General features: G+C 44.8%; 1 protein-coding gene across 1 annotated transcript; it reads right to left on the bottom strand.

The window, feature by feature from the left end:
• Nucleotides 1-167,085: 167,085 nt before the first annotated feature.
• Nucleotides 167,086-548,211, bottom strand: LOC141117008 (putative N-acetylated-alpha-linked acidic dipeptidase). The gene is made up of 18 exons (XM_073609573.1): nucleotides 547,880-548,211; nucleotides 506,534-506,733; nucleotides 454,188-454,476; nucleotides 453,859-453,984; nucleotides 453,592-453,775; nucleotides 452,102-452,192; nucleotides 436,512-436,607; nucleotides 318,888-318,973; nucleotides 317,310-317,429; nucleotides 270,376-270,458; nucleotides 258,849-258,912; nucleotides 234,527-234,594; nucleotides 212,291-212,391; nucleotides 210,662-210,752; nucleotides 204,173-204,425; nucleotides 202,397-202,478; nucleotides 193,165-193,257; nucleotides 167,086-170,451 (listed from the first exon to the last, which is right to left on the bottom strand). Exons 1-18 carry the CDS (start codon nucleotides 547,880-547,882, stop codon nucleotides 170,223-170,225), a joined length of 2,259 nt encoding a protein of 752 aa, XP_073465674.1. The 5' UTR covers nucleotides 547,883-548,211; the 3' UTR covers nucleotides 167,086-170,222.
• Between the last annotated feature and the right edge of the window lie 28,505 nt (nucleotides 548,212-576,716).

Raw genomic sequence — 576,716 nt, 5'->3', positions numbered from 1 at the left:
CAATTTGTGTTTCAGGTGTTATGTACTTTATTTAGGCAGCCTGTAAGCAGGTGCAGTTTATTTTTCTTCACTGCATGGGGCGCTCAACTTCAGCAGCATTACAGGGGGAGAGGAAGTCAAGTGGAATGTGGTTCCTCTATGTTTTCCTGGGTTACTGGGGAATTTGATGCTGCCACCCCATGTGACTTCAGCAGCAATTTTGAGTCAGGCAGAGCTTATTTAGGGCCCTGGCTCCCAAGTTTGGTGCACATTTTGCGTATGGGTAGTTTAGGGACAGGTCACCAGTCTGTGTCACAGTCTGGAATCAGGCTCAGAGGCCAATAGCTATAGCAGTGAAGCAACACCAACCTGCAAAAAGGATAGGTATACACGCAGGTCACCCTGGCGGATAACATGGATTCACCTGAGGAGCGGGTCTAAGTGCTAACTGGTATTCACCAGAGCTCCTGATGGTAGAAATGGGTTTTGCTGCATGTTAGTACCAGGTTGCGGTCCTCAGGATCGCCCCACCAGGAGGCGAGCAAGCTGGGGTCCAGTAGCAGATCAGCAGGTTGGGATCAAGCAGAAGTATAGTCAGTAATCAAGCCAAATGTCAGTAATGAATGGTAGCAGGTTGGGATTATACAGCAATCATAGTCTAGCAACAAGCCAAGGGTCAGCAACGAAGTGCAGATACATGGCTTAAATCGGGAAGTTCATTGGGGGAGCAAAGAGTTCAAGGTTGAAGAAAAACAAGGTTCAATACTAAAATAAAAAAGTGTGCTGTCCCTTTAAATCTCAAAACCATAAATTAACAAATTCACGAATAGCAAGTGTAAAAACCAATATGTATGTGCTCACACTTTAACTCACATTTAAATAAGTTCAAATATGCAAATATAGAAAACAATAAATATATACTGACACAAGGTTCAAGGCAGGATCATTCAAAAAATTGTCCAGCAAGCTGTCCAGCATTCCAGGTGGCTTAGCAAGAAGAGTCATTGCCAGGCACTGCAGAGGTCCCAGGTTCAGGTCCAACCCCTGACAGCGAGAGGTTCCAGATGACACGCCATTCTACCTGGAGATCTTATTTGAATTCTGTCCGGCCAGGCTGAATTCTGCACATCAGGTGTCTTCAGGTTTTTTTGAAGCTCATGATTAGAGCCAGAGGCTCTAATAGGCTTCAAAACAGGGTGGGCTCAGGGCGCAGGGCACTGCGTCCTGAGCCCACCCAGTTGTGTGACACTAGCGAATTAATATTCGCTACTCTTCCTCATTCTCCTCCCGACCAATCAGGAAGCCTCTATTGGCCAGGGAGTCTTAGGACTCCCTGGCCAATCGTGTTTTACATTTTCTATTCAGCCGGAAGGAGAATGTCTCTTGTGTGTTCGCCGGAGCGGACCCGGCTCTTCCTTCTCCCTGTCTCTATAAGGTAAGGCAGCCTTTCAGGTGACCGTCTCCTGCGGGGGGTGATCATCGCCGCCCATTTCCCGCTTGCGCTGGGGGGTGATCGCCTCCATCTGTGTCTCCCAGGGGGATGGTGGATAACCCACTGTCTGTCTCCCGGGGGGGGGGGGTTGATCGCCGCCCTCTGTGTCTCCCAGGGGGGTGGGGGGAGATTGGGAGTGGTGGATTACCCGCCATACGTCTCCAGCAGGGGGGGGGGCGGGAGTGTTGGTTGTCCGGTAAGCGGCGTAGATAACCGGAGCGCGGCGGGAGGGGGTGTACACCTTTCCCGCAAACGATAAAAGTGATCTCACAGCGAATCCGCCACAGAGACCACTTTTATCTTAAAGAGAAACGCACAGCGTTCCCGAAAGTGCCAGGGTTATGGCAGCTAGCTGCTGCCATGACCCCGGTATTTAGCGTCAAAATACTGACGTACGGACACGTTGTTTTGCATGAAGTGCTTAATGCATTTTTGATGTGTGTTGCATTTTTTAAACTGCCTAACAACAAAAACATCTCCCCTTAAAAAAAAAAGCATAATGAATGCAAAATGCATCAAAAAATTTGTCAAAAACGTTTGTGCAAAGACGCAAAACGCACTGCAGAAATGGATCAAAATCAAACTGCATAGGTGTGAACCAGGCCTAACTGTGCAGCTTCATTCATTAACAGTATATATTTTTTTTTTTATTAAATCTTGTTACATAAATTCTAAATAAATAGTTCCAAAAATATCTATTTTATTTCAAACAGAAAGGTTTATTGTTTAAAAAGGAAAAAAAAAATCTGTTTTCTTGCAGCACATGTGCATAGTACGTAACCGTACAGAAATAGTACTAAGAACATCTGGCTGCAGAACAAGCTAGTGACCTGTATAATATGACTAGAAGGCAACATGCTCTGTTTTGTGAGTCATTCCTTGTATGTATTTCTTGCTTGTTAAATCTGTGTGCTTTGTGATGCTTTATCACATTCTATTTTCTCCTTTATTTTAATATTATATTCACCTCATTCCAGAGTCAGTATGAAAATCAGTGCCTTCCAGTGTGTAGCAATATATTAGAATACTAACTTTGCTTGTGTAGGAAAGCCCAGCTGTTCTTTTACATTTGGATGCCTTTTCTTATAATGTTTAATCACTTATGGGTGTCAATAGTAAACTAAATTAGTTACAAAAAAAATTAAAGGTAAACTCCAGGAATTCATGCCACTTTATACAATGTGCTAGATTACTGGGGGTTCATTCCAATGAATGACACCTAATGGACTTCTCGCCTTAATTTATTTATATTTTTACTGAGTTCCAGCAGCATAGCTATTGCTATACATCAGTGCTCCGATGCTGAACCTTCTGGTCTCATCTCCTGCAGCTACAGGGTCGCATGCAGCTGTTGTGCCCAACCCTCTCCTTCTCCTGCTCAATCACAGAGTGCTTTCTAATATATGAACTCATTCACAAAATACAAATGCTTCTGTATGAGAGAGCAGCATCCCTCCTGTCAGAGCCCTGGGAATCTAGCGATAGCTGTGCTCCGGGAGTTCATAAAACTGTCTGATGTAAATTAAAGACATAAGTCTATGAGGTGGAATGCACCTTGTTGGACTTAATAGCATGCCAGCACATTTTGCAAAGTGGCTAAATTCCTGGAGTTCAGCTTTAATGGGGAATGTGATGGACTCCAGACACCCCGTTGGGTATTTCCGTCAAGAAGCTGCTTTCCAAGACCTGGGACATGAGACCAATGGATCTGGCTTTCGTTAACCCAAAAACCAGACAACACCTGTCTTGGAGTACACCAGAAATAGAACTGCTTTATTTGAGAATTCACAGAGAGTCACCCTGGGACTTTATATGAGGTGGTCACAGTAGGCCAAAATAACAGCAGTAAAAACAATTTATTCAAGAAGTAATGTACATACATGCATGATGGTGGACAGTAGCATAGCCAATAAAATATTGCACATGATAAAAGTAACATTAGTACAGATTAGTAGATATCATAAAGTAGGCACAGGCATCAAAGTAATCCGACGTGTTTCGTGAGGTGTAGCTTGCTTCCTCAGGGGTAGATGCATGTGTGATGTATCTAAATTGAACACAAAGATATGTGTGACATAGTGATAGATAGATTAAAGGAAATGGTGAGAGGGGCTTAAGGGTATGGAACCCCCTACTCACCAATCTGCAGAGTAAAGTGCCAAATTGCTGTATTCCAAAAGGTGGTAGGGACAGGTTATGACATGGGAGCTGAGGGGGAGAGACCGATCCAAACCATCACGAGGGGACAAACGGAGGGCAGACATGGCAAGGGTGGTAGTGTTTAACCCTGAAGGTCTCACATAGTTCATTTGTAAATGTCAGCTGTAACATAAATATTGGTGAATCAATATTGTTGATTACAAAGTGGACATACAAATTGTATAACTGAGTATATAAATATATATGTATATGTATATGCACCAAACTAACAATGGAGCAGGACATGGAGACCCAAGGGTAAATATAAAGGAATGTGGGAAAAGTGCAGAAACCAAAAAGGATATCTAGGAAAACAATCCCTAGAGCACAAAGAAAGGGACGGTTACAATATGTGCAAACCAAATATGTAAATATGTATGAGAGAGACCCAATGTCAGGCATAAAAGTGCTGAAGTATAAGAAATGAGTGTACCTGTGTAGGATAATGGCCGCCACTGTCCCAAGTGGAGTGAAAAACAAGGAATGAGGGAATCCCAGCCATATCCGCCCTCCAATTTGTATCCCCAGAGTGGTCCGGTGAGCTCCACCCCCAACGCCATGTAGGGATGGCAGGGCACGCTGGCGCCGTGGTGTCAGCCGCCGGGTGGGGTGCGCATGCGCAGACACCCCACAGCCATCCTGGATGACACACTACACCCAAATGGGATGATGCCACAACGTGGACGTCACCCGATGGGCGCCTATATGCAGGTGGCTCCACCCATCTTTAGGGGCTGGGGGGACAGCAGGAGATGTGTGACCCTCCCTTGTAAACATATCGCAGCTCCCAAACCAAAAACAAAGCGCCGCTGGCACCATAAGGGACCATGGCGAATATCATAATCACTAGTCGGGGCAATAATTGGGGCGGAAACAAGCATGTGGGTAAATTAAATGTTATATAATGTGGCCAAGGGCGTCAACAGACCAGATTTGGGCTAATTGTGTGTCTTCCACCCAGGTTAAATACAGAAAAGAGGAAAGGTCTGGTGTCGCCAGTCATACATCTCCATCCCTATAGGTAGTAAATACACAGAGAGTCGCCCTGGGACTTTATATGAGGTGGACACAGTAGGCCAAAATAACAGCAGTAAATACAGTAAAACCATTTATTCAAGAGGTAATGTACATACATGCATGATGGTAGACAGTAGCATAGCCAATAAAATATTGCACATGATAAAAGTAACATTGGTACATGTAGATATCATACAGTAGGCAAGGCATCAAAGTAAGCTGATGCGTTTCCTGAGACGTAGCTCGCTTCCTCAGGGGTAGATACATGTGTGATGTATCTAAATTGAACACAAAGATATAGCTTTACTTGAGAAATACATTGAATGTATACAGAAAACCGTCAGATAAGGGCTACTCCCATTACCCCAGACAATGGTCACCTTAAACAGTAGAGCTAATCCTATTATCATAACAATGACCACCTTAAACAGTCCCTCTCCCCCATAGGACTAACTTATGCATAAGAAGCCAAAAGCAATTAGTGACCAGCTCTGTCTGGATAACTTAAGAACACATTAAAACACAGAGTTCTCCAGGCAATGGTTCTCCTGCAGCCCAAAGTCTGTGACAGGGAACTCCATGATTTTATTTTTAATTGGTAACCCCTATCTGGTGTCAGCATAAAGATTCCTGGCCTTCGCCTACCCTCTCCAGCGCTGTCCCCGACTCTGTGCAGAACCAGTGGCCATCTTCTCTGTTTTGTTCCAGGCATTTCCTCTGAACCCAGCCTGTTTATAGTCCCCTGAGCGAGCATTCCATCATACAGGCTAGGCTCACAGTACTCCAGGACTGAGATGCTCACACATCATTACATGAGAACAGTTTAGTCCTAGAAGAATGCCTGCCCCCTGCTGCTGCTGGAGAAAGAAAAGGAAGCGCTAGTGACATCACTGGCAGAAAACAGTATTTTTTTAGTGTAGGATACTGGGGAAAAACATTAGAGGGTGAGGGGTGGTGGGTGGCAGTGGGTTAGAAAATCCTAGAGGTCACTTTTATTCTCAGAAGTTTATTCTTAGTAGTTGCCGCCATTACTGTGACATTAACAGTCTTCCAGGATGGCTGAAATTCTGCATAGTCTGCACTGGGGGTCACTCACTTGGTACTGCCACCATTCAGAGAAAGCTTTGTATTTTCCTAATAAATACAAGACATTCATTAATTGGACAAGATGGAGAGGCAAGATGGGGCGATGATATCATTATCTCCACCCCGTCCATGGATTCGAGTAGGACAATCCTTCACCCAGTCACCTGTATGTGGCCATGTAACTGCAATTATTTGATGTGAAATCCCCTCATTTTATAAACTGAATTTTAGGATCTTATTATAGTAGTTAGGTTCTCTTTGCTTGTTTATGGGATGGAGTTAGGGTTGCCACCTCATTCCATTAAAACCAAACATATATTAATTACACAGGTTCTGTGGCTGATGAAGGTGGTAATTATACTCACTTGGTGCCTTATCTGCATTCAATTATCCTCAGAACCTGTGTAATTCATATGTGTTTGGGTTTAAAGGGATAAGGTGGCAACCCTAGATGGAGTGCCAGAGAAATTTTGCATTGTACACTTGCAAATGTTTGACTTACTATTTGCATGCAGATCTGTCTGCTCTTTAGGCAGTAATGTAATTCAGAAATCAAGGCAATTGTGAATCATGGATTGCTTGATGTGCATATAAGAAAAAGGTGGTGATACTTTCATAGACTTGACAGAGCAGATGGGACCAAACACTCACTCAGTAGCATACCATTCTCACGTAGATGATTTTTTTTCTATTTGTATATAGAATAATTTAAAGCGCTGTTAAAGGCACATTTTTCTAAATTAAAATAATAAACATGTTATACCTACCTGCTTTGTGCAATGGTGTTGTACAGAGCAGCCCTGAACCTCCTCTTCTCTGGTTCTGCTCCTCTTCTGTGTCTGCCCCCATGGCAAGCGCTTGCTATGGGGACAGAAATGCGGGCTCGCTTCCAAGCTGGACTGTGTGTGTCTATAAACGCACACAGTGTGGTTCAGCCCCATCCCCCTTTTCCTCCTCACTGGATTTGATTGGCAGCAGCAGAAGCTGATGTGCTTTCGAGCACAGCACTGGATCGAGTTTGGGCTCAGGTAAGTATTTAGGGGGGCTGGAGGGGAACTAATCTTGGAAGGGTTTTTACCCCAATGCAGAGAATGCATAAAAGTAAAAATTTGTTTCTTCTAAACGAAAAACCTTTAGCCTTCACAACCACTTTAAATCTAAAATGTTAAGTTATTAGAGATCCTGAGTCATTATTTCAGTGTTTAGATTACAGTTATTTTGACTGGGATTTTTACAAGTAGATTGTAAAAGCCTTATTATTAAAACCAGTTGCCATCTACCTAAAGGGCAACTCTACTTTCATGAGAAAAAAATATAGCAAATATAACGTTTACTCCCAGGGTAGCCGTTTGGTATAACAGTTCTCTATTATTTGCTACAACTCTGTGAACTGCTGTATTCTGACAGCCGAGAAATCTCCAGTAGTTCAGCGGGGAGGATTCCCCTTTTCACACACCCTGTGGTTGAACTAAAGAAAAACGAATCTATGGGCTGCCTAAGTCTAAATCACCGTAGTACTAAAGCAAGATTAAAGTTGTTGTAAAGGCAAAAGTTTTTTTTAACTTAAAGCATTCTATGCATTACAATAAAAAAACCTTCATCCCTCCTAATACGTACTTGAGCCTCATCTCTTCAGCAATGTGCATGAGAGCAGCGGCTCTCCTGGGTGTCTCTCTCCTCATTGGCTCACACTGCCGTGTGTGTGGGAGCCAATGAGGTCTGATGGTGTTGTTCCACTGTGTTTTATCAAATCCAAAGTCAGTGCAGCCCTCTACCAGGAAATTCTACAGCACTTCATGCTTCCCTCTGCTGACCAGTTTTATGGAGATTCTGATTTTATTTTCCAGCAGGACTTGGCACCTGCCCAAACTACCAAAAGTATCAATACCTGTTTAATGATCATGGTATCACTGTTTTTGATTGGCCAGCAAATTTGCCTGACCCAGTGGCGGAACATTCACGGTCACAGCAGTTGCACTTGCTACTGGGCCCTGCCGTTCTGCCACTGTGGCGGGGCCCCAAGACCCAGCATCTCCCCCTGCACCTCTGGCTGTCCATTTAGAATGCAGTGGGGGGAGGTGGGAGGCCACAATCAGCAACTCTGTGTTGCCCGTGGGAGGCGGGATCTCTCTGGGGCTAGTAGTTCTCTTCCCGAGTGTCAGTGTCTGACCCGAGCATGTATCACTTTCACTCTTCAGTGTAAAAGTGAGTCACTCTGCTTGTACACTCTTGCTGATACATGCCTGGGTCAGAGGCCCCTCCCCTCTCCACTGTATAGACTCAGGAAGAGAACTACTAGCCCCAGGGAGATCCCGCCGCCCGTGGACACCATAGAGCTGCCGATCGCCACCTCCCACCTCCCCCCAGGTGGGGAGTACAGAGATGTGCTGGGGGTTGGAGGTGCACAGACAGCGGAGACCAGCCAGGTACAGGGGAACCTCTGGAAGGGAAGGGGGGCGGCTGTCTGGGGACCCTGATGTAAGGGGGGGCTTTCTGGGGACACTGATGTAAGGAAGGGGCTCTCTGGGGACACTGATGTAAAAGGGGGCCCTCTGTTGACACTAATGTAAGGGGGCTCTCTGGGGACACTGATGTGAGGGGGGCCTCTCTGTGGACAATAATGTAAGGGGGTGCTCTCTGGGGACACTGATGTGAGGGGGGCCTCTCTGTGTACAATAATGTAAGGGGGTGCTCTCTGGGGACACTGATGTAAGGGGGGGGGCTCTCTGGGGACACTGATGTAAAGGGGAGGCTCTCTTGGGACCCTGATGTAAGGGGGGCTCTCTGGGGACACTAATGTAAGGGGGGGCTCTCTGGGGACACTGATGTAAGGGGGGGCTCTCTGGGGGCACTGATGTAAGGGGGGGTTCTCTGGGGGCACTGATTTAAGCGTGGGCTCCCTGGGAACCCTGATGTAAGGGGGGCTCTCTGGGAACCCTGATGTAAGGGGGGCTCTTTGGGGACCCTAATGTAAGGGGGGCTCTCTGGGGACCCTGATGTAAGGGGAGGCTTTCTGGGGACCCTGATGTATGGGGAGGCTCTTTGAGCACCCTGATGTAAGTAGGGAGGCTCTCTGGGGACCCTGATGTAATGGGAGGCTCTCTGGGGACCCTGATGCAAGGAGGGGCTCTCTGGGGGCCCTGCTGTAAGGAAGGGTCTTTCTGGGGACCCTGATGCAAGGGGAGGCTCTCTGGGTACCCTGATGCAAGGGGAGGCTCTCTGGGGACCCTGATGTAAGGAGGGGCTCTCTGGGGACCCTGATGTAAGGAAGGGGCTATCTGGGGATCCTGATGTATGGGGAGGCTCTCTGGGGACCCTGATGTAAGTAGGGAGGCTCTCTGGGGACCCTGATGTAAGGAGAGGCTCTCTGAGGACCCTCATGTAATGAGGGGGGGGGGCTCTGGGGACCCTGATGTAAGTGGGGGATCTCTGGGGACCCTGATGTAAGTGGGGGATCCGCACTCAGATATGTAACGATAATATATATATATATATATATATATATATATACACACACACACACACATGTATATTAAGGGGGCCCCTCTTGGTTTCTTGCACCAGGGCCCTGAAGATTCTAGTTACACCTCTGGCCTGACCCAAACCCCATAGAAAATCTGTGGGTTATTGTCAAGAGGCAGATGAGATACAACATACCCAACAATGCAGAAAGCAACCCGGGCTTCCATAGCACCTCAGCATTGCCACAGACTGATCGCCTCCATGCCACGCCGCATTAATGCAGCAATTCAAGCAAAAGGAGCCCTGACCAAGTAGCCATAATCATCAAAATTAAAAGAAATAAATGCTTGAAATATATCACTCTGTGTGTAACGCATCTATATAAAATATTTCACTTTTTGAATGGAATTACTGAAATAAATTACCTTTTTGATGATATTCTAATTTTATGAGATGCACCTGTATACAGCATATCAAAAAAGCAGCAGATTATTCTATATATAAAGTCCCAGAAAAGACTCCATCCCAGGTGTTGGTCTCAACTCAATATTATATAGAAAGCATCAAAAATTATAAAGGCAAAATAAGAAATAATTGAAATATCTGTAGCAAGATCTGGGGAACAATTTTACACGGTGGCACCCTTCTATATATCTTTTGCCACATTTGGAGGAGTATACAGTATCTCACAAAAGTGATTACACCCCTCTACATTTTTGTAGATATTTTTTATTATATTTTTTCATGTGACAACACTGAAAAAAATGACACTTTGCTACAATGTAAAGTAGTGAGTGTACAGCTTGTATAACAGTGTAAATTTGCTTTCCCCTCAAAATAACTCAAAACACAGCCATTAATGTCTAAATCACTGGCAACAAAAGTGAGTACACCCCTAAGTGAAAAAGTCCCAATTGGGACCAAAGTGTCAATATTTTGTGTGGCCACCATTATTTTCCAGCACTGCCTTAACCCTCTTGGGCATGGAGTTCACCAGAGCTTCACAGCTTGCCACTGGAGACCTCTCCCACTCCTCCATGATGACATCACGGAGCTGGTGGATGTTAGAGACCTTGCGCTCCTCCACCTTCCGTTTGAGGATGGCCCACAGATGCTCAATAGGTTAAGGTCTGGAGACATGCTTGGCAAGTCCATCACCTTTACCCTCAGCTTCTTTAGCAAGGCAGTGGTCGTCTTGGAGGTGTGTTTGGGGTCATTATCATGCTGGAATACTGCCCTGCAGCTCAGTCTCCGAAGGGAGGGGATCATGCTCTGCTTCAGTATGTCACAGTACATGTTGGCATTCATGGTTCCCTCAATGAACTGTAGCTCCCCAGTGCTGGCAGCACTCATGCAGCCCCAGATCATGACAGTCCCACCACCATACTTGACTGTAGGCAAGACACACTTGTCTTTGTACTCCTCATCTGGTTGCCGCCACACAGGCTCGACACAATCTGAACCAAATAAGTTTATCTTGGTCTCATCAAACCACAGGACATGGTTCCAGTAGTTCATGTCCTTAGTCTGCTTTGCTTCAGCAAACTGTTTGTGGGCTTTCTTGTGCATCATCTTTAGAAGAAGCTTCTTTCTGGGATGACAGCCATGCAGACCAATTTGATGCAGTGTGTGGCAGTGGCGGCTTGTGAAGTTTTAGGATGGGGGCGCCAGACCCCACCCTTCCTTTTTGACCCCTCCCACTTGGTGAAAATGGGCGTGGTTTCAGCAAAATAGTGGGCGTGGCTCTAAGGTGGTGTGTTTAGCGTCTGAGATGAACGAGGGATGGAGGGAGGGGGAGAGAGGGATGGAGGGACAGCAGGCACAGATCCTACACAACAATAGAATTTTTTTTATTCTAGAAAGTTTAACAATCAGCAGATAAAGATATTCCAAACACCTGGTGTTAACACTTCAACCATCCCGGCACCATGGTTGTTATGGTGTCAGGATGATTGAAGCGCATTTTTTCTATTTTTACATTGTAATATAAAATGAAATCATTCAACTCACCATAATGCAGAATCAGTGGGAGCCCTGAGCGTGTCACTAGCCACGTCGGCTGCCAACAGATGCCATCAGGTGTCCCGAGCAGAGTCCATCCTTACATGCAGCCTGTGTCCCATAAAATGCAGTCTGTGTCACACAAAATGCAGCCTGTGTCCCACCAAATGCAGCCTGTGTCCCACCAAATGCAGCCTGTGTCCCACCAAATGCAGCCAGCCTGTGTCCACCAAATGCAGCCAGCCTGTGTCCACCAAATGCAGCCAGCCTGTGTCCACCAAATGCAGCCTGTGTCCCACCAAATGCAGCCAGCCTGTGTCCACCAAATGCAGCCAGCCTGTTTCCACCAAATGAAGCCTGTGTCCCACAAAATGCAGCCTGTGTCCCTCCAAATGCAGCTTGTGTCCCATCACATGCAGCCTGTGTCCACCACATGCAGCCTGTATTCCACCACATGCAGCCTGTTTCCACCACATACAGCTAGTGTCCACCAAATGCAGCCTGTGTCCCACCACATGCAGCCTGTGTCCCACCACATGCAGCCTGCGTCCCATCAAATGCAGCCTGTGTCCCACCAAATGCAGCCTGTGTCCACCAAATGCAGCCTGTGTCCACCAAATGCAGCCAGCCTGTGTCCGCCAAATGCAGCCTGTGTCCCACGAAATGCAGCCAGCCTATGTCCACCAAATGCAGCCTGTGTACACCAAATGCGGCCTGTGTCCACCAAATGCAGCCTGTGTCCACCAAATGCAGCCTGTGTCCCACCAAATGCAGCCAGCCTATGTCCACAAAATGCAGCCTGTGTCCACCAAATGCAGCCTGTGTCCACCAAATGCAGCCTTGCCTGTCTCACATTGAACCCCCCCCCCCCATTCTTCGTGGGAGCACAGCAGTACTTACCTTGCTGTGTGGTGTCCACTCCTACTGTGTGGGCACTAGCAGCAGCGATGAAGGAGTCCGCTCCTCTCATACTTCCTGTTTCCTCTCTCCCGAGCGCAATGGGAGAGAGAAAACAGGAAGTGACATCAAACTAGATGTCAATCAAACCGCCCAGAAAGCGCCGCAAGGTGGGATAAACGCCCGGAAATGAAGCGCCGCGTCTGCAATCTTGTGATTGCATAGACGTGGCGCTTCCCATAAGTGCACTGTGTCCGACGTCGCACTGTGTCCGGCGTCCGAACACAGTGCACTTAAGGACCTTTTTTTGTATTTATTTTTTTTTTTTAAAGAGCCAGTATTAAAAAAATGTTTTACATTTTTTTGTGACTGCCTGGGGGGGGGGGGAGCGCCCCCGCGCCCCCGCGCCCCCTATGGACGGGCCGCATGGTCTGGGTTGACCCCCCACCCTTTCAACCTTTGCAGCAATGCTGGCAGCACTCATACGTCTATTTCCCAAAGACAACCTCTGGATATGACGCTGAGTACGTGCACTCAACTTCTTTGGTCGACCATGGCGAGGCCTGTTCTGAGTGGAACCTGTCCTGTTAAACCGCTGTATGGTCTTGGCCACTGTGCTGTAGCTCAGTTTCTGGGTCTTGGCAATCTTTTTATAGCCTAGGCCATCTTTATGTAGAGCAACAATTCTTTTTTTCAGGTTCATAGAGAGTTCTTTGCCATGAGGTGCCATGTTGAACTTCCAGTAACCAGTATGAGAGAGTGAGAGCGATAACACCAAATTTAACACACCTGCTCCCCAATCACACCTGAGACCTTGTAACACTAATGAGTCACATGACACCGGGGAGGGAAAATGACTAATTGGGCCCAATTTGGTCATTTTCACTTAAGGGTGTACTCACTTTTGTTGCCCGCGGTTTAGACATTATTGGCTGTGTTTTGAGTTATTTTGAGGGGACAGCAAATTTACACTGTTATACAAGCTGTACATTACTTTACATTGTAGCAAAGTTTCATTTCTTCAGTGTTGTCACATGAAAAGATAGAATAAAATATTTACTAAAATGTGAGGGGTGTACTCACTTTTGTGAGATAATGCACCTCAATCATGCATCATTGCGTAAATCTACTTATATGTATGCCCATTAGTTAAAGTCCTTCACAGCCTCTTTACTATACTTATTGTGAATAATTATCCTGCACTTGTGTAAAACATACAATGCAAAAACATAAATCAGTCACAAAGCTTAAAAAATCTAAATTAAAATGCTTACTGTCCACTAATTACAAATCATCAGCTTTCTCATCCCATGTGAACTGAAACCTGCAGGGAAAAGAAGATCCAAAGTTCATAAAGTGCAGTACAGTGATAATATGAGGCAGCAAACCCTCTTGTTAGCATACATACTTCCTTGTAAAAAGCTGTGTTCTTCCAAATCCACCCATGAAAAAGATGCATGCACTGCTTACCTTCTGGTTAGACCCCCAAAGCAATAGGAGGTCAAACTGCGCTTTTTTATAAAGCGACATACAATCCTCACATCCAACTCCATGAAAGGTAGTCACAATGGTAGGAAAGGGTTAACTCTTTTTCACTCCATGCAGCATGACACCCATGTAAGAAAGCACAAAAGCCAGAAACCATAGTGTTCACTGCATATTTAATGTGGTGTCAGTTGTGTTAAATAAAACACTTACACAATGAGCAGACTGCAATAAACAATGTATCAAGAAAGAATATGAGAGACACAGAGTGGGTTATATTACCATACTTTTGCATAATCCACCCAAAGCAGCAATAAATGTCCAGGTGTCACTGTGAAAGAAAAGATGGTTTCACGGAAAAATTCATGTAACTTAAAACAATATACTTATCTGTCCACTTTCTTCTTTTAGATCACATAGTAGGAAAAACCATCTGGTGGGGAGTAATGACAGAACCATAGCTTAACTGGTTTCTCCTGTATTGGAGGCTTGTGTGTTCAATGTATGTGGCCGCCAGAAATGAGGAGAGCAGATAACGCCCATGTGCCAGTTTGGATCAGCACAATAACTTCACCGAACCTTAGGATCAAGCGCATGAACGTGATGATGTCAACATGCACATGCCCAACAACACCACCACATGAACAAACATCTGGTGGTATCACCAAGCATGCACATAATAAACCCACCACCCATGGCAGCATCTATCTAGGGAAGGACAGAAAAAGAGTCTCCGCCACTGCTCCACACAATCCCGGAGACCCAGTGCAGAGGAAAAAAATACATTTTTAAACATACATAAACAACAAATATGCGCATTCAAAAAAGTCAGTGTATTATAGAAATATTCCATCTTGCATGTGGGGATGAAGCAATAATAAAACAAAAAAAAAAAAACATAAATCATACTCTCAAAATGATCATTCCCACATTGAAGAACTTGGACCATGGCAAAAGTACTCACTTAAGCAATATGAATATGAATACAATAAAAAAAAAGCCTTTCATTGCTCAAGAAAGGGAGTAAAGCTGGCTTACTTCTGTAAGTTGCCTCCTCATAAACTTATGGAGACATATTCCAGTACCCCATCTTAAAAAATTCACTATTATGTTCAAGACAGAAATGTTTGGCCACTGTAGATCCCAGATTATATGATGAAATATCATTCACATGTTCCTGCAAACATTTGCGGACTGATCTGATAGTCTTTTCAATATAGAAAGCCCTGCAGGTGCAGGTTAGGACATACACAACACCGGTAGTGCTCTAGTCCACATATTTTCTGCACATGAGAAGCCCTCCCATAGACAATTTCAAAGTTGGACCCTCAATCATAAATTGGAAAAAAAATCACAGGGCCCACATTTATGCATGCCTGGTGAAGCCCTGCCTAAACCCATCTTTGACCCCCAGGTGACATCATTGTGCGTGAGAAAATCTCCCAATTGTTGTACCTTTCTAAACATACTTTGAGTATGTGGAGAAACAAATTTTTTTAACCAGATCACCACCAGTTAAGAGATGCCAATGTTTTGCACAGATGCCCTTCACTTTATAGGAAAGACTTGAATATTGAAAACTGAGTCTAGTATTGCTTGTGCAACATATTGTTTGCTCCTACTTCCATACATGACATCCTCCCTATGTGTACTCATTTTTTTTTACACAGCTGCCTACTTGTTACCTTGTCTCTGGCTGGGGATTTCACAATGCATTGCCCACAAACTTAATTTGGCATTACTATCTCCATTTTCAGAACCTGTGAGGTCCTACAGGATTTACTATTCACTTGCATCTATTGGATATGCATGTTATTTGACTTCTGGCTAAACTTGAAGGAAAAAGATGTTTTGCCATAGAGAGGAACCTTCGCAGCTGAATCTCTGAGCTATACAAATTTATTCAAGAATATGAATAAGTAGAGCTATTTATGTTGTATCTCTTCCACTATTGGGCTATGGATTAAATTATTAATATGAGCATCAACTGATATACTGTTATTACATTTTCACATGTAATGAGCAAATCTGTCTCCCCCATGTACATGTGTATTTACAAGCTAGACACAATAGCAGCGTAAGTTTGCAGAGGCATTCAATTCTGAGTCCTCTGGGTCACTAAGGATCACATGATCCGTAACAACCTCCTCCCAGCCAATTACAACTCCTTGGGTTTCTGGGGAAGACTGCTGCTGAGTTTTATCCTCCATGTCCATGCTGACAAAATCCTCCTCCCCCTCTTCTTCCTGTGTGTTTGGCGGGCCCACAGGGATGCTATCTGGATAAAGGGGGCCTTAAGAGGTAAGGAAGTCCTCCTCTTCCTCCCACGGTTCTGACTCCAGTGCCCTGTCCATTATTCCACGAAGCGTGTGCTCCAACAGGAAGACTAGAGGGACAGTGTCACTGATGCATGCATTGTCACTGCTCACCATCCTTGTGGCCTCCTCAAATGGTGACAGGACAGTGCATGCATCCTTGATCAGTAGCCACTGGCGTGACGAAAAGAAGCCAAGCCCCCCTGACCCTGGTGCCATACTCACACAGGTACTCATTGATGGCCCTCTGCAGCATGTGTAGCCGCTGCAGCATTGCCAATGTTGAGTTCCACCTGGTGGGCATGTCACAAATGAGACGGTTGGTGGGCAGGTTGCATTCCCTTTGAATGTCAGCCAGCCGAGCACTGGCATTGTATGACCGGCAGAAATGACCACAGACTTTTCTGGCCTTCCTCAGGAGATCCTGTAAGCCTGGGTACCTACTCAAGAACCGCTGCACCACCAAATTCAAGACGTGTGCCAAACATGGAACATGGGTCAAGTGTCCCTGTCGGAGGGTGGAGAGAAGGTTTCTCTGGCATTGGACAATGCGACAACCGCATACAACCATTCCTGGCTAATGCCTGTGTGGCGTCAACCACCTCTGAGCCTGCCCCTGCAGAGCTGACAGAATCTCTGCCCAGTGTGGCTCCTGTCCCCTAAGCAGACCAACTCAAGCACCGCATGGCATCTTTTTGCCTGACTGCTTGCGTGGCCACTTGAATGCTTACAGAGCATCGCTGGTTCAGAGGACAAATCTGCAGAAGATGCCATAGAGGAAAAATAAGAGGAGGGGGTGGAGGAGAGAGCTTTGGCAGAATCACTACTAGCATTTTGGAGGTGTGGTGGTGGAACAAGCTCCAACAATACTGAACCCTGTCCTGCATCCTTCCCAGCTGCCAGCAGAGTTACCCAGTGCGCCGTGAAGGAAAGGTAACGTCCCTGCCCATGCCTGCTGGACCATGAGTCAGCGGTAATATGCGCCTTACTGCTGACCGCCCTGTCCATCTGTCGAAAAAGGCCCACACCAAGGAACTTTTAAAAGTCAGTGAGGAGTCAGCAGTGCCCTGCATTTGTGGAGCTCTGCAGTGTGATGCAATAGGGTGGCTGTCCTTAAGCTACCGCCTAGAGGACATCCTGCCTCATTGGAGTTGTGCCTCCTCCTCCTCCTCTCAGGCACCCAAGTACAGTCAGTGACCTCATCATCCCCTCCCTCCTTGTCACTGGACCAAACTTGGCAGTATGCTGCAGCTGGGGGAACATGACTGCCAGTTTCTTGTCCTTCTTGGGCACCCCCTCTCTCTAGGCTCAGGTTAATCCCTTCTTCAACCTGGGAGCCAACATCGGAGCCTTCAAATTGCTGTGCATCCTCCAACAGCATGTACCTGACATTGTGGTCCAATAAGTCTGGGGACTCCTCCGCACATGATGGTGGGGCTACGGAAGGAGTGACTGTGGACAAGGAGCCGATGTAATAGGCCGCTTTGGCAGCTGCGTTGGAAGGCAAACTACTCTAAGCCTGGGTGACAGAGGATGAGAAGGATGATGAGGATGAGGACAACTTTGTTATCCACTCCACCAACTATTCTGCATGTTCTGGCTCAATAACATGGCCAGCAGCAAAAAAAAAGGACAAGCGTGCCCCACTGCCACCTGCAGAGGATGCACCATGTCCACGACTAGCACTGTTGACTGTAGACACAGAGGCTACTTGCCCTCTTTTAGTGGCCTGTGAGCGTCTGCCTCTCCTTGACCTTCCGAACATGATGTATATTTTGTTTTGCAACACCACACTACACTGTATTAGATACTGTGTACAACACCAGAAGTGTAGTAATAACTGTACACACTGAATTAGATACTGTGTACACCGCCTGTACTGTATTAGCAACTGTACTATGGCTGCACTGTATTGTGTACTGTGTACACCAACAGAAGTGTAGTAGAAACTGTACACACTGTATTAGATACTGTGTACACCACCAGAAAAGTAGTAGAAACTGTACTACGGCTGCACTGTATTTTATACTGTGTACACCACCAGAAGTGTAGTAGACACTGTACACACTGTATTAGATACTGTGTACACCGCCTGCACTGTATTAGCAACTGTACTATGGCTGCACTGTATTGTGTATTGTGTACACCACCAGAAGTGTAGTAGAAGCTGTACACACTGTATTAGATACTGTGTACACCACCAGAAATGTAGTAGAAACTGTACTACGGCTGCACTGTATTGTGTACTGTGTAATCCACCATGTTAGGGCTGGGCTCAGCCCTACCTTCTCAAAGCTTGCTGCTCAGCTGTCGGCTAATTGCCAGCTCCTATCTCTCCACAGTGACTCACTTGTTGATGATATCCTGCTTGTCAGTCCTGTCTACTTAAGCCGTCCAGCCCAGATGATCTCTGCCTTTGCCTTGGTCACACCACTAGAGATACTCTCCTGTGTTCCTGTTAAAGACTTGCTTGGCTGACATTCCTTTTGGCTCCAGATCCTGCTTGCTGTTCTACTACGCTCATCTCTGGCTCCCTGACGTTTTGGCTAATCTGACTATCCGTTCCGGTTCCTGAACTCCGGATTGTTTTGACTATGTTTACTCTGTTTACCTTTTTATATTATTATTAAACAAGTGTGATTTAACTGTACTTCTGTCTCAGTCTGATTCATGGTTTCTGACAGTAGGCGAAGGCCATGAATTCAGAAGATGCAGTCAATCCACTTGTTGGTAATATTTTTTCCAGATTGAATGAGCAGGATCACCGCATTGATCAGTTTGCCATGGTGTTACAAACACTCCTGAGTCGCACGGCTCAACTGGAATCTCCCACTGTGGCTGCTCCGGTACAACCTGTGTTTCAGGCCATCCCTGCTGCTGCTCCAGTCTCTGTGCAGACACCCGCCTCGAGTATTACCTGTATAAGAGGTATGTCTGGTTCCGCTTCCCCCATTTGGGGGCGATCCAGTCCAATGCAGAGGGTTTTGTAACCAGGTTGAGATATACTTTGAGATGCTGCCCCAGGCGTTTCACACAGACAGAAGCAAAGTAGGTTTCATGATATCTTTGCTTTCTGAGAAGGTCTTGGCCTGGACAAACCCTCTATGGGAGACTCAAAAACCTGTTGTCTTGAGTTATCCTGAGTTTGTGGCTTCTTTTAAAAGGGTATTTGACATTCCCGCACGCTCCGCTTCTGCTGCCAAGTGCCTCGTGCCCGTCAGACAGAGTACAAGAACTGTTGCCGATTACGCCATTGAATTCTATACTCTGGCAGCAGAGGTTGCTTGGAACAATGAGGCCCTCGTGGCTGCTTTTTCTCATGGTCTCTCGGAGACCATCAAGGATGAGATAGCAGCCCGAGATATACCCACTGAGCTGGAGAAGTTGATCACGTTTGCCATCCTCATTGACTCCAGACTCAGAGAAAGACTTCCTTTTAAGGAGCGCTTGCAGAAGCCTCCTGTACATTTGTCTCCGAACTTTGCAGGCCCACTCTCACCTCCCATGCCTCCTGGTACCGAGTCGGTCTGTGAAGATGAACCCATGCACTTGGGCTTCACACGTCTCTCTGCGGATGAGAGAACCCTTAGGAGGAGGGAGAGATTGTGCTTTTATTGTGGCCAGGCAGGTCACTTTTTGAAGTCTTGTCCTACCCGTCCAGGGAACGCCTGGACCTTGAGGTTCTGTCACGGACAGACCTTAGGTGGCATTGTTTCGTCCCCAGTTATCCAGAAGGATAAGCCCCTGGTTTCGGTTACCCTTTCTTGAGCTGAGTTGTCCATCGAGATACAGGCTCTAATCAACTCTGGGGCTGCAGGACTGTTCATTGATGCTGCCTTTGTATCGAAGCACTTGATTCCGCTGCAGCTGCGTGACACTCCACTTGCCATTAAGGCTCTTGATGGGAGACCTCTAAATCCTGCCCATGTGACTCCTGAGACTGTTCCGTTGTCCATGGCCATAGGGGATCGTCACCATGAGATAATCCAATTCCAAGTTATTTCCTCACCTAAGTTTCCAATTATTGGTTATCCTTGGCTACAGAGGCACAACCCCTCTTTTGATTGGCTCCGTGCTGAGTAGGGATGAGCTTCGAGTTCGAGTCGAACTCATGTTCGACTCGAACATCGGCTATTCGCCAGTTTGCCGAACAGCAAACAATTTGGGTGTTCGCAGCTAATTTGAAAGCCGCGGAACACCCCGCCCTCCGTTATTTAAGAAGTGTCAGAAGAAGAGAAGCGTCACACAGCTGGAGCCTCCCATGAATGCGGAGCGGCCCAAGAATGAAGCGGGGAAGAAGACGCCGCGGAGGAATATGCCGGACGAGAACACTGGAGCAAGAAGCAGAGGATCGGAGGAAGAACCAGAGGAAGAAGAAGATGGAGGAAGAAACCGAAGGAAGAAGACCCGAAGAAGATGGAAAGAAGAAGACTTTAAATAAAGGAATTGTCAAAAACTGTCTCTTGTCATTTTTAACATTTTTGACACTTTTTTTTTAAATGGTAGGGGTACTTTTGTACCCCATTACCATTTCACACAGGGGGGGGGGATCTCGGGGTCCACTTGTTAAAGGGGGCTTCCAGATTCCAATAAGCCCCCCGCCCGCAGACCTCCACAACCACCGGCCAAGGGTTGTGTGGATGAGGCCCTTGTCCTCATCAACATGGGGACAAGGTGCTTTGGGGGGGCCGCAACCCCAAAGCACCCTCCCAATGTTGAGGGCATGTGGCCTGGTATGGTTCAGGAGGGGGGGCGCTCTCTCGTCCTCCCCTCTTTTCCTGCGGCCTGCCAGGTTGCATGCTCGGATAAGGGTCTGGTATGGATTTTTGGGGGGACCCCACACCATTTAAAAAAAAATTTGGCGCGGGGTTCCCCTTAAAATCCATACCAGACCTGAAGGTATGGATTTTGTGGGGGACCCCCATGCCATTTTTTTAAAATTTTGGCGCAGGGTTCCCCTTAATATCCATACCAGACCTGAAGGGCCTGGTATAGAATTTAGGGGGACCCCACGCTATTTTAAAAAAAAAATTTTGGTTCGGGGTTCCCCTGTGGGGAAATCCCATGCCATTTTTATCAATGAACTTTTATGTGTATTGTTGGACCGACAATTCATTAATAGCTGCAAGTAGTTTTAAATGATTTTTTTTCCTTTGAAATGTTATTTTGTTGTCAGACTGTTCTAAACACGGGAAACATGCGCCCCTTTACAGGCATACTATAGACACCCCCCAGGTAGGAAATTTAAAGGAATATTACACATTTATTGTTTCACTTTAAGCATTATTAATATCACTGCTCCTGAAAAAATGGCCATTTTTTGAAACTTTTTTTTGCATTGATACATGTCCCCTGGGGCAGGACCCAGGTCCCCAAACACTTTTTATGAGAATAACTTGCATATAAGCCTTTAAAATTAGCACTTTTGTTTATTCATGTTCGAGTTCCATAGTCTTTAGCGGTGTTCGCGTGTTCGAACAAATTTTATGCCTGTTCGCATGTTCTGGTGCGAACCGAACAGGGGGGTGTTGGGCTCATCCCTGGTGCTGAGGTTCTCTCCTGGTCAGTAAGCAGTAAGACATGCTTCCAGAGGGTAGCCAAGGTCCTGTGCACCTCTTCACTCTCCTCCCTGCCGGAGGAGTACCGCGATTTTAGTGATGTCTTTGACAAAGCTCAAGCCGGTAGTTTGCCTACACACCGGTCGTATGATTGTGCAATTGACCTTCAACCTGGTGCCATACCTCCTCGTGTATATTTTTATATATATATATATATATATATATATATATACAGTATCTCACAAAAGTGAGTACACCCTTCACGAATGCCAACATGTGCTGTGATATACTTGCTAAAAAAGCTGAGGGTAAAGGTGATGGACTGGCCAAGCATATCTCCAGACCTAAACCCTATTGAGCATCTGTGGGGCATCCTCAAACAGAAGGTGGAGCAGCGCAAGGTCTCTAACATCCACAAGCTCTGTGATGTCATCATGGAGACGTGGAAGAGGACTCCAGTGGCAACCTGTGAAGCTTTGGTGACTTCCAAGCCCAAGAGGTTTAAGGCAGTGCTGGAAAATAATGGTGGCCACACAAAATATTGACACTTTGGGCCCAATTTGGACATTTTCACTTAGGGGTGTACTCACTTTTGTTGCCAGCGGTTTAGACATTAATGGCTGTGTGTTGAGCTATTTTGAGGGGAGAGCAAATTTACAGTTATACAAGCTGTACACTCACTACTTTACATTGTAGTAAAGTATCATTTCTTCAGTGTTGTCACATGAAAAGATATCATAAAATATTTACAAAAATATGAGGGGTTTACTTTTGTGAGATACTGTATATATATATATATATATATATATATCAAATACACTGCCACTAACTGAATAACCTGCCTGCTTAATGTAACTCAAGCTATCTCTCTGTTCACGCCAACAACACTACACAGGGCCGCCGTGTAAGCTGCCTTATGTACTGTGGGGAGTGGACTTAGTCACCCTGAGCCATGATTGGCCAAAGGCCTTTGGCCAATTATGGCTCTCTTAGCAGAGGGCACTGTGATTAGCCAAAGCATGCAGGTCAGGTGCATGCTTTGGCCAATTATCATACAGCAATGCACTGCGATCTCGCAGTGCATTATGGGGCGTTCCACGGCGCTCAAATTTGCAGCGAACGCCCAATAATGTTCGCTGTTCTGCGAATGGAGGAACACCCGATGTTCGAGTCGAACCTATGTTCGACCCGAACATCAAGCTTATCCCTACTGAACAGGAGCAGGAAGAGGACAGCGGGGAGCATTGCCGGGCAAATCACTAGGAGTGATCCATTCCAGGTTCGGTGAGTGACAGGCACAGTGTGGTGATCTGGGAGAGACATGTGAAGCCAGAGGGAGCGACTGTGGTGTCGTTGGGGTTTGAATCAAGTTGCTGCAGCCAGGAGGGTTTACAGGACTTGCACAGGGCTTACTGGGACCAGTACTCCACCAAGATTCAGTTAGCACAAAAATACTTCTTTTTATCGCTATTGGTTGCTACACCAAACTGGCCTGCAGACTCATGCCAGCAAATGGCAGCTATTGAACAGTTGGGACTTTTTCAGAGTGAGGCCTAACCATGTGCTAACTGTGACAGGATTCTAGGATTGCGCAGTAGAGAAAGTGGAGTTGATTCAAGTGATGTGCTGGAGGAGTGAGGAGCTTTAGAGACTGGCAAGATAGATCCAAAATCATTTGTTAAAATTACAAGATCAATTATCTGGGCATCCCATGTCCCTTTTCCCAATCCAAGTTAAATCCCCTAAATAGAAAACAACAAAAACAATCTGAAGGACTGTTCATTGTCTGGCGATGTGTGACTGGAAGTGAATACCTGGCTAAGCAGGGTGACGGGTGGAACTACTACACTCAGCAACCCCACAGGAGCACCTCTACACAACAAACACATACGGGTAAGATAAAAACACTAACAGAATATGTAAAAAGGAAATCAAGGACGCAAAAATCCTAAACAAACGACAGATTGCAAAAGATAGTAGGACAAACCCCCAAAAATTATTCAAATATATTAATGGTAAAAAGGTCAGGTCTGAGCATGTAGGCCCTTTACAAACCTAGAGTGAGTGCCTGGGGACAAAGAGAAGGCTAATGTACTAAATACTTTCTTCAGCTCTGTGTATACAAAGGAGCATGGGGGAGCTCATGTCCATATTGGGGATGGTATTGACACAGCCCCAAACGATCCACAATGGCTCAAAAGTGATATGGTCCAGAAATATTTAGACAGAATAAAGGTGTATAAAGCACCTGGACCAGATGGCATCCACCCATGGATCCTAAAATAATTGAGCTCTGTCATTTCAAAGCCATTGTTTCTAATATTAAGGGACTCGTTAATGACTGGAAGGGTACCACTGGATTGGCGTAGGGCCAATGTGGTGCCCATATTTAAAAAGGGATCAAAGTCTTTACCAAGTAACTATAGACCTGTTAGTTTAGCTTCCATAGTCGGGAATATACTGGAAAGTTTAATAAAAGACCACATAGATGAGTTCTTGCTGGAAAAGAATGCAAAAAAAAATGAAAACGCATTTTTTTTTACACAAAGTTGTCCATTTATAACATATTTCCAACACATAGCATGTACATAGCAAAAATGACACCCCAATATACATTCTGCTACTCCTCCTGAGTATGGCGACACCACATGTGTGAGACTTTTACACAGCCTGGCCACATACAGAGGCACAATATTGAAATAGCACCTTCAAGGGTTTTAGGAGCATAAATTACACATCTCATTTCTCAACCACCTATTACACTTTTAAAGGCCCTGGAGCACCAGGACAATGGAAACACCCACAAAATGACCCCATTTTGGAAAGCAAACACCCCAACGCATAATCTATGAGGCATAGTGAGTCTTTTGAACGGTTCATTTTTTTCCAGAAGTTTTCGGAAAATGTGGGAAAAAAATGAAAACCCTTTTTTTTTACACAAAGTTGTCTGTTAATAAGATATTTCCAACACATGTACAGTCAGGTCCATAAATTTTGGGACATCGACACAAATCTAATCTTTTTGGCTCTTTACACCATCACAATGGATTTGAAATGAAACGAACAAGATGTGCTTTAACTGCAGACTTTCAGCTTTAATTTGAGGGTATTTACATCCAAATCAGGTGAACGGTGTAGGAATTATAACAGTTTGTAAATGTGCCTCACATTTTTAAGGGGCCAAAAGTAATGGGACAATTGGCTGCTCAGCTGTTCCATGGCCAGGTGTGTGTTATTCCCTCATTATCCCATTTACAATGAGCAGATAAAAGGTCCAGAGTTCATTTCAAGTGTGCTATTTACATTTGGAATCTGTTGCTGTCAACTCTCAATATGAGATCCAAAGAGCTGTCACTATCAGCGAAGCAAGCCATTATTGGGCTGAAAAAACAAAACAAACCCATCAAAGAGATAGCAAATACATTAGGTGTGGCCAAATCAACTGTTTGGAACATCCTTAAAAAGAAAGAATGCACCGGTGAGCTCAGCAACACCAAAATACCCGGAAGACCACAGAAAACAACTGTAGTGGATGACCGAAGAATTCTTTCCCTGGTGAAGAAAACACCCTTCACAACAGTTGGCCAGATCAAGAACAATCTCCAGGAGGTAGGTGTATGTGTGTCAAAGTCAACAATCAAGAGAAGACTTCACCAGAGTGAATACAGAGGGTTCACCACAAGATGTAAACCATTGGTGAGCCTCAAAAACAGGAAGGCCAGATTAGAATTTGCCAAACAACATCTAAAAAAGCCTTCACAGTTCTGGAACAACATCCTATGGATAGATGAGATCAACTCATTAAGATCAACTTGTACCAGAGTGATGGGAAGAGAAGAGTATGGAGAAGGAAAGGAACTGCTCATGATCCAAAGCATGCCACCTCATCAGTGAAGCATGGTGGTGGTAGTGTCATGGCGTGGGCATGTATGGCTGCCAATGGAACTGGTTCTCTTGTATTTATTGATGATGTGACTGCTGACAAAAGCAGCAGGATGAATTCTGAAGTGTTTTGGGCATTACCTGCTCATATTCAGCAAAATGCTTCAGAACTCATTGGATGGCGCTTCACAGTGCAGATTGATAATGACATACTGCGAAAGCAACCAAAGAGTTTTTTAAGGGAAAGAAGTGGAATGTTATGCAATGGCCAAGTCAATGCATGCAATGCAAGGCATGCATTTCACTTGCTGAAGACAAAACTGAAGGGAAAATGCCCCAAGAACAAGCAGACTCTGGTCTGTCTGAGATCCCTGAACCAGGATGATTTGATATCTCCCGGATCTTGAGGATTTACTTATGCATTTGTCTGGTAAGCTGCTTTTTTCTTTTCCCACACACTTGAGTATTCAATCGCTCATGTACTGCCCCAGAGTGCTTTAGATTTATTCCCTCTACACATTTTTTATTATTACCTATAGGTCCTTTTTGCCACTGGTTTCCTAAAACTTTTTTGGGGGATGTCAGGCACTAAGATGAATACCCTAAGTCACTTATGTGATCACGACCAGCTCAACTCTTACTGATTCAACCTTGAGGTAATTATTCTTCCTTAAATGGCTGTTTTGACAGCAATGATTTTGCCTGACACCCGTTGCATTGGCCACTCTTTATCTGGGCCCCATTTAGTCTATCTTATTTATCTTTCATATATTTTATTATAGAAATATCACCTTCTTAGCTCCTCTCTGCAAGCAACTAAGCTGTGCTGGTTGGATGAATTAGGACGTCACACGCACTAATTGATTTTATTGCTGCATCCACATCTTTTGGATATTGAAGTATTTCTGGTAAGGTCTGGTTCCTTTGTACCCATATGTTTCTATGCCCTTTTGTTTTGATATTTAGTTTTTTTCTTAAAATAATGTATGCATAGCTCTTTCTCAATTCAATGCCAATTTGCATGTTTAGTCATGTCTATGTATTGTTTTTCAATGCGTTCATGAGATTTCTATTCCAACTGTTTTTCATTTATAGTATAAAAAGAGTCACACCATCAATCTCTTGAAGAAACTCTATTGAGTAAAACATATCGAGAGTGGTAGTGCTTTGCTATACATGCTTCATCAATTCCATGTATATTTTGATATGGATGTAATTTTACTTATTCATTAATAATAATAAAAAATCAAAATTTATTATAACTTGATGAGCTCTTTTCTCTTTACCTAACACCGTTAAAGTCCCGAAGGTTTGTCACCTCTATGCCCTGGTCTTTATTTCAGCGTCTGGTGATGTCTATGCATTCCAGACTTCAGGCTGTAATTGACTGCAAAAGATTTGCAACCAAGTATTAACCACTTCAGCCCCGGAAGAATTTACCCCCTTCCTGACCAGAGCACTTTTTGCGATTCGGCACTGTGTCGCTTTAACTGACAATTGCACGCTCGTGCGACGTGGCTCCCAAACAAAATTGGCGTCCTTTTTTTCCCACAAATAGAGCTTTCTTTTGGTGGTATTTGATCACCCCTGCGGTTTTTATTTTTTGCGCTATAAACAAAAAAAGATCGACAATTTCGAAAAAAACGCATTATTTTTTGCTTTTTGCTATAATAAATATCCCCCAAAAATATATAAAAAAACATTTTTTTTCCTCAGTTTAGGCCGATACATATTCTTCTACATATTTTTGGTAAAAAAAAATCGCAATAAGCGTTTATTGATTGGTTTGCGCAAAAGTTATAGCGTTTACAAAATAGGGGATAGTTTTATGGCATTTTTATTATTATTTTTTTTTTTACTAGTAGTGGCGGCGATCAACGATTTTTATCGTGACTGCGACATTATGGCGGACACGTCGGACAATTTTGGCGTGATTTTGGGACCATTCACATTTATACAGCGATCAGTGCGATTAAAATCGCATTGATTACTGTGTAAATGTGACTGGCAGTGAAGGGGTTAACACTTGGTGGCACTGTAGGGGTTAAATGTGTCCTAGGAATGTGTTCTAACTGTAGGGGGGATGGGCTAGCTGTGACACACACTGATCTCTGCTCCCGATGACAGGGAGCAGAAATCAGTGACAGTGTCACTAGGCAGAACAGGGAGATGCTTGTTTACCTTAGCATCTCCCCGTTCTTCCTCTCCGTGAGATGATCCGGGTATCCCCATGGTGATCGAGTCCGCAGGACCCGCACGCAATGTCACGGTGGCTATTTCAAAGGGACTTACAGGTACGCCCTTTTGCCTAGCCGTGTCATTCTGGCGACGTACATCGGCGTGCGCTGGTTGGGAACCGGTTAAAAAGTTAAAGTTTGATGGATGATTGTTAATCTGTCCCATTACTTTTGGTCCCTTAAAAAGTGTCAGGCACATATACAAATTGTTGTAATTCCTACAACGTTCACCTGATTTGGATGTAAATACCCTCAAATTAAAGCTGAAAGTCTGCAGTTAAAGCACATCTTGTTCGTTTCATTTCAAATCCATTGTGGTGGTGTATAGAGCCAAAAAGATTAGAATTGTGTTGATGTCCCAATATTTATGGACCTGACTGTACATAGCAAAAATTACACCCTAAAATACATTCTGCTACGCCTCCTGAGTATAGCGATACCACATGTGTGAGACTTTTACACAGCCTGGCCATATACAGAGGCCCAACATCCAAGTAGCACCTCCAGGCATTCTAGGAGCATAAATTACACATATAATTTCCTGACTACCGATCACATTTTTGAACACCTTGGTTTTAGTAGTGCAGTGGTCCACAGAGGAGAGCATCGGTCCAGGCAGCAGGCAGGGAGGTGGTCAGCGACAGCAAAAACAATCGTCCAGGCAGCAGGCAGGAATACTGTCCATAGTTAGTACAGGCAAAAATACTGTCAGCACAGCCAAAACACAGCCAAAGCATTGGTCCAGGTAGCAGGCAGAGATGTCCAGGCAGAAATACTGTCCATAGTCAGTAGAGGCAGCAGGCAGAGATGTGGTCAATACAGCCAAAGTATTGGTCCAGGCAACAGGAAGACACACGGTCCATAAAGTCCTGGGTCATTACAGGCAGAGATATGGTCAGTACAGCCAAAGTATTGGTCCAGGCAGCAAGAAGGACCATCAAGCTTAGGGCCAGGGAGACAGGGGTAGAGGCTTCTCCCGCCCAAATCTCTTTGAAGCCTCTGGGCAACCAGACCCTGTTCTGGGAACACAGAAAACCAAAAACTGATTTTCTCTACTCAGAACGCTATTCTGAAGCCCCTCACATATGTGAGACCCCTGTGTACTAAAGTAGAAGGGTCAGTTAACATGGAAGGTAGAAACATGGTAGCAGGCAAATGATCCACACAGGTATTTGAAATGTGGAAATGGCAGTCTGATACTAATAAGGGGAACTAATATCTGATGGATGTGTGATAATTTCTGAAGCAGTCACCAATACACAGACCAGGTTGGGAGGGATATTGGGGACAATAATAGCTGGTATCTCTTAATAGCTGGTATCTCTTCTAACTCCTCCACTGCTGCATACACGACATCTCTTCCGGATTCTGCGGGGGGGAATGTTATAGGGGAAATGTTGCTCATGAAGTCGACTCACACTATCTGAGTGAATGCTTCCTGGGGTGGGTGCTTGCTGGTAAATCAGGGCAGTGACAATGTCTTTAATATATTTGAGGAAGGTGATGGGTTGGTTTTTGGGTGATTTTTGATAGCAGACAAACTAATTGAACAGGGCCATATGAAACAGGTGAAATGCAACTTTTTTATACCAATAACAGGAATTGCGGGTTGACAAATATGGTTGTAACATCTCATCATTTAAATCCCCCCCCATATACATATTGTAGTCATGGACACATTCAGGCTTTACTACGGGGCCACGTCTTCTCTGAATCTCTACCAAGGTGTCATTGTGGATGGTAGTCATCATGTGAACATCTTTCTTGTCTCGCCACTTCATGGCCAACACCTCCTCATTCCTCATGAATGCAGATTCCCCCTTTTGTAGCCGTTTTGATAGTAAACTCTGTGGGAAGCCCTTCCTATTTTTTCGGAAGGTACCGCAGGCCAGGGTTTGTTTATGATACAGGTGATGGAAAAGGGGCAAGCTGCTGTAGTAATTGTCTACATATAAGTGGTATCCTTTTTTGAACAGGGGGTATATAAGGTCTCAGACAATTTTACCACTGGTTCCTATATATGTGGAACACTCACGGGGCTGGGAATCTTTGCCTTCATAAATCCGGAACGTGTACACATATCCAGTGGCTTGACCTCTCAATTTGTTAAATTTCAACCCGTACCTGGCTCTCTTACTTTGCCAGGGCATCGGGAAGGTAGGACTGGGCCTGGAGTCTTCGGGTTGGGTGTGTACTTCCAGTACTGGTACTGGGCTCCTCTTCCTGGGGTCTGGCGCTGCTGGTGGTAGGCAGGTCTTCTGATCTTGGTCCTGATCTCCTTATTCTTTTAGGAGGGACGGTTTCCTCCTCTAACTCAGACTCCATTCCACTACCCTATACTGGCTCATATTCTAAACCAGAATCGGATGATGGGAGCTTTCCGCTGCTCTCATCCTCCGACATGGTAAGGATGTTATAAGCCTCCTCAGCTGTATAAGCTCTTTGAGACATGATGGCGGTACTTTTGGCAGGCCTGTGTGATGGAACTGGTGGTGCTACTGACAGCTCACTGATGGCGGGCCTGTGTGACGGAACTGACAGGTTACTGATGGCCTGTGTGATGGTACTTATGGCGGAACTGTGCAGCAGTACTGATGGCAGTACTGATGATGGGCCTGTGTGGTGCTAGTGATGGCGGTAATGATGGTGGTACCGATGGCGGTACTAGTGTCGGCCTGTGTGACAGATGGGCTGTTACAGATCCAGATGGGCTGTTACAGATCCAGATGTTCTGTGTGACAGGTTCTCTTTATGGGGGGGCGTGTTGTGCAGACAGTAAAAACACAGTAAATTGTAACACTCACAGATCTCTCCTTCTCTCTCCTGTGTGTGAGGAGAGAGAAGGAGAGATCCCTGGAAACCGCTACAATGTTTATACTTGTGACCGGCTGTGATTGGACACAGCTGATCACATGGTAAACAGCCAATTTCATTGGCTATTTACCCTGATCGGGATGCACTGTTTCCAAGGGACACACGCCATCCCCGATCTGCGCATTACGCATTAGGCGTGCATCCTCTTTGTTTTGACATGTGACCGGCTGTGATTGGACACAGCCGATCACGTGGTAAACAGCCAATTTCATCAGTTGTTTACCCTGATCGGGGATGCACTGTGTCAGAGGGACAAGCGTCATCCCCGATCGCTGAGGTGTGCACCCCTGGGGGCGCACAATAGCGGTGCATCTTGACCAATGTCATATGATGTCTGGTCAGGATAATTAAACCACTTTGTGCGCGTCATTTTGTAATATGGCAGGTGGGAAGTGGTTAATGACTCTTACTCTGAATGGTCTAAGGTTACCAGTGGTGTACCCCAAGGTTCAGTGCTGGAACCCTTAGTTTTAAATTCTTTATAAATGATATAGGATCTGGGATTAAAAGTTCTGTCCTTGCAGATGGCACTTAGCTTTGCAGTGGAATACTGTCCTTACAGGATGTCTCCAATTTACAAACCAACCTCAATGCACTGTCTAATTGGGCAACTAAGTGGCAAATGAGGTTTAATGTAAAAAAATGTAAAATTATGCACTTGGGGCTACGAATATGCATGCATCATACATACTGGGGGTGTACAACTGAGGGAATCCATAGTGGAGAAGGATTTGGGGGTTTTGGTAGATCATAAGCTCAATAATAGCATGCAATGCCAAGCTGCAGTTTCCAAAGCAAGCAAAGTCTTTTCTTGTATTAAGAGAGGTATAGACTCCAGAGAGAGAGATATTATTTTGCCTCTGTACAAATCATTAGTAAGACCTCTTCTGGAATATGCAGTTCAGTTTTGGGCACCAGTTCTCAAAAAGAATATCAGGGAACTGGAGAAAGTGCAGAGAAGGGCAACCAAACTGATAAGAGGCATGGAGGAGCTCAGCTATGAGGAAAGATTAGAGGAACTGAATCTATCCTCTCTTGAGAAGACATACGTAAGTGGTCTGTATAGTGAACTTGGTGTTGAGTTATTCACTTTAAGGTCATCACAGAGGACAGGGGGGCACTCTTTACGTCTAGAAGAAAAAAGATTTCATCTCCAAATACGGAAAGGTTTCTTCACAATAAGAGCTATGAAAATGTGGAATAAACTCCCTTCAGAGGTGCTTCTTGCAAGCTCAGTAGATTGCTTTAAAAAAGGCCTGGATTCTTTCCTAAATGTACATAATATAACTGGGTACTAACATTTATAGATAAAGTTGATCCAGGGAAAATCCGATTGCCTCTCGGGGGATCAGGAAGGAAATTTTTCCCCTGCTGTAGCAAATTGGATCATGCTTTGCTGGCGTTTTTCGCTTTCCTCTGGATCAACTGTGGGTGAAGGATTGTGTATATGGGATTGCATTTTTTTTTCTTTTTGGTTGAACTCGCTGAACTTGTGTCTTTTTTCAACCCTACTATGTAACTATGTAAACAAAATTTTAAACTCAGCGCTGCTTCTATATATCAAACACATGTACTAAATAATAAACATGTATATAAAGTGCCTAGCAGTGGCGTGTGGTGAAGTTTTAGGATGGGGGGGCGCCAGACACCGCCCTTCCTTTTTGACCCCTCCCACTTGGTGAAAATTGGCGTGGTTTTAGCAAAATAGTGGGCGTGGCTCTAAGGTGGTGTGTCTGAGATGAACGAGGGATGGAGGGAGAGGGAGAGAGGGACAGCAGGCCCAGATCCTACACAACAATAGAAATATGTGTATTCTAGAAAGTTTAACAATCAGCAGATAAAGATACTCCAAACACCTGGTGTTAGCACTTCAATCATCCCGGCACCATGGTTGTTATGGTGTCAGGATGATCGAAGCGCATTATTTCTATTATTAAATTGTAATATAAAATTAAATCATTCAACTCACCATAATGCAGAATCAGTGGGAGTCCTGAGCGTGTCACTAGCCACATCGCCTGCCACCAGATGCCATCAGGCGTCCCCAGCAGAGTCCGTCCTTACATGCAGCCTGTGTCACATCAAATTCAGTCTCTGTCCCCCCAAATGCAGCCTCTGTCCCCACAAATGCAGCCTTTGTCTCCCCAAATGCAGCCTCTGTCCTCCCCCAAATGCAGCCTCTGTTCCCCCAAATACAGCCTCTGTTCTCCCAAATGCAGCATGCCTGTGTCCCATTAAATGCAGCATGCCTGTGTCCCATTAAATGCAGCCTCTGTCCCCCCAAATGCAGCCTCTGTCCCCCCCCCCATGCAGCCTCTGCCCCTCCCAAATGCAGCCTCTGTCCCCCCCAAATGCAGTCTCTGCCCCCCCAAATACAGCCTCTGCCCCCCCAAATGCAGCCTCTGTCCCCCCCAAATGCAGCCTCTGCCCCTCCCAAATGCAGCCTCTGTCCCCCCCAAATGCAGCCTCTACCCCCCCAAATACAGCCTCTGCCCCCCCCAAATGCAGCCTCTGTCCCCCCCCAAATTCAGCCTCTGTCCACCCCCCAAATGCAGCCTCTGTTCCCCATTAAATGCAGCCTCTGTCCCCCCCTAAATGCAGCCTCTGTCACCCCCAAATGCAGTCTCTGTCCCCCCCAATACAGCCTCTGTCCCCCCCAAATGTAGCCTCTGCCCCCCCGAATGCAGTCTCTGTTCCCCCAAATGCAGCATGCCTGTGTCCCATTAAATGCAGCCTCTGTCCCCCCCCAAATGCAGCCTCTGTCCCCCCCAATACAGCCTCTGTCCTCCCCCCAAATGTAGCCTCTGCCCCCCCCCCAAATGCAGCATGCCTGTGTCCCATTAAATGCAGCCTCTGTCACTTCAAATCCCCCCGTTCTCCACACAGCAGTACTTACCTTGCTGTCTCCTCTCCTGCGGTGTCTCCTTCACACTAGCAGCGGCGATGGAGCGGCATACTTCCTGTTTCCTCTCTAGAGCGCAATGGGAGAAAGAAACAGGAAGTGACATCTAACTCAGGTCAGATGTCAATCAAATCTGAAGCGCTGAGTAGCTTCCGCCCGGTGTCTGTAGTATATATTACTATGGCCGGGCGGAAGCTACTCGGCGCTTCAGAAAACGCTGCAAGGCGGGCTAAACGCCCGCAAATGCAGCACCATGTTTGCAATCTCCTGATTGCATAGATATGGCGCTTCCCATAAGTGCACTGTGTCCGGCGTCCGAACACACTGCACTTAAGGACCTTTTTTTTTCTTTTTTTTTAAAGGGCCAGTATTAAAAAAAAAATATTTTTTTTTTACTTTTTTTTGTGGCTGCCTGGAGGGGGGGCGGCGCCCAGGTGCCCCCTATGGACGGGCCGTCACTGCTTTGTCTTATACCAGTGAGTGAGTGTAGCTCCTTTCTTCTCCAATTACAGGGTCCCCATCATGGTGGTATTAAATATACCAATGAAGAGAAAGATATTCATTGTTTGGTTTATTAGAAATATTTAAAAACAAATGCACTTACAGCAATAAAAAATGTTCGGGCATGTATGTAATAAATAGTCGCCGCCATGACATGTGTTCCAGCTGCCAGATTAAAGTCTCTATCTCGTCCCCACTTGATGTGTTTTGCCCCTCCCACTGGGCGTCTTCAGAAGCTGGGGCCACTCATGACTGGCTCTCTCTTATGTTCTAATCTCCACCCACTACACCCAAAAACCTCATACTCCTGTCTACTTTGTTACTTCCTGTTGTTCTATGATCCCGTCAATTCCTGCTGCCGCTGGAAGTGGCACAGCGGCCATATTGGTACTCCCTTGTGTCGTTATATTACAATGTTTAAGGTCCTCCATTTTACTCCACCCTTTGTATTTAAAACATTTCTAATATCATTCTACGCCACGGTGTACAATAGTGTTCTCATACTGCCTGAATTTTTTTGATCTATATTTGAATTATAACACAATTGACTGAATTTAATTCATAGATGAGTTATAAGTTGGATTTAAATTTAAACTTAAACGTCTTATGCGTAATTAGTGTTTTTTTCTATTAAATCCTTCGCTAATAATAATTCAGGCAAAATGATCATGCGTTAGACATAAAGTATATAAAAAAATATATAAAAATTGTACAACATATATATTGTAAAAAATATATCAAAAAATTATGCAAAAATATATAAAAAAAAGTAAAAAAATTAATAAAATATTAAAAACTACATTTAGGACCCACTGTATTCATATCTTTTAAATATTGGTAATAATACAATTTACAGCCAGGTCTAATTTAACCCTGAGGGTGCCATCCTATGTAGCTGGTATATCCATTTTGTCTCATTTTGTGAGATGGCCTTTTTCATATTTGTACCCCTCCAGTGTCTTTCTACTCTGTCTATTCTACAAAAGGACAATTTTGTTGGGTCCCTCTTGTGGCATCTCCATAGTTGATAACATTGCAAAAACATTTATAGGGACACTTTTTTGTCTGTAGGCAGAGTATTGCTTTAATTAGGGGGTGGGGCATTAATTTGAAGTCAGGACACAGCAAGGAAAGAAAATGAGCGTGGTTTAATGGAAATTTGGCGTGGCTTAAATCGGGCTTGGCTCAAAGGGGGTGTGGTTAGAGTCTGAGATGAACGAGGGATGGAGGGAGAAAGTAAGGGAGAAAGAAAGAAAGAACAAAAGAAAGAAAGAAAGAGGGAGGGAGGGAGGGAAGGAGAGAGAAAGAAGGACAGTAAGTGGGATGGAGGGACAGCATGCCCAGATCCTACACCACAATAGAAACATGTTTATTCCAGAAAATTTAACAATCAGCAGATAAAGATACTCCAAACACCTGGTGTTGGCGCATTGCTTTTATTATTACATTATAATATAATGAATATATGAAATAGTTCAACTCACCATATTGCAGAATCAGTGGGAGCCCTTAGTGCGTCACTTGCCACGTCGCCTGCCACCAGATGCCATCAGGTGTCCCCAGTAGAGTCCCTCCTTACACCAGGCATTCATAGCAGAGTCCCTCCTTACACCAAGCATTTCCAGTAGAGTCCCTCCTTACATCAGGTGCCCCCAGCAGAGTCCCTCCTTACATCAGGTACCCCCAGCAGAGTCCCTTTTTACATCAGGTGTCCCCAGTAAAGTCCCTCCTTACATCAGGTGCCCCCAGCTAAGTCCCTCCTTACATCAGGTGCCCCAGCAGATTCTCGCTTTACATCAGGTGCCCCCAGCGGAGTCTCTCCTTACATTAGGTGTCCCCAGCGGAGTCCCTCCTTACAGCAGGTGCCACCAGCAAAATCTCGCCTTACATCAGGTGTTCCCAGTGGAGTCCCTCCTTACATCAGGTGTCCCCAGCAGAGTTCCTCCTTACATCAGGTGCCCCCAGCTGAGTCTCTCCTTACATCAGGTGCCCCAGCGGAGTCTCTCTTTACATCAGGTGCTCCCAGCGGAGTCTCTCCTTACATTAGGTGTCCCCAGCGGAGTCCCTCCTTACATAAGGTGTCACCAGCAGAGTCCCTCCTTATATCAGGTGCCCCCAGTGGAGTCCTTGTTTACATCAGGTGTCCCCAGTGGAATCCCTCCTTACATCAGGTGCCACCAGTGGAGTCCCTCCTTACATCAGGTGTTCCCAGCGGAGTCCCTCCTTACATCAGGTGTCCCCAGCAGAGTCCATCCTTACATCAGGTGTCCCCAGCGGAGTCCCTCCTTACATCAGGTGTCCCCAGCGGAGTCCCTCCTTATACCAGGTGCCCCCAGCGGAGTCCCACCTTACATCAGTTGTCCCCAGCGGAGTCCCTCCTTGCATCAGGTGTCCCCAGCAGAGTCTCTCCTTACACCAGGTGCCCCCAGCGGAGTCCCACCTTACATCAGTTGTCCCAAGCGGAGTCTGTCCTTATAGCAGGTGCCCCCAAAGGAGTCCCTTCTTACATCTGGTGCCCCAAGCAGAGTCTCACCTTACATCAGGTGCGCCCAGCAGAGTCCCACCTTACATCAAGTGCCCCCAGCGGAGTCCCTCTTTACATCAGGCGTCCAAAGTCAGCGCAGTCCCTCCTTACATCAGGTGTCCCCTCTTCACCAGGGTGGGGGCCGCTGGTGATTTGGCCTCTGCACCATTACAGAAGACCAGCTTGTGGAGGCCGAAGGGAAGAACCAAGAGGCGAAGTCTGTGTTCCGCCTCTTCTTTCTTCCTCACAATAGCTTGTCTTCAGTAAAATGGCGACTGGCGGAGACATTTTACCAGTGGCGGCTGGGAACCTCTAGCGTCAGTGGAAAAAAATGAGAAAACAGCAATTTGCTGTAGAAACGGTAAGACCAGGACAAAAGACTACATCCCGGGAATGTCCCGGGAAATTCGGGACAGTTGTCAACTATGCACCTCCTGAAATGATGTGAGAGGTTGTGACTGGGGAAACCTTTCTTAATATTGTTTACATGGTCTCACCCTCAGTTCTCTTGTGGTTCAGCCCACATATTGCAGCCCACACTCACACTACAAAAGGTGCACATGATGAACCTAGATATTTTGTAGACTTGCCTTGTGGCATTTAATTAAAAATGTGTTGTCTTTTTTTTCTGCATGTTAGATATTTACCACACTTAAAGAACCCCACCTGGTCCAAAAAAGTGACAATTTTTTTAGGTGGGTCAGGGATACTTTTTACAAATTTTGTCCCCTAATATTGGTGGGCATCTGTATATAAACCTTGGCCGTTTAGGAAACATTTTGGCAAGAATGGGGACTCTGAGTAAGATAGGCCAGTGTTTTCTTACAACTTTTTCTATCTGCCTATACTGTATGCTATATTCTGTACAGAATGCTATATAAAATTCTTCATTCTTTTTTGGGGGGAATTAGTAGTTCTTCTCTATTCATAGTATTTACTTCTTTCTGGACTTTTTGTAAATATGGGCGCTTATACCCTTTTTCTATAAACCTGTCTATTAAAGTATTCGATTGTTCTTTATAATCTTCTAATCAATAACAGGTTCTTTTTATTCTCATGAGCTGTCCATTCGGTATGCCTGCTATCCATTTAGGGTGGTGGCCACTAGAAGTAGGAAAAGTGGGTACATGTATACATTTTTTCTCCCTGATTACCGTATACATTTCTAGATCTAGATAATTCACTTTCTCTCTACTTTAGCTTGCCGTGAAAGAGACGTTGTATTTGTTTATATTAATTTGTTGGAGAAATCCCTCTGGTCCCTCCCATGCAAGAAATATATCATTGATATATCTCCTGTATGTTTTCAATCCCGGGATGGGTTTACCAAAAATTTCTTCTGACTCCCACTTGCTCATGAAAATGTTTGTGACTGTTGGGGCATATTTGGCCCCCATAGCTACGCCCTTAATTTGTTTAGACCCCTTTCACACTGAGGCATTTTTCAGGCACTTTTGGGCTAAAAATAGCGCCTGTAAAGTGCCTTAAAAATGGCTCCCCTACAGTCTCAGTGTGAAAGCCAGAGGGGCTTGCGCTGGCAGGACGTTAAAAAAAAACTCCTGCAAGCAGCATCTTTGGAGCGGTGAAGGAGAAGTGTATACACCGCTCCTAAACCGCTACTGCCCATTGAAATCAATGGGCACCGCTGGCAAAGCGCCGATGCAGTGGCAATTTGCGGGTCATTTTAACCCTTTTTCGTCCGCTAGTAGGGGTTAAAAGCACCCTGCTAGTGGACGAAAATCCCCATAAAAACGACGGTAAAGCGCAGCTAAAAATAGACTGCACTGACGCCCCAGTGTGAAAGGGGCCTTATAGAAATGTTTAGCAAGCAAAAAATTGTTGCCTCCCAGTGCTAATTTTAATATGTCCAGCATAAACTCTATCTGGGCACTCTTTAAACTGGTTTTCTGTTTCAGAGCCCATTTAATTGCTTTAATGGCATTTTTTTTGACTAATGTCGGTATGTAATGAATTTACATCTATACTTGACAATATTTAATTCTCATTTAAAGGAATGTTTTTAATATGGTTGATCAGATCCCTGCTATCTTTTGTGTACGATGGATATTTTTGAGCTATTTTTTATTGCTGTAAGTGCATTTGTTTTCAAATATATCTAATAAACTAAACAGTACTACGCTGTGAATACCTTTCTCTTCATCGGTATGTTTAATATCACCATGATGGGGGCCCTGTATTTGGAGGAGAACAAAGAAGCTAGATTCACCACTGGTACGGGACAAAGACCATGCGGTTTTGAATCATTTTACTGGTGAGTTGGGACTCAGGAGGGGAGCACAGAGTGGCACCTGAATCTTCACAAGCAAGAATCAACAATATTTGGCACTTTGCTTGCACAGATTGACTTTTTTCACTTATGATTGCACATTTTGTCATGTTATAACCAAAAACGTAAATGTATTTTATTGGGATTTTATTTGATAGACCAAAACAAAGTGGCACATAATTGTGAAGTGGAAGGAAAATAATAAATGTTTTTTTAACATTTTTTACAAATAAATATCTGAAAAGTGTGGCGTGCATTTTTATTCAGCCCCCCCCCCCCATACTTTGTAAAACCACCTTTCGCTGCAATTACAGCTGCAAGTCTTTTTGGGTATGTCTCTACCAGCTTTGCACATCTAGAGAATTGCATTTTTGCCCATTCTTCTTTGCAAAATAGCTCAAGCTCTGCCAGACTGGACGGAGAGCGTCTGTGAACAGCAATTTTCAAGTCTTGCCACAGATTCTCAATTGGATTTAGGTCTGGACTTTGACTGGGCCATTCTAACACATGAATATACATTAAATCAAGCCATTCCATTGTAGCTCTGTTTGTATGTTTAGGGCCATTGTCCTGCTGGAAGGTGAACCTTCGCCCCAGTCTCAAGTCTTTTGCAGACTTTTTTTTATTTTTTTTTATTTATAAATCTTTATTTATGAAAGACGGGTATCACATTGCAAAATTGTAAAACTGTGAAGATAGAATTACATCTACCTAGAGTGACGGTTTTAGGTGACGTACCAGTCAATTTTTCTTATTATTCAACAAAAAAGGAATAATAAAGAAAGAAAAACAACAATAAAAAACAACAATAATATCAGTAGTTTATATGAAATACTAGACAATCACATTTTAACTGGTGTAGCTAGTGTTGTTAAAAAGAGAAAGAAAAAACCAACAATCAGCTAGGTGACAGAATATTGGAGTACGCTCGTCTCGGTCTCTGGACCTTTTGCAGACTTTAACAGGTTTTCTCCTAAGATTGCCCTGCATTTGGCTCCATCCATCTTCCCATCAACTCTGACCAGCTTCCCTGTCCCTGCTGAAGAAAAGCATCCCTGCAACATGATGCTGCCACCACCATGTTTTATGGTGGAGATGGTGTGTTCAGGGTGATGTGCAGTGTTAGTTTTTTGCCACACAATGCGTTGTGCTTTTGTGCCAAAAAGTTAAACTTTGGTCTCATATGACCAGAGCACCTTCTTCCACATGTTTGCTATGTCCCCCACATGACTTTGCGCAAACTGCAAATGAGACTTCTTATGGCTTTCTTCTTGCCACTCTTCCATAAAGGTGTATACAAAAACAAAAATAACCTTGCGCTAACTCTAAACCATACTAATCCTAAAGACATATAAGCCGCTGACACTGCAAATAGAAATTTTGCTAAAAACTGTAGAGTGTATAAAGTGGGTGTAGCGCTATAAATTCAAAGTGATATAAAGTATATATTGATGAATAATATTACATAAACAATATTAATAATATATAAAAATAATAAGAGTCCGTCGTGAATGAATCAAAATAGTCCACAAACAATAATAATCACCACGTGAGTTTTATAATGAACACCAAATGAGCTAAATAGTCCTCCGAATATTGGAAGTAGAAGATGAATATTAGGTTTCTAGATGGTGGATGTTGTATAGGCTTTACAGTCTAGTAGCAACCATGCCAATCAGGAGAGAATCCGAAGATGGAAATGAGAAAAAACCTTGGTGACCTTCTCCGGAAATGTAATAAGACAGATAAGGATGTGCAGATACCACCACCCATATAAATGGAGGCTTACCGGAAAGCTAGGACCCAAATCAGCATACGCTGTATGAGTCGGAAAGGCTTGAAAAGTTGCCCCCTGGCAGATGATAGGGAGATCACACCAGTACACTGGAGTCCTAGGGGTGCCTCACCGGGGTGTTTTTTCTGAGTAGAGGTTGGAGATATCCCTGAACAAACCCCTGAATGCAAAGCATTATATCTGGTTCCTCTCTATCTGCATGACTCAGTCATATGGGTTATATGGGTGGTGGTATCTGCACATCCTTATCTGTCTTATTACATTTCCGGAGAAGGTCACCAAGGTTTTTTCTCATTTCCATCTTCGGATTCTCTCCTGATTGGCATGGTTGCTACTAGACTGCAAAGCCTATACAACATCCACCATCTAGAAACCTAATATTCATCTTCTACTTCTAATATTCGGAGGACTATTTAGCTCATTTAGTGTTCATTATAAAACTCACGTGGTGATTATTATTGTTTGATTCATTCACGACGGACACTTATTATTTTTATATATTATTAATATTGTTTATGTAATATTATTCATCAATATATACTTTATATCACTTTGAATTTATAGCGCTACACCCACTTTATACACTCTTCCATAAAGGCCAGATTTGTGGAGCGCACGACTAAAAGTTGTCCTGTGGACAGATTTCCCCCCTTAGCTGTGGATTTCAGCAGCTCCTCCAGAGTTACCATGGGCCTCTTGGCTGCTTCTCTGATGAATGCGCTTCTTGCCCAGCCTGTCAGTTTAGGTGAACGGCCATGTCTTAGTAGGTTTGCAGTTGTGCCATACTCTTTCCATTTTTGGATGATGGATTGAACAGTGCTCCGTGAGATGTTCAAAGCTTGGGATATTTTTTTATAACATAACCCTGCTTTAAACTTCTTCACAACTTTATCCCTGATCTGTCTGGTGTGTTCCTTGGCCTTCATGATGCTGTTTGTTCATTTAAGTTTTCTTTATAGAACAGCTGTATTTATAATAAGAATAAATTACACACGGGTGGACTCTATTTACTAATTTGGTGACTTCTGGAGGCAATTGTTTCCACTAGATTTTAGTTAGGGGTATCAGAGTAAAGGGGGCTGATTACAAATGCAGGCCACACTTTTCAGATATTTATTTGTAAAAAAAATTGAAAACCATTTATCATTTTCCTTCCACTTCACAATTATGTGCTGTGTTGGTCTGTCACATAAAGTCCCAATAAAACACATTTACGATTTTGGTTATAACATGACAAAATTTGGAAAATGTCAAGGGGTATGAATACTTTTTCAAGGCACTGTATATAGAAGCAGCGCTAAGTTTAACATTTTGTTAGATTGTCAATATGTAAACATTAACAATATCCATAACAAATAGTCTACCCAGTTTTACAATAAAAAAAGTCAAAACAGTGGGGTTGATTTACTAAAACTGGAGAGTGCAAAATCTGGTGTAGCTGTGCATGGTAGACAATCAGCTTCTAACTTCAGCTTGTTCAATTATGGTTTTGCTGAAAAACCTGGAAGCTGATTGGTTTCTATGCATAGCTGCACCAGATTTTGTACTCTACTGTGTTAGTAAATCAACCCCAGTGTCACAAAAAAAATTGAGCATGACTAAGATTATGAAAAACCTGAGGAACCCTGGGATTAAGCAGAAAACAGGTCCAGTGGCACACGTAGGGTGCCGTGGCAAACGGTGGTCGTGATCAGTACAGTTGGACTAAAAGTTTGAGCCGAGCAAAAGTTTGGCTGAAACTTTGCCTGTTCGCCCTTTCGGCGAACACTCAAATTTGCTCAGCTGGCTGTTCAGTTGGTGATGTCAAAAGGGGGGCGGTGCCACAGGGGACATCACCAGGTGGCCCCACCCCTTACCTACTTAAGAATGGAGGAGCAGGCATTGGTGGTTAGCCTTTGTCAGGTTCGGCGGTGCGATGGACGTCATGATTGACAATGGATCTACAATCGGGGACATTGTTTTTTTATTTTTTTAATAAAGGAATTGTCAAAAACTGCCTCCTGTCTTTATTTATTTTTTACACTTTTTGGGTGAATGAGTAGGGGTAGACCCCCACAACTACAGCCCAGGGTTTTCGGGAAAAGGCCCTTGTCCCCATCAACATGGGGACAAGGTGCTTTGGGGTGGGGGGGGATAAAGCCCCCCCGCCCCAAAGCTCCCCCCCATGTTGAGGGCATGTGGCTTGGTATGGTTAAGGAGAGGGGGAGGCTCTCGCTCATCCCCCTTTGCTGGCCTGCTCAGATAAGGGTCTGGTGTGGGGGTTTGCGGTTCGGGTCCGAACATTTGCGATGTTTGAGAGCACAAACTGAACTGGGGGTGCCTGACGAAGGGGTCCTACTTGACTCCGAAGCATTGCACTACTCTTTTGAAGTGATCATGCATTAAAAAATTTGCTTGGACGCTTCCTTTTTGATCCATGGTGTGCTGGCAAACATTTTCCTTCTAAACCGGGGGGGTGTTCGGCCTGACTGGTCAGATTGCGCTAACGGTGGCAGTGGCTTAAAGGGGGATGATTAAACAGAACCTGGGCCTAGTCCCTGTATACACTCTTCACATATGTCACAATCCTTGTACCCACAAAATACTCCTAAATACTAGTGACAATCTCACAGATATTCTGTACATAAACCTCAGGATGAAGGATTTACATATGCTTTTCTGCACACAAAAAGATTTTCACTTTTTGATTAATCGTATTTTCATTTAGCCAGTGGGCTGAAAAAAAAACAAAAAATAAAAATAAATTCCTTCATCCATACAAGCGAGGTGGATGGAGGAATCCTCCTCACTGAGCTTTGTATTCTGACACGGAGACTCCTCAGTTGTCAGAATACACTAATCAGCGCTGCAGCCAAGATCGTGAAAAGTTTTCCACTATTCCTGTTTAACAGAAGAATGACTTCTGTTGAGCAGAGATGGCCACATGGACCCACCTATGGGCTACCTAGTTTAACCACTTACCCTCCGGGAGGTTTTACCCCCTTCATGACCAGGCCATTTTTTGCTATTCAACACTGCTCTACCTTAACCGTTTAAAGGCCCGGAAGATTTTACCCCCTTCCTGACCAGAGCACTTTTTGCGATTTGGCACTGCGTCGCTTTAACTGACAATTGCGCGGTCATGCGACGTTGCATCCAAACAAAATTGACGTCCTTTTTTTCCCACAAATAGATTTATTTTTATTTTTTGCGCTAGAAACAAACAAAGAGTGACAATTTTGAAAAAAACGCATTATTTTTTACTTTTTGCTATCATAATTATCCCCCAAAAATATATAAAAAAAACAATTTTTTTCCTCAGTTTAGGCCGATATGTATTCTTCTACATATTTTTGGTAAAAAAAAATCGCAATAAGCGTATATTGATTGATTTGCACAAAAGTTATAGTGTCTACTAAATAGGGGATAGATTTATGGCATTTTTATTTATTTATTTTTTTTTTACTAGTAATGACGGCAATCTGCCATTTTTATTGCGACTGCGACATTGCGGCAGACAGATCGGACACTTTTCACACTCGTTTGGGACCATTGACATTTATACAGTGATCAGAGCTATATAAAAAAATATACTATAAAAAAAATTGGGCTAACTTTACTGTTGTCTTATTTTTTATTTTAAAAAAGTGAATTTTTTCCAAAAAAAGTATGCTTGTAAGACCCCTGCGCAAATACGGTGTGAAAAAAAGTATTGCAATGACTGCCATTTTATTCTCTAGGGTGTTAAAAAAAACAATATATAATGTTTGGGGGTTCTAAGTAATTTTCTAGCAAAAAAAACAGTTTTAAACACCAAAATCTCAAAACGAGGCTAGTCCTTAAGTGGTTAAAAACTGTTGATCTACTGGGATTTTCGCGCACAACCATCTCTAGGGTTTCCAGAGAATGGTCCGAAAAAGAGAAAATATCCAGTGAGCAGCAGCTGTGTGGATGAAAATGCCTTGTTGATGTCAGAGGTCAAGGTATGCAGAATACCATCTCTGAATGCACAACACATCGAACCTTGAAGCAGATGGGCTATAGCAGCAGAAGACCACACCAGGTGCCATCGAGACTATAATTCGTACAGGTTCACCAAAATTGGACAATAGAAGATTGGAAAAGCGTTGCCTGGTCTGATGAGTCTCGATTTCAGCTGTGACTTTGAGATGGTAGGGTCAGAATTTGGCGTATACAACATGAAAGCATGGATCCACCCTGCCTTTTATCAACGGTTCAGGCGGGTGGCGGTGGTGTAATGGTGTGAGGGATATTTGCTTGGTAAACTTTGGGCCTCTTGGTACCAATTGAGCATTGTTTAAACGCTACAACCTACCTGAGCATTGTTCCTGACCCACAGGTTGCATGAAAAAAAAGAACATTACAATATATGCCCAACAAGGACCGTCGACGTACTGGTACTGAGTAGTTATGAGTGGTTATACCGGAATGATGTCTGCAAGTTTAGGCATCATCTTGGTATCGTTCTTTTCAGCAGGCGGTCGGCTTTCATGTAAAAGCAATCTTAGCGGCTAATTAGCCGCTAGACTGTTTTAACAAGCAGTGAGAGGGAACGTCCACCCTACTCCCGCCGTCTTCCATGGTTTTCTGGTGCTCTCGAGAATGCAGCCGGTGGTTCCGCCAGCTGACCATAGAGCTGATTGGAGACCAGAATGGCTCCAATCAGCTCTATGGCCTAAGAAACCGGAAGCTATGAGCATTTCATGACTTTGGTTTTGCTGGATATACACAGCGCCATTGGGAAGTTGGGAAAGCATCTTATCACACCGATCTTGGTGTGGTCAGATGCTTTGAGGGCAGAGGAGAGATCTGCAGTCTAATACACCCCAATTTTTTCAAAAAAGAGTACCTGTCACTATCTATTGCTATCATAGGGGATATTTACATTCCCTGTGATAACAATAAAAATTATATAAAAAAAAAATGAAAAAAAATGAAAGGAACAGTGTAAAAATAAAATAAAAAAGCAAAATAAATGATTAAAAATAAAAAAATAAAGCACCCCTGTCCCCCCGTGTTCGCGCGCAACTCAAGCATTAGTCTTGTGTCGTATGTAAACAGCAATTGCACCATACATGTGAGGTATCACAGCAAAGGTCAGATCGAGGGCAGTAATTCAAGCAGTAGACCTCCACTGTAAATCTAAAGTGGTAACCTGTAAAGGCTTTTAAAGGCTTTTGAAAATGTATGTAGTTTGCCGCCACTGCACGGTTGTGCGCAATTTTAAAACATGTCGTGTTTGATATCTATGTACTTGGCATAAGATAATCTTTTATATTTTACCAAACATTTGGGCAATATAGTGTGTTTTAGTGCATTAAATTCAAAAAAGTTTTTTTTTCCAAAAAAATTGCGTTTGAAAAATCGCTGCGCAAATACTGTGTGAAAAAAAATTGCAACACCCACAGTTTTAATCTGTAGGGCCTTTTCTTTTTAAAAAAAATATAATGTTTGGGGTTCAAAGTAATTTTCTAGCAAAAAAAAAAAAAAATTTTTCATGTGAACAAAAAGTATCAGAAAGGGATTTTTCTTTAAGTGGTTAGAAGAGTGGGTGATGTGTGGCATGAGCTTCTAATGTTGTGCATAAAATGCCAGAACAGTTAACCCCCCCCCCCAAATTACCGCATTTTGGAAAGTAGACACCCAAAGCTGTGTGCTGAGAGGCATGTTGAGTCCATGGAATATTTTATATTTTGCAAAAATATTTTGTGAAAATTTTTTTTGCAAAACGTTGTCACTAAATGATATATTGCTCAAACATGCCATGAGTATATGTGGAATTACACCCCAAAATACATTGTTCTGCTTCTCCTGAGTACGGGGATACCACATGTGTGAGACTTTTTGGGACCCTAGCCGTGTACAGGACCCCGAAAACCAAGCACCGCCTTCAGGCTTTCTAAGGACGTAAAATGGTGATTTCACTTCCTCACTACCTATCACAGTTTCAGAGGCCCTGGAATGTCAAGATAGCACAACCCCCCCCCCCCCAAAATGACCCCTAAGCTAAGTAGACACTGCAAGCTATTTGCTAAGAGGCATGGTGAGTATTTTGCAGCTCTAGTATGTTTTGGAAAATTAAGAAAGAAAAGGAAAATGTATTTTTATTTTCATTTTTCAATTTTCAAAACTTTGTGACAAAAAGTGAGATCTGCAAAATACTTAACATGCTTCTCATGGCCTCTAAAACTGTGATAGGTAGTGAGGAAGTGAAATCACCATTTTACGCCCTTAGAAATCCTGAAGGCGGTGCTTGGTTTTCGGGGTCCTGTACGTGACTAGACTGCCAAAAAGTCTCACACATGTGGTATCCCTGTACTCAGGAGAAGCAGCAGAATGTATTTTGGGGTGTAATTTCACATATTCCCATGGCATGTTTGAGCAATATATCATCTAGTGACAACTTTGTGAAAAAAAAAACATTTTTTTTGTCATTTTCCCGCAACTTGTGTCACAATATAAAATATTCCATGGACTCAACAAGCCTCTCAGCAAATAGCTTGGGGTGTCTACTTTCCAAAATGGGGTTGGGGGGGGGGGGTTGTGCTATCTGGGCATTTCATGGCCTCTGCAACTGTGATAGGTAGTGAGGAGTGAAATCAAAAGTTTACGGCCTTAGAAAGCCTGAAGGCGGTGCTTGGTTTTCGGGGTCCTGTACACGGCTAGGCTCCAAAAAAGTCTTACACATGTGGTATCCCCGTACTCAGGAGAAGCAGCACAATGTATTTTGGGGTGTAATTTCACATATACCCATGGCATGTGTGATTAATATATCATTTCAGTGACAACTTTATGTAATTTTTTTATTTGTCATTTTTCAATCACAAAAAAATGACAAAAAATAAAATATTTAATGTGCTCAACATGCCTCTCAATTGTCTCTGCAATTTCCTTGGGGTCATTTGGGGGGGGGGGGGGGTTGTACTGCCCTTCCATTATAGTAAAGTAGCAGAATATCGGTAATGACATTATTGGACAAAGAACTCTGGTATGGGAGATTTATTCCATCTTTCTGGCCAGAAAAGAATGGACGCTCCTGACCCGACTAGTGTCTACATGTCAAGAGTGTCTAATACAGTGAATACAGTGTAGATCTAATTTTCAGCATATTGCGTCACAAGCGAACAGGCGGTACACTTCTGTTATACCAGACATTCTAACCTTTTAAAAATCAACCTATGCATCCTAAAATCAGACAAGTTCTGCAAACCATATATATTTTTAACTTTATACAAAACTTCTGTTTCTCTGAAGTATGTTCTTGCGGTTCCTTCATCTGTCTTAACTGATGTCAGCAAGCAAGCTTTTTGCACAGAAAGAGGAATGTAGCAGATTCCTGTGATGGGGGACTATGAGAATATACTATATGCACAAGTTGGTCCTCAATAAAAAGATGGCGCTGTGTTCATAAAATCACTTTTATCCAGGGAAAAGGAGAGGGCAGCCACAGAGTCCTGCCTCACATGTACTCCACTTCATATTGCCCCTGGTCCTTTTTGTTTCCCCCTAGCCTTACTCATAAAAAGGGAATGGAAAAAAAAAGGCTAGGACCAAAGAGGAGGCCCTTTTTTTCCTGGATAGAAAGGAGATAGCAGCACTATCTTTATATTGAGGACACCTCTAGTTCTCTGCAACCAGATATTTTAATCTTTATTTGCTCTAGATACTCAGAGGCTTTGCATTTCAGCCTGATGCTGCAGTATCATGTCACTTGTGTTCCTGGCAGCAGCCAAGGAAGTTTTCCATGATCTACAAAATAGTCTATGCCAGGGGTTTCCAAACTTTTCAACCAAAGGGCCAATTTACTGTCATTTAGATTTTAGGGGGGCCAGATTGCAGCCAGTGAAGATAGAAAATGTTTCGGGCCCAGCATCAGTGAGAATAAATATGGCCTCAGGGTTGGTGGTTAGTAGAAGAAGGAGCAGTGCCCCATCATTGGTATCGGTGGGAGGAATAGTGCCCCACCATTGGTATTAGTGGAAGAATAGTGTCCCTTCATTGGTATCAGTGGAAAGAATAGTATCCCATCATTAATAGTAGTCAGATTAATAGTTACCCATCATTGTCATTAGTGGGATTAATAGTTACCAATCATTGTCATTAGCGGAAGGAATAGTGCTCCATCATTGATATTAGTGAATAGACGAACAGAGAATAAATATGGCCTCATAGTTGGTGGTCAGTAGGAGAAGGAGCATTGCTCCATCATTTGTATCAGTGGAATGAATAGTGCCCCACCATTGGCATTAGTGGAAGAAATAGTGACCCATTGTTGGTATAAGTGAGAAGAATAGTGCCTTATTGATAGTAGTCGGATTAATAGTTCCCCATCATTGATATCAGTGGGAGGAATAGTGCCCCATCATTGATATTAGTGGGAGAAATAGTGCCCCATCATTGATATTAGTTGGAGAAATAGTGCCCCATCATTGGTATCAGTGAGAGGAATAGTGCTCTATCATTGATATTAGTGGGAAGAATTGTATAGGAAGAGTGCCCCATCATTAGCGTCATGGTATAAAGTTTGCCCCACTATTTGGTGTCAGTAGCATTGAGAGGAATAGTATCTCAAAGGCCAGATAAAGGATAGCAAAGGGCTGCATCTGTAGTTCAGGCTGCAGTTTGGAGACCACTGCTCTATGCAGATCATGCGAGGCTGCTCCCTCCAGAAGTGTTGGAGAAGGTGTGAAATAGCAGTATTGTTTGCAGAACATTATAAGCACAACATTTAAAATTAGAAAAAAATTTTATGTAGATTTACATAATATGCCAACATTAATATGGGGTAGTGACAGAGTCTCTTTAATTGACCCATTTGCTCTGTGAAGTGCTCCAGCTCTGGAGCTGCATAATGGCCATTCCACATTACACGTGTGCATAAAACACAGCTTAGGGAGTCCTTTGGTAGTTAAGCAGTTACCTTGTAGCATCCATTGTTTCAGAGCTCAGATTATTCTTCCTGGCAAACAGGACAGGAGGCTAGTGACTTTGACCAGCCATGCACAGTTTGAATCTCGGGCAATTCAAACTGTGTATGGGCAGGCTGAATATACCAAGTTGATCAATCGAGCAACTTGGGTACAACAAGCCTGCCGGATTTACCCGGTGGGCCCCCCCCCATCGGGAGAATTCTATGGCTCTGCAGGAGGGATTCCCCTGTCAACACTGCCTGTCACACCTGTGTTTGCAGGAAAGAAATTTGCTCCATGTATGGCTGGCCTTACAGCCATACTGCACATTGGTTGGCTAATGGGGTGGAAATAATAGCCAGCTCAGCCATACGGTGGTACTGTATAGTCTAAATCTAGAGTGGCTGTCATTTCTTCGCTCAGCCAGGTGCGGAAATGTGCATTTCAGCATCTGGTTGCTATCAGAACACAGATGGGATCTACAGGATACCTGTCCCCTAAGGCTGGCCATACATTATACAGTTTTTTTGTACAATTTTCCCTTAGATTTACCAAAACCATATAATATGAGGTCAAACCTAAACACTTTCAATTTTATGCAATCAGGCTGGCCCTTGCGCTACATAATAAAGGTAAATCGGAAGGAAACTGAATAAGAAAATTGTATAATGAATAGCCAGCTTAACTGATCCATTTCTAAATATGCTCCAATATGGAGGTGGTCTTAGAATAGAGTTAGGACTGTAATAAGCAGAGAGGCCTTGACACGGCTGTGTGGCATCCACATATATTTGCGTATGTTGCACAACTGAAACGTTGTTTTTAAACACAAATTATTCGTGTATTTTTTACTAAGTTTCCTGGGAAAACAGTTTAATTTCCAGCACGGAAACACTCCCATTGGTTGTGCTCCCAACCAAACTGTCAAACCATCCAATGGCTGGTGTCATAACTGATCACCTGTGCAGCATCATGGCAGTTGTAGATTAAACAGAGGTAAAGATGGCAACTTCCTTGGCTAAAAACAATAGGGGGGTTTACTTACACTTTAAAGCAGAGTTCCACCCTTAAAGTGGAACTTCCGCTCATTTGTCTCCTCTCCCCATCCGGTGCCACAATTGGCACCTTCCAGGGGGGACAGGATACCTGTCTTTGACAGGTATCCTGTTCCCACTTCCGGGAGTCCGGGCCCGCGGCCCGTGACATCACCGCAGGGCTCCCTCCTCCTCCCTCCTCCTCTCCCTGTCGCCGGGCCAGTAGGAGAGAGTAGTGGGGCTTTGTGCATGCACAGTAGGGTTCCCGGTGTGAAGCCGTAAGGCTACATTGCCGGGTACCCTTACCCACAATGGAGGCGGCAGCACTCGACAGGTGATGGTAACATCAGCTGCGGTGCCGACATCGCTGGACTCCAGGACAGGTAAGTGTCATATTGTTAATAGCCAGCAGCTGCAGTATGTGTAGCTGCTGGCTTTTATTTTTTATTATTTTGGGCGGAACATCGCTTTAACGTGTCTGAGCAGTCCTGTGGGATCTGGAACTGGGAGTTATGGAACTTCAAGACTTTTTCAAAGCCTACAAAACTAAAACTACACATCATTATAACTACACAACATTACTGACACATCAATATCCACTAAAATAAAGATTCTACGTTAGTTTAGCTAGTTTTATTGTGAGGTCATTGAAAACAGTGACTAGACTTCTTGGTTCTTTATAATTTACAGGTTGAAACATTTGCATAAGCATCAGCATTTTGTTTTGAAAGCAGCCAATAAACTTTCACCCAGAGTGCACATTGAACACAGAGCTCTAACTATGGCTGATGTGGTTCCATAGCAAAACTATTAACATTTGTATCTCATAGACCTGATAAGCATGTCTTATACAATTTCCTTTAGCTTTACCAAAGCATGTAATATGAAGTCAAACCTAAACACTTTCAATTTGTAAGCAATCATAGTTAAAGGTAAATCAAAAGGGAATTGAACAATAAAATTGTATAATGTATGGCCAGCTTACTGAAGGAGGTTGCAAGGCAGGCTATCAACAGTGCTGCCATTGCTGCAAGTCAGTGGTATAGTTCTTTTCAGCCTAATACGGGATCTGCAGGTAAAGCAGCTTTGCAATATTTTTACAAAAAATATTTGCTTAAGAAAACTGTATACAGTGTGATAAAAGGCTAAACATAATGGGAATTGGTTTTAGGTTTACATTTTGGGGTAGATTTACTAAAACTGGAGCACTCAGAATCTGGTGCAGCTGTGCATGGTAGCCAATCAGCTTCTAACTTCATCTTGTTCAATTAAGCTTTGGCGATAAAACCTGGAAGCTGTTTCTATGCAGAGTTGCTCAAGGTTTTGCACTTTCCAGTTTTAGTAAATAACCCCCACAGTGTCTTTTTAATCTCCTTCTCAAACTCAAACTCAAAGTCTTTTAGTGATACAAATGATATTTTTTTAGCAATTGAATAAAGGTTTACCTAACATTATATACAATAATGTCATCTAAATGAATTTGTTAAATGCTAATGTTCCCTGCATAAATCACTGTTTGACAGGTAGTCCTGGGCCTCGTTTACTTCTATGCCCCATTACAGTCACTTAGTCTGCCATGGCTACAGTTACACCCTTCATTTTACACACACGTGTCAACTCACCTATATCTTTAGAACACAAATGCATTCATTTATTCAAATAGTGTAAAAGTTTTTGATGATATGTACAAGCATTTACGTATTCACACTCCAAATTTACAACTGTATCGAGCATGATTGCAGTTGTATTCCATTGTCATGGGTCCTGTGTCCTGTCCTGTAATTCCGCTTCTTCTTCATCATCATCCTCCTCTTCACTGGATGAGTGATCTGTAGAGTCTGTCTCACTGCCTTCTGGTGCTTCTGGTAGGGCTGGTATTATAGATTTTCTCCTCTTTGGTTTTCTTTTCCTAATACACATTTGAGCTCCACCCCATACAAGCATTACTAAAATTCCAAACGCAACCAATCCAAGAATTAAAGGAATTACCAGTCGGTCCAATAAGTTGTCATCTTCGCTGTGTGGAGCAGATGTACTGCTGGCCGAGTGCAGGTCTGTACTTGGGGATAGAGCAGACTCCGAAAAACTAGGCAAGTCACTTGGCACATTGACTTGTTTTGTGGAAGAAGATATATCTGTATGTTGGGCTGTGATTGAAGTATCTGTTTTGTATTGATTTGTGACAGAAGCTTGTGTGCTATATTGATCTGTAGAAGATACAAAATGACCAGATTCATTAGATCGGCAAATGGATGGCAACTTTCGTTTACATCTAATATCTTTCCACATCAAGGTGACAGCTGAAGATCTGGAAATATTTTTCCTGCTGTCCAGAATAACACATTTCTTGTTTGTTGTACATGATGGTTTAGGAGGGTTTATCCATTCAGAGACCTCTGTGGTATCTCCTCCAGACACCCAAACATAGCCATATAGTAGTTGCTTGTCAATAACACATGCCGGTAGGTACAGTCCAAGCCAAAAGGTGTACATGTGTCTCTGGTCTTGTAATTGAGCAACAATATTCAAGATCTCGTTCTTCTCCTGTTGGTTTTTCATACTTGCTAGAAATCCTTTGAAGCCACAGGTCATTTTCGCATTATCAAATGTCAGTGGAGTAGTGTTGACAGTGTAGCAATTACCAGTCGGGAAACAAAAATTGGCATCCCCGACTACAAGAATGACAGGTATCAAGCCCAGCGACAAGGCAAACAATAGAAGCCAAGAGTGCCACATCCCTGGCTTTTCTCATAAGCACACTGGCTCAACTCCCTTTCTGCATCCCTTGATATGCACTTTCCTGGAAGCTAGAGAGGATATGACTGCTTTGCTCGGAAACAAAAAACAGAAACAGGAAGCATGATGTAGTAACATGCCAAATGTAGTTTAGTTCACATTATTTGCATGCATATACTCTTAGTTTAAATGTCACATTAGGTGATCTGGTTTTAGGAGAAAATATATCAATTTTTGTGAAAAAGTGAGAGCTATATTTTTTTGCGGAGAACTACAGTACACACCAGGTTAGATAAATAGGAAATCCCATATATGAGTGATCCTTGGTCAGCTTCTCCTAACTCCTGGCTTAGTTTCCCACAGTAGTAAACAGCTCAAGCCCTGCTTCTTTAATTTTTTGTACCGGAGCTGTAAGGGTTGCATCTACTTTGTTTTAACAAATGAAAGTTTAAAATATACACATCCATTGGAAAAAAACATCAGACTGCTAAGTGGCAAACATTATTACAGAACACGCAATATTTTATTTAACACATTTACTAGATATGTTTAAAAGGAGAGTTTAACGCCCTAATTACTGTTCCAATTTCTCTTTTTTGATAGGTGAACTCAAGCTGGAAATTTAAAACTCAAACTGCAGATTGAGTATAGATCAATTTAAGAGCAGATTGTTCATAGGAATTAGATTCAGTTCACAGATTAGGTTTACAGCTACCATGAGTTTGCAGCAAATTCCTCAGGATCAAGAGTTAAAAAGCCCAATCCCAAGTGCACTGAATGGCTTTGAACTCTGGCCGGGAGGCCTAGAAGGGCCAATAAGGGGCTGTTGCATAAGCCAACACCCTCACTATAAAAGACAGCGCACAGAGCAGCCATAAAGGGGGGTGGCATTTTTGAATTTTCTTTTATTTTTGCGGTATATTATTTTTTAATTTATTTTAGTAGGTCCTTTTTTTCAGTTTGGGGTGCTCAAAGAGTTCGTCACAATGTATTTTGTATGCAGCATGCAGCTGCATCATTTGAAGTGAAAAAACTAATTAAATAAACAGTAGGCACCTAAACCACTTCACATTAAGTGTTTCACATTCACCGCACCCGCCATAACTATAGATAAAATAAAGGTTAAGCATAAATCAGTTAGACCTATTATCCCTGATTCAAACGGTTGTGCTGCCAGACGATTTTACACTGCTGTGTCATCTATGGTCTCTAAGGCCCCTTTCACACGAGGCGGACTCCGCTTCCATGGAGCCCGCCTCGGTCTGCCGGCTAAGCGGGAGATCTCTCCGTTGATCTCCGCTGAGCCGGCAGATGACAGGTCCCTCTCTGCTTACTGAGCGGGGAGGGGCTTGTCAGGCACCGCTGCTGCCTATGGAGGGATCGCATGAAAACGGACAGCATGTCCGTTTTCATCAGATCTCACCCGATCCGATCCGCCAGCGATGGATCCGGACGTAGGGCCATCCGTCTGCTTTTTGCGGATCGGACCGGGTCGGATGTCAGTGAACATGTCTCCGCTGACATCCGTCGCTCCATAGGCTAACATGGAGCGCCAGTTCAGGTCCGCCGTCAAAACTGACAGGCGGACCTGAACAGTCCGATCGTGTGAAAGGGGCCTAATACCTGTAGTAAAGCACCTGCGTATACATGTTTTTCTAGTCCTATTTCTGGATTAGAGGCATTAAGATAAGGACAACCACAGTGAATAAGGACAGCCACATTGAACTCCTGGTCTTTTTCTTTCAGCCTTTCAAAGCACATCCATTGTCATTTGTTTCAGTTCTTTTTTTATTACTAAATTTAGAAAAGACATAACAACAATACAAAACAATCAAAAACACAGGTAGTATTCCTAAAATAAGCACAAGAAAAAAACGTTAAAAGACTCAAGGGTGTCCATATACCCCACAATATACATATGATTACCAACATGTAATAAATATATCGTACAAGGTGTGTCTCCTAGAAGCTTCTTCCCCTTAAACCGCAGAAACTGAAGAAATGTTTCCTCATGTCTGTCCCAGACTGATGGAACATTCTTAAAAGAGAAGTATGGCCAAAGCCAATGTCTATTGCCCAGTATCAGCTGACAAAAAGAGCCATGCAAAGCTTGGGAAGGACCCTGACAATATTGTCAGGATCCACCTGGCTGCCTGATTACCCAATATCTCCACCTTTCAGTGTGTGGCTGATAGTCTGAGCCACCCACATCTGTCCCCTCCTCAGCCTGGCACCCCAGTAAGCACAGTCACTGTTCTCTGCTCTAAGCAGATAGAAAGCTGACAGAGTGGTCATGTGATTGCTCAGTTCTCTGTCTTAGAGCCAGCATTGGACAGCTACACTTAGGGCCGCTGATAGGGCAGTCCACCTAGCCCTCCTGTACAGGGCCCAAGCTCTGTCACTTCAGAAGAGGGGCCCGGGCACCTGCAGGATAGGAGAGCCAGCTGTACTGCCTTGTGACACCTGTGGATCCCCTGCAACACTGCCAGCTTTTTCCCTCCAGCATCTCTGCAGAGGGATCAGTTCTATATACTCACAAAGTGCCCCGATCTGGAGTGGAAGGAGACAGCTGCAGAGTCTCTGCCTGTGCCCCTGCCGGGTCCTAAAACTCCCCCTCCATCTCCCCCTGGCCCATAGTCAGCAGTGTTATCTCCTGTCAGCGGTGATAAATGAGCAAGAAGGTTGCCCCCCCCTCCAGAGCTTGCCCTCACTGCTCTGTGTTCAGTGTGAACTCCAGGGTTTGGATGGAGCAGTGCTTCTGCTGGAGGGGGCACTGCAAAACGCCTGTTACCTGTACACTGTGTCATACATCCAGGAAACGTCAAATGTGAATGCGGCCTAATGCCAAGTATACACTGCTAGTTTAAAAAAAAAACTGACACCTCAGGTCAGAGCCACTGTACTAACACACATGTTAGTACAGCGATCTCCCCTGCTGTTCTATTGTGTTCTGACAGGGTGACGCCAACCCCCGCCAGAACACTCCAGTCAGCGCTCCCAGCCGTTGGGAGATGGTCAGCAGACCTTTTTTTTTGGTCATGCCCCTTCAGAAGCCAGCTGTCATATAGTCCGACAGGGCTGTATACATGCCATGGCTGCGATGCTTTACTTCACAGCTGCGGCATTTTAAACGCAGGCTGCAGAGTTTGATCGTTAGCACCACTTGCCAAACTTCTCATCGAGTTCAATGGGCTCTTGCAATTTAAAATTGCCATCCAGCAATAAAAAAAGGAAAAAATAAACAGGAGGCGGCAGTAGCGAGGCTATAATTTCTGTCATGGCTGCAAAGCATACCATTGCGACCATGGCATTTTAGCAATTTGTTATTTCCGGGGGGTGGGGATCATACAGGGTTGTACAGGGCCCCATGATTTCTAACAGCAGCTCTGGCTGTACTGTCACATTAAGGTTGCAGGTGAATATGTATGCCAGTTTTTTTTATGATCCCGTACGTCTCCTTTAAGGCCCATACACACAATCAAAAAAAGCGTATGAAAAATACCCTGCGGGAGACGGACTTGAATGTGGCACCCCCCCCGCGGAAGACGGACTTGAATGTGGTGATCCCCCCCCGCGCGGGGGGCGGACTTGATCTCCCTGCAAAGCAAGGAGAAAAAGCAGTAAAGTAAAAGCAGCACACATTATACATTGTCAGGCACATAGTTAACCCTTTCATTGCCCCTAGATGTTAACCCCTTCCCAGCCAGTGTCATTAGTACAGTGGCAGGTCACAGTATTAGAACTGATCACTGTATTGCCGTCACTATTGATGTCAGTGTCCGTTGTGTACCTCCCAGCCAGCATCAGCTAGTGCCAGATTTCTTGTCACACTTTTACAGCCCCAGTATAAGTCACTGATCACCAGTAGGGATGAGCCGAACACCCCCCGGTTCGGTTCGCACCAGAACCCGCGAACGGACCGAAAGTTCGCACGAACGTTAGAACCCCATTGACGTCTATGGGACTCGAACGTTCGAAATCAAAAGTGCTCATTTTAAAGGCTAATTTGCATGGTATTGTCCTAAAAAGGGTTTGGGGACCCGGGTCCTACCCCAGGGGACATGTATCAATGCAAAAAAAACTTTTAAAAACGGCCGTTTTTTCGGGAGCAGTGATTTTAATGATGCTTAAAGTAAAAAAAAAAAAGTGAAATATTCCTTTAAATATCGTACCTGGGGGGTGTCTATAGTATGCCTGTAAAGTGACGCGTGTTTCCCATGTTTAGAACAGTCCCTGCACCAAATGTCATTTTTAAAGGAAAAAATCTCATTTAAAACTGCTTGCGGGTTTAATGTCATGTCGGGTCATGGCAATATGGATGAAAATCAGTGAGACAAACGGCATGGGTACCCCCCAGTCCATTACCAGGCCCTTTGGGTCTTGTATGGATATTAAGGGGAACCCCGCACCCAAATTAAAATAAGGAAAGGTGTGGGGCCACCAGGCCCTATATACTCTGAACAGCAGTATACAGGCGGTGCAAACAAGACAGGGACTGTAGGTTTGTTGTTAAGTAGAATCTGTTTGTAATTTTGAACATTTTTAACGTGTTTAGCTCCAGCCAAAAAATCTTTTCTAAGCTTTTTGGAAAACATAGGGAAGGGTTATCACCCCTGTGACATTTGTTTTGCTGTCTTTCCTCCTCTTCAGAAGATTTCACCTCACTTTTTTGTCCCAATGAAAAATGTTTTTTGAAAATTTGGGTTTTTTTGTGGAACAAGGATTGGAAAGCATCAGTGGAAAGGAGAAATTGTTTTCCCATATTAACTCTTACAGGAGAGAATTTCCCTTCCTAGGGGTAGATTTCATCTCACTTCCTGTTGTCTCCTTCCGTTTGCAAGTAGGAGTCGTTTGTAAGTTAGATGTTTGAAAGTAGGGTCCTGCCCTATATACTCAGCAGAAATTTGGGCCTTAGGTGTTGCTGTGGCCACAACACTGTAAGCCCTCACAGGGCCCTGCTGTGAAATATTAGATCAAGAATTGTAATTACATGCCCCTGTTGAACAGGAGCTGAAAAATTAGGCCTTAGGCACTGGTGCTGGTGCCACAACACTGCAACCCCTCACAGACACTCTAGTTGGAACGCAGGAACGAGCCCTGCTGCAAATTATTGCTTCAAAAATTGTAATTACACGCCCCTGTTAGACAGGGGCAGAAAAATTGGGCCTTAGGCACTGGTGCTGGTGCCACAACACTGCAACCCCTCACAGACACTCTAGTTGGAACGCAGGAACGAGCCCTGCTGGAAAGTATTGCATCAAAAATTGTAATTACACGCCCCTGTTAGACAGGGGCAGAAAAATTGGGCCTTAGGCACTGGTGCTGGTGCCACAACACTGCAACCCCTCACAGACACTCTAGTTGGAACGCAGGAACGAGCCCTGCTGCAAAGTATTGCATCAAAAATTGTAATTACACGCCCCTGTTAGACAGGGGCAGAAAAATTGGGCCTTAGGCACTGGTGCTGGTGCCACAACACTGCAACCCCTCACAGACACTCTAGTTGGAACGCAGGAACGAGCCCTGCTGCAAAGTATTGCATCAAAAATTGTAATTACACGCCCCTGTTAGACAGGGGCAGAAAAATTGGGCCCTAGGCACTGGTGCTGGTGCCACAACACTGCAACCCCTCACAGACACTCTAGTTGGAATGCAGGAACGAGCCCTGCTGCAAAGTATTACATCAAAAATTGTAATTACACGCCCCTGTTAAACAGGGGCTGAAAAATTGTGCCTTAGGCACTGGTGGTGGCGCCCAGAACCAAAAATGTTCTTACAAGCTATCAGCGTGATGATTGAGGAGGAAGAGGATAATTACTCAGGGATAGTCACTCAGCATCAGCATAGGCAGTCTTTGAAGGGATCTGAGATTTCAAAAAAAATTATTCGGTTACATCAGCATCAGGTGCTTGGTAGCTGGTGGTGATCCAAGACTCATTCATTTTTATGAAGGTCAGCCGATCGACCGAGTCGGTGGACAGACGCACCCTGTGATCGGTTACCACGCCTCCAGCAGCACTGAATGTGCGTTCCGAAAGAACGCTGGATGCAGGACAGGCCAGTAGCTCAATTGCATACTGTGCAAGCTCTGGCCAGTGATCCATCCTCAAGACCCAGTAACCCAGAGGATTTTCAGTGGGAAAGGTGTCCAAGTCTGATCTTGCCCCTAGGTATTCCTGCACCATGTAAAACAGACGCTGGCGATGGTTGCTGGAACCGATCATACCTTGGGGCTGCGGACCAAAAAATTGTCTGAACGCATCGGTCAGACGGCCACCTTCTCCACCGCTCCTTCTTTGACTGACCGAAGCCTCAGCAACACGTTGTCCAGAAACAGGAGTTTGTAACCTCCCAGTCTCTGGGAACGCGTTGCACAGACCTTTCTGCAAGGCCTCCCGAAGGTGTTTCATCCTATGCTCCCTCTGCGATGGCAAGATAAGGTCCGCAACCTTACCCTTGTAACGTGGATCAAGGAGGGTTGCCAGCCAGTATTGGTCCTTCTCCTTGATACCACGAATACGAGGATCCTTACGCAGGCTTTGCAGGATCAGGGAGGCCATGCAGCGTAGGTTTGCTGAGGCATTCGGTCCGGAGTCCTCTGGGTCACTAAGAACGACATGGTCCGCAGCCACCTCCTCCCAGCCACGTACAAGTCCATGTGTTTCTTGGGACTGATCCCTTAAAGACTGCTGCTGATGCTGAGTGCCAGGCTCCACCTCCATACTGACACAATCTTCCTCCTCCTCCTCTTCCTCCTCGTCCTCTTCCTGTGTGATCGGCGGGCACGCAGGAACACTGTCTGGATAAAGGGGGCCTTGAGAGCTAAGGAAGTCCTCCTCTTCCTGCCTCTGTTCTGCCTCAAGTGCCCTGTCCATTATTCCACGCAGCGTGTGCTCCAACAGGTGGACAAGGGGGACAGTGTCACTGATGCATGCACTGTCACTGCTCACCATCCTCGTGGCCTCCTCGAATGGTGACAGGACAGTGCATGCATCCCTGATCATGGCCCACTGGCGTGGGGAAAAAAAACCAAGCTCCCCTGACCCTGTCCTGGTGCCATAGTCGCACAGGTACTCATTGATGGCCCTCTGCTGCGTGTGCAGCCGCTGCAGCATGGCCAACGTTGAGTTCCACCTGGTGGGCATGTCACAGATTAGGCGGTTCTTGGGCAGGTTAAACTCCTTTTGGAGGTCCGTCAGCCGAGCACTGGCATTATATGACCGGCGGAAATGCACACAGACTTTCCTGGCCTGCCTCAGGACATCCTGTAAGCCCGGGTACCTGCCCAAGAACCGCTGCACCACCAAGTTAAGGACGTGAGCAAAACAGGGCACATGGGTCATTTGTCCCTGTCGGAGGGCAGAGAGGAGGTTGGTGCCATTGTCGCAAACCACCATTCCTGCCTTAAGTTGGCGTGGCGTCAACCACCTCTGAACCTGCCCCTGCAGAGCTGACAGAACCTCTGCCCCAGTGTGGCTCCTGTCCCCCAAGCACACCAGCTCAAGCACCGCATGGCATCTTTTGGCCTGCGTACTTGCGTAGCCCCTTGAACGCCTACGGAGCACCGCTGGTTCCGAGGAAGAGGCCATGGAGGAAGAAGAAGAGGAGGGGGTGGAGGAGAGAGGTGTGTCACAATCAGCATTTTGGAGGCGTGGTGGCGGAACAACCTCCAACACTACTGCACCTTGTCCTGCATCCTTCCCAGCTGCCAGCAGAGTCACCCAATGCGCCGTGAAACTTAGGTAACGTCCCTGTCCATGCCTGCTGGACCATGAGTCAGCGGTAATATGCACCTTACCGCTGACCGCCCTGTCCAGCGAGGCATGGACATTGCCTTCCACATGCCGGTAGAGAGCCGGAATCGCCTTCCGTGAGAAAAAGTGGCGTTTGGGTACCTGCCACTGAGGAACCGCACATTCCACAAACTCACGGAAGGGGGCAGAGTCTACCAACTGAAAAGGCAGCAGTTGAAGTGCTAGCAATTTTGCCAAGCTAGCATTCAACCGCTGGGCATGTGGATGGCTGGGAGCAAACTTCTTTCGGCGGTGCAGCAGCTGGGGCAGGGAAATTTGCCTGGTACAATCTGACGTCGGTGTACCAAAAGCAGATTGCCCACAAGTACTTGGCTGTGACACACCTAATTCTACACCTTCATTCCTCTCACTGCAGGTCTCAGAGAGGACTGAAGGTCTAGTGGGGTTGGAAATCTCAGCTGATGAGGAGCAAGGAGAGATCCTCTTTGTTCTTTGGTGTGGGTCTTTTAGATACGCTTGCCAACGAACTGCATGGCAGGTCAACATATGTCTGGTCAAGCATGTGGTACCCAAGCGGGAGATATTTTGGCCACGCGAGATACGCTTGAGACATATGTTGCAAATAGCAGCGGTGCGATCTGATGCACTCGTCTCAAAAAAGGCCCACACCAAAGAACTTTTTGAATAACGCGCAGAGACTGCAGCGCCCTGCACATGTGGAGCTTTGGGGTGTGATGCAGTCAATGTGCTGCCCTTAGGCTGGCCCCTGGAGGGCATCCTGCCTCGTTGGTGATGTGCTGCCGCCTCCTCCTCCTCCTCCTCCTCCTCCTCCTCCTCTCTCCTATCAGGCACCCACGTTGAGTCAGTGACCTCATCATCCCCTCCCTCCTCATCACTGGAGCAAACCTGGCAGTATGCTGCAGCAGGGGGAGCATGACTGCCAGATTGCTGTCCTTCTTGGGCACCCCCTCTGTCCGCGCTCATGTTACTGCCTTCATCGAGCTCAGTATCGTCATCAGAGCCTTCCAAACGCTGGGCATCCTCCTGGAGCATGTACCCAACACTGTGGTCAAACAGTTCGAGGGAATCCTCATGAGGACATGGTGGAGCTAGGGAAGGAGTCACTGATGACATTGAGCTGAGGGAAGAGGCCGCTGCTTTGCCAGACAAAGCACCCTGGGCATGGGTGAGAGAGGATGAGGAGGATGAGGACGGCTTGGTCATCCACTCGACCAAGTCTTCCGCATGTTGCGGCTCAACATGGCCAGCTGCCGAAAAAAAGGCCAAGCGTGTCCCATGGCCACGTGCTGATGAGGATGCACCGTCTCCACGACCAGCACTAGACACAGAGCCTGCTTGCCCTCTCTTATTGGCTTGTGACTGTCTGCCTCTCCTTCTTGGCCTTCCAGACATACTAATGGCCTGTAGCTGCACTAAGCTGGGATAGAACACCTGTAATTTTCTTCAAGTAGCTTTATATACTGTAACCAGACAAGCCTGCCTGTCAGTAGGAAGATAACAGGAACGGATCTAGCTGAACACTGTGAGCAGGACGCACTGTACTAAATGTAAATAGTCTAGCTGCCTGACCGTGGTACTAATAGGATCAAATAGAACACCTGTAATTTTCTTCAGGTAGCTTTATATACTGTAACCAGACAAGCCTGCCTGTCAGTAGGAAGATAACAGGAACGGATCTAGCTGTACACTGTGAGCAGGACGCACTGTACTAAATGTAAATAGTCTAGCTGCCTGACCGTGGTACTAATAGGATCAAATAGAACACCTGTAATTTTCTTCAGGTAGCTTTATATACTGTAACCAGACAAGCCTGCCTGTCAGTAGGAAGATAACAGGAACGGATCTAGCTGAACACTGTGAGCAGGACGCACTGTACTAAATGTAAATAGTCTAGCTGCCTGACCGTGGTACTAATAGGATCAAATAGAACACCTGTAATTTTCTTCAGGTAGCTTTATATACTGTAACCAGACAAGCCTGCCGGTCAGTAGGAATTTAACAGGAACGGATCTAGCTGAACACTGTGAGCAGGACGCACTGCACTAAATGTAAATAGCAGGAACGGATCTAGCTGAACACTGTGAGCAGGACGCACTGCACTAAATGTAAATAGCAGGAACGGATCTAGCTGAACACTGTGAGCAGGACGCACTGCACTAAATGTAAATAGCAGGAACGGATCTAGCTGAACACTGTGAGCAGGACGCACTGCACTAAATGTAAATAGCAGGAACGGATCTAGCTGAACACTGTGAGCAGGACGCACTGCACTAAATGTAAATTGCAGGAACGGATCTAGCTGAACACTGTGAGCAGGACGCACTGCACTAAATGTAAATAGTCTAGAAGATAACAGGAACGGATCTAGCTGAACACTGTGAGCAGGACGCACTGCACTAAATGTAAATAGCAGGAACGGATCTAGCTGAACACTGTGAGCAGGACGCACTGCACTAAATGTAAATAGCAGGAACGGATCTAGCTGAACACTGTGAGCAGGACGCACTGCACTAAATGTAAATAGCAGGAACGGATCTAGCTGAACACTGTGAGCAGGACGCACTGCACTAAATGTAAATTGCAGGAACGGATCTAGCTGAACACTGTGAGCAGGACGCACTGCACTAAATGTAAATAGTCTAGAAGATAACAGGAACGGATCTAGCTGAACACTGTGAGCAGGACGCACTGCACTAAATGTAAATAGCAGGAACGGATCTAGCTGAACACTGTGAGCAGGACGCACTGCATTAAATGTAAATAGTCTAGATAGAAGATAACAGGAACGGATCTAGCTAAACTGAATACAGTGTATATATATATATGCAACACCTGGGATGCATATATATACACAATACACTGTAAGTGCAGCTAACTGACTGACTGTTCTGCCTAATCTATCTAACTCAAATCAAATGACACTGTCTCTCTCTCTCTCTATCTCTCAGCACACCGGAACACACACTACACAGGGCCGCCGTGCAGGCGGCCTTATATAGTGTGGGGTGTGTACTAAATCCCCTGAGCCATAATTGGCCAAAGCCACCCTGGCTTTGGCCAATTACAGCTCTCTCTACTGACGGCGCTGTGATTGGCCAAGCATGCGGGTCATAGTGCATGCTTGGCCAATCATCAGCCAGCAATGCACTGCGATGCCGCAGTGAATTATGGGCCGTGACGCGCCACACGAATTTAGCGCGAACGGCCCATAACGTTCGCAATTCGGCGAACGATCGAACAGCCGATGTTCGAGTCGAACATGGGTTCGACTCGAACACGAAGCTCATCCCTAATCACCAGCATTACCAGTATAGTGTCATAGCTGCGTAAATTCCAGTATATACTGCATACCATAGTTTGTGGATGCTATAACTTTCACACAAACCAATTATTATACAGTTATTGGGATTATTTCTTTATCAAAGACATGTAGTAGAGTACATTTTGGCCTATATTTATGAAGAAATTAGATTTTTGATTTTTTTATTGGATATGTTTTATAACAGAAAGTAGAAAATACTGGGTTTTTTTTTTCAAAAAGTTCCGTATTTTTTAGATTATATCGCAAAAGATAAAAAACCCAGTGGTTATCAAATACCACCAAAAGCAAACTTTACTTGTTTGAAAAAAAAATGATAAAAATTGCATTTGAGTACAGTGTTGCATGACCGCACAGTTGCCAGTTAAAGTAGTGCTGAATAGCAAACATTGCTCTGGTCATGAAGGGGGTAAAACCCTCTGGAGCTCAAGTGGTTAATGCAGACATGTTAAGTTACTGACAGCTCCACTTTATCCTTTTAACATAACTTTGTAACCTATGGGTTTGTGGAAAGGTTAAAATAGTAAGGTTGGGTTCACACTGCAGCACGCTCCGGCTCACAGTTTCAGGTCTGATTTTAGCCCGAATTTTTGGCTGAATTCAGACCTGAAACGGACCTGTGCTGAAAGGGCTCCTGTGCAATACGCTGCTGTGGAGATGTGTGAACTAGCTCCATAGGGAACCGGTCACAATCTCTTGCTATGCAAATTGGATGCGGGGAAACCCGCATCCATTTCGCATAGGTGTGAACCCAGCATTAGTTAGGTGCTGTCCCAGCTGGGAAGGCAGGAGTTAATGTCATGTCCGGTTTCTTAGTCTCTTTGGCAGGTTTCTGTCTGAGTCCGGCCCACTTGTCCTGTTTCATATAAATTGGGTGAGTGGTCTGGCTCAGAGAGCTGAGGGAATCCAGAGAGTTCTAGCGTATCCCTCTGATAAGGGTGTCAATGTTGTCTTAATGTGCAGAGAACAATATAGAGCTATGTGCCTAAAAATTCTGCATAATCATGAATGGTACAGGGAGATCCCTGAGTAGGTGATGATGGGCTTCCGAAAGGAGTTTTCACAACTCCTTCTGGACACCTATAACTGTCATACAGTATAATCAATAAGGAAATATATGAATTCATTCTGGTCAAATTTCCACAAAAACCCACATTTTATGCCTTACCCAAGACAGCCTCTGGATATGACGCTGAGCACGTGCACTCAACCTCTTTGGTTGACCATGGCGAGGCCTGTTCTGAGTGTAACCTGTCCTGTTAAACCGCTGTATGGTCTTAGACACCGTGCTGCAGCTCAGTTTCAGGGTCTTGGCAATGGCAGAGAGTTCTTTGCCATGAGGTGCCATGTTGAACTTCCACTGACCAGTATGAGAGAGTGAGAGCGATAACACCAAATTTAACACACCTGCTCCCCATTCACACCTGAGACCTTGTAACACTAACGAGTCACATGACACTGGGGAGGGAAAATGGCTACTTGGGCCCAATTTGGACATTTTCACTTAGGGGTTTACACACTTTTGTTGTCAGCGGTTTAGACATTAATGGCTGTGTGTTGAGTTATTTGGAGAGGACAGCAAGTTTAAACTGTTATACAAGCTGTACACTCACTACTTTACATTGTAGCAAAGTGTAATTTCTTCAGTGTTGTCACATGAAAAGTTATATTAAAATATTTACAAAAATATGAGCGGTGTACTCACCTTTTGTGAGATACTGTACTTCCTGGCATAGATATATTGATGATGTCATCATGTTTTGTATCGGATCCACCCAGAAGCTCTATGATCTCATGGACGCTCTAAGTCACAATGAATTTAACCTCATATTTACAATGCAGTACCATGAAAGATCCATTTCCATTCTGGATATTCAAATCATTATACAGGAGACAGGCCTGACTGAAACAACACTTTTTTGTAAGTCCAACTCTGGGAATACTATACTCCATGCAGGTAGTGTTCACCCCAAGCCACTGGTGAGTAGTATCCCATATAACCAATACCTAGGACTTAAACGAATATGCTCTTCTGAAGCACACTTTAAACAAGAAGCAAATGCCCTGAGAAATAGGTTATTAGCCAGGGGATACTCACGCACTATGTTGCGCAAAGCCGATAATAGGGCTTGCAATCGAACTAGGAAGGATCTTTTGTTTAACAGCAAGAAAAAAACTCAATCTGATTCAGTTAGGATTATTATACATATTATTATACCTATATTATACCTATTATATTATACACGGCGACACTCTTGTCTTCGGACAAATGACTCGATATAAACATGCAAGGGACTCCCCTGCAACAACATTCAAATGTACCAGATCAGTTAAGGGTAAGATTACGTTGAGCTATTTTTGGAATACGACTACTAGCCTGTCAGATTCCCCACTATATGGTACATGGAAATGTGAGACTTGCAATTATTGGGACTGGATTTTTGAGAATCAAGCTTTTTACCTGCCCAATGATAGTCTCCATCAGATTAAACACCATGTGGACTGTCAGATGGCAAAAAAAGCATACATTATATTTGTTGTCAGAGTATTGAAATTACGCGCTAGAAGCTTCTTGGATACAGCAAACGGCTTTACTTTTATGGAGGATATCTTTATCATGAAACAGGAAGAGAGCACAAACAGGTACACACAGAGGAAAAACAGTTCTTCCTCCCATTACATCACATCATAGATACACACTATAATACTACAGCACCACCTACTGGTATAGATGAGTATAATGCATATGTATAGTTCACAGTATATAAAGCTACTATGCTGTTGTTATTCCAATACCCCTTCTCACCAGCATGTTCTTTGTCAAATTATATTCAGCTTCTTCTGGATAACTATGACGTTCCTTCGACAAAGGCTTGGTGAGTGCATCGGCAGTTTTCTCCTCTGATGGACAATATTGAATGTCAATGACACCTTGCTCTTGATTGCCCCTCAGTAGGTGATACTTGACGTTGATGTGTTTGGACCTAGGATTGACCCTTTCTGATTCTATAAGCTTTATACAGTATCTCACAAAAGTGAGTACACCCCTCACATTTTTGTAAATATTTTATTATATCTTTTCATGTGACAACACTGAAGAAATGACACTTTGCTACAATGTAAAGTAGTGAGTGTGCAGCTTGTATAACAGTGTAAATTTGCTGTTCCCTCAAAATAACTCAACACACAGCCATTAATGTCTAAACTGCTGGCAACAAAAGTGAGTACACCCCTAAGTGAAAATGTCCAAATTGGGCCCAATAAGACATTTTTCCTCCCTGGAGTCATGTGACTCATTAGTGTTACAAGAGAAGAAAACAAAAGAAAGCGCCTCTGAGTGCAGGTATTTATTTGTAGCAATAAACAAGTAATCCACACTTACAGGGAGGTAAGGGAAGTACAGCTCCGACAGGGAACAGTTCCTGGATTAGTCCCAGCGTCCATGGCAAGAGGCTGCAGAGTAGCTCCGGAGGGATGGCCGCGGTCCCCTGCAAGGAGAAACAAGCAGCTGGGCTGGATGGACGTTCCGTAGTCCGATGAGGCGCTCGTGGGCGTGTGACGTCACCGGAGTAGAGAGGACCACAACGCGTTTCAGAGCATGCGCGAAGCTCCCACTGGGCATGCGCGCGTCTTTTTCAAGTGTGACACAGATCAGCTCTTTTATAAGCCTGGTTCCAAAGGAGTTTTCACTTTCTTTGCATCTTGCATATGGAATTGTTCCAAGATTTCAAAATTTTCTGAGATTGGTTGAGAAGATAACTTCCATCTTCTTCTCTCTCAGATTCCCAGGATAGTAGCTTATGTTCCCTAGTTCTTTGATTTAAAAAATTTCTTTCAGCTTGTGAACTGATTGTAATCTCTTTCTTGTTCAAAACAGGTTATAATGTCATCAACATAGATAAGAATGTACTGTATATCCATCTGTCTTCTTGATTCCTGAAGTAGAGACAGGGGTTTGCTTTACTTCTTGAGAATCCCTCTCTACTAAGTACTTTGTTCACTTTCTCAGTCCACATCCTTACAGATTGTTTAAGACCGTAGATGTTCTGAAGTTTACATACGAGGTTGTCTTCTTGCTGAAACCCTGGTGGTTGCTCCATGTAGAGATCTTCCTTAATGTCTCCATATAGGAAAGCAGTTTTAACGTCTATTATTACTATACATGATTTATATAGCGCCAACAGTTTGTGCAGCGCTTTACAATGTAGAGGGGGGGACAGCACAATTACAATACAGTTTAATACAGAAGGGACAGGAGGGCCCTGCTTGTGGAGCTTACATTCTAAAGGGAGTGGGGAGGTGTTACAAGAAGGTAATAGCTGCAGGGGATGATTTGATGGGGTGGCTTGGGTACAGTTCTTAGGTGGGTTCCCTGAATAAATTCATTTTCAGGGATCTCCTAAAGGTGGACAGGGTAGGGGCTGATTGGACATTCCGGGGGCAGGGAGTTCCAGAGAATGGAAGAGGCTCTAGTGAAGTCCTGTAGGCAAGCATGGGAGGAGCTAACACTGTAGTTAGAGAGCAGGAGGTCCAGGGTGGAGCAAAGAGGACAATTTGGGCAACATCTGCAGATGAGGTTGGCGATGTAGCTGGGGGCAATGTCGTGGATGGCCTTGTATTTTATGGTTAACACATGGACCATAGTATGGCAGGATCAGAATGCACACTTACAAGTAATCATCATGTACAAAAGCATCAGGTGCAAATTAATGATGTATTTCAGTAGGACATCAGACTCAACCCAGCAGGACATATGCAGGCGTGGCCGAATACAAACCAGCTCTGTGCTGTCAGATACTCTAAATAACCCCCCCTGAAAGGGGCAAGGGGGGGTCTGTAAATACAATGAAATATGGTAAGAAAATGCAATAGGGTAAAAAGGAAGAGAGGTCAGGAAAAGAAGAAAAAGGGAAAAAGAAAAAAAAAGGAAAGAAAGAAACTAGCTAGAAACTAAAAGGAAAAGAAAGAAAAACAGAAAAGAGAAAAAAATAAGAAAAAAGAAAGAAAGAAAGAAAGGAAGAGAAAAGAGAGAGGAGAAAAGGGGAGAGAAAAGAAAAGAAAACAAAAAGGAAGAGGGAAGCAAGGTGTCAGAAGTAATACGTTTTATCCAAGTGATATGCAGTGGTGTATTTAGGTTTTGTGCTGCCCTAGGCCTGACTAAACTCATGCACCCCTTAATTTAAATACGACCCACCCCTTCCTGTCAAGGCCACACCCCTTCTTTTTTAAGACGCGCCCTGTCATCTTCATGGGAGGAGGACCGAGGTACGCCGTGGGAAGAGGACAGAGGTACGCCGCGAGAAGAGGACAGAGAGGGGGGGAGAGAGGGGGTAAGGGGATATGTGCTGGGTGCTTTGGGAGGGGAGAGGACATGTGCTAGTGGTAGGGGGGAGGATCAGACCCCCCCCACTAGCACATATCTTCTCCCCTCCCAAAGCACATATCCCCTTACCCCTCCTCCCATCACTCCATGTGTGCATCTGTTATCTGCCGCCCCCTTCCCGGTTACTGTGTCCCCCTCCACTGTAAACTATACACAGACCTCAGACCAGCAGCGCACTGAAGTCGTGTTCCTCCTCTGTGGCTCCTCCTCCTCCTGGCTGTGTACACTAGAACATTGGAGTCAGGGAGGAGGAGGAGTCAATGAGTGTGTGTAGCTGTCAGTGGGAAGAGAGGTGTCAGCTGCTATGGAAAGCTGTTCCATAATGCCCACACAATGAACGATTGTGTGGGTGGCGGATGTCCTGGGTGCCCACGCTAGCGCACCCTTGTCTGGCCAGTTACCGGAGCTCAGTGCCGGAACTTGTTGTGGCACTGGGCTCCGGGACAGTGGCATCACTAGGGTTGGTGTCACCTGGTGCGGTAAAAATGGTGTCACCCCCTACCCCCCTATTTTTGGACCGGATGTCCAGCGTTGGAGCTCATTGTGGCAGTCAATAAAGCCTAGAGGATATCAGGTTAGGCACTTCCTAATGGCTCAGTCCCTAGGAACAGTGATGTTTAATGGCCAACAGGCCCTCTTACCAGACCCAGCGAAACAGCAACAGTGATCCCTCTGGCTGGACGTTCGCTCCCTCTCTGGTGGTGTGGGTACAGCGTGGCTCTCTCTCTGGTGGTGCGAGTACAGCATGGATCTCTCTCTGGTGGTGCGGGTACAGCGTGGCTCTCTCTCTGGTGGTGTGAGTACAGTGTGGCTCTCTCTCTGGTGGTGCGAGAACAGCGTGGCTCTCTGGTGGTGCAGGTACAGCGTGGCTCTCTCTCTCTGGTGGTGCGAGTACAGCGTGGCTCTCTCTCTGGTGGTGCGGGTACAGCGTGGCTCTCTTTCTGGTGGTGCGAGTACAGCGTGGCTCTCTCTCCGGTGGTGCGGGTACAGCGTGGCTCTCTCTCCGGAGGTGCGGGTACAGGGGTACAGTGTGTCTGCCCCTCTGGCTTCCCCCAGCACTGTACTCTCTTTTTCTCCTCCTATAACACTCAATTCCTCTGCTTTTTTCCGGGTTTCGGGTTCTAGGCTCCCCCCCCTAGCAGAGTGCATGCATGCTGGGGGCTGTAGCATGGTGTCTGTGAATACACTGGGGCCGCCAATCTTTAGGGACTACATTTCCCATGATGTCCCCCAGTGTCTTCTGATTGGCCCTCTGCTGTGGCCAATCATGGCAGCACAGCGATCCCAATTAGAGCCGCTCTCTCTCTTCTCCCTTCGGCTGACAGGAGGAAGGGGAGGGGAGCGAGTGGGGGAGATACAGAGACAGCCCACAGCTCTCCTCTCCCTGTCACAGTGCTGCTGCTCCATTTGTCAGAGAACTCGGCAGCAGCACTGTGACAGGGAGAGGAGAGTTTCGGGCTGTCTGTGTATCTCCCCCTCTTGCCCCCCCTCCCCTTTCTGTCAGCCGAAGGGAGAAGAGAGAAAGCAGCTCTAATTAGGTTCACCACGCCGCTGCCCATCTTCCTGTCTGCTATTTCCCTCTCCATGATTGGCCACAGCAGAGGGCCAATCAGAGAGAGAGTCATCGCTTTACCAAAGGGGGGGGCGGCTTGACAGCACCTACTAAAACTGCTTCCTGGCCCCCTCTGCACCCACAATGCCACCGTTCTCTTCAGCCCCTGATGAAGGCCCTGCGTGCGGGAGTCAGGAGGAGGGCACTGGTGCCTTTTTCGTGGGGGTGGGGTGGCTTTTTTGGCAACCCCTGCAAAGTGCCGCCCTAGGCCTGGGCCTTGTCGGCCTAGGCCAAAACACAGCACTGGTGATATGACAAGAGGAGTATGGAGAACATAAGAAAGGGAAAGATTGGTTAAACAGTAAATAATCTGAAGGAGTGTCAGTCCGCCTGGTGGAAGGCTGATGGAACATCCACCTGACTGAGCTCTAGAAAATAATCTTGATCTTTAAATGGGTGGTAACTCCACCCCCCCCCCCCCGCTGCCGGACATACCAAATTGATGTCAGGGGAAAGGGGAGAAAAAAAGGAAAAAGGAAAAAACAAAATACATGGAAAAGAAATCCAGTCAGTAATGAAACAGTACAGGAAAGAACATCTGCTAGTAAAGGTAAATGAGGGAAGGGGAAAAACAGTCATAGAGCAGGCCATGTCTACCTTATGTTCATGTCCCCAATTCAGCTAGGCATTTTGCAGCTTTGGTGGCAACTCTGCACATGCTCAGTTTTCAGTGAGTTTCTATGCTAAGCATTTCCTCCCTATCACATCTAAACAGCCCATGTGACTATAGAGTCACACATGTAGGCGTATACACAGTGGTAAATGACAGCCCACTCCCTTCCTCCACGACCACTAACACAATGGGGACAGGATATTACATGCAGAATAATGTAGATTACATCTAGATAAATGGAGGCTTCACCTCCCTATTATTCTAAGACCCAGGCTGGAGGGTTGTGACACAGCCTGTGACTGTCAGAAATCCACACCATGTTACTAATAAAAACTAATAAAGATTTGATTTCAAATATATATTTGTATGACAATTTAAAACAGTTTATCGATATTAATTATTTATTTTTACTCTGTATTCCAAAGGCTGTTTTTTTTTTAACATGTGACCAGCAGCAGAGGACTAGAAGCTCCTCCTGTTTATGTTTCCTTGCAGACAGACTGGGAAAGAGCTGGGTCATGTGACCGCTGTATATCAATTAGGAAAAAAGGTACTTAGATGCTTTTTTAAAATTAAAATAATTACAGTGGAAGTGTGCATGCGCACGGCCATGGGAGCAGTCATGCTGTGACCGAGCTCCGCACACCGCCGGCTATAAACCCAGCTAACTCCAGCACAGGACAGAGCACATCTACCCAAAACGGGCTGCGGACCACCCGGATCACCCAGGGACTGTCATGAGATGCCAGAAACAGCAGTACAGGCAAACGAACTGGAGGAATTAGCCGCGACCCCCTCCCCCTACACAGACTCCCTCTCCCAAGATGGTGCCAGGTAAGCAGTATTCGAGACAGCCGGAGCAAGGAACAACCTGGCTCACCACAGCACACAGATCCCTCTCACAGAGCAGAACCACGGGACCCCTTCTCCTCCCAGTCCTCCGGAGACCATGAGGAGGAGGATCAAGGAGCAGTGTCTCCTCCCCTGTCCCTGTCTCTCAGAGCGCCCTTGGAACTCCCAGAACAGGCAGGCTCCCTAGGCTCCTCTATGAACAGGAACATGGCTGATTTGGCAGACACCATATTCAGCCAATCTAGCCTGGCTCCAGCAGACCCTTCACTTCAACCTGTTCCCTATGCAGGGGACACAGTGCTACTTGCAAGGTTCTCAGCCATGCTGCAGCAGGAACTATCTAAGGCCTGCTCCATTATTACAAATGATATCAAGCAAAACATACAGAGTTTTGGCCTTAGACTAGACACAATTGAAGCAAAGGTGGATAAAACAGTGACCAGAGTTAATCAGAACTCCAGGGTGGCTGCAGAACTCCAGGGACGACTAGAAGAGGCCTACGCAAAAATAGAAGACCTGGAAAATATGTCCCGCCGATACAACGTGAGGGTGCCTACCAGAAACCCACACGGACCTGGAGGGAGCCAAACATACCCTCATAAAAGACTTAATACCAGACATATTACCACACCAACTAGAGGTGGACAGGATTCATAGGGCCCTGACGGCTCCGTGGTTGGATGAACTGCCGCGAGATGTAATAGTGAAACCGCACTACTACAAAATCAAACAAAAACTAATGGCGACCTCCAGATATCTGCAAGATTTGAATTTATTCAGAACACCCATTCAGCTCTCAGCTGTTTACAGAACTTGCCCCTTCTATGGTTTAAAAACATTGTAATCTAAAACCACTTCTAGAGCAGTTGCTGAACTGCTAGATAAAGTACCGCTGGTCATTTCCCTTCCGGCTCTCTTTTACATATCAAGGCAAAAAACACTCTTTTTCAAATTATCATGATGGAGAAGAGCTCCTTCTGGAGCTGGGAATCATCTCAAAGGACCGGCTGCCCTCATCATCTTCCACTCATCAGAACCGTCCAATTTGGTCTTCACAGAGCTCCAGCCAGAACGGAAAGACCCCACCACATACCTGAGGGGACACAGATCTAGCCCTTACTAGAAAGGGTTTTGGCTCGTACCTATATTGTTTCTTTCCCTCCAGGTCCATTAAGGGATCCATGATTAAATGGGGCATATTAAGCCCACAGTTGAAGGTTGCTACCTCCTGGGGGAGACAGACTTTAAGGCTTTAAAGGTTACAGTTTTGCATTATGGCTCATACTATGAAACTGCTAGTTTAATTGGGTACAAATCATTTCAGTTAATCTCCTGTTTAATGAAATGAGTGTGCTCTGCCAAACTATGATGTCGGGTGACTACCTAACAAAATGCTCAATTATCACACATAATGTGCAGGGCTTCAATTCCCCTATTAAGAGAACAAAGGCTTTCTTCTACTACCATAAACAGAAAGCAGACATTCTAATGTTGCAGGAGACTCACTTCTCCAAGACCTCAACTCCAAGATTTCTTAGTGCTCGATACTCACAGTTTTACACTTCCTCAGACCCGGAGAAAAAACTTGGGGTAGCCATATGTTTTTCATGCAAAGTGCCATTTACCCCTACCACCATAGTTAAAGACAAACAGGGTAGATACATAATGACAGTGGGCCACATTAATGACCAATTAATCACCCTTATTTCGTACTACACTCCAAACAGAGGCCAGCTAGAATTTTTCCACAACATGCTAGCAGTGCTGCTCCCAAAAGTGCAGGGACAGGTGATCCTGGGTGGGGACAGTAAAATACCGTTAGACCAGATGTTAGACAAATCGTCACCCAATAAACCAATACTTAAACGCGTGCCCTGAAACAGCAGTAATTTAGCACAACTACTACACAGTAATGACCTAATAGATGCTTGGAGAGAAGACAACCCCTCCGCCAGGGATTATACCTTCTATTCCCATGTCCATGGCACATACTCCCGAATAGATCATATATTTATAGGGTCCACATTACTACCATACATAACCTCAGTCAGAATACTCACCACACCATGGTCGGACCACTCGCCGGTTAGATTGTCCCTATCAGACTTATGGAAAAAGCCATACCCCTCCCCGTGGAGACTCAATGCAACATTATTAACCACTTCCCGCCTGGTCCATAGCAGATGACAGCCGGGCGGTGGTTCAGTTATCCTGACTGGGCGTCATATGACGTCCAGCAGGATAGCATGCCGCCGCGTGCTCGCAGGGGCCCGCATCGCGGCGATTGGTGGAGTGGTGTGTCACTCTGACACACCGCTCGACCGATCTTGGTAAAAAGCCTCCGGCGGAGGCTCTTTACCACGTGATCAGCCATGTCCAATCCCGGCTGATCACGATGTCAATAGGAAGAGCCGTTGATCGGCTTTTCCTCATGGCATCTGACAGACGCGAGTAGAGGAGAGCCGATCGGTGGCTCTCTTGACAGGGGGGGGTCTGCGCTGATTGTTTATCAGCGCAGCCCCCCCTCAGATGACCACACTGGACCACCAGGGATCGCCACTAGGACTTTTTGTACTGGCCCTAGAACCGCTCGCAATAAAAATCCATACTTCGCTTGATGTTCAAGAAATAGTATGTGGGAATAGCCCACACAAAAAACACAACTGCATCCTTTTTGCGGGTGAGATTCTGACGCTGGTTTCATCCCCTATCACCACCTTACCAAACCTATACGCCATACTTAAACCATTTTCTATAATCTCGGGCCTCAAAACAAACCATGACAAATCATAGGTTATGAACATTTCCTTAGAGGAAAACACACTTTCCACCCTTAAACATTCCTACAAGTTCATATGGCAGACAGAAGCCCTCCCATACCTGGGTATTAATCACACTCTGTCCTGGAACATGCTGTACTCACTAAACTACCCTGCTCTGTTTAAACGCATAGGGGCCGATTTGGCAAGGTGGCTGCTCCACCCGCCATCATGGTTTGGCAGACTACATTCGGTGAAGATGAATGTGCTACCAAAAGTGCTCTATCTCTTCCGAATGCTACCAGCGGCACTGGTCCAATCGGACTTGAAATTATTTAAATTATTTAAATTATTTAAGTTTAATTATTTAAACTTCTATCGTTCATCTGGGGAGGTATGAGGCCTAGGGTGAACAAACGCACATTATTTACTCCCAAGAGAAAAGATGGGTTGGGAGTCCCGGATTTACTAAAGTATTACTATGCAGCACAGCTGGCCCATATCACTAGATTACACAGTTCATAACCCCATCCAATCTGGATGCAGATAGAGGCCGGTGCCTGTCAGAAAAGCTCAATTTCTTCTATCCTCTGGCTATCGCCCAAGCAAAGACCCCCAATCTTATGCCCGGCTCTCTCTATTTCTTTGAACATATGGGACAGAATGATAAAATCTCATAAATTGAAATCCCTGCATACCCCACTGGCCCCTATTTTGGGAAACGTGAACTTTACCCCAGGCCTCACCCCCAGAACATTTGAATGGTGGGCAAACAAAGGGCTGTTGAGAAAAGCAGACCTATGCGACCATAAGAGTATGACAAGAAAGGTGTTAGAAGAGAAATACCAATTGCCGACCTCAGAATTCTTTCGTAAAAGACAGATTACACATTTCTTATCTACCTTATGGTGGAACTCAGATATAACTACTATGACCCCTATGGAATAATTGTGCATGAAATTTGATAGGATCAAAGGGCATTTCTCTGAACTATACACTGTTCTAATGAACTCTTCTGAAAAGCTAGAATACATGACAAGATGGGAAGCAGACCTCCAGGAGAATATTGAGCTGGATGAATCGCATACGTTAGCCTAGGAGGCATCGAAATCCATCATAAACACATCGCTGATAGAAGCAAATTATAAAGTAATAATGAGATGGTACATGGTCCCTGCAAGACTGGCTACCTTTATCCCAGAGGTGTCTCCCCAATGTTTCCGTGGTTGCAGACAGGAGGGGACGATGTACCATGTGTGGTGGCAATGCCCTAAGGTGAGGCGGTACTGGATTAGGGTGTATAACTTTATATACACTCTCACCCAGGTAAACCTTATCAAGTCCCCGAGACAGGCACTGCTGGGTACCAAAGTGGAATCAGCTTCAAAACCCCAGAGACGTCTCATAGCGTTTATATTTACAGCAGCAAAAATAATAATAGCAAAATCATGGAGATCGGCGGTAGTGCCATTCGACCAGCTCAAATACAAACTTTCCTGGATCATGCTAAATGAACGTATGACAGCAACCTTAAATGATAGAATTCAGCTGTTAGAAAAGTTCTGGGACCCTTGGATCCGGTATCTAACTAACCTGAACTATGCCAGCGTAGGGCAGCCGAAGAGGGGCGGGAACCGGGGAGCGAGGTCATTCTCTAACTCTTTACTCCTCTACTTCTCTTTCAATCTTTCTTCCTTCATATTTAACCTTCTTCTCTCTAACTCTACCTGAACTCTGACAAAATAATGAGGGTCATATGTCAGATCCCTGGAAACACCCAGAATGGGGATCACGCACTTACCAGGGTCCCCACTCAAGGACTCAGGGATAGGGATCTCTCCATTGGAGTGGGTAGACTCCTGTTAGGGAAACATCTGATAGATACTCAATAGAGCCATACGAAATAGAGCGTTACAAGAGGATAGCTGACTCAAACTCATGTGAGTCTATAGCTTATTTGTTGGAATAACATGATGATAGAAAAATATCTTGACAATGCTCCAGCAAACAGGACGAATTAACATAGGAGCTGCCCCATAGGAATATGGACAATGCTAACGCTATCCTTGGCAAAAACCCCAAATTGAAAGAACATGCCTAAAAAATTGATTCTCAGTTTGCAAATATCTGTACTATAATACAATAAGTTTATATTTGATACTATATGTATTCACCACAAACACTTTTGCACATTTTGTCCTTTTTATTGTGAAAAAATGTGAAAACTTGAATAAAAATGATTGAAAACGAAAATTATAGTGCCATCATCCATGTACAGAAATAGCAGGGTCAATGTCAATGAAACTGTGTGTGTTTAGTATCACTTTAAATCTAATAGTAGTCCTTGCATCCAGTGTTCACATCACTTTTTAGCGCTATTCACTTTGTCCAATATTGATCACTATCCTTGCGTCTCCTGTAGTGGATGGTCCCCCTGTGTATCTTAACAGCTTGCTACTACATGGTGTTTTGTCTGGTGATGTTTGGTAGTATAAGAGTTAACTATGTGTAAATCACAGACTCAAATTGTGTTTGTGAAAATGTACAGAATCCCTTTGGTAGAGGTATATCAATAGATAACATATAGCACTTAAACAAAATCCAGTATTTAAATATTTGTTGCCTCCTTCTTTTCATGGCTCACAAAGATTTATTTCCAATAAACAAAAGTCAAACGGTACACTTCCAGCATTTTATTTTCTATTCATTATAACAAGGCTATGATCTGAAAGAGAGAAAATGACCTGTAGCTACGAGCTGGAATGTTGCGACTTAACATTAAAGGTTTCATAGCTATAAATATCCAGGAGAAATAACCTTTTATCTTCTGGATAGGTGACAGCTCATCAAGAGAAACCTGAGTTAGGAGAACAATCAATTGATTGATGAGCACATATAATGCACAACTTTGGCTGCCTTACAGTTCTGAAGGAAGGAGAGCATGTTATATTAAAGACAATTTTACGAAGCGCCCTAAAGAACTGGTTGTATGTATGATGTATACATGCTTTTGTCAGTTGGCTTTGAATCAGTCTATTCATTTCACATTATAATAAATATGAAGTATGGTTTTGGCTTGGTCCGTTGACAGGCTGTGAAATTAAGGAGATTTAAGACTTTATAGAGTGCAGAAAACATAATTTAGCTATGAAAAAAATATTTTGTTGAAGGCACTTGAAACTTACCTCTGCTGATACTGCAAAACATTGCCAGGCAGCTACTAAGGGCCCATAGGGGGCAAACTAGCTGCTGGTAATTTGTGAAAAAAAAAAGCTCCAAAGATGCCCTGTCACCAGTATAACAATTTGATAAGATCAAATATTTTAAAGGTTTATTCACATTTATACCTTATTTGTATGACCTTTTGACTAGCTGGTTACTTTGAAAAGCCCCTCCCTCTTTCCATGTCATAGCCTTCTCCTCTAATGGGAATAGCTATAGTGTTTCACTGAAAGTGGTTGTAAGCCCTTATGCATACCCAGTGCAGTGAATGGCCTCAGGTGATACGCACATGTAGCATCCTCTAGTGTGCAACTAGTCTAGGTAAATTTATTTTGTTGACTCATGGTAGCTGTGTGAGTCAGGTCAGGCTGGAGGGCTCTGCAGGGTAGGTCTCTGGTACTCGAATCTTGGAGAAACATCTAGAAGTTAGCGTGCAGAGGGTAGGAGGTCCTGATCTGCATACTTGAGGGAATCTGGCCAATCCCCAGGCAGAAGTCACTGGCAGGTTGGCTGGGTCAGCCCTTAAATATGGTGAAGACTGAGCAACAGGGGAGTTTGGTGGAAGATGGATTGCTGAGGTTGCTGTCATGATTCCTGGGAGGGGACCTGGGGCTGGGGGCTCTGCCTCTAAGCAGGAACTGAGGAAAAGAAGGAGAGGAATCTCAATTACTTTTAGGTCTTGTGCAGAAGACATCCTGGCAGGCATGGGAGGATCTGGGCAGTTGGAGGCCTGAACAGAAGTCTTGCCCAGTGAAACAGGAAGCAAGGGACACTGCCTCAGCACACCCAGAGGCATACAAGGGGAGAGACTGCCAGATGTAGCATACTTTACGGGGCAGCCTTGTGCTAAATCCCAATCCCTTAGACTGGGCATTCTTCAAAGCAGCCAGGTGGGCTGGTAGTACAGTATTTGCAGGCGTCAGAACTATGTGAGGTTCTACTGAGGAGACACTATACTCCTGTACACAGTTTGGGACTTTGTACTTTTTCTCTAAAGGGGACTGAGAGCTCCTGGTTCATAAAGAATTTTGCCATTGATCCATAGAGACTGCGATTATTCCCGGAGGAAGTACAGTCCAGGATCTACATTTTTGTGAACATAGAGAAGGAAGTTTGTCTTCATCCGCTGTTCTTCAAATCAAGTTGGGCATCCCATAAACCCTATACCCTATTCAAGTTGTTTTCCCCAATATAAAAGCAATAACAAGCCCATGTACTGATTTCTTTTGTCTGAATGCAAGTGGGAAATGCGTGTTACCTGGGGGGGGGGGGGGCTTAACATCCAGCGGCTCCTGTGGTGGTAGTGCTACACAGAGATGAAACAAATCCTCTTACGTACGTTGTACCTGTTTATCTGCAGTCATCTCTTCTCTACATCTGTTCAAATTCCAGATTTTATAATCTGGCATACACTGCTCATCTGCACCTGTGACATGGGGTCGCATCTCCACAGCATATGCATTAAGATAAAAAACCTTCTGCCTTTACAACTACTTTAAGTCTTCAATCAGCTCATCCCTCACAGTTATTACCTTTTGTACCACTTTTCCTTCTATTAGGCTCGATTCACACTAATGCGTTTTTTGATGCATTTTGCAGAAATGCAGGGAAATTTTTTAACATGGGTTCCTATGGAACATGTTCACATCAATGCATTTTTGTGCCTCTGCGTTTTTGGAAAGGGTTGGGGACTTTTTTTCATGAAAAATGCAGCGTTTTGCATGTAATAGAATTCGATGGACCAGCATACAAAACGCAAGTACCACGTTTTTGCCGCGATTTGCATTTTTTTTTTATTTCTTTTTTATACATTGTATATAGCTGGTTTCTAAGCAACCACATTGTAAAAAAAAAAAAAAAAAAACAGTGTAAAAAAAAAAACGCAAAACACAAATCGCGCCAAAAACGCATGTTCAAAAACGCGGCAATTACCGCAAAAAGCACCGCAGAAACGCTCAAAAGCAACATGCATAGATGTGAATCGAGCCTTAGATTGTAAGCTTTTATAAGCAGGGTCCTCCTAACCCTCTTGTATTGTATTGTATTGTAAGTCCTGCCCTCCTCCTAGATCAGCTTGTGTGATAGACAGAACACTGCGTCTATCACACGAGCTGATCTAGGAGAAGGGCAGGACATTTCTCACAGCGCGGCCAAAGTTTTCACACTTAGCTCGGAGACACACGGGAGATGCCCGCAGTCTGTGTATGACATATAGTGGAGGAGGAGGAGGGAGCGGAACGCTGCAGCCACAGCTTGGCCCACAGCGGCCCCAGGGCAGGCAGCCTACCAATCAAAAAAATTTTGATCGATCAAAAAAAAATTAAGGATTAATCGAAAAATGAATCTTTAATTTCCACAGCCCTACTATTTACCTTTTCTGACTCGCCTGTTCCGAGATTCCAAATAATGAAGCCAGTGGATTAGTATAACAGCCAGGCAACAGAGATGGTTAGAAAGACAAATGAAAAACCAACACAGAGTATTGCAGCATTACCTAAAACTTTACTATTTACAGAGACATAAACAACGGAGCCCATTGTGGGACCTCCTTGTCCTATTTGTTTCACCCAGTGAGCAGTGGAACAATTCAGAAGAGAGGTCCCAGATGGGAGTTTGTTGTTCACGTCTCTGAAACAATAAAGATTTAGTGAAGGCTGGACTACTATATGTGCAGCCGATTCTTCATTTGTGGACTTTGCTGTAGGTAGTGCTGAAGAGCTCCGGACTCAGTGTTTGCACCTGAGAGCCGAAAGCCAGAGTCATTAAAGCGGAGCTCTATCCAAAAGGGGAAGCTCTGCTTGTTTGCCTCCTCCCTCCCTCCGCTGCCACATTCGGCACCTTTCAGGGGGGAGTGGATACCTAGTCTTGACTTTTCCATGGCGAACTCAGCCGGAAGTTTGGCCCCCCTCCTCCTTCCCCATGCTTTGCGTATGTGCAGTAGGGAACCAGCCATAAAGCTGCAAGGCTTCACTGCCGGTTTCCCTTAGCCGAGATGATGCCGGTGGCCACACCCAAGAGCCGCCTGAAAAACTTGCTTGGGTGAAGACACCACTGAATTCATGGACAGGTAAGTGTCCAATTATTAAAAGTCAGCAGCTACAGTATTTGTAGCTGCTGACTTAATTTTTTTTTTTAAGGAGCCTGGAACTCCACTTTAAGGAGGCCTACGAGCAGCTAATTTCTGCCATTATTATTGGAAGAAGGCCAGCAATAAAGTACCCCTAGATTGTTTGAATTTTGCTGATTCCTGCTGAATCTGCCTGAAATTTGAGCCAAGGGTGGCCTTGCAAGCATCACCTAGTTTGGCAAAAGCCTATTTAAAGTGATTGTAGAGTCCTGTTTTTGTTTTAGGTAAAAATAACAAACATGTTATACTTACCTGCTCTGTGCAGTGGTTTTGCACAGAGCAGCCCGGATCTTCCTTTTCTTGGGTCCCTCTTCGGTGCTCCTTTCTCTCCTTATTGGCTGACTATGACCACAGCGGGAGCCAATTGCGCCACGCTGCTGTCTCAGCCAACGAGGAGGGGAGTCCAGGGCAGCCGAGACACTCCTGCAACATCGCTGGATCTAGATGGACCTCAGGTAAGTATTAGGGGGGCTGCTGCACACAAAAGGCTTTTTATCTTAATGCATAGAATGCATTGAGAAAATCAAACCTCCTGCCTTTACAACCATTAGCTCCCCACCACATCGCAGGAGGCTGGGTAAAAGATTTTAGTGGGCCAAAAGTGGCCTATACTTTGGAGACCCCTTCCTTAGAGGATGCAGGGCACAGAGACAAAGTCAATCCTATCAAGTGAATTCTGCACAGGAATAAACAGAACTTATAGGAAATCAGTGCAGAGATCATTTTACTGTGGTCTTGGATAGCACTGAATGTCCAAAAAAGCAACCCTACATATAAAATCTTGTGAAATTCAGTACAAGTAAAATTTTGTTCCAGTTTTACTTCTTGCTGAGACATAGACACTTCTTCTTTGAAACAGTTGTTTCCTGTTCCGTATCTTTAAAAGTGACCATGTAAATTCCCCAATTCATGCAAACAGCCCATATAAACTGGCACTATACAGAATCATCTGAGGTCATCTCTTAAGTTCTCTCTTCCATAATTAGTTTACTGTGCAATGTGTATGCAATCTAGTTTCCTTAAAGTGAACCTGAACTGGTTTAAAAAATGTGTGAGACAACAGACCTGAAGTGCAGGAATCTTGTAGTATTTGTAAGTAACCCATCTTATGCCGTGTACACGCAGGCGGACTTTTCGACTGGTCCGACGGGACAAATCCGTCGGACAATCCGACCGTGTGTGGGCTTCATTGGACCTGCAGCGGGCTTTATCGGTCGAAAATCAGCCGGACTTTAGATTTGGAACATGTTTCAAATCTTTCCAACAGATTCGAGTCCGGTCGAAAAATCCACTCATCTGTATGCTAGTCCGACGGACGAAAACCGACACAAGGGCAGCTATTGGCTACTGGCTATCAACTTCCTTATTTTAGTCCGGTCGTACATCATCACGTACAAATCCGTCGGACTGTGGTGTGATCGTGTGATGGCAAGTCCGTTCGTTCGAAAGTCCGTCGGAAGTCCTTCAAAAGTCCGTCGGAAAGACCGTCGGACCTTTGATGCCGAAAAGTCCGCCCGTGTGTACACGGCATTAGGCTTTACATTTATCACTTTTTCCCCTTTAGTGTCTGACTAGATTCAGACCCAGGTTATACAAGGGACCTCAACTTCCGTCCAAGTTTAAATTAAGTCCTGCACATCTTTGTGCCAAGCCCCCTCCCTTTCCATTAAAATGTAAAATTCCAAAATGTTATTAAGTAGTAGAATTTTTACAATTCGACTTTTGAATGGCAAGGAGGAGGCCTATCCCTGGGAAGGGGATGGGGCTTAATATTGAAATGAGCTGTGAATAGCCTGAGCCTAGGACCCAACAGGATTCCACAGGGACAAATAGATTTGTACCTGCAACCACTGCAAGGTGTCTGTCCTTTAGCGATGTTGCTACCTTAAATTGCTACCTCAATGTTCACTTTAAATTTATTAAAGAGCCACCTAACTTTCACGGCAACTCAGACGACACAGCTTAATGCACAGATGAAACATGTTTAGAAGCTTTTATCTAACCAACAGATCTGAAGAGCAACCCCATCCGCATCTCTACCCCATCTTATACAAGCTTTTGAGAGATATTGAAAATGATCAAAACCAAAAAAGTAATTACTTGAAATCAGCCACTAAGAACATTACCCTTCTTCTCCCACTATGACCTATGTGAATGATAAAATTCCCATTTATTTGGGCTAAAAATTTTGGGAATCGATCTCCCTCCAGACCCAGATTACATATATAGGTGACATATTGGGTTAAACAAGGCCACTTTGCCCCCCTTTCCTTCCATTTCAGATTTTCTTTTACCAAGCCCATTTCATGTGGCTTTCAGGTTTTGTAGTCAATGCAGAACCCCCCCCCCCCAAAAAAAAAGAAAAAAAAAAAAAAAGAAAAAAGAAAACATATATAGACTTAGACCCATGTCACATTATCTATCCTGTTACTTGTGCCAACTAACCAACAACAAAATCACTAGAGACCACTCACCTTGCCTCTAAGCATTCACTCAAATCTTGATCAAAAGGCTAAACAACCTAATTTCCCAGAAAAGGAGCAGTGACAGAACAACATCTAAAGCATATGACCAGAAATGGAGCGGGTGAGTTTTCTTTCTGCTTCCTAAGGCTGGGTTCACAGTCAGCTGCACCAGATTTTGCACTCTCCAGTTTTAGTAAATCAACCCCTTAGTGTTATTTGACTTTGACTTTCATACCAATGAATGCCTACAGCTACAGAGGTCAGTGAGGGCATATTTTAAAGCTATTTATCACTTCAAATACTTGATTGTCGATCGCCAGGCTGTAGGTTTAAGGACTAAGCTGTGTCTTTATATGCTTAACACTGAACAAAGCCATGAATTACCATGGTCACACACTTTTTGCCATTGCCAGTAGGGATGAGCTTCCAGTTCGAGTCGAACCCATGTTCACGGCCCATAATTCACTGTGACCCACGTCACGGCCCATAATTCACTGTGACCCATGTCACGGCCCATAATTCACTGCGGCATCGCAGTGCATTGCTGGCTGATGATTGGCCAAGCATGCACTATGACCCGCATGCTTTGCCAATCACAGCGCCGTCTGTACAGAGAGCCATAATTGGCCAAAGCCAGGTGGCTTTGGCCAATTATGGCTCAGGGGGTTTAGTACACGCCCCACACTATATAAGCCCGCCTGCGTGGCGGCCTTGTATAGTGTGTTGTGGCGGCGAGAGATAGACAGAGAGACAGTGTCATTTGATTTAAGTTAGATAGAGTAGGCAGGCGAGTCAGTTAGCTGCACTTACAGTGTATTGTGTATATATATGCATCCTAGGTGTTGTATATATATATATATATATATATATATATATATATATATATATATATATATATATATATACACTGTATTCAGTTTAGCTAGATCCGTTCCTGTTATTCTCTTCCTACTGACAGGCAGGCAGGTGTTTTTACAGTATTTACAGCTACCTGAAGAAAATTGCTGGTGTTCTTCTGATCCTATTAGTACCACAGGCAGGCAGCTACAGTATTTACAGTTAGTGTAGTGCGTCCTCTGCACAGTGTGCACCTAAAGCTACCTGAAGAAAATTGGTGGTGTTCTTCTGATCCTATTAGTACCGCAGGCAGCTGCAGTATTTACAGTTAGTGTAGTGCGTCCTATGCACAGTGTGCACCTAAAGCTATCTGAAGACAATTGCTGTTGTTCTGATCCTATTAGTACCACAGGCAGGCAGCTGCAGTATTTACAGTTAGTGTCCTATGTCCTCTGCACAGTGTGCACCTAAAGCTACCTGAATAAAATTGGTGGCGTACTTCTGATCCTATTAATACCACAGGCAGGCAGCTGCAGTATTTACAGTTAGTGTAGTGAGTCCTCTGCACAGTGTGCACCTAAAGCTACCTGAAGACAATTGCTGTTGTTCTGATCCTATTAATACCACAGGCAGGCAGCTACAGTATTTACAGTTAGTGTACTGTGTCCTCTGCACAGTGTGCACCTAAAGCTACCTGAAGAAAATTGATGGTGTTCTTCTGATCCTATTAGTACCACAGGCAGGCAGCTGCAGTATTTACAGTTAGTGTACTGTGTCCTCTGCACAGTGTGCACCTAAAGCTACCTGAAGACAATTTATGTTGTTCTGATCCTATTAATACCACAGGCAGGCAGCTGCAGTATTTACAGTTAGTGTACTGTGTCCTCTGCACAGTGTGCACCTAAAGCTACCTGAAGACTACAAGCAGGCAATTGATTCTGCTAGCTGCAGTATCACTCTATATATACATCCCAGCTTTGTGCAGCTATATCTCACTGCAGGCCATTAGTATGTCTGGAGTGCCAACAAGGAGAGGCAGACAGTCACAAGCCAATAAAAGAGGGCAAGCAGGCTCTGTGTCTAGAGGCAACAGTGCTGGTCGTGGAGACGGTGCATCCTCATCAGCACGTGGCCGTGGGACACGCTTGTCCTTCTTTTCAGCAGCTGACTGTGTTGAGCCACAACATGCGGAAGATTTGGTAGAGTGGATGACCAGGCCGTCCTCATCCTTCTCATCCTCTCTCACCCAGGCTCAGGGTACTTTGTCTGGCAAAGCAGCTGACATCGCGGCCTCTTCCCTCAGCTCAATGGCATCAGTCACTCCTTCCCTAGCCCCACCATGTCCTCCTGAGGAGTCCCCCGAACTGTTTGACCACAGTGTTGGGTACATGCTCCAGGAGGATGCCCAGCGTTTTGAAGGCTCCAATAATGGTGCCCAGCTAGAGGAAGGCAGTAACGTGAGCCCAGAGAGAGGAGGTGCCCAAGAAGGACAGCAATCTGGCAGTCATGTTCCCCCAGCTGTAGCATACTGCCAGCTTTGCTCCAGTGATGAGGAGGGAGGGGATGATGAGGTCACTGACTCATGTGGGTGCCTGATAGGAGAGAGGAGGAGGAGGCACATCTCCAACAAGGCAGGATGCCCTCCAGGGGCTAGCTTAAGGGCAGCACACTGACTGCATTACACCACAGAGCTCCGCATGTGCAGGGCGCTGCTGTCTCTGCGCGTTATTCCAAAAGTTCTTTGGTGTGGGCCTTTTTTGAGACGAGTGCATCAGATCCCACCGCTGCTATTTGCAACATATGTCTTAAGCGTATCTCGCGTGGCCAAAACATCACCCGCTTGGGCACCACATGCTTGACCAGACATATGTCGACCTGCCATGCAGTTCATTGGCAAGCGTACCTAAAAGACCCACACCAAAGAACAAAGCGGACCTCTCCTTGCTCCTCATCAGCTGGGATCTCCAACCCCACTATACCTTCAGTCCTCTCTGAAACATGCACTGAGAGGAATGAAGGTGTAGAATTAGGTGTGTTACAGCCAAGTACTTGCGGGCAATCTGCTATCGGTACACCGACGTCAGATTGTACCAGGCAAATTTCCCTGCCCCAGCTGCTGCACCGCCGAAAGAATTTCGTTCCCAGCCATCCACATGCCCAGCGGTTGAATGCTAGCTTGGCTAAATTGCTAGCACTTCAACTTCTGCCTTTTCAGTTGGTAGACTCTGCCCCCTTCCGTGAGTTTGTGGAATGTGCAGTTCCTCAGTGGCAGGTTCCCAAATGCCACTTTTTCTCACGGAAGGCGATTCCGGCTGTCTACCGGCACGTGGAAGGCAATGTCTTGGCCTTGCTGAACAGGGTGGTCAGCGGTAAGGTGCATATTACTGCTGACTCATGGTCCAGCAGGCATGGACAGGGACGTTACCTATCTTTCACCGTGCACTGGGTGACTCTTCTGGCAGCTGGGAAGGATGCAGGACAGGGTGCAGTAGTGTTGGAGGTTGTTCCGCCACCACGCCTCCAAAATTCTACTAGTGGTGATTCTGCCACAGCTCTCTCCTCCACCCCCTCCTCTTCTTCTTCCTCCGTGGCCTCTTCCTGTCCTGATTTGTCCTCGGAACCAGCTGTGCTCCATAGGTGTTCAAGGGGCTACGCAAGCACGCAGGCAAATAGATGCCATGCGGTGCTTGAGCTGGTGTGCTTGGGGGACAGGAGCCAAACTGGGGCAGAGATTCTGTCAGCTCTGCCGGGGCAGGTTCAGAAGTGGTTGACGCCACACCAGCTTAAGCCAGGTATGGTGGTTTGCGACAATGGCACCAACCTCCTCTCCACCAGGAACAACTGACCCATGTGCCCTGTTTGGCTCACGTCCTTAACTTGGTGGTGCAGCGGTTCTTGGGCAGGTACCCAGGCTTACAGGATGTCCTGAGGCAGGCCAGGAAAGTCTGTGTGCATTTCTGCAGGTCATATGATGCCAGTGCTCGGCTGGCTGACCTCCAAAAGGAATTTAACCTGCCCAAGAACCGCCTAATCTGTGACATCCAGGTGGAACTCAACGTTGGCCATGCTGCAGCGGCTGCACATGCAGCAGAGGGCCATCAATGAGTACCTATGCGACTATGGCACCAGGACAGGTCAGGGGACCTTGTTTTTTTTTTCCCCACACCAGTGGGCTATGATCAGGGATGCATGCACTGTCCTGTCAGCATTTGAGGAGGCCACGAGATGGTGAACAGTGACAGTGCATGCATCAGTGACACTGTCCCTCTTGTCCACCTGTTGAAGCACACGCTGCATGGAATAATGGACAGGGCACTTGAGGCAGAACAGAGGGAAGAAGAGGAGGACTTCATTACCTCTCAAGGCCCCCTTTATCCAGACAGTGTTCCTGCGTGCCCGTCGATCACACAGGAAGAGGACGAGGAGGAGGAGGATTGTGTCAGCATGGAGGTGGAGCCTGGCACTCAGCATCAGCAGCAGTCTTCAAGGGATCATTTACAGTCCGAAGAAACCCATGGACCTGTACGTGGCCGGGAGGAGGTGGCTGTGGATCATGTCGTCCTTAGTGACCCAGAGGACTCTGGACCGAATGCCTCAGCAAACCTACGCTGCATGGCCTCCCTGATCCTGCAAAGCCTGCGGAAGGATCCGCAGTATCGTGGTATCAAGGGGAGGGATGATTACTGGCTGGCAACCCTCCTTGATCCGTTGATGAATTTACAAGGGTAAGGTTGTGGACCTTATCTTGCCATCGCAGAGGGAGCAGAGGATGAAACATCTTCGGGAGGCCTTTCAGAAATGTTTGTGCAATATGTTTCCAGAGCCTGGGAGGTTACAATTTCCTGGTCCTCCTGGACAATGTGTTGCTGAGGCTTCGGTCAGTCACAGAAGGAGTGGTGGAGAAGGTGGCCATCTGACCGATGCGTTCAGACAATTTTTTAGTCTGCAGCCCCAAGGTCTGATCGGTTCCAGCAACCATCACCAGCGTCTGATTCACATGGTGCAGGATTACCTAGGGGCAAGATCAGACTTGGATACCTTTCCCACCGAAAATCCTCTGGGTTACTGGGTCTTGAGGATGGATCACTGGCCAGAGCTTGCACAGTATGCAATTGAGCTACTGGCCTGTCCTGCATCCAGCGTTCTTTCGGAACACACATTCAGCGCTGCTGGAGGCTTTGTAACTGATCACAGGGTGCGCCTGTCCACCGAATCGGTCCATTGGCTGACCTTTATAAAAATGAATCAGTCTTGGATCACCAGCTACCAAGCACCTGATGCTGATGTAACCGATTGATTTTTTTTTTAATGTGAGATCCCTTCAAGACTGCCTATGCTGATGCTGAGTGACTATCCTGTTATGCTGAGTTACACCATTCTCTTCCTCCTCAATTTTCATGCTGACAGCTTGTAAGAACATTTTTGGTTCTGGGCACCGCCACCAGTGGCCAAGGCCCAATTTTTCTGCCCCTGTTTAACAGGGGTGTATAATTACAATTTTTGATGCAATACTTTGCAGGAGGGCTCATTCCTGCGCTCCAACTATAGTATCTGTGAGGGGTTGCAGTGTTGTGGCACCAGCACCAGTGCCCAAGGCCCAATTTTTCAGCCCCTGTTTAACAGGGGCGTGTAATTAAAATTTTTGATGCAATACTTTGCAGCAGGGCTCATTCCTGTGCTCCAACTATAGCATCTGTGAGGGATTGCAGTGTTGTGGCAATTTTTCTGCCCCTGTTTAACAGGGGCATGTAATTACAATTTTTGATGCAATACTTTGCAGCAGGGCTCATTCCTGCACTCCAACTAGAGTATCTGTGAGGGGTTGCAGTGTTGTGGCACCAGCACCAGTGCCCAAGGCCCAATTTTTCAGCCCCTGTTTAACAGGGGCGTATAATTACAATTTTTGATGCAATACTTTGCAGCAGAGCTCATTCCTGTGCTCCAACTATAGCATCTGTGAGGGATTGCAGTGTTGTGGCAATTTTTCTGCCCCTGTTTAACAGGGGCGTGTAATTACAATTTTTGATGCAATACTTTGCAGCAGGGCTCATTCCTGCACTCCAACTAGAGTATCTGTGAGGGGTTGCAGTGTTGTGGCACCAGCACCAGTGCCCAAGGCCCAAATTTTCAGCCCCTGTTTAACATGGGCGTATAATTACAATTTTTGATGCAATACTTTGCAGCAGGGCTCATTCCTGCGCTCCAACTATAGCATCTGTGAGGGGTTGCAGTGTTGTGGCACCAGTAACACCAGTTGGACCACTAAGGCCCAATTTTTCTGCCCCTGTTCAACAGGGACATGTAATTACAATTCTTGATATAATATTTCACAGCAGGGCCCGTTCCAGCGCCCACCAAAAGTAACTGTGAGGACTTACAGTGTTGTGGCACCAGCACCACCACCACCACCAAAGGCTCAATTTTTCTGCCCCTGTTCAACAATGGCATTTAATTACAATTCTTGATCTAATATTTCACAGCAGGGCCCGTTCCTGCGCCCACCAAGAGTAACTGTGAGGGCTTACAGTGTTGTGGCAACACCAACACCTAAGGCCCCAATTTCTGAAGAGTATATAGGGCAGGCCCCTACTTTCAAACATCCAACTTATAAACGACTCCTACTTGCAAACGGAAGGAGACAACAGGAAGTGAGATGAAATCTACCCCTAGGAAGGGAAATTCTCTCCTGTAATGCCCCGTACACACGGTCGGACATTGATCGGACATTCCGACAACAAAATCCTAGGATTTTTTTCCGACGGATGTTGGCTCAAACTTGTCTTGCATACACATGGTCACACAAAGTTGTCGGAAAATCCGATCGTTCGGAACGCGGTGACGTAAAACACGTATGTCGGGACTCTAAACGGGGCAGTAGCCAATAGCTTTCATCTCTTTATTTATTCTGAGCATGCGTGGCACTTTGTGCGTCGGATTTGTGTACACACGATCGGAAATTCCGACAACGGATTTTGTTGTCGGAAAATTTTATAGCCTGCTCTCAAACTTTGTGTGTCGGAAAATCTGATGGAAAATGTGTGATGGAGCCTACACACGGTCAGAATTTCCGACAACAAGGTCCTATCACACATTTTCCGTCGGAAAATCCGACCGTGTGTACGGGGCATAAGAGTTAATATGGGAAGAACGTGTCTCCTCTTTACTGATGCTTTATCATAAATCCTTGTTTCACTAAAAACCCCAAATTTTCAAAAAACATTTGTCATTGGGGCAGAAAGTGAGGTGAAATCTTCTGAAGAGGTGCACAGACAGCAAAACAAATGTTACAGGGGTGATAACCCTTCCCTATGTTTTCCAAAAAGCTTAAAAATAGATTTTTTGGCTGGAGCTACACTTTAAAAATGTACCAGTTCAAAATTACAAACAGATTCTACTTAACAACAAACCTACAGTCCCTGTCTTGTTTGCACCGCCTGTATACTGCTGTTCAGAGTATATAGGGCCTGGGGGCCCCACGCCTTTCCTTTTTTTTAATTTGGGTGCGGGGTTCCCCTTAATATCCATACAAGACCCAAAGGGCCTGGTAATGGACTGGGAGGGGGTACCCATGCCGTTTGTCTCACTGATTTTCATCCATATTGCTGGGACCTGACATTACATTAAAGCCGCAAGCAGGTTTAAATTACTTTTATTCCTTTAAAAATGTCATTTTGTTCAGGGACTGTTCTAAGCACGGGAAACACGCGCCACTTTACAGGCATACTATAGACACCCCCCAGGTACGATATAAAGGAAATATTTCACTTTTATTTTTTCACTTTAAGCATTATTAAAATCACTGCTCCCGAAAAAACGGCCGTTTTAAAAACTTTTTTTGCATTGATACATGTCCCCTGGGGCAGGACCCGGGTCCCCAAACCCTTTTTAGGACAATAACTTGCATATTAGCCTTTAAAATTAGCACTTTTGATTTTGAACGTTCTAGTCCCATAGACTTTAATGGGGTTCTAAAGTTTGCGCAACATTTCGGTCCTTTTGCAGGTTCTGGTGTTCTGCTCATCCCTAATTGCCAGTATCAACTTCTAAAACAACCTTCTAAGCTTGTGCACAGTATTGCATTTTCCCGACAACAGAAAATATTTCACTCCCGTATTAAACAAATCTCCTCCCTAAGGAAAGTCTGGTAAAGCCTTAGTCTTGATATAAAAATGTTCACTAATTAAATATTTTAAAACTCTGGTACTAATGGTACTCTGGTGGTAATGCTGGAGAAAACATCAACACATACTTGATTTGAGACCTAATTAGCAGACATCAAGTAAGAGCAACTGCTTGGTGGGTTGACACTGTCAAATAGGTTGAAGTGACATTGGTTGTCAGTGATGCAGAAAAAAGAGTGCCGTGAATATTAAATAAGCCAAGAGACACAAGAGCGAAAATATTTTAGTCAACTTGATTGTTAAGATACAAATGGGCATTCTATAGTTAGGAGGTATGATAGAAGATGTACAAGTTGTACATGCTAATTTTATTTTTAAATAGAATCTTTCTGTTTTTATCATATACTTTTTGTTGAGCCCTTTTCTGTGCTTCTTTGTGCATAGCTTCCTGAAAACATTACAGCATCACAGCATTGTTTTCTCCACAGCCCTAATGCAAGCAGTAGGACGGCTTTCAAGATGAGTTGCGTAAAAATCAGAAACCTTCATAGGCGGATGCCAGATCACCTTAGCTAATACCCACATCTGATGCTAAGCCTCCATGATTGAAAGAACTGAAATCCAATTAATAAAAGGAACTGGGCAGGGATAGTAAGTTTGGAGAGGAAAGGTCTGGATAAAGCTGTTCTTTATAGATACCTTTTTCCTAAAGTCTTGTCATGAGACATCATGGTCCTTTTATCATTCTCTTCCTCCAGTGGTGATCATGTCCAGAATGCTGCAGAAACGTTAATTACGTGGCTCTGTTCTCTGTAGCATTGCCCTGTGGCAGGTCAGATTGATGATGCACCTGCAGGGGCAGGTAATTGAGGCTCTGAGCTCATGGGAAATTGTTAAATTACTCATGATACTGTGCATCATACAAACCTAACGAGAATTGGCAATGGGCCACAGAAGAGGACATGGGGTGTGGAGAGGGTAAGTACCACTTAGTAAAGTTTTTTATATGGTAGGACATTTGAAAAAAAAAATGGAAATGAGCTTTGAATGTTTATTTGTAAAGCGAAAAAAAAAAGACTGTGTGTACTGCATATGAAATGAAACATATAATATTATAACAGTGTTAAAACCTACAAACTCTAAAAAAAAAATATATAAATGTGACCCAAAACCATTATAGTCTATCCTAAAAAATTAAAGTTATGGTCATTTCTGTTCCCATGCTTTCATTTTATTTCATCACCAAAACTGTGAGTTTTTTTTCTATCTTTTTTACCCTTTCCAAGGATGATCTTGAGCAGCTATTGATGATTTCTCCAGATAAAATTCCTTTTTTGCTGTGGCACCCATTCTCTTATGGTGGTTTGTTTGTGAGACTGGCTGTGGTACCTGTCAACCTTCAACAATGATGTCACCAAAAGAAGACAAGACCATGTAGGTATGTACCATTGCTAGGGTCCATGTCAGAGTATTGGTTGGCGGTTTGGTAGCATACTCCACAGACTCATGACTCTTCTCCTTCTCCATTCGTAACACAGGCAGTAAATGGTAACTGGAAAGTTAAAAATATTAAGAACATCTGTGGCAGTTATTATGTCTTACTTTCCTTGTTACATCTGTTTTACTGCACATCTTAATGAAGGCCGTATGGGGTTTGGTTTCCATGGTAACACTGTTAGTAACCTTATTTACCAGCATAAAATTATTAAGCAAAACAGACCACCTTTAAACATCGGAATCTGGCTTGTGACCAGCAGGAAGCGACACTATTGTTATTCCTGACTCAACCTTCATAGCCTGTAAATTAGTCCTTTCGCAAAGAAAATAATTGGAAAAAAAAGCTATCGCTGTAACCATGTAATAAGAAGACAAAACCAGACAGGTGCAGTTATTAAACTGAGAGTCCTATAAAAGCTGATGCAGTGTAATAATGCAGGTAAAATGGAACAAAACAAAAATAGAATATTGGGAACCACACTGTGAAATTTAAATATTACTGATAACTCATCTACTCACTGTCCAAAGTGGGCTCAGTGGCCAAAAAGCTGCATAAAAAAGAGGAGGACTGTACCAAAGAGAAGGAACAGTCAAAGTGCCAAAGAATAGAGCCTCAGGGATATAGTAATCAAAAAAAATAGAGAGCATGTCAAATACAAAAAGATACTCCTTTACCTTCAACCATCTAAAAAGACAACTTGGTCTGTATCAAAAAGCATCTAGGCGCTGCTATGCATCCACATAACCACACATAAATACAGTAACCATAAATATATGGGATGAATGGCTGGGTATACCCAATGCTAGGCAAGTGTCACTGTATGCTAGTAAATGATGAGTAGCAGTCAATAATGCAATAACTCAGGTATCAGGAGGGACAGGATCAATATGACATTAAGATAACAATGCAGTCTCATGGATCCTGCTCCGATGAGTGTGTGCTAAGCCGATGGCTGTGGAGGTCAAACAAAAGAAGGATAATGAGTTGCCAATGGCAAGCGTCAGCAGTGACATTCAGGAGGCCTTCAGGAAGAAGCTCAAGACCCATCTCTTCTGAAGACCCAGACGGACACTGTCATGAGAGGGTTTACCCGTTGGTGGCGCTATCGGTCTCTTGGATTGCAGTACCAGTGTCCACCAGCGGGTGTCTTCCAACACCTGGGACCTGTAGTAAGAGGTCTCTCCTGCTGGTGGCACTGTTGCACCCTTGGGCCGTAGTACCGGTGTCCACCAGCGGGTGCACTCCGGCAGTGTGGAGCAAACAGCACCCTCTGCGCTCAGCTGTAATATGAGGTCAATTACTACAGCCTTATAAATACCCGGCAAGCCCTCACAGGCTTGCCTTGGTATCTTTCTTCCTTGCGCCCTGACCTGTTATCCCGTATCCTGTAAACCTGTATCTCCTGTATCTGAACCTGAACCTGAGCCTGCTCCTGAGCCTGTATCCTATCCCATCCATTATCTCCCTCTCCTAACCTGCCCTTGTTCAGTTGCTTATCTCCTGTGTATGACCTTGGCTTGGCTTAACGTTTGTTTCTGGTATATCCCTTGTTCCTGCTGACTTGATGTGTATGACCCTGGCCTGGCTGACATCTGTGATTCCGGTATTGCCCCTTGCTGTATATATTGTTGTTTGTAGTGGGTTTGTTGTGTTGGTTTTGCACTGTTTGTATTTTCTGAATTATCACCTATTTTAATAAATATTGTTTATTTACTTACATGCGTTTTGGGTTATCTCTGTGCAGTCCACACAGTCTGGTCTACTAGTCTCCTGACACGGACAAAGCACCCTGAGGCGATCTAGTTCGCGTATGTAGCACTATACAAGTTATTCATTCATTCAATTAATAGCCACGGTACATGGGCAGCTGGACATGTCAAGATTGCATAAACGATGCCCTTACTGCAAATGGGGAAACAAATTGCACTGCGATGATTTTGGACATATTACCGTAACCGAGTGTCAACTAGTAGATTCCAAGAATCTGACTGACTCCTACTGCCAGTGAAATGGATCTGGACTCCCGGTGGTTCTCCTAGTGGCGCAGCCCGCCAGTCTTCTTGGGTAGACACCGTACCTGGTATATCTGTAGACAACTCGGATAGGTCTGGAGCTGAATGCTGCTGCAAAGTCCCGGTACTAGCAGATAGATCCACGCCATGTCAGCCATGCTGCATTGGAGATAAGGGATGCAACGGACAGCGTCAGACTCACAGAGGCATGACGTCAATGCGTTTCGCTGGGAGTCCTCAGGTTCATCAGGACGTGACGTCACATCCTGCCTAAGCTGGGGACTCCCAGCGAAACGCGCCAGACACTCTCAGCATGGTAAGTTGTTTTGGGCTCCAGACCCAAAAGAGGCCACAGAGGGGGCCAGAGAGTTCAAAGGAAAAAGGAAAAGAACTTAGCTGGCCAAGGAGTATTTCATTTGAGTTCTAAGGCATTATCAAAAGAAGAACTTGTCATTTTGGATAAAGGCCTCAAGTTTGCCCCTCCGAAGAGATTGGACAAGTTCCATACTTTTATTGATGTTCATAAACTTATTAGGAAAATAAACATACAAAGATACCTTGTGTCCAATCCCTGTGAGAGGTCAGCGAGAGCATTGACTTCAGGCACAGTACACTCGGAATTGTCCAATCCTTCTTTGTTCAATCCCCCCGTTCCCGTTGCCCTGGCGGTCAATATTTTCAAAGACCTTGCTCTCAGCGATTTGGCTCAATTACCCATTAGGAAACCCTATTGTCATCCTTCTTTCCAAGCTGGTCTTAAATCACTTAGTGAAAATAAAGACATTGTTATACGCCCCACCGACAAAGGCGGAGGCATTGTCGTCCTGGATAGGATAGACTATGAGTGAGAGATATATAGGATTCTTGGGGATACAGAAACATACAAGGAACTACTTATCAACCCCTTAAACAAGAAAGAGATATTTTATTTAGTACCTTTGGCACAGAGAATTCCCATTAGGTATTTTTTACCCAAGATACACAAAGATCCCATTCATCCCCCAGGTCGCCCTATTATAAGCAGTATAGATTCGGTCATGTCAAGAATAGGCCGCTATATTGACTTCTTTTTACAGTCACTAGTAAAACTCATTCCTTCGTACCTTAGGGATACGGGTCACACTATTAAATTACTAGAAGGGATTGATATACAGGGTGATTATTTATTGGCCACGGCAGATGTGGCCTCAATATATACCTGTATTCCCCATACTTTAGGCATTGAAGCTGTCAAGCACTTCCTGAATAAAGATGTTTCTATTACACAAATGCAATACAATTATATTATCGAATTGCTTGAATTTGTGACGGAACAAAACTATTTTTGGTTTGACCGTAAACTCTTTATCCAACAGAGAGGCGTGGCTATGGGGGCTAAGTTTCCCCCCAGCCTCGCCAATTTGTTTATGGCCAAGTGGGAGGAAGATGTCTATCATGAGGGAGGTTCCTCCCTGGTCCTATGGGCCAGGTATATAGACGACATCTTCCTCCTCTGGGATGGCAGCCCTGAATCTCTAAGATCCTTTTTTTCTACATTAAATTCAAATGATCAAGGTATATCCTTGACTTACGAGTCTAGTTTCACTAAGGTACACTTTTTGGATTTAGAAGTTGAAATCAACTCAGGGCAATTCAAGTTTCAAACTTTTCTAAGCCAACTGACAGAAATGGATATATCCCTGTAGATAGCTGCCACCATCAATCGTGGCTTAAAGCTGTTCCAAGAAGTCAGTTCCTAAGGCTCCGTAGGAATTGTACGGATACAGAGATTTTTAAAAAACAGGCTTCCACCTTGACTAAAAAATTTTTGGATAAGGGGTATAAGGGGATCCAGTGTCTGTACAATTACAATATCATGATGTTTTGAAGACAGATAGAGGTTCCTTGTTATTGGATCGTCCTCCAAGAGATCACAACAACTCCTACAAATGGGCATTTCTAATTTCATACTCAGTGCAACACAAGGATATTAAAACTATATTGAACAAGGATTGGAATGTCCTTAGAATGGACAAGGTTTTACGTCCCCTAATATCGGAACACGCTACAGTTACATTTAGGGGAGTACCTTCACTGCAAAGTAAAATTGCTCCAAATATTATTAATCCACCCGTTCGCCCTTCTTTTTCTATAATCTGAAGGGGTACTATCCTTGCAAAAAATGTGTTGTATGTTGCCACAATATAAATGGAAGGTCCCAAACATTGGAGTTCAGTTCTACTGTCACTAATCGTGTATATCCGATTAAAGGATTTCACACGTGTGCCACACGATATGTTGTTTATTTGATAACGTGTACATGTGGCAAGCAATACATTGGACGCACTACTCGCACCTTTTCAATTAGAGTAGGGGAACATATCGCCAAAATAAAAAGTGGGGATACTAAACATATGGTTCCAAGACACTAAAGGGAACATCACAATTGTAACCCTGAAGGTACTAGTTTTTTAGTGATCGATAGTTATATACCTTCTTGGAGAGGTGAAGCTCTGACTAGAGGGGTTTCGCAACTCGAAACGTATTGGATCTATGAGCTCCAATTGAATTGGACATAAACTCTTTTTTGAATAAAGTTTAGTCCCCAGGTACATGATCATTACATTAATTTGGGGTATTATGTTACTTTGTCTCGGTATGGATATATTTTATCTATGTATCCAATTTTAAATTCATTTTCAGTTTAACTAATATTTTTTAGGTATTTTTTGATAGGGTTGATATAATGTTGTATGTTAGATTACATGTTTGGGTCTTGTCTCCCTCTGTGAGGGTCAGCTCCTTGTCTTCTGTGAGGTCTGGACCATCATGTGATGGTTTTAGATATGTAATTAATAATGCTTTGGATGCAATGTTTTATGGCGTGTATTGGTGGTTGCATATGTATATTATTTTATATGTTTTTAATTCACCCCATTTTGAGCCATTTTTGGCTTTAGTTATGTCCATGACACCATTCCTTGACGGTGATCGGTGTGTACTGCTACATCCGGGTAATTTACCATTCCCTGAATCTAGTAGCAGCGCTCAGAACGAGGCTTAGACAGCTCCTTTGATCAGTCGCCATATTTGTAGTGACGATCAATAGAGGACCATGCTTCCTTTTTGGGCACCATTTTGCCGCTGTCCGACGCTGCAAGCGCTCGCGCCGTTCCCCTACTGTATTGCCTTCTTTTAGTTAAGTTGACTGCAGTTCCAATTTAACTATATTCTCCCTTTTATATGTTTGTCTTTGGGACATTTTTCATTCATCTGAATATAGTGGAGAATTGATAGGAGTTAACACTTCTGGCCACATCCATATTGAGGCTTGAGTCACACATCAGAGTGAGGCTTGAACTGCAAGCCAGGGCACCATCTTTGCAAACTGGAAGTGGCATTTTTTGATTTTCGGCAGCCATGGAGCTAGCTCTCATTAGGGGTGACCCTCTTATCTTATAAATACTCAGTGGCCGCAGTGGACCAGCACCCCAGATGATGTCTTATTAAGACGAAACGCATCGGGACGGGCTCTGCTGATGCCACTGTGATCTTTGATTTTATTTACATGCTTTTAATGTCTTTTCAAATGTGAGTGACATTATTTCAATAAATGTTTTATATGTAAATGGATCACACTATGTGGCCCAATTTTTCTCCTTTTGCCATATATAATACTGGGAGGAACTGTTTTTGATCTGTGGTCACTATACCTCTGGTGGATATCCATTGATGTCAAATACTGTGACGGACCCCCGTTTGATTGGTCTATATTGGAAGCTGTGTATGCTGATTCTCTCCCTGGGTGTGTTACACCAACAAGCTCTGTTGACTCATTAGGCATATGCCTAGTTGGGTTCAACCTGTCTGGTAAGCCTCTTTCCTTTTGGTGGTGGATTATCTACAGACAACTAGCTCACAAGGATTCACTTTACAAGAGCCACTTTATTTTTGAATCACTTGATGGACTTTATTTGAATATGCACATGCACTGTTGGTTTATGTAAATTCACCATTATTGTTTGCATATTTTGAATGTATTTCATTTATGTTTTACACATTTCATGCACATATGCTATTTTTGTCCTTGGTTAGTAGTATTTCACTTCTATTATCTCAATTAGCGCTGCACTATACCACTTTCCAAGTTGTTTTAACAGGGCCTCATATATGCGGCCACTCGATGCTGAGCAGTCACATATATGCATGCGCCCAGCGTCAAGGAGTTAAAGTGGTTGTAAAGGCAGAAGGTTTTTTTTTATCTTAATGCATATGCATTAAGATAAAAAGCCTTCTGTGTGCAGGAGCCCCCCTCAGCCCCCTAATACTTACCTGAAGTCCATCTATATCCAGCGATGTTGCACAATAGACTCAGCTGTCAGGCACTCCCCTCCTCATTGGCTGAGAAAGCAGCGCAGCGCCATTGGCTCCAGCTGCTGTCAATCAAAGCCAGTGAGCCAATGAGGAGAGAAAGGGGAGGGGCTGGGAAGCGGCGCCATGTCTGAATGGACACAGGGAGCTGTGGCTCGGCTGCCCCCATAGCAAGCTGCTTGCTGTGGGGGCACTCAACAGGAGCACCGAAGAGGGACCCAAAAAAAGGAGAATCTGGGCTGCTCTGTGCAAAACCACTTCACAGAGCAGGTAAGTATGACATGTTTGTTACTTAAAAAAGAGGTTTTAGTATCACTTTAAGAATGAATGGCAGTCCAACACGTGTGCAAAAGAGCAGCGCATTTTGGCTGCAGGTGGTTGTGAGTGTGGGAATAGGTGTGATTTAAATTCTGTCCCGCACCCACAACCACCCACAACAGTGTAAGCCTAGTCTTAGAAAAAAAAAAGATTCTAAGACATTATGAACTTTTTTGCTCTCTGCGTGGAAGCAGTGGTCTTATTGCAAAGGTCCAACATGCTCCCTACTGAGTCAGACCTAAAGCTTTGCAATCAGCACAACTTATGCTCCCCTCCAACTGAATGACTGATTGCTGACACACAGTGATTGGCTCTGAATTTCTCCGAACACAGCTCTGTGAATGTAAACAACACAGAGCTGTGTTCAGTGACAGGGGATCTCGTTGTTTGTTCATTCCCTGCTAAGCATTGAATGAAAACAACCAGATCCCAGAAAAAGCAGCACACAATACACACATAAAAACTTGTTATGCACACATTTAACCCCTTGATCGCCCTAAATGTTAACCTCTTCCTGTCCATTGTCATTAGTACAGTGACAGTGCATATTATTAGCTCAGATCATTGTAATAATGTCACTGGTAATGTAAGTGGCAGTTAGTTCCCCCCAGCATCAGCTAGTGCCAGATTCCCCACCATTATAAGTCGCTGATCGCTGCCATTATTAGTATTTAAAAAAAAAAATCCTGTATATATCCCATAGTTTGTAGACGCTATAACTTTTACACAAACCAATCAATATACACGTATTGAGATTTTTTTTACCAAAGACATGTAGCAGAATACACTAGCCGAAATGTATTAAATTGTCAGTCTTTTTTCATTTATATAATAAAAAACAAAAAACACAGAGGTGATCAAATGACATCAAAAGAAAGCTCTATTTGTGTGAAAATAAATTATATACATTTGTTTAGGTACAGTGTTGCATGACCGTGCAATTTCAGTAGCACAGTGCTGCATAGCAAAAAATGGCCTGGTGACGAAGGGGGTAAAACCTTCCAGAGCTGAAGTGGTTACAGCATGCTGGCAGGGGACAGGCTTTTCTACCTAGGCTGTGGCTGTTTTTTTAAAATAAGGCAAATTGTAAGAGTTTGTACAGTAAAAAAGCATTTATTGTAAAACAAAGAATTTCAGAGCACTAAGGGTCATCTAAGGACAGAACAGAGCAGTAATTATCTCCTCTCAGAAAGCGGGTCTCTCATTGAAACCTCAGTTGGAGCCATCTTATAAAAAGGATTCAATTCTCTATAGTGGGCTTAGCACAAAAATACTAGTTTGTACATGGGCCTGACAGACTATGGGGACATTAACTGTCTGGTGCTTCATTTATATCCAGAAAAATGGGCCAACCAGATTAAAGGGTATTAAGGCCCCGTTCACCCCAGAATGCGGTGCCGGAAACCCGCATTCTGTGCACGTTTTCCACACCACATTCAAAACGGACTGCAGTTGAAATCTGCAGCTGCTGTGAATGTCAACCCAAACACAGATCACAAACGCAGTGTGTTTGCCTGCACCAGATTGCATGGTACAATCTGCTTGCTGTGCATTTTTTAAAGTAGTGCATGCCCTAGTTTTGGTGCAGTCTGGTGCGATTTTTAGCTCATGCAAATGAATGGGTTGAAATCGCATTGCATCCATCGCACAGGAAGGTCCATGGTGTGAACCTGTCCTAAAGGTAGAAAGTGAACAACATAGCAGATTCTAATGTACAGCCGCAATACCTTGTAGGGCTGCCATGGTCATAACTTACACTGGGGAATATTCTATGTGACAGTTGTAAAGGTCAGTGTCCTATAGTAAGCAGATCATGTTTGTCACTTAAGTACAGCAATGACACAAACAGTGACTTATATATAGCTTTAGGGACTATGGTATATACACTGCTGTCACACAAAGAATATTTAAGAAGATATCATCCCCTCTGGCTCTGATGGGAAGAACAGTGGTAAGAAATGGAACAATTAAACCAGAAGGCACACTTCTGTTAAAAATATAAAATATATGTAATCCCAACCACTAAACTCTTAAAGTTTTAGCATGTTAATTTCATACTCATTTCCAGTGGTGGCTGGTGGTAATTTTTTTGACCCGGTTCGGTCAGTTGGGTCCGGAGCACTTACCCCATCTATGTCAGGCATCACGGGCGGTGGGAATCATGGGTGGCTTCCCCTTCTCTCCTCCGTGGACATCACGGGCAGCGGGCATCCCGGGCAGCTTCCCCTCCCCCTGCTCGGCGGCTTCCGGCGGCTTCCATCTCCTCCCTCCTTCACGGCGGCCAATCGGAACACTTCTCCTTTCAGCCAATCGGGAAATGGGTCTCACACCCACTTCCTGGTTGTCAGGGAGGAGATTCCGTGTGAAAATAGCGAATATTCATTTGCTATTGTCACTCAACTGGGTGGGCTCGGGACGCAGTGCTCTGCGTCCCGAGCCCACCCTATTTTGAAGCCTATTAGAGCCTCTGGCTCTAATCACGTGCTTCAAAAAGCACAGCCGCCAATGGAATTTAGGCATCCGGCATCCTGCAAGGGGCCGGACGCATGGATAGCTGGGGCGGCGCCCGTGCGCCCTTAATGGACGGGCCACCCTTGCTCATTTCAAAATCTCAAAATTGCTGTTTTTATTTTAAACAATACCTGGTGATCCTGTAATGAAGGTTCTTGTTCAAACACTTCCTGTTATAGGTTGACTGTCCTTGTGTGCCAACTGGGCACCTGTGCTGCCCTTGTCACCAATGGAGAATACTAGTGGCTATTTCAACAAATGAAGCAAATATTGTTACCATAAGAATACCCATACTGAAAAATGCTATGCAACCATGACTAGAGAGCATGTACATAGGAAGTGACTGCAAGGAGGCTGCAGGGGATCGGGATCACTGAGATGCAGCCAAGAATGAAAAAAAAATGTGAGAAGATAAAACATACTACATTATATATATTGTTTTAATGCTGATTGCTTATGATGCACAGTACTTTAGTAAACTAAATGACACTCATTTGGTGTTTGCATTCAATTTAATTGCCATGACGTATTTATTTAGGGGCATGTTTACTACAGGAAGTCCCTGAGTTACGAACACAATAGGGACTGTAGATTTGTTCGTAAGTCGAAGTTGTTCGTAAGTCGCAACACTGCATTTGTAAGTGTAACTTCCGGTCGGAACACTGCATTCGTAAGTGTAAGGTCCGCCTGTGCATGGATGTGGCATATTCCGGGTGCTTGTTATGTTATCTGGGGCTCTTCTGTCCATGCAGTACATATAGTACTGCAGTATGGGATGTGTCCGGAGGTATCCAGGACCAGCGTAGAGCACAAGTGGCTGGCATTTGAGGCAGTTCGTAAGTAGGAGTTGTTCGTAACTCGGGTGTTCGTAACTCGGGCACTGCCTGTATTAGCAGATGAATTTTAGGGGCATTGTCCTGCCTGGATTTGCCTACAAGCACTCTGATCAGTTGTGAGAATCGCAGCTTGGCAGATGTGTGGTCTATAGTGCATGTAGAAACATGTATGGTGGGTCCCTCGTAGCGATCAAAAGTTGATGTTTTTTTTTGGAAAACACTAGATATAGTTCAGAAAAAAGGTCATAGAAACCCAACACCAGAAAAGATGTTCCCTCCCAAACATAAAATAGCCAGAGGCGACCACCTAATTTTTAGAAGAACCAGTGCCATAGCCCTTAGCTAGACTTATTGTGGTAAAGCATAGTTGCCAACATTGGGAAAAAATTATTAGGTACACTTTTTCTGTGTGTCTAGGCAGAAAGTCAGTGTAGGCGGAGCAGTATGTTAATTAGGGGCAGAGCAAGATAATTTGGGCGTGGCTAAAGGAGAGAAGGATGCTGGTGTTGTACAAGACAGGGTCTAGAACCACATACCCTAATTTGGGCAAACTGAAGCTCACAGGACGGACTGATACAGCAACACAGCAACAGAGTAGTTCTCTACGCATCTCCCGATGGCCCTTGAAATGTTTTGGTTCGTTTGAGTCTTGCTGAGACCTGAGGGTAAGCGAGGGACAAATGACAGACATTAGCCATCCCTAAGAGATACACCGCCGTTTCCTATCACCCCCCCAAAAAACTGAAAATGAAAACAAATGAAAGAAACATCTCCCCCCCCCCCGCCCATGAGCCATGTGTCCCCACAAAGGCCATCCACCAACACTTCCTCTCGCCCACACCAAAAAAAAAAAAAATTAATTAAAAATACAAAAACGGGCCCCCTCCCCATCAACCAGTTGTTCCCATACAGGCCACCCACCACCACTTCCTATCCCCCCACAATTATTTTCATAAATAAATAGGCCATTTGTCCACAAAAAAGCCATTCACTGCCACTTTCTCTCGCCACCCCAAAAAAATTAAATAAATAAATAAAAAAGTAAAAAAAAACACCCAAAAATACAAATACAGCCCCCCATCAGTCATTTATCCCCATACAGGCCACCCACCGCCGCTTCCTATCATGCCCCACCAAAAATAAACCACAGGCCCCCCCATCAGCAATCTGTCCCCACAAAGGCCACCACCCACCACTTCCTCTTGCCCCCACCCAAAAAAAATTATAAATAAAAACCACAAAAAATAACAAAGATTCCCAAACAGCCATTTGTCTACTTACAAGCCTCTCATCCCCCACGCCCCCCCGAAAAAACAAGCCCCCCCCATAAAAAAAGTCCACCATCAGCTATTTGTCCCCATAAAAGCCACCCACTGCTGCTTCCTCTCAGCCCCCAAATACCCCCACCTGCCCAGGAAAAAAAAAGGGCACCCATCAGCCATTCGTCCACTTACAGGCCTCTCATGCACCCCTAAACACACCCCCCCCAAAAAAACTACCCCAAAAACGTCAAACAAACCCCCCACACACACACACACACACACACACAAAAAAACAAAACAAAAAAAACCACCCCAAAACTAGCAAACTCCAACCTACCTACACTCACCCTTCCCTCTTCCCAAGCTGTCACGGCTGCGACTAACTTTAAATAAGTACACCACATACAATAAGAACATATGAAAACTGAACAGCCTACAGTAAATGCCTTCAAAGTGGCAGAGCCACTGTGCAATGGTAATACAACAACATACCAAGAGTTGGCAATTGGTACAGTTTTTTAAACATAATACTCTGGGTCTGGGAGGGAGACCCTTTTCCAGTCACAGGGTAAATCCAACAAGGAAAGATTGGTACTGTCAGGGAGGTCCATGTTGGACAAGTCCAGTGCTGTTGATGACTAAACCTCTTCCAATATGATCTCCAAGACTGGAGCAGGTGGACCCCCAGGTCCAGTGGAGGAATCCATCCCAGGAGAGTCTCTCAGAGTTGGCCGCAGGATTTTGGCTGGGGGTTTCTGTAAGGTGGTGGCTCAGGTGCCCTTGGGAGTCATAGGCAGGCCATTGGAGTTAAGGTCTACCAGGGTTTCAACCTCATGCATAGGTTGGAACAGGAGCATCTCGCATTGAGGACAGCGAGCCTGTGGGTGAAAGAGTGACAGGCCTCTCCAACAGGTGGGGCAGATGAGCTCCTCGCGGGTGCCCAAGTGGCATCGGGCGAACCTGACTGTGAGCACGCAATGAACCCCTGTGTCTATGGTGACCGGATTCTTCCATGGCAGCTGCTATCAGGGCATGGTGTCTCATAGCACGCACATGGAGGACCCGAGCGTCATCTGGGATCAGTTGCCATTTACACCCCTTATGAACTTCTCCACCAATCCAGTGAGAGTACCTTGTGCAGGACCCAGTCAAGAAGTAGACATGTACTGTTCATCTGGAGGATCACTGAGCAAGCCTGGGCAAGTTCCAGAAAACTAACGACAGCCATGGTCTCTTTAGTAGGGGTCTTCAGGTGCATTTGGTAGGCGTAGCCCCATGTTGGGCGTCAAATGTGGGAGTGGGCAATACATTACAGTTGCATATCCTTGGGTGCCCCCAGGGGTTCTTGAGCTATGCCAGGTGATGACTGGGGTCTTTTTGCCCTGCACTTGGGTTAACACCTCGCCTTAAAGTGTGCTTACCAATGCCCAGGACCAGGTGGAGACTGCGGTCATGTGAAAAGTCAAACATTAAAGGGGTTGTAAACCCTCATTTTAGTTTTTTTTAAATAACAAGCATATCATATTTACCTCCACTGTGCAGTTCGTTTTGCACAGAGTGACCCTGATCCTCGACTTCTGGGGTCCCCAAACGGCGCTCACGGCTCCTCCCCCGCATCGGAAAATCCCCTAGGAGAAGTGCTCTCCCTGGGGGTTACTGTGCAGGCGTGCTTCCAAGTCCAGCATTTGCATCCATAGACACAGAATGCCGGACTCGGCCCCTCTCCCTGGCACCCGCATCATTGGATTTGATTGACAGCTGCAGGAGTCAATGGCTGCGCTGCTATCAATCTATCCAATCAAAAGCTGAGACAACAAGCAGAGAGGGTCTGCACGTCTCCGGCGTGGGAACGAACGGGCTCAGTTGAGTAAAACAGGGGGCTGGTCAGTGACAGAAGTTTTTTCACCTTAATGCATAGGATGCACAACCCCTTTATGGCAGTCCCCGATACACCTGGGCCAGCCAACTCCAACCTGCCTACATAGTGATCAGGAGTATCCAGGGCTTTTTTTCAGCAGGAACTAGGGGGAACTCAGTTCCACCACCTCTGGATCAGGTCTTCTGCTCCCTGCTCACCACTATCACTTGTAAATACAGAAGCTGGACTTCAGTGTTACCAAGTGATAGCTTATCTCTCAGTAGCTCCCACAGGTCAGAACTCCTGCGCAGATCCCACTGAGTGCCGGACAGGGACAAGGGAGATACAGAACAGGTGCTCAGGGTTCAGTGCAGTCATGGGCAGGAGAGGGTGCGTGGTAGGCTGCACCCTCTGTGGTCTCCATTTTTTCCCTGGTGACCAGTTGTTGATGCTCCTACTGCATAATCTCCCTTGCAAGTGACTGTAGTATAGTATAGCATGCTGGGAGGTACTACGGCCGGATAGGTGTTTCAGCTTAATATTGCAACAAAGGTAAGATATATGACAGATAGTGGAGCTTTTAAAGAGGGGGGAGAAAATGAGGGCAGTGGAGGGAGGGAGTTGTATGCAGAGGGAAGAGCTACTATTTGATGCCATTTGGCAGGTATGTGAGTGTGGCGGGCATGGTTGAGTTCCTGCACCTATTCTCTGAGAAAAAAAGCCCTGGGAGTATCTAATGTACAGTTCAGCTTTCAGAGTACAGAAGTCAGGAGTATCTAACATACATACAGTACAGCTTACAGTGTGCACCAGTCAGGAGTAAGACTGGAGTATGCACTGTGCAAAGTAGTCTGTGATGTGCCCCCTACAATTGTCTTGGTATATTATTGGAGCCTGGAAAGGGCAACTATATTCCACTGATGAATGTGAGGTCTATCAGGGCGACCAACAATCCGTGCAATGGACAGAATAATTTTACCAGTTGGTACATAGAGAGTAGAGAGTAATCAGTCAACTAACAGGTAAACTACAAACAGAGTAATACCCACAAGCTAAGAAGTGTTATGCCGCGTACACACGGTCGGACTTTTCGTCTACAAAAGTCCGACAGCCTGTCCGACAGACTTCCGGCGGACTTTCGGCGGACTTGCAGCAGACTTTCTAACGAACGGACTTGCCTACACACTACCACACAAAAGTCCGACGGATTCGTACGTGATGACGTACACCGGATTAAAATAAGGAAGTTCATAGCCAGTAGCCAATAGCTGCCCTAGCATGGGTTTTTGTCCGTCGGACTAGCACACAGACGAGCGGATTTCGGGTCCGTCGTAGTTACGACGTAAAGATTTGAAGCATGTTTCAAATCTAAAGTCCGTCGGATTTGAGGCTGAAAAAGTCTGCTGAAAGTCCGGAGAAGCCCACACACGAACGGATTACCAGCCAGCTTTAGTCCGTCGGCGTCCGTTGGACTTTTGTAGACGAAAAGTCCGACCGTGTGTACGCGGCATTACACTGGGTAACAAGAGAGTGGAATGAGCTAACTTTAAAAAGTAAGTTACAGCAATCAGCAGGTACACTAAACCTTGCTGAAATGAGGACATTCTCTGCCACACCCCTCCACATGTATTAAACTTGAAAGCATAATACTAATACACTTGTATAGCCACAGCAGAGGAAATTAGAAAGCAGATGAACCTGTTAAAAGTTTGACAGAGAGAAAAGAACATAAGGAGCAGTAGAAAGTCATTGGCAACAGGTAGAGAGAAATCAGTGGTTGGAGGAGAAGGGGAAACTGCAGCAAACAAATCAATTGGGGAACAAAAGGAGGTTACAGTAGACAGCCAACCCTGACACTATTGACTTCAGACTAGCTGGAGGAGCCCACTTAGGTAGGTACTTTACAACTAGGGATGAGCCGAACGCCCCCCAGTTCAGCTCGCACCAGAAGATGCGAACAGAAAAAAATTTGTGCGAACATGCGAACACCGTTAAAGTCTTTGGGACACGAACGTGAAAAATAAAAAGTTTTAATTTTTAAGATTTATATGAAAGTTATTGCCATAAAGAGTGTATGGGGACCCGAGTACTGGCCCAGGGAACATGTATCAATGCAAAAAAAAGTTTTTAATACAGCCGTTTTTTTCAGGAGCAGGGATTTTAATAATGCCTAAAGTGAAACAATAAAAATGAAATATTCCTTTAAATCTCATGCCTGGGGGGTCCCCTTAGTCTGCCTGTAAAGTAGCACATCTTTCCCATGTTTATAACAATACCGCAGCAAAATGACATTTCTAAAGAAAAATGAAAAATTGCTTGCGGCTGTAATGTATTGCCGGATCCCGGCAATATACATAACAAATCATTGAAAAAAAATGGCGTAGGTTCCCCTCCCCAGTCCATTACCTTCGAGTCTGATATGGATATTAAGGGGAACTCCACAATAACATTTAAAAAAAACAAAAACAAAGCACCTTTTCCCCATGTTGATGGGAACAAGGGCCTCATCCCCACAACCCTTGCTTGGTGGTTGTGGGGGTCTGCGGGCGGAGGGCTTATTGGAATCTGGAAGCCCCCTTTAACAAGGAGGCCCCCAGATCCCGGTCCCCCCTATGTAAATGGGTATGGGGTACATTGTGCCCCTACCCATTCACCAAAAAAGTGTCAAAAAAGTAAAAACGACAGGAGACAGCTCTCTCGCCCACCCTCCCTTTTTCCGTGGCCTGTCAGGTTGCATGCTTGGATAAGGGTCTGGTATGGATTTGGGGACCCCCACACCATTTTTTTTACATTTTGGCATGGGGTTCCTCTTAACCACTTCAATACACTGTGTTATATAAACTACACTGCCTGCATTGACTGAATATAGAGTATACACTGTATATATAGGCTACACTGAATGCAGAGTATATATATATATATATATATATATATATATATATATATATATATATATCTATATATATATTTATCGGCATATAACACGCACTTCTTTCCCCTGAAAATCAGGGGAAAATCGTGGGTGCGTGTTATAGGCCAATCCCCGTCAATTTTGTGTGATCGGAGCAATCGCAGCGATTGCCGCAATCGCCGCCGACATACACACGGCTGTGTATGTCGGCGGCGATTGCGGCAATCAGCCGTGTGTATGTCCTGCCCAGTCCTGCCATTGGACCTGTGTGATGTCCATCATAGGGCGGGACTGTAAGCGGCACCGAGAAAAGCCGAGGACACTCGGGTATGTGTATCTTGGCTCCGCCGAGTCCCTGCAGTCTCGGCGCCATATTTGAATTTACACACAGCTGTGTATGTCGGCAGGGATTGCGGCGATCACACAAAGCTGCACTGGGGCAAAGCTGCACTGGGGCAAAGCTGCACTGGGGCAAGGCTGCACTGGGGCAAAGCTGCACTGACATGGCTGCACTGACAAGGCTGCACTGACATGGCTGCACTGGGGCAAAGCTGCACTGACAAGGCTGCAATGGACACTGGGGCAAGGCTGCACTTACAATTCTGCACTGGGGCAAAGCTGCACTGACAAGGCTGCAATAGACACTGGAGCAAGGCTGCACTGACACGGATGCAGATGGACACCGATAACGCTGCATTGATGGGCATTTTAATGTTTTTCTTCCTTAAACTTTACTCCTAAAAGTTTTTTTTCCTTAAAATTCCCTCCTAAACTTGGGGTGCGTGTTATACGCCAATAAATACGGTATATATATATATATATATATATATATATATATATACATTAGACTGTACATACACACATATCTATCTAGATAGATAGATAGATAGATAGATAGATAGATAGATAGATAGATAGATAGATAGATAGATAGATAGATAGATAGATAGATAGATAGATAGATAGATAGATAGATAGATAGATAGATAGATAGATAGATAGATACGTGTAAGGAAAATGGCTGCACTTTGGTTCACTATATACTTTAGATAAGGGGCCTGAACTTTTAAACCTTTGAAATTTTTTTGCAAGGCTTTTATAATGTCAAAATGGAAATTTACTAGCAAGGAAAATAGGGAAGTTAACCTTTTAATAGATATAAGGGAACAAGCTAGCTAGCTCACCGCACATCTGGCCTAAAGCCAATGGTACATGACTGTCTTAAAAGGTTATTCCCATATTTCAAAATTATTCATATTATTAATTTTCTCGGAATTCAAGCTAAAAAGGTATATTTAGACAAAGGAAATTTTGGGCGCGTCATTTAGCAGAATATTGTGCAAATACACAAATGTCATATAAAATATAACTTGTGATAACTTACATAACTTGGTTTGCCCCTACTGAGTGGTGATCAAATAACATCAAAAGAAAGCTCTATTTGTGTGAAAATAAATTATATACATTTGTTTAGGTACAGTGTTGCATGACCGTGCAATTTCAGTTAAAGTAGCACAGTGCTGCATAGCAAAAAATGGCCTGGGGATGAAGGGGGTAAAACCTTCCAGAGCTGAAGTGGTTACAGCATGCTGGCAGGGGACAGGCTTTTCTACCTAGGCTGTGGCTGTTTTTTTAAAATAAGGCAAATTGTAAGAGTTTGTACTGTAAAAAAGCATTTATTGTAAAACAAAGAATTTCAGAGCACTAAGGGTCATCTAAGGACAGAACAGAGCAGTAATTATCTCCTCTCAGAAAGCGGGTCTCTCATTGAAACCTCAGTTGGAGCCATCTTATAAAAAGGATTCAATTCTCTATAGTGGGCTTTGCACAAAAATACTAGTTTGCATTGTACATGGGCCTGACAGACTATGGGGGACATAAACAGTAAGGCCCGGAGCGATGAAGGAAATGAAGTTAGAGCAGGGCCGGGCATGACAGTGTGTCTAGTGACACACAGGGTTAAGTTTTAGGGAAAGGTAGGGGGAGGAGAGAGGAGGAAAGTTGAGGGGAGTGTCCAGTTATAAGGAGGGGGTGGAGCCAGAACGGGCAGTGCGTGGGGGAAAAAGACACAAGGAGGCAGAATCTCTCTGCTCCTCAGCTATGGCCGGTGTGGAGGACTTGTTGGAGCGTTTGAAGCAGGCAGCGTAGGTGAGAGGGTCGGATTGGCTGCACAGACAGGTGGTGGAGATGCTCGGAGGGGAGGCAAGCGGATCGGCGAGGGTGGAGGAGCCGGCGGCGCGTGCGCGGAGATCGCGGCCTCCGGCGCGGTACTCGCCGGGGCCTGCAAACAGACCGGGAAGAGCAGAGAGGAGTCCAGGGGAAGAACGATCACTTCCGCCGGCAAAACGGAGCAGCAAGGAGGCAATGGTGAGTCCCGGGCGCGTTACACGGCGGGGTCAGAGTTCACCGGGCGGGTCCACGGGCCGCAATGGCGCTGCTTCCCTGCGCACGGTCACCAGAGGAAAACAGCAGACTGGCACCCCAGCAGCTCTAAACGAGCGTGGGGGGGAGGATGGCAGAGCAGAGGCTGGAGTAGGAGAAGCGGTGAGCAGAGGGTCAAGATACACTGCGAGGGGGCAGAGCTCACTCGGCAGCGCGGAGGTGTCGCAAGATGGCGGACGGAATCGCATGCAGGCTGGCCCAGTTGCAGGGACGTCAGGGCAGCATGTGTTATCGGCAGATCGCAGCAGGGGACAAGCTCCACAGCATGCAGATGGCCGGGGCTCCAGGAGGGATTCGCCTGTGGCGTCCGTTCCAGCGCACAGGGCACAATCAGATGAGGAAATGTCGGATGGGGCAGAGGAGCCAAGCCAGCAAGCACCAGCGAGGGAAGGCGGCTCAGCGGCTGTTGGGAGGTCTCCTGGTCAGCCCGGTAAGTCCAGTGACAATCTATCATTTACCAATGCATTGCAGGGCTTGTTGGGGGTAGTGGCAACAAGTGAAAGGGGGGTGGCGGCACCTTCGCCGCGGGCGGTTAGACAGGTTCCGGACCAACAAGTGGCGGGTGCAGTATCCGCCAGCTCAGGGTCCTCGGGACAGCTTCAGGAGCTATTGGAGGGTTTACGGGTGCTGGTAGGTCGTTTTGGCAATGCACAAGGGGATGCACAAGGGGGTGCCCAGGATGCAGAACAGGTTGGGGGGAGTGTGAACTCAGGGGTTGGGCCTGCAGAACGGGCGGCTACGGTGGGTCATGCTGAACAGACGGTGGAGCTGGTGACAGGTAAGGACACGTCAGGTGAAAAAGGGGTCCCGGAAGCTAAGGGTAAGACCGATGTGGTAAGGCTGGCAGATGCAGCGAAATGTGAGATATATGTATGTTTCGAGGGCCCGCTAGGAGCTCATCTGAAACAGGAAGTGAGAGAAAAAATTTACAAAGGGGAATATGTCGAGATATTCTCCTTGTTGCCATTGGAAAAGTTTAACCTGGACAGGGTTAAGCCCAACGATTCCAAGAAGGAGGATGAGGAAAAGAGGAGGTATAGACTGATACCGCGGACGTTTGTAAATTGGTTACAAGCATTTGCTATCATGGCCAGCGTCATTGGCGAAAAGAATCCAGAACATTGTTCTGGGTTGTTTTGTTATATGGATGCTATAGGGGAAGCACACAGAGTGTATGGTGGTACGGCTTGGTTACGGTATGACGAGCAGTTTCGTCAACGCAGAGCGATGCGTCCGGAGCTGCGTTGGGACCATAAGGACATTAGCTTATGGATGAGACTGATGGCGTCAGCTAGGGCCCTGCCTCAGTTATTTCAGGGGGGGGCCGGGGGTACCCACTCCCCAGGACTACCGGCCGGCAGAAAATGGGGAGTGTGCTGGCAGTACAATGAGGGATCTTGTAAGTTCGGTGGATCTTGCAAGTTTAAACACGAGTGTTCAGGGTGTGGGGGAACCCATACCCTGGCACGGTGTTTCAAAAAAGGAAAGCGTACCGGAGATACTGTTAACAAGAGGGATGACACCGGTGATGGCGGAAAGGATGCGGCCTTTCCTAAGTAAGTATCCAGATAGGGAGGCAGCGAGGTTGTTGTTTGAGGGTTTTACTGAGGGGTTTAAAATACCGTGTTCACTGGAGGTGGTGCCTCCGGTGGCTCGGAATCTGAGATCCGCAGTACAACACCCGGGGGTGGTAGGGGAAAAATTGGAGAAAGAGGTGAAATTAGGGCGAATGGGGGGGCCGTTTGGGGAACAGCCGTTTAAGGCTTTAGTGGTGTCCCCATTGGGCGTGGTACCAAAGAAGGAACCGAACAAGTTTCGGTTGATTCACCACTTATCATTCCCAAAAGGGGGTTCGGTTAACGATTTCATTGACCCGGAGGCATGTACCGTGTCGTACACTTCGTTTGACGCGGCAGTTCGATGGGTCAGGCGATATGAAAAAGGGGCATTGATGGCAAAATCAGATATAGAGGCGGCGTTCCGGCTACTTCCGGTTCACCCGGATAGTTTTTGGCTGTTAGGTTGCCAATGGCAAGGACAATTCTACGTGGACAAGTGCTTGCCCATGGGTTGTTCTATTTCCTGCGCCATGTTTGAAGTTTTCAGTTCCTTCTTAGAGTGGGTGGTAAGGGATGTGTCGGGGCTAGAATCGGTGATCCATTATTTGGACGACTTCCTATGCATAGGCCCCCCTTCATCCAAGGTGTGTGCGATCCTCATGGCAACGTTGCAACACATTGCGGAACGATTTGGGGTGCCCCTGGCAGCAAAAAAAACAGAAGGCCCTAAGATAGAGATTAGTTTCTTGGGGATTGTTATTGATTCCATGGCAATGGAATGCAGGTTACCGCAGGACAAGTTGGGGGATCTGCAGAAAGAAATCAGAGAGATACATGGGATGAAGAAAGTACAGCTGCGGGTACTTCAATCATTGCTAGGAAAATTGAACTTTGCTTGCAGGATAATAGCGATGGGCAGAGTTTTTTGCCGGACGACTTCCTATGCATAGGCCCCCCTTCATCCAAGGTGTGTGCGATCCTCATGGCAACGTTGCAACACATTGCGGAACGATTTGGGGTGCCCCTGGCAGCAAAAAAAACAGAAGGCCCTAAGACAGAGATTAGTTTCTTGGGGATTGTTATTGATTCCATGGCAATGGAATGCAGGTTACCGCAGGACAAGTTGGGGGATCTGCAGAAAGAAATCAGAGAGATACATGGGATGAAGAAAGTACAGCTGCGGGTACTTCAATCATTGCTAGGAAAATTGAACTTTGCTTGCAGGATAATAGCGATGGGCAGAGTTTTTTGCCGCCGGCTGTCAGCGGCTACAGCAGGGGTAAAAGCACCAACACATTTCGTTAGGCTTACGAAAAAGCATCGAGAGGACCTAAAGGTATGGTATCATTTTCTGATGGAGTACAATGGGAAGTCGGTGTGGATGGAGGGCCCGGTAAGTAATTTTGACGTGGAGTTGGTTACAGACGCGGCGGGGTCAACTGGTTACGGGGCTTATTTTCAAGGGCAATGGAGTGCGGAGCATTGGCCAAAATCCTGGGTGGAAGCGGGATTCCTGCATAACCTGGTATTGCTGGAATTATTTCCGGTAGTATTGGCTATAGAGTTGTGGGGAAAGTCTTGTCAGAACCTGAAGTTGCGATTGAATTGCGACAATATGGGAGTGGTGCAGGTAGTCAATCGCATGTCAGCGTCTTCCCAACCTGTCATAAGGCTATTGTGGCAGTTGGTTTTGCGTTGCTTGCAATTGAATATTTTCATATATGCTGTCCACATACCTGGGGTTGATAACACACTGGCTGATTCACTGTCTCGCTTTCAGTGGGACAAGTTCAGGGAATTAGCTCCGGCTGCAGAGTTGGAAGGAATCCCTTGCCCGGAGTGGATCTGGGAGCTGGCATTGGAGTCATCGCGGGATGGATACAACAGTCTGTGAGTGAGTCCACTTGGGCGGTGTATGTGAAGGTATGGAAGGAATGGTCAGGACTTATCCGTGAAGCTGGGGTTAGTGAGGCCGGCGGGGAAGTGAGATTAATGGTACTATATTTTGTGGCTAGGAATATGGAATGTGGGGTGGCATTTTCGTCCATTGGAAAAAAGTTGGCCGCATTGTCGTTCCTCTTTAAGCTACAAGGAAAAGGGGATTGGACAAAAGATTTTGGGGTGAGGCAGGCACTGAAAGGGTATCGGAAAGGTCAAAAAAGAAGGGATAACCGTAGGCCTGTCACGTTTCAAAATCTGGTATTAATTTGAAGCGCAGTTACGGTTCGTTTGTGATTCATGTTATGAGTGTTTATTGTTTGCAGCGGCTTTTTCGTTAGCCTTTTTTGGGGCTTTTAGGGTGGGTGAATTGGTTAGTCCGTCCAGGAAGGAAGCGGGAGGTATTTTGGTTCAGGATGTAAGTACTCACACTGACAGGGTGGGTTTACGGCTGCGCAGATCAAAAACAGATCAGCTTGGCAGGGGCGTGGATGTGTGGTTGTTCGCCTTGCCAGGATCAACAGTGTGTCCGGTAAGAACGGTTAGCGCTTTTCAAAAAGTGGGACCGTCAGTTGAGGGGCCATTTTTGTGTCATGCAGATGGGTCGCATTTATCCAGATTTCAATTTGTGGCAGTGTTTAGGAAATGTTTGGATGAGGTAGGTTTGGATGGGAAGGCTTACGCCTCACACTCCTTCCGCATTGGGGCGGCTACAGAAGCTGCCAGATGTGGATTGGACGAGGCAGCGGTGAAGAGGATCGGGCGCTGGGAATCAAAGAGATTCCGCACTTACATCCGTCCTCAATTAGTAGTGGAATAATAAAAAAAAAAAAAAAAAAAAAATGAAAATGAAGGGTTTTTTGGATGTTTATACGCAGATGGCGGGGTAGTCTTAGTTTTACTGGTGTCACCGTTTCCTTGTTGTCTTTTCGTTTCAGATGGAGTGTCTCCACGCCTCGTCTGGATACTGGGACACTCGTATGTTTGTTGGGGGGCAAGGAGAGGTGATGCGAGACCCGATGGTAGGCAGTTGGGCATATCAAGGAGGGAGGCGTTTATCAGATGGTTGGGGAGACCAGGCATGTTGTGGGGTAAAGTGGTGCCAGAGGTGGAGAGATATGCATGGCTCGATAGGCCACCGGATGTGTTGGTTATTCACGCCGGTGGTAAGTACTGTCAGGGAGCTGATAGCGGCTGTTAAGGCGGATCTGTTACACATCCGTTCCAAATTTCCGCAGACACTGCTGTTATGGTCTGATATTGTGGCACGTACGACGTGGCGCAACGCCAGGTCGGTGGAGAGAATCAACAAGGCTCGTATAAGAGTTAATAGGGTGGTTGGAAGGTTTATAGTGCAACAAGGGGGCATGGTGATTCGTCACAGAGAATTGGAGTTAAATGTAGGCCTCTATTTGAGAAAGGATGGGGTTCACCTCACGGATGTGGGGACTGATCTTTGGTCTATGGGATTGCAGGACGGAATTCAGAAGGCTTTGAGGGTGTGGAGGGGCCCTTAAGGATAAGGTTTCATCCTTTCGGGCTGTGGCTGGTTTTTTGATGTTGGTCGGTGACGGTAGCGGTAAATGAAAGGTTAAAATGGGGTGGGGGGTCATCAATAGTATGGCCCCTCCTGTGTATTCCGAAATGGAATACCGGTATGTTGCACTGCGGGTAGGGGTTGTCTCCGAGCGGTACAGCTGGAGGCCTTATTCAGTTTAAATCATGGTGCCCGCAGTGTACTGTTTTGATGGGTGGTAAAAAGGGTGTAGCTCCGTCACTGACCAATAGATTGGTTTAAATATGTTGATCTTTACCTGAGGTTATATATATATGTTATATATATATGTTATTTATATATTTAAAGTTTTGATATTGGAGTTAATTTTATACGGTTTTAATAAAGAGGCTGTCGTGGCCATTTTATACTCCAGAAGTATGGTGTGGTCTCATTATTTAGGAAGGTAAAGGGGTTGGAGTATGGGTGGCCTTTTTGGTAATTATAAGACGGGGGTAAATCTGGACTACACTGGTCATGTCTGGTGCTTCATTTATATCCAGAAAAATGGGCCCGGTCAACCAGATTAAAGGGTATTAAGGCCCCGTTCATCCCAGAATGCGGTGCCGGAAACCCGCATTCTGTGCACGTTTTCCACACCACATTGAAAACGGACTGCAGTTGAAATCTGCAGCTGCTGTGAATGTCAACCCAAACACAGATCACAAACGCAGTGTGTTTGCCTGCACCAGATTGCATGGTACAATCTGCTTGCTGTGCATTTTTTAAAGTAGTGCATGCCCTAGTTTTGGTGCAGTCTGGTGCGATTTTCAGATCATGAAAATGAATGGGTTGAAATCGCATTGCATCCATCGCACAGGAAGGTCCATGGTGTGAACCTGTCCTAAAGGTAGAAAGTGAACAATATAGCAGATTCTAATGTACAGCCGCAATACCTTGTAGGGCTGCCATGGTCATAACTTACACTGGGGAATATACTATGTGACAGTTGTAAAGGTCAGTGTCCTATAGTAAGCAGATCATGTTTGTCACTTAAGTACAGCAATGACACAAACAGTGACTTATATATAGCTTTAAGGACTATGGTATATACACTGCTGTCACACAAAGAATATTTAAGAAGATATCAACACCTCTGGCTCTGATGGGAAGAACAGTGGTAAGAAATGGAACAATTAAACCAGAAGGCACATTTCTGTTAAAAATATAAAATATATGTAATCCCAACCACTAAACCCCTAAAATTTTAGCATGTTAATCTCATACTCATTTCCAGTGGTGGCTGGTGGTAATTTTTTTGACCCGGTTCGGTCGGTTAGGTCTGGAGCACTTACCCCATCTATGGCAGGCATCACGGGCGGTGAGCATCATGGGCGGCTTCCCCTTCTCTCCTTCGTGGGCATCACGGGCAGCGGGCATCCCGGGCAGCTTCCCCTCCCCCTGCTCGGCGGCTTCCGGCGGCTTCCATCTCCTCCCTCCTTCTCGGCGGCCAATCGGAACACTTCTCCTTTCAGCCAATCGGGAAATGGGTCTCAGACCCGCTTCCTGATTGTCAGGGAGGAGATTCCGCGTGAAAGGAGGCTGCAGGGGATCGGGATCACTGAGATGCAACCAAGAATGAAAAAAAAATGTGAAAAGTTGAAACATACTACAGTATATATATTGTTTTAATGCTGATTGCTTATGATGCACAGTACTTTAGTAAATGAAATGACACTCATTTGGTGTTTGCATTCAATTTAATTGCCATGACGTATTTATTTAGGGGCATGTTTACTACAGGAAGTCCCTGAGTTACGAACACAGTAGGGACTGTAGGTTTGTTCGTAAGTCGAAGTTGTTCGTAAGTCGCAACACTGCATTTGTAAGTGTAACTTCCGGTCGGAACACTGCATTTGTAAGTGTAAGGTCTGCCTGTGCATGGATGTGGCATATTCCGGGTGCTTGTTATGTTATCTGGGGCTCTTCTGGCCATGCAGTACATATAGTACTGCAGTATGGGATGTGTCCGGAGGTATCCAGGACCAGCATAGAGCACAAGTGGCCGGCATTTCGTAAGTAGGAGTTGTTCGTAACTCGGATGTTCGTAACTCGGGCACTGCCTGTATTAGCAGATGAATTTTAGGGGCATTGTCCTGGATTTGCCTACAAGCACGCTGATCAGTTGTGAGAATCGCAGCTTGGCAGATGTCTGGTCTATAGTGCATGTAGAAACATGTATGGTGGGTCCCTCGTAGCAATCAAAAGTTGTTGTTTTTTTTTTGGAAAACACTAGATATAGTTCAGAAAAAAGGTCATAGAAACCCAACACCAGAAAAGATGTTCCCTCCCAAAACATAAAATAGCCAGAGGCGACCACCTAGACTTATTGTGGTATAGCATAGTTGCCAACATTGGTAAAAAATTATTAGGTACACGTTCTCTGTGTGTCTGGGCACAAAGTCAGTGTAGGCGGAGCAGTATGTTAATTAGGGGCAGAGCAAGATAATTTGGGCGTGGCTAAAGGAGAGAAGGATGCTGGTGTTGTACAAGACAGGGTCTAGAACCACATACCCTAATTTGGGCAAACTGAAGCTCACAGGACGGACTGATACAGCAACACAGCAACAGAGTAGTTCTCTACGCATCTCTGATGGCCCTTGAAATGTTTTGGTTCATTTGAGTCTTGCTGAGACCTGAGGGTAAGCGAGGGACAAATGATAGACATTAGCCATCCCCAAGAGATAGATACACCGCTGCTTCCTATCACCCCCCAAAAAAAATGAAAATGAAAACAAATTAAAGAAACAGCCCCCCCCCCCATCAGCCATGTGTCCCCACAAAGGCCATCCACCAACACTTCCTCTCGCCCACACCAAAAAAATAATAATTAAAAATACAAAAATGGGCACCCTCCCCATCAGCCAGTTGTTCCCATACAGGCCACTCACTACCACTTCCTATCCCCCCACAATTATTTTTATAAATAAATAGGCCATTTGTCCACAAAAAAGCCATCCACTGCCACTTTCTCTCGCCACCCCAAAAAAATTAAACAAATAAATAAAAAAGTAAAAAAACACCCAAAAATACAAATACAGCCCCCCCCCCATCAGCCCTTTGTCCCCATACAGGCCACCCACCACCGCTTCCTATCATGCCCCCCAAAAATAAACCACAGGCCCCCCCATCAGCAATCTGTCCCCACAAAGGCCACCACCCACCACTTCCTCTTGCCCCCACCCAAAAAAAATTATAAATAAAAATAAAAAAAAATAACAAACATTCCCAAACAGCCATTTGTCTACTTACAAGCCTCTCATCCCCCACCGCCCCCCGAAAAAACAAGCCCCCCCCCATAAAAAAAGTTCACCATCAGCTATTTGTCCCCATAAAAGCCACCCACTGCTGCTTCCTCTCAGCCCCCAAATACCCCCACCTGCCCAGGAAAAAAAAGGGGCACCCATCAGCCATTCGTCCAATACTCTGGGTCTGGGAGGGAGACCCTTTTCCAGTCACAGGGTAAATCCAACAAGGAAAGATTGGTACTGTCAGGGAGGTCCATGTTGGACAAGTCCAGTGCTGTTGATGACTAAACATCTTCCAATATGATCTCCAAGACTAGAGCAGGTGGACCCCCAGGTCCAGTGGGGGAATCCATCCCAGGAGAGTCTCTCAGAGTTGGCCGCAGGATCTTTGCTGGGGGTTTCTGTTAGGTGGTGGCTCAGGTGCCCTTGGGAGTCATAGGCAGGCCGTTGGAGTTAAGGTCTACCAGGGTTTTAACCTCATGCATAGGTTGGAACAGGAGCATCTCGCATTGAGGACAGCGAGCCTGTGGGTGAAAGAGTGACAGGCATGGCAGGCGTCTACAACAGGTGGGGCAGATGACGCGGAGCTCCTCGCGGGTGCCCATGTGGCATCGGGCGAACCTGACTGTGAGCACGCAATGAACCCCTGTGTCTATGGTGACCGTATTCTTCCATGGCAGCTGCTATCAGGGCATGGTGTCTCATAGCATGCACATGGAGGACCCGAGCGTCATCTGGGATCAGTTGCCATTTACACCCCTTGTGAACTTCTCCACCAATTCGGTGAGAGTACCTTGTGCAGGACCCAGTCAAGAAGTAGACATGTACTGTTCATCTGGAGGATCACTGAGCAAGCCTGGGCAAGTTCTAGAAAACTAACTACAGCCATGGTCTCTTTAGTAGGGGTCTTCAGGTGCATTTGGTAGGCGTAGCCCCATGTTGGGCGTCAAATGTGGGAGTGGGCAATACATTACAGTTGCATATCCTTGGGTGCCCCCAGGGGTTCTTGAGCTATGCCAGGTGATGACTGGGGTCTTTTTGCCCTGCACTTGGGTTAACACCTCGCCTTAAAGTGTGCTTACCAATGCCCAGGACCAGGTGGAAACTGCGGTCATGTGAAAAGTCAAACATTAAAGGGGTTGTAAACCCTCATTTTAGTTTTTTTTAAATAACAAGCATATCATACTTACCTCCACTGTGCAGTTCGTTTTGCACAGAGTGACCCCGATCCTCAACTTCTGGGGTCCCCCAACGGCGCTCGCGGCTCCTCCCTGCATCGGAAAACCCCCTAGGGGAAGTGCTCTCCCTGGGGGCTACTGTGCATGCGCGCTCCCAAGTCCAGCATTTGCATCCATAGACACAGAATGCCAGACTCGGCCCCTCTCCCTGGCGCCCGCGTCATTGGATTTGATTGACAGCTGCAGGAGTCAATGGCTGTGCTGCTATCAATCTATTCAATCAAAAGCTGAGACAACGAACAGAGAGGGTCTGCACGTCTCTGGCGTGGGAATGAACAGGCTCAGGTGAGTAAAACGGGGGGCTGGTCAGTGACAGAAGTTTTTACACCTTAATGCATAGGATGCATTAAGGTGAAAAAACACGAGGGTTTACAACCCCTTTATGGCAGTCCCCGATATACCTGGGCCAGCCAACTCCAACCTGCCTACACAGTGATCAGGAGTATCTAATGTACAGTTCAGCTTTCAGAGTACAGAAGTCAGGAGTATCTAACATACATACAGTACAGCTAAGGCTCGGTTCACACATGGGCGGCACGACTTGCAGGTCGCCTCAGCGAGGCGACCTGCAAACGACTGCGGGGCGACTTGCGAGACGACTTCTGCATAGAAGTCTATGCAAGTCGCCCCAAGTCGCCCCCAAAGTAATACAGGAACCTTTTTCTAAGTCGGAGCGACTTGTGTCGCTCCAATTAGAACGGTTCCATAGCACAGAACGGGAGGCGACTTGTCAGGCGACTAGGTCGCCTGACAAGTCGCCCCAGTGTGAACCGAGCCTTACAGTGTGCACCAGTCAGGAGTAAGACTGGAGTATGCACTGTGCAAAGTAGTCTGTGATGTGCCCCCCTACAATTGTCTTGGTATAATATTGGAGCCTGGAAAGGGCAACTATATTCCACTGATGAATGTGAGGTCTATCAGGGCGACCAACAATCCGTGCAATGGACAGAATAATTTTACCAGTTGGTACATAGAGAGTAGAGAGTAATCAGTCAACTAACAGGTAAACAACAAACAGAGTAATACCCACAAGCTAAGAAGTGTTACACTGGGTAACAAGAGAGTGGAATGAGCTAACTTTAAAAAGGAAGCTACAGCAATCAGCAGGTACACTAAACCTTGCTGAAATGAGGACATTCTCTGCCACACCCCTCCACGTGTATTAAGCTTGAAAGCATAATACTAATACACTTGTATAGCCACAGCAGAGGAAATTAGAAAGCAGATGAACCTGTTAAAAGGTTGACAGAAAGAAAAGAACATGAGGAGCAGTAGAAAGTCATTGGCAACAGGTAGAGAGAAATCAGTGGTTGGAGGAAGAGGGGAAACTGCAGCAAACAAATCAATTGGGGAACAAAAGGAGGTTACAGTAGACAGCCAACCCTGACACTATTGACTTCAGACTAGCTGGAGGAGCCCACTTAGGTAGGTACTTTACAACTAGCGATGAGCCGAACACCCCCCAGTTCAGCTCGCACCAGAACATGCGAACAGACAAAAAATTTGTGCGAACATGCGAACACCGTTAAAGTCTTTGAGACACGAACGTGAAAAATAAAAAGTTTTAATTTTTAAGATTTATATGCAAGTTATTGCCATAAAGAGTGTATGGGGACCCGAGTACTGCCCCAGGGGACATGTATCAATGCAAAAAAAAGTTTTTAATACAGCCGTTTTTTTTCAGGAGCAGGGATTTTAATAATGCCTAAAGTGAAACAATAAAAATGAAATATTCCTTAAATCTCATGCCTGGGGGGTCCCTCTAGTCTGCCTGTAAAGTAGCACATCTTTCCCATGTTTATAACAGTACCGCAGCAAAATGACATTTCTAAAGGAAAAAATGTCATTCAAAATTGCTTGCGGCTGTAATGTATTGCCGGATCCCGGCAATATACATAACAAATCATTGAAAAAAAACAGCGTAGGTTCCCCTCCCCAGTCCATTACCTTCGGATCTGATATGGATATTAAGGGGAACACCACAACAAAATAAAAAAAAAAAAAAAAACAAAGCACCTTGTCCCCATGTTGATGGGAACAAGGGCCTCATCCCCACAACCCTTGCTTGGTGGTTGTGGGGGTCTGCAGGCGGAGGGCTTATTGGAATCTGGAAGCCCCCTTTAAGAAGGGGGCCCCAGATCCCGGTCCCGCCTATGTGAATGGGTATGGGGTACATTGTGCCCCTACCCATTCACCAAAAAAAGTGTAAAAAAATTAAAAACGACAGGAGACAGCTCTCTTGCCCACCCCCCTTTTCCAGTGGCCTGTCAGGTTGCATGCTTGAAAAAGGGTCTGGTATGGATTTGGGGACCCCCACGCCATTTTTTTTTACATTTTGGCACGGGGTTCCTCTTAACCACTTCGATACACTGTGTTATATAAACTACACTGCCTGCATTGACTGAATATGGAGTATACACTGTATATATAGGCTACACTAAATGCAGAGTATATATATATATATATATATATATATATATATATACACATTAGACTGTACATACATATATATATATATATCTATATATATATATATATATATAGATATATATATATCAATCAAATACACTGCCTGCTCTGACTATAAAGTCTACACTTAATATCTAGTCTACACTAAATGCAGAGTATACAGTATATATATATATATATATATATATATATATATATATATATATATATATATATATATATATATATATATATTAGACTGTATATATATATCAAATACACTGCCACTAACTAACCTACCTGCCTAATCCATCTCAATCTCTCTCCGTCCACACACTATAAACAGCCACTATGTAAGCAGCCTTATATAGTGTGGGGCATGGACTTATTCCCCCTGAGCCATGGTTGGCCAACGGCACCCTGACTTTTGGCCAATTATGGCTCTCTCAGCAGAGCATGCTGTGATTGGCCAAAGCGTGCAGGTCAGGTGCATGCTTTGGCCAATCATCATACAGCAATGCCCTGCGATCTTACAGTGCATTATGGGGCGTTCCGCGGCACTCAAATTTACCGCGAACGCCCCATATATTCGGTTCGTTTTAGAACAAACGAACACCTGACGTTCGAGTCGAACTTACGTTCGACTCGAACCGTGGGCTCATCCCTATTGACAACCAGCTAGCAAGGTGCAACAATAGCCAAGGTGCTAAATAATAACAGCATGAAATTATGAGATTGTTAGAGAAAAAAGAGGAATATGGGGAATTTTAAGGTTGGATTAACAAGTTAGCAATAAATGCTCTGATTATGTGGTATGAAGAGAAATTAAGGATCATGCATGACCTCAGCACAACAGGCTTGTTATGGAAGCATTGTCAACAGAACAATTTTGGGGGTGCTAGTGTACTGGAATGAGAGAACATCAGAAGTTCAGTCCTACATGGATTCAACATTAGTTACAGAAAAAGACATTACAGAGATGATGACAGAGAGGACCTTGCTTGTACTGGTCCCATAAACTTGTGTTGCACATCCCTATGTAATTCTGGGACTCTGTGCAGCCTAGCATGCACAATCAGGGTGTCTGCCCCTTTAGAAGGCATAAAGATATGTTATGGTCATCTGTTGTCCATTAGAAAATGTAAGGATCAAAAAGGTCCAGGTAGTTGGTTTTCTAATTCTCAAATAACCTAGCAGGCAAATCCACTACTAATGCCGCGTACACACAGTCAGACTTTTCAGCTACAAAAGTCCGACAGCACGTCCGACAGACTTTCGACAGACTTTCAATGGACTTTTGGCGGACTTTCAATGTACTTTCTAATGACCGGACTTGACTACACACGATCACACCAAAGTCCGACGGATTCGTACACCGGACTAAAATAAGGAAGTTGATAGCCAGTAGCCAATAGCTGCCCTAGCGTCGGTTTTTGTCCGTTGGACTAGCATACAGACAAGCGGATTTCTGGGTCCGGCGGAGTTACGACGTAAAGATTTGAAGCATGTTCCAAATCTAAAGTCCGTCAGATTTGCGACTGGAAAAATGCGCTGAAGGTCCGGTGAAGTCCACACACGATCGGATTGTTCGCTGGATTTGGTCCGTCGGCGTCCGTCAGACAAGTCCGGTCGAAAAGTCTGACCGTGTGTACGCGGCATTAGGCAGCACAAAGGAGCTTGCATAAATTCAACCATCTGACTTTGACAGATTTCATGTTTTTTTTGTATTACCTTATTGAGAAGTACATAATAGCCAGGCAAATAATGAGTTCAACTATTGCAATTATAAATTTATTTTTGTCCACACATATTTTTCAGCAGCAGTTACCTGTGTGGGGTTTAATATGTTCTGAGCTATTGAGATAAACTGCATGACATCTGCTTGTGTGTACGCAGTGATTACGCAGCTATACAAGAAAACATTTATGCATCATTGCTCAGATGACTCACAAGGATGGGCAGCCGAGATAACAGGAGGCAATAAAATAAATATTCCTGTTCTGCCTTTTACAGGTACAGAGTTTTATACATGTAGCGCTAACCCCAGAGGAGCCGCTTAAGTTTGTTCAGTCCGTTACTCTGCCTTTCAACCCCAGTAACAATCTCAGCCCCCTCTTGCACACCTGGCAATAGTGTAAGTGCAATAACCAACGAGAAACACACACGTTATGATAAAACACAGAAATTTTCTTTACTGCATATTTATATGGAAAAGTAACAAACAGTAACAATTAGGGATGGGCTATCTGTTTGCGTCGAACATGAGTTTGACTGGAACATTGGCTGTTCACCCATTCACCGAACAGCGAACAATTTGAGGTGTTCACGGCAAATTCGAAAAGCCGCAGAACACCCTTTAAAAGTCTATGGGAGAAATCTAAAACGCTAATTTTAAAGGTTAATATGCAAGTTATTGTCATAAAAAGTCTTTGGGGACCTGGGTCCTGCCCCAGTATTGATGCAAAAAAAAGTTTTAAAAACGTCCGTTTTTCGGGAGCAGTGATTTTAATAATGCTTAAAGTGAAACAATAAAAGTGAAATATTCCTTTAAATTTCGTACCTGAGGGGTGTCTATAGTATGCTTGTAAAGTAGCGCATGTTTCCTGTGTTTATAACAGTCTGAGAGCAAAATGACATTTCTAAAGGCAAAAAAAAAGTCATTTAAAAGTACTAGCACTAGTGCCGGCTATTAATGAATTGTCGGTCCTGACAATACACATAAAAGTCATTGAAAGTCATTGAAAAAAAAAAAATGCGTGCGGGTCCCCCAAAATTCCATTACCAGGCCCTTCAGGTCTGGTATGGATATTAAGGGGAAATCCGTGCCAAAATTTAAAAAAAAAATGGCGTGGGGTTCCCCCAAAAATCCACACCAGACCGTTATCCGAACACGCAAGCTGGCAGTCGACAAGAGAGCGCCCCCCCTCCTGAACCATACCAGGCCACATGCCCTCAACATGGGGAGGATGTCCCCATGTTGATGGGGACAAGGCCTCATCGCCTCAACCGTTGCCCTGTGGTTGTGGGGGTCTGCGGGTGGGGGGCTTAACGGAATCTAGAAGCCCCCTTTAACAAAGGGGACACCCAGATCCCGGGCCCCCCATGTGAATTGGTAAGGGGTACATTGTACCCCTACCATTTCACAAAAATAAAGTGTCAAAATGTTAAAAAACCACAGGAGATGGCTTGGGACAAGTTCTTTATTAAAAATAAAAAAATAAAAAATAAAAAAGAGATTCCAGCGATGTAATCCAATAAATCCATACTCCTATTCCAGCGATGTAATCCAATTCTCGATCTCCAGTGATGGATGACCTCCAGCGACTCCAGCGAGGAACACACACAGGATACTGCCTCCACCGGAGGCACCCAGCCAATGGCACGGCGCCAGCTTGACAGCTCTTATGCAGCTGAGGGCAGGGCCACCCGTCACGTGACCCCATCCCCTTCTGACAAGGGGAAACGCTGTGGTTTCCCAGTGATGTGTACAGGTGACCCCGTCCCCCTCTGATGCAATGCAGGATTCCCGTTGCATCAGAGGGGGGCGGGGTCACCCATACACGACACTAGGAAACCCCGACGTTTCCCCTTGTCAGAGTGGGACAGGGTCACGTGACGGGTGGCCCCGCCCTCAGTTACGTAAGAGCTGTCCAGCTCCTGCCGCGTCATTTGCTGGGTGCCTCCGGTGGAGGCAGGATCCTGTGCGTGTTCCTCGCTGGAGTCGCTGGAGATCATCCATCGCTGGAGATCGAGAATTGGATTACATCGCTGGAGTAGGATCATGGATTTATTGGATTACATAGCTGGAGTCTCTTTTTTATTTTTTATTTTTTTTATTTTTAATAAAGGACTTGTCCCAAGCCCTCTCCTGTGGTTTTTTAACATTTTGACACTTTCTTTTTGTGAAATGGTGGGGGTACAATGTACCCCTTATCAATTCCCATAGGGGGGGCGGGATCTGGGTGTCCCCTTTGTTAAAGGGGGCTTCCAGATTCCAATAAGCCCCCCGCCCGCAGACCCCCACAACCATCAGGCAAGGGTTGTCCTCCCCTCTTTTCCTGCAGGCCTGCCAGGTTGCATGCTCGGATAAGGATCTGGTGTGGATTTTTGGGGGAACCCCACGCCATTTTTTAAAAAAAATTTGGAGCGGAGTTCCCCTTAAAATTCATACCTGTATGGATTTTTGGGGGGAACCCCACGCCATTTAAAAAGAAAAAAAAAATTTATTTTGGCACGGAGTTCCCCTTAATATCCATACCAGACCTGAAGGGCCTGGTAATGGAATTTTGGGGGACCCCCACGCATTTTTGAATTTTATTTTTCAATGACTTTTATGTGTATTGTCGGGACCGACAATTCATTAATAGCCGGCACTAGCGCTAGTACTTTTAAATGACTTTTTTTTCCTTTAGAAATGTCATTTTGCTCTCGCACTGTTATAAACACGGGAAACGTGCGCTACTTTACAGGCATACTATAGACACCCCCCAGGGACGAAATTTAAAGGAATATTTCACTTTTATTAAAATCACTGCTCCCGAAAAAACGTCCGTTTTTAAAACTTTTTTTTGCATTGATAAAAATCCCCTGGGGCAGGACCCAGGTCCCCAAACACTTTTTATGACAATAACTTGCATATTAACCTTTAAGATAAGCACTTTTCATTTTTCATGTTCGTGTCCCATAGATTTTAACGGTATTCGCATGTTCGAACACATTTTTTGGGGTGTTTGGCCCATCCCTAGTAACAATATATATGTTCAAGGAATGCAACGGGACAGCAATCGAGGTTATGAACAATATAGCTCAATGCTATATTCAGGCTGCATTCAGGGGATTCAAAACCTGAGAATAACCTCAAGAGCAGAGGCAAACTCTTCAAAAACAATAAATCACAATATGGCAATCTGTACCAGATTGGTTATCTTTACTCAGGTTGGGTCTATGAGTCCAGGCAGGAGGAAAGCAGAGGAATGATCCTCTTTGTGTCAGGCCTCTCTCTTCTGTTCCCTGACACCACAGGCCCAACTTTAAACACTTTATACAAATCAACATGTAATGGCTTAACTTCCTAGATAAACTGTCCTACACACCACTGCATATACAGAGCCCTGAATATGTGTGTGGGGGTCCAAATGTCACTAGTAGCTTCAGTCTTTTTGAAGAAAAGATAAAACTTTGTGTCTTCAGCTAGTCATTTTCGTTGGTGCACTTAAACTCCTGAATAGCAGGGCCAAACAACACAATTAGCCCCGATTATCAAGTGAAGAAGGCAGGATCTTTCTCAGCAAGGTGAAAGGACAATGGTGTCTGTATACAGTATCCCTGGAAATGGATGACCTTATCCTTTTAGTATTGTGGCACTACAAGTATCAGCAAGATGACTAAAAGCAATGATGTCTGTATACAGTGTCCATTTAACTTCTTCTGTGGTGCAGTGTCCCTGTTTCCTGCAAATGGGCAAAAGCCCCCTCACCCAATCCTGCAGTCAAGGTCCAAACAAACGTCCTGGAACAAGCAGGCTCTCCTGGCGACCCGACTGGCCACCATACACTAGAACTCTTCACCGTTGGTGCAGGTGCGCCTGGATGTGCACCTGGGATTCTCCTCTCTCAGGCTGGATGTCCCAACTGGCGGTGGAGGCCTATATCGCACGGTGAAATCACCTGGGAGACAGCATCTCTCCCTCAGGTCTGATCTCTTCCTCTGCCTTGTGCTGTCTTAATTCTCCTCAGGAAATCAAAATGGAGTCTCTCCTTTCCTGCCCTCAGAGCATGCTGGTCTTTTGTAGTTTCATACAGTTCAATATAAATGTGAAACCTGAATCCTGGAACTACAATTCCCTTTATGCTTTGCTCCTTGATAGTAATCACTCTGCTGACAGGATGTGATGACACAGAGTCTTAGCTGGCACTAGAGGGAAACAGTCTCATTGCAACAATGTTGCAGAGTGTCTTTTGATACTGTAGATAAGATAGCCAGCTCAGTGCTACATACTGTAATTCCCATATTGTAGGTGGTGATTGAACTTGGGTGTTACAGTGTATTACTGTGTATATGCTGTAAAAAAATGACAAGTAGTATGAGGGAATGTGGCAAATGTGATTCAACTCAAATTGCACATTTGTTTTGCATTAAAGTCAACATGCGGTTATTTTAATGGTCACTTCTGGCCCATTGGAAGGCTGCTAGACAAGCTATTGTCACTCAGATAGCATTAAAAGATAGCTCTGGGAACCTTTGCTAAAAAAAGAATTGGGTTGGGGGGGGGGGGGGGCGGATCGATGCTTTTCATACAGCTTCAATGGCAACATAGGAAATATTTGGCCATGAGATTATTATTATTATCTTTATTTTTACATTTAGCTTTTCTTATAGGCAGCAGCAAAACTCCAAATACTAACTCTGAAAACCATGATGGTTTCATAACACCATTTACAGCTTGAAGGTATCCGTCAAACCTGTTGTTATTACATTTATTTATTTACCATGCCACCTTCAAACTATCTCTGTTGGGTGTTATCTCTACAATTTGTCAAAAGTGACAATCATAATTGGCCCCCCACTGACAACAAAATTTGAAGATCAACTTGGTCGAATTCAAATTTTGGAAATTTGAGTTGAATTATTATTATCACAATTTTATTATGTACATGGCCAGAAAACATGCAGAGCTTCTGAGTTTTTTTGCAATGGTATCTGTTGCATAGCAACCAGCTTTGTTTGTTACAAATGTAAAGTAATGAATTATGGACTCTTCAAAAGGGGGTTATCAAAAATTATACCCCTTTTTTTTTTTTTCAAACATAGCTATTGTTATAGTAAGGTTGAAAAAGACTGACATACAGTGCCTTGAAAAAGTATTCATACGCCTTGAAATTTTCCACATTTTGTCATGTTACAACCAAAAACGTAAATGTATTTTATTGGGATTTTATGTCCAAAGTGGAACATAACTGTGAAGTGGAAGGAAAATGATGAATGGTTTTCCACATTTTTTACAAATAAATATCTGAAAAGTGTTGCATGCATTTGTATTCAGCCCCCTTTACTCTGAAACCCCTAACTAAAATTTTGTGGAACCAATTGCCTTCAGACGTCCTAATTAGTAACTAAAGTCCACCTGTGTGTAATTTAATCTCAGTATAAATACAGCTGTTCTGTGAAGCCCTCAGAGGTTTGTTAGAGAACCTTAGTGAACAAACAGTATCATGAAGCCCAAGGAACACACCAGACAGGTCAAGGATAAAGTTGTGGAGAAGTTTAAAGCAGGGTTAGGTTATAAAAATAAACTCCCAAGCTTTGAACATCTCATGGAGCACTGTTCAATCCATCATCTGAAAATGGAAAGAGTATGGCACAACTGCAAACCTACCAAGACATGGCCGTCCACCTAAACTGACAGGCCGGTCAAGGAGAGCATTAATCAGAGAGCAGCCAAGAGGCCCATGATAACATGGAAGAGACGCTTGAGAGGGGATATGATTTCAATATACAAATACCGTACTGGTGACCCTACAATAGAAATAAAACTTTTTTGCAGAAGAGAGTTTAACAAGACTCGTGGCCACTCATTAAAATTAGAAGAAAAGAGGTTTAACCTTAAACTACGTAGAGGGTTCTTTACTGTAAGAGCGGCAAGGATGTCCACAGGTTGTGGTCTCAGCGGGGAGCATCGATAGTTTCAAGAAACTATTAGATAAGCACCTAAATGAACGCAACATACAGGGATATACAATGTAATACTGACACATAATCACGCATAGGTTGGACTTTATGGACTTGTGTCTTTTTTCAACCTCGCCTACTATGTAACTATGTAACTATGTAACTCGGGAGGAGCTGCAGAGATCCACACCTCAGATGGGAGAATCTGACCACAGGACAACTATTAGTCATTCACTCCACAAATCTGGCCTTTATGGAAGAGTGCCAAGAAAAAAGCCATTGTTGAAAAAAAGCCATAAGAAGTCCCGTTTGAAGTTTGCAAGAAGCCATGTGTGGGACACAGTCCCCACTGTGAAACATGGTGGTGGCAGAATCATTTTCTGTTTTTGGTTGTAACATGACAAAATGTGGAAAGTTTCAAGGGGTATGCATACCTTTTCAAGGCACTGTACATCAAGCTAAACCGATCATAATTTCACAGGAAAGAAAAACAACCCCCTTGGGCAACGTTGTCAATTTTGCCACTCAGGAGGGAATCAGCTTCTTACTGACTCCCAAGGTTGTTCTTATTATTTCCTTTGATTCAAATATTCCCATAATAGCTTTTAGCAATGACATGGTCTTGAGGATTGCTTATACTGCATGGAAAAAAATGGTAATTTCCCAACATTTTGCTCTGAAAAAAAAATATATAACAACATGTTTTTAAATTTAATTGACTGTGACCTGGAAAGAGTGTTCATTTAACACAGTAATTCCTGTATCCTTTTACCAAGACAAAGGGGTCCTGTGTTTTTTTTTAATATTTGTACAAAATGTGGATCAAACAATGACCCTTGCAGTAAATCTGTAGTCATCAAAAAGCTTGTGCTTGGAATGACTTAATCACACCTTTACAAACAGGATGTTCAGAACTGTTACTGGAAATAATCTAAATCTGTTGTTGAGTCGTATTGTGTACCTGCATGCCTGATCCTTGGGCAATGTTTTCGAGACGTGATGAGTTGTGTACCACCATAACAACCTCTCCAAAGCAACTCAAGTCATTTTAAATGTGCATCCTACATACAATGGTATAGCTGTACTGGCCATCATGTGCCTCCCCCAGTGGCCATCTTTGCAATCCAGTCAGTGTCCAAATGGTTCCTTGTCCAATGTGGCATTTGATGACCAAAGAAGCCAGCACAGGTTACTTGCTTGCTAAATCAACATAATCTTTCTACTAGTTGTCTGTCAAGAGTGTAGCAGAATCTCTAACCTCTTCCTGTCTAATGAGAACCTTTGTGGCCACAGACCACTGACATCCTTCAATATGTAGTAGGTTGTGAGGCATAGTGGGTGCAAAGGTGGTAAAATTCATTGGGCGCCAGACACTTCTTGGATGCCAAAGAGGTTTTATTTCTTTTGACAGTCCTTTTTATATTTTGTAAGGGAAAGAGGGTTAGGGCCAGGACACCCTTAAGTAGTTGCAATTTCAATAGGCAAACTCTGAGACTTCAATAGGAAGACAGCCGTACAGGGAAAGGCCCCAACAAGGTGCCACTTCTGCATGTGCAGGTTTGCTGTCTCCTATGTATTTAACAGTTCCTAACGCAAAGTTCAACAGTTCTCTCAGCTTCACTACAATGTCTACGTGTAGCTCTTTAGCTCCTTTAGCTCCTAGTCTCTCACTGGACTCTCTGATTCGCTGACTCTGAATCCCACAAGCTCCTCAAGGCTTTTGCGGTGGTATCTCCCTCAAACGTCACCCACGCTTCCCTGCTGGGTCCCTAGCTTGGCACTCCAGATACCTTTCAAGCTTCACCCCTGCTGACCGGCTCGATCCCTGGCTTGACACACAAGGCTTCTCTGCAAGTGTCACTTCCGCTGGTTGGGTCCCTGACTTGATCACCACCTGAAGTTTCCTGATTCTCCACTGTGCCCGTTCGGTGAGAATGTTGCTCTGGTACTTGCTTCAGTTACTCACTGTGGTTCCTGGTAAAGGTAGTTGGTCCCTTAGTGGCTAAAAAGAAACAAAAAAAGAAGGAGGGCGCACTGACCTAGTGCATTACCACTGGTAAACTTTATTATAGCATAAAAAAGAGAATAGACTATATAAAAGGATAAAGATAAATAAATAAGATATCTATACATAAGTACAAATTCTCTTAAGCCTATACCATTACTAGCACCATTAGAAGACAGCGATAGGGTATAGCTGCTAGGGGGCTACACACGTCCCCACACGGATCAAATAACTAGGTGTGAACGGGCAATGGTCTCTCTGTAGTAGGCTAGTCCGCAGAGGTATCCTCCAGTGCATATGTTGGGGAGATTGTTATAATAATGTGTTTTTAAGAAAGAATAATGATATAATAATTGTGTTACCGACAAATACCCTATATATAAGATGTTATATTTTATTATATGTTATATATTATATTTGATTATATCTTATCTTATTTGATCCGTGTGGGGACGTGTGTAGCCCCCTAGCAGCTGTAGCCTATCGCTGTCTTCTAATGGTGCTAGTAATGGTATAGGCTTAAGAGAATTTGTACTTATGTATAGATATCTTATTTATTTATCTTAATCCTTTTATATGATCTATTCTCTTGGTATTATCGTGCATTGGTTTTCGCTTTTTAGTCTTATCTATATGGCTAATTGCTATGAATTTCGATACTATGATGATTTTTTATATAAAGATACTCTACCCAATGATGAACTATATGAATTGCATATATTGTATATTATGTAATCTATTTTATTTTGGATGGATGCTTCTGCGGACCATATTGAGTAAATTATTAATTGTTAATTATTAACTATCATTATTATTATCATATTAGTCTAGCTTTTAACTAATCTATCTAATTTTTAAATCAATTTAAATTAATATAAAATATATTTTTCATTCTAATTTTTAAAGAATGTTTCCCTTGTGAAAAACTGTATGTCTGTGAGCTGCCTGTAGCCTTGTTTGGTATGCCGCCTCCCCTATGCTATCAGTGCTTGTTATATGATAGCTGGCAGCATTAGAGATGTCAGCGGGAGGCGCGCGGACGCATTGTGATGCGCGCGCATGCTTTACCAACATTTTACGTCACTCATAGGCAACCCCATGGCGGCCGGAAGAAGCGGGTGGAGCGCAAACACCGCACCCCCTGCACACAGCGTCCTATGATGCTTGTGGTAGGGGAACTGATGCTGCGATTGGCCGGAAGTTGCGGGTGGAACACAGGAATGCCCACACTTCCTGGTCTTTCGTGCGGCGTGCGTTCCACACACTGCCAACAGCGCCTCCATGGCTCCTGTGAGCCGGAGAAGCCCCCCACTATCTCCCTGAATCTGCCCACAACACAGAGCTTTCACCAGAGCAACATACATGAAGTAAGGTACGTGGGTTCACCCCCCCCCCCTTGGAGATGTGTGTGCCCTGAGCGGGTACATTCTATGATTTATGATCTATGCTGATGGTACCACATGTAGTAAACAATAATAAGTAGTATTTGTTTCTAGCTGTTGTAATAAGGGTCACACTTTAGCAAGATGGGGCTAGGAAGGGGAGGTTCTAATGGGTGGATGTTGCCTATTGGGTGGCGTAGCTACCAAGTGGGCGTGGCAGACACAGTCACATACACATATATGTAGAGGCAACTACGAGAGATCAGCCATTGCCCACTCAGGCTCTGAAGAAAGGGGTGCTCCCCTGAAACGCGTTAGCCATCGGCCATTTCTATCGGTCTGACCCTCTTGACAATAGGTCCTGGTGTGTCGATCTGCAGAACAGCGCATTTGCGCCCTTGTTAAAACCGTTTTCGATAGCTCGTTTGTGAGTATATTTTTTGCTGTTTTTATGCTGTAATAAAGTTTACCAGTGGTAATGCACTAGGTCGGTGCACCCTCCATCTTTTTTTGTTTCTTTTTAGCCTATGAATACCCATTGTTCAAAGGAGGGCTGCAAGACGTCAGGCATTACCCTATTAAGGTGGTCGCACCAATTATTTAGTCCCTGGACACCTGAGCGCAGGAGAGATTTCTACTGGTCCCTTAGTGGCGACATCTTCCCTTTTACCTCCGACCACAACAGGTTCTCCGACTGGCAGAACCATCACTTTTGGTTGGACTGCAAGCCGCAGTCCCAACCCTACGCTGCTTTATTACTTTTGGATAGGCCCTCACACAGTCTGGCAGCCAGATACCCCTGGGATAGGCCCAATCTCCGGCCTAGCAGCCCGGGGCAAACGACACACGCCCACCCAGACAGCCGTTCAGGTGGCTCAGAACATAGATCACCTGACCCCACCCGAATATATAGGTTCTCCAAGCAGGCCAAGGGATTCAAGAAAACCCCTGCCCATTGGCTGAGACATCCCATATACCCATAACTAGACCTTGAAATGCCAACAAGTGCCTGGCCACCTAGTGGCAGAAGAGAAAAATACAACAAGGCCAAACTTAGGGAAAAATCAATGAATCTCTAACAACTATCTACAGTAGATGCTCCTGACAAGGAATTTGGTGAGGAGCTCCCTGACTAAACCCCAGGGCGCTACAAGAGGAAATATGCAGCTGGTGTCAATTGCTGCTTGTTCTTCTCAATTAGCAACTGCCTGTTATTCACCTAACTTGGTAAGCCATCAGCTGGTATTGTATATATATATATATATATATATATATATATATATATATATATATATCTCAATCCTCAATAAGCATAATAAATCAATAAATCAACACACCAACATAATAGGTAATAATAGATCCAAAAACAATAAACACAATTATTTAATTTGTGAGTGAAAAAAAAAGCCCAATCAGCATGTATCAAGTGAAAAATGTCTTGAATGGAAAGAAAAGAAACCAAATTCTGTGCACCACCATCAAGGGTTAAAAATCCTCTTACCAGAGATATATGACCCTTTACCAACCAAGGTCATAAGAACATACTGAATATACTTTATCATGAAGGCCAGCTTAGTAAGGATCACAGATAATGAAAGTGTCATGTAGATGAAATTGGCCAGCTTGGTATGGATCAAAGCCCAGTTCTCAAACACTTCCACAATATGTATAAGCAGCAGGAGACCAGGAGACATGAAGAAACAAAACCAGACCAGATAGCATAATACTGTAAAGCCAGCTTACTTTATTCAGTAAAAAAGGTACTCACAAAGCAGGGAATGTAACAGCATGAAAAGCAAAGGCTGCTCTAGGCATCGGAGATGTGATGTTGTCAGCAGGCTAAGCTCCAACCAACATGTTTCATCACAAAGGATGTCTTCAGGTACCAGGAGTCATATTGGGGACTGACTGTGATATACACTATATTGTCAAAAGTATTGGGACACCTGCCTACACGCACATGAACTTTAATGGTATCCCAATCTTAGTCCGTAGGGTTCAATATTGAGTTGGCCCACCCTTTGCAGCTATAACAGCTTCCACTCTTTTGGGAAGCCTGTCCACAAGGTTTAGGAGTGTGTCTATGGGAATGTTTGAGGGGGAGATTATGGTGCGGGGTTGTTTTTTCAGGTGTTGAACTTGGCCATTTAATTCCAGTGAAGGGAACTCTTATGCCGCGTACAGATGCTCGAACATTCCGACAACAAAATCCTGGATTTTTTTCCGACGGATGTTGGCTCACACTTGTTTTGCATACACACGGTTGCACAAATGTTGTCGGAAATTGCGAACGTCAAGAACGCGGTGACGTACAAGATGTTTGACGAGACGAGAAAAATGAAGTTCAATAGCCAGTGCGGCTGTTCTGCTTGATTCTGAGCATGCATGGAATTTTGTGCATCGGAATTGTGTACACACGATCGGAATTTCCGACAAGTTTTTTTTTTTCTGAAAATTTGAGAACCAGCTCTCAAATTTTTATTGTCAGAAATTCCAACAGCAAATGTTCGATGGAGCCTACACACGGTCGGAATTTTTGACGACAAGCTCCCATCGAACATTTGTTGTCGGAAATTCCGAGCGCGTGTAGGTGGCATTAAGGTGTCAGCATAACAAAACATTTTGGACAATTTCATGCCCCCAACTTTGTGGGAACAGTTTGGGGATAGCCCCTTCCTGTTCCAACATGACTGCGCACCAGTGCACAAAGCAAGGTTCATAAAGACATGGATGAGCAAGTTTGAGGTGGAGGAACTTGACTGGCCTGACCTCAATCCAATAAAATAACCTTGGGATGAATTCGAGGGGAGATTTCGAGCCATGCATTCTTGCCCAACATCAGTGCCTGACCTCACAAATGTGCTTCTGGAAGAATGGTCAAACATTCCCTTAGACAAATTCCTAAACCCTGTGGACAGCCTTCCCAGAAGAGTTGAAGCTGTTATAGCTGCAAAGGGTGGGCCAACTCAATATTGAACCCTAGGGACGAAGACTGGGATGCCATTAAAGTTCATGTGTGTGTAACGACAGGTGTCCCAATACTTTTGAAAATATAGTGTATGTGTCTCCTTGTCCCTCAACTACCATTGTCAAACTGAGGGCTGTAATCTGGGATTTGTCTTGTATTTATTCCAACTACTTTTAGGGTAGAAAAAAGGGTGAAAGTCTGCGTTACTTTGATGCCACGTACAGACGGGCGGGCTTTTCGACGGACTAGGTTCGGCGGACTTTTCGACGGACCTTACGACGGACTTACGAATGAACGGACTTGCCTACACACGATCAACCAAAGTCCGACGGATTCGTACGTGATGACGTACGACCGGACTAAAATAAGGAAGTTCATAGCCAGTAGCCAATAGCTGCCCTAGCATCGGTTTTTGTCCGTCGGACTAGCATACAGACGAGCGGACTTTTTGACCGGACTCGAATCCGTCGGAAAGATTTGAAACATGTTTTATTTCTAGGACCGTTGGACTTTTGGGAAAAAAAAGTCCGCTGGAGCCCACACACGGTCGAATTGTCTGAAGGAGTCCGGTCCGCCGGACCTAGTCTGTCGAAAAGTCCGCTTGTGTGTACGCGGCATTACAGACAATGGCGTGGTCGTGCAATACTGTACACAAATAAAATTGTTGTCATATTTTCCCACAACTAGAGCTTTCTTTTGGTGGTATTTGATCACCTCTGCACGTTTTTATTTATTGCAATATAAACAAAAAAACTGTCAATTTTGAAAAAAAAACAATATTTTTGACTTTCTGCTATAAAACCCATCCAATAAAATTTTTTTAAAAAAAAATCTAAATTTCTTCTTTAATTTAGGCCAATATGTATTCTGCTTCATATTTTTGATAAAAAGAAAATCCCAATAAGCGTATATTGATATATTGATTGGTTTGCGCAAAAGTTACAGCATCTACAAACTATGGGATATTTGTATGTATTAATTTTTTTACTAGTAATGGCGGTGATCAGCGACATAGCGGCAGACAAATTGGACATTAAGTGACACTTTTGACACTTTTTTGGAGACCAGTGACACCAACACAGTGATCAGTGCTAAATAATATGCACTGTAACAGTACTAATGCCACTGGTAGGGAAGAGGTTAACATCAGGGGCAATAAAAGAGTTAAATGTGTTTCTAGGAAGTGCTTTCTAATCGGGTGTGGGGGGGGGGGTTTGCTTGTACTGTAAGAAGACAGAGATCTGTGTTCCTGATTAGCAGAAATGCAAGGACTCTGCCTTTTCCTGTCATCAACGCCGTTCTGTTTGCCTCTGGAACAATTGAACAATTGGCGGGTCCTAGCGGACACGGGTCCGCCGGACCCGCTGATTGGCTCCCGCTGTGTACAAATACGTGATTTCACACAGTAAATGTACGTGGGGCGGTCCAGAAGCGGTTAAACTCTACACCCCCTTGGAAGTCTATGCTTACCAATGATGATTTCAGATGATCTGCGTCTTCCCATTTGACCAACCTACCAACTCCAATAACTTTAAGGAAAGTAACAATATGGATAGGTGACAATAACGCAAAGGATCCAACATCCCTGTGTACATAATTGTAGGAAAAAGGGGATTAATTTGGCGGGACTTTAAGGGTGCCAACAAGAGAGAAATATATATAAATTCAATCCATGATGGGTATAAAGAATGGAATATTTATTGTTACATACAGACATAATTAATGATTGATAAAAATTGTGTACATGTACATAAATACATCTAAAACTCAGTACATGACATGTTTCGCCAACTGTGGGCTCATCAGGGGATATTGAAAAAGAAATTAGATGTAGCACTGTATATAACCAGAAACAAAATTGGAATTAAAACCATTTTATGGACTGAAAATACAATACAATAAATCAATTAAAAAGTAGTAGTATAAAGGAATAGGCTGTCAGCTACCATACCCGTCAGTAATCGCTCGCCCAAATGAAGATCTTTCGTCTGCGTCTCAAGGTCAGGTCACGAGAAACCGTCAAAGGGTAATGCACATGAAGGAATGCAAAAGGAGCTCCAAAGAAGCTTTAGGGCTGGAATCTAACCAACAGGATTGTATGAAAAATAGTAAAAATTGGCAAAAAGTAAAAATTTACTAAAATAGGAGGAGTGAAATGAAGGGGTGACCAGGACAGGGAGGATGAAGGGGAGAGGAGAGGGAAAGAAAGGAAGAAAGCAATGGGAAAAAAGTGGGGGGATAAAAGGGGGATGAGGGAGGAAGAGAAATAGGGGGAAAGGATAGAAAAGGGGGAATGGGGAGGGAAGAAAGCTTCTTTGGAGCTCCTTTTGCATTCCTTCATGTGCATTACCCTGTGACGGTTTCTCGTGACCTGACCTTGAGACGCAGACGAAAGATCTGCATTTGGGCGAGCGATTACTGACGGGTATGGTAGCTGACAGCCTATTCCTTTGTACTACTACTTTTTAACTGATTTATTGTATTGTATTTTCAGTCCATAAAATGGTTTTAATTCTAATTTTGTTTTTGGTTATATACAGTGCTACATCTAATTTCTTTTTCAATATCCCCTGATGAGCCCATAGTTGGCGAAACATGTCATGTCGGGACAATCATTCCATCATCTGTACTGAATTTTAGATGTATTTATGTACATGTACACAATTTTTATCAATCATTTATTATGCCTATATGTAACAATAAATATTCCATTTTTTATACCCATCATGGATTGAATTTATGTATATTTCTCTCTTGCTGGCACCCTTAAAGTCCCGCCAAATTAATCCCCTTTTTCCCTCAATAACTTTAAGTTCTGCCTTTATGCTTAGGTTTCTTGCACACCAAGTTTCTGCAGGTCGCTAGTTAAAAATTTTAGATATTGCCTATACTTTTGTTTTTTCAATTTTTTTTTTTCCGTTTATTACACTTCTCTATTCCAATCCCTTTTGTCGGTAATATGGTGACCATGGAACTTGCCTGCTTCTAATGTTACAAAATGGACTATAGGCTCTTCGCTGCCTCTCACAAAAATCACAACATTTCTCAGCCACCAATCAGACTAGACTAGAGTCAGGCCGGCTACTGAGAGGTGCTTTCTGCAGATGTAGGCAAGGCAATGACGGAAGGGGGTACAAAGATTAGGGCTGTGGGGATGCAGAGGTCAGAGCTGAGGAGGGGTACAGAAGTGAGATGTGGCCGGCAGGTGCTGGTGGGGGGTTGCAGAAATAAGCTGTGAAAGTAGGGTGCAGATGTAAGTTGTGGACAGGGGTTAGCTATGGCCAGAGGTGCAGAGGTGAGCTGTGGAAGGGGGAAAGTGTGTGGAGGTGAGCTGCAGTCAGGGCGTGCAGAGGTGAGCTGTGGACCGGGGGGTACTGAGGTAAGTTGTGAACAGTTTGTGCAGAGGTGAATTGTAGACGGACATGGGATGCAGTAGTGAGTTGTGGACAGGGGATCCAGATGTGAGTTGCGGACGGGGAGTTGCAGTCAGGGAGAGCAGAGGTGAACTGGGGATGGGGGGTACAGAAGTGAGTTGCAGATGTGGGGTGCAGAGGTGAGTTGCAGACAGGAATGCAGAAGTGAGCTGGAGACATTTGTGGAGGGAGAAGTGTGCAGAGGTGAGCTGCAGTCAGGGAATGAAGAAGTGAGCTGCAGATGGGGGGAGGGTAGAGGTGAGTTGCAGATGCATGCTGCGGAGCTGAGTTGTGGACAGGTGCAGAGATTAAGCTATGGACAGTTGTGGAGGGGGAAAGTGGGTGGAGGTAAATTGCAGTCAAAGAGTTCAGATGTGAGCTGAGGACAGGGAGCAGAGATGAGTTTCAGACAGGGGGTGCAGAGGTGAGTTGCAGACGGGGATGCAGAGGTATTGCAAATGGGTGCAGAGGTGCGTTGTTGACAGAGGGTACAGTGGGGTTCATAGGTGATCTGCAGACAGTTATAGATGGGGTGCAGAAGTGAATTATAGATGAGGGTGCAGAGGTGAGCTGTGGACAGTTGTGGAGGGGGGTGTAGAGGTGAGCTGCAGACTAGGGGTGCAGAGGTAAGATGTGGAGGGAAGGTGTAGAGGTGAGCTGTGGATGGGGATGCATAAGTGAGCTGTGGATGGTGGGGTGAAGAGGGGAAATTTGCACGGCGAAATAGGTATGCTGTGGACAGTGGGGTGCAGAGATCAAAAATGTCCCTTACTGGCCACACCTACCCTATGATCTGGCACCAGAGAATGTGGACCTGTTGCTTTTGATGAGCCTGTGCAGAGAGTGGGTGTCCTTTCTCTGTCCATAACAGCCTAAGGACTGAGGCGTAGAGAGATTGCTTGTTGAGCTGGGACCAGAGCTGGAAGAACCCGTTGCTGTAAGTGACAGGGAGAACCAGCAAGGACCAGAGCTGAGAGATTTGTGAGGACCTGTTCATTAGGACTGAGTCACTTGGTCCCGGGTACCTAAGGACAGCAGACTTCCAAGTGATCTAGACTGGATTTCTGTGTACCAGGATCAATAAGCTGAACCATCTGTGCTTATCTCAACACTGACAAGGTTATTGCAATAGAGACTGCTCCTTGTTTAGTAGCCCATCAGCCATCTATTGCACATTCCCAAAGGGAGGGCTACATCTACACCATCTTACAGAAAGGCCCCAACGATAGCCGGATATTATTGACAATTAGGCACCAGATACTTTGCAGTCAACTCTAAGGGTAGTCCTTCATCAGGAATGCATATATCCATCCACTTTTGGGGCAGTATGTGTAGTATGCACATGAGGACCTTTATTTCAAGAAATATAACAGTGAACATGTAATGTGTTCCTTTCCCCTATATAAAAGGAAATGAAGTTTCCACTGCCTCAGTTATAGTTTGGTTTAGCATCACTACAGTTCAGTTGATTGATGCCTTATGGGTCCATGTTCACATTATCTAGTACAGCATCTTTAAACCTATTTAATCACCTGTTTATTGATTCAAGTATTGTTTAACTGCATTTACATACTACTACATCCTTTCAGTCTACCATCGAGTTGCTTGTGGCCTATTTTCTGTTCATTGTTATATAGTAGTAGCAAACTAACATTTACGTTACATAGGTGTGTCTTTGGGGTCTGAGCATCTGAAACAGTCATGGCAGAACAGAGAACCCAGCATATTCAGTGGCTCCTGCGGGGGTAAGTGCTACATAAACACTGCATAAGGAGATCAAATCCTAGGAGCTAATAATATAAATATGTCTTTAAAGCATGTAGGGTCAATAGGTGAAAGGGCACAGCTGTAGGAGTCAATAAATTATGTTTTATGCACATGTGCTAACAAGGAACATGGAAACTTCGATGGAGTTAGCAATTCTCCATAAGTCCCATGAGGCAAAGGTACCAGGGGTACCAAAGAGCACCACAGCTTGCATTGTATGAATGAGCTGCAAAATGCAGACCACATTGTGGAGTAAAATTTTGGTTGCCATTTGAAACTCTGCTTTTGTTCCCATGTTATTTTTTTCTTTTTTTTAATTTAAATGCATCAGGCTCTCTGAGCACATCACAATGTATGCAGAAGAGTTAAAGGGGTTGTAAACCTTCATGTTTTTTCACCTTCTTCCTATGCATTAAGGTGAAAAAACACCTGGCAGTGACCAGCTCCCCTATTTTACTTACCTGAGCCCTGGAACTTGACCCGGCAGGGACGCGCTGTCTCTCTGCCTGGGGTTCTCGGCTCTTGAATGGATAGATTGATAGCAGCGCAGCCATTGGCTCCCACTGCTGTAAATCAAATGCAATGACGTGGGGCTGGAGTCGAGTCATACATTGGGCAGCTATGGACGCCGAATGCTGGACTCGGGAGCGGGCCCGCAAGGTAACCCCCTCAGGAGACGCTTCTCCTAGGGGGTTATCTGAGGAGGAGCCGCAAGAGCCACCGGGGGACCCCAGATGACGAGGTTCGGGGCCACTGTGCAAAACAAGCTGCACAGTGGAGGTAAGTATGATATGTTTGTTATTTAAAAAAAAAATGAACCCTTACAATCACTTTAATGTCAACACTTTATGGAACCTACTGTAAAAGTGTACATTCCATAAATGGTGACTAGTGAGGTAAAGAGGAGACAAAACTAGATTATAACTATTAATATACTAAATAATTCATTTTAATTTTGAAAGACAGCATGCCTGGCCCAATATCAAGCAGATAAGGAGAAATGTAAATTATCATAATCTAAGTACTGAACAAATGTAATTTTCTTCCAAATGCTTTAAACAAAAAGAAGCACTGTCATATGTTACGAAGGAAAATTGAAATCTATTATTGTCTTCTTACAAATCCAGAAAATGAGTCAGATGAGAGCTGTTTAAAAATTATTTGTAATTGTTGAAAGAAGGAGCTTTGTATAGTTTGTTCTAAAACACAGATTGGCTTTAAACTGTGCAATATGCATGCTTGAGAAGTTGCATCGCCAATGGTGTGTATGGTTACATGACCAGTTTGGAGCTCAGGTAATGTCTGAAAAGTCCTTCCAGCATTTTTCTATTGATTATGACAGGAAATTACAGATTTGCTTGCCCTCTTTGAGACTACTGAACCCTCACCATCATGATAATCTGACTCAGGCTACATTTAACCTTTACACACAGGCAATGGAAATGTAATTTTCTTTTAAATAGGGGAAAAGAACACATTACATGTTCACTGTTATATTCAAACCTCTTGATTAACCTTCAAATTGTGCCTAGAGATGCGCTAATTAGTGGAAATGACCGCACAGTTATTGTAGGAAGAAATGAATTGTTTTATAAGAATGTAACAATAGGTGTGCGTAGCCTAGAACACCACAAAGCTCAAACACACGGGTGTACATATGTATACAGTGGGGATGGAAAGTATTCAGACCCCCTTAAATTTTTCACTCTTTGTTATATTGCAGCCTTTGCTAAAATCATTTAAGTTCATTTTTTTCCTCATTAATGTACACACAGCACCCCGAATTGACAGAAAAACACAGAATTGTTGACATTTTTGCAGATTTATTAAAAAAAAAAACTGAAATATCACATGGTCCTAAGTATTCAGACCCTTTGCTGTGACACTTATATATTTAACTCAGGTGCTGTCCATTTCTTCTGATCATCCTTGAGATGGTTCTACACCTTCATTTGAGTCCAGCTGTGTTTGATTATACTGATTGGACTTGTTTAGGAAAGCCACACACCTGTCTATATAAGACCTTACAGCTCACAGTGCATGTCAGAGCAAATGAGAATCATGAGGTCAAAGGAACTGCCTGAAGAGCTCAGAGACAGAATTGTGGCAAGGCACAGATCTGGCCAAGGTTGCAAAAAATTTCTGCTGCACTTAAGGTTTCTAAGAGCACAGTGGCCTCCATAATCCTTAAATGGAAGACGTTTGGGACAACCAGAGTCCTTCCTAGAGCTGGCCGTCCGGCCAAACTGAGCTATCGGGGGAGAAGAGCCTTGGTGAGAGAGGTAAAGAAGAACCCAAAGATCACTGTGGCTGAGCTCCAGAGATGCAGTCGGGAGATGGGAGAAAGTTGTAGAAAGTCAACTATCACTGCAGCCCTCCACCAGTCGGGGCTTTATGGCAGAGTGGCCCGATGGAAGCCTCTCCTTAGTGCAAGACACATGAAAGCCCACATGGAGTTTGCTAAAAAACACCTGAAGGACTCCAAGATGGTGAGAAATAAGATTCTCTGGTCTGATGAGACCAAGATAGAACTTTTTGGCCTAAATTCTAAGCGGTATGTGTGGAGAAAACCAGGCGCTGCTCATCACCTGTCCAATACAGTCCCAACAGTGAAGCATGGTGGTGGCAGGATTATGCTGTGGGGGTGTTTTTCAGCTGCAGGGACAGGACGACTGCTTGCAATCGAGGGAAAGATTAATGTGGCCAAGTACAGGGATATCCTGGACAAAAACTTTCTCCAGAGTGCTCAGGACCTCAGACTGGGCCGAACGTTTACCTTCCAACAAGACAATGACCCTAAGCACACAGCTAAAATAACGAAGGAGTGGCTTCACAACAACTCCGTGACTGTTGTTGAATGGCCCAGCCAGAGCCCTGACTTAAACCCAATTGAGCATCTCTGGAGAGACCTAAAAATGGCTGTCCACCAACGTTTACCATCCAACCTGACAGAACTGGAGAGGATCTGCAAGGAGGAATGGCAGAGGATCCCCAAATCCAGGTGTGAAAAACTAGTTGCATCTTTCCCAAAAAGACTCATGGCTGTATTAGATCAAAAGGGTGCTTCTACTAAATACTGAGCAAAGCGTCTGAATACTTAGGACCATGTGATATTTCAGTTTTGCTTTTTTAATAAATCTGCAAATATGTCAACAATTCTGTGTTTTTCTGTCAATATGGGGTGCTGTGTGTACATTAATGAGGAAAAAATGAACTTAAATGATTTTAGCAAATGGCTGCAATATAACAAAGAGTGAAAAATTTAAGGGGGTCTGAATACTTCCCGTCCCCACTGTATGTCAGTATGTTTTCTGTATTGCATGTCTACTGTTCTGTCTCGGGGTTGCTAAATATTCTGTTTGTATGGTGTTTTGGCGGGTGACTAGCCCTGTGAGGGCTAAACATGACTATTCCTGTTGTGGATTTGCTATTAGGACCTTATGTCTATATGTAAAATAGTGTCCTGGAACACCAGGGGTCTGAACTCCAAGGTTAAAAGATCATTGGTATTTCAATTTCTGCAGCGTCACTCGCCTCATATTTGTATTCTCCAGGAGACCCATTTGACCAGTGGCAAGCTCTTAAGCCTTAGGAGGCCCTGGGTTGTTCACTTGTTCCACTTATTCCAATCTCTCACATGGGGTTAGTGTACTGGTATGCAAATCTCTGCCCTTCCGCCTTCTGGCACAAGACGTTGACCCAGGTGGTAGGTACGTTATATTGTATGTAATTATTACTACCTTGGAGGTTGTCATAGTGGGATTGTATCTGCCTCCTCCTGCCTTGGTGCATTTACCTTACCAATTGGCATCCAAACTGTTGGTTTATGCTACTGATAACATTATATTTGGGGACTTTAATATGGTGCCGGATCCTGGGATGGACAGACTATCACAGACATCTGGCTCTGTCACAAACCTGGCATCTTTGGCTGAAGCCTTCAATTTTACGGACGTCTGGAGGTGGAATACACCTGCCATTCTGCCTCTTACAGAACTTTCTCTAGAATTGACCTGGTGTACGCCGGGGGGTCGGTCCTTCAGGTCCGGGATATCACCATTCTTCCCAGGGGTCTCTCTGATCACGTTCCTATTTCCCTGCAGCTCAGTTTGACGTGTCCTATGGCAGAAGGCTTGTGGCATTTGTCTAAGTTCTGGCTATCTGACTCGAGGGTTGACATCGTTTGCAAGACTGATACGATCAATTTTTGGAACAGAGATCACACTGTTTCTATCCCTATTACGTGAGATGCATTTAAAGCCTGCACAAGGGGTAGCTTCCAGGCCCACATTGGGAGAGTGTGTAGGGATGCCAGTAAGGAGCTACAGGAAGCAGAAAATAAAGCGATGGCCCTGGAGACTATTTATGCTAGGGACCCTCTGGTGTATTCCTCTCTCTGGTCGGCTCTGGAGGATATCTCCCTTATCCGAATATCTGCCACGAAAATTTACCTGCTCCATCAGAGTCAAAGGATCTTTGAACAAGGGGAGAGGAGTGGTCGACTGTTGGCCTGGTTGTAGCGGGAACACCCCTCCCCAGTGTCCATATCCTGTATCCGATCCCTTACTGGGGAAGCTATTGTAGATCCCTCTCGCAGATTAATGCCCGGTTTGCCTCCTATTATCAGGAGCTCTATAGCTCCCGAGTGATGTACACCGAAGGAGAACTGCATACATACCTGGCTTTAGCTGACCTGTCATGTCTTACAGACTCGACCAGGGAGAGTCTAGATAGTCCACTTATCCTTAAAGAAATTCAATTTGTGGTCAAATCTCTGCAGGCAGGGAAGACGCCAGGCCCGGATAGGTTTCCGGCAGAATTCTTTAAACATTATGTTGATGACCTGCTCGCCAAATACCGTGAGATGCTGCTGAAGGCCTTGGAGGAGGGCTTCTTGCCCATGTCTATGTCAGAGGCGGTGGTGGTGGTCCTCCCCAAGCCTGGCAAGGACCCTGAACTATGTTCCTCATACTGGCCAATATCGCTCCTGAATGTAGATCTAAAAATTTTTGCTAAAGTTCTGGCTGACTGCTTAAACTCTGTAATTACTGTCCTGATACACCCTGACCAATCTTGGTTTATGGCAGAGGAACCAACATAAATATTCACAGATTGTTGACGCATGTAGATAAGGCATCAGAGGACAGCCCGGGGGCAGTGGTATCCCTGGACGCCGAGAAAGAATTTGACTCAGTGGAGTGGAAGTACCTCTGGGTTGTCCTTCAAAAATTTGGGTTTGGACCTGTATTTATCAAATAGCTGCAACTCTCTTTTGCCGGCTTTCCCCCTAGGTAGAGGCACCAGGCAGAGCTGCCCACTCTCACTGGGGTTGTTTGCGCTAGCTGTGGAGCCCCTGGCCTCACGAATATGAGCCGCATCTGCGGTCCGGGGGATCCAAGTGGGGGTGGTAGAGGAGAAAATATCCTTGTATGCTGATGACACGCTAGTGTTTTTAAGGGATGTCTCCTCTTCCCTCCCAGCAGCCCTACAGATCATTAACGATTTTTGATCATATTCTGGAGTCAAGGTCAAGTGGGACAAATCCCTGATCTATCCCTTACACTCTGCACATCCTAGCCTGGCCATGCAGATCCCCCCCCGGTATGGGTGTATAGCTTTAAATATCTAGGGATATGCCTGGGCGGACCAGTCACCTCGTACTTTGACCTGAACCTGCTCCCCCTGCTGACCTCGTTTTCACGGCGGTGTGTGGGCTGGAAGTCACTCCCTCTTACCCCACTTGGCAGGATGAATTTAATAAAAATGATCTTCCTCCCCAAGTTTCTTTATCCCTTCAGAAATTGCCCAGTTTTGCTTCTGGCGTCATTCTTTAATACATTAAAATCTATTGTTATCTCCTTTATCTGTCTAGGGAAAGTGCCCAGACTGGCGATATCCACGCTACAGCTACCAGTAAGCCAGGGTGGACTTGTACTTCCAAATCTCCAACAGTATTATTGGGCGGCGGTCCTGGTGATGGTCCATTGGTGGTTCCCCCAATCTAGGGACAACTTTGGAGGCGGCGATTATGGGGCATACTCTACGCTGAGTAATCTAGTATACCAAGGGGTAAGGGCCCACTCTATGATAACTACCTTGATGCGTACGACAATAGCAGTGTGGAACCAGGCAAGGAGCAGCGAGATATGCTCCCCTCATATGCCCTTGTGGGCCAACCCCAACCTCCCTCACCTGCATAGCATACCCGACCCTCAGACATGGGCCTGTAGAGGGGTAGTGGGGTTGAAAAACCTGGTGAAAGAGGGTAGGCTATGTACTTTTCCAGAACTCAAGATAGCTTATAACCTTCCCAATTGGATGTTCTTCAGGTACCTGCAGGTGAGGCGTGCCTTTCAGCACCAGTTTCCGGGTGGAGTCACACTCGAGTCAGAGCCAGTAGAACGCCTTCTGTTGTCAAAAATTCTGCATGCTCCCTTGTCCTCGCTGGACTTTCACCTCACGATAGCCCCATCCTCTAAACTGACCAAGGTCTTTTTGAAGTGGCAACAAGATATCCCTTCCTTTACTGAGGAGGACTGGGAGGGCTGTGTCTCTTCCTATGTCACGAATTTGATCTCTGCAAGAGATCGCTTTATTCAATTGAAGTTTCTGCATAGAGCTTACTATACGCCTCAGAGACTAGCTGCTATATACCCTGATAGGTCCTGATCATGTCCCCGCTGTGGGAACATAAAGGCTTTTTTTCTACATATGATTTGGTCATGCCCTCTTTTGCAGGAGTTTTGGGAGAAGGCCCTTGCGGATATTAATCAGGCTGCAGGAACTATCCTTACACTAACCCCTGAGGTCACATTTATGAATATAATTGCAGACCCCACTGTGCGGAAATATACCAAACTATTCATAATATACGCTACATACTATGCCCGTAGAGAGATTTTGCTGAAATGGAAGGCAACACTGCCACCCTCCGTTGTCTCCTGGAGAAATACCCTAAATAATGTCCTACCTTTGTATAGAATTACGTACATCAATAGGAACTGTCCAAGTAAATTTGACAAGATCTGGTCCTTCTGGATAGACTCTTGGGGCTTCCTGCAAATGGAGATTTCTCCACCTAGCCCAGAGGTGGACCCATAGAAATGAACATGCTACCTGACTGGGTCTCTCCCGAAATGATTGAGGTTCCCCTCCTCCTCCCACCCCGCTCACCCCCCCTTTTTTAGTGATCGCCTCCTTTATCCTCTGGTCCCCCTCCCTTCTGGTCTATCACCCTGCCTCATCCCTCTCCTACCTTTCACTCCCTTGGCCCTCCCCCCTTTTTTTTCCCATACGAGACCCTCCGATGTCTGTCCAGGACCCACTGGTTCAGGTGATGATGTGATCCTGACCTTTATCAAATAAGTAGTCTATTCTGTTAGATGTATATGAATGGTCTCCCCTTGTACAGTTTTTTTGGTGCTGTGAACATGTATACCTGCACTTTTCTGTATGCCCTGCAACTATTTTCTGTTACTGACAATATTACTTTAATAAAAGTTCTTTCAATTGTGGAAAAGGTTGCTTGAAAATCAAATAGACAAAACAGAATATAACTCCTTGCCATCCAGGCACTAAATAAACAGTTCAGGATCCTAACTGACAGGTGAAGGACTTCTCCCAGTCACCCATAAAACAAAGATAATGCATACATTTTTCTGTCTCTCACAAAGCAGGCATCACATCAGTAGCTCTCTCAGGTATGGCTTCCTGAGTCACAGGCCAAGAACACTCTTTTGCTCCAGTCCTGCTTTATTTATACCACCTATTGGTGGACACAAGTGGACCATAAAATATGGTCCAGAACCAACCCTGCTAAGGTGGCTGGTAAAACCTGGACCAGATTCCACCTTAGCTTCCTGCAAATGAACGCATGCGAGGTGAAACATAACGTCCGTCAATCACCTCGCCTTTCATGATGTCACATATCCCCCCCGCCCCCTCTCAAGCCCCTGTGGCTGAGCAAATGCCCCAACAAGACAATGGACACAGGAAAGGACATCTGCAATATTCTGAAGTTTCCCAGCTCTGTGATCTACTGTGAACTTAAATGCTTGAAGAGCAAGGAACCACATTATCACCCGACAAGTTTTTCTCCTTGTTATCAAACATCCATTTAAAAAGCATCCGCTTATACTGGAATGACTCTCCAGGGGTAGAAAAGGCTGTGTTCTTTTCGCAGATTCTGTTAGGGGTATCCACCAATAACCTAATATCCAAAGTAGTTATGTACCAGGCACTTCCCAATCTGTCAACAAGCTCATCAACCCGAGGCATTGGGTACGCATCGAATTTGGACACGATGTTCAACTTCCTGAAATCATTACAAAACCTTTTAGTGCCATCTGGCTTTGGGACCAACACTATGGGACTTGACCAGTCACTAGGGGACTCCTCTAACACGTCCAACTCTAACATGTTCTTTATTTCATTTGCAACTGCTCAGGTATTCTATAGGGCTTTACATTTACACGGACACCTGGTTCCATAATTATGTCATGCTGTATAACATTGGTCTGTCAGGGCAGGTGAGAGAAAAAGTCTCTATTATTACTCACAAACTCTTTAATGTCCTTCTGTTGGGCCACTGACAAGGTTTCAGTTATGGGTACCTCAGGTGTCACGAGGGCCATGTCCTTTTGAGGGGTTGGCACTGCCAGTAAAGTCTATCTGTCCTTCCAAGGTTTCAAAATATTAACATGATATATTTGCTCTGGTTTCCTTTTCCCTGGCTGGTAAACTTTGTAGTTTACTTCCCCTACTCTTTCCATAATTTCAAAGGGACCTTGCCACTTTGCCATGAATTTACTCTCAACCATGGGGACTAGTACCGGAACTCTATCACCAGGGTTGAAGGTTCTGGTCTTGGCCCCCCCGATTATAAACCCTTCTCTGGGCCTCCTGGGCTTGCTCCATATGTTCCCATACAAGCGGCATGACAGTCGCAATCCTATCTTGCATCAGTGAGATATGCTCGATGACACTAATATAAGGCGTGCCCTCCCCCTCCCACGTTTCTTTTGCTACATCTAGCAATCCCCTGGGATGTCTACCATACAGTAGTTCAAAAGGGGAATAACCTGTAGATGCCTCTGGTACCTCTCATATAGCAAACATGGGGTACGGCAGCAAAAAATCCCAATTTCTCCCATCTTTGTCCACCACCTTTTTTAGTATGCTTTTGAGCGTCTTATTAAATCTCTCCACAAGACCATCAGTTTGGGGGTGGTAGACAGAGGTACGGAGATGGGAGATTTTGAACAACTTGCACAAGTCTTTAGTGACTCTGGACATAAATGGTGTGCCTTGATCCATTAATAGCCCTTTTGGAATACCCACACGACTAAATACCTGAACAAGCTCTTTGGCAATAGTCTTAGCTGAGGTATTATGCAAGGGAATGGCTTCAGGATACCGTGTGGCATAGTCCAGTATTACCAGTAGGTGCTAATGGCCCCAGGCAGACTTTACTACTGGTCCCACCAGATCCATGCCAATTCTTTCAAAAGTTACTTCAATTAACAGTACCAGCTGACTGCGAAAATGGCGTGATGGGGCTGAATACTAGCACTCTGGGCATGACTCAAAATATTCTTTGACATCTGCATGTAACCCAGGCCAAAAGAATCTCTGGGTTATTCTATCCTTAGTTTTCTCTAAACCCAGGTGTCCACCCATTATATGACCATGGGCTAAATCTAATACCATCCGACGATAGGGTTTGGGAACAACTAGTTGCTCTACCTCCTCCTCCCCTTGTTTTACCACTTGATACAGCAAGTTATTTTTAAGAGCCATTTAGGGAAACTATACCCCTACATTAGGTTCAACAGATTTTCTCTGGCTCTATTGAGTGTGGAGTCTCTAAATTGTTCCGTACAAAAATCATCTTTCCTGACGGCTCCATGTCAGCACAGCTGGGTATAGGCTTCGCCCCTCCCCATGCCTCCAGGACTTAACTCATATAAATTTGAGCCAAACTACAGCCTCTGCGTTTTTCTTTTTTCCTCCTATGCGCAGGACCTAGTTGTGCTCCTCTACCTGGCTGGTCTAAAAGGCTGGCCGTCCGTCCATCCATGTGTGTGGATTAGGCTGGACGCATTCCCTGGTGTCTCGGCTAAATGACCTGGTCCTCGGGGCGACTTTTATCATGGCTAACAGCCTTGTCTGGGTTCCGCTGGGTCCATGTAAAGTGGGCAGCGGTGTTGGCAGAGTCTCCCCTATGCACGCGCACCCGCGCTGTGCTGGTGTTTTCAGTCGGGTGGCGGAGGTTGGGTGAGCTAAATTTGAAAAATTCTTTGTATCCAAATGAATGCTGCATTGTTGGGTATTGTTGTGCCTTGCTCCCTGCAGCCACTATGCATAGCCTGAGCTCCTCCACAAGGACTACTCTGCATAACAGGTGCACAAAGTAATACATTGTCTGTTTACACATGGCAATAACCTGTTGGTGGCTTCTCATGTTTGCTTTACTATTGTGCCATTGTGCCAACCCCCTCAAAAGACCAACATTTCCAGAGAAGGTAGAGGAGTCACCTGTGGATGACTACTGGAGCCAGCTATGGCCTGTTGAAATATAGGATATCCTTTTATATTTCTTTGTGCTCTCCAGTTTTTCACCAAAAAAAAGGGGGAAAAGCATGTTTATGATGTCTACAATTCCCTGGGTTTGTGTATATTGCAGAATATTATTGTGATTCTGTTGCAAATTCCTACCTTTTTGTTGCTTTAACAAAACTCTTTCATTATGTCCTGATTCCTGGCAGGGCTAGGTTTAGTTCATTAACCACCTGATGAGTTAGGGCTGTAGATCCTACCTCCTTCTAGCAGTGGTTAACCCTTTAGGGTTTGTTACCGAGCAAACTATTTTACTGCATTTAATTATTTTTATGGGCTGATTTGTTAAATGGCACTCAAAACCCTGTGAGAATGTTATCTATTGATAATGACCAGTCTTAGAGCAAAACAGCCCTCTTCAGGCTCTTCAATAAAGACATGGATTAACATGGTGGTATGAATCTTGCTTTTATATGGTTATATGTTCTGGCAATGACCAGTCTAATAGTCTTCCCGGGCAACTCAGCCTCTTTAGACTCTCCAAAGGGGAAGATGTGGAGGAACACGACTGTGTGAATCTTGCTTTGTGTAAGCAACCAGAGATGAAGATGATGATACCAAACAGGTTGTCTTATTTATTAAACAAGTGGCCAATACACTCAAAGAAGTATTTCCATTTACCCTGTGAAGGGGTTAAATTGAGCAGTCTCATAGCTTTCCCAAGCAAAACATCCCTCTTCAGACCTATAAGAGGAATACACGGATAGGCATGACAGTATGTATCCCACTGGCTCAAGCAGCCAGGGATAAAGATGACACCTAATAGTATGTCGCATTCAAGAAACACATTGTCAATACACTCTAAAGGAGTGGTTTCTGCTCACCCTTTGAAAGGGTTATCTGCTCTGGCAATGAGAAGCTGCCTAGCTATACCAGGTGAAACAGCCCATTTTCCAAATTTCTGTATGGACATGACTGCATAAATTCTGCTTTGTTCAAGCAACCATGGATAAGACATCTAACAGATTGTTACATGAGGCTAATATGCTCTAAAGAAGTGTTTCCCCTCACCCTGTGAAAGGGCTATCCTTCCTATCAGTGAGCAGTCTCCTAGCCTTCCAGGCAAACCATCTTCTTAGGGCTCTTCCAAAAAGAAGAGACAGATGAGCATGACTGTAAGACACCATGAAATCAGGCCAAGACAGAAGTACAGTTAAATCACACTTGTTTAATAATAAAAGTAAATAGAAAAAACGTAGTCAAAACATAGCCAGAGTTCAGGACCTGGAACGGATAGTCAGACAAGCCAAACGTCAGGGAGCCAGAGATGAGCGTAGTAACACAGCAAGCAGGATATGAAGCCAGAAGGGATGTCAGCCAAGCAAGTCCTTTAACAGGAATGCAGGAGAGTGTCTCTGTGATGTTGACTAAGGCGAAGGCAGAGCTCCTCTGGACTGGACAGCTTAAGTAGGCAGGACTGACAAGCAGGATATCAGCAACAGTTGAGTAACTGTGGAGAGATAGGAGCTGGCAATTAGCCGACAGCTGAGCGGCCAGCTCAGAGAAGGAAGGGCTGAGCCCAGCCCTGGCAATGACATTATAAGCCCTGCAGGTTCAAGCAGCCAGGGAAAAGATGTCCACACCGGCCAGGTTGTCACATTCATTGAACATATTCTAAAGGAGTTGCTTCCACTCACTCTGTGAAGGGTCATATATGGTTCCGATGAGTAGTCTCAGAACCTCCTCAGGCAAATTAACCCTTGTCAGCTTCTTCCCAAGAAGAGGTGAATGAACATGTGATTCCCACTTTGTTCCGACAGGCTGTGATTAAGATGATGGTGACCAAGTTGTCACAATTAAGCATATGGTCAAGACACTCTAAAGGAATTGCTGAATTTATCTTCTGCAAGAGCCATCTATTCTGGCAATGTCCATTCTTCTATTCAGGGCCTTCTCAAGCCAATCAATCCTCTTCAGTCTCTTCTGAACAGGAAGATGAGGATGACCTTTGTCCAGATTGGTAAGGTTGGTGAAAGGCCTTTAAATAGAAGTGAAGCTTTGGAAGTATTTTAAGTACTTCCAGAGGACAGCTTGACAATTCCCTTATGTTGGATGGATCAAGTGCTCGTTTTACAAGATTGGAGTATGTTGTCACAGCAGGATATCAAATTTATGCCCTTTTGAACTGAAAGATGTCCAGGGGTTGGGATCACCCCTCTGGTCAGTGTGTGTCCTTTGTGGGATTGGCCATATACATGACCTTACCATCAGAAGATGATGTGGCCTTCAAGGACAAACGCTATCACTGCATTTTTCTTGATCGTAGAAGGTCAAGCCTAAATTTAATAGTGGTCGGTTTGGCTTCCTGTCTCAAGATGAATGTCTGCTGAGTTAAAGGAGACCGAAAAAACTCAAGAGTCAGTTTCCAGGAAGCCAATGCATAAATCAAGAAGTCACTAAAGAGTTCCATGTCAGGATGCTTTCTGGTATTTTGGGATTTTGCCACCCATACATGCCTTAGGGGCAAAATCTATTTATGTTTTTGGTTGTAACATGACAAAATGTGGAAATTGTCAAGGGGTATGAATACTTTTTTCAAGGCACTATATATAGATATATATCTCTATATATCTCTATAGATATAGATATAGATATAGATATACTGTAGATATCTATATAGATATCTATATATATATATATATATATATATATATATATATATATATATATATATATATACAGTGCCTTGCAAAAGTATTTACTCCCCTTGGTATTTTTCGTCTTTTGTTGCCTCACAACCTGGAATTAACATGGATTGTTTGAGGGTTTGCAACATTTAATTTATAAAACATGCCCACAACTTTGAAGATGTTTTTTTTTATTGTGAAGCAAACAACAAATAGGACAAAATAACAGAAAAAGTCAATGTGCATAACTATACACCCCCCTAAAGTCAATACTTTGTAGAGCCACCTTTTGTGGCTATTACAGCTCCAAGTCACTTTGGATAAGTCTCTATGAGCTTGCCACATCTTACCACTGGGATTTTTGCCCATTCCTCCTTGCAAAACTGCTCCAGCTCCTTCAAGTTGGATGGTTTGCGCTTATGAATAGCAATCTTTAAGTCTGACCACAGATTTTCTATTGGATTGAGGTCTGGGCTTTGACTAGGCCATTCCAACACATTTACATATTTCCCCTTAAACCACTCAAGTGTTGCTTTAGCAGTGTGTCTGGAGTCATTGTCCTGCTGGAAGGTGAACCTCCGTCCTAGCCTCACAAGTGTTGCTTTAGCAGTGTGTCTGGAGTCATTGTCCTGCTGGAAGGTGAACCTCCGTCCTAGCCTCAAATTACACACAGAGTGGTACAGGCTTTGCTCAAGAATATCCCTGTATTTAGCACCATCCATCTTTCCCTCAACTCTGACCAGTTTCCCAGTCCTGACTGGTGAAAAACATCCCCACAGCATGATGCTGCCACCACCATGTTTCACTGTGGGGATGGTGTTCTTTGGGTGATGTGATGTATTGGGTTTGCGCCAGACATAGCGTTTTCTTTGATGGCCAAAAAGTTCAATTTTAGTCTCATCAGACCAGAGCACCTTCCTCCATACATTTTGGGAGTCTCCCACATGCCTTTTTGCAAACTTAAAACGTGCCATTTTGTTTTTTGCTGAAAGTAATGGCTTTCTTCTCGCCACTCTGCCATAAAGCCCATCTCTATGGTGAGTACTGCTTATTGTCATCCTATGTACAGATACTCCACTCTCTGCTGTGGAACTCTGCAGCTCCTCCAGGGTTACCTTAGGTCTCTGTGCTGCCTCTCTGATTAATGCCCTCCTTACACGGTCCCTGAGTTTTGGTGTGCTGCCGTCTCTTGGCAGGTTTTCTGTTGTGCCATGTTCTTTCCATTTGGTTATGATAGATTTGATGGAGCTCCTAGGGATCACCAAAAATTTGGATATTTTTTTTAAAACCTAACCCTGACTTGTACTTCTCAACAACATTGTCCCTTACTTGTTTGGAGAGGTCTTCATGGTGTTTGGTTAGTGGTGCCTCTTGCTTAGGTGTTGCAGCCTCTGGGGCCTTTCAAAAAGGTGTGTATATGTAATGACAGATCACATGACACTTAGATTGCACACAGGTGGAAATCATTTAACTAATTATGTGACTTCTGAAGGTAATTGGTTGCACCAGAGCTTTTTATGGGCTTCATAACAAAGGGGGTGGATACATACGCACATGCCAATTATCAATTTTTTATTTCTGAAAAATACTTTTAGGTATATATTTTTCTAATTTTACTTCACCAACTTAGACTATTGTGTTCTGATCCATTACATATAATTCAGATTAAAAAAACATTGAACTAAAGGCTGTAATGTAACAAGATAGGTAAAAAGCCAAGGGGTGAATACTTTTGCAAGACACTGTATATCAGTATATACATATATACACACACATACACACACTCTTTCAAACAAAAATGTAATGTTTTAATACATTTTACATCTTATGGCAGAGCAGGTCAAAGGGACAGAGAAGGGGGCGAGAGGGAGAAAAAGGGGGTGAGAAAGTGGGGGTGAGAGGTAGAGGGGGGAAGTGAGGGTGAGAGGGGGGTGATAGAAATAGAGAGGAGGGAGGGGGGATGAGAAAGAGAGGGGAGAGAGAGGGGGGTAAGAGAGAGATGGGGTGAGAGAAATAGAGAGGGAGTGAGAGAAAGAGGGGGTGTGGGTGAGAGAGATGAGTGGGTAAGAATGGGGGGGGCGAGGGGGCTGAGAGAGAAACAGAAGGGTTATTGAGAGAGAGACACACAAGGGGTGAGAGAGAGAGGGGGTGAGAGAAAGGGGGTAAGGGTGACAGAGAGAAAGGGGAGTGAGAGTGGGGTAGAGAGAGGGGGCAAGGGAGAGGGGGTGAGAGAGAGGGGGAGAGAGAAAGAGAGGAGGACAAGAGAGAAAGGGGGAGAGGGGGGCAAGGGATAGAGGGGATTGAGAGAGAGGGGGGTGAGGGTGAGACAGAGAGGGTGAGGGTGAGAGAGAGGGGCTGTAAAAGAGAGGACAGTGAGGGGGGTGACAGAGAGGAGAGTGAGGGTGACAGAGAGAGAGAGAGGGGAGTGAGAGAGGGGTAGAGAGAGGGGGCAAGGGAGAGGGGGTGAGAGAGAGGGGGAGCGAGAAAGAGAGGGGTTGAGGGGGGCCAAGGGAGAGAGGGAGTGAGAGAGAGGGGGTGAGGGTGAGACAGAGGGGTTGTGAAAGAGAGGAGAGTGAGGGGGGTGACAGAGAGGAGAGTGAGGGGGTGAGAAAGTGAGAGGGGGGTGAGAAAAAGAGAGGGGTGAGGATGAGAGAGGAAGGGGATGAGGGAGAGAGAGAGGGGTGTGTGAAAGAGAGGAGCATAAGGGGGTGAGAGGAAGGAGTGAGAAAGAGGGAGAGGGAACAAAGAGGAGGGTGAGAAAGAAAGTGTCAGGGCTGGGCTCATCCCTTCCTTCTCTGAGCTGGCCGCTCAGCTGTCGGCTAATTGCCAGCTCCTATCTCTCCACAGTTACTCAGCTGTTGACGATATTCTGCTCATCAGTCCTGCCTACTTAAGCCTTCCAATCCAGAGCAGCTCTGCGTTCGCCTTGGTCAACTTCACAGAAACTATCTCCTCCGATCCTGTTCAAGACTTGCTTTGCTGACATCCCTTCTGGCTCCAGATCTTGCTTGCTGTTCCACTACATTGATCCCTGACTTGGCTGACTATCGGTTACGGTTACTGAACTTTGGCTATGTTTTGAATATGTTTGTTCTTTTTACTTTTATTATTAAACAAATGTGATTTAACTGTATTTCTGTCTCGGACTTATTTCATGGTTTCTGACAGAAAGGGGGTGAGAGAGATAGAAGGGGGGTGTTCAGTATGCCTGCTACTCACAATCATGGCCCCAGGCGGGTCTCCTGAGGCTCACACTTCTGTACATTGAATGATACACTGGCGCTCAGGGTGATTAGTAGGGATGAGCTTCAAGTTCGAGTCGAACTCATGTTCGACTCGAACATTGGCTGTTCGCAAGTTCGCCGAACAGCGAACAATTTGGGGTGTTCGCGGCAAATTCGAATGCCGCGGAACACCCTTTAAAAGTCTATGGGAGAAATCAAAAGTGCTAATTTTAAAGGCTAATATGCAAGTTATTGTCATAAAAAGTGTTTGGGGACCCAGGTCCTGCCCCAGGGGACATGGATCAATGCAAAAAAAAGTTTTAAAAACGGCCGTTTTTTCAGGAGCAGTGATTTTAATAATGCTTAAAGTCAAACAATAAAAGTGTAATATCCCTTTAAATTTCGTACCTGGGGGGTGTCTATAGTATGCCTGTAAAGGGGCGCATGTTTCCTGTGTTTAGAACAGTCTGACAGCAAAATGACATTTTGAAGGAAAAAACTCATTTAAAACTACCCGCGGCTATTGCATTGCCGACAATACACATAGAAGTTCATTGATAAAAACGGCATGGGAATTCCCCAAAGGGGAACCCCGAACCAAAATTAAAAAAAAAAAATGACGTGGGAGTCCCCCTAAATTCCATACCAGGCCCTTCAGGTCTGATATGGATATTAAGGGGAACCCCGGCCAAAATTTAAAAAAAAAATGACGTGGGGTTCCCCCTAAATTCCATACCAGACCCTTCAGGTCTGGTATGGATTTTAAGGGGAACCCCGCGCCAAAAAAAAAAAAAAAACGGCGTGGGGTCCCCCCAAAAATCCATACCAGACCCTTATCCGAGCACGCAACCTGGCAGGCCGCAGGAAAAGAGGGGGGGACGAGAGCCGTACCAGGCCACATGCCCTCAACATTGGGAGGGTGCTTTGGGGTAGCCCCCCAAAACACCTTGTCCCCATGTTGATGAGGACAAGGGCCTCATCCCCACAACCCTGGCCGGTGGTTGTGGGGGTCTGCGGGTGGGGGGCTTATCGGAATCTGGAAGCCCCCTTTAACAAGGGGACCCCCAGATCCCGGCCCCCCCCCTGTGTGAAATGGTAATGTACCCCTACCATTTCACTAAAAAACTGTCAAAAATGTTAAAAATGACAAGAGACAGTTTTTGACAATTCCTTTATTTAAATACTTCTTTCTTCTATCTTCCTTCATCTTCTGGTTCTTCTGGTTCTTCTGGCTCTTCTGGTTCTTCCTCCGGCGTTCTCGTCCAGCATCTCCTCCGCGGCGTCTTCTATCTTCTTCTCCTCGGGCCGCTCCGCACCCATGGCATGGGGGGAGGCTCCCGCTCTTCTCTTCATCTTCTTCTTCTCTTCTTCTCTTCTTCTCTTCTTCTCTTCTTCTCTTCTTCTCTTCTTCATTTTCTTCTCCGGGCCGCTCCGCACCCATGCTGGCATGGAGGGAGGCTCCCGCTGTGTGACGGCGCTCCTCGTCTGACAGGTCTTAAATAAGGGGGGGCGGGGCCACCCGGTGACCCCGCCCCCCTCTGACGCACGGTGACTTGACGGGACTTCCCTGTGACGTCACGGGGAATGCCACAGGGAAGTCCCGTCATGTCCCGTGCGTCAGAGGGGGGCGGGGTCACCGGGTGGCCCCACCCCCCGTCATTTAAGAACTGTCAGACGAGGAGCGCCGTCACACAGCGGGAGCCTCCCTCCATGCCAGCATGGGTGCGGAGCGGCCCGGAGAAGAAAATGAAGAAGAGAAGAAGAGAAGAAGAGAAGAAAAGAAGAAGATGAAGAAGATGAAGAGAAGAGCGGGAGCCTCCCCCCCATGCCATGGGTGCGGAGCGGCCCGAGGAGAAGAAGATAGAAGACGCCGCGGAGGAGATGCTGGACGAGAACGCCGGAGGAAGAACCAGAAGAGCCAGAAGAACCAGAAGAACCAGAAGATGAAGGAAGATAGAAGAAAGAAGAAGCATTTAAATAAAGGAATTGTCAAAAACTGTCTCTTGTCATTTTTAACATTTTTGACAGTTTTTTAGTGAAATGGTAGGGGTACATACCCCCTTACCATTTCACACGGGGGGGGGGGGGCGGGATCTGGGGGTCCCCTTGTTAAAGGGGGCTTCCAGATTCCGATAAGCCCCCCGCCCGCAGACCCCCACAACCACCGGCCAGGGTTGTGGGGATGAGGCCCTTGTCCTCATCAACATGGGGACAAGGTGTTTTGGGGGGCTACCCCAAAGCACCCTCCCAATGTTGAGGGCATGTGGCCTGGTACGGTTCAGGAGGGGGGGGGCCGCACTCTCGTCCCCCCCTCTTTTCCTGCGGCCTGCCAGGTTGCGTGCTCGGATAAGGGTCTGGTATGGATTTTTGGGGGGACCCCACGCCTTTTTTTTTTTGGCGCGGGGTTCCCCTTAAAATCCATACCAGACCTGAAGGGTCTGGTATGGAATTTAGGGGGAACCCCACGTCATTTTTTTTTTTAAAATTTGGCCGGGGTTCCCCTTAATATCCATACCAGACCTGAAGGGCCTGGTATGGAATTTAGGGGGACTCCCACGTCATTTTTTTTTTTAAATTTTGGTTCGGGGTTCCCCTTTGGGGAATTCCCATGCCGTTTTTATCAATGAACTTCTATGTGTATTGTCAGCAATGCAATAGCCGCGGGTAGTTTTAAATGGCTTTTTTCCTTCAAAATGTCATTTTGCTGTCAGACTGTTCTAAACACAGGAAACATGCGCCCCTTTACAGGCATACTATAGACACCCCCCAGGTACGAAATTTAAAGGGATATTACACTTTTATTGTTTGACTTTAAGCATTATTAAAATCACTGCTCCTGAAAAAACGGCCGTTTTTAAAACTTTTTTTTTGCATTGATCCATGTCCCCTGGGGCAGGACCCAGGTCCCCAAACACTTTTTATGACAATAACTTGCATATTAGCCTTTAAAATTAGCACTTTTGATTATTCATGTTCGTGTCCCATAGACTTTAACGGTGTTCGCGTGTTCGAACGAACTTTTTTCCTGTTCGCATGTTCTGGTGCGAACCGAACAGGGGGGTGTTCGGCTCATCCCTAGTGATTAGGGTGTGCCCAGGCACACCCCCTGCGCACGTCTATGAATGTAGCTGTTTTTTTAGTTTCCCCTTACTGTCTAGGAACCTCTATTACTGGGCTATCTATTAGAAGCATGCAAGTGAGAGCATCCTTAAAAGGTCAGTGGCTCCCACTGCTGTCATTCAGCCAATGAGGAGGCAGAGACCCAGGAGAGTTCTAATGCACATCGCTGGATCGCAATCAGGCTCAGGTAAATATTACAGGAAGGATGATCGGCAGTTAGGATAGCATCCAAAAGTAATCTTCCTTTATTGAAAATGCATGTACAATCACTGTAAAACTTGCATTTAAAAAATGCGTTTCGGGTCCGGGTAAATATTGGGGGGGGCTGCGAAGGGAGCTGCAAACTGAAGTTTTTTTTTACTTCCATGCATAGAATGTGTGTAGGTAAAAAACCTTCAACCTTTAAGAACGTTTTAAAGCAAAGCTGAAGCCATCTTTTTATTTTTGGCTAGAGTAGGGAATTGTTAATCTGTTTGAAGGAGGGTGAAGGCTGTCGTGTATGCGGAACTTCTGATGATTTTTAAAATGATTGGGGTTGATGCCTCCTGCCTTGGGGTCTCTTGCAGCTTCTTCCTTCTTTCCTGCCTTGTAAATATCTGCACATGTATAGTGACAGATGGATCATGCTATACTGATGATATTGGTCACCTACCGGATACTCCTGAAGAAGTGGAATGTTGCTTTATTGAAACATGTCGCTGTTCATCAAGCCTCTCACCACCGTTGATATGCTTAGATTTTCATATACTTGTGATACCATAGTAATGATGTACACAAAGGATAATCAATATATTTGTAGAGCGCTAACCCCCAGAGGGCCTGCTGGAAATAAACTGAGTCTCTCTTACCTGTTCAGAGGCTGCCCGCCCAATCCCAGATGCACATCCACAAATTCAGGCTCAGTTTAGCGGTTTATTTTAAATATTTATTGCAGATCTTGAACAAATGCAGGGAAAGAGGGTTGCAGGGTACTCAAGACACAAAATCTTTGAGGACAGCTTCCCTGAGAAACCCTAGCTAGACGTATTTGGCCTTTCAGTAGCTGCCTCAATACAATGCTGATAGTAGAGGGGACAGCCACTATACAGTATCTGAAACCATATGGAAACAGTCACAGTCCTTAAGCAGCAACCTCTGGTATCTCTTCCTCAGTGACCAGTTCTGTACCTGGAGATTCAGGTGAAAGGTACCTACCTCTCCGACCGAGCTTCCACAGGCAAGACCCCCAGGTATTGGCTAAAGTCAGATAACTATTCATAACCCAGTGACTGACCCTCCCAAACTATTTCCATCAGTAGGCAGGAGGAAAGAACCATTAGACCCCTTTCACACTGAGGTGTTTTTCAGGCGCTAAAGGGCTAAAAATAGCGCCTGTAAAGCATCTGAAAAATGCCTCCCCCTGCCACCCCAATGTGAAAGCACGAGTGCTTTCACTCTGGGATGCTGCGCTGGCAGGACGTTAAAAAAAGTCCTGCAAGTATACACCACTCCTCCACTGCCCCTGCCCATTGAAATGAATGGGCACTGCTGCTGAAATGCATGCAAAGCATTTAACCTTTCTTCGGCCGCTAGCGGGTGTTAAAAGAACCCCGCTAGCAGCCGAATAGTGCCGCTAAAACAGCGATAAAGCGCCGCTAAAACTAGCGGAGCTTTACCACTAACGCTGCCCGCGGCTCAGTGTGAAAGGGCTCTTAGTGTTAGGGAAACCCTGAACAGACCTGAAAAAAATGAATTTCAGCTCAGCTGGCTACAGCAGAGCTATATACTAAATTTGCCGAGCCTAGTGCAGGGGAGCTACATTTGCAATGTGATGATGTTAAATAATTCATTGGAATGTGTACTATGTATACCTGCGTATGTGTTTTATGCCAGACTAAGCTGGGATCTTCTGTGTTTTCCAAATGTTTTTTCATGAATAAAAATTATGAATTTTACCCGAATATTTTGTACTAAAAACATTTTTTTTTATTTTACACTTAAAGTCCCATTATACAAACATACATATTTGGAGTATATTGAGATTCTGTACCACCTATGAGGAATTTGATTGGGTACTGTCCATATACAGTACACTCTGTATTGCAAACATCATCTAAATTAAAATATAAAATATAAATTCCTGTTTGCCAGAAGATAAGGTAAATATGAATAACGTAGACAAGCACAAGTTTACTGATATTGTTCATTTTACAAGCTTTCCTGGATTTGATTTGATTAGAGATAACAAGCATACTTACAAGCAGTGATTGTGTATTTTATTTTAACAATGTGGTCCTAGTGTAAATTCTTTGCTTTGTTGTCTTTTCCTGCTATTTTATGGCTCATTCAATACTTTGACCAGGAGACGAATGGAACAAAAAAAGTGTACAGTCTTATAAAAGCTCAATGGACTAGTAAGGCAGAAATGGTAGATTTAAAATTAGTTTCTAGACAAAAACTGCCCTTCCAACAAAACTAGTGTGAATGAGCCTTTAAAATTGTCCATCTCTGTCATCAAGATAAAGGAGAAGTACGCTGCCTTTGTTCTCACCCCAGATGTATTCTTCACCGAATTAGACAGCCACAGACCCCAATAATCTTTACATCCTCCAAACAAAATCTTGTCCAGTCCAGATACAGGAAAATATACATCTAGGTGTGGATGCGCAGCATGTATCTCTTTATTTTATATTATGGAAGATGCAACTGAAATCAAGAGGTGCTGGAGTATTCAAGAAGTTATCACTTTTGGGTAGACTGACCCTTTAAAAAGGTATTCATCCTTGACTATAATGCATATTGTGCAGTAGGTCTCAGCTACTCCAGTAAAACGTCATATGCCCATTTCCCTGTAGCGGACATTACCAACGTGGCCAGTGAAAGTCCAATTTTACTTGATGTCCAGGAGTATCTATTTATATCAGTGTCAGCCAATCTGAGTCTATATTTGTCCATCAATGCTTATCACTTTTTGTTAATGTGACATCTGGAATAATATACTTTACAACTTATTTTATTTTAAAACATTTTTTATTAAGCCAGTAGTGCATATAGTGTGTAAAAAGCAAATACTGGCAACACAACAATGGCATTTCTTTAAAGTGTATCTAAATTTAAAACCTTAACAGTCCATATATGTGGTGGTTGCATTCATTTTTCAGGCTAAGTATTTTCAGCAAGTACAGAAAATACACTATATTGTCAAAAATATTGGGACAACTGCCTTTACACGCACATTATCTTTAATGGCATTCCAGTCTTAGTTCATAGGGTTCAATATTGAGTTGGCCCACCCATTGCAGCTATAACAGCTTCATCTCTTCTGGGAAGGCTGTCCACAAGGTTTAGGAGTGTGTCTATGGGAATGTTTGACCATTCTTCCAGAAGAACATTTGTGACAGGCACTGATGTTGTTGAATGGTGATGTTGGTGCACAAAGCAAGGTCCATAAAGAAATGGATGAGCGAGTTTGGGGTGGAGGTACTTGACAGGCCTGACCTCAACCCAATAGAATACCTTTGGGATAAATTAGAGCAGAGACTGCAAGCCAGGCCTTTTCGTCCACATCAGTGCCTGACCTCACAAATGCACTTCTGGAAGAATGGTCAAACATTAGCATAGACACACTCCTAAACCTTGTGGACAGCCTTCCCAGAACAGTTGAAGCTGTTATAGCTGTAAGGGGTGGGCCAACTCAATATTGACCCCTACGGACTAAGAATGGTATGCTATTAAAGTTTATGTGCGTGTAAAGGCAGGCGTACCAATACTTTTGACAATATAGTGTACCTATTGAACTTGCCACAAATGCTGTGTTCTTGTCTCTTCCACTGACCTTTAAAAAACAAAAAATATGTGATACGTATAACTACTAATCTCACTAACTACCATCCAATGGAGATGTACATGAGCAGGCATGTTTAATCAATTCAGCTTTTTAGGTTTTACCCCCTTAATGACCAGGCCATTTTTTGCGATACAGCACTGTGTCGCTTTAACTGACAATTGCACGGTCATGTACCCAAACAAAATTTATTTCCTTTTTCCCCAACAAATAGAGCTTTCTTTTGGTGGTATTTGATCACTTCTGTGGTTTTTATCTTTTGAAAAAAAGACCGGCAATTTTGAAAAAAAACTGTATTTTTTACTTTTTGCTATAATAAATATCCCCAAAAAATGTAAAAAAAAAAAAAATTTCTTCATCAGTTTAGGCCAATATGTACTCTTCTACATATTTTTGGTAAAAACAAATCGCAATAAGCGTATATTGATTGGTTTGAGCAAAAGTTATAGCGTCTACAAATAGGGAGACAGATTTATTGCATTTTTATTATTATCTTTTTTTTTACTTATAATGGTGGTGATCAGCGATTCTTAGTGGGACTGCGACATTGCAGTCCCGCTAAGTCCCACAAATTTTACAGACACTTTTGACACTTTTTTTGGGACCAGTGACATTTATACAGCGATCAGTGCTAAAAATAGCCACTGATTATTGTATAAATGACACTGGGAGGGAAGCGGTTAACACTAGGGGGCGATCAAGGGGTTAAGTGTTCCCTAGGGAGTGTTTCTAACTGTGGGGGGGGGTGGACTGACTGGCAGTAATCACTAGGAACAGGAGATCTCTCTCTACTTCCCTGTCAGAATGGGGATTTGTTTGTTTACATTGACAGATCCCCATTCTGGCTCTCTGTGAAGTGATCACGGGTGGATGCGGCCGCTGGCCACATGCATCGGCTCTGGTGACGCACCACGGTGTGCGCGTGCCTGCTATAGCCCTTGAAGGGACCGCCGTACCGGTACGGCGATTTGTGCAGCCGAACCATTCTGCCACAGTATAACTGTGGCGGGTGGTCGGCAAGCAGTTAAAGGCCACCTTGTGTTACAACAATGGCTCCTTCTATAGATACAATGGAGAAATCTAACAATGAAGGGATAGAAAGTGTGTTACTGGTAGGGAATAATAAATGGACGAAAGCCGAAAAAAAAGGAAACAAATGCAGCCACCACATCTAAGGACTGGTAATTTGCAATAAATTAGATTTCAGTTGTGGGAACTAGGAGCACTTTTAAGAAGTAAACAATTGAGGTAGGTGGGGATTGTAAGACACATTTTTTAACATGTGAGACTAAAGCCTCATACACACGATTGAATTTTCCGCAGACAAAGCGTCGGACTTTTGTGCAAAAGGCGTGTGCATGGATTTTGTCTTGTATACAAATGGTACACAATTATCGGCCAACAAACACGAACGTAGTGACGTACTAGACGTACTACGTGCCGATAAAGAGGAAGTTCAATTGTCAGGCGCCACCCTTTGGGATCCTTCTGCTAATTTCATGTTAGTAGAAGTTTGGAGAGTGTTGATTCGCGCATTTAATTTTGCGCTTTTCGTTTCGCTTTTAATTTTGCACTTTTCATTTCATGCTTTTCAGTTTGTTTCTGAACGGCTGTTCTTAAACCAGACATGTTGCGGAATTAGAGGAGATAATGTGCTATTTATTATTGGCCTTGGAGTTATTGCTTTGACCCAAGTCCAATCCAGGAACAGGAGGAGGTGGATTTCTTGGACCAAAAATTGGTTGCTTTATTAATCGTGACCAATTATGTCCTATGCCTTTGCTGCGGGAGCTCCAGGAGAATAATCCGGATGATTTTCGGAATTATCTCCGGATGACGGACTCCTGCTTTCACCAACTTTTGGCATTGTTGACCCCCTATTTTAGGAAGCAGGACATATGCATGAGGCTTTTATTTAATTTTTTGGTTGAATAGTGATTTGATTTGGTATATTTTCTATATTTTTGGATGCACAGAATGCACTTTTTGGTTAAGTTCTATTGGCAGATAGCATGTCTAATTTTATTTGTTTTCTTTTTTTAATGCACAATAAAAAAAATTGTGGAGAATAATACTTGGCTATATGTTTTACTTCTAATGACAGTTTGGGAGTAGGCAGTTACATTTAAAAAAATACAAAGTAAAATTAACAAGGGACACCAACATTGAGTATCTTTGATCTTAAAAACTATGGGATAACAGTGTTGTGGTAACTTGCCCAAAAAAAAACAAAACAAGCATAATAATATTATTCTTGATATCACTAGAAAATAAAAGCATTTTAAAATATGTTTGGCAGAACTCTTTCAGTATCACCAGCAAAGCAGCTTCATTATTATCCCATTAAAGAAGAAGAGAATTGTGCGCTGAATTTCAAGATTTCATAATTTGCAAGCGTCATGAATGTTAATTCTCCATTACTAACACTAGTTTACAAGACCGACCACTTCTGGCTTGTCCTTGCTTCTGAGCATGCGTGTTTGTACTTTGGACTTTTGTCTGGCGGACTTGTGTACATATGATTAGAAAATCCGACAACAGACATTTGTCCGCGGAAAATTTATAAGCCTGCTATCCAACATTTGTCCGCGGAAAATCCGACAAAAATTGTCCAATGGAGCGTACAAACGGCCGTTTTTTTCCGCCAACAGTCTGTCATCACACAATTTCCGGCAAAAAATCCAATCGTGTGTACAAGGCTTCAAGGTTCTTGAGCTTTAAAATTTTGTTGGTTTATGGAAGGGGTGGTGACTGCACTGTTGGCTTTGTCTCTGCATTCTGACAGGGTGCAATGGATTGAGAATGCGATTACAATATCAGTGGATCATTACTAAATATCCTTTATAGGTACCAAGGCGTTAGGGGAAAGCATGTATGTAAAGTATCTGCCTCCTGGTGGATACGTTTTGCATGTTTATTATGCTTTCTAGGTTGTATAAAATGTTACTTAAATTCTTTGATAAGCGGTGCTACTGTGCATGCCATTCTAAAACCTTTTCAGCTAATTTGTTAAAGCGTATGGCCAGGCTTAATCTAAATTTACCTCCCAGCCTCCGGATTTCTTTCAGATCATTAGGTATTTTTCTGTACTTGCAGCATTTTAAAAGGCATAAAATATAGGGCACAACTAGTATCAGACCCTCTGTCTGCAATTTGGGCACCAGGCTCATAGACTATAAAAACAGACAGATCGATCACTCATACCAAACAATAGAAGTCTACTGTACAGCAGATCTGTATATAAGGCATGGACATTATCAGAGAAAGTGGTCAAACTAGGAATAAAAATACATTCTCTCTCTATATATAGATTGCAAACTGCAGTTTTAAAACTGCAGGCTAATGTCTATATCATGAGGGTTCCTTGTCAGAAAACACTCCTGTCCTTCATGTGGCCTCCGCCTATGCTGCCAGGGTCTTCCATGGTGCTTGCAGCAGAAGATATGGTAAAGGCGATGATGGAAATTTCCTTTTTGACTTGTTGCCAGCGTCTTTCCTGATCTGGGTCATTTTCAATATCAAACATAGCAGCGGCCAGGCCAGGGAAACTGGAGGCAGCGTACATATTGTGCTGATTTGGGGCATATATCACATGCCTGCAAAGCACAAGAAAATGATATTCATGTTTTACAAAAAATAAAACAAACCCAACTAAAAAACAAAATAAACAGGGAGTAAGTAACATGTATACCTAATGCTTACTTAAATAAACTCGTCAATCAGTGCAGCGCTATTAATCTATAGTAAATATACAAAAAACAAACAAACAATGATATATAAAAGTGCAATCAATTTATCTGGTGTAAATATAAAGTCCAAAATCTTGGTGTAATATTAATCTTTGCCCAAATATGAACATACACTAAAGTCCTCTGTGCCTTCATTGTAACCATACAGAAAAATCACTGTGCAATCTGTGTAAGCAGATTCAAAATGATCGTTCTAATCATAGTGCAATTTAATCACTGTCATCAAAAAAATCAGTGATCAATCTTTATGGAAAATCAAATGAAATGACCACATAGATCGTTGCTAAACCGAGCAATCATTTTTTGGCAGAGATTGGTCAAAATGATGAAATCTGTGATTGACCTTTTATTCTAATGTGTATGACCTACATTATATATAGGTAAAAATGACCCCAGAGGGAAGTTCCATTTTCATATTAAGAGAGGCAAATAAATTGGGGCTCTGGACAAGCTCTTCAACTCCCCATCCCCTTAGAGCCCTTTCAAACTGGGGCGGTTTGCAGGCGCTATTGCGCTAATAATAGTGCCTGCAAACCGACCCGAAAGTGCCGCTACTTTCATTCCAGTGTGAAAGCCCTGAGGGCTTTCACACTGGAGCGATGTGCTGGCAGGACGGTAAAAAAAATCCTGCCAGCAGCATCTTCGGAGCGGTGAAGGAGCAGAGTGTATACCGCTCCTTCACCGCTCCTGCCCATTGAAATCAATGGGACGGCACGGCTATACCGCCGGCAAAGCACCTCTGCAGAGGCGCTTTGCGGTGGTATTTAACCCTTTCCCGGCCGCTAGCGGGGGGGTAAAACCGCCCCACTAGCGGCCGCATACCGACGGTAAAACACCGCTAATAATAGCGGCGTTTTACCACCGACGCCGCCCCCGCCCCAGTGTGAAAGGGCTCTTAGTATGGAAAACCCAACTCCACCATCCTGCAGTAATGACTTTTTTTTTTTTTTTTAATCACTTTATTTGGGGTATCAGGCTCCTCCATGACTTTCCAGGTCCTGGCAATACCAATTGTGCATGTCACTATATTATTATTATTATTATTATTATACATAGCGCCAACAGTTTACGCAGTGCTTTACAATGTATAAGGGGGACAACACAATTACAGTACAGTTCAATACAAAAGGTACAGGAGGGCCCTGCTCGTAGAGCTTACATTCTAAAGGGAGGGGGTGGTGGTACAAAAGGTAATAGCTGATCTTAGGGGGGGACGTCTCCTTTCAGATAAGTTATTCGCTCATGGTCTGGTGTTTGAATGCCCCAAGGAACAGATGCAGTGGTTTACGGAGCCTACGCTTGTACCCATAGCCTGATAGGGGACAAATAAGGGCTATCTAATTGTAAGGTATTTTGAAGTCAAGCCAAGTCAAGCCAAGTTGAGCAGAACTAAGACAGAAGGTAACACTCATAGTAATTGTATAACTAGCAGAGGCGAAAGCCAGCTGGTGGTGGACTAGATTGGATAGAACAGTAGACAGGAACAGTGCTAGGGATCATAGAGGGTGATAATAGGCAACAAGCATCAAAATTGATAGAGTGGAAGCCAGGAGTCCCAGTGAAGTCAAGGCAAGCCAAATTCAAGCAAGGGGTGGACAAGCAAGAAAAACAGAAGGTGCAACATCAGTGAACAGAAAACATCAGGAGACCCAGCAGAATATCACAGTCCTATAGACCCACCCCTGCAATAATAGACACCCCTAACAATAACAGCTGACCCCTCCTCAACAGTAGATCGCTCCCAGTAACAATTGACCTAGTAGCAACATAAGACCCCCAGCAGCAATAGACCCATCCCTCAACAGTAGTTCCCTTAGAAACACTAGATCCATTGACAGCCAGCATTAATAGACCCTCCAGCAGCCAGCAACAATGTACCCCTCCCTCAACAGTAGATTGCTCTAAAAAACTATTGACCCACTAGCAATTAGACCCCTCCCCCAGCAACAATAGACCCCTCCCTCAACAATAAACACCCCCCCCAACAGCAACAACAGATCCCCTGAGAGCCAGCATTAATAGACCCTCCATCAGCCAGCAACAATAGACCCCTCCCTCAACAGTAGATCACTCTCAGCAACAGTTGACCCACTAGCAACATAAGACCCCCCCCCCAGCAACACTAAATCCCCCAGCAGAGGGCATCATTGGACCCTTCAGCACACCTCACTACTCCTTGCCACTGGACACATTCAGTGCTGAAGGTCCCGGAACTGCGTTCCCCCGCATTCTCGCTGAAAAAAAAGTCCTGTGTCTAGCATTCTGAGTATTTACTTACAATTGTTTCAATACCACCAAGATATAGCCATTCAGTCAAAAAAAAAAAAAAAAAAAAAAACATTAGTTGGTATAGCTGAATTTACAGTAAAAATTAAACTGTTCTGAAACAATAAAGCATGCTAGTCACTGTGAGAACATGGTGTGGAATTTTTCCTTCCCATTTATCATGAGTCACACCTAGGAAAGCTGGAAGTGTGGAAACTCGCACTTTCCATGCTACACATCACAGGCACACGGAGACCTAGACACATCCTAGAATTGTTATTAGAAATAATTAAAAGATTTTTCAGTAATAGCGGCAAAGTACAAAAGTAAGAGGTAAGACCTTCTACCTCTAAAGAAACAGCCACATCATGAACGTAAATCATCTGCCAAGATACATACTGATGGAAGGAACCATTGCTGCTCAATGGAAAATTTGAACATATAACATTCAAACATGTAGCTATTTAAATTTCTGCAGGAATTGTGTAAAGGATATGATGGTGTAAGGAAATTCCATGTTGATTTTAAAGTGTACCTTCAGCAAAAACACTTTTTTTTTTCATTTTGGATATTGGAGCAGGATTAGAACCTACAGTATGTCAGGTTTGTACTGCTAATGATTAGGAAGGACCAGTGCATCAGTCTTAGACCCAGATGGAAGGTATACAGTTCCTAGGTATAACTTTTCTGCTAATATGGGACCTCTGTAAACCATCCATCTGGATCTTCAACTGGTGTGCTTGCTTTTTATTACTGGACTTTTAAGGCACGACTATTTTGCTGTGCACCTACCCTGTTTAAAGGGGTTGTTCAGAATTCTGTTTAAGTTCAGTTCAGTCCAGATTTGTATTGCTGCCTGCCAAGGCAATTATCATTGTGAAGGGACATAAAGTGAAATCTCCCTGAAAGGGACACAGGCATTAACAAAAACCCCAATACAAAAGATTTCCTTTTATCTGATATGATCTGTGATTTGGCGGGGACATTCACGGATATCTAACCCATGTCCTGGTCTGACCGTGTCCCGGCCAAAATCCCAGAAAATAAGTTTTGTCCCGGTCAGGGGCGACCTGGGCCAGGGTGTCTGATCCCCCATAATGAAGTCGCACCACTCCGCCGTCCCTCCATCCCTCTTTCTTTCTCTCTCCCTCTATCCCTCTTTCTTTCTTTCCTTTTTTCTCTCTCCATCCCCCTCTCTTTCTCTCTGCCTCCCTCCATTCCTCTTTCTCTATCCCTCTACCCCTCTTTCTCTCTCTCTCTCCATCCCTTTCTTTCTCTCTCAATCCCTCCTTCTTTCTCTCTGCCTCCTTTCACCCCTCTTTCTCTCTCCCTCCATCCCTCTTTCTTTCTCTTTCCATCCCTCTGTCTTTATCTCTGCCTCCCTCCATCCCTCATTCTCTCTCCCTCCATTCTTCTTTCTTTCTCTCTCCATCCCTTCATCACTCTTTCTCTTTCCATCCCCTGTTCTCTCTTCCTCCATCCCGCTTTCTTCTGCCTCCCTCCATCCCTCTCTCTCCCTCCATCCCTCCTTCTCCCTTTATTTCTTTCTTTCTCTCTCTCAGCATCCCTCTTTCTTTCTCCCTCCATCCCTCTTTCTTTCTCTCTGCCTCCCTTCATCACTCTTTCTCTCTCCATCCCTCTTTCTTTCTCTCTGCCTCCCTCCAGCCCTCTTTCTCTCTCCCTCCATCCTTCTTTCTCCCTTTATTTCTGTCTTTCTCTCTCTCTCCATCCCTCTTTCTCCCTTTATTTCTGTCTTTCTCTCTATCTCCATCCCTCTTTCTCCCTCTCTCTCTCTCTCTCCCTCCCTCCGTCCCTCTCTTTATTTCTTTCTGTCTCCCTCCCTCTCTGTTCCTCCATCCCTCTTTCTCTTTTTCTCTCCCTCTATCCCTCTTTCTCTCTCCATCCCTCTTTTTCTTTTTTATTTCCCTATATATTACCACATTCTCCAATATGTAAGTCATCGCAGACTCTATTTAACCACACCCCCTTTAAGCCACGCCCATCATTTAATGTAAATGAAACCACGCCCATTTTCCGTGCATCACCTTTTTTACTACCACTACACCACGCCTACAAATGAATGCCCTGCCCCTAATTAAAATAATACTCCACCTACAGACAAAAAGTGTCCCTAAAATGTTTTTGAGAATGTTGGTAACTATACAAACATGGTTTCCGAATCTGGCTTGCATATTGTACACTGATGTTTATTTGTTTATTGTGCACTATGCAGTCTTATGCCTCGTACACACAGTCGGACATTGATCGGACATTCCGACAAGAAAATCCTAGGATTTTTTCCGACGGATGTTGGCTCAAACTTGTCTTGCATACACACGGTCACACAAAGTTGTCAGAAAATCCGATCATTCTGAACGCGGTGACGTAACACACGTACGTCGGGACTATAAACGGGGCAGTAGCCAATAGCTTTCATCTCTTTATTTACTCTGAGCATGCGTGGCACTTTGTGCGTCGGATTTGTGTACACATGATCGGAAATTCCGACAACGGATTTTGTTGTCGGAAAATTTTATAGCCTGCTCTCAAACTTTGTGTGTCGGAAAATCCGATGGAAAAAGTCCGATGGAGCCCACACACGGTCGGAATTTCTGACAACACACTCCGATCGCACATTTTCAGTCGGAAAATCCGACCGTGTGTACGGGGCATTAGCCTGCAGTGCACTTTGAATGTTTAAATAATTTTGCTTCTATGTCTTCTGTTCCTATGCGGTGCATTAAAAATTGTCAACACTATACCTAGCGCAATGAATAATAGCTGACCAAGAATTGAAAGGCTCATGTGCTAAGCAAACCAGCAGGCCAAAACAAACCCTGTGATGTGCTGTCTGAACAAAAAAATTGTATGTGCAAGTATTTATCATTAAAATTGCCTCAGTTATGTCCAGGTCAGAGCTTAAGTGTAGTGGTATCCTGTAATGATGACCAGTTGTAGTTGCTCCCTCTCCTTAAAGTGGATGTAAACCCAATGTCATCCTTTCATGTCAGTAGACTCCCCACCCACCTCTACACTCCCCTTGTCAATATGCATTTTCTCCTGTGTATTTCTTACACTGATCTTCTGCTATGATCTCTAACACCCAGTGAAAAGACAGGAAAGTAACTACATGACTTCAGCATGCCAAATCATGCTGAAGTGTGGAACAGCCAATCCTTGCAGAGCTGCTGAAGAAAGGAGTGGGGGTGGGAATTAAAAAATAATGCCTGTGTCTTAGGCTAGTACACGAGATATGTAAATCACCTGTCACTCACAGCAAGGGGGAGGATTTGACAAAGTTTTTCTCTGTTTGTCAAGATTTATCTCACTGAACAATAAAAGAGGATTGCTCAGAGCTGGATTAACTCTGTGTGGCAAGACTGGGCTCAAATGATAGGAAATCTTATACTCTACAGTATGACATAAAAAAAAAAAAAAATTCGGGTTTACATCCACTTTAACCTCCCTGGCGGTATGATTATTTTGGATTTTAGGTGCTGAAAGCGGTACAATTATTTTGCATGGAAATTTGGCATTTTATATTGTCCCCCAGGATCCTGCGATGTCCCCCCTGCTGTGTCTGCGGGCTCTGTCTCCTCCGAAACCTTTCTGTGCCAGGCTCCGTTCCCTGCAAGCGTCACGACGCACGGCAGCAAATTAAAAAAAAAGTAAAAATCATAACACATACAGTACAATTTGCTGCCGTGCGTCGTGACGCTTGCATAGAACGGAGCCTGGCACAGAGAGGTTTCGGAGGAGACAGAGCCCGCAGACACAGCAGGGGGGACATCGCAGGATCCTGGGGACAAGGTAAGTAACACCGCACCAGGATCCTGAAGTGCAATCCGGAGTGTGGCTCAGGGTTACCGCTAATGGTGCTGAAATTTAACCGTCAGGGAGGCTACAGGGGTTGTAAAGGAAATTTTTTTTTTTTTTAAAATAAAAAACATGTTATATTTACCTCCACTGTGCAGCTCGTTTTGCACAGAGTGGCCCCCGAATCTGGTCTTCTGGGGTCCCAAGGTGGCTGTCTCGGCTCCTCCCCGAAGAACTAACCACCTTCATGCGAGCTCTCTCGCATGGTGTTTAGTTCTTGTGGGCGGCTATAGCCACTCACTGTATCACTCGGCCCCGCACCCCAACGCTGCGTCATTGGATGTGATTGACAGCAGCGCAAGCCAATGTCACTGGCAGGGAAGGGGTTAACACTAGAGGGCAATCAAGGGGTTAACTGTGTTCCCTAGGTGTGTTCTAACTGTAGTAGGGATGGGACTGTCTAGGAGGAGAGAGAGATCGGTGCTCATACATAGTATGAACACACGATCTGTCTCCTCTCCCCTGAAAGAACCACACACAGATCCTGGTTCTCGCTCTGTCACGAGCGATCGCGGGTTCCATGTTGATGGGAACAAGGGCCTCATCCCCACAACCCATGCCTGGTGGTTGTGGGGGTCTGTGGGCAGGGGGCTTATCGGAATCTGGAAGCCCTCTTTAACAAGAAGGTCGCCAGATCCCGCCCCCCACCTTATGTGAATGGGCATCAGGTACAGTGTACCCCTACTCATTCACCAAAAAAAGTGTCAAAAAAGTCAAAATGACAGGAGACAGTTGTTTGACAATTTCTTTATTTAAAAAATAAAAAGTGTCCCACGATGTAAATCCATCTTCAATCACAGAGCCAACTAAAAAAAACCCCAACAAAAACAGAAAAACTCTGCCTCGACGGGAGGCGTCTGGAGCCTTTTCGCGCTGACAGCTCTTATATAGCCAAGGGCAGGGCCACCCGGTGACGTAACCGGGTGACCCTGCCCTTGGCTATATAAGAGCCATCATCACGAAAAAGCTGCAGTCGCTGGGACGCCTCCCATCGAGGCGGAGTTTTTCATTTATTTTTTCGGTCCGTGTCGGCACTGTGATTGAAGATGGATGGACATTGCGGGACACTTTATTTTTTAATAAAGGAATTGTCCAAAACTGTCTCCTGTCATTTTTAGTTTTTGACACTTTTTTGGTGAATAAATAGGGTACAATGTACAACATACCCATTCACATAAGGGGGGCCGGAATCTGGTAGCCCCCTTGTTAAAGGGGGCTTCCAGATTCTGATAAGCCCCCTGCCCGCAGACCTCCACAAGCATCAGGCAAGGGTTGTGGGGATGAGGCCCTTGTCCCCATCAACATGGGGACAAGGTGCTTTGGGGGGGGACCCAAAAGCACCCTCCCCATGTTGAGGGCATGTGGCTTGCTATGGTTCAGGAGGGGGGCGCTCTCTCGCCCCCCCTTTTCCTTCAGCCTGCCAGGTTGCGTGTTCGTATAAGGGTCTGCATAGATTTTGGGGGGGACCCCCACGCCATTTATTTTGGCACGGGGTTCCTCTTAAAAGCCATACCGGACCTGAAAAGCCTGGTCATTTTTTTTTGGTGCGGGGTTCTGCTTAATATCCATACCAGACCTGAAGGATATGTATATTGCCGGGATCTAACAATACATTACAGCCGCAAGCAATTTTAAATGACATTTTTTCCTTTAGAAATGTAATTTTTTTGCTCTAATTCATTACACTATGTACGGCCGCTATGTAAGCAGCCTTATATAGTGTGGGGCGTGGACTTAGCCCCCTGAGCCATGATTGGCCAAAGGCACCCTGCCTTTAGCCAATCATGGCTCTCACAGCAGAGCGCGTTGTGATTGACCAAAGCATGCAGGTCAGGTGCATGCTTTGGCCAATCAGCAGCCGTCAATGCACTGCGATCTCTCAGTACATTATGGGGCATTCCGTAGGTGCTTGAATTTCCCACGAACGCCCCATAATGTTTGGAATTCGGCGAACGGGCAAACACCCAAAGTTCGAGTCGTCAAACCAAGGGCTCATCCATACTTGTTACCATACCCTTGGATTTTTTTTATAACCTTAGGTCAGTGCTGCCCGCAGTCAGTGGATCACCCCAGTCTTTCCCCAACCATGTACTTCCATAGGTTGTGATGTAGGCTCCTCAAAGGAAACTCCTAAAAGCAGCCGGACATCACCATGGGCTTAGTAAAGGTGCGGTGATGTCAATTAAAATGTCATTTTCCTGCTATAGAAGTTAGAACATAAAGAAATGTTTTTGCATTTTGGCTGCCTATGAGGAGAGGGAAGTTTGGTGGAAAAGGGAGTTCAGCTTTAATTAATTCAATATAGTGCCCCATCTTTGGTATCAGTGGGAGGAATAGAGCTCCATCTTTGGTGCCAGGGGGAAGATTAGTGTTCCATCATTTATATGAATTGGAGGAATTATGCCCCATCATTGGTGTCACTGGAAGGAACAGGGCTCCATTACTGGTGTCAGTAGGAGGAATTCTGGCCCACTGTTGGTGCTAGGAGAAGGAATGGTGCCTTATCACCAGTGCCTTGTCAGTAGGGGGAATAGTGCCTTGTGGCTCGGATAAAAAGCAAAGGGCTACAGTTTGGAGACCACTGGGCTAGAGTAAATGAGTAGAGCATAATCACTTTCCAAAGTGAAGCCAAACATGCGAAAAGAAAAGAAAAACTGGATTTTGTTTGCACATAATTAGATTGCAAAAGTCAGCACAGATTCACCTTTCTCACTAAGCTTAGTGAAATATCCCTTTTGCAAAGTGAACCGCGACTACTCCTTTAGTAAATAAACCCCACTGTCCAATATATATTCAAATACACTAGTTCTCTCCAGGAGAATTGTTTGGATCTCGTACATATCCAGTTCTCAAACAAGTGATATAGATTTTCTGTGCCACAAAACCCTCCGGGGTCAATAGATCAGGCTTGGGGGCAACTGAAGATCCAGGGACCAAGGCAAATCTACTCACTGCCATCAATGTATGTAGAGTCTTAACTATAGGAAAATCTTGCATTTTCAGTTTTGTTATCCTCTTTTTTTCTTTATGGGGTAATTTCAACCATACACATTGCTTTATATCATGTAAACAATGTTCCTTTTTTTCTCTGCAGTCTGCCTTTTTGCTGCTGACATGTATTCAGCCATTATAATTGGCTACAATTACATTGTCGGAGACGGAGTATATATTTGTTTCATGGCACAGAATGATTCTCTATGGTGCAGTTAAAGCATAATGGAAAGACTGGAGTGCCATGCAACTGCTATTACTAATGATGATTCTTGTTTTCTGCACAGGAGAAAACACTGCTGGGTAAAAATAGATAAAGATTAGGGAAAAATACAAAGGAAGCAACAAAAACAGCTATGCTATTTAGCTAGCATGAAAAGCTTGAGGGGTAAATGAAAACCTGCGTTACCTAATAATGAAGGGCCTTTAGCAAGATTGATAGACATAAATACATACATAATACAAAGTATGACACAGTAACAATATACAATTTATTACAGCGGGGACATATATGAGAGAAAGTCCTTTGATTATCAGCTGTGTCAAATTCCTGTGCTTTCCGAAGCTGAATATATGGTTAAAATCAGATCCCAAGCCCCAGGGATATTTAATTTAGGGCCTATTTACTCTGATACATTAAAGTAACATGGGATAAAACAAATGGTTTACTTCACATTAATACAAACAACTTGAACACACGTTTGCAGTTCCATTCCAATACCCAGCACAGCCAAATCAGATGGAAAGCTAAAGTTATACACTGTAAGTAGGGATGAGCCGAACACCCCCCGGTTCGGTTCGCACCAGAACCTGCGAACGGACCGAAAATTCGCACGAACGTTAGAACCCCATTGACGTCTATGGGACTCGAACGTTCAAAATCAAAAGTGCTCATTTTAAAGGCTAATTTGCATGGTATTGTCCTAAAAAGGGTTTGGGGACCCGGGTCCTACCCCAGGGGACATGTATCAATGCAAAAAAAACTTTTAAAAACGGCCGTTTTTTGGGAGCAGTGATTTTAATGATGCTTAAAGTAAAAAAAAAAAAAAAAAAAGGTGAAATATTCCTTTAAATATCGTTCCTGGGCGGTGTCTATAGTATGCCTGTAAAGTGGCGCGTGTTTCCCGTGTTTAGAACAGTCCCTGCACCAAATGTCATTTTTAAAGGAAACAATCGCATTTAAAACTGCTTGCGGGTTTAATGTAATGTCCGGTCCTGGCAATATGGATGAAAATCAGTGAGACAAACGGCATGGGTACCCCCCAGTCCATTACCAGGCCCTTTGGGTCTTAAACCCCGCACCCAAATTAAAATAAGGAAAGGTGTGGGGCCACCAGGCCCTATATACTCTGAGCAGCAGTATACAGGCGGTGCAAACAAGACAGGGACTGTAGGTTTGTTGTTAAGTAGAATCTGTTTGTAATTTTGAACGGGTAAATTTTTAACGTGTTTAGCTCCAGCCAAAAAATCTTTTTTAAGCTTTTTGGAAAACATAGGGAAGGGTTATTACCCCTGTGACATTTGTTTTGCTGTCTTTCCTCCTCTTCAGAAGATTTCACCTCACTTTTTGTCCCAATGACAAATGTTTTTTGAAAATTTGGGTTTTTTTGTGGAACAAGGATTGGAAAGCATCAGTGGAAAGGAGAAATGTTTTTCCCATATTAACTCTTACAGTAGAGAATTTCCCTTCCTAGGGGTAGATTTCATCTCACTTCCTGTTGTCTCCTTCTGTTTGCAAGTAGGAGTCGTTTGTAAGTTAGATGTTTGAAAGTAGGGGCCTGCCCTATATAATCAGCAGAAATTTGGGCCTTAGGTGTTGTTGTGGCCACAACACTGTAAGCCCTCATAGGGCCCTGCTGTGAAATATTCGATCAAGAATTGTAATTACATGCCCCTGTTGAACAGGGGCAGAAAAATTGGGCCTTTGGTGGTGGTGGTGCTGGTGCCACAACACTGTAAGTCCTCGCTCGCTCTTGGTGGGTGCAGAAATGGGCCCTGCTGTGAAATATTAGATCAAGAATTGTAATTACATGCCCCTGTTGAACAGGGGCTGAAAAATTAGGCCTTAGGCACTGGTGCTGGTGCCACAACACTGCAACCCCTCACAGACACTCTAGTTGGAACGCAGGAACGAGCCCTGCTGCAAAGTATTGCATCAAAAATTGTAATTACATGCCCCTGTTAAACAGGGGCAGGAAAATTGGGCCTTAGGCACTGGTGCTGGTGCCACAACACTGCAATCTCTCACAGATACTCTAGTTGGAATGCTGAAATGAGCCCTGCTGCAAAGTATTGCATCAAAAATTGTAATTACACGCCCCTGTTAAACAGGGGCAGAAAAATTGGGCCTTAGGCACTGGTGCTGGTGCCACAACACTGCAACCCCTCACAGATATTCTAGTTGGAATGCTGAAATGAGCCCTGCTGCAAAGTATTGCATTAAAAATTGTAATTACACGCCCCTGTTAAACAAGGGCTGAAAAATTGGGCATTAGGCACTGGTGCTGGTGCCACAACACTGCAACCCCTCACAGATACTCTAGTTGGAATGCTGAAATGAGCCCTGCTGCAAAGTATTGCATCAAAAATTGTAATTACACGCCCCTGTTAAACAAGGGCTGAAAAATTGGGCCTTAGGCACTGGTGCTGGTGCCACAACACTGCAACCCCTCACAGATACTCTAGCTGTAACGCAGAAACGAGCCCTGCTGCAAAGTATTGCATCAAAAATTGTAATTACACGCCCCTGTTAAACAGGGGCTGAAAAATTGTGCCTTAGGCACTGGTGGTGGCGCCCAGAACCAAAAACGTTCTTACAAGCTATCAGCGTGATGATTGAGGAGGAAGAGGATAATTTCTCAGGGATAGTCACTCAGCATCAGTATAGGCAGTCTTTGAAGGGATCTGAGATTTCAAAAAAAATTATTCGGTTACATCAGCATCAGGTGCTTGGTAGCTGGTGGTGATCCAAGACTGATTCATTTTTATGAAGGTCAGTTGATCGACCGAGTCGGTGGACAGACGCACCCTGTGATCGGTTACAAAGCCTCCAGCCTCTGAATGTGCGTTCCGAAAGAACGTTGGATGCAGGACAGGCCAGTAGCTCAATTGTATACTGTGCAAGCTCTGGCCAGTGATCCATCCTCAAGACCCAGTAACCCAGAGGATTTTCGGTGGGAAAGGTGTCCAAGTCAGATCTTGCCCCTAGGTATTCCTGCACCATGTAAAACAGACGCTGGCGATGGTTGCTGGAACCGATCATACCTTGGGGCTGCGGACCAAAAAATTGTCTGAACGCATCGGTCAGACGGCCACCTTCTCCACCGCTCCTTCTTTGACTGCCCGAAGCCTCAGCAACACGTTGTCCAGAAACAGGAGTTTGTAACCTCCCAGTCTCTGGGAACGCGTTGCACAGACCTTTCTGCAAGGCCTCCCGAAGATGTTTCATCCTCTGCTCCCTCTGCGATGGCAAGATAAGGTCTGCAACCTTACCCTTGTAACGTGGATCAAGGAGGGTTGCCAGCCAGTATTGGTTCTTCTCCTTGATACCACGAATACGAGGATCCTTACGCAGGCTTTGCAGGATCAGGGAGGCCATGCAGCGTAGGTTTGCTGAGGCATTCAGTCCGGAGTCCTCTGGGTCACTAAGGACGACATGGTCCGCAGCCACCTCCTCCCAGCCATGTACAAGTCCATGTGTTTCTTGGGACTGATCCCTTAAAGACTGCTGCTGATGCTGAGTGCCAGGCTCCACCTCCATACTGACACAATCTTCCTCCTCCTCCTCCTCGTCATCTTCCTGTGTGATCGGCGGGCACGCAGGAACACTGTCTGGATAAAGGGGTCCTTGAGAGCTAAGGAAGTCCTCCTCTTCCTGCCTCTGTTCTGCCTCAAGTGCCCTGTCCATTATTCCACGCAGTGTGTGCTCCAACAGGTGGACAAGGGGGACAGTGTCACTGATGCATGCGCTGTCACTGCTCACCATCCTCGTGGCCTCCTCAAATGGTGACAGGACAGTGCATGCATCCCTGATCATGGCCCACTGGCGTGGGGAAAAAAAACAAGCTCCCCTGACCCTGTCCTGGTGCCATAGTCGCACAGGTACTCATTGATGGCCCTCTGCTGCGTGTGCAGCCGCTGCAGCATGGCCAACGTTGAGTTCCACCTGGTGGGCTACGCAAGTACGCAGGCCAAAAGATGCCATGCGGTGCTTGAGCTGGTGTGCTTGGGGGACAGGAGTCACACTGGGGCAGAGGTTCTGTCAGCTCTGCAGGGGCAGGTTCAGAGGTGGTTGACGCCACGCCAACTTAAGGCAGGAATGGTGGTTTGCGACAATGGCACCAACCTCCTCTCTGCCCTTCGACAGGGACAAATGACCCATGTGCCCTGTTTGGCTCACGTCCTTAACTTGGTGTTGCAGCGGTTCTTGGGCAGGTACCCGGGCTTACAGGATGTCCTGAGGCAGGCCAGGAAAGTCTGTGTGCATTTCCGCCGGTCATATAATGCCAGTGCTCGGCTGACGAACCTCCAAAAGGAGTTTAACCTGCCCAAGAACCGCCTAATCTGTGACATGCCCACCAGGTGGAACTCAACGTTGGCCATGCTGCAGCGGCTGCACACGCAGCAGATGGCCATCAATGAGTACCTGTGCGACTATGGCACCAGGACAGGGTCAGGGGAGCTTGTTTTTTTTCCCCACGCCAGTGGGCCATGATCAGGGATGCATGCACTGTCCTGTCACCATTTGAGGAGGCCACGAGGATGGTGAGCAGTGACAGCGCATGCATCAGTGACACTGTCCCCCTTGTCCACCTGTTGGAGCACACACTGCGTGGAATAATGGACAGGGCACTTGAGGCAGAACAGAGGCAGGAAGAGGAGGACTTCCTGGTACAATCTGACGTCGGTGTACCAAAAGCAGATTGCCCACAAGTACTTGACTGTGACACACCTAATTCTACACCTTCATTCCTCTCAGTGCAGGTCTCAGAGAGGACTGAAGGTATAGTGGGGTTGGAGATCTCAGCTGATGAGGAGCAAGGAGAGGTCCTCTTTGTTCTTTGGTGTGGGTCTTTTAGAAACGCTTGCCAACGAACTGCATGGCAGGTCAACATATGTCTGGTCAAGCATGTGGTACCCAAGCGGGAGATGTTTTGGCCACGCGAGATACGCTTGAGACATATGTTGCAAATAGCAGCGGTGCGATCTGATGCACTCGTCTCAAAAAAGCCCACACCAAAGAACTTTTTGAATAACGCGCAGAGACTGCAGCGCCCTGCACATGTGGAGCTTTGGGGTGTGATGCAGTCAATGTGCTGCCCTTAGGCTGGCCCCTGGAGGGCATCCTGCCTCATTGGTGATGTGCCGCCTCCTCCTCCTCCTCCTCTTCCTCTCTCCTATCAGGCACCCACGTTGAGTCAGTGACCTCATCATCCCCTCCCTCCTCATCACTGGAGTAAACCTGGCAGTATGCTGCAGCAGGGGGAGCATGACTGCCAGATTGCTGTCCTTCTTGGGCACCCCCTCTGTCCGTGCTCATGTTACTGCCTTCATCGAGCTCAGTATCATCATCAGAGCCTTCCAAACGCTGGGCATCCTCCTGGAGCATGTACCCAACACTGTGGTCAAACAGTTCGAGGGACTCCACAGGAGGACATGGTGGGGCTAGGGAAGGAGTCACTGATGACATTGAGCCGAGGGAAGAGGCCGCTGCTTTGCCAGACAAAGTACCCTGGGCATGGGTGAGAGAGGATGAGGAGGATGAGGACGGCTTGGTCATCCACTCGACCAAGTCTTCCACATGTTGCGGCTCAACACGGCCAGCTGCCGAAAAAATGGCCAAGCGTGTCCCACGGCCACGTGCTGATGAGGATGCACCGTCTCCACAACCAGCACTAGACACAGAGCCTGCTTGCCCTCTCTTATTGGCTTGTGACTGTCTGCCTCTCCTTCTTGGCCTTCCAGACATACTAATGGCCTGTAGCTGCACTAAGCTGGGATATATATATATATAATGTACTGATACTGCAGCTAGCAAAATCAACTGCCTGCCTGTAGTATGAGAACACCACCAACCTTCTACAGTTAGCTTTAGCTGAACACTGTGCAGAGCTCGCAAAAAACTAACTTGTAGCTTTTTTTAGCTGCCTGCGGTAGTGATAGGATCAGGAAAACACCACCAACCTTCTACAGGTAGCTTTAGGTGAACACTGTGCAGAGCTCGCAAAAAAATAACTTGTAGGTTTAGCTGAACACTGTGAGGTGGACGCACCACACTAACTTGTAGTTGTAGCTGAACACTGTGAGCAGGACGCACAGCACTAACTTGTAGTTTTAGCAGAACACTGTGAGCAGGACGCACTGCACTAACTTGTAGCTTTAGATGAACACTGTGCAGAGGTCTCACTACACCAACTTGTAGGTTTAGCTGAACACTGTGATCAGGACGCACTGCACTAACTGTAAATAGTCTAGTTGCCTGACTGTGCTACTAATAGGATCAAAAGAACACCAGCAATTTTATTCAGGTAGCTGTAAATACTGTAACAAGACAAGCCTGCCTGTCAGTAAGAAGATAACAGGAACAGATCTAGCTGAACACTGTGAGCAGGACGCACTGCACTAACTTGTAGCTTTAGATGAACACTGTGCAGATGTCTCACCCCACTAACTTGTAGGTTTAGCTGAACACTGTGAGCAGGACGCACCCCACTAACTTGTAGTTTTAGCTGAACACTGTGAGCAGGACGCACCGCACTAACTTGTAGGTTTAGCTGAACACTGTGAGGTGGACGCACCACACTAACTTGTAGGTTTAGCTGAACACTGTCAGCAGGACGCACTGCACTAACTGTAAATAGTCTAGCTGCCTGACTGTGGTACTAATAGGATCAAAAGAACACCAGTAATTTTCTTCAGGTAGCTGTATATACTGTAACAAGACAGGCCTGCCTGTCAGTAAGAAGATAACAGGAACGGATCTAGCTGAACACTGTGAGCAGGACGCACTGCACTAACTGTAAATAGTCTAGCTGCCTGACTATGGTACTAATAGGATCAAAAGAACACCAGTAATTTTTTTCAGGTAGCTGTATATACTGTAACAAGACAAGCCTGCCTGTCAGTAGGAAGATAACAGGAACGGATCTAGCTGAACACTGTGAGCAGGACGCACTGCACTAACTGTAAATAGTCTAGCTGCCTGACTGTGGTACTAATAGGATCAAAAGAACACCAGCAATTTTCTTCAGGTAGCTGTAAATACTGTAACAAGACAAGCCTGCCTGTCAGTAGGAAGATAACAGGAACGGATCTAGCTAAACTGAATACAGTGTATATATATATATATATATATATATATATATATATATATGCAACACCTGGGATGCATATATATACACAATACACTGTAAGTGCAGCTAAACTGACTGACTGTTCTGCCTAATCGATCTAACTCAAATCAAATGACACTGTATCTCTGTCTATCTCTTTCAACGCCAGAACACACACTACACAGGGCCGCCGTGCAGGCGGCCTTATATAGTGTGGGGCGTGTACTAAATCCCCTGAGCCATAATTGGCCAAAGCCTCCTTGGCTTTGGCCAATTACGGCTCTCTGTTCAGACGGCGCTGTGATTGGCCAAGCATGCGGGTCATAGTGCATGCTTGGCCAATCATCAGCCAGCAATGCACTGTGATGCCGCAGTGAATTATGGGCCGTGACGCGCCACACGAATTTGGCACGAACGGCCCATATCGTTCACAATTCGCCGAACGATCGAACAGAAGATGCTCGAGTCGAACATGGGTTCGATTCGAACACGAAGCTCATCCCTAACTGTAAGAGGTTAATTTACTAAAATTGGAGAGTGCAGAATTTGGTGCAGCTGTGTATGGTAGCCAATCAGCCTCTAACTTAAGTTTGTTCAGTTAAAGGGGTTGTAAAGGTTCACGTTTTTTCACCTTAATGCATCATATGCATTAAGGTGAAAAAACATCCGACAATGCCGGCCCCCCCGTTTTACTAACCCGACCCCTCGAAAGTCCCGCGCTCGCTTCCGACATCCTCTTCGCTGCTTAGCCTGGCCGCTGATTGGCTAGAGTGGATGGATTGAAAGCAGCGCAGCCATTGGCTTGCGCTGCTGTCAATCACATCCAATGATGCGCCGCGCCGATGTGGAGCAGAGTGATACAGTCGGCAGCTATAGCCGCCGGCTGTATCATGGGAGCGCGCCTGCAAGAACTAAACACCATGCGAGAGAGCTCGCATGAAGATGTTTAGTTCTTGTCAGGAGGAGCCGAGATAGCTGCCGAGGGACCCCAGAAGACCAGGTTCGGGGCCACTCTGTGCAAAATGAGCTGCACAGTGGAGGTAAGTATAACATGTTTGTTATTTAAAAAAAAAAAAATACCTTTACAACCCCTTTAAGCTTTGACAAAAAAAAAAAAAAAACGCACCGGATTTTGCACTCTCCAGTTTTAGTAAATCAACTGTGAGCCAATCAGACTCTGTTGCACTACACAGTGCTGTTACTTACATTTTATTTCAGGCACTGGGAGCCAATGGAAGCTGTTTGGACGGCTTAAAGGAGAAGCAGCAAGGTCAGAAGAGTGTTGAGGAGGATCCTTCATAGTTGAAACAGCAGGTAGGTGCAGATGCCAAGCCATTCTGAATATGCAGTTCTGTAGTGGAATCTAACCCACCGGACTGAGTTAACAGAATTATGCCGAGTACACATGATCGGATTTTTCGACAACAAAACCAAAGATTTTTGTTTGAAGGATGTTGGATCAAACTTGTTTTGCATACACACGATCACACAAATGTTGGCCAAAAATTCCAAACGTGGGAACGTGGTGACATACAAGACGTACGACTAGCCGAGAAAAAGGAAGTTCAATAGCCAGTGCGGCTCCATCTGCTTGATTCAGAGCATGTGTGAACTTTTGTGCGTCGGACTTGTGTACACACGATCGGACTTTCCGACAAGTTTTGTTGGCGGAAAATTTCAGAACCTGCTCTCAAACATTTGTTGGCGGAAATTCCAACAGCAAATGTTCGATGGAGCATACACATGGTCGGACTTTCCGACAACAAGCTCACATCGAACATTTCCCGTCGGAAAATCCGACCATGTGTACGCAGCATTACAAGTACTTTTTCAGCCAATCGATGCCGAAAAGGCTTTTGATAGAGTGGACTGGGGGTTTATGTTTGAAACACTGCAGCATTTGGGAGTTGGTGAGAGTATGATGAGATGGATTGCCTCCCTATATCAGCATCCAAGAGCCAGGATTAGAGTGAATGGAACCCTGTCTTCTCCCCTTGAATTATTTAACGGGACAAGGCAGGGTTGCCCCCTGTCCCCAATCTTATTTATAATAACTTTAGAACTCCTATTGGCAGCGTCCTGCAAGAACCCAGATATTAGGTGTATTTGGGTGGGAGAAAGGGAATACAAGGTAGCGGCATTTGCAGACGACCTGCTTTGCTACATCTCTAGCCCCAGAACAACAATCCCCATCGCGCTTGAGGAGTTCAAGCGATATGGGGAACTTACAAATTTCAAAATAAATATGATTAAATCTGAACTTCTAAATATAACACTCCAGATGGGAGAGCAGAGGGCAATCCAACCCAAGTTCCTTTTTAATTGGCGCAGGAAGGAGTTGGGATATTTGGGCATAAAATTGACATCAAATCCGAATGATCTGTTTAAAGCTAATTATATCACTCTGCTTAATAAGACTAAGGATCAATTGAACTTGATGAAGTATCGAACTTTGTCGTGGATTGGCAGGATAAACGCAGTCAAAATGTTTGTCCTGCCAATGCTGATTTATACTTTTTCAATGATACCAATCGCACTCCCCCCCGACTTCTTTAGAAAATTACAATCCATGGTATTGAGGTATATCTGGGCATATAAACGCCCTAGGATAGCGTACGATATTATGACTAGGGAAAAAAGACAGGGAGTACTGGGAGCTCCAGATTTTAAAAAGTACTATGAAGCAATTTCTATCTCTAGAATTGTAGATTGGTTGCACGATAAAAAAAGAAAAAAGCTGGGTGAATATAGAAATAGCACAAAGCGGGGTAGATCTAGAAAAGATAATATGGATTCCGCCACAATTTCGCGAGTTAGGACACAGCACTAATTTTTTGACGAGGAACACATTTAGGATTTGGGATAGATTAAGTAAGAGATTCCAATGGGATTACAATTCACCGCTTATATCACTTATTAACACTAATTACTTTAAAGCAGGGAAGGAGGAACACTTATATTTCACAAGGTGGGCAAAAAAAGATGTAATACAACTGCAGGATGTGAGGAGGGGTAATAGATTTTACACGTATACAGAAATCACGAGGGAATGGGGAAACAAACCACTGGACAAATGGAGGTGTGCTCAGATACAGCACTTTATATATTCTCTCCCACAACCACTGAGGGGAAGGGGCCAACTTAGAGCAATAGAAAAAAAAAGTTCCCCCTTGAGCACAACTGATAGTATATCTAAAATCTACAAAATACTTAGGGACGAAGCAAACAATGGGCTGCCCACTTACCTGGATAAGTGGGAAAGAGAAATAGGGCCCCTGAGAGACGAGGAACACAGGCTTAAGATATTAAAAATGGTTTATCTATCGGCAAGAGACACCCAGACGCACAAAATGAGTTACAAATTAATAGCAAGGTGGTGCGTCACCCCCCAAAAGGCGCATGAATATAGGACAGAGAACCTTCCTACCTGTTGGAGGGGGAGCGGGGCCGTGGGAACTTTTGCGCATTTATGGTGGGACTGCCCCAAAATCTATATCTTCTGGGGAGAAATTACACAGATTATGGGAGAACGGATTAAAAAAAGTCCATGGACGTGTCTGTTTCATGACACAGAAATGAAAGCACCCCAATATAGTAGGTCATTCGTTCCGTTTCTTCTGAATGCTGCTAAAGCTCTAATGCCATGTTTCTGGAAAGCCTCGGAAGCTCCAAGTTTGAAAGGATGGGTAATAAGGGTGGAGTGGGTGAGATCTATGGAGGAGTCAATACACTTAATAGAAGGTTCACAGAAGAAACACCTTAAGACATAGCAGAAATGGCTCGAATTTAGGAAAACGGAGAAGAGTCTATTACTGACGGAGACATAGAGGCATGTCGGTGTATTAGGAAAGGGAGAGGGAGATTGGAGGCGGGGGTTTTTTTTTTTTTTTTGCAGGGGGGGATGTGGGCGGGAAGGGTAAATGTGTGTATTTTTTGCTTCTTAAGGTTTGTAATGAGCTTAGAATTCCCCTGATGGAAATATGTATTTTTGTATTGCTATAAAATAAAATAAAGAATATATAAAAAAACAAGTACTTTTTCAGCTAAAACAGTTCAAATGTGTAATTCAACTGTATATCTAGCTATTTAAAATTGCAAATAATGGCAATGGAAACAAGGCAGAAACTCTGACCTTACACAAAATAAGTAATTTTTTCTCCTTTTTTACCACTTATGACTCATTCACAAAAGCAGTTGAGGGGCGGTAAAACCCCATGGTTAAAGTAATATTAAAGGCTTTCTTTTTTTTTTTAAACAACAAACATCTCATACTCACCTGCTCTGTCCAGTGGTTTTGCATAGAGCAGCCCGCATCCTCCTCTTCTTGGGTCCTGAGCTGCAGCTCTGCATGTCCCATCATACACAGAGCCATGACTCGGCCCCACCCCCTCTCTCTCCTCATTGGCTCACTGGCACATTGCTGGATCGAGATGGGGCTCAGGTATGTATTAGGGGGGGGGGGGGGGCTGCTGCACACAGGTTTTTCACCTTTATGCATTGAATACATGAAGGTAAAAAAACTTGAGCCTTTAGAACCATCTTAAGCCACATTCTTACGGCCGCCAAATCACTACCTCTTTATTTGCTGAGGCAGTGGACAAGGGTTGTACATGCCATGGCTGCGAAGCAAAGCAGGAAATTTACCCCTGGCGTTCTTAGTGGGCGTAGCGCCAGCTGAGCTCTACCCATTAAATTGAATGGGGCTGTTCTGCAAACACCCCACAACCATGTGCAGCATGCTAGTGTGGGGTTCAAGGGGTTAAAAGAGGCAGTGAGGAGGTGATACAATGCCTCCTTGCCACCTGTCAAATGCACACTGCATTTGGATCGCTCTTCAGAGACCAAAGCAAGTGTGAATGAGTCCTAACTGGGAGAGAATAAAGGTGGAGGTGAAAGCCTGTAGGTCGGCAAAAGTCATCTGTTACTAACAGTTTTTCAAGGGCTTTATTAAATGTGATTACTAATGGCTATTAATGCCATTACTACTGCATTTTACTCTCACAGGAAAATGTGCCTTATTATACATTATCGGTCAATGAATATAGTCACCTTCCAGAGTAGTATTCAGTTGTACCTGTATGAAAAGCATGCCAAAAAGAGTAGTAAGCTTATACTCACATTCATAAGATTGATGGATACCTGTCCTAGGGTCAGGCAACCTACAGTATTTTAGCACAGTGACCACACTATTCAGAGTGTGGGAGGTCACTTTCGATGTTCAGTTGGGTTGTCCGGAGATTCTTGCACTGCGCTAGGCTTGGATCAGGTGACCAATTGTAAAGAGGAAGAGGCCCCAAAAAGGAACCAGTGTGTGGTCATCACATGCGTGACTCCGAAACGTTGATGCTTTCTTCTTCTTCTTTCGATCCATGGAGTGCTGGCAAATATCTCCATTATGGTCAGTAGAGGCACCCATGAAATAAAAGGATGCTTCCAAGTGGATTCTTCAGGAAGGACAGTATTTGTTGATCGTAAAAACAGATTTTACTAAACTTCTACAGGAGCTTCCTCCTTCCTACAGATTGACATCTTTCTCCAAATAGTACATGGATTCAGTGCAACACATAAATCATCATTTATGACTTGTGGCACTGGACACATGGAGTCAAGCAGGTGTGTGCAGCAGCTTCATTGTTCTCAGTCTTGTTCGCAGTTAGTGCAGAAAAATGTAAATGTAGCAATATTTTATTTACCTGGGCCTGCGATGACAGTTCAGGTAATACAGGGATAAGAAGGAAAGTGGGTACATTTGCAACGTTACCTGATATTCCTGGATATACAGAAATAGATTATGTGATTTAGAAGTATTGCTTACTTTAATATAATTTTTGTTTGACAAACATTTGATTGCTGTTTTTTTAAAGCTTTTTGGAAACTAGAAGAGAAATACGGTATATACCCTGGTCCCATTTACTGTGATTACCACCAATCACTCTGATGGAATTCAGTACAATTTAGCCAGAAAAGCAGAGCTATAAACTGTGTAATCATCCAGTCACTTCAAGCTTACAGTGAAGGGCAGAATCTCTATACATATGGAATAATATGCTGCAGATTTTTTTAATACATTTTTAAAAAAATGATCAAACCAAATTACCTGTAGTTTAAGCTGCCGCCTACTCCAAAAGGATCAAGAAATGCTCTTTCAATTTGCATTAGTTGATCATTAATTTTTCTCACCTCCAGTGGACTGGAAATTAAAAGAAAACATAAAATATTACTTTATAGGTTCCTATCTGTTTAAAATCCATTTGTTTCATAATACAATTCTTATGTTGGTGGGAGTCCAACAATGGTAATGAAAAAAGTACATAACACTGACAGTTATGGTGCCCAAACATGTCAAATTGGAGTTTATACATTGTACCTAATTGTCAAAGGGTAGCTGTGGATAACTATCCAGGTCAAATGAATCTTAAATTAGGGGCATATTTAATTTTTTTTTTCACCCAAGATGCACATAACTTTCACCCAAGATTTTCAGATTTTACTAAATGGACTTAATTGGAAAGGCCTGTCGCTCCTGGGTGAAAGTTGTGCAGATCTTGTTGGAAAACATTTATAAATAGACCTTTTGATGTCCTTTGCACCTTATACAGGTGTGTGGGGGGATGGGGTGCTGACATATATACAGGTGTGGGGGGGGCTGACATATATACGGGGGGTGGGGGGGCGCTGACATATATACAGGTGTGTGGGGGGGTGCTGACATATATACAGGTGTGTGGGAGCGCTGACATATATATGGGGGTGGGGGCTGACATATATACAGGTGTGTGGGGGGGCGCTGATATATACAGGTGTGTGGGGGTGGGGCGCTGACATATAATACAGGTGTGAGGGGGGCTGACATATATACGGGGGGATGGGGGCTGACATATATACAGGTGTGTGTGGGGGGGCGCTGACATATATACAGGTGTGTGGGAGCACTGACATATATACGGGGGTGGGGGCTGACATATATACAGGTGTGTGGGGGGGGGGCGCTGACATATATACAGGTGTGTGCGGGGGGTGCTGACATATATACAGGTGTGTGGGAGCGCTGACATATATACGGGGGTGGGGGCTGACATATATACAGGTGTGTGGGGGGGGCGCTGACATATATACAGGTGTGTGGGGGGTTGGGGCGCTGACATATAATACAGGTGTGAGGGGGGCTGACATATATACGGGGGGATGGGGGCTGACATATATACAGGTGTGTGTGGGGGGGCGCTGACATATATACAGGTGTGTGGGCGGGCGCTGACATATATACAGGTGTGTGGGGGGGCGCTGACATATATACAGGTGTGTGGGAGCACTGACATATATACGGGGTTGGGGGCTGACATATATACAGGTGTGTGGGGGGGTGGGGCGCTGACATATATACAGGTGTGTGGGGGCATTGACATATATATACAGGTGTGTGGGGGCACTGACATATATATACAGGTGTGTGGGGGCACTGACATATATATACAGGTGTGAGGGGGGCTGACATATATACGGGAGGATGGGGGCTGACATATATACAGGTGTGTGGGGGGGGCGCTGACATATATACAGGTGTGTTGGGGTGGGGCGCTGACATATAATACAGGTGTGAGGGGGGCTGACATATATACGGGGGTATGGGGGTTGACATATATACAGGTGTGTGTGGGGGGGCGCTGACATATATACAGGTGTGTGGGGGGGCGCTGACATATATACAGGTGTGTGGGGGGCGCTGACATATATACAGGTATGTGGGAGCACTGACATATATACGGGGGTGGGGGCTGACATATATACAGGTGTGTGGGGGGGTGGGGCGCTGACATATATACAGGTGTGTGGGGGCATTGACATATATATACAGGTGTGTGGGGGCACTGACATATATATACAGGTGTGTGGGGGCACTGACATATATATACAGGTGTGAGGGGGGGCTGACATATATACGGGAGGATGGGGGCTGACATATATACAGGTGTGTGTGGGGGGGTGGGGCGCTGACATATATACAGGTGCAGGGGGGCTGACATATATACAGGATTCCGGGGAGGGCTGAGTGCGTACAGGTGAGGTGGCCGGTGTGCGGATTCAGTAGGATGGCCCGTGGGCAAGCCCTGGGAAATGTTGGCGGTCAGGCTCGGCGAGGGGGGGGCAGGCAGGCCTAAAGCTGAGTAAGGGGCCCAAAAATGTCTGATGGCTGCCCTGAATATACCAGTGTTCTGTAGTGACTTGTAGCTTACAGATGCCAGCTAAGATTACTGCCATATATCTTTGATCATAAGCAGTGCAGTAGGATGATATAGAAATGATCATACAGCAACTGTGAGGTCTGAGAGTGAGGCCCTGTGACTGCCCTGTGTGACAACCCTACCCATTTCCTTCTGATATTTCTTTAACAGTGCCTAGACACTCTGCAAAGAGAGCACTGGGTACTTTTGGCCAGTTAGGTGAATGCAATCACATGGCCCGTTCACGATAAGGTCCATTTCCTGCGCACTATACAAAGTGTGCCATGGTATTGCAACTAGTTGGTGGCAGTGTTGCCAACCTACCAGATTGAAATTTACTGACATGACACACAAAATTTACTGGCACAGCCAAGTTTTTACTGACATTTACAACATTACAGTTTTAAGTGCAAATTTCTGTATTTAGGCTACAAACAAGTGCACTACGCAAATAGCAATGTGATTTAAAGTAGATATTAAGGCAAAAAAACATATTTCGTATTTTATTTTTCATTTAGTATGCCATATTTTTTACTGCCAACCTTTTCCTGTCACTGGCAATTACTGGCAGGAGAAAAGTGCCCATTTTTTACTGGCGGTTGGCAACACTAACTGTGAAATACCTAAAATGGGGCCTTTTGTTTATTTTAAAATGTTTGAAGATATATAATGTAGGTTTGTACTTTAAAATGATTCATTTGTTGGCCTGCATGGATTATTTTTTTGGTATGTACAGTTGACGTTGAATGCCCTTTGTACAGCCATCCTAATTTCCTGATGGACAATGTTTTATAGAAGCATGTAGCCAACATATCAAGGTCCATCTTAGTGGCGTTCCTGCCATAACCTCCTCTCCTCACTGATTATTTTGCTGCTCCTCTCTCTGTGTTGAAAACTCACAAACAGAAGTCCATTAGGCTGATTTAAGTTTTTTAATCATTTTTAATTTTGGTATGTACAGACTTGCTTTGATTTGAGTGGGAGACACGGATGGTGTGTATAGTGCTATGGTGACTAGAATAATCTTTTCATATGATTTACTCATTTCGAGTCCAGACTCTGTTTGTTTTTGGAGTAACAGCGTTGTTGTTTTTAGTGATGGGTGGAGGTGTATGGGTGGTGTTCACACATGTCCAGCTGCCGCTTGCAGTCTGGAGCGCTTGGTTCAGGTAGGATTCACGTGCGGATTTTTACCTGAATTTGCATCTGAACTGGACCCAAAAATGCACAGGACCCTTTTTCAAACAGCACCGCAGCTGCCCCGGACATGTGTGAAAGCCGTTCACATTCACATGTTATGCGAATTGGATACGGTTAAAAAAGCATTTAATTCGCATATATGTGAACCCAGCCTTTATTGAATTTTTGCTGTGTTTATTTTTTCAAATTGATAAAAGTCCAAAATAAAACCATTACCATTTGGGGTTGCACTTTATACCTACATTTCCCAGGGTCTTTTCCCCCTCCTGATATGTTAACTATTTCTGTCCAACTGGACCTTGCGGAAAACATATATGTAAAACCCTAGTCTTCTCTCTTTGATAAAGGCACATGCTGAACTTACCTTATTCATTTATATCTAATTTATTGGCTAGATTCTATCACTAACCCTAATATGTCAAAATAAGTAATTGTATGATTTTACATCACATGACTAGGGAAAATTATTAAATACTCCTTTCCGCTATATACTGTCCCTCCCTAGTGTTCTGTCCTGGTTATGCAAAATCTTTACTAGGTAAAATCTACATTTATTTTCAGACAATATTACAAGGACTGAGATTCTGTAGCTTGTGCAGATACTTGGCAATGGTTCCTAACAATATCATAGCTAATAATAACTGTTCAAATAAAAGAGAAATAAAACAACAGCCACTGTACCAACTCCACCTTTCTGTACAGCCATAACTAAGGATCGTGATGGATTCTAATTGAGATTATTTGAGTGGCATCTTGCAGCACAAAATTTTCACCCCTGAAGTTGGCATGGCACATCTGGTATGTATTCAGATAAGAAAAAGTAGATGTTTTTTAATCCATTAATTTTGGAAATATAGTTTTTATTTTAAAAAGTTTTTCATCAGGTGATAACTAATAAAGGACATATCTACTCCAAAGTTATATCTTAATTATAGGGTTTGAGTTCTGGATTGTTCCAACCTTTGGAGTTTTAACTCTTCCTGCTGCATTATTCATAGCTGATAAAATGATTAAAAATCCTACAGGGGGAGGTGAAAACCCTAAAAATGGACATGACAGGGGTATGAATACTTTTTCAAGACACTGTATATGTAGTGTGGGATGAGGGGCATTGGTGTTTGTACTGTCTGATGTTCATTTGCCATTGAAAAGTATGTCTGTTACTCCAAAATACAAAGCAGGTGCACGGGTAATTTGAGTTTGAGTTTTTTGAAGACTGAATGTCACTGCACCGCACCAAGGTGCATACATGTATTTTAATATGTTGCAGCAATGGGTGTGGTAACATGTGCGTTGCTGCAGTGCAACAGTGGGAATCCAGAGTAAACAATATTAACTAAACAAATCTACATAACCCCCCCCCCCCAAAAAAAAAAACCTTAGAAATAACACTTTTAAACTGGAAATATCTTTTTTTATCTCAAGTAAATTTCGTCTCAGCACAATGAGCAAAATTGAGTGTTTCCATCTCCACAAAATTTCACCAAGTGTAAAATATATTTTGCCAAAATAACCCACACATACACTATATTACTAAAAGTACTGGGACACCTGCCTTTACAAGCACATGAACTTTAATGACATCCCAGTTTTAGTCCATAGGGTTTAATATTGAGTTGGCCCACCCTTTGCAGCTATAACAGCTTCAACTCTTCTGGGAAGGCTGTCAACAAGGTTTAGGAGTGTGTCTATGGGAATGTTTGACCATTCTTCCTTAAGCACATGTTGCATCCCAAAGATGTTCTATCCGGTTGAGGTTGGGGACTCTGTGCAGTCCAGTCAAGTTCCTCCACCCCAAACTCACTCATCCATGTCTTTATGGGCCTTGCTTTATGCACTGGTCCAAATCATTTGGTGGAGGGGGGTTATGGTGTGGGGTTGCTTTTCAGGGGTTTGGCTTGGCCCCTTAGTTCCAGTGAAGGGAACTCTTAAGGAGTCAGCATACCAAGACACTTTGGACAATTTCATGCTCCCAACTTTGTGGGAACAGTTTGGGGATGGCCCTTTCCTGTTCTAACATGATTGGGCACCAGTGCACAAAGCAAATACCAAACGTGAGTGCAATTTTATATAATAAAAATCTTAATTATAAGGTTATACTGCACTGTGACTGTTTGTATCGTATATGTTTCCATTGGATGGGAGTGAAGGTGCAGTGGAGCCTGTGGTTTTAGTGCTGTGTCATCATTCATTACAGATTTGTTTGTGATTTATCCTTAAAGCACTGTTGGCTTTTCATTAGTTTGAAAGCCATTTGATTCAGTAAGCACCCAATCTCTCTCTTCCTTTCTTCTGGATTCCTGAGGTGTTTTTTCTGCAAGCTCAGTCCTGTTGGAGCTTTGGGCGCACTTTCTGGAGTTTCGGAAACACCTGCACTTGTGTGAACTTTTATTTGAACACTTGAGCACAGATTGTTTTTCAAAAGACAGTTGTTTTTTTTACACACTATTGAATATTGTTTCACGCTTCTATGATATCGCTGCACTTTATTTATTGATGTTTTCTATAGGTTTTCTGTATCTGTGAACCTGTGCTAGCAGCTTTTTGTGTTTTCTTTTTGTTTGACATATTTGATACATTTTTAATTTCTAGATGACTGTGTTCTCACACACGCAGTGACGGGTGCATTCGTACACAAACAAGAGTAAATGATACTTGGACTGTTGCACCCTATCCCCCATGCTGGGGAAATGAGCCTTACTGGCTGTCAAGGACAAGAAATTCACAGCTATGAAGGTTATGCTAATTTAAGTAACAGTGTGCTTTCCTGGAGGGAAACTCCTCCGTTGAAACGGGAATAAGGGAATAAAATGAAATGCAGCATGTAAAATATAACAATAGCACTGATATTTCCTCTCTCCAGGGGAGATGTTATGATTTTATAACTAACAGAATGCCGGTTAAAGGTGAAACCCCAGATAAGTATAAAAACACTAATAATATAGTTATGTAATTATTTAAAATAATTCAATGTATATAGGATACAGCAGCTATAACTATCTGAATCTGTCTTGATTTCAACCTTTGCCATCCCTTGCATGGCAGCATTTAGGCCTAGTTTACACTTGTGATTGGGGGAGTGTATTTTTAATGCCCCCCAAGTGGCAAAGATGGCCATACGGGGGTATACACATGCCACAGCAAAAATGATCTCCCCAAAATTACTGTCTGCTTAATGCAAGTGAATACCAACTACGTTCACGTAAAGGGAGCTATGCTGCAAATGTCTCATGGTGGCGCAGTTTTTTAGGGGTTAAAACAGGCGATGAGGAAACAACATAACACCTCCTCACTGCACCTTCTCAAAAGTGTCCCACTGGGGATCACTCTTCAGAGGGCAAAGCAAGTGCACATGAACCCTGACTGGTAGGCCGATTAGGCTCTGCTGCATGCTCATGCGCTGACAGGGTACAAAGCAGAGTGAGCAGAAAGGACTGATTGGTGTTTTACTGTTCCTTTATTGTCCAATCAGCAGGATGGTGGGGAGGTGACTCCACTATAGACATTTGTGTTTTAACTTTTTTTTTATTTTTATTTTCAGCTTCATATCTTATTTACAAGCTATACAAAATGAGTAGGTATCTGACCCTTCTAGGATTGTTGGATCCTAGTATCTGCTCACTCCCACTTGCTACTTTGTCATGACCCATGCAGGTAGAGACAATGCTTGAGCTGCTTTCATATAGCTGTAATTACAGCTGACAGCTCCATAGAGAGTCTTTCTGAAGTAGTCAGGGTTGCAGGGTGAAAAATCTTCTATTACAACTGTCTGCAAATGGTTCCGCTGTCAGCTTATACGCAGTCAGTTTAATCATAAGGCTTTGCTGGGAGCTTCAGGCATTACACAATTCATCAGTTGAGTCTCTTCAAAGCTCGCTGCAAGAAGGGAGACATAGCAGTATGGAGGAAGCCTAGACTTTATTGGGCCAAAGCCATACTGAAGATTTTCACATCTCTAAGACGTTAGTGCACATTATGTTAGTCATTTTATTGAGCTTACGTAAGCCCTATGATGGACTTTTTTTTGTCCACTTATCTTTGAATACTAAATGTTTCACTTAACTTATTCCAGCTTGGTCTTTATATGCTCTCTGTGGCCACACGGCTTTCTGTCTCAACTCTCTGATGCTGACGGCCAGATAGGATTGTATTGGTGATCATTTGGGTAAGCAGATAATGGATTTGACAGGATGAATGTTATTTATATAAAAAATTTGTGAAAACCTCTATATTTTATTACACAATGCCATTTTTTGGTGATTATTTTGTGTATTTTCTCTTTCTTCATAGTTATTTAACTACTAGTGTCCTACAAAGTTCCCTGAAGAAGCCATCACTGGCGAAATATGTCAGGAAAAGACACTTTAGTACAAAATGTCTACTTAAAATATATACAGTAAATTGACCATATTCTGATTATGTGCTCTTTTATTATTATGTTTTTATCATGAACTAATTAAGAATTTGTAAATTTTACTATTTTTGTTCATCTTGGTTTTTGGCACCTATAATCCCATCGTCCTCCTATTTTCCATTTTCTGACAAGAAGACCAGTCACCTCAGACATAGTACTGCAGATTTTTCCTCCCTGCACTGCTGGAAGATGATCCTACACAGGTAATGACTTCAAAAATTATTTTTTTCAGGACCAAGGTAAGTAAAAAAAAAACAGGTTCTCTAAATTTAGTTTTGAACGGTAAACAGCCAACCAGTAGGAGGTTTAATGCTACTGTTTCATGCTGGGGGAGAGCATAAATATTTTGGGTAGACTTTGTGAGCTCCCTTTGACTGCTTCGGGTCTGGTATGAATTTGAAGGGGAACCTTCTAAAAATAAAACATGGGGCCCCCCCAAAATCCATGCAGCCCGGCAGGTCAGGAAATGAAGGCGGAGGAGCTAGCGCCCCCCCCCGAACCATACTAGGCCGCATGCCCTCAAAATGTGGGGGTTGCTCTGACCCCCCCACCCCAAAGCACCTTGTCCCAGTGTTGACAGAGACAAGGGCCTCTACCCCACAACACTGGGCAGAGGTTGTGGGGGTCTGCTGGCATGGGGCTTATCGGAATCTGGAAGCCCTCTTTAACAAGGGGACCCCAGATCCTGCCCCCCCATGTGAATGAGTCAGGGTACATTGTACCACAACTCATTCACCAAAAAAAGTGTCAAAAAGAAATAAAAACACACACAGTTTTTGACAACTCCTTTATTATGTCCCCCGGATGTAAATCCATCGTCAATCGCGATGCACGCAGCACCACCGAACCCAAAATATATACAATAAAATATCAGTCTGTGACGAAGACTAACTGCCAACTGCCTTCCCCTCCGTCTGACAGTGCTTAAATAGGTAAGGGGCGGGGCCACCCTGTGACATCACCTGGTGGCACCATACCCCTGTTACGTCACTGACCGGTGCATGCTGGGCCGCCAACACCAAAATGTACCCTATACTCATTCACATGGGGGGGGGCAGAATCTGGGGGCAGAGACTCATTGGTTGTCAAGGACACAGTGCCTGGCTTCCCAGTCCTCTCCTTAGCAACCAGCTATACACCGTGTGTTAAAGAGAAAAAAAAACAAAATGCAAAATGCATGAAAACTGCATGAAAGAAAACAAAAAAAAATGGTTTTAAAAATGCACCTCAAAACGAGCCTGAAAACCGCATCAACTGCAACCGCATTGATGTGAGCCTAGGGTAAAGGGTCTGTATACACAGGCCTTTTTAGGTTCTGATATCCATTTGTGAAGCAGGTTGGAACAATCTGGAATGCAATGCCTTGATTTGAATCTTATGGAGCAGTAATCCTTTGCATTTATTGCTATATTGCAAGACTTTGCTGCTGCCTTGTAAATTCTTTCTGTTATATGACCATATAATCCATTTACATAGACAGCTGAGATACTCACTTCTCTCTGTTTGCTTTTTCTGCCTTTTCTTGCAGAGCCTTGGCTGCTTTAAGAAATCCTTCAACTGCATCCTTTACAGCATCTAGAAAGAAGTACAACAGAACTTAGAGGTATAGTGTTATGAGCGAACTAACCTGCAGTCTACTCATTGGGGTTGATTTGATAAAGAAAAATAGGCTGTCCACTTTGCATAGGGAATTTGTATTGTGCAAGGGAACTTTCCCCAGAGCTGTATGGTGACATTTTACTTGGCAAGGAAAACCTAATCATATTAAAGAAAAATACAAAAAACAGCATTTTTACTTGCATATGTTTGGATGATAGAAATCAGCAGAGCCTCACCTTACTCATTAACCTCTGGGGGAAATTTCTTTGCAAAGTGCAACGTCTTTTGCATGGAGGCTAAAAAAAGTTATTAATTAGTGATAAGCATAAAGGGACCTTTCTATACATTTGAAAATATCCACTCCAAGTAGATTCCATTGGTTTGCTTTTGTATAATGGTACTGGGCTGGATAGTGGCTAACAGCAACCCATCAAGGCATTTTAAGAAGCCATGTGGCCCTTGAGAGATGGACTTAATTTTGGATTGGGCTGAAAGGCGCGTCCTGGCCTTGTCCGTAAGTAGACAATTTGCAGGTGCGCTCCCTCAGCCACTAGCGCCTGCATGCAAGGGAACGGTTTCTTCACCCTGAAGTGTTACTGGACATCTGTCACCATAGGGGCATGCCAGACATGGATCTATTGGCATCCTGTTTCAACAATAAGGTGGACAGGTTCCTAAATCCTGACAAGGACCAGAAATCCTATGGCCTTTGCAGAGGACACACTGGTGACTCCATGCGATCACTTTTCTCTGATAAACACCTTCCTTCCATTACAGATTCTTCCTTGGCTTTGCAGGATTGATGTGGAACTTGGTATTCAGACATCCTCCGTCTCCTAGGAGACTCTGTGAGGGCACTTCCCTAACGACCTGAACTGCTATCTCAAGGTGTCTTCACAGTGGCTGGCTTTGATGGCTTGGCAGTTAAGGCCCAGGTCCTGAAGGGCCAGAGTCTCTCTGACTCCAATATTCCTATGCTTCTAAAGGCTAGGAAGTCAACTTTATGGAAGGTCTATCATTATACATGGAAGGCTTACCTTGTGTGATGAGAGGAACAAAATTTCACCCTAGACAAATATCTGTGGGGCATATCCTGACTTTTCTCCAGTCTGGACCGAATCAACACTGTTTTGGGTCACTTTTATTCCTATTACAAGGAATGTAAACATTCCTTGTAATAGAAAAAAAAGCATGGCAGGACCTCTTAAATGTGAGATCTGGGGTCAAAAAGACCTCAGATCTCATATTTACACTAAAAAAAAAAAAAAAAAAAAAAAAAATTAAATTAAATGTTAAAACTTCCCCTTTAAGAGCATTGGGCGAAAGTGACGTTTGATGTCGTTTCCGCCCTCCAATGCTATGGAGCCAAGCAGGGGCCATCTTTCCCCCTTGGCATCCAGGCAGAGATAGGAGAGGAACCTGTTGGCTCCGTCGCTACTGACGGCTCCGATAAGCGGCGGAGACGACCATGTTCTGTACTCCAAGAACATTTTACTTGTAAGTCTAATCCTTATATTTCTTCCTGGAGTCCCAAAAGGATCTCCTTAGAGGACTCACAGAAAGCAGTAAAAACTTCACAAATACAGGTGTTCTAACCCTTCCATACTGTAATAAACATAAAAATAAAAAAGGTCTTAGCTGGAGTTTGGCACTGACATCTTAATGCTTACCCAAAGATAGGTTATGTTCCCGAAATGTACGTCCATAGGTGGTTTGTAATTCACTGACAATTGACTTTAGTGTCTCCGCATACTGCAGACAGTCAAAATTCAAGATGACATCATCAGCCAGATGTAGAGCCAATTCACCCCATAGTCTTCCAATAGCTTGATGATACTTAAATCCTCGGTCCAAAAGACGTGACACCAGATCCACTGTTTCATAAACAGAATGATACATGGGATACGAAGCTATGGTATATTTCTGGAATTGAAAGCATACAGTTTTCAGAATGTAACAGAAAGTCCTTAGGAAAGAAAAAATATTTGTCCAACTGTTTTTAGATCAGATGAAACACTTACAGAGGAACACTGTGTCTTATGCGTTAGGTTCAATTCAAACAGCATTAACACAAGAATACAGATCTGTTTGAATGTCATTTTTAAATTTTATTTGCTCTGGTTGAAAATAATCCTGGTTTGTTGTGTGTAACTGTACACCACGTTAGGTGTTTGGCATCAGTTAACCATCAGTCCATAATTAAACTAAAATTAAGAAAAATATTAAACAAGTCCCATAGTGTTAGTTAAAGTGCTCATGCTCATAACATTCAGTAAAGAATGCTCAGTTCAAGTGCCCTACATGGATGCACACTCACTCTGGATATTGACCACCTATCTATCCACCCAAAACTGGACACTGATTGGTTTCTATGTAGAGCTGCACCAGATTTTGCACTCAGCAGTTTTAATAAATCAACCCCATTGCATTCTGACAAGGGGACTCCCCTCCCCAACCTGAATATACTGATCAGCCCTCACAGCTAATGGCTGGATGATATGTTTAGTGCAATTACTACTTTTGGTAGTTATTGGGGGTTATTTACTAAAGGCAAATCCACTTTGCACTACAAGTGCAAACTACAAGTGCAAAGTGCACTTGAAATTGCACTGAAAGTGCATTTGGAAGTGCAGTCACTGTAGAAGCGAGGGGGATATGCAAGAAAAATAAAAAACAGCATTTTAGCTTGCACATGATTGGATAATAAAATCAGCAGAGCTTCCGCTCATTTCAGATCTACCCCTCAGATCTACAGAGACTGCACTTCCAAGTGCACTTTCAGTGCAATTTCAAGTGCACTTTGCACTTGTAGTTTGCACTTGTAGTGCAAAGTGGATTTGCCTTTCATAAATAACCCCCATTGTGTGCATTGTTTAGACCTATACATTCTCATCAGACCTAAAAAGGGACAACTGAGGAAGAAAGGGGGACAGAGGGATTTGATTCCAAAAGAGGAAAATACTCTCCAAATGCGGGACATTTGGAGCTAACTGGAACAGCCTGAAATTTTTCATTGTGCTCCAAAACAAATAAACCATGACGTACGACCGGACTAAAACAAGGAAGTTCATAGCCGGTAGCCAATAGCTGCCCTAGCGTGGCTTTTTGTCCATCGAACTAGCATACAGACGAGCAGACTTTTCGACCGGACTCGAGTTTGACGGATAGATTTAAAACATATTTCAAATCTAAGTCCGTCCAACTTTTGAGAAAACAAAGTCCGCTGGAGCCCACACACGATCGAATTGTCCGACGAAATCCCATCCGCCGGGCAAAGTCTGACGTAAAGTCCGCTCGCGTGTACGCGGCATAACTCATTTTTAAAGCATGATCCTGATTGGCTGTTGGCCACTGCTTACCTTCTGCTCCAGTGTTTGTAAGTCACTAATTGAGACAGGAAGTAGAGGAAAATAGGAACTAGCATGGCAGCTAGTAGTCCCATTTGTCCCACAGCCGGGCCAGCTGTCTAAATTTCCAAACAGCAGCTGCATCTAATTGGATGCAGCCATTCCTCAGCAGACAACCAGTCATAATTTGTACAGTGTATGGCCAGCTTTAGACAATTTATGGTCAAAATTTCAGCAAACATCAGGAAATTTCTTCATTTTGATCAAATAAATGTAAGCCAAGCCAGCAGTGCACACCACTCCGTTCCAAGGACCCACCTCTTTTCATACGCGGTTCTGCGGTGACCCCCTTGGGCAAACCCAGACCCAGACTTATCCTCATTCTATTCATTGGCTGGACCCTACTTCTATACTCTCTTTCAGGCTGGATACCCCTATGACACCGGGCTTTACCTTGCCGGGGTGTCGGTTTATGCCACATTGGGCAATTACTTGACCTGCTTGTGTCTGCCCCCATCCATATATCAAACAGAACCTCCACTGCACAGCATCCACCACCCTCTCCAGGTATTTCCCCTTATCTACTTCTATACAACCATGTACCTACAGGGCAAGCACTATGCCTGTGACCCCAACATCCTCCCAGGCATACTACCTAATTCCGCCCTGACTCCCTCATACCCCCCCCCCCCCTGTGTTTCTATGCAGATTGGAGCCCACCCCAGGACCACCATACCCATTAGTGTTTTTTGATGCCCTCTGTTGGGGAACGTCCCCCCCTGGTGACCCCTCTGGGAAAAGGTACACACAGCCTGTACCACCTGGATTAGGAGCGAGCACATACCTCGGTGTGTATGTGGCGACATGTCCCCCCCACATTCTCTCTGCCTGAATGCTTTTAAATGGATGGCTTTTAAATGGATGCATTAATAGACACACTTTCCCAAGCAATACCACAGGGTTAGTAATTTACCGTTACACAATATTATACATTTCTAAAAGTTCTCTCATTTTGATGTTGAATATGTAATGCTTTACATTTGGCTCATAACTGTCTTTTTAAATTATAGACATACCTCTGTTTATGCTGATCCCAATCAGATACCCCTGAAGAAGAGTATATCTCGAAACGCGTCGGGTACTCCCCGTATGTGTGTTCCATATGTACCGGAGTTCAAATGATTGTGTATCTCTGCATATTATATTGCAATTTCTTTGTCTGTATTACGCATCCTGTACCCCTCCTTTTTTTTGTATTGATGTTACATTTACCTTGTGTACCACAGACCCTTTTAGGTCTACACCTTAATAAATACCTAATTTGCATTTCAAACAAATACTCCTCATACTCCTTATTACTCACGAGTAGGTTCTCCCTTTAAAGTCCCGCAAGAGGAACAATTTTCCATTTGCCTAGACACATTGGGGATGTGGGTTTACCCTACTCTCTAGACCAGGGGTCTCAAACTGGCAGCCCTCCAGCTGTTGCGAAACTACAAGTCCCATGAGGCATTGCAAGGCTGACAGTTACAAGCTTGACTCCCACAGGCAGAGGCATGATGGTACTTGTAGTTTTGCAACAGATGGAGGGCCACCAGTTTGAGACCCCTGCTCTAGACCAACTTAGCACCACCCCTATCTTTCAAATAAATGTAAGCCAATAGGATAGATGAAAATAAAGTGTTTTTTGGTTTATAAAGGTGCAATGGGCCTTTAAGGCTAAGTTCACCTTTTGAAAAAAAAAAGAAAAATACATGTATTTTTTAGGGAAAAAACGTGCATTTATTTTTTTTCTTGCAGGAGCCTGGAAAGCATTGCACCTGCAATCAGTGGATCAAGGGTGTTATGTGGGCTCCTGCAGACATGTTATCTAGCTTTCAACCCATACCTCTGTATGGGTTTTCTGTTTAAAGTGGGAGTCCGGCGACCAATCTTTTTTTTTTTTTTTTTAGGTCATTGAGACACTTTGCTAACCCCAAAATAATACTCACAGTTTGGGTGTAATATTTCCGCCTCTGTCTGTTTTCTTACTGAAGAAAAACTTTAAAAATGTGATGCTGGCTGTTTCCATCTTGCTTGTGGGCATGTGAAGCCCACAAGCATTGATTTCCTGGATGCGGTGAATACTGTTCATTCACAGCTTGTTCACACACATGATCATTGTTCCCGCACTGAATCTTGGGAAGCCTGACACTAAGCTCCCAGGAGACAGTGCGGCGCAGGGGAAAGGCAATAACCACGCCTACTCCCATGGGAGGAGAGACAGGAAGTGCCACAATAAAGTACAATATAAAGGTAATTACAGTGATGAAAAAAAATTTTCGTGTGGCATTTGAACATCTATGCAATTAACTGAAGGGGGTAAGATTAAGTTAAAAATTTGAGTGGAACCCCGCTTTAAAAGCCAGAAGACACAGTCATCAGTGAACTATGAGAGCGCTCATCAGATGGTACATGTAGATTATTCTTTCACAGGAATCTGTTGTGTTGCTTTCAAAAAGTGACAGTGGGGGTGGGGAGAAGAACGGGGATAAAAGGTAGCAGCTGGAACATGTTAAATGTAAGATGTTGCAAAGGTGAACTTAGCCTTTTAATAGCCCCTCAGGGTTACAGAAGCTCCTTCCATCTCTGCTCTTCCTGTGCAAAAACAAGCTCCTCATTATTTTACTTTTTTTTTCATATGAATAAAAGAATTGGCACTGGAAAAAGTAAAGTGTAAAATGTACACTAAAAATTATCAATCATACCATAAAAAGGACAAAATGCAACAAAACATTTTTGCTTCAGTGAAATTTTGCCAATGGCAAAAACAGTATATCAATAATGCTGAAATCATGACGCTTTATCTATTCTCATTAGCACACTACTATTGACAGTTGGGAAAAGTCTTCCATAGATGTACAGTTTCTGGAGTGTCCATAAGGTAAGAGCCAGCTGACAGTCTAAAGCCTCATACACACGATAGGATTGTTGGCAGGGGATTGTCTGTTGACAGACTGTTGTGCTAAAATCTTACCATTAGTACGTTCCTTTTGACAATTGTTGTCCAACTTTTTACCATCGTTGGATGGTAGGCTAGTAAATTTTCGACGGACAGCGGTTTGACGTCAGATTTTCGTATGGTCAGTACACAAATACGTCACACAAAAGTCGAAAGTATAAACACGCATGTACGGAATCAATGCTTACCAAACACAAAATTAGCAAAAGAGGCCCAAAGGGTGGCATTCAAGAGCTGAAATTCCTCGTAGTATGTCACTACATTCGTGTTTGTGGTACGATAATTGTGTACCGTTAGTATGCAAGACAAGATCCTGGCACACGCCCTTTTGACAAAAATCAGACGCTCCATTGACCAACAATCATACCGTGTGTACAAGGCTTAAGAGATAATGTAAAAAACCTTACCTAATGCCACCCCTAGGGTATGCCACTTGAGATACTGAAAGTTTATCTTTAAAGCAATGGGCCTGAATAATTATATTAAAATCGGCAATAAATATCAACATACATTTGCATTTAACCCTTTCATGACTACGCCTATTTCTGACATTTGGTGTTTACAAGTCAGAATCCGTATTTTTTGCTAGAAAAAATTACTTAGAGCCCCCAAACATTATATATATATATATATATATATAGCAGAGAATCTAGAGAATAAAATGGCAATTGTTGAAATATTTTATGTCACACAGTATTTGTGCAGCGGTGTTTTAAACGCAACTTTTTGGGAAAAGGGACACTTTCATGAATTTTAAAAAAACGAAACAATAAAGTTAGCCCAATTTTTTTGTATAATGTGAAAGATGATGTTACGCCGAGTAAATAGATACCAAACATGTCACACTTTATAACTGCATGCACTCGTGGAATGGCGACAAACTACGGTACCTAAAAATCTCCATAGACGACGCTTTAAATTTTTTTTACGGTTACCGGGTTAGAGTTACAGAGGAGGTCTGGTGCTAGAATTATTGCTCTCACTCTGACAATTGTGGCGATACCTCACATGTGTGATTTGAACACCGTTTACATATGCGGGCGCGACTTACATATGCTTTTTCTTTGCTGCGCGAGCTCGCCGGGATGGGGGCGCTTTAAAAAAAAATGTTTTTCTTATTTATTTTATTTATTTTTATATTATTACATTGTGTTTAAAAAAAAACAAAAATTTGATCACTTTTATTGCTGTCACAAGGGATGTAAACATCCCTTGTGACAGTAATAGGCGGTGACAGGTACTCTTTATGGAGGGATCAGGGGTCTAAAAGACCTCCAATCCCTCCTTTGCACTTCAAAGTATTCAGATGGCCGTTTTCAGCAATTCTGAATACTGTATATTCTTTTAAAACTGGCGCCATTGGCAAACAGGAAGTGACGTTGTGAAGACGCTTTCGTGTTTACAATCAGGAGACTGGCACGAAGCCATTTAAGGCTTCGTGCCAGTCTGTCCCGAGCCGCCGGAAGTGGCAGATCATGGATCGGTTCTCCCGGTGGGACGGGAGTCCCAGTCAGAGCGGCAGGAGGTGGCGGGAGGGGGGGACGCTCCTCCGGGATAACAATCAAGCGGCTTTTAGCCGCATCGGTTGTTATCTCTGGAAAGCCGATCGCCCGCTCTAAAAAACGGTACCGTGATGATGCCTGCAGCTGTGGGCATCATCCCGGTATAACCTCCGAAAGCCGAGGCCGCACATCTGCGTACGCTCGGCGGGAAGGCGATAGTATTAAAACTTCTATCTGAAAGACATTTCTATTTTAGCGTGCAGTAAGTGTGGAAAAAAGCTTTGCATTATTTATCTCACTTCACAGTACCTGGTCATATGTGTAAAGCACATCCGCTGCAGAAATTCCAGTAATTTGCAGGAAAGGTGAATAATCACTTCCAGATCCCAAGGTCTTCACACTGCAATATATGAAAGATATTTTAAATATTATGCATTATAATTAGTTAATATTCTCTGACTCTGAACGTATGCTACCAATCTACAAGTAATTGAATGATTTGACTCCCTTTGTTTCTGCTACATTCAAGGCCAAGTCTTACAGATTGTAAGCAGATAGCAGAGATTGCACAGCTTTTTTTTTTTTTGCAGTACTGTATATAAAATAGAAGTGCAACCATTGAATGCTTAAAGGTCCCAATTTGTGTAGTTGCTGGCAAGTTGCATCGTATGCTATCTTATCTGAAATTTCAGTGGCAAGATATTTCCATTAAAATCATCACTACCACACAACTGTGTCAGGTCTTACTAAGTCAAATAACGGTGTCCCTGTCCCCTGGAGGATTAGATTAGGTGGGGGGCAGGGATGGGGGGGGGGGGGGGTGCATCATTGTGGAAAGTGAGATAGACAAAGTACAGTGGGCAATTGCTCTATTAGAGTCGCCAAGAGAGTCTCCATTAGAGTCTCCAGAGGGTAAAACCCATCAGTACCCATCTAAAACCAAAATATCTGTCATGTAATGAAATTTTGTTGCTGTGCGAATATTTGCAACATATAAAGCTACAATGTGTATTAGTGGAGAGCAGTATACCTCTTGTCTGCCACTATTATTTTCATAAAATTGGGCTTGTAAGAGGTCCTATCTACCTACATGATGACCATGCATAATGGCAGCATACAATGGGAATTAAATATTAAATAACACAGGTGGGATGCAGAAAATATATTTAGGTCATACTGAATTGAAGAATACTTGTCAACTAAAGCTCTCTTCATTTATAAATGATCAGTTCTATGAAATTAGAGCAGCGGAACCTAACACCACTGTATATAGAATTAGATGCTCCAAGAAAGGAAAATTACCAACAGGTAAAACAATTTTCTATATTTTTTTTTTAAAGTAAGGCCCCGTACACGCGGGCTAAATGTTGGGTGATGTTCAACCAGTGTGTACTGCAGTCGGCCGGCTTCTGTTGAAGGGGCATGACCGGAAAAAAGGTCTGTAAAAAGGGCTACTGATCAGCGGCTGACCGGAGAGTTCTGGCAGGGGCCACCCCCCTGTCAGAACACAATAGAGCAGCAGGGGAGATCACTGCACTAACATTGGATTGTTAGTACAACGGCTCTGACCTGAGTTGTCAGGGTTTTTTTTCTTTGTTCAGCTCTCTTGGTTGAATGAAAAAAAAACTAGCAGTGTGTACTAGGCTTAAGGCAAGGTTAGAACCCCTGTCCGTTTTTTATAGCTGTCTGTGTTGCAGATTTTACTTCCTTGCTGTCTGGCAAAAAACAGTGACTGACAGTAAGTGAGACCCCAGTAGCTGTAAAAACATGACAGGGGTTCTAATTCTTTTTCACACTATTCAAAATGGTGAAAAAATGCTTTAGGTATGATGCAGTAAATGGAATCCAGTGTACTAGCCATGTATATGACTGCCTTGTAATCCCTGAAATATAATATACTTTTTTTCTATAAGCAAGATGTCCACTTTCTGTACATACTGTGGGAGATTTGGATCATGAGACGATGGTATATTCTTCACCCACGTGTCAAATACCGATCTTCGTCCTGCTCGAATTTCATCAGGGTTAGGATTTTCTACCTTTTATGTATAGAAACAAGATTTCAACAGTAGGCAGATTATTTATTTTATATTATTTATTTATCCATAATTGTAAAAATTCTGCAGTCACAACTGGCTTTAAATATTGGAGGATGGAAAGTAGAGATGTGGTTTTCAATGTCACAAACAATTATTGGACTTTCCAAGGTGAGTCACGGGGCCTCTTATTGTCTGGGCCAATGCATCTAGGCTCTGTGAGCATAATCCCAAATTTTACAGGTGCCTTTTAGGCTCTGAGGCTAGCCATACACAGCCTGATCTTTAGCAGTCCAAGCATCATCATGTATAATCAGTATATATGAGAATGAGCACTCAGGAAAGAAACATTTCAGAGAACATTTAAAGAATATCTAAACATAAAACAAAAAATGCATTATATTGCAGATTGCCAGTTTTTAGATGTAATGGCTGCATTAGCTTCCTTTTTTTCAGCAAATACAGAAAATATCTGTTGACTTGGCCAGAAATGCATGTCCTTGTCACTTCCTGTGAGCTAAAAAGACAGAAAAATATCCTTATCTTTGTTGTGTAAACTACTAGTCCCATCAATTCACCACGTCAGAAGAAATGAACAAAGGCAGGTGTCACTGTTAACCATGTAACAAGCATGTCCTGTTCCATAGACATAGTGGAAAATGGACAGCAGCCAATAATAGGCAGGAAGTGTGGTGAACAGGTGAAAATAAAGGCAAAAAAAAAGACAAAAATTAATGCAACCACATCAAAGGAATTGTAGGCTGCAATATTTACATTTTTGGGGGTTAGATATGCTTTAACCACCTGCCATCCGCGCTATAGCCGAAAGACGGCTACAGCGTGGACTTCATTTGCCAGGAGGGCGTCCATGGACGTCCTCCCGTGCTCGAGTGGCCTGCGTGCCCCCTGCAGGGCGTGCGCGGTGCGCCCTTTGATTAGCGAGTCTATGAGACTCACCTGATCACAGATTGGAGTAAGGGGTCGATCCCGACTCCTTACCACGTGATCAGCTGATCATGTAATGTAAACAAAGCCGGTAATCAGCTATTTTTCATCCTTATGCTGATAGCGTGAGGAGGAAAAAAAAGCCGATCACTGGCGGCTGCGAGAGGAACATCGGTCCCGATCGTGAAGGTACCACCAGTGCCCACCAGTGCCATCTACCAGTGCCCACCAGCGCCACCTACCAATGCCCACAGTACCACCCATCAGTGCTCACAGTGCCACCTATCAGTGCCCACAGTGCCACCTATCAGTGCCCACAGTGCTGCCTATTGTGCCGCCACAGTGCATCATTACCAGTACTGTCTATCAATACCACCTACCAGTGCCCATCAGTGCCACCTATCATTGCCCATCAGTGCCCATCAGTGCCATCTGTCAGTGCCTCCCATCAATGCCACCCATCAGTGCCACTCATCAGTGCCACCCATCAGGGCCCATCAGTGCCGTCTTATCAGTGCCCATCAGTGCCATCTTATCTGTGCCTATCAGTGTCGCCTTATCTGTGCCCATCAGTGCAGCCCATAAGTGCCCATCAGTGCCCATCAGTGCAGCCTCACCAGCGAATATCAATGAAGGAGAAAAATTACCCGTTTGTAAAATTTTATAACAAACTATGAAACATTATTTTTTTTCTTTTCAAAAATTTCTGTCTTTTTTTGTTTGTTTAGCAAAAAATAAAAACCCAAATGATGATTAAATAGCACCAAAAAAAAAGCTCTATTTGTGTGAAAAAAATGATAAAAATTTCATTTGGGTACAGTGTTGTATGACCGCGCAATTGTCAAAAGTGTGACAGCGCTGAAAGCTTAAAATTGGTCTGGGCAGGAGGGGGGTTTAAGTGCCCAGTAAGCAAGAGGTTAAAGATTACTCCCTCATCAGAAGAAGTAGGTCTGTGAAAACATGGAGACAGATTTAGGTCAATGATGATAATTTGAAGGTTTGACTGTTCTTCTATTGGTTCTACAATGAAAATTCCAACAATAATCCATTAGGAGAAGATTTATAGGGTCAGTACCCCATAAAGGTAGATTTGGGTCTTAGGGGAGCCTAGTGGACCGTGTCTGGAATTTAATATATTTCATATCCTCTAGCAGAATGATCTCTTTGCCGTAAATCCAGACTCTGCATACCTTTGTGCATTCCAGCTCCATCATCCATAAAATACAAGAAATTAAAAATCTAACAGTGGTAGGGAGACCACCTACTAATGGCCATATCAGGTGTGCGGATCCAGGAATTTAGGTACAGAGATCTCATCAATTGCACCCTTGACAAAAATTTAGACACACTAAAAAAAAATCATCCAGTTTTCCTCAATGCTTCACAGCAAGTCGGAACTGAGTAAGGAAATAATGTACGGAAATTCTCCTACGACAAAGGCCTTTTTTGTGTTGTTTATTGTTTCTGATCATGCGCAGTCTTTCGTATCTGATTTTTCTTGTACAAAAGCCATATGAAAACATTAAACAAAAATCGTTCATTCTGTTCATGTATGAGAAAAATTTTGTTCCTTTGGAAATTTTCATTTGCAAAGTCTGAATCGGATGTCCAAAGTTGTGCACACACTATACAAAAATCGAACAATCGTGCTTTGTACGGAATTTTTCTTCCGATTTTCTCATAGTGTGTTCCCAGCTTTACTGAACTTTCCAGCATCCATTTAACATTGACATGTATCATTTATGGGTTGACTGACCCTTTAATCTCTTTCCTTTAAATCAGCTTTTTCTATAACAGCAACATATGAAATCACTAATTAAATATGACAGTTAGAGAAGCTTTTGTATCTGCAGTATTAGGGACACAGCAATAATTTTGCGACCTTTTGCCGATGTTACAATTTCTCAGCATGAATGTACCGTAGTAAATGCCACTGCCACTGCCCTGGACTAAACAATGTTCTGTAACTGAGATGATCAGTTGGGGATCAACAGGATGAACCTGAACAGAAAGTGGTTCACAACAGGGGTCCAGACCATTGTTATGGACCATTGCTATTTGGTATTGCTAATTACTTCATTACAGTTTTAAAGGGCAGGCTCTGTTAGTCTAAATATTTAAACAGGAAAATTGGATTTTCCAGATTGCTGAGATAACAGTTTTGTTGTCAAGATTTTTAATACCTATTTTGCTAAGCAGTAGTAACTCACGTTTGGTGAAGACTGCAGATTCTGAATATTTACTTTACTCTGAATATATAAGAACATACTGCATGTAACACTTTTCATTTAGATAGTAATTTAGCAGTCACAAACTTTTCACACTGCAATATCTGGAACATAATTCCTAAAACATATGTAAATAATAAGCAAGAAATTAAAAAATGGCATTGATATTGTAATGCTAACAGGTATACTTAAAGTATTCTAAGAAGAAATCCGGCTCAGTGATTGCGCACATTACTGTCTACTGTGTAGACTGGAACAAATCCAAACATAAACTTTTACCTTAACTAAATAAATACTCATTATTGTAGACTGCTAAAGAATCACAAGACAGATATAATCAAAAGGAACATTTATGGTATCATTTAAAATATACTAGAATATTTATTAGACAGTGAGAAAGGACACTGACTCAAAGCCATGACTTGGGCTTAGTTCACATATACACTATATTACCAAAAGTATTGGGATACCTGCCTTTACACGCACATGAACTTTAATGGCATCCCAATCTTAGTCCGTAGGGTTCAATATTGAGTTGGCCCACCCTTTACAAATTTAACAGCTTCAACTCTTCTGGGAAGGCTGTCCACAAGGTTTAGGAGTGTGTCTATGGGAATGTTTGACCATTCTTATAGAAGCGCATTTGTGAGGTCAGGCACTAATGTGGACGAGAAGGCCTGGCTCGCAGTCTCCGCTCTAATTCATCCCAAGGGTGTTCTATCGGGTTGAGGCCAGTCAAGTTCCTTCACCCCAAATTCGCTCATCCGTTTCTTTATGGACCTTGCTTTGGTCACTGGTCTAAATTAGACATGTGCAATTCGTTTTGGTCTGAATACAATTTCGAACAAATTTCTGGTTACTCCAGCATGCACCATTCCATGATGTCAGAAGGGGCGGTGCCACAGGGAGACAGAGCCAGATGGCCCTGTCCCTTACCTATATAAAAAATGTCAAAGCGCAGAGCAGGCATTCAGTGGGAGCCCTCCCAGGAGTGTTTTTGATTTTTTTTTTTCGGGTCGGCGGGCACCGTGATTGAAGATGGATTTACATCGAGGGACACTATTTTTTATTTTTTATTAAAGGAATTGTCAAAAACTTCTCTCTTGTGTTTATTAGTTTCTGCTACTTTTTTAGGGAGTATGGGTAGGGGTACTATGTACCCAAAACTCATTCATATAGTGAGGGGGGCAGGATCTGGGGGGCCCACCCCCATGTTGATGGTATGTGGCCTGGTATGGTTCATTCCCTGACCTGCCAGGCTGCATGCCTGGATAAGAGTCTGGTATGGATTTTGCGGGGGACCCCACGCTTTTTTTTTTTTTTTAATTTGGTCTGGCCTGGTATAGAATTGGGGGGGATTTCTTTATTATTTTTTTAAGTAGTTGTCCCGGCAATTGCAACCATGAGTCAATTTAAATGTGATTTGACTCGGTTTTTTTTTCTTTAGAAATGTCATTTTTGCTGCAGCATGTTCTGTACATCCTACAGATGTGCCACCTTAGAGGCAGACTAAGGGGACCCTCCAGGCACTATATTTAAAGGAATTTTTCATTTTTCATTGTTTCAATTAAAGTGGGGTTTCCACCCCCCATGTTGAGGGCCTAGTATGGTTTAGGAGGGGGGGTGCTCGCTAGTCCCCCCCTTTCCTCATCTGCCAGGCTGCATGCCCAGATAATGGTCTGGTATGGATTTTGGGGGGACCCATGCCATTTAAGGACACGGGTGGCCAGCTTCCAGCTGTTTCTTCACACAGATTTTGAATCGGTCGATCGTTTGACCGATCCAAATTCTAATCATTCTGAAAAGTTGGAATTTGTTAGAAAATTAATAAAGGAAACAAAAACTAAACTAAACAAATTCCCAAACCAAACTAAACAAATTTCATAACAAAATGAAATTAGTAACATAACGAATATATCCGATATGAAATGAAACAAATTTTTTGGTTCTGCACAAATCATTTGGTGGAGGGGGGATTATGGTGTGGGGTTGTTTTTCAGGGGTTGGGTTGGCCCCTTCTTTCCAGTAAAGGGAACTCTTAAAGTGGTTGTAAACCCCCTTACAACCACTTTTGACTACAGGCAATGCCGCGTACACACGAGCGGACTTTACGGCATACTTGGTTCGGCGGACCGGAGTCCATCGGACAATTCAATCGTGTGTGGGCTCCAGGGGACTTTTTTCCCCCAAAAGTTTGACGGACCTAGAAATGAAACATGTTTCAAATCTTTTCGACGGACTCGAGTCCGGTCGAAAAGTCTGCTCGTCTGTATGCTAGTCCGACGGACAAAAACCAACGCTAGGGCAGCCATTGGCTACTGGCTATGAAATTCCTTGTTTTAGTCCGGTCGTACGTCATCACGTACGAATCCGTCGGACTCTGGTTGATTGTGTGTAGGCAAGTCTATTCATTCAGATAGTCCATCGAAAAGTCAGCCGAACGAAGTATGCTGTAAAGTCTGGTCGTGTGTACGCGGCATTAGCCTAAAATAAGGCTTACCTGTAGCTACCCCAGATATCTCTTAAACCTTCATGGTTTAGGAGATATCCCCTGTATCAACATGTGCCGACGTCATCGGCACATGTGCTCTGAAGCAACGGCATGTCTGTGCCGTTGCTTCAGCTAGTATCCCGTTACCGGTGGCTCCCGCACGCATTACGACGGATTCCGTTACAGGCTGCTCCGGCCAATCACAGTGCTGGAGCTTGCGGTACCCGGAAGTGACTCTGGGAGTGATGTCGCCGGCCAGAGCGGTGTATGAGGGCCGCTAAGGTAAGTAATTCATAATGAGCTAGTATGCTATGCATACTAGCTCATTATGCCTTTGTCTTGCAGGTTTTTTGTTTTTTTTTGGGGGGGGGGTTACAACCACTTTAAGGCATCAGCATACCAAGACATTTTGGACAATTTCATGCTCCCAACCTTGTGGGAACAGTTTGAGGATGGCCCCTTCCTGTTCCAACATGACTGCACACCAGTGCACAAACAAGGTCCATAAAGACATGGATGAGCAATTTTGGGGTGGAGGAATTTGACTGACCTGCACAGAGTCCTGGCCTCAACCTGAAAAAGCACCTTTGGGATGAATTAGTGTGGAGAGTACGAGCTAGGCCTTCTCGTCCACATCAGTGCCTGACCTCACAAATGCGCTTCTGGAAGAATGGTCAAACATTCCCATAGACACACTCCTAAACCTTGTGGACAGCCTTCCCAGAAGAGTTGAAGCTGTTATAGCTGCAAAGGGTGGACCAATTCAATATTGAACCCTATGGACTAATACTGGGATGATATTAAAGTTTATCTGCATGTAAAGGCAGGTGTCCCAATACTTTTGGTACTATAGTGTATGTGTTTTAAGCCTAGTACACACGGGCCGTGAAGGCTCAAGACCGAAAAAGGTCTGCCGACTGGCTCCCGGTCAGCTGACCAGAGTGTTATGGAGGGGTCTGTCCCCCTGTCAGAACACAATAGAACAGCAGGGGAGATCGCTGTACTAACATCGAATGGTTAGTAGAGCGGCTCTGACCCGAGCTGTCAGTTTTTTTTTATTCAACCCACTGGATTTGAACGAAAAAAATTAGTGGTGTGTACTAGGCTTTAGTGTGTTAAAAAATAACAAATGCAAAATGCATCGAAAACACACCATAGTGCAACAGCATCGCATAACAAAAAAGGTGTGAATATATGCTATTTTTTTTTGCAATACAATAAAATGATTTGCAAATTAAAGCATAACCAATAGCAAAGCCTTTTTTTTTAGTTTTGGCTAGAGTGGAGCAGGATTAGGACACCTGTCAGGTTTGTATTGCTGTCTGTGCCTCCGTTAGGAAGATTCACCCTCTATATTTGTCCTGTTTACCTTTATGAACAGAAGTGATAGTAAAAGAAAATCCCAAATTCTGTGTTGTCCCCATAATAGTAATAGAGGGGAAATTCTCCAGTGGGAACACTATGGTGACCCCAGTGACAACCAGGGATTCCTTAACTTTGGAGGGATTTCCTCTCACTTCATTTTTGGCTATGGGCCAGGAAGTGAAGGGAAATCTACTCAATGGGACACTGAAGGCAAAAAAAAAAAAAAAAAAAAAAAGCTTACAGGTGGTTATAAAACTGTATTATTACTCTATCCAAAAAAAAAGTTTTGCCTTTAGTTCGACAGTTGCCGCGGGTGTCCACCACCTCTGGCCAGTGGTAGACATGGCATGCAACACACACGAAAGTGTCAAATGCCAGCAACAGACAGGTATTAATTCATATTTTTATGAGGTACATCTAGGTTATTTTTTAGCAGTAATTTCACTTTAACATGGACTTAATCTATCCATATGATCATGATAAACAAATAAACAATGAAACATGTTATCCAGTTATAGGCGTAATGTGTAGAGAAAACTCAATGGAGCATAAATTGAAACAAGCCTTAGGCCTCTTTCACACTGGGGCGTCGGCGGTAAAGCGCCACATTTTTAGCGGCACAGGCGCTATTTTTGGCTGTAGCTGTAATGCCTGCAAAGCACCCCAGTGTGAAAGGGGTCTTAGGACTGCAGTACACTGGGGTATTGTAAAGTGGCCTCTGCAGCTTACGCATATATTTGCAAATTTGTGCAAAACTAAACACCTGATTTTAACATGGACTGTTAGACCGGACAATTAAATTTGTTGCAGGCTGGCTGACTTGTGAGCTGGGAATTTTTCTGTGATGTTTTTTGACATGCGTCGCCCTTCCATGTGCTCCTTGCTGCAAAGGCCAGTTATAGGTTGAGGTGGTAGCCATTTGTTTGTACTGTAAGGTATGTTCCTGCCCAGCCAAACGTTTTGCTAGCCAACCTGAAAGTGCAGTGCAGGGAAAAGTCAATGTTAACGAGTCCCTCTATAGTCATGATTATCATAGTCATGATAAGTTCGACTCGAACATCGGGTGTTCGCTCGTTCGCCAAAGAGCGAACATTAGGGGACAATCACGGCAAATTCGAGTGCTGCGAAAATCCCCATAATACACTGCGAGATCGCAGTGCGTTGCTGTATGATGCTTGGCCAAAGCATGCACCTGAACTGCATGCTTTGGCTGATCACTGTGGCCTCTGCTAAGAGAGCCATAATTGGCCAAAGGCAGGGTGCCTTTGGCCAATCATGGCTCAGGGGGACTAAGTCCATGTCCCACACTATATAAGGCTGCTTACATGGCGGCCGTGTGTAGTGTTGTTGGTGTGGACAGAGAGATAGCTTGATTAAGCAGGCAGGATATTCAGTTAGTGGCAGTGTATTTGATATATATATACAGTCAGTCTAATATATACAGGGCTTTTTTTCTCAAACAAAAGGTGCTGGAACTTAACCATGGCCCCACAAAACCCCTCCCCCTACACACACCCTTCAAATCACATCAAATAGTGGGTGTCTTCAGTCAAATTTCACAAAAACAGTAGGAGGGTCTTAAAGGAGCATTAAATACCAGGATTGCATTACATACAGAGTGTAGTGCTAAACACAGAAACCAGACTTCTGTGTTTACAAGTGATTGTGGTGAGCAGGCACCAAAGGGTCTGAGCCAGAGGTGGTGGAACTGAGTTCCACCAAGTTCCCCCTGAAAAAAAAGCCCTGAATATATATATATATATATATATATATATACACTCTGCATCCAGTGTTACCTATATCTACAGTGCATTCCGTAGTGTACTGTTTCTAATACACTTTAGTCAGTGTACACAGTATCTAATACAATGTGTACATTTTCTACTACACTTCTGGTGGTGTACACAGTATCTAATACAGTGTGTACAGTGTCTATTACACTTCTGGTGGTGTACACAGTATAAAATACAGTGCAGCTGTGTACAGTTTCTAATACAGTGCAGGCGGTGAACACAGTATCTAATACAGTGTGTACAGTTTCTAATAGACTTCTGGTGGTGAACACAGTACACAATACAGTGCAGCCGTATTACAGTTGCTAATACAGTGCAGGTGGTGTACACAATATCTAATACAGTGTTTACAGTTATTACTACACTTCTGGTGGTGTACACAGTATCTAATACAGTGTAGTGTGGTGTTGCAAAACAAAATATACATCATGTCCGGAAGGCCATCAAGGAGAGGCAGACGCTCACAGGCCACTAAAAGAGGCCACTAAAAGAGTCAACAGTGCTGGTCGTGGACATGGTGCATCCTCTGCAGGTGGCCATGGGGCACGCTTGTCCTTTTTTTCTGCTGCTGGCCATGTTATTGAGCCAGAACATGCAGAAGAGTTGGTGGAGTGGATAACAAAGCTGTAGTTCGCCTTCCAACGCAGCTGCCAAAGCGGCATATTCCACCGGCTCCTTGTCCACAGTCACTCCTTCCGTAGTCCCACCTTCATGCATGGAGGAGTCCCCAGAATTATTCGACCACAGTGTTGGGTACATGGATGTCCTCTAGGGGGCAGCTTAAGGGCAGCCACCCTATTGCATCACACCACAGAGCTCTGCAGGGCACTGCTGACTCCCCACTGACTTTTAAAAGTTTTTTTTGACACGTGTGCAGCAGATCACACCTTTGCTGTTTTCAACCTATGTCTGAAGTGGATCAAGCGTGGCCAAAACAGCAGCCACTTGGGCACCACATGCTTGACCAGACTTATAACGACCTCCCATGCAATCCGTTGGCAACAGCACTTGAAAGAACCACATCAAAGAAAAAGGTGAATTTCTCCTTGTTCCTCATCTGGGATCTCCAACCCTACTATACCTCCAGTCCTCTCAAAAACCTGCACTGAGAGGAATGAAGGTGTAACAATAGGTGTCCCAAGTACTTGCAGCCAATCTGCTAGCAGTACACCACCAACTGATTTTAGCAGGCAAATGTCCCTTCCTCAGTTGCTGAACCGTAAAAAGAAATTCTGTCCCAGCCATCCACAAGCTCAGAATCTAAATGCTAGCTTGGCCAAATTGCTACCAATGCAACTGCTGCCTTTTCAGCTGGTAGACTCTGCCCCCTTTTGTGAATTTGTGGAATGTGCTGTACCTCAGTGGCAAGTTCCAAAACGCCATTTCTTTTCACGGAAGGCCATTCCGGCTCTCTACCGGCATGTGGAAGGAAATGTTTTGGCCTTATTGGACAGGGCGCTCAGCAATAAGGTGCATATTACCGCTGATAGGCAAGGACGTTACCTTTCCTTCACGGCGCACTGGGTAACTCTTCTGGCAGCTGGGAAGGATGCAGGACAGGGTTCAGTGATGTTAGAGCTTGTTCCACCCCCACGCCTCCAAAATGCTAGTGCTGATTCTGACACAGCTCTCTCCTCCACTCCCTCCTCTTCTTCTTCCTCTATGGCCTCTTCTGCAGATTTGTCCTCTGAACCAGTGGTGCTCCGTAAGCTTTCAAGATGCTACGCAAGCAGTCAGGCTAAAGTGCTTGAGTTGGTCTACCGAGGAGACAGGAGCTACACTGGGGCAGAGATTCTGTTAGCTCTGCAGGGGCAGGCTCAGAGGTGGTTGACGCCATGCCAGCTTCAGCCAAGAATGGTTGTATGCGACGATGGCACCAACCTTCTCTCCGCCCTCCGACAGGGACACTTGACCCATGTTCCATGTTTGGCACACGTCTTGAATTTGGTGGTGAAGTGGTTCTTGAGCAGGTACCCAGGCTTACATAATCTCCTGAGGCAGGCCAGAAAAGTCTGTGGTCATTTCCGCCGGTCATACAATGCCAGTGCTTGGCTGGCTGACATTCAAAGGGAATGCAACCTGCCCAAAACTGCCTCCTTTGTGACATGCCCACCAGGTGGAACTCAACGTTGGCAATGCTGCAGCGGCTGCACACACAACAGAGGGCCATCAATGAGTACCTGAATGAGCTGGGGGTGGTGCTCAGTTGGTCTAGAGAGTGGGGTGAACCCGCATCCCAAATATAACAAGCTGAATGGAAATTTGATCCTCTTGCGGGACTTTAAAGGGGACACCTACTCACGGGTAGTAAAAGAGTATAAGAAATATGGATTTGTTGGAATTAATTTAGGTGTTTATTGTGGTATAGATCTGAATAGGTCTATAGTACATAGGGTAAATATACACAGGATACAGCATGCATGAAAATAGCAATACAATATGCAGAAATCCACAATCATAGAACTCAATCAAGTTCTATGATTGTGGATTTCTGCATATTGCATTGCTATTTTTTGTATATGTCATGCATGCTGTATCCTGTGTATATTTACTCTATGTACTATAGACCTATTCAGATCTATACCACAATAAACACCTAAATTCATTCCAACAAATACCATAGTTCTTGTACTGTTTTACTACCCGTGAGTAGGTGTCCCCTTTAAAGTCCCGCAAGAGGATCAAATTTCCATTCATCAATGAGTACCTGTGCGAGTATGGCACCAAGACAGGGTCAGGAGAGCTTGACTTCTTTTCGCCACACCAGTGGCTACTGATCAAGGATGCATGCACTGTCCTGTCACCATTTGAAGAGGCCACAAGGATGGTGAGCAGTGACAATGCATGCATTAGTGATGTTGTCCCTCTTGTCTTCCTGTTGGAGTACACGCTTCATGGAATCATGGACAGGGCACTTGAGGCAGAACAGCGGGAGGAAGAGGAGGACTTCCTTACCTCTCAAGGCCCCCATTATCCAGATTTTTTCCTGTGTGTTAGGCGGGCCTGCAGGAATGCTGAGGAGGAGGAGTATTGTGTCAGCATGAATGTAGAGGATAGCACACAGCAGCAGTCTTCAAGGGATGGTTTTCAGTCCCCAGAAACCCAAGGAGTTGTACGTGGCTGGGAGGAGGTAGTTACAGATCATGTGATCCTTAGTGACCCAGAGGACTCAGAATCTAATGCCTCTGCAAACTTATGCTGCATGGCCTCCCTGATTCTGCAAAGCCTGCAAAAGGCCCCTAGGATTCGTGGTATCAATTAGAGGAATCATTAATGGCTGGCAACCCTTCTTGATCCACGTTACAAGGGTAAGGTTGCAGAACTCATCCTAAAAACAAAATAAGTAATTCTGCGCTACTCTAGTAATTCAGCAGCTAACACACCAAATTAGATAAATGGCAACAAAAAACATATATATAAAGTGTAGCGCTATATAAGAATGAGTGCAAAACCTGAAGTGACTAAATAAAAGTGATATGTCATATATATAAATTACAATGAAATAATTAATAATGGTGCCACAAATAAAGTGACTTTACAATAAAGTGAACACAATATCCATATATAAATGCTGCAAATAAAATTGCAAGAATGCAGTTGAACGTGATCCAAGTATGTAAAGGTGAAATCGTGAATTATGACACCAAACAGTTCCAATCAGAGCACGTGTAGATCCCTGAGAAAATATATATGACTGTGATTAAACCACCACCATAGACAGAGGGGAGGTTTACCAGAACGTTTGGACACGCCAGGGCATACGCTCTGCGTGTCAAACAGGCTTGTATGTAATGAATGGAGGTGATACTGGTTTCTGTGGGTTGGAGATATCCCGCTCACACTTGAATGGTCTTTCAAAATTCCATAGGGGCAAGGAATGGTCCCTCAGAAATCTGATCACACTAGCGGCCACTTCCCTCACTCCGCGGCTGTTTTCAAACCTGCAGTGTGATCAGTGTGCAGGATGCAGGTTTGAAAACAGCCGCGGAGTGAGGGAAGTGGCCGCTAGTGTGATCAGATTTCTGAGAGACCAGAGCAGCAGAACGTCCTCTTCAAATGCCCAGAGCAGGAGTGTCCCATCAGAGTTCCTAGAGCAGGAGTGACCCCTTAGATCAGTGCCCATGTAGACCATGCTTCCCTCTTAAAAGTGCCACAATTAGGAGTGCCCTTTTAGAGCTTCCCCCATAGATTGTCAAGATTAGAGTGTCCAGAGCAGGAGTGACCCCCTCAGAGTGCCCAGAGCAGGAGAGTGACCCCCTAAGTGCACCCAGAGCAAGAGAGTGACCCCCTAAGTGTACCCAGAGTAGGAGAGTGATCCCCTCAGATTGCCCAGAGCAGGAAAGGGAGGGACCCCCTAAGTGTACCTAGAGCAGGAGAGTGACCCCCTAAGTGTACCCAGAGCAGGAGAGCGACCCCCTAAGTGTACCCAGAGCAGGAGAGCGACCCCCTCAGAGTAGCCAGAGCAGGAGAGCAACCCCCTCAGAGTACCCAGAGCAGGAGAGTGACCCCATCAAAGTACCCAGAGCAGGAGAGTGACACCCTAAGTGTACCCAGAGCAGGAGGGTGACCCCCTCAGAGTTTCCAGAGCAGGAGAGTGACCCCCTAAGTGTACCCAGAGCAGGAGAGTGACCCCCTCAGAGTGCCCAGAGCAGGACAGTGACCCCCTAAGTGTACCCAGAGCAGGAGAGTGACCCCCTCAGAGTGCCCAGAGCAGGAGAGTGACCCCCTAAGTGTACCCAGAGCAGGAGAGTGACCCCCTAAGTGTACCCAGAGCAGGAGAGTGACCCCCTCAGAGTACCCAGAGCAGGAGAGTGACCCCCTCCATCCCTCCCTACAATGTATCCCCATCCCCGCCCAGCATCATCCATCCCTCTCCAGGATTCTGGCGGGGATGGGGAGTTCCCAGAGCAGGAGAGTGACCTCCTAAGTGTACCCAGAGCAGGAGAGTGACCCCCTCAGAGTGCCCAGAGCAGGAGAGTGACCCCCTAAGTGTACCCAGAGCAGGAGAGTGACCCCCTAAGTGTACCCAGAGCAGGAGAGTGACCCCCTCAGAGTGCCCAGAGCAGGAGAGTGACCCCCTCAGAGTGCCCAGAGCAGGAGAGTGACCCCATCAAAGTACCCAGAGCAGGAGAGTGACCCCCTAAGTGTACCCAGAGCAGGAGAGTGACCCCCTCAGAGTTCCCAGAGCAGGAGAGTGACCCCCTAAGTGTACCCAGAGCAGGAGAGTGACCCCCTCAGAGTGCCCAGAGCAGGACAGTGACCCCCTAAGTGTACCCAGAGCAGGAGAGTGACCCCCTCAGAGTGCCCAGAGCAGGAGAGTGACCCCCTAAGTGTACCCAGAGCAGGAGAGTGACCCCCTAAGTGTACCCAGAGCAGGAGAGTGACCCCCTCAGAGTGCCCAGAGCAGGAGAATGACCCCCTCAGAGTACCCAGAGCAGGAGAGTGACCCCCTCCATCCCTCCCTACAATGTATCCCCATCCCCGCCCAGCATCATCCATCCCTCTCCAGGATTCTGGCGGGGATGGGGAGTTCCCAGAGCAGGAGAGTGACCCCCTAAGTGTACCCAGAGCAGGAGAGTGACCCCCTCAGAGTTCCCAGAGCAGGAGAGTGACCCCTTAAGTGTACCCAGAGCAGGAGAGTGACCCCCTAAGTGTACCCAGAGCAGGAGAGTGACCCCCTAAGTGTACCCAGAGCAGGAGAGTGACCCCCTCAGAGTTCCCAGAGCAGGAGAGTGACCCCCTCAGAGTTCCCAGAGCAGGAGAGTGAGCCCCTAAGTGTACCAAGAGCAGGAGAGTGACCCCCTAAGTGTACCCAGAGCAGGAGAGTGACCCCCTCAGAGTGCCCAGAGCAGGAGAATGACCCCCTCAGAGTACCCAGAGCAGGAGAGTGACCCCCTCCATCCCTCCCTACAATGTTTCCCCATCCCCGCCCAGCATCATCCATCCCTCTCCAGGATTCTGGCGGGGATGGGGAGTTCCCAGAGCAGGAGAGTGACCCCCTAAGTGTACCCAGAGCAGGAGAGTGACCCCCTCAGAGTTCCCAGAGCAGGAGAGTGACCCCTTAAGTGTACCCAGAGCAGGAGAGTGACCCCCTAAGTGTACCCAGAGCAGGAGAGTGACCCCCTAAGTGTACCCAGAGCAGGAGAGTGACCCCCTCAGAGTTCCCAGAGCAGGAGAGTGACCCCCTCAGAGTTCCCAGAGCAGGAGAGTGAGCCCCTAAGTGTACCAAGAGCAGGAGAGTGACCCCCTAAGTGTACCCAGAGCAGGAGAGTGACCCCCTCAGAGTTCCTAGAGCAGGAGAGTGACCCCCTCAGAATTCCCAGAGCAAGAGAGTGACCCCCTAAGTGTACCCAGAGCAAGAGAGTGACCCCCTAAGTGTACCCAGAGTAGGAGAGTGACCCCCTCAGAGTGCCCAGAGCAGGAGAGGGAGGGACCCCCTAAGTGTACCCAGAGCAAGAGAGTGACCCCCTAAGTGTACCTAGAGCAGGAGAGTGACCACCTAAGTGTACCCAGAGCAGGAGAGTGACCCCCTAAGTGTACCCAGAGCAGGAGAGTGACCCCCTCCATCCCTCCCTACAATGTATCATTGTAGAGAGGGATGGATGATGTTGGGCCAGGGATGGGGATACATTGTGGAAAGGGATGGATGATGCTGGGCGGGGATGTGGATACATTTATTTTTGAGGTGGGGGGTGAAATCTTGGGTGAGTTCCCACACTTTTTTCCCCAGGACTTGACCCCTTGGTATGCCCCTAGATCAGTGCCTGCCACCACCATAGAGGAGATTAGGAGTCCCCCCAGACCCCCCTTGTCTCAGCTCAGGTGCTCCATAAGGAACAGGCACTGCCTGGTGTGGGGAGGGGTTGGCACTGCCTGGTGTGGGGAGAGGCTGGCACTGCCTGGTGTGGGGAGGGTTGGCACTGCCTGGTGTGGGGAGGGGCTGGCACTACCTGGTGTGGGGAGGGGTTGGTACTGCCTGGTGTGGGGAGGGTTGGCACTGCCTGGTGTGGGGAGGGGTTGGTACTGCCTGGTGTGGGGAGGGGCTGGCACTGCCTGGTGTGGGGAGGGGTTGGCACTGCCTGGTGTGGGGAGGGATGGCACTGCCTGGTGTGGGGAGGGGTTGGTACTGCCTGGTGTGGGGAGAGTTGGCACTGCCTGGTGTGGGGAGGGTTGGCACTGCCTGGTGTGGGGAGGGGTTGGTACTGCCTGGTGTGGGGAGGGTTGGCACTGCCTGGTGTGGGGAGGGGTTGGTACTGCTTGGTGTGGGGAGGGTTGGCACTGCCTGGTATGGGGAGGGGTTGGCACTGCCTGGTGTGGGGAGGGTTGGCACTGCCTGGCGTGGGGAGGGGTTGGTACAGCCTGGCGTGGGGAGGGTTGGCACTGCCTGGTGTGGGGAGGGGTTGGTACAGCCTGGCGTGGGGAGGGTTGGCACTGCCTGGTGTGGGGAGGGGTTGTTACTGCCTGGTGTGGGGAGGGTTGGCACTGCCTGGTGTGGGGAGGGGTTGGTACTGCCTGGCGTGGGGAGGGTTGGCACTGCCTGGTGTGGGGAGGGGTTGGTACAGCCTGGCGTGGGGAGGGTTGGCACTGCCTGGCGAGGGGAAGGGTTGGTACTGCCTGGTGTGGGGAGGGTTGGCACTGCCTGGTGTGGGGAGGGGTTGGTACTGCCTGGTGTGGGGAGGGTTGGCACTGCCTGGTGTGGGGAGGGGTTGGCACTGCCTGGTGTGGGGATGGTTGGCACTGCCTGGTGTGGGGAGGGTTGGCACTGCCTGGTGTGGGGAGGGGTTGGTACTGCCTGGTGTGGGGAGGGTTGGCACTGCCTGGTGTGGGGAGGGGTTGGTACTGCCTGGTGTGGGGAGGGTTGGCACTGCCTGGTGTGGGGAGGGGTTGGCACTGCCTGGTGTGGGGATGGTTGGCACTGCCTGGTGTGGGGATGGTTGGCACTGCCTGGTGTGGGGAGGGTTGGCACTGCCTGGTGTGGGGAGGGGTTGGCACTGCCTGGTGTGGGGATGGTTGGCACTGCCTGGTGTGGGGAGGGGTTGGTACTGCCTGGTATGGGGAAGGTTGGCACTGCCTGGTGTGGGGAGGGGTTGGTACTGCCTGGTGTGGGGAGGGTTGGCACTGCCTGGTGTGGGGAGGGGTTGGTACTGCCTGGTGTGGGGAGGGTTGGCACTGCCTGATGTGGGGAGGGGTTGGTACTGCCTGGTGTGGGGAGGGGTTGGTACTGCCTGGTGTGGGGAGGGTTGGCACAGCCTGGTGTAGGGAGGGGTTGGTACTGCCTGGTGTGGGGAGGGTTGGCACTGCCTGGTGTGGGGAGGGGTTGGTACTGCCTGGTGTGGGGAGGGTTGGCACTGCCTGGTGTGGGGAGGGGTTGGTACTGCCTGGTGTGGGGAGGGTTGGCACTGCCTGGTGTGGGGAGGGGTTGGTACTGCCTGGTGTGGGGAGGTGTTGGTACTGCCTGGTGAGGGGAGGGTTGGTACTGCTTGGTGTGGGGTACAGCCTGGCGTGGGGAGGTGTGGCACTGCCTGGTGTGGGAAGGGGTTGGTACTGCCTGGTGTGGGGAGGGTTGGCACTGCCTGATGTGGGGAGGGGTTGGTACTGCCTGGTGTGGGGAGGGGTTGGTACTGCCTGCTGTGGGGAGGGTTGGCACAGCCTGGTGTGGGAAGGGGTTGGTACTGCCTGGTGTGGGGAGGGTTGGCACTGCCTGGTGTGGGGAGGGGTTGGTACTGCCTGGTGTGGGGAGGGTTGGTACTGCCTGGTGTGGGGAGGGTTGGCACTGCCTGGTGTGGGGAGGGGTTGGCACTGCCTGGTGTGGGGAGGGTTGGCACTGCCTGGTGTGGGGAGGGGTTGGCACTGCCTGGCAGAGGTGGGGGACTCGAGTCACATGACTTGACTCGAGTCAGACTCGAGTCACCTGTTTGAGGACTTGCGACTTGCTTGACAAAATTAAATAACTGACTCGACTTGACTTTGACTTGTCACTAATGACTTGCGACTTGACTTTGACTTGGGCTATTTGACTTGCAATGACTGGCACTGCCTGGTGTGGGGAGGGGTTGGTACTGCCTGGTGTGGGGAGGGTTGGCACTGCCTGGTGTGGGGAGGGTTGGCACTGCCTGGTGTGGGGAGGGGTTGGTACAGCCTGGCGTGGGGAGGGGTTGGTACAGCCTGGCGTGGGGAGGGATTGGCACTGCCTGGCGTGGGGAGGGTTGTCACTGCCTGGTGTGGGGAGGGGTTGGTACTGCCTGGTGTGGGGAGGGTTGGCACAGCCTGGTGTGGGGAGGGGTTGGTACTGCCTGGTGTGGGGAGGGTTGGCACAGCCTGGTGTGGGGAGGGTTGGCACAGCCTGGTGTGGGGAGGGTTGGCACAGCCTGGTGTGGGGAGGGGTTGGTACTGCCTGGTGTGGGGAGGGTTGGCACAGCTTACTGACAGAAAAACAATCCTTATCCTTCCTCCATTGATTAGGACTGAAGTCCCACTGCCTGTCCCTATCCCCTCCCAGCTCAGTAGCTCCAAAATAAGGATCAGGGCCAGACAGGTGATAATGTGATGGTGAGGGGGAGGGTGCACTCTACTTACATTTGCAGAAGAAATCCCTCTTCCTCTGGGGCTGGGATAGGAAACTTCCCTCTTGTCCTGATCTTGGCTCAGCCCACAGCAGCTCCATAGAAGCTCAATAGAAGCACACACAGCTCCTGTGTGCCTGGTTGTGACGAGGAGGAGGGGTGGGCGTGGCTTCCATGCAAGGAGAGAGAGACGAATTCCTTCCTCCACGGCTCGGCTGGGCTGAGAACTTCTCCTTCCTTTCCTTAGTGCGGCTGGCAAGTACAGAGGCACCACATGTCCCAGTGCTTTCAAAACCAGGCGCCTCTGTACAGTACTGAGATCAATTCGCCACTAATGATGCCGGGACTCACTGAAGATCAGCGGCTTATGTGGCCAGAGCTGCAGTATCCCTCCTCTATATAAAAGAGTCTCCAGACTTTTTTTGTCACACAGAGCACACAGGTAAAAATTTAATTAAAAAAATTCCATGACATATTTTGGAAATTCAAGTGTGTACATTTTGGGGGTGCTATGTGGGTGTTTAAACAATTTTTGAGGGTGCTTTAGCACACCCAAGCACCCACCTGGCGCCGCCCCTGCGTTCCGGTAAGCCTCCCCTCTGTCTATGGTGGTGGTTTATTCACAGTCATATATATTTTCTCACGGATCTACACGTGCTCTGATTGGAAATGTTTGGTGTCATAATTCACGATTTCACCTTTACATACTTGGATCACGTTCAACTGCATTCTTGCAATTTTATTTGCAGCATTTATATATGGACATTGTGTTCACTTTATTGTAAAGTCACTTTATTTGTGGCACCATTATTAATTATTTCATTGTAATTTATATATATGACATATCACTTTTATTTAGTCACTTCAGGTTTTGCACTCATTCTTATATAGCGCTACACTTTATTTATATATGCAGAACTCATCCTGCCTTCGCAGAGGGAGCAGAGGATAAAACATCTTCAGGAGGTCTTGAAGAAAAGTTTGTGCAACACATTTCCAGACCCTGAGAGGTTACAATTTCTTGGTGCTCGACAACGTGCTGCTGAGGCTTCGTTCAGTCAGAAGAAAGAGCGGTGGAGAAGGTATCCGGCTAATCGATGCCTTTAAACAATTTTACAGTCCTCAGCACCAAGGTCTGATCAGTTGAAGGAACCATTGCCAGCGTCTGCATTACATGGTGCAGGAATATCTAGGGGCAAGAGCAGACTTGGAGACCTTTCCAACAGAGCATCCACTGGGTTACTGGGTCTTGAGGATGGACCACTGGCCAATATGCAATTGAGCTACTGGCAGGGCCGGACTGGGAATATAAAGCAGCCTTGGAAAAAATGTCATACCAGCCCCGTAGCATTATTATACCAGCCCAAAATCATAACGTCATTATTTTCTTGTTCATGAAAGGGAAAACTATGCATTTTAAAGCACAGAAAATTCCAGTTAAAAGTGGGACCCCAGGAACGCTGGGAATGTGAGGGGGGAGGGACGACGACTCTGGTGACCAAAGACCACCTTCCGCAGAGAGAATCCACTAAGGTAAGGGGGGGAGTTACTGATATAAGGGGGAAACCTTTATATCATTGTCCCTTTATATTATTGTATTTACACCCCCCTTACATCAGTGACCCTCAGACTGGTCTGGCGGCGCTGTCACTGACTTCCTCTCAGGTCCACTATGCAGGACTCAGTCAGTTGGCTCCAGCTTGGTGGCTCTGGTTTTCCTATAGTCTCCTCTCCACAGTCCAGACACATCTGTGGCACCTCCACCACCACCCAAGGCCCAATTTTTCTGCCCCTGTTTAACAGGGGCGTGTAATTACAATTATTGATATAATATTTCACAGCAGGGCCCGTTCCTGCGCCCAACAAGAGTATCTGTGAGGGGTTACAGTGTTGTGGCACCACCACCACCCAAGGCCCAATTTTTCTGCCCCTGTTTAACAGGGGTATGTATTTACAATTTTTTATATAATATTTCAAGGCAGGGCCCGTTGCTACGCCCACCAAGAGTAACTGTGAGGGCTTACATTGTTCTGGTACCACCAGCAACTAAGTCCCAATTTTCATGCACAGTATATAGGGCAGGCCGTATAGTATATATACTGCTGTTCAGAGTATATAGTGCCTGAGGGACCCCCATGCCATTTTAAAAATAAAATTAGGTGTGGGGACAATAACTTGCATATAAGCCTTTAAAATTAGCACTTTTGATTTCTTACATTCGTGTCCCATAGACTTTAACGGTGTTCGCGTATTTGAACAAATGTTTTGCCTGTTTGCTGTTTGGTGAGCGGGCCATTGTGTCCCACGATCCATCTGCGGGGGGTGCTTAGCAGGGTGTCCAGCGATCCATCCGCGGGGAGGGGGTGTGAGCAGGGTGTCAGCATATGATGGGCTAACTGGCAGCATGTGCTGAGCACACTGGCAGCATGTGATGAGCACACTGGCAGCATTTGATGGACACACTGGCAGCATATGATGGGCACACTGGCAGCGTTTGATGGGCACATTGGCAGCGTGTGATGGGCACACTGGCAGCATTTGATGGACACACTAGCAGCATGTGATGGGCACACTGGCAGCATTTGATGGGCACATTGGCAGCGTGTGATGGGCACACTGGCAGCATTTGATGGACACACTAGCAGCATGTGATGGGCACACTGGCAGCATTTGATGGACACACTGGCAGCATATGATGGGCACACTGGCAGAATTTGATGGCACACTGGCAGCATATTATGTGTGCACTGGCAGCATTTGATGGCACACTGGCAGCATTTGATGGCACAGTGGCTGCAATTGATGGCACAGTGGCTGCAATTGATGGCACAGTGGCAGCGTTTGAGGGCACAGTAGCAGCGTTTGATGGGCACAGGGGCAGCGTTTGATGGGCACAGTGGCAGCGTTTGGGCACAGTGGCAGCATTTGATGGCACAGTGGCTGCAATTGATGGCACAGTGGCAGCATTTGAGGACACAGTGGCAACGTTTGATGGGCACAGTGGCTGTGTTTGGGCACAGTGGCAGCATTTGATGGAACAGTGTCAGCGTTTGATGGGCACAGTGGCTGCAAATGATGGCACAGTGGCAGCATTTGAGGGCACAGTGGCTGCAAATGATGGTCACAGTGGCTGCGTTTGATGGCACAGTAGCAGCAGTTAATGGGCACAGTGGCAGCATTTGGTGGCACAGTGGCAGTGTTTGATGGGCACAGTGGCTGCGATTGATGGCACATTGGCAGCGTTTATGGCACAGTGGCAGTGTTTAATGGGCACAGTGGCAGCGTTTGATGGCACAGTGGCTGCAGTTGATGATGTTTTTTTTTTAAATGTTGCGCCCCCCACAAAAATTTTGAGCACAGCCGTCACTGCTTTATTGTCAAAGCATAATTGAACAAGCTAAAGTTAGAAGCTAATTGGTTACTATGCACAGCTGCACCAGATTCTGGGTATATCCGTTTTAGTAACCCCCCCCCCCCAAAAAAAAGTGTTTCCTAAGCTTCATCAGCATCGAGATGTTACAGCAATACAGCAAGGTTATAGGATTGTGTACATGGCACAGGACCTAACACAGTTTACTTAGTCCCAATAAGGAATGGATCCCGGGTATGTTCTTTGATATTATAAATAGTCTGCAACTATACTCACAGAAAAATTGTTAAAGTGCTGATGTGATGAATCACTGATTTGGCAAGGAAAAAGTCTAAAGTATATTACAACCTAGTGACTATTGTACTGCTTGGTAATGGATGTACCTTTCTGGCTGCGGCAAACAGTAGTTTATGCAGGATGGGAGTTGCAAGTGCACGGAGGGTGGAATTTCCTGTAAGGAAGAGATGTAATCATGAATCAAGAAGTGTTTTCACTAAAACAAATAATGTCACAACCAAGAAAAACACATCTTAAATGTTAAGAAGATAAAGTTATAGTAATATATAATTAGAGGCTTAGGATTTATTATGTTTTCTGTCAAGCACTTCAGACAGGCTACACGGAAAACCAGCAAAACAGTCTCACAACCTACTAGAATTAAAATACAGTTTCAGCAGGAATTGCTAAGTAGATGAGGTCACGTCACATTTTCAAACCACTTAAATAAATTGTGTTCAAGCTGCCTGTTCTATTGCAACATACAATATAAGTACAGTATATACTATGTGCACCAATGCTGACCACTACCAGAGAAGAAGCCTAATGCTTCCCCATTAGTGCATAATAAAGGGAAAGCATAGCATATTTTCATACATAATATTGTGTATAGTAAATATATTACAGCAGTGTTTAGGGATGAGCTTCGAGTTCGAGTCAAACCCATGTTCGACTCGAACATTGCATGTCCGACCGTTCGTCGAATTGCGAACGATATGGGCCGTTCGCGCCCAATTCAAGTGGCGCATCACGGCCCATAATTCACTGCGGCATCGCAGTGCATTGCTGGCTGATGATTGGCCAAGCATGCACTGTGACCCCCATGCTTGGCCAATCACAGCGCCGTCTGTACAGAGAGCCATAATTGGCCAAAGCCAGGGTGGCTTTGGCCAATTATGGCTCAGGGAGTTTAGTACACGCCCCACACTATATAAGGCCGCCTGCACGTTGGCCCTGTGTAGTGTGTTCCGGCGTTGGTAAGTTAGATAGAGTAGGCAAGCAAGTCAGTTAGCTGCACTTACAGTGTATTGTGTATATATATATATGCATCCTAGGTGTTATATATATATATCTATATATATATACACTGTATTCAGTTTAGCTACATCCATTCCTGTTATCCTCTTCCTACTGACAGGCAGGCAGGTGTTTTTACAGTATTTACATCTACCTGAAGAAAATTGCTGGTGTTCTTCTGATTCTATTAGTCCTATTAGCTACAGTATTTACAGTTAGTGCAGTTCATCCTCTGCACAGTGTGCACCTAAAGCTACCTGAAGAAAATTGGTGGTGTTCTTCTGATACTATTAGTAACACAGGCAGCTGCAGTAGTTACAAGTTAGTGTAGTGCATCCTCTGCACAGTGTGCACCTAAAGCTACCTGAAGAAAATTAGTGGTGTTCTTCTGATGCTATTAGTACCGCAGGCAGCTGCAGTATTTACCAGTTAGTGTAGTGCGTCCTCTGCACAGTGTGCACCTAAAGCTACCCGAAGAAAATTGGTGGTGTTCTTCTGATACTATTAGTACCGCAAGCAGCTGCAGTATTTACAAGTTAGTGTAGTACGTCCACTGCACAGTGTGCACCTAAAGCTACCTGAAGAAAATTGGAGGTGTTCGTCTGATCCTATTAGTACCACAGGCAGCTGCAGTATTTACAAATTAGTGTAGTGCGTCCTCTGCACAGTGTGCACCTAAAGCTACCTGAAGAAATTAGTGGTGTTCTTCTGATCCTATTAGTACCACAGGCAGGCAGCTACAGTATTTACAGTTAGTGTACTGTGTCCTCTGCACAGTGTGCACCTAAAGCTACCTGAGGAAAATTGGTGGTGTTCTTCTGATCCTATTAGTACCTCAGGCAGGCAGCTGCAGTATTTACAGTTATGCCCCGTACACACACTCGGACATTGATCGGACATTCCGACAACAAAATCCTAGGATTTTTTCCGACGGATGTTGGCTCAAACTTGTTTTGCCTACACACGGTCGCACAAAGTTGTCGGAATTTCCGATCGACAACCACGCGGTCACGTACACCACGTACGACGAGACTAGAAAAGGCCGGTTCAGAACCAAGCGCGGCACCCTTTGGGCTCCTTTTGCTAATCTCGTGTTAGTAAAAGTTTGGTGAGAGACGATTCGCGCTTTTTCAGACTCGTGGCTTTCAGATCGTTTTCTGCCGTTCAGTTTGTGCTTGTGGGTTTGTATCTGCTCTTCAGTGCGTGCAGCAAGTTCCGCGTGACTTTAAGGAGTCATTGTATTCTTGTTCGTTCGTTACTGGTTTTCAGGTCGCTCTTCACAGGCCTTGCTGTTCTTCAGTGCATTCTGTTACTTCGTTCTGAGCAGCCGACCGTTTTCTAGCCATGTTTTGTATGCGTACTCCTCGTAGAGTTCGTGCTGTGCGGGGGCTTGGTGTTGGGGTCCTGACCTTGACACAAGTCCAGTCCATGAACAGGGTGGGGAGGAGTTCATGGACCAAGAATTGGTTGCTTCAGCGTGACCAGTTCTGTCATATGCCTTTGCTCCGTGAGATCCGTGAGAATAATCCTGATGATTTCAGGAACTTTCTCAGGATGACGGACCCCGTATTTCACCGTTTGTTGGCTTCGCTGACCCCCTATATTAGCAGGCAGGATACCTGCATGAGGCAAGCCATCACTCCGGAGCAGAGGTTGGTCGCTACCTTGCGGTATTTGGCCACAGGGAGAAGTCTGCAGGACTTGAAGTTCTCGACAGGCATCTCCCCCCAGGCTCTGGGGATCATCATCCCAGAGACCTGTTCTGCCATCATACAGGTCCTGCAGAAGGAGTATATGAAGGTAAGATTTTTTTCCTTTTATATCACATTTTATTGTATTGAATGTTTGCTAATATATTGTATTTCTTTCCTCATTCCCTAATGACCTCGATTGTAATATGCTGTGAATGTCCCCTTTGTTCTCATGCATGCTGGATTTTTATGTAATTATTATTTTATGTCCTTCATACATATTTGCCCTTCAATAACCTCTCCAGCATGGTGTCTCCTGCCTATATTCACCTCATGTAGTCACTGAACAATGTATTTTATCAGCTCTATAGTAGTGCTTTACCCCAAACACCCCCTAAAATGTTTGTTAATGTTATTTTAGCTTTAAATTCAGGCAGAGTGCCAGAGGCTTTTTTTGTGGTGTCCACAAATTTTTGGTAACCCTCCCTCCCCCCAACTGCTAAGTCAGCTGATCCCAATTCTCTATCCTCAATCATCTATCTGCTGACTTTGCCAAACCCATACACACTATACCCATCTCTTTACTGGTCAGATTTATGGATGAATTCCCCAAAGCATGTAGTGCAAGGGCCTGCCTGTATACTTTCCAATGGAACTGTTTAAAGTTTTTGTATCATATTATTATCTTGATAGGTAATAGCAGAATGTCCAAATGTCCTCAAATGTGTACAATGTGTATTTATATCTTTGTATTCAGACACTTCTTACCTGTCCAGTGGTCTGCTAATAGTGTAACTAAGGAGGGGCTGTTCCAAGTAATACCCTGTATTTAGGCATTCATCTCTCAATGAAGTGAAGAGGGTTACCTGTCCAAGAGTCCCCCCCCCTATAATGTTAGAAATGGCCCATGAGAGGGGGGGAGGGGGAATATGATAGGTGTACCTTATACTTTGGCCTTGTTAAATTCCCCTTAGTAAATGCTATCTGGAGGTTGCCCCATAATGTTTGTGTATAATCTGCTTGCCATGTTTCTGTGAAAAAATAGTAATGTTTATTGTTTTTTCCTCAACAGTTTCCTTCCACGCCACAGGAATGGCAGACTGTGGCCTCCCACTTTGCCCAGCGGTGGGACTTTCCTAACTGCGGAGGGGCAATTGATGGGAAACACGTCCACATCGTCCCACCACCCAACTCGGGGTCGTACTATTATAATTACAAGGGGTTTAATAGTATAGTGATGTTGGCGGTGGTGTCGGCTAATTACGAGTTCTTGTATGTGGACGTGGGGAAGAATGGTCGGATGTTCGATGGTGGAGTGATCGCCCAGACGGAGTTCTACAGGCGTCTCCAGAATGGCAGCTTGGACTTGCCACCTTCAGAGGACAATGTTGAAGGTCTCCCATTTGTGTTCGTTGCTGATGAAGCATTTGCGCTGGGGGACCACCTGATGCGGCCATTCCCGATGAGGACCCTCACCCCGGAACAGAGGGTTTTTAATTACCGGCTGGCCAGAGCCCGAAGAGTGGTGGAGAACACATTTGGAATCCTGGCCAGCCGGTTCCGATTATTTCTGACACCCATCCATATGGCGGAGTATAAACTGAACCATATAATACTTGCCTGCTGTGTTCTCCATAATTTTTTAAGAAAACATTCAGCCAACTATGCTGGCTCAGTTGGGCCTGAGGCCGGAATCCCAAATCCATCAACACTGACGGCGCTTGAAAGTGGCCGTCCTGGCTTGCCCTCCCTGAATGCCCGTGATGTCCGGTTACGCTACCTGGAGTTCTTTGCGGGTAGGGGGGCTATCAAAATGCCAGACAATCTGTGACACCTTTTTCAAATAAAAAACAAACAAAAGAAATTCTTGGTGGACATTTACTGCTTGTGTTTGTTTTAGCTGACCCTGACAGAAATGTTTTGAGTGCAGAAAATGTCGTGATTGGGTAACCTTATAAAAAATAGTGTTGGCTGGTACTTCCTAAATGCCAAAACACATTTCACTACAAGTGCACTTGCAACTGCACTGAACCTGCACTTGTAGTGCAAAGTGTAATTGCCCTTAGGAAATAACCCCCATTTGTGCATAAAACAGCAATTACATCACCCCAAAAGTGTTGTAGTGTTGAGACAATAATCCACACATTCTTGAGTAAGGCACTTTTTTATAGCTGCACAATCACATGTGCATTTACGAAAGGTTTTTAAAACAAACCAACATGTTTGTTGTATAACAATGTTTGCAGTAGCATTATCAAAAATCGAAATATCCATTTCAGATAAAACAGGCCTGTGTAAAACCAACAAGAAAGCCAAAAAACTTGAACTTACAAAGTTCACATATGGTAAAACCTGAAGGCTATATCAGACATGAGTATTTAGGAACTGTGTTTGATATAGCGTTCAGATGGGGGGAAATCACCCCTGGAAAAGCCAAATTTGGAAGATGCACACCAATTTACGAATGTCAACATGTGCTATCTGCCATCAGGGGGGATCAAGGGACGTGTTTTGGGGGAGCAAGCCCTTCCTCAATGCGACTTTATAATTGAGGAAGGGGTTGCACCCCCAAAACGCGTCCATTGATCTCCTGTGATGGCAGATAGCACATGTTGGCACACTGTGTTCATCCTCCAAATTTGGCTTTTCTAAACATTGTAAAAATTTTAGTAATATAAAACAGGTGATTTTGTGGGGTTTAAATTCCCCCCAAAACATCAATGATGTTATTATTTTTTTAATAACATCAGTGATTTGTTGCTGGATGTTTTGCAATTGGAGATTACACCCCATGATCTCCCCGATGAGTATCTGGGCACTTTCAGATGTAAAGCGTTCTGGATCACGATCACCTAAAAAGAGATAAAGAACAAAAAAAAAGGTCTCAAAAATCTGCCACCATCCATCTCTTTTACCTGAGTCTGTGGTCGCAGACACTCACCTGTTGTGGTGCCAATCTCCACCACATCTTCTTCTTCCTCCTGCTCAGCTTCTTGGGTTTGCGGTATTTCCCCTTCTTCCAGAGGGGGGGGGTCTGTGTTCTCCTGGGATGAGGGGTGTCCTCCGAGTCTTTTCTCCCCTATGTAAAACAAAAATGGTATAATTAGCACACAGATATTTGATGGCAGAACTAGAACTAGGAAACATTGCTTGGAAGTGGGGTACAATTGTCTATTTAGCCGAGTTCCAAGATGTATATTTTTTATTGCCCTTTGTCAAGCTGCAATACTTTATCTGTTTAGTACAAGCTTCACAGATGTAGCCCCCCCTATAGTATACACTGGAGCACCTGTGTGGTCCCCTAATAAAAATGGTGTTCTGGGGTCCCACACTAGTGCTCCAGTGTCCAGATGTGAAAACAGCTGCTCAGTGTCCTCTCCTTACACACAATCTAGTTGGCATTTCATTCTAGTAACAAACCCATCTACACAAACAAATATTTGGCATCCAAGTAGGCCCCCAAAAATGTGTGAAAATGCAATGGTGTTCTAGAGGCCGAAAGAAAAATGTTTGATACGAACGAATAATGGGCCCATGAACATTAAAGTTGACCTTTTTAAACGTTACAATTACTAAAAGCATATGGAGCAGAACGAACGGAATAAAGACAGAAAGAATAGGAACACAGCACAACTACTTACTTTTTTGCAGCACTCTCCGGATCTTTCGGTACTGCTCTGGCTCTCTCAACTTCAGGTCCGACCACCGCTTCCTGAGCTGATCTTTCGATCGTCGTACCCCGAAATTCCTCTCAAGACTCCTGACCACTTTCCCCATGATCTTGGCCTTTCGGATGTTGGGGTTGGGGTAAGGCCCATATTTTCCGTCATAGTCGGACTTCTTCATGATGTCGACCATCTCCAACATCTCCCCAAACGACATATTTGTGGCCTTAAAACGTCTCCTTCTGGATCGGGACGTGCCTGGATCCGGGCTTTCCTCCTCCTCCTCCTCGTTGCTAGAATTAGCACGCACCTGCTGTAACTCCGCCATGTGCTCTTCACCCACTGCGCCGAACGAAAAGGGGCGGGGAATAGACTAGAAAGAACGTCAGGGGCGGGCGGAGTTACACGCATGCGCAGTGTGTATAAAGCGTAACACGCGTGCGTATTACGTACGATCTGTGAGCGGAGGAAGGAGCATTGGACGCACCGATCGTAAGAACGAAGGTAAGAGACAAACTTGTGCCTATACTGCTTCTAGATTGAGGCCTATATTGTAACAAGATTAGGAGAGTTTTGTCTGACATTAGGCTTTGTCTTGTGTTGTGTCTTGCAGTGAACATGGATATCTTAATGAGAGATACTGACTTCATGACACTATTCATTGATATGCTAAGTGAGCTGCCCTGTCTGTGGGAGATTACCCACCCCCATTTCAAGAACCAAGCAAAGAGGAAGGCAGCACTGGAGCAATTGTGTGAAATTGTGAAGCAGGTGATCCCCACGGCAGACATCACTTATTTAAAGATTTTCATTGGTGGCCTGAGGAGCACATATCTGAGGGAGCGCAAGAAAGTCCTGGATTCACAGAGATCCGGAGCAGCAGATGACATCTATGTCCCCAGGATGTTGTACTACGACAGGCTGCACTTTCTGGCAGGCCAGACTGAACCCAGGCCATCCCTCTCCAGTCTTCCTTCCACGCTTCCTTCCCCCCTGGCTGAGGCTTCTGACGCCCAACCTGGGCCTTCCAGGCCATATGTGGAGGAGCCCAGATTGAGCCAGGTATAGCATTCCTCTAAATATTTCTGCTTGTCCAATCAATGATGTTAACTAGATGTTAGTTGGGAGTACTAATTTAGGATTGTGATTGATGATGCAAAACATTACAACCATGTCCCTTTTTCATACACAGGGAAGTCTCAGCCAGGAGGTGGCCGGGCCGAGCCGGCTGGCTGATATCAAGGTCCCTCCACCACACCTGAAAACAGAAAGTGGCAGTAGGACGAGTACCCTAGAGGAGGCGGCTATAGCATTCTTTTGGAGGGCTACAGAGGTCCTGGGAGCACCCCACACCATGCAGGAGAACATTGCTGCATTCAGAGCATATAAAATGCAGAGGATGGAGGAGGGCCAAAAAGCCATGTGTGAGGCCCTCATATCAGAGGCTCTGGAGAAAGGTATGAGGGGCCAAATTACACCTCACACACAGCTTTGGGATGATCCTCCTCCTCCTCCTGCAGGTCCTCCTCCTCCCTCTCCTCCAGGTCCTCCCAGTCCTCCTCCAGGTCCTCCCAGTCCTCCTCCTCCTCCTCCTCCAGGTCCTACTCCTCCTCCTGCATCTCCAACTGCACAGCCACAGCCTGGAAAGGAAGCGTGGAAGGAAGACCAGACAGTGATTGCCCTGGATCCAGTCTGGTTGACCAAAAGATGCAGCCTCTTGTGGTACCACAGCCTGGGGACACAGATGTCATCTGCTACTATCCGGATCTCTGCGAATTCTGGACCAGATTGCCCTCCCTTACATATGGACTCCTCAGGCCACCAATTTTGATGTTGAAGAATTGATGTCTGCCGTGGGGGTCCCAGGCTTCACTAATTTCTGCTGTTGATCCAGTGTTGCCTCCCTCTTTGTTTGGTTCTGATCCCTTAATAAAGGATTTTTGTTTTGAATTATACTCTCCTATGTGTTTTACTTCAAAAATGACAGTTGGTTTGTGAGGATTCAGGTACATTTCAAATATACAATGTGAAATGAACAAGGGACACCAACACCAAACAATCTCCTGGAGATTAAATAATAAAAGATATCAATGGTGTTGGGGTAACTTGACACACAAAACACACACAAAAATATTCTGGAGTAAAAATAAAAATAACATTGAACAAAGATCAGCCTTGGAAAAAATACAAACATTAAAGAAAAAAAAAGGCTGAAAATCCCAAAAAAAAAAAAAAATATATATAAAACTTTCAGATGTGACAACTAATAACAATATATTGAGGGTAGGGATGAGCCGAACACCCCCCGGTTCGGTTCGCACCAGAACCCGCGAACGGACCGAAAGTTCGCACGAACGTTAGAACCCCATTGACGTCTATGGGACTCGAACGTTCGAAATCAAAAGTGCTCATTTTAAAGGCTAATTTGCATGGTATTGTCCTAAAAAGGGTTTGGGGACCCGGGTCCTACCCCAGGGGACATGTATCAATGCAAAAAAAACTTTTAAAAACGGCCGTTTTTTCGGGAGCAGTGATTTTAATGATGCTTAAAGTAAAAAAAAAAAAGTGAAATATTCCTTTAAATATCGTACCTGGGGGGTGTCTATAGTATGCCTGTAAAGTGACGCGTGTTTCCCATGTTTAGAACAGTCCCTGCACCAAATGTCATTTTTAAAGGAAAAAATCTCATTTAAAACTGCTTGCGGGTTTAATGTCATGTCGGGTCATGGCAATATGGATGAAAATCAGTGAGACAAACGGCATGGGTACCCCCCAGTCCATTACCAGTCCCTTTGGGTCTTGTATGGATATTAAGGGGAACCCCGCACCCAAATTAAAATAAGGAAAGGTGTGGGGCCACCAGGCCCTATATACTCTGAACAGCAGTATACAGGCGGTGCAAACAAGACAGGGACTGTAGGTTTGTTGTTAAGTAGAATCTGTTTGTAATTTTGAACATTTTTAACGTGTTTAGCTCCAGCCAAAAAATCTTTTCTAAGCTTTTTGGAAAACATAGGGAAGGGTTATCACCCCTGTGACATTTGTTTTGCTGTCTTTCCTCCTCTTCAGAAGATTTCACCTCACTTTTTTGTCCCAATGAAAAATGTTTTTTGAAAATTTGGGTTTTTTTGTGGAACAAGGATTGGAAAGCATCAGTGGAAAGGAGAACTTGTTTTCCCATATTAACTCTTACAGGAGAGAATTTCCCTTCCTAGGGGTAGATTTCATCTCACTTCCTGTTGTCTCCTTCCGTTTGCAAGTAGGAGTCGTTTGTAAGTTAGATGTTTGAAAGTAGGGTCCTGCCCTATATACTCAGCAGAAATTTGGGCCTTAGGTGTTGCTGTGGCCACAACACTGTAAGCCCTCACAGGGCCCTGCTGTGAAATATTAGATCAAGAATTGTAATTACATGCCCCTGTTGAACAGGAGCTGAAAAATTAGGCCTTAGGCACTGGTGCTGGTGCCACAACACTGCAACCCCTCACAGACACTCTAGTTGGAACGCAGGAACGAGCCCTGCTGCAAATTATTGCTTCAAAAATTGTAATTACACGCCCCTGTTAGACAGGGGCAGAAAAATTGGGCCTTAGGCACTGGTGCTGGTGCCACAACACTGCAACCCCTCACAGACACTCTAGTTGGAACGCAGGAACGAGCCCTGCTGCAAAGTATTGCATCAAAAATTGTAATTACACGCCCCTGTTAGACAGGGGCAGAAAAATTGGGCCTTAGGCACTGGTGCTGGTGCCACAACACTGCAACCCCTCACAGACACTCTAGTTGGAACGCAGGAACGAGCCCTGCTGCAAAGTATTGCATCAAAAATTGTAATTACACGCCCCTGTTAGACAGGGGCAGAAAAATTGGGCCCTAAGCACTGGTGCTGGTGCCACAACACTGCAACCCCTCACAGACACTCTAGTTGGAATGCAGGAACGAGCCCTGCTGCAAAGTATTACATCAAAAATTGTAATTACACGCCCCTGTTAAACAGGGGCTGAAAAATTGTGCCTTAGGCACTGGTGGTGGCACCCAGAACCAAAAATGTTCTTACAAGCTATCAGCGTGATGATTGAGGAGGAAGAGGATAATTACTCAGGGATAGTCACTCAGCATCAGCATAGGCAGTCTTTGAAGGGATCTGAGATTTCAAAAAAAATTATTCGGTTACATCAGCATCAGGTGCTTGGTAGCTGGTGGTGATCCAAGACTCATTCATTTTTATGAAGGTCAGCCGATCGACCGAGTCGGTGGACAGACGCACCCTGTGATCGGTTACCACGCCTCCAGCAGCACTGAATGTGCGTTCCGAAAGAACGCTGGATGCAGGACAGGCCAGTAGCTCAATTGCATACTGTGCAAGCTCTGGCCAGTGATCCATCCTCAAGACCCAGTAACCCAGAGGATTTTCGGTGGGAAAGGTGTCCAAGTCTGATCTTGCCCCTAGGTATTCCTGCACCATGTAAAACAGACGCTGGCGATGGTTGCTGGAACCGATCATACCTTGGGGCTGCGGACCAAAAAATTGTCTGAACGCATCGGTCAGACGGCCACCTTCTCCACCGCTCCTTCTTTGACTGACCGAAGCCTCAGCAACACGTTGTCCAGAAACAGGAGTTTGTAACCTCCCAGTCTCTGGGAACGCGTTGCACAGACCTTTCTGCAAGGCCTCCCGAAGATGTTTCATCCTCTGCTCCCTCTGCGATGGCAAGATAAGGTCCGCAACCTTACCCTTGTAACGTGGATCAAGGAGGGTTGCCAGCCAGTATTGGTCCTTCTCCTTGATACCACGAATACGAGGATCCTTACGCAGGCTTTGCAGGATCAGGGAGGCCATGCAGCGTAGGTTTGCTGAGGCATTCGGTCCGGAGTCCTCTGGGTCACTAAGAACGACATGGTCCGCAGCCACCTCCTCCCAGCCACGTACAAGTCCATGTGTTTCTTGGGACTGATCCCTTAAAGACTGCTGCTGATGCTGAGTGCCAGGCTCCACCTCCATACTGACACAATCTTCCTCCTCCTCCTCTTCCTCCTCGTCCTCTTCCTGTGTGATCGGCGGGCACGCAGGAACACTGTCTGGATAAAGGGGGCCTTGAGAGCTAAGGAAGTCCTCCTCTTCCTGCCTCTGTTCTGCCTCAAGTGCCCTGTCCATTATTCCACGCAGCGTGTGCTCCAACAGGTGGACAAGGGGGACAGTGTCACTGATGCATGCACTGTCACTGCTCACCATCCTCGTGGCCTCCTCGAATGGTGACAGGACAGTGCATGCATCCCTGATCATGGCCCACTGGCGTGGGGAAAAAAAACCAAGCTCCCCTGACCCTGTCCTGGTGCCATAGTCGCACAGGTACTCATTGATGGCCCTCTGCTGCGTGTGCAGCCGCTGCAGCATGGCCAACGTTGAGTTCCACCTGGTGGGCATGTCACAGATTAGGCGGTTCTTGGGCAGGTTAAACTCCTTTTGGAGGTCCGTCAGCCGAGCACTGGCATTATATGACCGGCGGAAATGCACACAGACTTTCCTGGCCTGCCTCAGGACATCCTGTAAGCCCGGGTACCTGCCCAAGAACCGCTGCAACACCAAGTTAAGGACGTGAGCCAAACAGGGCACATGGGTCATTTGTCCCTGTCGGAGGGCAGAGAGGAGGTTGGTGCCATTGTCGCAAACCACCATTCCTGCCTTAAGTTGGCGTGGCGTCAACCACCTCTGAACCTGCCCCTGCAGAGCTGACAGAACCTCTGCCCCAGTGTGGCTCCTGTCCCCCAAGCACACCAGCTCAAGCACCGCATGGCATCTTTTGGCCTGCGTACTTGCGTAGCCCCTTGAACGCCTACGGAGCACCGCTGGTTCCGAGGAAGAGGCCATGGAGGAAGAAGAAGAGGAGGGGGTGGAGGAGAGAGGTGTGTCACAATCAGCATTTTGGAGGCGTGGTGGCGGAACAACCTCCAACACTACTGCACCTTGTCCTGCATCCTTCCCAGCTGCCAGCAGAGTCACCCAATGCGCCGTGAAACTTAGGTAACGTCCCTGTCCATGCCTGCTGGACCATGAGTCAGCGGTAATATGCACCTTACCGCTGACCGCCCTGTCCAGCGAGGCATGGACATTGCCTTCCACATGCCGGTAGAGAGCCGGAATCGCCTTCCGTGAGAAAAAGTGGCGTTTGGGTACCTGCCACTGAGGAACCGCACATTCCACAAACATCACGGAAGGGGGCAGAGTCTACCAACTGAAAAGGCAGCAGTTGAAGTGCTAGCAATTTTGCCAAGCTAGCATTCAACCGCTGGGCATGTGGATGGCTGGGAGCAAACTTCTTTCGGCGGTGCAGCAGCTGGGGCAGGGAAATTTGCCTGGTACAATCTGACGTCGGTGTACCAAAAGCAGATTGCCCACAAGTACTTGGCTGTGACACACCTAATTCTACACCTTCATTCCTCTCACTGCAGGTCTCAGAGAGGACTGAAGGTCTAGTGGGGTTGGAAATCTCAGCTGATGAGGAGCAAGGAGAGATCCTCTTTGTTCTTTGGTGTGGGTCTTTTAGATACGCTTGCCAACGAACTGCATGGCAGGTCAACATATGTCTGGTCAAGCATGTGGTACCCAAGCGGGAGATATTTTGGCCACGCGAGATACGCTTGAGACATATGTTGCAAATAGCAGCGGTGCGATCTGATGCACTCGTCTCAAAAAAGGCCCACACCAAAGAACTTTTTGAATAACGCGCAGAGACTGCAGCGCCCTGCACATGTGGAGCTTTGGGGTGTGATGCAGTCAATGTGCTGCCCTTAGGCTGGCCCCTGGAGGGCATCCTGCCTCGTTGGTGATGTGCTGCCGCCTCCTCCTCCTCCTCCTCCTCCTCCTCCTCTCTCCTATCAGGCACCCACGTTGAGTCAGTGACCTCATCATCCCCTCCCTCCTCATCACTGGAGCAAACCTGGCAGTATGCTGCAGCAGGGGGAGCATGACTGCCAGATTGCTGTCCTTCTTGGGCACCCCCTCTGTCCGCGCTCATGTTACTGCCTTCATCGAGCTCAGTATCGTCATCAGAGCCTTCCAAACGCTGGGCATCCTCCTGGAGCATGTACCCAACACTGTGGTCAAACAGTTCGAGGGAATCCTCATGAGGACATGGTGGAGCTAGGGAAGGAGTCACTGATGACATTGAGCTGAGGGAAGAGGCCGCTGCTTTGCCAGACAAAGCACCCTGGGCATGGGTGAGAGAGGATGAGGAGGATGAGGACGGCTTGGTCATCCACTCGACCAAGTCTTCCGCATGTTGCGGCTCAACATGGCCAGCTGCCGAAAAAAAGGCCAAGCGTGTCCCATGGCCACGTGCTGATGAGGATGCACCGTCTCCACGACCAGCACTAGACACAGAGCCTGCTTGCCCTCTCTTATTGGCTTGTGACTGTCTGCCTCTCCTTCTTGGCCTTCCAGACATACTAATGGCCTGTAGCTGCACTAAGCTGGGATAGAACACCTGTAATTTTCTTCAAGTAGCTTTATATACTGTAACCAGACAAGCCTGCCTGTCAGTAGGAAGATAACAGGAACGGATCTAGCTGAACACTGTGAGCAGGACGCTGTACTAAATGTAAATAGTCTAGCTGCCTGACCGTGGTACTAATAGGATCAAATAGAACACCTGTAATTTTCTTCAGGTAGCTTTATATACTGTAACCAGACAAGCCTGCCTGTCAGTAGGAAGATAACAGGAACGGATCTAGCTGTACACTGTGAGCAGGACGCACTGTACTAAATGTAAATAGTCTAGCTGCCTGACCGTGGTACTAATAGGATCAAATAGAACACCTGTAATTTTCTTCAGGTAGCTTTATATACTGTAACCAGACAAGCCTGCCTGTCAGTAGGAAGATAACAGGAACGGATCTAGCTGAACACTGTGAGCAGGACGCACTGTACTAAATGTAAATAGTCTAGCTGCCTGACCGTGGTACTAATAGGATCAAATAGAACACCTGTAATTTTCTTCAGGTAGCTTTATATACTGTAACCAGACAAGCCTGCCGGTCAGTAGGAATTTAACAGGAACGGATCTAGCTGAACACTGTGAGCAGGACGCACTGCACTAAATGTAAATAGCAGGAACGGATCTAGCTGAACACTGTGAGCAGGACGCACTGCACTAAATGTAAATAGTCTAGAAGATAACAGGAACGGATCTAGCTGAACACTGTGAGCAGGACGCACTGCACTAAATGTAAATAGTCTAGAAGATAACAGGAACGGATCTAGCTGAACACTGTGAGCAGGACGCACTGCACTAAATGTAAATAGCAGGAACGGATCTAGCTGAACACTGTGAGCAGGACGCACTGCACTAAATGTAAATAGTCTAGAAGATAACAGGAACGGATCTAGCTGAACACTGTGAGCAGGACGCACTGCACTAAATGTAAATAGCAGGAACGGATCTAGCTGAACACTGTGAGCAGGACGCACTGCACTAAATGTAAATAGCAGGAACGGATCTAGCTGAACACTGTGAGCAGGACGCACTGCACTAAATGTAAATAGCAGGAACGGATCTAGCTGAACACTGTGAGCAGGACGCACTGCACTAAATGTAAATAGCAGGAACGGATCTAGCTGAACACTGTGAGCAGGACGCACTGCACTAAATGTAAATAGCAGGAACGGATCTAGCTGAACACTGTGAGCAGGACGCACTGCACTAAATGTAAATAGCAGGAACGGATCTAGCTGAACACTGTGAGCAGGACGCACTGCACTAAATGTAAATAGCAGGAACGGATCTAGCTGAACACTGTGAGCAGGACGCACTGCACTAAATGTAAATTGCAGGAACGGATCTAGCTGAACACTGTGAGCAGGACGCACTGCACTAAATGTAAATAGTCTAGAAGATAACAGGAATGGATCTAGCTGAACACTGTGAGCAGGACGCACTGCACTAAATGTAAATAGCAGGAACGGATCTAGCTGAACACTGTGAGCAGGACGCACTGCATTAAATGTAAATAGTCTAGATAGAAGATAACAGGAACGGATCTAGCTAAACTGAATACAGTGTATATATATATATGCAACACCTGGGATGCATATATATACACAATACACTGTAAGTGCAGCTAACTGACTGACTGTTCTGCCTAATCTATCTAACTCAAATCAAATGACACTGTCTCTCTCTCTCTCTATCTCTCAGCACACCGGAACACACACTACACAGGGCCGCCGTGCAGGCGGCCTTATATAGTGTGGGGTGTGTACTAAATCCCCTGAGCCATAATTGGCCAAAGCCACCCTGGCTTTGGCCAATTACAGCTCTCTCTACTGACAGCGCTGTGATTGGCCAAGCATGCGGGTCATAGTGCATGCTTGGCCAATCATCAGCCAGCAATGCACTGCGATGCCGCAGTGAATTATGGGCCGTGACGCGCCACACGAATTTAGCGCGAACGGCCCATAACGTTCGCAATTCGGCGAACGATCGAACAGCCGATGTTCGAGTCGAACATGGGTTCGACTCGAACACGAAGCTCATCCCTAATTGAGGGAATCCCACTAAAAAAACACAAATAAAACTTTGTGAGAAGTGTGTGTGAATATGAGCAGCAAAACGACTTAATTCTTGTCACATTATAAAGAAGAAGAGAGTGCGCTGTATTAAACCATTTTTAACATTGCAGTGTGACGAAAGTGCTGTATCCATTACGAACGCTAAGTTTACCAGAACAAGCTGTCCCGTGTCGGAATTTCTTCTGAGCATGCGTGGCACTTTGTGCGTCGGAACAGGCCACACACGGTCTGAATTGACGCGATCGGATTTTGTTGTCGGAAAATTTTATCTCCTGCTGTCCAACTTTGTGTGTCGGAAAATCCGATGGAAAATGTCCGATGGCGCCCACACACGGTCGGAATTTCCGACAACACGCTCTGATCGGACATTGTCCATCGGAAAATCCGACCGTGTGTACGGGGCATTAGTGTACTGCGTCCTCTGCACTGTGTGCACCTAAAGCTACCTGAAGACAATTGCTGTTTTTCTGATCCTATTAATACCACAGGCAGGCAGCTACAGTATTTACAGTTAGTGTACTGTGTCATCTGTGCACCTAAAGCTACCTGAAGACAATTGCTGTTGTTCTGATCCTATTAATACCACAGGCAGGCAGCTACAGTATTTACAGTTAGTGTACGGTGTCCTCTGCACAGTGTGCACCTAAAGCTACCTGAAGAAAATTGGTGGTATTCTTCTGATCCTATTAGTACCACAGGCAGGCAGCTGAAGTATTTACAGTTAGTGTACTGTGTCCTCTGCACAGTGTGCACCTAAAGCTACCTGAAGACAATTGCTGTTGTTCTGATCCTAATAATACCACAGGCAGACAGCTGCAGTATTTAAAAGTTAGTGTAGTGCTTCCTCTGCACAGTGTGCACCTAGAGCTACATGAAGAAAATTGGTGGTGTTCTTCTGATCCTATTAGTACCGCAGGCAGCTGCAGTATTTACAAGTTAGTGTAGTGCGTCCTCTGCACAGTGTACACCTAAAGCTACCTGAAGACAATTGCTGGTCTTCTGATCCTATTAATACCACAGGCAGGCAGCTGCAGTATTTACAGTTAGTGTACTGTGTCCTCTGCACAGTGTGCACCTAAAGCTACCTGAAAAAAATTGGTGGTGTTCTTCTGATCCCATTAGTGCCACAGGCAGGCAGCTGCAGTATTTACACAGTTAGTGTACTGCGTCCTCTGCACAGTGTGCACCTAAAGCTACCTGAAGACAATTGCTGTTGTTCTGATCCTATTAATACAACAGGCAGGCAGCTGCAGTGTTTACAGTTAGTGTACTTTGTCCTCTGCACAGTGTGCACCTAAAGCTACCTGAAGAAAATTGTGGTGTTCTTCTGATCCTATTAGTACCACAGGCAGGCAGCTGCAGTATTTATAGTTAGTGTACTGCGTCCTCTGCACAGTGTGCACCTAAAGCTACCTGAAGACAATTGCTGTTGTTCTGATCCTATTAATACCACAGGCAGACAGCTGCAGTATTTACAGTTAGTGTACTGTGTCCTCTGCACAGTGTGCACATAAAGCTACCTGAAGACAATTGCTGGTGTTCTCATACTAATAATACTACAGGCAGGCAGTTGATTCTGCTAGCTGCAGTATCAGTATATATATATATATATATATATATATATATATATATATATATATATATATTACATCCCAGCTTTGTGCAGCTACATCTCACTGCAGGCCATTAGTATGTCTGGAAGGCCAACAAGGAGAGGCAGACAGTCACAAGCCAATAAAAGAGGGCAAGCAGGCTCTGTGTCTAGAGGCAACAGTGCTGGTCGTGGAGACGGTGCATCCTCATCAGCATGTGGCCGTGGGACACGATTGTCCTTTTTTTCAGCAGCTGGCCGTGTTGACCCGCAACATGCGGAAGACTTGGTAGAGTGGATGACCAAGCCGTCCTCATCCTCCTCATCCTCTCTCACCCAGGCACAGGGTACTTTGTCTGGCAAAGCAGCTGCCAACGCGGCCTCTTCCCTCGGCTCAATGGCATCAGTCACTCCTTCCCTAGCCCCACCATGTCCTCCCGAGGAGTCCCCCAAACTGTTTGACCACAGTGTTGGGTACATGCTCCAGGAGGATGCCCAGCGTTTTGAAGGCTCCGATGATGGTACCCAGCTAGAGGAAGGCAGTAATGTGAGCCCAGAGAGAGGGGGTGCCCAAGAAGGACAGCAATCTGGCAGTCATGTTCCTCCAGCTGCAGTATACTGCCAGCTTTGCTCCAGTGATGAGGAGAGAGGGGATGATGAAGTCACTGACTCCACGTGGGTGCCTGATAGGAGAGAGAAGGAGGAGGCACATCTCCAACGAGGCAGGATGCCCTCCAGGGGCCAGCTTAAGGGCAGCACATTGACTGCATCACACCGCAGAGCTCCGTATGTGCAGGCGCAGCTTTCTCTAAGTGTTATTCCAAAAGTTCTTTGGTGTGGGCCTTTTTTGAAACAAGTGCATCAGATCCCACTGCTATTTGCAACATATGTCTCAAGCGTATCTCCCCATTTGTGTTGATCAGCGGCTAAACACCCCCAAATTAACACCCAGATGATCCCTAGTGATCCCCCTGAGGAACCTTTCCTTACATTGAAATGGTATTGCCGCTGACCAACATAAAAACGTCCGGACCGTGTTCAGTGTTGTTTTGTAATGTGTCTTTGAATGTTTTTTGTCCTGTCTTTTGTTTGTAACTAGAATGGTTACCATTCACTAGCTACAATATGTTTGCTTTATGAATTTACATTACATGTTTAAATTAATTATTTGAGAATAAAATAAATTGATTTTTATAATATCGAACAATCTGATCAATTTTGTTGCTAAAGTAACCCCCTTTTTTCTCCCACTCCATATTCTCTATATCGAGTAACCATCTCCTTTTTCACCATTTGAAGAGGCCACGAGGATGGTGAGCAGTGACAGTGCATGCATCAGTGACACTGTCCCTCTTGTCCACCTGTTGGAGCACATGCTGCATGGAATAATGGACAGGTCACTTGAGGCAGAATAAAGGGAGAAAGAGGAGGACTTCCTTACCTCTCAAGGCCCCCTTTATCCAAACAGTGTTCCTGCGTTCCCGCCGATCACACAGGAAGAGGATGAGGAGGAGGAGGATTGTGTCAGCATGGAGGTGGGGCCTAGCACTTAGCATCAGCAGCGGTCTTCAAGGGATCATTTACAGTCCGAAGAAACCCATGGACTTATACGTGGCTGGGAGGAGGTGGCTTCAGATCATATCGTCCTTAGTTACCCAGAGGACTCTGGACCAAATGCCTCAGCAAACCTACGCTGCATGGCCTCCCTGATCCTGCAAAGCCTGTGGAAGGATACTCGTATTCGTGGTATCAAGGGGAGGGATGATTACTGGCTGGCAACCCTTCTTGGTCCACGTTACAAGGGTATGGTTGCGGACCTTATCTTGCCATCGCAGAGGGAGCAGAGGATGAAACATGTTCGGGAGGCCTTGCAGAAAGGTTTGTACAACGCGTTTCCAGAGCCTGGGAGGTTACAATTTCCTGGTCCTCCTGAACAACGTGTTGTTGAGGCTTCGGTCAGTCACAGAAGGAGCAGTGGAGAAGGTGGCCGTCTGACCAATGCGTTCAGACAATTTTTTAGTCCGCATCCCCAAGGTCTGATCGGTTCCAGCAACCATCGCCAGCGTCTGATTCACATGGTGCAGGATTACCTAGGGGCAAGATCAGACTTTCCCACGAAAATCCTCTGGGTTACTGGGTCTTGAGGATGGATCACTGGCCAGAGCTTGCACAGTATGGAATTGAGCTACTGGCCTGTCCTGCATCCAGTGTTCTTTTGAAACGCACATTCAGTGCTTATGGAGGCTTTGTAACAGATCACAGGGTGCGCCTGTCCACCGAATTGGTCGATCGGCTGACCTTCATAAAAATAAATCAGTCTTGGATCACCAGCTACCATGCACCTGATGCTGATGTAACCGTTTGATTTAATTTAAAATGGGAGATCCCTTCAAGACTACCTATGCTGATGTTGAGTGACTATCTTGTTATGCTGAGTCGCAATCCTCTTCCTCCTCAATTTTCATGCTGATAGCTTGTAAGAAAATTTTTGGTTCTGGGCACCGCCACCAGTGCTCAAGGCCCAATTTTTCAGCCCCTCTTCAACAGGGGTGTATAATTACATTTTTTGATGCAATACTTTGCAGCAGGCCCCATTCCTGCGCTCCAACTAGAGTATCTGTGAGGAGTTGCAGTGTTGTGGCACCAGCACCAGTGCCCAAGGCCCAATTTTTCAGCCCCTGTTTAACAGGCGCGTGTAATTACAATTTTTGATGCGGTACATTGTTTTGCATGGAAATTTGGCATTTTATATTGTAGGCCTGTAATTTTTGGGAATAACTCACCTAAATCTGTCCAAACAAGAGTCTAGTAGACATCTTGGGTATGATAAAGTTTAAAACACGAAATCCTAAATTATTATATAATAAATAATTATAAATAATTATAACAAATAATAATATAATAATAACAACATTTATTAAATAATGTAATCAAATCAAAAACAGTAAAATTTGCTCAGTTGCAGAATTGTCGCTGCCGTCACTTTCAGTGTTTGATGATGAATTTCCCCACAAATTACTATCACTCAATTCTGCAAGTGTTCTAATTTACTATCACTGTTTTCTAGCTGGTCTAAAACCGCTTTTGACATAAAGGGACACTTTTTGGTTGCCATGGACAATCTCAAGTTTCCAGGCAGAAAGAACAGTATGTATATATATATATATATATATATATATATATATATATATATATATATATAAAACACTGCATGCAGGGCACTGGACAAAGCATTAGGGACAAAAAGGATGCAAAATAATTTGATGCAATCTGTAAGAATACAGTGTACTGTATGTGTTATGTTTTTTTTTCACTTTTTGAATTTGGCGACGGGCTCCGTCCCCGTGCGTCGTGACGCTTACAGGGAACGGAGCCACAGTAATAGATTGAGCGGAGGACACGGCTCGTACACACAGCAGGGAGACATTGCAAGATCCTGGGGACAAGGTAAGTAACTTTCCCAGGATACTGCGATGCAATCCCGAGTGTGGCTCGGGGTTACCGCTTTTGGTAATGAAAATTCACCCCGAGCCACACTCGGGAATACTGCCAGGGAGGTTAAAGTGAAACTAAACTCTCTCGATCAGCAATAGCTATTTTAATCCTTTTGCTGCTAGCATTAGTAAATAGATAGGAAGGTATTGTTGTAATATGTTGTTATTGGAACAGGTATATCATATTTACTTGTTCTTCGATTGCTTCCTGGTTTCTAGCATAGGCTACCTGAGCTAAGGGCAGATGGATTCCATGAGGTAAATGTTACATCAATCATCTGCCCTTTTTCAAGATGTCCACGGCTAGAAATGTTAGGGTGGTGTTTTTTAAAAGTAATTTCTCAAGAAGACTTTTCGACCGGACTAGTCCGACGAATCCGTCGGACAATCCGACCGTGTGTGGGCTCCATCGGACCTGCAGCGGACTTTTTCGGTCAAAAATCTGACAGAATTTAGATTTGAAACATGTTTCAAATCTTTCCGTTAGACTCGAGTCCGGTCGAAAAGTCCGCTCGTCTGTATGCTAGTCCGACGGACAAAAACTGACGCTAGGACAGCTATCGGCTACTGGTTATGAACTTCCTTATTTTAGTCCGGTCGTACGTCATCACGTACAAATCCGTCGGACTTTGGTGTGATCGTGTGTAGGCAAGTCCGTTCGTTGGGAAAGTCCGTCGGAAGTCCGCCGAAAGTCCGTCGGATAGACCGTCGGACCAGTCCTGTCGAAAAGTCTGCCCGTGTGTACGCTGCATTAGAAGAAGAGTTCTTGCAATGGGGTTGATTTACTGAAGGCAAATCTACTTTGCACTACAAGTGCACTTGGAAGTGCAGTCACTGTAGATCTGAGGGGGGAGATCTGAAATGAGGGAAACTCTGCTGATTTTATCATCCAATCATGTGCAAGCAAAAATGCTGTTTTTTATTTTCCTTGCATGTCCCCCTCAGATCTACAGCGACTGCACTACCAAGTGCAAAGTGGAATTGCCTTTAGTAAATAAAGCCTGATGCGTCATTTCCAAGATCTAACTCTCCTAAAACATTGCCTTGAGTACAGTGAATCTGTTAGCTCTCCCCTTCCTACCTGTAATATTTTATGAATGGAATCTATGGGGCCACCATTTGCAGCAACGAATCCTGTTTATAAAACAACAGTGGAAAGAAGAAAAAACTGCATAAACAGAAAGCTTTGTGCTAATGTTATTGTTGCACTCACCGTTTTTGAAATGCTGGATCTAATACATTACGATTACTCCCAATTTACTTTCCAATTGTATTTCCTTTACTTCTCCTTTAAAGTCATTTTTAATATGACTTTCAATGTTTTGAAAACCATACTCTTTCACATGTTTTTAATGTAATAAAATGTATGCCCAGCCCAAACTTTTCTTTTTAGTTTTTTAAAAAAGAGTGGGGAAGGATTAGAGCTTTTGTTTGAGTTTTTGCTACTATTTGAGTCTTCTTGGCAAAAACTATGTTTCTCCCTCTTTAGTTAAAGAGCAAGCTTTATAATCTAACTTTTCCAGACTAACTTTCCTTCCCCTTCACAAAGTTACAAGTACTTCCTACTCTTTTCCAAGCACAGCTTGGGCCAAACTTGCAAGCTATAGCGGCGTTTTACATATACGCCAAGAATTTTCCCAAGAATAGCATGAAAGGCCCACAAGAGTCAGAAATTAGCTGAACAAACATATGTAGATTTAGCTTACACTGTGATTACTGATTATATCAACCAATCTTCATTTGTGTATCTGTACAAAGTAAAACATGTACAAACACTAATTTGTCCTCCAATGGCTTATGCATTATTGGTCAATAGATTCAAAACAAAGCATAATGTGAAAGAAAACACTTGACAGAGGATCAATATGAAACAGCAAGTACAATGCAATTGTATCCACTGGTCAATTTATTGCATTGCACCGTACATGGTTTTGTTCTAGAAAAACACAAGTCAATTCACTAACCTTTATTACATGCAATGTTAGTGCTGTGTTGCCTATTTAAATAATTGATTGCATGAGATAATTTAGGAGACAATTCACTATGTAATATGGAATATGGAAGAAGTCTTAATGGGCATTTTTTTATTTCATCTGGAGGAAGGGATGAGGGGCTATGTCAGCTAAGCACTCCTTCCAGCTTGCATGCCTGAGCTCAGGGCAGATAGGTTTTATGCTCCATACGCACGATTGGACTTTCCGACAACAAAACCGTGGATTTTTGTTCGAAGGATGTTGGCTCCAACTTGTCTTGCATACACACGGTCACACAAATGTTAGCCAACTATTACGAACGTAGTGACGTACAAGACGTACGTGATGTCTCCACTACGAATGCTAATTTTACAAGACCGAGCGCTGCTGGCTCATACTTGATTCCGAGCATGCGTGGACTTTTGTCAGACAGACTTGTGTACACACGATCGGACTTTCCGACAATTTGAAAACCTGCTAGCCAACATTTGTTGACGGAAAGTCCGACAACAAATGTCCGATGGAGCATACACACGGTCGGACTTTCCGCCAACAAGCTCACATCCAGCATTTGTTGTCGGAAAATCTGATCGTGTGTACGCAGCATTAGGAAGTAAATGCTACATTCATTATCTGCCCTTACTCAAGATGGCCACAGCTAGAAATGCTAGGGGGTATTTTTCAAACTGGTTTCTCAACAAAATAAAGCATGGAGACATGGATGGATGGATGGATGGATGGGTGAGTTTGCTTTGAATATTAAAAATGAATTAAATAGCTTTTTCAGTTTGTGCACTTGGATACAGTTTAGTTCTGCTTTAACCTGTGTTAAACATACCCCATGTGAACCTTATCACCTGTCACATATAAGGGGTATTTAAGATTTTTACATTTTTGAATCAATCGAATTTACTAAAGGAAAACTACATTCACTGTTAAAATTTAAAATTTTCAATCATGCTCCTTTCAGCTCTTTTTGTCACTATGGTTGAAAATGTTAGTTAATTTGACCCCATTAGCTATTAGACAATCAAATGAACATTCTGACAATGAACATGTTCAAATTAATTACACTGGTGTTTGACCAGTTTAACTTTTGCTGCCTTGGTAATATGTTGTAATAAAAAGAGGGATGGCAGAATGGATAAAAATAGTCCCGGTAGTCTATGGAAAAGAGTCACACACAACAAGGTCAGAAAATAATTTCTAAGTAGACGTAAATCTCTGGTGTCAATCTTCCTTGACTCGCCTAGCCTTCATACCTGTATCCAGAATCTAAAAGCTAGTGAAAATAATATTCTGCCAGTATTCCTATTCCTTCACCTGGAATTATGCAGACAGTTATAAAAAGATCAAGTTACAGTTTTTATGGTGTTTGATAAAATCACTATTAAAAAAAAGTTAAATTACGTCTTTCACCCTCCCATGATTACCTTCCACAGCAATATCCACATTTAGGTAGGCCACAGTTCGGGATCCTAAAACTTTTTCCATTTCCTGAGGAATGTAAAATACAGTTATTCGAATCCACTACACACACACACACACACACACACACACATAATAAATAGGAAGAAAATACGATCCAAAACAGGGACCGGTGTCTTTTAGCCCTGAGACCTTAGCCTTGGTAGTTTTTGTCTTGTGACTGTTACATTTCAGCACTGATAGTTCTGCAGATTTCTAAGGTTAGTACACATGTTTAGAGGTAAAATTAAAGTTGGGAATTGGTTAAGGGTTAGATTTGTGTTAACAGTATGGTCAAAGGCTAAAGGGTTATTTTTAATACCAACATTTTTTTTTTATTGAAAACTATTTTTAACATTTTTACCAAAAGAAACAAAGTAGTACAATGAGTAACATGGTACAAAAATGAACAATTACGGGAGACAAGGCAAATCTTTTGCCCTTCTTTTTTTTTTCTTCTCCCTCTCTCTCTCCCTTAAACCTCCCCCTCCATTTCCCTCCCCTTCCTTTTCTACCACTCTTTTCACCCCCCCCCCCCCCCCATTTATTTTACTTCCCTTCCCTTTTTTCTCTTTTAGCTTGGTTATGAGGCATCTAACTTAGTTTGACCCTTGGGCAAGTTGGATGCTTCTCTTGCTGAAAAACATGATTGTTTAGCCACACTTACTTTTTGCTCTTGTAATATCTGATTGTTGCATTTGCTATATCTGTGATTATATCATAAGCAGGTCTGCTTGGACCATTTACCTTGTAAACTGACATTGGTATTTTCAATAAAACATTTATGGAAAAAAAATTAACAGTTACATAAGCAATGTGGTTTAGCTGGGTAGGGTAGGTAAGGTAGCGAAGGGTAGGATGTTTTATCATCCTAGAAGTAAGTTGAACAGTCAGAGGTAGACCTTGTAATGAAGTGCATCTGTCCTGGGTAGGGGGAGAGCAGCACAAAAACCCTAACCCTTCCCCATCAGGCTCTCCAGGTAAGGTCCATCTGAGGGGCATGTATAGTGTAATCTGAATTGAAGGGTTATTATTAGGGTCAGCATTTAGGAGGCATATTTATCTTAACTGGGGAAGGGGAAGATGAAAGAAGCATGGAGGGAACTATAAGAAGGAACTATATGAAAGGATTACAGGCCAGAGAAGGTAAGGAGGAATAGAGAGGGGAGGAGGCAAAGGGGGGTGGGGGAAGAAGAAGGGAGACGTATACTAGAACTGTTTGTTACAGCTTTTAACATTTAAACTGGCGGCACATGGATCAAAATTTAGCATGTAAGCGGGTTGAAATAGCCAGTTAGGTGCTGTCCAAGATAGGAGGGTAGAAGTTAATGCCTTTCCCAGTTCTTTAGTCTTTTGATGTTGTGTCTGGGTCTGACCCACTGGTTCTGTGTAGTATAAAAGGGACAGTGGTCCGTACCCATGGGAGCTCAGAGCTCAAAGTCTGGGACTGGAGCACTCAGAGCCCAGGATTAGAGAGCTGGGAGATCCAAAGAGGTTCAGGGATCATACCAGGCCCAATGCTCCTAAGGGAATGAGACAGAGAATAACACCCATGAGGAGCAGAAGGATGTCACTCATCACTATCTGGATGTAAAGTCATCAGAACCCAGTGTTCGCCCCGAAGACATCAGCCACTGGAAGAATTCCTCTGATGGGCTCTGTATTACACAGACAATACCTTTGCAGGTATGCCAGAGCAGCACACAGCCTGTGGTTAGGATTAGGGAAGTATGGAAGAAGTATATTTTTTAACGTTGGACTTTGTATTTGCCTTTTTGCACTTTTCCAAGCAAAGCTTTCTGAAACATTTTCCTTGCCTGTTCTGAAGTTACTAAAAGGGGTGTAATGCAAGTAACCAGCACTCATAGTCTACAGAGTGGGTATTAAACACACTGGGGTATGAAGACATCAGTGTAAAGTTGGAGCGGTATAAAAGAGTGGTTACTTTAGGTAACGGAAAATTAACAGCAGCCTGTCGGTAGCATGTACCTGTTATAGGCGGAATGGCCTTTAGCAGTGAGGGATATGTTACATAGTTACATAGTTACATAGTAGGTGAGGTTGAAAAAAGACACAAGTCCATCAAGTCCAACCTATGTGTGTGATTATGTGTCAGTATTACATTACATATCCCTGTATATTGCGGTCATTCAGGTGATTATCTAATAGTTTCTTGAAGCTATCAATGCTCACAGCTGAGACCACCGCCTGTGGAAGGGAATTCCACATCCTTGCCGCTCTTACAGTAAAGAACCCTCTACGTAGTTTAAGTTTAAACCTCTTTTCTTCTAATTGTAATGAGTGGCCACGAGTCTTATTAAACTCTCTTCTGCGAAAAAGTTTTATCCCTATTGTGGGGTCACCAGTACAGTATTTGTAAATTGAAATCATATCCCCTCTCAAGCGTCTCTTCTCCAGAGAGAATAAGTTCAGTGCTCGCAACCTTTCCTCATAACTAAGATCCTCCAGACCCTTTATTAGCTTTGTTGCCCTTCTTTGTACTCGCTCCATTTCCAGTACGTCCCTCCTGAGGACTGGTGCCCAGAACTGGACAGCATACTCCAGGTGCGGCCGGACCAGAGTCTTGTAGAGCGGGAGAATTATCCTTTTATCTCTGAATTTGATCCCCCTTTTAATGCATGCCAATATTCTGTTTGCTTTATTAGCAGCAGCTTGGCATTGCATGCCATTGCTGAGCTATCATCTACTAGGACCCCCAGGTCCTTTTCCATCCTACATTCCCCCAGAGGTTCTCCCCCCAGTGTATAGATTGCATTCATATTTTTGCCACCCAAATGCATTATTTTACATTTTTCTACATTGAACCTCATTTGCCATGTAGTCGCCCACCCCATTAATTTGTTCAGGTCTTTTTGCAAGATTTCCACATCCTGCGGAGAAGTTATTGCCCTGCTTAGCTTAGTATCGTCTGCAAACACAGAGATTGAACTGTTTATCCCATCCTCCAGGTCGTTTATGAACAAATTAAATAAGATTGGTCCCAGCACAGAACCCTGGGGAAACCCACCACCCACCCCTGACCATTCTGAGTACTCCCCATTTATCACCACCCTCTGAACACGCCCTTGTAGCCAGTTTTCAATCCATGTACTCACCCTATGGTCCATGCCAACGCACCTTATTTTGTACAGTAAACGTTTATGGGGAACTGTGTCAAATGCTTTTGCAAAATCCAGATACACCACGTCTACGGGCCTTCCTTTATCTAGATGGCAACTCACCTCCTCATAGAAGGTTAATAGATTGGTTTGGCAAGAACGATTCTTCATGAATCCATGCTGATTACTGCTAATGATATCATTCTTATTACTAAAATCTTGTATATAGTCCCTTATCATCCCCTCCAAGAGTTTACATACTATTGATGTTAGGCTAACTGGTCTGTAATTCCCAGGGATGTTTTTTGGGCCCTTTTTAAATATTGGTGCTACATTAGCTTTTCTCCAATCAGCTGGTACCATTCCAGTCAATAGACTGTCTGTAAAAATTAGGAACAACGGTCTGGCAATCACCTGACTGAGTTCCCTAAGTACCCTCGGATGCAAGCCATCTGGTCCCGGTGATTTATTAATGTTAAGTTTCTCAAGTCTAATTTTAATTCCGTCCTCTGTTAACCATGTAGGTGCTTCCTGTGTTGTGTCATGAGGATAAACACTGCAGTTTTGGTTACTGAAGCCCCCCGATTCACTCGTGAAGACTGAGGAGAAGAATAAATTCAATACCTTTGCCATCTCCTCATCCTTTGTAACCAGATGTCCTTCCTCATTCTTTATGGGGCCAATATGGTCTGTCCTCCCTTTTTTACTGTTTACATACTTAAAGAATTTCTTGGGATTTTTTTTGCTCTCCTCCGCTATGTGTCTTTCATGTTCTATCTTAGCCATCCTAATTGCACCCTTACATTTCTTATTGCATTCTTTATAAATTCTGAATGCTGAGGATGATCCCTCAACCTTGTATTTTTTGAAGGCCTTCTCCTTTGCTTTTATATGCATTTTTACATTGGTGTTAAGCCATCCAGGATGTTTGTTCGCTCTTTTAAATTTATTACCCAATGGGATACATTGGCTAATGCCCTTATTTAATATGCTCTTAAAGCAAACCCATCTCTCCTCCGTATTCTTTGTTCCTAATTTTTTATCCCAATTTATGCCTTTTAGCAAGGTTTGTAGTTTAGGGAAGTTGGCTCTTTTGAAATTCAGTGTCTTTGTGTTCCCTTCATGTTTCCTATTTGTGTGATTTATACTGAAACTAACTGACCTGTGATCGCTGTTACCTAAATTGCCCCGTATTTCCACATCTGTTATCAGGTCTGTATCGTTGGTAATCAGTAGATCTAGTAATGTTTTATTTCTAGTTGGTGCGTCTACCATCTGACCCATAAAATTGTCCTGCAAGACACTAAGGAACTGGCGAGCCTTAAATGAATGCGCGGTTCCCTCCGCCCAGTCTATGTCTGGATAATTAAAATCCCCCATTATGATAACACTTCCCATCCTTGCTGCTAATCCAATTTGTGATAGGAGATCCGTCTCCACTTCCTCCCTCAGGTTAGGGGGCCTATAGCATACTCCCAGTATTATTTTCCCCTTAGCTTCATCCCTTTGGAGCTCTACCCATAAAGATTCCACCTCCTCCCTAGCCCCCTCAGTGATGTCATCTCTCACATTCACTTGTACATTATTCTTAATATATAGGCATACCCCTCCCCCTTTTTTACCCTCTCTATCCTTGCGGTATAGGGTATCCCCTTGAATGTTTGCCAGCCAATCATGAGAGCTGTTGAACCAGGTCTCTGAAATTCCCACAAAATCCAAATCCTCTTTGTACAACAGTATCTCTAGTTCACCCATCTTGTCCGCCATGCTCCTGGCATTGCTGAACATGCCACATAGTTAAGACCGGTCGCATATTGTCCTCATATTGGGTGTTTCAAGATTGCAACTAGGACTTGCTACTATACTCACCTTGTGTTTTTGTGCTTTGGTTAACCTACCACTAATGCCCCCAATACTACCCTCTGGAATATCTTCCGCGCTGGCTATCACTGTCTCTGGACCCTCCCCCCCATCGCCTAGTTTAAAAACCCCTCTAACTTTTTGGCCATCTTCATTCCCAGCAGATCTGCACCCTCCTCCTCCTCATGTTGTGAGCACTCCTTCTGCCAGTGGTCTTTCTCCCATAGCCTTGAGAGTGGATTTGCATTGCAGAGGTCCCCCATCCTGTACAGAGGTACAGAAGTTCAAAAGTCAAGTTAAGTGCAAGTGTGGAGCGCGCCCAAGGTGCACGGTGGGACCCACTCCGCTACTGGGGAATGGTAGGCAAAAACGCTGTAAGGCACATGTCCCACCTAAATGCAAGTTACAGAGAAGGTGAGCATTGCCATGGGGCCCCAAGAGTTAACTGGACAACAGTTGCAGTGCAAGTGTACATGGTGTACATTCATCCCTAAGAGGAAAGGCCTGCCCTAAGGTTAAGTCATCCCACGCAGCAGCCTCAGCCTGGTTCCAGGGCATTAATTAAAATGGCACAAAGTAAAGGTACCCCATGTGAATAGCAGTGACCCTGTTCAGAGTGCCTAGCATAGGCAGATCAACCCACCCTGGGGTAGGCCTCTCATGTGACCCTTGAGGGAAACACGAAGGATATGATGACCACTCTGTCACTTTGACCTTCCCCCTACCCCTACAAGCAAGTTCAGCAGTGACCACCTGAATTTCAATCCATATGTGGCCACTGTGGTTGAACAGAAGCCGAGCTACCAATCACTCCCTGAAAGTATATTTTCACTCGATCAGCACCATAAGCAATAGTCTGCAGCATTGACTGTCAGAATACAATAACACAGTGGGGAGGATTTTCGCATCCACATCGAATGTGTGGGTACCAGGTCAGTTTTTTCTACTCAACCTGCTGGTTGAACGAAACAAAACGGACCCATGTATGGCCAGCTTTAGAATTAAATGTATTATGCAGTATGTCTTTTAGTAATAGGAATCAGAGCTATTACACTGTATAGTCTTTCTGTTGATATTATCCCAAACACCAGAGCGCTGAGGGTTGTATTTAGTTTTTTACATGTACATTGTGGCACACTGTATATGCACATTGGGATGTCTTTCAAAATGAATGGAAGTACAAGCACACTGTACCTAGAACATGCATTGCCTTAATTAGTGGTAAAAAGCGAGTTTTGCCATGTGTTACCAAAACGCATAGATGTGAATCTACACTGAGTGCTTAATGCCTAATCATTTTTTCAGCATCGACTGAGCTATTAAAAATGTGTTTCTGCAATTTTGTAGACCACATTACTAGCTCAGCGCCCATATTAAAAAGCATCAGAAAAGTAAGACCCACGTAAATCATTTATTGCCTCCAGTCTTATAACTCAGATGCACAGAACTGTCACATAAGGCAGAGAAGCTGTGACTAGATTTCGGCTGTGTCCCCTTTGAGCTATTGGAGTGTTTTGAACAAAAAACTGGCACGGTGGCATGCTGCAGACAATGAGCAACAGACATTAGAGTGAATAGGAGGAAACTGCCCAATAAAATAAACAGAAGGAAATTACACTGATAACGAGAGCGATTATAAAGCAATATATTTAACTGATATGGCAAAATATTATAATAATATGCTGTTCAGCAATGATGTATTGCCAGATAATGAGGAACATGGAAACTGTTCCTTCAAAGGAACATGGGAGCATCTACTACCTGTAGAAATATAATTTTCTTTTGTGTTTATATGATGTTGTTGTGTCAGTTCAGGTAGCATGCAGCACCATGTCACTGGCTTCAGAAACACTGCATCCCTATCCCTCTCTTCTGTCTTCTGTATAGCCAAGTGGGAGCCTTTGTTGGCAGGGGAAATACAGGGGTCTTATCTGATCATGGAAAACCTATTGGTTGCTTTGGGAAAAAAATCACGTCGCCTAAGAACTCAGGATCAAGCCAGCCACTTACATTACAATATGATAATAAAATCTCCTTTAGACTGACAACCACGAATGCTTTTCTGATTACATGTAATTTTTAGGTAAGACCTTGCATTACACAGTTGTTGATAGGTTTCAAGAATGTAAAATCAGTTTGGGATTAAGAGAAATCCAAATCAAATCAATATTTGGCGTGACCACCCTTTGCCTTCAAAACAGCATCAATTCTTCTTGCTGCACTTGCACACAGTTTTTGAAGGAACTCGGCAGGTAGGTTGTTCCAAACATCTTGGAGAACTAACCACAGATCTTCTGTGGATGAAGGCTGCTTCAAAGCCTTCCTTCTCTTCATGTAATCCCAGACAGACTTGATGATTTTTGAGATCAGGGCTCTCTGGAGGCAAAACCTTCACTTGCAGGACTTCTTGTTCTGCTTTATGTTGAAGATAGGTCTTAATGGCTGTAGGTTTGGGGTCATTGTCCTGCTGCAGAATGCATTTGGGGCCAATCACACGCCTCTCTGATGGTATGGCATGATGGATAAATATCTGCCTGTATATCTCAGCATTGTGGACACCATTGATTCTGACCAAATCTAAAACTCTCATTATTGTATCGCTTTCCATCCCTTCGGTGATCAAACTGCCTCCTGCTACAGCCAAATATTTATAATTTTGCCTTATCCATCCAGAGCACCTGCTGCCATTTTTCCGCACCCCAGTTCCTATGTTTTCGTGCATAGTTGAGTTGTTTAGTCTTGTTTCCACGTCAGAGGTATGGCTTTTTGGCTGTAATTCTTCCATGAGGACCACTTCTGGCAGATGTGTTCGGACAGTAGATGGGTGTACCTGGGTCTCACTGGTTTCCACCAGTTCTGTGCTGGTGGTATTGCTGGACATCCTCAGATGTGGAAGGGAAGCAAGCATTTTGTGTTTTCCATCTGCTGCATTAGGTTTCCTTGGCTGACCACTATGTCTACGTTTTTTAACGCTACCATTTTCTTTGTGCATCTTCAAAAAAGCTTGAACGATGCATCTTGAAACCCTAGTCTGCTTTGAAATCTTTCCCTGAGAGAGAACTTGCTGATTTAATATAACTACCTTGTGTCTTGTTGCTGTGCTCAGTCTTGCCATGGTGTATGACCTGTGACCTGAAACCGTCTTCCACAACCTCACCTCAGTAGCAGAGTTTGGCTGTTCCTCACCCAGTTTCTGTTTCAGGTAATGACTGTGTCTCAGCTTACATATAAAATTGTTGATAATTTAGCCCCTGTTTTGTATAATTGATTAATCATACACCTGATTCTAATCCTACAAAATCCCTGACTTTGCGCAAGTGTACAAAGTGTGCAAGTGTAGGAATTAAAGCTGGTTTAAAGCCAAAGGCTAGTCACATCAAATATTGATTTGCTTTAGATTTTTCTTCTGTGCGCTCACTTTGTGTTTTGTAAACTTATAAAAATAAACAATTAAATATATATTTTTGTAATTATTCTTACTACAGAATTTCTTCACACATGCCTAAAACTTTTGTACAGTACTATATGTGGAAAACTTTAGGGGTTTAGGTCCAAAATTTCAAGGTCAGCTTTTTCAATCTCTGTGAAGAGAGTTTATTTTTTTATCCACCGTGTCTTGATTACGGTACCTAAATAGTTTAATAGTTATCCTAAGTCTTGTTTAAAATAAATTAAAATTTAGGGCTTATTTACACTTATACATTGCAGTAATGCTGCGGCTAACATGTCCACCCTTCACAGTAAATCCTACCTCCTACCAGAGAATCAATTTACCCTAACATTTGTTCAAGATGATGAAGTACAAGTTTAGAAATGGCTGAGTAGACACTATGGGCCCTCCATGGGCTCTCCAAGAGCAGGTTCCCAGTCACATCTGCATCCTCTTCAACTCCTGTTCTTGCACTACTGAAGCCTCACCTTAGCTATATTCTAACGCCAAAGAGAGCAATTATATGTTTTCTTACTGTATGTCTTGCACTGTGGAACACTCCACCTTCTACAGCTCTTATACATGTTCCTCCTCACGTTCAGGAGTCCATTGAAATGAATTGAAATGGGATTGCAGATTGCACATGCATGCCTGGTTGAGATGATTTTTCCCAACTGCCAAGTTGTTGGGCAATCTAGCCAGCTGTATCTTGCTGGATTATGGACAGGCTAGTATTAGACTGAGATGGGAGGGCAGGGGGTGCTCTGATATAAGTGTAACTGCACCAAAGGTTTAGAAATGCCATCATAATGCAGAGAATCTCAGTGTCAGGATAAAAAAAAATAATTCAAAATGTCAGCTGGGCATATCACCTTTCTTTGAAAGATTAGGCCTTGAGAAAGCAAGAGTCTAAATTGGTCTTATTAGATTTTACCTGTCATTCTTCCAGTGTAATGTCATTGCGATGTATTAGGTTACAGATGGATGAAAATGACCCCATAATGGCAGGATATGTGTGTAAGGAAGATAGGACATCCTAATGTCTATATATTTATACAGAGATGGAAACACAACTCTTTACTCACCACAATAAATCTATTGTATGTTATTAAGCCATGAAGCCATTCTAACTGTCACAGGGAACTGTTTATCCAGTTGTGTGTGTATAATATATATATATATATATATATATATATATATATATATATATATATATATATATACACACACACACACACACACACACTATATTAGCAAAACCATTGGGACGCCTGCCTATACACGCACATGAACTTTAGTGTCAGCCCAGTCTAATGCCCCGTACACACGGTCGGACTTTGTTCGGACATTCCGACAACAAAATCCATGGATTTTTTCCGACGGATGTTGGCTCAAACTTGTCTTGCATACACACGGTCACACAAAGTTGTCGGAAAATCCGATCGTTCTGAACGCGGTGACGTAAAACACGTATGTCGGGACTATAAACGGGGCAGTGGCCAATAGCTTTCATCTCTTTATTTATTCTCAGCATGCGTGGCACTTTGTCCGTCGGATTTGTGTACACACGATCGGAATTTCCAACAATGGATTTTGTTGTCGGAAAATTTTATAGCCTGCTCTCAAACTTTGTGTGTCGGAAAATCCGATGGAAAATGTGTGATGGAGCCTACACACGGTCGGAATTTCCGACAACAAGGTCCTATCACACATTTTCCATCGGAAAATCCGACCGTGTGTACAGGGCATTAGTCCATAGAGTTCAATATTGAGTTGGCCCACCCTTTGCAGCCTTTAACAGCTTTAACTCTTCTGGAAAGGCTGTCCACAAGGTTTAGGAGTGTGTCTATGGGAATCTTTGACCATTCTTCCAGAAGCGCATTTGTGAGGTCAGGCCCTGAAGTGGACAAGAAGGCCTGGCTCGCAGTCTCCACTTTAATTCATCCCAATAGTGTTCTATTGGGTTAATGTCAGGACTCTGTGCAAACCAGTCAAGTTCCTCCACCCCAAACTCGCTCACCCATGTCTTTATGGACCTTACTTTGTGCACTGGTGCACAGTCATGATGGAACAGGAAGGGGCCATCCCCAAACTGTTCCCACGAAGTTGGGAGCATGAAATTGTACAAAATGTCTTGGTATGCTTAAGAGTTCCCTTTACTGGAACTAAAGGTCCCAGCCCAACCCCTGAAAAACAACCCCACACCATAATCCTCCATCCACCAAATAATTATGACCAGTGCACAAAGCAAGGTTCATAAAGACATGGAAGAGAGAGTTTGGGTGAAGGAACTTTATTGGCCTGCACAGAGTCCTGACCTCAACCCGACAGAATTAAAGCAGTGATGAATTAAAGCAGAGACTGCGAGCCAGGCCTTCTCGTCCACTTCAGGGCCTGACCTCACAAATGTGCTTCTGGAAGAATGGTCAAACATCCCATAGACACACTCCTAAACCTTGTGGACAGTCTTCCCAGAAGAGTTGAAGCTGTTATAGCTGCAAAGTGTAGGGTGGGCCAAGACACACACACACACTCACACACACACACACACACACATATATATATATATATATATATATATATATATATATATATATATATATATATATATATATATATATATATATATATATATATAGTATACAGCAGGCAAAAGTAAATATATTTATAAAGGTGCTATTGACATGAAATTTTCACCACATGACAGTAACAACCCATGCAATCCATACATACAAAGAAACCAAAACAAATAAGTTCAAAATTTTGTACTGAACAGAATTAAATTTGGCTCTCCACAACAATCCCAGTTTCTCATGTAGCCCCCTGGGAAAATTAATTGCCCGCCCCTGCCATATTACAACACAATATTAAGCTACTGCCTAATGTCTGTGACAAAGATCTAGTGACACCATGTTTTAAGACCACTGTAGGTGGACATACAAGTGCAAATTTCAACGATCAGCATTTTCAGTCTGCTAATACAATGACTTGGAATACTGCTCTTTAAGGCTAAACTTTTCTGTTGGGGCCAGATCAGTATATATGTATATATTGATGGCACTTTTTGAGGGATAGATTACTCACCTCTACCCATTCTGTTGATCCAATTAATCCATATTCCTCTGCTCCCCAACTGCAGAATAAGATGGATCTTCTTGGGCGCCAACCTGTCAATGCAGAAAAAACATTAAGGTCTATTAATAAAAAAAATAAATCACTGTACAAATGCCTCAAGCATTCATACAGCCGTCTCAAATAATCACTGTATTGTGTCTAATATGTTTATTTCCTATGATCGCCAGCTTCATCTAGTGGCTGTAATGTTGCATTTTACTGATTGAGGTATTTCAAGAAAAGGTCAAATTATAGCCACTAAATGGAGTTGACGATCCTATTAAATAAACATACACAATGGGGTTTATCTACTAAAGGCACATCCACTTTGCACTACAAGTGCACTGCAAGTGCACTTGGAAGTGCACTTTGAAGTGCAGTCGCTATAGATCCGAGGGGGACGTGCAAGGAAAATAAAAAACATAATTTTTGCTTGTACATGATTGGATGATAAAATCAGCAGAGCTTTCCCTCATTTCAGATCTTTCCCTGAGATTTACAGTGACTACACTTCCAAGTGCACTTGCAGCGCACTTGTAGTGCAGAGTGGATTTGCCTTTGGTAAATCAACCCCAATGTCACAATTATTTTTGATGTCTGTACGGATGCTTAAGGTATTCACACAGCATTTTTGTTCATACTTAGACACCCAAGAGAAAAACAAATCATACATTTCATACATTTATGAAAATAATAATTGCATATTTCTGGATTTCTGGCTGGATCAATGGGTATTTTTGCACTTATCAAACAGATATGACACCATGCTTTTAGCAATTAAGAGAAGTTCATTGTTAGGGTTTACTTACACTTTAAGTGCTCCTGCTAAAAAACATTTTACAATATTGAACAACATTAAGCTTATACTAATTGTGCATTTAAATATTATTTATAGGCCAGTAGAATATGCTTATATTAAATCGGGAACAGTTGGTATCCTTCTTCAAACGAAAACAAATTTACTAAGTTAAAGATCCAAGTTTATGAATTTACCAGTTTTAAAAGGCATATTCCTACACATTTGGCTCATTCTCTTAGCAGTATACATTGTTAGATACTTGATGAAACATGAAAGGCTTGTATGGTACATCCTTACTGGAGAATCCAAGACGAGCAAAACCACCACCTGGTGTTATTGTAAGCTGCTGGGTGAGAACGTCTACTACATAACGCAGAGAAAAATAGACTAACAGGATGCTTACACTGCCAGGATTTAGAAGACTGTCAAATATCTCCATTCAGCCTTTTAGCTTGTGTGAACAAGAAATTGTTCTTTTAAAGCATTCCAAATCAGTACATTTGTTTCCCTCAGAGTTCATATTTTGGACTATAGGATTATATGTAACGATGTTGTTTTTGTAGAATGTATTATTCACACGACAGGGTTAATGGAGTCCTCTATTCTGTCAGTATTGGATGGAAATGTACAAACATAGTCACCAAAGGTAGTTTGCCTGGAGTATGAGGTTACTGTAAGCTCCCACTATTGCCCTTACCTTGCCTCATTCCCAAGTTCTCTCTGTGTCAGCACATTCGAGGGGAGTAACAATGAATGAGTTAAGGAAAGCTTAATTCCCAGAAGAATTTAAGATTTAAATGCTGATACTAAGCCATTGGACAGCACCACAGATTCTGAAACCCTTTATAGAGAGAGTATGATGTATTTTCTGTGAACACATACTGTATTTTGAGTTGTTACAGCAGGATTTATCACTGGTCCCTCCCACCTTAGAGTTCCATGTCGCCTACTACAATAGAATTGTCATAATTCTTAATACATTATATACATTTTTTTTATTAAAAATAGAATTTTAAATTTTTAAAAGGAAACAAAATGGTATCAAAAGTGGAAACTCCTTGTAATTATTGTCTCTGGTGTGTGCACAAATAAAAGTAAAGCAATTCTGCACTTACATAATAAAGTGGACATGAACTCAAAGTGAAGATGATGGTATAGTTAATATTCAAAAATGTTATTTGTGCCTAAACAGTTTTCAAAAAAAACTGTATATTGTATAACTCTATATTTTCTTAAAGTGGAACTTTAGTTTAGAAAATTAAGTCCTGCTAGATCACTTCAGGACTTATGCCCTGCACACCCGATCGGAATTTTCGTGGAAAAACCTTGGATGGTTTTTCCGACGGAATTCCGCTCAAGCTTGGCTTGCATACACACGGTCACACAAAAGTTCTCTGAACTTTCGACCATCAAGAACGCGGTGACGTACAACACGTACAACGGCACTAGAAAATGGAAGTTCCATACGAAGCGATGATTCTGAGCATGCATTTTTTTTGCATGTCGGAATTGCATACAGACGAACGGAATTTCCGGTAAGAACTTTTTCCGACGGAAAAATAGAGAACCTGCTCTCAATCTTTTGCTGGTGGAAATTCCGCCAGCAAAAGTCCAATGGAGCATACACATGGTCGGAATTTCAGACCTAAAGCTCACATCGGACTTTTGCTGGTGGAATTTCCAATCATGTGTATGGGGCATTACACCACAATAGGACAGCTGGGCTCTTTCTCATCAACTTCCTCCTGGCTCTCTCCATTGAGCTTCTCCAGACCCCATGTGATCCTTGGTTTCAGCTTGCGCATAGGTCACCCAGCTAAGCCTAGCTGGGACCTCACTCTCTTAATCACAGATCCTTCCAGAAAGTTACCCCAGGGGCAGAGCCCTTGCACAGGGGTCTCTTCTAGCTGGACTGGCCCTAGTAACTCTGCTGCTGCTGCTCAGGCCTCAGACTATTTATGAGCTCTCTCGCCACCTTCTGCACACACTTTCCCAGGAATTGGCTGGAGTCCCATAAATATTTAGTCTGTCTGCTCTGTTCTTCCTCCCACTATACTTCTAGAATCCTCTAGCAGACAGGGGGAAGTAACAGAGTAGCAGCCTGTAAAACACTGAGCAGTTCTAAACAATCAACCATTGCTCCACTGATTACAGAAAAGCCAACTAAATTTACCTAGCAGCCTACTCTATACTACGAGGGTGTTACACATGTCAAGATCCATATTAAAGGGTCCTAGAATTAGGGGCTTCTTTGGCACCCTGAATGAAAACTGAGGGGTTGTGCAGGCACCACTAAGTACCTACATTTAAGTGCTGCTGTCAGTTTAAGCACCAAAATGTGATTGGAAAGTTACTTTTACACTTCTTACCTATTACGCTCCAAATAGAGATCAGCTTACTTTTTTCCAGAAATTATTTCAACAACTGCCCCCCCTCTTTGAGGACACATTGATAGTGGGAGGGGATTCCGATATTACTTTGGACTCCTCCTTGTTCAAAACACGCCCTCCGGGCTCTCAAATTCTGAAGTCCATGAAATTGGGTACTAAATTCACAAAACTGACAATGACTTAGTGGATATTTGGAGGGAATTTAATGCTACCGAACGTGATTATACTCACTACTCCCACGTCTATTTGATGTACTCATGGATAGACCATGTCTTCACATTTGCCACTTCACTGCCACGCTGTATATCTTCAAAGATTCTAGAAACCCCTTGGTCAGACCATTCCCCAGTAGTGGTCCTCCTTTCTTCTCTCCAAAGCTCTGTGCCCTCCTGAATTGAATGAATCCCACCTTAGCAATCCAGCTACGTGTCTTGATATCTAAATTGCTCTGAAGGAATACTTTGCCCTGAATGATCCAGCACATACCTCTCCGTCATGCACTTGGGCCGCCCACAAGGCTACGATCAGGGGTATTTTGATTCAGACTACAGCTAGGTACAGGGAACACTATAGGGTTTTGCTGAAACAAAAAGAGGACAACCTGACTGCCCTACTTAAAAAACACAGACACAACCCCCAGGTGGATCTACATAGTCAGAATTAAATGTCTGCCTTACTACAAAGGCAGAAAAACAATTGCAATGGACGCAGGCTAGGTTCTACTCTTCAGGCAAACTCTTAGCAACAAGGCTGGTCCCTAGACACCCCCTTCCTCACGTTCCCAGACTTAGGAAGCCTGATGGTACCTACACTCAAAACCCTAAATGGGTATTGCAGGAATTTCAGACATATTACGAGAACTATATCTATAACGGTCGGAACGTTACTAGTCAGTCAGAGTTTGATGATTTTGTTGACCAGCTCCCCATCCCAACTTTATCTGACCATCATAGAGACACTTTGGACAGGGAACTCACTGTGGAGGAGGTGCTGGTGGCCATTAAACAAGCCCCTTCTGGGAAAGCACGGGGCCACCATGGGTTTACAACCCTTTATTATAAAAAATGTGCCTCTCTACTGGTCCCCACCTTAATGCAATTTTTCAAAGCCATTCAACAGGGAGGTCCAATAGATGCAGACTCTAATAGAGCCTTTATTATCCTCATTCCTAAACCCCACAAAGACCACAGTGAAGTAGCTAACTGTCATGCCATATCCTTATTTAATACTGACCTGACATTATTCACCAAATTTCTGGCAAACCAACTATCAACATTTCTCACTTGTTATATACAGTATCTCACAAAAGTGAGTACACCCCTCGCATTTTTGTAAATATTTTATTATATCTTTTCATGTGACAACACTGAAGAAATTACACTTTGCTACAATGTAAAGTAGTGAGTGTACAGCTTGTATAACAGTGTAAATTTGCTGTCCCCTCAAAATAACTCAGCACACAGCCATTAATGTCTAAATCACAGGCAACAAAAGCGAGTACACCCCTAAGTGAAAATGTGCAAATTGGGCCCAATTAGCCATTTACCCTCCCCGGTGTCATGTGACTCATTAGTGTTACAAGGTCTAAGGTGTGAATGGGGAGCAGGTGTGTTAAATTTGGTGTTATCGCTCTCACTCTCTCATACTGGTCACTGGAAGTTCAACATGGCACCTCATGGCAAAGAACTCTCTGAGTATCTGAAAAAAAAATTATTGCTCTACATAAAGATGGCCTAGGCTATCAGAAGATTGCCAAGACTCTGAAACTGAGCTGCAGCACGGTGGCCAAGACCATACAGTGGTTTAACAGGACAGGTTCCACTCAGAACAGGCCTCGCTATGGTCGACCAAAGCAGTTGAGTGCACGTGCTCAGGGTCATATCCAGAGGTTTGTCTTTTGGAAATAGATGTATGAGTACTGCCAGCATTGCTGCAGAGGTTGAAGGGGTGGGGAGTCAGCTTGTCAGTGCTTAGACCATACGCCAAAACTAAACAGACAGACAACAAAAGTGAGTAAACCCCTAAGTGAAAATGTCCAAGTTGGGCCCAAAATGTCAATATTTTATGTGGCAACCATTATTTTCCAGCACTGCCTTAACCCTCTTGTGCATGGAGTTCACGAGAGCTTCACAGGTTGCCACTGGAGTCCTTTTCCACTCCTCCATGACAACATCACGGAGCTGGTGGATGTTAGAGACCTTGCGCTCCTCCATCTTTCATTAGAGGATGCCCCACAGATGCTCAATAGGGTTTTGGTCTGGAGACATGCTTGGCCAGTCCATCACCTTTACCCTCAGCTTCTTTAGCAAGGCAGTCGTCGTCTTGGAGGTGTGTTTGGGGTCGTTATCATGTTGGAATACTGCCCCACGGCCCAGGGAGGGGAATCATGGCCTGCTTCAGTATGCCACAGTACATGTTGGCATTCATGGTTCCCTCATGCATGCCAGCAGCACTCATGCAGCCCAAGACCATGACACTGCCACCATCATGCTTGGCTGTAGGCAAGACACACTTGTCTTTGTACTCCTTACCTGGTTTCCGCCACACACACTTGACACCATCTGAACCAAATACGTTTATCTTGGTCTCATCAGACCACAGGACATGGTTTCAGTAATCCATGTCCTTAGTCTGCTTGTCTTCAGCAAACTGTTTTCGGGCTTTCTTGTGCATAATCTTTAAAAGAGGCTTCCTTCTGTGATGGCAGCCATGCAGACCAATTTGATGCAGTGTGCGGCGTATGGTCTGAGCACTGACAGGCTGACCCCCACCCCTTCAACCTCTGAAGCAATGCTGGCAGTACTCATACATCTATTTCAAAAAGACAAACCTCTGGATATGACCCTGAGGACGTGCACTCAACTCCATTAGCCGACCATAGCGAGGCCTGTTCTGAGTGGAACCTGTCCTATTAAACCACTGTATGGTCTTGGCCATCATGCTGCAGCTCAGTTTCAGGGTCTTGGTAATCTTCTGATAGCCTATGACATCGTTATGTAGAGCAATAATTCTTTTTTTCAGATCCTCAGAGTTCTTTGCCATGAGGTGCCACGTTGAACTTCCAGTGACCAGTATGAGAGAGTGATAACACCAAATTTAACACACCTACTCCCCATTCACACCTGAGACCTTGTAACACTAATGAGTCACATGACACCGGGAGGGTAAATGGCTAATTGGGCCCAATTTGGACATTTTCACTTAGGGGTGTACTCACTTTTGTTGCCAACGATTTAGACATTAATGGCTGTGTGTTGTTATTTTGAGGGGACAGCAAATTTACACTGTTATACAAGCTGTACACTCACTACTTTACATTGTAGCAAAGTGTCATTTCTTCAGTGTTGTCACTTGAAAAGATACAATAAAATATTTATAAAAATATGAGGAGTGTACTCACTTTTGTGAGATACTGTATATTCGGATCAGGTGGGCTTTCTGACACATAGACAGGCAGCTAACCAGGTTCGTAGCGCAATCAACCTCATATTCATACTCATAGGTGTGCGCAGCCTAATGCATTAGGATGTGCACCCTTAAGCTCAAACATACATTAATGTGTATGTATCTACATATATATGACCCACACATTGATCTCCCTGCTGGCACAGTGAAAGAGAAGAGCATAAAAACTTCTCTTATGGCAGAACCGGTAAGAGGGAGATCTTTCCCATGTTCCTGTTGCTACTCAGAGCGATAACACTAATGCACATGGGATAATTAGGGTGTGCCTGGGCACACCTGGCACACCCTGTGCGCACGCCTATGTCCATACTACACTTCTCTTGGGATGGTGAGGTGAATAGGACAGGGATACTGCTGTCACTTGACATCCACAAAGCCTTCGACTCCCTATCGTGGCCTTTTCTTTTCCGGGTATTGTCCAGATGGAATTTCTGACCCAAGTTCTTGGCCTCATTGCACTCATTATTTAGCTCACACACTGCCCAGATAGTTATGTGGGGCCATAATTAGGGACTGATACAAATCTCATTGGGTACTCGGCAGGGATGCCCGTTATCCCCCATATTGTTTGTCATTGCTATCAAAACCCTTGCAATAGCAATACGTCAAAACCTAGACATTTTGGGAATAGAGAGTGGGGGGGAGGAGCCATAAGTGCGCTTTATTTGCAGATGGCCTTTTGTTGTTCATCACCTCCCCCCTCTCACTACTATTCCAAATCTAATGTCTCTTCTAAATTGTTTCGGAAAACATTTCGGGGCTCATGGTCAACCAGGACATATCAGAGGCTCACTATCCTTTTCAGTGGCAGCAGACATCCCTCTCCTATTTAGGGATCCAACTGACCCCAACCATCTCTTCCCTTTACAAAGCAAATTATATGACTTTATTCGCTAAGTTATTAGATATACAGGCATAGTCTAATGCGAATTTGTCATGAATGGGTAGGATTGCCTCGGTGAAGATGACACTCCTGCAAAGGCTACTGTATTTTTACATTTAATATTTCCGCACTTTGCCTATCTGGGTCCCTATTCATGCCACGCGACAGTTTCAATCAAAAATTTCCGCTACGTTTGGGGAGCCAAAGGTTCCAGGATAACTCGGGCGACAATGTATGCTCCTAAGGATTCGGGCGGACTAGGTGTGCCTGATTTCAGGAAGTATTATATAGCGGCACAGCTCGCCCAACTATGCCAACTGGATGTTAGCGACCAGACTGGGTGTCTATCGAGGTGTGTTCTCCACTCACATGACGGACCTTGTCCTTTGGATTCCATGAAACCATTGAAAAGCTATTCTGTTCTCTACACTCTCCCACCCATTACATGAGTGGGACACGAGCTGTAGGAGATGGCCTTTGCTCTCAGCACATGTCCCGATAGCCCCTTTATTTGGCATCCCCCTGTTTCATCCAGGCATGCAACCTGATAGGCTTGGCTGGTGGCCAAATAAGGGATCGTATCGTATAGGCGATTATTTTGACCATAGGGGCCCCCTCTCCTATTTTATGGGAAGTCTGGAGATGATGCCAGCTGAGAGCTTTCTCTCAAGTCATTACAGAGGGAAAGCTCTGACTTAGTTCAAACTATGTTCGAAAACAGATGCATGCAGGATGCTGCTCTGTGAGGGAGCGTCTCCATGCATTATAAACTATTTGTTGACTCCCTTGGTAGGTTATCTTACCAGGTAGCATGGGAGGGGAATCTCTCCATAGCCTTTGAGGTGGAGGACTGGCTCAAATGGAGTGCACAAATCCATAAAGGCATCCTTAATATGTCCTTAATATGTCCTTGATTGAGGCAGGTTACAAGGTCCACGCCAGATGGTATTTAGTACCAGAACGCCTGTCCAAAATGTACCCATACACCTCAGTTACCTGTTTCAGGGGCTGTGGTCAGATAGGCTCTAAGTTACATGTGTGGTGGTCGTGCCCCAAGGTCCACTGCTTTTGGATGAGGGTTCACTCCTTTATTTTTTCAGTTACAATGGTTAACATCACTAAGGATGCGAGTATTGCCCTACTAAATAAACCAGTTGATAATGTTCCACAACATACACAGACCTCAATTTACTTTATATTTCTAGCTGCCTAGATCACTATAGCAACAGCGTGGAAAAGCCCTGTCATAGATATTGCAATAGTTAAATGAAAACTCACATGATCATGTTAAATGAAAAAATTGTGAGTGTGACAAACAATCCATCTTTAATAAAATATGGTCCCCTTGGCTAGTTTACCTGCAGGTCTCGGATGCTGTTTGAATAGGCTGATGTAGGATCCTCGAACAGACCCCCTTACCTTTTCTTCTTCTCTTTTCCCTTTCTTATTTCTTCCATAGATTTCTTGATTCCGTCCAGCCTTGGCTTCATGTTCTCTTTTTTTTTTTTTTTTTTTTTTTAGATTTTTTTTTTTTTAATAAAATATTTTTTATTTATTTGTTATATTGTTATTACACAAGTAACACAAAGAGGTACATCAACATAAAAAATGTGTGTAATATCTTACAGTACATAATACTATTATTATTTTAACCTACCCACTCCCTCCCTCCCAATCCTCACCCACCCCCCTTCACCCACACCACCTAATCATTAGTTATGAATGCATTCTATTAATTACAGAACCACAAGGCGGGATAGAGAAAGACGCTCCAAGGGGTCGGGAGGAGTGCAGGAACGAAGAGCGTCCAAAGTCCCCCAAAGAGGAGGGCTAAGAGCGGCAAGGAATAGGCAAGAAAAAAAGAGAAAAAATCTCTATCCGTTCACCACCCTCCCCCAATAGGGGACACCTCATCTCACCCAGCCAGGGTCTCCACATTCTCTCAAACTTCCTGTAGTTGCCTTGCCTAATATATATCACTCTCTCATTCTAAACTATTGAGCTGATGGTCTCAACCCAGTTCTCCACAGTCGGGGGGTGTGTGCCTGCCATTTCTGTGCAATTCATTTTCTCGCCTGGAATAGGCATCAACTATAGCACTACTTCGGTGGTACTGTTTGAGACTCTACCCCCCTCCATGCCCCCTAATAGGCATGTCTTGGCCGTCGGTTCTATTGCAGTCTTAAAGGTTTTATTTATCCTGTCTACTATCTCCACCCAGTATCTCAATAACTTTGGGCATTTCCATACCATATGGATAAAATCCCCTGACGCCTTACACCTGGGGCACGCGTCGTTTTGTCTCCACCCGAGTTTGAACATTTTTTTGGGGGTGTAGTAGACTCTATGTATTAGGAACAAGTGAGATACCTTCTGTGAAGGGGAAATTGAGACCAGTGTTCCTCGTTTCAAAATCCTATCCCATTCATCCATAGTCATTGCCCCCACATCTCTCTCCCATCCCGTTCTACTCTTGGAAGGTCCTACTCCATTTATTATTCTAGCCTCCAATCTGGCATGTAGCTCGGAGATTAGTCCTTTGGATGTGTCTGAGTTGATTATTTTTGAGAGAGTGGGGGTCTGGGTCCATTCGATTGTCTGCGACATGAACTGCGCTTGAATAGCGTGTCTGATTTGAAGATATTTATAAAACAAATCGTTTGATATATTAAATTCCCGTTTTAAATCTAAGAATGTTTTCATAAGATTGCCCTCATAAAGTTGGCATAGTCAGTTAATGCCCTGTCGCGCCCATTCCATGGGCCTCTCTATACCCCTTACTTCCGTTAAATTTCTATTGTTCCGGGGGCGTGGCCTGGAGAGCAATGGAGTAGGACACATGTAGTGAGAGCTCCACTTGCTCACACTGCTGTACTTACTATCCTGCCTCAATCCTGCTTACCTTTCAGCATCTACACACCTGCGGACCTCCCCTCTGTCCAGCGCCATCCATAGAGCCTACCAGATTGTCAGAGCGCCGCTCTGGGCCACCATCGCAGGCCCTCTTCATCATCCTGCATCAGCTGCCAGGATGCTCCACCCAGCGGCAGCTCTTACAGCTCTGCCTGCCCTCCCTGGATGCTCAGAGCCCAGCTTCTGCTTCAAACAGCCACTGGACGGCCTGGAGCCCCTATAGCTGTGCCTCTTTCCCCTTTGGCTACCTGAGGGACAGTCTGTGGATCTGGCCTAGCTCCAGGACCGGCGCCCATCTTGCTACACCCTGCAACGGCCCTGGCAAGTATCCACAGGTGTTCCTGACTTTTCTGAGTGCAGTTTTCTCCTTCTACTGCTGGACCTTGTAGCTGGCTGACCACTGCCTGCAGAACATACTGTGTTGCTCCTAAAGCATGTGGTAGGAAGACATTGAGGATGCGGCCTAGTAAACAGCGGCCATCTTGGTATACCCGGGGACCCTCCTGTCCACCTTTGCAATATGTCTCCACCAAAAATAACCTCAGAGGCTACTGATAAGCTTTCTAAATACCGCAGGCTTGGAGAAGACCAACAGGCCAAAGATGGTGCCGGCACCAAAAAAAACCTCAGAGGCTGCTGATAAGCTTTCTAAATACCGCAGGCTTGGAGAAGACCAACAGGCCAAAGATGGTGCCGGCACCTCCTCGGACACGGAACATTCCGAGGCGGCCATTAACAAGGTGCTTGATGCCATCGCCCTGTGCCAGAGCACGCTCACCACCAAAATTGAGGAGGTCAAAATTGATGTATCCCTTATCCAGCAGGATCTCTCTACTCTGAGAGACCGCGTTGCGGAGACGGAGACCCGTATTGGTAGAGCGGAGGATATTCTGCACCCCTTACAACACACTACTGACGAGGTACGCCGTCAGCTACAACAGCTTAGTGCGAAGCAGGACGATATGGAAAATCGCCTCCGAAAATGTAATTTCCGCTTTATTGGCCTTCCCGAGACTGCTGAGGGCAACGACCCGGCAAGCTTTCTCGAAAACTTCCTGATATCCAACTTCGGTGGAGACGCATTCTCGGTGATGTTCGCGGTGGAGAGAGCCCATCGAATCCCTGCCCGTCCTCCTCCCCAAGGAGCCCCACCGCGTACCCTAATAGCGAAATTCCTAAATTTCAGAGACCGAGACAAGATCCTCCATCTAACTAGAGAAAAGGGAAATATCCCCCATACCAACACACATGTGGCCGTCTTCCCGGACTTCCAATGAGGTACAGCGACAACGATCCAGGTTCCAGGATGTCAAGCGACGCCTCCATGTTCTACACCTCAAATACGCTATGCTGTACCCTGCAAAGCTTCGCGTGGAGTGTGATGGCCGGAACCATTTCTTTGAAGACCCCGAACTGGCATCCACTTGGATCGATCAGAGGGACCGTTCAGCCTGACCATGACATGCTGTCCACAAGGTGTGAGTACTTTTCTCTTTCCCCCTCTGCTCCCCCCCTATACCCTCAATGCTGTATATTTTCATCCTAAAGTTCTACCCCTCAGTGGGTGTATTGTTTGCGTATAACCCCAGTGGAGCGTGGGGACAAGACTGGAAATCCTTCCACATACTACCCTGGTCCTCACAGTAGGCCTGCTGCCTTCGGGTGATATCACGGACTTGTGGTCCCCGCTCTCCCCATGCTTGAGAAGGACCAGTGAAAGATAGTACACTGACCGTTGCTGAGACTTCCTCCTTTACTTTACTAACTGTCCTGATGGCAAGAAGGGCCCCCCACCCTACATAGCTACAATGGTGTTGTACCTTTGTGGCTCCTACACCCCATGCACTTCTCAGAGAAGAAGTCGCCTCCATAGGATGTTCGTGAACTTTCTCACCCCCCGTTTACCGGACTGTTTTTTTTTCCCCCTTTTTTTTTCTTTTCATTATGGGTATCTATGCATCCTTGAAACTAAGTCCCTTGCCTCCATTGGGTCCTACTCATTGGATGTCCCCAGTTGATACCTGGTTATGGGGTACTATGTCCATGCTGAGTTGGGGTGGCAGTGGACTGGGTGGGGGGAAAACTGTTATGGGTATTTGTTTCTTTACACCAACGTATTTCCAAATGCTTGTTTATGCTTTAGGTACTATGCTATTGCCATACATACATTATCGATGTTGGATGTCACTGTGTTTTATGCTATCTGATGTGTTTATCTCTGCTCTGCTGGTCCTGGTACAACTGCGGTCTATTATACATGCCTTATATCCGTCATGAGTTCCCTGAAATTTCTTACGTGGAACGTCAGAGGCTTGCGCAATAAGATCAAACGTACAGCCGTCCTGACATTCCCCAAATCTCAGCGTGCTGACATTATCACGCTAGTTGAAACTCATGTTACGGTGCACCTACAATCCTCTCTTAAAAAGCCTTGGATAGGTTGGGCCTATCACGCTACCCACACCTTATATTCCAGAGGGGTGTCGATCCTGGTTGCAAAAAGGGTTCCCTTCAACCTAGTGTTGCTACAAACGGACCAGCAGGGCAGATATGTGTTTATACATGCCACCATTAATGAATCCCCTATCCTGATACTAGCTTGCTATGTCCCTCCCCTGTACAACTCGCTTGTAATTAGGGAGGGTCTTGCTTTTATGACGCAATATCCCTCTATACCGGCAGTATGGATGGGGAACTTTAATATGACCCTCACCCCCGCTCTAGACCGAATGGGCACACTGGACCCTCCCCTTGACCCATACCAGACTATACCGCATACTGACTGATTTCGCTATTGTTGACACCTGGCGTCACAAGCATCTGCGCACTAAAGTTTTCTCCTGCTTTTCAGCCAGTCACAACACGATGTCATGTATCGATTTCATTTTAATTTCCAAGTCCCTGACACCTAAACTGGGAGATGTGGGATTTCCCCCGAGAATACTTTCGGATCACGCCCCATACTGGATCATGCTCCAGCTCATGAAAGCCTCCCCTGCTCCATCTTGGCGGTTGAACCCATTTTGGCTGACGGCTCCGACGGACCAGGATGACATCCCTGCAGAGCTACAATATTATTTCACAGCCAACAGGGACTCGGCCACATATGACTTGGTATGGGAGATGTTTAAAATCCATGCCCGCTCCCTCCTTTCCATGCATATTACCAGAGTTAAAAGGTCATCGAAAATTATTGTCCAACAGGCTACAGAACATCTGCAGGTGTTGGAGGAGGCGTTCCATTGGGACCCCTCGCCCAGCACTGCTAATAATCTTAAAATTCAGGCGCGACAGGTTTCCCAACTACACATTGAAAAAGCTAAACAACGCATTTTTTTCTGTAAACAAAGGGTGTTTGAATATGGAGAAAGATCGGGCAAACTACTTGCGTATCTTGCTCATTTAGATGCGCGTCCCCCTGTGGTGGTGTCGTTGACGGATCCGCAGGGGAATGACATCACTGATCCGCAACAAGTGGCGGAGGAATTTGGGAAATTCTACCGTACACTCTACACTTCCCGTGTCACTTACACTCCCCAAGAGACCAGGGACTACCTAGCGGGAGTTAAATTCCCTAAACTGACCAAAGATCAGCTTGACCTTTTGGAAGTCCCTATCACTAAGGAGAATATCTCTGAGGCTATCTCCTGCTTGGCCGCATCTAAGGCCCCAGGATCAGATGGCTTACCCCTCGAATTCTATGCCACCTACTCTGAAATTCTAATCCCTAAACTTTATGACCTGTACAAATCCATATTTGATACGGGCATTTTACCTCCCTCCATGAGAGAAGCCCAAATTGTGGTAATCCCTAAGCCTGGTAAGGACCCTAAATACCCGGAATCCTATATACCTATTTCTCTGCTACAGGTCGACATAAAGATACTGGCCAAGATTTTAGCCTCCCGCCTTAACCAAGTCATTCTGTCACTGATCCACCCTGATCAGACTGGCTTCATGCCAGGGAAAAATACTGCAATAAATATTCGCTGCCTATTCATGAACATTCAGGGTTCCCACAATGAAATCGGTTTGAGGGTCATGGTGGCTCTGGATGCCGCCAATGCCTTCGATTTTGTGGAGTGGAACTACCTATGGGAGTGCCTTTCGGATTTGGATTTGGCCCCAACTTTATCCGTTGGGTTCAGCTCCTTTATCAATCTCCAAGGGCCAGAGTGTTCATGAACGGCTGGCTCTCTGACCAATTCCCACTAGAAAGGGGGACCCGACAAGGCTGTCCTCTTTCCCCTATAATATACGCACTGGCTGTAGAGCCATTGGCCATTATGATTCGTGCAGATATTAGCATCCATGGTCTCAGGATAGGGAATCTGGAAGAAAAGATTGGCAAGTACGCCAATGATACACTTTTGTATCTGGCGGACTCTGGTCACTCTCTGATTGCAGCCCTCCATTCTATAGAACGTATCGGTACTCACTCGGGTCTGAGCATTAACTGGTCTAAGTCCCAGATCCCTCCGATTGACCATTTCCCCTCCCCGTTCACGTCCCCTCCTCTGACCCTCCCAAGGGTCTCCGTGATCAAGTACCTTGGTGTGCAGGTCACTAGATCACTCGCAGACTATACACTCTTACTCATTGAACCTGTGTATGCCCTGATCAAGACCAAAACTCAGATTTGGGCCAGACTTCCCCTAGGTGTTATGGGACGCATCAGTTTAGTCAAGATGATACTCCTCCCAAAGATACTTTATCTGGTGTGGCATGCCCCCCTATACATACCACAAAATTCTTCAAGACAATCTTGCTGTGTTCTCCACAACTTTTTAAGGAGAAAATCTGTGAACTATGCTGGCTCAGTTGGGCCTGAAGCAGGAATTAATCTCAATGAACCAACCTTGACGGCGCTTGAAGCTGGCCATCCTGGCTTGCTCCCCCTGAGTGCCCGCAAGGTCCGTCTAAGATACATGGAATACTTTGCGAGTAGGGGGGCCATCAATAGCCAGACAATGTCTGAAACATTTTTTAAATAAAATTTTTTTTTTAAACTGAAAAACTATTTGCTTAGATTTACTGCTTGTCTTTCTTTTAGCTTACCCTGACTGAAATTTGGGGAGTCCTGAAAATGGCGTGATTGTGTAAAATTAGAAAGCACTGTTGGGTGTTATTTACTAAAGGCAAATACACTTTGCACTACAAGTGCACTTGAGACTGCACTGAATCTGCACTTGTAGTGCAAAGTGGATTTGCCTTTAGTAATTAACCCTCATTGTCACTAAAAACACAAATTTTACAACAAAAAATGCTTTTGAACATTGAAAGAAGAAGCCACACATTGTTGATTATCAATCTTTTTAATCCAAGCACAATCACATGTGCATTTATAAAAGGTTTTTACAAAAAACCAACATGTTTGTTGTATAACAAATTTTTAGGTCACATTAAAAGTAGAAAGTTCCTTTTAAGGTAAAACAGGCATGTTTAAAACCAACAAGAAATACACAACTCTGGAACTTACAAAGTTCAACTTTTGTAGAAATTGAAGGCAATATCAGACATGAGTATTCATAAACTGTGTTTGATATTGCGTTCAGCCTGGAAAAGCCAAATTTTGAAGATGCACACAAATTGCCAAATGTCAACATGTGCTAGCTGCCATCATGGGGGATCAATGGACGTGTTTTGTGGGTGCAACCCCTTCCTCTAAGCTATTTTATTATTAAGGAAGGGGTTGCACCCCCAAAACGCGTACCTTGATCTCCCGTGATGGCAGATAGCACATGTTGACACACTGTGTGCATCTTCAAAATTTGGCTTTACGAGTCAAAAAATGGGTCAAAAATGTTCAGGAAAAAACAGCAGAAAACATTAGGGAATTCGAGGGGTTTTAAACTCTCCCTAAAACATCAATGATGTTCTTCATTTTGTTGTGAACATCACTGATGTTTTGCTTGATGTTTTCCAAGTCCCTATTACACCCCATGATCTCCCCGATCAGGATCTGGGCACTTTCACTGGTGAAATGACCTTCATCCACAACATCACGATCACCTAAAAATATAGAAAAAAAAAACACCATGTATTATAAATATACCAGCATCCATCTCTTACCTGAGGCTGTGGTCGCATACACTCACATGTTTTGGTGACTATTTCCACCACGTCTCCCTCCTCCTCCTCTGCTTGGCTTTGGGGGATTTCCACTTCTTCATGAGGTGGGGGGTCTGTTGTCTCCTCTGATGAGTGGTGTCCTCCGAGTATTTTCTCCCCTATGTAAAAAAAAAATAGGTATACTTAGCACACAGATATTTGATGGCAGAAATAGGAATATGAAACATTGCTTGGAAGTGGGGTACAATAGTCTATTTTGGCAGAGTTCCAAGATGAAGAAATATTTTGTCACTTTGTCAAGCTTGAATACTTACCTGTTTTGTACAAGCTTCACAGATGGAGACACCCCTATAGTATACACTGGAGCACCTGTGTGGGCCACCTAATAAAATGGGTGTTCTTGTGTCCCACACTAGTGCTCCTGTGTCCAGATGTGTAAACAGCTGCTGAGTGTCCTCTCCTTACACAGAATCTAGTTTGCATTTCATTCTAGTTACAAACCCATCTAGACAAAAAACTTATTTTAAGAGAAGTAGGGCATAAAAAATGTATTGATTTATGCATTTGGACAAAACATGGTGTTTTATTGGCCGAACGAACAAGGTTTCCTACGAACGAATAATGTGTCCATGAACACGAAAGCTGCCATTTTAAACAGTAAAGAAAAGCACATGGAGCAGCACGAACATTATAAAAATAACGAATAGGAACACAGGACAACTACTTACTTTTTCGCAGCACTCTCCTGATCCTTCTATACCGATCGTGCTCCCTTAATTTGAGGTCCGACCACCGCTTCCTCAGTTGATCCTTGGTTCGTCGTACCCCAAAATTCCTGTGCGGACTCTTCACAACTTTCGCCATGATCTTGGCTTTTCTGACATTGGGGTTGGGGTAAGGTCCATACTTCCCGTCATAGTCGGCCCTCTTCAGTATGTCGACCATCTCCACCATCTCAACAAAGGACATATTTGATGCCTTAAATTGTCTCCTCCGGGATCGTGGCGTTTCTGGCTCCACCCTTTTCTCCTCCTCCTCGTTGCTTTAAGTAGCATGCACCTGCTCTGTCTCCGCCATGTGCTCTTCCCCCACTGTGCCGAACGAGAAGGGGTGGGGAATAGACTAGAAAGAACGTCAGGGGCGGGCGGAGTTTCATGCATGCGCAGGGTATATAAAGCATAACACGTGTGCGTAGTACGTACGATCTGTGAGCGGAGGAAGGAGTATAGGAAGCGCCGATCGTGATAACGAAGGTAACATTTAAACTTGGGCCTATACTGCTTAGAAATTGAGGCCTATATTGGGACAAGATTAGGAGACTTTAGCCTGACATTAGGGTTTGTCTTGTGTTGTGTCTTGCAGAGAAAATGGATATATTGAATGATCATCGGGACTTTATCCCTGTATTCATTGATATGTTCAGGGAGCTGCCCTGTCTGTGGCAGGTAAACCACCCACATTATAAGAATCACACAAAGAGGAAGGCAGTGCTGGATAAATTGCTGGAAATTGTGAAGCCGGTGATCCCCACAGCAGACATCACCTATTTGAAGATCCTAATTGGTGGCATGAGGAGTACTTATCTAAGGGAGCACAAGAAGGTCCAGGATTTCCAGAGATCAGGAGCTGCAGATGCCATTTATGTCCCTAGGCTGTGGTACTATGACAGACTGCATTTTCTGGCAGGTCAGACTGAACCCAGGCCAGCATTCACCACTCTTCCTTCAACGCTTCCTTCCACCTCAGCTCAGGCTTCTGACGTCCAACCTGGCCCTTCCAGGCAGCAACATGTGGAGGAGCCCAGCTTGAGCCAGGTATAGCATTCTTCAAAATATTTCTGTTGGTAAAATTAATGATGTTAAATCTATATTATTTTGGAGTACAAATTTCTGATTATGATTGATGAACCAAAAACTAAAACAATGTCCTTTTTTCATACACAGGAAAGTCTCAGCCAGGAGGTGGCCGGGCCCAGTAGCCTGCCCGATACCCAGGTCCCTCCCCTCCGCCTTCAAAAAAAAAGTGGCAGGAAGAGGAGTAACCTGGAGGAGGCAGCAACTGGCCTATTTTGGAAGGCTACTGAGGCCCTCAGAACCCCCCACAGTGTTGAAGAGGACTTTGCAAACATAATAGCCTGCAAAATGCAGCAAATGGAGGAGGGCCAATGCCTCTTATGTGAGTTTATCATTTTCCAAGCACTAAATAAGGGGTTGAGAGGCCAACTCACATGCCAAAGCCACATTTGTGAGCTCAACCATGGTCCTCCTCCTCCTCCAGGTCCACCTCCTCCTGCCACACCTCCAACACCAGAGCCACAACCTGGAAGGAAGCGTCTAAGGAAGACCAGAGAGTGATGGCCCTGGGTTCAGTTTGGTCTGACAAAAGATGCAGGCTCTTGTATGACCACAGCCTGGGGACATGTATGTCATCTGCAGCTGTTCATGATCTCTTGGACTTCTGGACCAGATTGTACTCCCTTATATATGGACTCCTCAGGCCACCAATTTTGCAGTAAAATAATTGTTGTCTGCCCTGGGGGTCAAAGGCTTCGCCAATTTCTGCTGTCTCTCCAACGTTGCCTCCCTCTTTGTTTGGTTATGACTCCTTAAAGCGGAGGTCCGCTGAAAAAAAGCATTAAAAGCCAGCAGCTACAAATACTGCAGCTGCTGACTTTTAATATATGGATACTTACCTGTCCAGGGAGCCCGCGATGTCGGCAGCCGAAGCAGATACGTCCTTCGGCTCTCGGCTGCTGCCGCCGCCATCCTCGGTGAGGGAATAAGGAAGTGAAGCCGTGCGGCTTCGCTTCCTGGTTCCCTACTGCGTATGCGCGAGTAGCGCTGCGCGTCCTCTCAGGTCCCTGCTGTGTTCTGGGACCTGTGTGTCTCCCAGAATACAGTGGGGGAGGACGGGGTAGGCGCCGGACGTGGCATAGATCACCGCAAGCGTTGCAGTGATCTATGCCAGGAAGTGGGAGCAAATACCTGTATTAGACAGGTATCTGCTCCCTCCTCCCCCCTGAAAGGTGCCAATGTGACACCGGAGGGGGGGAGGAAACCAAAAAGTGGAAGTTCCATTTTTTGGTGGAACTCCACTTTAATAAAGGTATTTTTGTTTCAATTATACTTGTCTATGTGTGTTTTCCTTCAAAAAGGACAGTTTGTTTGTGAGGAGGCAGGTACATTTCAAAAATACAATATGAAATTAACAAGAGACACCAACACCAAGCAATCTCCTTGAGATTAAATAATACAAGATAATAATCGTGTTGTGGTAACTTGACACACAAAACACAACGCAAAATAAAAAGAGATAAAAAAAGATCAGGCATTAAAAAAAAAAAAAAAAAATTTAATCTAAAAACATAAAAAAAAAAATTTTGGTAGATGTGACAAATAAAAATATTATATTGATGAAATCACGATAAAGAAAGAAGTTTGTGAGAAGTCTGTGTGAATATGAGCAGCAAAACAACGTCATTCTTCGAGCATTATAAAGAAGAAGAGAATGCGCTGCATTAAACATTTTAAAACATTACAGCGTGATGAAAGTGCTATATCCATTCCGAACGCTAATTTTACCAGACCGAGCAGTTCTGTCTCGTAATTTATTCTGAGCATGCGTGGCACTTTGTGCGTCGGAATTGTCCACACACGGTCGGAATTGATGCGGTCGGAATTTGTTGTCGGAAAATTTTATAGCCTGCTCTCAAACTTTGTGTGTCGGAAAATCCGATGGAAAAAGTCCGATGGAGCCCACACACGGTCGGAATTTCCAATAACAAGCTCCGATCGCACATTTTCTGTCAGAAAATCCAACCGTGTGTACAGGGCATAACAGTTCAGAAGTCTGTAATATACTCTTTTCTGCTAGCTAGCTTGTTGAGGTCCAACTGTTATGTCGGAGAGCTCAGGATAATGTCCCTTTAATCACTAATGATGACACTAATGCCCCGTACACACGGTCGGACTTTGTTCGGACATTCCGACAACAAAATCCTAGGATTTTTTCCGACGGATGTTGGCTCAAACTTGTTTTGCGTACACACGGTCGCACAAAGTTGTCGGAATTTCCGATCGCCAAGAACGCGGTGACGTACACCATGTACGACGAGACTAGAAAAGGCCGGTTCAGAACCAAGCGTGGCACCCTTTGGGCTCCTTTTGCTAATCTCGTGTTAGTAAAAGTTTGGTGAGAGACGATTCGCGCTTTTTCAGACTCGTGGCTTTCAGATCGTTTTCTGCCGTTCAGTTTGTGCTTGTGGGTTTGTATCTGCTCTTCAGTGCGTGCAGTCAGTTCGTATCGGAGTTTTCTGTGTGATCTTGCCCGCTCGTTGCTGTTTTTCAGGTCGCTCTTCACAGGCCTTGCTGTTCTTCAGTGCGTTCTGTTACTTCGTTCTGAGCAGCTGACCGTTTTCTAGCCATGTTTCGTATGCATACTCCTCGTAGAGTTCGTGCTGTGCGGGGGCTTGGTGTTGGGGTCCTGACCTTGACACAAGTCCAGTCCGTGAACAGGGTGGGGAGGAGTTCATGGACCAAGAATTGGTTGCTTCAGCGTGACCAGTTCTGTCATATGCCTTTGCTCCGTGAGATCCGTGAGAATAATCCTGATGATTTCAGGAACTTTCTCAGGATGACGGACCCCGTATTTCACCGTTTGTTGGCTTCGCTGACCCCCTATATCAGCAGGCAGGATACCTGCATGAGGCAAGCCATTACTCCGGAGCAGAGGTTGGTCGCTACCTTGCGGTATTTGGCCACAGGGAGAAGTCTGCAGGACTTGAAGTTCTCGACAGGCATCTCCCCCCAGGCTCTGGGGATCATTATCCCAGAGACCTGTTCTGCCATCATCCAGGTCCTGCAGAAGGAGTATATGAAGGTAAGATTTTTATCCTTTTATATCACATTTTATTATATTGAATGTTTGATAATATATTGTATTTCTTCCCTCATTCCCTAATTACCATGATTGTAATATGCTGTGAATGTCCCCTTTGTTCTCATGCATGCTGGATTTTTAGGTAATTATTATTTTATGTCCTTCATACATATTTGCCCTTCACTAACCTCCCCAGCATGGTCTTTCCTGGCCTATATTCACCTCATGTAGTCACTTAACAATGTATTTTATCAGCTCCATAGTAGTGCTTTACCCCAAACACCCCCTAAAATGTTTGGAAATGTTATTTTTGATTTAAATTCAGGCAGAGTGCCAGAGGCTTTTTTTTGTGGTGTCCCCAAATTTTTTTTAACCCTCCCCCCCCAACTGCTAAGTCAGCTGATCCCAATTCTCTATCCTCAATCATCTATCTGCTGACTTTGCCAAACCCATACACACTATACCCATCTCTTTACTGGTCAGATTTATGGATGAATTCCCCAAAGCATGTAGTGCAAGGGCCTGCCTGTATACTTTCCAATGGTACTGTTTAAAGTTTTTATATCGTATTATTATCTTGATAGGTAATAGCAGAATGTTCAAATGTCCTCAAATGTGTACAGTGTGTATTTATATCTTTGTATTATGACACTTCTTACCTGTCCAGTGGTCTGCCAATAGTGTAACTAAGGAGGGGCTGTTGCAAGTAATACCCTGTATTTAGGCATTCATCTCTCAATGAAGTGAAGAGGGTTACCTGTTCAAGAGTTCCCCCCCCCCCATAATGTTAGAAATGGCCCATGAGAGGGGGGGAGGGGGAATATGATAGGTGTACCTTATACTTTGTTGTTGTTAAATTCCCCTTAGTAAATGCTATCTGGAGGTTGCCCCATAATGTTTGTATCTAATCTGCTTGCCATGTTTCTGTGAAAAAATAGTAATGTTTATTTTTTTTTCCTCAACAGTTTCCTTCAACGCCACAGGAATGGCAGACTGTGGCCTCCCACTTTGCCCAGCGGTAGGACTTTCCTAACTGCGGAGGGGCAATTGATGGGAAACACGTCCACATCGTCCCACCACCCAACTCGGGGTCGTACTATTATAATTACAAGGGGTTTAATAGTATAGTGATGTTGACGGTGGTGTCGGCTAATTACGAGTTCTTGTATGTGGACGTGGGGAAGAATGGCCGGATGTCCGATGGTGGAGTGATCACCCAGACGGAGTTCTACAGGCGTCTCCAGAATGGCAGCTTGGACTTGCCACCTCCAGAGGACAATGTTGAAGGTCTCCCATTTGTGTTTGTTGCTGATGAAGCATTTGCGCTGGGGGACCACCTGATGCGGCCATTCCCAATGAGGACCCTCACCCCGGAACAGAGGGTTTTTAATTACCGGCTGGCCAGAGCCCGAAGAGTGGTGGAGAACACATTTGGAATCCTGGCCAGCCGGTTCCGATTATTTCTGACACCCATCCATATGGCGGAGTATAAACTGAACCATATAATACTTGCCTGCTGTGTTCTCCATAATTTTTTAAGAAAACATTCAGCCAACTATGCTGGCTCAGTTGGGCCTGAGGCCGGAATCCCTAATCCATCAACACTGACGGCGCTTGAAAGTGGCCGTCCTGGCTTGCCCTCCCTGAATGCCCGTGATGTCCGGTTACGCTACCTGGAGTTCTTTGTGGGTAGGGGGACTATCAATATGCCAGACAATCTGTGACACCTTTTTCAAATAAAAAACAACCAAAAGAAATTCTTTGTGGACATTTACTGCTTGTGTTTGTTTTAGCTGACCCTGACAGAAATGTGTTGAGTGCAGAAAATGTCGTGATTGGGTAACCTTATAAAAAACAGTGTTGGCTGGTACTTCCTAAATGCAAAAACACATTTCACTACAAGTGCACTTGCAACTGCACTGAACCTGCACTTGTAGTGCAAAGAGGATTTGCCCTTAGGAAATAACCCCCATTTTTGCATAAAACAGCAATTACATCACCCCAAAAGTGTTGTAGTGTTGAGACAATAATCCACACATTCTTGAGTAAGGCACTTTTTTATACCTGCACAATCACATGTGCATTTCCCAAAGGTTTTTAAAACAAACCAACATGTTTGTTGTATAACAATGTTTGCAGTAGCATTATCAAAAATCGAAATATCCATTTCAGATAAAACAGGCCTGTGTAAAACCAACAAGAAAGCCAAAAAACTTGAACTTACAAAGTTCACATATGGTAAAACCTGAAGGCTATATCAGACATGAGTATTTATGAACTGTGTTTGATATAGCGTTCAGATGGGGGGAAATCACCCCTGGAAAAGCTAAATTTGGAAGATGCACACCAATTTACGAATGTCAACATGTGCTATCTGCCATCAGGGGGGATCAAGGGACGTGTTTTGGGGGAGCAAGCCCTTCCTCAACGCTACTTTATAATTGAGGAAGGGGTTGCACCCCCAAAACGCATCCATTGATCTCCCGTGATGGCAGATAGCACATGTTGGCACACTGTGTGCATCCTCCAAATTTGGCTTTTCTAAACATTGAAAAAATTTTGGTACGATAAAACAGGTGATTTTGTGGGTTTTAAATTCGCCCCAAAACATCAATGATGTTATTATTTTTTTTAATAACATCACTGATTTGTTGCTGGATGTTTTGCAATTGGAGATTACACCCCATGATCTCCCCGATCAGTATCTGGGCACTTTCAGATGTAAAGCGTTCTGGATCACGATCACCTAAAAAGAGATAAAGAACAAAAAAAAAGGTCTCAAAAATCTGCCACCATCCATCTCTTTTACCTGAGTCTGTGGTCGCAGACACTCACCTGTTGTGGTGCCAATCTCCACCACGTCTTCTTCTTCCTCCTGCTCTTCTTCTTGGGTTGGTATTTCCCCTTCTTCCAGAGGGGGGGGGTCTATGGTCTCCTGGGATGAGGGGTGTCTGAGTCCTTTCTCCCCTATGTAAAACAAAAATGGTATAATTAGCACACAGATATTTGATGGCAGAACTAGAAATAGGAAACATTGCTCGGAAGTGGGGTACAATTGTCTATTTTAGCAGAGTTCCAAGATGTATATTTTTTATTGCCCTTTGTCAAGCTGCAATACTTTACCTGTTTGGTACAAGCTTCACAGATGTAGCCCCCCTATAGTATACACTGGAGCACCTGTGTGCCCCCCCCTAATAAAAATGGTGTTCTTGTGTCCCACACTAGTGCTCCATTGTCCAGATGTGAAAATAGCTGCTCAGTGTCCTCTCCTTACACACAATCTAGTTTGCATTTCATTCTAGTAACAAACCCATCTACACAAACAAATATTTGGCATCCAAGTAGGTCCCCAAAAATGTGTGAAAATGCATATGGCCTAAACAATGGTGTTCTAGAGGCCGAAAGAAAAATGTTTGATACGAACGAATAATGTGCCCATGAACATTAAAGTTGACCTTTTTAAACGTTACAACTAATAAAAGCATATGGAGCAGAACGAACGTAATAAAGACAGAAAGAATAGGAACACAGCACAACTACTTACTTTTTTGCAGCACTCTCCGGATCTTTCGGTACTGCTCTGGCTCTCTCAACTTCAGGTCCGACCACCGCTTCCTGAGCTGATCTTTAGACCTTCGTACCCCGAAATTCCGCTCTAGACTCCTGACCACTTTCGCCATGATCTTGGCCTTTCGGATGTTCGGGTTGGGGTAAGGCCCATATTTTCCGTCATAGTCGGACTTCCTCATGATGTCGACCATCTCCAACATCTCCCCAAACGACATATTTGTGGCCTTAAAACGTCTCCTTCTGGATCGGGACGTGCCTGGATCCGCCCTTTCCTTCTCCTCCTCCTCGTTGCTACAATTAGCCTGCACCTGCTGTATGTCCGCCATCATGCTCTTCCCCCACTGCGCCGAACGAAAAGGGGCGGGGAATAGACTAGAAAGAACGTCATGGGCGGGCGGAGTTACACGCATGCGCAGTGTGTATAAAGCGTAACACGCGTGCGTATTACGTTTGATCTGTGAGCGGAGGAAGGAGCATTGGACGCGCCGATCGTAAGAACGAAGGTAAGAGACAAACTTGTGCCTATACTGCTTCTAGATTGAGGCCTATATTGTAACAAGATTAGGAGAGTTTTGTCTGACATTAGGCTTTGTCTTGTGTTGTGTCTTGCAGTGAACATGGATATCTTAATGAAAGATAATTACTTCATTTCAGTATTCATAGAGATGCTAAGGGAGCTGCCCTGTCTGTGGGAGATTAAACACCCCCATTACAAGAACCAAGCAAAGAGGAAGGCAGCACTGGAGCAATTGTGTGAAATTGTGAAGCAGGTGATCCCCACGGCAGACATCACTTATTTAAAGATTTTCATTGGTGGCCTGAGGAGCACATATCTGAGGGAGCGCAATAAAGTCCTTGATTCGCAGAGATCCGGAGCAGCAGGTGACATCTATGTCCCCAGGATGTTGTACTACGACAGGCTGCACTTTCTGGCAGGCCAGACTGAACCCAGGCCATCCCTCTCCAGTCTTCCTTCCACGCTTCCTTCCCCCCCAGCTGAGGCTTCCGACACGCAACCTGGGCTTTCCAGGCCACATGTGGAGGAGCCCAGATTGAGCCAGGTATAGCATTCCTCTAAATATTTCTGCTTGTCCAATCAATGATGTGAACTATATGTTAGTTGGGAGTACTAATTAAGGATTGTGATTGATGATGCAAAACATTACAACCATGTCCCTTTTTCATACACAGGGAAGTCTCAGCCAGGAGGTGGCCGGGCCGAGCCGGCTGGCTGATATCAAGGTCCCTCCACCCCCCTGAAAACAGAAAGTGGCAGTAGGACGAGTGCCCTAGAGGAGGCGGCTATCAGATTTTTTTTGGAGGGCTACAGAGGTCCTGGGAGCACCACACACCAGGCAGGAGAACATTGCTGCATTCATAGCCTATAAAATGCAGAGGATGGAGGAGGGCCAAAAAGCCATGTGTGAGGCCCTCATATCGGAGGCTCTGGAGAAAGGTATGAGGGGCCAAATTACACCTCACACACAGCTTTGGGATGGTCCTCCTCCTCCTCCTGCAGGTCCTACTCCTCCTCCAGGTCCTACTCCTCTTCCTTCCACATCTCCAACTGCACAGCCACAGCCGGGAATGAAGCGTGAAAGGAAGACCAGACAGTGAGGATCCTGGATCCAGTCTGTTGGGCAAAAAAATGCAGCCTCTTGTGGTACCACAGCCTGCGGACACACATGTCATCTGCTGCTATCCAAGTCTCTGTGAATCCCGGACCAGACTGCCCTCCCTTACATATGGACTCCTCAGGCCACCAATTTTGATGTTGAAGAATTGATGTCTGCCGTGGGGGTCCCAGGCTTCGCTAATTTCTCTTGTTGATCCAGTGTTGCCTTCCTCTTTGTTTAGTTCTGATCCCTTAATAAAGGATTTTTGTTTTGAATTATACTCTCCTATGTGTTTTACTTCAAAAAGGACAGTTTGTTTGTGAGGATTCAGGTACATTTCAAATATACAATGTGAAATGAACAAGGGACACCAACAACAAACAATCTCCTTGAGATTAAATAATAAAAGATATCAATGGTGTTGGGGTAACTTGACACACAAAACACACCCAAAAATATTCTGGAGTAAAAATAAAAATAACATTGAACAAAGATCAGCCTTGGAAAAAATCCAAACATTAAAGAAAAAAAAAGGCTTAAAATCCAAAATAAAAAAAAATTAAAAAATATCAAACTGTCAGATGTGACAACTAATAACAATATATTCAGGGAATCCCACTAAAAAAACACAAATAAAAGTTTGTGAGAAGTGTGTGTGAATACGAGCAGCAAAACTACTTAATTCTTGTCACATTATAAAGAAGAAGAGAGTGCGCTGTATTAAACCATTTTTAACATTGCAGTGTGACGAAAGTGCTGTATCCATTGCGAACGCTAAGTTTACCAGAACGAGCTGTCCCGTGTTGGAACTTCTTCTGAGCATGCATGGCACTTTGTGCGTCGGAACAGGCCACACACGGTCAGAATTGACGCGATCGGATTTTGTTGTCGGAAAATTTTATCTCCTGCTGTCCAACTTTGTGTGTCGGAAAATCCGATGGAAAATGTCCGATGGCGCCCACACACGGTCGGAATTTCCGACAACACGCTCCGATCGGACATTGTCCATCGGAAAATCCGACCGTGTGTACGGGGCATAACTCTGGTCCCTTTAAGCACTGGTAATGTCCCTGGTTCCTTGACACCCACAGGCAACACTCCCTCACTTGTCAGCACTACAGTAAAAGTCCCCTCCTGTAGCTGTGCCCGTGCAAAAATATTCTCTGCTACGCAGAATCTTTTACCTGTCAGTGCTGCAGATTGGGCTACATAACCGTGACCTTACTTAAGCCACTGGTTAGTGGGTCAGTGAGAGTCTGCCGGTGTTAGGGACCAGGTTCACTAGTCGGAGCACTTTTACAGGATGCAGCACGTTTTTTAAACAAAATTGGTAGCAAAGAGCTCTCTAACCATCACTTATGTATCCCCTGGGGGCCTGGTGATAGTTCATGCCACACCCACTGGGCTCCCTCCTCAACCAGCCTTGGATGGAACTGACCCCTTCTCCCTCCCTGGCGTCCTCAGCAGCAGTCTCTCTCTCTGAGTCCTCAGCAACAGTCTCTCAGAGTCCCTGTACACCAGCAGCAGAGCACAGTACACGCAGCACCAACCTCTGGTCCACCCCACTGTACTGGTAGTTGCTCACTCTCTGTGCTGCATAGGGAGGGATAGGGCTGCTCTTTCTGGGTCCTATAACACAGTCCGGTGGAGCAGCACTCTCCCTGAAGCTCTCAGCAGCCCTTCTTCTGCACAGTTCACTACCCTGTGTCTCTTCTTGATCCTGAGTCCTGATTTCCCCTGGTCACCATCAAAAATGGCTGCCTCTCCTCTAGTGGAGACACTTTCCATTCAGTCATGGCAGTGTCATGACCTTGCAGTAATACATTCATGACCTGTCTGTCTCTTACCTGGTCTGTGTATCAGCCTTGAGGTTTGTACTCTCACACCTGCATGCTTAACCGGTTCAATACAGGGCAATTTCACCCCCTTCCTTCCCAGGCCAATTTTTAGTTTTCAGCGCTGTCGCATTTTAAACGTCAATTGCGCGGTCGTGCGACGTTGTACCCAAAAAAAATTGATGTCCTTTTTTCACCACAAATAGAGCTTTTTTTTGGTGGTATTTGATCGCCTCTGCGGTTTTTATTTTTTGCGCTATAAACAAAAGAAGAGCGACAATTTTGAAAAAAAACACAATATTTTTTACTTTTTGCTATAATAAATATCCCAATTTTTTTTTTTAAAAACACATTTTTTCCTCAGTTTTGGCCGATACGTATTCTTCTACATATTTTTGGTAAAAAAAATCGCAATAAGCGTATATTGATTGGTTTGTGCAAAAGTTATAGCGTCTACAAAATACGGGATAGATTTATGGCATTTAAAAAAAAAAAAAAAAAGTTTATTTTTTTAGCGGCGATCACGATTTTTTTTGGTGACTGCGACATTATGGCAGACACATCGGACACTTTTGACACATTTTTGGGACCAATCACATTTATACAGCGATCAATGCTATAAAATTGCATTGATTACTGTGTAAATGTGACAGGCAGTGAAGGGGTTAACCACTAGGGGGCGGGGAGGGGTTAAGTATGTTTCCTAGGGAATGATTCTAACTGAAGGGGGAGGGGACGCACTAGGGGAGGAGACCGATCAGTGTTCCTCCGTTCTGGGAACACAGATCGCTCTCCTCAGAGCTGACAGGCTGTGGATCTGTGTGTTTACACACACAGATCCACATGCCGGCCCGGTTAATGGGCAATCGCGGGTGCCCGGCGGACATCGCGGCCGCCGGGCACACGCACCGGGTCCCGAGGAACGCGGCGCGCGCGCCCTCTAGACGGCCGAGAATCCCAGGACGTCATATGACGTCCACCCAGGATGGGAGATCCCATCTGTGGACGTCATATGACTATGGGCGGGTACTGAAGTGGTTAAGTAATCTTCCCTCTGTGTGGCTCCACCCTAGCCTCAACAGGAACCACTATTTAACACAACGTATTCTCCAAGCCTGCCTTGCCGTGCAATATTGTGTTTGGCTTCCTGTTTGCCGTGTGCTCCAAGTTTGTCTCTGTCTCCGTTACCGATCTTGGCGTGTTTCCGACTATTCCTGTCTGCTTGTGACCCTAACCTTTGGCGCGTTTTCGACTATGTCTGTTTGCCTGTGACTCTGACTTTTGGCGTGTTTTCTGTTATCCTTGTCTGCTAGTCGCCCCGACATTTGGCTACCTCCTTACTATTCCTTGCTGTCCTGGGCTGCTGTTTCCTCTCCATCCTTCTGTAGCCTACCGTGAGCGTGAGCTGGGAGACCCTGGGGGCTGCGACCTGGAGCCAGTTGCAGCCCAGTCAATCCTCACCACTAGAGGCTCTGGTGAACACCAACTGGCTCTTAGACTCTGTGCCCTGGGGAATCTATGCTATTACTCACTGTGGGATCCATGTTGGTGCTCCAGGGGACCTGCCTTCCTGAACCACCCCGAGTTCCATCTGCAGCAGTCAGCCTTAGGGTCCACTATCATAGCGGTGCACTCCTGACCCCAACGGGGTGCATCTGTCACCTGGATACAGGTGACCTGACAGGCAGCAGCTAAGATTCAACCAAATTCCTTCTCCCTGACTGCTAAGGATGAGCTTTAATCTTAGGCTTCAACTGCGGTCGAGCAGCATCCTCCCTTGCTCTTCTCCTGTCCGTGTGCAGTCCATCCCCAGCAGGGTGGAAGCAACAAGCAGTATCAGGGAAAACATTCTGCCAGACAGCTTAAAGGGCATGTAGTCAGGCCACACTTACTAGAGATCGGCTAATCAGAAAGTATGGAAGCTACTGAGTTATCATGGCAGCGAGGCAACTAGTATTTTCAAAAGGGGATTTCAGTGAATGTAGCCTGCTATTTTTTCTGCACAGGTTTCCTTTTTGCCCAGAAATCTTACAAGTGGATTTCCCAGAGGTATTTGAAATGTAATATTTGAAAACTTGATATACTATTGCTACCACCTCAGATTATTCGTTTTGGGTACGTTGACCTTTTAAAATAAAAAGGGGTGCAGCTTATCCATTATCCTTTAGCAATTTATATATTTTCTGAATGTCCTGTTTACAGGCATTGGTAGGCAGATAATTTTACCGACATAAAATATAAACTAACACTGACTATCACCCTGAACACACCATCCCAACCTCGAAACATGGTGGTGGAAACATCATGTTGTGAGGATGCTTCTCTTCAGCAGAGACAGGGAAGCTGGTCAGAGTTGATGGGAAGGTGGATGGAGCCAAATACAGGGCAATCTTAGAAGAAAACCTGTTATGCCCCGTACACACGGTCGGATTTTCCGATGGAAAATGTCCGATCGGAGCGTGTTGTCGGAAATTCCGAACGTGTGTGGGCTCCATCGGACATTTTCCATCGGATTTTCCGACACACAAAGTTGGACAGCAGGAGATAAAATTTTCCGACAACAAAATCCGATCGCGTCCATTCCGACCGTGTGTGTGGCCTGTTCCGACTCACAAAGTGCCACGCATGCTCAGAAGAAATTCCGAGACGGGACAGCTCGTTCTGGTAAACTTAGCGTTCGCAATGGATACAGCACTTTCGTCAAGCTGCAATGTTAAAAATGGTTTAATACAGCGCATTCTCTTCTTCTTTATAATGTGACAAGAATTAAGTAGTTTTGCTGCTCATATTCACACACACTTCTCACAAACTTTTATTTGTGTTTTTTTAGTGGGATTCCCTGAATATATTGTTATTAATTGTCACATCTGACAGTTTTATATATTTTTTTTTTTTTTTTTTTGGATTTTCAGCCTTTTTTTTTCTTTAATGTTTTGATTTTTTCCAAGGCTGATCTTTGTTCAATGTTATTTTTATTTTTACTCCAGAATATTTTTGGGTGTGTTTTGTGTGTCAAGTTACCCCAACATCATTGATATCTTGTATTATTTAATCTCCAGGAGATTGTTTGGTGTTGGTGTCCCTTGTTAATTTCACATTGTATATTTGAAATGTACCTGAATCCTCAAAAACAAACTGTCCTTTTTGAAGTAAAACACATAGGAGAGTATAATTCAAAGCAAAAATCCTTTATTAAGGGATCAGAACCAAACAAAGAGGAAGGCAACACTGGATCAACAGGAGAAATTAGCGAAGCCTGGGACCCCCACGGCAGACATCAATTCTTCAACATCAAAATTGATGGCCTGAGGAGTCCATATGTAAGGGAGGGCAGTCTGGTCCAGAATTCGCAGAGATCCGGATAGCAGCAGATGACATCTGTGTCCCCAGGCTGTGGTACCACAAGAGGCTGCATCTTTTGGCCGACCAGACTGAACCCAGGGCAATCACTGTCTGGTCTTCCTTCCACGCTTCCTTCAGGGCTGTGGCTGTGCAGTTGGAGATGTGGCAGGAGGAGGAGTAGGACCTGGAGGAGGACTGGGAGGACCTGGAGGAGGACTGGGGGGACCTGGAGGAGAGGGAGGAGGAGGCGGAGGACCTGCAGGAGGAGGAGGAGGACCATCACAAAGGTGTGTCTGAGGTGTCATTTGGCCCCTCATACCTTTCTCAAGAGCCTCCAATATGAGGGCCTCACACATGACTTGTTGGCCCTCCTCCATCCTCTGCATTTTATATGCAATGAAGGCAGCAATGTTCTCCTCCATGGTGTGGGGTGCTCCCAGGACCTCTGTAGCCCTCCAAAAGAATCCTATAGCAGCCTCCTCTAGGGCACTCCTCCTACTGCCACTTTCTCTTTTCAGGGGGGGTGGAGGGACCTGCAGATCAGCCAGCCGGCTCGGCCCGGCCACCTCCTGGCTGAGACATCCCTGTGTATGAAAAAGGGACATGGTTGTAATGTTTTGCTTCATCAATCCCAATCCTAAATTAGTACTCCCAACTAACATCTAGTTAACATCATTGATTGGACAAGCAGAAATATTTCGAGTAATGCTATACCTGGCTCAATCTGGGCTCCTCCACATGTGGCCTGGAAGGCCCAGGGGAAGGAAGCGTGGAAGGAAGACTGGAGAGGGATGGCCTGGGTTCAGTCTGGCCTGCCAGAAAATGCAGCCTGTCATAGTACAACATCCTGGGGACATAGATGTCATCTGCTGCTCCGGATCTCTGTGAATCCAGGACTTTCTTGCGCTCCCTTAGATATGTGCTCCTCAGGCAACCAATTAATATCTTTAAATAGGTGATGTCTGCCGTGGGGATCACCTGCATCACAATTTCACACAATTGCACCAGTGCTGCCTTCCTCTTTGTTTGGTTCTTGAAATGGGGGTGGTTAATCTCCCACAGACAGGGCAGCTCCCGTAACATATCTATGAATACTGACATGAAGTCATTATCTTTGAGTAGCATATCCATGTTCACTGCAAGACACAACACAAGACAAAGCCTAATGTCAGACAAAACTCTCCTAATCTTGTTACAATATAGGCCTCAATCTAGAAGCAGTATAGGCACAAGTTTGTCTCTTACCTTCGTTCTTACGATCGGCGCGTCCAATGCTCCTTCCTCCGCTCACAGATCGTACGTAATACGCACGCGTGTTACGCTTTATACACACTGCGCATGCGTGTAACTCCGCCCGCCCCTGACGTTCTTTCTAGTCTATTCCCCGCCCCTTTTCGTTCGGCGCAGTGGGTGAAGAGCACATGGCGGAGTTAGAACAGGTGCATGCTAATTCTAGCAATGAGGAGGAGGAGGAGGAGGAAAGCCCGGATCCGGACACGTCCCGATCCAGAAGGAGACGTTTTAAGGCCACAAATATGTCCTTTGGGGAGATGTTGGAGATGGTCGACATCATGAAGAAGTCCGACTATGACGGAAAGTATGGGCCTTACCCCAACCCCAACATCAGAAAGGTCAAGATCATGGCGAAAGTGGTCAAAAGCCTTCACAGGAATTTCAGGGGTACGAAGATCTAAAGATCAGCTCAGGAAGCGGTGGTCGGACCTGAAGTTGAGAGAGCCAGAGCAGTACCGAAAGATCCGGAGAGTGCTGCAAAAAAGTAAGTAGTTGTGCTGTGTTCCTATTCTTTCTGTCTTTATTACGTTCGTGCTGCTCCATATGCTTTTATTAATTGTAACGTTTAAAAGGGCAACTTTAATGTTCATGGGCCCATTATTCGTTCGTATCAAACATTTTTCTTTCCGCCTCTAGAACACCATTGTTTAGGCCATATGCATTTTCCCACATTTTTTTTGGGCCTACTTGGATGCCAAATATTTGTTTGTGTAGATGGGTTTGTTACTAGAATGAAATGCAAACTAGATTGTGTGTAAGGAGAGGACACTGAGCAGCTGTTTTCACATCTGGACACTGGAGCACTAGTGTGGGACACAAGAACACCATTTTTATTAGGGGGCCACACAGGTGCTCCAGTGTATACTATAGGGGGGTCTCCATCTGTGAAGCTTGTACTAAACAGGTAAAGTATTGCAGCTTGACAAAGGGCAATAAAAAAAATACATCTTGGAACTCGGCTAAAATAGACAATTGTACCCCACTTCCAAGCAATGTTTCCTATTTCTAGTTCTGCCATCAAATATCTGTGTGCTAATTATACCATTTTTGTTTTACATAGGGGAGAAAAGACTCTGAGGACACCCCTCATCCGAGGAGACCAGAGACCCCCCACCTCTGGAAGAGGGGGAACTTACACCAACACAAGCTGAGCAGGAGGATGAAGAAGATGTGGTGGAGATTGGCACCACAACAGGTGAGTGTCTGCGACCACAGGCTCAGGTAAAAGAGATGGATGGTGGCAGATTTTTGAGACCTGTTTTTTTTTTCTTTATCTCTTTTTAGGTGATCGTGATGTGAGGGATAGAGAACGCTTTACTTCAGAAAGTGCCCAGATCCTGATCGGGGAGATCATGGGGTGTAATGCCGAACTGCAAAACATCCAGCAAAAAATCCATGATGTTATTAAAAAAAATAATAACATCATTGATGTTTTGGGGCGAATTTAAAACCCCACAAAATCACTTTTTGTATTGTGGTTCAATCTTTTAAATTTTTTTGCAATGTTTTGAAAAGCCAAATTTGGAGGATGCACACAGTGTGCCAACATGTGCTATCTGCCATCACGGGAGATCAATGGACGCGTTTTGGGGGTGCAACCCCTTCCTCAATTATAAAGTAGCGTTGAGGAAGGGCTTGCTCCCCCAAAACACGTCCCTTGATCCCCCCTGATGGCAGATAGCACATGTTGACATTGGGAAATTGATGTGCATCTTCCAAATTTGGCTTTTCCAGGGGTGATTTCCCCCCATCTGAACGCTATATCAAACCCAGTTCCTAAATACTGATGTCTGATATAGGCTTCAGGGTTTACCTAATGTGAACTTTGTAAGTTCAAGTTTTTTGGCTTTCTTGTTGGTTTTACACAGGCCTGTTTTATCTGAAATGGACATTTCAATTTTTGATAATGCTACTGCAAAAATTGTTATACAACAAACATGTTGGTTTGTTTTAAAAACCTTTGGTAAATGCACATGTGATTGTGCAGGTATAAAAACGTGGCTTACTCAAGAACGTGTGGATTATTGTCTCAACACTACAACACTTTTGGGGTGATGTAATAGCTGTTTTAAGCAAAAGTGGGGGTTATTTCCTAAGGGCAAATCCTCTTTGCACTACAAGTGCAGTTTCAGTGCAGTTGCAAGTGCACTTGTAGTGAAATGTGTTTTTGCATTTAGGAAATAACAGCCAACAGTGCTTTGTATAAGGTTACCCAATCACGACATTTTCTGCACTCAAAACATTTCTGTCAGGGTCAGCTAAAACAAACACAAGCAGTAAATGTCCACAAAAATTTTCTTTTTTTTTTTAATTTTAAAAAGGCTTCACATATTGTCTGGCATATTGATAGCCCCCCTACCCGCAAAGAACTCCAGGTAGCGTAACCGGACATCATGGGCACTCAGGGAGGGCAAGCCAGGACGGCCACTTTCAAGCGCCGTCAGTGTGGTTTGATGTAGGATTCCGGCCTCAGGCCCAACTGAGCCAGCATAGTTGGCCGAATGTTTCCGTAAAAAGTTATGGAGAACACAGCACGCAAGTATTATATGGTTCAGTTTATACTCTGCCATATGGATAGGTGTCAGAAATAGGCGGAACCGGCTGGCCAGGATTCCAAATGTGTTCTCCACCACTCTTCGGGCTCTGGCCAGCCGGTAATTAAAAACCCTCTGTTTGGGTCCTCATCGGGAATGGCCGCATCAGGTGGTCCCCCAGCGCAAATGCTTCATCAGCAACGAACACAAATGGGAGTCCTTCCACATTGTCCTCTGGAGCTGGCAAGTCCAAGCTGCCATTCTGGAGACGCCTGTAGAACTCCGTCTGGGCGATGACTCCACCATCGGACATCCGGCCATTCTTCCCCACGTCCACATACAAGAAGTCGTAATTAGTCGACACCACCGCCAACATCACTATACTATTAAACCCCTTGTAATTATAATAGTACGACCCTGAGTTGGGTGGTGGGACGATGTGGACGTGTTTCCCATCAATTGCCCCTCCACAGTTAGGAAAGTCCCACCGCTGGGCAAAGTGGGAGGCCACAGTCTGCCATTCCTGTGGCGTGGAAGGAAACTGTTGAGGAAAAAACAATAAACATTACTATTTTTACTCTGAAACATGGCAAGCAGATTAGACACAAACATTATGGGGAAACCTCCAGATAGTATTTATTAAGGGGAATTTAACAAGGCCAAAGTATAAGGTACACCTATCATATTCCCCCCCCCCCCCCCCCCTCATGGGCCATTTCTAACATTATGGGGTGTGTGGAAATCTTGGACAGGTAACCCTCTTCACTTCATTGAGAGATGAATGCCTAAATAATGGGTCTTACTTGGAACAGCCCCTCCTTAGTTACACTATTGGCAGCCCACTGGACAGGTAAGAAGTGTCATAATACATAGATATAAATACACACTGTACACATTTGAAGACATTTGGACATTCTGCTATTACCTATCAAGATAATAATAGGATACAAAAACTTTAAACAGTACCATTGGAAAGTATACAGGCAGGCCCTTGCACTACATGCTTTGGGTAATTCAGCCATAAATCTGACCATAAAAGAGATGGGTATAGTGTGTATGGGTTTGGCAAAGTCAGCAGATAGATGATTGAGGATAGAGAATTGGGATCAGCTGACTTAGCAGTTGGGGGAGGGAGGGTTACTAAAAATTATTTTGGGACACCACAAAAAAAAGCCTCTGGCACTCTGCCTGAATTTAAATCAAAAATAACATTACCAAACATTTTAGGGGGTGTTTGGGGTAAAGCACTACTATGGAGCTGATAAAATACATTGCTAAGTGACTACATGAGGTGAATATAGGGCCAGGAGACACCATGCTGGGGAGGTTATTGAAGGGCAAATATGTATGAAGGACCTTAAATAATAATTACATAAAAATCCAGCATGCATGAGGACAAAGGGGACATTCACAGCATATTACAAGCATGGTAATTAGAGAATGAGGAAAGAAATACAATATATTATCAAACATTAAAGACAATAAAATGTGATATAAAAGGATAAAAATCTTACCTTCATATACTCCTTCTGCAGGACCTGTATGATGGCAGAACAGGTCTCTGGGATGATGATACCCAGAGCCTGGGGGGAGATGCCTGTCGAGAACTTCAAGTCCTGCAGACTTCTCCCTGTGGCCAAATACCGCAGGGTAGCGACCAGCCTCTGCTCCGGAGTGATGGCTTGCCTCATGCAGGTATCCTGCCTGCTGATATAGGGGGTCAGCGAAGCCAACAAACGGTGAAACACGGGGTCCGTCATCCTGAGAAAGTTCCTGAAATCATCAGGATTTCTCACGGATCTCACGGAGCAAAGGCATATGACAGAACTGGTCACGCTGAAGCAACCAATTCTTGGTCCATGAACTCCTCCCCACCCTGTTCATGGACTGGACTTGTGTCAAGGTCAGGACCCCAACACCAAGCCCCCGCACAGCACGAACTCTACGAGGAGTACGCATACGAAACATGGCTAGAAAACGGTCAGCTGCTCAGAACGAAGTAACAGAACGCACTGAAGAACAGCAAGGCCTGTGAAGAGAGACCTGAAAAACAGCAACGAGCAGGCAAGATCACACAGAAAACTCTGATACGAACTGACTGCGCACACTGAAGAGCAGATACAAACCCACAAGCACAAACTGAATGGCAGAAAACGATCTGAAAGCCACGAGTCTGAAAAAGCGTGAATCGTCTCTCACCAAACTTTTACTAACACAAGATTAGCAAAAGGAGCCCAAAGGGTGCCGCGCTTGGTTCTGAACTGCCCTTTTCTAGTCTCGTCGTACGTGGTGTACGTGACCGCGTGGTTGGCGATCGGAATTTCCGACAACTTTGTGCGACCGTGTGTAGGCAAAACAAGTTTGAGCCAACATCCGTCGGAAAAAATCCTAGGATTTTGTTGTCGGAATGTCCGAACAAAGTCCGACCGTGTGTACGCCCTATTAGAGTCTGCAAAAGACTTGAGACTGGGGCAGAGGTTCACCTTCCAGCATGACAAGGACCCTAAACATACAGCCAGAGCTATAATGGAATGGTTTAGATCAAAGCATATTCATGTGTTAGAGTAGCTGAGTCAATGTCCAGACCTAAATTCAATTGAGAATCTGTGGCAAGACTTGAAAATTGCTATTCACAGACGATCGCCATCCAATCTGACAGAGCTTGAGCTATCTTGCAAAGAAGAATGGGCAAAAATGTCACTCTCTAGATGTGCAGCTAGTAGAGACATCCCCAAAAAGATTTGCAGCTGTCATTGCAGCAAAAGGGGGTTCTACAAATTAGTGACTCGGGGGGGGGGGCTGAATACAAATGCAAGTTACACTTTTCACATATTTATTTATAAAGATGTAGAAAACAATTTATCATTTTCCTTCCACTTCACAATTATGTGCCACTTTGTGTTGGTCTATCACATGAAATCCCAATAAAATACATTTACGTTTTTGATTGTATGATTGTATATTGTATGAATACTTTTTCAAGGCACTGTATTTGGTGAAAAGTACAGAATGTATTACATAACACTTATGCCAGCTAAAGCCTAGCTTCTTTTTAGCATAATTTTTCTGTAATGAATGTAATCAATTCTCAATATCTGACAATATCTGCTTCCAAGTTATTTTTGTTCCTGCTGTGGTGTTGCCTGAGTGAATTATCTTTGAAGACAGAGATAAAATAACTTGTTTTTCCTTGTAAGATGAAAATATTGCCTAGATATGTTCTTTGCTTTTACAGATTCATTCCCAAGAGTGGATCATTAACAAGCAAACTCCTTTATTGCAGATGTAATGCTGCAGACAACAGCTGCAATTTTCCAGGTAAGACTGAGCATTATGTCAAGCACCATCTTAGAAGTTCTTACTTTATTTATTTTTTCTGAAAATAGATTGAAGTTTACTGAGCTCTTTATTAAAGAACAAATCTACATATGATGTCTTCTTTCCCTATCCTGGTCATGCGATATGTCACATGACAAGGGGTGGTAGCAAGAAATGCAGTCTTCCCTCACTCTCCGGCAGGCACCTGTGCTGCCAAGCAAGTGTCCTCAGCACAAGCACTACACCACCTTCTCTCCTGTCCACTTTACACTGCCGCTGGAGGGAGGAGAGAGCAAAATCCTTCCTCTAGCAGCTATTGCAGTGTGCACCATTGCGAATGTCCAGAGTGACAGCCGCATCACCACTGTCATTCAGGCAGCAAGGGAGAGTGCTGACTGGCTCTCAGCACCTCCTCTTCACATAACGCCAGTGCGCCCAGGGCTTGTGTCTCTTTTGCCACCCTTTATCCTGGCCCTGCCCACACAGTGCAGATTCATACTACTGGCTGCAGAGAGAGAGCAAGGGAGAGAGAGCAAGGGAAAACTCAGTCAGTCAGTCAGCTAACATACATAAGGGCCTGTGGACAGCCATTAATAATGATGAGGTGTGGCTCCCATATACGATGTTGACATATAGAGGATACCTATATGATACAACCCCTGGCAAAAATGATGGAATCACCAGTCCCTGAGGATGTTCCTTCAGTTGTTTGTTGTAGAAAAAAAGCAGATCACAGACATGGCCAAAAACTAAAGACATTTCAAATGGCAACTTTCTGACTTTAAGAAACACTAAAAGAAATCAAGAAAAATAATTGTGGTGGCCAGTAACAGTTAAATTTATAGAACAAGCACAGGGAATAAATTATGGAATCACTCAATTCTGAGGAAAAAATTATGGAATCACCCTGTAAATTTTCATTACAAACACTAACACCTGCATCAGATTAAATCTGCTTGTTAGTATGTAGGTAAAGAGGGTAAATCATCACGCAGTGTTGCACAAGATGTTGGTTGTTCACAGTCGGCTGTGTCTAAAACATGGACCAAATACAAACAACTTGGGAAGGTGGTTAAAGGCAAGCATACTGGTAGACCAAGGAAGACATCAAAGCGTCAAGACAGAAAACTTAAAGCAATATGCCTTGAAAACAGAAAATGTACAACAAAACAAATGAGGAACAAATGGGAGGAAACTGGAGTCAACATCTGTGACCGAACTGTAAGAAAACGCCTAAAGGAAATGGGATTTACATACAGAAAAGCTAAAAGAAAGCCATCTCTAACACCTAAACACAAAAAAACAAGTTTACAATGGGCTAAGGAAAAGCAATCGAGGACTGTGGATGATTGGATGAAAGTCATATTCAGTGATGAATCTCGAATCTGCAATGGGCAAGGTGATGATGCTGGAACTTTTGTTTGGTGCCGTTCCAATGAGATTTATGCAGAGGACTATCTGAAGAAAACATGCAAATTTCCGCAGTCAATTTTGATATGGGGCTGCATGTCAGGTAAAGGCACTGGGGAGATGGCTGTCATTAAATCTTCAATAAATGCACAGGTTTACATTGAAATTTTGGACACTTTTCTTATCCCATCTATTGAAAGGATGTTTGGGGATGATGAAATCATTTATCAAGATGATAATGCATCTTGCCATAGAGCAAAAACTGTGAAAAAAATCCTTGAAGAAAGACACATAAGGTCAATGTCATGGCCTGCAAACAGTCCGGATCTCAATCCAATTGAAAATCTGTGGTGGAAGTTAAAGAAAATGGTCCATGACAAGGCTCCAACCCGCAAAGATGATTTGGCAACAGCAATCAGAGAAGGCTGGAGCCAGATTGATGAAGAGTACTGTTTATCACTCATTAAGTCAATGCCTCAGAGACTGCAAGCAGTTATAAAAGCCAGAGGTGGTGCAACAAAGTACTAGTGATGTATTGGAGTGTTATTTTGTTTGTTTGTTTTTCATGATTCCATAATTTTTTCCTCAGAATTGAGTGATTCCATAATTTATTCCCTGTGCTTGTTCTATAAATCTAACTGTTACTGGCCACCACAATTATTTTTCTTGATTTCTTTTAGTGTTTCTTAAAGCCAGAAAGTTTCCATTTGAAATGCCTTTAGTTTTTGGCCATGTCTGTGATCTGCTTTTTTTCTACAACAATAAACAACTGAAGGAACATCGTCAGGGACTGGTGATTCCATCATTTTTGCCAGGGGTTGTATATAGAGATACAGAACTCAGAACAGGACTTTAAAAATCGGATAAAATAAAAAGGTTTGTTTTCTCCTTTTAAGTCATAACTTGGATCCCCTTATCATGTCTATGTAAGAAAGCTAGGTAGCACATATACACCATCCACAATCCTGCCTATATATATATATATATATATATATATATATATATATATATATATATATATATATATATCATAGGGAGGGTTAGAACCAATTTCCATCATATACTGCTTATTATAACCACAGTGGGAATATCTCCACAAACTTCCTTGCTAGGAAAAATGTGAACAACAAATGATAATAACAGGTGTCAGAAGGACAGGAGCATAGAAAACTCATAGCAATTCTATTGCTTTCCCAATTTTACTAAAATTTCCCAACTTTTACTAAAATGTTTAGTTGCTGTTTGAGAAGGAGGATCTTTCATTCTATAAATAAATAGCCTTGATGGATTTAAATGTAATTTCAGTATGTGTGCGCTGTAATCTTTTCCTTTGTTGCTGTTCCTGTCCCTACTGCAAAGATTTTTCATCATTTTTTTCCCCCATAAACTCTGTCATTGGAAAGTAGTGAGAGGAAATCTTCTCAATGTAAACAGTTCCCTACTGTGCCTAAAACAAAAACAAAAAAAAAATGTCTTCAGTTACAATTTAGGAGCACATGTAGGCAGATGCCCTTCCCAACTGTAGGTGGATTCACATGATTATTGTATGGAAAGGGCAGGCTCATAAGGGAATTGGCTCCTTGGTGATTCCGTACAGTGCCTTGAGAAAGGAAAATAGTCTGATTGGAAACTCTCAACAGACTTTGGTAACCATTTTGGGTGGGACATCTTCTAAATAAGGGACCAAGCCATTCTTCTGATGACTATATGGTCAGAGATAGGAACCCACTTGTGAGGGACAGTACTCAGCATAGGAAAAGGTACCTACGGAGTAGAGATAGCTCAGGGCAGCTCCTTGGCCATTGCTTATACTCTGGTGACCACAAGAGAGGTGAGGAGCCAGTGCAAACTGTGTAATTATACTTAATAGGCCTTAGGAAGAGATGCTACCCCTGCTAACTGAACCTATCCTCTGATAATGCAATGGGTAATGCTGTGCCAAAGACCAGTTTATCTGTTCATTCCATAAATCTGTCAAAGGCTTATATAAAGGATTATAAACCTTAGGTATTGTGCTTACATTTCATTGTGCATTTCGCCCTGCACCTGGGTTTACACACACATAGTTGCCAACATTGTAAAAAAAAAATGTGGGACACTTTTGTGGCTGTAGGCGGAGCTGTCCAATAATTAGGGGGCGGGGCATTCGTCAGCAGGCGTGGCCTGGGAAAAACAGACAAGTGTGGCGCGCGAAAAATGGGCGTGGTTTACGTGAAATTGTGGGCGTGGCTTAAATGGGCGTGGCTCTAAAGGGTGTGGTTAGAGTCTGAAATGAATGAGGGATGGAGAGGGGGAGAGAGGGATGGAGAGGGGGAGAGAGGGGGAGAGAGAGGGAAATGACGGGACAGCAGCCCCAGATCCTACATAATAGAAATATGTGTATTCTAGAAAGTTTAACAATCAGCAGATAAAGATACTCCAAACACCTGGTGTTAATGCTTCAATCATCCCGGCACCATGGTTGTTATGGTGTCAGGATGATTGAAGCGCATTATTTCTATTATTATATTGTAATATAAAATGAAATCATTCAACTCACCATAATGCAGAATCAGTGGGATCCCTGAGCGTGTCACCAGCCACGTCGCCTGCCACCAGCCATCCGTCCTTGCTTCAGATGTCCGAGCAGAGTCCGTCCTTGCATCAGGTGCCCCCAGCGGAGCCCCCCTCACACCAGGAGTCCCCGGCGGAGCCCCCCCTCACATCAGGTGTCCCCGGCGGAGCCCCCCCTCACACCAGGAGTCCCCGGCAGAGCCCCCCCTCACATCAGGTGTCCCCGGCGGAGCCCCCCCTCACACCAGGAGTCCCCAAGGGAGCCCCCCTCACACCAGGAGTCCCCGGCGGAGCCCCCCCTCACATCAGGTGTCCCTGGCGGAGCTCCCCCTCACATCAGGAGTCCCCAAGGGAGCCCCCCTCACACCAGGAGTCCCCGGCGGAGCTCCCCCTCACATCAGGTGTCCCTGGCGGAGCTCCCCCTCACACCAGGAGTCCCCAAGGGAGCCCCCCTCACACCAGGAGTCCCCGGCGGAGCCCCCCCTCACATCAGGTGTCCCCGGCGGAGCCCCCCCTCACACCAGGAGTCCCCAAGGGAGCCCCCCTCACACCAGGAGTCCCCGGCGGAGCCCCCCCTCACATCAGGTGTCCCCGGCGGAGCCCCCCCTCACACCAGGAGTCCCCAAGGGAGCCCCCCTCACACCAGGAGTCCCCGGCGGAGCTCCCCCTCACATCAGGTGTCCCCGGCGGAGCCCCCCCTCACATCAGGAGTCCCCAAGGGAGCCCCCCTCACACCAGGAGTCCCCGGCGGAGCTCCCCCTCACATCAGGTGTCCCTGGCGGAGCTCCCCCTCACATCAGGTGTCCCCAGTGCCCCCCCTTCACATCAGGTGTCCCCAGTGCCCCCCCACTCACATCAGGTGTCCCCAGTGCCCCCCCCACTCACATCAGGTGTCCCCAGTGTCCCCCCCACTCACATCAGGTGTCCCCAGTGCCCCCCCCACTCACATCAGGTGTCCCCAGTGCCCCCCCCCACTCACATCAGGTGTCCCCAGTGCCCCCCCCACTCACATCAGGTGTCCCCAGTGCCCCCCCCACTCACATCAGGTGTCCCCAGTGCCCCCCCCACTCACATCAGGTGTCCCCAGTGCCCCCCCACTCACATCAGGTGTCCCCAGTGCCCCCCCCACTCACATCAGGTGTCCCCAGTGCCCCCCCACACTCACATCAGGTGTCCCCAGTGCCCCCCCCCACTCACATCAGGTGTCCCCAGTGCCCCCCCACACTCACATCGTGTCCCACAGCGGTGCGCGCGCTCACCCCCCACCTAGAACCCCCGCCCCTTTCCATATCAGACTGGCAGCGGGGCGGGGGGTAGGCGGGCCGAGGCGGAGCGGGGCGAGGCGGAGCGGGGCGGGCCGAGGCGGAGCGGGGCAGGGGGTGGGCGGCGACGCAGAAGCTTCGTCTAGCCTCCCCCCAGCCGTCTTCCTGAACTTCAACAAAATGGCGGCCGGCGGAGACAATGTCTCCGCCAGCCGCCGACCTCTAGCGGCGGCGGCGGCGGCGGCGGCGGTTTCAAAAACCGGAACCGAATTTTTCGGGACATTTCCCGGGACACCACAAATCCGGGAATGAAGTCCACGTCCCGGGAATGTCCCGAGAAATTCGGGACAGTTGGCAGCTATGCACACATGGGGGGTTATTTACTAAAGGCAAATCCACTCTGCACCACAATTGCACTGGAAGTACAGTCGCTGCAGATTTGAGGGGAAGATCTGAAATGAGGGGAAGCTCTGCTGATTTTATCATCCAATCATGTACAAGCTAAAAATGCTATTTTTTATTTTCTTTGCATGTCCCCCTCAGATCTACAGCGACTGCACTTCCAAGTGCACTTTCTGTGCACTTGTAGTGCAAAGTGGATTTGCCTTTAGTAAATAACCCCCATTATGTTACTGCTGGCCCGGCTCCACACTGTGACAATGTGAGCACAGTCGGCGTGCAGTCTCTCACTGCTTCCAGCTGGATTAGCTTGCTCCCTGTATGCCCCGACATACGTTTCATTGTGATGATGACCTCAGGAGGCTTAACCCTGATATTTATGCACTGTAGCACTTTATATGTAAAAAGAGAGTGATTTGTTTATATCAAATGATATGTATACATTGTAGCATACAAAGGGGAGTGATTTATACAACCTGTGAGCAACACAGACATGTGGCATACAGTAGGTATTTGTAGTTTAACCCTTTCATGACTAAGCCTATTTTTGAAATTTGGTGTTTACAAGTTAAAATCCATATTTTTTGCTAGAAAATTACTTAGAACCCCCAAACATTATCTATATATTTTTTAGCAGAGAATCTAGAGAATAAAATGGAGATTGTTGCAATATTTTATATCACACGGTATTTGTGCAGCAGTGTTTTAAACGCAATTTTTTGGAAAAGGAACACTTCCACGAATTTTAAAAAATCCAAAGAGTAAAGTTACCCCAATTTTTTTGTATAATGTGAAAGATGATGTTACGCCGAGTAAATAGATACCAAACATGTCAGGCTTTATAATTGCACGCACTCGTGGAATGGCGACAAACTACGGTAGCTATGAATTTCCATAGGCAACGCTTTAAATTTTTTTTTACGGTTACCAGGTTAGAGTTACAGAGGAGGTCTAGGGCTACAATTATTGCTCTCGCTGTGACGATCGCGGCGATACCTCACATGTGTTATTTGAACACCGTTTACATATGCGTGCGCGACTTCCGTATGCGTTTTCTTCGCTTTTTTTTTCTATTTATTTTATTTATTTTTATACTTAAAAATTGTGTTTTAAAAAAAAAAAAAATGTTTTTTTTTTTTACTTTTATTGCTGTCACAAGGAATGTAAACATCCCTTGCGACAGTAATAGGTGGTGACAGGTACTCTTTATGGAGGGATGGGGGGTCTAAAAGACCCCCCATCCCTCCTTTACACTTCAAAGTATTCAGATCGCCGAAAACGGCGATTCTGAATACTGTGTATTTTTTTTAATTCGGCGCCATTGGCAGCCGAGTAAACGGGAAGTGACGTCATGACGTCGCTTCCGCGTTTACATTGAGAAAGCTGGAACGAAGCCGCCCACGGCTTCATTCCAGCCCGCCCACAGCCGCCGGAGGCAGACGATTGGACACTGGGCCTCCCGGTAAGAGCGGCGGGAGGCGGCGGGAGGGGGGGAAACAGCCGGTATAACAGCCGAGCGGCTTTTAGCCGCATCGGTTGTTATATACGGGTAGCCGATCGCCCGCTCGAAACAACAGTACCGGGATGAGGCCTGCAGCTGCGGGCATCATCCCGGTATAACGCCCGAAAGCCGAGTACGCAGATGTGCGTACGGTCGGCGGGAAGGGGTTAAAACAGCAGCACCATATCACACTAATTATTGGGGCATGAAATATTTATAGCTGTATACTAAGGTTTATTAACAGTTAAACACTTTGGGGTTGATTTACTAAAGGCAAATCCACTGTGCACTACAAGTGCACTGCAAGTACACTTGAAAGTGCAGTCACTGTAGATCTGAAAGGAAGATCTGAAATGAGGAGAAGCTCTGCTGATTTCTATCATCCAATCATGTACAAGCAAAAGTGCTATTTTTTATTTTGCTTGCAAGCCCCCTTCAAATCTACAGTGACTGTGATTCCAAGTGCACTTCCAAGTGCACTTGTAGTGCAAAATGGATTTGCCTTTAGTAAATAAACCCCTTTGTGTGGTTTTGTACAGCAGCTGTATTTGGAGAAAGGCTGTTTTTTTTTTTTTTTTTAGTTCCTTGCATGTGATTATGTATTCTTTGCAAAATGAAGCTTTACCTCATTTACTAAACTCTGCAGCAACTACACTTGCAGAGTGCAACTGCACTTGCAAAATGCACAGTCTATTTACCTTTAGTAAATCCCTGTAAAGGTCTTTAAGTGCTTAAAATCCTCTTAATCCTTTGTATATACTGTGCACATGGGAACATCTTCATTAGGCATAATAAATTACAGACTTTTGAAGTTGGTGTTTCAATAACATGTACAGAGGAACCAGGATGATCAATCAATCTGTTCACGTACCTTTTTTGAGCAGTACACCCATCGCTCTGCTAACTTCCATCATGGTAGCTGTGCCACTGGATGGATCAATAGCTCCAAAGACCCAGGCATCTCTGTGGTTACCCAAAGCTACATAGCGATCTGTCAAAAAATATATAATATTGTTAGCCTCATTTTGCAATTTACAGTTTTACTCCTTGTCCTTTACTGCCTCCTAAATGGCCTGAGAATAATGTGATAAGAGGCTGTAGCCTCACGCACAACATTTTGACAGCCCTGCTGAATCTGGCTGAAAGGGGTTGTGGGATTTACTGGTTAGCATTAGAAATTTACTGATGGATTTTATTGGTGTCTGGCTTTATACTTTGAAGAGCCTCACTACTTTAAAATGTTTTTTTTTACAAGAAACATTTATTGATTGTGTACATATTTTCAGTCTTTTCTGAAATTATGGTCTAAGATTGTGTTTAAATTAGAATAAGATTTAAACATTTTAGTCAGGAAAATCTAATGTATTAATTGTAAACGTTTTTTGGTCTCCTTTTCAGCCAGCAGGTTGAGCTTTAAACTGTGTTTCACATATATCTTTTTACCTGCCTCTATAAAATAATGTTTACAGGCCACAGTAACTCAAGCAGAAATTTACACACACAAGTGAATAAGTCAGAGTGGTAACCCATTTCCCTATCTACTTCACTCTCAAAACACCTTAAAAGTTTTAATGTGTCATTGAGTCTGTTGAGATATAACTACTCCTGTATTCTCTCTTTTAAAAATTCATATTGGAATGTTAATCATTTGTCATGTATTAAATGCTTATTTGTAAAACAAAGATAAAGTGTGTATGTAATATATATATATATATATATATATATATATATATATATATATATATATATATATGTGTGTGTGTCTGTGTGTGTGTGTGTGTGTGTGTGTGTATGAGATGCAGTAACAGGACTTGCATAGAAAAGTGATTTGAGCGTTATTTAAACTTACAATTCGGTAAATAACAGCCAATCATCATCAGGTATCCCTAGTTATTTTTTTCATTTTTAAAATCAGAACAAGGGATGGCACTTACATTCAATAAGAAGTGTCCCTTGTGCTTGTGGCTTAGTTGAAATCCAAATGAAGTCCTCTGTGCCCCCATACCACCTCAGCTCTAATCTTCTAGTGTTGTGGGGGTTATTACAACTTAGACCTGTCATAGGTACTCTTCAAGAATGCCGATTATGATCACCTTTTCCACCATCCTCCTTCATTCATAAAAGCTGTACTATAGCTTCAATAAATGAAAATCTTTCTATGAATAGAGGAGGAAGACTTTTTTTTTGTTTGCCAGTCCTCCATTCAAAGGATGATCAGTGTGGCTCATAAGTGCTCTTGCATTCAGAGGGTATTTCCCCAAAGTTGGCACAGTGACACTTCACCAGGCAGCACTGAATTCATTCTTATTACTAGGAGCTCAATATAAATCCCCCAAGTGTTTGGTCAGCATTCCCTGCTCTAGTCAGTGGCACTGCACATCTAGATAGCTTTGAGTAGTTGGGTATTGAGGTTAAATTTAAATATGAAATAAGTATTTTATTTACATACCAGGCTCAAACTGTCCTTCAATGAATCCAATGACATTTCTTATTGTTTTCTTTACATTGTAGGTCTTCACATAAAGCTTTATTTTACTGTAATATTAAATATATATACATTTATATATAAAACATAACATATAACTAATAGTTTTTTTTTTTTTTTAGCATAGCTTAGTCAAACTTAGCCTTTGTGTCATCCATGCCTTAAAAATAGATCATATATCCATAAAATGTGTAACCTAAAGCTGAACTCCAAGCACAAGTAAACATAAGATTTTTACTGGAATTCATTAAAAATAAATATAATTTTTTCTAAAGGCAAATCATACCAGAATTAGACTGTATATCAGCTTCCTGAATACATTCCCCTGTACACAGGGCTTGAGTCCTGCAGGAACGCATGGGAATGGCGTTCCTGCACTTTTTCCACAGTTGGCACGCTGTTCCCGTTAGCAGTAATGTCCTGCAGGACTGCGAGCTGTGGCAGGAGTGTGGGTGTGCGGGAAGGTGAGGGCGTCCATGCCAAAAAGGGGCGGTCCGCCCCAGGTGCCACACATGACATGGCACCCCAAGGGATAATATGGGCAGTGGATCGACAAGGATCAGAAATGCAGATGAAGTACGAAAATGTTCTTAGATAAAAGTATCACATTTTATTAATACAAATTGTGCAAAATACATACTGACATCTAAAATCAACAATACAATAAGAGCAATTGGTGTCAGACATAAAGCTGCTATGATGTAGACGATGAACCACAGAGGCCAATAAATGGTCAAAAAGGTAGTGGAACTGCTACAAAATACCCTACATGTTTCAGAAAAACACAAAAAGATTAGTTTCTTTTTATGATATGTACTTTCTTCCTCAAGGGTTTCAGGCAAGCAGATTATTATATTTCTAAAAAGTAAAAGTGCCACACATGGGGGGGGCAGGTATCATCCCGGTGTGCCCGTTATCCCCTCCAGCGGCCGCTGTAACACTGTCCCGCCTCCTAGACTCCAGTGTCACGTATTATAGAAGGTGGGACCTTGTTACAGCGGCCGCTGGAGGAGGAGGACCGAGGGAGGGGAGGAAGGGCGCCATCCAGGCACTGATGAGGCTGCGTTGCTGAGCACGGGTAAGGCTGCATTGCTGGACACTGATCAAGCTGCATTGCTGGACACTGGTAAGGCTGCATTGCTGGGCACTGATCAGGCTGCTTTGCTGGGCACTGGTAGGCTGCATTGCTGGGAACTGGTAAGGCTGCATTGCTGGACATTGATCAAGCTGCATTGCTGGACACTGGTAAGGCTGCATTGCTAGGCACTGATCAGGCTGCATAGCAAGGCACTGGTAAGGCTGCATTTCTGGGCACTGGTAAGGCTGAATTGCTGGGCACTGGTAAGGCTGAATTGCTGGGAACTGGTAAGGCTGCGTTGCTGGGCACTGGTAAAGCTGCTTTGCTGGGCACTGATCAGGCTGCATTAATGGGCACTGGTAAGGCTGCACTGCTGAGCACTGGTAAGGCTGCATTGCTGGACACTGGTAAGGCTGCATTGCTGGGTACTGATCAGGCTGCATTGCTGGGCACTGGTAAGGCTGCATTGTTGGGCATGGGTAAGGCTGCATTGTTGGGCACTGGCAAGGCAAAATTGAAGTGCACTGGTAAGGCTGCATTGCTATACACTGGTAAGGCTGCATTGCTGTGCACTGGTAAGGCCACATTGCTGGGCACTGGTAAGGCCGCATTGCTGGGCACTGGTAAGGCTGCATTGTTGCACACTGGTAAGGCTGCATTGCTGGGCACTGATCAGGCTGCATTGCTGGGCACTGATCAGGCTGCATTGCTGAGCACTGATCAGGCTGCATTTGATGGGCACTTGGGAGGCTGCATTTGATGGACTCAGGCAAGGCTGCATTTGATGGGCACTGGCAAGGCTGCAAAGATGGGCACTGGTAATGTGAAGGAATGTGATGTAGATAATAATAATAATCTGAAAATGTCTATTTTCTTATGTGTATACATATTTTTTCTCCTTACTCATTATATAGGTATTACAGATTTGCTATGTTTTTTTATCTTCTCAAAATACACCCTACATCCCACACATCAGAAGAATGCAGAACTGAAGATAGAACCAGGGACAGCCAAACCTCGACATGAATATTCTCCATTTTCTTTTCTATCTTAACCGATGAGATGTACCTATTAGACTAACATAGCAATGACGTATTTTTGTGTATAAAACATTAGCACCGCCTTGAATAAATTAGAAGTGTAAGAAGTAACGGTGCTGAGCGTGTCTCAGAGAGTTTAATTTTATATGCATGCATATCCACACTTTCCAATTAGAGACAGCAGCAGATAACCTTGAGCTCGATTGAAGCTCTTAACCTTAACAGCTGGTGCTGAAACCCGGGAGCTTCAGGCTACAGTCGAAGCCAGACCACAATAACAATTCAAACGGCTAAACTGATCGATAAGAAAGGGGGTTTGCGCACCCCCAACAGTATGGTAAGTACTTTATATTCTTACCACTGTACGACTTTCTTGTCTCTTGGCTGGCTGTTAGATTCTGACGGTATGCTGAGACTGTTTTAGAGGCAGGTATTTACTCGCCTAAGGCTGTTTTATTGAACCTGCTGATGGGTTTCTGCTGTCTGTATTATCTTTTCACTGTCTGCCTTTCTTTGAGGTACAACTCAGCAGACTAAAACTGTTGCAGAAGTGTGTGTGTGTATTCAACCCCAGATGAGCTGTCGGCCTCTGGGATGAGATGTTTTCCTGCAGCAAAAACAGTTATAGACGGGTTACTAGAGGTTTGTAGGACCTCTGAGGGTTATCTCAGCTGCTGGAGCTTCGCAGTCTGAAAGTGTTACAGATGTCTCACCCCCAGACAAGCTGTCGGCCTCTGGGGGGGAAGGTGTAACAAACGTCTATAAACGGGTTTTTCAGGGGAGTTTGCTGCCCCTGTGGGTTATCTTAGCCTGCTGAAACTTTGCAGTTCAGAGAGTGTCAGGTGTAATGTCCTGTCCTGAGTGTATTTGTGGTTTACTGTTTGCTATACACGAGAGGGGTTGGGGGCTGGTGAAAGTGCGAGAAAGTGGCTACCCGAAGACCCGTTGCTCCCCACTACCCCTGCATTGTTTGTTCTGAGATTAACCGTACATTACAGAGTCATAGCAGACAGTAGCTGCGAGGAACAGCGTTATGTGCCCCCCACCTGAAGGAATTTGTTGATAAGGAGCAGTGAGAGAATATTAACCCATTAGTTGTACGTATTCTCCTCTCAAGCCGTTAGCCGAGAAACAGAAGAGAGAGAGAAAGGAATGTGAAGAATGTGATATTGTGAGGAGGAGAGAAGATGTTGAAATAGTTAACAAAGTTGAACCAAGTGGCGAAAGTTATGTTGCTAAAGAAACAGGGAGAAAAATCCTGTGTGATAAAGAAAATTGGATAAAGGAAGTTAAGAAAGCTGGCAATTGTATTATGTATGTGTATCACAGAATTGATAATGTGCCTAAACCGCCCCCCTATGAAAAAACCTGGACTGAGAGAAGGGAGGGACAACCCTGCCTTCCGCCTGACGACCACTCTCTTCTCACCACCCCAGCCCAACCACAACCCACTGTGACAACTCTGCCCGGCGGCCATCTTAGTGCACCTATGCCTTTACTTTCCACCCAGCCCAGTGCACTTCCTGCCAGCGGCCATCTTGGTAGACCCAGTAGGCTCAAACACAGCCTATACCCAGTCCTCCCTGTTTTAAACCAGGATGGTTCCTACCACACACCTGTCTTCTCCAATACGGAAGCACCACATTCACAGGCCGGATATATTAATGATGAAGAAGCATCTGAGTGGGAAGACCAACAACAGGCAGCAAGGCTACCCGCTGATTTAACCCCCAATCCGGCTCCAGGCTCACAGTTCCGAGAGGATCTCAAACACATGCTGGCAACCATAAGGAACAGTGCCCCTTCCCAGCCCCCGCCCCAATAACAGTCTCGGTTACCAGAAGGGGCACCAGTGATGTATGTCACTTTTACTCCATCACAAGCAGCGGCCTTAGTGACAAGTCTGCCTGACCCAGAGAAGCACCCAATGCCCATCTACCGTAGGATAGTGCAGATAAAAGAAATTTACTTAGCTGCCTGGAGAGACTTGATCAGCCTATGCCAAATCAAAGCTGGACATGTCTTTTGGCCGTTATGCAGACGGCCTTTAAAGGGGTTGTAAAGGTAAAAATTTTTTCACCTTAATGCATTCTATGCATTAAGGTGAAAAAACTTCTGACAGAACCGCCGCCCCCAGCCCCCCCGTTTTACTTACCTGACGCCTCGAAAGTCAGCTTCGCGTTCCCGACATCTGTTCCTCCGCTCACCCTGGCCGCTGATTGGCTGCAGTGGATGGATTGAAAGCAGCGCAGCCATTGGCTCGCGCTGCTGTCAATCACATCCGATGACGCGGCGCGCCGGGGGGCGGGGCCGAGTGATACAGCGAGCGGCTATAGCCGCCGGCTGTATCACGGGAGCGTGCCCGCAAGCACTCACCACCGTGCGAGGGAGCTCGCATTAAGGTGGTGAATGCTTGCGGGGAGGAGCTGAAACAGCCGCCGAGGGACCCCAGAAGACGAGGTTCGGGGCCACTCTGTGCAGAACGAGCTGCACAGTGAAGGTAAGTATAACATGTTTGTTATTTTAAAAAAAAAAAAAAAACACCTTTACAAACGCTTTAATGATGCCTGCCTGACAAGTGCCACTTCCTACTCCTCAGGCGTGGAGTTCTGTGCACAACTTCAGGACTGGGCAAAGGAGAAATTGACGGATCAGACCACCACAATCCAAGATATTACCCAAGATAAAGGGGAGTCTGAAGAAGTATCATACTAGACTCATACAGGCCTTTGATGATCAGAACTTCTCCCACTATGAAAAGACACACACACACATTTCCTGCGTGGGAATGGATTGGGTGCCCCACTCCAGTCCACTTACTGAGCCACTCCAAATGGGGACATTTCCTGATTTGCTTGCCAGATTCGTGATGTCCTCTACATGTCCCTTGAATCTACTAGGAGCTGATGTGTTGTCCAGACTACAGGCCTCAATCATGTACATGCCTGAAGGTGGGATGAAGTTACATACTCCCCTATCTTTAGAAGACTTATCTGCTTTGTGTTCTCTGCCCCTCCTGATGACACTTCATGAAGCAATAATTTCAAGTTCAATACCGCAGGAAGTACTTGACAGAATCCCTGCGTGCCTATGGTCCACAGGACCGGAAGACAACGGTCACTTAAAGGTGCCACCAGTTTCAGTCAAGCTAAAAGAGGGCACATCATTGCCCCGGAAACCACAATACCCCCTAAAGTTTGCCCACGCTGCAGCTATTTCGAGGCATGTCAAGGCCCTCGTGTCAAATGGAGCCCTGATAGCCTGTACATCTCCATGCAATACACCTCTGTTCTCTAGGAAGAAGAGAACCCCTAAAAGAGAACCAGGTACCTGCGGTGGATGCCTTTGACTGCAAAGTACCTCACAGTGGTGGACCTTACAAACGCTTTCTTCAGTGTCCACCCTCACCCCTCCTGCTGGTACCTTTTTGCATTCATCCACGGCAAGAAATGGCAACGTACCTAAACAGTTGTGCAACAAGGGGCACAGAACTTTCCAAGCCAGTTTCCAAAAGCTATGGCTATCATCCTTGACACATGACAAGAGAAACACCTGGCAGTGATTCTCCTTCAATCTGTTGAAGACACCTCAGAAAGCCTGTTGTGCTATCTTGCCAACCAGGGTTGCAAAGCCTCAAAGCCCAACATCTGTCATTTTCCTTGGACACTGTTTGTCCCATGGGACAAGACACCTCACTGAAGACAGGGTGAAAGTAATCTCTGACATCCCACTGCCACAAGGCCAGAAATCCCTTCATGCCTTCCTTGGACACTGCCTCGTTCTGCTTGCTCCCCATGACATTGCTGCCATATTCAACTGAGATCCAGCCGAAACACTTGTCCATTGCTAGACACTTGAGACTCCATGTGTTCCCTCCTACTGGACAGCATTACTCTATTAAGTTGTCAAACACTGAACCTTACCACCCTTCTTCCACTTCTCAAAAGGGGAGAGGAGGAGGAGTAGAGTCTTGACTTGTCACCCCATGACTGCATCAAACTAATGTGGCTGGAAACCACGCATCTCCCCTCTGTGAGTGAAATACCCCTGCAGAATTCAGACCTAACAATCTTTGTTTGCTGATGAACGAGGCAAATACCACACAGGACACGTGGTCACCACTGAAAACACAGTTCTACAAGCTGAAGCTTTACCACCGGTGATGTCTGCACAGGAGGCAGAGCTGCAAGCACTTACTACAGCATGTAAATGAGCAGAGGGAAAAAGAGCCAACATTCATATGGACTCAAGATATGCTTTCAGCATTGCCCATGATTATGGTGTTATCTGGAAGGACAGAGGATTCCTGATGGCTGCAGGAACACCTGTGAAAACTTGATGGATGCCTTGCTTCTCCTAACTCAAGTGACTATTCTGAGTAAAAGCACACGACAAACTGAACTCAAAGGAAGCTTGAGGTAATCATCTAGCCAATTCAGCTGCCAAACAGACAGCTAGTGGTCCACGGGAAGTGGACAGCAGGGTGGTAGAAGAAGACAACCCCATGCTTACCTTACAGACTCTCCCAGTGGAAAAGATTTACAGGAAACAGCAAGCCCGGATGATAAGGAAAGCTGGAAATGGAGAGGAGCAACTCTCAGAGATAGACTATTCGAGTGCAATAAGAAGCCTTGTCTATCCAGGAGTATGTACTCAGCCGTGGTGCAATGGGCACATGGAGCTGCCCACTTGACAAAGACTTTTATGAACTCTCTTATCAACAAGTGTTGCACCAAGAGTTACTCCACTGACCGACAACTTCTGCAGATCATGCATTATCAGCACCAAATGTAACCCAGGACGCACAGAAAAGGCACAGAAGAAGCACCTGGCAAAAACCCTATACCCCTTTCCAGAGGATACAAATTGATCATTCTCAAGTGCTAAGAAGTGGCAGATTCGAATACGCCCTAGTGGAAGTGGTCATGACTGCCAGGACCACAGCTAAGAAACTACTGAGTGAGATAGTATGTAGATTTGGGGTCCTAGAGGTGATATTGAGAGATCAGGGTCAAGCCTTAACAGCAACCCTTACGAAAGAGATTTCGGCAGCACTAGGGGTTCAGTTGGCACTGCACACCCCATACCACCCTCAAAGTAGCGGGAAGGTAGAAAGGATGAATGGGACACTAAAAAACAGGATGTTAAAGATGGCCCAAGAGACTAACATGAGTTGGCCAGACAGTTTGCCCATTGCCCTGTTCAGTGTCAGACACACCCCCGGGGGAAACACGCCCTATCCCCTTATGAAATGTTGTTTGGTTCAGCTCCCAGACTTGGTTGTTACTTTCCACAACAGTTACAGTTGCAATCTGATGTGTTGACTAATTATGTAACCACATTATCACGAGAATTAACCTGAATGCATGTCCAGGTGTTTTCTTCCATTCCAGATCCTGAATTAGATACAGGAACACACCAACTACTGTCTGGAGATCCTTGAGCCAAGATATGATGGTCCATTCCAAGTTTTGCTGACCACAGCCACCTCAGTCAAGTTGGCTGGGAAGAACACCTGAATGCACACTTACCATTGCAGGACAGCATGTTTACGGGTGTTGCATATCCTTTTTCTGTTTGATCTAGGGAGGGGGGGAGCCCAGGAGGTGGCCATCACAAAATGATAACATAATTACGTTTTGGTATAACTCTTCAGGTACACATGTGACCACCTTTACCTTAGATTACTGTGATAAAGTACCTTGTCCGTTTGACCCTTCATGGCAGTGCCATTGGTACAGTGACATCCCTGACGGTAAGGATATATATGTATGCCACACAGACAGTTACTGAGAACAGAGTTGTGGTTCCGGGGGGGGCGGTGGGTTGGAACACAGGGCCAGACTGGGCGACCAGAGAGTGCATTAAACAAGAAAGATGAAAATAGAAAGCCCCTGATAAGCAGAATGACTTTGCGGAAAACAGGTATAAAATCGGGTCCAGTCCCTCGGTGATGTGTATTTGATCTGTGGGAATTTGAAAATCAGGACCAGATTAGAGGGAATCTGGACCAGTGAATGTGCCCTTGCAAAGGTCATTATGCCCCCCCATATCCTAACCGAAGATACCCCTGATACATACACTGACCCAGCACACAGTCAGAGGAGGAAGCGAGTAGCTCTCTCCGGAAGCTTTGACCCTCATGTATACATAGATGCCATAGGGGTTAGAAGGGGAGTCCCTGATGAATTTAAAGCCAGGGACCAGGTAAAAGCTGGTTTTGAGTCTTTTATCCCCATAATAACTGTCAACAAGAATGTAGATTGGATTAACTACATATACTATAACCAACAGGGATTCGTAAATTACATTAAAGATGCCCTCCAGGGAATTGCTGACCAGTTAGCCCCCACTCTCTACATGACATTCAAGAACCGGATGGCCTTAGACATGGTGTTAGCTGAGTAAGGAGGTGTTTGTAAAATCATAGGAAAAACGGGAACCTGTTGCACCTACATTTCTGATAATACAGGCCCAAGTGGTAAGGTTACTCTAGCTATAAAGAAATTAGAAGATCTGTCATTGGAGTTGAAGAAGAACTCAGCTATCACAGACCCATGGGATCAATATTTTAGCTGGATGAGTGGGTGGCAGAAGGTGTTTGCACAGATAGGGGTAACGGTATTAATAATCCTGGTTCTTTTAGCCCTGATTGTATGCTGTATTCTACCTTTCGTAAAAAAGTTAATGAGCAAGGACCTATACACTCCACATCCCCCACTTTCAAGTGATTGGTCTATGAAGGAAATTCTGCTGTTTTGCACTATTTGCACTATTGCAAAACTGATGAGTCATTGAAGATTGCTTTTTTGCACAAGTCACGTTTTTGGACTGTTTATATGTTTCTATGCCGTATTTGAGCACTGATTACTTGCACTGGACACTTTAAATTATTTTAATATGCCTGAAGATCTCTCCGGACGTACAGTGTAACATTGTATATTTTTTTGTTTTTTATTTTCACTGTTTTGTAAATTGGGTGTATCAATTTTCTTCTTTCTGTCACCCATAGCTCATGCATCACTTGATGAATTTCACTGCATGCTTTTTAACGTTTACGTTGATTTAATTGCAATTTTATATAAGTTTGGATATTTATATGTACCCCTCTCTGAGATTAGTTATATTCTCTACCTACTATGATTTCACATTACTACTGCACTCACTAAAGAGTACACTTTACGCCCATACTTTGGGCTAGCCGTTTATACATTTAGATGTTCAGCACTTTAGAACGCTTTACACTAATTTAATTTATTTACTGATTTGGATTAGCACAGCACCACACCCACTTGTTAGTTCACTTTAACAATAGGGGCCAGTAAGGGACCCTATTCGGTGCAAGCAGCTTTTCCCCTTGCTATTTTATTTCCTACATGGTAGCGAAGGAATAAAATACTCTATAAGGTACAGATGTGGCACTGGTGGGCATTGATAGGTGGCACTGGTGGGCACTGGTAGGTGGTACTGGTGGGCACTGTGTAGCAGCAGTGGATGTGGAGTGTACAGGACCGATGTCCCATTTACACAAGCCAGTAATTGGCTTTTTTTTTCTCCTCACGCTGTCAGCATGAGGGTAAAAAAAACGGAAAATTGTATACTCACCTTTCCGTAATTTTCCTTTCCTGACTCATCTTCATGGCAGCACACACTGGGTTGTGACTCCGCCCCCACAACCTGACAGGATTGGTTAGCTATAAATTTGAAGGGGAGACACCCCGCTGCATTCTCTGTAAATATATCACCATAAAACGGGGTGGGAATCTGTGTGCTGCCATGAAGATGCGTCAGGTAAGGAAAATTACGGAAAGGTGAGTATACAATTTTCCGTTTTCCTGACGCCTTCATGGCAGCACACACTGGGAAATAACTCGCCAGTCGGGTGGGTGCAAGAAAATAATATTTATTCCTTATAATGTGGAAGAATTGGCTCTAACAACGGATCTACCGAAGTCTGCCATAGCCAAGTGAGCAGAGTCCACTCTATAGTGAGAGATGAACGTGTGTCTGGAGGACCAAGTCGCTGCTTTGCAAATCGTCTCCGGTGAGACCCTGCAATATGTTGCCCAGGAGGTAGCCAGTGCCCTGGTCGAGTGAGCCCTGATGCCTTCAGGAATTGCCAGATGGCGAATGGAGTATGCCTTCTTGATGGATTTGACTAACCAGGAGGCGATAGTACGTGAAGGGCATCCGTCTTCCTAAAAGGAGTTGCAGCCGCAAGGTAACTAATGATGGTTGTTTTAACATCCAGAGGAAGAGGTTCACCTTGATCATTAGTAAAGGATGGTAAGACAATGTCTTGGTTGTAGTGGAAGGAAGTTGCTACCTTCGGGATGAAGTGGTCTGAAGGTCTTAGTACTACTTTATCAGGGAAGAATACTAAGTACGGTTCCGATGCCATCAGTGTTTGGATTTCAGATACCCTCTTTGCTGATGTAATTGCAATGAGAAAAGACAGTTTTAGAGTTAGATCCCACAGTGAGATTGATTCAGATGGAGTAAAAGGAGGATTGGTGAAGGCATCGAGGACTACAGAGAGATCCCATGATGGAAAAAAAGGTTTCTTGGGAGGTTTGATTTTCAGACAGGCTCTCAGGAATTGGATTACCAGAGGATGTAATGCCCATTTAGTGCCTGTTTTGGCTGAAAAAGAGAATACTTGTACCTTAAGGGTACTTGAACTTAAGCTTTTGTCGATTCCTGACTGGAGGAACTCTAAGATTTGAGAAGGTTCTGGAGCAATGGGGTCCCATCCCTTCTGCTGTGCCATGAAAAAGAACTTGCTCCAAATCCTTGTATAGGTGGCGTTGGTAGTATTCTTCCTGGCTTGCATCAGGGATGATATTACTTCCTGAGAACAGCCTTGTTCCCTTAACCTAGCCCTTTCAACTTCCAGGCCATCAGATACAACTACTCTGGAGCTGGGTGTAGAAATTGGCCTTGAAATAGCAGATCCAGGGTTACCAGAAGAGGGATTGGAGGTTGAAGGCTGAGCTGCAATAGGGTCGTGAACCATGGTCTTCTCGGCCAAAGTGGGATTATTGCGATTACTGTGGCTGAGGATCTCTGGAGCCTGGACAGGAATCTTGCAATTAACGGGGTTGGAGGGAATATGTACCCCAACTTGAAGTTCCATGGGTGAATTAGACAATCTATTCCCTCGGCTGAAGGGAACGACGCTCTTGACAGAAACCTCGGACACTTTGTATTCGCTGCCAAGGTGTGACTGCCAACTCGACCTCTGGCATTCCCCACGTTTACGTAAGAAGTGAAAAGGCCTGGAGGCTCAAGGACCATTCGTTGTTCGAGAGAGTCTCTCGACTCAGATAATCGGCTAACATGTTCTGTGCCGCAGGAACATATATTGCCTTTAAGTCTGTTAGGTGTGCCTGTGCCCATTCCAAGATTGGACGGGCTTCCTCCATCAGTGTGAGACTCTTGTTACCCCCCTGCTTCTGGATATAGGACACTGCCACCTTGTTGTCCATCCAGATAAGCACGTTCTTCTCTCTGAGGGCTGGTGCAAATGCCATGAGAGACTGGAAAGCTGCCCTGAGTTCCAGTATATTTGATACTATACCCTGGGCCTGGAACCGCCATTGGCCCTGCGCTGCTTGATCTTGAAAGTGAGCTCCCCAGCCACTCTGGCAGGCATCCGAAGTGACTATTACCGGGTCTGGAGGAACTATCAGCCTGTATCTTCTGAGGTTAGTCGAGTGTGTCCACCACCATACTGATTGCTTCATTGGTCTGGAAATGGTAATGGTCTGACGCATCGATATTCCATCCCACTGCCTTAGAAAGGAGTTTTGCAGGACTCTCATGTGCCATTGTGACCACTGCACCATGGGTAGAGTTGCAGACATGGAGCCTAGCACACTCAAGCAGGTTCTGGCTGGTAGATGCCTCGCTGACAGTAATCTCCGCATCTTCTGTATTAGAGGCTGAACCTTCTCCTGAGGGAGTTGTACCCTGTTCAATTTGGTGTTCAGATCTGCTCCCAGAAATACCACATTTTTTCGTGGGTTGCAGACTGCTGTTTTTCCAATTGACTAGCCAACCAATGTCCTGGGGAGTCGTGAGTAGGATCTTCCGATGACACAACAAAGTTTCTCTATTTTCTGCTAAGAGCAGGATGTCGTCCAAATAATGGTGGACTCGAAGACCCTATTCCCTGAGGAATGCAACCAAGGGTAGGAGGACCTTGGTGAATGTCCTGGGAGCCGACGAGATGCCGACAGGGAGGCACTGGAATTGAAAGTGGCATTTGTTGAAGGCGAATCGGAGGAACCTTTGAAAGGCGGGATGAATCGGAATATGTAGGTAAGCGTCTGATAAATCTACTGATAGCATCCAGTCGCCCAGGTTCACTGCCAGAATTATGGACTGAAGACTCAACATTTTGAAAGCCTCTATTTTGATGTTCCTGTTGAGATTTTTTAAATCCAATACAGGGCGTAAGTCTCCGGTCTTCTTTACCAAAAATAGGGGGGGAATAGAAACCCCTCCCCTTTTGTCCTGATGGAACTTCCAGAATTGCTCCTTTTTGCTTCAATTCTACTATATATTTTATTAGTAACTTCCTTTTGTTTAGAGAAGATGGCAGTCTGGTTGATTGGAAGAGATTTCCCGGGAGTCTGCCCATAAACTTCCATTTGTGTCCAAATCTGATTGTGGATAGAGTCCACAGATCCTTTATATGACTTGACCAGATCTGTACGAGGTTCTTGAGCCTGGCACCCACCTGTGCTGGGTGGGCAGGTGAATCGTCAAAAGGACTTCTGCTGCTCCCCTGCCGGGTTAGGCGTGGACTTCTGCATCCTCAGGAAGGAATGTCTTGTATTTTTCCAGTCCCTTCTAAACTCCCTACCGGGGCGATAGGATCTAACTTCCTTGTATTTATCGGGAAGGTTGCGCCTGTAGGACGGACCCTTTTGGGCCTTGGGTCTCCTGTCTGAGGGAATTAGTCCCGACTTTCCTCCTGTTACCTTGGCGATAGCGGCGTCCAAATTAGACCCGAACAGGTTTGACCCATCGTATGGAATTCTGCACCAGTTTGTTTTAGATGCAGTATCGGCTATCCATGGTTTCAGCCACAGGGCCCTTCTTGCCGTGACTGAGGCTAGCATTGATCTTGCTGAGGATCTTATAATATTGACTGAGGCTTCTGCCACGAAGTCGCCTGCCAACTTGATCTCCTGAAGAGAAGAGATTATTTTGTCCAATTCAGTGCCGTCCTGAAGGTCCTTCTTCACCTGGGTTGCCCAACCTGATATGGCTTTAGCCACTGCTGCTGTGGTAAATGCTGGCCTGCAAGAGCCCCCAGCCGTGGAATATGCTTTTTTCAATCCGATCAAGAATGTCCCGAAAGGAAACTGTGTCCTCAATAGGCAGAGTGACATGGCGTGCAAGACGCATCAAGGAGGAGTCCAGGATGGGGGCGTTCATCAATGAACTGACTTTCGACTCTTTCAAAGGATACATCTTTGCCAGTCTGTTGGTGAGATTGGACCGCTCATCAGATCTTTCCCACTCATCTTTAATTAGATCTTCCAGTTCACCTATAAAAGGGAAGTTTTCTGGATCTTTCCTTTGTTGCCGCATTGAAGCAGGATCGGCAGGCTAGTTTATCTGGCAAGGCCGGCGCGCCGCATAACCAGCAAGTGTTTGCTGCAGGACGGGTGTGGCGGCTTTGACGGTGTGATGAAGGTGACCGTCTGCGGTGTGACTGACTATGACAGGAGCGGCTGCGGCGTGAGCGGCTGTGACGTGAGCGGCTATGTCTTCGGTGGCGGGAGGAAGATCTTGAACGGCTTCTGCGGGACCTCCTGCTTGACGCATGACTTGATCTTCTTCCATGCCTTGAACTTGCGGGTCTTGACCTGGTAGAGCTGCCAAAAACGCAGCGTTAGTAGTCCGGCTCTCTTTTTCTCTCCCCTTCTTCAATACTTACCAATGACAGATGGCCTCTTACTTCGTTTGCTGATGGTGGTCTGCGCGGGCAGTGGTCTCCATAGCAATAGTGACAGGAATTCTGAAGAGGAATAAGGAAAAAAAATCTGTATTTATTTAATCATTTTTTTTTTTTTTAAAAAGGCTGAAGAGAGTCTGGAGTAGTTGATCTGACTTACCTGAGTTTGCTGAGTTAGTTTCTGGCAAAGCAAGGAAACATACAGCGAAATCCAAGTTCTTTTGATTAGCTTCAGCAAAAAAACAGAGAATGTCTGTGTTTTTAAATTTGGCGCCGCTGTCGCGGCAAAATGACGCTCCTGCGCATGCGCAGAGTGTCCCGAATGCCTCGGCGCCATCTTGGAAAAGGGCATAACCTTCCCAAGGCAGTAACTTAACTCTGGGCACAATAGAGAGCGTGCAGAGCGGATGAGGAGCGTTGGCGGCCATGACGGTTCCACAGTGGTGGACAACAGGTGCCAGCAATCCCCTTAAGCAGGGGGAAAAACCTAATTTGATAAAGAAAAAAAGGACAGGCATAATAGAGAGGAGACCACTGCAATATATGAAGCTTCTTTAAAGCTTACTGTGCCAGACATCCAGACGCCCCCTGAGACCACCAGACTGGGGGTTCCCTCCATAGAAGCTCCTTTAGAGACTGTACAGGAGGGACTTCCAAACAGGAGAGGCTTGAACCTGCTGGGGCGAGTGCGGTAAGAGGCTTTTTCTTTAATCTTGAAAACAGGAGCAACCTTGAGGATAGAAAAGAGAATGCAGCGGGGTGTCTCCCCTTCAAATTTATAGCTAACCAATCCTGTCAGATTGTGGGGGCGGAGTCACAACCCAGTGTGTGCTGCCATGAAGGCGATAGGAAAAATGATTACCACCTTCTGTTTATATCACTTGATCAGCTGTCATTGGCTGACAGCTGATCACGTGGTAAGGGTCCGGGTCGGCTCCTTAATCCGATCGGTGATCAGCCAAGTCTCATGAACTCGCTGGTCACAGAGCATGCCACAGGGGGCGGGCAGGTAGCACATGCACGGGAGGATGTACATGGATGTCCTCCTGGCAATTTAGGCCCATGCTGTAACCGTTTTTTGGCTATAGCGTGGGTAGGAAGAGGTTAAAGTATATGTTACCCCAACATTTTATATTCCTAATATGTGCCTGCCATACCATGTACTTGTTTGAAAACGTATCCTTTTCTCTTTGTATTGTTCTTTTGTGTGAAATTGTGCTGTTTTTTTTTCTCCCCTACCTCCCTCAGTCTCCTACGCGCTTATGCAGCTGAGAACAGAGGGTATGTGATTATAAAGAAAGGGGAAAAAAGGTATTTAACCAAAAAGATTAGAATTGTGTCGATGTCCCAATATTTATGGACCTGACTGTATAAGCAAATGTTTTGCCTTTCACTTTTATTGTAAACTAATTGGGTTGTTTTACAAGGTAAGGGTTCACATATACTTTAAGTCATCCACATACTCTTTTTTTTTAATTGCAGAACAAGCAAAAAGTACAGAACCATCAAGTATGTACAGTGGAAATATATAGTATAGCAATGTATAAAAAAGAAAGCAGAACAATACTCACCTCAGCTCCAGCAATGCAGAGTCCCTGAGTTCCCCGCCCGGCTGCTGACATCTTTGGGCGGCCAGCTTCCGGGTCTCGATCGCTGGCTGCTGTCATTAGCCAGGCGGAGATGACGTTATGTGTGAGAGTTTGGTTAGATTCTGCATTGCCGAAGTTGTACAGTGAGCTGCGTGTGCACATAAGTAGCTCTTATGCAGAAGAGACAAAGCATGTCTCTTCTGCATTAAAAATCCTGCTTGTCCACCATTTTACTTCCTTGGCCTAAAGTTCCACTTTAAACTAAAGAACTATTTTTTTTGTTATTATTAAAGCCCAAAACAAACTTAGGGGGAAAATAACAGTCAACATGGAGTTGAAGACTTACAGCATATATTGAGATGGTAAAGCTAAAAAAAAAACAAGTAAGAAAATGTGCATTTCAACTCCTAAATTAAAAACCATTATTGTTAAAACTGAACTAAAGACAAACAGCTAAATGCACAGATGCAATACTGTGTGTATGTATGTATGTATGTATGTATATATATATAATGCTATTTCATTTTATTTCATAATGCTTTTTCATTTTGGGCTGGAACCTTCTGGCCTGAGGGATTCGTGTTGTTTGCTGACTATACCCTTTGGATCCTATTGAGGCACCGCTTTCCATATCTGGATAAAGGCCCTGGCCGGGTAATTGGCCACAATCGTACTTAGCTTGCCCTATGGTAAGCGTGCACTCTATGTGGTGTTGACACTTTGTTGCGGTGGAGGATTCGTCACTATTATTTCCATGCATACACTTGGATTTTGGATTCTGTGTTATGGACAGTTCTACTATTGACAAACAGTTTTATCACTGATGAACATTATCCCATATTCACTTGTGTTACCATTTATGCAAATATGTTTTAGCAATCCTACCATTCACCATTTAATAATCACTGTTTGTGTTTGGGTTGAGTGGGAATACTATTTTTAGTTTGGTTTACACTTAGTCAACATTTGTTTTACCCATTCACGTTTTTTAGCGCTGCTACATTTTTTTTCCATTTATTCTGTGTGTGTATCTCACTTTTAGTGGCTGCTTTTAGTTAATGTTTAAGTTTTTTATGTGTCACTAGCGCGGCATTTTTTTTCCATAAACATGTAAATGTGTTAGAATGGCCTAGCCCAGTGATGGCGAACCTTGGCACCCCAGATGTTTTGGAACTACATTTCCCACAATGCAAGCAGCCTCTGTGTCTATAGTCAACAGTGATGGTCATGGACATGATGCATCCTCTGCAGGTGGTCGTGGGGCACGCTTGTCCTTTTTTTATGCTGCTGGCTGTGTTATTGAGCCACAACATGCAGAAGAGTTGGTGGAGTGGATAATGTAATCGTCCTCATCCTCTTTCACCCAGGCTCAGAGTAGTTTAACTACCTATTCCACCGGCTCCTTGTCCACAGTCACTCCTTCCATAGCCCCACCATCATGCACGGAGGAGTCCCCAGAATTATTCGACCACAGTGTCGGTTCTATGCTGCTGGAGGATTTGAAGGCTCCGATGTTGGTTCACAGGTTGAGGAAGGGAGTAATGTGAGCCTAGAGAGGGGGTGCTCAAGAAGGACAAGAAACTGGCAGTCATGTTCCCCCAGCTGCAGCATACTGCCAAGTTTGACCAGTGACGAGGAGGGAGGGGATGATGAGGTCACTGACTGTACTTGGGTGCCTGAGAGATGAGAGGAGGAAAGTGAGGAAGAGGAGAAGGAGGAGGAGGCACTCCAATGAGGCATGATGTCCTCTAGGGGGCAGCTTAAGGACAGCCACCCTATTGCATCACACCGCAGAGCTCCGCAGGTGCAGAGTGCTGCTGACTCCCCGCTGCCTTTTAAAAGTTCCTTGGTGTGGGCTTTTTTCGACAGGTGTGCATCAGATCGCACCGTTGCTGTTTGCAACCTATGTCTGAAGCAGATCAAGCATGGCCAGAACAGCCGCTTGGGCACCACATGCTTGACCAGACATATGATAACCTGTCAGGCGGACTTCTCCTTGCTCCTCATCTGGGCTCTCCAACCCTACTATACCCTACTATTTTAGCAGGCAAATTTCCTTACCCCAGTTGCTGAACCATAAAAAGAAATTCGGTCACAGCCATCCACATGCTCAGCGTCTAAATGCTAGCCTGGCCAAACTGCTAGCACTGCAACTGCTGCATTTTCAGCTGGCAGACTCTGCCCCCCTTCTTGAATTTGTGGAATGTGCTGTACCTCAGTGGCAGGTTCCAAAACACCATTTCTTTTCACAGAAGGCCATTCCGGCTCTCTACCGGCATGTGGAAGGCAATGTTTTGGCCTCGTTGAACAGGGCAGTCAGCAGTAAGGTTCATATTACCGCTGACTCATGGTCCAGCAGGCATGGGACATTACCTTTCCTTCACAGCGCACTGGGTAACTTTTCTGGCAGCTAGGAAGGATGCAGGACAGGGTTCAGTGTTGTTGGAGCTTGTTCCGCAATCACGCCTCCAAAATGCTAGTGGTGATTCTGCCACAGCTCTCTCCTTCACCCCCTCTTCTTCTTCTATGGCTTCTTCTGCAGATTTGTCCTCTGAACTAGCAGTGCTCCATAAGTGTTCAAGGGGCTACGCAAGCAGTCAGGCTAAAAGATGCCATGCGTGCTTGGCATCTTTTTTGTGCTTTGCTTGGTCTACCTAGGGGACAGGAGCCACACTGGGGGAGAGATTCTGTCAGCTCTGCAGGGGCAGCCTCAGAGGTGATTGACGCCACGCCAGCTTCAGCCAGGAATGGTTGTATGAGACAATGGCACCAACATTCTCTCCGCTCTCTGACAGGGACACTTGACCCATGTTCCATGTTTGGCACATGTCCTGAATTTGGGGGTGCAGCAGTTCTTGACCAGGTACCCAGGCTTACCAGATTTCGTGAGGCAGGCCAGAAAAGTCTGTGGTCATTTCCGCCGGTCATACAATGCCAGTGCTCGGCTGGCTGACATTCAAAGGGAATGCAACCTGCCCACCAACCGCCTCATTTGTGACATGCCCACCAGGTGGAACTCAACGTTGGCAATGCTGCAGTGACTGAACACACAGCAGAGGGCCATCAATGAGTACCTGTGCGAGTATGGCACCAGAACAGGGTCAGGGGAGTTTGGCCTCTGTTCACCACACCAGTGGCTACTGATCAAGGATGCATGCACTGTCCTGTCACCATTTTTAAGAGGCCACAAGGATGGTGAGCAGTGACAATGCATGCATCAGTGACACTGTCCCTCTAGTCTTCCTGCTGGAGCACATGCTTCATGGAATCATGGACAGGGCACTTGAGGCAGAACAGCAGGAGGACTTCCTTTCCTCTCAAGGCCCCCTTTATCCAGATAGCATTCCTGTGGGCCCGCCAAATACACAGGAATAAGAGGAGGAGGAGGAGTGTGTCAGCATGGATGTAGAGGATAACGCTCAGCAGCAGTCTTCAAGGGATGGTTTTCAGTCCCCAGAAGCCCAAGGAGTTGTACATGGCTGGGAGGAGGTAGTTACGGATAATGTGATCCTTAGTGACCCAGAGGACTCAGAATCGAATGCCTCTGCAAACTTACGCTGCATAGCCTCCCTGATTCTGCGAAGCCTGTGAAAGGACCCTAGGATTCATGGTATCAAGGAGAGTGATCATTACTGGCAGGCAACCCTTCTTGATCCATGTTACAAGGGTAAAATTGCAGAACTCATCCTGCCTTCACAGAGGGAGCATCGGATGAAACATCCATTCTTCAGGAGGCCTTGAAGAAAGGTTTGTGTAATGCATTTCCAGACCCTGGGAGGTTACCAATCCTGGTGCTGGACAACATGTTGCTGAGGCTTCGTTCAGTTAGAGGAAGAGCGGTGGAGAAGGTGGCTGACTGACCGATGCCTTTAAACAATTTTTCAGTCCTCAGCGCCAAGGTCTGATCGGTTAAAGCAACCATCGCCAACGTCTGCATTATATGGTGTGGTAATATCTAGGGGCAAGAGCAGACTTGGAGACCTTTCCAACAGAGCATCCACTGAGTTACCGGGTCTTGAGGATGGACCATTGGCCAGAACTTGCTCAATACGCAATCGATCTACTGGTCTGTCCTGCATCCAGCGTGCTTTCTGAATGCACATTCAGTGCTGCCGGAGGGTTTGTGATGGATCATAGAGTGTGCCTGTCAACAGAATCCGTTGATAAGCTCACATTCATAAAAATGAATCAGTCTTGCATCAGCAGATCTCAAGCACCTGATGCTGATGTAACTGATTGAATTTGCTATGGATCTGGGATCCCTTAACGACTGCCTATGCTGACTATCCTATTCCTCCTCAATCTTGATGATGCTAGCTTCCAACAATATTTTTGGCTTAGGGCACCACCACCACCACCCAAGGCCCAATTTTTCTGCCCCTGTTTAACAGGGGCATGTAATTACAATTTTTGATATAATATTTCACAGCAGGGCCCGTTTCTACGCCCAATAAGAGTAACTGTGAGGGGTTACAGTGTTGTGGCACCACCACCCAAGGTCTAATTTTTCTGCCCCTGTTTAACAGGGGCATGTACTTACAATTTTTGATATAATATTTTACAGCAGGGCCTGTTCCTGCACCCAACAAGAGTAACTGTGAGGGCTTACAGTGTTCTGGCGCCACCATAGCCAAAGGCTCAATTTTTCTGCCCCTGTTTAACAGGCCATGTAATTACAATTTTTTAAATAATAGTTAAGCAGGGCCCGCTCCTGCGCCCAAAAAGAGTAACTGGGAGGGGTTACAGTGTTCTGGCACCAACAACACCTAAGGCTCAATTTTTCAGAGTGTATAGGGTAGGATGCATAGTGTGTGCCTAAGGGACCCCCACTCCATTTTTTTTAAATTTTGGTGCAGGTTTCCCTTAATATCCATACCAGATCTGAAGGGCCTGGTATGGATTTTGCGGGGGACATCCACGCCATTTTTTTTGGGGTATTTTTGGCGCAGGTTTTTTTCAAATTATTTTTTTCTATATTGCCGGGATCCGACAATACATTCTTTTAGAAATGTAATTTTGCTGTGGTACTGTTATAAACATGGGAAAGATGCGCTACAGGCAGGAGACCCCCTAGGCACAATATTTAAGGGAATATTTCATTTTTATTGTTTCTCTTTAAGCATTATTAAAATCACTGCTCCTGAAAAAATGGCAGTTTTTAAAAACTTTTTTTTGCATTGATACATGTCCCCTGGGGCAAGACCCGGGTCCCCAAACACTTTTTATGGCAATAACTTGCATATAAGCCTTTAAAACGAGCACTCTTGATGTTTCAAGTTCGCGTCCCATAAACTTTAACGGTATTTGCACAAATATTTTGGCCCGTTCGCATGTTCTGCTGGAAACCAACCCGGGGGGGAGGGGGGGTCGGCTCATCCCTAGTGGTTGTAAACCCTTACATATGCACAATGAAGTGGCTAGCCCCAGACTTGCCTCAGGTGCTTTGCAGAGATGAAACAAATTCTACTGTACCTGTTTATCTGTATCCTTATCTATATCAGTTTAAAGTACACAGATTAACCTCCCTGGTGGTATGATTATTTCAGATTTTTTATGCTTAAATCAATACAATTGTTTTGCATAGAAATTTGGCGTTTTATATTGTATTCCTGTAATTCTTAGGAATAATATCTGTCCAAACAAGAGTCTAGTAGACATCCCGGGTATGATAAAGTTTGAAACACGAAATCATAAATTATAATATAATAAATAAATATAAATAATTATAACAAATAATAATATAATAATAATAAAAATTATTCAATAATGGAATCAAATCAAAAACATGGAAATTTGCTCAGTTACAGAATTGTCATTACTTTCAGTGTTTGATGACAAATTTCCCCACAAATCACTATCGCTCAATTCTGCAAGTGATTCTAATTTACTATGGCTGTTCTCTAGCTGGTCTAAAACCGCTTTTGATGTAAAGGGACGGTTTTGGATGCTATGGACAATCTCCAGTTTCCAGGCAGAAAGAACAGTATTTATAATATAAAATTGCATGCAGGGCACTGGACAGACCACTAGGGACAAAAGGGATGTGAAATTATTTGATACAGTAATGTAATCTGTAAGATTGCTCGCAGGCAATGCTCGCAGGGAATAGAGCCCGGCGCTGTGATACATCGAGCGGAAGACGGCTCGCACACAGAGCAGGGAGGACATCAAAGGATCCTGGGGACAAGGTAAGCAACTGTACCTGGATCTTGCAATGCGATCCCGAGTGTGGCTCGGGGTTACCGCTTTTGGTATTGAAAATCCACCCCGAGCCACACTCGGAAATACCGCCAGGGGGGTTAAAGGCTATTTCTCAGTAGTAGAAGGCAGGGGACAGAGCTCTGATGTCACACCCACTGCAGTGCTAGAGCACGGAGCTCTATGAAACCTGAAACCTAAGTGGAAGGGATGGCTACACCCTCCTCTACACACTGTGATAGGAAACATTCAGAACCAAGACGCCAGTCACCTGCTGTGTGCTGGGGGCAGGGCCATCTTTTCGCATGGGCATGCTGGGCAGTTGACCGGGGGCTCCACTTGCCTGAGGGGCCCCACCTGCCCAGCGACCCCAGCCAGGGCCGGACTGGCCTAACGGGATACTGGGAAATTTTCCGGTATGTCGCCTGCCCTGTGACCGCTTTGAGTTGTGGCTGCAGCGCTCCGCTCTTTCCCTCTCTCCTCCTCCTCCTGTGTATCACGGAGCTGGCTGGGTCTGTGTTCGGCGGCCGCGCTGTAACAAGGTCCTGCCCCCCTAGACCGGCTTGTGTAATAGTAGATTGAATCAGTGTTCTGCCTATCATGCGAGCTGGTCTAGGGGGGCGGGATCTTGTTACAGCGTGGCCGCCGAACACAGACCCAGCCAGCTCCATGATAAACAGGAGGAGATGCCCGCTGTGTGTGTGTTACCAGGCGATGGTGAGTCTGTATTAATTGGCACAATGATTCTGCATTCATGGGCACAGTGAGGGTGCAATTGTGGGCACAGTGAGACTGCATTCATGTGCACAGTGAGTCTGTAATGGTGGGCACAGTGAGGGTGTAATGGTGGGCACAGTGAAGCTGCAATGGTGGGCACAGTGAGGCTGCATTCACAGGCACAGTGAGGCTGCAATGGTGGGCACAGTGAGGCTGCATTCATGGGCACAGTGAGGCTGCAATGGTGGGCACAGTGAGGCTGCAATGGTGGGCACAGTGAGGCTGCATACATGGGCACAGTGAGGCTGCAATTGTGGGCACAGTGAGGCTGCATTCATGGGCACAGTGAGGCTGCAATGGTGGGCACAGTGAGGCTGCATTCATGGGCACAGTGAGGCTGCAAAGGTGGGCACAGTGAGGCTGCATTCACGGGCAGAGTGAGGCTGCATTCATGGGCACAGTGAGGCTGCAATGGTGGGCACAGTGAGGCTGCATTTGATGGGCACAGAGAGACTGCATTCACGGGCACAGTGAGGCTGCATTCACGGGCACAGCAAAGCTCCATTTGATGGGCAATCATGCGTGATTGTGTAGACAGGGCCCCAGTGCACTGTATTGCCCAGGGGCCTATAATGCTCTTAAGATGGCACTGGCTGGGGGGGTTATGGAGTAAGCTTAGAGAATTATCATTGACTCATGCAGATAGCAGAGGGGAGGGAGATCAAAGAGAAATGAAACATGCTTTGGACTTAGGCTTGTACTAAGGATATGTTTTGTTCATTTTTCACGTCTGAGCTTTTATAAACACTTTAACTCTGATGAAGGGGGCAGGGGGGTCAAGTCCCTGAAACACATAGACTTTTTGACCTCTTTTTGTAAAAAAATAAAATCTTACTGGATGCATTTAGGTTTTTTGGTGCTCTCACCATGTTCTCCAAACCACTCTAGAAATCCTGTAGGACACACCGAGTGACAAAGTGCTGCCTCTAAAATCTGGCTATTTACCTCAAGATCTGCCTGTCCTGGAGTCAAAGACTCCACCAACACATATCCTGTCAATCAGGGCTGCCATCAGCGGGATACAGCCATCACAACTGTAAGGGGCCCCGGGGCACGTGAGGGGCCTGCCCGGACCAGAAGAAGGTAGGGAGGGTGAAGGGAGCCTGCTGTGTATTACAGAAACAATTTGACAGCTTCTGCTGTTCTTGTGGCACTGAGCTCAGACATAGGTCTTTACTGCTACCTCTGGCTACTATGTGTATGTGCACCCCTCGTGTGATTTGCATTGTGCTTCTCAGCAACATATCAGCTTTGTGAAAACGGGCTGGGACTGGATAGGAAGACCTTCTTTACAAGTAGGGGCTGTGAGGGAAAGGGAGGGGGGCTGTTTGTGCACAAGGAGGGGCCAGAACCTTGTGTGTTTACAGGTTTGTGTATGTGAGGGGCTGGCATATAGATATATACATACACAGGTGTGTGTGTGGGGGGCAGGGGCGGACTGACCATCGGGCAATTCGGACAGGGACCGAGGGCCCGTGGCCAGTAGGGGGCCCCATGACAGCTTCCACTTCGATCTACCCGTCAATCACAGCTAGCTGACGGGTAGATCGGGTCCCGAATCACTGCTCCCTGGTAAGAGCCTGCTGCAGTGTAAGCGAACCTCTCATGATGTGCTCCTCCCCGCCAGCCCCTCCTTCCCTCCCGTCCATCCCAGGTGCTTGTATTTGTCATCACCTCGGACGGACGAGAAGAGAGGAGGGGCCGGCGGGGTGGAGCACATCATGGGAGGTATGTTTACAGCCGCTTCCCGTGCTACTCTGCATCTAGGAAGGAAAGTGCAGCAGCTGCTGCCCTGTCTCCCTCTATGTGCCCAGCATCCTGCTCTCTGCCCAAAAGCCCTGCTGTCTGCCCATACCCTGATGTCTGCCCATACCCTGCTATCTGCCCCATGCCCTGATGTCTGCCCATACCCTGCTATCTGCCCCATGCCCTGATGTCTGCCCATACCCTGCTATCTGCCCCATGCCCTGATGTCTGCCCATACCCTGCTATATGCCCCATGCCCTGATGTCTGCCCATGCCCTACTCTTTGCTCCATGCCCTGCTGTCTGCCCATGCCCTGCTTTGTGCCCCTATTCCCTGATGTCTGCCCCATGCTCTAATGTTTACCCCATGTCATGCTCTGTGCCCCCTTGCCCTGCTCTGTGCCCCCATGCCCTGCTGTCTACCCTATGTCCTGCTCCGTGCCCCCATGCCCTGCTGTCTGCCACCATGCCCCGCTGTCTACCCCCATGCCCTGCTCTGTGCCCCATTCCCTGCTCTGTGCCCCATGCCCCGCTCTGTGCCCCCATGCCCCACTCTGTGCCGCCATGCCCCGCTCTGTGCCCCCATGCCCTGCTCTTTGCCCCTATGCCCTGCTCTGTGCCCCCATGCTCTGCTGACTGCCCCATGCACTATAGTCTGCCAATACCGTGCTATCTGCCCCATGACCTGATGTCTGCCCATGCCCTGCTCTGTGCCCCCATGCCCTGCTGTCTGCCCCCTCTTCTTGCTCTTTGCCCCATGCCCTGCTGTCTGCCCATGCCCTGCTCTGTGGCCCCATTCCCTGATGTCTGCCCCATGCTCTGATGTCTACCCCATGTTGTGCTCTGTGCCCCTTTGCCCTGCTCTGTGCCCCATGCCCTGCTGTCTACCCTATGCCCCGTTCCGTGCCCCCATGCCCTGCTGTCTGCCCCCATGCCCCACTCTGTGTCCCCATGCCCTGATGTCTGCCCCATGCCCTATAGTCTGCCCATACCCTGCTATCTGCCCCATGCCCTGATGTCTGCCCACGCCCTGCTCTGTGCCCCCATGCCTTGCTCTTTGCCCCATGCCCTGCTGTCTGCCCATGCCCTGCTCTGTGGCCCCATTCCCTGATGTCTTCCCCATGCTCTGATGTCTACCCCATGTTGTGCTCTGTGCCCCCTTGCCCTGCTCTGTGCCCCATGCCCTGCTGTCTACCCTATGCCCCGCTCCGTGCCCCCATGCCCTGCTGTCTGCCCCCATGCCCCGCTCTGTGTCCCCATGCCCTGCTCTGTGCCCCCATGCCCTGATGTCTGCCCCATGCCCTATAGTCTGCCCATACCCTGCTATCTGCCCCATGCCCTGCTGTCTGCCCCATGCCCTGCTGTGTAACCCCATTTCCTGATGTCTGCGCCATGCTCTTATGTCTACCCCATGCCATGCTCCGTGCCCCCTTGCCCTGCTCCGTGCCCCCATGCCCCGCTGTCTGCCCCCATGCCCCACTCTGTGCCCCCATGCCCTGCTCTGTGCCCTGATGTCTGCCTCATGCCCTATAGTCTGCCCATACCCTGCTATCTGCCCCATGCCCTGCTCTGTGCCCCCATGCCTTGCTCTTTGCCCAATGCCCTGCTGTCTGCCCCATGCCCTGCTCTGTGCCCCCATTCCCTGATGTCTGCCCCATGCAGTGCTCTGTGCCCCCTTGCCCTGCTGTCTACCCTATGCCCTGCTCTGTGCCCCCATGCCCCGCTGTCTGCCTCCATGCCCCGCTGTGTGCCCCCATGCCCTGCTCTGTGCCCCCATGCCCTGCTCTGTGCCCCCATGCCCTGATGTCTGCCCCATGCTCTGATGTCTACCCCATGCCAAGCTCTGTGCCCCCTTGCCCTGTGTCCCCATGCCCTACTGTCTACCCTATGCCCTGCTCTGTGCCCCCCTGCCCTGCTGTCTGCCCCCATGCCTTGCTTTGTGCCCCCATGCCCTGCTCTGTGCCCCCATGCCCTGATGTGTGTGCCCCCATGCCTTGGTCTGTGCCCCCATGCCCTGATGCCTGCCCCACACACTGCTCGGTGCCCCATGGCCTGCTGTCTGCCCCATGCCCATGCTCTGATGTGTGCCCCCATGCCCTGCTGCCTGCCCCCATGCCCTGCTGCCTGCCCCCATTCCCTGTTGCCTGCCCCCATGACCTGCTGCCTGCCCCCATTATGTGCCCTGTGATGTGTCCCATGACCTACTGTGTGCCCTGTGATATGCCCTACTGTGTGCCCCATGATGTGCTCTACTGTGTGCCCTTGTGGTGTGCCCCATGTTGTGTCCTACTGTGTGCCCCACTGTGTGCCCAATTATCTCTTGTGGGCCTTGTGATGTGCCCTGAGCCCTACTGTATGCCCCATGATGTGCCCTGTACCCTGCTGTGTGCCATATGATGTGCCCTGCTGTGTGCCCCTTGATGCATCATTCAGTGCCCCATAGTGTGCTTTTCTGTGTGCACCATACAGTGCCCTATATGTGCCCTCTTGCTTCATGCAATATACCCTGCTGTACCCCATAATGTATCCTCTTGCCCCCACGTAATATGTCCTGCTATGCCTTATAATGTGCCCTGCTGTGCCCCATAATATGAGATTGTATCCCTCCTAATGTGCTCTGCTGTGCCCCTTAATGTGCCCTCATGCCCCCATGTAATATGCCCTGCTGTGTCCTATTATGTGCCCTCTTGTCCCCATGTAATATGCCCTGCTATGCCTCATAATGTGCCCTGCTGTGCCCCATAATATGAGAATGTATCCCTCCTAATGTGCTCTGTTGTGCCCCATAATGTGCCCTCATGCCCCTATGTAATATACTCTGCTGTACCCCATAATGTGCCCTCCTGCCTCATGTAATGTTCCATGCTGTGCCCCTCTGTCTCCCCATATGTAATGTGCCCTATAATGTTCCCTGCTGCCCCTCCCCCCCTGTAATGTGTCCTACTGTTCCTCCCCCACCTGTAATGTTCCATGGTGTGCCCCATAATGTGCCCTGCTGCTATCCATGTAGTGTGCCCTCCTACCGTCCACACACACATATTGTGCCCTCCTGACCCCCTGTGCTATGACCTGCTGACTATACTTTGCCATGGTTCCTCCATGCTCTACCCTGCTGCCCCCTGTGTACTGTGCTTGCTTGACATCCAATGCTCTGCCCTTCTGCCCCCTGTGCACTGTTTATCTCAGGTTCAAGCCAGAATTGAGGCGTCCACACAGTGCAAGATGGAGGGTGGGGCTTTGTGTGGGTGTGGCTTGAGTGTGGGCAGGGACACAGGGGGCCCCATGATCTCCTGTTGCCCGGGGGCCCCATGGCTTGTCAGTCCGCCCCTGGTGGGGGGCTGGCATATATACAGGTATGTGGGGGGCTGGCATATATACAGGTGTGTGGGGGGGCTGGCATATATACAAGTGTGTGGGGGGCTGACATATATACAGGTATGTGTGGGGGAGCTGACATATATACAGGTGTGTGAGGGGGCTGACATATATACAGGTGTGTGGGGGGGTGGCTGACATATATACAGGTGTGTGGGGGGGATGACATATATACAGGTGTGTGGGGGGGTGGCTGACATATATACAGGTGCGAGGGGGGCTGACATATATACAGGATTGCGGGGGGGGGCTGAATGCGTACAGATGAGATGGCCGGTGTATGCATTCATTAGGATGGCCCATGAGCAAACCCTGGGGAATGTTGGTGGTCAGGCTGGGGGGGGGCTTAGGCCTAAAGCTGTGTAAGGGGCCCAAAAATTTCTGGTGGCTTCCCTGCTGTCAAGACACAGGGACCAGACAGCATACCTACTGTAGGTCAGTGAAGACTACTCTGAAATAAAATATGGCCTGGTCAAAAACAAGCCCCAAACCTGATGACTGGGCAATAAAGTATAACCTTTGAGCATGTTCCCTCAACAATAGAGCTCCGGAAAGCTCAGAGAACTGCTATTTCCTCTCCCAAATATTAAGCCACGTGATCGGCATAACAGCCAGAAAACTAGCATACAGAAAGAGATCAACAATGGCACCCTAATTATTTTTTCTTTTGAAAAGTTTCTTTCAAAGGCCTCTAGTAAAAATTAAAGAGGCATAGAAAAAGAACTATTTAAAACTGCTTGTGAATGGAAAATGCTATAATGACATTGTATAATAAATTAGAATATTCACAGAGTACAATTCTACACTGTGGCTGAATTCCAGCACAAGCTGCCAATTGACCTAAAACTAACTATAGAGATTTTGTTCTGGATATTGGCCATCTTTATCCAAATGTGTGCAATTCTGGATTTGGTGGAAGATTACATGCCCTGATAATTCTGCAATAGATTATACTATGTGTCTTTGAGACGTGCACAAGGTCACAGTACATTTTGTGATTACAATCGTGCAGCACTTCAGCTTTGCTTTATGACTAAGGAGATTCCTCTTTGTAAAATGCGAAAAAAGTCTTTTGCCAAACTGCAAGCACATATAAAATACCATTTAATGCAGTAATATCACACATTGCCGGGGTCAGTGACACCGCTGATTTCAGCTCCTGTTGTAGAGGAGCAAGAAGCTGCGAGGGAGGACAGGTAAGGTCAGTATAATGCGGACAGGGAATGTCACTTTGCCCTACAATTCAAGGCTTCAGTATCTTTTTTAAAGTGGTAATCAAGACAATTTTTTAATGTGTGTATTACAGGTAAACTTATAATATAGCTTACCCAGTGGCGTATCATCCATGTGTGCAGGGTGTGCAGGGTGTGCGATGAACATGGGCCACCAGGGTAGGGGGGCCCACTGTGCTCTGACACACACTGCCCACATGGAATAAGTAAAAACTGGTCGGTAACATTTCCTTGGGCCCCATAATTTCAATCAGAGGGCCCAAGAGGTGGGGGCATTGATGGACTCAGGGCCGATCCTGGGTGGGTGCACCATGCCTCGGCGCTGCAAGTTGCTGCAGAGGAAGGGCGCTGAAGCTGTGGCAGTCACTTGACTTAGCAGCGGCACCGCCCCGAGACCCAGTCATCCTGTCCACACTCCAATGCCTGCCCTGGCTGGCCGCCTCTGTTGCGCGCTGCACTGGTTGCTAGAATCGCCTGCCACCCAGCATCTAGCAACCAGTGATGTCAGAGGCCACGGTAACCCCAGCATTCAGAGCGCTCCATGCCTAGTAAACTAGCTCCACCCACATCTTCCATGTTCTTCAGACAGCGTGGCTCAGAGCCAGAGGGACAGGAGTACACCTGAAGAGAGCTGCCTGCCTGTGAGTGACTGAGCTGAGCAACTGTGCACCTGCGCTGCACCAGCATAGCACCTGTCCACTGCTTCTGCCTGAGCCTGGTGTTGCAGCCTGACACTGTGTCTGTTCTGGAGGCTCGGAATTGATCCTCAGCCTCACCCTGTCCATTCTGCCACTAGGCTGTTCTACAAGTAAGTTGCGCCAACAAACGCAGCCACTGTGCCCATCAAACGCTGCCACTGTGCCATCAAACACAGCCACTGTGCCATCAATCACTGCCACTGTGCCATCAAACGCAGCCAGACTGCCCATCAAACGCAGCCACTGTGCTCATCAAACGCCGCCACTGTGCCCATCAAACGCAGCCACTGTGCCCATCAAACACAGCCACTGTGCCCATCAAATGCCGCCACTGTGCCCCATCAAATGCCACCACTGTGCCCCATCAAACGCCGCCACTGTGCCCCAAACGCTGCCACTGTGCCCATCAAACGCTGCCACTGTGCCCCATCAAATGCTGCCACCATGCCCATCAAATAGTGCCACATCAAATGCTGTCACTGTGCCCATCAAATATTGCCACATCAAATGCTGTCACTGTGCCGATCAAATAGTGCCACTGTGACCCCCCACCTGCTCGCCGTCTGCTCGGGACTTACCCTGTCTTGGTGGTGGAGGATGGCGGCGGTGAGCGGTGGGACCTTGCAGTGGGTCAGACAGCGTCTTTTGTGTCCTCCGTGTGTCCCCTCCCAATAGGCATCCAATTGTAGCGCCTGCCGTTTCAGCCAATCAGGTGACGGGTAACAGACCCGTGCACCTGATTGACTGAGAGGCGGCTCAGTGTTTGGAAAGCGAATATTCATTCGCTTTTCTAACACACCTGGGTGAACTGCGAGCGCAATGCTTTGTGCTCGAAGTTCACCTTTTTTGAAGCCTATTACAGCCCATGGCTCTAATCAGGTGCTTCAAAAACCCCCCCCCCTACCACTGAAATTCAGGCACCCGGTGTCCAAAAAGGGGCCGGATGCCTGAATAGAGGCTGGCTACAGCGGCCATGGATAGATTCATGCAATACATTTGATTTTTATCAAATTTATTTTAATAAAATGCTATTGGAGTAAAAATCTATCTAAAGATAGTTGTTTAAGATACACTAATAATTTAGTTTATTCAGCATGAAATGGAGCTTAGGTATGTAACATGAAGCTGTATATTCTGCAATTTTTAAATTTTTGGTAAACTCATTTAGCCTGGTTTCACATTATAGCGATGCGTAAACCAGCGTGATTGCAGTGCCAATTCCCTCATCGCATCTCTCCCCCAGAGGGTAGTTCACACTGCCCTCTGCGAACCACTGCGGGTGTCAATACAATGCTAATGACACCCCCAGATCGGTTCACAGATCGCAGTGTGAACTGTGAATTCGCACAAGAATCTTATTGCATGGGTGTGAACACCCATGCGATCCAATTCGGTAAATCCAATGGTAAAAATAAAGTCCCTGCACCTTTTTTGTGCAAATCCAATCCGAGTTCAGCCATACAACTGTATGGCTGAATTCGCATTGCCCAGACATTGCATGCGATCGGCACCATCAATGGGGTGTGAATCACATGTGAAGTTTATTTTCGTATATTTGTGAATCCAGGCTCAATAAATCCAAGCTCTGCAAGCTGAGATAACATGCACTGCATTGATGCATTCACACAATTTCACAGGAACCATGAGATAAAACAAAGTTCAAGAATATTTGTTTATCCCATTGTTTTGCAAATCTTTTTACACTACAAACTGTATGATTGAATCGGTTCTGATAGCGCTGTTGTACTAACCTGACAGCTTATTATTCTAAAGAGGAAACCTTCATTTTGTTTACAAATATTAAAGATTCTAACTACCAGCAAGAATGTAATAAGCTGTAAGGGGCGAGCAGTAGGCTGACACACAGAGGGTTTGTGTTGTAGCAGTCAGTGGACTCTAATGCCCTGTACACACGGTCGGATTTTCTGATGGAAAAAGTGCGATCGGATTGTGTTGTCGGAAATTCCGATTGTGTCTGGGCTCCATCTGACTTTTTCCGTCGGAATTTCCGACACACAAAGTTTGAGAGCAGGATATAAAATTTTCCAACAACAATATCCTATCGTTTAAATTCCGATCATGTATACACAAATCCAACGCACAAAGTGCCACGCATGGTCAGAATAAATTAAGAGACGAAAGCTATTGGCTACTGCTACTTATTGGCTACTGCTACTTATAGTCCCGACGTACGTGTTTTACGTCACCGCGTTCAGAACGATGGGATTTTCCGACAACTTTGCACGACCGCGTGTATGCAAGACAAGTTTGGCCCAAAATCTGTTGGAAAAAATCAGATGGATTTTATTGTCGGAATGTCCGATCAATGTCTGATCATGTGTATGGGGCATTAGAAGTCACACATAGCATGTGCTGCTATACCATCCCTTCAAACTAGAAAGAGCAAGGACGGAGGGGGGAAAAGTCTGTAATGGGGATAATTTAGGGGGAGAGTAGTCTGTACTGGGAATGGGGGTTGACCAATATTTGTTGTATACTGGCCAATGTGTTATCTACCTCTGAGCCAGAGGAGTATCATCCCTGGGTGCAGCATATGCACCGCATCCATGGATGAGACATGTCAGGCACTACAGCTGTGCCTATCACTAAGTACAGGGGGCCCCAAGCCCCGGGCTGTGGACCAGTACAGTACCAGTCCATGGCCTGTCAGGCGCCGGGCCTCACTGCCTCTGGGAGGAGAGAGGCAGCTTGTTTCCACTATGTCAGATCCTGTGAGCCGGGTCACCTCCTGTGAGATCAAGGCATCAGCAGTGCATTCGATTCTCATAAGAGGGGGAACCCTATTGTCAACTGCACATGTGTCAATTGTAGGGCTCCCACATTGAGAATCTAATGCCAGCTGCCTGCTGATCTGGCTGAGTCTGTAGCACTGGGGAGAGACTGCATAGATACATTGAGAGGTTTTACTGCAAAGAGCATCTGGTACGCTAAGGGGAGCAAGTGGCACGCTGCATCTGGTGGCATTTGACAATGGCAAGTGACATGTTGCATCTGGTAGCAGGTGATGGTGGCAAGTGGCAAACTGCATCTGGTGACAGGTGACGGTAGCAAATGACACACTGCATCTGGTGGCAGGCAACAGTGGCAAGTGACATGCACAAGGCTCCCACTGATTCTGCATTATGGTGAGTTAAACTATTTCATTATATATTACAATGTACTAAAATAAGTAATGTGATTCAATTATCCTGACACCATATTGAGCATGGAGTCATGATTACTGAAGTGCTAACTCCAGCCTTTCACCCGACAAATCACCCACCGCCAAATCCCCCTCACCCCTTCTCCTCCCACCTCACCCCCCCCCCCCCCCCCCCAGTCCTTGGCAAATTTGGTGCCAAAAAAGTTGGGGACCGCTGACTGAGTACATACAGTGCTGCTAAGTTTAAACACCACCAGCTTGGATTCTCCCTGCAGTCTCACTCAGAGTGCACCAATGCTGCCTGTAAAAAGATGTCTACAGGGTGGAGGCAGGGCTGCCAGCTGCCACTGACAAGTGCTGGCCGAATGGGAGCTCATTGCCCGAGTTCCCACTGGGAGGAATGACAGCTGCAGGAGTTCATTCTGGGGGAGGTGGAGAGAGAATCCATGCCAGTGGTGTATCAACTTAGCAGTACTGTATGTATTTTGTGACAGGCAGATGCGTGGGGGTAGGTAAGTTGGCGGGGTTTTGTAAGATGTCAGAAGGGACTTGTGTGCAGGGACTTGAGGAGGGGGATTGAGATGGCAGGGACGGGGTGAGAGTCAAGTGGTCTCTGGACTGCTGGAGCAATGACATAGAACCATATACTTTCCCACCTTCTGCACTCCTCTCCCTGCACTTACTACCCACTACCATACATTCCACTCTCCTCTCTTGTACATACTACCCACCGCCATACACTCCACTCTCCTCTCTTGTACATACTACCCACCACCATACACGCTGCACTCCTTTCCCTGCACATACTACCCACGCCATACACTACGTACTCCTCTCCTCTACATACTACCCACCGCCATACACGCTGCACTCCTTTCCCTGCACATACTACCCACCGCCATACACTATGTACTCCTCTCCTCTACATACTACCCACCACCATACATTCCATACCCCTCTCCCTGCACCTACTACCCACTGCCATATACTCCGTACCCCTCTTCCTGCACATACTACCCACTGCCATACATTCCATACCCCTCTCCCTGCAATTACTACCCACCTTCATACACTCCAAATTCTGCTACCTGCACATACTACCCACCGCCATATACTCCGTACCCCTCTCCTGTATATGCTACCCACCGCCATACACTCCACACCCCTCTCCCTGCACATATTACCCACCGCCATACACTGCACACTCCTCTCCTGTATATAAAAATATGGTAGTTGTGTGCTGCCACCTAGTGGTGAATAAATATCATACAATTTTAGTGACACAAATGAAGTGCGAATATATATAGAAGCTGCTGCTATCACCTGGATGTTCTCACAAAACAACAATGGATAATATAAATGGGGAATATGATAACGCTGCTATAAATTACAAATAATATGTGAAATACTGTCCAAGTAAATACAACAATCATGCAAAGAAACAAGGTGCTGAATGAATAGTCCAAATAAAATGTGATAAAAAATTAATAGAAATAGATATAAATAGATGTAAAAATTCTTCTTATAAGAGATGTACTTCCAACTTCACTGTGAAAAAACGTGCTTCACTAACACGACAACAATCCATGACTAGTGCTCCCTTCACCAGGAGCAATGGAAGCTCACTTCCTTCATAGACAATAATAGGGTCAAACACGCTCAGGACTGAGAAAGGAGCCATCTGCTGATGAGAACCATAGTGATCTCTGATGGTTCCAATTAAGACCCTGCAGGGATCTAACATGCTCTGCAGACAGTATACTTCTCCTTTAATATTGCCTCCGTGATGTTCACCATCAAATCCAAACCGACATACAAAAGTGCTTCCAATAGTCCAGTACTAGGTGTTAAATGGAATGAAACCTCACGACCCCAGCTTCATACATAAAACTCACATTTATTAATATATATTTATTAATATATATCCTGTATATACTACTCACCGCCATACACTCCTCTCCTGTATATACTACTCACCACCAAACACTCCGCACTCCTCTCCTGTATATACTATTACTAACAATCACCATATACGCCACACTCCTCTCTCTTGCACATACTACCCACCGCCATACACTCCGTACCCCTCTCCCTGCACATAGTACCCACCGCCATACACTCCACACTCCTCTCCCTGCACATACTTTCCACCACCATACACTCCACACTCCTCTCCTGCACATACTACCAACTGTCATACACTCCACACTCCTCTCCCTGCACATAATACCCACCGCCATACACTCCACACTCCTCTCCCTGCACATAATACCCACCACCATACACTCCACACTCCTCTCCTGCACATACTACCAACTGTCATACACTCCACACTCCTCTCCCTGCACATAATACCCACCGCCATACACTCCACACTCCTCTCCCTGCACATACTTTCCACCGCCATACACTCCACACTCCTCTCCTGCACATACTACCAACTGTCATACACTCCACACTCCTCTCCCTGCACATAATACCCACCACCATACACTCCACACTCCTCTCCTTGCACATACTTTCCTCCGCCATACACTCCACACTCCTCTCCTGCACATACTTTCCACCACCATACACTCCACACTCCTCACCTGCACATACTACCCATCGCCATACACTCGGCACTGTACATTCCCTATTTAACACTAACGCATTCTGCACAATGTAATCATCTCAGACACTATTAAGCATACCCCCTTTAAGGCACACTCAATATTTAGTGCAATTTAAACCACACCCACCTACGCGCGCCACATTTAAATTTTTCTCCATAGGTAGGGCCCACTTTTGATTTTGCACACAGGTCCACTGATTTCATGATAGGCCCCTGAGCTTACCTGTAGGTTAAATTAATATCTCCTAAACACGCACCATTTAGGAGATATTCTAGTAAGTAGCAGCCAGCGGTGTCACTGGTGCATACGCTCTAAAGGAACGGCATACTCATGTTGCTCCTTCAGAGCTCTGTCTCGCAACCATGACTCCCATGTGCTATGCATACTAGCAAATTATGCCTTTACCTTGCAGGGGGAAATTTTTTTTTTTTTTAAGTTTATCACCACTTTAAAAGCAGCCAGTGTAAGCAGCTTAATCTGTATTTATATCTATATCCTGCAGTAGCACTCAGACTGTAAAAGGGTGAGGCACCAGTAGGAACCAATTAAGCTCTGCTGCAGGCATCTGTGCTAGGGAGGGGGAAAAAGGAGACTGGTGACCTCATCAGTCTGACGCCATTAAACTGGAGAAAATAAGCACCCCCCCCCCATTCCAGTGATGAGGTGGTCAAATCCACCAGCCAGAGTCAACTTCTCCCAGACTATTTCTAGGTGCCAGATTTTCAGCCTCTTGATTGGCCGTTCGCAGAATGACCTCGTCTCGAATCCATCATTCCAGCACAGCAGGAATGTTCCAGGAATGTACAGTGAGCAGCGCATGCGAAGCTCAACATGTATTCAGTAGAGGACTATGAGCATGCAGGTGTTAGTGCAAAAGTGACATAGTATGTCCCTTATGTGATAAAAAGCTGCTGCCTGTTCACAGTTTTTTATTGATTGACTTTAGTTCCACTTTAAAGCCCAACTACACCCCAAGTCTCCCCTGCTACACCTAGAGTATACCTAACTTTTTTTTTTAGAAATCATTAGGTTGGGCATGACATGCACAAGTGCAAAATATTTTCTTCCCTTTTACCTCTATTTAGTACTTGGGTCCTGTTGTAACTAGAGGAGCAGTAATTGTGTGGTCTGGTCTGTTCAGGGCTTCACAGCCTGGGAGTTTTATTGCTTACCCCTGCTTCTAGAAGAGGTTTCTAGAGATTTGGGAGGGAGAATTCAGATGACAAGCCTGAATATTGAGCAGGGCCTAGATAATCCCTGGGGACTTGTGCCCAGTTGGTGGCTGGAATGTTGTTAAATAGTCTGGAGCCTTGCAGAGATTGTCTTTCTCCCCTCATGAGGATGGATCTGTAAGCTGAGAGAAGGGGGGCTGCCAGCCCCTTGGAGCCCTTTGGAATGAATACTAAACTACATTGCTCAAGACTGTACCTATGGACTGTGTGCCAGGAACCTGTGAGTAAAACCTCTTTATCTGCACTAAAGCTGATTCATGGTCCCCAGCTGTGAACTGTGGATTATTTAAGTCCACCTATACTAGTGCTACTGCTGCTAAGTAAGAGGTGTCCTCTGCCAGCAATATATTTTGTTTTTGAGTATCCTGCAGCATCCTAAATCCCCTCTCGAGTTTTACTAAGCAAATAAACTTCCAAAAAGACAACTCCTGAAGGTCCTGAACTTCCAAAAAGACAGATTACTGAGCCAGAGAAGATGGATTGTGGCGGTGTGCCTGGCTGCCTCCACACTACTTGGGGAAAGAAACTGTGCAAATTCAGTGGCCCCTTCAGGGGTAGTGGCACATAGGTATTAGTTTAGTTTTATTCTCTTGCCTTAACTTGTAATGATGGGCTCACATGTTGTGGCTACGGTTTGTAAGGTCATGGTCGATCGACCCCTGTGTCACTGTATTCATTCACCTAGTTTGTCCCTATTCACCAAAGAGACAAGTCTTCTTCCTGTCCCAAGTCACGCAATAGATGCATTGTAATCTGTGCTGTGTTGTTTCACAAATGTGGAAGTGCTAATGTAAGAAACATCTTCCAGCTGCAATAGTGAGCTCTTTGTGTGTCTGTGAATGTTCTGCCTGCTTGTGACTGTTACATCTAATTACTGTTAAGCTCTCACCTGCACCAACACTAGACTAAGAGACCCAAGGATTGTGGAATATGTAGTTTCTTCACAGAAAATGTCAGTTCTCAGAGAATAGACAGAGGTCATGCATGATTTGTGCAGTGCCATACAGCATGCCTCATGTTTGAATACAATAGGAAACTTCTGACACTGGAATGTGAAGATTAACTCTGCTGTAGGCTGTGTGTACAAGACAACAAATGACACCATGAAACTACATGATCAGTGCACATCGTATACACGTGAAAAATACAAGATGCAGATAAGAAGGTTAAAATGGTCTTTCCCTGCAGTAGAGAACAGCCAGGTCACCAAAACCTGGCTGTCTAAATCTCAAGACTCCATGGACAGAAATACAAATATTTTGTGGTAAAATAGTTCCTTTAGGCCCCTTTCCCACAAGCACTGCCCAGTCCACTCAGCAGGGGATCCATGAACAGACCAGACAGAATAGGATGGATGTCACTTTTGTGACAGTTGTGTCCATTCAGTGTTTAGCTACATTTAAAAACCAAAGCTTTCTGGACCCATATTAGATCTATAGGTGGTTGGATGTATATGGACCATTTAAATCTGTAACCCCAATCTGTCACTTTTAGGTTGGAAAAAATGGAAGAAGACACACATCTGTTTACATCATGCCCAGGGCCGGTGCTAGACTATTTTTTGGCTAGGCAAGACCAGCTACTAGCATCCCCACCCCCCAAAAAAGTAAAGGCTCCAAATGCAGCCTGTACAGGAATGCTTTCTCCCCTCCTTGCCATTGTTAGCTCCGTGTGCAGACTGAATGGGGAGCTGGGAGGAAATGATGTTGCATGCAGCACATCTTGCATGGCACCTCATTGGCTGGATACCTCTTCTTCATGGATTGGCTGAAATTTTCAGGAGACAGCTTCGTCTCCAGCTAACATCATTCAGTCCTGCAGCAGTTTGAGGAACGTTGGCACAGTGTGTGGGGAACAGCGCAGCCATCAGAAATTTTGGGGCCACTTACACAGCCTTAGGCCTGGGCCCCCGTTTTCACCCCTTTCATTAGGGTCCCCAGAGTCCCCCCCCTTACATCAGGGTCCCAAGAGTCCTCCCTCCTTAAATTAGGGTCCTCAGAGTTCCCCCCCTTACATGAGAGTCCCCAGAGTTCACCTTTACAACAGAGACCCCGCTTTCATTAGGATCTCCAAAGTCTTCCCTTACATTAGAATCCCAAAGGCCCCCCTTACATCAGGGTCCACATAGCCCCTGTTACATCGGGGTCCCCATAGTTCCCCCTTACATCAGGGTCCCCGAAGTCCCCTGCTGCGCCTTAGGCAGCAGTGCGCCCTAGGCAGCTGCCTAGTTTGCCTAGTGGTAGCACTGGCCCTGATCCCGCCGGTAGACTTGCATATCACTTCTGATCAGGTCCACCTGAAAAACTGACAAGCAGACCTGATTGAGGCTGGGTTCACACTGGTCCGACAAACGCTCCGACATTGGGAGCTCATGTCGCATGACGTGTGAAATTTAATGTTTCCCTATGGGAGCCGTCCTAACTGGTCCGACACAAGTCGTTCCGACTTTAGAAATGCTCCCTGTACTACTTTGGTCCGACTTTGATCCTACTTCAGTCTATTGACTATCATTGAAGTCGGATCAAAGTCGGATTGCCGTCTTGCATGATCCGACTTTGGCACGCGACTTGTGCTCAGATGTTCTTGAGGGGGAACTCCGCGCCAAATTTTAAATAAAAAACCGGCATGGGTTCCCCCTCCAAGAGCATACCAGGCCCTTGGGTCTGGTATGTACCTTGAGGGGAACCCCCTACGCCGATAAAAACGGCGTGGGGGTCCCCCCCAATCCATACCAGACCCTTATCCGAGCACGCAGCCCGGCCGGACAGGAATGGGGGTGGGGACGAGCGAGCGCCCCCCCCTCCTGAGCCGTACCAGGCCGCATGCCCTCAACATGGGGGGTTGGTGCTTTGGGGGAGGGGGCGCGCTGCGGCCCCCCACCCCAAAGCACCTTGTCCCCATGTTGATGAGGACAAGGGCCTCTTCCCGACAACCCTGGCCGTTGGTTGTCGGGGTCTGCGGGCGGGGGGCTTATCGGAATCCGGGAGCCCCCTTTAATAAGGGAGCCCCCAGATCCCGGCCCCCCACCCTATGTGAATGAGTATGGGGTACAGCGTACCCCTACCCATTCACCTAGGAAAAAAGTGTCAATTTAAAAAAAAAACACTACACAGATTTTTAAAGCATTTTATTAGACAGCTCCGGGGGTCTTCTTCCGACTTCGGGGGTCTCTCCGGTTCTTCTCCACGCTCTCCGGATCTTCTGCCGGGCTCCTCCGCTCTCTTCTGCTCTTTTGCCGCTCTTTTGCTAAAGCGGAGGAGCCCGGTCTTCAATCTTCTGCCTTCTGCCTTCTGCCCTCTTCTCCTGATGTTGACACGACGCTCTCCGGGGCTAGAATGCTCTCTGTGCGCTCTGCTCTGACTTATATAGGCGGTGACCCCGCCCCCTTATGCCGTCACAGTCCCTGGGCATGCTGGGACTGTGACGTTTTAGGGGGCGTGGTCATCGGGTGATGACCACGCCCCCTAAAACGTCACAGTCCCAGCATGCCCAGGGACTGTGACGGCATAAGGGGGCGGGGTCACCGCCTATATAAGTCAGAGCAGAGCGCACAGAGAGCATTCTAGCCCCAGAGAGCGTCGTGTCAACATCAGGAGAAGAGGGCAGAAGGCAGAAGGCAGAAGGCAGAAGGCAGAAGGCAGAAGGCAGAAGGCAGAAGGCAGAAGATTGAAGACCGGGCTCCTCCGCTTTAGCAAAAGAGCGGCAAAAGAGCAGAAGAGAGCGGAGGAGCCCGGCAGAAGATCCGGAGAGCGTGGAGAAGAACCGGAGAGACCCCCGAAGTCGGAAGAAGACCCCCGGAGCTGTCTAATAAAATGCTTTAAAAATCTGTGTAGTGTTTTTTTTTAAATTGACACTTTTTTCCTAGGTGAATGGGTAGGGGTACGCTGTACCCCATACTCATTCACATAGGGTGGGGGGCCGGGATCTGGGGGCTCCCTTATTAAAGGGGGCTCCCGGATTCCGATAAGCCCCCCGCCCGCAGACCCCGACAACCAACGGCAAGGGTTGTCGGGAAGAGGCCCTTGTCCTCATCGACATGGGGACAAGGTGCTTTGGGGTGGGGGGGCCGCAGCGCGCCCCCCTCCCCCAAGGCACCACCCCCCATGTTGAGGGCATGCGGCCTGGTACGGTTCAGGAGGGGGGGGGGCGCTCGCTCGTCCCCACCCCCATTCCTGTCCGGCCGGGCTGCGTGCTCGGATAAGGGTCTGGTATGGATTGGGGGCGACCCCCCACGCCGTTTTTTCGGCGTAGGGGGTTCCCCTCAAGGTCCATACCAGACCCAAGGGCCTGGTATGCCTCTGGAGGGGGAACCCATGCCGGTTTTTTATTTAAAATTTGGCGCGGAGTTCCCCCCTAAAGATTCATACCAAACACAGTGCCGGCATTGGCGGGGATCCAAGTCGGATCCCCGTTCATTGAAAGTCGGACACATGCCGGCTTCATGTCGCAGGGCAAAGTCGGATCCAAAGTAGGACGGCTGTCGTGTCGCACCAGTGTGAACCCAGCCTGAGGCTGGGTTCACACTGGTACGACAAACGCTCCGACATTGGGAGCTCGTATCGCATGACGTGTGAAAATCAATGTTTCCCTATGGGAGCCGTCTTAACTGGTCCGACACAAGTCGGTTCGACTTTGAAAATGCTCCCTGTACTACTTTGGTCCGACTTTGATCCTACTTCAGCCCATTGACTATCACTGAAGTAGGATCAAAGTCAGATCCTTGTCCTAACCATCCGACTTTGGCATCCGACATTGTGTTATTTCCTGCCCCCTGCTGTAGCCCCTTCCATTGTGTGTTAGTTTTGATTGGTCAAAGGACAAGTGTACTATCTGAAAAGTCGGATCAAAGTAGTATCCGGTTCATGAAAGTCGGATGGATGTAGGACCAATGTAGGATCAATGTAGGACCAATGTAGGACTGATGTCGCAGAGCAAAGTAGGATGAAAGTCGTACTACTGTCATGTAGTATAGTGTGAACCCAGCCTGAACCTTCTGCGTGAAAGGAGCCTTATATGTATTTAGCTGTTTGACTAATGTGCAACTTTGCTGTTGTGTTTAATGCACACAAACTACAGTTAAATATTTCTCATTATTACATTTACATTACTTTTTTTTTTACATTTCTCTGCCTGAGCTAAATGCAGCAATAAACAACCATAGCATAATCTTATTTTTTTTTTTTTTTCGCTGCTTGATAAAAATGTAATCTGTAGCCAGAAACAAAGTACTTTTCGTAATACAAACTATTCTGAATGTGAAATTACTTCCGATGTAATTACTGTAGGCTTTTCTGATACCAAACATAATGCGCTGTACAAATATAGCCTCAAATTAATTAAAACCACATAATTATTAAGGCACCTACTCATGCCTTTTACATGGATTGCAAAAGGTTAGGATAAAATACAGCAGCTGGAAAAGGAAACTGCTGTACACCAGAAAGAAAAAAACCTAGTTATGATTTTTTTTTTTTTTTATTATGGATGGAGCTATGAAATGATAACCAGTAAATGGAATTACCAGGACCTACCATGCAATAGGATCAAATATAATATTTATATCATTATTCCCAAAGAGGTGCATATAGGCAAATTATTTGATGATATTTCTTGCAATTTAAGAAAAACAATTAGGCCATCACTGAACAAAATGAAAATAATGCAAAGAATACATTAAAGACAATACACTGAAAAAGAGACACATTATTTTCATCCATTTACAGATACCTGTAATGATCAATATTAGCAAAAAGCACAAACCAGTGAGATTGTCTCTATACATTCTACCTCTAGCCCCTAGTGAATGAAACAAGTTAGAATTAGTGTTGAGCAAAATGTACCTGGCTTTGGGTCAGGGTAGCTTTGGTGAAATTTTACTGAAGTTTAGATATCGAATCTGGATCCTATTGAAGTCAATGGGAGAGAATTCTAAGAAATCAGTAATGGCCATTTTCTAAGCTAATAGACAAGGGATTGTCCACAGATGTTTGGGAAGCTGGACACTGCCCTGGGCAACATTTACAAAAGCAAAACATTCTTTGATGCTTAAAGTGAAACATTAACCGGCTCACGCAGATATACTGTGGCAGAATGGCTCCCCTGGGCAAAATCCCATACGGGTACATCCTACCCTTTTTCAGCCACCAGGGGGCGCACGCCTGCTGCATGGCGGGGGACCCGATCGCGTGCACGAGCGCCAGCACGGGTAAACACACAAATCCCTGTTCTGTCAGGGAAGAGGAAACATATTGTTTGTTCCTACTAAGTAGGAAAAACGATGTTTCCTCTCCTAGTCACTCCCATCCCCACACAGTTAGAACACACTGAGGGAACACAGTTAACCCCTTCCCTGACAGTGACATTTACACAGTAATCAGTGCATTTTTATAGCACTGATTGCTGTATAATTGTCAATTGTCCCAAAAAAGTGTCAGGTGTCCAATCTGTCAGTCACAATGTCGTAAAAATGACATGAATCTTTCCAAAAATATGTAGAAGAATATATGTTGGCCTAAACTGATGAAGAAATTATTTTTTTTTTTTTAAAGTTTTGGGGATATTTATTATAGCAAAAAGTAAAAAATATTGTTTTTTTTCAAAATTGTCGCTATTTTTTTGTTTATAGTGCAAAAAATAAAAACCACAGAGGTGATCAAATACCACCAAAAGAAAGCTCTATTTGTGGGAAAAATAGGATGCAAATTTAGTTTGGGTATAGCATTGCATGACCACATGACCGCGCAATTGTGTTTTCAAAATCCATACCAGATCTGAGCATGCGGCTGGTTCCTTACCAGGTCACAGTTAGCAGCAGTAGTAATAGTGCTGCTAAATGTATCGCTTCCTCCTGCAGCTAGAGGTTCTGCAAGCGGAACATCATTTAGTTCTACCGTTTGCTAAACTTCTAAACAAGCAAAATTTGAACATGGATTCTGGGGAGCTCAACCCTAGTTCGAATTATTCTGCAGTACAATAAAATAATACCTTTGCATGGCAATATTGCCACCCTAATCTCTCATATATAGGGAATAATTATGACAATCCGCTCAATTTACTGTGAGTTAAGGTATAAAATATTCCTCTACAACCTGATTGACAGGCTTTTCACATGACTTTTTTTGTAGCCTTTTATCAAATGTATAGTGCTGTACAACCAGTATCTGTGTACTGGTTCCGTGAATATGAAGCACTGGTCCACGTTTTCACAAAATTAATTTAATCTTCTTTATAGAGGAGGTCCTGCCGATTTTTTTTTTTTTTAAAGTCAGCAGCTACAAATACTGCAGCTGCTGACTTTTAAAATATGGACACTTACCTGTCCAGGGTGCCCGCGATGTCCTCACCCGAAGCCGATCTGTCTCTCGGTTCTCAGTTGGAGGTGCCGCCATCTTACGGTAAGGGAATCAGGAAGTGAAGCCTTGCGGCTTCACAGCCTGGTTCCCTTCAGCGCATGCACGTGTCGTGCTGCACAATCCCACTGGTCCCTGCTGTCTTCTGGGACCTGTGTGTCACCCAGAAGACAGCGGTGGGGATGGAGGATGCGCCGGATATGGCATAGATATCCACGGGTACTGCGGCTATCTATGCCCGGAAGTGGGAGCAAATACCTGGATTATACAGGTGTGATACTGGAGGGGGGGAGGAATCCGAAAAGTGGAACTTCCATTTTTGGGTGGAACTCCGCTTTAAGAAGATGAACAGCAATGCCAAGTCTCCCAGAAAACTGAGGCAAAGAACCACCCTTTCCTGAACGTCATGATCAGTCATCAATCAAACATTTTCCCCCATTATAAATAGAAATGCAATACAAGCTCATTTACACATTGTCACAATGTTATATGCCATGATAAGATGTTCTGGGTATGAGAAATTACTCTAGCAGGGTATACTACATTGAGTGCCAACTCTGCCCATGCCCGACATCAGTGAATTTTTTGACAGTTAGCCACTCTGCTTGTGGCCATAGACGCTGCCGGTCAGGGCTGGACTAGGACAAAAATTTGGCCCCGGACTTCATCATGTCTGGCCCACTTTAATTTTGAGTGTCCCCAACAGCATCCCCCTTACATCAGAGTGTCCCCAACAGCGTCCCCCTTCACATCAGAGTGTCCCAATCAGCAGCCCCCTTCACATCAGTGTGTCCCCATCAGCAGCCCCCTTCACATCAGTGTGTCCCCATCAGCAGCCCCCTTCACATCAGTGTGTCCCCATCAGAAGCCCCCTTCACATCAGAGAGTCTCCATCAGCAGCCCCCTTCACATCAGAGAGTCTCTATCAGCAGCCCCCTTCACATCAGAGAGTCCCCATCAGCAGCCCCCTTCACATCAGTGTTTCCCCATCAGATAGAGTCCCCACCAGCAGCCCCCTTCACATCAGAGTCCCCACCAGCAGCCCCCTTCACATCAGAGTCCCCATCAGCATCCCCCTTCACATCAGAGTCCCCATCAGCAGCCCCTTCACATCACAGAGTCCCCACCAGCAGCCCCCTTCACATCAGAGTCCCCACCAGCAGCCCCCTTCACATCAGAGAGTCCCCACCAGCAGCCCCCTTCACATCAGAGAGTCCCCACCAGCAGCCCCCTTCACATCAGAGAGTCCCCACCAGCAGCCCCCTTCACATCAGAGTCCCCACCAGCAGCCCCCTTCACATCAGAGTCCCCACCAGCAGCCCCCTTCACATCAGAGTCCCCATCAGCAGCCCCCTTCACATCAGAGTCCCCATCAGCAGCCCCCTTCACATCACAGAGTCCCCATCAGAAGCCCCTTCACATCAGAGTCCCCACCAGCAGCCCCCTTCACATCAGAGTCCCCACCAGCAGCCTCCTTCACATCAGGGAGTCCCCATCAGCAGCCCCCTTCACATCAGTGTTTCGCCCTCAGAGAGAGTCCCCACCAGCAGCCCCCTTCACATCAGAGTCCCCACCAGCAGCCCCCTTCACATCGGAGTCCCCACCAGCAGCCTCCTTCACATCAGAGTCCCCACCAGCAGCCCCCTTCACATCAGAGTCCCCATCAGCAGCCCCCTTCACAGCAGAGTCCCCATCAGCAGCCCCTTCACATCACAGAGTCCCCATCAGAAGCCCCTTCGCATCAGAGTCCCCACCAGCAGCCCCCTTCACATCAGAGTCCCCACCAGCAGCCCCCTTCACATCAGAGTCCCCACCAGCAGCCCCCTTCACATCAGAGAGTCCCCACCAGCAGCCCCCTTCACATCAGAGAGTCCCCATCAGAAGCCCCTTCACATCAGAGAGTCTCCATCAGAAGCCCCCTTCACATCAGAGAGTGCCCATCAGAAGCCACCTTCACATCAGAGAGTCCCCATCAGAAGCCCCCTTTAGATCAGAGAGCCCCAGTCAGCAGCCCCCTTCACATCAGAGTGTCCTCCCTCTCCTCCCCCTCCCACATGTACTCACAGTTTTGAAGGCAGCTTCTCGTTCCTCTCTCCAGTCATGTGATAACAAGTGATAAGGGGAGAGAGGAAGGAAAGTCTGCCGGCTGTCTATCTCCCCCTGCAGGCTGGAGGGAGCCGAAAGCCTAATGCTCTCTCCAGCAGGTGACGAAGCTGCTTCTCCTGACAGGAGTGAAATCGCAATCACTCACTGTCAGAGAGGAGCAGCTCCAGGACTGCACCTGACCGGCCCACTGAGCCATTGCCCCCCCCGGGAAACTCCCGGTAGTCCCGATGGCCAGTACATGCCTTCACACTGGCAGTATACCTCTTTATGCTGCTGTCTATTGCTGCTTTGTGATGGACCAGATCTCCATGTCTTCATGCATCCAGGCTACTGTATGGTGATGCATCATCTATCCCAGGTTGGACAAAGTTTTTTTTTAGATGTAAGTGTGCTTTATTTAAAAAAAAGGTTGTGTGAATACTCTAACTGAAGCCCCCCACTTTGTGCTTTATCCTACATGTACTTAGGAATTTAATAAGCCATACGTTTGTAAAATCATCACAAAACAATATATCAGGGGCTTAGTGTAAAAAGCATGAGATTTTCATGAGATCTAATAATGGTCCAGCGCAGCTTCCATGCCACTGTTATTACAATCATAAAAGCCCAGTATGTTTACTGATCTTCTACTTAGTGACTATATAGAGCACATTACCAGCATACATTCCAGGCAGCATGCAATCACTGTACCTAATAGTAAGGCAATCACCGTACTTAGTATTCATAACATAGCACAACAATGTCTTAATTGGGATCCTTATTGAATCTCCATACAATGGATTTTTTTGTAAAAACTATTATATTTCATTATTTAAACAAGGTTATCTATATTCCTAGTACTTTATTTTGTGGTAGTAGTATATTCAATTGACATTTCCAGGCAGATTTGTAACCATATACCCATTCACTAACAAATTCTTACTCAAAGTGAATCTTTGGATGAGGATGAGCAGGGAAGGGGTGGGATACAAAGGAATGAATTATTGTATCTGTATTATCTAATGCCTAATAACTATCTGATTTAAAAAAAAAAAAAAAAAAAAAAAAAAAAGGTGGTCATGTCAGTTAAAGTGATACTAAACAGAGAAGTGTTATTTGCCACAATTCATTAACATAAATCATATATATCATGCCACTGTACATTATTCCTGCAGCGTTGTTGTATGCTCCCTACAGTTTAAGTGTGTGTCTGGCCAGCTCTGATTGGTGCTGTGCCGGTCACATGACAAAAAAAAATTTTTTTAATTATAAATATTAAAAAAAAACTGTTTTACAGCTTCCTATAAATCTTTATTGGACATTAAATGTGTATTTTTGTGCATTAATATGGTGTAGGCAGAGTCCGATTGACACTAGCTTTCATTTTTTTATTTTTTAAATAACAAACATGTCATACTTACCTGCTCTGTGCAAGGGTTTGGCACAAAGCGGCCCCGATCCTTCTTTTCTGGAGCCCCCCGGCAGTGCTCCTGGCTCCTCTTCATCGAGTGCCACCACGGAGAGCCATATTCCATGGGGGCACTCGTGAGTCCTTCTGCTGTGTCCATGGACAGAGACAGCAGAACTCTGCCCTGCCCCCCCGACTTCTGTGTCACTGGATTTGATTGACAGCAGTGGGAGCCAATGGCTCCCGCTGCTATCAATCTATCCAATGAGGACTCGAGACAGCAGCTGGAGCTGCTGGGCTCGTGCTCATCACTGGTACACTCGGGTTCAGGTAAGAAAAAAGGTGGCTCTGGGGGACACCTGCAGCACAGATGGTTTTTCTCCTTAATGCACAGAATGCATTAAGGTGAAAAACCTTGAAACTTTACAACTACTTTAAGACAACTTCTGCATCCAAAGCTCTTTTTTAACCCTTCAGATATTCACAATTACATTAAATATATTTAATATTTAATGTAATTAATCAGCATTCTATATCCGCCCGATTGTTTAACCACTTAAACCCTGGACCATTTTGCTGGCCAAAGACCAGAGCGCTTTTTGCGATTCGGCACTGCTTCGCTTTAACTGACAAATGCGCGGTCCTGCGTCATGACTCCAAAACAAAATTGACGTCCTTTTTTTCCCACAAATAGAGCTTTCTTTTGGTGGTATTTGATCACCCCTGCGGTTTTTATTTTTTGCATTATAAACAAAAAAAGAGCGACAATTTTGAAAAAAAGCATTTTTTTTACATTTTGCTATAATAAATATCCCCCTAAAATATATAAAAAAAACTTTTTTTTTTCCTCAGTTTAAGCTGATACGTATTTTTCTACATATTTTTGGTTAAAAAAAAATCGCAATAAGCATTTAGTGATTGGTTTGCGCAAAAGTTATCGCGTTTACAAAATAGGGGATAGTTTTATGGCATTTTTATTAATTTTTTTTTTTTCTGGTAATGGCGGCGATCAGCGATTTTTATCATGACTGCGACATTATGGCGGACACATCAGACATTTTTGACACATTTTTGGGACCACTGTCATTTATACAGCAATCAGTGCTATACAAATGCACTGATTCCTGTGTAAATGACACTGGCAGTGAAGGGGTTAACCACAAGGGGGCAGTGTAAGGGTCAAGTATGTCCTGGGGAGTGATTCTAACTGTGGGGGGGCGTGGCTACACGTGACACGTCACTGATCTCTGCTCCTAAATACAGAGAGTAGAGATCAGTGACACTGTCACTAGGCAGAACGGGGAGATGCTTGTTTACATTAGCATCTCCCCGTTCTTCCTCTCTGTGAGGTGATCACGGGTATCCTCAGGTAGGTAATTAGGGGGGTGCTGGGGAGGCTGTTACAGACAGAAGGTTTTTTTATCTTAATGCATAGAATGCATTAAGAGAAAAATCCTTCTGCCTTTACTTTAAGGAGAGTGGAAAGGGAGTGTAATTTACCACTGTGTATACTCCCACATTTGAGACTTTAGAGTCATGTAGGCTGTACAGATAGGAAAAAGGAAGAACTGAAGAGCTTAGAAGGGAACTGAAATATGAGAATGCTCAGTAGAGGACACCAGCTGGTCTACAAAATCTCAGCCTACAATGAGGACACAGAGAAGATGGGAGGGAAAGCTGAATGCAGGTTCAGCTGGGTATATTTCACTCTACACAAAAAAATGCTTGAGAGGCTTTGTGAGTATGCACACTCCGTGATATGTAATGTAAACATGTAATGAGAGTTTCATAGTCTGAGTTTAATGACACCTTAAGGGTCGAAACAGAAAAACAGCATACCTTCAAAATGAAGAGGCAATGTACTTACTTTTCTGGCAGCCCATGTCTTGAAACACCACCACAATGCTGCTGCTCAGTTACTGTACTTATTCCACACATGCTTGTGTGTGTGCTATACCTGCTGCTCCATTGCTAGCCGCGGTTTCCTCTGCTGATTCATACGTCACTACAGGATGTACAAGCCTGCAGGAGGAACCACTGCATACATTCAGGGGCGCACAGATATTTAATTGACCTTAATATTTGACCTGCATCATCCAGGAAGCAGCAAAGCAGCAGAGTTTCAAGACATGGGAAAAATGAGTATATTATCTAATCATTTTACAGGTATGCTTTTTTTTTGTTTTTTGATCTTGTAACGACAGGGTCACTTTAAAAATGAAAAAGGTAGTGTTGCTTGAATATCAAAAAATAACATGACCTTTGCTGGAGCTACAAGCTTCAAATATTTTTGACCACAATAGTATTTAATAGAAGTGCCTAAATATGCAAGAACAGGTGCAGAAACACACATCACATTTTTTTCCCTCTAGTAACTAGCTTTCCATTTGGCTAAAAATCATAAAAAAAGCACAAGTATCAGTCACCCACAAAATGTGCAAAATAGTCTGTACGAATGCTAAGAAAAAAAAGCCTACAAAATGACCAAAGGTGCTTAGTTCAAGTGTGAATGCAGCTTAAGGAAAGAACTCTACAAAGCGTTAAAGAATTATCTATTTTTTTAACTACTTCCAGTCCGGGCCTTGTGAAAGCATGGGTCGTGACAGGTCCATTAATCCCCAGATCTCTCCTATGGCCTCCAAAGCATCTGATCAAACAAAGATCAGTTTGATCAGATGCTTTCACAGTCTGGTAACAGTTTATTTTCGCTGTCAAAGTCTCGCCTCCTGGACCGGCTCCTTTGATAGACAGCACACTGGTCCAATGCCAGAGAATTGAACTAGTGTGACATCTATCAGAGGAGCTGATCCAGGAGGTGGGGAGGCCGGTAACGACAGCCAGAGTTTCAGATCCAAGGGGTGTCACTCCAGGAGATCCTCTGTGTGTTTTTGTTTTCTCTCATCTTCATTTCTGTTTATACAATTTTGCAGGTAATTAATTTTTCTTCTTCACAGATGGTCACTGATAGGCTGTACTAATGGGCATGATGGGGCTGCAGTGATGGTCACTGACGGGCACTGAAGGGGCTGCACTGATGGGCACTGATAAGTCTGCACTGATGGGGCTGTAGTGATGGGCAATGATGAGGCTGCACTGATGGCCACTGATGAAGTGGCCACTGATGAGGTGGCACTGATGAATCTGCACTGATGGCCACTGATGAGGCAGCATTGGTGGTCACTGATAAGCTGCACTAATGGGCACTGATGAGGCTGCACTGATAAAGCGGCACCGATATGCTGCACTGATGGGCACTGATATGCTGCACTGCTGGGCACTGAAGGGGCTGCACTAATAATCAGTGCAAATGTACCCTGTCACCGGAAAGCCAGCGCTGAGGAAAAGAAATGCTGATAACTGGCATTTATTTACATGGCAATTTTTTGTGTATTTTTTGGGGTGGTAAAATCCAAATCCCCAGCTACTTGTTGGGGATTCAAATTTTTCACATATCTGTCTTCCATTCCCTTAAGCCGGGTACACATGAGCCAAAAATCATCCAAAAACGGTCGGTTCAGCAGGAACCACTTGACTTTTGGCCCATGTGTACAGCTCCCTGACAGAAGCCAGTTTCAAGAGCACGCTGGAAAACCAGCATGCAATTAGCGCTCACAGCCAATGTGTGTCTTGGCGGGGGGGTGGTCCCCCTGTCAGAACACAATAACTCAGCGAGGAGATCTCTGTACTAACATCAGATTTTATTTTCTTTTTCATTCAGCCTGCTGGGTTGAAGGAAAAAAACATCCCATGTGTACCCGGCATAATGATGTGCCCTCTGGAAGTTTTAGTATGCCTCACCTGCAAACTGCCTGTATCCAGTGAGGGGAAGCAGGGAATGCATAATGCCGGCCCCTCACACACTGGAGCACATATAAAGTGTATGTCATTGTGGGTGGGGGAGGCAGCAAAATTCACCTTTGCCTGGGTAGACAAAAAATCCTTGCACCAGCCCTGCAGACATACCTCAAGACTTCCTGGTGAAGAGGAGTAAAAAGTTCCCACCAGTGTTCTACCGAGTGGAGGATAAGGACAGAGCACAGGTTGCCCCCCCAAACCCCCTACCAGCATGGATAATGTACACTGTCAGAGAAAAGGCTGGCTCATTGCCATTACTCCTTCCCCTGGCCAACCCCAACTGAACTGCCACATCTCCCCCCTGCAGCCCTTAGGAGCCCCCCTGCCAGTCAGTTCAGGAACCCAGAGTCAGTGTAGCAGGCGCTGTTCAGACAGACCCGCCAGTTGAGCAAAGAGTACCTGAAGCAGAGCTTCAACCTGGGATCAGGAGGTGGCAGGGAAGAGGGAGATTGGGAGGGGGGCAGAGTCAGTGCATCATGGGCCTCTGGGCCAAAAGTTGCCAGTCAGTCCCTGAGACAAACCATATACATGAAGGGGACCCAGGGCGCCAGGGGCAGGGGCAGGAGGAACTCTTTGGGATGTCTCTTTGCTGAATATATGGGAATGTCTCTTTGCTGGATGGAGATGTCTCTTTGCTGGATTCAGCTGTCTGTTTTCTATATGGGGATGTCTCTTTGCTGAATTGCACTGTCTCCTAGCTGGAATAGGATGTCTCTTTGCTAAATATATGGGGATGTCTCTGCTGGATTGGGCCATCTCTTTGCTGGATTGGGCTGTCTCTTTGCTGGATATATGGGGACGTCTGTTTGCTGGATTGGGATGTGTCTTTGCTAAATTGGGATGTCTCTTTGCTGAATATATGGGGGATATTAAACTCAAGGGCTATGTTTTCTTGTTTTGGAGTTTTTTTGTTTTCTTTGATCTGCTAGGGGAGGATAGATTGGGGGCAGTGAAAAGGTAGTGCAGTTGATGTTAGTGTAGAGTCCTGCTCAAAAGAGTCGCCTTATGAATGGGATGTGGTTAAAAAAATACACATTTTTATGCAAAGTCGTGTTCCAACTTTCTAACATGGCAATGAAGGACACCTATTAGCAAAAGCATGTAGGCATAGGACACCCCCTGTTCTTGTGTTTTTTGGCTCGTTGTTCCAGTGACACACATAGGGCAGCTCATTGATTTCAATGGGCTGCGCTACACGTGGCAAAGTAGCTCATGGGACATTTTGGCGTGGTGCAAGTTGCATGTCTTTACTGTGCATTTTGCTGCATTTGTCACCTGTTTTTTTCATGTGGCAAAATGTGTGTTTGCTTCTGTTTGGTGTGCTATTAACAATTACTGACACTGAAAGAACAACTAGGTAATTTTAGGTGTAAAATGTGGCCGTACACAATACAGTCTGATCGTACAATCTTATTGTACAATCTCCTTTATATTTACCAAAACTATATAACAGGAGGACACACCATCTATCCAGCAGGTGATGAAACTTTCTAAGGAATACAGCAAGGCCTAAGGTAAGACCTTGTTCTCAAATTCAAAGAAAGTTTTTATTTTTCTGCAACCGAGGTACATTAATGGTATATTGGGAAAAAAAGTGAACTTAGCCTTTAAATGCCCATTTTAACACTTGAAGCTAATTGATTAATCAACTCCAAAGTGAGCAAGTTTACTTGATGTGTTAATTCACAAGAGAATTGTTTGCACGCCCATTTTAAGCACTCTAAGAAAACTATAAGGGCTCTTGCACATGCACCGACATAGCCCATTTACCATAACTGCTGGTGTATTTTCTCCCTCCAAGGCAGCCTAAGTGCAGCGTATAGCCCCGAGATTGACATGAATGGCTGTGCGCTGCCGTACTCGTGTATATGGCGAGGCTATTGTGAACATGAGTACAGTGTACAGTTGTATGCAAAGAACATTTTTTTTAAATGTGCGAGAGTTGTGTGCAAGAGCCCTTATAGCTGTTTCACGCTGCCCTACTGCAGTTTGGCTGCAGCACAATGGCAGTGTGAATTACTCGCAGTCTCCTATAGATTTGTCCCACGTTTTTGGTGTGTTTTCTGAAAGCACACCAAAAGTCCAGCCTGGGTGCCTCCGCCAAGATACCGCTTCCTCCACTCTGGAACCAGGAACCAGGTTTTATAGCTGAGAATTGCACCAAGAAATAGATGACACTAGCATAGGTGAAAACTGTAACGGATCCTTATTGTAAATTCACACAGAATATATAGAACACAAAGTCAAATAAGAGCTTGATCATATCATCCTAAAAAATGCAAACTTTGAACAGTAATATCATCAGTACGTCTAATGCCGCGTACACACGGTCGGACTTTCCGGCATACTTGGTCCGGCGGACCAGAGTGTGCCGGACAATCCGCCCGTGTGTGGGCGGCGGCGGACTTTTCCGGCGGACTTCTTCCCAAAAGCCCGCCGGACCTAGATTTTAAACATGTTTGAAATCTTTCCGTCGGACTCAGTTTCGGGCGGAAAGTCCGCTCGTGTGTGTGCTGGTCCGACGGAAAGCCCGCTCGTGTGTAGGCTGGTCCGACAGACCAAATACGACACGAGGGGATGGTATTGCATCTCGCGCTCGCTGCAATAGGAAAAACAAATCTTCCTATTGCGGCGAGCGCGGGGCATACCAGGCCCTTAGGTCTGGTATGGATTATAAAGGGGAACCCCGCTACGCCGAAAAAACGGCGTGGGGTCCCCCTAAAATCCATACCAGACCCCGATCCGAGCACGCAGCCTGGCCGGTCAGGAAAGGGGGTGGGGACGAGCGAGCGCCCCCCCCCCTCCTGAACCGTACCAGGCCGCATGCCCTCAACATGGGGGGTGGGTGCTTTGGGGGAGGGGGGCGCCCTGCGCCCCCCCCCCCAAAGCACCTTGTCCCCATGTTGATGAGGACAAGGGCCTCTTCCCGACAACCCTGGCCGTTGGTTGTCGGGGTCTGCGGGCGGGGGCTTATCGGAATCTGGGAGCCCCCTTTAATAAGGGGGCCCCCAGATCCCGGCCCCCCACCCTATGTAAATGAGTATGGGGTACATGGTACCCCTACCCATTTACCTAGGAAAAAAGTGTAAGTAATAAAACACACTACACAGGTTTTTAAAATATTTTATTAAACAGCTCCGGGGGGGGATCTTCCTCCGGCTTCGGGGGTCTTCTTCCGGCTTCGGGGGTCCCTCCGCTTCATCTTCTCCCGGCGTCCGGTTGGTTCTTCTCCGCTCTCCGGCCTCTTCTCCCGGTGTCGCAGGTCTTCGGCCGGCCCCTCCGCTCTCTTCATGTAGCTCTATTGCGAGCGGAGGTCCGGACTTCTGGGCTTCTTGGCTTCTTGGCTTCTCTTCTCTTCCCCCAGATGTTGACACGACGCTCTCTCCGGCTGGACTGGTCTCTGAGGGCTGCGTTGTGACTTATATAGGCGGAGACCCCGCCCCCATATGATGTCACAGTCCCTGGGCATGCTGGGACTGTGACGTTTTAGGGGGCGTGGTCGACCACGCCCCCTAAAACGTCACAGTCCCAGCATGCCCAGGGACTGTGACATCATATGGGGGCGGGGTCTCCGCCTATATAAGTCACAACGCAGCCCTCAGAGACCAGTCCAGCCGGAGAGAGCGTCGTGTCAACATCTGGGGGAAGAGAAGAGAAGCCAAGAAGCCAAGAAGCCCAGAAGTCCGGACCTCCGCTCGCAATAGAGCTACATGAAGAGAGCGGAGGGGCCGGCCGAAGACCTGCGACACCGGGAGAAGAGGCCGGAGAGCGGAGAAGAACCAACCGGACGCCGGGAGAAGATGAAGCGGAGGGACCCCCGAAGCCGGAAGAAGACCCCCGAAGCCGGAGGAAGATCCCCCCCCCGGAGCTGTTTAATAAAATATTTTAAAAACCTGTGTAGTGTGTTTTATTACTTACACTTTTTTCCTAGGTAAATGGGTAGGGGTACCATGTACCCCATACTCATTTACATAGGGTGGGGGGCCGGGATCTGGGGGCCCCCTTATTAAAGGGGGCTCCCAGATTCCGATAAGCCCCCGCCCGCAGACCCCGACAACCAACGGCCAGGGTTGTCGGGAAGAGGCCCTTGTCCTCATCAACATGGGGACAAGGTGCTTTGGGGGGGGGGGGCGCAGGGCGCCCCCCTCCCCCAAAGCACCCACCCCCCATGTTGAGGGCATGCGGCCTGGTACGGTTCAGGAGGGGGGGGGGGCGCTCGCTCGTCCCCACCCCCTTTCCTGACCGGCCAGGCTGCGTGCTCGGATCGGGGTCTGGTATGGATTTTAGGGGGACCCCACGCCGTTTTTTCGGCGTAGCGGGGTTCCCCTTTATAATCCATACCAGACCTAAGGGCCTGGTATGCCCCGCGACGGGGCTAGCAAGGTGTCAATCTCGCCGATAAAAGCGGCAAGATTGACATCCTTTTCTAGTCCCGTCGCACCTGAGTCACGTTCAAAATGAACGGACTTGTCCGTGTGTGGGCAAGTCCGTTCATTCTGAAAGTCCGCCGGAACTCCGGCGAAAGTCCGTCGGAAAGACGGGCGGACTTAGCCCGCCGGAAAGTCCCGGCGTGTGTGGGCAAGTCCGTCTGTTTTAAAGTCCGGCGCACCTGGCGGACAAAGTCCGTCGGAAAGTGTGCCGGACCAAGTAGGATAGAAAGTCCGCTCGTGTGTACGCGGCATAACAGTACATCTAGCTAACATAAATCCCCCCACGATAGTTTGGTAACTAGGAGAAGTGGACACAGTACTATTAGACAGACAGAAACAATAGGTGACACCATTAACAATAGGGATTCACACCTAGGAGGCACACAATGGGGGAATTATACAATGAGAGAAATACACCTTCATAAACAAATTACACAACAGCAGAAGACACCAGCATCACGTTGTTTGAAGCTGATTACAATCTTCTGCTTAGAGTCTGAGTCTAGGGGGGGTTAAGCAATCAGTGCTGGTTTGGGCACAGAGGCCCCAAAATTGTATCCAGGTCCTAGGTTCCCAGAGTCTGTGTGCTTTTGGGGAGACATGGACCCGAATCTGAAGCAAAATCAGTTCAAAGGTCCCCCAGGCACCCAAAGAATTGAGCCTCCTCAAAAGCCAAGGCCCCCTACTCAGTAGGCAAAAGGCTACCCTGCAATCCTCTCCAAAAGTCCCTGTTCCGTTTGGGTCTGTCACGTCCTGCATGCTGCATTTTTGATGTGCTTTTAGAAAACGGCTCAAAAACATTAAATTGTATGGAAAACCATGGCTAAACTGCAGTACAGTATTGTGAAAGCAGAAAGATCCTAGTTTTAATACCTATCTAATTTTACCTAATTAAACTGAGATACAGTATTTGTCATAATACAAAGTTTTTAGGAACTAATTTCCTTTTGCAGAGCATGTGTTGTATACTGTTTTTTATACTGTATATCTCTCAGTCTTGCTTTTGGGGCTGTTGGGAGTGAATTGTTAGCAGATTGTGCCTGGTTACTATGGATACAAAAGGCCTAAAGGTCTTTGCTACTGCGGCAAATATTATTATGAGTAATTCACTCCTGGGCATTTAATTACAGTTTGATATTTTTGACATCTCTATTTGTGCCTTAATACTTTTTGATCATTTGTAAACTGCCTTTTTTTAAAGTTTTTTTTTTTTTTTTTTTTTACTGTATTACTTTAGTAGTAGTAGTAATAATAATAATATTATTAATGACAAGCAAGTAAAGTTTAACTATAACATACGTATTGCAATATTATCAGATAGAATGAAAGATGATTTTGCCAGATACAATTGAACCTACTTCATGTAATAATTCTACCATACTATAGTCAAAAGCAAACTGTATCTGAAGATGCACTTTAGTCTGTTTATAGTATCACACCTACTATTTTTGCACTGTATTTTATCTTTGAACCTCACCTCTAGTTTTTGACTGTGCTCAGCTGTTCTGTTTCTCCCAAGACAAAACATTTGATCTCTTCTTTTATTCTCCCTGTATGGCTTTATTATAAAAAAAAACATCTCATGAACCCTTTCAAGACAAGAGTTTTTCTTTTTAACCACTTCAGTACTAGCCGATTCATTAGGCTGTTTTTGTTTTCAGTGACGATGTGATAGTTTCACTAACAATAATTAGTCATGCAACACTGTGCCCAAATTAATTTTACTTTTTTTTAAAAACAGATGGAGCTTTCTTTTGTTGGTATTTAATAACTCAATTTTTTTAAGATATAGACTGTGCTGCCCCAACAGGGCATAGAATTTATATATATATTGTTTTCCTAACCATTTTTCTATGGACTTTTATGTTTAGTTTACATGCTGCCATCTAGTGACCCTTTGTGGTAATGCACTTGTCTCTCAAGTTTATTTTTCCCTTATGTTATGACACACTTCCTTTGAATGTAATGCTCCACCCTTCTTCCTGTGTTTATACTTCCTGTGTCATCTATGCAGTTAACAAGCGTCATATAGCAGGGCACATGTATTCTCCATTGTAAGCTACAGACAGTATCATCTTTTGACCGCACAATACCACAACCTGTTCATCTGTTTGTATCCTGTCATCTGCTGTAATCTGATGTTCAGAATAAAGCATCTGTGGATGGAAACCGGTATTGGTGAGTTCAAGTTATCTGATGAGGATTGTCCTCAGTGATTATATCTGCTTATACAGGCCTGGCATAGAGGTCTCACAAGGGATAAATCGCTTCACAACAATCGGAGTCAGAATATAGACAAAGAAAAACAAAAATTTTGAAAAAGTTGTTTCACTTACTTTTTGTTATAATGTATATAAAAATATATATATTATAATGTTATGTGTAATAAAATGGAATGACATAGGAAAAAAATATTGAACACACTAACTGAAATTAATTTAATACTTCTGTAGCCAAGGTCAGCTGTTATGCTTGTAAGTTAGAGACATTTTCTGTGTTGTTAATGTGGTATGGCTCCCTCTAGTGTTTGCTGGACTCTATGTGTGAATTTCCTCTCTTCCTGTGTGAGGATGTAGTGCAAAGCGTCATGGGACGTGTAGTTCAGAATGCTGAAGTGACTCGGCCAGCAGGACTGATCAGAACTACAAGAAACAGAATGCTGAGTGCACAGAACAGACTGCTGGGAGAGGATATAAAAAGGGCTGGCGCAGCCTAAATCAGCCTCTCTGGACGCCGTTTTGACTCTGCCAGCAGGAGGTCTGTGTGACAGGGAGTTTTCTGCTGATTTGTGGCCTACACAGCGGAGAGCCGAACAGCTATACGCAGAGGGATCTCTGCAGACAGCATCGCTTCTTCAGTGCAGTGGACCGGCGGGTGTTTCAGGCCATCCAAAGGCACCTGCAATTCAGATCCAGTGAGCTGCAGTGTGGTGCTGCAGCCACCATTTTCCAGAGCAAAGACACAGAGAGAGGGTTCCGGCTAGAGTCTTCTCATCATCTGCACCGTTATCTAATCCATCTGAGATTTGGAGTGGTGAGCAGGCATAGCCCATGTTATAGTTAAGGACACTGCTGTTAAACAACACCCACACAGTTTAGCTGGTGGTACTTGTTGTCCCACAGAAGTTAAACCCTCTATTATAATGGACACAGCAAGCAGATGCCTATGCTCAGTACACATTACTGATTTCAGTAACCATATCAGGATAAATCGCATCTTTGCTAACTTTGCTACACCTTGCCATTTTGGATTACTTTATTTACAACATAAAAGAGGCTAGCTGAAGATATCTGGATTTCAAGGAATACCCTTTCTCAACTTTTTATAATATTATATCATATCCTCATCCGCTCTAATTGCAATGAACTGCTAAAGGGAGCCAGCCTATTGAATATAATATAATATTGTGTATACTGTTTTCCATATTGTGCAGGATTTGCTGGCCTGTGAGTTAGCAGGCAGAAGGGAGAGATCTGACACATAAGATATTGTGCCAGGTGTCTACTCTCCTGTTAACCTGTTCACATAGGCCCCTGTATTGAGGTAATATTTGTGTTCATTCACAATTAAGGGAAGTTTACACCAATATATTGTGTTTACTAGATAAGATTGAGATAAAGGGTGGTGTATACAGGAGTGTTTCCATTATTGACAAAGTTGATATATACATGTATTTGGGGTTTTGTAAAATACAGTAATCATATTTGAACTGTTTCTTTAATATTGTGTGAGTCTATTTAATACCACAGCTGGTGACATGATGGAACCCAGGGGGTCAGAGGTAAGGGAGGATTTGCAGAGTGGAGGTAATCAGTGGGGTATAGAATCTATTAGCAGCCTTTACGGGGGTACCGCTACACTTCATACAGAATCCTTTGCTGGTAATGACAGCTTCAAGTCGTCTCCTGTATAGAGAAACTAGTCGCATGCATTGCTCTGGTGTGGTGTCTTCAAATCTTGAAGGTTCCGTGGGCCTCTTCTATGAATTTCTGATCTTTAGTTCTTCCCATGGATTTTCTATTAGATTCAAGTCAGGTGAGTGGCTGGGCCATTCTAGCAGCTTTATTTATCTTTCTTTGAAACGAATTAAGAGTTTCCTTGGCTTTGTGTTTGGTATCATTGTCTTGCTGTAATGTCCACCCTTGTTTCATCTTCATCATCCTGGTGGGTGGCAGCAGATTTTTATCAAGAATGTCTTGGTACATTTTTCCATTCATCCTTCCTTCAATGACAGTTTGCCAGTACCGTATGCTGAAGAACAGACCCACACCATGATGTTCCTATCTCCAAACTTCACTGTTGGTATGGTGTTTTTGGGGTTATGTGCAGTGCCATTTGACCTCCAAACATGGTGTGTATTATGGCATCCAAAAAGTTCAATTTTGGTCTCTTCTGACCAGACTATATTCTCCCAGTATTTCACAGGCTTGTCTAAATGTTATGCAGCAAACTTTAAACAAGCTTCAAGATGCTGTTTCCTCAGCAATGGAGTCTTGCATAGTGAGCATGCATACAGGCCATGGCGGTTGAGTGCATTGCTTGTTCTTTTCTTTGAAATAATTGTACCTGCTTATTCCAGGTCTTTTTGAAGCTCTCCACATGTGGTCCTTGGCTCTTGAACAACTCTTCTGGTAATTCTTTTCATTCCTCTGTCAGAAATGTTGTGAAGAGCACCAGGTCATGGCCAGTTTATGGTGAAATTATGTTCTTTCTACTTCCGGATTATGGCCCCAACAGTGCTCACTGGAACATTCAGAAGTTTAGAAATCCTTCTGTAACCAATGCCATCACTATGTTTTGCAACAATAAGGTTGCAAAGGTCTTGAGAGAGCTCTTTGCTTTTACCCATCATGAGATGTTTCTTGTGTGACACCTTGGTAATGAGACACCTTTGTATAGGCCATCAGTTGAGACTGAACCAGGTAATATTATTTGCACTGACAAGGGGCAGGATAGCTTTCTTTTCAAATGGTTTGGTAATTGGTATTGGTAATTTTTCAACAATAACATAGAAGTGATGTACAATACAACAATCCTACTTTGGTCCAGCTTGTTTAAGAACTGGGTACATACAAGAGAAAGGCAAAATTAAACAGCCCAATAACTCTCGGACCTATGGGTGCCTTTCCATTTGTTGGTCAGGTATTTAGACTGTTGAAGATATAAAATCAGAGCAATAGACCATATACCTGAGTATCATATGCGTCATCCCCAACAGGGAGCTATTGAATAGGAAAAACAAATGAGAAGAAATAGTAAACACAAGGCAAACTATATTTAACTTATTGGAATGTTTCCACCAAAGCAGAATATGGTAGGTGGTTGCCACATCCCTGGATATATGGAAAGAGAAAAATTCCCCCCAAAAAAAGTACCCAACATGTTTCAGGTTCAAGCCCTTTGTCAGAGTTATTTATACAGGAGAATCTACTTTCAATAATTTGTCTAATAAGTAAGGAAAACAAAGCAAGATATTGTGATCTAGACATATAGTAACAAACATATTGAATAAAAGCTAAACCCATGTCTAGAGAGCAACTACCAAATGGGATAAATGGTGCAGTATTCAATTGTGCAGTTGTTCAAGCAGAGACAAAATGGTGTGCGGAAGCCAACCCATTTAAGATTATCACTAAGTATACCAAATAACATGATAAAATTAAGAAGATTGTAGCCAAGCACTGGCATATTCTATGCACTGATCCCTCTTTAAGTCCATTTGTCCCAGAGAACCCCCTGATCACCTATCGAGGGATGAAATCACTGAGGGACCATTTAGTCCACAGTAAAATACACAGGGGAATTTAGGAAAGACCCGTGTAAACGAAAGGGAACATTCAGATGTGGAGGATGCACATATTGCCAGTACATGAACATAGGCTCTAACATCAAATTACCAAATGGACAAAGATATACGCCTTTACATCTTGCAAATTGTAAAACAGCCAGAGTAGTTTGTTTATTAACCTACCCATGTGGCTATTTTTACATAGGGAAAAACAAAAGAGCCTATAGGCATGTACTGAGAATGAAAACCTGCAACCCAGACCTTCATTTGGGAAGACGTGTACGAGATATCCATCGAGGAAAATTCCCGAATATTACATTTCTGATACTCGATCGGGTCCATTCCAGTGGAAGGGGTGGTGACTGGGACAAGATCCTTCTCCAATGGGAGACTAGGTGGATAGTGGCCCTATGGGCCACCTCCCCCCTGGGTTAAATGACTCAGTGAGCTACCGTCTATTCCTGGAGGGTTTCACGTCAGGTGGATGGGAGGGGCCCAGCGGCCCCATGGTACCATCAAGGTCCCCTGGATTGGCAACAGTGGGAAACCCCGATCTGGCAACAGAACGGTGCACCAAGAGATGCCCCAGAGGATGTAGGGGAGGGCGAAAGAACCAAACGAAAGAGAGATCATTAGGACAGGGCATTTTTAATTTGAATGATGAAGTATTTTCCAATAATGAACTAAGACTTTTAGAATTAGGTTTAACATATGCCTTAGATAAAGGTCTAAACCGTTTTAGTGCATTCATTGACCCTGAGAGGTTTGTCAGGAATCATAATATTAAAAAACATTTTGCTGAGAAGCCTCCACAAGGTACTGTCAATGGAGAGCCTAATGAGTACATTAATAGTGGTTTTAAAAAACGTTCTATATTTAACTATTATATATTTAACCCCAAATAATCCTAAAATCATTTCTTGGAGGTATTTAAATATGGTGGAACAAGGAGGGTGGAATTGTGGTTTTAAGAAAAGAGGACTACGATTTAGAATTAAACCGGTTGGTGGGAGACATACAAACCTATAAGAAACTAAGTGGGAATCCCATTGAAAAAGTAAAAGTTAAGTTAACTAAACTTGTCAAGAAAGTGAAACATAGACTAATATTGACCAAGAAGGAAGCAAGGTACCTTGTCCCGGAAACCCCTAGATTGCCGGTGATAAACCAGTTTCCTAAAATTCATAAGAACAGAGAATGCCCCCCCAGGGAGACCTATCCTTAGTGGGATAGATTGGATCTTTTCTAGGGTGGGGGAGTATTTAGACTACTTCTTGCAACCTATTGTTCAAAAAAGACCCTCCTATTTAAGGGATAGTAAACGCCTAATGAATCTGTTGCAAGATATTCCTATTAATGATGAGACTATTTTAATCACCATCGACGTTGAATCATTGTATACCAGCTTGAAGCACCAGGATGTGATCTCTACCACTAAGAGAGCACTTGATGCCCATACCATCTTAAAAACAGCACAAATACATTTTTGGTTGATATACTGGACCTGGCCTTGTGCAATAATTATTTTTGGCATGAGGGTTCATATTATAACCAGATCAAAGGAGTGGCTATGGGGGCTAAATACGCACCCAGCATAACCAACCTTCTCCTCAACCAGTGGGAAGAGACCACTATTTTTACTAACCACCTGCCAGAGATCACCCTATACAAACGATATATTGATGATATCATCATCTTTTGGGGCGGTAGTAAAGAAAACGTATCCAAGTTTTTGGAAAGTTTGGATACCAACCCATATGGACTGTGATTTACTGGTACTTTTGAATTGCATCAATTGAGTTTCTTAGACCTGGTCCTTTATAAAACATGAGGGTAATATCATCACTAATGGTTACATCCCCACGGCTAGTTGTCACCACCCCCAATGGTTGGGGGCTATTCCAAAAGGGCAACTATTGCGCATTTGGCGCAATTGTGCCAATACAAAGGACTACCACCAGCAGTCAGAACTTGTGGTGAACAGGTTGAGGGAAAAAGGTTATCACGACAATACTTTACTCCCCATTCAGGCTTCAGTCGGGTCTATGGACTGACAAAGTTTGTTGGTGGATAAACCAAAAAGGTCCAATAGATTCAAAGACAATGTGGCTTTCTTGACAGATTTTAGCAGGGATTACAAAATGATGGAGCATATCATCAGAAAATATTGGCCGATTTTGTTGAGGGATAAAACATTGGCAAGTTTTCTTTCAAAACACCCAACGTTTATTTATTGGGAGGTTCCAAGTTTGAGGAATAGGATCTCCCCTAATGTCCATAATCCACCAAAGAAGTTACGTACCTTCTTGGATACTACGGGTTTCTATCATTGTAAGAGATGCAAAGCCTGTAGAACCACGAGAATCTATAGTAGGAAGGTAAATACTTTTAGGTCTAACAGTACTGGAAAAGAATATCAAAATTGACAAATTTATCTCTTTTGATTCCACTTTCATAACCTCTTTCATAACATCTCATCTCTTGTCCATGTGGGCTCCAATACATTGGATGCACCACAAGAAAACTAGGGATCAGAATTAACAAGCATTTGAATAACAACAAGAACGGGTTTCCCAATATAACTGTCCAATCACTTTAGAATTTACCATAATAGAGATCCTAGTTTGGCCTCTTTTTGTGGTATCGATAGAGTTGAGCCTCATTGGAGAGGAGGTAATATGAAACAAAACAAAAACGAAACTGAATGGATTTAGAAATTGAATACTCTTAGTCCTTTAGGTATGAATATCGATATCGATCTTAACTGTTTTATCTCAAATATTAATGTGATAGTGTTCCAATCCTCTTTTATCCTATTTTTTTTTAATTTACTCTAGTTCCATGGCCATCTAGTGTAATATATAATTCAACCACAAGATGGCTTTTTGTTTTTTTTTTTTATTTAGAGCCATGTGATGTAATATAACATTCCTCCACAAGATGGTGTTTAACTAACCATCTATGGTAATACACTATACTTCCACTGAGGGAAGTTTTTCTGTCCAATTTTTCTTTTTTTTTAATAAACTTTATATATTTTAAATTTGAAAATTATCTAGTTTATTTTTCTAAACAATTGACATTTAGTCCTTAAAGAGGAGTTCCACCCAGGGGCTCTATTAAAAAAAAAAAATTAAAAGTCAGCAGCTACAAATACTGCAGCTGCTGACTTTTAATTGGACACTTACCTGTCCCTGGGTCCAGCGATGCGGGGGATCGAAGCCCCGCTCGTCCCTCCCCTCTGCTCGTCGGCGCCGGCATTTCAACTGTGGGCGCCGGGCTGTGGCTTCACAGCCTGGCACCCACTGCACATGTGCGAGTGGCGCTGCGCGCCGTGATTGGCCGCTCAATCACCTGGGACCTGTAATGGGTCCCAGATGATTGACAGGAGGGAGGGAGCAGAGCCGAGCCCTTCCTGTGCCTGTGATGTCACCAGCCCAGACAAAGGAAGAGGCAGACTACAAGGGACCACCTAGCAACAGGCATTTAGAGGTAAGTAAAAAAAAAAAAAAAATATCCAAATGTTTTTTTTTTTTTTTTTTTTTTTACAATTTTTCAGTTAGTTTTATTTTTTTGGGTGGAACCCCACTTTAATATGAACCAGCTGTAAGGATTGCAGCAGATTGGTTATCCTTTTTTGTGGTGATGTATAAAAAGGAGGAAGTGACAAGCTCTGTCACATGACCCCTGATGACATCAGACGCTGCTGACGAAACACGTCGGGTCCCATGATACATGCTACATCACTTCCACCACCAGCTGGAACGCAGGTGGAACGTGGATGGCGTCCCTGCCATTTTCTATGGGCATGATTTTCATCTCTATGTTGTAAGTGCAATCTGCAGTTTTAATAAATATGCTTTTTAACGTTACTGCACTATGAGGAGCTTTTGTTTTCTTCTTTTTGGTTAACATATCATATCCATTCAGGGAACATATTTGCCTTAAGCTTCTGTCTCTGGATCCTTGGCCATTTGCTGTTTTTGACTACCTCTCATGGGTGTCAATTTTGTTCGGTGAGTAGGATACTTACCTAGTAGCTGGTGAAAGGAGACGCACTTTTATCTGGACACACCATTGTTTTTCATCGTCATGTTTGATGAACTAGCAAATATATTGGCACTTGGTGGTGGATTATTGGACTTTATTCATTTATTTACTTACCTGTTTGTGTATGTTATTTTTGAAATACATTCTTTCTGTAACACATTTTTATTGTTTAGCGTGGCATGGAATCACAGTTGTTTTCTTTATATATTTGAAGCCTTTGAGCTTTACTACCTGCTGCTTCACTTTCACATTGTATTGTATTACACTGTTTAGTAATTTTCCAGGGTGCGCAGGAGGAAGGGGTTTGTAGATTCCATTATTTTTCTTTCATGATTAAATGATCGACATACCATTAATAACGTAGAACCATGAGTGCCAATAGCCCCTCTTTATTCAAGACAGATTTTAATGATACCAAAGAGGGATGATTAATTTCTAGCATTAACAGGCAATAATATCTAGTGGGCAGTCTGTATGACACTAATCCCTTTGCTTTGGTTCTTTATCTTTTCAGATATGCATTTAATGCATTCTCCAACTACTTCTTCCAACTGCTCGTTCCCATATGTCTGTTATTTACCCTCTCTACTGTTGCTCACCTAAACTATGATGATCTGTGAACTTTGGGTCTTTATTTTGCCTCTTCTGTGTAGCCAGTTATTAGTTCCATAGGTAAAGGGAATAGTGCTGTACTCTTATTTGAATGCTAGATGGCATGACAAGTGTATTCCAGATATACCCCACTTATTTTCTCTTACTGCTATACCATTTTACCAACCCCCTTTTCTTATTTAAATTAACGAGACCACACCAATCTATTGGAGTTTTAAAATGGCCATAACAGCCTATTTATTAAACAAACTGAATAAATAACTCCAATAACCTTAAATATATAAATAACATATAACTTTAGTGCAAACAACATGTTATTAACTGCAATCTGTTGGTCAATGACGGAGCTCCACCCTTTTTCCACATATCAAAACTTACACGCGGGAACCATTCCAACTTGATAGGCCTCCAGCTGTACCGCTCGGAGACAACCCCTTGCCCGCAGTGTAACCGTACCGGTATTCCATTTCGGGAATACACCGGAGGGGCCATACTATCGATGACCCCCCACCCCTTTTTACCACATTTTGTTTACCGCTACCGTCACCGACCAACAGCAAAAACACAGCCAGACCACAGCTGTCATGACGACCACTTCCTCCGAATCTGAAAAATAAACACACACATTAACCACACTAACAACAAGCCTAATAGGGAGGGAGGGTGGGAAAATCTGCCTCCTCGTGTCTCTTCCTTCTCCACTGACTCCGTCCCAGCTCCGCCCCTCCTCTTATATGACCCCACCCCTAAAGTTTCCTGCTGGCTCCACCCCACCACAACCTGGCCAACTTAACCCTGTGTGTGTCACTAGACACACTGTCATGCCCGGCCCTGCACTATTCTCTTCTTCTTTCCTTTTCGTTCCGGGCCTCACTTGACAAGTGTATTCCAGATATACCCCACTTATTTTCTCTTACTGCTATACCATTTTACCAACCCCCTTTTCTTATTTAAATTAACGAGACCACACCAATCTATTGGAGTTTTAAAATGGCCATAACAGCCTATTTATTAAACAAACTGAATAAATAACTCCAATAACCTTAAATATATAAATAACATATAACTTTAGTGCAAACAACATGTTATTAACTGCAATCTGTTGGTCAATGACGGAGCTCCACCCTTTTTCCACATATCAAAACTTACACGCGGGAACCATTCCAACTTGATAGGCCTCCAGCTGTACCGCTCGGAGACAACCCCTTGCCCGCAGTGTAACCGTACCGGTATTCCATTTCGGGAATACACCGGAGGGGCCATACTATCGATGACCCCCCACCCCTTTTTACCACATTTTGTTTACCGCTACCGTCACCGACCAACAGCAAAAACACAGCCACAGCCCGAAAGGATGAAACCTTATCCTTAAGGGCCCCTCCACACACTCAGTGCCCTTTGGATTCCTTCTTGCAGACCCATGGTCCACAGATCAGTCCCCACGTCTGTGAGGTGAACACCATCCCTGCGTAAGTACAGGCCTACATTAATTTCCAGCTCTCTGTGTCTTATCACCAAGCCCCCTTGTTTTACCAAAAACCTCCCCACAACTTTATTAATGCGAATGCGTGCCTTGTTCAGCCGTTCCACAGACCTTGCCATCCGCCAGGTGGTGCGTGCCACCATGTCGGACCATACCAGCAGAGTATTGGGAAAGACCGTGCGAATATATAACAAATCCGCCTTAACACTTGCTAGTATATCTCTCACCGTGCGTACCCCTAGATCGTTCCCTCCTGCATGGATCACCAACACATCAGGGGGTCTGTCCAACCAAGCATAACGCTCCACCTCCGTGACCACTCTGCCCCACATCATCCCCGGTCTCCCCAGCCACCTGATGTATGCCTCTCTCCTCGATACTCCCAGCTGCCTCCCGTCCGGTCTCGCATCACCTCTCCTGGCCCCCCAACACACATAAGAGTGCCCAAGAATCCAGACGAGGCGCGGAGCACCTCTCCCTGTAATAAAATCACACCAAGGTAACGTCATTCATCATCATTTTTTTTTTTTTTTTTTTAAACACTTTATTCAATTCTCCCTTTTTTTTTTTTTTTTTTTTTATGTTATTCCACAATCATTTGAGGTCGTACGTAGGTGCGGAACCTCCTCGATTCCCATCTACCGATCCTCCTCACTGCTGCCTCATCCAACCCGCATCTGGCAGCTTCAGTAGCCGCCCCAATGCGGAAGGAGTGTGAAGCGTAAGCCTTCCCATCCAAACCCAACTTCCTCAAACATTTCCTAAACACTGCTACAAATTGGAATTTTGATAGGTAAGACCCGTCTTCGTGACGCAAAAATGGCCCATCCCCCATTGGCCGTACCTGCGCCAGTTCCTCGACCGCCCTTACCGGGCATACCGTGGATCCTGGCAGAGCGTACACCCATACATCCACTCCTTTACCTGTCTGATCGGTTTTTGACCTCCGCAGTCTCAAGCACACTTTATCCCCGTGTAACCTAACGTCCTGTACCATAATGCCACCCGCATCCCCCCGTGCTGGGCTCACAAGCTCCCCAATTCTGAACGCCCCAAAAAAAGCCAACGAGAAAGCTGCCGTAAACAGCAAACATTCATAACTTGAAGAACATACTAACCTTAACTGTTCACAAATGGCCACCAGGTTTTTAAAAGTGACAGGCCTTCTTTCATCTTTTGTTCTTTTTCCTCTCTTGTACCCTTTTATGGCTTGCCTAACCCAAAAATCTTTTGTCCAATCTTCCCACCTTTTTAGCTTGAAAAGGAATGACAAGGCCGCTATTTTCTTTTCAATAGAAGACACCCCCACCCCATTTTCCATATTTCTGGACACGAAATACAAGACCAACAATCTCGCTTCAAACCCATCCTTGTCTATCCCAATTTCTTGCCGTAAACCTTCCCATTCTCTCCATACCTTCATATAGGCCATCCAGGTGGACTTACTCACTGACTGCTGAATCCATCCTGCGGCGACTCCAATGCCAGCTCCCAGATCCACTCCGGGCAAGGAATCCCTTCCTTTTCCGCTGCCGGGGCTAATTCCCTGAACTTGTCCCACTGAAAGCGAGACAGCGAATCAGCCAGTGTATTATCAACCCCTGGTATGTGTACCGCATATATAAAGGTATTCAATTGCAAGCACCGCAATACCAACTGTCGCATTAGTCTAATGACAGGTTGGGAAGACGCTGACATGCGATTGACCACCTGCACAACCCCCATGTTGTCACAGTTAATTCTCAACTTTAAATTCCGGCAAGACCGCCCCCATAACTCCATCGCCAGTACCACCGGAAATAATTCCAGTAGTACCAGGTTCCGAAGAAACCCCGCTTCCACCCATGATTGTGGCCACGGCCCTGCGCTCCATTGCCCTTGAAAATAAGCCCCGTAACCAGTAGAACCTGCCGCGTCCGTAACAAGTTCCACATCGAAGTTACTTACCGGACCTGACATCCACACTGATCTTCCGTTGTAAACTGACAGAAATTGATACCATACCTTCAGGTCCTCCCGATGTTCCCTCGTCAGCCTGATAAAATGAGTTGGGGCTTTAACTCCCGCCGTGGCTGCTGACAGCCGCCGACAAAACACCCTACCCATGGGTATGATCCTACAAGCGAAATTTAGCTTACCTAGCAACGACTGCAGTGTCCGCAACTGCACCTTCCGCCTTCCGTGAATCTCCCGGATTTCCTTCTGTAAATCCAATAACTTCCCTTGCGGCAATCTGCATTCCATTGCTATGGAGTCAATTACTATGCCCAGAAAACTAATTTCGGTTGTCGGGCCTTCTGTCTTTTCGGCTGCCAGTGGCACTCCGAACCTTCCCGCAATGTGCTGCAACGTTGACAGTAAAATCGCACACACACTGGATGAAGGAGGACCTATACACAGGAAGTCGTCCAAATAATGGATAACCGAATCCAGCCCTGATACATCCCTAACCACCCACTCCAAAAAGGAACTGAACGCCTCGAACATGGCGCAAGAAATGGAGCAACCCATGGGCAGACATTTATCGACGTAAAACTGATCTTGCCAGTGGCAACCCAGCAGCCGAAAACTGTCCGGATGCACTGGCAGTAGCCGAAACGCCGCTTCTATGTCAGATTTCGCCATGAGCGCCCCTTGTCCAAACCTCCGAACCCACCGCACCGCCGCATCAAAAGAAGTATAGGACACCGCGCAGGCATCAGGGTCGATGAAATCATTGACCGAGCCCCCTTTTGGAAAGGATAAATGATGAATTAATCTGAACTTATTCGCCTCTTTTTTGGGCACTACTCCCAACGGGGACACCACCAGATCCGGTAAGGGCTTATTTTCAAATGGCCCTACCATGCGGCCTAATGTCACTTCTTTTGCCAACTTCTCTCCCACCACCCTTGGGTGTTGCAATGCTGATTTCAAGTTCCTTGCCATAGGGGGAACAGCCTCCAAGGCGCAAGGTATTTTAAACCCCTCCCGAAAACCCGCAGTAAGCAACGATGCCGCCTCCCTATCCGGATACTTACTTAGGAAAGGCAGCATCCTTTCCACCTTCACCGGCGTCATCCCTCTTGTTAACAGGCTCCCCGGTACGTTTTCCTTTTTTAAAGCATCTGGCCAGTGTGTGAGCTCCCCCACATCCTGAGCATTCGTGCTTGAATTTGCACGACCCCCCAAACTTGCAGTGTCCTTCGTTGTATTGCCAACACACTCCCCATTTCTTGCCGGCCGGTAGTCCTGAGGAGTGTGCACCCCCGGCCCCCCCTTGAAAAAACTGAGGAGAGGCCCTAGCCGAGGACATAAGTCTCATCCAAAGGCTGATGTCCTTATGGTCCCAACGCAGGGCCGGGCGAACCGCTCTGCGTTGTCGGAACTGCTCGTCATAACGCAGCCAAGCCGTTCCACCATAAACTCTGTGTGCCTCCCCAATAGCATCCATATAACAAAACAACCCAGAGCAATGCTCCGGATTCTTTTCGCCAATGACGCTGGCCATGATAGCGAACGCTTGTAACCAATTGACAAACGTCCGCGGAATCAACCTGTACCTCCTCTTCTCCTCATCTTCCTTCTTGGAGTCATCAGGCCTAACCCTGTCCAGGTTGAACTTTTCCAACGGCAACAAGGAAAATATTTCCACGTATTCCCCCTTTTGAATCTTTTCCCTAACCTCCTGCTTCAGATGTGCACCCAGCGGGCCCTCAAAACAGACATATATCTCGCATTTTGCTGCATCTGCAATCCTGACTATGTCCGCCCTACCCGCCGCCTCTGTTGCCCCGTTTTCCCCCAGCTTCTCTTTAGCCCTACTCGACTCAAGGGCCTTATCAGCAGACACCCCCGTGGAAGGTTCCACCTCCCCACCCGCTAATACCCCCCCGCCGATTACCTGCGGCACTCCCCTTGTGGCCGCCTGGGTAGGTAGCTCCCCAAAACGTCCTACTAGCGCCTTTAGGCCCTCCAACAGCTCACTCAGTTGTCCCCCTGACCCCGAACTGGCGGATCCTTGTCCCGCCACTTGGTGGTCCTGACCCTGCGACACCCGTGGTGGTCGGGTTACTGCCCCTGCTGTACCTGGGTTAACTACCCCCCACATATTTTGTAAAGCAGTAGTAAAATCTACATTGTCATTGGACTTACCGGGCTGACCTGGAGACCTCCCGACAGCCGCTGGTCTGGTTTCCACCGCCGTGTCCTGCTGGTGCGCTTCCACCTCGCCTTCTTCCAACTCCTCATCTTCGGACCGGTCCCCCTGGGATGGGCTCGCCGGCGTGGTGAGCCCCCCAGGCGCATCCCTCCTGGAGGCCGTATGCACCCGTTGACCCATGCCTCGTCCGACCTCTGCAGCTCTGCTTCCCGCCTGAATTCCACGCCGCCCTGAAATGGTTGTGACCGGGCCGGCCTGCTCCTTCCTCCGACCGTCCCTGTGGAGTTCCCTCTCCCCGCCAGGCGACCGATTGCCACCTGCGTTGTCAGCGGTGCTTCTCCTCCCCGTCCTGGGCCCTGTAGCTGCACTTCTCCCACTTCTGTCCTCCCCCCTCGGCTCGTACGAAGCTGCAGGGGTGTTCTCTCTATCTGCACGCCTGGGTCCTGTTCTAAGTGAAGCGGCGCCATCTTGACCCGTAGCCCCGCCCACCGCGCTGCGGCCGCGGCGTGTGTTTTTTCCGGGCCTTGCATCCGCCATCGGCTGGCTCCTCTTGGCTGGAGGGGCTGACTCTTCTCCCCTTGGGCTACGTGCCTGGCGACCCGTCCGTCCGTCGGGTCCAGGCGAATACCGCGCCGGCGGCCGCGACTTCCGCGCACGGGCAGTCCCCTCACCTCCGTCCGCCGATCCGCCTGCTTCTACCTCAAAGAGCCCTGCGACCTGACTCTGGAGCCACTCCGGTCCCTTGGATGCTGCCGCCTGCCGCAAACGAGCCAATATAGCGTCGATGTCGGCCATTGTTGTAGAGGAGCAGAGAAAATCTGCCTCCTCGTGTCTCTTCCTTCTCCACTGACTCCGTCCCAGCTCCGCCCCTCCTCTTATATGACCCCACCCCTAAAGTTTCCTGCTGGCTCCACCCCACCACAACCTGGCCAACTTAACCCTGTGTGTGTCACTAGACACACTGTCATGCCCGGCCCTGCACTATTCTCTTCTTCTTTCCTTTTCGTTCCGGGCCTCACTTGACAATTGTTGCGGAGAACGATGAGTGATCTCCGTGCTGACCAATTCCCACCTGGCGCACCGGGGGCCCTCTCTCAGACGCTGTCTTGGGAAGGGCCCTCCCCATCTGGCTGCTGGCTCTCCTCCCACTGGAGGAAGGTGGTTTGACGCTGGGCCTATCTGTGTCGGTGGCCTTGGAGAGCATGGCGATGCCCCACCAATGGGAGAGGGTGGCGCTGTGCACTCCAGGGACTGTTGGTCCCATTGGTCGCTTTCTGCTCATGCGCAGTGGCAATGTTGCGGTGTGCAGGCGTGGGTGCGTCCAGCACCATATTTGGATTCCTGGGACAGTGGGAAACACAGGCACTGCCAGGGAGGACAGTACGTACACAGGACAACACACCACCAGTACAGTGATGGCTTATCTTCATTTTGGCCCTTACTTTGATGCACCTCACATTGGCTTTTCCTCTGATAGATGAGGTGTGCTTTTACACCTTAGTGGCAAGTCCCAAGTATTACTTTGGTACTAAGGATGCACCAAATGGGTTTTTTGGTGCCGAAACTGATACCGAAAATAAATCTTCCTTGATCCTGAAAACCGAAACCGATACTGAAACAACACTGATACCGAAACTGACTGTTTTTAAAAATATTTTTATACAGGAGATGGTTAGCGACAGGGGACCTGGTACAGGAGATGGTCAGAGACTGCAGAGATGGTACAGGAGATGGTCAGAGACTGAGGACATGGTACAGGAGATAGTGTGGGAGGAAAGGGTGGAAGGCGCGTGATCAAACACTAGCATCAAATTCTACAGTTTATTCATGAGTGATAAAATGCATACATGTAGGAAATATAAACATACTACATTTTGTAAAAAAAAAGGGGGTTACACAATATACATATAAATACACACGCTTGTAGTGTTATAAGCGGAACATGCCTGAACAGGGGCACATACTAAAATATTGGCTAACGCGTTTCGAGGAAAAAAAACTCTCCATCAGAGCCTTGAAAGGTGAAAACCAGTCTGTGCAGATACATGGACCCACACAAATGCACATGGGAAGGAGAGGCTAGTGGGGAGATTTAACACGTGTAGAAAGGTTGCTTCTCCTTAACTCCATGTAGGTCCACATCTAAGTGCTCTATGGCAGCAAGAGTGTGTGTGCAAGGAGTCCTCCTTGTAGGAATGGGACAGTCCAGTGTACCTGTTGCAGAAGCTTGTGTGGAGAACACAGCCTGCGGGTGTCCAACGGCGGCCAAGGAAGCGGTACAGCATCCATGCTCTTCATGGATGAAGACAGATACAGCGCTTACAGATATTGACTGGGCCTTCTTTTGGAGACACCTCTCTTCTCCCAAAGTACTGCTTCCTTGGCCGCCGTTGGACGCGCGCAGGCTGTGTTCTCCACACAAGCTTCTGCAACAGGTACACCAGACTGTCCCATTCCTACAAGGAGGACTCCTTGCGCACACACTTTTGCTGTCATAGAGCGCTTAGATGTGGACCTACATGGAGTTAAGGAGAAGCAACCTTTCTACACGTGTTAAATCTCCCCACTAGCCTCTCCTTCCCATGTGCATTTTGTGTGGGTCCATGTATCTACACAGACTGGTTTTCACCTTTCAAGGCTCTGATGAAGAGGTTTTTTTTCCTCGAAACGCATTAGCCAATATTTTAGTATGTTCCCCTGTTCAGGCATGTTCCTCTTATAACACTACAAGCGTGTGTATTTATATATATATATTGTGTAACCCCCTTTTTTTTTTACAAAACGTAGTATGTTTATATTTCCTACATGTATGCATTTTATCACTCATGAATAAACTGTAGAATATGTTCCCTATTAACTAGCCACTGCACCAAAGCCTGCCTTTGTGTTCACCGCCAATACACCAATATACCAATGAATGCCTCAGCATTCACTGCCATTGTACCAATGTATTATTCTGTGCTATTCACAATTGTAGTGACACTCTCTTCAGTACCATATTCAGCAAGTTCAACCAACAGGCACATTTTCGCTTGTATACGTTACTAAAATACAAATCGTTGTTGCCAGAGTCTTCTATTACAATGGTTTGAATGCTATTTAAATGCCCTGCTTGAGGGTCCCATGTCATTCACCAGAAACCATTCTAGTTTATATCCCTGCACTTCCAATGTCCCCACCTCTCTGATGGAACATGAATCCTGAAATGCAGAGGATATTGGGAACATACTGCTCTGGTATACAGCGTATCCTCTGCAATATTCTAGGACAGTGCTGTTTTGGTTCTCAACCTTTAACTACTTGACCTCCTGAAGATTTACCCCCCTTCATGACCAGACCATGGTTTGCTATACAGCACTGCTTTACAGTAACTGACAATTGGGCGGTCATGCAAAGCTGTACACAGATGAGGAAGGACATCTGGTTACAAAGGATGGGGTGATGACAAAGGTATTGAATTTATTCTTCTCCTCAATCTTCACGAGGGAATCGGGGGGGCTTCAGTAACCAAAATTGCAGTGTTTATCCTCGTGATACATCACAGGAAGCACCCTCATGGCTAACAGAGGACAGAATTAGAATTAGACTTGGGAAACGTAACATTAATAAATCACCGGGACCAGATGGCTTGCACCCGAGGGTGCTTAGGGAACTCAGTCAAGTAATTGCCAGACCATTGTTCCTAATTTTTACTGACAGTCTACTGACTGGAATGGTACCAGCAGATTGGAGAAGAGCCAATGTAGCACCAATATTTAAAAAGGGCCCAAAATACATCCCTGGGAATTACAGACCAGTTAGCCTAACATCAATAGTATGTAAACTCTTGGAGGGGATGATAAGGGACTATGTGCAAGATTTTGGTAATGAAAATGTTATCATTAGCAGTAATCAGCATGGATTCATGAAAAATCGTTCTTGCCAAACCAATCTATCACCCTTCTATTAGGAGGTGAGTTGCCATCTAGATAAAGGAAGGCCCATAGACGTGGTGTATCTGGATTTTGCAAAAGCATTTGACACAGTTCCCCATAAACGTTTACTGTACAAAATAAGGTCCGTTTGCATGGACCATAGATTACAAACTGGCTAGAAGGGCGAGTTCAGAGGGTGGTAATGAATGGGGAATACTCGGAATGGTCAGGGGTGGGTAGTGGGGTCCCACAGGGTTCTGTGCTGGGTCAATCCTATTTAATTTGTTCATAAACGACCTGGAGGATGGGGTTCAATCCCTGTATTTGCAGACGATACTAAGCTAAGCAGGGCAATAACGTCTCTGTAGGATGTGGAAACCTTGCAAGAAGATCTGAACAAATTAACGGGGTGGGCAATTACATGGAAAATGAGGTTTAATCTAGAAAAATTTTAAATAATGCATTTGGGTTGCAAAAATATGAATGCCATCTATACACTGGGGGGAGAACCTCTGGGGGAATCTAGGATGGAAAAGGACCTGGGGGTCCTAGTAGATGATAGGCTCAGCAATGGCATGCAATGCCAAGCTGCTGCTAACAAAGCAAACAGAATATCGGCATGCATTAAAAAAGGGATTAACTCCAGGGATAAAGTGATCATTTTCCCACTCTACAAGATCCTGGTCCGGCCGCACCTAGAGTATGCTGTCCAGTTCTGGGCATCAGTCCTCAGTAAGGATGTACTGGAAATGGAGCGAGTACAAAGAAGGGCAACAAAGCTAATAAAGGGTCTGGAGGATATTAGCTATGAAGAAAGGTTGCAAGCACTGAACTTATTCTCTCTGGAGAAGAGACGCTTGAGAGGGAATATGATTTCAGTTTACAAATACCGTACTGGTGACCCCACAATAGGGATAAAACTTTTGCGCGGAAAGGAGTTTAACAAGACACGTGGCCACTCATTAAAATTAGAAGAAAAGAGGTTTAACATTAAACTACATAGAGGGTTCTTTACTGTAAGAGCAGCAAGGATGTTGAATTCCCTTCCACAGGCGGTGGTTTCAGTGGGGAGCATCGATAGTTTCAAAAAACTATTAGATAAGCTCCTGAACAACCGCAACATACAGGGATATGCAAAGTAATACTGACATATAATCACACACATAGGTTGGACATGATGGACTTGTGTCTTTTTTCAACCTCACCTACTATGTAACAGATAGAATGTATGTAATTTTTCTCACAAATAGAGCTTTTTTTTTGTCGTATTTGATTACCACTGTGCTTTTTATTTTTTGCGCTAAAAAGACAAAAAAAGAAAAAAGACACAATTTTGAAGAAAAATTTTTTTTTTTTACTTTCTGCTATAAAACACATCCAATAAAAGAATTAAAAAAAAAATCAAATTTCTTCATAAAAGTAAGCCAATATGAGATTCGCTACATATTTTTGGTAAACAGAATTTGAATAAGTGTATATTGATTGGTTTGCGCAAAAGTTCTACAAAGCGTCTACAAACTAAGGGATATAAAATGAATGGATTTTTTATTTATTGTTTTATACTAGTAATGACGGTGAGCAGCGACTTACAGGGGGACTGCGATATTGCGGCGGAAAACCGGACACTAACTGACACTTTTGACACTTTGTGGGAACCAGTGGCACTAATAGTGATTAGTGCTAAAAATATGCACTGTCAATGTATCAATGACACTGGCTGGGAAGGGGTTAAATCAAAGGGTTAAATATGTGCCTAACCAGTGTTTGTGTGAATCTCTGCTGTCCAGTGTATTCTATATATATTTTTAATAGTTTTGTATACAGCCAATTTTTGCTTGGTATGGAGTAGGGATGGTTTAAATCTTGTTGGGATATTTTTTTGCCATCTTTGTTCCAATTGTGAGATTTCCCTTTACTTTCTTTCCTGTCGACACAAAAGGAAGTGGGAGGAAATCTCCCCAAAGTGAGGTGAATTCCCCTCTTAGACAGTTGTCACTGAAACAATTGCCTGCACTGGAAGATTTACAGTGCCTTGTAAGGGTATTATTCACCCCCTTGGCTTTTTACCTATTTTGTTACATTACAGCCTTTAGTTCAATGTTTTTTTAATCTGAATTATATGTGATGGATCAGAATACAATAGTCTAAGTTGGTGAAGTAAAATTAGAAAAATATATACATAAAACTATTTCAGAAATAAAAAACTGATAATTGGCATGTGCGTAAGTATTCACCCCCTTTGTTATGAAGCCCATAAAAAGCTCTGGTGCAACCAACTGCCTTCAGAAGTCACATAATTAGTGAAATGATGTCCACCTGTGTGCAATCTAAGTATCACATGATCTGTCATTACATATACACACCTTTTTGAAAGGCCCCAGAGGCTGCAACACCTGAGCAAGAGGCACCACTAACCAAACACTGCCATGAAGACCAAGGAACTCTCCAAACAAGTAAGCGACCATGTGGTTGAGAAGTACGTCAGGGTTAGGTTATAAAAAAAAATCCAAATCTTTGATGATCCCTAGGAGCACCATCAAATTTATCATAACCAAATGGAAAGAACATGGCACAACAGCAAACCTGCCAAGAGACGGCCGCACACCAAAACTCAAGGAGGGCATTAATCAGAGAGGCAGCACAGAGACCTAAGGTAACCCTGGAGGAGCTGCAGAGTTCCACAGCAGAGACTGGAGTATCTGTACATAGGACAACAATAAGCCGTACGCTCCATAGTGTTGGGCTTTATGGCAGAGTGGCCAGAAGAAAGCCATTACTTTCAGCAAAAAACAAAATGGCACGTTTTGAGTTTTCAAAAAATTCATGTGGAAGACTCCCAAAATGTATGGAGGAAGGTGCTCTGGTCTGATGAGACTAAAATTGAAATTTTTGGTCATCAAAGAAAATGCTATGTCTGGTGCAAACCCAACACATCACATCACCCAAAGAACACCATCCCCACAGTGAAACATGGTGGTGGCAGCATCATGCTGTGGGGATGTTTTTCAGCAGTCGGGACTGGGAAACTGGTCAGAGTTGAGTTAAAGATGGATGGTGCTAAATACAGGGATATTCTTGAGCAAAACCTGTACCACTCTGTGTGATTTGAGGCTAGGACTGAGTTTCACCTTCTGGCAGGACAATGACCCCAAACACACTGCTAAAGCAACACTAGAGTGGTTTAAGGGGAAACATGTAAATGTGTTGGAATGGCCTAGTCAAAGCCCAGACCTCAATCCAATAGAAAATCTGTGGTCAGACTTAAAGATTGCTGTTCACAAGCAAAAACCATCCAACTTAAAGGAGCTGGAGCAGTTTTGCAAGGAGGAATGGGCAAAAATCCCAGTGGTAAGATATGGCAAGCTCATAGAGACTTATCCAAAGTGACCTAGAGCTGTGATAGCCGCAAAAGATGGCTCTACAAAGTATTGACTTTAGGGGGGGTGAAAAGTTATGCACATTGACTTTTTCTGTTATTTTGTTCTATTTGTTGTTTGCTTCACAAAAAAAACATCTTTAATGTTGTGGCCATGTTCTGTAAATTAAATGATGCAAATCCTCAAACAATGCATGTTAATTCCAGGTTGTGAGGCAACAAAACTCGAAAAATGCAGAGGGGGGGGTGAATACTTTTTCAAGGCACTGTACTCCTCTATTATTTAATTTTTTTATTGACTACTCATATTAATCCCATATTAATGCAATATGAATGTTTGCTAAGAGAACTTTTACATGACAAAATTACTCATATCTTAGCAAACTGGCCCTACAGTATGAACAGATTGTGACCCACCCATGGAAGCAGAGGCAAAAACTACTGACACAGAAGACACAAGTAATTGCCCAGTTTATTTGTGTGGTAGATTCCACTGCAGTCCTACATAGTGATTTACAATTCTAATTACAGGAAATAAAAGCCAATGATTATAAGAATCAAAACCTGTATGAATAATTTGTGTAATGTGCAGAATGAAGAGCCTGTCTCTTTCAATAGGCATAACTGTCCTTTAGGTTTTAAATAAATACAATGTAGTTAATCAATACATAGGGGGAATCTAAAGCAAAAAAATACCTGTACAGAATTATGTTACTCATCATTGTGGTAAACTGTGATAATTGTAATCCCTTCAATTCTATTATAAATGAAATGCATTAGTAAAAGAGTCTGATGAAAATAAATCATATTCAATTGGTTGTCCTATGTACAGTATATACAGAAGCTCGTAAGCACATATGTATAAAGAGCAGCTATGTCTGCTTCCTGCTTAGAAGTTCTGTACAATGCGTGTGCTCTAATTAGTGCGAGTGTGAGTCTACCAGACCGGTATGTTTTATCAAAAAACAATGCTGTCTTTTATTAACTTAAACGATTTTCACAAAAGATTCACCCAACTTTCACCTAGAATTCGCAGATGTTTCTAATTGGCAGTTGGCAAAATGTCCAGATGAACGTTGTTTAAATCTTGTGTGAAAACATTAAGAAATAGACCCCTTAGGCTCTGTTTCCACTACTGCGACTTGTTTTGCGACTTGACACATGTCAAGTCGCATGACAAGTCAAAACCCATGTATTTCAATGGTCCCCGTTCTAATTAGTGCGACTCAAGTCGCAGCGTCTCCAAAAAAGGTTCTTGCACTACTTTGTTCCGTGTTCGGTGCAACTTGTTCTCCATAGAAAGGTATTAAGTCGCAATGCAGTCGCATGTACATGTCTGACACCGCGACTTTGTTGCGACTTCCACGGAGGGCTACGGAAGCACATGATCTCTGCTCCTCCCAAATACATCACTTCCTATATTGATGTACGTGAGTGTGGAAGACAGGAAGGGGAAGTAACTAAGCAGGATAAGGAATTACATCACTCTGGCTAAATCGCAGAACATCAAAGTAGTTTTTAAAGTCACATCAAATCGCAACATAAATCGCATTGTAAAGCTGCAGTGTAAATCGCGCAACTTTGGGGACGCACTAGTGGAAACATAGCCTTAAAGTGTATGTGAACCCTAACAATTAACTTCTATTATTCGCTCTTGGTCTGTTAAAGTGTTACTAAACCCAGGAACCTGCATTCACTATATCCGGTCTCCCACAGTACACAGAACATGGAAATGCAATTATTTAGTAAATATAAACTGCTAAATACCTTTTCTCCTCAGCAGTATATAGCAGTCTTGTGATTTCTATCAGTGTCTGGCTGAGCACTGGTTAAAGTTTGTAGGAGGAGTTTTCATTCTCCTCTGACTGGCCTATGAGGCTGCACGACCTCTGACACTCTGTCTGGACAGTGCTGATTGCCCCTGTGCCGATCACATGCATCCTCCCCAAAAAAAGAAAAAAACTCTCTATCAATGCACACCAAACTGAGTATGGGCAGAGTGTCCCCAAGGCTCTGTACTATCAGGAGATGGATTGGGGACTGTGGGAAAAGGGGAGGATCAGGAAAGACAGGATCAAACAGCCTTTTTACACAATGCGGAGGATTAACCCTTCAGGTTTCACAGTGAGTATAACAAACATGCTTTGCTGCATATGCAGACTAATTTTACTATTGTGGGTTTATAAACAATTTAAGTATACCATTGAGAGTGTTTTGTTATGTGTTTAAGTGCAAAAAATAACTGTCTATGATGCCAGAAATGTTTATTTTGCCTTTAAAGAGCATCTTTGCCACTGTGTGAATCTTCAAGTGCTTCCCTGAACTTCTGATCAGGGAGCAAGTAAGCAGGAGCCTGATTCACTGCCAGCAGCGGCCATGCTGGTCAAAGGCACCTTCCATCATTCTCCTGCAACAGGAACAGAATGGGGTATCATGCTCCTATAATGTGGGGGAACTAACCATCTTGGTTGCTTGCATACTGCCCAAAGCCCACCTCCAGAAATAAAGGAATGTCCACACGTTCGATCACTTTAACTTTTACTGTAGCGTGAACAGAATGCACAATTCTTTTCAAAATGCAAATACATCTCTTCCTTCATGCACCCAAAATGAACAATAGCGTACAGTTCAAACTCAACTTTAACATGGGGATGCCAACCAGCACTTCTAGTTCCCTCACTGTAGTTTGCTTTGGATGGGTTCTCCAGTGGGGTCTATATCGGGCCTAACCCAAAGGGTGTACTTCACTTAGGCTGTAACCTTTGCCCTAAAATTCTTCCAGCCCGAGATTATAAAGGGGGAGACTTGCCCCACCCACAGTATTCCACTAGGGGGAAAAAATTCCCTAAAAGGAGTACTAACCCCGGTCTGTGCACAGCATCTACATTGGGACTATATGTTCCATTACCCCTTCCATACTGCTTGAATATCCCAGGCATGCCCCATTTCCTGTGCCGGATCACAGAGCTTCCTAACATACAGCAGTAGCATTGGTTGACAAACGCGCATATGAGGGGCCACCCTATAAATGGTAATCTTCAAGTTATTCAAGAGGTCTGTTTGCTAAAAAGAAGGATTAAGGACAAAATGAGAAAATAGTCCAGCATGCACATGAGTTATTCTGCCACATTTAATATTAATGTTCATGGGTTTAACCCCTGCCTGTCTGCGCTATAGCCGAATGACAGCTACAGCGCAGATCTACTTTGCCAGGATGCCATCATATGATGTCCTCCCATGCTCGAGCAGCCTGCGTGCCCCCTGCAGGACGCATGCGGCACTCTCTGTGATCAGCAAGTCTATGAGACTCGGCTGATCACAGATCGGAATAAGGAGTCGATCCCGACCCCTTACCACGTGATCAGCCAATGACAGCTGATCATGTGATGTAAACAGAGACAGTAATCAGCAATTCTGAGCGCGAGGAGAATAAAAAAAGCCGATCACCAGTGGCTGTCAGAGGGACATTGTTCCTAATTGCAGAGAGTCGCCACTGAGTGTGCCCACCTGTGCCACCTGCCAGTGCCACCTACCAGTGCCCACCAGCGCCACCAACCAGTGCCCACAGCACCACCTACCAGTGCCCACAGTGCCACCTATCCGTGCCCACAGTGTCACCTATCAATGCCACAAATCAGGGCCTTATTACCAGTGCTGCCTATCGGTGTTACCTACCAGTGCCCATCAGTGCCACCTATCAGTGCTATCTATCAGTGACACCTATTAGTGCCCTTCAGTGCCACCCATCAATGCCCTTCAGTGCCACCAATCAATGCCACCTATCAGTCCCGCCTCATCAGTGCCGCCTTATCTGTGCCTATCAGTGCCTCCATATCTGTGCCTATTAGTGCAGCCTATCAGTGCCCATCAGTGCAGCTCATCAGTGCCTATCATTGCAGCCCATCAGTGCCCATCAGTACAACCTCATCAGTGCATATGAATGAAGGAGAAAAATTACCTGTTTGCAAACAGTTATGACAAACTATGAAAAATGTTTGTTTTTTTTTTCAAAATGTTCCGTATTTTTTTGTTTATCAAAAAAATAAAAACCCCAGCAGTGATTAAATATCACCAAAAGAAAGCTCTATCTGTGTGAAAAAAATGATAACAGTTTCATTTGGGTACAGTGTAGCATGACTGCGCAATTGTCATTCAAAGTGCGACAGCGCTGAAAGCTGAAAATTGGTCTGGGCAGGAAGGGGGCTTAAGTGCCCAGTAAGCAAGTGGTTAAGAACACATTAAAGCTGGAATTCAACCCTCCCTTCAGTCTTGCAGTAGTACAGACTGCTCTCCTGTTACTGAAATTGTTTATTCTAATTGCATGATATTTGCCCACTGTATACCAAATGTATATTTTTCAGTAAAACATACTGAAAATTATTTTAGTGCACACAATGACACAATATTACAGTATCTCACAAAAGTGAGTACACCCCTCACATTTTTGTAAATATTTTATTATATCTTTTCATATGACAATACTGAAGAAATGACACTTTGCTATAATGTAAAGTACAGCTTGTATAACAGTGTAAATTTGCTGTCCCCTCAAAATAACTCAACACACAGCCATTAATGTCTAAACCACTGGCAACTAAAGTGAGTACACCCCTAAGTGAAAATGTCCAAATTGGGCCCAAAGTGTCAATATTTTGTGCGGCCACTATTATTTTTCAGCACTGCCTTAACCCTCTTTGGCATGGAGTTCACCAGAGCTTCACAGGTTGCCACTGGAGTCCTCTTCCACTCCTCCATGACGACATCATGGTGCTGGTGGATGGTAGAGACCTTGCACTCCTCCACCTTCCGTTTGAGGATGCCCCACAGATGCTCAATAGGGTTTAGGTCTGGAGACATGCTTGGCCATTCCATCACCTTTACCCTCAGCTTCTTTGGCAAGGAAGCAACGTTTAGTTATTTTGAGGGGACAGCAAATTTACAATGTTATACAAGCTGTACGCTCACTACCTTACATTGTAGCAAAGTGTAATTTCTTCAGTGTTGTCACATGAAAAGATATAATAAAATATTTACAAAAAAGTGAGGGGTGTACTAACTTTTGTGAGATACTGTATGTCTACTTTTTCTTTTAAATAAAAGATGGTGTCAAGTAAATAGATATAAAATATCTCAGGCTGTGCTAGCTCCAGGGGCATTGCTAGGATTATTAAAGACCTAGGTAACCTATAGGCACGCTGAGTAGAGTAAGGATTCAGTATATATGGGTGTGGCCAGACTGCACCCACAGTGGGAGGGGCCTAAAGAGATATGGTTAAAAAAAACTAAGCTTACTCTGGTCCAAATCAAGAACAAGTAATATACTAAGTGCAGTGGTCAGGAGTAGATAACGCACAGAATGTTGAGGTCAATAGTGTGTAACGCACATAATGCAATTGACAGGAGTGCATATTGCACAGAATGCTGGGGTCAGAAGTGCATAATGCAAAGAGTACAAGGGTCAGTACCACACAGATTTCAAGGGTCAGCAGTAAGTGATACAGAGTGAAGGCATGATAGTAAACTAGAAGTAAACTACAAAGTGCAAGGGACAGGTCTAAGGAACAAAACAGAATGCAGGGGTCAGGAGTAGGTAATACACAGAGTGATGAGGACAGAAGTAACTCAGAGATTCAGAGGTCAAAAAAGTAGCACAAAGAGTGCATGAGTCAGGAGCAAGTAACTGATACAGTGCAGAGGTCAGGAGTGTATAAAATACAGGGTGCTTGGTGTCAAAAGTAAGCAATGCACAGAGTACAGTGTTGATCAGGAGTAAGTAACTCACAGACTATAGAGGTTAGCAGTGCATAAGGCACAAAGAGTAGGTGTCAGGGAACAAGACACAGAGTGCATGGATCAGGACTGTTTAAATACAGAGTTCAGAGGTCAGAAGCAAATAACGCAGAGCATGCAGGGGACAGGTGTGTGTAATTTATATAGTGCAGAGGTGACGTGTGTGTAATGTAAAGGATTGTAAAGGAATCAGATTTGCACAATACACAAAGCGCAGAGATCAGAATTAAGTAATGCACAGATTGCAGAGATCAGTAAAGAGTAAGTAAAAAAAAAAATCCACGTTCGCGGCATCAGAATCAGAAGCACCCACTAGTAGATGAGCGGCATATGACCCAAGTGCCCAGTGTAAGCAGCACCTCTGGACTGCAAAACAGCAAAAAACAATGGTACCCAAAATTATCAATACCCGAAATATCACTTTAAGAACCTCTACAGATCATCAATTTAGAAATAACCATAAATGATAGCAGGAGAAATATTCTTCTCAGTCCATAGGTCCTTAAAAGCATTGTTCAAATAATTTTATGTTATTTCTTTCTAACAAGCTACATTTTTCTCCTATCCTATTGGAATGTTGTACTTATGGCGATGGCAGTAAAAAAGTTAAGGGTTAAATTTAGGGGTTAGAGCAATGGTCACATTGTGGATAATTTACCAAGTTTGATCTACATGCTCTTTTGATTGTGATACATTTAATATTGTCTAAACCGATATACTCAAAAATGCCATACCATTTTTTTTTTTTGCCAGAAATAAATGTACCGTGTTAGAATCACAGTGACATCAATCAAACCTCTGAATCCTGCAATCATTATGCCTTCTCCATCTAATTGCACCTAGAATGCTTTTGTGTCCATTTACTGATGATAAAGGCTGTGTCTGTTACCTCTTCTACATGGTATGTCGCAAAATTATCTCTTGGCTCATTTTTACTGTACGTTTCCTTTAAACCTGCATAATTTGTTGCCTTTGATCTTCTTTATCTCCTGGGGCAAATGCATGTCAATAACACAGAGCTGGAATGGCTTTTTGTCTAGCTGAAATATAATCACAGAGCATGAAAGCATGCTCTACTATGATAGATTACGTAGCTATTAAAATGATGTACACATTGAAATAAGTGCTGCCAAGATTTGTTTTGTTTTTGTAAAAGGTCTGATCAATGCACTTGATAAATAAATTATGAATGTTTATTTTCAGGCTACCTGACAATGTAGGCAGTAATGCCTACAATGTGTTTTCTGTTCAAATCCTGCTAGATAAGTTACCCATCAAGGCATAGTGAATCCAGTTATTCTGGTTCATTGCTGCAGAGCTGCACCACGACAGTGGGATTGGAGGATGAAATCAATGCTAGCTTATCCTTCTCCCTTAGGTGATCCATGTGCCTAAATGCTTTCATACTGTTATTGCTCTGCAACAAAATTCAAGATGCAAAAGAGGTGATGTCTTCACTCATGTCATCTACCTGAAAATGACTTGCAAGCTGACAAATTTCTAGAGAAATTAAGCAACCTGTCAATATACTTACAAGTAATCACGATTAACTGGGCATGTTAGCTACAAGCAAGTTCAGCTGTAGCTGCACTGATGTAGCACCCTCCTAGTTAGGCTGATAGGTAATTTTAGTTTCTGGCTTACTCTGTAATCAGAGGAGCAGTGACTTTTTGCTCCAGGCTATTCAAGGTTTCACAGGCTGGGAGTTTGATTGCCTCCCCCTGCCTCTAGGGGAAATTTCTGGAGCTTAGGGCAGGAGGATTCAGATGTCCAGCCATAATATTCAGTAGGGTCTAGCTAATCCCTGGGGAGGTGAGGCCAGATGGTTACTATAGGCTGTTGTTAAATAGTCTGAAGCCCTGAGGAGATTGCATTTTTCCCCCTGTGGCTATGGATCTATGAGCTAAGAGGGAACTGATCTGCAAGCTTCTGGGGGCTGTCTGCCCCTGGAGCACCTCTGGACTGGCTGCTGGACTACTCTCAATGGACAGAACCCATGGACTTGTTCTCTACCCCAGGATCTGTGAATGGAGCCTAATTCTTGCGCTGCAGTTTATCCATGGTCTACAGTTGTAGAGGCTTGCACTGTTTCAGCCTCCCTAATTGTGCTGCAAACTGTCCTGTGGTCCCCAGCTGCAAGAATTCAGACTGCTCTGATCTACAATCTTGTGCTATATGTTCCTGCATGGTGTTCAGCTGTGCACCTACAGACTGTACTAGTCAAACTGTCCTTGTGCTACTACCACTGATAGAGAAGTGCCCTCTGCAAGTTGTTCTTGCTGTTTTGAAGTATCCCACACTCCTCTACCCTCTCTTGTTACATGTTTCTTCAGCAATAAATTACAAAAAGACATCCCCTAGACTGATTTCTGAACCAGAGTGAATGGACTGTTGCTGTGTGCCTGGTTGCCTTTGCACTGTTTTGGGAAAGAACCTGTCTAATCTTCAGCGGCCCCTTCAGGGTGAAAGCTACACTAAGCTGTCATGATCTTTTGGGAGGTGGTTGTTGACTGTGCAAGCCACTTAAAAGGATGAGGGCTTCAATTTCCAGGCCTGATGCTGCAACCAGGACCAGGAAAATGTGTAGGCAGAAGAGATACCTACCTAGGGTTCATCATTGCAGGTGCCTTCTCAGGGCTATTATTACTTGGAGGAAAAAGGTTTGAAATTCTTAGTCCTGTGAAATTAATTTTGGAATGTGAATTGTTTGGAAACTTTAAAACACTTCATGACCTTTAACCCATAGTCAGCAGGCTCATGCAGGCAATACACTGATTGAAATTCAGCCAGTTCAGCTGGAACTGGTTGAATTTCAATCAATGTGTGGCCATTACCGCTCAAAAGCATGTGCTGGAAAACTTTTCTGTGTCAGCGGTTGCAGCCAGTCAGCTGCAGTTGCTGATCGGTGTATTCTGACAGTGGCAGGTCCCACTATCAGAATACAATAATCCCAGCAGGGGGCGTTTCCTCCACCCACCTTATTTATGTGAATGGAAAATCTTTTGTTTTTTTTTTTCTTTTTTCGGCACAGTCTTCTGGTTGCACATAAATAAAAAAAAATAGCACTCTATGGACAGCTTTAGAAGGGCCAATAAAGGGTCTTTTGGATAAGCCAGTTCCCTCACTATAAAAGGGGGTACAGTGACTGTAGACAGTGTATTGTAGCCAGGGACGGCACTACACTAAGGCGGCTTAAGCAACCACCTTAGAGCGCTAGGATAGGGTGGTGGTAAAATCTGAATCCCCAGCCACTTGCTGGGGATTCGGATTTTTACAGTGCTGCAGTGTTTTCTTACATGATAGCAGCCGAGAGTGTGTGTACTTTAGTAAAGCCAACTGTCGGCTTTCACGTAGAAGTGATACAAGTGGCTGTGAAGCCGCCTATCACTTCCAATGTGCCCCCCCATGTTTCCTGGGCTCCGGTGTCCCACCTGCAGGCCCAGTGATGTCGCTGAGAGGGTACAAAATAAGGTAGTACTGAGTATTACCAGGGAGGCAGACTTTTTAGGCTAAGAAACAGTGGAGAAGATATAGCAGTATAAAAAATATAAAATTTATTGAAAAATACAAATATCTAAAAAACAAAATGACAGTTGTAACATAAAGCATCTATGATTATTGTGCAGTGAGCCCTTGTATGTCTGCAGTGTAATGCTGTCTCCCAGGGGCACGCTGGATTATTTGTATCCTAAATATGCAGCGATGGGATTATATTGAGCCTTCAGCATTGCTGATACTAAATCCTGGATCTAATTGGTGCATCCGGTGTTGGCCTTCCTCCCTCTAATGGCTGTTCCCATAATTAGTAACACTATCTACATGCCCCTGCTGAGATATTTAGCTATATCCAATATACTTTCTAACTGCTGATTGAACTTTCTCATCCTACCGTGATTTTCATGTTTTTGCATTTCAATTTAAGACATATTTCCTTCTCTGTCTCATCTGTGAACCTTGGCCGTGTCCTGAGGAAGCCTAACGGCGAAACACGTAGACATACAAGGGCTCACTGCACAATAATCTTAGATGCTTTATGTTACAACTGTCATTTTTTTTTTTAGATATTTGTATTTTTCAATAAATTTATATTTTTTATACTGCTATATCTTCTCCACTGTTTCTTAGCCTTAAAAGTCTGCCTCCCTGGTAATACTCAGTACTACCTTATTTTGTATCCTCAGTGTTTTATGGACGTGGCTTATCTCTGGTGCACTTTTCTCCCCTTGTTTTGTGTCACTGAGAGGGGTAGCGGACTCTCAGCCTCCCTCCTGTACACAGACCAGGAAGTGATGTGTATGACATCACTTCCTGGACTGCAACTATTATTCTCCAGGATCAGTGCTGGGGGAAGCAGCTGATGGAACACGGTCTGTGTTCCATCAGCTGCAGTGGATCAGAGAGGAGACATCCAGGGTCTAATAGACCCCGGGTGTCTCCATAAAGAGAACATGTCACCTATATGCTATCACATAGGGGGCTATTGGTCCCCTATGTGATAGCAATAAAAGTTATGTAAAAATAAATAAATAAAAATTAAAACAAAAAATGTTTTAAGCATATAAGGAGACATAAAAAAAATATATATATATTTTCTTTAAATGCACTCTCGCCTAAGTAGACAAAAATCCTTGCACTGGTCCTGATTGCAGCTGCTGTAGGCAAAGGATTGATAGAGGTGATAAACTGCATAAAGAGAGATTAGGGACAGTTGGAAAACTGTAATTTAATTCTGGCTGCTAGTTCTTTGGGCTATTAGTCCTTTTGCTTATTTTTTTCTTATTGTTCTTACTTTTGGATTTTTTTCTGTCTAACTTTAGTTTGCAGTTGATCCGAGGCCTGTGATCATCTGGGCATTGTGACAGGAGGGGGGCACTGTGACAAGAAGGGGTCAGGGTGACAGGTGGGGGCAATGCGACAGGTTGGGGCAATGCAACAGGAGGAGGGCACTGTGGCAGGTGGGGGACACTGTGACAGGTGAGTGGCAGTGTGAAAGGTGTGGGGCAGTGTTACAGGTGGGGGGCAGTGTGACAGGCAGAGGGCACTATGATAGGTGGAGGGCAGTGTGACAGGCAGAGGGCACTATAATAGGTGGAGGGCAGTGTGACAGGCAGAGGGCACTATGATAGGTGGAGGGCAGTGTGACAGGTGTGGGGCAGTGTTACAGGTGGGGGGCAGTGTGACAGGCAGAGGGCACTGTGACAGGTGGGGGGTAGGGATAAGCTTCCAGTTCGAGTCGAACTCATGTTTGACTCGAACAATGGCTGTTCGCTAGTTCGCCGAATAGCGAACAATTTGGGGTGTTCGCGGCAAATTCAAATGCCGTGGAACACCCTTTAAAAGTCTATGGGAGAAATCAATAGTGCTAAATATAAAGACTTATATGCAAGTTATTGTCATAAAAAGTGTTTGGGGACCTGGGTCCTGCCCCAGGGGACATGGATCGATGCAAAAAAAAGTTTCAAAATGTCAGTTTTTTCAGGAGCCGTGATTTTAATAATGCTTAAAGTCAAACAATAAAAGTGTAATATCCCTTTAAATTTCATAGCTGGGGGGTGTCTATAGTATGCCTGTAAAGGGGCGCATGTTTCCCATGTTTAGAATAGTCTGACAGCAAAATGACATTTCAAAGGAAAAAAAGTCATTTAAAACTACTCGCGGCTATTGCATTGCCGGTCTGACAATACACATAAAAGTTCATTGATAAAAACGGCATGAGAATTCCCCACAGGGGAACCCCGAACCAAAATTTTTTTGAAAAATGACGTGGGGGTCCCCCTAAATTCCATACCAGGCCCTTCAGGTCTGGTATGGATATTAAGGGGAACCCCGGCCAAAATTTAAAAAAAAATTACGTGGGGGTCCCCCTAAATTCCATACCAAACTGAAGGGTCTGGTATGGATTTTAAGGGGAACCCCGCGCCAAAATAAAAAAAAAACGTCGTGGGGTCCCCCCAAAAATCCATACCAAACCCTTATCCGAGCACGCAACCTGGCAGGCCGCAGGAAAAGAGGGGGGACGAGAGAGCGCCCCCCCTCCTGAACCATACCAGGCCACATGCCCTCAACATTGGGAGGGTGCTTTGCGGTAGCCCCCCAAAACACCTTGTCCCCATGTTGATGAGGACAAGGGCCTCATCCCCACAACCCTGGCCGGTGGTTGTGGGGGTCTGTGGGCGGGGGGCTTATCGGAATCTGGAAGCCCCCTTTAACAAGGGGCCCCCCAGATCCCGTCCCCCCGTGTGATGGTAAGGGGGTAGTACCCCTACCATTTCACTAAAAAACTGTCAAAAATGTTAAAAATGACAAGAGACAGTTTTTGACAATTCCTTTATTTAAATGCTTCTTTCTTCTTTCTTTATCTTCCTTCATCTTCTTCTTCTGGTTCTTCTGGCTCTTCTGGTTCTTCCTCCGGTGTTCTCGTCCAGCATCTCCTCCGCGGCGTCTTCTATCTTCTTCTCCTTGGGCCGCTCCGCACCCATGGTATGGGGGGAGGCTCCCGCTCTTCTCTTCATCTTCTTCTTCTTCTCTTCTTCTCTTCTTCTCCTCTTCTTCTCTTCTTCTCTTCTTCTCCTCTTCTTCTTTTCTTCTTCTCTTCTTCTCTTTTTTTTGGCGTGGGGTTCCCCTTAAACCCCTTAAAATCCATACCAGACTTGAAGAGTCTGGTATGGAATTTAGAGGGACCCCCACGTCATATTAGGGGGACCCCCACGTCATATTTTTTTTTTTTAATTTTGGCCTGGGGTCCCCCTTAATATCCATACCAGACCTGAAGGGCCTGGTATGGAATTTAGGGGGACCCCCACGTCATTTTTTTTTTTTTTCAATTTTGGCCGGGGTTCCCCTTAATATCCATACCAGACCTGAAGGGCCTGGTATGAAATTTAGGGGGACCCCCACGTAATTTTTCTTTTTTAATTTTGGTTTAGGGTTCCCCTGTGGGGAATTCCCATGCTGTTTTTATCAATGAACTTTTATGTGTATTGTCGGACCAGCAATGCAATAGCCGCAAGTAGTTTTAAATGACTTTTTTTCTTTGAAATGTCATTTTGCTGTCAGACTGTTCTAAACACGGGAAACATGCGCCCCTTTACAGGCATACTATAGACACCCCCCAGCTACGAAATTTAAAGGGATATTACACTTTTATTGTTTGACTTTAAGCATTATTAAAATCACTGCTCCTGAAAAAACGTTTTTAAAACATTTTTTTGCATTGATCCATGTCCCCTGGGGCAGGACCCAGGTGCCCAAACACTTTTTTGCATATAAGCCTTTAAAATTAGCACTTTTGATTATTCATGTTCGTGTCCCATAGACTTTAACGGTGTTCGCGTGTTCGAACGAACTTTTTTCCTGTTCGCATGTTCTGGTGCGAACCGAACAGGGGGGTGTTCGGCTCATCCCTAGTGGGGGGCAGTGTGACAGGAAGAGGGAACTGTGACAGGAGAAGGGCATTGTAAGAGGTGTGGGCAGTGTAACAGGTGGGGGGGCACTATGACAGGTGGGAGGGCAGTGTGTCAGAGGGGGGTAGTGTGACAGGAGGGAGGTATTGTGACAGGAGGGGGTACTGTGACAGGTGGGGGGGCAGTGTGACAGGATGGGGTCAGTGTTACAGGTGGGAGGCAGTGTGACAAGAGGGGGGAACTGTGACAGGAGGGGGGAAGTGTGACAGGTGAGGGGCAATGTAAACGAGGAGAGCAGTGTGACAGGTTGGGGGCAGTGTGACAGGTGGGGAGAAGTGTGACAGGAGGAGGGCACTGTGACAGGTGAGGGGGTACTTTGACAGGTGAGGGGCAGTGTGACAGGAAGAGGGCAATGTACACGAGGAGAGCAGTGTGACAGGTGGGGGGGGTGACAGGTGGGGGGCCGTGTGACAAGTAGGGAGTGTGGCAGGAGGAGGGCAGTGTGACAGGTTGGGGGACAGTGTGATAGGTAAGGGGCACTGTTATAGGTGGGGGGCAGTGTGACAGATGGGGGGCACTGTGACAGGTGGGAGGCGCTGTGACAGGTGGGGGGCAGTGTGATAGGTGGAGGGACACTGTGACAGGTGAGGGGCAATGTGACCGATGGGGGGACACTATGACAGATGAGGGGCAGTGTGACAGGTGGGGCACAGTGTGACAGGTGGGGACACTGTGACAGGTGGGAGGGCAGTGTGTCAGAAGGGGGAGCAGTGTGACAGGAGGCGGGTATTGTGACAGGTGGGGGCATTGTGACAGGTAGCAGTGTGACAGGTGAGGGTCACTGTGACAGTTGGGGGCAGTGTGACAAGTGAGGGGCAATGTAAATGAAAGGAACAGTGTGACAGGTGGGGAGCAGTGTGACAGGCAGAGGGCACTATGATAGGTGGAGGGCGGTGTGACAGGTATGGGGCAGTGTTACAGGTGGGGAGCAGTGTGACAGGCAGAGGGCACTGTGACAGGTGGGGGGCAGTGTGACAGGAAGAGGGAACTGTGACAGGAGAAGGGCATTGTAAGAGGTGTGGGCAGTGTAACAGGTGGGGGGGCACTGTGACAGGAGGGGGGTAGTGTGACAGGAGGGGGGTATTGTGACAGGAGGGGGTACTGTGACAGGTGGGGGGGGGCAGTGTGACAGGAGGGGGTCAGTGTTACAGGTGGGGGCAGTGTGACAAGAGGGGGGCACTGTGACAGGAGGGGGAAGTGTGACAGGTGAGGGGCAATGTAAACGAGGAGAGCAGTGTGACAGGTGGGGGGCAGTGTGACAGGAGGAGGGCACTGTGACAGGTGGGGGGTACTTTAACAGGTGAGGGGCAGTGTGACAGGAAGAGGGCACTGTGACAGGAGAAGGACACTTTAAGAGGTGGGGGCAGTGTAACAGGTGTGGGGGTGGGAACACTGTGACACGGGGGAGGGCAGTGTGTCAGGAGGGGGGTAGTGTGACAGGAGGGGGGTATAGTGACAGAAGGGGGTACTGTGACAGGTGGGGGGCAGTGTGACAGGAAGGAGGCACTGTGACAGGAGGGGGGTAGTGTGACAGGTGAGGGTCACGGTGACAGGTCAGGGGCAATGTACACGAGGAGAGCAGTAGGACAGGTGGGGGGCAGTGTGACAGGTGGGGGGCAGTGTGACAAGTAGGGAGTGTGGCAGGTTGGGGGACAGTGTGATAGGTAAGGAGCACTTTTATAGGTGGGGGGCAGTGTGACAGATGGGGGGCACTGTGACTGTGACAGGTGGGAGGGCATTGAGACAGGTGGGAGGCGCTGTGACAGGTGGGGGGCAGTGTGATAGGTGGAGGGACACTGTGACACGTGATGGGCAATGTGACCGATGGGGGGACACTATGACAGATGAGGGGCAGTGTGACAGGTGGGGCACAGTGTGACAGGTAGGTGCACTGTGACAGGTGGGAGGGCAGTGTGTCAGAAGGGGGAGCAGTGTGACAGGAGGCGGGTATTGTGACAGGTGGGGGCACTGTGACAGGTAGCAGTGTGACAGGTGAGGGTCACTGTGACAGTTGGGGGCAGTGTGACAAGTGAGGGGCAATGTAAATGAAAGGAACAGTGTGACAGGTGGGGAGCAGTGTGACAGGCAGAGGGCACTATGATAGGTGGGGGGCAGTGTGACAGGTGTGGGGCAGTGTTACAGGTGGGGGGCAGTGTGACAGGCAGAGGGCACTGTGACAGGTGGGGGGCAGTGTGACAGGAAGAGGGAACTGTGACAGGAGAAGGGCATTGTAAGAGGTGTGGGCAGTGTAACAGGTGGGGGGGGCACTGTGACAGGTGGGAGGGCAGTGTGACAGGAGGGGGGTAGTGTGACAGGAGGGGGGTATTGTGACAGGAGGGGGTACTGTGACAGGTGGGGGGGCAGTGTGACAGGAGGGGGTCAGTGTTACAGGTGGGGGCAGTGTGACAAGAGGGGGGCACTGTGACAGGAGTTGGAAGTGTGACAGGTGAGGGGGAATGTAAACGAGGAGAGCAGTGTGACAGGTGGGGGGCAGTGTGACAGGTGGGAAGAAGTGTGACAGGAGGAGGGCACTGTGACAGGTGGGGGGTACTTTGACAGGTGAGGGGCAGTGTGACAGGAAGAGGGCACTGTGACAGGAGAAGGACACTTTAAGAGGTGGGGGCAGTGTAACAGGTGTGGGGGTGGGAACACTGTGACACAGGGAGGGCAGTGTGTCAGGAGGGGGGTAGTGTGACAGGAGGGGGGTATAGTGACAGAAGGGGGTACTGTGACAGGTGGGGGGCAGTGTGACAGGAAGGAGGCACTGTGACAGAAGGGGGGTAGTGTGACAGGTGAGGGTCACGGTGACAGGTCAGGGGCAATGTACACGAGGAGAGCAGTGTGACAGGTGGGGGGCAGTGTGACAGGTGGGGGGCAGTGTGACAAGTAGGGAGTGTGGCAGGAGGAGGGCAGTGTGACAGGTTGGGGGACAGTGTGATAGGTAAGGAGCACTTTTATAGGTGGGGGGCAGCGTGACAGATGGGGGGCACTGTGACTGTGATAGGTGGGAGGGCACTGAGACAGGTGGGAGGCGCTGTGACAGGTGGGGGGCAGTGTGATAGGTGGGGGGAAACTGACAGGTGAGGGGCAATGTGACCAATGGGGGGACACTATGACAGATGAGGGGCAGTGTGACAGGTGGGGCACAGTGTGACAGGTGGGTGCACTGTGACAGGTGGGAGGGCAGTGTGTCAGGAGGGGGAGCGGTGTGACAGGAGGTGGGTATTGTGACAAGAGGGGGCACTGTGACAGGTGGGGCACTGTGACAGGTGGCAGTGTGACAGGTGAGGGTCACTGTGACAGTTGGGGGCAGTGTGACAAGCGAGGGGCAATGTAAATGAAAGAAACAGTGTGACGGGTGGGGAGCAGTGTGACAAGAAGAGGGCAGTGTGACAGGTGGGGGACACTGTGATAGGTGAGGGGCACCGTGACTGTGACAGGTGGGAGGGCACTATGACAGGTGGGAGGTTCTGTGACAGATGGGGGGCAGTGTGATAAGTGGGGGGACACTGTGAACGGTGAGGGGCAGTGTGACAGGTGGGAGCACTGTGACAGATGGGGGGACACTATTACAGGAGAGGGGCACTGTGACAGGTGGGAGGCAGTGTGACAGGTAGAGGGCAGTGTGACAGATGAGGAGCAGTGTGACAGGTGGAGAGCACTGTGACAGGTGGAGGGGCAGTGTGATAGATGAGGGGCTTTGCGACAGGAGGAGGGCACTGTGACAGGTGGGGGCAGTGTGACAGGTGGGGGGGACACTTAGACAGGTGAGGGGCAGTGTGACAGGAGGCGGTAAGTGTGACAGGAGGGGGCACTGTGACAGGTGGTGGGGGTACTGTGACAGGTGGGGGGCAGTGTGACAGGTGGGGGAGGCCATGTGACAGGTGGGGGAGGCCATGTGACAGGTGGGGGAGGCACAGGTGGGGGGATAGTGTGTTAGTAGGACACCTGGACACACACTAAACACACACACATACACTGCTGGGCACTGTGTATTCCTCCATAGTCAGGAATTTGCAGTGTCTGCAGGCTGGTGGGGGGCAGTATGACAGGTGGGGGGCACCTTGACAGGAGAGGGGTAGTGTGACAGGTGGGGAAACTGTGACAGGTGAGGGGCACTGTGACAGGTGGGAGCAGTGTAACAGGTGGGAGGGCAGTGTGACAGGAGGAGGGTATTGTGACAGGAGGGGGCACTGTGACAGGTGGGTGGCAGTGTGACAGGTGAGGGTCACTGTGAAAGGGCAGTGTGACAAAGAAGGGGCAATGTAAACAAGGGGGACAGTGTGACAGGTGGGGAGCAGTGTGACTGGAGGAGGGCAGTGTGACAGGTGGGGGGCACTATGATAGGTGAGGGGCACTGTGACAGGTGGGAGGGCACTGTGACAGATGGGAGGTTCTGTGACAGGTGGGGGGCAGTGTGATAAGTTGGGGGGGACACTGTAACAGGTGAGCGGCAGTGTTACAGGTGGGAGCACTGTGACAGGTTGGGGGGACACTATGACAGGTGAGAGGGCACTGTGACAGATGGGGGCAGTGCGACAGATGGGGGCAGTGTGATAGATGGGGGCAGTGTGACAGATGGGGAGCAGTGTGATAAGAGGAGTACACTGTGACAGGTGGGGCAGTGTGACAGGTGGGGGGGACACTGACAGGTGAGGGGCAGTGTGACAGGAGGCGGTAAGTGTGACAGGAGGGGGCACTGTGACAGGTGGGAGGCAGTGTGTCAGGAGGGGGGGCAGTGTGGCGGGTATTGTGACAGGAGGGGGCACTGTGACAGGTGGGTGGCAGTGGGACAGGTGAGGGTCACTGTGACAGGTGGGGAGCAGTGTGACAGGAGGAGGGCAGTGTGACAGGTGGGGGGCACTATGATAGGTGAGGGGCACTGTGACTGTGACAGGTGGGAGGGCACTGTGACAGATGGGAGGTTATGTGACAGGTGGGGGGCAGTGTGATAAGGGGGGGACACAGTGCTCCCACCTGTCACACTGCCCCTCACCTGTCACAGTGACAGGTGGGGGGACACTATGACAGGTGAGAGGGCACTGTGACAGGTGGGGAGACGCTATGACAGGTGAGAGGGCACTGTGACAGGTGGGGGGCAGTGTGACAGGTGGAGGGCAGTGTGACAGATGGGGAGCAGTGTGATAAGAGGAGTGCACTGTGACAGGTGGGGGCAGTGTGACAGGTGGGGGGGACACTGACAGGTGAGGGGCAGTGTGACAGGAGGCGGTAAGTGTGACAGGAGGGGGCACTGTGACAGGTGGGAGGCAGTGCGACAGTTGGGGGCAGTGCGACAGTTGGGGGCAGTGTGACAGTTGGGGGGAACTGTGACAGATGGGGGGCACTGTGACAGATGGGACAGTGTGACAGGTGGGGGAGGCCATGTGACAGGTGAGGGAGGCACAGGTGGGGGGATAGTGTGTTAGTTGGACACCTGGACACACACTAAAGTCAATCGGGTGCTGAGCACTGTGTATTCCTCCAGAGTCATGAATTTGCAGTGTCTTCAGGCTGGTGGGGGGCAGTATGACAGATGGGGGCACCTTGACAGGAGAGGGGCAGTGTGACAGGAGAGGGGCAGTGTGACAGGTGGGGGGCAATGTGACAGGTGAGGGGCACTGTGACAGGTGGGGGGCAGTTAGGGTTGCCACCTTTTCTTTAAGCCAAACCTTTAGCGACGCAAGGCACCCCAAACGCAGTGCGATTTTGCTGCGATTGTCACCTGGCAAATCGCAGCAAAATCACGCAAACAGAATCGTGGGATGCCTGTCACCCAAAAGAAGTTTTGCTTCGCAATTGGGGTGCCATTATCCCCATCCCCTTCTATTACAAATCTTCTTCCCCTACTAGCACAAATCCTCCTCCCCAATACCCACATGGCAGCCGACAGGGGGTACCACGGGGGCCTCCTGTAGGGGGGAGGGCACTGTAACAGGTGGAGGGCAGAGTGACAGGTGGGGGAATGCTGTAACAGGTGGGGGACAGTGTGACAGGTGGAGGGGCAGTGTGACAGGTGGGGGAGCAGTGTGACAGGAGGGGGAGCAGTGTGACAGGTGAGGGGCACTGTGACTGGTGGGGGGGATACTGTGACTGTTACAGGTGGGGGTCACTGACAGGTAGTGGGGCACTGTGACAGTTGGGGGTTAGTGTGACAGGAGGGGGTAAGTGTGACAAGAAGGTTACAGGAGGAGCACTGTGACAGGTGGTGAAAGTACTGTGACAGGTGGGAGGCAGTGTGTCAGGTGAGGGGCACTGTGACAGGTGGGGGGAGGGGTACTGTGACTGTTACAGGTGTGGGGGTCACTGACAGGTAGTGAGGCACTGTGACAGTTGGGGGGTAGTGTGACAGGAGGGGGTAAGTGTGACAAGAAGGTGACAGGAGGAGCACTGTGACAGGTGGTGAAGGTACTGTGACAGGTGGGAGGCAGTGTGTCAGGTGGAGGGCATTGTGACAGGTGGGGGGGCAGTGTGACAGATGGGGGGCAGTGTGACAGGAGGAGGGCAGTGTGACAGGTGGGGGAGGCACAGGTGGGGGTAGTGTGTTAGTAGGACACTTGGACACACACTAAAGTCAATCAGGTGCTGGGCACTGAGTATTCCTCCAGAGTCAGGAATTTGCAGTATCTGGAGGCTATCGGACTCGTAGCAGGAAGGGACTCTTACCTTAAATAGGTTACTAAAGTTACGAAAATTTTCGTACAATAGAATAAAAATTCGGAAGTGATGTAATGTGTTGTAGTGTACTGTATTTGTATTGTATTTTCGGACGACAACTGTACCAATTAAACGAAAATCGTACGAAAAACATTTTCCTGCTTGTCCGATCGGATAAGTTAGGATGAACTGTTGTGATCGGCTCTCGAAAGCTGTGTACTAATGATCAGATTATGGTATGATCGCTTCGAAAGCGGTATTTTTCATATGATTTTCGGATCATGTGTACGGAGCATTACTCTTACTTTACCCGGTGGCAGGAGCTATGTGGATGCAACAAGCGGAAGCCAGAGTCGGGGCGGAGCTGATGCAGCAGCTGTGCACAGACAAGGTTTCCTCCCACTGTGCACAGCTGAAAAGCACGTCATTGGTTGCTGGGAAGCCAGCGGTCCTAAAAACCACATTGCTAGTCTCCCCTCACATCCACCTTCTTCAATGGTGATCTCTCCCCTCCTGTGACAAGGACTGATTGCTGTTGAGGCTGGGGCTCCGGTGTTCAGGGAAACAGAATGTGAACTGAAGACAGTTATTATAAAACTGGGGATTATAAAACAGTGGCTGGGGATTCTGATTTTACTGCCCCCTCCCCATTCTGGCACCTTAAGATGGCTGCCTAAGCCCTCTTATGCTGGTGCCAGCCCTGCTCACAATTATCCCCCCCCCCCCCCCCCAATTCCTATAGTTAAAATAAAAGACATACACTGGTTAGGCCTATTTCTGTGATTAAACCAGTCCTGCTACTGGATAATTTTACACCGTTGTATCCTATACAGTATTTTAATTAAAAACCTATGTCTGTGTGCTTGGAGGCTGGAAATCACTGAAGTAGACATTGTTACTTGAGTAGGCTCCACTTGCTTCTGGATTCTGTGCTGCTCTTCTGCATGGTGAACACAGGAGGTCGGCCAGTCAATGCAGGCACCATTCAGAGCATGCTTTGCATGCTCTGAATTTCTGCAAAGCGTTCTCTAATTTTTGCAAAGCGTTCTTGTCTAATCAGAGAACACTCTGTATTCATTCAGAAAATGTAAAGCATTCTCTGAATGGCACCCATGCTGAGCGGCTGAACTCCTGCATTTACAATGCATCAGGCCAGCCTCTTAGCACAGGACCTGGAAGCAAGTGGAGATCACTGGAGTAGCGAATACTTTAGTGGTTTCCAGCTTCAAAGGACAATATGCTGATGCCAGAAAAATAATGTCTAGTACATTTGAGCCTAGTCTAGCTCATTAAAATTGTCCTGCTTCTTACCAACTTTACACTGCTGTATTATCCTGGTAATTATTTTGGTGAAGTGCCTATCTGGTACTGTGTATCCCTAATACATTCAGCTGATTTTTTCTAATTAAAAATGTCCTGTTGCTGGCCAATTGCACACTACAATATCATACTTGCCAACAGTCCCGATTTTCCCGGGACAATCCTGATTTTGGGACCCTCGTCCCGATTAGAGGCCGTCCCGATTAAAATCCCGGGATTTTGCTTTTGTCCCTGGAAATCAGGACTGTTTTTGGCACCGGAGCTGCTTCTGGCTCCAAAAATATGGCCGCCGCCACCGCCTTGAGATCTCTTTGCCACTCAAGCCTTCTGCACCCCAGCTCCTCTGACTCTCCCTCGCAATGTTACTTGGCCGTCTACTGCTTCCGCCCTCGTCCATGCCCCATGGTGTTGTACTGAGACAGTTTTCCCCATGAAAACCGGGGACACGCACAGGGGCGGGGGCGGTAGACGGCTGAGTAACATTACGAGGGAGAGTGGGAGGAGCTGCAGTGCAGAGGGCTGGAGGGGCGAAGATTAGGAGGAGCCGGAGTTCAGTAGGCTGGAGGGGCGGAGTTTTGATCTCAGCTGAGAGACAGACGAGAGCCAGGGGAAACAGGTTTTCTGGGGAAACCAATGTTGGCACAACACCGGTCTGAGAGGCAGAGCCAATAGACTCTACTGCACTGGGGACACCTGATGTAAGGAAGAACTCCGCTGGGGACACCTAATGTAAGGAGGCACTGCTCTGGGGACACCTGATGTAAGGAAGCACTCCGCTTGGGATGCCTGATGTAAGGCGGGACTTCACTGGGGACACATGATGTAAGGAGGGACTCCGCTGGGGACACCTGATGTAAGGAAGCACTCCGCTGGGGACACCTGATGTAAGAAGGGACTCCGCTGGGGACACCTGATGTATGGAGGGATTCCGCTGGGGACGCCTGATGTACGGAGGGAATCTGCTGGGGACACCTGATGGCATCTGGTGGCAGGTGACGTGACAAGTAACATACTCAGGGCTCCCACTGATTCTGCATTATAGTGTGTTGAACTATTTCATTTTATATTACAATGTAATAATAGAAATAATGTGCTTCAATCCTGACACCATAACAACCATGGTCCCGGGATAATTGAAGCGCTAATACCAGGTGTTTGGAGTATTTTTATCTGCTGATTGTTAAACTTTCTGGCATACACATTTCTATTGTGGTGTAGGATCTGGGCCTGCTGTCCGCCCATCCCTCTTTCTTTCCTTCTTTCTATCTCCTTCCCTCCCTATCTTCCTTTCTCCCTTCATCCCTCGTTCATCTCAGACTCGGACCACACCCTCTTGAGCCATGCCCCTTTAACCCTCACCCACTATTTCGTTTAAACCATGGCCATTTTTTGGCATGACGTGCGCATTTTCCTTTTCCTTCTACACCACGCCTTAAAACGAATGACCTGCCCCCTAATTATAATACAGACAAAGTGTCCCTATAAATTTTTTTACAATGTTGGCATCTATGCAATATCATCTGTCATCTTTTCTTAATTCTTAATGATAGCTTGATAGAAAATGGCCAGCTGCAGGACAGTTTTGCACCAGTGAAAACATGGAAAGTTTCAGTGTACTACTGGCCAATTTGCATGCACCAGCCAAAACGGGCCTATTGCCATTTGAAAAAGCATGTGTTGCTGCTACAACAAATCCTACAACAAATCCTTTTTTTCCAAGCTGAAATGTGTCCTTATGGTAGTGCTGTATGTAAGCTAATAGTTAATTGCAAAGAAACAAAAATAATTCCACAACCAAATCTGTGCTGCCTGAATACGCAGTCTCTGAGGCTGTCTGAGCAGTTTTGCTAACCGCCCGTTAATTTATGGGCAACCGGTAAATTTCAGGGGGAGGAGGGGGATACTGACTGATGTGGAGACAGGTATGACAATATGAAGGGGGACAGGAGGAAACTACCATGTCCGCAGTCTATGGCCATCTCCTGTATCCTGTCCGCAATCTCTGACCATCTCCTGTAACCTGTCTGCGGTCTCTGACCATCTCCTGTATCATGTCCACAGTCTCTAACCATCTCCTGTATCATGTCTGCAGTCTCTGACCATCTCCTGTATCCTGTCCACAGTCTCTGACCATCTCCTGTATCATGTCCACAGTCTCTGACCATGTCCTGTATCCTGTCCGCAGTCTCTGACCATCTCCTGTATCATGTCCACAGTGTCTGACCATCTCCTGTATCCTGTCCGCAGTCTCTGACCATCTCCTGTATCCTGTCTGCCGTCTCTGACCATCTCCTGTATCATGTCCACAGTGTCTGACCATGTCCTGTATCCTGTCCGCAGTCTCTGACTATCTCCTGTATCCTGTCTGCCGTCTCTGACCATCTCCTGTATCATGTCCACAGTGTCTGACCATGTCCTGTATCCTGTCCGCAGTCTCTGACCATCTCCTGTATCCTGTCTGCCGTCTCTGACCATCTCCTATATTATGTCTGCAGTCTCTGACCATCTCCTGCATCCTGTCTGCAGCCTCTAACCATCTCCTGTATCATGTCTGCAACCTCTAGAGAGGAGGTCAGTGACAGCGCTGCCAGGCCAGTCTGAGGGGGGGGGGGGGGGGTTGCTGATGTAAGGGGGGGAGTTACCCTAGTGTATTCACTTTATGGAAGGTCGTCTCTGGTCACCAGAGTGCCCCCACATTAAAGTTCCTGGCATTCCACTTTACATCAGAGTCTGAAGGATTCCCCCTTACAATGCTGCAGACCCTCATGTAAGTGGGAACTCTGATGTAAAGGGAATGCAGTGGACTCCAGTGATCACCAGAGCCCCACCTTACATCAGAGTTCCCCCTTAGATCATGATCTACAGCATTCCCCTTTACATAAAAGTTCCCTTTCACTATAAGAGGGAATCCTGCAGACTCTGATGTAAGGGGGAACTCTGCTGACTGGGTTATAGTAACCTGACTTTCATGTCAAAGGGGAAATATGGTTTTTGACTTTTGTTTAACTTAAACACATTGCTAATGGCACTAGCTATATGTTTATAGTTTAAATATTGATATTTGCACTGTTTAGCATTGAAAACTGTCATTTTGGGTACCTTTTTGCAGAACCAGTTAAAAAACTGTGGCTGTCAGTAAATTTCATGATTTTTGCCAGTAAAAAATTGCATCTTTGGAGCACTTAAAAAAGCGCTTCAAAAATGCCCCTGTCCATTGAAATGAATAGGAAGCGCCTGAAAAGTGCACGAAAAGAGCTTCAAAAGTGCTGCAAAATGGTTCTTTTCAGTCACATGACCGTAAAAAACCGCCCAGCTAATGCCGCAAAAGTGCTTGAAAAGCACCTGCAAGAACTCCCAACGTTTTTGAGCGTCTCAGTGTGAAAGGGTTCTAAAGGATATGTGTATTTTCAAAGTTCCCCTCAAAGCCTCATTAAAAAATTTCAATGAGCTTTGCCAAATTTTAGATAGGTTTTGCCAAACCCTCTGTGAACTGAACCCTGGCAGATTCACTCACCACTAGTTACAGATGATCGCTTCTCCAGCTCCTGACATGCTGTCTATTAGTTTTAGCTGTCCCTGCTTAGTACTCTCAACATTCCACCTCTGTCAGGCAGTGAACTTCACTGCTCAGTTTGATATCTGAGCTTTACAGCTAGCCAGCGGCAGCCGGTCCATAATCTCCATGAATCCACCCATAATCTCCATGCGGGGCACCGGACGCATAGATTTCTACAAGGTTTTTTTTATTTTTGAAGCACATGATTAGAGCCTAAGGCTCTAATTGCCCCGAGCCCATCCACTTGTGACATTAGTGAATCAACATTCACTATTGTCTTCCTGCTTCTCCTCCCGGCCAATCCGTCTTGATTGGCCGGGGAAGCCACCAAAGACGCCCGTGACCTGGATGGGGTAAGTGCAGACCTGACCTGCAGACCTCCCCCCCAAAGAATGGAGCACCAGCTGCCACTGCAGCTAATGCCATTGTGTGTTATAAAGACATGGTGTCACATAGCAGCATGCTACCAGAGTGGAAGTACTTTCAGCACCTGCTGCAGAATCCAAGTGGTCCTACCTAAGCTATGTGCTAAAATTGAAACTTTATTACAAACGTCTCTTATTTCCAGGTACTCTGTTACATAGTTACATAGTAGGTGAGGTTGAAAAAAGACACAAGTCCATCAAGTCCAACCTATGTGTGTGATTATATGCCAGTATTACATTGTATATCCCTGTATGTTGCGGTCACTCAGGTGCTTATCTAATAGTTTCATAAAACTATCGATGCTCCCCGCTGAGACCACTGCCTGTGGAAGGGAATTCCACATCCTTGCCGCTCTTATAGTAAAGAACCCTCTACGTAGTTTAAGGTTAAATCTATTTTCTTCTAATTTTAATGAGTGGCCATGTGTCTTGTTAAACTCCCTTCTGCGAAAAAGTTTTATCCCTATTGTGGGGTCACCAGTACCGTATTTATAACTTGAAATCATATCCCCTCTCAAGCATCTCTTCTCTAGAGAGAATAAGTTCAGTGCTCGCAACCTTTCCTCATAACTAATATCCTCCAGACCCTTTATTAGCTTTGTTGCCCTTCTTTGTACTCGCTCCATTTCCAGTATATCATTCCTGAGGACTGGTGCCCAGAACTAGACAGCATACTCTAGGTGCGGCCGGACCAGAGTCTTGTAGAGCGGGAGAATTATCGTTTTATCTCTGGAGTTAATCCCCTTTTTAATGCATGTCAATATTCTGTTTGCTTTGTTAGCAGCAGCTTGGCATTGCATGTCACTGCTGATCCTATCATCTACTAGGACCCCCAGGTCCTTTTCCATCCTAGATTCCCCCAGAGGTTCTCCCCCCAGTGTATAGATTGCATGCATATTTTTGCCACCCAAATGCATTTTTTTACATTGAACCTCACTTGCCATGTAGTTGCCCACCCCATTAATGTGTTCAGATCTTTTTGCTGTTAGAGAGGAAAACTCCAAAAAGCTCCCAAGGAAAGAACAACTAACTATGCCATACTTCCCCGGGGATGGGGGACCATTAACACCATCACACCATCTACATGGGGATGTCTCATCCACAATCCCCCCAAGAGGTCATTAAGACCAGACCTTACTTGTCAGTTTCCACTCTTCACACTAACCCTACAGTATAATGACACACAACACATTGGTGTCCATTCTCTTAACCGCTTCAGCCCCGGAAGATTTTACCCCCTTCCTGACCAGAGCACTTTTTGCGATTCGGCACTGCGTTGTTTTAACTGACAATTGTGCGGCCGTGCAGCGTTACACCAAAACAAAATTCACGTCCTTTTTTTCCTCACAAATAGAGCTTTCTTTTGGTGGTATTTGATCACCTCTGCGGTTTTTATTTTTTGCGCTATAAACAAAAAAAAGAGCAACAATTTTGAGAAAATATTTTTCATTTTTTGCTATAATAAATATCCCCCAAAGATATATTAAAAAAAAACATTTTTTTTCCTCAGTTTAGGCCGATATGTATTCTTCTACATATTTTTGGTAAAAAAAAAAAAAAATCGCAATAAGCGTATATTGATTGGTTCGCACAAAAGTTATAGTGTCTACAAAATAGGGGATAGTTTTATGGCATTTTTATTATTAATTTTTTTTTATTAGTAATGGCAGCGATCTGCGATTTTTATCGTGACTGCGACATTATGGCGGACACATCGGACACTTTTGACACTATTTTGGGACCGTTGTCATTTATACAGCGATCAGTGCTATAAAAATGCACTGATTACTGTGTAAATGACACTGGCGGGGAAAGGGTTAAACACTAGGGGGTGATTAAGGGGTTAAGTGTGTCCTAGGTTGTGATTCTAACTGTGGGGGGGGTGGGCTACCACTGACATGACATTGATCACTGATCCCGATGACAGGGAGCAGTGATCTCTGTCATGTCACTAGGCAGAACGGGGAAATGCCTTGTTTACATAGGCATCTCCACATTCTGCGACTCCGTGACATCATCGCCGGGACACCGGCGGACATCGAGTCCGCAGGTCCCACGGGCACAGTCACGCTGTGCATGCCTGCTAGCCCCGCCAATTAAAGGGGACGTACAGGTACGCCCATTTGCCCACCGCTGCCTTTGTGCCGCCGTATATCGGCGTGCAGCGGTCGGCAAGTGGTTAAAGTGCAGCCAAAATAAAAACTAAAAAAAACAGCACAAGGACATAATGTACAATCAGTAGGATGGATCCTTTGTGCTGATGCCTCTTCTTTTAGCTTAAATCCTTTCCTCTGTACATGACCCCACCCCCTCCCTATGCCACCATGATCTTTTGGTGCAGCAGGAGTTAATACAACTAAGGGACTTTCACAGGCTCTCATCAAGAGAGCCAGACCATGCCCACCCTTTCTCCTTTTCTGCCCCGATCATTAGGGTTGCCACCTGCCTGGGATTCACCCGGACAGTCCGTCTGAAACCCAGGACACATTGTTAAGACTGGACTATGGTTGGGGGATGGGCAGTGTTGGGGTGCTCATTGCCAGTGGTGATGGCATGAACAGTCTGTGTTTCCCCTCCTTTCCTGGTCCCCTCACTGCCAGTTTCTGGCAATCCAACTTTTCATCCTTCCAATCCACGTCAGTGGCGGTTGCGAACTGAAAGCAGACAGTCACGTGAGCCTTTGCATCTCTGATTGGCTGGAGTAGGGGCAGCTGTCTGTGTGCTTATTTCTATCGGGATCATGTCCTGCAGGAGTTCGTGTACAGAGTTGGGTATGTACCATTCTGGGTGAGGAGGAGGGGCACAGAGCTAGGTGTATACCATTATGAAGGAGAAGGGGGCACAGAGTTGTGCATATACCATTCCAGGGAAGGAGGGAGCACACAGATAAATATATAATACTATGAAGGAGGAGGGGAAACAGGGCTGGGTATGTACCATTCTGGAGAAAATGGGGCATGGAGCTAGGTATGTAACACTATGGAGGAGTATGGAGGGTTTGCAGAGCTGGGTATGTATCATTCTTGTCACAAAGCTGGTTGTGTACCACTGTGTGGGTGGAGGGAGGCACAGATTGGGTATGAGTTGTTCTGGGGGAGAATAGGATACAGAGTTAGGAATGTACAAATATTGAAGGGGAGGGGGCACAGTGCTGTGCATGTACCACTCTGGGGAGGAGGGGCTGGGTATGTACTACTATAGGGAAGGAGGGAGGGCACAGAGCTGGGTATGTACCATTCTGGGGGAGAAGGGAAGGGAGACAGAGAGCTAGGTATGTACCACTATTGACTAGGAGTGGTACAGAGCTAAGCATGTACCATTTGAAGGAGTGGGCACAGATATGAATATGTATCATTCTGGGGGAAGAGGGGACCCAGAGCTGGGTGTTTACCATTTTGAGGGAGTAGAGGGGCACAATGCTGGATATGTACCATTTTAAAGGGCGGGCAGAGCTGGGTATGCACAATTATCGAGGGGGGGGGGCACAGAGTTGGGTATGTACCATTCTCAGGGAGAGGGGAGCACCAAGCTGGTGGCCACACCCATTGTTTACCAGGGAGTGTTACACGTGCTGTAATTACTACACTCCTTGGAGCACCTAAAGGTGTCCCAGGTCTTTTAAAATCCTTTAGTGTATACTACAGAAAAAAAAATGCTGTGCGCCGCTAAAGTGTTTGGGTTTGACTTGAAGAAAAGGTGGCAACCCTACCAATCATAGAATCTGTACTACAGCTCCAGATGGCTTATTCATGTTGTACAAAGCGCTCCCATAAATCAAGCCAAACAATATATTAGTCATATAAACAAAAATAACTCAAAATACAGGTATTTTCTGGTATTCCATCCAAAGGCCAACTTTACGGATTCCTCAACCAGGATAACAACACCCTGGATAAGTTATACTGCAACAGTGTTTTTAATTTGTGTGTTTTTCAATATTTACATTTTTCTTTGGATATATGTTAAATAAAATTAAATAAATTTTCCTTTGTGAAGGGTTAAATTTTCTTGATTGGCGTATTTTTCTTAAAAACCCTACATGATACATGTAATGTCCCACCCAACTTTGCTCCAGTTTTTGTCAATTCCTAGTTTAGATTGCCACATTTTCCAAACGAAAATGATTGGACCCAACGCCTATGAATCTAAAACATAAGAAGTGCGAAAGATTGATCTTTTCTATGTAACAGCTAAGTATTTCAAGAGATAAGTTAACACATTTTAATTATAGTTAAGGTGAGCAAGAGGGTAAAGAAGAATGTTCTATTACATTAGGTGCACTATAAGAACAATAATACTGTTTGTTCAGTTGATATACTATTCAGTATATCATCTGAATAGTAAGGTTACTTGCATAGAACATTTTTATCCATTGCCCTCTAGTGGCCAAAAAGTCACATTTCCAAAGAATTGTATTTTTCCTGCATCTAACTGAACAGAAAAACTGAAGTTTAGGACTCGCAGTTGGACGTTTTTTTCAGCAGCTTCTGAACTCTCCTCTATGTTATCTTATGTGTACATGTACACTGAGTCGTTTATAGTAGTTTAGAGGCAGTTGAGGTTACAGGCATATTTTTTTAAAGCAGAAAAATTGCACTCAGGACTGTAATTTACTGGCATTTCAAACACAAAATGCGTGTAACCACGGTAAACTGTGTTTATGCGCGTTTGCGTTTATAAATGTTTTTAAAGGGGAAAACACTTCTGATCATTTTTGAACATATAAAAAAAACACACATTTTTTGTCTGTTCGCATTTTCTGGTGCGAACCGAATCGGGGGGGGGGGGGGGGGGGGGGTGTTTGGCTCATCCCTAATTATGAGCATTTTGTTTTCTGCCTTAGAAGCCAACAGTATTATTCTATGTGCCCATGCACACTATTTTATGCTAGAAGCATATTTCAAGCTCTAGCATTTAGGAGCAAAACATTTTGTAGAGTTTTTGGCATCGGTTTCCCGGCAGAAAAAAAAAAAACGCTAAATAACCTCCTAACAGTTTTTTTAAGCAATTTTTTTTCTTCATGTACTGTAAAAATGCTAACGCACCTAAAAACTTCTAAAAGCTACTAAAACGCTACTACAAGCTGACACATATCACTATTATCAGCATGTTTCATCCAGCGTTTTTTCCTAATGTTTTTTGAGCTTATAAAAAAACGCTAGTATGTATGGGGCCTTAAAATACCTCCTACAGCTACTGGACTGACCGTACAATGTGACCCCATGGTATATCTCACAACAACCAAGTAGATATCAACATTTATTAACTACAGACAGAATGAAAAAATGCCTACCTAGTGGTACAGTAAGTTGCAGCTCTGGCAGGTAACAGGCTCCAGATCACAATTTTGTATGTAGTCAAGGATAACTAAACCCAAGAACAAAAATGTAGTATACTGCAGCTCACAGTCCTTAGCTGTAGTAGCTTAATAGTTGTATTTATTTTTTTCAACCTAAGAATATTTTTGGCAACTACAGAAAGTACCTGTTTATCTTGAGGGAAATGCAGTGTCCTTTTCACTTCCTGTGAGCTGCACTGAAGAATATAATACTTCCTACCTATCTTTTGTAAACCACCAATTTCCATGCAACCCATTTAATGGAATCAAAGAGACATGGACATACAGTATTTATAGTCCATATCGGCAGAGCAGCATAAGGTGACAACCATGGCTCCCTCCATAGATGCCCTGGAGGAGTGATGTAGCCACTCAGGGACAGAACATGTGTTATTTCCACAATTACCAGGAGAAAATAAAGCAAAAAGTAGCTTGAGAAAAACTGATGTAGCCACCACACCAAGAACTAGTAAGCTGCAATGTATTACATTTTGGTTTTGAGTGTAGATACATGTTAACCTATTACAGGTTTAAAAAAATGTTACATATTGTGACTAAAGTTGATTTAATAAGGGAATAGAGACTGTACATTTTACAATGTGAATCTTCGATTATCTTAGTGAATAAAGTATAGTAGTGTTCACTTCATTCATCCAATCATGTGCATGCAAAACTTACTTTTTTTGTCTAATTTAATTTCTACACAATATGTTGTAAAAAAAAAAACACATTCACCTTATTTACTAAGCTAAGTGAACAGTTACTCTTAAAAATTAATGTCCTCTACTACTTTTATAGGAAAAACCAGCTGAGCCGGGAATTGTAAAAAAAAAAAAAAATAATAATAATAATAATAATAATAAATACACATCCTTTTACTATGAGCCTGCAAAGTTTTGCACCCACAATCAGCATATTGAAGGTGCAATGCGGGGCTTTTGCAGACTGTCTAAATAAGCTGTCCACTCTTACCTCATATGAGCAGGTAGTTACATAGTGACAGGAAGACTCAATGTACTACCTGGAGCGCTCAACAGCACCCTGGTAATTCATTGAGAAGTACAAGCCAATAGCTTCAAAGGCTGTCGGTACTTTTAGTTTTCACATTCACAGAACTCTGTGGATGAATGACACACCTACTTATTCTTTAAGTAGGGAAGATGAACACTTGCTATTTACAACAGAACTCACAATGCCATTTTGCCAGTCCAAGCCTTTTGATACCCATTGAAAGCAAACGTATGCCCTGTATGTAGCACCCTGATGTTTAGGCAGGGTTGCTATTAAATTTATTTGCCAAGTGATAGTTGCCTTGGCCAATTTTTAGGTCAATTGATTTCGCCCTAATTCTGGAATTGCTGCACTTCTCTCTTCTGTCACTAGATGGCCAGGTATCTGGTGAAATTAGATAAGACAAGGGCACTGCAAGGACAGATTAGGAATGAATGGGGTGTCTCAGCCAATGGGTAAGGATTTTCTTGGGTTCCTTGGCCTGCTGGGAGAACCTATTTATTTGGGTGGAGTCAGGTGATCGGGGTTCTGTGCCACCTGGACGACTGGGTGGACGTGTGTCGTATTGCCCCGGGCTGCTAGGCCAGAAACCTAAGGCCTATCCCGGGGACATCTGGCTGCTAGGCTATCTGAGAGCCTATCCAGAAGTAGTGTGGGGTTAGGACTGCGGGTTTGTAGTCCAACCAGAAGAAACGGTTCCGCCGGCTGGGGAAAAAGTCGTGGTCGGAGGTAGAGGGTAAGCTGTCGCCACAAAGGGACCATCCACCTTGCTACCGGAGACCACAGTGAGTGAGCTGAGGCCAGTACCAGAGCAGACTTCTTGACAACTAGGGACAGTGAAGAAGTGGGAAAGCATCAGCAAGTGCCAAGTCAGGGACCCAGCAGGACAGCAGAGGTGACGCTTGTGGAGTGCCAAGCCAGGAACCTAACGTGTCAGCAGGGGTGAAGCTTAAGGAGTATCTGTGAGTGCCAAGCCAGGGACCCAGCAGTGAAGCGGGGGTGACGCTTGAGAAAGATACTGAGTGCTACAGTGAAAGAGCTCAGGGGATCCAGTAGCTAGTGGATCTGAAGTATAGTGAGAGAGACTGGGAGCTCATTGAGTGAAGACCCACAGTGAGTAAGTGTGGGGTAAAGAGAACTGTTCGTATTGCAGAAAGTTGAATACCTTTACCATTAGTAACAGCTACAAGATTGTTGCCATAGGAGACAGCAGTTCTACCTATACAGAAGTGATGTCTGGCTGGAGGCCTTCACCTGTATAGCTGTCTACCTATAGAAGTCTCGGAGTCTGCCAGTTAAAATTGCATCTACCTAAGGGTGTCCTGGCCCTAATCCTCTCTCCCACAGTTCTATTTAGGAGACAATAAATCTCTTTGCATTCAAAAAGTGTCTGGCGCCCACCTGTTCATCTTGCATTACATCTACCTTTCGGTTCGGTTCGCACCAGAACCTGCGAACGGACCGAAAGCTTGCGTGAACGTTAGAACCCGTTTAAGTCTATGGGACTCGAATGTTCGAAATCAAAAGTGCTAATTTTAAAGGCTACTATGCAAGTTATTGTCCTAAAAAGGGTTTGGGGACCCGAGTCCTGCCCCAGGGGACATGTATCAATGCAAAAAAAAGTTTTAAAAAGGGCCGTTTTTTCGGGAACAGTGATTTTAATGATGCTTAAATGAAAAAGAGTGAAATATTCCTTTAAATACATGGGGGGTGTCTATAGTATGCTTGTGAAGTGGCACGTGTTTCCCGTGTTTAGAACTGTCCCTGCACAAAATGACATTTCTAAAGGAAAAAAAGTCATTTAAAACTGCTTGCGGCTTTAATGTAATGTCTGTTCCCGGCAATATGGATGAAAATCATTGAGAAAAATGGCATGGATACCGCCCCCCCAGCCCATTACCAGCCACTTTGAGTCTTGTATGGATATTAATGGGAACCCCGCACCCAAATAAAAAAAGGACAGGCGTGGGGCCCCCAGGCCCTGTATACTCTGAACAGCAGTATACAGGCGGTGCAAACAAGACAGGGACTGTAGGTTTGTTGTTAAGTAGAAGCTGTTTGTAATTTTGAACTGGTTCATTTTTAGAGTGTAGCTCCAGGCAAAAAATCTATTTTAAGCCTTTTGCAAAACATAGGGAAGGGTTATCACCCCTGTAACATTTGTTTTGCTGTCTGTGCACCTCTTCAGAAGATTTCACCTCACTTTCTGTCCCAATGACAAATGTTTTTTGAAAATTTGGAGTTTTTAGTGAAACAAGGATTGGTGATAAAGCATCAGTGGAGAGGAGACACGTTTTTCCCATATTAACTCTTACAGGAGAGCATTTCCCTTCCTAGGGGTAGATTTCATCTCACTTCTTGTTGTCTCCTTCTGTTTGCAAGTAGCAGTCGTTTGTAAGTTGGATGTTTGAAAGTAGGGGCCTGCCCTATATACTCTGCAAAAATTTGGGCCTTAGGTGTTGCTGGTGCCACAACACTGTAAGTCCTCACAGTTAATGTTGGTGGGCTCTGGAACGGGCCATGCTGTGAAATATTATATCAAGAATTATAATTACATGCACCTGTTGAACAGGGGCAGAAAAATTGGGCCTTTGGTGGTGGTGGTGTTGCCACAACACTGTAAGCCCTCACTTTTACTCTTGGTGGGCGCAGGAATGTGCCCTGCTGTGAAATATTAGATCAAGAATTGTAACTACATGTCCCTGTTGAACAGGGGCAGAAAAATTGGGCCTTAGGCATGGGTGCCACAACACTGCAACCCCTCACAGATACTCTAGTTAGAGCGCAGCAACGAACCCTCCTGCAAAATATTGCATCAAAAATTGTAATTAGACGCCCCTGTTAAACAGGGGCTGAAAAATTGGGCCTTAGGCACTGGTGCTGGTCCCACAACACTGCAACCCCTCACAGATACTCTAGTTGGAGCACAGGAATGAGCCCTGCTGCAAAGTATTGCATCAAAAATTGTAATTACACGTCCCTGTTAAAAAGGGGCTGAAAAATTGGGCCTTAGGCACTGGTGGCAGTGCCCAGAACCAAAAATGTTCTTACAAGCTATCAGCATGATCATTGAGGAGGAAGAGGATAGTCACTCAGCATAACAGGATAGTCACTCAGCATCGGCATAGGCAGTCTTGAAGGGATCTGACATTTCAAAAAAAATTATTCAGCATCAGGTGCTTGGTAGCTGGTGGTGATCCAAGACAGATTCATTTTTATGAAGATCAGTCGATCGACCGAGTCGGTGGACAGGCGCACCCTGTGATCAGTTACAAAGCCTCCAGAATTTCCTCCCTCCCTCTCCTTGATACCACGATTACGAGGATCCTTCCGCAGGTTTTGCAGGATCAAGGAGGCCATGCAGCGTAGGTTTGCTGAGGCATTCGGTCCAGAGTCTTCTGGGTCACTAAGGACGACATGATCCACAGCCATCTCCTCCCAGCCACGTACAAGTCCATGGGTTTCTTGGGACTGTAAATGATCCCTTGAAGACTGTTGCTGATGCTGAGTGCCAGGCTCCACCTCCACAATCCACCTCCTCCTCCTCCTCTGCCTCTTCCTGTATGATCGGCGGCCATGCAGGAACACTGTCTGGATAAAGGGGGCCTTGAGAAGTAAGTAGTCCTCCTCTTCCTGCCTCTGTTTTGCCTCAAGTGCCCTGTCCATTATTCCACGCAGTGTGTGCTCCAACAGGTGGACAAGAGGTTCAGTGTCACTGATGCATGCACTGTCACTGCTCACCATCCTCGTGGCCTCCTCAAATGGTGACAGGACAGTGCATGCATCCCTGATCATGGCCCACTGGCGTGGGGGAAAAAACCCAGCTCCCCTGACCCTGTCCTGGTGCCATAGTCGCATAGGTACTCATTGATGGCCCTCTGCTGCGTGTGCAGCCGCTGCAGCATGGCCAACGTTGAGTTCCACCTGGTGGGCATGTCACAAATTAGGCGGTTCTTGGGCAGGTTAAATTCCTTCTGGAGGTCAGCCAGCCGAGCACTGGCATTATATGACCAACGGAAATGCACACAGACTTTTCTGGCCTGCCTCAGTACATCCTGTAAGCCCGGGTACCTGCCCAAGAACCACTGCACCACCAAGTTAAGGATGTGAGCCAAACAGGGCACATGGGTCAGTTGTCCTTGTCGGAGGGTGGAGAGGAGGTTGGTGCCATTGTCGCAAACCACCATTCCTGGCTTAAGCTGGTGTGGCGTCAACCACCTCTGAACCTGCCCCTGCAGAGTTGACAGAATCTCTGCCCCAGTGTGACTCCTGTCCCCCAAGCACACCAGCTCAAGCACCGCATGGCATCTTTTTGCCTGCGTGCTTGCGTAGCCCCTTGAACGTCTACGGAGCACCACTGGTTCTGAGGACAAATCAGCACAGGAAGAGGCCATGGAGGAAGAAGAAGAGGAGGGGGTGGAGGAGAGAGGTGTGGCAGAATCACCACTAGTAGAATTTTGGAGGCGTGGTGGCTGAACAACCTCCAACACTACTGCACCCTGTCCTGCATCCTTCCCAGCTGCCAGAAGAGTCACCCAATGCGTGGTGAAAGATAGGTAATGTCCCTGTCCATGCCTGCTGGACCATGAGTCATGCACCTTACCGCTGACCGCCGCGAGGCCAAGACATTGCCTTCCACATGCCGGTAGAGAGCCGGAATCGCCTTCCGTGAGAAAAAGTGGCATTTGGGAACCTGCCACTGAGGAACCGCACATTCCACAAACTCATGGAAGGGGGCAGAGTCTACCAACTGAAAAGGCAGCAGTTGAAGTGCTAGCAATTTAACCAAGCTAGCATTCAACAGCTGGGCATGTGGATGGCTGGGAGTGAACTTCTTTCGATGGTGCAGCAGCTGGGGCAGGGAAATTTTGCCTGGTACAATCTCACGTCGGTGTACTGATAGCAGATTGCCCGCAAGTTCTTGGCTGTGACACACCTAATTCTACACCTTCATTCCTCTCGGTGTAGGTTTCAGAGAGGACTGAAGGTATAGTGGGGTTGGAGATCCCAGCTGATGAGGAGCAAGAAGTGGTTCGTTTTGTTTTTTGGTGTGGGTCTTTTAGGTACGCTTGCCAACGAACTGCATGGCAGGTCGACATATGTCTTATCAAGCATGTGGTGCCCAAGCGGGTGATGTTTTGCCCACGCGAGATACGCTTGAGACATATGTTGCAAATAGCAGTGGTGCGATCTGATGCACTCGTCTCAAAAAAGGCCCACACCAAAGAACTTTTAGAATAACGCGCAGAGACAGCAGCGCCCTGCACATGCGGAGCTCTGCAGTGTGATGCAGTCGGTGTGCTGCCCTTAAGCTGGCCCCTGGAGGGCATCCTGCCTCGTTGGAGATGTGCCTCTTCCTCTCTCCTATCAGGCACCCACGTGGAGTCAGTGACTTCCTCATCATCCCCTCCTTCCTCATCACTGGAGCAAACCTGACAGTATGCTGCAGCTGGGGGAACATGACTGCCAGATTGCGGTCCTTCTTGGGAACCCACTCTCTGTTACTGCCTTCCTCTAGCTGGGTACCATCATCAGAGACTTCAAAACGCTGGGCATCCTCCTGGAGCATGTACCAAACACTGTGGTCAAACAGTTCAGGGGACTCCTCAGGAGGATATGGTTGGGGCTAGGGAAAGAGTGACTGATGCCATTGAGCCGAGGGAAGAGGCCGCGTTGGCAGCTGCTTTGCGAGACAAAGTACCCTGAGCCTGGATGAGAGAGGATGAATTGGCCAAAGTCACCGTGGCTTTGGCCAATTACGGCTCTCTGTACAGACGTGTCATAGTGCATGCTTGGCCAATCATCAGCCAGCAATGCACTGCGATGCCGCAGTTAATTATGGGCCGTGATGCACCACTCAAATTTGGCGCAAACGGCCCATAACGTTCGCAATTCGACGGACAACCGAACAGGCAATGTTCTAGTCGAACATGGGTTTGACTTGAACTCGAAGCTCATCCCTACTTGTAACCCACTCTACACTGAAGGATGTCAGCTGTCCTTAACTCTGGAGGTCACCATTGGGCTTCAGGGGCACTGGGACTTTGCTACATGTACTTATAATAGACTATAGAATGTAGGATATGGGCTATATTTGTAAAAAAAAAGTCCATTAGCGACTATTATGCAGATGATCTAGTTGGGCAAAGATATTATAAAACTTTACAATGGTCCACACTGTGCATGTTTTACCTGTGTAAATGGTAAAGAATCTCTGAGATTTGTAAATCCGTAACTTACATTACTCAGTGTTACAAATCGGCATACAGATACATTTTGGTTTATAAAGATTACGGCTGCACAGTTCTGCCCAGTACACACGATAGGATTTTCCGACGGAAAATGCTCTATGGGAGCTTGTTGTCAGAAATTCCGACAGTGTGTAGACTCCATCAGACATTTTCCATCAGAATTTCCGTCACACAAAATTTGAGAGCTGGTTCTCAAATTTTCCGACAACAAAATCCGTTGTTGTAAATTCTGATCGTGTGTACACAATTCTGACGCACAAAGTTCCACGCATGCTCGGAATCAAGCAGAAGAGCCACACTGGCTATTGAACTTCATTTTTCTCGGCTCGTCGTACGCGTTGTACGTCACCGGGTTCTTGGCAATCAGAATTTCCAACAAGATTTGTGTGACCGTGTATATGCAAGACAAGTTTGAGCCAACATCCGTCGAAAAAAAAAAACATGGATTTTGTTGTCGGAAAATCCTATCGTGTGTACAGGGCATTAGAGCACTTTGTAAATCATTCTCTTAGATTTTATATATGTGCTTAACATAAGGCCTACATACTAAAAAATACACTTTTTGGAATAAGTTACCTGTTCTCGAAAGGAGGTGCAAAGCCTGGTCCTAATTTGTATATGACATCTAGCTTTCCTTTCCATGAGTTTGGTGCCTCTAGTCCAGACATCTTACTAGAAAACAAACAAAAGCATTATAAGACTGCTTTCACTTCCAAGTAGTTTTATGCAGTATACATGTTTAGCGTAAATTATGTGAACTGTCCTTTTAAGTAATATGACATTGTAAAGTATGCTATAATAATCATATTATTATGCTATAATTATCATATTACAACAACCAATCTGGCTTGGGTGAGAACTTCCAGACCCTGCTGAGACTTCCTAGAAATGTCTCTGGGTCTCAAATTTAAGTATATCTAAGCGTAGGAGCACCAAAAAAAAGGTCTAAAAAACAGGATAATTAGCGCTTTATGTGATCTAAGGACCAGTCCTGTGGATGGCAAGTTATATGAAGATCTGAGTAAATAAAAGTGTTAAAACAATAATCATGCTGTAGAGGTTAGTGCCCTTTTAGTCAGTTCTCTCCTCTGGGTGGGTATGGTGGGCGGGGCTAGTATGTCCTATACAGGTGGTCCCTAGGTTACAAACAAGACAGGGTCTGTAGGTTTGTTCTTAAGTTGATTCTGTTTGTAATTTGGAACAGGTACATTTTTTAAGTGTAGCTCCAGCCAAAAAAAACATTTTTTAAGCTTTTTGGGTAGCATAGAGAAGGGTTATCACCCCTGTAATGTTTGTTTAGCTGTCTGTGCCCCTGTTAAGAAGATTTCACCTCACTTTCTGTCCCAATGACAATTGGATTTTGAAAATTTTGGGATGTTTTGGAAAACAAGCCTTGGTGATAAAGAATCAATGGAGGTACCTTTTCCCCATAATAATTCTTACAGGAGTGAATTTCCCTTCCTAGGGGTAGATTTCCTCTCGCTTCCTGTTGTCTCCCTCCGTTTGTAAGTCGAATGTTTGTAACTAAGGGACCCCCTGTATATTCTAGAACCAGAAGAGCAAGGAGCAGAGGGTGATGGGAAGAGGTTACTCCTGGTATACTGACATGTAACCTTACGAAGTGAACCCTTAGAGGTAGGTTCATGACAGTCCCAGTTAGAGAAGCCACTTATGGAGAACCTACAGTTAGGACAGTGGAAGAGTTGAGTAGAGTTGTGTTGTACAGAACTGTTCATTATACTTCTACTATAATAAAATTGTGTGAAAGGCTAAATGTGTGTCAATTCCTTATTTTCAGAGGTGGGCCGCAGGCCTGGAGAATGTCAGTGACCAAAGATGGAGGCATTTCTCTGTGTTACAGGTGTGTGTGCCCTATCCTGTTCCTGTTGCAGCCTGGCTGTTGCTGTCTGTGAATCAAGGCCCCGCTTACAATTCTACAGCCCATTTGTATTTGGCATTCTTATACTTCAAAATATTTAGGGATACAAAGGCCCTCCATCCTTTGTGAGTAGTCTTGAATTAAGACCAAATATGCCCAGTCATCCCGAATCTGATTTAAACCTGCATCAATGTAACTATTATATGTGTCTCAAACTGAGCTAAGTGGAAAGTCAGGAGAATGATGGAATTTAAAATGGTTTAAAAATTAAGGGATCTGTATAATTAGATCACACTGATAAAACACCTTTAGACCCCATTCACACTTGATTGATTTCAAGCATGTTACCCAAAAGAGCTTCAACTCTCAACATCAAGATTCCCAATACATTCAGTGGTGCTTGTTCACACCTGAATAGGGATGAGCTTCGTGTTCGAGTCGAACCCATGTTCGACTCGAACATCGGCTGTTCGGACGTTCGCCGAATTGCGAACGATATGGGCCGTTCGCGCCAAATTGGTGTGGTGCGTCACGACCCATAATTCACTGCGGCACCGCAGTGCATTGCTGGCTGATGATTGGCCAAGCATGCACTATGACCGCATGCTTGGCCAATCACAGCGCCGCCTAAACAGAGAGCCGTAATTGGCCAAAGCCAAGGAGGCTTTGGCCAATTATGGCTCAGGGGATTTAGTACACGCCCCACACTATATAAGGCCGCCTGCACAGCGGCCCTGTGTAGTGTGTGTTCCGGCGTTCATTCAGAGAGAGAGAGAGAGACAGACAGTGACATTTGATTTGAGTTAGATAGATTAGGCAGAACAGTCAGTCAGTTAGCTGAACTTACAGTGTTTTGTGTATATATATGCATCCCAGGTGTTGCATATATATATATATATATATATATATATATATATACACTGTATTCAGTTTAGCTAGATCCGTTCTTGTTATCTTCCTACTGACAGGCAGGTTTGTCTTGTTACAGTATTTACAGCTACCTGAAGAAAATTACTGGTGTTCTTTTGATCCTATTAGTACCACAGTCAGGCAGCTAGACTATTTACAGTTAGTGCAGTGCGTCCTGCTCACAGTGTTCAGCTAGATCTGTTCCTGCTATCTTCTTACTGACAGGCAGGCTTGTCTTGTTACAGTATATACAGCTACCTGAAGAAAATTGCTTGTGTTCTTTTGATCCTATTAGTACCACAGTCAGGCAGCTAGACTATTTACAGTTAGTGCAGTGCGTCCTGCTCACAGTGTTCAGCTAGATCCATTCCTGTTATCTTCTTACTGACAGGCAGGCTTGTCTTGTTACAGTATAGACAGCTACCTGAAGAAAATTGCTGGTGTTCTTTTGATCCTATTAGTACCACAGTCAGGCAGCTAGACTATTTACAGTTAGTGCAGTGCGTCCTGCTCACAGTGTTCAGCTAAAACTACAAGTTAGTGGGGTGCGTCCTGCTCACAGTGTTCAGCTAAACCTACAAGTTAGTGGGGTGCGTCCTGCTCACAGTGTTCAGCTAAACCTACAAGTTAGTGCGGTGCGTCCTGCTCACAGTGTTCAGCTAAACCTACAAGTTAGTGGGGTGCGTCCTGCTCACAGTGTTCAGCTAAACCTACAAGTTAGTGGGGTGCGTCCTGATCACAGTGTTCAGCTAAACCTACAAGTTTAGTGCAGTGCGTCCTGCTCACAGTGTTCAGCTAGATCCGTTCCCGTTATCTTCTTACTGACAGGCAGGCTTGTCTTGTTATAGTATATACAGCTACCTGAAGAAAATTACTGGTGTTCTTTTGATCCTATTAGTACCACAGTCAGGCAGCTAGACTATTTACAGTTAGTGCAGTGCATCCTGCTCACAGTGTTCAGCTAGATCCGTTCCTGCTATCTTCTTACTGACAGGCAGGCTTGTCTTGTTACAGTATATACAGCTACCTGAAGAAAATTGCTTGTGTTCTTTTGATCCTATTAGTACCACAGTCAGGCAGCTAGACTATTTACAGTTAGTGCAGTGCGTCCTGCTCACAGTGTTCAGCTAGATCCATTCCTGTTATCTTCTTACTGACAGGCAGGCTTGTCTTGTTACAGTATAGACAGCTACCTGAAGAAAATTGCTGGTGTTCTTTTGATCCTATTAGTACCACAGTCAGGCAGCTAGACTATTTACAGTTAGTGCAGTGCGTCCTGCTCACAGTGCTCAGCTAAACTTACAAGTTAGTGGGGTGCGTCCTGCTCACAGTGTTCAGCTAAACCTACAAGTTTAGTGCAGTGCGTCCTGCTCACAGTGTTCAGCTAGGTCCGTTCCCGTTATCTTCTTACTGACAGGCAGGCTTGTCTTGTTATAGTATATACAGCTACCTGAAGAAAATTACTGGTGTTCTTTTGATCCTATTAGTACCACAGTCAGGCAGCTAGACTATTTACAGTTAGTGCAGTGCGTCCTGCTCACAGTGTTCAGCTAAACCTACAAGTTAGTGGGGTGCGTCCTGCTCACAGTGTTCAGCTAAACCTACAAGTTAGTGGGGTGCGTCCTGTTCACAGTGTTCAGCTAAACCTACAAGTTAGTGGGGTGCGTCCACCTCACAGTGTTCAGCTAAACCTACAAGTTAGTGCAGTGCGTCCTGCTCACAGTGTTCAGCTAGATCCGTTCCTGTTATCTTCTTACTGACAGGCAGGCTTGTCTTGTTACAGTATATACAGCTACCTGAAGAAAATTACTGGTGTTCTTTTGATCCTATTAGTACCACAGTCAGGCAGCTAGACTATTTACAGTTAGTGCAGTGCGTGCTGCTCACAGTGTTCAGCTAAACCTACAAGTTAGTGGGGTGCGTCCTGCTCACAGTGTTCAGCTAAACCTACAAGTTAGTGGGGTGCGTCCTGTTCACAGTGTTCAGCTAAACCTACAAGTTAGTGGGGTGCGTCCACCTCACAGTGTTCAGCTAAAGCTACCTGTAGAAGGTTGGTGGTGTTCTCATACTACAGGCAGGCAGTTGATTTTGCTAGCTGCAGTATCAGTACATATATATATATATATATATATATATATATATATATCCCAGCTTAGTACAACTACAGGCCATTAGTATGTCTGGAAGGCCAAGAAGGAGAGGCAGACAGTCACAAGCCAATAAGAGAGCGCAAGCAGGCTCTGTGTCTAGTGCTGGTCCTGGAGACGGTGCATCCTCATCACCACGTGGCCGTGGGACACGCTTGGCCTTTTTTTCGGCAGCTGGCCGTGTTGAGCCCCAACATGCAGAAGACTTGGTCGAGTGGATGACCAAGCCGTCCTCATCCTCCTCATCCTCTCTCACCCATGCCCAGGGTACTTTGTCTGGCAAAGCAGCGGCCTCTTCCCTCGGCTCAATGTCATCAGTGACTCCTTCCCTAGCCCCACCATGTCCTCCTGAGGAGTCCCTCGAACTGTTTGACCACAGTGTTGGGTACATGCTCCAGGAGGATGCCCAGCGTTTGGAAGGCTCTGATGATGATACTGAGCTAGATGAAGGCAGTAACATGAGCACGGACAGAGGGGGTGCCCAAGAAGGACAGCAATCTGGCAGTCATGCTCCCCCTGCTGCAGCATACTGCCAGGTTTGCTCCAGTGATGAGGAGGGAGGGGATGATGAGGTCACTGACTCAACGTGGGTGCCTGATAGGAGAGAGGAGGAGGAGGAGGAGGCGGCACATCACCAACGAGGCAGGATGCCCTCCAGGGGCCAGCCTAAGGGCAGCACATTGACTGCATCACACCCCAAAGCTCCACATGTGCAGGGCGCTGCAGTCTCTGCGCGTTATTCAAAAAGTTCTTTGGTGTGGGCCTATTTTGAGACGAGTGCATCAGATCGCACCGCTGCTATTTGCAACATATGTCTCAAGCGTATCTCGCGTGGCCAAAACATCTCCCGCTTGGGTACCACATGCTTGACCAGACATATGTTGACCTGCCATGCAGTTTGTTGGCAAGCGTATCTAAAAGACCCACAACAAAGAGGACCTCTCCTTGCTCCTCATCAGCTGAGATGTCCAACCCCACTATACCTTCAGTCCTCTCTGAGACCTGCACTGAGAGGAATGAATGTGTAGAATTAGGTGTGTCACAGCCAAGTACTTGTGGGCAATCTGCTTTTGGTACACCGACGTCAGATTGTACCAGGCAAATTTCCCTGCCCCAGCTGCTGCACCGCCGAAAGAAGTTTGCTCCCAGCCATCCACATGCCCAGCGGTTGAATGCTAGCTTGGCAAAATTGCTAGCACTTCAACTGCTGCCTTTTCAGTTGGTAGACTCTGCCCCCTTCCGTGAGTTTGTGGAATGTGCGCTTCCTCAGTGGCAGGTACCCAAACGCCACTTTTTCTCACGGAAGGCAAATCCGGCTCTCTACCGGCATGTGGAAGGCAATGTCTATGCCTCGCTGGACAGGGCGGTCAGCGGTAAGGTGCATATTACCGCTGACTCATGGTCCAGCAGGCATGGACAGGGACGTTACCTAAGTTTCACGGCGCATTGGGTGACTCTGCTGGCAACTGGGAAGGATGCAGGACAAGGTGCAGTAGTGTTGGAGGTTGTTCCGCCACCACGCCTCCAAAATGCTAATGATTGTGACACACCTCTCTCCTCCACCCCCTCCTCTTCTTCTTCCTCCATGGCCTCTTCCTGTGCTTTGTCCTCGGAACCAGCGGTGCTCCGTAGCCGTTCAAGGGGCTACGCAAGTACACAGGCCAAAAGATGCCATGCGGTGCTTGAGCTGGTGTGCTTGGGGGACAGGAGCCACACTGGGGCAGAGGTTCTGTCAGCTCTGCAGGGGCAGGTTCAGAGGTGGTTGACGCCACGCCAACTTAAGGCAGGAATGGTGGTTTGCGACAATGGCACCAACCTCCTCTCTGCCCTCCGACAGGGACAAATGACCCATGTGCCCTGTTTGGCTCACGTCCTTAACTTGGTGGTGCAGCGTTTCTTGGGCATATAATGCCAGTGCTCGGCTGACGGACCTCCAAAAGGAGTTTAACCTGCCGAAGAACCGCCTAATCTGTGACATGCCCACCAGGTGGAACTCAACGTTGGCCATGCTGCAGTGGCTGCACACGCAGCAGAGGGCCATCAATGAGTACCTGTGCGACTATGGCACCAGGACAGGGTCAGGGGAGCTTGGTTTTTTTTCCCCACGCCAGTGGGCCATGATCAGGGATGCATGCACTGTCCTGTCACCATTTGAGGAGGCCACGAGGATGGTGGGCAGTGACAGTGCATGCATCAGTGACACTGTCCCCCTTGTCCACCTGTTGGAGCACACGCTGCGTGGAATAATGGACAGGGCACTTGAGGCAGAACAGAGGCAGGAAGAGGAGGATTTCCTTAGCTCTCAAGGCCCCCTTTATCCAGACAGTGTTCCAGCGTGCCCGCCGATCACACAGGAAAAGGACGAGGAGGAGGAGGAGGAGGAAGATTGTGTCAGTATGGAGGTGGAGCCTGGCACTCAGCATCAGCAGCAGTCTTTAAGGGATCAGTCCCAAGAAACACATGGACTTGTACGTGGCTGGGAGGAGGTGGCTGCGGACCATGTCGTCCTTAGTGATCCAGAGGACTCCGGACCGAATGCCTCAGCAAACCTACGCTGCATGGCCTCCCTGATCCTGCAAAGCCTGCATAAGGATCCTCGTATTCGTGGTATCAAGGAGAAGGACCAATACTGGCTGGCAACCCTCCTTGATCCACGTTACAAGGGTAAGGTTGCGGACCTTATCTTGCCATCGCAGAGGGAGCAGAGGATGAAACATCTTCGGGAGGCCTTGCAGAAAGGTCTGTGCAACGCGTTCCCAGAGACTGGGAGGTTACAAACTCCTGTTTCTGGACAACGTGTTGCTGAGGCTTCGGTCAGTCAAAGAAGGAGCGGTGGAGAAGGTGGCCGTCTGACCGATGCGTTCAGACAATTTTTTGGTCCGCAGCCCCAAGGTATGATCGGTTCCAGCAACCATCGCCAGCGTCTGTTTTACATGGTGCAGGAATACCTAGGGGCAAGATCAGACTTGGACACCTTTCCCACCGAAAATCCTCTGGGTTACTGGGTCTTGAGGATGGATCACTGGCCAGAGCTTGCACAGTATGCAATTGAGCTACTGGCCTGTCCAGCATCCAGCATTCTTTTGGAACGCACATTCAGTGCTGCTGGAGGCGTGGTAACTGATCACAGGGTGCGTCTGTCCACCGACTCGGTCGATCGACTGACCTTCATAAAAATGAATCAGTATTGGATCACCACCAGCTACCAAGCACCTGATGCTGATGTAACCGAATAATTTTTTTGGAAATCTCAGATCCCTTCAAAGACTGCCTATGCTGATGCTGAGTGACTATCCCTGAGTAATTATCCTCTTCCTCCTCAATCATCACGCTGATAGCTTGTAAGAACATTTTTGGTTCTGGGCGCCACCACCAGTGCCTAATGCCGCGTACACACGGTCGGACTTTTCGTCTACAAAAGTCCAACGGACGCCGACGGACTAAAGCTGGCTGGTAATCCGATCGTGTGTGGGCTTCTCCGGACTTTCAGCAGACTTTTTCAGCCTCAAATCCGACGGACTTTAGATTTGAAACATGCTTCAAATCTTTACGTCGTAACTACGACGGACCCCGAAATCCGCTCGTCTGTGTGCTAGTCCGACGGACAAAAACCCATGCTAGGGCAGCTATTGGCTACTGGCTATGAACTTCCTTATTTTAGTCCGGTGTACGTCATCACATACGAATCCGTCGGACTTTTGTGTGGTCGTGTGTAGGCAAGTCCGTTCGTTAGAAAGACTGCTGCAAGTCCGCCGAAAGTCCGCCGGAAGTCTGTCGGACAGGCTGTCGGACTTTTGTAGACGAAAAGTCCGACCGTGTGTACGCGGCATAAGGCACAATTTTTCAGCCCCTGTTTAACAGGGGCGTGTAATTACAATTTTTGATGCAATACTTTGCAGCAGGGCTCGTTCCTGCGTTCCAACTAGAGTGTCTGTGAGGGGTTGCAGTGTTGTGGCACCAGCACCAGTGCCTAAGGCCCAATTTTTCTGCCCCTGTTTAACAGGGGCGTGTAATTACAATTTTTGATGCAATACTTTGCAGCAGGGCTCATTCCTGCGTTCCAACTAGAGTGTCTATGAGGGGTTGCAGTGTTGTGGCACCAGCACCAGTGCCTAAGGCCCAATTTTTCTGCCCCTGTTCAACAGGGGCGTGTAATTACAATTTCTGATGCAATACTTTGCAGCAGGGCTCGTTCCTGCGTTCCAACTAGAGTGTCTGTGAGGGGTTGCAGTGTTGTGGCACCAGCACCAGTCCCTAAGGCCCAATTTTTCTGCCCCTGTTTAACAGGGGCGTGTAATTACAATTTTTGATGCAATACTTTGCAGCAGGGCTCGTTCCTTCGTTCCAACTAGAGTGTCTGTGAGGGGTTGCAGTGTTGTGGCACCAGCACCACCACCACCACCACCAAAGGCCCAATTTTTGTGCCCCTGTTCAACAGGGGCATGTAATTACAATTCTTGATCTAATATTTCACAGCAGGGCCCATTTCTGCACCCACCAAGAGCGAGTGAGGACTTACAGTGTTGTGGCACCAGCACCACCACCACCAAAGGCCCAGTTTTTCTGCCCCTGTTCAACAGGGGCATGTAATTACAATTCTTGATCTAATATTTCACAGCAGGGGATGAGGAAAAATTACTCCTGCGCTTGTGAGGGTCTGATTTGGTTTTGAAAAGGGTAGTATTGTGAATTGTAGCACAGCTTGAAGAGATGGTATTGCTTGTCCCGCTGCCCAGAGAGTGACCCCGGGGTGGTCAGGTAAGGCTAAGTGGAGAGTGGTGGATGAAGGGCGCGTGATCAAGCTTACATCAAAACATATAAAATTTATTTCGGAGGAAATAAAGAGCAAATAAAAGCAGTTGAATAATACCAATACTACATATCATGCAAACAGGTGACAAAATATAAAAAACATGAAAAATTAAAAATGGGTTAGGAATATCATGAGCCCATGTTGAGGCAAGTATTTAGAGTTGGCTAACGCGTTTCGAGGATGACCTCTTCATCAGAGCCTATTATAGAACCAGAGTGCAGTCTCTATATGCCAGTAGGCCAAAAGTATGTACATCATCTTGATGGCTAGTTGGAAAAAACGGCCTGAAATGGAAGATGCGATTTTCTGTGTTCCATACCAGTCCACGTTCAAGCGTTCTATGTAATAGTAGATGGTGTGTAGGTTCTCCTTTAAGTTAGTAGATAAATGGTTATGGGGTGGCGTGAACCTGTCACTGGCTGGGTGGAGGGGAGATCTTTTGACTTGTCCAGACCTGAGACTGAGTGACTGCTGCGGACACACACGGCTGCAGCATTCTCTCGTGAGACCTTCACCCTCCTCCATCCTCCATTTTTTGGACAGCACCCCACCAGGAGTTTACAAGTCAAAAGATCTCCCCTCCACCCAGCCAGTGACAGGTTCACGCCACCCCATAACCATTTATCTACTAACTTAAAGGAGAACCTACACACCATCTACTATTACATAGAACGCTTGAACGTGGACTGGTATGGAACACAGAAAATCGCATCTTCCATTTCAGGCCGTTTTTTCCAACTAGCCATCAAGATGATGTACATACTTTTGGCCTACTGGCATATAGAGACTGCACTCTGGTTCTATAATAGGCTCTGATGAAGAGGTCATCCTCGAAACGCGTTAGCCAACTCTAAATACTTGCCTCAACATGGGCTCATGATATTCCTAACCCATTTTTAATTTTTCATGTTTTTTATATTTTGTCACCTGTTTGCATGATATGTAGTATTGGTATTATTCAACTGCTTTTATTTGCTCTTTATTTCCTCCGAAATAAATTTTATATGTTTTGATGTAAGCTTGATCACGCGCCCTTCATCCACCACTCTCCATTTCACAGCAGGGCCCTGTGAGGGCTTACGTTGTTGTGGCCACAACAACACCTAAGGCCCAAATTTCTGCTGAGTATATAGGGCAGGCCCCTACTTTCAAACATCTAACTTACAAACGACTCCTACTTGCAAACGGAAGGAGACAACAGGAAGTGAGATGAAATCTACCCCTAGGAAGGGAAATTCTCTCCTGTAAGAGTTAATATGGGAAAAACATTTCTCCTTTCCACTGATGCTTTCCAATCCTTGTTCCACAAAAAACCCCAAATTCTCAAAAAACATTTGTCATTGGGACAAAAAGTGAGGTGAAATCTTCTAAAGAGGAGGAAAGACAGCAAAACAAATGTCACAGGGGTGATAACCCTTCCCTATGTTTTCCAAAAAGCTTAAAAAAGATTTTTGGGCTGGAGCTAAACACGTTAAAAATGTACCCGTTCAAAATGACAAACAGATTCTACTTAACAACAAACCTACAGTCCCTGTCTTGTTTGCACCACCTGTATACTGCTGTTCAGAGTATATAGGGCCTGGTGGCCCCACACCTTTCCTTATTTTAATTTGGGTGCGGGGTTCCCCTTAATATCCATACAAGACCCAAAGGGCCTGGTAATGGACTGGGGGGTACCCATGCCGTTTGTCTCACTGATTTTCATCCATATTGCCAGGACCCGACATTACATTAAACCCGCAAGCAGTTTTAAATGAGATTTTTTCCTTTAAAAATGACATTTGGTGCAGGGACTGTTCTAAACACGGGAAACACGCACCACTTTACAGGCATACTATAGACACCCCCCAGGTACGAAATTTAAAGGAATATTTCACTTTTTTTTTTTTTTTACTTTAAGCATCATTAAAATCACTGCTCCCGAAAAAACGGCCGTTTTTAAAAGTTTTTTTTGCATTGATACATGTCCCCTGGGGTAGGACCTGGGTCCCCAAACCCTTTTTAGGACAATACCATGCAAATTAGCCTTTAAAATGAGCACTTTTGATTTCGAACGTTTGAGTCCCATAGATGTCAATGGGGTTCTAACGCTCGTGCGAACTTTCGGTCTGTTCGCAGGTTCTGGTGCGAACCGAACCGGGGGGTGTTCGGCTCATCTCTACACCTGAATGTCACGTCACTTAAAACTGGTCATTCTTTCTGGCAAAGTCATGCATTTATGGCTCATAGACTTCAATCGGAGTGCCTGAAAGCCATCAAAGAATGTGCATAACACATTTTTTTCATGCAATTTCTGCCTCTCCATCTCCATCCAAAACTTTCCTGCGATTTTGCGGCCGCGATTTTGACGTGATTTCAGGGAATGCCTGTGTAAACTTGAGGTCTATGGACCTCAACTCACATCAAAGTCAGACCAAAGTAGTACAGGGACTACTTTGAAGTCGGTGCGACTTTAAATCGCACAGATATGAATGTTTGTCATTGGGAATCATGGGGTACGACTTGTCATGCAACTCTGATGTTGAAAGTCGCAGGAAAAGTCGCACAAGTGTGAAAGGGGCCTTAGTGGAATTATCCATAAATATCATGCCGATATCTATTACAGTACTACTCAGTACTTGATGTGAAGGACAGCTCCATCTACCATAGAGAAATATGTGAAGAAAAGGGGTGATGAGCTGTGTCTGCCCATTTGACTGAGCCTTGAGCTTGGTTCTACTTTTTTACCATGTACTTGTATTCTATTATCAGACAGATATCATCTGCTTCTCTTTTAATTGATCATCTACCTAATACAGCAAAGTGAAGTGGGATATGTACCTTTACTCAGAGCAACCAAACAGTCAGGCTGGGCTCAGCCCTCCCTTCTCAGTGCTCAGCTGTTGGTTAATTACCAGCACTCATCATTCCACAGTGCCTCACCTGGTGATCATTTCCTGTTCGTCAGTCAGCCCTTTCTGGCTATTTAAAATGCTTGGTTAATTTCTCCCATGCCTTTGCTTTGGTCAACATAATTGAGGAGTCTCTGCTGTGTTCCTGTTAAAGACTTGCCTGGCTGATGTCCCTTCTGGTTCCTGATCCTGTTTGCTGTCTCCAACTACGCTGATCTCTGGCTTCCTGATTTACTGGCTTGCACTTACTACCCAATTTGATTACCGAGCCCTGGCTATGTTTTGATTACGTTTACTATTTGTACCGTTTTTACCACTATTTTAACCACTTAAGGACCAAGCCTCCTTCTAAGATTTGGTGTTTACAAGTTAAAAACATTTTTTTTGCTAGAAAACTACTTAGAACCCCCAAACATTATATACCGTATTTTTTTTCTAACATCCTAGAGAATAAAATGGTTAATAAAATTGTTGCAGTACTTTCTGTCACACCGTAACTGCTTTGGAAAAAATAAATTTTTTAAAATAAAAAATAAGACAACTGTAAAGTTAGCCCAATTTTTTTTATATTGTGAAAGATAATGTTATACCGAGTAAATTGATACCCAACATGTCACACTTCAAAATTGCCCCCGCTCCTAGAATGGCGACAAATTTTTACCATTAAAAATCTCTATTGGCGACATTTAAAAAAATTCTACAGGTTGCATGTTTTGAGTTACAGGTATAGGGCTAGAATTATTGCTCTCACTCTATCGATCGTGGTGATACCTCACATGTATGGTTTGAACACCGTTTTCATATGCAGGCGCTGCTCAGGTATGCGTTCGCTTCTGCTCGCAAGCTCGGCGGGGTGGGGCGCGTTTAAAATTTTATTTCTTCTCTCATTTATTTTACCTTTTATTTTTTATTTTTATAATGTTCTTTAAAAAAAAATTGTGTCACTTTTATTCCTATTACAAAAAATGTAAAAATCACTTGAAATAGAAAAAAAGCAGGACAGGACCTCTTAAACATGAGATCTGGGGTCAAAAAAGACCTCAGATCTCATATTTACACTAAAATGCAATAAAAAAAAATGTAAAAAAGTTAAATGTCATTTGAATAAAAAAAAGTCTCTTTAAGAGCTATGGGCGGAAGTGACGTTTTAACATTGCTTCCGCCCTGCAGTGGTATGGAGATGTGTGGTGGCCATCTTCCCCTCACTCCTCTCCATACCACACACGGAAGAGTACTTGATCGCCTCCGCCGCTACCGATGGTGTCTCTCCCGCCGCAGAGACCAGTTTTATCTGAAAGCGGACCGCCCGCTGAAGAAGAGGATACCGGGTTTATGGTAGCTAGCTGCTGCCATAACAACGATATCACTCTTCAAAGTGCCGATGTATAACGACGGCAGGCAATCCGTAAGTGGTTAAAAGGTGTGATTTGTACCGCATTTTCTGTCTCCGTCTGATTCATGGTTCCCGACACAATCACAATTGATCTGTCCATTTGCAACTGCAGTAAATCTTTTTGCTAATTTTTACTGTAGTTTTCACATTTTTATTGTTTATTAGTAGGGATGAGCTGAACACCCCCCGGTTCGGTTCGCAGCAGAACATGCGAACAGGCAAAAAATTTGTTAGAACACGAGAACACCATTAAAGTCTATGGGACACGAACGTGAAAAATCAAAAGTACTAATTTTAAGGGTTAATATGCAAGTTATTTTCATAAAAAGTGTTTGGGGACCTGGGTCCTGCCCCAGGGGACATGTATCAATGCAAAAAAAAGTTTTAAAACAGGCGTTTTTTCGGGAGCAGTGATTTTAATAATGCTTAAAGTGAAACAATAAAAGTGAAATATTCCCTTAAATTTCGTACCTGGGGGTGTCTATAGTATGCCTGTAAAGTGGCGCATTTTTCCCGTGTTTAGAACGGTCCCTGCACAAAATGACATTTCTAAAGGAAAAAAAGTCATTTAAAATTAATAGCGGCTATAGTGAATTGTCGGGTCTCGGCAATACAGATAAAGGTCATTGAAAAAGCCCCCTTCTTTTCCTGTGGCCTGCCAGGTTGCGTGCTCAGATAAGGGTCTGGTATGGATTTTTGGGGGGACCCCCACGCCATTTTTTTTAAATTTTGGTGCGGGCTTCCTCTTAAAATCCATACCAGACCTGAAGGGCCTGGTAATGGACTGGGGGGATCCCATGCCATTTTTTTCAATTACTTTTATCTGTATTGCAAAGACCCGACAATTCACTATAGCCGCTATTACTTTTAAATGACTTTTTTCCTTTAGAAATGTAATTTTGTGCAAGGACTTTTCTAAACACAGGAAAAATGTGCCACTTTACAGGCATACTATAGACACCTCCCAGGTATGAAATTTAAAGGAATATTTCACTTTTATTGTTTCACTTTAAGCATTATTAAAATCGCTGCTCCCGAAAAAAATCCATTTGAAATGTTTTTTTTTGCATTCATACATGTCCCCTGGGGCAGGACCCAGGTCCCCAAACACTTTTTATGACAATAAATTGCATATTAACCTTTAAAATTAGCACTTTTGATTTCTCCCATAGACTTTTCAAGTGTGTACCGCAGCTTTCGAATTTGCCGCGAACACCCCAAATTGTTCGCTGTTCGGCGAACACCCGATGTTCGACGTTCGACTCGAACATCGGGCTCATCCCTATTTATTAGTCTATTTGTTTGTCTCTTTATGAATATAAACTGCAAATTGTATGTAGCAAAGAGACCATTTTTTATATTATTGTCTTAAGCCGGTTATACAGTACTTAGATCAAAATGCGGCTGGTTCAGCTGGGACCAGCTGAATTTCGATCCATGTATGGGCACCCTGGTTATACACAAGTTGATCTATCAATCAACCTGTGTACAACCAGCCTGTCTGTTTTTCCCAAATCGTTAGTGTCGCAGGCTATAGCTGGGAAGACTCCCCCCTGGCAGAATACAATCACACTGTGGGAAGGATTCCCCCATCAACACAGTCAGTGTTGATGGGAAATTGAGCAATTTTCTTTCCTTACACCTGTGGTGGTTCCATAATCTATGACCTGCTTTATGCATGCCATACACCTGTAGAGTTTGTTTGCAAATTTTTCATTTTTGGAATGTCTATTCAATTTTATAATGGTTAATGGTATCAAAACAATGTTTTATTTTCAACTGTGGTGATGAGAAAATTCAAAGGGGCAAGATGGAAATTTTTTCTCAAATAAACAAAATTCTAACTGTGAATGTGACTTTTGTTCCGGAAAAATTGTACATATTGTAATGAAACCTATATAATACTTCTGGGATTATACTTAAAAAAAACAGCTTTGAACTACATTTTAAGGGCCTTCGAACTATATTAGTTGAATCGATGATGGCAAGAAAAAATGTTCTGATTTTTTTTTTTTAGAATTTCTGCACAAATATTTAAACAAAAATGTAAACTTGTATGGCCAGCACTACTCTGCAGAGTGTAACCAACAATACCCCAAAGTTTAGGTTTGATGGCTCTGTTACATATGGGTACCTGAGATACTTGACTGCATCGTTGTAGCCTATTGGAGTCACTGGGATCTTTGGTAATGCTACATCCTTTTCATCCAAGTAAAACGCAGAGCCTAAAAATAAATTAGATTTTGCTTTTACTAATGACCCACTCATAAAATTGTTCAGTCATTGACCAAGCTGAAGATTTTCCTTATGTTGTACAAGTTGACTTCTGCAAATCATTGACTTCTATACAAAACTCTATAGACAATAATTACATCTATTCTGGTGATCATTGATATACATTGTTTCAGTTTGCCTGAATGCTTTATAATGTTAACAAATTAAAACATTTTTAAAAAATCCCTCAGTGGTTAAAAACTTCACTCTGTTTAAATAAACAACGCAAACTTCAGCATATCTGTTTTCTACCTTGGTGTAGATGTGAAAAGAGACAAATATGTCTTTTCAATACTCAAAAAACAAAACTTAATTGACATTAGTGTTGATCACTCCAAAAAAATAAAAATAAAATAGATTACATTTTGAAAACTGAGTTTGTAAACCTAAACATTTACTTACAGTATACTAGACAGGGGTAGGAACGTCTGTTGGAAATCCCTCAAGTACAATAAATCTCATCTCTGACAGTTCTAACTGAAACAGGTGTACCCATTGGAAAATTCTGTTCCAGTACCAAATGTAATCATGTAATTGCATTCCACATCACTTTGTTTCCTGGTATCATTGGACATCGGTATAAAAGAAGTAAGGTTAGGTCTCCCCAATGGAGACAGAAAAAAATTATAATAAAGGTTCTAACTCCTCTCCACTCTACTCAAAACTAGAAAATGCAGTTTTGGTTGATGTATTATTTATTGTTAAAATACTGTATCACTTTGGAAAGTCTAGATTTGTTTCTTGAATGTGTAAATGGTTGAAAACTGCATGGAATCAAACTTCAATAATTGCTAATCTATAACCATGGCAAAAAAATGGCAATCTCAAATTCTGAATTGCGGAAAGCAGAAAAGTACATACTTTGGCACAACTGAAGAGTTATCAACTGTGAAGCCAACATGCTGAACCCTAACAGACAGATGGCGGCCAGAGGATAATTTAGAACTGTTGCTGATAACACGTTTTTGTGTAAAATCACAAGTATCATGACATCACAATAAACTGATTTAGACATGGCGGTGCATTCATGCATGTTAACAATAGCCCCATCAAATGCAATGTTTGTTTTTTATATTTATCTGGCCATACACCAAACAAGTTTAACTGTGATCTGAGCATCTCTAAAAATAATTAGGCAGTGTAGAATTTCACAAAGATACCTTAAAATGTCATATGTGATTGATTAAAAAAACCTTAAACATGATTGAAAATCTCTGTATCTGTTTAGAAATATAGTTATAAAAATGTGAACTTACTACTTCACTGACAATAATGAAAATAAGGTATTCTCAATTTATCCTTACCTCAAAAATATACAGTATTGTGTTAATAGGCATTAGAACTTCTTACCAATTGAGGGGTAGAAGGGGGTTAACGGATCTCCATCTCCTCTTAAAACTGTTCCTCGCTGAGCTCCTGTGCCTGGCAACCACCAATCATCTGGGTATACTCGTTCCTGGTCACCAAATGCATAATCCGCTGGATCAGAGTATATTATCATCCCAGCACAGCCAAATAACTCTCCATTTCTCACCTAATAGAGATTGAGACTTGACAATTTATTTATTTTATTTTATACCCCTGCAAAGCTGCTGTCATTTATGTGACTGTACTGACCTTGTCACCTCTGAATATTTGCCCATATCTAGCAATTGCCACAGTACCAGTTAAATTCATTGACAGATTGCGAGTCAGGAAATGAAAATCTTCCACAGTAGCATAATTAACATATACTAGATCTCCCTGTTAGAACAAAATGGTTGCATTAAAATTGGTACTTTTATATTTACATTAATGTAGTAAAATAGAACTATTAATATTTCAATATTTGCATAATTATCAAGATTTTATTTTGGAGATCTAAATAGATTTTAGTTAGAAAGTCATCATTTTTTTTTCACCATATATTTATCATCAATGATAAAATGTTTTTCTAAATGGCTCACCACAATAACACCGGATGGTGAATAGGCATTGAACGGGTTAACCACAGTGGAATCATTCTGATCGGGACTAAGTATTTTCTCCACTTTTTGTGATAGGTCACTTTCCACACCATCAGCAGACACAATGGCAATGTAGTTGGGATCACTTGCATTAGGGTAAGAGAGGAGAACTGTATAGTTGTATATTTTTACTCCATCTAGGTTTGATTGCCACGTCTTGTACATATAGTTGACTAGCACTTCTTCTTCTTGGTGGCTTCCTGCGATATGAGGCTTGCCAGCGAAAAACCTAGAGAAAAACAAGTTCCAGGTATTTAGTGTGGAAATAACTGCTTGATATTGTAAGTTGAAAAATGATTATCATTTCATGCAGGCTAGATTTAGTGATAAGCTCTTGTATTTATTTATGGCCAGGTTTAGGTCTCGTTTACATGGGCAGTCAGAAGGCAGAAGGTAGAAATTGGCAGTGGAGACGTGTTTTACCACCCAAGACCACTCAGCCACCAGTTAACATGACTACCATCCATGTTAGTACACACTGCTGCTGTTGGAAGGCGCAACTTTTTTTTTATATCAGATATTTCTGGACCGTTGAGACCTGGTTATCAAAGAGCCAGCTAACCTGCCATCCCAGGAATGCCAGAAGCATCAGATTACACAGCAGGGTGCGTGTAACAAAAAATTGCATACCAGAGCCCTGCCTCTGGAAGAGATCTCACACATACCCCCCCCTAGTGGTGGGGCATAAAGATAAAAAAGCCTCACTTTGGACCTCCTAATGAGGCGGAGATTAAAGTGACTGATTTACAGGCATGCAATAGGATCAAAGAAACCAGATGTGGATGGGAATGTTGACCTGGGTCAAGCAGTTATTCACAGTGTAATACTGCTCCCTACTGGAAAGACAACAACATACTTCATGGAGGATGTGCAGGGTGATAACATACTTCCTGCTGATTAGGAAGTACAGCCCCTATAGCTTATGGATTGTAGCTCATTGCTACAATCTCTGCTTCTTCTCTCTCTCATTGAGCCAAGCTAAAAGACACAGAACAGAGGATGGACGTATCTAACATATCATCTCTGCTCTTTTATTTCTATATGATCTCTAATATTCTTAGATTTCTATGTTAGTGTTCTATTTTCCCTGCAAATAAATAAGACCTTTGCTTCTTTGAGCATTGTGTTTATTTTTGTAGCTAATATTGGTATTATATCATCACCAGGGGCGCTGCTAGGTCTGCAAAAGATCTGGGGCTAGCCCATAGCAGTGATCACCAACCTTTTTGCAGGCCCGCTGGGGGGGGGCACGCCGGTGGTAAGCCATATTTTGCGGGCAATGGCTGGTGTTGATGCTTCAATCATCATGGCACCATGGTTTATATGGTGTCAGGGTGATTGAAGTGCTGGTTAAGCAGGGACCCTGCGGCAAGAGACTCGGGGCTATGGGCCCTAGATTCGGGGCTATAGCCCCAATAGCCACCCCCTAGCAACGCCCCTGATCATCACCATTAAAATTATCAGAGCTTTGATAGACTAGCTAATTATAGGAACAGACAAGATAATACATATTTATAATTTAAGTTGGGAGAAGCTAAAACCATCCCCTATTTATTTCAGCCGTGGTCATGGTGCAGCACAACAAAAATTATACCATGGGTAGAGCTGCACAATTAATCGTCAAGAATCGTTATCGTGATTAATCGTCAAGAATCGTTATCGCAATCTTGACTAAAGTGTTTCCCAATTCTTTCTATGCAAAGAATTCTCTCTGCTCTTCTGAAGCCACAGCCCTCAAAAGAAAGGAAGAGAAAAACCAGGCAGTCTCCCAAGAAACAAAACATTCTTTATCATTTGAACTTAAGTAAAAAGTTAAGTATAAACATTGTAACAGTCTGTCAATGGAATAGACTTCCTGTGTAAGTGAAAAAAGTCTAACCACTTAAACACTAAACCTTTTTCTGACATTTGTTGGTTTCAAGTTAAAATCATTTTTTTTGCTAAAAAATTACTTAGAACCCCCAAACATATATATTTTTTATTAGACACCCTAGGGAATAAAATGGTGGTTGTTGCAATATTTTATGCCACACTGTATTTGAGCAGCGGTCTTTCAAATGCAATTTTTTTGGAAAAAATTACTTTAATGAATTAAAAAAAAAATTAAAAAATCTAACCAGTAAGGTTAGCCCTTTTTTTTTTTTTTCGTATAATGTGAAAGATTTTATGTCGCGAGAATCGTGAGAGAATCGTGATCTTTTTATTCTAAGCAAAAAAATCGTGATTCTCATTTTGGCCAGAATCGTGCAGCTCTAACCATGGGTTGTATTTGACAGACCAAACCCATTCAAGGGAATAAGGACACACCGCAAACTTCCTGGAACCATGTGTAGCCAGGTGCTTCGCTAAGAATGGAGAGTGAAACAATGGCTACAGCTGCGCTCTGTAGCTACTCCCCTAAGGTTCTCAACTGTTTAAAAGATTTATTAGCAAGAGTTCAATAGACTGAGTCAGCCAGCACTGCACTGTGGGAACCGTAGTCCAGAGGAGAGAGACTCCTACAGCTTCCTCTTTTTAAGTTATAGCGTCTACAAAATAGAGGATATATTTATGGCATTTTTATTATTATTTTTTTTTACTAGTAATGGCTGCAATCTGCAATTTTTAGTGGGACTGCGACATTGCAACGGACAGATCAGACACTTTTGACACATTTTTGGGACCATATAAAATATATATAAAAATGCACTGATTACTGTGTAAATGTCCTTGACAGGGAAGGGGTTAACACTAGGGGGCGATCAAGGGGTTAAGTGTTCCCTAGGGAGGTGTTTCTAACTGTGGGGGCAGTGTACTGACAGGAGGAGGAGACAGATCACTGTTCCTAATCACTAGGAACAGCAGATCTGTATATCCTCCCCTGACAGAACGGGGATCTGTCCGTTTACATGACAGATCCCCGTTCTGTCTCTCTCAGGAGCGATTGCGGGTGGCCAGAGGACATCGTGGCCGCGAGCATCGGTTTTGGTGTCACGCCGCAGGTGCATGCATGCCCCCTAGTTGTCTTAAGAGCGGCCGATGATGGCGATTCACCCAGGAGAGCCAACCTGCCGCAGTACAACTGCAGAGGCTGGTGTTTAAGTGGTTTAAAACACACTTTAGTTCCTCTTTAATTTCTGTAGAGATTTATTATAGTAACTGTACAATAGGATTCTACAGTAATCTAAACGAAAATTAAAGTTGAACTTTAGTTAGAAAATTAAGTGCCTATACTGTTTAAAATCCAGTAATACACTGTCTCACCCTGCTCTGTACATGCACAGTTGCTCTCCTTTTTTAGGTACTTTTAGGCACTGCTGAGTTTGTAGAGGACGATATGCTGACAGCCCTAAAGCGGAATTAAACTCTTCTATCCTTTACAGCAAAGGAAGCTGCTTCTGTTTGATCTGCAACTGCCATGGTGCTGCATATGTGATCAGTTATGACACCAGCCATTGGATGATTTGACAGTTTGGTTGAGGACACAAGCAAATGTGACAGTTAGCAATCCCAGCATTCAAGAAATGTAACTGTTTTTTTAAACCGTTAAATTGATGTGTTTAGTTCTGCTTTATGATTTACAGCACACACTAATTTTGGTAGCATAATTATAATAATATAATATTATAATATATAACTTCTAAATCTAGAAGTTTAGGACTGCCCAGTGACAACTCTGCACTGCAATTTTACTGCAGAAGGAACAGCATAGTTGTCAACATTTCAAAAAATTTCCAGGGACACCTTTTTTATGCTGTGCATTCAGCAAGCCATTTTAAGTAAAGAATGTACTTTAATTAGGGGTGGGGCATTCATTTAAAATGGGCGTGGTTTTACATGGGGCATATCATTAACCTAATGCAATGCTTTAATTTAACATATATAAGAAAGCTGTAGTTATCAAAGCTAAAGAAAAACAAAAATAAACTAAACAACAGAAAAGTAAGTAAAAGTAGTAAGAACAAACGTACACTGATCCCAAGGTCTTGCAAGAAGGACATATTAAAGTAAACAATCATTCTGCACAGTAAAGGAACAGTAGAAAAACACTACATGCATACAAAATAAGCAATGAAGCTGTCCTGTAATATACCTGCTGTATTAGTATTTGACAAACTTAGCATAAGTGAACCCTAGGGAGAGATTATTTTTTAGCACAACCCCATGTTCCTTTTAATATCACGTATCACTGATTTACTAACAGATATATCAGTCTGGATGTCACACCACTTCCTCAAACTCAATCTATCTAAAAGCAAACTTATAATTTTTCCTCCACCATGTGCACCTTCCCCTGATCTCTCTCTCAAAATCGATGAAACAACTATCAGCTCATCCCCACATGCCAAGGTCCAAGGCAGTGGCGGCTGGTGCTCAAAATTTTTTGGAGGGGCAAACAAACTGAAAAATTCAGAAAAAACCCATCAATTGCAGCCTCACTGTGCCCATCAAATGCTGCCACTGTGACACCCCCCCATCTCGGTGGCGGGTCAGGCAGCGGGTGATGGCAGCAAGCTGTGGGACCTTACAGCAGCGAGCTGTGTCCCCCATGCGTCTCCTCCCCTCCTCCTTATAGGCGCCCAATCGCAGCACCTGTCCTTTCAGCCAATCAGATGACGGGTATCAGACCCACGCTACCTGATTGGTGGAAAGGCGGTTCAGTATTATAAAAGGGAATATTCATTTGTTTTTCTAACACACCTAGGTGGACTGCGAGTGCAATGCTTTGCGCTCAGAGTTCACCTTTTTTAAAGCCTATTAGAGCCTAGGGTTCTAATCAGGTGCTTGAAAAAAATACACACCCGCCGTTGTAATTCAGGCGCCCGTTGTCCGAAAAGGGGCCGGACACCTGAATAAGGGGTGACGGCTACAGCCGTGAATAGATTCTATTCATTAGTCATAGAGGGAGGTGGCTAGAGAGAGGGGGCAGCTTTAATGGACGCACCGTCACTAGTCCTAGGTGTAGTCCTGGACTCTGAACTCTCCTTTAAGCCCCACGTCCAATCACTGTCCAAATCTTGCCACCTCAACCTCCGCAACATCTCCAAAATATGCCACTTTGTAACCAATGACACAGCAAAGCTCTTAATTCACTCGCTGGTCATCTCTCACCTCGACTACTGCAACTCCCTTCTCATTGGCTTACCTCTACATAGGCTATCCCCCCTTCAATCCATCATGAATGCATACATTCAAAATACTAACAACAACTTACAAAGCCATCCACAATTTAGTCCCTAGCTACATCAATAGCCTAGTCTCAAAATACCAGCCTAATCTTTTACTTCGTTCCTTCCAAGACCTCTTGCTCTCTACCTCCCTTATCACCTCCTCCCATGCTCGCCTCCCGGACTTTTTCAGAGCCTCTCCAATCCTATGGAACTCCTTACCCCACCCTGTCCGATTATCTTCTACTCTATTAGCTTGTAGACAATCCCTGAAAACCCTCCTATTCAGAGAAGACTATCCTACCCACACCTAACAACTGCATTTTCATTTTCTCCATCAGTTCATCCTCTGCAGTTATTACCTTTTGTTTCACTTCTTCTTCCCTTCTAGATTGTAAGCTCTAATGAGCAGGGCCCTCTGATTCCTCCTGTATTGAATTGTATTGTAACTGTACTGTTCAGGAGAGGAGTATGGAGGGTATGACAGTGGGCAGTATGTACAGGAGAGGAGTATGGGGGGTATGACCTTGGGCAGTATGTACAATAGAGGAGTGTGGAGGGTATGACAGTGAGCAGTATGTACAGTAGAGGAGTGTGGAGGGTATGACAGTGAGCAGTATGAACAGGAGAGGGGTGTGGAGGGTATGACGGTGAGCAGTATGTACAGGAGAGGAGTGCAGAGGGTATGGCAATGAGCAGCATGTGTAGGAGAGGAAAGCTGAGGGTATGACAATGAGCAGTATGTGCAGGAGATGAGTACAGTGAGCAGTATTATGTAGGAGAGGAATGTGTAGGGTATGACATTGATCCATATGTGTAAAAGAGGAGTGCAGGGGGCTTTGATGGTGAGCAGCATGTGACGGAGAGGAGTGCAGAGGGTATGACAGTAAGCAGTATTATGTAGGAGAGGAGTGGGGAGGTATGACAGTGAGCAGTATGCGCAGAAGAGGAGTGTGGAGGGTATGATGATGAGCAGTATGTTCAGGAGATTGTGGAGGACATGAAAGCAAGCTGTATGTGGGGGAGGAGTGCGGAGGTCATGTGCAGAAAAGAAGAGCGGAGGGTATGCAGGTAGGTACTGGGTGCAGCAGAGGAGGAAATAATGACAGGGTGTTTGTGCAGGACAGTGTAGAACATATGACAGTGTAGCATGTGCAATAGAGCAATACAGAAGGTAATATGGCCAGTAGTATGTGCAGGAGAAGAGTGTGGATGGTATGAAGGTGGGACGTTTGTGAGGGAGAAGATTGTTGGAGATATGCACAATCAGACCATATGGTGTGGCCAGCTCCATGCGTTTACGGCTGATCTGTCAGCAAGGAGGTCTTTCAGGTAAGGAAGGGGAAGGGAGGAGATGAAGCAAGCTCAGGAGGATAGCTACAAAGGGGTTGGGCCAGGATGTCTAAAGTCTGAAGAGATGCTATGTTTGCAGGTTAAGGGTGGATGTGGGAAGTGAGCAATGAGAGATGTTTGTCAGCTGGGGGAGTGTATGAGTTAAACCACATCCACACAGGCATTCAATCACAGAATCATTGTCAGAGGCAAGAATCTACTCATTTCTATCGTTGGGTTTGACAGTGCAATGACATGCCCATACAGTGCAATGACAGACTGTCAGTGGCTGCTACAACTATTCATTACCAGCAATTACCTGCAGAGTGCATCCAGTCATGCTCACTAAAGGTAAAAACTGGCTGTGCGCACAGTCATAAATAGCTGTGGACACTGACTGGCTGCCATTGCACTGTACAGGCTCAGTGCCCACAGCTATCCACTCACAGCTGTAAAAATCAGCAGCCAAAATCAGTAGATTCTGGCTGCTGAGATTGGCACCGTGACTAAACACCTCTGTAAATGCAGCATAAGGCTACATTGGCACAAGCGCCTAGTTCCGATGCAAATGACAGCAGAAGGACAGCTGAGTCCTGCAGTTGTTTCAGCCACCTATGAGCGGCTAGCTGTGGCCACCAAGCCCTATACATATCAATGACAGATAGACGGTAACTGCAGCTATTTGTGGCTGTCTGCCCAGCTAGTGGTTACCTGCGGTGATCACTGCTGGACGCACACAAAGTGCATCCAGCAACGATCTCTGCATGTAATCGCTGACTGGGTGGACAGCCTTGATAGGAATATTCAATGACCTCTGCCCTGAGCTCCAGCAGTGCTGTAGCCACTAAGCAGTGGAATGCACAGAGGCAGCAACTAAAGCCCGCTGCATCATCTGCACACAGTGCCTACCGCCTGCCTGCAGACTTGACCAGCTCCCTTCTCGCCTGACCCTCTTTGGCACGTTAACATCCTTCCTCACCTGCATGCAAAGAAATCCTTCCTGACATAACCTCTGCCAGCTTACGTTCCCAAACAAGTCTACGGACATTAGCTTAGCTCACATTCCTTTCTTTGGAGCAATGTACCTGGTGTCAGCAGCAGACGTTGGCAGTAGATATTCTCTGTATAGCACCCTCTAGTTAGGTAGGTGCTAGAGGTTAGATTTTTCTATAGAGTAGGAAAATTTAGGCAGGCTTAGCTGGTGGCTAGGCCTGTTTGTTTTCATTCTGGGGTGGGAGTGGCTCAGGGCAGGGCTGGGTGACTCACAGATAGCATCACTGTCATCTCCCTCTTCTTTCTTGAAGGTGCTAGAAAGAGAGGAGGAGAGGAGAGGTGGAGCTGCCTTGGGTATTCTAAGGAGCCTTGACCAAACCCAACTTGGATTGGCAGGAGGCAGGCCTCCATAAAAACCCAGGGGAGGATTTTTCGCATGGAAGAGCTGGAGTGAGAGAGTGTGGAGGCTGTCGGGGCCCACAGGGAGCTCCCCAGTCTGGGGGGGTGACCTTGGTTTGGGCTTGGGTGCAGCCAGGAGGAGAAGAGATCCTGGAGGAGAGGCAAATAAGAGAGCACGGAAAGCACTGCTAAGAGACTCCAGAGAGGACAACTGGTCGCAACCAGGAGGGCTGGTGAGTGAAGCACAGTCAGGAGGACTTGGGAGGCACGCCTGAGATAACTGGGAGTTTGCAGTTTAAGATGGGTGCAGAACCAGAAGAGTGGACTGTGGGAAGGGCAGTTGAAATAGGCAGCTGCAGCCGGGAGGGCTGGCAGGGCCTGAAGAAGGTTTACTGGAATCAGTAGCCGAGCTGAGGACAGATAGCATACCTCCCAACATTTTGAGATGGGAATGAGGGACGCCTACTAACAAATGTATGTAGACATAGGACACACCCCCTGTCACACCCCCTTAAAGGAGAATTAATTTAAAAAAAAGGTTAATTAAATCCACAAGGACTTTTTTTTACCACTACTATTCCTTTATATTGGCTTTTAAAATGTACAAATGCAGCAATTTAGAAATTGGATGAAAGGTTTAGCACTGGGAAACACTTTTTGAAAGATAAAAAGTGCATTTTATATACAACTATATAGATAAGACCAAAATGAGGGACAAATGAGGTGGAACGAGGGACAGAGGGACATTGCTCCAAATCAGGGACAGTCCTTCCAAATCAGGGACAGTTGGGAGCTATGAGATAGCACCGGAACTATTCCAACATCATAGGGGCCCGGGGTCCCTGCCCGCAAAAGGCAATTCACTGAGGCCTGGCTGAGTCAGTGTCAGGTCCAACCATGTGGTGCTAGCTGGTCTGGGAATTTGCAGCAAATGAAGTGCTTGAGGAGTAAAGGGAAAGGGATCCTAAGTGCTGGAGAGAAGACTGGAGTGTATATACAGGAGTGTATACAGAAGTCCCAAGAAAGTTGCACTGAATCTTTCTGAGCATCCCATAATTTCCCATTCCCATCCTCTTCCTGTCTCTGAGTGTATGAGAGATGGATGCCGGGCTATGCAGGGTGACAGATGAATCACAGTATTCAGCAACCCCTACGGGGGCATGGCTACACCCGCCTTGGGGGGGAGTGATACACACAAGGGGATTCAATACCCAGTGGCCTGCAAATAATATTTCGCTATTAGAGAACTTTCACACTGGGGCGGAGGGGGTAAAGTGCCGCTATTTTTAGCGGCGCTTTTTGGCCGATAACGGGGAGCTTTTAACCCCCGCTAGCAGCTGAATAAAGGTTAAAAGAGATTTCAATGGGCAGGGGCGCTTTAGGAGCGGTGTATACACCGCTCCTAAAGTGCCTCAAAGATTCTGCTTGCAGGACTTTTTTTTAACGTCCCGCAAGCGCACCGCTTAAGTGTGAAAGCACTTGGGCTTTCACACTGGAGTGACATCAGTCACCATGTGAAAAGGGAATATGAAATTAAATGATTTACTAATGAATCAAAAGGTTAATAAAACAATGTTACAGATAAGACTGAGATGGAGAAAAACACAACCTGCTCTGTCATCGCTAGTTCTAACCTATATCATGAATGCCACTTTGATTTTGCCCATACTTCCACTTTAAATGTTAGGGCAGGTGATAGTGTGTCATCAGTGTGAAAGTACAATGGTAGTTGTTGTTTGGGATACACTGTAGTGGTAAATCTACAATGTCACTGAACAGTATCCTATCCAGCTAAATAGTTGGGTCACTTCCACTGGAGGTGGAAAAGATCCAACTAATTACCTGAAGAACTGGATGTCATTGTGTTCCAATGTAATCAAGAAGAATGATCTTGTTGTTCAGATCTAAAGTCATACATAAGGACGAGTCTGTTCATGGTTATTATAAATAATATTGCAGCAAAAGTGAAGGACCAGGGCCTTCTTAGTTAATTCAGCAACTTAGACCTGTGTGATAGAAATAAATCTTTGAAAACAAAAGGTTGAAAAACTGGAAGATCTAGCCAGATATGTCTGAGCAATGTAATTTTAAATTAAACATACATTGCAAAAGCAACGGAAAGCAAACGTTGTGTAACCTGTTAAAATGCTTTGTGATTAAGCCAAATCATACACTGAGACATATTTGAATAGCAACTAAAGCAACCTCACAATTACTTTCACCAAAAGTGAATTTGTCTTTTAAGGGGACACTGTTATCAGAAGATAAATGTCATCAACCACCTCCCCATATACAGTATGTGTATTTAGTTGTGTGGTATTGGGGAGATTAAACTCGTATGGAAGGTGCTTTTTAATGAGTTTCCCCAGATCAAACTGTATTTTAGGGCACGTCAGACCACTTTTATTTAAAAAATCACAAAGAACATCACGCACAACCTGGTGGATGTTTTTACACCAGGGGCATTTCATTGGCCTCATGGAACATGTTTTGATACTCGACTCACAGCCCTATTCCATTGAATAATTGGTAAATTGGTATCTATTCATTTATTCAACCTTACCAAATACCTACATTTCGTGGATCTGCTCTCTTTATAGGGGGCCAGTTGCTGATCGTACTACTTTATTGATTTTATGATCTGTGTTCTCATCCATACTAGAGCCTTTGCTGCTTTGTATCTTCCTGAAGAAGCGGGTGTTGACCCGTGAATCGCGTTGGAGAAAGTAACAAGCTATCTATGCTGTATGTGGGTTAAGGGAATAAGCTATTTATGCTGAATATGATCATACCAAGTTGTTACATGTAGGATTCAACACCAAGACTGGGTACCAGATGATGAACAATTTGACCGATTTTTATTTGTGAATGTCTTGTTTTTAACAATATTTTTGTATTTAATATCATTTACAATTTTTAAATATATGTAATTGTGGTACCCTTAAAGTCCTATAACATGTTTAGTTAGTGTTGGCGTCTGTTGATTTTAATAAATAAAACAGAAAGTTCACCTAGACATCAGTTGCCCACGCAGGGGTTCTTCCACATTAAAGTGTAGCTCCACCCAAAAGGTAAGCCTTGCTTGTTTGCTTCCTCCCCCCCTCCGCTGCCACATTTGGCAGCTTTCAGGGGGGAGCAGGTACCTGTTTTTGACAGGTACCCGTCCCCACTTCCGGGATACCTGTGAGGTCCCCTGGAAGTTCGGCCCCCCTCCTGCTACTTCCACCACCGCTGAGCCATTCATAAAGCACAGGATCGGCAGCACCCGAGAGCCAATCCCTGGACAGGTAAGTGTCCTAATATTAAAAGTCAGCAGCTTCAGTATTTGTAGCTGCTGACTTTCAATTTTTTTGGTGGGGGTAGTGGAGATCTGCTTTAATATGAACGGTCAAAGTAAAATACTGAGGCGCCTGGCTCCCTTGTTGGCAGCACCGCTGCTCTCCTTACCAGTCCAAACAAATGGCAACCACCCCAATCAATAACTGGCCCTTGCAGCTAGCAGCACATGGAAGGACGACTCATGCCAAAAAAACAACAAAAAAGAAAAAATCCCAGCTCGCTTACCAGCTAGCCTGCACAAACCAAATTGTCCTGTCTAACAGCTGATGTTAAAATCAGGGGTTTAGTTTGCACAGATTTGCAAATATATGTGTATGCTGCAGAGGCCACTTCATGGCACCCTAGTGTACTGCAATCCTAACTCTATACATCTTGAGAGTCTCCAAAGTTGGAGCACATATATAACAATGGAAAGTTTGAGGGCAGGTATTCCTGGAGGGAGCACACCCCTCATTAAAGGTATACGGACACACTGGACACCCAGCAATACCACAATGGCAGTGAATTGGTGCATCCACTCACCAATTAACCAACAGTACAAACAAATAGGGTGGTTGCCATTTGTGGCAAATTAATGGGATAGCTTTGATAAAGTGCAAACTTAGATAACATGCAATACTCTGTGTGTATTGTTGTATGCTCTGATTCTAATTAATAAAGGGACCTGTAAAACCAGTCTATTTCTTGTTTCTATGCTAAATCAATAATGCAGTCCATATATTAAAGTCCCTGTGAATCAGGTGTAAATGGATGACACACAATCACAATTCAGTGACAAATCTCTGTGCTCAGGTGTCTTCACCCTACCAGGATAGAAAATTCACCAGAAAACATATGACCTCTTAATTAAAAGAAGGTCATGAGCTCTTTCTGATAAATGCCCCTCTTGATACATGAACACAACACTCTCTCAAGTGTATCAAAACGTCTTTCACTGACCTTAACCACTTAAGGACTAAGCCTGTTTTTCAGACTCTGTGTCAGGAAAGGTCTCCTCCGCTGGGGATATCAATCATTTGGCATGCAGTACTGAGGTCCACCAGCAGATGTCTCCTGGCAGTTCGGAGCTGTCAGAAGAGCTCTTTCCTGCAAGTATTCTATCACCTTTGGGCCGCAGTACTGGCGTCCACCATATGCATTTTCCTTAATAAACTTACTTTCACCTATTTATGTCTGGTTCACTCTGTTGCAGTCCACACAGTTCTGGTCTTATCTGGTATATGACAGAATACCAGGGCCATCCCTGACAGGAAGTGGCTGCACAGGGGAACCATTTTGATTCAGTTGGTTGCAAACATGAATGCCGATGAGGTTATTTATTTTTCTCTGCTGGAATCTGAAAGTAGTGATTATTGCCGCCAGGCTTTGAAAGGATGATCTAGTGACCAGTTGTTTGCCACTATACGTATGGCTCACTCCCTGGTCGATCAGGGTTATATATTGTTAGGGGAGGTGCAGCCTTTGATCAAGATCTGTACTGAGCTGGCCCTGCCCTGTATTCTAGAGGGCCGTGATGATTTCACTCCTAGTTTTGATATGAATCAGGTTGTATCCCTATTGTGGCTTTTTGAAGATGATCCTGCCGATTTTTGTGAGCACTACTCAGCCTGTTCCCCACAGGTGATTGCTGAGTGCATTGTGTCTGCTCAGTCTTTTGTTAGGCAGGGAGATTTAAAAGCACAGTTTGTACAACCTATACTTTCAGCATGGTCTGACATGGTGCAAACAGCTCCAGCCAAACAAACCACCTCTGCCACCAAACACCAGCCTACCCAAATGTATGTTTCCCCATCACCCATGTCAACCGCAGTTGCAGCTCAGTATACGCTGCTTCCAACTAGGGATGAGCTTCGAGTTCGAGCCGAACTCATGTTCGACTCGAACATTGGCTGTTCGCAAGTTCACCGAACAGCGAACAATTTGGGGTGTTCGCGGCAAATTCGAATGCCGCGGAACACCCTTTAAAAGTCTATGGGAGAAATCAAAAGTGCTAATTTTAAAGGCTAATATGCAAGTTATTGTCATAAAAAGTGTTTGGGGACCTGGGTCCTGCCCCAGGGGACATGGATCAATGCAAAAAAAAGTTTTAAAAACGGCCGTTTTTTCAGGAGCAGTGATTTTAATAATGCTTAAAGTCAATCAATAAAAGTGTAATATCCCTTTAAATTTCGTACCTGGGGGGTGTCTATAGTGTGCCTGTAAAGGGGCGCATGTTTCCTGTGTTTAGAACAGTCTGACAGCAAAATGACATTTTGAAGGAAAAAACTAATTTAAAACTACCCGCGGCTATTGCATTGCCGACAATACACATAGAAGTTCATTGATAAAAACGGCATGGGAATTCCCCAAAGGGGAACCCCGAACCAAAATTTAAAAAAAAAAATGACGTGGGGGTCCCCCTAAATTCCATACCAGGCCCTTCAGGTCTGGTATGGATATTAAGGGGAACCCCGGCCAAAATGTAAAAAAAAAAATGACGTGGGGTTCCCCCTAAATTCCATACCAGACCCTTCAGGTCTGGTATGGATTTTAAGGGGAACCCCGCGCCAAAAAAAAACAAAAAAAAAACGGCGTGGGGTCCCCCCAAAAATCCATACCAGACCCTTATCCGAGCACGCAACCTGGCAGGCCGCAGGAAAAGAGGGGGGGACGAGAGTGCGGCCCCCCCTCCCTCCTGAACCGTACCAGGCCACATGCCCTCAACATTGGGAGGGTGCTTTGGGGTAGCCCCCCAAAACACCTTGTCCCCATGTTGATGAGGACAAGGGCCTCATCCCCACAACCCTGGCCGGTGGTTGTGGGGGTCTGCGGGCGGGGGGCTTATCGGAATCTGGAAGCCCCCTTTAACAAGGTGACCCCCAGATCCCGGCCCCCCCCCTGTGTGAAATGGTAAGGGGGTACATAAGTACCCCTACCATTTCACGAAAAAAGTGTCAAAAATGTTAAAAATGACAAGAGACAGTTTTTGACAATTCCTTTATTTAAATGCTTCTTCTATCTTCCTTCATCTTCTGGCTCTTCTGGTTCTTCCTCCGGCGTTCTCGTCCAGCATCTCCTCCGCGGCGTCTTCTATCTTCTTCTCCTCGGGCCGCTCCACACCCATGGCATGGGGGGGAGGCTCCCGCTCTTCTCTTCTTCTCTTCTTCTTTTCTTCTCTTCTTCTCTTCTTCATTTTCTTCTCCGGGCCGCTCAGCAATCCATGCTGGCATGGAGGGAGGCTCCCGCTGTGTGACGGCGCTCCTCGTCTGACAGTTCTTAAATAACGGGGGGGCGGGGCCACTCTGACGCACGGTGACTTGACGGGACTTCCCTGTGACGTCACGGGGAATGCCACAGGGAAGTCCCGTCAAGTCACCGTGCGTCAGAGGGGGGCGGGGTCACCGGGTGGCCCCGCCCCCCCCCCGTTATTTAAGAACTGTCAGACGAGGAGCGCCGTCACACAGCGGGAGCCTCCCTCCATGCCAGCATGGATTGCGGAGCGGCCCGGAGAAGAAAATGAAGAAGAGAAGAAGAGAAGAAGAGAAGAAAAGAAGAAAAGAAGAAGAGAAGAAGAGAAGAGCGGGAGCCTCCCCCCCATGCCATGGGTGCGGAGCGGCCCGAGGAGAAGAAGACAGAAGATGCCGCGGAGGAGATGCTGGACGAGAACGCCGGAGGAAGAACCAGAAGAACCAGAAGACCCAGAAGAACCAGAAGATGAAGGAAGATAGAAGAAAGAAGAAGCATTTAAATAAAGGAATTGTCAAAAACTGTCTCTTGTCATTTTTAACATTTTTGACACTTTTTTCGTGAAATGGTAGGGGTACTTATGTACCCCCTTACCATTTCACACAGGGGGGGGGCCGGGATCTGGGGGTCACCTTGTTAAAGGGGGCTTCCAGATTCCGATAAGCCCCCCGCCCGCAGACCCCCACAACCACCGGCCAGGGTTGTGGGGATGAGGCCCTTGTCCTCATCAACATGGGGACAAGGTGTTTTGGGGGGCTACCCCAAAGCACCCTCCCAATGTTGAGGGCATGTGGCCTGGTACGGTTCAGGAGGGAGGGGGGGCCGCACTCTCGTCCCCCCCTCTTTTCCTGCGGCCTGCCAGGTTGCATGCTCGGATAAGGGTCTGGTATGGATTTTTGGGGGGACCCCATGCCGTTTTTTTTTTTTTTTTTGGCGCGGGGTTCCCCTTAAAATCCATACCAGACCTGAAGGGTCTGGTATGGAATTTAGGGGGAACCCCACGTCATTTTTTTTTTTTAATTTTGGCCGGGGTTCCCCTTAATATCCATACCAGACCTGAAGGGCCTGGTATGGAATTTAGGAGGACTCCCACGTCATTTTTTTTTTTTAATTTTGGTTCGGGGTTCCCCTTTGGGGAATTCCCATGCCGTTTTTATCAATGAACTTCTATGTGTATTGTCGGCAATGCAATAGCCGCGGGTAGTTTTAAATGAGTTTTTTCCTTCAAAATGTCATTTTGCTGTCAGACTGTTCTAAACACAGGAAACATGCGCCCCTTTACAGGCATACTATAGACACCCCCCAGGTACGAAATTTAAAGGGATATTACACTTTTATTGTTTGACTTTAAGCATTATTAAAATCACTGCTCCTGAAAAAACGGCCGTTTTTAAAACTTTTTTTTGCATTGATCCATGTCCCCTGGGGCAGGACCCAGGTCCCCAAACACTTTTTATGACAATAACTTGCATATAAGCCTTTAAAATTAGCACTTTTGATTATTCATGTTCGTGTCCCATAGACTTTAACGGTGTTCGCATGTTCTGGTGCGAACCGAACAGGGGGGTGTTCGGCTCATCCCTACTTCCAACCAAATACTCATATCCAGTCTCTGCTCCCTGTACCTATCCTGCATTCAACCCACCTGCCTCTTCTCAGCTGCCTACAAACCCACAGGAACTTCCCCCAGTTACTGTTACCTCTTCTCTACCATATCCCAATCCTCCTTTCCAGTCTGCTGCACCCCTCACCTACAGAGCTTCAGTGGCTAAGCCAAAGAAAAATCTAAAGTTTTTTCCAACCAAGACGATCCTGCCGGTAACCCAACCTGCCTCCGCACCAGCTAATCCAACCCAGTCTGACATCCCAGTGCTTGCTGCCCAGTCTGACGTCCCAGTGCCTGCTGCCCAGTCTGACATGCCTGCTGCCCAGCTTGAAGTGCCCATGGCCGCTGCCCAGCTTGATGTGCCTGCTACCCCACTTGATGTGCCTGCTGCCCAGCTTGAAGTACCCGTGCCTGCTGCCCAGCCGGAAGTGTTCCTGTCTGCTGCCTAGCTTGAAGTGCCTGTGCCTGCTGCCCAGTTTGAAGTGCCGTGCTTGCTGCCCAGCCTGGAAGTCTTCCTGTCCGCTGCCCAGCCTGGAGTGTTCCTGTCCGCTGCCCAGCCTGGAGTGTTCCTGTCCGCTGCCCAGCCTGGTGTGTTCCTGTTCGCTACCCAGCCTGATGTGCCACTGCTTGCTGCCCAGCTTGAGGTGCCCGCTGCCCGGCCGGACACCATGGACTTTCCCCAGCAACAGCTAGTTGGAGCGTTGCTGGGGAAGGGGGGGTACTGTCAGGAAAGGTCTCCTCCGCTGGGGATATTGATCATTTGCAGTACATGCAGTACTGAGGTTCACCAGTAGATGTCTCCTGGCAGTTCGGAGCTGTCAGAAGAGCTCTTTTCTGCAAGTATTCTATCACCTTTGGGCCGCAGTACTGGCGTCCACCAGCGGAGGAATCCTGGCAGTATGGAGCAGGTATTCCCCTCTGCAGACAGGTGTCATCTGAATTTAATTAGCAGAACTGTAGTATAAATACCTGGCAATTGCACACTTATGTTGCCCTGGTATTGTTCCTTGAGCCCTGACCTATATCCTGTTACCCTGATTCCTGATTCCTGATTCCTGAACCTGTAGCCTGAAGCCTGATTCCTGGAACCTGTTGATCCTGTTTCCTGTCCGTTACCTGAACCCTGAACCCTGGACTCTGAGCCTTGTACCTGACCCGTCCCTCCTGTGATCCATCCATCCTCTCTTGTCCTGTTTATCTCCCTTCCCAGCTACTTATTCCCTGTTTATGACCCCGGCCTGGCCTGGCTTGACTACGATTCTGGTACTCCCTCTTGCTACATATGCTGGTTCGTTTTATATCACTGATTGGTTGTTCACTCTGTATTGGTGGTGTGTTCACATATGCATTTTCCTTAATAAACTTACTTTCACCTTTTTATGTCTGGTTCACTCTGTTGCAGTCCACACAGTTCTGGTCTTATCTGGTATATGACACTCGGTGTTTACAAGTTAAAAACAAGTTTTTTTTCTAGAAGATTACTTAGAACCCCCAAACATTATACATTTTTTTTCTAACACTCTAGAGAATAAAATGGCGGTCATTGCAATACTTTTTGTCACATCGTATTTGCGCAGCGGTCTTGCAAGCGCACTTTTTTTGGAAAAAATTTACTTTTTTGAATTAAAAAATAAGACAACAGTAAAGTTAGCCCAATTTATTTTATATTGTGAAAGATAATGTTACGACAAGTAAATTGATACCCAAAATGTCAGGCTTCAAAATTGTGCCCACTCATGGAATGGCGTCAAACTTTTACCCTTAAAAATCTCCATAGGCAACGTTTAAAAAATTCTACAGGTTGCATGTTTTAAGTTAGAGGAGGTCTAGGGCTAGAATTATTGCTCTCGCTCCACCAATTGCGGCGATACCTCACATATGTGGTTTGAACACCGGTTTCATATGCGGGCGCTGCTCACATATGTGTTCGCTTCTGCGCGTGAGCTCGTCGGGACGGGGCGCTTTAAACATTTTTTTTTCTTATTTATTTTACTTTATTTTATTGATTTTAAAATAGTTTAAAAAAAAAAAATTGGGTCACTTTTATCCTATTACAAGGAATGTAAACATCCTTTGTAATAGAAAAAAGCATGACAGGTCCTCTTAAATATGAGATCTGGGATCTCATATTTGGACTCAAATGCAATAAAAAAAAAAAAAAAATTTGTCATTTGAAAAATGACAACAAAAAATGGCCCTTTAAGACGTATGGGCGGAAGTGACGTTTTGACGTCACTTCTGCCCTGCTATGTATGGAGACGGGTGGGGGCCATCTTCCCCTCACTCGCATCCATACCACGGAAGGAGAAGGACCGATCGCCTCTGCCGCTACCGATGGCTCCGGTAAGCGGCGGAGAGCGGCAGGAGGGGGGGTGGCCCCTCTTCTGCCGCTGATAACGGTGATCTCACAGCGAATCCGCCGCAGAGACCACCATTATCGTAAACAGAACCGCCCACTGAAAAGATGGATACCCCGGTTGTGGCAGCAGCTGCTGCTGTTACCAAGGTAGCCATCTTTAAAGTGCCAACGTATATATACAGTGGGCGGACCTGGAATCCACCATCCAGGGCCATCCTAATGAGTGGGCACACCTGGGCACTGACCAGGGGCCCCAGCCGCATGCGGGGCCCCTGCACTCTCCCTGTCCCCTTGCAGCTTAGTGTGTAAATGTACTGTTTTGTCAAGTCGAACGGGTCAGCTGGAGCATCAGCGGAGGCTGCCTGTAACACTCCCCTCTCATTTAATCAAGTTAGGCTGTTCCTCGGAGATCTTCAGTATCTCCAGAGGCAGCTGGAGTTCGTAGGTTTCGTACTATCCAAACCTTCACCTATAGCACCCTATACTATACAAACCTTCACCTGTACTGCACTATACTATCCAAACCTTCACTTATACCGCCCTATACTATCCAAACCTTCACCTATACCGCCCTATACTACCCAAACCTTCACCTATACTGCCCTATACTATCCAAACCTTCACCTATACTGCTCTATACTATCCAAACCTTCATCTGTACTGCTCTATACTACCCAAACCTTCACCTATACTGCCCTATACTATCCAAACCTTCACCTATACCGCTCTATACTATCCAAACCTTCACCTATACCGCTCTATACTATCCAAATCTTCACCTATACTGCACTATACTATCCAAATCTTCAGCTGTACTGCTCTATACTATCCAAACCTTAACCTATACAGCCCTATACTATCCAAACCTTCACCTATACTGCTCTATACTATCCAAACCTTCACCTATGCCACCCTATACTATCCAAACCTTCACCTATACCGCCCTATACTATCCAAATACTATCCAAACCTTCACCTCTACTGCCCTATACTACCCAAACCTTCACCTATACTGCTCTATACTACCTAAACCTTTACCTTTACTATCCAAACCTTCACCTATACCGCCCTATACTATCCAAACCTTCACCTGTACTGCTCTATACTATCCAAACCTTCTGCTAAACTGCCCTATATTACCCTAACCTGGCACTATACTTCCCTATAACATCCAAACCTGACACTATACATTACTAAACCCTATACTGTACCCTCCTGACCTCCTCTCTACTGTGCCCTCCTGCCTCTCCAGCACTGTGTACAGTCATACATAAATACGGGCCGCTAAATGGTTGGGAGATGCATTTATTACAGGGGGTAGTGTATACAGGGGGTCAGTGTATGGGGGGAGCAGTGTGTATTGAGGGCAGGACAGTGTGTATAGGAAGTGAATTTAATTTGGGATCATTTCTTGGTTTTGTGTATTGGTGTGTCTAATTAGAGTCAAAAGCCACGCCCAATATGTAGCATTATTTAGCCACACTCACTCCTTGCCAGCGCACGCATAGTGCGCCCTAGTGCATTACTTTGCCCAGAAGCCCATGATGTTATTAAGATGGCCCTGCCTATACCGCCCTATACTATCCAAACCTTCACCTATACTGCCCTATACTACCCACACCTTCACCTATACCGCCCTATATTATCCAAACCTTCACCTTTAGCACCCTATACTATTCAAACCTTCACCTATACCGCTCTATACTATCCAAACCTTCACCTGTAATGCTCTATACTATCCAAACCTTCACCTATACCGCTCTATACTATCCAAACCTTCACCTGTACTGCTCTATAGTATTCAAACCGTCACCTATACCGCCCTATACTATTCAAACCTTCACCTGTACTGCTCCATACTATCCAAACCTTCACCTATACCACCCTATACTATCCAAACCTTCACCTATAGCACCCTATACTATTCAAACCTTCACCTATACCGCTCTATACTATCCAAACCATCACCTATACCACCCTATACTATCCAAATCTTCACCTGTACTGCTCTATACTATCCAAACCTTTAACTATACCGCACTGTACTAGCCAAACCTTCACCTATACTGCTCTATACTATCCAAACCTTCACCTATAGCACCCTATACTATCCAAACCTTCACCTATACTGCTCTATACTATCCAAGCCTTCACCTATACCGCCCTATACTATCCAAACCTTCACCTGTACTGCCCTATACTATCCAAACCTTCATCTATAGCGCCCTATACTATCCAAACCTTTACTTGTACAGCTCTATACTATCCAAACTTTTACCTATACTGCCCTTTTACCTATAAATTCCGTGAAACTGCCCTATACTACCCAAACCTTCAACTATACTGCCCTATACTACCCAAACCTTCCATTATATTGCCCTATACTATCCACACCTTACGCTATACGGCCCTATACCATCCAAACATTCCGCTATACTGCCCTATACTATCTAAGCCTTAAGCTATACTACCCTATACTATCCAAACCTTCCACTAAACTGCCCTATACTACCCTAATCTGCCACTATACTTCCCTATACCATCCAAACCTGACACTATACATTACTAAACCCTATACTGTACCCTCCTGACCTCCCCTCTACTGTGCCCCCTGCCCCCCATACTGTGAACAGTCATACATAAATACGGCCACTAAATGGCTGGGAGATGCATTTATTATGGGGGGGTGCAGTGTGTACAGGGAAAAAGAGTCAGTGTATACAGGGGGTCAGTGTATGGTGGGGGGGGCAGTGTGTAGAGAGGGCGGGACAGTGTGTATAGGAAGTGAATTTATTTTGGATAATTCCTTGGTTTTGTGTATTTGTTTTGTCTAATTAGACTCAAAAGCCACGCCCAATATGTAGCATTATTTAGCCACACTCACTCCTTGCCAGCGCACACATAGCACGCCACAGATCACTATCTCCCTGGTAGGGGCCCTAGTGCATTACTTTGCCCAGGGGCCCATGATGTTATTAAGATGGCCCTGCCACCATCCCCCAGAAAAGCTTCTCTCCTCTCCATCAGGTTCAATATGCAAAACACAGACCAACAAGGGTTCTCATCCAATAAAACCATTTAATAAAATTCACAGAGACATAAAAGTAAATTACCGGCTCACATCACCTGTGCCTATCATCTGGCACTCAATATACTGTGCCTAATCCTCTAGGGGGAACGCCAGTGCTCCATCTGTTCTCTATGGAGCCGATGTGTGTTCCACTTTATATGGATGTGACATCACCAATAGCAGCTTTGTCCCATTGTGTTTCATCTTTTCCGAATGTCTTCAGGAAGCCATACCCCATTGTTCATTTTGCTCATTAAATTCACTCCACTTAACCTTCAACTTGCTGGCCAAATTGTGTTCACTTCCACAATTCAGGTTACACTTCCCAAACAAGTTAAATAAGATACAATAATCTTTTCTTCTCCTATACTGCTTTGTAATAAACACTTTAAGGATATGTACATACAAAGTAACGAAAATCATTGGCAGGTCCAGTTTCCAAAATTAGAATAGCTCAATCTAGTGGTTACAAATAAATATACTTATTGTATCCCCCCAGTGAACATGGTCCATATAAAATACAGCTAAAAAAATACAAATACAAAAAAAGTAATAATTTATTATAAAAGTTTGCAATAAAACAATTGAAATCCATTTCTATTGAGACTCGATGGTTTTAATGTATCCAATTCAAAAATTCATTGGGTCTCATTTTGTGAGATTTCCCGCCCTTCTCATAATCCCCTGTAATTCCCCTTTCCTAAACCCTTTCAAAATAAATCTCCTTATTGCTGTAGCACTTAGTATGTCATATTCTGTATCTCGATTACAATTCTGTCTTCATCTTACAAAATGGCTCTTCTGTACACTTTTTTATCATAAGGGGAGGGGGGAACTTCTAAGAAGAGGAGAAGACTGATGGAGTCTGTAAGGGTACAATTAACAAACCTATCTCCACCTGTAATAATGCACAGTGCCATCTACAGGTTGAAGGAATGCCTGCACATGCCTACAAATGCAAAGAGGGAGGGGATTGTGCTAGGGGAATTATTTCCCTGAAATAAGCTAATTTTCTAGCAAGTTTAAAGGCGCATTGCAAGTCAATAATTTATGATTGTTTTTTGAGTCTTTATTGGGCAAGGCTATAATTATTAGTAATGCTTTATGCCTATGCTTTTTAGCAGTCAGGTTAGTGTAGTGCTACCCTCGTAGGAGCCTCTGGTTCGGATGTGTCCTTTGCCTCAAGATTTTTATGAACTTCGGCCCCTTTGACACACTAGGTTAAATGTCCAATTTAAATACAATATCACAGAGAATCACTGAAAGCAATACTTAGTACCCAGTATTAAAGAAAACAGGCACTGAACCAATTAGTAAAGGCAAACTAGATATATTGTCACCTGATATGGGTAGTAATAAAGTAAGCATAGAAATTGATTGACAATGGCAATAACACAAATTAGCATACAGTGTGTTCAGAGATAAGGACTAGACATAAGATGACACCTGGCATCCAGATCAGCATAAAAGGTACCAAGGTCACCTACAGTGCAGAAGTGAACAGTAATAAAGCTTGATATACCGAACACAGGAACTATTCTGGCTAAGTGAAATAATAGCAACAATGCTAGGCCTAGACCAACTGAATGCGCACTGTCCATAGAAATGAAGGAATGGGGAGAAGGGAACAAGGGGACCTGCAGGATAGTTTTACAGGAGGGGTAGTCCTTTATGCTGTCTTTCTGCTGGCTACCATTGGGGCCCTTTTAAAGCATTGGTGCTTTTAACCTCCCTGGCAGTATGATTATGTCGGATTTTAGGTGCTGAAAGGGATACAATTATTTTGCATGGAAATTTTGCGTTTTTTATTGTAGGCCTGTAATTCTTAGCAATAACACACTTATATCTGTCCAAACCAGAGTCTAGTAGACATCCCAGGTGTGATAAAGTTTGAAATACAAAATCATAAATTATAATATAATCAGTGGCGGAATTATAGGGGTCACTGAGATCGCCATGGCAACCGGACCCCTTGCTGCAGGGGGCCCTTGAGGCCCCCCGTACTCTTCGATAGGAGGAACGGCAGGGGCGGCTGAGACCAATCTCCCCGATCGTCAGCCGAACTGTAATCGGCACTGACTGTGCAGGGAGCTTGTCTGGTCTACATAAATAGATAAGTGGATATGCGTGACCATAACAATTCTAAATAAGTGAATGATCGTGAGGTGTTTGATTGAACAATACACAATTAAGCTGCTATCAATAAAACAGTGATCAGAATCCTAGAATAAAACAATATATAAATATAAATTGATGCGCTATAATCCGTTCAATCAAAAATATGAAAAAATGTCAAAATATATAAAAAAAACATATGTAAAGATGCAGAGTCACCAAAATATGTGTGCAAATGAACTATAGAAAATGCACTACAGGGATGTGCAAATATACTAAAACAATGTGTGCTTGAATTGTGCAAAATACTCCAAAGTGCTTGATCAATAAATAAATTCTAAAAATTAAGTGCAAATATACTGAAAAATATGCTGAAAAAAGTTCGCTGAAAAATTGTGTGCAAATACGCTGGCAAAGGCGTATAAAATTACTCCCAAAATGTCAAATGTGTTCAAATTCCTAAATAATAAATACTTTTAAGTGCAGATAGTCCCTGCGTTGAACACTATACAATCCATAATGATAATAAGCAGACTAGATAGATGTATAAATAGATAACAATTAGATGCCAGTTATATATATAAATATATAAATAATTAACATATATAAAATGCTGATTGGATGCGATTGTACATATATAATTTAGTTTAGTTCATAGGATGAAATTGATGGTTAACTTAGCAGTTCATTCCTATGGAAGAGCCTTGGGGCCATCATAAAAAAAAAAAAGAGCCCTGGGGCCATCATTAAAAAAAAACTGAATTCTGACTTTGAAACTCAGAATTCTGAGATTGAAATTCAGAATTGTAAGTTTATAAAAAAAAATACAGAATTCTGAGATTCAAAGTCAGAATTCTGAGATTCAAAGTCAGAATTCTGAGTTTCAAAGTCAGAATTCTGAGTTTCAAAGTCAGAATTCTGAGTTTCAAAGTCAGAATTCTGAGATTAAAAGTCAGAATTCTGAGTTTCAAAGTCAGAATTCTGAGTTTCAAAGTCAGAATTCTGAGTTTCAAAGTCAGAATTCTGAGATTCAAAGTCAGAATTCTGAGATTAAAAGTCAAAATTCTGAGTTTCAAAGTCAGAATTCTGAGTTTCAAAGTCAGAATTCTGAGTTTCAAAGTCAGAATTCTGAGATTAAAAGTCAGAATTCTGAGATTCAAAGTCAGAATTCTGAGTTTCAAAGTCAGAATTCTGAGTTTCAAAGTCAGAATTCTGAGTTTCAAAGTCAGAATTCTGAGATTAAAAGTCAGAATTCTGAGATTAAAGCTGTCAAATGCCTCTGAAAAGCGAACTGAGCATGGAACGCTTTTCGGAGGAACAGCATTTTTTTGCTGGTACTATGAACAAGCAAAAAAAATAAAAAAATCGGTTCTGATTGTACACATATAGGGGGTCAGGATTAAAAGCATATACCTAAAATGTGCATACATACATGTAAACACACACACGTATAAACACACATATATAAAAAACACACACACATATATATAAATGTACACATGCACGAACATATAAACCAGTGGTGGCTGAGCCTAGGACGTGGTCTGTGTTGCAATACATTGTAACGAACAGCAGCAGCTTGCTTGACAAGCCTCGTCCGTAGCGGCCAGCTGAGACTTGCCTATCTGCATGCCCTAACTTAATCGGGCGCACGTGAGTTTATCACTGTGCTGGTTTGCTTGTGGATTTTTTTCTCTTTTGCTACATTGCGCAATGATTTTGTTTCTTTGTTTCTCTTTCATAAATCACCTGGTACTGAGAATCTATCATTGCAGCTGTGGTGGAAACATCTTTTTCTGTGAATAAACAAGTATTGTAGGATTTCAACTACCTCAGTATACTATGGAATGTATAGAAGAGCCCTGGGGCCATCATAAAAAAAAATACAGAATTATGAGTTTGCAAAAAAAAAATTTTTTTTACAGAATTCTGAGTTTGAAAGTCAGAATTCTGAGTTTGAAACTCAGAATTCTGAGATTCAAAGTCAGAATTCTGAGATTCAAAGTCAGAATCGTGAGTTAAAAAAAAATTTTTTTACAGAATTCTGAGATTAAAAGTCAGAATTCTGAGTTTCAAAGTCAGAATTCTGAGATTAAAAGTCAGAATTCTGAGATTAAAAGTCAGAATTCTGAGTTAAAATGTCAGAATTCTGAGTTTCAAAGTCAGAATTCTGAGTTTCAAAGTCAGAATTCTGAGATTAAAACTCAGAATTCTGAGTTTCAAAGTCAGAATTCTGAGATTAAAAGTCAGAATTCTGAGATTAAAAGTCAGAATTCTGAGTTTCAAAGTCAGAATTCTGAGTTTCAAAGTCAGAATTCTGAGTTTCAAAGTCAGAATTCTGAGTTTATAAATATAGTAGTCTATAGGAAGATTTTAGGACCAATGAGCAATAATGTAGTAACACCCACAGATCATCATTCTGCAGACATACATGTCTTCTGCTCTGTATATGGATATGTAAATCTATCTTAGTTACAGCACACAGTATAGGGAAGCAGGCAGTGCTGGGTTCTCTGGTTCCTCTGCTGTCTTATCCTTCTCTGTCATCTGCTCCAACATAAAGAGCCATGCTGAAAACGTGTGTATTGTGTGTGAGTGGGGGGGGGGGACACAGCTTCCATAGATAGCAGAACACAATGGCCAGCACAGCACAGCTCTGCACTCCAACTTGTAGGAAACATTTCACTTTTGCCCCTACATGAGGGAATTGTGAATGGCTAGAAAGCAGCAGGACAATATGTATCTATGATTCTATGAGAGATAGTGTAGTGGTTAGAGCAGCAGGTTTATATTGGTGAAGGTGTGGGTTCTAGTCCAGGTGAGGGCATTTTTTTATACATATATATTTTAAAATATGAGATAGTGAGGGCTTAAATTGTATTTTATCAATATATCCAAAATTGATTTCAAGGTATATTAACCACTTCAGCCCCGGAAGGATTTACCCCCTTCCTGACCAGAGCACTTTTTACAATTTGGCACTGCGTCGCTTTAACTGCTAATTGCGCGGTCATGCAATGCTGTAACCAAACGAAATTTGCGTCCTTTTCTTCCCACAAATAGAGCTTTCTTTTGATGGTATTTGATCACCTCTGCCGTTTTTATTTTTTGCGCTATACACAGAAAAAGACCGAAAATTTTGAAAAAAAATTATATTTTCTACTTTTTGTTCTAAAAAAATCCAATAAACTCAATTTTAGTCATACATTTAGGCCAAAATGTATTTGGCCACATGTCTTTGGTAAAAAAAATGTCAATAAGTGTATATTTATTGGTTTGCGCAAAAGTTATAGCGCCTACAATCTAGGGTACATTTTCTGGAATTTACACAGCCTTTAATTTATGACTGCCTATGTCGTTTCTTGAGGTGCTAAAATGGCAGGGCAGTACAAAACCCCCACAAATGACCCCATTTTGGAAAGTAGACACCCCAAGGAAATTGCTGAGAGGCATGTTGAGCCCATTGAATATTCATTTTTTTTGTCCCAAGTGATTGAATAATGACAAAAAAAAAAAAAAAATTACAAAAAGTCGTCACTAAATGATATATTGCTCACACAGGCCATGGGCATATGTGGAATTGCACCCCAAAATACATTTAGCTGCTTCTCCTGAGTATGGGGATACCACATGTGTGGGACTTTTTGGGAGCCTAGCCGCATACGGGGCCCCGAAAACCAATCACTGCCTTCAGGATTTCTAAGGGCGTACATTTTTGATTTTACTCCTCACTACCTATCACAGTTTTGAAGGCCATAAAATGCCCAGATGGCACAAACCCCCCCCAAATGACCCCATTTTGGAAAGTAGACACCCCAAGCTATTTGCTGAGAGGCATGTTGAGTCCATGGAATATTTTATATTTTGACACAAGTTGCGGGAAAGTGACAATTTATTATTTTTTTTTTTTTTTTTTTGCACAAAGTTGTCACTAAATGATATATTGCTCACACAGGTCATGGGCATATGTGGAATTGCACCCCAAAATACATTCTGCTGCTTCTCTTGAGTACGGGGATACCACATGTGTGGGACTTTTTAGGAGCCTAGCCGCGTACGGGACCCCGAAAACCAATCACCGCCTTCAGGATTTCTAAGGGTGTACATTTTTGATTTCACTCTTCACTGCCTATCACAGTTTCGGAGGTCATGGAATGCCCAGGTGGCACAAACCCCCCCCAAATGACCCCATTTTGGAAAGTAGACACCCCAAGCTATTTGCTGAGAGGCATGGTGAGTATTTTGCAGCTCTCATTTGTTTTTGAAAATTAAGAAAGACAAAAAAAAAAAATTTTTTTTTCTTTTTTTAATTTTCAAAACTTTGTGACAAAAAGTGAGGTCTGCAAAATACTCACTATACCTCTCATCAAATAGCTTTGGGTGTCTACTTTCCAAAATGGGGTCATTTGGGGGGGGGTTGTGCCACCTGGGCATTCCATGGCCTCCGAGACTGTGATAGGCAGTGAAGAGTGAAATCAAAAATTTACGCCCTTAGAAAGCCTGAAGGCGGTGCTTGGTTTTCGGGGTCCCATACGCGGCTAGGCTCCCAAAAAGTCTCACACATGTGGTATCCCCGTACTCAGGAGAAGCAACAGAATGTATTTTGGGGTGTAATTTCACATATTCCCATGGCATGTTTGAGCAATATATAATTTAGTGACAACTTTGTGCAAAAAAAAAAAAAAAATTTGTCTCTTTCCCGCAACTTGTGTCACAATATAAAATATTCCATGGACTCGACATGCCTCTCAGCAAATAGCTTGGGGTGTCTACTTTCCAAAATGGGGTCATTTGGGGGGGGTTTGAACTGTCCTGGCATTTTATGCACATCATTTAGAAGCTTATGTCACACATCACCCACTCTTCTAACCACTTGAAGACAAAGCCCTTTCTGACACTTTTTGATTACATGAAAAAATTATTTTTTTTTGCAAGAAATTTACTTTGAACCCCCACACATTATATATTTTTTTAAAGCAAATGCCCTACAGATTAAAATGGTGGGTGTTTAATTTTTTTTTTTCACACAGTATTTGCGCAGCGATTTTTCAAACGCATTTTTTGGGGAAAAAACACACTTTTTTACATTTTAATGCACTAAAACACACTATATTGCCCAAATGTTTGATGAAATAAAAAAGATGATCTTAGGCCGAGTACATGGATACCAAACATGACATGCTTTACAATTGCGCACAAACATGCAGTGGCAACAAAATAAATACATTTTTAAAAGCCTTTAAAAGCCTTTACAGGTTACCACTTTAGATTTACAGAGGAGGTCTACTGCTAAAATTACTGCCCTCGATCTGACCGTCGCGGTGATACCTCACATGCATGGTGCAATTGTTGTTTACATTTGATGCCAGACCGACGCTTGCGTTCGCCTTAGCGTGAGAGCAGGGGGGACAGGGGTGCTTTTTTTTTTTTTTTTTCTTTATTATTTTTTTGCTTTTTTATCTTATTTTAAAACTGTTCCTTTCATTTTTTTTTTTTTTAATCATTTTTACTGTTATCTCAGGGAATGTAAATATCCCCTATGATAGCAATAGGTAGTGACAGGTACTCTTTTTTGAAAAAATTGGGGTCTATTAGACCCTAGATTTCTCCTCTGCCCTCAAAGCATCTGACCACACCAAGATCGGTGTGATAAAATGCTTCCCCAATTTCCCAATGGCGCTATTTACATCCGGCGAAATCTAAGTCATAAAATGCTCGTAGCTTCCGGTTTCTTAGGCCATAGAGATGTTTGGAGCCACTCTGGTCTCTGATCAGCTCTATGGTCAGCTGGCTGAATCACCGGCTGCATTCTCAGGTTCCCTGTTGAGACAGGAGAGCCAGAGAAAAACACGGAAGACGATGGGGGGGGGGCATTCTCTCCCACTGCTTGTAAAAGCAGTCTAGAGGCTAATTAGCCACTAGGATTGCTTTTACATGAAAGCCGACCGCTGGCTGAAAAGAATGATACCAAGATGATACCTAAACCTGCAAGCATCATTCTGGTATAACCACTCAAAGTCGTGAATGCTGTACCTGAAGACAAAAAAATGGTTAACAATAAAGCACAGTAAACGGTAAAGTATAAAAAATTGCATACCTGAAAAGCAAACATGATAAAACATAATAACAATAAAACATTGCAGAATAGAATACAGTAAAAAAGAGCAGAACAATAGAGAGAATAGAGAGAGAGAGAATAGAGAGAGAACAATAAAACGACAACTATTATTTTTTATTTTATATTTTTGTTTGTGGTTTTTTTTTTTTTTTTTTACACTTTTTTTGTAACTGTAACTTTTATAACTGTAACCGGTTCCAGGTTCGGGTCTCTCAAAATGCGATGGCATCTTGGGAGACCCTGTGAAAGTGTGTCCTAGTCTGTGCAATGCTGTACCCTACGCTAATACTCAGCTAGTGAATGGTAGCGTTCAAAACATTCACCAATGCAAAGACCAGGATTGTCAGGACAGGAGGGACAATAATAGCGGGTGTCACGCCTATATCCGCGCTTGCTGCAGACACGACATCTTTTTTGGGGGGGTTCGTTGGGTAGGGGTACTCGGGAGGACATAAAGAAAATGCCTCTCATGCAGCCGACTGCATTTGGTTGGGGATGTGAATGGGGGAAGTACGGGCGCTGCAGAAGTGGTGGGTTCCCAATTAGGATTGGCGAATGCAGCAGGAAGGGCATTATGGGCACGACGGGCCTGTGTTTGTCTTCTTGGTGGCAGCGGGACACTATTTGTGCTTGCCACCTCACCAGCTTGAACTGCACTTATGGGACTCGCCACGTCACCAAGTGTTACTGCAGTGCTGGTTTCACTACGACCGGGGTGTACTAGGCCGCTGGCGCTTGCCAGTTCACCAAAACGCTACCAAAAAAACTGTTAACGATCGCAGGGATCAGGCCTGACTCTGCGAACGCTGCAGTTATGCGTTTAGTGTTTTGTAAGTGACAGTGATCGATCGATACTGCACTTGGGTGGGCTGGGCTGGGCCGGGCGGAGGGGCAAAACGCAGGTGCTAGCAGGTATCTGGGCTGATCCCACTAACACTGCGTTTTTGGGAACCCTAAACTGCTGGGGATGCCAGTATAGATCTGATCGGATCAGATCAGATATTGATCAGTTCAGATACTATACCACTAAGGGAGGTGTACGGTGCGTGCGTGGGTGTTAGCGCTACTGGCACTAACCTGACGCTGCCTGGGGCTGGTGCTTGCCAGTTCACCAAAACGCTACCAAAAAAACTGTTAGCGATCGCAGGGATCAGGCCTGACTCTGCGAACGCTGCAGTTATGCGTTTAGTGTTTTGTAAGTGACAGTGATCGATCGATACTGCACTTGGGTGGGCTGGGCAGGGCCGGGCGGAGGGGCAAAACGCAGGTGCTAGCAGGTATCTGGGCTGATCCCGCTAACACTGCGTTTTTGGGAATCCTAAACTGCTGGGGACGCTAGTATAGATCTGATCGGATCAGATATTGATGCGTTCAGATACTATACCACTAAGGGAGGTGTACGGTGCGTGGGTGTTAGCGCTACTGGCACTAACCTGACGCTGCCTGGGGCTGGTGCTTGCCATTTCACCAAAACGCTACCAAAAAAACTGTTAGCGATCGCAGGGATCAGGCCTGACTCTGCGAACGCTGCAGTTATGCGTTTAGTGTTTTGTAAGTGACCGTGATCGATCGATACTGCACTTGGGTGGGCTGGGCCGAGCCGGGCGGAGGGGCAAAACGCAGGTGCTAGCAGGTATCTGGGCTGATCCCGCTAACACTGTGTTTTTGGGAACCCTAAACTGCTGGGGACGCTAGTATAGATCTGATCGGATCAGATATTGATCCGTACAGATACTATACCACTAAGGGAGGCGTATGCTGCGTGCGTGGGTATTAGCAGTACTGGCGCTAATCTGACGCTGCCTGGGGCGACGCATATCACCGCCGGGCGATCAGGGGGCTAAATCTTTATTCGGTAATAAACGGCGGGTGCCCTGACACTATAAAAAATAAACAAACTAACCAGCGTCACCCGTAACGGTTATACAGTGATCAGTGGTGAAAGGGTTAACTAGGGGGCAATCAAGGGGTTAAAACATTTATTAGGTAGTATATGGGGGTCCCTGTCGCTATAAAACGCTGATGGCGAACCTAAATATTTACCTCACTAACTAGCGTCACCAGCGACACTAATACAGCGATCAGAAAAATGATCGCTTAGCGACACTGGTGACGGGGGGTGATCAAGGGGTTAAAACTTTATTAGGGGGGGTTAGGGGGGTACCCTAGACCTAAAGGGGGCCTAACACTCACTGCCCTAACACTGTAACTGTCACAAACTGACACCAATACAGTAATCAGAAAAAAAAAAAAAAAAAAACCTGCTTGGTGTCAGTTTGTGACAGGGGGGGGGGGGGGGGATCGAGGGCGATCGGGGGGGGGATCGGGGTGTTTTGTGTGCCTGGCATGTTCTACTGTGTGTGTGTGTGTTGTGCACTCACATTGCAGTCTTCTCTCCTCGGCCCGGAACGGAAAATACCGAGCCGAGGAGAGATGACATCATTTCCTCTGCCTCTGTGTACAATACAGAGGCAGGGAAATGATCCCATTGGCTGGGAGCGATCGCGAGGGGGGGGCCACGAATGGATGGCCTCCCCCTCACCACCGATCGCCGGGGGAGATTTGCCGACCGCCGCAGGCACCGGGGGGGGGTCCGATCGGACCCCCCACCCGCGGGCAGGCAAGGACGTACCTGTAAGTCCTTTTGCCTGCCCGTGCCGCTCTGTCGACGTATATAGTCGTGCGGCGGTCGGCAAGTGGTTAACAAAGACACACTGATATATTGAGCACACAAAGTTGTAGTATATGCTGCCTACTATAAATTAGAGAGTAGAGATTTCAAAGAAAAAACTGTGTATATATTATTAGGGTGATCAGATGGGATCATTAGGGTATCATCTTCAGTTTCCCCTGGGGGGCAGTTCACAATTTCAGGAGACTGGTCATAACAAATCGATCATAAATCACTTATCTGGATTAATACAGTTGTTTCACAGATAATGAACCACATATTAAACATTAAGAAAGCAACCATTAAGAACCCTTAAGTGATAGTATAGTGGTTAGAGTACCAGGCTTATAGTGTTGAAAGTTCTGGTTCTTATGCAATTCAGAGCATGTTTTTTAATTATATATATTTTCAATATAATGATTTTATATTAAACTTATTTTAAACTATGTTACTGAGAACTTAAATTGTATTTTATTGATATATCCAAATTGATTTCAAGGCATATTAACAAAGACATATTGATAAAATTGTTGTATAAACTGACTACTATAAATTAGAGAGTAGGGATTTTTTTTACAAATCTGTGTATATATTGGGATGATTTTGGTGACATGGGGCCAGTTCTCAATTTCAGGAGATTGTCCCTGGAAGCTGCATGATAACCATCATATCTCATAACTCAACCACCAATGCAGGGGCATTTTTCCATCCAGTGACACCACCGATGCAGGGTAATTTCTTTCCATGCAATGACACTACCGATGCAGGGTCATTTTTTCCATCCAGTGACACCACTGATGCAGGGTCATTTTGTTTTCATCTATTGACACCACCGATGCAGGGTCATTTTTTTCCATCCAGTGACACCACCGATGCAGGGCCATTTTTTTCCATCCAATGACACCACCGATGCAGGGCCATTTTTTTCCATCCAATGACACCAGCGATGCAGGGCCATTTTTCTTCTTCACTACTGTTAGCCCCTTATGTGTGCTCCAGTTTTAAACTCTAAGACCCCTTTCACATCGAGCTGCCCATAGCGTCCGCGGTAAAACGCAGCTATTTTTATCTTCACATTACTCTACCCGAGTGCTTTCACACCGGAGCGCTGCGCTGGCAGGACAGGAAAAAAGTCCTGTCAGCAGCTTCTTTGGAGCGATGTGTTTACCGCTCCTCCACCGCTGCTCCCCATTGAAATCAACGGGGCAGCGCTGGGATATCGCCGGCAAAACGCCGCTATTGCGGTGCATTGCGGGCGGTTTTAACCCTTTCTCGGCCGCTAGTGGGGGGGTAAAAGCGCCCCGCTAGTGGCCGAAATGTCATTGGATGGGAAAAATGACCCTGCATCGGTGGTGTCATTAGATGGGAAAAATGACCCTGCATCGGTGATATCATTACATGGGAAAAATGACCCTGCATCGGTGGTGTCATTACATGGGAAAAATGACCCTGCATCGGTGGTGTCATTACATGGGAAAAATGACCCTGCATCGGTGGTGTCATTACATGGGAAAAATGACCCTGCATCGGTGGTGTCATTACATGGGAAAAATGACCCTGCATCGGTGGTGTCATTACATGGGAAAAATGACCCTGCATCGGTGGTGTCATTGGATAGGAAAAATGACCCTGCATCGGTGATATCATTACATGGGAAAAATGACCCTGCATCGGTGGTGTCATTACATGGGAAAAATGACCCTGCATCGGTGGTGTCATTGGATAGGAAAATTGACCCTGCATGGGTGATGTCATTAGATGGGAAAAATGACCCTGCATCGGTGGTGTCATTACATGGGAAAAATTACCCTGCATTGGTGGTGTCATTAGATGGGAAAAATGACCCTGCATCGGTGATATCATTACATGGGAAAAATGACCCTGCATCGGTGGTGTCATTACATGGGAAAAATGACCCTGCATCGGTGGTGTCATTGGATAGGAAAATTGACCCTGCATCGGTGATGTCATTAGATGGGAAAAATGACCCTGCATCGGTGGTGTCATTACATGGGAAAAATTACCCTGCATTGGTGGTGTCATTAGATGGGAAAAATGACCCTGCATCGGTGATATCATTACATGGGAAAAATGACCCTGCATCGGTGGTGTCTTTAGATGGGAAAAATGACCCTGCATCGGTGATGTCATTATATGGGAAAAATGACCCTGCATCGTTGATATCATTACATTGGAAAAATGACCCTGCATCAGTGATATCATTACATGGGAAGAATGACCCTGCATCGGTGATGTCATTACATGGGAAAAATGACCCTGCATCGGTGGTGTCACTGGATGGGAAAAATGACCCTGCATCGGTGATGTCATTACATGGGAAAAATGACCCTGCATCGGTGGTGTCATTGGATGGAAAAAATTCCTGTGTCAATGGTGTAGCTAAGAGGAAAATGACGCTGCATCTGTGTCAGTGGGGATAAAGTGCAGCCAATCAGTGAAGGGGAGATATGGGCGTGTACATTGTAGTACACACAGATTATAGTGCAGAGCTCAGGGCTGAGTTGTGAGATATGATGGTTATCATGCAGCTTCCAGGGACAATCTCCTGAAATTGAGAACTGGCCCCATGTCACCAAAATTATCCCAATATATACACAGATTTGTAAAAAAATCCCTACTCTCTAATTTATAGTAGTCAGCATATACAACTTTTTTATCAATATGTCTTTGTTAATATGCCTTGAAATCAATTTGGATATATCAATAAAATACATATATATAATATATTTTAAAATATGTTTAATATAAAATCAATATATAACTAAAGATTATGCCCTGAACTGGATTAGAACCTACAACTTTCAACATTATAAGCCTATTACTCTAACCACTAGGCTATCACTTAAGGACACTTTAGCAGTGCTTTTTATGTTGAATATGAGATAAATTGTGTGTGACACACCTTATCAGCCCATACAATTAATTGCTATGATTGATCTGTTATGACCATAGACACACATTGTCCTGCTGCCTTCTAGCCATTCACAATTCCCTCATGTAGGGGCAATAGTGCAATGTGTCCTACAAGTTGGGGTGCAGAGGTGTGCTGGCCCTTGTGTTCTGTTATCTATGGAAGCTGCACAAATTATGAGTATAGCCTCTTGTAAGCGAAAATAATAATTTAGTTAGAAACGTACCATCATCCAAATTAATATACAAAGGCAAAGGAGAGTGGGATCAAGGGGACAGTGGCTGATGTTGGCCCGATCATGATCCCACCCTGGAAATGACTGGACTATATCGGTACAGATAAACAACAATGAAGTTAAGTAAAAAAATTTATTACAAAGAAAGAAGTTACATGGTGTACTTGTTAAAAATGCAAAAACAGAGGCTCGGAAAAGCCCAAAAGACATCTGTTGTTACAAGATATAGAATGGTCTGGTTCTCGACTAGTTTCGCGGTATTACCGCTTCCTCAGGAGGACCAATCTATGAGAAAAATAGTACATAATAATACAAACAATATACATACAAAAATCATAATACAGCATGTAAAGAGACACCATAAGAGATAGATAGAGAAGTGGCTTACCCTATATCTAGGTGAATATGTGCGGCACCCAGCTGCCCAAACATAACTCCCCCGCGGCGGACAAGGGGGATTGTGCGAAATTCCCTGGATGGATAACAATCAATAGTTGAGGGATCTAATTGTTAGCTGGTTGAGGGTAAAAAAAGGGGGGAGGATAGCCGTTGGCAAGAAAGAGGAAGATAATAAGGGGTAGAGGGGAGGAAGGGAAGGAGAGGAGAGAGGAGACGGGGGCCATTATGTGCAGTTTCTTCATTCTTCCCCCCCCTCCCTCCCCACCTCCTGTTCCCTTCCCACCCCCCCTTCCCGGTTTCCCCCCCCCTTCCCCCCCCCCTCTTCTCCCTCCCTATAACCCTCTTGCCCCTTCCCCTTTCCCTCCTTCCCGGTTGTTTCCCTTCTCTCCTTCCTCCCTTCCTTCCCCTTTTTTCCCCCTCTTCCCTCCCCCTTTCCCCCTCCCTTCCTCCTCCTCTCTTCCCCCCCCATCCCTACCTTCCTTTCCCCACTTTCCTTCCCCCTCCTGCCCTTCTCCTCTCTCCTCTCCTTCCCTTCCTCCCCTCTACCCCTTATTATCTTCCTCTTTCTTGCCAACGGCTATCCTCCCCCCTTTTTTTACCCTCAACCAGCTAACAATTAGATCCCTCAACTATTGATTGTTATCCATCCAGGGAATTTCGCACAATCCCCCTTGTCTGCCGCGGGGGAGTTATGTTTGGGCAGCTGGGTGCCGCACATATTCACCTAGATATAGGGTAAGCCACTTCTCTATCTATCTCTTATGGTGTCTCTTTACATGCTGTATTATGATTTTTGTATGTATATTGTTTGTATTATTATGTACTATTTTTCTCATAGATTGGTCCTCCTGAGGAAGCGGTAATACCGCGAAACTAGTCGAGAACCAGACCATTCTTTTTTTTTTTTTTTCTTTTGCCACCTCAGTGATTATAGTTGGAGACCTGATCCACTTTATCAGTGTCATCTATGTCTCTCCTTTTTTTTCACATCATTTGTAGCTTACTTGACAGGTGTACATATCTTATATTCAATTTAACAAATACAAAAGGAAAAGAACCCCAACCCCTATCCCTCTCTCCTACCCCACTCCTCCCTCCCCCCCACACCTCTTGTGTACAATAGTTGTTATCTCAATTTTTAATCAATTCTTATTCTCAAACCTTCAGTAATACTCCATAATTTTTTAAAGTCCTTCCAGTTTTGCCAATTGTTCCTCCCTTCTGCTGATTCATCTTCACTTTCAGGTTCACTTTCAGGTCCTCCTTCCTCCATATATCGAATCCCTTCTACTACATCAACCCACTCCCATATTAATGGGCCCTCTAGCTTCTGCCAATTTTTTGCTATGACCTTTTTTGCCGCATTCAACAGGTGTGGTACTAGGGTGTTTTTATATATTTTTACCTCCCCTCCTATTCCGTGGTGTAACACTGTCCAGGGATCTAATTTAACTTCTATCTTAGTTATTTGCTTAATATATCCCAAGATTTTTAGCCAGTAACGTTTGATTACAGGGCAGTCCCACCAAATGTGGGCCATGTTTCCTACCCCTTTACACCCCCTCCAACACTCCGATGTTTTATCTTTTTGGTATTTACTTGCCTTATCCGGGGTAATGTACCAGCCTGTTAATATTTTGTAGTTCATTTCAGCGACACTGATGTCAATTGACGAACTGTGGGTCAGCTCCAGAGTTTTCTTTAATCTATTACTATCTAACTGTACTCCTAATTCATTTTCCCATTTGGTGATAAATGGTGGTATCTCCCCACTGCTCTTCGCCAAGCCCAGTTTGTAAACTTTAGATATTATACCTTTAGTATTATTCAACATACATATCTTTTCCAACTCTGATAGCTCCTCCCCTGATCTTATTGGGTGTGATAGGCGGCTGATAAAATGGCTTAACTGCAGGTATCTCCAGCGATCGAGCACCAAATATCTGTTTTGTGCTTTAATTCCTGAAACGGGGCTATCTTCCCCTCTTTAATAATATCTCTCAACTGTACTGTTCCCTTTTTTATCCAACTCCCCCCAATTTCTTTTTTACCAGGTGCAAAATAATCATTCTCTGAAAGTGAAATTAACGGAGAATTGTAAGTGTTATTTACTTGTTTGTAAACTATATCCCAAGCTCTAAAAACCGCCTTTGTCAGTGAATGTGTATTTATATCTAATACCCTATAGTGTGGAGGGTTCCAAATCAAGTGTCCTAAGTGCGCCTTACTCAAACTGTTCTCTATATTCACCCATCTTTTCTGTGTGTTTTCTCTAAACCACTCTATCGCTCTTGAAACCAGTATTGCCCTATAATAACCCTGAATATCAGGTATCGCCAAGCCCCCTTTTCTTTTTTCCTGTTTTAAGATGTCAAAAGACACTCTAGCCCTTCTGTTTTTCCAAACTGCTCTCATAATGATTGATTTCAATTTTTTAAAATAATACTGAGGGATATTCAATGGGAGCATCTGTAGTTTATAGGTGATTTTAGGTAATAATATCATCTTTATGGCATTAATACGTCTGACCCATGAAAGTGGTTTAGTTGTTATCCTTTTACTCTCCAATTTTATTTCATCTAATAGTGGAATAAAATTTGCTTTGTAGATCTTCCCTAATGAATTAGCCAGTTTTATACCCAAGTAATTTATTTCTTTTTTCCATATAAATTTAAATTCCTTTTTCAGCTTTCTTTCCTCCCTCTTTCCCAGGTTGATATTCAGGATTTCCGATTTTGCCAAATTAATTTTGAAGTTTGATACTTCTCCATATTGCCTCATGACTCCAAGGATATTAGGCATTGAAATTCTGGGGTTGGTTATGAAAAGCAGAACATCGTCGGCAAAAGCCGCGATCTTGTGCTCCTCATCCCCAACCCTTATACCCCAAATATCCGGATCCGCCCTAATCACTGACAGCAGTGGCTCCAGGGAGAGGACGAAAAGCAGGGGGGACAAGGGACACCCCTGCCTCGTTCCATTTTCCATTTCAAAAGCCTCTGAAGAGGAGCCGTTGATTTTTATCGAGGCCATAGGGTGGTTATACAGAGCGCGTATCCTATTAATCATTTTTGGACCTATGCCCATAGATTCCAGAGTTTGGAACATGAACCCCCAGTCTACTCTGTCAAACGCTTTCTCTGCGTCTATAGACAAGAGTAGACCTGGGGGTCCACTGTCCTTAATATGCTGCAGCAAGAGGAGTGCCCTCACGCCATTATCTCGCCCCTCTCTTTTCGGGATGAACCCCACTTGGTCTGGATGTATCAGACCATTGAGGCTCTCTTTTAGCCGATTTGCTAAAACTCTGGCATATAGTTTAACATCGGTGTTGATCAGCGATATCGGCCTATAGCTAGAGCATAGTGTAGGATTTTTCCCTTCTTTTGGGATAACCGTGATCTCTGCTCTAAGAGCTTCTCTACTCAGGTCGAAATCTCTGCCCAACCCGTTCATGTACTCACAGAGTCTAGGGGTCAATATTTCTTTAAATTTTTTGTAGTACCTACAGGTGAATCCATCGGGCCCCGGGCTTTTACCTGAAGCTGATTCTGATAGTGCTCTGTTGATTTCTTCTATCGTTATGGGGTTTTCTAAAATATCTCTGTCGATCTCATTAATCTTCGGGAGGTTGGCTTTATTCAAGAATTCTACTATTTTCCTATCCTTTGCTCCTCTTAGCCTTGTATTTTTAGCTACTGAATATAATTCACTATAATATTCCTTAAAAGATTTCCCTATCTCTTTTGTTGTATGGAGCATTTCTCCTTTACTATTTTGGATTTTTTCAATATAGTTTCTAGTTTTTTTCTTTCTTATTGTTCTAGCTAGTAGTCTACTGCTCTTATTTCGACTCTGATAATTTTCTTTCGCCACCTTGTAAAATGCTTTTTTTGTTTCTAAATCTGTATAATCCTTTAGCTCCTCCCTTTTTTTCACCAATTTTTGATATACCCTTCTCCCTTGGCCCGAGCCCTTCTTATGTTCTTGCTCCAGATCATATATTTCTTCAGTTAGTTTTTTAATTTGTTCCTTTGTTTCCCTTTTTCTCATTGCCCCTATCTTCATTATTACTCCCCTTATGTAGGCCTTGTGGGCCTCCCACAAGGATGACCCTGAGATCTCTGCTGTATCATTCGTTGAGAAATATTGTTTAAGTTCCTGTTCTATTTTCTCTACATTTGATACTTCTTGTAAAAGATCTTCGTCCAATCTCCAGGTTATTGGGGTTCTCTGATTTTCTGGAACGTACAATTTCATACTAACTGGGGCGTGGTCTGATATGGTAATAACTTCTATTTTAACCTCCACAACTCTTTCCAACAATGAATGTTCCATCAATATATAGTCAATCCTAGAGTACGTCCCGTGCGCAGGGGAATAGAACGAGAAATCCTTCTTATTTGGGTTCATAATCCTCCATACATCCACCAGTTGACACGAATGCAGCTTCTGTTTTAATTTCTTCAGCTTCCCGTTCATTGTCCCCTGCGCACGAGACGTACTATCTACCTCTGGAGCCATGCACATATTGAAATCCCCCATCATAATCAGGCTACCTTCTTTAAACTCCATTAGTTTCCCTAATATTATTCCAAGAAACCCACTCGGCTCTTTGTTTGGTGCGTAAATATTTGCCAGTGTAACCTTCCATCCCTCCAAGGAACCTTTCAGGAATATATATCTTCCTCCCTGGTCTATTAACCTCTCTTCAACCTTAAAGTTTATCCCTCTTGCTATCCCTATTGCCACTCCTCTCGCTCTTGATGTTATTGAGTCCCCGTAAAACCAAGTTGGATACCTATTGGACTTTATCTTACTCTTGGAATAGTATGTTAAGTGGGTTTCTTGGAGGAACACAACCTCAGCCTTATATCTCTCTAATTCCCTCAGGATCTTATATCTCTTAGTGGGCTCATTAAGACCCTTTACATTATAGGTCGTAAAATTTAATTTTCTCATCTCCTAACTTTTTTTTTTTTTTTGATTTTTGTTGGATCTGTATTACTGAACTATTCTGAATTCTTTCTTTGTTATCTTCTTTCCTTCCTTCTTCCCTCTTACTTCCTTGTACACCGGGTTCCCCTTTCCCCTCTCCTCTCCCCCACCCCCCCTCCCTACCCCTCAGCCACCCCCTGGCTCCCCATTCGCCCAGCGCCATGGATACCATGGAGCCTAACGAATCACATGTTTGAGGTGGGAGCCCGAGTGTGCCCTTTACCCCCCCCTGCCTGGTGTTTTAAGCAGAGAGGGGCAATCCAGATACCACAGAAACTCCTCCTCCCTCCCGCCACCCCTCCACTCCACTAATCTACTAAACCAGCCTCCCCCACCCCCCCCCACCCCCCCCCCACACACCCCCAGTCACCCCTCCACCCAGCCCGGCAGCTCCGGTTCTTTCATATCAAGCCTATCACAGAAGTCCTTTAAATCCTCTGGGAACCTCAATCTTGCCGATCTTCCATCTCTAAAACCCCTCAAGCACGCCGGAAAACCCCAGCTATACTTAATGTTTAGTTCTCTCATCTGATCTAATAGAGGCTTCAAAAGCCTTCTCCTAGCGAGGGTTTCGGGAGCGAGATCTGTATAGATTTGGATCTCTGACCCTTCAAATTTTACCGGGGGTTTGCCTCTCATTTTGGATAGGATTAGAGCTTTGTCTTCATAGTACCTAAAGCAAATTATTATATCTCTCGGCCTCTGGTGGTCCGAGTTGAATAATTTTCCAACTCGGTGAGTCCTTTCTATTTTAGGGAATTCCTTATCCTCCTCTCCTAACAGAGGCCCCAATATTTGGGGGATCATCCTTCTCAGATCTTCTCCTTTGTTTTCTGGGACATTACGGAGTCTTATGTTTTGTCTCCTATCTCGGTTTTCCTGATCCTCGATCTTGTATAGGATTATCTTCTGATTTTGTCTAGAAGTTTTAATTTGTTCTTTGAGGTTCATTATCTCCTTTTCCAATTCCTCCGTTTTTTTTTCCGTTGTTTCTACCCTTTCCAATAAGCTTCCCAGGTCTGCTCTCACCAGGCCTATTTCTACTTTTATTGAAAGCTCAAGGTTTTTGAGCATGTCTCTCATTTCCTCCTTTGAAAGCATTGGGGCACTTGTTCTTCTCTCTTCCACCCGACTTAAATCCCCTTCACTTTCCACTATTGAGTTTTCCTTTGATTGGATCGTTTTGTCCCCCGTTTTATCTGGGGTTCCCCCTCTTCCTTCTGCCCTTGAACCTCCTTGGGCCCCTTGCTCCCTTCCTTTTGGACTCCCACCTTGGGACATGAACTGTTTTATTGAGCTTCCAGCTGTCCTATCCCTCGGCGTTTTAGGTGCCCCCCCTTTTTTTGTTGTTGCTTTATTCATTCCTCCCTTCTTCCTCTGACCCCCTGTTGGTTTCCCCAGGATTAACTGGACTTCCTCCCTCCTCTTGTAGGTATGGATCCTTCAGGGGTATCAGCCCTAATGGTTATTTTCTGGGTCCTGCTCTAGACAGTATGCCGCCTTTATACTATTAAGTTGTTCAATCGGGGGGGGGGTAAAAGAAACACGTCCGAGGATATGACCCAGGCCCTCTAGGGACCCGTACCTCAGAGATGCCTTGCTCTTATCAGTCCCCAATCTGAGATCTTCTGCCTTGGAACCCTTTTCACAGATTTGAAACAGGCTTCATTGCTCAACCAGGCTAAAATACACCCCCAAAACCAGGCTTCAATCAATTTACTTCTGTCCCCGTTATGTCCGGCGAAATGTTAGCATGTTATTAGTAATGACATTGGTGATGACGCCCAAACTGAGGGATTCAAACCAAACAATTGCTCCAGACACCTTGTCCTTCATTAACCTCTCATACCGTTATGGCAGGCTGTGAAGAAAATTTTCCTTATATGATCATGTCTGCAGATTTCCAGTACAGCGATAGCTTTAGCTACTATCCCCTTTCAAATAACTTTTATCATCTTCATAACAGGTAGTGTAGTAGAGTCTTACTTATAATTTCAAAGCTGAGGGTTTCAAACAGATACAGCGGCTTCAGCTGCCGTCTCTAGTCATTAACTTCTGTCACCATTATATCAGGCAGTTATAGTAAAGTGTCACTAATACATATAAACGGAAATTGTAAACAGAGCTGTTCCTACGTTACCACCACCGGACTCAGCAGAAATCCAACGGGGTCCCACGTTGCCCGATGAATATTGTGGGACGATCGAGGGGGGGGAAGCCGGGGGGGGACGCCGTCAAATCCTCCCTTCCTCTCCGTCTGTGCTGAATCTGCAGCCGCCTCCCATGTCCCGACAGCGGCGTGTGGAGCGGCGTGTGGAGCGGCGTGTGGAGCTTCGGTATCCTTCCCCTGTTAGAATCTGGGGACCGCAGCAGCAGCGCTCGTAGTGGCGTTCGGGGATCTTCCTCCCCCCTTTAGCCTGCGGGCATATCCTGTGTAGCGGCTGGATGGACACGCTCCGGGGATCCTAGGAGAGTCTGCTTCTCCGTCTGACACCCTCACCTCCCTCCCTCCGTGATGCGCGCTACGTCATCACGCTACCCTCTCCATTTTCCACGAACCAGACCATTCTATACCTTGTAACAACAGATGTCTTTTGGGCTTTTCCGAGCCTCTGTTTTTGCATTTTTAACAAGTACACCATGTAACTTCTTTCTTTGTAATAAATTTTTTTACTTAACTTCATTGTTGTTTATCTGTACCGATATAGTCCAGTCATTTCCAGGGTGGGATCATGATCGGGCCAACATCAGCCACTGTCCCCTTGATCCCACTCTCCTTTGCCTTTGTATATCTATGGAAGCTGTGCCCCCCCCCCCACTCACACACAATACACACGTTTTCAGCATGGCTCTTTATGTTGGAGCAGATGACAGAGAAGAAGGATAAGACAGCAAACCGAGGAACTAATTAATACAGTAGAGGAACCAGAGACCCAGCACTGCCTGCTTCCCTATACTGTGTGCTGTAACTAAGATAGATTTACATATTCATATACAGAGCAGAAGACATGTATGTCTGCAGAATGATGATCTGTAGGTGTTACTACCTTATTGCTCATTGGTCCTAAAATCTTCCTAATAAAGACTACTATATTTATAAACTCAGAATTCTGACTTTGAAACTCAGAATTCTGACTTTGAAACTCTTAATTCTGACTTTTAATCTCAGAATTCTGACTTTTAATCTCAGAATTCTGACTTTGAAACTCAGAATTCTGACTTTTAATCTCAGAATTCTGACTTTGAAACTCAGAATTCTGACTTTGAAACTCAGAATTCTGACATTTTAACTCAGAATTCTGACTTTTAATCTCAGAATTCTGACTTTTAATCTCAGAATTCTGACTTTGAAACTCAGAATTCTGACTTTTAATCTCAGAATTCTGTAAATTTTTTTTTTTTTTAACTCACGATTCTGACTTTGAATCTCAGAATTCTGACTTTCAAACTCAGAATTCTGACTTTGAATCTCAGAATTCTGACTTTGAATCTCAGAATTCTGACTTTCAAACTCAGAATTCTGACTTTCAAACTCAGAATTCTGTAAAAAAAATTTTTTTTTTTTTGCAAACTCATAATTCTGTATTTTTTTTAATGATGGCCCCAGGGCTCTTCCATACATTCCATAGTATACTGAGGTAGTTGAAATCCTACAATACTTGTTTATTCACAGAAAAAGATGTTTCTACCACAGCTGCAATGATAGATTCTCAGTACCAGGTGATTAATGAAAGAGAAACAAAGAAACAAAATCATTGCGCAATGTAGCAAAAGAGAAAAAAATCCACAAGCAAACCAGCACAATGATAAACTCACGTGCGCCCGATTAAGTTAGGGCATGCAGATAGGCAAGTCTCAGCTGGCCGCTACGGACGAGGCTTGTCAAGCAAGCTGCTGCTGTTCGTTACAATGTATTGAAACACAGACCACGTCCTAGGCTCAGCCACCACTGGTTTAAATGTTCGTGCATGTGTACATTTATATATATGTGTGTGTGTTTTTTATATATGTGTGTTTATACGTGTGTGTGTTTACATGTATGTATGCACATTTTAGGTATATGCTTTTAATCCTGACCCCCTATATGTGTACAATCAGAACCGATTTTTTTATTTTTTTTGCTTGTTCATAGTACCAGCAAAAAAATGCTGTTCCTCCGAAAAGCGTTCCATGCTCAGTTCACTTTTCAGAGGCATTTGACAGCTGGTAAAGAGGCAATATGTTGCCTACTGACCACCTGTTTTAACCCCTAAATGCATCATCACTATCCCGCAACTGCATGCAATGCACACAGTTGCGGAGTGGTTGCAGTGCAGCCCCATTCACCTAGGGGCGTACTTCAAGGGTGCCCTGACTGGAAAAAGAAACACTGACAGGGTTTTCATCAGAGGAACTGATCTCTCCATTTTCCTCCTGCAGCCGCTGAATGCCTGTGGGAGGGAGAAGAGGAGAAGCTGGGGGGGGGATGGAGAAATCGATTCCTTTATATGCAGCCACCCACTTGTGACCGGGCACCTGTTGTTCCACCATCGGGCTCGGAGAAAAGAGCCCTGTCCAGGGGTCAGGGGGGCCCTCCATGTTTTCTTGCATCGGGGCCCTGAAGGTTCTAGTTACGCCACTGAATATAATAAATAACTATAAACAACTATACCAAATAATAATATAATAATAATAAAAAATATTCAATAATGTAATCAAATCAAAAACACTGAAATTTGCTCAGTTGCAGAATTGTCGCTGTCAATACTTTTCAGTGTTTGATGACGGATCTCCCCACAAATCACTATCGCTCAATTCTGTGAGTGATTCTAATTTATTATCACTGTTTTCTAGCTGCTCTAAAACCACTTTTGATGTAAAGGGACAGTTTTGGTTGCTATGGACAATCTCCAGTTTCCAGGCAGAAAGAACAGTTTTTATAAAATAAAACTGCATGGAGACCACTGGAGAAACCATTGGGGACAAAAGGGATTTGAAATAATTACATACAGTAATGTAATCTGTAAGATTACAGTATACTGTATGTATTGTGTGTGTTTCACTTTTTGAATTTGGCGCCGTTCTCCGTCCCCGTGAGTTGCAACGCTCGCAGGGAACAGAGCCCGGCTCCATGATAGATCGAGGGGAGGACGAGCCGCTCACACTGCGAGGAGACATCACAGGATCCAGGGGACAAGGTAAGTAACCTCTTCCTGGATGCTGCGATGCGATCACGAGTCTGGCTCGGGGTTACCGCTCTTGGTACTGATATTCCACCACGAGCCAGACTCGGGAATACCGTCAGGGAGGTTAATGAAAGCTTTGATAAACCAGCATGCAGTATAGGTGCAGTACTGGTGCGGTATACTTAATGTCTGGCCTCCAGTAGCTGTCCCTGCTAGCAGTGAGAACAATGGGCAGTACCCTCTCACTAGTTAACCTGGTGAGGCTGTGATCTCTCATTGTAGAAGGTGGGGCCTTCAGTCTCTCTACAGAATGCCTATGGAGATTCAGTAGTGGGAAGTAGAGGGTGAGAGGATGCTCTGGTCTCCCTGCAGCAACAATGCAGATGCGATTACTGCAGTCTGTGTTGCGCTGCCTCTGTGTCTTCACTGGCCTGGCCTCTTAGCAGTCTGGCCGGTATGCAGCAGAAGTGCTCTAATCACTCTCTCATCACCAAGAGATAGATTTAGCTGAACAGCCTCAGAAAAGCAGGTCCACTCCTCCTCCTTGCCCCTGTGTCTGTTGGGAATTCTAGTGTGAAAGGTCCATAAGCTCTACAATATGGCTTACTTGGAAGTCAAATCCCATGACCCTCAGCGTTCTGCAAGAATACATAGGCTTTTTACCTAACAGTTCAAGCCTAACTACAGCCATTTTTGTCATTTTGCTATTATTGCATAGAGTGGAGAAACGTTAAACATTTCTTTTAGGTTTTTTTCTATTCAAGATAGAGATGATGCTGCAGATATTACCATAAAAGATGTTGCTGCACTCATGGCCGATCCCTTCTTAGACACAAGCATCTAATGGCAGAAATACTAATTGCAGTATGCTATATGGGAATTTTTGTTGCAACTATGTACAGTATGCCTGTATGACTTTTCTTCATTTCACGTGTCTGTTCACAGTGCAAGAAAGGGTGGATGGGAGCCACCAGGACCAGAAGACAGGAAGACATGGGCAGGAATATAAACATCACCCTTCTAACAGCATGGAGGAACTTGTGGGAGGGGAGGGTCAGGAAAAACTTCTGTACTTCTGTATCTAGTGCCTCATTGCAGCCCCATTGCAAGGGAGGACTTTTTAAAAAGTTCAGCTTTTTGCACAGAGTGTACTGACCAGAGGTGTCAGAAGCAAGGTTCCCCACCTGTCTGTACAATGTAATTTGTGGGTTGTGACAGCTTAGATATTAGTGCGTGCATGCTGTGTTATTTATGGCTGATACCTAGTGTCCTTCTTCCAATTTAGGAAACTAAAGCTGAGGAAACACCTAAACAATTAATTCAATTTGTATCATATCAGGCAAGCTCTTGTACTGCATAGCTGATTACAGATCTAATTGACATTGTACAATTCTGTTGTATCATGTATGGTCAGCTTAAAGTGGCTGTAAAGGCATAATTTTTTTTATCCTAATGCATTCTATGCAACAGATAAAAAGCCTTCTGTGTGTAGCAGCCTCCCCAGCACCCCCTAATGCTGCGTACACATGACTAGGTGGCAGACTAGGTCCGACGGTCTTCCCAATGGAGTTACGACGGCCTTCCGAATGAATGAACTTGACCACACACGGACTAAAGTCCGTTCATTTTGAACGTGATAAGGTACAACGGGACTAGAAAAGGAAGTCAATCTAGCCACTTTTATTGGCGAGATTGACACCTTGGGAACCCCATCGCAGAGCATACCAGGCCCTTAGGTCTGGTATGGATTTTAAGGGGAACCGAAAAAAACAGCGTGGGGGTCCCCCCAAAATCCATACCAGACCCTTATCCGAGCACGCAGCCCGCCGGTCAGGAAAGGGGGTGGGGATGAGCGAGCGCCCCCCCCTTCTGAACCGTACCAGGCCACATGCCCTCTGTTGCAGAGTGCGATTGCTAGGTGCAGCGGAGTCAATTCAGATCAGACGTTGTGGAGTAACAGGAACTGACTTCTTTATTGGAACATAACTGGCAAGAAGTACACAGATATCACCTCACATGGTAAGAAGAACACAGACAGGAAAAAGAAACCAACAAGTACAACACTATACACAGGAAATACAACATATCATAGAAAACTGCACAGCGCAGCATACCACTGAGCATTAGCGACATCTAGTGTCCTGTTTGAGAACTGCAGTTAATAGGCTAAGCTGAAATCTGTTGTATCTCCAACACCCTCAACATGGAGGGGTGGGTGCTTTGGGGAAGGGGGGCGCCCTGCAGCCTCCCCCACCCCAAAGCACCTTGTCCCCATGTTGATGAGGACAAGGGCCTCTTCCCGACAACCCTGGCCGTTGGTTGTCGGGGTCTGCGGGCGGGGGGGCTTATCGGAATCCGGGAGCCCCCTTTAATAAGGGGGCCCCCAAATCCCAGCCCCCCGCCCTATGTGAATGAGTATGGGGTACATCGTACCCCTACCCATTCACCTGGGGAAAAAAGGTGTCAATAAAAAACACACTACACAGGTTTTTAAAGTAGTTTATTAGGCAGCTCCGGGGGTCTTCTTCCGACTTTAGGGGGGTCTCTTCCGACTTCTCCGCTCTCTCCGGCCTCTTCTCCTGGTGTCCGGTTCTTCTTCCGCTCTCCGGCCTCTTCTCCCGGTGTCCGCTTCTTCAACCGCTCTCCGGTTCTTCTGCCGGGCTCCTCCTCTTCTGCTCTTTTGCTGCTCTTTTGCTAGCGGTGGCCCGGTCTTCTCCATCGTCTTGTTCCCTCTTCTCTTCTTCTGATGTTGACACAACGCTCTCTCCCGCTGTAATGCTGTGTGAGCGTTGTGCAATGACTTATATAGGCATGGGGCGTGGTCACCAGGTGGTGACCCTGCCCCTTATGACGGCACAGTCCCAGCATGCCCCAGGACTGTGACTTCATAAGGGGCATGGTCACCAGGTGACATCACCCGGGCGCCGCCGGGCGCCCCCCTTCCCCAAAGCACCCACCCCCCATGTTGAGGGCATGCGGCTTGGTACAGTTCAGGAGGGGGGGCGCTTGCTAGTCCCCACCCCCTTTCCTGACCAGCCAGGCTGCGTGCTCGGAAAAGGGTCTGGTATGGATTTTGGGGGGACCCCTACACCGATTTTTCAGCGTAGGGGATTCCCCTCACAATCTATACCAGACGACATTGTCGCCTCTTTCTCGCTGCAATAGGAAAATGTGTTTTTCCTATTGCAGCAAGCACGAGATTATACCCTGTCACCGAGAACCAGCGCGAAAGGATCGCGCTGGAAACATTCTCGTGGCCAGGTGCTGTAGCTGCCCTTGAGTCGTATTTGGTCTGTCGGACCAGCAAACAGACGAACGGGCTTCCTGATAGGAACTGGGTTCGGCGGAGTTCCGGCAGAAAGATTTGAAGCATGTTTTAAATCTAAAGTCCGGCGGATTTTCGACCGAAAAGGTCCGTTGGAAGTCCGATGAAGCCCACACGCGGTCGGATTGTCCGCCGGATTCGGTCCGTCGGACCAGTCCAGTGGAAAAGTCCGCTCGTGTGTACACCGCATAATACTTACCTGAGCCCCATCTCTGTCCAGCGATGTCCACGAGTGTCTCGGCCGTCTGAGACTCTCCCTCCTGATTGGCTGAGACACAGCAGTGGTGCCAATGGCTACCGCTGCTGTCAATCAAAGTTGGCTAGCCAATGACAGCAGCGGGAGCCAAAGTGTGAATGGAAACAGGGAGCTGTGACTTGGCTCAGTTGCCCCCATGGCAGTGGGGGCACTCAACAGACACTTCCTGCTTCCTCTAGTTTTGGAGAAAGGGGCTTCCATTTAATTCAGCATTCACAGGCAATACAGCAGTACCTCGTGGGAAGGCGACAGTTTATGGAAGTTTTCTAAAGTTTAAAGTTTGCCCCCCTTGGCAAGCGGAGCAAGGTATGCGGTAAAGGTGCATTGTCATTGTCAGTACATATGTTTTTAGGCATAAATTGAGTCCATGCTGTTAAAAGATATGCTGTAGACAATCCACATGTTTGAACATACAGTCATGCTTCCTTAAATGTTTAATCTTAATTTAGATGTATGTGTATAGATAATAAAACACCACTTTGTAACTCCACATTTGTAATTCTGTTGTAACCCCCTTTTTGGTGATCTCTGTAAACTAATGTATTGCATGTCATTTTACAGTTTTCATAGTGCAAATGGTGCTTATGGTACAAATGGTGCTTAAGGTGTTTAAGGAGTCAAAAGGATTAACCTCTGTGATGTTTAACCTTAATGCACACCTTTGAGGCAAAAGAATAAAAGTACTGCACCCGTCAGAAGCTCTCCTCTCGTTATTTACTCAAAGCCAATGGGGCCGCTACATCCGGGCTGCTCTTTGCAAATCCACTATATATGTATATAACTGTTGCGTGGTAATTATCACGGTCTTAGCAGGTACTTCTTGTCCCTGCTAGCTGGGATAAAAACTCCAGATTGCAGGTTTGGCAGGGATTGGAGGGAAGTTTCCAGGAAGTATACACAGAATTGGATCGCATGACTTTCCATGCAGCAGCTACTGCTGTATTTCATCTAGACCAGAAACTATTAGGCAAGTGTTTCTGTGAACTAATAGTTTAACTGTTACAGCTTCTGTGTGTATCAGAAGCATGGGGATAAAAGTATCTATGTCCTACGGTTATTATCTCACATGCACGGTGCCAGACAACTAGGTCCGCTCCAGGGGGAACTTTGGGGGTTCTCAAGTTAATTGACCAATTTTTCTTGTTTTTTTTAACCCACAGTGGTGCACAAAAACAAAAAAAAATGCATTTAAAAATTACACACAAAAAATGCATCTAAGGGTGTATCTCTCGTCCACCTCCCAAAGAAGTAGGACTCTACCCTGACCCCTCCCAGGGCATGAAGCAATGACAGGGGCAAGGCTCAACTTTGTCCACCTAGCTAAAGGGCCTGGTGGACCCCTCACCCCATGGTCAGCTGAAGCCAACCAACGAGTACTAGGTGAGGGGCTCCCCGGAAGAGACCCCCGGGTTCAGGGGAGGAAGGAATCTAATGGCCACACATCCTCCTCTAGACTTCAGGGTAGGCCGAAAGACCCATACCCTCCATTCAAGTGAAATAAACACAGAGAAAAGTGCAAAGTTAGCAAATGTGAGAGAAAAATAAATTAAGTAAATAGTGCTGGTGCAGGTGCACAGGCTAGGCCAGTGATGGCGAATCTAGGCACCCCAGATGTTTTGGAACTACATTTCCCATGATGCTCTTTAACTCTGCAGTGTAGTTGAGCATCATGGGAAATGTAGTTCTAAAACATCTGGGGTCCCAAGATTCACTGTCACTGGGCTTGTAGCCTGGTAGAAAAAATTGCCCTGGACTTGGCCAAAAGGCCTAGTCCATTGAGGAGCAGTACAGAAAAAACAATTGATGATATGACCTTTTCACACAGTGGGCTTTCCAAGCCCATAATATTACTAAGAGCACCCCTGGGGTGACCAACTCAAGTTAACTGGGATAGTGGGCTGGTTGATTTCTGAGAATATTTTCCTTCCAACTTCTTATGTAGCCTATATTCAGAAGGTAACCCCCCCCCCCCCCACAGTCCACCACCCATGAGAGTTATGGATAGAGAAGGGAAGGGTTATAACCTTTGTTGTTTATATTGCATTGGGGATAATTTCTCCATTTCTTGAACCACTGACACTGGTCACTGAAACAGAACATCTCCCCAGCGGGGCATGTACAGTAATATAAACATTCTAAAGGCAAAAGCTTGCTTCTGAAGTGCCCAGTTACTTTTTATGTTCACAAAAATAATCTAGGATTAGTGTGTATATATCATGTATATATATAAAAATAGAGCTCTGCAACACAGATGAATAAACTTTGAATAAAAGTACATCTAATGAAATGATTACTGAGCAGGAGTTAGATTTTTGTGAAGGATTAAATAATAGGCTGTAAACAATGCATCAGCACATCTGTGATGTCAGTCACTAACATCTAATGTTTAGGCATTAAGGCACATTAATTTCAATCAATAAAAGAACTGATTGTGGTTAACATTATGTAATATGGAAATGCAAAGTCTTTGTAATGGGTGTAATAACTGATATGTACAATGTATGCAAGTTAAATTTCAAGATAATAAAGCATACACAGGATGACGCACATTAAAGCAGCACCAGTGGTGTGATATTTAAAAAAAAAAAACCTTTGGTCTTACTGCAAGTTCTTGTGGATTTCTTCTGCTCGAATCTCTTGGTGAAGCTGATTGCTGTATTTGGGGTCTCCATCTGTGCTCATCCTCTGAAGCCATGTGGGTAGTCTTGGTGCAATGGCAAAATGTCCAATGAGAATCCCGATCACCAGAGAAGCCACAGCCAAAGCGATTACTCCCAAGACTTTCATCCGATGCATGATGAACTAATGTCAGAGTGGGACAGAGACATTTGTTATAGTATACAATCGATAAAAAAATAATATAATGTAAAAAAGTGAATGAGAAAAAAATATTTCCAAAGTTGATTGGCATCAATCCCGCTCATTTCTTATGTGAAAGATATTGGAGATTTAAAGTGGATCCACAGTCTTTTACATACAAAGTCTCAATGTCTACTGCACACTTCAGCCCCAGAAAGTTTTACCCCCTTAATGACCAGCCCATTTTTTGCGATATGGCACCTCGTTGCTTTAACTGACAATTGTGCAGGCATGCGACGCTGTACCCAAATAAAATTGATGTCCTTTTTTCCCAACAAATAGAGCTTTCTTTTGGTGGTATTTGATCACCTCCGCCGTTTTTATTTTTTGTGCTATAAACGAAAAAAGATCGACAATTTTGAAAAAAAAAACAATATTTTTTACTTTCTGCTATAATACATATCCAAAAAAAACATATTTAAAAACGAATTTATTCATCAGTTTAGGCCAATATGTATTCTACATATTTTTGGTAAAAAAAAAAAAATCACAATAAGCGTATATATTGATTGGTTTGCGCAAAAGTTATAGCATTTATAAAATAGGGGCTAGATTTATGGACTTTTATATATTTTTTGTTTTTACTGGTAATGGCGGCAGTCTGCTATTTTTAGTGGGACTGCGACATTGCGGCGGACAAATCTGACCCCAAGTGAAACTTTTTGGGGACCAGTGACATTATTACATTAATCAGTTCTATAAAAATGCACTGATTATTGTATAAATGACACTGGTGGGGAAGGGGTTAACACTAGTGGGTGATCAAGGGGTTAACTTTGTTCCCTGGGTGTGTTCTAACTGTGTGGGGGCTGGGCTGCCTGGGACAACAAAGAGATCACTGTTCCTGATCACTAGGAACAGCAGATCTCAGAGTTGCCCCCTGACAGAACGGGAATATGCCTTGTTTACATAGGCAGATCGCCGTTCTGCCTCTCCTCACCGCGATCGCAGGTGGCTGGCGGACATTGAGTCTGCGGAACCCGTGGGCGCGCTCCCACGGCGTGCAGCAAGAGCACCTGCGCCTTTCAGTTTAACATGCATGGACCGACGTACAGGTACGTCGGTTTGCTCAGGAGAGCCGACCTGCCGCAGTATATATATTGCTGGTCGGCAAGTGGTTAAGCTATACTCCATACAGATAAATGAAAGGCTCAAATGAGTGCAGCTCTGTGCTCATTAACACACTTGTATTTTTTTAAGCAATCAGTGTAAGTACCCGAATTTCACTTGGTATCCTCTTGCAGTCTACTCTACCAAAAAGCTCAGACTAGGAGAGGGAGAAGCAGTATCAGCGTGCTGCATTGCTCGTGTGCTAACAAGGAACATGCTGATAGGAGGAGAGAGCAGAGTGACAGAGAGGTGAGCTCAAAAGTGTGCTTCTTCTTTTACTGTTCAGTTACAGGCTGTGGGTAGCCAGAGGTCCAGTTGCATGGCAAATTAGAATTAGGGTGGAGGCACTGCCATATCTCTGAATGAAGGTTGTGGTTCTCCTAATTACATGCAGGTTTAGTGCCACAGCCTGTTTGGGGAGAGCCATTTTCCATAATCTCCTCAAAAGGGAGTTAGATTGGCATTAGTTTAAAAGTAAGCCATGAAAGAGCTGAATATGGATACGTTAAGCATTACGTAGGAAAAATTCACACCATTGCGTTTTGGTAAAGCGTGCATTATGAATATTGTGGTGACACCACAATGCACAACAACTCACAGTAACACATCACCCGTGTTCTGGTGCATCGAACTGCTAAAAATAGTGCAGGCATTTTTTTGTATGTGTTTTGCTCTGTTTTCAGCCCAATGAAAAGCAACACACCAGAATATGATGGTGTCAATAATCCCTTAACCAGTGCCTACTGGGCACTTTCACCCCCTTCCTGATCAGGCCAATTTTCAGCTTACAGTGCTGTCACACTTTGAATGACAATTACTCAGTCATGCTACAGTGTACCCAAACAAAATTTCTATATTTTTTTTTCAAACAAATAGAGCTTTCTTTTGGTGGTATTTATTCACCACTGGGTTTTTTATTTTTTTTCAGTATAAGCTAAAAAAAAACAGAAATTTTGACAAAAAAAACAAAACTTTTTTCGTTTCTATTATAATTTCTATTGTAAAGCAGTTTTTGTTCATAAATTTAGGCCAAAAGTTATATTGCTACATAAAAAATAACCCAAGTTGGTGCATATTATTTAGTCTGTGTGAAAGTTATAGAGTCTACAAGCTATGCTACGTATCATTGAAAATTGAATAATCCTGATGTACTGACTGGCTATCACATTTCTTGAGGCCCTGAAATGTCAGGACAGTACAAATACCCCCCTAAATGACCACTTTTTAGAAAGTAGACAGTCCAGGGTATTTAATAAGAGGCACAGTGAGTTTTTTGAAGTTATAATTTTTCCCACAAATTGGTAAATTAAGAAATTATTTTTTTTTTTACACAAAAATGTCATTTTAACAAGTTATTTCTCACACACAGCACAGGCATACTTTCAATTACAACCCAAAAACACATTCTGCTACTTGTCCTGAGTATGACAATACCACACGTGTGAGACTCTTTCACAGCCTGGCTACATACAGAGGCCCAACATCCAAGTATCACCTCCAGGCGTTCTAGGGGCATAAATTACACATTTAATTTCCTGACTACCTATTACAATTTTGAAGGCAATGGAGCAACAGGACAGTGGAAACACCCACAACATGACCACATTTTACAAAGCAACTTCCTTATCATATATTCTGTGAGGCACAATGCGTCTTTAGAACATGTCACTTTTTTCCACACGTTTTTGGAAAATGTATAAAGAAAATGAAAACATGTTTTTTTTTTTCTTACACAAAGTTGTAAATTTATAAGATATTTCTAACACATAGCATGTACATACCAATAATTACAGCCTAAAATGCATTCTGCTGCTCCTCCTGACTATGATGATACCACATGTGTGAAACTTTTTCACAGCCTGGCCACATACAGAGGCCCCAACATCCATGTAGCACCTTCAGGCATTCTAGGGGCATACATGACACATCTAGTTTCCTGACTACCTATCAGGTTTTTGAAGGCCCTGGAGCACAAGGACAGTGGAAACACCCACAAAATTACCCCATTTTGGAAAGCAAGCACCCCAAAATATATTGTATGAGGCATAATAAGTCTTTTGAACATGTCATTTTTGGAAAATGTGGAAACAAAATGAAAACCTTTTTTTTTTACACAAAGTTGTCCATTTATAAGATATTTCCAACGCATAGAATGTACATACCAAGAATTACACCCCAGAATACATTCTGCTACTCCTCCTGAGTATGGCGATGCCACATGTGTGAGACTTTTCTACCGCCTGGCCACATACAGAGGCCCAACATCCACTCTTTGGGGATGACCTGACACTTTACTAGTACCTGACCTTTCTTGCAAAGGCACTCCATTTCTGGTGGATGCCACTGCGCTACTGGTGGATGCCACTGCACTATCAGTAGTTGCCTGCCCCTCGCCAGAACGCCTTTGTTTGATGGGAACACTTTCCTCCTCCTCTGGTTCCATTACAGACATACTACTTAAAACTGGTTCGTATTCAGAATCAGACTCAGGCACAGAGGACTCCCCGCTGCTGTCATTGGTCATACTTGGGATTTGGTATGCCTCCTCACTCGTATATAATTTTCTAGACATAGAGGTGACTGTGGGCTGTGGTGACACACTGCTGTGATGGGGACACTGGTACAGATGTGGCTGCTCTTATGTGCACTGATGAGGATGCACTGATGGACGTTGATGAGGCTGCACTGATTGGCGCTGATGAGGCTTCACTGATTGGTGCTGATGAGGATGCACTGATGGGTGCTGATGGGCACTGATCAGGCTGAACTGATGGGTGTTGATAAGGCTGCACTGATGGGTGCTGATGAGGCTGCGTGATGAGTGCTGATGAGGTTGCGATGATGGATGCTGATGAGGCTGCGTGATGAATGCTGATGAGGTTGCGATGATGGATGCTGATGAGGCTGCTCTGATGGGTGCTGATGGGAACTGATCAGGCTGAATTGATGGGCACTGATGAGGCTGCATTGATGGGTGCTGATGAGGCTGCACTGATGGGTGCTGATGAAGCTGTAGTGGTGGGTGCTGATGAGGTTGCACTGATGGGTGCTGATGAGGCTGCTTTGATGAGTGCTGACAAGGCAGCTCTGATGGGCGCTAATGGGCGCTGATCAGGCTGAAATGATTGGCACTGTTGAGGCTGCACTGATGGGTCCTGATGAGGCTGCTCTGATGGGTGCTGATGGGCACTGACCAGGCTGAACTAATGGGAATTTAAAAGGATGCACTAAAGGGCACTGATCTGCACTGATGAGGTTAAACTGATATGTACTAATGAGGCAGTACTGATCTGCACTAATGTACTGCACTGAGGCTGCAATGATGAGCACTGGTGAAGCGGCACTGATAAGCTACACTGATGAGGCAGCACTGATGAGGCTCCACTGATAGGCACTGATAAGCTACATTGATGTGCACTGCTGGGTGCTGATGAGGCTCCACTGATAGGGAGGCACTGATGGACACTGATAAGGGACATTGGTGAAGCAGCACTGATGAGGCAGCACTGATTGGCACTGAAGCACTGAAGCGGCACTGGTGAGGCACTAATGAGGCAGCACTGATGAGCACTGTGTGTGAGTGTAAAACCCATGTAGCACTTGTAGTAAATGCACTTGCTGTTTCTGGCAGAGATCGTCTCCTTCCTTTACACTCTATCTCTGTGTGAAGGAAGGAGACCTGTCAAACCCCAATTACCCAGCTTTGTTTACACTTGTGATCACATGTGATTGGACATAGCAGTCGTGTGGTAAAGGGCCGCTGTGATTGACCCTGATCTGTGATGCACTGTGTCCAAGACACAAAGTGATCACAGATACTTCCTGGTGCGTGCCCCAGTTGGTGTGCGGGATGCTTGGTCACGGGAGGACACCCATGCATGCCCTACTGGAAAGAGAGAGCCATCCTGTAGCTGTCTTTTGGCTATGGCGCAGCAAGGAAGTGGCTAAAGTGGTTGTAAACCCCTGCCTATACTGAGTGAAGTGACTGGCCCCAGATGATACACAGAGATGAAACAAATCCTCCTACATAAGTTGTACCTATCTATCTGCAGTCTTTTCTTCTCTACGTCAGTTCAGTGCTTGAGCTCAGTGAGGAGAGTTCATAGAGCTGACTGCAGGGAAGAACCCCCCCCCCCACACACACACACACACAGCTCACAGGAATGGAGCTGAGGCTGTCAATCTGCTGGAGATCCCCCCCAATTTTTTCTCTTGGTGTCAGGAAAACTTGTCAGAGGTTAGTCTTGCTGATAGCAGAGGAATGAGGCAGCAGACAGGAATGACACTTAGTACTGTTAATTGCGACAAGTACACATTATAGAGGGACATGCTTCGTTCATATTTCATATTTGAGGTTTACAACCACTTTAATGTTCTTTCTACAGTATCAGAACACATATAAAAGAGAACATTCTCTGTATATTTTCTTAGCGGCTGCTAAAAAAAATATTCTGAAAATTCATTACCTCCAGATGAAAATATATATATATATATTTACTGCAAGGCCTTTAGCAAACTTTATTGCAGATTCTTACCTGTCTTTGTTCTAAAGAATGCCTGCCTTACCATACCCTTTCTAAAAATGATGACTAAATGCAGAGATCTGCCTTCATTATCACAAACTGAACCAGCTCAGTATTTTAATTAGAAAAGGAACATAATTCACATCCATTTTTAACCATGGTGAGAAATGCAGTAGATGTCTCTAATTTGACTTTTGGCTCTCTCAGCTTTTTGAAGACTTCTAAGAAAAGTATTGAAATGAGACTTTAAATGAAGTGCAGAATGCCGCTAGTTTGGCATTATGCAAGGAAGTAATAGTTGAAATATAAATTATAAGTAAGGTAGTTACGTGCTACTATACTAAAAAGACTAACATAGGGTTGCTGCTGCTGTCACCTCTGTGCTCCCACAAAAAACAAGATATAAAGTATATAAATGAGACAGCGCTACATAAATAATAAAACAGAATAATATGAAATGAAAATCAGAAAATTGTGTACAATCTAAGTGCTAAAAGTCCAATAATAATTATTTATAAGTGATATTTCTTCCACTGGCATGCAGATGTGACGTTTTTTCTTGCTTCAAACAACCTCCATATCCATAGTGCTCCCACCACCACATGCAATGCTCGCTCACCTCCTTGAAAGACCCTGCAAGGGGTCAAAACACTCCTTGCACACAGTGCAACTCTCCCTTCAGGAATAATCCTCACTGGACCTTAGAAATCTCTGTTGGACTCTCAAAGGACAGGTGGTAATCTATATCAGATGTAGATTCCTTCCACTATGCTGCTTCAAACTTGAATCCACATTGGCTGCCGGTAACTCCACAGATACATAGGAAAAACAAAAAGTGCCTCCAATAGTGCAGTATCCAGGGGATTAAGAACTGAACCTTACCACCCCAGCTAGTATTCAACTCACATTTATTAAAAAGTATAAAAGCATTGATACAAAATTCATCAGAATGGTCTCACTTATTGCGACAAGGTTCCACCCCCAGGATCCACCTCTACTAGTTACGCCTCCTCTCACGTGGCTTCATCTGGAGGAATGACTCCATTCTGAGCTCTATGTGTGGTTTGCTTGAGCCAGCAAAATTCACTTTTGAAAAAGGATACAATATATCTGTCCAGAGTTTTACAGATGATGGCCAGCAAAATTTTACTTCCCTAGGTACATTTAATAAAAGTTAGTTTTTTATTATACATTTTATATTATTTTATTATTATTTAATTTTTTTTGTATATAATTTATATATAATTTTTTCTATTGTTTTATATAATTTTTGCATCGAGAGGGGCCCCTTCTGTCAGGGGGGCTTGGGGCAATCGGCAAGGACAGAAATTGGAGTACTTTTTTATGAGCCAGGGACTTTTGTTAAAGGGTAAAAAAATTGCTTGATCAGCCACTGCAGCCACTCAGATGCATCCACTGATCAATACATTGAGACAGTGTCCCGAGAGGTGGATGGTGGAATCATTTTGGGTAAATGAAAAAAAAAAAAACTAACCCTGTATGGCCATCTTTACTCCAAGCATAGAAATGTAGATTTTTAAACAAATGCATGAAATCATTTGTGTTTCCTTCATGAGAGTGCCTTTTCTGTTTCCAACTATTTGGACATTGTACATAGTTACTGATTCAAGTAAACATTTCAAGCAATATGTGTCTCTGTGATGTGCACCGTGAAGTTTGCCAGTGTGAGCGAGGTCAAGGCTAAGTCGGGTGAGGAAGATGATCTTACTACCATAATTGCTGGACTATTCAAAAATACCCTCTAGTCATACAATTAGACAGAAAATGCCTGAGAAACAAAAGATGCTGTGATTGGTTTGTATGGGAAAATGATGGTGGCCAGAAGTAGGAGGGTCAGCTAGCCTGGCACCGGTGACAAGTCCTTCATCTGGACTTTGTAACCCTTTACCCCTGGCTTTTGGGCTGAGTATTTGCCATGACCACAGACAGACCTGGCCTCCCCTGTGACCCTGTGGCTTTTGGGCCAGCTATTTGCTGGCCACCCCAACAGACCTGACCTGCAACCACAGAATTTAAGCCCACGAGACAAAACAAGACAAGTGTGAATTTCCTGAAGGGACTGTAGGCCAATGAGAGTGGGCCCAAGCAATATAAAAGGTTTCTGACCTACCTTGCTGAATAGTTCATGGTAGGCCCTGTCACAGGAACTGGTTTAACAACCCACTGTCACTTTCCACCTTATACATACCCCCAACAGCCCAACAGTCCGGAGATTGCAACATAATCCCATCATCCTCAGATCTGGGCTTTGTACCAAGTCCAGTACAGTTACTCTGTCCTAGACCTGTAGCCACTCTGTGGAATAGAAGTAGGATTACTGCTTCTGTGACTATCAACTGCCCCAGATAAACAAAAAACAAATGTTTTCGAAGCCTTCAATCAGGATTTCTTGCAGACTAGGTGGCACTGCAGCTGCTCTGGTGTCCTTGGTGTGTATGCAGCTGAACAGGTCAGCAGGATGGACCTTGATGTCAGGATGGCAAGCAGAGAGTGGTAGAACTGAGACAGCACTTTCCCGGGATCAACTTTAAAAATTGCCATGTGTACAGGACACCGGGAATGTGTCCTGGATGGCAGGTACATTCCCCCAATATTTGAGTCATAGTCCCTTTAAGGGGGACAGTTGCAGAGTCTTCAAACCCTGATCACTAGCACTTTGGTACTGAGGGGAAGCCCCAGGGGAGGGAGGCTTAAAAGGCACCAGAGGGAAATATGCACCTGTGTCAAGGAAGTGAGAGAGAGAGAGAGAGAGGGAGAGAGAGTGTCTCACAAGCTGTGCATCTTTGACACAGGCTGCTGACCCCCTCTGGCTGACCTACCTGGCAACCTTGCTCTGGGGAAACCTAACCCCTGTATGGGACCAAAGAAAAATTAGCGGTGAGCCTGCTTAAATTACCAGTACCAGGATTTTGGACTGTTATTTACTATGGCTGAAGTAAGCTGTCATTTTGTTTAGTTTTGATTGAAATAAATGAACTGTTTGCTTTCAATAAACTGTCTGGCGGTTATTACAGAGCTACTCCAGGTTACATTTGGTGGAGAGTGCGGAGCAGAGTATAGCCGCAAAAGCCATTTGAAAGCATTTAGTACCACATTTACAGGTCCTGGGTTAGGACAGCACAAACTCTGAAAACCTCACAAGGCGAAATGGAGAAAGTGATAAAAGCCCTATCTCAGAGCACGATAGCCCAGCAGCAGAAGCCAACCGTTCCCATGGGGAGGCAATGGCCCAGCAACAGGAAACCACTCGCTTGCTGATCGCCCAGTTCACAGTCCAGCAAGAAACTACTCAAGCACAGGTAGCTGCTTTACAGGAAGCAATGCAGCATCTTGCACAAGGACAAGAACAAACCATGGGTGCTGCTAGCAACCAGGCAGCCATAAGGGCCAGTCACTACCTGCAAAAGTTAATGCCTAGTGATGATGTAGAGGCATTCATGGTTACTTTTGAGAGAACAGCAGAAAGAGAAGGGTGGCCCCTAGACCGGTGGGCTAGTATTGTTGCTCCTTTTCTCACTGGGGATCCCCAGAAGGCATATTTTGATTTGCCAGCTGCTGATGCCAAGAATTACCAACGGCTGAAAGCTGTAATCCTGGCCCGCCTTGGGGTGACTACTGCTATGCAGGCCCACATGGTACAACGTTGGAGGTACCACCTGAACTGTCCGCTATGGTGTATGGGCGAAGACCACGGGGACTGCTTGACTTGGTGAAGGAAACATGGGAAAGTGAGTCCTCTCCTCATAAGACAGTTGTAGAACATATAACTCAGATGAGAGAGAGGATTGCTAAGGTGATGCCTCTAGTCAAGGAGCACATGCAAAAAGCTCAGGAGGCACAAAGAAGGGTGTACAACCGGTCTGCCAAACTTGGACAGTTCCAGGTTGGGGATCGGGTCTCTGTACTTATACCTACAGTAGAAAGTAAGTTCCTGGCCAGGTGGGAGGAACCCTTTGAGGTCGTAGAAAAGGTTGGGGAGGTTAACTATAAGATACACCAACCTGGGAAGAGGAAGCCTTATTAGACATACCACGTAAATCTCGTGAAGCCTTGGAAGGACCGTGAACAGGAAGTTGCTCTGGCTAAGGTTAGTTCTAAGCCCCTGGTGGGGGGAGAACTCTGTCCCAGTTTCCACATCCCTATCCAAGCCACAAAAACAGCAGGTAAAGGAGTTCTTACAGAGGAATAGAGAGAAGTTCTCAGGACTTCCAGGTCTCACCAGGGTTATTGAACATGATATTGTCACGGAACCCAATGTGAAGGTCCGAGTGAAACCCTATCCCATCCCCGAGGCACATAGGAAAGCAGTGTCAGAGGAAGTCCAGAAAATGCACAAACTTGATATCATTGAGGAATCGCAGAGTGAGTGGTCGAGCCCGATTGTGTTGGTACCAAAGCCTAACGGGACTCTGCGATTTTGTAATGATTTCAGAAAACTCAATGAGGTATCAAAGTTCGATGCATACCCAATGCCGAGAGTAGATGAACTGATAGAGAGGATGGGACCAGCCCGATTCATTACCACCTTAGACCTCACCAAAGGCTACTGGCAAATACCCTTAACTAAGGAAGCCAGAGAAAAGACTGCCTTTTCTACCCCAGATGGCCATTTCCAGTACAAAAGAATGCCGTTTGGCTTGCATTCCGCTCCAGCTACTTTCCAGAGAGCTATGGACAAAACCTTAAGCCCACATCAGAAATACACTTAAGTGTATTTAGATAATATTGTCATCTTTAGTACAGACTGGGAATCCCATCTTTCCTGAGTGCAGGCAGTCTTAGACTCTCTGAATAAAGAAGGGTTCACTGTGAACCCTGAAAAGTGTGCCATTGCTATGGAAGAGACCAAGTACTTGGGGTACATTGTAGGTAGAGAGCTGGTGAAGCCACAGATGAACAATGTGGAGGCTATCCAGGCCTGGCCGTGCCCAGTCATGAAGAAACAGGTGCAAGCCTTTTTGGGCATCGCGGGGTACTAACGGAGGTTTGTCCCCAACTTCGCCACTATTGCTGCACCTCTCACAGACCTGACAAAGGGTAAAAACTCAGTTATGGTGAAATGGAATGACAAGGCTGAAAAGGCCCTCCAGTACCCAGTACTGGTCGCGCCTGACTTCTCAAGAGAATTTGTTGTCCAAACAGATGCCTCCAGTGAAGGCTTGGGAGCTGTTCTGTCCCAAGAAGTCAATGGGGAGGAACACCCCACAGTTTCCCTGAGTAGAAAATTGACAGCCGCCAAGAGAAATTATGCTGTGGTGGAGCGGGAGTGCCTGTCCATTAAATAGGCCCTGGACTCACTACGCTATTTTCTCCTCGGTAGGAAGTTTCGCCTGGTGTCGGACCATGCCCCATTGACCTGGATGAGACAGAATAAACACATGAATGCCGGAGTTACCAGGTGGTTTTTGACATTGCAAGAGTTAAAGTTTGTAGTTGAACACAGACCAGGAAAGCAACACCAGAACGCGGATGTCCTCTCTAGGGCACACTGTAGGGTATCCCACATTGCCTGGGACACCTCCGTGTCGAGGCAGGGGGGATATGTACAGGACACCAGGAATGTGTCCTGGATGGCAGGTACATCCCCCACTAATTGAGTCATGGTCCCTTTAAGGGGGGCAGTTGCAGAGTCTTCAAACCCTGATCACTAGGACTTTGGTACTGAAGGGGTTAAGTCCCAGGGGAGGGAGGCTTGAAAGGCAGCAGAGGGAAATATGCACCTGTGTCAAGGAAGTGAGAGAGAAAGTGTCTCACAAGCTGTGCAGCCAGTGTGAGCTCTTTGACCTACGGAGACACAGGCTGCTGACCTACCTGGCACCCTTGCTCTGGAGAAGCCTAACCCCTGTATGGGACCAAAGAAAAACTAGCGGTGAGCCTGCTTAAATTACCAATACCAGGATTTTGGACTGTTATTTACTATGGCTGAAGTAAGCTGTCGTTTTGATTGAAATAAATGAACTGTTTGCTTTCAATAAACTGGCTGGCGGTTATTACAGAACTACCCCAGGTTACACAGGCTAAGCAATAATTGGTGTAGTGTCTCAGCAACAAGATGTTGTACATGTACAAGGAGGGGGGTAATGTGGAGGGGGATGGGGGCCATTGTGTACAGGGAGGGTGGTAATGTGCACAGGAGGGGGCAGTGTGTAAAGGAGGGAGGTAATGTGCACAAGAGGGGGCAGTGCATGCAGGGAGGGAGTAATGTGCACAGGAGGGGGCAGTGTGTATATGGAGGGGGGTAATGTGTGCAGGAGGGTGCATTGTGTACAGAGAGGGGGGTAATGTGCACAGGAAGCGGAGGGGACAGTGTGTACAGGAAGGGGGGGTAATGTGCACAGGAGGGGACAGTGTGTACAGGAAGGGGGGTAATGTGCACAGGAGGGGACAGTGTGTACAGGAAGGGGGGTAATGTGCACAGGAGGGGTCAGTGTGTACAGGGAGGCGGTAATGTGCACAGGAGGGGTCAGTGTGTACAGGGAGGGGGGTAATGTGCACAGGAGGGGTCAGTGTGTACAGGGAGGGGGGTAATGTGCACAGGAGGCAGAGGGGACAGTGTGTATATGGAGGATGGTAACGTGTGCAGAAGGGGGCAATGTGTACGGTGGGTATCATGTGTGCAGGAGGGGGCAGTGTGTACAGAAAGGGGGATAATGTGTGCAGGAGAAGGGTAGAGTGCACAGACAGGGGCATACCACTCCCAGCTGTCGGCGGGACCATCCCGGGACTTAAACAAAATCCTGCCACCCAGTGAATCCAGGCTGGAGTTCAAGAGCTCAATGCAAAGACAGGTTGACGATGTTAATGAAGTTCAAAGTGTTAGTTGTCTATTTTTAGTGTACACAAATCATTTGTTTTGTTGTGTTTTTTAAGCTTTTTTGTTTTTTGTTTTTTTAAAGAATATGGGGTATACATGTGTCTGTGAGATTCTTAACAGTTTGGTCACACCAATTTTTTCCAAGGCACGCTACGCATGCAGCAGGTCACCAGCCCCCCGAAGGTGTCTCTCATTTTTATGTTCTAAAGTTTGGGTGATATGCCTTATAGTAGGCCCCTGCCTCGGAACTAACTTAACAACCTGTAGCCTGAAGGGGGCACTCTTTCAAAAGGCAACCTGTTTCTCTAAACTGATGTTTACTTCAATGACCTGGTCACCTACTGTATGTAGAATTTCTAGTTGTCCTCATTAATACAAGCACTAAAGCAACAGAGTCATCGTAGCTCCTAGATGGGGCAATATTCTTGCTTGACTTCCACAGGCTACAATTCTCATTTCCTCCAGAATCTACACCCTCCACTTCCCTATAGCTAAAAAACAGAATTAATACCACATACTGCTGATTTTATTTTGTTGCAGCTAACTGGGCATATAAAGATTGGCAGTGCTGGTTTCCAGGATATGCTGAGAAAATAAACATGGCTTGAATGATCCTCAATGTGTGTTCAAAAGCAGAATTAGTTAGGGAACAGGTACAGAGGTGTTATATGCCCTGTAAATTAGAAAAGGCAAGACTGGATAAGGATTTACTTCAATATCATTTGCTTTTGAATTATGCCAAGCTCATATTTACAAAATGTCATCACAGACTTTCTACTTAGGTCAGCCCCAATGCATTATGAGATTGTATTTCAGAAGTTGATAATGTGAATGGGAACGCATGAAGGATCATGAGTAGATTAGAGTGACTGGGGAAATGGCGCTACCCTGTATGGCCTTAACTTGATTAATAAAAATTATAAAATGTTTGGGCTCAGCTCCAAGCCTAATTTGTATAATATCGGAGTGTGGGTCTCAGAAATAATCGTTTTAAAAAATGTGTAAAAAAGGTGAGTCTCAGAAATAATCGTGTATAAAAATTGTGTAAAAAAGGGGGTGACACCTTGTAAGTACTCACTAAGTATGTGAGTTTAAGAAATATTAAAGTGATAAGAGGGTAGTAATGAGAGAGGTTAGGATGCAGCTCCACTATGAACACAATGGGATGCACACCCACCCTCATCCATCCACCCAAAAATAAATTTGTATCTAGTATAAATCAATAACAAAAATCTATAAATAAAACGTGAATAATCTAAAGTACAAAGCTTGATATAGACACTATTAATATGTGCACACCCTATTATGACGTGCAAAAAATGTCCACAATGGTTGCATAATATAAGTGAGTGTCCAATGTGTAGTCCAAATCCTTAGACAAACGTGATAACATAAGAGCAATAAGTGAACAAAGAAATATGATCCAAGATTCCACAGGTTCAGGTGACTTTGGTGCACAGCAGGTATGGTGACTTGGTGCTCCCCCAATGTGTCCCCACTCACCGAATGTAGTTACCCCTACAGGGGTAATAGACATAGAGTGGGCAGCTGTATCCGGGTCTCCTCCTTGGGTAGCTGTGTTAGATCATCTGTACCTCCGGCAGCCTGTTCGCTTAATCAATGGGGTTCCGGAATATACTCCAATTGGGGCTCCACCTCGGCAGCAAACAACATGGACCTCACGGGAGAAAACAACAAAGGGCTCCCAGCATGAAGGATCATGGTGATGTAGAACCCTGATGTTTAGGCAGGGTTGCTATTGAATTTATTTGCCAAGTGATAGTTGCCTTTTCCAATTGTTAGGAGGTCAATTGATTTCACCCTAATTCGGTAATTGCTGCACATCTCTCTTCTGTCACTAGATGGCCAGGTATCTGGTGACATTAGATTAGACAAGGGCATTGCAAGGACAGATTAGGAATGAATGGGGTGTCTCAGCCAAAGGGCAGGGATTTTCTTGGGTCCCTTGGCCTGCTGGGAGAACATTTTTATTTGGGTGGAGTCAGGTGATTGGGGTTCTGTGCCACGGGACAGCTGTCTGGGTGGACGTGTGTCATATTGCCCCAGGCTGCTAGGCCGGAAACCTAAGGCTTATCCCGGGGACATCTGGCTGAGAGTCTATCCAGAAGTATTGCAGGGTTGGGACTGCGGGCTTGTAGTCCAACCAGAAGTAATAATTCTGCCGGCCGGGGAACCAGTCCTGGTCGGAGGTAGAGGGGAAGCTGTCCCCACAAAGGGACCATTCACCTTGCTACCAAATACCATCGTGAGTAAGCTGAGGCCAGTACCAGAGCAGACTTCTCGCCGACGGTGAACAAGTGGGAAAGAATCAGCAAGTGCCAAGTCAGGGACCCAGCAGGACAGCAGAGGTGACGCTTGTGGAGTGCCAAGCTAGGGACCTAATGTGTCAGCATGGGTGAAGCTTGAGGAGTATCTGTGAGTGCCAAGCCAGGGACCCAGCAGTGAAGTGGGGGTGACGCTTGAGGAAGATACTGAGTGCTACAGTGAAAGAGCTCAGGGGATCCAGTGGCTAGTGGATCTGAAGTCTAGTGACACAGACTGGGAGCTCGTTAAGTGAAGATCCACAGTGAGTGAGTGTGGGGTAAAGAGAACTGTTCGTGTTGCAGAAAGTTGAAAACCTTTACCGTTAGTAACAGCTACAAGATTGTTGCCATAGGAAACAGCGGTCCTACCTATACAGAAGTGGTGTCTGGCTGGAGGCCTTCACCTGTATAGCTGTCTACCTATAGAAGTCTCGGAGTCTGCCAATTAACATTGCACCTACCTAAAGGTGTCCTGGCCCTAATCCTCTCTCCCACAATACTGTTTAAGAGACAGTAAATCTCTTTGCATTTAAAAAGTGTCTGGCGCCCACCTGTTCATCTTGCATTGCACCCACCATAAAAAGGTATAAAATACTGCGCCAACCTATAGTACAAAAGCAGCCAACACAACAATATGACTAATTGTAATGGGAATGTGAGACTAAAAATGTGGCGCTAAAAAATGAAAAATGAGGCTACCTGAAACAAGTAGTTTCTCTCAAAAACAAATATGTGTGAATATTAAGTAAACACCATGAGGCGAAATAAGGGAAGTGATGTCATGCAGCAGTGAATCACTCACTATAGACTATCATCAGGTATTACATATAATATAAATAAACATTATATATTTATAGATAAGTGTGAATAAGCATATATATATGTGGTTCAATGCAAGAAAAGTGCACACCAAAAAATTAAGTGACTAATAAAAACAAGCAAAAGCATGAATAAAATAATGTGTGAAAAAGTGACAAATGGCAATATAAAAGTTCCAAAAGATGGTGATAATTGGGAGGAAGGACTGAGGGGATATTTTCAAATAAAATCAACGACCTTCAAAGTAGATACATTCGGTGGTGGGTATACACCCAGGAGTGCTGACACCATCGAAGGGACAAAAGGAGAATAAGGTACCCTTACCAGGAGTGGTGGACCCAGCTCACCATACGGCGGTGGGTCAGTAAGGCGTAGTATCAGAGACTTGAAGAGGAAATCACGGACTGGACTCCACAGTGAACCCTCCAGCTGGATCTCAAAGACGCCAAACAAGGGAGATGGATGAAAGATGGCCACATCAGCCAAACTGCTATCGGCTTCCTGGGAGCTTTCCTCCAGCTCAAAGGGACATTAGGAGGTATGTGGGGGAAAAAAAGAGTCTCCACATAGTGTAAATCCGTATGTTGGGATTTATTCGTATCAAATAAAACGGATATCCAAAAATAAGCAGTTAAAATGTACAAATAAAACAGCAGCAAAAGTGGAAAAAGTGCAGTAAAAGTGCCTAAAGCCGGCGTATTAACCCTACGCGTTTCGTCTTAAGAGACTTCAACTGGGGTATATGTCGGCCGTTCACCTACTGCGCTATATATATGTATAAAAATTATCAAAATTACAAGCCTGTGTGGCAACTTCCCTGTTTCGGTGTCTTGTTTGCGTTCCAATGGTAATGACGTCAAATGGTGGGAAACTTCCTTCTCGAGCGTCATGAACATCCTGACGTCAGACGTCACGGCGCTCCATACAACTAAATGGAATAGGGAAGTGCGGCTGGTGAGGTAACAGTAACCAAGCCTCCATCCGAGCGGCCAATAGTATCCGTGTCTCAAATCACGTGATCACTATGTCGACTCCCACACACAACTTAGTAGCAAATTACGGAGATATGCACAAAGCTATAAAATCCCCGATAATGCTGATCAAAGGAGTGTATATATGGGACAACAGACAGTGCTCATCACAGGGAAGCGGGCAAAAGTTACTAATACATAAAATAAAACATATTACCTATATACCACATGTTAAAAAAATCATATAGGGATGTAAATAGTGGCCAATAATCCGGTACTGAATAATAAATGAATAAATAATCACAATATTCTAGGCTGAAAAAAATAAGGGAATATAAGCCACACAAACTTACATACGATATACATAATGCCAAAGGGAGATAATAATATCAAGGAAAACTACAACATATATACCCAACGACCGGAGTGCATCTTATATAGAAAAAAGGTGATCCAGATTGGGTATAAATCTCAAATGTATGTGATACATATGAATATAGAACACGTTATCAAAAAAAGTTTGATGTCCAATGTAAGTGGAGTATAGTATCTCCTGCATATATAACGAGATACAAATGCAGTATTGAGAATATAAAACAATAAGGTAAAAAAATAATAAGGTAAAAAAAGGTTATTTCAAAATGAGTAGCGGTAGATGGGGGTAGGACAAAAGCAATAATGATAAAATTAAAAATAATATTATTGCAACCACAGAGGTATATAAAAGATACAAAACACATCTATAATAAAAAGGAATAGAGCTAGAGGATACTGAAAAACTCTTGAATACCTAGTTTGTATTCCTTGGGGACACTGGGATAGGGGCATATATAGGTATCAGAAGGGGTGAGGGTGGACATCTATGTAGAAGTGTAGATGGGGAGATCAGGCCTTATTAATAAAGGCATTGAGATCCCAATCCACGTTTAATCCAAACGGTTTATAGCTTTTTAACTGGTATATCCAGAAGGTCTCTAGTTTAGAAACACCTCTGAGATTAGATTCACCCCTCCAATGTGGGCAGAATTTATCGATCACTTGAAAGCTGGTACCTGCAGGGTTTTGATTGTGAAACTCTAAATAGTGTCTCGGGACACTATGGTTAGTTCGTCCCTTTTTAATGCTAGTAATATGTTCACCTACCCTTGTGGAAAAAGCAGGTATGGTACGTCCCACGTATTGTTTCCCACAAGGGCAGGTGATGAGGTAGACAATATATTTAGTGGCGCAGGTCGTGAAATGTTTCATTTCATATTCCATTGATGTAGACGTGGATCTAAATGTTAGTGTTTTTCTACGTCCACAGATGTTGTGTATACCTTGCATTTACGGCATGGATAGTATCCTTTCAAATGTCGAAAGAAAGTTGGAATGGAGGGTGGGTCAACGACATTAGGCGCAATTTTTCCACTTAATGGGAGGGCACCCCTATAGGTAATACCAGCATTGTCAGGAAGAAGGGGGCCCAATAGATGGTCGTTTTTCAAAATGTTCCAGTGTTTGTGAATAATATTTTTAATTTGTCTGTGTTGTACAGAGAAAGTGGTAAGAAAGGACCATTTGTGTGTAAAGTCTTGTCTAGATTTAGGTTGTTCAGATATTACGGTATCTCTATCTATTAGTGATATTTGTTGGATCTTTTCATCTATATCAGAGGATTGGTAACCTCTGTCCAAAAATCTTAATTTCAGTATGTCTGCTTGTGTGTAAAAATCTCGCAGGTCTGTGCAATTGCATCTGATTCGCAAAAGCTGGCTGCGAGGTACAAACTTAAGCCAAGCTGAGTGGTGGCAGCTGTCGACCGGAATGTCACCATGCCGGTCGGTGGTTTTGAAAAAAGTTTTAGTTACTAATTGGTTATTGGATATAAAGATCTCTAAATCTAGAAACTGTATACAGGAATAACTGGCCTCATAGGATAACTTCATTCTGATATTATTGGCATTAAGGGTGGTCATGAAATCCTCCAATGAGCTCGGATCTCCCTTCCACAGGAGGAGGATGTCGTCTATGTACCGAGCCCAAAGGACAACTTTGGGTCGGTTAAGAGCATAGACGACATCCTCCTCCCACTGGGCCATAAAAATGTTGGCGAGGCTGGGGGCAAACTTAGCCCCCATAGCAACGCCTTTGCGTTGAAGAAAATATTTGTTGTTGTACCAAAAATAATTGTGTTTGGTAGCGAAGAATAAAAGGTCCATAAAAAATCTCTTTTGGGTAAAAGAGATATTATTATCTCTGCTCAAAAACAGTTCAACTGATGACAGGCCCCGATCATGTGGTATACTTGTATATAATGAGGCAACATCTGCTGTACCCCGAAGTATGTCCTCACTATAATTAACTTGTTGTAATAAAGAGATGGTATGTTTGGTGTCTTTCAAATATGAAGGCAGGGTTTTGACTATGGGTTGGAGGTAGAAGTCAATATATCGCCCTATGCGGGAGGTTACCGAGTCTATGCCGCTGATGATGGGGCGTCCTGAGGGGTGAATGGCATCTTTATGAACCTTGGGTAAGTAATATATTATTGGGATACGTGGTGTGACTTTTTTCTTTCTTGTCTAGAATGCCCAACTGAAATCCAGTGTCAGCTAAATCCACCAATCTAAGCTTGAAATCTAATGTACACAAAAGGCTAGGTACCCCAAGGGGATTATATGGGCAGTGGATCATCAAGGATCAGGAATGCAGATGAAGTACAGAGAAATTCTTAGATAAAAGTATCAAAATTTTATTAAAACAAGTTGTGCAAAATACATACTGACATTTAAAATCAACAGTGCAACAAGAGCAGTTGGTGTCAGAAATACAGCTGCTAGAGTGTAGACGGTGAACTACAACGGCGCGGTGAACTACAACGGCCAATAAATGGTCAGAAAAGTAGTGCAACTGCTACACAATACCCTACATGTTTCAGAAAAACACAAAAAGATTCATTTCTTTTTATGATGTATGCTTCCTTCCTCAGGGGTTTCAGATAAGCAGGTTATTAAATTTCTAAAAAGAAAAAAATATTTGCATATATATATTTACACGAGTAAGTAAATTTTTCATCGGCATAAACAAATATGGTAAACATTGATCAGTAGGTTTCAATTCGCAGAACCCTGCCTTGCCGCTCCTTCCCCATTGGCATTGAGGCGAATTCCATACAGAAACGAGATTTATCTGTCTTGTGTATTATCCTGATTTTTTAATCTAACTGGGATGACTGCCTCTATTCACTGATTTCCTGGGCATGGGAGTTCCATCTCGCAACATCACTGTGTACACCTTTGTTATAATAGAGAGTCAGATGTCTTGTAAGTATTGTTTTTGGATTAATATCTAGCTTGTTGTTTTTTGTTCTTTTTCTGAGAATTGAAACCTACTGATCAATGTTTACCATGTTTCTTATTTGTTTATGCAGATGAAAAATTTACTTACTCATATATATATATATATATATATATATATATGCAAATATTTTTTTCTTTTTAAAAATGTAATAACCTGCTTATCTGAAACCCCTAGGGAAGGAAGCATACATCATAAAAAGAAATGAATCTTTTTGTGTTTTTCTGAAACATGTAGGGTATTGTGTAGCAGTTGCACTACTTCTCTAAACATTTATTGGCCGTTGCAGTTCACCGTCTACACTCTAGCAGCTGTATTTCTGACACCAACTGCTCTTGTTGCACTGTTGATTTTAAATGTCAGTATGTATTTTGCACAACTTGTATTAATAACATTTTTATACTTTTATCTAAGAATTTCTCTGTACTTCATCTGCATTCCTGATCCTTGTTGATCCACTGCCCATATAATCCCCTTGGGGTACCTAGCCTTTTGTGTCCATTGTTTAATGGGATGTGGCAGTGACTCTCAGGATCAGCTCAATGTTTGTTCCAATTCTATTATTTCTTGAAATCTAATGTAGGGTTTTTTGGTAGACGTACATAGGTTTCTGTATCACTTAGAATCCTAGTCATCTCTGTATGGTAGTCCTTTTTTCCAACACGACAATGCCGCCGCCCTTGTCGGCCGGACGTATAGTGAGATCCTTCCGTTCAACCAATTGTTTAAGCCCCAATTTGATGTTGGGGTCGTAATAGATCTTTTTCCGTGGGAGTGCATCAAGATCCCTTAAAACCATGTCCCTGAAAACCTTAATAGATGGTGCAGTGGGGTATGGTGGGTTGAACAGGGAGGGATTAGAGAAACCAGTATGTACTGCATGGGTGGTAGTTAGAGGTAAGGATGGTCTAATCGGATTAGTGATAAGATATCTTTGTATGTTCAATTTTCGTACATACTTCTGTACATCAATAAGTGTAGAAAATGTATTTAATGGTTTAGAGGGGACATATTTGAGTTCTTTATTCAGAACAGCTCTCTCAGCGTCCGAAAAGATGGCAGAACTCAAATTGAAAATTCCGTCATCACTTAAGATCGCTTTCTTTTTCCTGGCGCGCTGCCCCCCTCTGGAGCCATGTTTTGTTCTGAACCTCTATAGTATCCTTCTTGTTCCCTGGGAAAACCCTCAGAGTGTGATGTTGTAGGTGATCTATTGTATTGATTTTCTTCTTTGTCCATATAGGTATATTTTGGATGGCCTACCCTTCGTGTTTGTGTTTCTCTCAGTGGTGAAAATCTGTTATGGGTGCGTATAGGGGTTCTTTGTGGTGGGTAGTGGTAGTCATTGGAACTAATTCTCCTTCTACGTGGTGAATGGTCATATTCATAGGAATCATAGGGAAAGTCCCTATTCCCCCTACCTTTACCCCGTGTTCCTCTACCTCTGGCTCTACTTTTGGGGAAATATCCCCTGTGATGGGTGTTGGGGGTAGCTGGGCCAGTAGTTGAGTAATTGGGCTCTCTCACAACCTGGGATGGTTCGACTCTATTCGGTCTAGATGGGGGAACATGATAAGGGGGTGGTCTTAACTCCATAAGTGGTGGTACTGAAGAGTCCATAGGTCTTGGTTTGGTTCCCCCTCCCTCTATTGCATTATCCTTTTTTTGCCAACTAAAAACAGAATTATTCTTGTAATCGTTGACATCCCTATTGTATTTTTTTTGTTTTTTGTTTTTTTGTTCACGTTCCTCTTTCTCTAGATGATTTTTTAAATTTGTGGAAAGTGTAGTGTATTCAGATGTAGATTTGTATGGTAAGAGTTTGTCTTTAATATCTTTAATTTCTTTGTCAATATTTTTAGCCCTGGTACGCTTCTTTTCAGTCAGGAATTGCAGTAAAGAAATTTCTGCCTCATTAAAGTAGTGAAATCACGCTTCTAATTCAACATCTCCCTGTTGGGGATGGACGTCCCACCTCAAACCACGGGGGACCATGCATTCCTTACAGTACTGTTCTAAGAACGCTATATCCCACTGTAGGTGGATTTCAGAGACCATGAGGTTCTTCAGCCTCAAAAACATGCCTCCTACTTCTGAATCGGTATTAAGAACCACAAATACAACCAAGAGACGTTATATGTAGAATCAGCTCCTACCCTCTTAAAGAGGAAATTATGCGGCAGGCGCGCCTGGCACGCAAAGTAACCTATGCGGACACTCAGATACAACTGTACCCGGACCTTTTGTGCTTAACCCTGCAGAAACGTAGGCTCCTTCAACCGCTCTTACAACTTTTGCAGAAAGAAGCCATTATCTACCGAGGGGGCTTTCCTTTTAGCCTCACAGCAAAACATCAAGGAAAATCCACTGTATTGCGATACCCAGAAGATCTTCGCACATTTTGTGACATTCTTGAGATAGCAGCTCCACAACTACCAGAATGGGACATAGTTGCTACCCCTCCACCACCACCTGCTACCTGGCAAAAGGTGCCCGCATCCAACCGGCCTAGGAACTCTGATACTCAACATAAACCAGCCAAGCATAAGGGCCGCTGAACTGCGTTTACTACAACAGCATACAGCTCAGAGACTCGAGTACCTAGACTCAGTAAACAGAAATGTTTAGTTAGCATATGGTTTGATAGTCCCCTAGAACATCTTACGTGACTATACCCCTACGCCCAACTATAGTTTACTACTAAGGGCTAGTTCTAGATGAGCCCCGAGAGGAAAGGCATTGAAGCCATTGTCTATCACCCTCCCCCCTTTTTCTTCGTTTGTCTGTTTCTAACCTGCGTTGGTTGGATACTGGTGCACAGTATTAGGCTGTTCACAGTTTGAGAACTTACCGTTGACAGAACGCGGGCTCCTGGGTGTGCCTCTATGTCCGCCCTATTCGGGGTGGGGATGGGAGCACACACTGGGGTCCGCTCTAGTCTAGGCCTGTTGGCCGTTTATAGATGGATAACAAGGTTGACTTTGTGTTATTTTTGTGCATTAACTGTACCTCTATCCCCTCCCCAATCCCCTCTTTCTTTCCTTCTCTTTAGCCATCTTATTTCGTGCATGGATATGTGCATGAAGATTCCTGGTCTCCTCCCGGAGGGTGCCTACCCTGAACCTGGGGTTTCGACAGCTGACAATCCACTACTAGGTAAGCGTACACTCCCACACATTTATCCATCACCACCATGACTAAGGTACTATCATTAAATGTACACGGACTCAACTCCGATAGGAAAAGACATCTGGCGCTGAGGGAGTTTAGACAATCAGGAGCTGATATTGTTATGGTCCAGGAGACACATTATAATAAGGAAGGCTCGTTTACATTCGCATCCAGATATTACTCCCAAATATATGTCGCATCGGGTAGTCGTAAAAAAGCTGGAGTAGCCATACTTTTTAAGCGAGGGGCTCCCTTCACCTGCGTGACCCAATATCGTGATCCTAACGGCCACTTCATTATTCTGAAAGGACTCTGGCAAACACAAGAAGTGACATTGTGTGCACTATACGCCCCCAATGTTAAACAACATAGCTTCATGTCCAAGGTACTCTCGCAAATATCTAGATCCACTCCCAAAGTTCTTATTTTGGGAAGTGATTTCAACCTCACTCAGTCGATCACTGCAGACCGCCAGACGATAACCCCCCAAGCTCCATCACCTAGGGTCCATAGAGACTCAAGATTATTCAGGCAAATTACTAGACGGTATGCGCTCTTTGACGCATGGAGGGCTTTATACCCACAAGGCCGACAATATACGTTCTACTCGGCTCCCCATCGCACACACCCGCATTGATTATTTTTTCGTTAATAATTACACCCTAAAACTGACACACGAGATGCAAATATGCCCTATCTCATGGTCGGACCATGCACCCATCTTAATCACATTAGACCTAGGCACCCCTGTCCGTAGGCCATATAACTGGAGATTAAACACATTCCTCCTACAACACCAACCAACCCTAGCAGATTTAACCTCAGCACTCAAGCACTATTTCCAGGAAAATTCCAACCAGGAAGTTTCACTCCCTATACTTTGGGAGGCCCACAAGGCGGTCCTTAGAGGTAAATGCATAGCGACCTCATCGGCACTAAAAAGAGACGCCATAGCGGCCAAAGTAAAAGCGGAACGGGAACTCAGAACTCTCGAAAATCAGCTCCAGACAAACCCCACAATATCTAACCTAAGGAAAATAACTAATCTTCGCACAACTCTTCGTGATCTAGCTATGGGACAGGTAGAGAAAGCTCTGACTAGGCTAAAACAAAGGTTCTACGACAAGGGGAATAAGGCACACTCTCTTTTAGCTAACAAATTACGGGAGAGGTCCCATATGCAATCCCCGAACCAAATTAAAAACAAAATGGGACAGATGCTAACACACCCCGAAGACATAGCACGCACATTCGCGGACTTCTACAAAAAACTTTACAACAACCCGGACATACCCAGCAACCCTCCCTCTACTGTCCTGACCCATACGATGAAACAATATCTAGAACAAAGTGGAATTCCCCATCTCCAACCAACTGATCTGTTAGCACTCAATGCTCAGATTACTGACGAGGAAATAGAGCTTACTATTAAAAACCTGCCGTCCCATAAGGCCCTGGGCCCGGACGGTTTCCCGTACGAATACTATAAAGCATTTCTCCCTATACTGCTCCCCTATCTTCGCAGATTGTTCAGTGCTTTCCTCCAAGACACCCAAATTCCCCTGGAAATGCAGAAATCCTTCATTACCTTGATTCCCAAACCGGATAAAGACCCTTCTATATGCGCAAACTACAGACCCATTGCGTTGTTAAATTCTGACTTAAAAATCTTCACTAAACTTCTATCCAATCGCCTGAATATGATTTTACCATCATTAATCCATAAAGACCAGGTAGTATTTGTACCATTGCGGCAAGCGGGTGACAACACTAGAAAAGTGATAGACCTGGTGGAAGTGGCGAACAGGGATGCTACTTATGCTACTAAGTCTAGACGCTGAGAAAGCTTTTGATTGCCTGGGGTGGCCGTTCCTGTTCGCCACATTGACCCATATGGGCTTCCTGGGACCTTTCTTGCGGGCAATAAAACACCTATATTCTAACCCCTCCTCACAGGTCAGGACTCCGTTTGAACTTTCAACATCATTCACAGTATCAAATGGCACAAGGCAGGGATGCCCGTTGTCACCCCTGTTGTTCGCGCTATGCGTGGAACCCTTAGCGGCCTCTATTAGGAATAACTTAAACATACGGGGAATAACGGTCAGAGATAAGGAGTTTAAGATCTCCCTCTTTGCAGATGACATAATACTCACCTTGACTCAACCGCACATATCCCTCCCGAACCTACACGCTGAGTTGGACCGATTCCGCACCTTCTCAGGATATAAAATAAATGCCTCAAAATCAGAAGCTTTACCCATTAACATCCCTGAAGCTGAGCTGGCACTTTTAAAATCCAATTATAATTACCACTGGCAAACAACCGCCCTGAAATATCTAGGGATACCAATCACCCCAAAAGTTAACACCCTGTACCAAGAGAATTTCCCCCCTCTCTTTAGCACTATTAGATCCCTCTTACTTCAATGGAAAAAACACCATATATCTCTACTAGGGCGAATCGCATCAATAAAAATGACCATTCTCCCGAAGCTATTATATCTGTTCTAAACACTCCCCATACCCATACCACTCAAGCATCTGAAAAAACTTCAAACAGATTTACTTCACTATGTATGGAACTACAAAAGACATAGGATCTCAAAAACGGTGTTGATGGCGTCACGCAGTGAGGGGGGTCTTGCTTTCCCGAATATAATCAAATACTACCAAGCGACACAGCTGAGAGCTGTGGCATCATGGTTCACACAAAAATCATACAATAAGTGGACAGAGATCGAAAAATTATGGCTAGCCCCAATACACTCAAACAACCTACTATGGAATGTGGATGCGGACGTAGCTCCGGAGCGCCTCCTGGGCACCATGTCCATGTTAAAGAGGACTTGGCGCACATTGGCTCATTCTAATAAGCTAATCTCGGAGAAATCGACCCTGACTTCCTTTGTGTGTAACCCCAAGGTGCCAGATAGTCTCACACATCAGATGTCACACCCCTGGTCCTCTAGGAGTTTGTTCCATTTTGGGAATATAGTAGATCCTAGATCCCGCAGGCTCCTGTCCTTCTCAGACCTGCAGACCAAGCATAATTTACCAAGACAAGCATTCTATGGATATTTACAAATAAGACATTATGCACTATCTATAGCCCTGAACCTACAATTTTCACCCCCATCCCCGTTTGAAACCATTATTCTAGCAGGTAATTCGCAGAGGGGACTCATATCAGGAATCTATAAGATCCTGAATGCCATCTCCCTAGAGGAGCAAGGTAAACATTATTACATGCTCAAGTGGGAGAAGAGGGGGGAAGAATTTACATTAGCACAATGGCAGACAATATGGAACCAAGCAGCGAAGAGTTCAATGTGTACGCTATATAAAGAAAACTCATACAAAATCCTCTACTTCTGGTACATGACTCCAGATGTGCTACACACAATCTTCCCTAATAGCTCAGATAAATGTTGGCGCTGCCAAGAAGCTAAAGGCACTCTTATACATGTGTATTGGACCTGCCCACTACTGGCTCAGTACTGGGAGATGGTCAGTCACCTCCTTGCCCGCCTCTTAGAAACCGAAGTCTAAGCGACTCCAAAATTTTTCCTATTGGGCCTATCACCACTAAAAATTTGTAGACCATACAAGAAATTAGTACGACACATACTCACGGCAGCACGCTGCCTAATAGCCCTAAACTGGAAACGCATTACTCCACCCTCCGCTGAAGATCTATACACTAGAATCAAGGATGTAGAATTGATGGAAAAAATGACAGCTAGATAGATTACATTTACATTTGCTTTCCTGTTTATCATAGGAACTATTACCAGCTAAGTCATACAGAATACACGCTTAATACCACTTATGGATACACTGAACAATGCTTGTGATTTTCTATGTTCCTTTATTCTGTATCACTAAAATCTATAATAAAAATTGTTTTTTGGCAAAAAAAAGAACCACAAATACTCCATCTGTGTTAAACGAGCGACTAGTGCGATAATCAAAAACATCCATATTGGATAGGGATGGGTGTAATTAGATATGTGAGGGGAGGCTGCAGTATTAGTTGTCAAAATCGCAAATAAAAAGGTATAAAATACTGCGCCAACCTATAGTACAAAAGCTGCCAACACAACAATATGACTAATTGTAATGGGAATGTGAGACTAAAAATGTGGCGCTAAAAAATAAAAAATGAGGCTACCTGAAACAAGTAGTTTCTCTCAAAAACAAACATGTGTGAATAATAAGTAAACACCATGAGGCGAAATAAGGGAAGTGATGTCGTGCAGCAGTGAATCACTCACTATAGACTATCATCAGGTATTACATATAATATAAATAAACATTATATATTTATAGATAAGTGTGAATAATATATATATAATATATATATATATATATATATATGGTTCAATGCAAGAAAAGTGCACACCAAAAAATTAAGTGACTAATAAAATCAAGCAAAAGCATGAATAAAACAATGTGTGAATAAGTGACAAATGGCAATATAAAAGTTCCAAAAGATGGTGATAATTGGGAGGAAGGACTGAGGGAATATCTTTAAATAAAATCAACGATCTTCAAAGTAGATAAATTCAGTGGTGGGTATACACCCAGGAGTGCTGACACCATCGAAGGGACAAAGGGAGAATAAGGTACCCTTACCGGGAGTGGTGGACCCTGCTCACCATACGTCGGTGGGTCAGTAAGGCATAGTATCAGAGATTTGAAGAGGAATTCACGGACTGGACCCCACAGTGAACCCTCCGGCTGGATGTCAAAGACGCTAAACAAGGGAGATGGGAGCTTTCCTCTAGCTCAAAGGGACGTCAGGAGGTATGTGGGGAAAAAAAGGAGTCTCCACATAGTGTAAATCCATATGTTGGGATTTATTCGTATCAAATAAAACGGATATCCAAAAATAAGCAATTAAAATGTACAAATAAAACAGCAGCAAAAGTGGAAAAAGTGCAGTAAAAGTGCCCAGGGCCAGCGTATTAACCCTACGCGTTTCGTCTTCAACTGGGGTGTATGTCGGCCGTTCACCTACTGCGCTATATATATATATATATATATATATATATATATATATAAATATATATATATATATATATATATATGTATAAAAAATTATCGTAATTACAAGCCTGTGTGGCTACTTCCCTGTTCCGGTGTCTCGTTTGCGTTCCAATGGTAATGACGTCAAATGGTGGGACGCTTCCATCTCGAGCATTATGAACGTCCTGATGTCAGACGTCACGGCGCTCCATACAACTAAATGGAATAGGGAAGTGCGGCTGGTGAGGTAACAGTAACCAAGCCTCCATCCGAGTGGCCAATAGTATCCGTGTCTCAAATCACGTGATCACTATGTCGACTCCCACACACAACTTAGTAGCAAAGGGCAGGTGATGAGGCAGACAATATATTTAGTGGCGCAGGTCGTAAAATGTTTCATTTTATATTCCGTTGATGTAGAAGTGGATCTAAATGTTAGTGTTTTTCTACGTCCGGCCGACAAGGGCGGCGGCATTGTCGTGTTGGACAAAAAGGACTACCATACAGAGATGACTAGGATTCTAAGTGATACACAAACCTATGTACGCCTACCAAAAAACCCTACATTAGATTTCAAGCGTAGATTGGTGGATTTAGTTGACACTGGATTTCAGTTGGGCATTCTAGACAAGAAAGAAAAAAGTTATCTTATACCTGTCACACCACGTATCCCAATAATATATTACTTACCCAAGGTTCATAAAGATGCCATTCACCCCCCAGGACGCCCCATCATCAGCGGCATAGACTCGGTAACCTCCCGCATAGGGCGATATATTGACTTCTACCTCCAATCGATAGTCAAAACCCTGCCTTCATATTTGAAAGACACCAGACATACCATCTCTTTATTACAACAAGTTAATTATAGTGAGGACATACTTCTGGTTACAGCAGATGTCACCTCATTATATACAAGTATACCACATGATCGGGGCCTGTCATCAGTTGAACTGTTTTTGAGCAGAGATAATAATATCTCTTTTACCCAAAAGAGATTTATTATGGACCTTTTATTCTTCGCTACCAAACACAATTATTTTTGGTACAACAACGAATATTTTCTTCAATGCAAAGGCGTTGCTATGGGGGCTAAGTTTGCCCCCAGCCTTGCAAACATTTTTATGGCCCAGTGGGAGGAGGATGTCGTCTATGCTCTTAACCGACCCAAAGTTGTCCTTTGGGCTCGGTACATAGACGACATCCTCCTCCTGTGGAAGGAAGATCCGAGCTCATTGGAGGATTTCATGACCACCCTTAATGCCAATAATATCGGAATTAAGTTATCCTATGAGGCCAGTTATTCCGGTATACATTTTCTAGATTTAGAGATCTTTATATCCAATAACCAATTAGTAACTAAAACTTTTTTCAAAACCACCGACCGGAATGGTTACATTCCGGTCTACAGCTGTCACCACTTAGCTTGGCTTAAGTCTGTACCTCGCAGCCAGCTTTTGCGAATCAGATGCAATTGCACAGACCTGCAAGATTTTTACACACAAGCAGACATACTGAAATTAAGATTTTTGGACAGAGGTTACCAGTCCTCTGATATAGATGAAGAGATCCAACAAATATCACTAATAGATAGAGATACCGTAATATCTGAACAACCTAAATCTAGACAAGACTTTACACACAAATGGTCCTTTCTTACCACTTTCTCTGTACAACACAGACAAATTAAAAATATTATTCACAAACACTGGAACATTTTGAAAAATGACCATCTATTGGGCCCCCTTCTTCCTGACAATGCTGGTATTACCTATAGGGGTGCCCTCCCTTTAAGTGGACAGATTGCGCCTAATGTCGTTGACCCACCCTCCATTCCACATTTCTTTCGACATTTGAAAGGATACTATCCATGCCGTAAATGCAAGGTGTGTATACACAACATCTGTGGATGCAGAAAAACACTAACATTTAGATCCACTTCTACATCAATGGAATATGAAATGAAACATTTCACGACCTGCGCCACTAAATATATTGTCTGCCTCATCACCTGCCCTTGTGGGAAACAATACGTGGGACGTACCATACGTGCTTTTTCCACAAGGGTAGGTGAACATATTACTAGCATTAAAAAGGGACGAACTAACCATAGTGTCCCGAGACACTATTTAGAGTTTCACAATCAAAACCCTGCAGGTACCAGCTTTCAAGTGATCGATAAATTCTGCCCACATTGGAGGGGTGAATCTAATCTCAGAGATGTTTCTAAACTAGAGACCTTCTGGATATACCAGTTAAAAAGCTATAAACCGTTTGGATTAAACATGGATTGGGATCTCAATGCCTTTATTAATAAGGCCTGATCTCCCCATCTACACTTCTACATAGATGTCCACCCTCACCCCTTCTGATACCTATATATGCCCCTATACCAGTGTCCTCAAGGAATACAAACTAGGTATTCAAGAGTTTTTCAGTACCCTCTAGCTCTATTCCTTTTTATTATAGACATGTTTTGTATCTTTTATATACCTCTGTGGTTGCAATAATATTATACAGTATTTAATTTTATCATTATTGCTTTTGTCCTACCCCCCTCTACCTCTACTCATTTTGAAATAACCTTTTTTTACCTTATTATTTTTTTACCTTATTGTTTTATATTCTCAATACTGCATTTGTATCTCGTTATATATGCAGGAGATACTATATTCCATTTACATTGGACATGTCTCTAAACTTTTTTGATAACGTGTTCTATATTCATATGTATCACATACATTTGAGATTTATACCCAATCTGGATCGCCTTTTTTCTATATAAGATGCACTCTGGTCGTTGGGTATATATGTTGTAGTTTTCCTTGATATTATCTGTGATTATTTATTCATTTATTATTCAGTACCGGATTATTGGCCACTATTTACATCCCTATATGATGTTTTTTTAACATGCGGTATATAGGTAATATGTTTTATTTTATGTATTAGTAACTTTTGTCCGCTTCCCTGTGATGAGCGCTGTCTGTTGTCCCATATATACACTCCTTTGATCAGCATTATCGGGGATTTTATAGCTTTGTGCATATCTCCGTAATTTGCTACTAAGTTGCGTGTGGGAGTCGACATAGTGATCACGTGATTTGAGACATGGATACTATTGGCCGCTCAGATGGAGGCTTGGTTACTGTTACCTCACCAGCCGCACTTCCCTATTCCATTTAGTTGTATGGAGCGCCGTGACGTCTGATGTCAGGACGGTCATGACGCTCGAGACGGAAGCGTCCCACCATTTGACGTCATTACCATTGGAACACAAACGAGACACCCGAACAGGGAAGTAGCCACACAGGCTTGTAATTACGATACATTTTATACATATATATAGCGCAGTAGGTGAACGGCCGACATATACCCCAGTTGAAGTCTCTTAAGACGCAACGCGTTATGTTAATACGCCGGTCTTGGGCACTTTTACTGCGCTTTTTCCACTTTTGCTGCTGTTTTATTTGTACATTCTAACTGCTTATTTTTGGATATCCGTTTTATTTGATACGAATAAATCCCAACATACGGATTTACACTGTGGAGACTCCTTATTTTCCCCACATACCTCCTGATGTCCCTTTGAGCTTGAAGAAAGCTCCCAGGAAGCCGATAGCGGTTTGGCTGATGTGGCCATCTTTCATCCATCTCCCTTGTTTGGCGTCTTTGAGATCCAGCCGGAGGGTTCACTGTGGAGTCCAGTCCATGAGTTCCTCTTCAAGTCTCTGATACTACGCCTTACTGACCCACCGCCGTATGGTGAGCTGGGTCCACCACTCCCGGTAAGGGTACCTTATTCTCCCTTTGTCCCTTTGATGGTGTCAGCACTCCTGGGTGTATACCCACCACCGAATTTATCTACTTTGAAGATTGTTGATTTTATTTGAAGATATTCCCTCAGTCCTTCCTCCCAATTATCACCATCTTTCGGAACTTTTATATTGCCATTTGTCACTTATTCACACATTGTTTTATTCATGCTTTTGCTTTTTATTAGTCACTTAATTTTTTGGTGTGCACTTTTCTTGCATTGAACTATATATATATATATATATATATATATATATATATATATATATATATATATATATATATATATATATATATATATATATATATATGCTTATTCACATATTCACACTTATCTATAAATATATAATGTTTATTTATATTATATGTAATACCTGATGATAGTCTATAGTATGTGATTCACTGCTGCACAACATGACTTCCCTTATTTCGCCTCATGGTGTTTACTTAATATTCACACATGTTTGTTTTTGAGAGAAACTACTTGTTTCAGGTAGCCTCAATTTTCATTTTTTAGCACCACATTTTTAGTCTCACATTGCACCCACTATGCCTTTTAACCCCCTCTACACTGAAGGATGTCAGCTGTCCTTAACTTTGGAAGTCACCATTGGGCTTCAGGGGCCCCGGGACTTTGCAAAATTAAAAAATTTTTATAACTGACTGTTTACCTGCCAATCACCTGTATTTGTGGTTTCTTGTGCTTTCTGCAAGTGAAACAAAGACTTTGGAAGAACCCAGAAAAAGCATGTCTGCAGTTTACTGAAGTCTGTAAGATTACATACACTAATAGGCTTCATCTGAGATCTTGTACGGAACAATGTGCAAAATAGTTTACAGTAATGATATGGAAGCCAGCAAGAGTAACCAGTGAGAGTGGCGGAGAACACGGGAGAGCTACACTCCCAGAAGTGTCAGTTTCCCAGCAGACTTCAGCAGAAGATTTGTCATCATTAGAGAATTGTTTGGTAGCAGGGACAGCTGGCTTACAGTTATGGCTTACTTAAAATTTTACTGGATCCAGTGTTCTCTGAGTCATTGGCCACAAGAATGCAGATTAGCTGTACTAACTTAATTTTCTTTCTAGTAAATAGGTTAAGAGGGTCTGTGCTTAGGATGTGTATGAAGTTTGCAGCCTCCCCAAATAGCCCCCCCGTAAGAGGGCTCTAAATTATAAAAGAAATAGGATGAGAGGGGTGAGTGGCGCTAACTATGTGCCAAATAGTGATCTACCAGATCACTCTTTAGTGGCTAAGTAGTTAAAAAACACAGTGATAATGTGATAATGATTACAGCAAAGTGGTAGTGTGATAATTATGATAGCTCGCCTACACCAGTAGGTAAATGCTAAAGCCCTCTGAGTGTGGGCACCAATCCTACACAGGAAAGCTTATCACCAAAAATGTAATTACCCTTTATAAATTAGTGGATCCAATAATACTGTGTACAAATGATATTGAATCCTCTCCTTATATCAATGCATATAAAATCCAAACATAAGTTGCATGACAGTAGAGTGATCCTCTGCTTATAACAGTACATATAGGGGTTGATTTACTAAACCTGGAGAGTGCAAAATTTGGTACAGCTCTGCATAGAAACCAATCAGCTTCCAGAGTTTTTTTGTAAAAGCTTAACTGAACAAGCTGAAGTTAGAAGCTGATTGGCTCCCATGCACATTTGCACCAGATTTTGCACTCTCCAAGTTTTAGTAAATCAACCCCATAGTGTCCAAACCCTAAATTCAAAATGTATGTAAACCCAGAAAACAAAAAACAAAAACCAAAAAACAGAAAGAATACAAAAAAAAAAAAAAATTGCACCAAAATTAAAAAATTGCACCAAAATGCAATTTATCGCACCGTATACAAAAAACACATAGGTGCATTCATATAGTGTCCAAACCCTGAAATCAAGATGTATGTAGACCCAGAAAGCAAAAAAACAAAAAGAATGCAAAAAATTGCACCAAAAAAACACACAAAAATGCAAAAAAATCGCTCCAAAATTTAAAAAATCGCACCAAAATGCAATTTATTGCACTGTATATAAAAAAGCATACGTGCGTTCATCCCAGTGAAAGTGACAGTTCGTGCTTAGAAGAATTGTAGCAGGTGACTTTAGTGCTCACAGAATCTTGACAGGTGACTTGCATCCTCCCCCTCAAGGGTCCCCACTCACCAGCTCCTACTACCCCTACAGGGGTAATACACATGTAACTCCTTAAGGTAGGCAGGTAACCACTGGTGTCAGCCTCTGCAGTTCCTCGAGCAGCCTTGGGATATCTGAGTTGTAGTAAATGTAGATACCGTATTTATCGGCGTATAACACGCACCGGCGTATAACACGCACCCCAATTTAGGAGGGAATTTTAAGGAAAAAAACTTTTAGGAGGGAAGTTGAAGGGAAAAAAACTTACATTTAAATGCCCATCATTGCAGCCTTCTCAGTGCAGCCTTGCCCCAGTGCAGCCATGTCAGTGCAGCCTTGTCAGTGCAGCCTTGTCAGTGCAGCCTTGTCAGTGCAGCCTTGTCAGTGCAGCCTTCCCCAGTGCAGCCTTGTCAGTGCAGCCTCGTCAGTGCAGCCTCGTCAGTGCAGCCATGTCAGTGCAGCCATGTCAGTGCAGCCTTCCCCCAGTGCAGCCTTCCCCCAGTGCAGCCTTCCCCCAGTGCTGCCTCCCATCCCCTGTCTTCAAAATCGCCGACCGCGATTTGAAAATGGCGCCGCCGGCGCCGAAATACACAGAGCCGGTCCTCGGCTCTTTCCGGCGGGTCTCGTTCACTTACGGTTTCACTCGTAGTCCCGAGCGGAGCTATCCGAACCTAGCCGAGTAGGTTCGGATAGCTCCGCTCGGGACTACGAGTGGAGCCGAAAATGAACGAGAGCCGCCGGAAAGAGCCGAGGACCGCCTCTGTGTATTTCGGCGCCGGCGGCGCCATTTTCAAATCGCGGTCGGCGATTTTTGAGTTGTGCAGCTCAGGGGATCAGCGTATAACACGCACCTGCGACTTTCCCCTGATTTTAAGGGGAAAAAAGTGCGTGTTATACGCCGATAAATACGGTATTCATAATCCTCATAAAAAAGAGAAATTGGCTCCCATAAGGCGACCAAGCTATGGGTGGGTGGCGTGCACTCCACCTGCGTTCCACCCACTCACTCAGTTTCCTGGAAGTCGTGATGTGCGTAGTGACGCCGTTCGTGTTTCGTCATAGACGTCTTCAGCAGCGGTGTCCTCCCACTGCACATCACGTATTTTATAAGGGAGAGCGGCTGTAAACCCCACCCACTTAACTCCGACCCGCCCAGCTAATACTGGAAACAGGAATCCCACACATTACAAAACAATGTTAAGTAGGTGCCCACCCGGGGGCGGCCCAGATATAATATGGTTTCAGGTGGAGGTGAATAGTATTAAACCCGCTCTCCCTTGATAACACCATAAAAAATCATAAGCATAAGTAAATTGATACAGAGACCAGACCTTATAACAATATAAGGTAAGTTTATACCATTGATATACAGTATATACTAATTACTCCAGGGTCCCCCTAGTGGCTAAAGATATATTCACCTAGAAGGGGAGTAAATCCAGATATTACCCAGTAAACCTAAATCTAAATAGCCATCTAGCATATCTGCGCTCATCTAATTACTTTGGACCATGAGATGTAAAAAGTGGCACAGAGTAAGATTAAAGGATAAAAGTGAAAATAGAGATAAAAAATGAAAATGAAGTTAAACATAAAAATAAAAATAAAAAATACATATAGAAATATAAAAATAAAAATAAAATCACCTAATCCAGAGGACAGCAGATACAGATAGTTTCCTATTGAACCTAGCTCAGCAATTAACTGGCATACCTGCAATCAGCTGGTTACCCAGACCCTTAAAGCAAGAGGGGTTGACTACGGGTACCAGGAGGGCAGGCCATATAATGTTGTAAAAATCTGTGAGTTAAATGTTTAAAAAAATAATACATTTTAAAACTGAACCTACTGGGCGTGTGCACCAGCTGATAACTCTGGAACCCACACCACAAGACATGCACTACATGAAGGGGGGCATGGTGGTAGGCCCTCTATATAATCCCAACACTTCAGCATAGGAGGTAAAATTGAGAGCACCCACTCACCCATGCTGGGTGAGCATAATATTAGTAAACCATCTAAAATAGGGCCCTCCATGATTGGTATAATGGTCAGCACAGATGGCCAGCATTCCTGTATACCCCATGATAAATGTAATACCATGGTCTAGGATAGGGGTTAATCACATCCCAAACAGTACCTGAGGGATGTGGAGTGGGCATCCAATCCTCCACCTGCTTAAAAAGTCCCTTTACACACCCCTAACTAGTATAAATAACAGGGCCCCTCAACTAGGGGCAGCGCCCCGAATGATATAGTTAACATGGGGGGATAGACAGACGTATATACATATCTCTAAAGTGTACTGCAATATACCAGAATCAAGGATTAGCTATAAAGCAGTTGAGGTCTATGTCCAGGTTGAGGCCCTTTGGGGTAAGGGACCCCAACCGGTAGATCAAGCTGTTTCATTTTGGGATACTAAAGTGGTTTTATTTCCTCCTCACCAGTGATCTCTGATGAGGTCAGTCTCGTAGAAAATTAACCCAGTGGGGTCCCTGTGGTGTACCTCATCAAAGTGGCGTGATAGATTGTGTTTCGGGAAGCCCTTCCGTATGTTTTTGATATGCTCCCATATGCGTACAAAAAGTGGGCGGGTGGTTCTGCCCACATACTGAAGGTGGCACGGGCATTCAATAACAAAAGTAACATGGGTGCTGCGACATGTATGGTAATTTGTTCCCTTATCCAGTATTCTCTATGGTCAACTTTTGACTTAAAGGTTTCCCTTTTGCGAGGTTGTTTTTTGCTCACTCTACATACCAGACACCTCTGGCATTTATAGAAGCTCTTCATTTCTGGAAAGATTTTAATTGTTCTAGGTGGATTGACTACATTGTGGACTAAGTGGTTCCGAAGGGTAGGTGCTCTCCTATAAACATACTTTGGCTTGTTAGGCAATATTTGTGAGAGGACATGGTCCTCCTTCAATATAGGCCAGTATTTTTTCAGGATGTGCTCAAAGACCTTGTATTGAGTATTAAACCCTGTAATAAAGGCCATCTCCATTTTGTTTTCTTTTCTAATTGATTTATTAAGGCGAGTGTTTCTGTCCATGCTCGCTATATTAATCTTCAATTTTTCCAGATTTTCTCACCTGTATTCTTTTTCAAGGAACCGTTCAATTAGGATATCAGCCTGTAATTGGAAGTCTTCTATTGTGTCACAGTTTCTCTGCAACCTGAGCAGTTGACCCTTGGGTATATTCCCTTTCCACTTCGGAGTTAAGTGGGTGGGGTTTACAGCCACTCTCTCTTATAAAATACGTGATGTGCAGTGGGAGGCCAGCGCTGCTGAAGACATCTATGACGAAGCGCGTACGGCATCACTACGCACATCACGTGACTTCCAGGAAACTGAGTGAGTGGGTGGAACGCAGGTGGAGTGCACGCTGCCCAACCATAGCTCGGTCGCCTTATGCTCTGTACCGGCAAGTGCAGCCCCTTATGGGATTAGGAATTACGCTGCATGAACTGCATTTTTTGTCTGTTTGCTTTTATATATTTTTACAATTTTTTAATAAACGGATGTTCTGGAAATATTGCACTATGGGAGCCAATTTCTCTTTTTTATGAGGATTATGAATATTTACATTTACTAAAACACGGATACCCCAAGGCTGCTCGAGGAACTGCAGAGGCTGATACCAGTGGTTACCTGCTTACCTTAAGGAGTTACATGCGTATTACCCCTGTAGGGGTAGTAGGAGCTGGTGTGTGGGGACCCTTGAGGGGGAGGATGCAAGTCACCTGTCAAGATTCTGTGAGCACTAAAGTCACCTGCTACAATTCTTCTAAGCACGAACTGTTACTTTCACTGGGATGAACGCACGTATGCTTTTTTATATACAGTGCGATAAACTGCATTTTGGTGCGATTTTTTTAATTTTGGAGCGATTTTTTTTGCATTTTTTTGTGTTTTTTTTGGTGCAATTTTTTGCATTCTTTTAGTTTTTTTGCTTTCTGGGTCTACATACATCTTGATTTCAGGGTTTGGACACTATATGAATGCACCTATGTGTTTTTTATATACAGTGCGATAAATTGCATTTTGGTGCAATTTGTTAATTTTGGTGCGATTTTTTTTTTTTTTTCTGTTTTTTTGTTTTTGTTTTCTGGGTTTACATACATTTTGAATTTTAGGGTTTGGACACTATATGTACTATTATAAGCAGAGGATCACTCTACTGTCATGCAACTTATGTTTGGATTTTATATGCATTGATATAAGGAGAGGATTCAATATCATTTGTACACAGTATTATGGGATCCACTAATTTATAAAGGGTGATTAAATTTTTAGTGATAAGCTTTCCTGTGTAGGATTGGTGCACACAATCAGAGGGCTTTAGCATTTACCTACTGGTGTAGGCGAGCTATCATAATTATCACACTACCACTTTGCTGTAATCATTATCACATTATCACTGTGTTTTTTAACTACATAGGCACTAAAGAGTGATTTGGTAGATTACTATTTGGCACATAGGTAGTGCCACTCACCCCTCTCATCCTCTTTCTTTTTCTTTTTTAATTTTCTTTCTACTCGTCCCATGGGTCAAAGTACTAGAACCAGAGACATCCGAGCAACTAGAATTTTAAAATGGAATCATCAATGGCAGGTACAGGTGCCCTTTAAAGAACCAAATGTGTACTGAGCCTATTAAATGTACATACAAAGATAAAGCTTTGCATATGTGCAGATACGATTATCAGCCCACCATGATAAGTATTGCCTAGCGTGCACAGAGACAGTTCCATGTTGACATGCCCTGCTGCCCCTACCTGCTGAGCTAAAAGGTATTAGGCCTCATTCACATGGGCGTACTCAGGGCTTTTTTTCACCGGGAGCGTGGGGGAATGTAGTTCCGGTACCTCCAGCACTGAACAGGGGGCTAGGGTGTGCTGGAGTGTCTATTGATCCTGGATGCTGGGGGATCTATTGTTGCTGGGGGATCTTATGTTGCTGGGGTTCACTTGTTTCTACGAGGGATCTACTGTTAGGGGAGGGGTCTATTGTTGCTGGCTGCTTGGAGATCTACTGTATTATTACATTGGGGGTCTATTTTTGCTAGAGGGGTTATGAGGTAGTATTTTCTTGCCAAGGGTCTATTGTTGCAGGGGGGGGAGAAGAATCTATTGTTGCTGGGGGGGTCTATTGCTGCTGGGGGGATTGATTGTTGCTGAAGAGGCGGTCAGTTGTTGCTTCAGGGATCTATTGTTGCTGGGGGATCTATTGTTGTTGGAGGAAATCTGTTGTTGCTTGGGGGATCTATTGTTCCTGACTGCAGAGGATCATGCTCGGAGGTGGGTAGGGAATGGAAACAAGGGGTGAAGCAGGGAGTACCTGCACCTATTCTCTGATAAAAATAGCCCTGGCCGTATTTAAATGTACTTTTGTGTGAAGGGCATGAGATACACAAGTGTTCCGTGCTTCCCCATGCAGGCAGTCCCATTAATTTCAATTGGGATTCATTGGTTGCATGGACACAGCAGCTGCTCCTACTTTGACATCTGTGCGAGTGCTTGTCCCTGAATGCAGACAGTGTGAGTTCAAGCACCAGAATGTCAAAATGGGAGCAGTGGCGGTGTCCTTACAGTCACTGTATCCTAATGATTAGGACTGCCTGCACATGGATGCACAGAACACCTGGGCATCCACTGTGAGCAAACAGCCCTCACAGGAATGTATGTTTATCCACTTGCCTACGAGCCGCTGTCATTATACTGTGGCAGGTCGGTGAGCCGTTGAAGCTATATGTCGGCTCCTTTAAGCGGGATAGTAGACGCACGTGCCCGCTGCACTGCGGGGGTGCTGATGCTCATGGTCGACGGTCGCGATGACCGCCAGCCACAAGCGATCACAGGCACGAGAGGCAGAACAGGGACGTGTGTGTGTAAACACACAAATCCCTGTTCTGTGAGGAGAGACAGATCGTGAGTTCCTAATAGTTATGATATAATTGTCAATTGTCCCAAAAATGTGTCAAAAGTGTCTGATGTGTCCGCCATAATGTCGCAATCACGATAAAAATTGCAGATCACCATCATTACTAGTAAAAAAATAAATAATAAAAATGTCCCTATTTTGTAAACGTGTTTAACTTTTGCGCAAACCAATCAATATATGTTTAATGCAATTTTTTTACCAAAAAAAATGTAGAAGAATACATATCGGCCTAAACCGAGGAAAAAAATAGTTTTTTTGGTTTTTCATTTTTTAATATTTATTATAGCAAAAAGTACAAAATATTGTGTTTTTTTTTCAAAATTGTCGCAAAAAATACAAACCGCAGAGATGATCAAATACCACAAAAAAAAGCTCTATTTGTGGGAAAAAAAGGCATCAATTTTGTTTGGGTACAATGTCGCACGACCGCACAATTGTCAGTTAAAGCGACACAGTGCCGGATCGCAAAAAATGCTCTGGTCATTGAGCAGCCAATTCTTCCGGGGCTGAAGTGGATAAGTACACCTATGTCAACGAGGCCTTTTAAATGTAGGATGTGACCACACTTTTTTTTCTGCAAATGAAAGTTGCCTGACTGTAATTCTCACTCTCTCTTCAATACGTTGGATCAATAAACTAGAGAAAACATGTCCAAAAGGTTTTCTAACTTTCCTGATCTTCATACTTGTTCTGGATCAGTGAACCACAAAGTACTAAAGCCACTGGATTAGTATAATAGCCAGGCAAATAGCATTTTTAGAAGCAGATCAGCAATGGTAGCTTCTGTATTTCTTTATAGGAAATATAAGTGATATTGTTAATTTATGATGTACGTAATTGTGGCAGTAATAGAAACAATAACATACTATTGGAACGCTATAGTAGAATAGTATAAATAAACTCAGTTTAGACTGTTCATACAATGCTGCAGCTATATTCCAATAATTTGTAATTCTAAAAATGATGACCTTTATAAAGTCAAAGCATATGCAATTGCTGTGTAATATGTTACACTTTATATAAAAAAGGATAATTGTAAGTAGTAAATACCATTCAGTGTAGGTCTCCTAACACTAGATGTGATTTCCTCCAGCCAGTCCAGTAAATTCGTCTTTGTCCCAGGCTCTCAGTTGCTCTGCTGTGGCTCCTGGCTCCTCTTCTCCCTGAAGTCACCTCTGCTGGTCTCTTAGTAATTGATTGATGAACACTTTTATTTTCTCTAGTGTTTATTACTACCCAACTAATGTAGCCAAAGTTCAGGACATGCTATTAGATTGCAGCACTGATAGCTGACTGGAGACGAGTCCGCAATGAAATGGATTGGTGAACAGGGAGGAGGCAGCCAGGGAATAGAAGTCAGATTTCACAATTAAACTATACTTTACTATGACTGAAGGTGACACACCTTTATTAGAACATGAGCGCTCTATCCTCAAGATAAAAAAGAATTATGTACTTTAGAAAGACATTCCTAAAGTCCTTAAAACTCAACTGAATCTATTATTAATTTTATCAAGCGTTCATTGCATAAAGTATAGTCAACTAAAAGGGACACTAAAGGTTCAGGGTTTTTTTTTTTTAAATAACAAACATGTCATACTTACCTCCACTGTGCAGCTCGTGGCCCCGAACCTGCTCTTCTGGGGTCCCTCGGCGGCTCTCCCGGCTCCTCCCCGCATCAGATAACCCCCTAGGAGAAGCGCTCTCCTGGGGGGTTACCTTGCGGGCGCGCTCCCGAGTCCAGCATTCGGCGTCCATAGACGCCAAATGCATGACTCGGCCCCACCCCCTGGCGGCCGCGTCATTGAAATTGATTGACAGCAGCGGGAGCCAATGGCTGTGTTGCTATCAATCTATCCATTTAAGAGCCGAGAACCCCGGGCAGAGAGAGAGTGCGTCCCCATGGGACAAGTTCAAGGGTTCAGGTAAGTAAAACGGGGGGGGTTGGTCACTGACAGGTGTTTTTCACCTTAATGCATAGGGACAAAAAGGTGTTCCACGAGGAACGAGCATATAGATGGCCTGATGGCCAAAAACCATTCAATAGGAATAACACTTACTGCACATCAACATTTCACTAATAAATTGAGGATGTCCAAATCCTCTTCAATGTCCTCCTTTTCGTCACAATCTATGCCCATGCAACCCAATGGACATAGACAACAGAAGCGCCGCCGTCATGGTAACACATCCAACGACAATGCGCTTCTGACATGGAAGACTCACCATCCTCACACATCACAGCACATTCTAATGTGTCACATAAAGCCCAATCATGACACAAAAATACCAGAACTTCACTACAATCCAGCATCCCTGTATCTAATTCACAAACAGAAACATCATGACAGGGAGATTTTTTTTTAACACCTCACAAGGCTGTGTTAAAGGGCAAGGCTACCATGTTGTGCAAAATTCAGCCCAACAAGAGGAGTCATAACAGCAGTAAACGCCTTTACATCCTACCTGAAAGATATCTGATACAAAGAACAGACTTTTAGCTGCATTCCAGAACATTCTTATCATACCATTAAGAGGACACCAAACCCTCTCAACCCTATTAACCCAATTTATATTTCAATCTCATCTATAGACGGTGTGAATTTCTTTCCTGCAACCACAGGTTGCACAATCCCCCCATCAACACAGACAGTGCTGACAGAGGAAATCTTCCTGCCAAGACATTGTATACTCCCAGTAGGATTAAAAACTTCAGTGTACTCCATTACTTCTGAGATAATAACAATAAATGTCTGCCAAGGTTATTAGCACTTTTCACTGAGGGAATTAGAATTAGCTATCATAAAGATATAAAAAACATTTTTATTTTGTCATGCTTGCAGCTTTAGGGTATTTAAACCCATTTCGAGAATATAGCGTTCAATAAAATGTCATACCCAGGAATAATTCATATCATAAGAGCCATTCAGGCCTGAAGTGACCTGCAAGAGACCCCTGTCCAAATCACAATTTCAAAATCTACACATAATTCATACCAGTAAATTCAGACAGGATCAGGGGTGGATCCAGAGTCTAGTCTCGGGAGGGGCACTGCCAGAAAATATATTTTTTTGGGGTACATCTATCGGGGAAATGGCTGGTGTTGGCGCTTCAATCATCACGGCACCATGGTTGTTATGGTGTCAGGATGATTGAAGCGCATTATTACTATTATTACATTGTTATAAAAAAATTAAATAGTTTAACTCACCATAATGCAGAATCAGTGGGAGCCCCAAGTGTGTCACTTGCCACGTCACCTGTCACCAGATGCATATTGTCACTTGCCACGTCGCCTGACACATGTTGCAGATTGTCACTTGCCACGTCACCTGTCACCAGATGCAGATTGTCACTTGCCACGTCACCTGCCACATGTTGCGGATTGTCACTTGCCACGTCGCCTGTCACCAGATGCAGATTGTCACTTGCCACATCGCCTGCCACATGTTGCGGATTGTCACTTGCCACGTCGCCTGTCACCAGATGCAGATTGTCACTTGCCACGTCGCCTGCCACGTTGCGGATTGTCACTTGCCATGTCACTTGCCACGTCGCCTGCCACATGTTGCGGATTGTCATTAGCCATGTTGCCTGTCACCAAATGCAGATTGTCCTTTGCCACCTGCTAAGGTGGTCTCTTGTGTCCCAGAGACAGGCAGCAGAGAGATGATGTAATCTCTCTGCTGCCGCAGCTGCCTGCATGGTGGGGGGGAACTGCAGGGATGCAGGGCGGGCGCCGGGCGGTGAGAGATGATGTCATCTCTCTGCTCCCCCACCCGCCTGCTCCCTGATTGGCCAGCAGCTGCTCACAAACACATCGAGCGGCACATGTCAGCGGCGGCTCCCTCACCTATGGAGCCGCCCGGCGGCTCTTTTACTCACGGAGCCGCCCAGCGGCTCTCTCTCTCACGGAGCCGCCCAGCGGCTCTTTTACTCAAGGAGGCACCCATCGGCTCTCTCTCATGGAGCCGCCCGGCGGCTCTTTTACTCACGGAGCCGCCCAGCGGCTCTTTTACTCACGGAGCCGCCCAGCGTCTCTCTCTCTCTCACGGAGCCGTCCCGGCGGCTCTTTAACTCACGGAGCAGCCCGGCGGCTCTTTAACTCACGGAGCAGCCCGGCGGCTCTTTAACTCAAGGAGCCGCCCGGTGGCTCTCTCACAGTGACAGTCACTCACCTGCATTTCTCGGAGGGGGCAATTGCCCCGTTGCCCCCCCCTGGATCCGCCCCTGGACAGGATCAAGCTACATTACTAGTAATTATAGATTTGAATGTGGAAGAAAATACTGAACGGATTGAGATCACACATGACTAGGCTATCATATACAGTAGACGAGATAGCTGTTTCCCATCTCCAGGGTGACAGACATGTCTGAGAGATATCATGTTTAGTATCTCTGGAATGGAAGTTCCATGCTGGACAATGAAACTCAGTTCTCAGAATGCAACCTGTACATTCTTGTAGATTTTAATATCTGTATAAAACTATTTTGAGGGGGTGGCCACTGTAAGCTCATAAACATGTGACCTCCCATTGGCCACTACTCCCCTCTTAATTGGTCAGATAACTTCTGGCAACACCCTCCTTACAGACAAGAAAAGGAGGTTGCACCTGCAGTCGATGGCTCTTGTTTAATATCAAAACAAGGAACATCTCTCGAGACTTGAGAGCCATCTTGTTCATTGATTGGAGCTGGCTGAACCAGGACTTTGTTAAGTATTTTCATTAAACATTTTTTATTTACTATTTTATTATTGTCTCCTTTCCTTTGGTAATACCCTTTTCTATAAATATTTTGTTTGCACAGTTTTTCGTTTAATTGTTTTTCTTTTTTATTAAACGATATTTCCAAATTGTTAATATTGTCTCTAATGCCCTAATGCAGAACTTAAAGAATCCCTGTCTCTTGAAGAACACTACTTTAGGCCTGGTTCACACCTATGCATTCTTAGTGCTTTTTGCATTTTGCAGATTTGCACTACAGAACGTGTTTCCTAAGAAACCATGTTAAATGGACTGTAGTGCAAATCTGCAAAATGCAAAAAGCACTAAAAATGCATAGGTGATGGTACTTCCCCTATATAGGTTGACATATGAAAGTAGGCAATGCCCAGGGAAGTTCGATAAAATCTGGTCCTCTTGGATAGACACCTCTGGGATCCCTGAGCCCCCCTGATCCATAATTAGTATGCTGTGAAACTCATTGGAGGACATCCTATATCTCATTGCCTACTCTTCTTGTGCTCATCCCCTCTCGCCCCCCCCCCCTTCCCTCTCTCTCGTTCCCCTCCTTCCCCTTCCCCCCTCCTCCTCTCCCCCCCCCCTCCCCCCCGTGTCAGGCTGGATTGAAACTGGTTACTTACATAATTTTATCTACAATGATATAATACTATAATGCAATAAGGGGTATTGTTATGTGATATTTCTGTCATCTGCATAACTGGAATATCTGATAAACAGAGACTGTAGTTTGAAGATAGATTTTACTGTTATTATCCTTTCTACTTTGAATGTACTAAATTACCTTGTAATGTAATGCTGATTTGTTTAATAAAATTTTCTGTTAAAAAAAAAAATGCATAGGTGAGAATCAGGCCTTAGTGTAAATCTCTGGACATACCTGTCTGTAGTGACACTGTGGGGTTGATTTAATAAAGCTGAAGAGTGCAAAATCTGGTGCAGCTTTGCATAGAAATCAGCTTCCTGGTTTTTTTTTGGCAAAGCGTAATTGAACAAGCTGAAGTTAGAAGCTGATTGGTTACCATGCACAGCTGCACCAGATTTTGCACTCTCCAGTTTTAGTAAATCAACCCCTGTGTGTTTCAGACATTTATGTTAAGTCATAGTTATTGTTAATATTGTGAACATTTGATTTTTTACTATAATATTATCTGGTGGCAGAGTGAAGAGTAATTGCTTAGTTAATCAAACCTAGTGGCAATCACTCTGAATCTGTTGGCACATAGATTGTGGTCCCGCGAGCTGGAAAATCTTTGTGCAGGGTGAGACTGAGTGGGGTTGATTTACTAAAACTGGAGAGTGCAAAATCTGGTGGAGTTCTGCATCGAAACCAATTAGCTTCCAGTTTTTTTTTGTCAAAGATTAACTGAACAAGCTGAAGTTAGAAGCTGATTGGCTACCATGCACAGCTGCACCGGAGTGTTATTGCCAGGTAGTAGTGACAGCATGGTGTGAATTTGAACAGTCATTTGTTGGTTGGTGAGGGTGGCAGTGGTCTGACACCACGTTTGTCACATATATGTTTTGTGTTTTTTTATTTTGACTTTTCTTTCATATATACATCTTTGAATATTTTCTTTAGTGGCTATCTGTACAGCGATCAATCTTTGCAATGCAAAAAGTAATTACGTCTCACCTGAGAAATTGCATGTGAAAATTTGTTTGAGGTGTTGAACAACCAATCATTATTCCATCTATTTTTTTAGTTATAAAAGAGAAAGTATGGCTGCAAAAAACATACTTTTCTCCCCTTGGGCATTTTCAAACCATTGTACCCAGATGTTGAAAACATTTATTAGCAATTTGACATATGTTGCAATAACAGCAATTACCTCTAGATGTCAGATTAGTACCCGAGATTATGTTTCAACGCTGCATAACATTCCAGATTAATTGAGATGCTCATTGAGTGTTATTTCAATAAATTCTGTATTGGCTTAGTAAACACTTCAACATATTTCAGGTTTTCAGAATTTTGCTTTGACTTTTTTGTTTTCTATTCTAGCCAGCTAATTTTTGAATAGGGGCAGGGGGAGAGAGTAGCTCTTTTTTTTCTGTGTTTCGAATATCGGCATGATTTTCTGTTAATTGTAAGAAAAATTTGATAAAATATTTAACCTCCAGCTAGCACTTTTTATAACAAGTGGGGGAAAATTAGACTTTCTGTAAAGCTTGTATTGCTGTTTGTTTTCCTATTAGGGAGGTTTTGCACTCACTGTTGGAATGGAACCTACTGATAACAGTTATGCCCTGTACAAACGATAGGATTTTCCGACAACAAAATCCTGGATTTATTTCTGACAGATGTTGGCTCAAACTTGTCTTGCATACACACGGTCATACAAATGTTGTCGGAAATTCCGAACGTCAAGAACGCGGTGACGTACAACACCTGCGACGAGCCGAGAAAAATGAAGTTCAATAGCCAGTGCGGCTCTTCTGCTTGATTCCGAGCATGCATGGAATTTTGTGTGTCAGAATTGTGTACACACGATCGGAATTTCCGCCAACAGATTTTGTTGTCGGAAAATTTGAGATCCAGATCTCAAATTTTGTTTGTTGGAAATTCCGACGGAAAATGTCTGACGGAGCCTGTAAACAGTCGGAATCTTCCTCACTGCTAGCAGAGATGAAAACCATCTTGATCTGTAGGACTGGTCAACAAGTGTAGAATTGGTATTTTATTAGAACACCCAGAATGATCTTCAGAATATCAATGTGTGCAGCTTTGTTTCACCCAACATTTTTCTAAATATTATTGGTGAAAACATTGATGAATGCAGCAATCTGATAAGCGATGTAACTCTATCTTCAATAACACTGTTAAGTGATGTTAATCTATCATCAATAACACCATCAAATGATGTAAATCCATTGTCTGTCTTGTCGCAAAGCATTGTAAATCCAATAACAATAACACCAACAAGTGATGTAAATCTATCATCCAAAATGCTGTCAAGCAATATAAATTAATCATTAATAACGCTGTCCATCATTAATAACACCAAATAGACCCCTAAGACTCGGTTCACACAGGGGCAACTTGTCAGGCGACTTAGCCGCCTGACAAGTCGCGTTCTGTTCTGTACTATGGAACCGTTCTAATAGGAACGACTCAAGTCGCTCCGACTTAGAAAAAGGTTCCTGTACTATTTCGGGGCGACTTCAGGGCGACTTGCATTGACTTCTATACAGAAGTCATTTTGCAAGCCGCCACTGAAGTCGTGTGCCCCTGTGTGATCCGGCTCTAAGTGAAATGGATAGCATATTGTACAATTTTTTTTTTTTTTTGTAAAATAAAGACAGTAAAGAAATAATGAAAAAAAAAATATGTGTGCATATATATATATATATATATATATATATATATACACACACACACACACACACACACACACACACACACACACACACACACACACACACACACACACATGAATTTGTAAAATTCTAAAAATGGAAAATAAAATTGATCAAACCTGATTGTAGTTTTCCATTAATCAAAAGTTAGCCTATAAAGTGTATTAAAGTGGTATTTAAGTAACAATTTTAAGTTTGCCCTACAGATAAGCTTATGAAAAGTCTTACCTGTAGGTGCCTTAGAAATTACCTAAACATATGAGGTTTGGTAGAGTTTGGTAGATATGGTCATTGGCTTTAGCTGATGGCATTCACTGGTGCATGTGCAATACTCTATGCATTGCTGTAACACTGAGTGTGCTGTGAATGCAGAGAGCACCATCCCACGATAGTGCTGTACTGGACCACAGTAAGAAGAAGGGTGCCTAGCAATAAGATAAACACCATTTTGTGTAAAGGTTTGACTGAAATACGGTTTCTTCCAGCAGCACCATTGTAATAGACGGTTGGAGATAATTAACTGGCTACAATTTTTCCATTGGAACTGGAGATCTTGTCTAAACTGAACTTCTTAAGCTGCCACTTCAAGCAAAGATGCAGACTTCATTCTACTCAATTTTTTCTCTTCTCCACGGCTCCATTTAACTGTTGAGAGTGAGGAAAGAAACCTTGTGTAAGCTCAGAGTTTTTCTAGTCAGAGCTTGCACATGGTCTAAGGAAGGTATCCCCACCCCTCATTTGACAGTGCTAGAAAAATCACTGAGCACCATCACTGTCACATGGAGTGTTTTGCATGTTTCCCTATATTCAAGGGCAGTGCGTGTTTTCTTTGAAATAAAATAGCCAGATCAGGGTTTGATCTGGGTAAGTGTCAGGGTTAGAGTTAGCAAAACTGGGTTCAGGTATTAGGATTTGTTCTACTTTCATAAGGAGGTTAAGCAAGCTTGTTATTTTGCCCTGCATAGAAAACACATGGGTTTGCTTTTAAAAAAATCTATAGTAATGGTAAATCCAACCCTGATGGTAAACTTACTAGTTTGGCAGACATTTTAAACTAGGTACAATGCAAGGGTCATTCACATTGAAATATTCAGCACTGCAGAAGGAGTTTGGTAGATAATAGGGTAGAGGCTTGGTAGAATGTATAATTGAGCAGATATGAAACAAAATACATTTTTCTTGACTTATTATGCAACTTGACTGCATAACAATAAAAACTCTGACTTTATTGGGCTTTAAAATAAGTAATACACTCCCTAATACTTAAACATAGGAAAATGTTAAAATGATTTAGAAACCATTGTAAGTAAATGATTGAATGTGGGCTGTAAAGTACCGTGGAATTTATTGACGCTATATGAACTAATACAATAAAAGAAAAAAAAAGAAAAACCTAACCATAACTTACTGTCAATAATCACTAGACCTAGATAATCGATGACCCTAGCAAATCACTATAACTAACCATAATCATAACCTAGGCTAATAACCAACCTCAACCCAGGCTAATCACTAACCCTACCTATCCCGCAAACTTATTTTTATGGAACTACACAATCAAAGATATGACACACAAGCAGAGGTGGCACCAGGGGAATGAGTGGGTGTGACACAGCCTCCCAAAATTTTGCTAGCACCTCCACAGCACCCTCAACAGATCATTCACATAACGCATGCAGACTTGGCTTTTGACCATGCAATGCAGAGATGAGACTTTGCTTATCTTCATTCTGACAAGTCTATGGTGTAATACCATGGCTTAGCAGCTCCCAACAATTAGATTATAGCTCTGGCCCTGCTGGGGCAGTGGATTGATATATGTGGCTTCTCTAGAGTCAGAATAAAAGGGGTTTAGTTTCAGAAGACCCAGAGAGGAGTGCTCTGACACAATCATGAGAATTTACTATTTACTAGAACAGACAGAATCTGGAGCTGCTGTGAATGGCAACCAATCAGATTCTAGCTTTCATTTCAATACTTAAGTGAACACATTGATATAAGAAGCTGGTTATTATGCACTGCTGCTCCAGATTTGTCTGCTCCAGTTTTGGTAAATTCCCCCCAAAGTGCTGCAGGGACAATGTGTTTTTCGGGTGGGCACAGTGTTTTCATGTGTGTATGTAGGGGAAGATGGGGTGCCCTCCTCATCATCACATGTGGATGCATATACTGTACTTATGGAAAAAGCTTTTGCACAGTGACAGCATAATGCCACTCAAAAAACAGCTATAGATCACCGAAGATCACTTTACCTGACAGCATAGTCTTGACTGTATGATGGAGAGAAAGAATGCGCCTAACAGCACTGCCACTGACCAGCTGTAAATGGGATTGAGGTAATAATACTGCCACTAACACCAATGAAGGGGATTATTAATGAGGCCATTGGAACTAAAGCTTGAGGTTATTACTAAGGCCACTGGTACGAATGCTAGGGATTATTATTGTAGCCAGTGCCACTAAAACCAATGTAGAGGAGCTATTATTGTTGCCACTAACACCAAGGCTGGAAGCAATGATTGTTGCCACTAACACCAATGCTGGGGGCTATGATTGTGTCCATTAATAGTAGTCCTGGGGGTATTATCGAGACCACTGACACTGGTGTTGGAGACTAATATTGTGTTCATCAATAACAATGTTGGGAGCTTTTATCGCGTCCACCAGAACCAATGCTGGGATATTATTGTGGCCAATGGCACCAAAGGTGGAGCTATTATTGCATTCAGCAACAGCAATGCTGGGTTTAATATTGCCGTCAGTTGTCCAAATGCTGGCAGTTACCATTGAAGGCCCCAATGGTGCTTATTTTACTGCCATGATTTCTTCAGTGTACCCCCAGGCCCTATTTTGTCTAGTCAAAAGGGGGAAAATTGCAAAAAATTGGACTTTTCCACAAGTGTGCACACCCACACGCTTCACGCTCCACATTAGTACTTTATGAGCTGGACAAAATGACTGCTGCTCTGTAAAAATGATATGGAAATACCATGCCATCATCATAAATAATTCCTGTCATTCAGCTTTCTTTAAAACATTTAAGACAATACATTTCACAGTTTTATATTCTTCCAATATTGACTTCCTTTGAAACCCTTTCTATTTGGTCACAACATGTCAGAGCCAAAAATAAAGTCAATGCTGGAAAACTTCCTTCAGATAAAGTGATTACATAGATAAAGTGATTACAAATAAGAACAAGGAGCAGATAGTAATATAAAGCCCATAAGCTGTCAATGACTGTGGGTACCACTCTGACCAATGTCTAAATTGGGGAGTATCTGCACTCAGTGCCACCAGTACAACATCTATTATCTGTACTGGACCAGGGACAATTTCCCCTCAGCCCAGTCCTACACAAGCATACACAGTTTGCAAGCATGTTCTAATGACCCCATGTCCACCTCCAGCCTTTTTTTTTTATCATTTTCTCAGAAAAAAGTATCCTTAATATTGAACTAATTGTGTGCATAGTTGTATATTTATAAAATTTCCTGCAATATTGATAGTCATATTGTGGTAGAGAAATTTACAGGGCTGGACATAATAATGTAAACATTTTATTGGTTTTATCCTTTTTGTATAGTGTGATAGTACATGGTGTCATGTTGTTACAATGCTCTTATGTCGCCCAGGATTCTTAACGAGGCAGGTTGAGAGGCTCCAGAATGTTTATTTTATTTGGAGGAAACTGTTTTCTCAGTTTCCTCCGTGGTTGGTAGAATTCGGTTTGGGACCTGGATCCTGGAGATTTCGTAGTGATCCGGGTGGGAGGAAATCTCCAGTCCTGGGACCAGGATTTAGGATTAGCCGGGACACTGATTGTGCAGGTGGGTTCTGGGCTTTTTGTAAGATTCAGGACCAGGGTTCTGGGCTACACCCTTCCGATGAGCCCAGATGTGCAAGGGAAAAGCCAGATGGCCCAAGCCTGTGGGCTGGAGCAGCAAGGAAGCTGTGAAAGTAAGAGTGCCAGCAGAGGTACAGGATGTGTACAGAACAGGGATACTGTTACATTGTCAAGAGGACCCAGGCCCAAAGCCTGAGCAGCAAGCTGACCAGAAAGCCAGGAGGCTTGGTATTTTTTTCCCCTGCGTGGGAATCATGGATGGACTGTTTATTTTTGTTTAATTAAAGTGGGCCAACAAGGGTAATGGAAGCTTCTGGACTTTAAGAACGGCGACTTTTTGAATGCGTTCTAGTTCACAGAAGCAAGGAACCACCCCATATGCCAAATGCAAGATGGGTTGGTCGTCCACTGCCCATCTACTAATTGCTTTCTATGATCGATAGAGTGATAATAGGTCCAGAACTTGATATATGTACCAGGAAGTCAATTTAGGTAATATTGTCGGTGCACAACAGTACAGAAATTCTTATTTCCTGATGTCAATACTGTAAATGTTAACAGTATGTTAATTCTATATACTTCCAATAAAAACTTATTGAACAAAAGTGGGCCAACAAGCCCTAAGAAGGCAGAACTGGCGTGAAATCTGCTCACTAGTAAGCTCTGCACACTAAAGCTAATTAACCCCAAACACCACAATAGGTTACACTGTTAAAAGCTAAAGTTGTGATTATTTTATCTTTCTATTTCTGTGCTATCTAGGTTGCATGCCATATTATACCACAACAGTCAATTGTTTTGGTGTTTTAGGAGCAATGGTCTATACAGCTATAACTGTATACATATGAAATAGCATTGCAAGATATCATTGGTGAAGAATAGTTTCCAAAAACAAAAATTGGATTTTAGTATTGGTTTTGGCTCTTCCATGGATGATGGCTTTGTAAAGTTTTCTGTGGACTGTTTGTGGAAACAGGTTTTTCAAGGTGTCACCTTTGCTACAGTAGTTTTTCTTTTTTTCTCTTTTCTTTTTTTTTTGTGCTGATTGGCCACAATCCTTGTAATGCCCCGTACACACGGTCGGATTTTCCGATGGAGAATGTCCAATTGGAGCGTGTTGTCGGACATTCCGACCGTGTGTGGGCTCCATCGGACATTTTCCATCGGATTTTCCGACACACAAAGTTTGAGAGCAGGCTATAAAATTTTCCGACAACAAAATCCGATTGCGTCAATTCCGACCATGTGTGGCCTGTTCCAACGCACAAAGTGCCACGCATGCTCAGAAGAAATTCCGAGACAGAACAGCTCGGTCGGGTAAAATTAGCGTTCGCAATGGATACAACACTTTCGTCACGGTGCAATGTTAAAAATGGTTTAATACAGCGCACTCTCTTCTTCTTTATAATGTGAGAAGAATGAAGTAGTTTTGCTGCTCATATTCACACAGACTTCTCACAAACGTATTTCTTTGTTATTTATCGGGATTCCCTTAATATATTTTGATTTGTCACATCTGACAAAAATATTTTTATTATTTTTTTTTTTTTTTTTTAAAGGCAGTTTTTTTTTCATATTTTAGGTTTGTATTTTTTCCAAGGCTGATCTTTGTTTTATTTTATTTTTAGTTTTACTCCAGAATATTTTTGTGTGTGTTTTGTGTGTCAAGTTACCACAACACCATTATTATCTTGTATTATTTAATCTCAAGGAGATTGCTTGGTGTTGGTGTCCCTTGTTAATTTCACATAGTATTTTTGAAATGTACCTGAATCCTCACAAACAAACTGTCCTTTTTGAAGGAAAAAACACATAGGCAAGTATAATTGAAACCAAAAATCCTTTATTAAGGGCTCAGAACCAAACAAAGGGGGAGGCAACACTGGATAAACAGCAGAAATTACCGAAGCCTTGGACCCCCAGGGCAGACATCAATTCTTGAACATCAAAATTGGTGGCCTGAAGAGTCCTTATCTAAGGGAGTGCAGTCTGGTCCAGAAGTCCCACAGATCCGGAAAGCAGCAGATGACATCTGTGTCCCCAGGCTGTGGTACCACAAGAGGCTGCATCTTTTGCCAGACCAGACTGGATCCAGGGTCATCACTTTCTGGTCTTTCTTCCACGCTTCATTCCCGGCTGCGGCTCTGCTGTTGGAGATGTAGCAGGAGGAGGAGTAGAACCTGGAGGAGGAGGAGGACTAGTAGGACCTGGAGGAGGAGGAAGAGAAGTAGAAGGACCTGGAGGAGGAGGACCATGTGTGAGGTCACAAATGTGGGTATCAGATGTTATTTGGCCCCTCAACCCCTTATTGAGAGTTTCCAAAATTAATGACTCACACATGAGTTGTTGGTCCTCCTCCATCCGCTGCATTTTACATGCAATTATGCCAGCAAAGTCCTCCTCCACAGTGTGTGGTGCTCCCAGGGCATCTGTAGCCTTCCAAAAGAGGCCTATGGCAGCCTCCTCTAGGGTACTCCTCTTCCTGCCACTTTCTCTTTGCAGGTGTAGGGGAGGGACCTGCATATCAGGCAGCCTGCTCAGCCCGGCCACCTCCTGGCTGCGACTTCCCTGTGTATGAAAAAGGGACATGGTTTTAGTTTTTGCATCATCAATCACAATCATAAATTAGTACTCCAAACTAACATCTAGTTAACATCATTGATTGGACAACCTGAACTATTTAGAGGAATGTTATACCTGGCTCAAGCTGGGCTCCTCCACGTGTTGCTGCCTGGAAGGCCCAGGTTGGGCGTCAGAAGCCTCAGCTGGGGGGGAAGGAAGCGTGGAAGGAAGACTGGAGAGTGATGACCTGGGTTCAGTCTGGCCTGCCAGAAAATGCAGCCTGTCATAGTACCACATCCTGGAGACATAGATGTCATCTGCTGCTCCGGATCTCTGCGAATCCTGGACTTTCTTGCGCTCCCTTAGATATGTACTCCTCAGGGCACCAATTAGGATCTTCAAATAGGTCATATCTGCCGTGGGGATCACCTGCTTCACAATTTCAAACAATTGATCCAGAGCTGCCTTCTTCTTTGTTTGGTTCCTATAATGTGGGTGGTTGATCTCCCACAGACAAGGCAGCTCCCTGAACATGTCAATGAAGATTGCCATGAAGTCGGTATCATTCAAGATATCCATTTTCACTGCAAGACACAACACAAGACAAACCTGTCAGGCAAAACTCTCCTAATCTAGTTACAATATAGGCCTCAATCTAGAAGCAGTATAGGCCCAAGTTTGGCTCTTACCTTCGTTATCACGATCGGCGCCTCCGATACTCCTTCGTCCGCTCACAGATCATACGTACTATGCACGCGTGTTACGCTTTATACACACTGCGCATGCGTGTAACTCCGCCCGCCCCTGACCTTCTTTCTAGTCTATTCCCCGCCCCTTTTCGTTCGGCGCAGTGGGTGAAGAGCACATGGCGGAGTCAGAGCAGGTGCGTGCTAATTATAGCAACGAGGAGGAGGAAAGCCCGGATCCGGAAATGTCCCGATCCAGAAGGAGATGATTTAAGGCCTCAAATATGTCCTTTGGGGAGATGTTGGAGATGGTCGACATCCTGAAGAAGGCCGACTATGACGGGAAGTATGGACCTTACCCCAACCCCAATATCAGAAAGGCCAAGATCATGGCGAAAGTGGTCAAGAGTCTGCACCGGAATTTCGGGGTACGACGATCGAAACATCAGCTCAGGAAGCGGTGGTCGGACCTGAAAGTAAGAGAGCCCGAGCAGTACAGAAAGATCCGGAGAGTGCTGCAAAAAAGTAAGTAGTTGTGCTGTGTTCCTATCTTTTTGTCTTTATTACGTTCGTGCTGCTCCATATGCTTTTCTTAAGTGTTGTACAGTTTAAAATGGCAGCTTTAATGTTCATGGGCCCATTATTCGTTCGTATCAAACATTTTTCTTTCGGCCTATAAAACACCATTGTTTAGGCCATATGCATTTCCCAACATTTTTTAGGGCCTACTTGTATGAAAAATATTTGGTTGTGTAGATGGGTTTGTTTTACTAGAATGAAATGCAAACTAGATTCTGTGTAAGGAGAGGACACTCAGCAGCTGTTTACACATCTGGACGCTGGAGCACTAGTGTGAAACACAAGAACACCCTTTTTATTAGGGGGCACACACAGGTGCTCCAGTGTATACTATAGGGTTGTCTCCATCTGTGAAGCTTGTACCAAACAGGTAAAGTATTGAAGCTTGACAACGGACAATAAAAATGCTACATCTTGGAACTCTGCCAAAATAGACAATTGTACCCCACTTCCAAGCAATGTTTCATCTTTATATTTCGGCCATCAAATATCTGTGTGCTAATTATACCATTTTTGTTTTACATAGGGGAGAAAAGACTCGTAGGACACCCCTCATCCGAGGAGACCACAGAACCCCTACCTCTGGAAGAAGGGGAAATACCCCCAACCCAAGCTGAGCAGGAGGAGGAAGAAGATGTGGTGGAAATTGACACCACAACAGGTGAGTGTCTGCGAACACAGGCTCAGGTAAGAGATGGATGCCGGCAGATTTTTGATACCTGTTTTTGTTTGGTTTCTCTCTTTTTAGGTGATCGTGATGTTGTGGATCCAGATCCTTTCACATCAGAAAGTGCCCAGATCCTGATCGGGGAGATCATGGGGTGTAATTTAGAATTGGAAAACCTCAAAAAAAAAAATCAATGATGTTATTCAAAAAAATAATAACATCATTGATGTTTTGGGGCAAGTTTAAAACCCCTCCAAATCACTTTGTTTTTTTGTGTGCTACAATCTTAAAAATGTTTTAGCGATGTTTAGAAAAGCCAAATTTTGAGGATGCACACAGTGTCCCAACATGTGCTATCTGCCATCACGGGAGATCAATGGACGCGTTTTGGGGGTGCAAGCCCTTCCTCAATAATAAAGTAGCTGTGAGGAAGGGGTTGCTCCCTCAAAACACGTCCCTTGATCCCCCGTGATGGCAGCTAGCACATGTTGACATTCGTAAATTGGTGTGCATCTTCAAAATTTGGCTTTTCCAGGGGTGACTTCACCCCATCTGAACGCAATTTCAAACACAGTTCCTAAATACTCATGTCTGATATTGCCTTCAAGTTTTACCATATGTGAACTTTGTAAGTTCAAGATTTGTGTCTTTCTTGTTGGTTTTATACATGCCTGTTTTATCTTAAATGGACATTTCTATTTTTGATAATGCCACCCCAAAAATTGTTATACAACAAACATGTTGGTTTGTTTTAAAAACCTTTTCTAAATGCACATGTGATTGTGCAGGTATTAAAAAGATTGTTATCAAGAATGTGTGGATTATTGTCTCAACGCTACAACACTTTTGTGGTGATGTAATTGCTGCTTTCTGTGAAAATGGGGGTTATTTCCTAAGGGCAAATCCTCTTTGCACTACAAGTGCAGTTTCAGTGCAGTTTCAAGTGCACTTGTAGTGCAAAGTGTCTACGCCTTTAGTAAATAACACCCAACAGTGCTTTGTATAAAGTTACACAATCACGCCATTTTCAGGACTCCCCACATTGCTGTCAGGGTCAGCTAAAACAAACACAAGCAGTAAATGTCACCAAAGATTGGCTTTTTTTTTTTATTTGATAAAGGCTTCACACATTGTCTGGCATATTGATGGCCCCCCTACCCGCAAAGAACTCAAGGTATCTTAACCGGACATCACGGGCACTCAGGGAGGGCAAGCCAGGACGGCCACTTTCAAGCGCCGTCAGGGTTGTTTCATGTAGAATTCCGGCCTCAGGCCCAACTGAGCCAGCATAGTTGGCAGAATGTTGGCGTAAAAAGCTATGTAGAACACAGCATGCCTGGATTATATGATTAAGTTTATACTCCGCCATATAGATGGGTGTCAGAAATAGGCGGAACCGGCTGGCCATGATTCCAAATGTGTTCTCCACCACTCTTCTGGCTCTAGCCAGCCGGTAATTAAAAACCCTCTGTTCCGGGGTGAGGGTCCTCATCGGGAATGGCCGCAAAAGATGGTCCCCCAGCGCAAATGCTTCATCCGCAACGAGGACGAATGGGAGTCCTTCCACATTGTCTTCTGGAGGTGGCAAGTCAAAGCTGCCATTCTGGAGACGCCTGTAAAACTCCGTCTGGGCGATGACTCCACCATCGGACATCCGGCCATTCTTCCCCACGTCCACATACAGTAAGTCGTAATTAGCCGACACCACCGCCAACATCACAATACTATTGAACCCCTTGTAATTATAATAGTACGACCCCAAGTTGGGTGGTGGGACGATGTGGACGTGTTTCCCATCAATTGCCCCTCTGCAGTTAGGAAAGTCCCACCGCTGGGCAAAGTGGGAGGCCACAGTCTGCCATTCCTGTGGCGTGGAAGGAAACTGTTGAGGAAAACAAAAAAAACTTAGTATTTTTGCACATAAACATGGAAAGCAGATTAGACACAAACATTCTTGGCCAACATCCAGATAACATTTATTAACCTCCCTGGCGGTAATCCCGAGCGTGACTCAGGTCTGACTTTTTCTGTGAGGAGCGGTAACCCCGAGTCACGCTCGGGGTAACATTGCAGAGCATCCAGCGGAGCCCTTACCTTCTCCTGGGTTCCAGCGATGCCCTCTACTGTCCTCGGCTGTGCTCTGCTGTGATCGCCAGCATGATCACCGCATCTCACTTCTGATTCTGTTCCCTGCGAGCAGAAGCGGCGCACGGGAGCGGAACTGGGCGGGAAATTCAAAAAGTTCAAACACAAAACACACATATAAAAAGAGGTGATACAGTGTAATCTGAGAGGATTACATTGTATCATCTCAGATCTCACTGATACAGTGCCCCTTGCCTCCAATAAAATATTGAGAAGATGGAATCCAAAAAGCACCATTTCGCTACAAAATCGCCTTTGGAGCAGTTGAATGACAGCGACAGCGACACGGAGTTGCTCCCAGAACTGAGCGACAGTGAGTCATGGGGAGATTTGTCGTCTGACACTGATCTGACAAGTGACAGCGGTGATGATCCTGCACCTGACATCAGCGATGTGCGCACTTGGTGCCCTATTGAGTGCAATACGGACCAGGTAGCGCCCCCAAGATTTCCCTTCACTGGATCACCTAGGATGAAGGTCAAAGTTGAGCGTGACAACCCTCTGGCATACCTGAGGTAATTGAAAAAATTGTCACAGAGACAAATCGCTACCAAGAGCAGCAATCCGCTACGCTGCATGCCAGGTTTTCCCGAAGCAGAAGGTGGGAACCGGTGACTAAAAAGGACATCTGGCTGTTTCTCGGACTCATTATTCTTCAGGGGGTGGTGGGGAAACTGCGCTAGAAATGGTACTGGACCACCAACAAGTTACTGGCCACTCCATTTTGGTACTGTGATGTCCGAATACCGTTTTTCCCTCATCATGAAATATTTCCACTTCACTAACAATGAAGAGTTTGATGAAGCCACGCATCCTGCGCCCAAGCTAAAAAAAATCTGGGAGGTATGCCAAATTATTGGGAACAATTTCCAGCGGGCCTACGTGCCAGAAAGGGACGTCGGCGTGGATGAGAGTTTGATGGCCTACAAGGGACGCCTAAGCTGGATCCAGTATATTGCTTCCAAAAGAGAGCGGTTTGGCATCAAATCATACATGCTCTGCGAGTCATCCACTGGGTACATATGGAACTCGGTCATTTACACCGGTAAAGGCACGAAGTTCAACCCCAGGTACAGCAACTATGGGATGGCCACATCATCTGTCCTTACACTGCTGGAGCCATTACTGAACCAGGGATATTGTGTGACCGTGGACAATTTCTATACCTCGCCGAAACTGTTTGAGGTTTTGATCCAAAACAAGACTGATGCCTATGGTACAGTTAGGCCTAACAGACGTGACATGCCATCTATGTTTGGCAAGAAAAAACTTAAAACCGGAGAAATGGTTGCCTGGCAGAAGGGTAAGATGATGGCAACACGTTGGCGAGACAAGAAGGACGTGTGTCTCATGAGCACTGTGCACAATACTGTGCACAATACCTCCAATGCCACGGTCCACACAAAAGGTGGGAAAGATGTGCTGAAGCCGCAAGTCGTGATAGACTATAATTGCTCTATGGGAGGTGTCGACCGAGCCGATCAGGCAATGACCTTTTATCCGACTATGCGGAAACAGCAGAAAAAATATTACAAAAAGATTTTCAGGCATCTTCTGGAACAATGCCTTTGGAATGCGTACATCTTGTACCGAGCAGGGAGTGACAGGCCTCTTGTTCATTCAGATTTTATCTGGAAGGTGGCTGAGCAAATTTTTGTCAACCACCAGATGCCATCAGTAGATGCGAACAGACCTGGACGACGTGCTGTTGATGTTGCCAACCCAGAACGCCTAACAGGTCGTCACTTTATGGACTATATACCGCCAACCGCAAAAAAAGGCAGCACCTACCAGGATGTGCGTGGTTTGCTGTTCAAACAGAGATGACAAGGGAAAAAAAATCCGAAATGAAAATAGGTTCTATTGTCCGGATTGTGACGTCGGACTGTGTGCTGTACCTTGCTTCAAAATTTATCACACTCAGGATGTTTATTGAATAAAATTATATTATTTAAAAATTTAAAATCATGATTTTGTGTTTCAAACGTTATCACATATGGGATGTCTACTAGAGTCTTGTTTGGTCAGGTTTAAGTAAGTAATTACTAAGAATTGCAGGCCTATAATACATAGCATCAAATTTCCATGCAAAATAATTGTACTGCTTTCAGCACAAAGTTCCAGACAGAATCATACTGCCAGGGAGGTTAAGGGGAATTTTACAACACCAAAGTATAAGGTACACCTATCATATTCCCCCTCCCCCCTCTCATGGGCCATTTCTAACATTATAGGGGGGGGGGGATCTTGGACAGGTAACCCTCTCCATTTCATTGAGAGATGAATGCCTAAATAATGGGTATTACTTTGAACAGCCCTCCTTAGTTACACTATTGGCAGCCCACTGGACAGGTAAGAAGTGTCATAATACAAAGATATAAATACACACTGTACACATTTGAGCACATTTGGACATTCTGCTATTACCTATCAAGATAATAATAGGATACAAAAACTTTAAACATTACCATTTGAAAGTATACAGGCAGGCCCTTGCACTACATGCTTTGGGGAATTCATCCATAAATCTGAAAAAAGAGGTGGGTATAGTGTGTATGGGTTTGGCAAAGTCGGCAGATAGATCATTGAGGATAGATAGAGAATTGGGATCAGCTGACTTAGCAGTTGGGGGGAGGGAGGGTTAATAAAAATGATTTGGGGACACCACAAAAAAAGTCTCTGGCACTCTGCCTGAATTTAAAGCACAAATCACATTTCTAAACATTTTAGGGGGTGTTTGGGGTAAAGCACTACTATGGAGCTGATAAAATACATTGTTAAGTGACTACATGAGGTGAATATAGGGGCAGGAGACCATGCTGGGGAGGTAAGTGAAGGCAAATATGTATGAAGGACACAATAATAATTACATAAAAATCCAGCATGCATGAGAACAAAGGGGACATTCACAGCATATTACAATCATGGTAATTAGGGAATGAGGAAAGAAATACAATATATTAGCAAACATTCAATACAAGAAAATGTAATATTAAAGGATAAAAAACTTACCTTCATACAGTATACTCCTTCTGCAGGACCTGGATGATGGCAGAACAGGTCTCTGGGATAATGATCCCCAGAGCCTGGGGGGGAGATGCCTGTCGAGAACTTCAAGTCCTGCAGGCTTCTCCCTGTCGCCAAGTACCGCAGGGTAGCGACGAGCCTCTGCTCCGCAGTGATGGCTTGCCTCATGCAGGTATCCTGCCTGCTGATATAGGGGTCAGCAAAGCCAGCAGACGGTGAAATACGGGGTCAGTCATCCGGAGAAAGTTCCTGAAATCATCAGGATTATTCTCACGGATCTCACGGAGCAAAGGCATATGACAGAACTGGTCACACTAAAGCAACCAATTCTTGGTCCATGAACTCCTCCCCACCCTGTTCATGGACTGGACTTGTGTCAAGGTCAGGACCCCAACACCAAGCCCCCGCACAGCACGAACTCTACGAGGAGTACGTATACGCAACATGGCTAGAAAACGGTCGGCTGCTCAGAACGAAGTAACAGAACGCACTGAAGAACAGCAAGGCCTGTGAAGAGCGACCTGAAAACAGTAACGAACGAACAAGAACACAATGACAAAGTCATGCGTAGCTTGCTTGCACGTACTGAAGAGCAGATGCAAACCCACAAGCACAAACTGAACAGCAGAAAACGATCTGAAAACCACGAGTCTGAAAAAGCGCGAATCGTCTCTCACCAAACTTTTACTAACACGAGATTACAAAAGGAGCCCAAAGGGCGCCTTGCTTGGTTCTGAACTGGCCTTTTCTAGTCTTGTCGGACGTGGTTGACGTCACCGCGTTGTTGGCGATCAGAAGTTCCGACAACTTTGTGCGGCCATGTGTACGCAAAACAAGTTTGAGCCAACATCCGTCGGAAAAAATCCTAGGATTTTGTTGTCGGAAAGTCCGAACAAAGTCCGACCGTGTGTACAGGGCATTACAGGAGTGAATTTCCCTTCCTAGGGGTAGATTTCCTGTTGTCTCCCTCCGTTTGTAAGTAGGAGTTGTTTGTAAAGCAGATGTTTGTAACTAGGGGACCGCCTGTATATACAGTATCTCACAAAAGTGAGTACACCCTTCACATTTTTGTAAATATTTTATTATATCTTTTCATGTGACAACACTGAAGAAATGACACTTTGCTGCAATGTAAAGTAATAAGTGTACAGCTTGTATAACTGTAAATTTGCTGTCCCCTCCGTGTGTACGGGGCATAAGTGTTCCATTTGAGCTGCAACAGTAAAGTGTCACAAAGAGTGTAAAAATAAAGCTGGTGGTGACTTATAGGTCAGACATCGGTGTAAACAATTTGGAACAAGAGTAAATAAAAAAAAAATTGGTCACAAATAAGGAAACAATAAGTGAAATGTCCATATATGACAGCAAGAAAAAGAAACCTGCAACAAAAACCGTCCGTGGCGAACCAAAAAGTAAAAAATTCCTCAGTGGGTAGAGTGAAGTTCCATGTGTAGATGATGCATATAGATGGTAATTACTATGTGACTAGAGATAACCTCTTCATAAGGTGTTTCACAGCATCAAGATGGAAATAAATGAAGAAGTGGGTACGCTTACCATGAGAAGTGGACACACTCACCATACGGCGGTGGGTCAGTCGGCATTTGGATTCAACAATCCAGCAGGTGTCTTGATGAAAAAGGCTGGTATGGGAATACCCCTCAAAAACTTCATCCAAAGCTGTGGTGAACCACCGGTGTAGTTGGGACCCCCAAGCCAGCGAACTCAAACTCTCATGCAATGGTCACACTTGATAAGGTATATGAACTCCCAATGGTATCACATCAAACTATATAAGAAAAGGAGAGAAGGAAAGGGCCTCCACGTAAATCCAAGAAATAAAATATTTATTAAAAAAGCCAAAGCTCAGCAGTACAATCCACCCAGTCAGGTGGGTACATGGGGTGATCACATACAAAATAAAAAGCAGTATTGCGTGGTGTCAAGGAGCACAGAGGCTTAGCGACCCAACATGTTTCAGACAAAAGTCCTTCATGTCGGGTGAGGAAATTTGTAAATTTCCTCACCCATTTGTGCAGTTCCCTATACTGTTTATGCTAGCGGCTTTATTATTTTACTTTATACACAATTGTTTATCATTAGTAGCGCGACATTGTTTCATATTTATTATTTCCATTTGAGCTCACTACTGCAACGCATAGGAAAAGTGTATGTAGTGCTTGAGGAGCAGCTTAATGTATTGTCCCACGACTATGATAACAGCTCTTTACTCTCTGTGCAGTTCCGTACGCAGCAGATTAGAGAACTTCTGGGCTTGATCTCGGATCAGGCAGTGGGTCGGGTCCAGGTTCGCGTCTGCATGGTAATATCACAGTGCTCACCAGGCGTGTCATATATTCACATGCCCTGCCACACAAGTTGTTGTCAAGCCCAGCAGTTCACTAATTAGCTGGCCCTGGAACTGCACATGTGCAGCTCAAAGCCGGGTACAAGTGGATTTTTTTGAAAGCCTTTGCCAGCCAGCAATGGTGAAGGTACATGTAAGGTGGAGCTCTGGTGGCTCTAATGTAAGGGGGCATGCTGGGGAGCACTCAGGGGGCACTGATGTAAGGGAGCACACTGGGGGGGCATTGATGTAAGGGGGCACTCTGGGGGACACTAATATTAGGGGGCACTCTGGGGGATACTGATTTTAGGGGGCACTCTGGGGGACCCTGATATTAGGGGGCACTCTGCTGGCATTGAGGTAAGGGGCACTGATTTAAGCTGTCACTCCGGGGGCATTGATGTAAGGGGGCAATCTGGGAGAAATTGATGTAAAGGGGCACTCTGGGGGACACTGATATTTGGGGGCACTCTGGGGACACTGATGTAAGCTGTTACTCTGGGGGGCATTGAGGTAAGGGGGGGCTGATTTAAGCTGTCACTCTGGAGGCATTGATGTAAGGGAGCAATTTGGGGGATATTGATGTAGGGGGCACTCTGGGAGCACTGATGTGAGTTAACATTCTTAGGACACTTGTGTAAGGTGGCACTCTGGGGGCACTGATGTATAGGAGCACTCTGGGGGATACTGATGCAAGGGGGCATTCTGGGGGTTCTGATGTATTGGGGCCATCTACTGGATGGAACACACACTTGTCTCCTGAAGGGAGACCTGAGCTACTATATGCGCAAGCTTATTATAGGGGGTTGTGCGCACATGCACATGTCATGTTGGTCTTTAGCAAGACGTGAACACTGGGTTGGAGGTTTCTTTCCTCCCAAAGCACTTTGAAATATCCAAACCCACACTGGGTATACCAAAATTCAGAGAGAGCTGTGAAAACAGTCTTCACAATTCATAATAGATACTCTGGAGTCTTGCACTCTGCATAGGTGCGAACCCTGTGTCCTTTCTACAACCATTTTCACAGTGGCAGGACCTTGCACTGTAGATAGATAGATAGATAGATAGATAGATAGATAGATAGATAGATAGATAGATAGATAGATAGATAGATAGATAGATAGATAGGTAGAATTTCAATATAGTGGGGGGGTATGGGGTGGGCTATTAACCTTTTTTTTAAGCAGCAGATTTATAAGGTGATTATTGTGCACAGCAATAGCAACCCCATTGAATTGTTGTCATTCATTCCAAAGCCAGGACTTCTGACCATAAACTTTCACCTTTCTCCACAGATGGTGTGAGGATTCCTGTGTAAATATTCTGTCAAAGGATTCCTGTCAGTGGTTTGTGCTTCTCCTCCCTCCTGCTCCAATAACATTTGTGTTAATTACTGTCCCAGTTTTATTAAGAAGGGGATGGTTATTCAGCTTAGAGCTTATCGGATTCGATTTATGACATGTGTGGTATATAGGTAGGCCTGGGCTGATAAAGCTAGACCTTTTATTGATTGCAGTTTTAATAATAATATATTAGGTAACCCTGATAAATAAATAACTGCAGCCTTTTCAAGCAGAATACATTTTGTTATATATTCTTTCATGTGTATGTTTCTTATTTCCTGTGTTTCTTCCCATGTACAATACAGAAATTATGTGATCAGTAAGGGTAAGGAATTAACTGTCCTGTCATAAAAAGACACAAACTGAGAAGTATTATCTCTTTATAGAAGCTATTTGTTACTGGCAATTAAATGAAATTGTGATCGGATATGTCTGTTCCCTGGGGTCACATTATGATGGAAGGAATCTGCTTGCCTGGAAGAGTCTTTTTCCTGGCACCAATGGTGGAGCTATTATTGCATTCAGCAACAGCAATGCTGGGGTTAATATTGCCGTCAGTTGTTCAAATGCTGGCGGTTACCATTGGAGGCCCCAATGGGGTTTATTTTACTGCCATGATTTCTTCAGTGTACCCCCAGGCCCTATTTTGTCTAGTCAAAATGGGGTAAATGGCACACCACAAGCCATACATTGTGATACAATGACCACGTTATTGACCATCCTATTTTTTTTTTTTTACTTTTCCACAAGTGTGCACACCCACACTCTTCACACACCAAATTAGTACTTTGAGCTGGACAAAATGACTGCTGCTCTGTAAAAATGATATGGACTCGTCTAAATAAAATACAAAAAAAATACCACACCATAATTATAAATACATTCTATCTTTTAGCTTCCTTTAAAACATTTAAAACAATACATTTCACAGTTTTTTATATTCTTCCAATATTGACTTCCTTTGAAGCCCTTTCTATTTGGTCACATAACATTTCAGAGCCAAAAACAGAGTCAATGCCGGAATGCCCCGTACACACGGTCATTGATCGGACATTCCGACAACAAAATCCATGGATTTTTTCAGACGGATGTTGGCTCAAACTTGTCTTGCATACACACAGTCGCACAAAGTTTAAGGAAAATCTTTATTGGTTTATTGGTTTTATCCTATTTGTATAGTGTGATAGTAGGGGGATCTGTCATGGTTTTACAATGCTCTTATGTTGCCCATGTTTCGTAACAAGGTGTGTTGAGATGCTCCAGGATACTTATTTCCATTGGAGGAAAGGGTTTTCTCAGTTCCCCCCGTGGTTGGTAGAATTTGGTTTGGGACCAGGATCGTAGAGATTTCGTAGTGATCCGGGTGGGATGAAATCTCCAGTCGAGGGACCAGGATTTAGGATTAGCTTTAGCTTTAGGACACTGATTGTGCTGGTGGGTTCTGGGCTTTTTGAAAGAGTCGGGACCAGGATTCTGGGCTCCACCCTCCCAATGAGCCCAGATGTGCAAGGGAAAAGCCAGATGGCCCAAGCCTGTGGGCTGGAGCAGCAAGGAAGCTGTGAAAGTAAGAGTGCCAGCAGAGGTACAGGATGTGTACAGAACAGGGATACTGTTACATTGTCAAGAGGACCCAGGCCCAAAGCCTGAGCAGCAAGCTGACCAGAAAGCCAGGAGGCTTGGTATTTTTTTTGCTAACATTGTTGCTGTTTAAAGTTGAAACCCCTGCATGGGAATCCTGGATGGACTGTTTATTTTTGTTTCATAAAAGTGGGCCAACAAGCCCTTAAAAGGCAGAACTGGCGTGGACCCTGCTCACTGGTAAGCTCTACACACTAAAGCTAATTAACCCCAAACACCACAAAACAATAAAACACCCCAGTTCCCGCCCCTATGCGAATGGATATTGGGTACATTGTACTCCTACCCATTCACCAAAAAAAGTGTCAAAAAAAAAAAAAAGGGGTCCCGCAATGTACATCAATCTTCAATCATGCCGCTCGATGGACCTGAAAAATTAGAAAAAATATATGAAGCTCCGCCTCGATGGGACTGCTGTCTCTTGGCTTTGACAGCTGTTATATAGGCAAGTGCGGGGCAACTGAGTGACCCCACCCCTTCTGATATCATGTGATCCCCATGTTGAGGGCATGTGGCCTGGTATGGTTCAGAAGGGGGGGGGGTGCTCATTTCCCCCCCATCCTGACCTCCAGGCTGCCTCCCAGGCACGCCTCCCTCCTAGAAATCCCTGCCTGCCATCTGGTCTAATGTCTGCTCGCCTGGCCCCCCAAAACACATATGAATGGCCCATAATCCAGACGAGAAAAGAAAGAACAAACACCACGGGATAGCACCAGTACAAAACACTAAACAATCACCACAAATTAAAAAGAAAAACACATAATGACATATACCCCACTACTATCCTCCCTCTACTTCAACAGCTAATCCACCAACAACTGCGGGTGAATGTAAGTACAGAATCTCTTGGATTCCCATCTACCAATCCTTATTACGGCTGCCTTGTCCAACCCCCACCGGGCAGCATCCGTGCCCCCCCTGATGCGGAAGGAGTGCGAGGCGTATTGTGTGTGTGATCCAAACCCTCTGCCCTAAGACTCGTCAGGAAAACTGATACAAACTGAAATTTAGATAAAGGAGACCCATCCCCATGTAACAAGAATGGCCCCTCCCTGACTGGGCGAACTGCCAATAACTCCCTTACTGCCCCCACCGGGCAAACCGGGGAACCTGGCAGTGGAAACAACTGCACCCACACCCCCTTACCCCCCTGGTCCGTCTTTGACCTGCGCAACAATAACAGAACCCTGTCGTCACTACAAATCACGTCCTGTGCCATAAACCCACCCGCAACCCTCTTAGAGGGGCTGACCAATTCCCCAATCCGAAATGCACCAAAAAAGGCTAAAGAAAACGCTGTCTTAAATAGGGAGACCTTGTAACTCGATGCACACAGAGACCCCAGTTGATCAAAAATGGCCTGCAGATTCACAAAGGATATGGGCCACCTAGTACCTGCCTGACGGACCCAAAAATCCTTTGTCAAATCCGCCATGCCCCATAGTTTAAAGAAAAAGGCCAAGCCAGCCAGTTTACGCTCGATGGCAGACACTGCCCCACCTCTCTCCATGCTCCTGGAAATGAAATAAAGAACCAGCAGCCTTCCCCTCGGACTGTCCTGCTCCACCCCGGCTTGCCGAACCATCCCCAACCATTCCTGCCATACCTTGTCATAGGCCACCCATGTGGACTCACTCACTGACCGTCTGATCCATCCAGCGGCAACTCCAAGGCAATCTCCCATAGCCATCCGGGACAAGGAACCCCTTCCTTCTCTGCCGCCGGAGCCAGCTCTCTGAACCTGTCCCACTGAAACCGAGATAAGGAGTCAGCCAAAGTATTGTCGACGCCCGGAAGGTGGACGGCATATAGAAAAATGTTCAACTGCAAGCAACGTAGCACCATGTGGTGCAGCAGCCGTATTACTGGTTGTGACGATGCTGAGATGCGGTTGATGACTTGCACCACTCCCATTTTGTGACAGTTCAGCCGTATCTTCAAGTTCCGACAAGACTTACCCCATATCTACATAGCCAGCACCACCAGAAAAAGATCCAGGAGCACCAGGAGCGTGGCCAAGGTTTCGCGCTCCAATGACCCTGATAGTAGACCCCATACCCAGTAGACCGTAAACAGCTCCAAGTCAAAGTTACTCACCGGGCCGGACATCCAGAATGATCGACCGCTATAAGATTACAAAAACATGTACCACACCTTCAAGTCCTCTCGATGGTTTGGGGCCTTAACCCCTGCTGTAGCTGCCGACAGCCATCGGCAAAAAACCCTACCCATAGGAATAATGCGACATGCAAAATTAAACTTACCCAGCAATGATTGTAGCTTCCGAAGCTGAACCTTGCGCTGTCCCAAAATCCCCTGAATTTCCATCTTGAGCACCACCAATTTATCCTCTGGCAGGCGGCACTCCATGGCGCCAGAGTCTAGAACTATGCCCAAGAAACTAATCACGGTAGTCGGGCCTTCTGTCTTATACGCAGCCAACGGAATACCGAATATACCCGCAATGTGCTGCAACGTGGACAGGAGAGTCACACACATTAGAGGAAGGTGGCCCCACGTAGAGGAAATCATCCAAATAATGGATGACAGAATCCAGACCCGACACGTCTCTAACCACCCATTCCACAAAAGAGCTGAATGTCTCAAACCTGGCGCAGGAAATGGAGCAGCCCATGGGCAGGCATCAATCCACATGCAATTCCTCTTGCCAGCAGCACCCCAGCAGCCGAAAACTGTTCGGATGTACTGGAAGCAAGCGGAAAGTGGATTCAATGTCAGATTTTGTCATCAGCGCCCCCTGTCCATATCAACAAACCCACCCAACAGCTGCGTCAAAGGAAGTATATGACACCATACAAGCTTCGGGATCTATAGAATCATTGACGAAACCTCCCTTGGGAAAAGACAGGTGGTGAATAAGGCAAAACTTGTGCGGTTCCTTCTTAGGCACCACCCCCAGAGGCAAAATAACTAAATCCTG

Source organism: Aquarana catesbeiana, linkage group LG13, assembly GCF_042186555.1.
Source record: "Aquarana catesbeiana isolate 2022-GZ linkage group LG13, ASM4218655v1, whole genome shotgun sequence".
Taxonomy (NCBI): domain Eukaryota; kingdom Metazoa; phylum Chordata; class Amphibia; order Anura; family Ranidae; genus Aquarana; species Aquarana catesbeiana.
Note: the sequence above shows the minus strand (reverse complement) of the source record. Positions and strands in the feature narration are given on the sequence as shown.

Bases quoted from the DNA above. Each gene is read 5' to 3' on its own strand.
- LOC141117008 (XM_073609573.1), bottom strand. The intron at 258,913-270,375 runs GTGAGTAATCTA...TACATTCCTCAG, and splicing joins GATCAACAGAATGGGTAGAG to GAAATGGAAAAAGTTTTAGG. The intron at 193,258-202,396 runs GTGAGTATCTCA...TTTAATTTCCAG, and splicing joins GAAAAAGCAAACAGAGAGAA to TCCACTGGAGGTGAGAAAAA.